The sequence below is a fragment of the Triturus cristatus genome, chromosome 7, assembly GCF_964204655.1.
Source record: "Triturus cristatus chromosome 7, aTriCri1.1, whole genome shotgun sequence".
Classification (NCBI taxonomy): Eukaryota; Metazoa; Chordata; class Amphibia; order Caudata; family Salamandridae; genus Triturus; species Triturus cristatus.
The window spans coordinates 1,626,572,859-1,627,030,185 of record NC_140590.1 but is presented as its reverse complement, the minus strand read 5'-3'; the positions used below and the strand labels follow the sequence as shown (position 1 = coordinate 1,627,030,185).

The window sequence follows — 457,327 nt, the reverse complement described above, 5'->3', positions numbered from 1 at the left end:
GAGGTGAAATGTATCTGTCTCAGTAGAAGTACTGTGTCCGTGTTGGGGCAACTGTGTCTATAGTGTGGATACTTGAGCCATTTCCTGTGTCGTACGTGTTGAGATTGTATGCAATGTTTTTTTTTTTTGCAACAAAGTATGTCTTGCTTCACCGTTTTACACACCCCTGTGCGCGTTCTGTTGTGTGGTGCAGCAAACTGTGTTCTACATGTATATTTATAGATTGCATGTGACTAACTCCACAAATCCATCACAATGCCCTCGGGCACTGAATTGGAATACAGACAGGAACACCCCGGTTGTCATCCCCCGCCGTTGGACCCCCTTGCAGCACGTGTAAAGCTTTCAATAGTGCAATAGTGCAACAAGTGCAGTGGTGCCCACTAGAGACTGAGGGGCCCAATTGACCCCAAAGGTAGCTTATTATTTCTGTCAAACAAGAGGAGATAGGGTTGGGGTCGGCAGCATTTTTTCTGCTCCACATTCTGCATGCAAAAGGGGGTGGTGATGGACGGAGCATCAGAACCAATCAAACACTCACACCCAGTCAACAGATCTGGGTTTGATCCACCACCGTTCTTTAGCCCACTCTGCCACCCCAGTTCAGACATGGCCATATGCAAATCAGTCTGACCCTGTGCCTCATGGGAACAGTCCAGCCCGAACTGCCAAGCCATGCCTTCCCTGGACTGGAAACAAGCTTCCTAGGACCGGTTTCTGGCATTTCAGCCGTCTTCAGCCAGGCTTGCTTGAATCCAGTGGCAAAGTGAGCAAGGGACTCACGTCTGAGCATACCCTGCCAACTTATGGCGAACAAAGCGGTACAAAAGGGGGTGGTGATGGACGGAGCATCAGAACCAATCAAACACTCACACCCAGTCAACAGATCTGGGTTTGATCCACCACCGTTCTTTAGCCCACTCTGCCACCCCAGTTCAGACATGGCCATATGCAAATCAGTCTGACCCTGTGCCTCATGGGAACAGTCCAGCCCGAACTGCCAAGCCATGCCTTCCCTGGACCGGAAACAAGCTTCCTAGGACCGGTTTCTGGCATTTCAGCCGTCTTCAGCCAGGCTTGCTTGAATCCAGTGGCAAAGTGAGCAAGGGACTCACGTCTGAGCATACCCTGCCAACTTATGGCGAACAAAGCGGTACAAAAGGGGGTGGTGATGGACGGAGCATCAGAACCAATCAAACACTCACACCCAGTCAACAGATCTGGGTTTGATCCACCACCGTTCTTTAGCCCACTCTGCCACCCCAGTTCAGACATGGCCATATGCAAATCAGTCTGACCCTGTGCCTCATGGGAACAGTCCAGCCCGAACTGCCAAGCCATGCCTTCCCTGGACCGGAAACAAGCTTCCTAGGACCGGTTTCTGGCATTTCAGCCGTCTTCAGCCAGGCTTGCTTGAATCCAGTGGCAAAGTGAGCAAGGGACTCACGTCTGAGCATACCCTGCCAACTTATGGCGAACAAAGCGGTACAAAAGGGGGTGGTGATGGACGGAGCATCAGAACCAATCAAACACTCACACCCAGTCAACAGATCTGGGTTTGATCCACCACCGTTCTTTAGCCCACTCTGCCACCCCAGTTCAGACATGGCCATATGCAAATCAGTCTGACCCTGTGCCTCATGGGAACAGTCCAGCCCGAACTGCCAAGCCATGCCTTCCCTGGACCGGAAACAAGCTTCCTAGGACCGGTTTCTGGCATTTCAGCCGTCTTCAGCCAGGCTTGCTTGAATCCAGTGGCAAAGTGAGCAAGGGACTCACGTCTGAGCATACCCTGCCAACTTATGGCGAACAAAGCGGTACAAAAGGGGGTGGTGATGGACGGAGCATCAGAACCAATCAAACACTCACACCCAGTCAACAGATCTGGGTTTGATCCACCACCGTTCTTTAGCCCACTCTGCCACTCCAGTTCAGACATGGCCATATGCAAATCAGTCTGACCCTGTGCCTCATGGGAACAGTCCAGCCCGAACTGCCAAGCCATGCCTTCCCTGGACCGGAAACAAGCTTCCTAGGACCGGTTTCTGGCATTTCAGCCGTCTTCAGCCAGGCTTGCTTGAATCCAGTGGCAAAGTGAGCAAGGGACTCACGTCTGAGCATACCCTGCCAACTTATGGCGAACAAAGCGGTACAAAAGGGGGTGGTGATGGACGGAGCATCAGAACCAATCAAACACTCACACCCAGTCAACAGATCTGGGTTTGATCCACCACCGTTCTTTAGCCCACTCTGCCACCCCAGTTCAGACATGGCCATATGCAAATCAGTCTGACCCTGTGCCTCATGGGAACAGTCCAGCCCGAACTGCCAAGCCATGCCTTCCCTGGACCGGAAACAAGCTTCCTAGGACCGGTTTCTGGCATTTCAGCCGTCTTCAGCCAGGCTTGCTTGAATCCAGTGGCAAAGTGAGCAAGGGACTCACGTCTGAGCATACCCTGCCAACTTATGGCGAACAAAGCGGTACAAAAGGGGGTGGTGATGGACGGAGCATCAGAACCAATCAAACACTCACACCCAGTCAACAGATCTGGGTTTGATCCACCACCGTTCTTTAGCCCACTCTGCCACCCCAGTTCAGACATGGCCATATGCAAATCAGTCTGACCCTGTGCCTCATGGGAACAGTCCAGCCCGAACTGCCAAGCCATGCCTTCCCTGGACCGGAAACAAGCTTCCTAGGACCGGTTTCTGGCATTTCAGCCGTCTTCAGCCAGGCTTGCTTGAATCCAGTGGCAAAGTGAGCAAGGGACTCACGTCTGAGCATACCCTGCCAACTTATGGCGAACAAAGCGGTACAAAAGGGGGTGGTGATGGACGGAGCATCAGAACCAATCAAACACTCACACCCAGTCAACAGATCTGGGTTTGATCCACCACCGTTCTTTAGCCCACTCTGCCACCCCAGTTCAGACATGGCCATATGCAAATCAGTCTGACCCTGTGCCTCATGGGAACAGTCCAGCCCGAACTGCCAAGCCATGCCTTCCCTGGACCGGAAACAAGCTTCCTAGGACCGGTTTCTGGCATTTCAGCCGTCTTCAGCCAGGCTTGCTTGAATCCAGTGGCAAAGTGAGCAAGGGACTCACGTCTGAGCATACCCTGCCAACTTATGGCGAACAAAGCGGTACAAAAGGGGGTGGTGATGGACGGAGCATCAGAACCAATCAAACACTCACACCCAGTCAACAGATCTGGGTTTGATCCACCACCGTTCTTTAGCCCACTCTGCCACCCCAGTTCAGACATGGCCATATGCAAATCAGTCTGACCCTGTGCCTCATGGGAACAGTCCAGCCCGAACTGCCAAGCCATGCCTTCCCTGGACCGGAAACAAGCTTCCTAGGACCGGTTTCTGGCATTTCAGCCGTCTTCAGCCAGGCTTGCTTGAATCCAGTGGCAAAGTGAGCAAGGGACTCACGTCTGAGCATACCCTGCCAACTTATGGCGAACAAAGCGGTACAAAAGGGGGTGGTGATGGACGGAGCATCAGAACCAATCAAACACTCACACCCAGTCAACAGATCTGGGTTTGATCCACCACCGTTCTTTAGCCCACTCTGCCACCCCAGTTCAGACATGGCCATATGCAAATCAGTCTGACCCTGTGCCTCATGGGAACAGTCCAGCCCGAACTGCCAAGCCATGCCTTCCCTGGACCGGAAACAAGCTTCCTAGGACCGGTTTCTGGCATTTCAGCCGTCTGAATGGCCTGAACTCTGAGTCTCTAATTGATCCCCTATTAACACCCTCCGCTGGCCAAATGCAGCAAAAGATAAAAAATCTAGTGATTTTTTTACTTGCACCTTCATCAGTGTGGCTTTTATTATAGAGTCACATAATATGCATCTGGCACTTCTTTAATGTTGGAAAAGCAGAACAAACCATCAAAAAAATAAACAGATAGACACCACTGCATTATTAAGCTGAAACGCACCAGTTGAGGAATATTTGATTTGTCGAACACATACTCCTGATCACACGGCGGTGGTGAGTTTTTCAAACTAGGAATTATAGCAGACAGAGAAACTAGCATTCAAATGACATTTATGCAGTTTTAAGTGCACTGAAACAGTTTAGAAAGAGAACAATAACTTATGTCTAATTAATAAACTTATACCTGTCTCCATCCCTCATAACTCCACCCATCACACTATATGCAATAAAGTGGGACACATATTAATCGCACACTTTCCTTTCTTTCTCTCAAAATAATCCCAAACCTGTCCACTCTGCTAGTTATTAGTTCCTTTTCCCTGTGGATCTGTATACAAGTTTGTGCACAGGAGCACAATGTCTGGTTGCAAAAAACCCCAATTGTCAGTTTACAGTGGGCTTAGAGCCCACGTGTTGCTTACCATTGGTTAGCTTTATTGTCACTCTCATTTGATTATTTTTATTTATCAGCTTGTGTGGGCTTTCCTTGTTCTGGCTTTTTGTCCGTCCCCCTAGAGCAGGGGTACTCACAAACTTTCTCTCGGGGGCCAAATTTACAGTGTGGTTTCTGGCTGAGCGCTGCACCGGTGGGGGCGGGGCCAGTGGGGGAGGGGGCGGGGCTAGACAAAAAAACTATGACCATGAGGTTGAACTCAGCCCCCGCAGCGGACGCCTTCGTCCACTGAGCCACCAGACCAGGCATTCACACATATCTATCTATCTCTCGCTCTGTCTCCCTCCCTCCCTCTGTCTCCCTCCCTCCCTCTGTCTCCCTCCCTCCCTCTGTCTCCCTCCCTCCCTCTGTCTCCCTCTCTCTCCTTCTCTCTCTCCGTCTCCCTCTCTCTCTCCGTCTCCCTCCCTCTCTCTATCTCTCTCCCTCTCTCTATCTCTCTCTCTCCCTCTGTCTCCATCACTCTGTTTGTCTCCCTTTCTCTCCGTCTCCCTCCCTTGGTCTGTCTCCCTCCCTCTGTCTCCCTCTCTCCCTCCCTCCCTCTCTCTCCATCTCCCTCCCTCTCTCGCCATCTCCCTCCCTCTATCTCTCTCTCTCAATCACTGTTTGTCTCCCTTTCTCTCTGTCTCCGTCCCTCTCTGTCTCCCTCACTCTCCCTCTCGGTCTCCGTCCCTCTCTCTCCCTGTCTCACTCACTCTGTTTGTCTCTCTGTCTCCCTCCCTCCTCCTCTGTTCTCCCTCTGTCTCCCTCTCTCTGTCTCCCTCTCTCTGTCTTCCCCCTCTGTTTTTTAGTGATTTGGCAGTGGAATGTAATAAAGTTTCAAGAAAGACGTATTGGAAAGAAATTATATTTTTAGTGTAACGTTTTTAGACTTTTGTAATGCAGCAAAAGATGACGTAAAACAGAACCTCCGAAAAACACAATAATAAGAAACATAATGTCTCAAAGCTTACAGAACCGATTGCTATGGAAATAAATATTTGTACATCTGAACAGAAATAAGTTGTGTTAAAATGTTGCGATGTGTTTCCAGGCATGGACTAAAAAGGTTGAAAATCACTTTGTTGTGGCACATGTAGGTAAAGACAAAGGGTAAATACAAAAGGTTTGGGTGAAAGGTTGTGAGCACAGTTATCAGGCTGCTGGGTCATTGTTCAGGCTTTCGTTGGATGGCCTCTTCACTGAAATCACCAATGGCGATGTCTTGGGGCTCTCCCTCTTTTTCTGCTGCTCGTAAGCCTCGAGTCGTCTGGGTATGTTTAGGTGTACGTGGGGCGAACTCTGCTCCCCGACTTCACTTTCTTTCTCGTCTTCAGTGTCTTCCTCCTCAAACGCCCCACTGATTCAGGGTCCTCCCTGTAGCTGGGGGCAGGGTGCGGTGAAGGGAAGCCTCCGTCCCCCCTGAACCGAAGCAGGTGATGGGCAGCCCTGTTTTTCCCCAAGTTTTTGAGGCTGATGGCAGGGGAAGCTCTCCCCCCCCCCTCCCTCTCTTTCTCCCTCCCTCTTCCTCCCTATGTCGCACTCTGTCTTCCTCCCGCTGTCACCTCACCCCCTGCTCTCACTCCCTGCTGCCCTCCATCACCTCACCCTGCTGTCCTCGTCACCCTCAGTCACCTCACCCCGCGCTGAGACAGCTTCCCGGGAACGCACACAGCCGCTGCACCCAAGTACTTCACAGGTCTTTTAACAACCATTCACTTGTTAATGAGGGTTTGTTGTATTTCACCTCTTCTTAGTGCCCCTGCATCTCCACTCAATCAGAGTGGAGATGCAGGGGCGCTAAGAAGAGGTGAAGTACAACAAAGCCTCATTAACAAGTGAATGTTCTTTAAAAGAATCGCCCGGCTCCCATAGCTCGCAACCGGTGATATAAAAAACACAAAGGCATATGATGTCTGCAAGGTCCGCGGGCCGCCAAGGAAGGCTTGCCGGGCCGCTGGTGGCCCGCGGGCCGTACTATGAGTACCCCTGCCCTAGAGCATATCCCTTTCCACTGCTTACTTTTTGGTCACCCAACTTTTTTCTTTTCGGCTATGCACTCCATGAGAGTGCATCAATCAATCAATTAAGGAGTTGTAAAGCACAGAAAATCACCTGTGATGGTTTCAGGGCACTGGAGTTGCTACTTTGTGATGTGTTCATTCGGACAGCCAGGTCTTGAGTCCTTTCCTGGAGGGATGAGGTGGTCCTGAGGTGCAGGAGAAGGTCGTTACAAGCTTTGATCGCAAGGCGTGAGAATGAGCGTCCTCTGCTGTTGCCACAGTGGATTCGGGGGGTGTCTGCGAGGAAGAGGGTGGAGCATAGAAGATTTTCTAGCACTTGCAACAAGAGGTTTAGATTCTATTAAAGACACTGAGGTGAGGATTATGCTTCTCAATCGTCACTGCTTTTAAAACAGGAGCCAATGAAAAAACAGTAAACATCTACAAATACTACATGTCTCATGAGGCTTTGAACCTCGCCTCCTAAAACCCACCAATAGTCTGTCGATAACCAGTACAAAATAGAGAGGCACCATCTTCCTGAATCTTTCTTTGCAAACAAGCAGTCCACTAATACGAACATTGTCCAAAAGGGAATAAGCACACAGTTCCAAAGACTCTCAATGGAGAGTTAGCACAGTCCAAAAGGGCCCAAGCAGAACAATGAAATCCAAACAGAATCACTGGAGTTGAAAACACCAACTGCTGGAAACAGCCAGGCCATGGCATTCATTTTGTTTTTAATCCGAACCTGAAAAGAAAGAAGAACTTGAATCCCATCTTTACATAATTTCAAGTACAAGGTTGGGACAAAAAAATTGAACATATACCATATATTACATTGACAGCATGAGATCATAAATCTTACCTGTCCCAACGGGTGGGATAATCCTCACCCCTGTGTCCTTAATAGAATCAAAAATTCTTGTTGCAAACGCTAGAACCTTTTCTATTCTATGGCAGGACCGGAGGCTTCGATTATGCTGGTTCAAAGCTCACCCAAAACAATGCACAATAGGTTTATAGTAAGAAATCTTGAACATAGAATCTGATGACCAGACAGCAGCATGAAGAATATCTTCCAATCTATACCCACGAGCAGACACTTTATAAATGCCATAGCATCTCTAGCAGAATGAGCACCATACAGAGAAACATCAATACCCGCCTCTGACATGACCCAACGAACCCAACAGGCCAATGTCGCTGCTGTCACTGGATGAAAAGGCTTTTGGGTAGCCAAAAACAAAGGACCAAGAGGATCAGTTCTATGAGCCAAAGTACGGTCCTCGTAAACCTTCAAACATTTTACAACACATAATTTAGCATTGTGAGGAAAAGCAGGATAATCAATGGACCATGATATGGTCTACGTTCTTTTTGAAATAAGAAATGAAACACCATCAGGAGAAAACAACCTACCTGCAAGATCCAGAGCTTGTACATCCGTCACTCTTCGGCACAAAATCAAGCATAAAAGCATAGTCAATTTGGCAGAAATTTGTTTCAATGTCAATCAGTATTATCAGGCCATGACTTTAATCAAGACAAAACATTCATAACATTCCATACCTGAGTGTATCTAGGTTTCGGAGGGCGAGCCATCCTGATACCTTTCAGTAGTTTATATACCATGTGATGGACACCCTTAGGCTTGCCATCAATAGGGTTATGTTCAGCAGACAGTGCTAACCTAACATTATTTATTGACCTGTAACACAAACCAGATTCGGCACACTCCGAAAGGAAATTCAGAACATCTTTCAACTCAGAAACCACGGGATTCACCTCCTGTTGAAGGCACCAACCCACCCAATGTTTCCAGGCAGAAGAATATCAATCTGGGTATGTCTCCTGATAACTTCCAGACCATGAGAGTCAACTGTTTTTGAAAAATCGGAGGTTGTGACGAACCCACTGCATCAAGGAGTAGCTGTGGGAAAACGGAGGAGAATGGGGAAGAGCTACAGATAATTCTAGAAGAGTTGGAAACCACAATTGTGCCTTCCACAGAGGGGTGACCAGAACATTGGTCGCCAATTGATGTCTGGCCTGAGCCGCCACCCTCAGAATCATGGCAAATGGTGGGAAAGCATAATTCGCCTGATCCTTCCATGACTGCGAAAAGGCATCCGTCTCCTTGGCCTTTGGATCTGGCCTCTAACTGTAGAACCGTTTCAGTTGATCAGTAAGCTGGGTAGGAAACAGGTCCACTTGACACAGACCCTGAGCAGACTTTATCTCTTGAAAGATGTGAGGATAGAGTTTCCAGTCGCTGTAGCCTTTGCCTTTTGGGAAAGGCAGAAGGGCCAGGACTCTCGGGCTATGTTTGCCAGCAGGCGCAATCTCGTCTCCCCCCCCCCCCCCCCCCCCCCCCCCAAGATTTGATATGAAGTTGCAATTCTTCGGCTGACCAATGACGTGCGATAGAAAATTCTCTGCATCGTGCACCACAGCCCCATCGACTGGCGTCTGATTCGATGACCACGTCGGGGGGGGGGGGACTGAAAATGGCCTTGCCTTTCCACACCTCGATGTGGAGGAGCCACTACTGAAGTTCTTCTTGGGCTTCGGCAGACAATGGAATCAAGTGGTTGTACCTGAAACCCTGTTGCAAGTAGTGAATATTCAAACGTTGAAGAGCCCTGTAATGCAGCATACCCGGTAAAATCTCTTGAATTGAAGATGCTAGCAACCCCACAATCCGGGCCAGGGATCTCAAAGACACCATCTGTTTCGACAGAGTCAATCTCAACTGAACTTGATTGATTGATTGATGTGGAACTTGTATAGCGCAGCTATCACCCTACGGGCATCCTGGCGATTTAGACTGATGATCCATACCAAGGGGGACAGAGGGAGGGATAGGGAAGCGACCTGGATTAAGCTTTGGGATATAGCCAGGTTTTAAGTCCCTTATGGAATTCGAGTAGAGAATTGCACTGTCTCAAATTCAGAGGGAGCTTGTTCCACAAGCCGGAGGCTACTACGCTGAAGGCCCTTCCGCCTTTCCTGGAGCGCTTGAATCTCGGGACTACAAGTAGGCCGGCTGTGGAGGATCGGAGTTGCCTGATTGGTAGGTGGCGAACAAACTTATCCTGCAAAGGGACTTGGCCTAGTCCATGCAGTGCTCTAAATGCCAAACACAGGGACTTGAAAGATACCCTTTCCTTAACAGGAAGCCAATGTAGGTTCCTCAGTGCTTCGGTGCCCGTAGAGCTACGTCGCCTATCGAGCACCAATTTGGCTGCAGCTGACTGGATCCTTTGCAGTCCCTGGAAGATATACTGCGGGGCCCCCAGATATAGGGAGTTGCAGTAGTCAAGCCTGCTTAATACCGTACTGCGTACTACCATGGCTTGGGACTCCCTAGGCAGTAAAGGAAAAATACTTCGAAGCAGCCGCAGCAGGGCGAAACAGACATTGGCGGTCTTGCTGGCCTGAGATACCATCTGAAGGTCGTCATCGATGATCACCCCAAGATTACGTACCTTCCTGACCGGTGTTAGGGGTCCTTCCTCTGGAGAGAGACTAAATTTGGAAGGAAGATGTTTTTGGATCCTAGATGGCGAGCAAAAGACCACCTCGGTTTTACCACTGTTGAACTGGAGAGAGTTCCTTCTGAGCCAGTCCGTGGTCTGCTTCATGCATTGCTGGAATCGGTCCATAGATAGTGCGTCATCCCCTTCTAAAGAGAAGGCCAGCTGCGTGTCGTCAGCATAGTTCACCAGGCTGACTCCGAAAGATTTAATTAAAGGAAACAGGGGCCGTAGGTAGATGTTGAAAAGGATGGGACTGATTGCAAATTCCTGCGGCACCCCGTACGCAACTGGGGACCTGCTGGAGGAGAAAGGTGTCAAGGTGACTACCTGCTGTCTACCTTCTAGGTAGGATTGAAACCATTGCAGCGCTCTGCCTTTAACACCTATCTGCTTTAATCTCGCCACCAAAACTGGGTGGCTCACCGTGTCGAAAGCTGCCGACATATCGAGAAGCACTAGAATCATGGCATTCCCGTTGTCGGCACGCATTCGAAGATGGTCCAGCATGGTAGTCAGAGCCGTTTCGGTTCCGTGGCCAGGACGGAAACCGAACTGGTCCCTGTCGAGCAGGAGGTTCTCCTCCAGAAAGTGGGACAATGTCCTGCTTACTGACTTTTCGAGGATTTTCACCGGATATGGCAAGAGCGAGATAGGCCTGAAATTAGCTGGTACCAAGGGGTCCAGATTCAGTTTCTTAATCAGTGGGGTTACCACTGCTAATTTCCAGCAGTCCGGTACAGATCCAACCATCAGGGACTGGTTGCAGATCATCCTCAACCATGGAAAGGTATTGCGCCCAAATAGCTTCCATATTTTGTGGGGGAGAGGGTCTAGGGGGGAACCAGAAGACACGCTTTCTATCAGGCTGTCAAAAGCCACCTGGGAAAGTGGTTGAAAGCTGTCTAGGGCCGCGGTCAGTTGTAGATCACTGTCGGCCGAGCAAGCTGTTTCCTCAGAACCGTCCTGAGTGTTGTCCTGTAGTGTATTTACGATGTTGGCAATTTTCTCCTGGAAGAAGGAGGCAATTTCATTGCACAGGGCTTGCGAGGGGGCTACTCTGTTTTTCATACAGTCCGGGGTTGAAAGGTCTCGGACAATCTTGAAGAGGGCTTTAGTCCCATTTGAAGCCTGGGTAATGGAGCTGGCATAGAAATCTGCCTTGGACCTCAGGATAAGAGCTTTATATTGTAGTTGGATCAGTCTAAGATCTTTTTTGTCGTCCTCGGCATAGTTTCTTCTCCATTTCCTCTCTGCTTGCCTAAGGGAGAGTCTGAGTTGATGCAGCTCCCCATTGTACCAGTGCGCTGATCTTTTCCTCACCTTCTTTAGTGACTTTATAGGGATAATATGATCTAGGATCTTAATTATATGTCCAGTGAATGATCTGTAGTGTTCATCCACGGACCTGTCGGAAGAGAAGTGGCTGGCATCCAGAGATGTAATTAGGGGTCGACTTTGGCCAGTTTGGCCCATTCTCTATCCTTCCTATAGGAACACTGCTGGCTATACACATTCTTCCGGCAAGGCATCGCCATGCTCAGATGTATAAGGGAGTGGTCCGTCCAATTCAAGGGCGTTATGTTTAATATCCTTGTTGTAGCTGGATTAGCAAATACTAAATCCAGGATATGCCCCTTCTGATGAGTTGGACTGGCCACCAGTTGATGGAGATTCAGGTTAGAGCAGGTGTGCAGGAGGTCTCTCAATTGGCTACAGAGGCCTCCATCCTCTCTGAGGTTAAAGTTGCCTAGAACAGTCATGTTGGTATGGGCAAGTTTTAGGTTGATGATAGTATCAGCGAGAAGGTGGAATTGTGTGGTCACACCCGGGGGCCTATAACATAGCATCCCCGTAAGTAAGTTCCCGCTGGGAGATTGTAGTGAAAAACCCATAATTTCTATCCCCCCTACCTCGTCAATCTGACAAGGTCTAAAGTCTAAGGTATCTTTAAAAATCATACCCACTCCTCCTCCTCTGCCTGTGCTACGAGGTTTGTGGAGGATTTTATATCCGCTAGGGCAGGCCCCGCTCAAGCCAACAGTGGACTCAGCGGTGGCCCATGTTTCCGTTATAAAAAGAGCGTCTAGCTCAATGTCTTCCAGGAGGCTAAAGACTTCAGAGGAGTGTTTAACAAGCGACCGGCTATTTATTAGGCCGCAGGTGAGACTATCACCCGATAAATTATGGCCCTTAGGTAGGTTTAGCTGCAATAGTTGCTCTCTGCCATATGTCAATCGCCCTAGATGAACATTTGAAAGGGCAGCATTTCTGGCGCTGGGAGCGTCCGGGGCGCGGACGGGCGCAGACGGGCTTGCCTCTGGCGCGCCTCTGGCGCGCCATCGGCGCGCGCACGGCGCGCTTGCATTAGGTGACTTAAGTAGGTAGTCGTCGATGTTCCCCAACCGCTAGAACGCCTCCCAAGATGGCGACTGGCAATGGCAAGAGAACGAGTTCCCACACCCAAGATGGCGCTGCTAGTGGGAGTGAGGGATCGTCACGCTAAATCAGCGTGTGAAAAAAGATTTTTATGGTGCAAGTAAGTGGAGCGGCGGTGTAATTCACAAATTGTGGGTTAAATTATAAGTATTGAACAGGGCAACAAGACAAGTTAAAAGCGAGGTAAAACAGCACCTCTCGGCGCACTAAAGGTTTAAACAGTATTCACGGCAACGCTTTCACTCACACTGTCACTCAGTACTAGATTCGGTCATCTTGATGGACTTCACTTTCAAGGCAGGAAGAATCGATTGTGCCTTGAGGGAATCCACTTGAAATCCTTGGAATCCACTTGCTAGCATGTAATAATCATGGACTTTTGGTATTTATTACAAATCCCAGTTCCTGGAGAAGAGACATTGTCCAATACAAGTGAGTTAACAGAAGGGACTGATCTTGAGCCCAGACGTGTGTCCTGTGCTCTCCATACCGCTGGAGTCAAGCTATCCTTGCTGATGAGGGCTGAAAGCCCGAAACTGGTCCTAGGATGCTTGTTTCCAGTCCAGGGAGGACCTGGCCTGGCAGTTCAGGTTGGGCTGGTCCCATTGGGGCGTAGGGTCAAGACTGATTTGCATATGGCTGGGTCCAAACTGGAATGGCATGGTGAGCAAAAAAAACGATGGATTTAGGCCCAGATCTCTGTACTGGGGTGAGTGTATGACATTGTTCTGCATTCTGTCCATCAATTGTTCTTTTTGCATGAGCTAAGAGCAGCATGTCATCCAGATAGACGATCATGCAAATCCCCATCTCCCTTAAGCGGACGACCACTGGTTTCAGAAGTTTGGTGAACACCCACAGGGCAGAGGATAGACCGAACAGGAGAGATTGATACTCGTACCATTGGCCTTTCCAATGAAACTGCAAGTACCAATGGTGAGAGGGATAAATGGGGACAGATAGATAGCCATCCTTGAAATCAAGACAAACCATACAATATAGTTTCTGAAGAAGATCCCTCAGTAGATGGATGCCCTCGATCTTGAAGTGACGGTAAATCACAAAAGGATTGACATTTCTGAGGTTCAGAACTAACATTATACCCCCACCTTTCTTTTGTACCAGAAACACATTGCTGCAGAAGCCCCTTGGGTGAGGGGACGTCAGCACAATTGCCTTTTTTGACAAAAGTTCTAGTAATTTTGAATCTATAACAGACTCATCTTGTTGGGGGGAAAAAGGAGAGGGGGAGGGAAAGAGTCTTGATAGGGGGGTTGAGACAGTTCTATTTGATAACCCTGAACAGTATCAAGAACCCATCAATCTGAAGTGATCTTTGCCCCATTGTGCACCAAGAACCTCAGTCTGCTCCCCCTTTCCCCCCACAGGAAGCAGCCGCGGTCCGTGCAAGTAAGAGCGGTAGGGCCGGGTAAGGGGGGATTTCGTGGGACGATGCTGAAGGGAAATTATTTATTTATTTAGTTTTCCCTCTGCATCATCCCTCGAAATCCCCCCTCTTACCCGGCCCCACCGCTCTTACCTGCACGGACCACGGCTGAGAGGAAGTTGAGAAGAGGGGGGGCGGGAACCATTGCCTGCAGATTAGTTGTTGGAGTTGCGGAACCCCCTATAGTCTCCTCGATTAAAGTGACCTCGAAATCCTCTGGATCTGGGAGGGTAGAACTCCTGTTGGGCTGGATCTTGGGTGTAACCGTCACACCTGGGGTTGAACCCACGAGGAGGACCTTGTTGGTTCAAACGGCCAGTCGAACGTCCTCTGCCACGACCGGTCCTGCCAGAAAGGGGGTTGAAAACTCGCTAGAGCAAAGGTTGGGATTTGTCAAGCGAGGTAAATGTGATAACGAACTTGGCTATATCCTTAACACAGTGGTCACCAAATAACTGGCCTTCTGCCAGGGGACCCAGTTCTGCAGTAGCCAGTTGCACCAACTGTGGGTCAATTTGAAGAAGTACAGGCTTGCGGCGTTTTGAAGCCAGCGCACAATTAGCGTTGCCGAAGAGGCATATTGCCCTCTGACCCCAACCAGCAAGCACCTCCTGGTGAACTGGAGCCCCTGTCTCTTGGGCTTGGAGGGCCAATTCTAAGATCTTGGCCAAGGGGCCTGAAATTTCAAGGAGTTATTCTTGGCATGCTCGTAATGCCATATCCACACCCTTTTCGTAATCTCAAACCAGAGAAATTTCACCTCCCATGTGGGGTGCCGCAAGGTTCGGCTTTATCACCGACCTTGTTCAATATCTATGTCACCCATCTTGCCAAGTTTATCAGAGAGCATGGTCTTGCGTTGGTCTCTGATGCTGACGACACCCAGTTAGTTATGTCTATATCACAGTGGGTTGAAGTCACAGCTGTCAGCTTTAAAAAATGCCTGAATAGTATCATGAGCTGGATGAACGTAAATTTCCTCAAGCACAATACTGATAAAACGGAGGTCATGGAGTTTGGGAACGGTCCACCTATATGGAATCAAGCATGGTGGCCAATCGAGGCAGGCAATTGCCCTCCTCTGTGTACCAAGGTGAGAAACCTGGGAGTGACTTGTTACAATCAGTTAAACTTTGCAGGACAGATTAATCGCTGGACATCCTCCTACTTCTTTCTATTAAATATTCTACGTAAGATCATGCCTTTTATCCCCCAGGATCTTAAGAAAACTGTTATAGGTGCGCTAATCCTCTCAAAAATAGACTATAGCAACGCATTATTCCTGGGCATTGACAAGTTTCAGATGGCCAAATTGTAGTCAGTGCAGAATGCCGCAGCGCGACTACTACTCAACATCCATAATTATCATTCTATTTCCGCTAGAATTAGGCTACTCCATTGGCTTCCGACACAACAACAAGTGTAATTTAAGGCACTTTGTTTGGTACACAAGGCATTGTATGGCGGGGGAGCCTTGGATATGCAGAAACTATTTATATGGTACTCCACTAAATGGAATCTCAGATCAGCCAATACTGGGCTGGTTCAGATCCCCAAAATTCAAAAAGTAAGATGGGGAGGCAGGAGCCTATCCCATCTTGCAGCTAGACTCTGGAACAGGCTGCCGACCACTATCAGGCTGCAGTTCAGGAAAATAATTAAGACTTGGCTCTATCCCCTCAAATAAGGTCCACGACTCGCCGGAACAACACACATCACATTTCCCCTAGCGCCAAGACACCTCGGCATTCGTGTGCTTTATAAAAACACTACTTACTTACTTTTTAGGGTCTTTATTGTACTTTTTAAGAAAGGTCTGCATGGATGTATCAATGTCAGGGGTTAGGGCAGTTTTGTGAGGTAAATCAGGCTGGGGGCACTCGGACCATAAACTGGACCGAACCTCTTTGTCAAAACATTTGTGCAGGTTCAACTGCAGGAGCAGGGCTCCAATCGGAGGACAGAGGGTGAACAATGTCGGAAGGGTCAAAGGTGAAAGGGGACACAATAGAAGGAGAGATGGAGCTCTTGCATTTCTTAGAATGTTTGCAAGCTTGTGAATCTTGAGAGGAGGAAGTATAAGAGTCGGTGTCTGTGGCCAGGGGAGGGAGAGAACCTGCACTGTAAGAGTGATCAGGTCAGGCCCCTTGAGTCATTTTAGAAATTACCTTTGAATGCGGCCTTGATGGGGAAGAAGGGGTGGGTCCAGAGGTCGGTGGGGTGGAGGAGGGCCCAGCAATCTCATCCAAACATTAGGGTATGGGTTGAAGTGCTGATCTGAGAGCCTTACCCAGCAATCTTTCTACAGATACATCTATAATTGCCTCCATGCCATCATCATAGCAATAGTCTCCATCAGGGCCATAAGCTGCCTGGTCGAATGTCTCATAGTCAAACATAATCACAAGAGGGAACAAGCACCTCACTCGAAGTCCTCAGAGGGAAGCAGAATTATTGCAGCCCTGCTCAGCACAGAGACGGGACGTCAAAAGGGAGCACACGCTGGCTATAGGACGCAAAAGAGGTCACAACCGTGTCAAAAAAAATACTCCGACAGGAAGCTTTGTAGCTTTAAAGAAAAGAGTTTCAGTTCACCCTACTAAAAAGTTTATAATCGTGCAGTTCAGAAAGAAGGCCTCTAGCCCCGGTGACTTGACTCTGCAGTGTGGGGCCCCTACTGTCTCAGCCCGGGGAGAGGCAGCTCCAGCAATGTCCGTACGAAGCTGCCAAGCGAAAGAAAGACGCCCTGGCAAGCTTTTGAAGAGGTGTGCGTATGTAGCCCAATTGGGCTACATGTGCAACCTTGCTCCCGGGATGGGCTACCGCAGGCAATGCTGCTGCATGAAAACTCACTAATGGAGAGGCCTGCCGGCCACCACAGGGGACGACAGCCAGGCAAAACTGGAAAGGAAGGGAAAATGGCAGTGGACAGAGGCGCAACACGTACCGTGAAAGGTGGGAAGGAATCGACCACGAAGCTGCTATGAAAGGAAAAAATGGCACAGTGCACCAAGAAAAAACCCCAAATAAACAAGGTTAGACAAACCAACAGCACTCCGCGGGCACATCACTATCGAATACAAAGCATTAGCAGAATTACGCAATCAATGAGACATGTAAAAAATAAAGAAGCAGTTATCTTGACTGCGGAGCAGCAAAGAGAGAGGCAGAAATATTTTGCACTCGTTATCGATAGACTATTGGTCGATAGACTATTGGTGGGTTTCAGAAGGCGTGGTTCAAAGCCTCATGTCGGGGTGACTACAGGTGAGCTATATTGATATATCCTAACTTGAAGTTAGCCGTACTTCAGTTTTAACGACGGAACGCCTCAGTTAATTTGGCAACTACGTTTGGTGTTTCAGGATACAGCTTTTACGCCTAGGCGTTCCGACGCCACTATCTGCCCCGGTATTTGGGATCGCTTGCAAAACTACATCACTTGCAAGGTTAGTCGCAGTCATTATGTGTCAGAGACGCTAGTTATCTGTATCACTATCAGTGAGACTGACAACAGATTTGACCATTTTCGTTACAGTTACCACATAGTGTCCTCTGGTTATTTTTCGCGACGCAAACAGCTTTCAGCTACGACAACGCACAGACACAAGATGAGATGAGGAATTTGGATATCTTACTAGTTCACGCAATTATTTACCATCAGATTTATGGTTATCTGTTGTATTTAATTTTACAGGTACTTCTCAACTTTTATACTGTTGAAACTGCTTTTAGAAACATACAGGCTCAAAGCTCTAGTCGAGCAGGTATGGGAAACGTCTTGTGAAATTCCATTAATAACCGCCGCGAGTCGGAACACAGTGTTGTTTTAACAGAAATTGTTCTACTTTCCTTTCTTTCCTTTATGTGTCTAGTATTCTTCCGCACGAAGACTGTAAGTGTTTATTTTGCATGGTCACCTGATTAGAGAACTTTTTTTTAGCACTTTAAGGTGTAGGGTGCATGACGAAACCTGATCATCAAACAATCTTCTTTTTTTCCTGAATAATTCGGTGTTGTTCCTAACGTGCATCTTTTGAAATGTTTCCCATTCTTTTTTTTCCACAGATTACCCCTGATGAAGGGACCATGTGTCCCGAAATGCATTGGGTTCTATTATTTTTTGTTGTATAACAATGTTTGTTTCATTGCAACCTTTTTGAAATGTTGATAGTATTCATGTAAACATTCATATGTAAATACATGGCGCTCTAATTTGTACTGTGGAAAGTTGACCAGTATACACTCTTCATGAAAAATTTGTTTTCAAACTAAGCAAGACACGAGTTTGTAGTGCATGTTAGAGTCCCAGTCGCTATTCCGGGAATAGGCCACTTTTATAGTTACACACATATGCTTCACAGGCATATTTTCTAACATAGCACACATAGCGAATTAAACTTACAGTCCAGCTTTAGAAACAGTGTGCGCGTTCCACCAACATTAATCAAAGCCTCATGGGACATGTAGTATTTGTGAATGTTTACTGGTTTTGTATTGGCTGCTGTTTTATGAGCAGCAAAGATTGAGAAGCATAATCGGAGCATCCTGTCCTGCACAGAATGTTGGGTGTCTGCTCGGTTGGTGGATGGTCATGCATTTGCTGATGCATACTGGTCCTTCATCGGGCAGGAATTTGTATACGTTGGTCAGCATCATGGCAGCAGCGGCTCCTCCGCTAAGGCGGAGAAGTGTCCCCCCCACTGCTCTGGGAGCAGTTTAAAAAAGAAAACTAAAATGATAATAACTAACGTTATTATCATTTTAATTTTCCTTCCTGTTTAGGGTCGGAGCAGGTGACGCTGGCCAGAGCAGGGGCCACGGGGAGCAGTGTTAGGCACATTCTAAAGTACGTTGGACAGTTTGGCTGGCCCTATTGAGTCCGCCAAACAATCCTGGGCACTTTGCATGTTCCCCACGAGGCTGCATTACACAGCCTGGTAACAAACATGCACAGCTTCCCTGTCCCCGACTGAGCACCAAACCACGGCACTCAGACCAATCACAATGCTGCATTGTAGCGTTGTGATTGGCCGGGGGATTCTGGAAGGTTGTGTGCTTCCTGTTGTGGCGCAGAGGTTCGAATAGAGGCGGAGGCCCGGCGGCACCCAGGTAAGTCTTTTTATTTTATTTTTTATCCTTCCCCCGCCTCACCACCACCGTTCAGTAGCAGCCGCTACTGCATCTTGAACTGGCATCTCTTCTGAATCGGGAGCCAGTGTGGCTTCTTGAAGTGTGGAGTAATGTGGGTCCGTCTGAGGAGGTCAAAGATGAGTCTTGCCACTAAGTTTTGTATTGTCTGTAGTCTCTTCAAGATGCATCCGGTGAGTCCTATGTAGTGTGTTCCATAGTCCAGTCTGCTGGTGACAGGGGCCTGCATGACAGTTCTTCTGGTGCCGACTGGGAGCCATTGGAAGATCTTGTGGAGCATGAATAGGGTATAGAAGCAGGAGGATGAGACTGTGTTTACCTGTTTCTTCATAGATAACTTGCTATCCAGGATGATGCTAAGGTTGCAGGCATGGTCTGTTGGGGCATGGGTGGGCCAAGTTCAGTCGACCCCTGTGCGTCGTTCCATGGCATGGCGTTGTTCCCAAAGATGAGGACTTCTGTCTTGTCCATGTATTGCTTGAGACAGTTGCACTTCATCCAGTCAGCGATGTTCATCGTGCATCTGTGGAAGTTGACTCTGGTGGTGGAGGGGCCTTCTGATAGCGAGAGGATGAGCTGGGTATCATCGGCATAGGAGATGATGTTGAGTTTGTGCGATCTGATGGTGTTGGCCAGGGCGGGTCATTGATGTGTTGAACAGGGCGGGGCTGAGGGACGATCCTTGGGGACACCCCAGATGATGATCTTGGGTTCCGAGGTGAATGGTGGGAGACGGATTCTCTGGGTTCTTCCAGTGAGGTATGAGGTGATCCATTTGAGGGTGCCTCTCTGGATTCTAATGTGGTGGAGTCTGTTGATCAAGTTGTGATGAGAGATGGTGTCGAGGGCGGCTGACAGGTCAAGGAGGATGAGGGCTGCCATTTTGCCATGGTCCAGGAGGGCCCTGATGTCAGTGTCTGCGATCAGGGCTGTTTCGGTGCTGTGCTTGGCATGGAATCCGGATTGAGAGGGGTCCTGGAAGTTGTTGTGTTCCAGGTGTTTGGTGAGTTGCTGGTTGTTTGCCTTCTCGAGAACCTTCACTGGAAAGGGGAGCAGGGAGATGGGCCTTCGGTTCTGCTGGGTCAGCGGATGGTTTAGATGGTTTCTTCATGAGGAGCCTCACTTTAGCGTGTTTTCAGTCCTCCAGGACGGAGGCCGAGGTGATGGTGGTGTTCAGGACTGTTTCTTTGCTGGGATGCCATTTCCTCTCCTGTTGCTGGCAGTTGCATTTGGTCAATTTCAACTCCCCGGTGAACCAGCTGACTCTTCTGGCATTTCATATGGGTTTGGATGGCTTGGCAGGGGCAATTGTGATCCACCAGGAGAAGTTCTTCATGGCCTGTTCTGGGCTGGATGTTGTGTATGGGGGGGGGAGTTGAGAGCGGTGTTCCCCTGGTCTTCTGATATCTTTTCCCAGTTTCTGCACATGTAGCTAGGGGGAATGGTGCCAATGCTGGTAGGTCACAAGATGGAGAAGTGGGCGCTGTAATGGTGGGTCCAGGTGAGCTGTGAGACTTGGTTGTACTTGACTATGTCGGTGGACATGAAAATGGGGTCAAGTGTTTGTCCTGCCATGTGAGGAGGGGCAGTGACAAGTTGCTTGAGGCTGATGTTGCCCATGTTTTCCAGGTGTTCCGTTGTGTTAATGTCGCTGGGGTCTTCGAGTTGGAGGTTGAGATCGCCCAGGAAGATGTAGTGCTTGGAGTTGATTGCGATCCGGGCAATGAGGTCAGGGATGGCATTGCAGAGCTGGGGCATGGTCCTGCTGGTCTGTAGGCTAAGGTGCCACTGATGGTTCTTTTTCCATCTGTGTGAAGTTGAGGTGCTCCATTATCGGGGTCAAGCCGCCTGTGGAGGTCATGCACCGGATGGTGTCCTTGTAGATGATTGCGATTCCACCACCTAGTTTGTTGGTTCGGCCTCGGCGTGTTATTATGTAGCCTTAGGGGGTGGCAATGGTGAGGTCCGAAGTGGAGGCGGGGTTAGCCAGGTTTCTGTGAGATAGATGACGGTCGTAGCGAGGGATAAGATTGTGTCCCAGATGTCCGTGGCATGTTTGTCGAGCAATCGTGCATTGAGTAGAATGCACTGGAGCTGTACTGTTGCAGGCTTGGTCATGCAGTGGATGCAGTCGTGTTTGTGGTGTCTCCAGAATTGCTGGTTGCTTCGGTGTTGCAGGTGAAGTGGCAGTGCTCGCAGGAGAACTGTTCTCTTGTGGTGCATGGAGTAGTGCAGCAGCAGTTGTCGATGCACCCAGAGTCCAGGGCTCGAAGCTGTTCGTCAGTGTAGCTGCGCGGGATGGAAGAACCAGGATTCCTGGAGCTGGGCGCCATGGGCGCAGATGGGCTTGCCTTTGATGCACCAGTGGCGTGCCCTCTGCGCGCAGTCATGTTGCAGTCTGCATTAAGCAGGTCCTGAGAGGTGGGCGGGGCGCTGGTTGGCAGGAAGAGGGAGAGCAGGAAGCAAGCGGCGAGTTGAGCCAGCTTGTACTTGTCTTACCTGTACTCCTTTTTACAAGTTACAGGAAAGCAAAAGTTAACTGGCCCAGAATACGGCACAAAACAGGACACAATATGGGGTAATCTATACAGGAAAAAACGGCTAACTGGCACAGAAACAGTATAAACAATATGTGGCTAATCTATACAGGAAAAAACTTCAGACTGGCACAGATTACTGGCAACAGTGAGGCTGGAGAAGCAAGCAGGGAGGCGAGTGGCAGCGACCACTGCACACAAGCAAGGGAGACCTGATTAAATAGCAGCAAGGGGGACCTTGCACAAGACCTGCTCAATGGGGACGCACTGCGGCCTCCATTACGTAGGTCCTGGGAGGGGTCGGGGCGCAGAGTGGCGGGAGAGTGAGGAAGCGAGTGCCGAGGAGGGCTGGCTTGTAAAAAGGAGTACAAGTAAGACCAGTACAATTGACAGGAAAGCTAAACCTAACAGAACACTGCACAAAACATGACGCAACATGGGGCTAATCTATACAGGAGAAAACGTCTGGCTAGTTTTATTAAGGGAAGAATGGCCAGTAAGAATACACATATATTCTGTCATGTCATTAAAAAAGCTCACGCTATATACTTGTCAGTGGCAGCTATTGCTCCCTAAGGGGGAGAGGGCCTTTAACATGGTCTTGTGGCCTTATCTGCAGGCCCCATTTCAGAAGTGTGACCTAGGAAGTCAATTCATTATGAGGATGGCCCTTTTATGCTTGACTGCATGCAGAGTTAGAGGTAATAGAATCCTCTATTAACCCTTTTTGCTATAACCAGGCACCGTTCAGAGATGTCCGCTCTCTCCGCCTTGTTCCTCCTGGCAATTGATCCGCTGTAAATAATTATTACTGACAACACCAATATCTGTGGAACCCTGAAAACAGCTGCACTTGCCAATGACATCATGGTATTCCGTTGGAAGGCCAATAATTCCATCACAGCACTACTTTAGGTGATCAGGGAATTTTCTGATATATAAAATGTAATCCTCCCACTCAATCAGTTGTGCCTTCAAGACCACATTAAGAGTAACGGCCTGCATTGGCAACCGAAATTAATTAATTATTTAACATATGGCTCTCAAATGATCTCCAGGAGTCCATCAGATATATTGAAGACAAAAATGTAGTGGATAAAAAAACTGAGATCTGGTCCACCAAACACATACTATGTTTTGGAAGATTGATTATCTCCCTGTCATTAATTTCAAGGGTTCGATTGGGTGCTCTCAAAACTTTTTCATTATGGCGGGCAAAATTACTTCTGAGTTTCTGTGGAATAAGAGAAGACCGAGAATGTCATACAAAAAGCTTCCCCTTGATTAGAAACAAGCAAGGGGTTTGCCGGTTTACAAATTGTTTTAACTACCAAACTGCTTTTCTTGCTAAACAAGCAGTGGTGGCTGGCAACTGCAGGGAGTGGTGCGGTGGGCAAATGGGTGGTAGTGGGTGAGTGCATGCATAGGTGGTACATATGAGGCACCTATATTATAAAATATATAGTTTCTTACCTTGCTTGCTGTATGACACGTCCTCCTCGCTCCAGTCCTGGTGTTCTTCTCTCCTCAAGGCTCCAGCGCGAACCCCAGCCAACTCCCCTAACCAATCCTGACGCTGCTCTCATGCTGTTAACCAGCATGGGAAAAGCACCAGGGTTGGAGGGTGCGGCCTCTTTCAGTGCTCCGAAGGGCCCTGGAGGCTTGTGCTTGCTCTCACCCCAGCTGTGTTAGAGAGTTTTAAAGTACGCATGTCTGGCTGGCCGTCACAACACAGCCAGCCAAAGTGACAAGCTCACTTTAAACTTAAGTGCCCAGCCCCCCACTCCTCTTCTGCTGCTGCCACTCAGCAGCAGGGGCCCCGCCCGACCTGACATTTGGTTCGAGACTCAGGTTAGTGAAAAATAAAATGGTAATAAATTAACTTTATTACCATTTTATTTGTCATCTTTAGGGCTTTTCTGGGGGTATTTTAGTTAGTGAGGCGACGCTCCTCCGCCCTAATGTAGAAGCCGCTCCTGACAACAAGGTGCATATTGTTTTTTCGAAGAATTAGATAGCCTTTTTAAATGGTGCCAGATTAAAAATGACCTCTTCTACCCTCACCACATGTTCACAAACTTATTAATGAACGCAATTACAGTTCAACATTCAAAACAGATCACACTTGACACTGCAAAGGCCCTCTTGCACATCAACAAGAAAACGACTAACTAAATATCCTGATCAAGTGTAGTGTCTTTGTGGCATAATAAAAAGACTAAAATCGACAGTACTGTTAGCTCTGGACCAGATTGGGCTATCAAACATATCTCCTTATTAAAGATTTACACACAGTTGATAGGCCACTCACTTTTACAGACCTTCAAAACACTTACTGCCTATCCAATAAAGACTTTTATTATTACCTAAAGCTAAAAGTAATTTTTTTTAAATTAGGTCATCTTAAAAACCCAGACCTGATTCTGTTTAAAAAGTAGTGTAATTCCGACCACACAGCCTCTAAAATTCACAAACTGATCAATACTTGTGAAGACAAAGCTCCAACCGAGCTTCAACTTGGATGGGAGACCATATTTAGAGACACTAACCCCTTAATTCCTGAGCCTTTTCCACCCCTAATACTGTTTGCAAAATTTCAATTTTATATGGTACAAAGTAACTCAATTTGGAAAACATAAACATGGGTGATATGGGCACTGAAAACAGTAATTGTGACTCTCCTGCCTCTTTCCTTGCTTAGAGCAATCTCTGTATCAACAACGTGGTTGATTCATTATTTCTTTTTTTTGTCGCAGGAACACAGTCGGCAAAGTGCCAATCCTGCAGCCTTGTAAGGTCTTCCACAGCAGATGAAGTAGAAGCTACTGCTTCTACAAAAGTATGACTTTAATTTACGAGCAACTGAAAGTCAAAGAAAGACATCTGTCTTCCTGTTGTGGTCTGACTCTAAGCAACGTACGCATAGTATGTTGCCATCTGGATCATCTGGGTAAAAACGTCTTCTACCATGTGCGAGTTTTACATCTCTCATTACATGGCTGGCCATTTTTATCCACTTTGTCCATGTACGGGTTGTAATCAAGTTGGGCTTGTGAATTTCTGCTAACTGTTCCCATGGGGACATGCTCTCATCATGGATCGTAGTGAGCATGTATACATGTTGCCTATCTGAGAATTTGACTGCAAGCAGTGTGTTGGAACGCAACACAGTTCTCTGAGCTTTTTGGAGCTACTTGCAAACAAGGTCTTGTAGGAATTCTTTGGGGGTGACAGGAACTATACCACATGCCACAGAGCAAACTTTGCACAGCTTGCTAAACAGTTCAACTTCCGTCCACAAAAAAGCCATAACCTTTATAAAGGAATGATTGGACAAGCTCCCGCAAATTCTTTGCACCGATTTCTCGCTTGGAAGGGCAACCTGGAGGATGCTCTTGTGCTGTACAATGCTACAACCAGCCCTTTTGCTTGGCATGTACTCTTTGAACAGTAGTCACCCTTCATACATGATCGCTGACTCATCAGCTGCTATATTCTTTCTTGGTGTATAAATCTCTGGAAACCTGACAGACAAATGCTCCACAACAGGCCAAATGTTAAACAACCTGTCATGGTCTGGATAATCCAGGGAAAATGCTGCTGAATTATCATTGAAATGCTGCAAAAATCGAATCGTATTTCTGCTTATGAGTGCTGCGAAGCTGAGTGGTGAACAAACTGTGCAAGTAAACCTGTCTGACTGTATTGTTGGTTTGTGCTCTATTTCCATGTTGACCCTAAGGCCCAGAAATTGTGTTTATCTCCCCCAAGTGAAGTGGGAGTTCACCGGTGTGTCCTAGAATGAGGTCCATGCTCCCCCAGAAACTGTTCGGTACACAATTTCCTCAAGGAAGTCAAAGAGATGGATGTAGTCGAAAGGCAAACAATTTGCATTATTGACTTTACATCCCGCATGTGCAGTGAGTGGGGGAATTTAGGGCTGAACTAAATTAGATGGCTACCAAAAGAGCACTCTTTCTGTGCTTGGTGCCGCGCCTGCCTACTCTCTGGATTGGGCTACCCTGCTACTGCATGGCCTTTGCATGAATGGTTCTTGCGAAGGGACATCATGACAGCCATGACCGTGATCCTCAGAAACACTGGAAGACGAGTCCTCATCAGATGGAACTCTGGCACAGAATCTTTAAGCGATTTTTCAGCAGGCACTATCCTCTCCCTCTGATGTGGTCTCCATATCAGATCCTGCCCCAGAGCTGTCCTTCATTAATCAAGCTAGCCCCCGGGCAGCAGTCTTCCACAGAAATGCCGTCTTTGTTAACTGTCTGAAACCTTCCTTTTGAAATAATTTGCAAACAAAGAAGGCTGAAGTAAACTTACAAAGACGGTGGTGGGTGTGTGCATGTGTGGGATATGCCAAAGAAGTGGAAATGCAAAAAAAAGCACTTGGCTCTCGATGCTGTGATCCAAAGAACTTCTCCAAAGACACTAAAAGAGACAAAAAAGGACAAACTAATACTTCAACCTGCCACATACGCTATACCAAAGCATACTTCATGGGATGGGGGGTGAGCCTACTGCAGCCACTGTTAATTTATAGAGACACTCACAGGTTTGCCACCTTTCTTCTAAAAAATAAATATTGGCTGTTTATTAGTGTAGTGGTGTTTTGAAACTGCAAAACACTTGCTAGATTAAAAGAATTAATGTAATATGTTCAGGGTTATCTTTTTTTTTTAACAATTACTGTTTGCTTTTAGAACATAAAACTAATCCCAAAAATCAATAATAACTAGACTATCCACTAACTTTGGGTTCCAAAGCAGAGTGATGCCTTCTGTAAAGTGCCTCAATGCCTCGCCAGTGGTAATGCTATAATACAAAACTTTATATCCCAACGTTTTGAAATTGGAAAATAGGACAATTTTGAGGAAAAAATCAGGGATTTTGTTTCCCCATAGGCTTACATTGAAACTGAGACCATTTTAGATGGGATTACAAATTAATGGGGTAACCCAATAAACGTCACAAGACCTGGGTACAATGCAGTAATGAAACAATTGGTCTGTGACTGCTTTAGGAGGAGGGCTACGATCAGAGTCCCGCATAGCCCCACGGGGCAGCCCTAGCCGCGGCAGAAGGAGAGGTCTGGCCGGTGCAGGGGGCGGCACGATGAACTCGAGCTCTGACCTGTCCCGGCGCAACCCGCAGGAGGATTTCGAGCTTATCCAGAGGATCGGCAGTGGCACATACGGGGATGTGTACAAGGCTAGAAATGTGAACACATCTGAACTTGCAGCAATTAAAGTGATAAAGTTGGAGCCTGGAGAGGGTCTTGTTCCTGTATCGTGAGAAGAGGCGCTGTTTGCCCGCCGATCCGTGATCAGAGGGGAACACGGATCGCTGCTGTCCCCGCCCAGCCCGGGGAGCCTGAAGGCTCTGTGTGTCTGTAATCAATGCCGCCGGCCCGGGAGCCGCAAGAGCACTTTGCTGCCTTCACCACCACCAGCCCAGAGTCCGCCAACGTCAGAGCAGAGTCGCTCTGGGATTGGCGCCACCGCTGAGTGTCACCCGGCAACGAGGGGCTCATCCAGGAGGAGCCGTGCTGATTTCCGTGAACGTGAGGCATCCCCTAGCAACCGGGGCTTCCCCAAGTTCAGCGAGTCTGTAGAGCGTCAAAGAGGAGAAAACTGCCATGCGGAGTCAACATACTCACAGGTAACGGCTCTGATCAGTGACCGGAGCCTGCGCCCAAGACTGTTGTTGGCTAGCGCGCTGCAGACTGGCCTGCTCCTCGCTGCTTAAAAGCTGTGTCGGCTGGGTCGCACTCACGCAGCGAGGAGCTCAAGTGAACTGAGGGGTGGCATTGTTTGAACCCTGCAACTTCACGCTAGAGGGGTTATTTAGGAGCTCAAGAGAACTGAGGGGTGATAATTGATCACACTTTCATGCACAGTACAGAAGATTACCGCATTTAATTTCTAACGTAAACTTTTACCATGAACTTTCAAAAAAGAGTGTTTGTGTACCTCACCAGAAGGAGCAAGGGGTTATAGGATTGTAGGCGTTGTGGCCGGCAACCTCTTGCTTTTTTCTCACGAGTCTCACCTCGCTATCTGCTAGGGGTGTAGGAGCAAAGTGAGGAAAGTGGAGAGTGTGTAGAGAGCCAGCACTCACAGGGATTGATTGATCTTGGGCTTGGGGAGGAGGAGCTTCGTTTCACTTTACTTCAGACCGTTTGGTGCTTGGATCAAGAAACGCCAACGCTGTCAGCGTCGATCAGGAAACTGAGCAGGACGCAGTAGGTATAGGTATACGTTCACCATTGTCCATCTTGCTTGTGGTTCCTGCTTCCTCTGGTTCCCTGTGCTCACACCACCTGCTCACAATAGTTGCCACAAAAGCCGGCTATAGCTGCGAGTGCTGCGAGTGCTGTTGGAGGCGCATTTGTAGGGAAGGAGGGAAAGCACGTAGCAGCTGCAGCTGTAGCTACTGACTGCCATAACGGTCCTGTCTGAGCGGGGGTTACTCCAGAGTGACATTGGAGTAAGGGGGAGAGAGCGAGATTGAGATTGACCCCCAGATCATTGCGGGACTGTGAGGATCGGTGTGCAGTGCTGTGTGGTGCTGTACTCAATCTGCCGTACCTGATCCTCTTCCCGCCTCTATCTTCCTGGTGATTAAAACCTCAGGCGGACTGTTTACTGCTTACTGTTTATTTGGTGCTCCTTGAGTGGGGATTACTGCAGAGTGACATTGGAGTAAGGGGAAGAGACTGACTGACTGACTGATTGCGGGACTGCGAGGACCAGCGTGTAGTGCGGCGCTCAATCTACCGCAGCTGGTCCGCTTCCCGCTTCTATCTCCTCCTCCTAACCTCCACCTGATCCGGGACACGCCCAAGCCCACGGCCGGGCTGGGCCATTTTATTTGATTTTAAGATTTGATTTATTTGACTTCAAGTTTTAATATTGCACGGTGTTAATATATTATAGTTATTCCTCTAATAATAATAATTGTTTATTGACTACTGTTGACCTGTTATTATGTCTTTACGCTCAGGGAAAAATAGATTGGTCACTTTGAATACAAACGCTGGTCTAGTTACGGGCACACTGGATCAGTTTTTCACAAGGACTACCAGAATTCTAGAGAAGGAAATAGCTCTTACAGAAAAGCGCCTGTCGATTGATATCTTGACAGGCAAGCGGTCCTCTCTGGGTGCAATCGGGTCTGCTGTAACACCGGCTTCTTGTAATGACCCGGCCCCTCTGGTAGCCACTAGCCCAATCCTCTGCTCATCAGAGGAGGGGCCAGGTGGTTTAGGTACCGGCTCTATGTTGTGTTTAAATTCACTTAGTTCTCTTTCCAGTGGCTTAAGCTGTAGAACCTCCAGACCAACGTCTTCTACTCCCAGCCCCCGGTTAGAACAAGAACAAGAACAAGATCAGGCAATGGGGGGGGGGTAAATAAGAATTGTATTGTAACTTCTAAACTTGGGAAAAAGAAGAGAGGGGAGGTCATAGGAAGGGTAGAGGCATGAAACTGACAAAACCCCAAAACCCTAGTGATTCCCCACGGGTTGTGGTCCAGTCCCCTATCCCAAATGGTGTTCTAACTAACACTGATTTACCTCTGAACCAACAGAATCCCAATGATGACCTTCTTGTTAAAATGGAAGCATTAGTAAGGTCATTAATATTGCCCCTGATCAATCGAACAAAACTAATCAAAGAAAAATTAGATCAGTTAGAGTTAATGGCTAAAGAGAATACGTCAAATTTGACGTGCTGATTAAAAGTATAGAAAGTAAGGATGTTAGTGCCCCTCCCACTGTACCCTCAGGAAATGCTAGGACTGCTAAAGCCGCTCACTCTGCGACAAATGTAACTGCTGTAGTCCAGAATACTCAACCAGCCACAGGGGAAAAAGGTGTAGCAACTAGAAAAACTCAACACACTGCTGGTAGCCATGGTGGTTGCCTCCAAACAGTCTCCTAACCCAAAGCAAGTGGTTAGACAGTCTCTGATTGACGCATCTCAGGGAAGAGAAGTGCCAAGAAAGAGGCTCCCATGTGTAAATCTCCCCCCGGAATCTATGCCTTTCACTATTATTTTAACAGGGGTACCAGAACTTAGTCCAGAATCCCACAAATCAGATAGGGAACTTAAGAATAAAGTTATTTTCTGGCTTACTAAGAATAGGAGATTACCCCTGGATTCTAATACAGAAATTTTAGGTGTGAGGAGAGTGGCTTGGTTAGGCCATAGTACCAAGGACCTCGAGGGAGATTGTATAATTGTTAACCTTAGAGATCCTTGGGCTGTAGACTATATATGTAGGGAACTAAGGTTTGGCCGATTAGGTGATATCCAGTCAATAGGCCTACATTATTTCTACCCCTATGCGAATCCTGGCATGCCACGTTTGTCACAGAATTCTGGTAGGGGCAGACCTTTTGGTAACAACAGATTGGATTGGGTACCCCAGTATTTACCGATAAGAAATAGGTTTGACCCACTCATGGGATTGGAGGGGGTGGATTGACTCCGGAACGATTGTATCTCTAATAGCGGGGTTAAAGACATGGCTAGGGATATGGCTGTTAGCCCCAGGAGGATAAACTCAGATGAAGCAGTTGGTCCTTGGGTAGAGACGGTTAGCAATATAAGTCCATCTTGTAATCCGTTGATTGTCCCCATAATGGTCTTCAAAGGAGGGAGAGGAGAGGTAGAAAAAATAGCAAAGGCACCTTTAGCCGTAAAAAATACCTATATGGCAGCAAACCAGATTGGGAGAGACAACACCAGACAGTCAAAATTGGCACCTCCTGATGTAGTAATTAATCCCGTAGGAATAACTCTGGGTGAGAGTGATGTGAACCGGCCGAAAGTAACAATATTCTCGGGGAAAGAAGATATTCTGGCCGAGGGATGCCCTTTACGCCTGATCTCATGGAATATAGCTGGGCTTTCTCGGAGGCTGGAGGACCCGGTGTGGTTAAAATTAATCGAATCCTTTGATATAATTTGCCTTCAAGAAACTTGGAGTAGAGTGGACCATAGCTTGGACGGATATCAAATGTTTAATGTTCACGCTGAGCCCTCACATGCTGGAAGAGCTAAGGGTGGCCTTATGACAGCTATTTTGGTGAAGTATAATACGATAAAAACGGTTTTATTGGTGGAATCTCCCTGGTACCAAATGCTTATGATTAAGGATTTATTTCCAGTATCCTTGCTTCTAATAAATTGGTACTACAATATATTTGATGCTCATGCTACATCCGTTATTGAAAAATTACAGGATGAGATTGTTAAAGTGACCAATAGCGTATTTCCCCTTTTTATTATGTGGATAGGTGATTTTAATTGTGCTTTGTGCTTTGTGCAAGTTTAGCGGGACTAGAGTTTGTGGTTTGGTAGATTTAAGTGATCAGCCTTTGGCACATTTTGAGCACTCAAAACAAGGGGATGCTTTGAATAATATCATCACGATTAATGAACTTTGTATCCTGGACATGCCTAGTTTTTCTAGACCATCGGGTATACCCACCTTCCAAGGCACAGGGGGCCAAATGAGTGTAATTGATTTCGCTATGGTCTCTAGCAGGTGTACCCACCTTGTTAATGATTTTCAGATTAAGATGAATCCTGCTAGTGATCATAACCCCTTAATCTTAAATCTGAACACTGTCCTTGAGCGAGTTCAGACCCTGGAACAGCCAATAAAATACAGCCAGAATCAAGGGGTCTCCTTAAAATGGGACAAGGTAGACGCAAGACCATTGGAGGTGGAGATTTTTAAGACAAATAAGGCAGGGATAGATGCTTGCTTAACCCCCACCACTGAGCCAGATTTAATAATTAAGAACTTTGAGGCTCTTCTAGGTAATGTGGCATCCCACCTCATAAAAACCGTGGGGGGGGGGGGGGAAAGAAGCTGGATACAAATGGTTTGATGCTGAAAGTTCCGCAGCACAATCAAGATTAACGAAAGCATTACATCAAGTACCACGGGATAGGGAGCTTGTTAGAAATTCTAGGAAAATGTACAGAGATGTCATCAATAGGCGAAAATCAGATTTAAGGACAAAGGCATGGGAAGACTTAAGTAAAGCGCCAGAACTAAGGGATAGCAGGCTATTTTGGGAGGTTATAAACCGCCCATTTTTACAGAGTGAAGAAAAGGGCAATATGCTAGTGCATATACCAGGGGATACCTGGGAAGCACATTATGGAAGAATTTTTAATCCGAATGAGGTGACGTTGTCTACTCCTAATGAGGGGGTCGGCGATTTCCACTTGGAGTCAGCCCAAACGCTTAGCCTATCACTTACTCTCTCAGAGGTAGAAGCTGCTTTAAGGAAGGGCACCATACTAAAGGCCCCAGGGCCCGATGCAGTCCCTTTAGACCTTTTTAAACACAATGTTTAGGTGTGGGCACCACTTTTATTAAATGTATTTAGAGCTATTGTGGTAGGGCGTATTCCAACTTCCTGGCAAGAGGCGGTAGTGGTACCGATCTTTAAAAAGGGTGACAAGGGTGATCCGTGCTGCTACAGACCGATATCATTAATAGATGAGTCTTGTAAATTGATGGGAAGAGTGATACTGGCACGCCTGGAAACATGGGCTGAGTCATCAGGTATTATCGTGGATTACCAGTATGGGTTTAGGTGAGGCAAAGGAACCACAGAGCAATGTCTTAATTTGGCTTTAATTATGGGTAAGTACATGAGGGCCAGGCGCAGTTGTATTCACCTGGCCTTTATGGACTCATCCAGTGCAATTTACACTGTGTGCAGAGGAAAATTGTGGCAAATGATGGAGACCATGGGGTTTGAAGAACCTTTGGTCATCCTGCTTCGTAGGCTCCATGCTGCCACTACAGTGAGGATTCGTTTTGACCAGGTGGTGAGAAGACAAAATCCATCCCATCTACTGAAGGTGTACGCCAGGGATGTATTCTGGCTCCTTTTTTATTCTTGGTGTACACCAATGGTCTGGAAAGTTTTCTGTTGGACAGCGGTGCAGATTTCCCCCAGGTTAATGGCAAACGGGTACCGATGTTATCTTATGCAGATGACACAGTGCTACTGACCCTCACTGCCAACAGTATGCAAATTTGTCTGAATGCCTTTGATACTTTCATGGAAGGATTATATCTTAGGGTCAACTTCACAAAGTCTTTTGCCATGACCTGTGGTCCCAAAGGGGTAAAATCTCGCAGGTTTATGGTGAAAGACTCAATTATTGCGAAAGTGGACAATTTTAATTATCTGGGGAATTTATTTAATAAAACGTTGAGCTGGGACTTTTTAATATCAGCTCGCGCCCAAAAGGCTACACAATCTATAGAGGCCCTTTTTCGTTTTTCTAGTAAATTGGGTCAAAAGCCGATTGCAGAACTAAAAACTTTATATAAAGCAAAATGCCTTCCCGTTGCCACATATGGTGCAGGAGTGTGGGGGATACAAAACTGTGACAAGATCCAAGTTATGGAAAATAAATTTATAAAGCGCCTTTTATCTGTCCCATCTGGTACTTCAAATAGTTTCTGCCATACTGAGGTGGGTATTGATTTTGTGAGCGATATTATTCATGTCTCTCCTCTGCTGCTATGGAGCAAGGTTTGGCGGTCTGAAGAATTGAAACTTACAAAGGAAATTTTACAAGACTGCCTTAAGCTTGATTATTCTATGGAGATCCCATGGCTGTTATATGTAAGGGAAACCCTTTATAAGATTGGGTTGGGACATATATTCCAAAATCCCGAAATGGTTGGTAAGGAGTCTAAGTTAATGATTAAAAACGCTTATTGTACCAGGTTAGGCATGCTAAGAAATAGTGAGCATGCACTATATAATAGGGGTAAGCTGCAGCAGCAGTTTTACCTATCTAAAATCATGCATACCCAATGGCGTTTTTACTTGACATGGTTCCGTCTCAGCTCTTTGCACTTTCTTTTTGCTTTCCCAAAACAAGGGGGGTGGTGTGAGAGACTACCCCCTTGCCCTTGCAACGATAAGGCTTTACAAAGCACAGTGCACCTCATTCTTTTTTGTGCTTTGTATAAAGATCCAAGAAACCGATTTATTAAGCCTGTTTTGTTAACCCTTGGATCTCGTTATTATAAAGAGGGTTATGAGTATCTACTGTACTTGTCATCTTCAGCTATATGTAGTGCTGTGCTTAGTTTTATTAGATTGGCACTCAATATTAGAAATCGATATTGAACAGTATTATTATTGGAAATCTATTGTAATAGACTATTATGTGGATTTGTACTTTAATGGAATGCACAAGCACTTTACAATATGTTTATATATGTGACCCCTTTGGTCTAAATGTATTGCAATGTTAATATGGATATATTACGTGTTTTTTTAAAACAAATTTTATGTAATCTTTTTAAATCTGTGTATACTTTTATGACTCTAGTTATGAATCGAAATAAAGTTTATTGAATCGAATCGACTGCTTTAGAGATATAATTTATTATTCTCTAAAGCAGTCACAGACCACTAGTTTCATTACTGCATTTTAGATGGGAGGCAGCTAAATTAAAGCCATATCAAAATCCAGTAGGGTCAGAAACTAGGCCCAGGCACCAAAATAAGTGTATCTCTTTAGCACATTGGATAGCTAGAAAAGAAGCCCACATTTGCACATAGCTGCAGTGTTGAACTTGTAAAGACTATGTACAGGTGTTTTGCAAGATATGGAAGACTAATGTTGTAGGAGTATCGGCGAAGTCAAAAGTAAAAACCAGCCAATCAGACCATCACACAGCCTCACAAATAAAAACAAAATTGGCTAAATAATGGCTTTCTGGGTCGACAATCACAAAAAACTAAATTACCTGGTTATCCAGTGAATTTGTACCATTTTGTTTTCCATGGGACAAATCGTGCCCTCCATGGGGACCCAATTGCCCCCACAGAGGAAAACAAGCCTTCTTTGTAAAAAAATGATACCTCCCTGGCAGTCGACCATTAGCCAGGATAGGCCGAGCCGCATCAAAATTTGACCGCCATTTTGTTTTCCCCTGGGGGGCTGATCACACCCCACAGGGGGAAACAAATGTTTCATATGCCGAAGAGGCTGGCCCCTCCCCGCTCCCCACCCCCAAAGACACAAAATTGCCTGATGTCCAGTGTATTCCTGCTTGTGGATTGCGGTGCATCCACAATCTACGAGTAGGAATTAATTTAAGGAAGGCATCACTGGAAAGTGGACACTCCCAATTTCAGCAGTGCCTCCCTCAAACATGGTGAGCACGCCTGGGGCACAGATCCCCACCAGACATGCACAGGAGCCACTCACCTGCGCCCTCCTCGCCACTCTGATTGGTTTTTTGACATTGCGTGTCATGGTGCGCTGACGTCAGAAATGGGCAAGGGTAACAGTGGTTTCTGAAGTGGAAGAAATTCCGCTTCAGCATCAACTTAAAAATAAATGGTGCAAGCACCGGATGTCAAGAGCAAGGAAGGTACCCCCTATTTGCTTTCAGGTCCAAGAGGAGGGGGAAAGTAACAAAGGCTAAGAAAGGACCTCTATTCTGACCTATTTTATTTTACCATTGGCCGAAAGGCTCATACAAGAGACATGTCCCCAAATCATCTTCTTACCACATTTTTTGTTTCATAGAAAGGTGTTTTATTATTATAAAACATTTTTTTTTCATTTTAGTATATGTATATTCTTTTTTGCATATGCGTCTACTTAGTCATCGTAGATAAACATACATATATTTACAAGTTCGTGTGCAACAAATCATAATACAAACTTAGGATACAATTTACACAAGCATGAGTAACCCCACAAAAAAACATCAACCTACACTCTCACCTACCAAACCTATTGAACCACACTGACATTCACACAACACAAGAAAAAAGGAAACATTCGTAACATGTAGGGGATCCTATATGGATTCTACAAAGACACTTGAGGGTTTAGTTCTTCGTCACATCAAATTCTTCTCTTGTCTGTGCCTCTGGTAGGATTCCCATATATCTGGAAATGGTCTACGCACGTTTCAGTGGGAAATTATTCAGACCACCTTCATCAGGACCAACTACAGAATCAGTTTGATATCAAAGAAAAGTGGACGGGGATTATCTGAATACTTCTGTTTAGCTCTCAGCAGATATATATGTGGCTGAGACGTATCAGAATCACAGACCGTATGAGGCCCTGCATTTGCTTATTCCGTACTTTGCTAACAGGTTCTATCCGAATTTAATGTGAAATGGTTGCCAACTAGTTGTTGGACCACATCCGTAAGTTTTATTTATGTATATTTTTATTTATTAAAAGGATTTTCTATGCGTGAGCCTGTTCTACCCAAAGAGGAGGGCAAATCATATCTTAGTTCTCGTCATAGTTTAGCCGTGGTGCAATGAAACCATGTGTTCCTATGGTCCAAGTAGCTCTTAGAAATCGTCCCTGCAATTAACTCTGGTAGCAGCTGAGTTCCTTCAGCGTGTTCCCATGATTCATGTTTGTGTAAATTGTATCTTAAGTTTGTATTAGGATTTGTTGCACATAAATTTGTAAATGTATGTATGTTTATCTATGATGACTAAGTAGACGCATCTGCAAAAAAGAATATATACAAAAATGAAAAAAATATTTTTTATAAATAATAAAACACATTTCTATGAAACAAAACATGTGATAGGAAGATGATTTGGGGACATGTGTCTTGTATGAGTCTTTTAGCCAATGGTAAAATAAAATAAGTCAGAATAGAGGTCCTTTCTTAGCAAGCACCGGATGTTCTGTATAAACCCTTCCCACTGCTGGTCAACTGCTGCACTGGGGAGGTAGTGTGGGCAGCGGCCAGCAGCCAACAACTGCACTGTCAGGTTTAATAGAGAACACCCCTCTGAAGAAATCTGGGCTAACGTGAGTGAGCACCATAACATAGAAACGTATCCCTGTGTTGTCCCAATGCAGATTCTTTTTCTGCACTATGCCTTCTGGACCCCAGCCAACCTTATCAAACTAGGCATACTGATTTGAAACTCTGTTGGTACTCAAGGACATAAAATATGTTTAGCTGCAATTCATCAGACGGTTTTCGGAAAAACTCTGTCTCTGCCTTAAAAACATCTTTACTACCCACGATAAACTAGACTCTCCTATGATATCCTAGGCCCGCTGGCAGCCCCTAAAATGAACCAACTCCTTTTCCTTCTTCTCTCAGTTGCAAAGTAATTCCTCTTGGTAGATTGAAAAGTGCCAAACCAAATATCTCTACAGTTTGTGGGTTGGGGTCTCCTACAGTCCGGGTGCTCACAGCTTGCTTCATAACTCATCTGAGATCTGCATGCTCCTCCAGAATGTGGAACTCCCTTGACAGGCCTTTGGAGGAACCTGACCCCCATAACATATTCTCGCTCAGCCCTTATCCTCATAACAACATACCACTGTGCGCTTGCTAACACTGCAATTTTCTTGACTACAGCCCTACGGAGTACTGTCACATGAGTGTCTAACTTTTTTTTGCTGCATCATATTTTTCTCAATTCTCTCCCCTACTCACTCTCTCCTCTCCTTTATTCCTACTCCTTCGGGACTACACCTTTGCTTCCAGTGTGAAATATTAATGAAAGACGTTTAAAACGATACCCACGTTTGTTCTGGTATATGAATAACTGAGTGGCTTCATTTATTCATTTATTGTGATGATCTCTCTGTATAGTATACCATCAGTGCTCGTTTCTGTTCCCGCAAAGTGCTAATGCAACACGCAGTTCACTTTCTTACTTTTGTTTGTTATTGTACCTATTCCACCAAAGTAAACTCAATAATAACGTCTGAAATAAAAAAAAGCACCATACTCCATGAATTACTTGACAATTATCGGAGTGTAACTGCAACATTCCATCACACTCGACCATCCTAAAATATGGGCAGTATGGAATCGGCCTGCCTCTGCAGTTGCACCCGCAGTATTAGGATGCGACCACGGTCAGAAGCATAAATCTTTCTATTACAGTTTGTGTGTAGCCGGAAAAGGGCAGCAGCACAAGCTGCAATAGAATAATGGATGTTTTCAAACATCCCTGCACTGTGTGGCAGGCACCATGCGGTGGCTGCCACATGGTGCAGGGATGTTCAGGGGGGCCCGGTCCCCATAGCGGAGGGCCCGGGGGCTCGGAGGCTCTGCTAGGGGCCCCCAAAGTTACCTTCCGCCTGCCTTTTCATGGTGGGCGGATGGCCATGAAAGGGCGGGCGGAAAGTGACATTCAAATCCCGGCCACGGGGCCGAGGCTGGCTCCGCTGCCATTTTGGGATTACAGTTCCATCCACCGCCCTGACGGGCTTCATCAATAACCCCCACAGGTTTCCCTCCAACCGCCAGTATCATAATATGGCAGTTGGACGGAAACCTATGATGTCGGGCAGAAAGCCTCCTACGAGCAGTCGGATGGCTTTCCACCCAACATCATAATGAGGGCCATGGTCTTTTACAATAGCTCCCTGTTTAAATCCAATCCATGCAAGACCTTTATATGCCTGTGCACTTGCAAAATTTCTGGGCTAAATGTGGGAAATTGGAAGGAAGGCCCAAAAGCTCAATTTAGCCTCTCATCCATTAGGCCCAACAGTATAAACCCTATTAGGTTTACTGAGCAGGGAATTTGTAAATGTGTATGCGAAGAGTAGATAATTGAGTGTGTCCTATATCTTTGGAATTTAGGTCCGCAGAGATTGTTGGTGTTTTTATTTTATTAACTCAAACAAAGTCTTAACCTGTATAGTTTTTACATGGTTCACATTTTTATGTAACAAGTTTTTATGACTTGACCAAATACTATCCTTTTAAAAGAAAAACAACAACCTTATTATATGTACATTTTGCCAAAAATGTACATATGCATTCTACACTTTTATGGTCTGATGACCGAAATAAAGTTTATTGACTTGACATCCTATGTTTGATCATGACAGATGATTTCTGATAGTTAGATTTGTTATTGTAGGACAGGACTATCTTCTCATTGTGAATGAATGCGAGTGATTCTGGAGACTACTTTCCGTGTCTGTGTGCGACTACCAGTGTGGTGTCCCTGTGACGCAGTCCTGCAGTGCTGAGTAAGCAACACACAGAGTTCAGTGAAAGAACTTGTAGGTTGCTGATTGCTTTAACATGTTTTATGGTGTCAGAACTGTGGGAACTGGAGGAATGTGCAAACCTGCTCTCCAGCCTTGCCTCTCTCTAGCACTGGTAAAGGGGGCCTACAATTATGAATTGCTCCCCAGAGAAGATGGAGTTCCTTATGGACGCAGGGTTGGATGAACCAATATTACGTTGGTTTCCACTATTGGTAGGCAGATTCTATGGAGCTCTCCTGGACTCAGTCATTTGCTACCATCTTGTAATGGGCTGAAACTGGGAAGGAGTCATCAATAACCCAGACTTTAAAGACTCTTACAATGCATTAAGTGGGCAATGCATGGCAGGTAACAAATTTTAGATCAGCCAATCCTGATGACTGAGACAGAGTATAGTTGGGGCTACCAACTGTATGTCAGTGGGTTGCTTTCTACATCCAGCTTGACAGTCGCCAGGTAGTGTACCATCATATCACAAACATTAGTGTAGGGATTGCCCAGTTGTTTGGTTGCCTCTTATACAAGGTCCTGGAGTCTTGGAGCTTCCTGCTGCTTCACACCTACCCAATCATGATGTCACCTCAAAACTTTCTACAGCCCCAGGTCCGGTGTATTCTGACACATATGAAAACCCATTTGGAAGGGTATTACCAAGGGTTGCTAGATCCATTGGGGGAGGTCCAAGTAAAAGCACTGCAACTGCGCAGAGAGGTGGCGGTGCCCCACCATTACAAGCACTGCAACAGCGCATGAGGTGGTGGTGCCGTCCAATTACAAACACTGCAACTGCGCAGAGAGGTGGTGGTGCCGTCCAAGTAAAAGCACTGCAACTGTGCAGAGAGGTGGCGGTGCCCCACCATTACAAGCACTGCAACAGCGCGTGAGGTGGTGGTGCCGTCCAAGTACAAGCACTGCAACTGCACTGGAGGTGGTGGTGCCGTCCAAGTACAAGCACTGCAACTGCGCAGAGAGGTGGTGGTGCCGTCCAAGTAAAAGCACTGCAACTGTGCAGAGAGGTGGCGGTGCCCCACCATTACAAGCACTGCAACAGCGCGTGAGGTGGTGGTGCCGTCCAAGTACAAGCACTGCAACAGCGCGTGAGGTGGTGGTGCTGTCCAAGTACAAGCACTGCAACTGCGCAGAGAGGTGGTGGTGCCGTCCAAGTAAAAGCACCTCAACTGTGCAGAGAGTTAGGTGTTACAGGTGCTTATGGAGTATTGGATGGAAACTTTAGTCGGGAGCGGGAGCTTCCCAGTGTGCGATCTAATGCTTGTAACTCATTGGGCACTTTTTGTTTGCCAAGAAATCAGGTCCCTTTTCATGCATGGCCTGGTGGACCGGATCTGAAATCCTACCTGGGCCCGCAATTTTCAACCAGTGAAAATGTCAGCAACCATTATCTTCTAAGTTTGCGGTGAAATAAAATGTCTTCCCCCTCCCCTGTATATCATGGCATTATTAGCCCACTTCTTATCTGTCCCCATTGAACGCTAAAAAGAGAGGAAAGCACTGGAATGCGCTTTAAGTTGTGGCAGAATAGCAAAGTGGTATAATTGTATTACTGTTGTGCCTCTTAATGAATTTTAGCTTCCTACTTGTGTTTACTTAATACTTCTTTTTCTTTTCCACAATGTTCTCTTCTGATGTTATTGGAAGAATATCAAAACCCATTATATTGAAAGTTTCAACATAAGAGGGCAAGTTGTACGAACTGATGTGAATTAGCTTGTTCTTTGGCTGCATTCGTTTGTTTTCACATCAATCAATACAAAAGTAACATCCTGAGTAGTTTATCATCCGCTATGGAACAGCATATAAAGTCAGGAATACCCTGGTCTGATTATAGTGTTTGCTGGACAAAGAAAACAGAAGAACATAGGGCGAGGCTCTTAAAGCTATGCAATTGGGCTGTTTATTATCCACACTCCCTTTGTGCCCCTAATGATTGTGGACAATATCATTTTTTCTGAATGTTCTCTTCCACAGTTGATGTGTTCATTCAGTTTACCCAGTTTATTTCCTCCCACTATTTCTTTTTAGTTGCAGGGTTGAGGATTTTTTTCAGAACTTAGGGTTACATGTACATAGATTCCCGTTTGTGAGTTCCTAATAGCAATTTTTTGCGATTCACTATTAGGAAATTGCAAACAGCTATTTACAACAGTGTTTTTCATACTGTTAGCCATTCCCAGTGGGGTTGCAATTGACCTACCTCATTAATATCCATGAGGTAGGTCACAATTTGCGACCCATTGGGAATCACTAAAAACACAGGGATGGGGGCCGGCTGGGGACAGCAGACCACCATGTGTGTGTTTGCTTGTAAATAAAGAAACTTTAAAAAAAAAAAACGTTTTTAAGTGCAGCCTGTTTTTCTTAAAGGAAAACGGGATGTGTTTCAAAAGCCAAAATGAAACGTTTCAGTTTCAGTTTCATGTTTTAAGAGTAGGCGGGGGTCCATGGGACCACTGCCTTCCCTTAAAAAAGTTTAGGCATGCAGTCACAAAGAGGAAGGGTTCCCTTAGGGACCCCTTCCCATTTACGAATGGGTTACCACCAAATTGTATTTGGTGGTAAAAAGTGAATGTTTTGTGATTGCATTTCGGTCGCAAAACATTCTTACATACCACTGCGAGTTGCTATTAGGAAGGGACGTCCTAAACATGCCCCTTCCAAATCCGGAATCGCAAACCTATTTTGTGATTCGGTAATAGGTCACCGAATTGCAAAATAGGGTTTGTACATAGAAATAGGCTTTTTTGCGGTTGCAGACATTTGCGAGCTCCAAAAAGTTACGTATATGTGGCCCTATGTCTTTCTTGGGGAAGTAGTTCTTAACCTATTGTCCGTGGGTCACCGAGGATCTCAGCTGCCTATTTGGGGGTCCACGACTGTTTACAAAATTAAATAAATAGCAGATCCATAAAGTTTATATGCATAAAAAAGCTAAATTAAACAGAGAAACTGTTAAGACGCTCTGTAAATGTTTATGAATTTGAAATTGGAATCTAAAAGTTAAGTTGGTATCCTTAATCTCGATTCGTGGGAGCAGTGTACAGCAAACAGAATCTAGAATAGACAACTGGTGACATCAATTGAAGCAGCACAAAAAAGCTATGGTGGGAGAGTAGCTCCTATTTCAATGTAATGGGGGCACAGTGGAGTCAGCGGGCACACTATGGTTAGCCAGTAAACCTGCCCTAAGAGTTGTAATTAAAGGGTACGTGAGGGATAAGGAAACCCTCAAATTTTAACAGATGGCGATACTAAAGACACAGATTCTCTCCCTGGAGAGACGGACATAGAAGCAGCCTTTGCTGACGTAGAACAGCAGCTGGCATTAGTGCGCACCCGATTACATCAAATATCGTTAGAATAGGCTATATAATGCTGGAGGGCTTCCACGCAACGGGTCTATGAACATGGGGACACCTCTACTGGTTGGCCACCAGGGAGCTGGTTTCCATGGTGGTGCCATCGGTTAGAGATGCAGGCAGGAGTTTCAGGGAGCAGGTTCTTGAGGCCGCACAGGCCTTTGATGATTGACAATAATTCATTATACGCAGATAGCCCGCAGCCTGTGCGTGAACTAGAACACCCGGTGCTGCGCGATATTCCGTTGCCCCTTAATCCCAGTGTCACTAGCTGATGACCTTGGTCACCCACTTACATTAGAGGAGGTTGTAGATGCCATCTTGGAATTGTAGCTGGGGAAGACTTTTGGGCCCAATGGATTTCTGATTGAGCACTATTGGAAATTCTGTACTCTTGTGCTCCCTCAGCTGTTAGCAATGTACAACGAGGTGGCTGAACGTGGGACTTTTACCCCGGGGTTGGATGAGGCCACCATTGTGGTGATTCCAAAACTGGGCTATCCACTGGATAGTTGCTTGTCTTATCTCAATTATTAACTCAGAAATTAAGCTGTTTGCCAAGATTCTAGCCACCCGACGGCATCGGGTGCCTCTGCATTTGACCCATCCTGACCAATGTGGCTTCATGCCGGCCCGTGGTACACTATTATATTATACATTGTTTATATGGCAAACCATGAAACAATAATATGGTCTGGAGCATTTATTTACTTGAGTAAATAAATACTCCAGACCGCATGATTGTTTCATGGTTTGCCATATAAACAATGTATAATATAAATGTGATGACTAGATCTTCTTGTTGCTTCTAATAGTAGGGCCTTTCTAGTTGTCGTACTAGGGCCAAACCCCCTTTGATATAAAAGGCCAGTGGTACACAGCACTCTATCCGGAGGGTACACGTAGCACTCTTGCAGGACCATCATCAAGGCGTTCAATATGGTTGATTGGTCCTTCCTAAGCACTGTGCTGGAAAGGGCTGGGTTTGGGCCTCGTTTTCACATGCTTGTGGGTCTTCTCTGTGCCTGTCCTACCGCTCTGGTTCGAGTCAATGGCGTTCTGTTCCCTCCCTTCCCTATCTGGAGAGTTCCCTGTCAAGGTTGCCCTCTTTTTCCCTTCCTGTTTGCTGTAGCCATTGAGTTTGACTCGCTTTGTTCGCCACAATGTCCGTATTCATGGGGGATCTTGGGGCGGTGGCCCGGTAGAGCGTATCGCCCTCTACGTGGATGACATCTTGGCATTCCTGACAAACCCCCAGGCTTCTGGTCCATGATGTTTGGAGATACTGCAGATATTTGGAGAGGCCTCTGGCTTGCTAGTGAATTAATCAAAATCCCTTTTGACCCCCATTGCACGCGATTCAAGTGCTTGCTGTTGGAGATCTGCCGTGCCTCTGTACCAGTTGTCCTTCAGACAACGGGGCCCCTACATTTCACGTCTCCCAGACCTGACTTGGAGTCTCAAACTGACCCCGCTGGTCGCTGGGATGAAATGAGACCTTCAGAGTCAGAGTCGCCTGCCGCTGCATGTTCTCCGGAGGGTGGCACTTTTTAAGATGATGATTCTTCCCCGATTCCTATATATTTTTTTTAACTATCCATACTTCACTCCTAAGTGATGATTTCACACCCTCACAGCGATGATCCGAACATGTGGAGAAGTGTGGCTCAATGGTTAGAGCGGCAGACCCTGATGCAGATGTCTGGCCCGGGACCAGGGTTCAATTCCCCACCTCGGTGAGTCTTGGGCTCAAAATTCCACGGACCTGACAATTCTCGCCTCGGTCCCTATTCCAATCATGGAGTCCCACTCTGCAACTCTGGGCAATAGCTTGCTTAATCTCCACAACGGCCCCCACAACGCTAAGGATGCCTGGCCTCCACCTTGGGGGTGCCCAGGAGTGGACACCTCACAGGGAAAGCCAGGATGGGTTCCACAGCGGTATTCGTACAAGCGCCTTGAGACCCTTGCGGGTGAGTAGTGCGCTACACAAGTATCAATTTACATTCCTATGTGCAGGCAGACACATGCGTATGGCCCTTATCAATTGCCGGCAATCCCCATTCAACGGCCGAATGGGCATGGCGAGTCTGTACTGGTATTACCGGACAGAACTGGACTTACTAAACTTTGATATCCTGACAGGTATGCTCTATGGGTCCCGATACCTTGTTCCCTTCCGAAGTGTACCTGGAAGCGCCACTCAGATTCCTGGGTTGGGACCATCATCTTAACTTTGGTCCAGGAAGGGGCTGCTTCACACGGCAGGTCTAGAGGGGTTTGTGCGGTGAGCTAGAATCGGCATTACCTACCTGGGGGACGTCTGGGCAGGCACCTTGGTGAACTCATTTCAGGCAATGATTGAGCAGTATCAACTTTCCCAAACCCAGTTTCACAAGTATTTGCAGCTGCATCACACCATGACTGCCGACATCCCCCGTGGGCACTATATACCAGAATTTAGCCCCCTGGAGGTAAAATTGATGCTGGGGAAGATGTCAAAAGAGGTTATCTCTCTGCTTTACCATTCCCTCATTAGTAATGCCCCGAACTGTTTCCTTTGACTGAGACAGAAATGGGAAACCTGCTTTGGAGAACTTGATGATGAGGACTGGCACAGGTTAGATTGGCCCCAAGAGGACTGGCAATTTACACGTAACTCAGACTGGGTCAACTTAACTATCTGCATATTACGTATATGACCCTCATCGGCTTCATCGGGCTGGCAGATTGACCCAGGAACATTGTCCTAGATGTTCGTTGCCGGAAGAAGATTTCTATCACATTGTTTGGTCCTGTCAAAAATTGGTGACTTTCTGGGAGGAAATCCGGAGGGAACTGTAGGAGAGTAGGGTCTGCTATCCTATGGTCACCCCAAAATTTTTGCTTTTTGCTTCACTGGTTTTTGACATGTTGAGGCTGTGGGCCTGCCAATCAGACCCCCAGCCTGCTGTTCTCTCTACTAAATTAAACTATGCACCCTAGGTGCATAACCAATTGGAAGTGGATCACCCTGTCAGCCCCTGTACCAGTGTACACTAGGTACCCAGGGCATTGGTGTACCCAAGGCCTGCCAGGGGCTGAAGCATGTATTATGCCACCCCAGGCTTGGCCTAACAATCTGACACAACTGGCTGATCACTCAGCTGGGGTAAGTTGGTGTAATCACCTCTTACTTAGGTGTAGTATACCTATACCTAACCTTAAATGGGACACCTGGTAACCTATAAGTCACTCCTATGGCAGGCCTTAACAATCCTGAAGGCAGAGTGCTTGGTTCCATGTGAGATGGTGCTCTGGCATGAGCTGAGCCTGTCTGCAGTGGTCGGAACAACTTCCTTCTACTGTTTCCAGATATCGTCATACCATATACTCTTAAGTGCATTATGAACCTCGCGGTTAAATGCTATCTTTGGTTTGGCTTTATCAAAACATGTCGAGTAAGGTGTCATACGAATTGGAATACTAACCCCTCGCCAATTCTGGCGACGGGGTTAGCATTCCACCCTTCTAGAGGGACACGACATGTACAGTACCTGAAACCCGGGTAAAATCAGACATAGCCTCAGCTCCACAAAATGGATGCTGCCACCACAGACACAAGTCTGCCCTCTTGCTGCTGGGAGTCCTTCCAGCTTGGGAGGTGTGGACAAAGGGTTTCCTGCCAGGGGAGGTGCGTGCACCACCCCAGACAGGATTTTGTGTATTGGTCAGGTAGGGCTTGAAAGAAACCAGACATGCCTGTGGCTCACAAGGAGCCTCGGTGCATATGCCAGTTCAAACCGGTCCTGGGGCACACCAGTCCCGGGCCTGGGGCGAGCTGGACAAAGGATTGGGGGTGTAACCACCCCCCTTCCTGGTCCCACCCATAGGGAGGGACCTAGCAGGTAGTCCGGCCCCTAGAATCCGCTTAAAGGTAGGAGCTGTGTCCTAAGACTTCAGACATCCTGGAATCAACTTAACACTAAGAAGAAGACGGGAACTTCGACGCTCGGCTGCACAGAGGACTGAAGCCAATCTCCCCTGTGGTCAGGGAGTGACCACCTTGCTAACGCAAGCACCATCCAGCGAATCAACGTCTGCTTTGCCGCCGCCTCCCGCCGGAGCCCGAGCCCAGAGACTGACAAGACCTGGACCTCCAGACCTCTCACCGCCCGATCCACAGTCCCTGAAAAGAGGAGACCCGTGGAGGCACCGAGACACGTGGAGCCAGCCATCTTGGAACGGCTACGACAAGCTGACAAGTGCAACAACCGAGGCTCCCTCCAAGTTGTGCTTTGGGATCTGAGAAGCCCAACACCCGAGCAGCATCTGCACCAAAGGTGAGCCCTCCAGCATCTCCACGATCTGCGTGGGGCCCTTCTGCATTTTGCCACTCGACGCGCCTAACCGGTTGCTGGCCCGCTGGCTAGTAGCCATCTTGGCGACGAACTTCAAGAAATACACCGCTGGTCTGGTTGCTCCAGACTGGCCCTTGCTCCCCTCCAAAGGAGCAGTCCTTCTGACCTTGCTGGTCAGAACCATCAGCTTATTCCATCTCCTACAACAATTGCTTTTGCCAAGGCTTGTTTGCTTCGATCAAGTCGCCGACACCGCCGACAGCGAGAGCCTGCGTGGGACAGCTCGTGAAGCGACTCCTGGACGTCGTCGACCTCCAGGGACCACGTGGCTGCAGAGACAAGCTACACCTTTCTTCCTGTTTGCACCCGACATTGCCTGGTACCCCCCCTGGTGCCACGCCGGTCACTGGCTAGTGACTGTGAACACTGTCCCCTCTGCTTACAGGTATTCAACATCTCCGATCCACTCTTGGATCCACTGCATCTCTCCCGGACCGACCGCCTGCAGCATCTTTGTCTTCAGGCTCCACGGAACAGATAGAAGAAACCCGACGCACTTCGAGGCCTATGCACCCGCTTCCTGTGGGTGAGGTAAAGCTGGCACACCTGTGCCCAAGTGTAGTATTACATCTCTAGTGCCTGTGTTCCAAATCTTGAGTTCCTAGTCCATCCGGAAGATCCTTTTTGCAGTAACTTTGTACTTTTTACGCACCCATTGAAACCTATGGGAGCACGCGTGTGACTATTTGCTCTGCACACGCCACCCGTGGACCTCCTGGTCACTAACTGACGTTAGCTCCTTGTAGGCCCAGCGATTCTAGAGGCCCTAGGCCTTTTCCTTTTTCTGTTCGTGGTACTTGTACCACTATTTTAGTATATGGTTCGAGTGGCCACCAGGGCCTATCCATATAAAGTGCAACTTCTGTGTATTCTGCTGTAATCTTGTTTGACGATTTGTGCTCCTGTGCTCATAAAGAGACTAGGGGTTACTTTGAGAAATAAATACACATATATTTTGAATATATATCTGTGCGGTGTCCTTTCATTGGTATAAAAGGGGGTTGCATTTGGTAAAACAGCTGGCTTAACACGCTTCACGAGTTTAGCCTCAAAGACTGCTTAGCCTACGCTACCACTAGGGCAGCTAGTCCGAAAAGGTTGACTTACAACCACACCATAAGGGTTGCTTGGCATGGTACAAGGTGATCACTTTAACTAGTGAGCATCATATACCAGGCCAACTTCTCACATTGGTGAGCAGCGGTTGGATTTGAGCTTGCCGTGTTTTACCATTGTAATCTCTTGGTTACCAATTGAAAGATCACATAGGTACCTGTAGGTACATATAAAACAAGATTAGATATACATAAGTTCTACTGAACTTAGTTGTTGTAGAGCAAAGGGAGTAGCACACCCTGACTACAACTACTAGATAGGTTTAGTAGGTAAACACAAGTGTAGGTAGATTGCAACACATCCACCCACACTTAAGAGCAATGGCCGGGGCAGAGGGGTCCACTGTACCCATCTCTGTTGAGAGTGACCCCCAGAGGGCACCATCCAGCTTTGCTACCCTTAATCAGAATGAGCTCAGGCATTTGGCAACTCTTAGAGGCCTTAAACAGCCCAAGAACCCTACCTCTGCTGAGCTCAGAGAACTCTTGCAAAATGATGAGAATCAGAGAGAACTCAAGAAAGCTTCCCAGTTAGCCCCCTTAGGGTCAGGAACAGGAGGCCCCCCTTCTGAAGATGCTACAGAGGTACCCAGTTCCAATAGCCATCCCTTAGATGAGAATCATACTACAGGGGAGGAAAGTGGTGAGGATACAGAAAGTAGTGATGATGAAGGGAGAAATAGCCCAGTGCCAAGTGTTATACTTGGCCCAGCTAAACTAAGGCTATTGGGGATTGACAGTGGGTTTACCCCATTGGATCTCCCCAGTGGACTTAACACAGGGCTTGGGAGGCAAAGGAATCGCTCAGGTGACTCCAATGCTTCTCATGGCTCTAGAGGCTCTCAGGGTCACTCCCGGAAAAGGATGACCACCCCTCAGAGGAGGGAACATGAGGCCAGAATGCAGGAAGCCCAGCTGAGGATCAGGAAACAGGAGCTAGAAGTAGCCCTGATGGAAGAAAAACTGAACAAGGCTAGGCAACCTAGAGAGAGTGGGTCTATACCCACTGGTGGCAGCATTGTCCCTAAGGACAAAGATAGGGTCTTTGATAATAGGAACCTGTCTAAGGTTGTGCCCCCCTACAAAAGTGGGGATGACATCCACAAATGGATAACTGCTCTTGAGAGAGCCTGCAAAGTACAGCAGGTTCCTGAAGACCAGTGGGCAGCAATCCTCTGGCTCTCCTTTGAAGGAAGAGGCAGAGACAGACTCCTCACTGTTAGAGAAGAGGATGTCAGAAATTACAGAGTCCTGAAGAGTGTTCTGGTAGATGGGTTAGGCTTAACCACTGAACAGTACAGGTTAATGTTCAGAGACACCCAAAAGACACAGACTCAGGACTGGTCTGAATATGTTGAATGTGCCACTAAGGCTTTGGAGGGTTGGTTGCTGGGAAGTAAGGTATCTGATTTTACAGGATTGTATAATTTGATGATGAGAGAACAGATTTTAAATAACTGTCAAAACCAGCAACTGCATCAACACTTGGTTGACTCTGATCTGACCTCTCCCCAAGAATTGGGAAAGAAGGCAGACAAATGGGTCAGAACCAGGGTTAAGCAAAAGAACCAGAACCAGGGCCAAGGGGGTGATCAGAAGAAAACAGACCAAAAGGGTGGAGATCAGAAATCTAAAGACCAGAAGTCTTCAACAGGGCCCCAAACTACTGCTAAGGAGGGTGGGTCCCAACAACAGTCCAAAAAGAAGAAAGAAGGTCAAAAGAAACCCTGGTGCAATCATTGCAAGAATACAACTCACTGGACTAGTGATTGCAAAAAGGGTGGAGCCCCCAACACTGTTGCCCCTAAGGCACCTGCTCCCAGTACTACTGTTAGCAGTGTTGGTCCCCAGACAAAAGGTGTAGTGGGAATCACTATGGGAACTGAAGGAGATTCTGACTTAGACAGAACCCTGACACAGGCAGTCTTGATCTGTGATGGGGACATTGATTTGTCCCTGACTGTGAGCCCCAGTAACCTGGGCAAGTACAGACAGACTCCTTTAATTAATGACAAAGTGGCTCAAGCCTACAGGGACACATGTGCCAGTGTCACTATGGTGACACCAGGCTTTGTGGACCCTGGACAGTACATACCAGGTGAGAACTACCTGGTGACCAATGCCAGCAATGCCACTACTTCACATAGTGTGGCAGTTGTTAACTTCTCATGGGGAGGGGTAACTGGCCTCAAAAGGGTTGTGGTTAGTGCAGACCTCCCAGTAGAATGTTTGTTGGGCAATGACCTAGAGAGTTCTCTATGGTCAGAAGTGGAGTACAGGACTCATGCAGAGATGTTAGGTATATCATCACATGTCCTTGCTGTGACCAGGTCACAGGCCAAAAAGTGCCTCACTGAACCTCAGGTCTTGGATCCTGGAACAATGGACCAAGCACCTACCAAGAAGAAGAACAGGAGGGTCAAGGCTGTGCCTTCCCCCCTGCCTCAGAGTGATGATCAGCCTTCCCAGGAAGCTGATCTAGAGGACCCTGAAGGAACTGTCTCTGAAGAGCTTGAACCTGATCAGGTTGAGTTTCTGGGGACAGGGGGACCTTCAAGGGCTGACTTGAGGCAGGCTCAGTTATCCTGTCCCTCTCTTGAACCCCTCAGACAGCTGGCTGCTGCTGAGGCTGCTGGGAATGCTCAAGGTACCCATAAAGTGTATTGGGATGAAGGGCTCCTTTATTCAGAGGCTAGAGACCCCAAGCCTGGTGCCACCAGGAGGTTGGTTATACCTCTGCAATTTAGGGGCTTCCTTCTTACCTTGGCCCATGATATTCCTTTAGCAGGACACTTAGGCCAGAACAAGACTTGGGACAGGCTTGTCCCTCACTTTCACTGGCCTCATATGAATGAAGATACAAAGGAGTTTTGTCGCTCCTGTGTGACCTGCCAAGCCAGTGGCAAATCAGGTGGCACAACAAAGGCCCCCCTAATACCACTACCTGTGGTGGGGGTCCCCTTTGAAAGAGTGGGAATAGACATAGTGGGTCCCATGGATCCTCCCACTGCATCTGGGCACAGATTTATACTGGTGGTAGTGGATCATGCCACCAGGTATCCAGAGGCAATTCCCCTTAGGACCACTACAGCACCTGTTGTGGCCAGGGCCCTGCTGGGAGTATTCTCCAGAGTGGGGTTTCCTAAGGAGGTAGTATCTGACAGAGGTACCAACTTTATGTCAGGATACTTGACAGCTATGTGGAAGGAATGTGGTGTCAACTACAAGTTCACCACCCCTTATCACCCACAATGCAATGGGCTTGTTGAGAGATTCAACAAGACCCTAAAGGGTATGATCAAAGGATTACCTGAAAAGCTCAGGCGAAGATGGGACATCCTTCTACCCTGCCTTCTGTTTGCTTACAGAGAGGTCCCACAAAAAGGAGTTGGCTACAGCCCCTTTGAATTGTTGTTTGGGCACCCTGTAAGAGGCCCACTGTGTTTGGTGAAGGAAGGATGGGAGTTACCTCTCAAAAAGCCTAAGCTAGACATAGTGGACTATGTACTTGGTCTCCGCTCCAGGATGGCTGAGTATATGGAGAAGGCATCCAAAAACCTTGAGGCAAGCCAGGCCTTACAGAAAGCTTGGCATGACCAAAAGGCTGTCTTGGTTGAGTTTCAGCCAGGACAGAAGGTATGGGTGTTGGAGCCAGTGGCCCCAGCAGCACTCCAAGACAAATGGTCTGGACCCCATACAATCCTGGAAAAGAAGGGGGAGGTCACCTACTTGGTCGACCTAGGAACTCCCAGGAGTCCCCACAGGGTACTCCATGTTAACAGGCTTAAAGCATATGTTGACAGGGCAGACATGGGCTTGCTCATGGCTACAGATGAGGGACAGGAGGAAGAGAGTGACCCTCTCCCAGACCTGTTGTCTCAGAACCCTGAAGATGGCTCAGTTGAAGGAGTGACCCTTGGAGGCAACCTCACTGCCCATCAGCAGACTGAATGTAGACAGGTTCTACAATCATTTTCACATATGTTTTCCTTGATACCTAGTCAAACTGACTGGTGTACCCATGTGGTGGACACTGGTGACAGTCTGCCTGTAAAGAACAAGCTTTACAGACAACCTGACCACGTCAGGGACTGTATAAAGGCTGAGGTACATAAAATGCTGGAATTAGGTGTCATTGAGCCCTCAGAGAGCCCCTGGGCTAGCCCAGAGGTTCTGGTCCCCAAACCTCACACCAAGGATGGCAAGAGAGAGATGAGGTTCTGTGTGGACTACAGGGGTCTCAATGCTGTCACCAGGACAGATGCACACCCTATTCCAAGGCCAGATGAGCTCATAGACAAACTAGCTTCTGCAAAGTTTTTGAGCACATTTGACTTAACAGCTGGCTATTGGCAAATCAGATTAGCTGAGGAGTCTAAGGCCAAAACAGCATTCTCAACCCCAGGTGGGCACTACCAGTTTGTGGTGATGCCCTTTGGTCTGAAGAATGCACCTGCCACCTTCCAAAGGCTGGTGAACCAAGTCCTTACTGGGTTGGATGACTTTTGCGCAGCATATCTTGATGACATTGCTGTCTTTAGCTCCACCTGGGAGGATCACCTGATCCACCTGAAGAAGGCTCTTGAGGCTCTGCAAAGGGCAGGCCTCACTATCAAGGCTACTAAGTGCCAGATAGGGCAGAGTAAGGTTGTATATTTGGGCCACCTTGTAGGTGGAGGCCAAGTTCAACCACTGGAGAGTAAGATACAATCCATCAAGGACTGGTCCCCTCCAACCACCCAGACTCAAGTTCGAGCTTTCTTGGGCTTGACTGGGTACTACAGGAAGTTTGTTAAGAACTATGGGTCCATTGTGACTCCTCTTAATGATCTGACATCCAAGAAGATGCCCAAAAAGGTTCAGTGGACAGTAAGCTGTCAAAAGGCATTTGATGACCTGAAGGAGGCCATGTGCTCTGCACCTATCCTGAAAAGTCCTGACTACTCCAAAGAGTTTATTGTCCAAACAGATGCTTCTGAGTTGGGTGTGGGAGCTGTGCTGTCACAACTTAATGTAGATGGTCAAGACCAACCCATTGCTTTTATTAGCAGAAGGTTGACCCCCAGAGAGAAGAATTGGTCAGCTATTGAGAGGGAGGCCTTTGCTGTGGTGTGGGCCCTGAAGAAGCTGAGGCCATACTTGTTTGGCACTCACTTCAAGATTCAGACCGACCATAAGCCCCTCTTGTGGCTAAATCAGATGAAGGGTGAAAACCCCAAACTGCTTAGGTGGTCCATTTCCCTACAGGGGATGGACTTTACAGTGGAGCACCGGCCAGGTACTGACCATGGGAATGCAGATGGTCTCTCCAGGTACTTCCACTTAGGACATGAAGACGAGACTGGTCAAGGCTAGTTTAATGTCCCAGCGTTTGGGGGGGGGTTGTGTAGGAGAGTAGGGTCTGCTATCCTATGGTCACCCCAAAATTTTTGCTTTTTGCTTCACTGGTTTTTGACATGTTGAGGCTGTGGGCCTGCCAATCAGACCCCCAGCCTGCTGTTCTCTCTACTAAATTAAAACTATGCACCCTAGGTGCATAACCAATTGGAAGTGGATCACCCTGTCAGCCCCTGTACCAGTGTACACTAGGTACCCAGGGCATTGGTGTACCCAAGGCCTGCCAGGGGCTGAAGCATGTATTATGCCACCCCAGGCTTGGCCTAACAATCTGACACAACTGGCTGATCACTCAGCTGGGGTAAGTTGGTGTAATCACCTCTTACTTAGGTGTAGTATACCTAGGCTTTCCTGTTTTCAGTTTCTATTTTTGGTGAATTCTGGTGGTGTTTTTTCAGTGTTTTCCAGTGATTTCAAAACCTCAAAAAAACAGTGCTTTTCAGTGGTTACTCATTTTCGCGCCATAAAAAACAACTGAAACAGTGTTTTACCGGTGTTTATGGAACGCTTTGCGTTTATTATTGCTTGCTTTCTTCATTGATGCATGGTATATAGACAGTGTACGTACAGTGTAGATGAGGTCCAAATACATTTTTACAACTCGAAGGTTAAGTCAGCACTTTCTGAAATCTGCCTGAAAAGGGTGGCTCTGTGCAAGGCACACCTCTTGAACTGCGGGGTACAGAGAGAACGTTTTGGAAATGAGAGATTTCTGGGGGTGTTGGGCGTTGTAGGCAAGGCAGGCAATTCTCATAGTTCATTTAGAATCAATGTGTTGTCATTTGAAGAAAGTGAGAGCTTGGTGAAATGTTCATGGTTTTGGGCACTCCTCACAAATCACGTAGCATGATGGCACTGCTCTGACTAAAGCTAGGCTGGTTTTCACTGCTGTTTTTTTTCCACTCTGAGATTTATATAGTGCTAACTCGACCTGAAGGTATTGAAGTGCTTCACATGAGCATACAATTAATAAAAACAATTCATATAAATCGGCCAGTAATTACACATTAATAGAACAATTACTCGCTCAAAATTATTTGACGCAAGTTATTAAAAGTGCAAGTTACAAAGTCCATGTCTTTGTCGCTGACAAAGTATGCTGTACAACTGCGTGCTTTTTCATAATCAGAACAGATATAAAAATGCAGAAAAAGAAAAGAGTTCAATAGTAGAAAAACAACGTCCTTCGTGTTATGGAAAACACAGACAATAATGCTTACTATACAACCAATGTTGCATACAACATACACATATTGAAAGCAACATATAACCTTGCAACAGAAAAAATCTATATAGGACAGCACTTTTATTTAAATTAAATTACGAACGCTAACGCACTTTTAGTAGCTCCTGAGCTGAAGCACCATTGCTGTCCGTGTGCATGTATCCAGAAAACAAAAACCAAGTAAAACAAACTGATATGCAGCAGTGATAAAGCATAGCAGCTTTAAGTTTGGTGCAAGAATCACAACTCTTGCCATAGGAAAAACGGCTAAAATAAAGGACCAGCAAAATGAAATAACAAACTGTAGATCACCCACCTCGACTTCGTAGATCGGAACTGGTGTCCTGCACACACTGAAAGGGCTTTAATTAACTGAGCTCAGCTGATACTTTTGCACTCTGAGCTTCTCTAACTTCTCTGCTGGACTCGAGTAGCCTGCACTAGGGAAGAGAAAAGGCACGGCTAAAGTAATTCGACACAATGCATGCCAGCCTCGTGTACTCTTGCAGTTCCTAGGTCTGTGGCGGGTGGCGTGCTGAAACAAAGTGCTGTACCTGTGTACATAAAATGTATGCGGGTGGCGCCATGGTAATTAAAAATAAAAACGGGCACCGTGCTAAATGTAAAGCGCAAAGCCTGTGCTACCTTTAACGTGTATGCAAAGAAACATTACAGTGAGCGCCTTGCTAAAACGAAGCCGGCACCTGTGTACATACAAGTTATGGGGGCAGAAAATAAACAGCTCCCTGGTGCAGGGCCGGCTGCCAGAAGGGCAGGGAATGGAGGAGGGGGGGAAGGGAGGGGAATGGAGGAGAGGAGGAGGAGGCCTAATACCAAATCCCATTCGCTTTCACATTTAAACATGCCCAGGCAGTGGATCATTTTAAGTGAGGTGGTTATCACCATGAAGCCACAAGCTTCATTTACTAGACTGGCCCCTTCTTGAAGGGTTCACTTCCCGACGCTCCATCCAGCAGCAACTGGTTCTGTTCAGTATTGAACAAGTTAGTGTCCTGCGCCGCTCGAGGCTGGCAGGCTACAGCAGTATACTTAAAACGCAGGTAAATCTATGTTAGAAGCCTAGGACATGAGCACTGCAGAATCGTTGAATGAGGAAATCCAACGATTAAAGCAGCTTGGTAACAAAAAGAGAAGAAAAAGAGCACACAAACACACAGCTTGGACAGAGAGGAGCAGCCTTCAGATACATCAGTTTAAGCCTTAAGGTAAGCTCACACATTTGCTTTGCATGCTGGTACTTGTAGTCATGCGTTTATAGTGTGCAGAATAAACAACTTCAGGTCTCAGAGTGCAAGAAAGGCAGTGGCTCTATGAATCCCCCACACTGACACGGACAGTGAGAGCTCGGATTTGTAATTTACAGCACGGAGTGTAGGTTGTGAATTCTGCAAACCCTTGAGGGCCCCGGAGAGGGAGGAGCGGGGGCAGCGGGTCCCTGAGGGCGCGTTTATTGCATGTCCTCTGTCCCTATGACCAGGGCACGGCATGTCTTTCCATGCACACCCAGAAGTGTTGGCCTGGGAGCCTGCTGGTGACCACACAGCCGCACCCGAGCACTTCACAGGTCTTTAAAAGACCTTTTGCATGTTAATGAGGCCTCGCTGTTGTTTCATCCCTTCTAAGAGCCCCTGCAGCTCCACTCTGCCTATGGCTTAAAAGAGATTCCCCCCCCTCCCCCCCCCCCCCGAAATTTGGCTCTAGTTGCGCCTCTGGTTACCAGTGTATGATGTGTATGGCAGGCTGCTCATTTACCGAGCCGGCCCGTAAGGAGTTTGGCCACAAGAGGGCTGAGCTTGGGTACGTCAGTGGAGTCACTGTGTACGAGTTGAGGAGAACTGTTGGTGCAGTTATTGAAAAGAACAAAGGTGTCCGTTTTGTCAAACGTCAGCTACAGCAGTAAGACCAATTTTATCTGAACTCTGGAAACTTTCAAGACGAGGCGTGTGGTGGAGCCATTTCCCTCCCACAGTGGAGTAAGTTATGCAAGTGTTTCGTCCCACCATGACTCTCAGGGTAGCTCTCCAACCCCTAATAACAACTGTGGTCATTCCTGGGAGGTAACGAGGAATGAGATTCATATAACGCAGTCCCATAGTAGCGTCCAACCCCAGACATGAAAGTTCTAGTCTGCCAACCAATCATTGATCACCGTCAATTCGGACGCCCAAGTTACGTCCTAAACTAGACATAGGAAGGAACCAGATGAAAAGTAAGCTCCGGTTCACATATTAATGACGCTCAAACTCAGAGGGATTTAAAAACAAGTTTGTTCTACGTAGTTTAGGCTAGCTCAGAAAAAAGTAACAACTCTACGATTCAGTGCGGCGCTTTTTTTTCACAAAGTGATCAACATTGGCGCTAAATTCGCTCATCTGTTTACGCTATTCGGAATCTTACAAGAAATGGAGTGCATGCACATACGTAGAGAGACTGGATCGATGTTCCGACCTACTAGGGACTGTATTGTACTGCTTTGGCTCCCTCAAGTGGCCAAAAGGTGCAAATGGCCGAGTGGTGAATCCAAATTGAAAAATCCAGCGATACTCGGTTTAAACCGGGTCAGCTGATTTGCAATCGGTAGGGTAATCTCGGGCGGAGTCGGTTTTAACCGAAATCCGGACAGCCTAAGTATACCTATTATGAACCTCGCGGTTAAATGCTATCTTTGGTTTGGCTTTATCAAAACATGTCGAGTAAGGTGTCATACGAATTGGAATACTAACCCCTCGCCAATTCTGGCGACGGGGTTAGCATTCCACCCTTCTAGAGGGACACGACATGTACAGTACCTGAAACCCGGGTAAAATCAGACATAGCCTCAGCTCCACAAAATGGATGCTGCCACCACAGACTCAAGTCTGCCCTCTTGCTGCTGGGAGTCCTTCCAGCTTGGGAGGTGTGGACAAAGGGTTTCCTGCCAGGGGAGGTGCGTGCACCACCCCAGACAGGATTTTGTGTATTGGTCAGGTAGGGCTTGAAAGAAACCAGACATGCCTGTGGCTCACAAGGAGCCTCGGTGCATATGCCAGTTCAAACCGGTCCTGGGGCACACCAGTCCCGGGCCTGGGGCGAGCTGGACAAAGGATTGGGGGTGTAACCACCCCCCTTCCTGGTCCCACCCATAGGGAGGGACCTAGCAGGTAGTCCGGCCCCTAGAATCCGCTTAAAGGTAGGAGCTGTGTCCTAAGACTTCAGACATCCTGGAATCAACTTAACACTAAGAAGAAGACGGGAACTTCGACGCTCTGCTGCACAGAGGACTGAAGCCAATCTCCCCTGTGGTCAGGGAGTGACCACCTTGCTAACGCAAGCACCATCCAGCGAATCAACGTCTGCTTTGCCGCCGTCTCCCGCCGGAGCCCGAGCCCAGAGACTGACAAGACCTGGACCTCCAGACCTCTCACCGCCCGATCCACAGTCCCTGAAAAGAGGAGACCCGTGGAGGCACCGAGACACGTGGAGCCAGCCATCTTGGAACGGCTACGACAAGCTGACAAGTGCAACAACCGAGGCTCCCTCCAAGTTGTGCTTTGGGATCTGAGAAGCCCAACACCCGAGCAGCATCTGCACCAAAGGTGAGCCCTCCAGCATCTCCACGATCTGCGTGGGGCCCTTCTGCATTTTGCCACTCGACGCGCCTAACCGGTTGCTGGCCCGCTGGCTAGTAGCCATCTTGGCGACGAACTTCAAGAAATACACCGCTGGTCTGGTTGCTCCAGACTGGCCCTTGCTCCCCTCCAAAGGAGCAGTCCTTCTGACCTTGCTGGTCAGAACCATCAGCTTATTTCATCTCCTACAACAATTGCTTTTGCCAAGGCTTGTTTGCTTCGATCAAGTCGCCGACACCGCCGACAGCGAGAGCCTGCGTGGGACAGCTCGTGAAGCGACTCCTGGACGTCGTCGACCTCCAGGGACCACGTGGCTGCAGAGACAAGCTACACCTTTCTTCCTGTTTGCACCCGACATTGCCTGGTACCCCCCCTGGTGCCACGCCGGTCACTGGCTAGTGACTGTGAACACTGTCCCCTCTGCTTACAGGTATTCAACATCTCCGATCCACTCTTGGATCCACTGCATCTCTCCCGGACCGACCGCCTGCAGCATCTTTGTCTTCAGGCTCCACGGAACAGATAGAAGAAACCCGACGCACTTCGAGGCCTATGCACCCGCTTCCTGTGGGTGAGGTAAAGCTGGCACACCTGTGCCCAAGTGTAGTATTACATCTCTAGTGCCTGTGTTCCAAATCTTGAGTTCCTAGTCCATCCGGAAGATCCTTTTTGCAGTAACTTTGTACTTTTTACGCACCCATTGAAACCTATGGGAGCACGCGTGTGACTATTTGCTCTGCACACGCCACCCGTGGACCTCCTGGTCACTAACTGACGTTAGCTCCTTGTAGGCCCAGCGATTCTAGAGGCCCTAGGCCTTTTCCTTTTTCTGTTCGTGGTACTTATACCACTATTTTAGTATATGGTTCGAGTGGCCACCAGGGCCTATCCATATAAAGTGCAACTTCTGTGTATTCTGCTGTAATCTTGTTTGACGATTTGTGCTCCTGTGCTCATAAAGAGACTAGGGGTTACTTTGAGAAATAAATACACATATATTTTGAATATATATCTTTGCGGTGTCCTTTCATTGGTATAAAAGGGGGTTGCATTTGGTAAAACAGCTGGCTTAACACGCTTCACGAGTTTAGCCTCAAAGACTGCTTAGCCTACGCTACCACTAGGGCAGCTAGTCCGAAAAGGTTGACTTACAACCACACCATAAGGGTTGCTTGGCATGGTACAAGGTGATCACTTTAACTAGTGAGCATCATATACCAGGCCATCTTCTCACAGGAACTTTCTGATGTTTTGGGTCATCAGCTTGTCCTCACTCCTAGAGTGGCACTTTTGGGGTTACTAGAGGATATGGAGGGGTCAGAGGGTGAGGCGCACTTTCGTATGGGTGACAATGCTGGTGGCTATGCGAGAAATTGCTCGTAAGTGGAGGTATATGAAGGCCCCGCTTGGTGGCAGAGTGGTGTAGAGGGGGTGGACTGGGGTGTCCAGCTGGAGTGACCTGCTGTTTGCAGACGATACTTTCCTCCTTTCTAAAACCTTATCTGGATTGAAATACCCTTTTGGGGAGGTTCATTTTGCAAGGACTATAGTTTAGATCTAAATAGTAACTAAACCAAGTCCATGGTATTTAGTCACTGCAAAAAAGGTAAGAGGATCCTGGCTCTGTGGGGGTAAAAATAGAAAGGGTTGACAAATTTGATTATCTGGGTGTTACATTGAGAGAATCTCTCAAATGGCCAGCCCAAATTGAAAAGAGTGCATTCATTCCTAAGCACAGCGCTGGGCTAATATTAAGATTTGTTAACAAGGCAGCTTCTTATCCAATTTCCCCAGCTGTATAAATGTATAAGACTCAAGCTTGCAGGGCAACAATATACGGGGCTAACCTGTGGGGGAATTGTAACCTTGATCCAGAGGCGTAGCTAGAGCTTGTGGCGCCCAGGGCTATCCTGGGAAAAAGGACGGCAAGCACTTGAAAGAGGACCGAGAGACATGTAGCATCGCCGCTAATAGTTACCTCGATCATGCAAGTTACATGCACATACATGACACGGTCCAAGGCTACACAGTTGAATACACCGGTGACTGGCAGTACAAAAGAGAACACACAGACTGCATGAACTATCTGGGAACTCAGAAAAACCGCATGTGACATCCATCAGAGAGCTGCGTGAACAATTACCTGGTAATCCTCTCAGCACAATGCAAACATGCACATACATGACACTGTTCAGGGATCCATCATCTACAGCTGACATTAAATGACCATTCATCATGGTCCCCCCATTAAAGCAGTGGACTTTGTGATCTGCATGGTACATGTTCTTTGTAGCAGGCATATTAACCCTCTGTCCTACCTTTCCAGGAGTCAACCCTTCCACTAGACAAAACTCGGATTTCTCTCTAGGAAGAAAATTAATCACCGAAGTTATCATGACATTTTTATTGTTTCTGAAAATTGCTGGAGGCCAGGAAGGTGGCAGCAAGTTTTTTTAAAACCATAATATACTTGCAAACACTACGCACCCACCCGAAATAGGTACCCAGTGCGGTCACACCGTTTGCACCGCCCTAACCTGCTCAAGGTTCATGTGACCTCAGTGACAGAGTCACAGTGACTGGATCACTGTTGCTCTAGGGTGTGCTGCTTCGTAGGCCTGCCCACAAGACTGGAGATGAACTTTAGTATCGATTGTGGTGGACAGGCCTTCAAGGTTAACTCACAATTGACACCACTAGGGTACACCTGCTTGTGCTAAGACATCAAGCCTTCTAAGGTCTAGTGGGACCTTGTAAGGTCTAGCATGGGAATATGCTCCCTCAGTAGAGTGGTCTGGTGGACTGGTCATGAAGGCTGAACCCAGTTCCCCAGTTCCAAATTCGACACCGCTGGCCGTAGTGCCACATCCTCTCCCCCACTGAACACTATACTGCCCTACTGAGAGAAACTCGCACTGCCTTCAGCTACAACCTAATTGTTCCCGCTATAAGCACTTGGATGTGGCTCAATTCAAATTATGCACTTGATAAGAGTAATATGCTGCCTAAAAAAAAAAAAGTAAAAGCAAACACTCCTAGGGAATGCAAGATTAAGTAAAGCATGTGAAATGTAAGCAGAAACAACATGGTTACCTTAACGATCTCTCACTCACTATTCAGAAATCAGCGAGTGGTTTTACCTGAAAAGTTAAGGACATGACTACAGGGCCCTGAAGGGAACCGTTTCAATGTCCATTGCTTATATCCTTAATAAACGTAAGCAGTATGGTTTAAAAAGACCACATCCATAAACACAGAGCCATGGTACACATTTTGTTTTCCAATCCACCCATCAACCAGGTATTGCAGCACCTCCAGGAATGGTACACGTTCCCACCTGGGGACAACAATGCTGTTCAAAGAAAGACGAGAAAACAAAAGTAGCGCTTTACTGCAAAGTCTGAATAGTGAGGCTGATGTGTTTGGATGTGAATAAAACCAATCTGGCCACTTTGCAACCACTCTGTCTTGCTTTATTTAGTTATGTATTTATTTTTCATATTTAAAACCTTCTATTTCTCTCCATCCCGCTGCACTTTGGAATAGAAAATTGTCAGAAAAAGCGCATTTCCCGCAAGAGTGTTTTTCTTTTTTGGATCCATTTCACAGGGAAGCAGCTAAATGAAAGAAGGAAAGAGGTTGTAACAGTTTCTTCAAGTCACGGTTTTCAGTAAGTGAGGAGCAAGACAGAAAGAGAGGGAATAATAAGAAGAGGGGGCGGGGGGACAGCTGCCAGCACAAAAAAGAAGAGGACATTGCCCGAGTCCTATTCCTTCTCTGCCCGTCCCCGAACGTCCCCGAAAGCAAGCCGAGCCTTATCTGAATGCCTTTGTCCGCCCCCAAAATAGTGCCGCCTGGGGCGGACCACCCCCACTGCCCCCCCTAGCTATGCCACTGCCTTGATCAGTTAAATATTGATGAAAACACTTGCAATAAATAGCTTCTGAGATTACCAAAAAGCACTCCGTCACTTCCTCTGAAGTTTGATCTAAACCTCAAATACCTCGCTGACATAGCCTGTCTGAAACTCATCTTATACTGGGCCAGACTCTGGGCATATGAGGAACTGGCCCCATATAGAGACTATGTCAGGGAGATCATTGATAATCGCCTGTCACTTACGATCCCCTGGGTATCCCATAATAAAACCTGGCTGTCCAAGCTTGGCCTTTCTGAATACTGGCTGAATACTTCCTCCATGCCCAAGAGCGCCCAGGACATCGTTAAATCATGTTATTGGAATATTCTTTTTTGCAGGGTTGGTTTTAGCGTTGGCGGCGCCCAGTGCGAGACTCATTTTTTGTGCCCCCACACACCACATGAACGCCTCCTTGGATTCTCTCCCTAGCATCGGACATAAGTGCCCCTCACCTCTCCAATGATAACGTATTGCTAAACACAGTGCCCCCCGCCCCTCTGAGGTCGGCGCCCCCTCCACAGGTCAGCGCCCAGTGCGGCCGCACCAGTCGCACTGCCCTAAAGCCGGCCCTGCTTTTTTGCAAAAGAACTTACCTTCTTCCGGCGGGTAGTTTGTCTGATCTTTATTTATCCACTAAGTGTGATACCCGCCTTGAAGATTTTATGGACTTTGTGAGTGTACCTTCGGTGAGATCTTTGTTTATTAAGTTCAGACTTGGAACACTCCAACTGGCTGCCTTTCCTGGCTCATGGAATAAAAATTCTGCCATGCTCAACAATAATTTATGTCCTATGGGATGCCCGATAATTTAAAACGAAGAACATGTTTTAATCTTTTGTACTGCTTATGCTAAGCAGCCTAACGTTGGATCATCCCTCTTTGCCAGCTCCTCTACTTAGAGAACCGACATTCAGCTTTAATAATTTGTAAGTGAATGTTAGGCCCAGTGTTGTATATTAAGTTTACAACTTTTTACACTCAATGTGGTATATTAGGCAAAAAGTTGTTGGGCAAGCCTCTTTTAGAGCTGTGACCTGTACGATACTAAAACTATATGAGTTAAACTTTTTTTTTATCTCTTTGCACTGTGCACTTTAATTCACTAGCAAAACCTAGTGATAAGAGTGAAATTCAGAGTATAATTTGCTTATTTTAGGCTATTGTTAGAGGTTGCTCATTTGTGATGCTAGTAGAACAAAGCAGTATTTCTATGTGTTTCCTTTTGAGTGCAAACTTTGCGATCTTAACTATGATCCTACACAGGGTTTTTATAATTTTGGTGTTTCTCCACTTCGCTCAGGAACGTTGACTGCTGAACATTTTCTATTCCTGAAAATTGTATATTCTTATCATGCTTTTACCTAATTATTTTTATTTATGCATTCTTTTTAATGTACCGTGTTATTGTGTACTTTTATGGCTCTTTTGAGCCGAAATAAAGATGATAATGATGACCCATATATAAAGCTCGGGTGGCCTTGTAAACACGAGAAGATATGAGATAAGTAGTGGGCTTACTATAGACTAGAATTGATTGATTGTAATATGTGTTCCTCTACTGATGTACTTCTTGATGGATCGCGGTCCTTTTTTTGTTTTGCTGATCGAAACTTGCACGAAAAATCAATAAAAGTTGGTTATAAAAAAAATATGCCTGGTTGGGCTGGGCAGGTTCACTGAGCTTAGAGCATGTGCGCATGTCAGCCCAGTCACACGTGCTCTTTAAGTCATCTACTGTTGCACTGACAGTGTCTTGCGCAGCACCCATGGTGCCAATGGAATCGCAGCCAATCAAGACCCACACAGAGAGGGTGCAGGCATGCACAACCATGTCACTTTTCTGCTGCTTCCATGCTGGTTGCAGTTCATCCTCCAAAACCTGTGTTTGTTGGTCATTTACAGTGATTAAAATAAGTGCAGCTTAGGGAATATTGAGACCTGGGCTTACTTTTAGCAGCTTTACTAAAAATGTGTGTAACATGTGCTCAGTAACTCATTTGGCCTTGTTTGTCCCAAGTGATCAATCGCTCCGGGTCAGATGGGCGTGAATGCTGCTGACTGCTGAGATAACTGTCCTGTCTGGATGCAATGCTGTAGTGAAGCCTTTCCTTCAAGGCCCAGACCCTGACATGGATAATGTTCATGAAGGCGGAAGAGGTGGCATGGCATTAGCCAAAAACAGATGTTTTTCTGATCTTATAGTGAAGATGGTTGGTGTGCACCACTCAGCTTAAGTTGATAGGCATGAAAGCCTATCTCCTCTGGGAGACCAAACAATGCTTTTGAACTACTCTGTGAATCCACTAGACACTATTAGTTTTCACTTTGGCTGGAGGTGGTATCGAAGAATGTCTCTGCCTCCTCTGCAGCCCTCAAGTGACCGCAACACCCCACCTGCTTCCCACGCCATCTGTTAACTGCATGTAGGAAACCAGGTCGGAGATAAGGTCTAGGAGACTTTCCAAGTATTTGCTTCATAATAGTGATTTATCAGTAATTATGAAAAGGAATCAAATCTAGTCTGTTAGCGCTTTGGTAGGGATGTAGGTGGACAATAGTAAGGAACTTGAGGCATTCACAATTCTCACCAAGTCTTCCCTTTTGTTTATCTTTTAGGTCTTCCAGATAGGACAACCGCCATCGGCCCCTCAAAAAAGGAGATGGCGATTGGGTAAGTAAAAATATAAATAAACAAATAAATTCATAACGTTAGTTCTCTTTATATTTCGGAGACTAGCAGCATTTTAACTCTCCTTGGGTTATAGGAAGATTGTGTAGGGCATTGTGCATCTTCGATTTATCATTGCCTTCCCCCACCAAAGCTTGGGGTTCGAGTATTTACATAAACCTCTTTATCCAAGATGGGTTCTTGATCAGATCAGAGTAAATCTCTTTCCCTCTCAATGTTCTTTTTCCCTGCCCCTTTCTTTTCCTCAACAGTTATATCAGGCTTAAGAGCGATAGAAACATAAGTAGTTGTTAATAAGCAACATGAACGCCCCTTCAAATTACTATAACCCTGCCAGTCTAGGTTTGTGGGTTTACTTAGGCAGTTTAATGCCTTGGAGGATTCATCCCCCAAAAAATCTATATAGCAGATGATAACCAAAAAAATATAACTTTAGTACCATGGACATCGATTTAGCGGGTAGCGAAAGTGACATCACATGCCATGTGACCCACGCCGATGATGTCACAGGAAGTGACAACACATGAACTTTGACCTAGTGAGATCACAGGAAGTGACATCTCCTGCACAGGGACCCACCCTGATGATGTCACAGGAAGTGACATCACACGAATGTAGTTGTGGAGACATCACAGGAAGGGACATCTCCTGCCCTTTGGACCCCATGAAATCAAAGGAAGCTACATTGCGTGACCTTTGACTTGGTGCTATCGCAGAAAGTGATGCATCTAACGTCTGGTTACTTACTTACATCACACACACAGGCTGGAAAATGTGTACAGATACAAAAGAAGTACCCTATAAACAGAAATACTTCAAATCCTATTCACGGGCGCGCAATCAATTAGGAGCGTAGCCAGTGTGTCATTGGCAGTACTTGAAATGGAAAAATAAAAGTACAAGTACCAGTGCTTAATTTGTAAAACGAGTAAGTGGCAGGCCCAAAATTTTACTGAGAGGCCCACAGCCAGTGTTATTGTATGTCGGTGTGTAGAATACCAAGTCTGCTTAGTCTTGATTCCATCTCTCAAGCCTCTTTAATTCACGGACATACACTCCCTGCTCCTTTATCTCACTCTTGCGCGCTCTTCTTCACCCCTGCTTTCTCTCACATTTCTTTCTCTTCCTGCTTCTTCCCCCCCCTTGTGTGAATGTCACTCTCTTGTTCTGGGTCAAAGTCTGATGAAGAAAAATAAGTGCTGGTCCCCAAAAATGAGTGGCGGTGGGCCCCACCTGCATCCACTGGCACAAATTAGGCACTGGCAGGTGCACTATGTCAGAGTGCCTGCTTGTTTTTCTGAAATGCCATTACTCTCCAATTAAAAATATTGCACTTCTGCTGAGAAGTGTAGGTACTCTCCCTGACAACACCGGGCCACTTAAAGCACCAGTCATGCTCCTTAGTGCAAGACAGAAAATGGCCCAGCAGCTACTGTTTGAATGCCAAAATACAGCAATAATCAGGGTTCAGTGGGCCTAGCTTCCATTGGTGCAGCAGGTGCAGTCACCAGGGTCAAGATGTCTGAGGGGCCCACCGAACCCTGATTATTGCGGTGTTTTTTTTCAACACTGGCATTGGATGCGCAGGTGTCTATTGGTGAGCAATACCACGCAGACTCATGGATGGGTGGATAATTCACAGGCTCAGGGGTGGGCAAGTGCACAGGCTCAAGAGTGGGCAAGTAGTCCTCATGCTTGGAGGGGAGGCAAGTAGTACATAGGCTACAGGTAGGAAGGCAACAGGCTCGAGTGTGGGCAAGGAGTACGCAAGTTTAAGGGTGGTTTGATGGTTTATAAGTTCAGGGGGGGCAAGTAGCACACTGGTTCCACAATGGCAAGTTGCACATTGGCTTGAGACAAGTAGCCCACGGGCTTGAGGATGAGGAAGTAGCACAATGGCGTATGTGTGGAGTTAGTTGTAGCATACATGCTTGCGACTACTAGTGTACAGGCTTAAATGTGTGTTATGGACCCATAGAGCAGATTGAAATACCCAAGTACTGAGCCAGTGGGAATCATTCAATATTAGAGCAACAAGCACTTTTCAATTCTACACTATCACAAAGTTCCTGCGTTTTTTATTTATGAACTGAATGCAGTTAGATATTGGTGAAAACATTTTAAAATAGTTTATCAAGCAGCAGGCGAACAATAAAGTTGGACCGCGTTTTAAGCTGGATTAGCGGCAGGGTCGTCCTTAGCATAGGCAAGCGGCTGGGCCAGGGCCCAGGCCCAAGGTGCCAATATTCCGCATTGTGGAGATGCTGCCGATGGGAGGCCGGTGAGGGACGCTGTTAGGGAGCAGCATTTTGAAATCAGAACTACCACACGAACACGTCCCCAGCTGGGTATCACGTTATCGAACAGCAGGAATTCAGTGCCACTGACAGAACGTGTACAGTGCCGCACCCCTTGTATTGTATTTGGAAATTGATTAGACAGCAAACACTTTAAGAAATATATGAGGGCATCTCCCATGGATAAAATCAACAAAGTGAGGTTGTCCCTCAAGACCTATTCCTCAGAACGTTTTGCGAAAACTTATCAACGGAATCATCATTTGAAACTTCCCGTTACTGGCAAGAGATGTTTCTTTACACTACGCGGCTTTCCGTGCCATTAATTGCTAAACAGCACCCGTCATCACCCCTCTGAATATGTTCGACCTGTCCTGGTCCTGAGGAGAACCCAAAAAGAAAAGTAGGGTTCTGAAACACGTCGACCCATCCCAGCTAACTGTAACCACCATCATTCTACTGAATAATACAGCGTACAAACAAGGCAATTAGCCTGGTGTAATTGTTGCATTGGCTAGCTGTGTATGGCAGGCTGCAGGAGTGTGAAATGTAAACAATCTGTGCCGCCATGGTTTCGTTCTCAAATTTAGGATGGGTCAATCGTTTCTTTTGTCAGTTTTTGCCATGTTTCGTCATTTTATTGGTTATTTACTCGTCGAATGTCAATTGTGCTGTTATTTCTTGATGTTGTGTTGAATATTTCTAAAAATTATTATTCGTCTCTATGACATGACTTAAATGTTTAATGTACTATATACAAATGAAAAAATGAAAGGTGGAATAAAGACGCCAAAACACTCTAGTTGTTAAAGTGGTTTGTTGAACGCAGTAATTCATAACGAACGCCCAAACAACTTTTTGTTCTAAAATATTCTGAGGGGCGCATGGAGCTGGGTGCATTAAGGTTATTTCAACAGCAGCACCCCTGTCATCTTGCTCCAGTCTTGTCCCTGCTCCTGCATGCTTGTTTCTGTCTAATTTGCAAGTTTAAAGCAGTTTGCACGTTTAATCCTTCATTATACTGTGAGCGATGTTTTTAACACTCCATTAGCCCCCTTCCTTGCCCTCCCTTAATCCTCTCACCCCTACTGACTCACACTAACCACACCCTCATCAGCGTGAGGCAGCAAAGCTGTCAGTGATTTAGGTGAGCTGGGGGAGGTCCAGAGATATTTGTTTTCAGGGGCCAGTGAACACAAAAGGGTCCACTGCTGCCTCATTTAACCCCGTGCGTGCGGGTTTATTTCTCCCGCTGTGCGGGAGAAATAAACGGCGTTCGGGAACACGACGTCTCCCGGCCGTCGTGCGCACACGCCCACTGTAATGCACGATGGCCGGGAGACGTCGTGCGCATGCAAGGGGTTAATTCACTAGCACCAGCAAGGGTGCCACATTTTTCTCCGCCCAGGACGCTATCTTAGCAAAGGCCGGCTCTGACTAGCGGCACGTGTTTGCCGAGCGGCAGTTGAGGATGTGCGTAACGCAAGAGCGGCCAACTTTGAAGCTGGGAAACCGGGTTCACTTCTCAGGGGGTGGCTGAACATCCTGTGATTCTGAGCAAATCACTTCATCTCCCCGTGCCTAAAAAATTAATGTGTCCATCTGTAATGCAACTGGTGGTCATGTAAAGCGCTCTGATACCTTCAGGTTAAAGTTTGAGCTATAAAAAACTCCCCCAAAAATTGTATTATGATAAATAACATAGCGCACTCATATACTATATGAATGATGGAAAACCTCGCCAATGACCACCACCATATAAAGTCAATTGACTAGGGCCTCGTCCATTCATCCACCCGAGCGTGGAACTATTTAGTAGTTTGCAAAATCTTCATTAACAATCTTTGGGGGCACTTAGCACAGTTTACAGAACTACCAACTTGTTGGACAAAATTCAAATAACAGTGAGCCACGATACCTTGCATTGACCCCAATTGGTTGTTTTCTCCAGACTGATCTTTAAAAATGAGCACATTGTTTAAATGTTACTCTTTCCGGTTTGGAAACACGTGAAAGGCTGCCTCAACATGCTATTGACAACATTCATTCTCGGTTGGGAAAAAAATATTGTATGAATAATGCATCTGTACATTCTGTTGTGTGCATCAAACAATGGTGCGAGTGGACTTTTTCATATTCATTGCATTGCATTTGTTTTGAGGCCCAGAAAACTTCAAATGTGAAATGTCTCTTCAAATTTAGGAAATTAAAGCTGGAATTTCCCTGATTACAATGTACTGAAACACGCAGCAATTCAACCTTTGGAAAATTGCTTTCTAACTGATCATTTACCATATCATATAACTGGAAAACACTGAGGTCCTATGAAATTAGAGAGGTACAGAGGTGACATACCCAGCCATAACTTGGTTCACTGCTGGTCACTCCCTGGAGTCTGACGCATCGTAACACAAGCCCGACTCCACGAGAGAGAGACCTGTGGGAGGCTGGCCAATGTATCTTGCCAGGTTCGTCATTGGTCGGCATAGAAAACAGATGGTCCCAGACAAAACTAAGTACAGTTGAATTGTAGATAGTTTGAATAACGAATAAAGCTATACATAAAAAATGCGATTAAATCAACACATGTGAATGCAAGGTATGCACTAATCACTCCACAAATATATATGCACATTGATGATGTTTGTCTCTTCTAATGTGATTTTACTGGAAACTTATGTTGCGCATTCCGCTTACAGACTACCCACTGTTTAATATAGGTTAGTATGTGTGGCAGCTAGTTGACCTACCACTTTTTATTTTGTTATATATGTACTGAGGCCCCATTCCGATTGTATGGTTACTCTCTAGGTTCACCTCCTTGTTCCCTTGTCCTGAGGAAGACCCACAGCAGAGGATCCAAATCACCCTTTGCGTCAGGGTCGAAACATCGACATTCCCCCAGTGGGCCTGCACTCTATATATACCCCCTTCCCACCCCAACCACAGATGAGGTTTCTCTGTGCCTCAATTTAAGAAACAATTTTTAAAATCATAATTTCTATCGATCAAGGGGCAGGCCCATCACAGAAAGGATACTGGCCTTGTTGGAAATCGGAGCCAGATCCTTCTTTGTTCAGAATTTGAGTTATTAATTCCCTGGATGTTTCAAGACCTTTATCCTCTTCTTTTTCTATCCCACACACGAGCAAAGATTTTCTCTCACTTGCTCCACCTTGGAGTAACCTCTTTGATACTATATGTTGAATATTATGACTCTGTCTGTGTCTTTCATTTGATGAGATAATGCAGCAAAAAATAAATGAATGTTTGCAATTCAATTAAGCTTGGGTGCCTTCTATTGTTGAATTATTTAGTGGAATGTACATATATAGTTGTGGGGTGATTAGTGCACACCTCGCATTCACATGTGTTGATTGAATCGCCTTTTTAATGTATAGCTTTATTAATTATTCAAACTATCTACAATTCAAGTGTACTTAGTTTTGTCTGGGACCATCAGTTTTCTTTGCCGATCGATACCCAGGTCCTTGGACAGAGTACTGGGTTACCCCATTTATTATAAAGGTTCGTCATTGGTAGCAGCATTTTCGCGTGCAACTAGATTGATGACCCTGTAAGTGACTGAGGCAAGGACCTGGCATGCAGTGCAGCATTTACATACATATGTATCTAGAATTCTAGGCAAGCTGGCTGGCCCGGGGTCACTATAGCACTGATAGGAAGGACGAGTTCTGCAAAGGCCTGGGCCAGTGGGCCCAGCCAGCTTTCAGTCAATTTGTAATCATGATGCAGTCACTCAGAGCTTCCTTCAGCAGTGCAGTCAAGCACTGCTCACACTGGATGAGTGATATCCAGCCAGGGGTCGCAACGGGTGGCTTAGGGGTCGCAGTTGCGACCCCCGGCAACCCATAATTGACGTCCATGTTAAGTACTATAATAGCTTTTTCCTCCCTTCCTCCCTCATACCGCCTGCTTCACTCAGTGCACCATCATTCACCCGGGGATGCCACAGCCCTCCAGGACAGTGGTGAGATTCAGAGCATCTAATGGTGGCGTGTACCTCGCCTCACTGGAATTGGATCCGGTTGTTATGCTCCCTACTCATAACAAAGGTCACACGCTTGACCAGATTTTCACAAATATACCTTTGGGGGTAGAGACTCCACTTCCGATAATATGGTCGGACCATTTTCTCATTAAGTTTAAGATGCCCCAATTGGGAACAGACATCTTTGAAGAAAGGCACCAAATTCAGAGCTTTCCACCGGATTAATGCAGTGGTTTTAGGAGAACTGCATGAATCTTCCAACCCCCAGTTGCACGGTAACGCCGAAAGCGATGCGTTGCTGCTTGATCCCTGGTTACTACAAAATGTCCATCAATTAGCCCCCTTGCAGTCATTATCATCTAGATCTCCAAAACATTCAGCGCACTGGTACCATCAACTGCTCAAAAATAGTAAAATTCTATGCAAGAGAGTGGAAAGGAAATGGCGTAAAAACTATAATCTGGATACCAAAAGAGAATATAAACAATTGCTTAAGGCCCACTATAATAAAGTCTTTGAGCCAAAAAAAAAAATGTTTTGCATATAAAATAGAATCGTCTAAATCGAAAAGCAAAGAGCTATTTAAAATTGTTAAATCCTTTACAAACTCAGCTTTGGAGATGAAGGCCGCTCCCACCACGGCCGACTGACCGGTACTATTAGCAACTTTTTTTCATGAGAAGATCAGAATGATTCAAGAAACTCTGAGGGCAAATCCGTCCGTGGCAGGTGAAATAGTATCTAGTCATGCTCCAGAGTCAGCGGTAGGAGTTTGTCACTAGCTACAGCAATGTTCCCCCGCTGTCTCTGGAAACTTCCCTAGCCAGCATCAAAGGCCTGAAGTCAGGCCCCCCTTCTGAACCCTGTCCTGTAGAAGTGCTAGTGCCCACAGCTCAGGCTATTAATCCAGTGGTAAATAAAATCTGCAACGTTTCATTAGAATGTGGCCATATGCCATCGAGTTGAAAGCAGGCAAAAATTCTCCCACTGATTAAAAAAAAAAACAGACCGCGGACCCGAACATGCTAGAAAGTTACAGGCCCATCTTTCTTCTCCCTGCCTTCTCTAAGGTGGTGGAGAAATATGTTAACTCAGTGATTGCTGACTATGTGGAAACTAACAATCTTCTCCACAACAGTCCGTCCGGGTTCCGATCCAACTATAGTACTGAGTCTGCCCTCTTAGAAGTATCTGCATACATCAAGGAGACCTTGGATGGGGGTGGGATGGCCATTCTGATCTTGTTAGATTTATCAGCGGCCTTCGACACCGTGCCTCATGCTAAACTATTGGACAGGATCCAGGCTCTTGGCATCAGAGGCTCTGTATTTAAGTGGCTAGCCTCATATCTGAAAGATAGGGATCAGGAGGTTTGGTATCCTCCCTGCGCAGCTAGAATCCCTAAATTGGAGGTGGGAGTCCCTCAGGGCTCCATTCTGAGCCCCACATTATTCAATCTATACTTGTCCCCATTAGCTGTCCTGGCGAAGACTTATGGAGTGAAAATCATCTCATATGCTGGTGATACTCAGCTCCTCTTCTCCTGTGACAAAGGGAAGAGCTTTGAGGGATCCATGATTAAAACTTGCCTCTCCAAAGGGTTTGCATGGCTTAGATCTAGCCAGCTGAAATGCAATCCGGAAAAGTCGGAAATTATTTTTTCGGCACTCAATCGCCAGACGACTGGAGACTCTGGTGGCCTGAAGATATGTCGCCACCCGCCTCGGCCAACAAAAAGTTTGGAACTTAGGCGTCTTGTTAGATGATCGCTTATCAATGAAGGCCCAAGTCCAATCAGTGGTAGGAAGGTGCTTTGGTCTCCTCAGGATGATGAGGAAATTTCTTCCTCTCCTGTGTCTTGAACACAGGAGATCTGTGGTTCAAGCACTAATCACTTCAAGATTGGACTATGTTAATATACTCTATCTTTGCCTTCCAGAATATCTGATTAAGCATCTGCAGGTGGCACAGAATGCCGCAGCTAGAGCCATCCTTAGGTTACAGTCGAGGACGCACATGTCCCCCTTCCTTTAAGAACTTTATTGGCTCCCCATAAAGAACAGAATTCGATTTAAGGCGATGGTGCTATTCTTCAAACCTTGGCATGGAACTGGGGCCAAGTACCTGTGCAGAAGGATCTCTCACTATTTTCCTTCTAGAACGTTGAGATCCTCTTCAATGAATCTAGCTAGGGTGCCCAGAATTTCTCGCTTTCGTGCTGGGGATTCCTCGTTTGGTATGCTCGGCACCCAGGCATAGAATGCACTCCCCCCTTCACTGAGAGCGGTGACGGATCTTGCCATTTTTAGAAAGCATCTCAAAACCTTGATTTTTAACCAAAAACGTTTTGGACTGTCCTGCGCTTTCTGGCGTCCTTCTTTTGTGTCTCTTTGGTGCATCTGTTGTTGATTGGGGGGGTTAAGTCAGGGGGCCTTTTTGATGCGCCGGGACACTCTTACACTCTTCCGAGTAGCTGTGCGCTATATAAGTGCCTTTATATTCATATTCACTCCAAGTGTTGTTGTTTGGGTCCTCCTTCTCCTCCCACTCAGTCTGCCTTCAACGTCGTCGGGTCAGCCTGGGTTACTGAAGGTGGCTCTTCGGCCACGCTTCTGCTTTCCTCATTTGTGGGAGTGGACTTGGTCCTTTCTGTGCTCCTCTTGCCATCTTTCCCCATTTTAAATGTGGATCTTCTTTTATTTTCCCTGTTTGTGACTTTGATTTTTCCTCCTCCAATCTCTTTGCTTCTGCTCTTTCTGTGTTCACCCTTCAACGCTGTTGATATTGTCATTTCTTTCTTTCCGGGGGGGGGGGGGGTGGTGGTGGTGGTGGGGTTTGTGTGTGTGTGTGTGTGTGTCCATCCGTGTGTGTCTGTCCGTCCGTCCCCCTCTGTCTGTCCCTCTGTGGCTTGTTTGGAGTTTCGGCTGCTCACTAGCCATTGTGCAAAACCTGCCAGTCAGGCTGTCCTCTTCCTGGAAGTCCCAGTTGAACTACAGAGATTGGACCTTTGAGGAATTGGACTATTACTACTCCAAAAATATTGATCATTGGAAACAAGAAAGTGAAAATTAGTCGTATCTTTTTGAGTACTGCTCTTTCAGACCAAGTGACAGTTCATGATAAATTGGCAATTGGGAGTAGGTCTCACCGTGCGATGGAGGGACTGTAACTACAGCCACTTTGTCAGTAACAAAGTCGTTTAGGGGCATTTTGACATTTTACAAGGCGGTGATTTAACAGAAGAAATATTTAGCAAACTGAGGGTTTGTGGTATGGGTTTATAGAATTAATATTTGCTAGTGAGAACCCCAAATAGATGTATAAAGAAATAACTAGAGGTTACCCAGTGTACATAGGACATAATATTTGCAAGCAGGGGATTGCCCCCATTAATGAAAGCCTGTAATTGGGGCCTCCCCCATATTGAATAAGCATATGTTCCAAACAGTTGACAAGGAGACTCTCAATAGATGTAATGCAACCAAATGTGGTGTCCAAAAATCAGTAATAGGTGCTTGTGGAGTAGTCCAGCTCCTCTCAGTTTGGGTCATTGGTTCCAGTATCTATAAAAAGAACTGGCAGGTGAAACAATAGCTTTGATAGTGTACTGTTCACATCCCTGGACTGAGGAAGTTACATAAAAGCTTGCATAGCAAGGTTTTGTTCGTTTGTTCCTATTACAACACCAGCTGGAGCAGAATAAGATGCAATGCTCTCTTCACTTCCTTGCACAATTTCTATCTTTCCATCCATCCTTTCTCTCTCTCACTCTCCCTCTCTCTCCCTCTCTCACTCTCTCAACTATCTCTCTCTCTCTCTCTCTCTCTCTCTCTCTCTCTCTCTCTCTCTATCTCTCTCCCGTATTGTCTGATTGCTGCTTTTTCTCTGCCTTCCCACTCCTTCCCTCTCTTTCTCTTAAAGCCTCCCTGTGCTGTTGTAAAGACTCCACACACAGCTCCAGGATTGCAGTGTGATTAGTTTTTATTGCAGCCCCAGACCTGTCTAAACATCATGAATGTCCTCACATCAATCCTCTTCCATCCGCTACCCTCAGAACCTTACTCCCTAGATTCTATACTGGAACCCATACATGTACAAGAGCTAACATAATACAATATAAGATATACATTGCATTACAACTCATCTCTTAAACAAAAAGAAAAGACAAGAAAAGAAGCAAACAAAAAAATAAAGTCAATAGAATAGTTACAGAACAAATTATTTTAAATATGTACCACAAGCGTAATAGGACCTAAGTCTATACACCTAAATAATCCTCAAACCTCTTAGATGTGATAATGACCCTTCTGTATCTTCCAGGTGGATTCTGATGTGCTCTATTAGATTGATAGCTTTTGTTTTATACATTTTAACTTCCCCCTGGGCACAAGTTCTCTTCAACATCATCTGGTACCCTGATTACATTATCATTGGAAACATCATTGTCCATCCACTCATAATTCTGTTTGTTTCTTCTCCTGTCATCCCTCAAGCTTCTACACTCAGATACTTTACTCATGCCATTCTTTTACATCAGTCAATATCACAGAATTGCAGAATATTTTGCTCCATTTCAAAAGTTCATAAAAACTGCTTTCCTCTTTATGCACTTTCCATTCCTTTCTTATTCTAACCCAATCACCACACTTCAACGATATAACTCTGGTTCCTAACTTATTGTCATACCAAGTTCTATAAGCCAACCCTGCCAATGGTATTACCCTCCTCACATATTATGGAGACATTCCACTTGCTTGGCAATGGGTACCCAGCACAAATCTTTACTGATTGGTTCATGTCCTCTCATCAATATGAATGGACTTTGTTGTGTTACACTACTTGGAGTGATTCTAAATGCCCAAATTAATTTCAAAATCTAACTTTCCCACCTTAATCTGCTGTTCATAGCCAATTGTATAATGCATTTAACCACTCTGTTAAAGCGTTCAATCAAACAGTTTCTTTTGGGATGGTACAACAAAGTACATTTATGCGCAAAGCTTTTTCTTAAAAAAAAGAAATTTGAAATATCATCAACACATAGTGTTGTCCATTGGCAGAAACAATGCACTTGGGTAAACCTTCCCACATAAAAAATCTGTCAAAAAAGTTGTATAAAGCCCTAGAATTGCTCTTCCTCACAATCTCCACATTGGGCCATTTTAGAAAAATGACGCAACAAAATCTGCAATAGTCCAATTAATATATGCTAGAAGAAGAATGTTCAATCTAACAGACATATGGTAGCCACAATACCCAAGGTGCCTGTTACTATAGGTTGGAGGTAGTATAAGGACTTAAAAAAGAAAAGAATCGACCATCCTCACAATCTCAACCTTGGGCCATTTAGAAAAATTATCCACCAATATAATGATATACTTTACTCCATTCCCACCACCTGGGCCCTCAATATCAATCCCCATTCTTTCCCAAACCATATTAGGGCAAGCAATTGGAGACCATCGAGGTCTAAGCGTTTTTAGAAACTTATCTGAATTATTGCATTTTACGCATGCCTGTATTTTAATCTCTATCCTTATCCAAACCTGGCCACCAATGTACATTCTTTACTCTTCGTTTGGGTTTTCAAATACCCAAATTTCCCTCATGACACAAATCCAAAGTTTTATCTCTTAGTGCCACAGGAGGTGCATCCTTCCCACAGACGTATCCTTGTTCATACATTGCCTCCATTATTTCATCTCAATATACTTTTTTCCTTCATCAAATAATCCAGCAACACATCCTTCTTCAAAGAGAAAGTCATCATTCTGACTCTAGTTTTACTCCAGGTAAATAATGCACTTCATATTTAAAATCCTACAATTTCCTTGACATTCTCTCTAATCTAGACAAAGCATTTTGTAAATCCACTGTCGTTAAAACTTTGGTCAAATGTTTGTCATCCAATCTTAATTGTATTCCTCACGCAAATTGGCGGAAATTATTTAAAGCCCATGAACAAGCTAAAGTCTCTTTCAATTACCGAATACTTTTCTGGGGTTTTCTGGGGTTGGGGATAATGCACTAGAAGCAGATGCTGCCACTCATTCTTAGCCCGGTTTATCACTCTGAGCTAGAACTGCCCCAATCCTTTGTTTCTTGCATCTGTTGTCACAGTGGTTTTAAAATCAGGATCAAACCTTTTAGCATTGCTAATTTCATTCTTCAAATTTGTGAAAGCGGTTTGACTATCCTTTGACCAAACAAACTTAGTTCTGTTTTTAAGCAATTGATAAATGACATGTTTTTTCAGAAAATGTTCTCACAAATTTCTAATATTATTTAATTCAACCCCAAAAGGCTCCTACGTCATACTTCTCCATTGGAGCTGGATCATTTTGAATAGCATTCACTAACTCCCGCTTGAGTTTAATACCTCTGTTACTAATTATGTGACCTAGATATGTGACGTCCATTTGGGCATATTTACATTTGCTGAACTCAACTGTTAACCCCTTGTCCTTAAGCATTTCCGACACCTGTCTCAACTTAGCATGTTTACTTCTAGTTTTATATGGGGGCGTCCACCACCACTGGGAGGACGTACTCAATTTAGCACTCCTGGCGAATGAGTCGCTTCAACAAAATTATCGGTCACTAAGTGATGATCAAAACTGGTTTATTCATCGTTTATTTCAATGATGAAATTTCAATCGATTTCATTCTTCAAATACTTAATCTCTTCAAATGTGTATCTCATATTTATATCATGAAGCATAATGGTCAATTTTTTAATTCACATGAATTTCAAAAGCCCCAATGCATTTCGGGCACAGCCCTTCGCCAGGGGGCTATTCCTTCAGTGCTCGCGGTGAAAAGCCGCCTTCTTACGCATAGAAAAAAACTTCCATGTTCCAGGAAAAACATTACTCCAGACAATCCACTAAGAATGTTACTCATGAGTCTTTGAAACATTGCTGCGTCAAAAAGCTAGGCTGAGCGGTACTCTTGTGAATTGAAAACACCCAAATGGTGTAATTAATGTTGTTAGACACTTACTAGCAGGGTGTAACAGTACCTGGTGGCATTTTGCTTTAAGATCTAGAATGGAAAAACAATCTTTGGAAGCAGTAAACATTTAATTAATCCTGGAAAGAGGATATTGATCAATCAACATGTTCTTATCCAGCTCTCTAAGATCAACACATAACCTCAATTTCCCATTGGGGCATTGTACCACCACCAAAAGAGAAACCCACTCTGCACACTCCAGCTGTTTGATTATATCATCATGTACTCATTTCTTTAATTCTTTTGACACTTCCTCTTTAATGGAAATCAGAATGTGTTTAACTTTATGCACACTGGGTTTAGCAGATAATTTCAGTTCAATTTTATGGATAAAGTTATTAAGCGATCCCACTGTCTCCGAAAATATCCCAGGGAACATTTCTAGTAATTTCTCTCCAGAATCATTACATTCCTTCACCGTTAAAACAGGCTCCGGACTATTGGGATTTAAAATTATTCCCACATCACCTTGGTCTGCCCATCCTAAAACAGAAGGTCTCTTCTTCGATACATACAATTTACAATTCATTTTCCTGTCTTTAAATTGAAACTTCCAGTTCCCTGCAGCCATTAAACTCAATATTGTCTACAGTGTAGCTCTTTGCTACAACACCAGGTTGCTCTAGATGTGGGCCCAACTTTTCCATGAACAAGTCTTTCCATACTTCCTCACTCACTGTGGTAAATGGTGAGCCTGAATCTGCTATTACATTCACCATCGCACCACCTACTTTTAATTCACAAATGGGCTTCCTTCTCTTGATTTGATTCACACCCAGGACAGCTTACTCTACGCAGAGAACAAAGTTCACATCTGCGTTTTCTAGAACCTGAATTTTCATCGTTCAGAATACATTTGAATTTCTGTTTTTCAGACATACCTTAGCAAAGTGACCCACTATGCCGTACACAGAACACTTTTGGTGTCTTGCAGGGCACATGTTGTAAAATGCCAGGTGATCCAAACCCCCACATCTAAAAACACCTTCTAGGACCTATGCCACTTGTCTATTCTTCAACATATCTTTGGCTTTACTCTCCCTGTAATCATGTTATTTATTTAACACTTCACAACTCCTACTTTTAGAAGTTGAGAATTTAATCACTAATTTGACTTCCTGCATCTCATCAATTACAGCTTTCGCACACCTTCCAGTAAGTTCTGCATTTCTTACTAGCGTCGCCACCTCCTTCAGTGGTGCTTCACCATTAACCCACAGTTTGTCTAGTATATTAGGATTGCTACCATGCATAATTATCTGGTCACATATTAATTCATCTTGCAAAGTACCAAATTGGCAAGTGATAGTATGAGGACGAAGTGCAGAAACATACTCCTCCACACTCTCACATTTCCCTTGCTTTCTTTGAAAAAATGTATTCCGATCCACAGCAACACAAACTACTGGTGAAAAATGCATATCAAGGTCTTCTAATGCATGCGAAAATACATCTCCTTCAATTGTCTTGTTTTTTTCTCAAGTCAGACTTCACGCTGTCATGCAAGTTTTAATGCAAAAAACTAATTTCACCGCTATCAAGTTCCCGATCTCCTGTGTACGGGCATCACTGTCCGTAAACATGGCATCGCCTCACACTGTTCCTTTGCAAGTCCTGAATCCAAAATGGCATCTACCAAGTGATCTCCGATCAAATACTTGCCATCTGATGTTGCAACGTTACGCTATTGCACATACAATATCGCATGATGACGTCACTGATACGCAAAAGGAGCTGCGTTGGAATGCAGTCGGGAGTGTGAGCTTGGAATGCAGACAGGAGCTCGAGCTGCATCTGGAATTCAGTGGCCGCTAGAGGTAAGGGATACATCCAAATACAACTTTTCAATTTCCTCTCTCTGCCAAAACCCACCAGTGCTTTAGAAGTTCCAAACGCACCATCAACACTCAGCGAATCAATGAATCTCACCCAAGATTCATGTTTTGCTGCACTTCCTCAGCACGGCTCATAGCTGATAATATGTGGGGCCAATTACCCTTCTCTGTGCGATTATACATTTAAGGCTTCTGCTGCTGTTGATTCCATCCCCTTCACCAATTCGGTTGTAAAGACTCCACACACACCTCCAGGATCACAACAGAAACGCACACAGAGCCGCGAGCCCAAATGAACAGCACCCCCCCTTTGTCCCATAGTAGGCAATTCCAAGAAGATGGTGTGCACTCACTATGAACACCCGCAGCTCAAGGGTGCTCCATAAGGCCACAATCTAGAACAAGCATTGGCATAGCCAATAGGTCTCACCTTTGGGACCTTATAAGGGTTTAGCCAGAGTTATTGGCTTTGCCAATGTCTTTAAGCTATGGTGTAGAGGAGTGAGGCTGCTGTGCAGCATGTTGAAAATTGACAATAAAAAAGTTTTGTAGGCATTTTTGTTGTTTTATACATAATCAAGAAGATGTTATGTAGAATTGAACGACCCTATTAAAAAAAGAATTAACTTAAAAAAGTCTTCTCGTTTTTTTTGTTCTTGCAAAATCTTCCTGCCTGTTTTAATGCTTGTTTTTTTAATAGATTTTTTTGTTTTGTTATGGGGCAGTGGGGGTGGTCGACCATAAACAGCGCTGGTAATGAGGTGGTGCTGCACTGGGACTGAGTGATGCAGAGGTGATGCGCAAGTGGTGTTGTGGTGGTGCACAGGTGCTGATGAGTGATGCTCAGGTTATGCTGCAGTGGTGCTGCAGAGTGATGTATAAAGAGTGCTGAGTGACGCTGACTGGTGCTGCACTGATACTGGGTTGGTGAGGAGGTAGTGTTGCACTGATGCAAAGCAAAGTTTGTCTCCGAGCCATGCAGTTTCTATTATCAGCACTTCTCCTTTTTTCCACCAGAGCAGTTAAAGCATGAATGGCAAAATATCCTAGTTTACAAATGTTTTCCATATAATTATAGCTCTACCATATTTTCCACATAATACATCATCTGCTGCATAATGATTTTAACAAAAATATTGTTTGTAGCTCAAACAGATCAAAAGTTACAAAAAAATTGACTTGTGCTGCTGCAAAGTGGAAGGCCCTTTGCAAAGATTGACTGGTCACCTTTCTCACTGCTGCATTTGTATGTTACCTTTGTACTAATGAGGCAAAATATTTGCAGAGACTGTAAGTATGTGTAAAAATGTCAAAATAATAAAGTAGCAGAAAATGTACCGCATTGCGCTGCAGCCTTTTTTTTGCTGGATAATTTAGTCAACACTGCGACATAATTTTGTCCTCCATTGCTGCATAATTCCAGTGCCCCCAAAGCAGGCAATTTTATTAAAGTGCTGTGCATGAAGCTGAGAGACCGTGAAGTTTGCAAACTTTGTTTGGTGTGCATGCAAATCCTGGATTGCCGAACCCTGGTGATTTGCACTACTACTGCTGAAACAAGCCCCATGGAGGTACCAATGGGTGAGGAGGACTGGCCTCACAGGTCCTGTGACCTCAGTGACTGAGTCACTGTGGCTTTAGGGTGTGCTGCTTCGTAGGCCTGCCTGCAAGACTGGAGGGGAACTTAATTATGGATTGTGGTGGACAGGCCTTCGAGGTGAACCCACACTTGCCACCACGAGGATCCACCTTTTGGTGCTAAGACACCAGGGCATCTAAGGTCTAGCAAGGCCTTCTAAGGTCTAGCATGGGAATTTGCTCCCTCAGGAGAGTGGTCTGGTGGACTGGTCATGAAGGCTGAACCTGGTTCCCCAGTTCCAAATAATTCGGCAGCTTTGGACATAGTGCCACATCCTCTTCCCCACTGAACATCATACTGCCCCACTGAGAGAAAATTCGCACTGCCTTCAGCTACAACCCAATTGTGCCCTGCTATAAACACCTGGATGCAACTTAATTCAGATTATGCACTAGACAAGAGTAATATGCTGCCCAGAAATAAAGAGTAATATCCTGGAAAAAGCAAACACTCATAGGGAGTGCAAGGTTAAGTAAAGTATGTGAAACGTAAGCAGGAACAACATGGCTACCTTACCACTTTTACACACCTTATTCAGAAATCATTTGAGTGCTTTGGCCTGAAAAGTTAAGGCAATGACGGCAGGGCCCAGAAGGGACCCATTTCAATGTCCATTGCTTATATCTTTACAAAACGTAAGCAGTATGGTTTAAAAAGACCACAACCCTGAACAAAGAACTGTGGTACGCACTTTATAAACTAAACAAGCATTGGCATAGACAATAGGTCTTTCTTTTGGGATCTTATAAGTATTTAGTTATGCAGCACAATATCATTGGTGCAACAACATTAACTGTTGCATGGTTCAACACTTATAAGGTCCCAAAGGCGAGACCTATTGGCTATGCCAATGCTTGTTATGGCTTGCCCTCCGACCAGTAAGCACTGCCATCAGCTTAGTTATGTAACAAGCTTGAACTTGAGTGAGTACAAAAGTGTCCCAGAACTCACCGTGATCCCATAAATATTGAACAAACAAAACCCTGAAAAACAAAGAAGCCGACACTGTGGGGCTGCTGTGTAGAACACGCTTTATTTTGAAGCGGAAAAAAAAAATAAAGGTGAGAGTTTTTGTTCCAATTGCTTTTTGGCTTCAAATGTATTTTTCATTTCCCTCCGTACATCGAGAGACAGCCCCCCTAGGAGGCCAGCCCCACTGCGAGCCCTCAAAATACAAGAACCCAATAAATATATATGGCCTTTTCTGAAGAGCTCGACACTTTACGGGGCGGATTTATTGCGCCACAAGGTGCGGCTTTACTGCGAGCGTGTGCGCCTGTAATGGGGTAAAGGCACCCAGGGACAGGAACAGCATGTCCACACGGCCGGTTCGCACCTGTTTGTGCCTACCCGCTGGAGTAGACATTGTGTATTCGGGGAAAGGGTGAGGAGCGCAAGTGTGTTAAAATAACGGAGGCATGAATGCACTGAAAGAGAAGCTACTAATACGTATATCGGAGGTGGCATCACAGACACCACGGTACAATGGTACAAGGAACGTGTGTGTATGCATACCTACGTTCCTCTACTGCCAATGCCCCCCCTCCCCGCCCCCAAGCATCACATATAGGCCCATATAGCATGATGTGTGTGCATGTCCTGGAAGGGGGCGAAGGGAAAGGCACTAAAAGGAAGAGGGACGTGGCATGGAGAGATGAAAATAGGGGAAGGAAATGGAGGGAGAGATGGAAGCAGGGGGTGAGAGCCAGAAGGATAGGAAGAAGTAAGGGCAGAGAGAATTGGCTTGGAGGAAAGAAGGGAGGAGAGAATAATTCATGAAGGGTGGACGGAAGCAAGGAAAGAGGGGAGTGAGAGAAAGAGAGGGAAGCGAGTCAAGTAATTTTAGGTTTGAGTAAATTGATGGGGGAAATGATGTAAAACGAACAAAGATAGGAATATAAGAAGGAAAGAATAAATAACAGGCAAATAAGAAAGAGAGCGAGCTCGATATTCAGGACTGTAGGGAAGTATGCTATATTTATATAGCACAAATCCAGCCGAATGGCAGCAGAGCGCTATGCAGGGTCGAAGCCACAGTCATTGTGTGATGGGGGAAGGGGGGGGGCTGGTTTGTGGACTTTTCCTCCATCACGAAGCAGTAAAAAAAAGGCTGATATACATAAAACATACAGTCGAAGGAATCCGGGAACACGGGAATGGGGGGAAAGGGGGAAGTGTAGAAGGGAGGACGGGGAAAGCAAGGGTGGAAGAAATGAAATTAAATGGAATCGGGATACATAAAAAAACAAGATCGGTTTCCTCGGCTGTAAGTGATGCGAGCGCGAGGCCGCGAAAGTGAAAAAAAACAAGCATGCGAACACGCGGCAAAAGTGAAAGCAGACTGGCGATTGGTGTGTGATGTGCACGCACCATGACGAGAGAGGAAAGCCAGATGGCGCCTCTGCTCGTCATTGTGCGCGTAACCGCACGCTCTATTCCACCCTGTCGGACTTTCGAAATCCCACTCACTAAATGTCTCGCCAGAGCAGCGCATGTGCTGGCTCAGGAGAGACCTAAAAAAGGAAAACAGCTGAAAAGGACCACAATGAAGGTGTTCTACTCAATACATCAACCAGGTACTGCAGGACCACCAGGACGGGTGCACTCCCCACCCGGGGAAAACAATGTTGTTCACAGAAAGACAAGAAAATGAAAGTAGCGCTTCAGAGGCAAACGCTGTAAAGTGGTGCTAATGTGTTTGGGTGTGACTAAAACGAATCTGGTCACTTTGTGACAGCTCCGTCTTGCTTTATTTAGTTTGTGTTCGTATTTTGAAATTCTTTTTCTCTCCGTCCAGAAGCTACACTTTAGAATAAAAAAATTGCAGAAAAAGACGACAAATAGAGAGCAAAAGTGTTTCTTTCATTTTTTGGATCCATTTCACAGGGGAACGAATGAAGGAAAGGAGGGGAAAGAGAGGGTAAAAGCAGTCCGCTGAAGTCACGGTTTTCAGCAAGAGAGAAAGAGCAAGACAGAAAGAGAGGGAATATGAGGAAGAAAGAGAAAGAGAGAGGTGGAACAGCTGCCAGAGGCAGAGCAGGAGAAGTGGACACTTTTTATGCAGCCCTTGCGCATAATGTGAAGTGGGAGGAGGAGGGAGGGTGTGCTAGGGTTAGCCGAGCCCTGTTCCTCTGCCGCCTGCAGCTGCTCCTGGGCCCCTGCCTCATTCTCTGTGACTCAGTGAGAACATGGCATTAACAACATCAGGGCTCATTGAAAACGCCGGTGTTCCGTCAAAGCTCTGACATCATGGGTAGGTAGGAAAACCGCAAGGAGGAGGCAGCGAGGCATCCGCACTGCTGATGCTAGGATTGGAGGTTGACACAATGAGAGGCCTGCGGGTGAATTGAGTTGGAGAGGGGGCCATCGAGCGTGCACCGGGACTCGGGAGGGGCATGGACGGTGCAGTAATGCCACGGACACTGGCAGGGAAATGCGTAGGTTTTTTGTACGTATGCTGCTAGTGTTGGTGAAGCAGAAAGCAACCAATGAAGGCACGCACACATGTAGCCTCTGAACGTTAAAAAACGGTTACCAAATAAAAAAAAAACATACATGTTTCTGAAAGCCGGAACCACCAAAGAGCTCGTAGTTCTGCTGGTAGGTGTTTTCCTGCAGGCTCTCCACTCTGTCCATCACCACCATGGCACATTCCGGGCAAAAGTTTAAAAAGAGTGTGACGCAAGTATGAAATACCCTGAAGTGAAATGTTCCATGTAACAGGGCCAGTCGCCATGGGCGTAACAAATACACCCAACGGAGGGATAAACGGCACCAATTTACTGCACAAAACAAACGCAATTGGAAAGGCACAGGAAGGATCCAATTACAAGTGGTTGGTGTGGCCATACCGCACAGACAGAATACAACATGCCTCCCAGAGCAGCGCATGCACGCTGACTCTAGGCTCGACCTAAGTCCAAACGTTGCAGCCAAAATCAAAGCCTCCAGGATCGTAGTGGGATTAGCTTTTATTGCAGCCTCAGTTACGTCCGAACAGCATGAACGTGCCCAACTCAATCCTCCTCCAACCGCCACCCTCAAGAACCTTACTCTCCGGGTTTCATTCTTGAACCCATACGCAGACACGATCTAATATATTACAATCTAAGATATGCATTGCAATACAACATTTGCCTGCTGCAATTAACCTTGGGGGGCGGGGGGGGGGGTTAGGGGAAGTGACAGACTCCCTGGGCTTTCAAAATCGGCCTCCAAGAGCTCCAGCCCACTGGACAAATGTGGAATAAAAGACCTGTCTTTCCCTGTTTACTCCTTCATTCTGACAGTAACAGCGAGCCAAACACATAAGACAGCGCCAATAAATCTCCTCCCAAAAATGGAACAGCAGCTATGTATTTACAAAACAAGCAGTGTGTGCGCCTCCCATGCCAAAATAGCTGGGTCGAGCCTAGTCAACAATAATCACATTGTGCTCCTGAAGGGCAGACTTCACTGCCAACATACTCATGGGATGGGAAGCAGATTCCTTTAGTGAATATTTATGAGCAATACTTGAACTATTCCACCCACCTCTGCATCTCTTAAGCAAACCAGAAAAATCCAGGATGAAATGACACCTGGACCGATCTCTGACCTATGAGGTGATGCCAAAACTACCCACATGACACTCTGAGTGAGGATACTCTGCGGGGTGGCTCTCAGCAACTCCAGCTCAGAGGTCGCCCTTGACCGGCAACTGTGGTGGAGCCACATGACATAATGCAAACCAGTCCTGCCAAAGCTAAAATGTGGGTCTATTGTGGGCTGGGGAGGCCTCTGTCTGCTATAGAATGATAATCTAATGAGTGAAAAATTGGAGATTTGTCACAGACTTGCACATATTGTAGCTCATGGAAGTTCAAATTATAAAGAAATACTGCTATGTGAGCGGGCGAGGGGGCTATTTGCACTGGCAAATTTTAATAGCGGCAAATTACAAGGGTGCAAACAGCCCTAATTTAAGCAAGTTAAATGGGCAGCCATATTCCTCCGGTGGGGATGAAACACAGCATTAATAGGGGTTGCGGTATTCCCTTAAGTTTTAGCCCCGTTGCCACTGCACCTCCTGCAGTAGTGATAGCTACGCCGCTGATAGCTGCAGCATAAAATGGCATTACCACAGCATAGCAATAGGGGGCGATATTGGCCTCTCCTTTGGCTGTGATGTGGGGTGATGGCAGCTCCTCCATTCTGTGAGTTGTAGTCTTGCATTGCTTACACTGGACTGGCCAACTGTCAGTTGTAGTTGTGGTACTGGTTGTGATGGTGTTGATACTGATGACGTGGTGCTGGTAGTTGGGTTGATACTGGTGCTACAGGTACAGGTTGTGATACTTAAGGTGATGTTACTGGAGGAGTGTGGTGGTGCTCTACTGATGGGGGTGGTAGTGATACTGCCAAGTTGTACTGGTGATAGAGGTAATGGTACTATGGTGATAATGGTGACTCCAGTGGAGGTAGTGTACTGTGGTGCTGGTCGTGGTAGTACTGGTGGTGGTACTGGTAAAAGTGGTAGTACTGGTGGTCATGGTGATATTGGTGGTGGTTGTGGTACTGTTGATGGAGGTACCTTTGGCGTAATATGGTAAAGGTACTTTGGTAGTACTTGTGGTACTGAACCAGGGAATGTAGTAGTGATACTGGTGGTGGTTGTGGCGACAGAAGTAATGGCAGTGGGTGTAGCTCCATTGGAGGTGGTGTACTGTGGTACTTGTGGAAGTAGTACTGATGGTAATGTTGGTACAGGTGCTACAGGTATAAGTGGTGATACTAATAGTGTTGATACTAATGGTGTAATGTGTTAAAGGAACTGTGATGGCACTGTAATGGGGGGCATGGTAGTGGTGCTGGTCATAGAGGTAATGGTACTGTGGTGATAATGGTGACTCTGGTGGAGTTGGGGTACTGTGGGGCTGGTCATGGTAGTGCTGGTGGTGGTGTTGGTACTGGTAAAGGTGGTGGTACTGGTGGCTGTGGTGATACTGTTGGTGGCAGTGGGTACTGGTGATGGAGGTACTGGTGGTGCAATGTGGTAAAGGTACTGTGGTAGTACCCGTGGTACTATACTGGTGGAGGTGGTAGTGATATTGGTGGCGGTAGTAGCGATAACAGACACGGTAGTGCTCCAGTGAAGGTGGCTTACTGTGGTACTTGTGGTAGCAGTAGAGGTGGTGGGTACTGGTGATGGAGGTACTGGTGGTGCAATGTGGTGAAGGTACTGTGGTAGTACCCATGGTACTATACTGGTGGAGGTGGTAGTGATATTGGTGGCGGTAGTAGCGATAACAGACACGGTAGTGCTCCAGTGAAGGTGGCTTACTGTGGTACTTGTGGTAGCAGTAGAGGTGGTGGGTACTGGTGATGGAGGTACTAGTGGTGCAATGTGGTGAAGGTACTGTGGTAGTACCCGTGGTACTATACTGTTGGAGGTGGTAGTGATATTGGTGGCGGTAGTAGCGATAACAGACACGGTAGTGCTCCAGTGAAGGTGGCTTACTGTGGTACTTGTGGTAGCAGTAGAGGTGGTGGTGTTTGTAATGGTAGTGGCCTAACTGGTTTTGCTGGTGGTACTATGGTGGTGGTACTTGAGGAGGTAATATTGGTACCAGTGGTCAGTGGCGTAACACAGGCCCCCACAGCCCCGCGTTGCGAGGGGGCCTGAGCTGCAGCGGGCCCCCTCAGCTCAGTTCTCTGGCACGAGAGCTCCTGATTAAATTGGGAGCGGGGCCCCTCCATGTACATTGCAGGGGGGCCCCCTCAAGTTTCTTTACACCACTGCCAGTGTGGGACTGTTGCTTTCGGGGGTGATCCTAGTGGTTGTACTGGTGATTGTGGTGCAGCCATTGATCTAGACAGATGTGCTAAAGGAGCCTTTTTAACACTAGAACAGCTTCACAGAAGGGATATACATGTTTGAAACACCTTTGTCTGACTCCATGCTGGTGTACGATACACATTTAGACCCCCCTACCTCACCACTACAGAGGAGGGCAGACAGAACACACTCTTTGTTGCCACCTGGCAGTATGTGTGAAGTGCTCTGTGAGGAAGGTCCCGCGATTGAACCCCCGCATATGCCCCAACCCCCATCCGGAGCAGTATGGATACCTTATCGTCCCGAAGCTGACAAATCTCTGCCGGAACTAAATAAACACTTCTCCCTTCCGCAGGACGAGACCAGCAACCCGGAAGCGGAAAAGGGATTCCCCGGAGGAGGCGGACCGGATATTCCGCTCGACCAATCAACGGCCTGGCACCCAGGCCACGGGCGGTAGAAAAGCGGACGCATGGACACCTTCGGGGGAAAAACCTGGAAGAGGCATCCGCAAGAAGAGGACGTGGACGACTGGGGAGACGCCGATACACCGCCTGTCAGCGCCCAAGACACCGAAGTCGGAAACGCCGAGGACCACGAGGCTCCTGAAGTGTGGTCTGAAGACTGGTGGATCCCGGAGGACGTATGAGCCGCCACAACTCTGGAGAGTTGTGGCATTTAGTGGTACGTGACGAGACAAAGGGGGAGGGAGGGGGAGAAGGGGGAGGAAGACTTTTGGTGATGGGTGATTTGTTTTTGGTCGTTTTCGCCTTTGTTTCACGACCACACCTTCTGACCACGGCCTCTCTACCCCTTTCCTCATTCCAAGTCCTTAATATTAAGAAGTAGAATGTAAATAGAAAAGTGTCACCACCACAGTCATGTCTGTTCTCACCCTTTACTAGAGCCTGCTTACTTTATTTTTTGTCTGACCACACGTGGTTCTGTGACGGCTTGTAAACAACCTAGAGTATCTTACTGACCGCTGCTCTCTCACTTTCTCTCGAGTTTACTCCGGGACCCTGTCTACGTGCCACCGAACTAGCTGACCCCTGGACTTCGCATAAAGACCGGAAGCACTGAGAAGAAATACGCTGTCACCCTGTGCAGGAACAGTCATTTCACAATTCTTTGTTTTGTCCCCTTTGAAGACCGTCATTACTTTCTGTATGTTCCTTTGCCCATCCAAAAAATTATCACATCATTCAACCCCTACGGCCTCCTCGCTTCTGTTTCCGACCGTCCCTCCGACATGCTCTTTTCAACTTTCACTTTCAGTTAGTCTGGGAGGGAGAGGATGCAGAGGAGGCTCAGTCAAGAGCCCATTCATTGGCTTTGCTTTCTTTTGGGGAAACACGTGGACATTTTAATGTAGCCTTGGACAGCCTCTTCTCGCTTCAGTTTTAATTTGATATATGAGACTTCCTGACAGGAGCCCCTATGGAGACCGCTTCACCAACACACCTTGATTAAAACGTCCTCTTTCTTCTCCAGTTAAAATACATTCTTTATAAATGCCTTTCATTTTAACAAACATGATTATCTCTTGCAAATTGTTCCACCTCCTTAAATAGCCAACAGGTCTGTGTCCTCGCTCACAAGTGCAAGAGTAGCACAGGAGAGAGACCATGGAACTATTTTGTACGTGGTCTGACACCTTCTGTCCAGTCAAATGCTGCACTCAAGTTAATCAACATGAGGGGGGAGTGAAAGCCCATGTCTTAGCGGTGCTTTTCAAAGGTCTTTTTCTGACATCTATCACAATATGTAAATTCCATCATAACTAACTATCTACAATTGCTTCACATTTGAATTATTGAAAAAAACACAAATAGATTAGCTTAAAGTACAGCAACAATTGAAAGTGTATTACATACAACTTAAATCTTGCTATATTACCTTCCTTATACATGTATACCTTCCATGTACTTATGTATGTAGATATTTATTACTTTACTCCTACTGTTCAAAAAAACGTTTGTGTCTTTCCAATGCACTACCCCATTTACCCTATACCTCTCGCTTTTTGTATATCCTCAACCTCCACTCTGACTCATCCCAAACCTCCTTCTACTAGTATGATCTCCAAAATAACCCATGCTACTAGTGTGATCTCCAAAATAACCCTTTCCAAACTATTCCCTCTTCTATCCCTCCTTGCATCACCCCAAACCTCATATCAGTACTAAGATCTCCCAAACAACCCTTTCCTAAATTCTTCCTTCATGTATCCCTCCTTAGACTCCTCTGAGACCTCATTTTACTACTAGGATAGCCCTAATCCATTTGTAGAGACTTTTCCTTCCTCCATCTCTCCTTTACACATCCCCAAACGCCTACTACTACTATGATCTGCCAATAAACACTTTCTAGACTCTTCCCTCTTCTATCCCTCCATTCTCCTTTTCAATCCAACTAACAGACTCACATGTCCACTGCTCAAATTATTTCATGTTTCCATATACTAATTCACCACTAATCCATTTTAGGTACCGGAGTAGCATACATGCTGGTGAATTTCTGTTTCATTATAATTTTTGTATCCATTTGTGTCACTTTTTTATCGGTGTCTGGGTCTTGAACTCTCATCACCAATAACTGGGCAGGCAAGTGTAGCCTGGAAGGTCAGTAAGTCATTTGGAATCTATGTAAATCCTGCTCTGTATGCTGGATTGTTTGGATTACAACCGAAGGGCAGTTCAGTGGCGAGCTGTGCATCTGATGGTCGCTATAGGGATCTTCTGAACAAAATCTACAGTTAATCTTCTTCTGTGTCCTATTATGCTATATACAAACTTGTGACAAGATAAGGAGGCACGCAACAAAAAGGCAACAATTTGCATGGCATACCATTCAGATTTCTTACTGATCACAAACCATTGGTAAATGAATTGACCATTCGAAGTTGAGGGTTAGCTTCACCTAGAATAACATAGTGGTTGTCGAAACAAGAGGAATTTTATTTCATATTAGAACAGTGAAATGTTGGGAGCTCCATTGCAGACCATGGAGTGCTCTGTGCTTCTACGGGCCAGTAAAGGCCCGCAGAGCAACATTCCAATGTTTCTTTTGTTCACAGCTTTTGCCGTGAACAAAGGCCTTTCGGAGCTCGAGGGGATTTAAACCCCCTCGGGCTCCGATATGCCTTTGTTTTATTTGTTAGAGCATTCTGCCCTCTAGTGGCAGAATGTTCTAATAGCCTTATAGCCCTTCGTAGCTGGGCTATACCGGCTATTAAAGTCCCGCTCCCTTGATAAAGGCCCTCGCCTTCGGCTCGGGCCTTTAATAGCCGGTATAGCCCACTACGGCGTGCTATAAGGCTATATTAGAATTTGTGGTGGGAGAAACCAACGCCATTGCTGACTGTTTATCAATGATCAAGTAATGAATGATCCAGCGGTGGATGAGGAGGACGCGCCCACGACTAAGGCCTTTATGCTCGAACTCTTCTCTGCTATCAAGGAGGACATCCAGGCTCTTCGGTCGACACTTTCCGCTGACTTGCGCGAGGTACGGCGAGACGTTGATGACATTGGGGAGCGGGTTGGGACACTGGAGGAACACGATCTCAGCAGGGAGGATGATCTGCATCAGCTTCAACAGGAAATGTTGCGTCTGCGGGACCAGAATGGGGAGCTCCAGGCGCATGTGGAAGATTTGGAGAACCGCTCCAGACGTAACAATATTCGGATTTGTGCGGTTCCATGGAAGGGCGAAGGAGACGACCTATGGGCCTACGTTCGTGCGTTGTTTCTGCAGATTCTCGGGGAGGAGGAGCCAACGGAGATTCAGTTGGACCGGGTCCATCGAGTGGGCCTACCGCGGGGGGCTAACGCTCCCCCTCCCGATATCCTTGTTTGCGTTCATAACTTTCAACTGAAGGAGCGTATACTGCGTAGGGTGCGGGATCTGCACCCAGTGCAGTTTCGTGGTCACCAACCCATGCTTTTTCAGGATCTGGCCGCCTCCACTCTTAATAAGCGCAGAGCCTTTAAGCCCATTACCAGCCACCTTCGCGAGCAACAAATCGCTTACTCCTGGGGCCACCCGTTTAGACTCATTTTCAAGTACAAAGGCACATTACACCAGATTCGTTCACTAGAGGAGGCGTGTGACCTGCTGCACATTGAGAAGCCTACTGACGGAGCGGGAGCCGGGGGGGGGTCATCCCCCCACAGATGCCGCCGCTCCTCTGGGTGGCGGCGTGTAGGAGCGCCGAAGACGAGCCCTGCTCCTGACATGGCGACTCGCAGGCTGGCGCGTGAGGCTGTCCTCTTCTCCGTGTCGCAGGCCACGGACATACCGGTGACTCCTTGAGTTGTGTGTTGTGGCGACCACTTGGGTGATTTAGCTGGTGCCGGAGGGAGGAGATGTTTGCCAGTGAGTGCTTTTCTCCGCGACTGATTTGTCGAGTTGGTAACTGCGGACGACCAGTGGCAGTTGGGGCTTGTGCCATGTTTCCCCACACTCTGAACTTTGTGACGGACTTTTGTCATGTTTTCTGATTTGCTCTATGTTGTGTATTTTGCAGGGGTTTTGTTTACTTGTTTTGCAGGGGGTGTTTGGGTTTTATTTTGGGGCTCCGCATCAGTTCACGGGTTGCCACGGCAGCTCACTAGATTGAATCAGCTGGTCCGCGTTATCTCTGGGGGGGAGGATCTGGAGCGGGTACTTAGTCCAGCGTTTCCCGTTTATTATGTTGGGTAAGTACCTGAAAGTTGTCAGTTCAAATGTCAGGGGGCTGAATAATCCTGTCAAACGAGCCGCTATCCTCTCCCTCTTAGAGAGTGCTGAGGGGATGTATTTTTACTCCAGGAAACCCACTTGCTGGCCCCGGATACTAAGCGCATGAGAGATAGACGGTTCCCCCAGCAGTTTTGGTCCTCGGGCCGACTAAGAAAACTGGGGTAGCGATTCTTCTTAGTGCAAGGTCGCAATGTAAAGTGGTGTCCACAGTGGCGGACATACGGGGGCGGCTGTTGGCAATCAGGCTGCAATCGGGGGACGCTTGTTTGACAGTTTGGTCGATTTATGCCCCGAATGAGCGTCAGAAGCCATTTTTGCGTCGGGTGCTGTCTGAGGTGCTTGTCTCTCCTGATTCGGCAATCTTGATTGGAGGGGATCTCAATGTGGTAATGAACCCTATCTTAGATCGGTCAGAGCAGCGATCTACTCAGGCGGGTGCGCTGTCGCAGGCTGGGAAGCAGTGGCTGATTGACTGCGGGCTGTGTGATGTGTGGCGAGCTCAGCATCCGAATGCGCGTAATTACACTTCTCAGCGGCGCACAAAACTTATGCGCGCCTTGACCACTTTTTAGCCTCCTCGTCCCTTCTCCCTTTGTTGCACACGGCGGATATCATGCCCCGCTCCCTTTCGGATCATGCTCTTATTTCGGTGCTCCTTCCCGCGCAATGCGTGCGGTCTACTCCCCCGGGCTGGCGTCTTCGCGATTCCCTTCTTCATTCTGATGCCGTCACTGTGAGAAGTTGGCCTGATGTATGATGTCACTAGTTCTAGTGTACACCTTATATCAGTCCAAATACCCTTATGGTGATTGGTTGTAAAGTCAACCTTATAGACCAGCTATCCTAGTGGTAGCATGGACAAGAGCAGTCTTAGGCTAAACTCTGAATGGCATGTGAAGCCAGCTGTGATACCATATATAATCCCTTGAATACCAAATGAAAGGACACCACAACAGATACATATATAAAATAAAGTGTATTTATTCTAGTCAAACCCTCAGCACTCTTTATGAGATTAGAGGTAAGTACAACACAGTCTTATTTAAGCATACATTAAGTCACACAGGTAAGAAATACAGTTAGGCCCTAGGGGCCACGCAAACCATATACTAAGTAAGTGGTATAAGGACCACTGTCACGGAAATAGAATAGGCCTAGGCCTAGGGAATCGCTGGGGCTACACTACACTAGCGTTAGTTAGGAAGTGGGAGGCCCACGGGATTCGTGTGCAGAGTGGAAACACTCACGCGTAATGCGTAAAAGTCAATAGCAATAGTACAGTTTAGAAAACGGTAGATTTAGGACACTTCCGGAGTAGCTAGGAAGTTGAGACGTGAAAACTAGACACTAGGATAGTCACTATCCTGATGAGCACCGGAGTACCCAAGTTACCTAGCCCACAGGCTGCGGGTGCATAGGGGTGAAGATGCGTCGGTTTTCGTCGTCGACTCCTATGGATGCCTGAAGAAAGATGCTGACAGGCAGTCAGTGAAGAGTGTCCGGTGGATCCCAAGGCTGGGATCAAGAAGAGAGGAAACCTGCAAGCAGAAGGGACAGAGTCAAGGTCACTAGCCAGTGACCACGTGGAACCAGGAAGGAACCAGGCGATGTCGTGAAGATTGCAGGTGAAGGTGAAGCTTGTCGCTGCAGCCAGGAGGACCAGGAAGCGTCGAGGACGACCAGGACCAGGAGGCGAGCTGTCCCACGAAGGCTCTTGCTGTCGGCGGCGTCGAAGTTGGACTAGGACTCACCAATCCTTGGCAAGCGGAACCCACGAAGAACAAAGGACTTGCTTCTGGTGCAGACCAGGAAGGTCTGGGGTGCTTCTTCTTTGCAGAGAAGCGGGAGCCAGTCTGGAGGAGCCAAACCAGCGCAGAAGATTTCAGGGAGCGTCGTCACAAAGGCCACCAGCCAGCGGGCAAGCAACCGGACAGACGCGGCAAGCAGGAAAATGCAGAAGGGCCCCACGCAGGACTCGTGGAGTGTGGGGGGCTGATCTTCGGTGCAGATGGTGCTTGGGGTTGGGGCTTCTCAATCCCCGGTGCGCAACTTCGAGGGTGCCTCAGAAGCTGCGCTTTAAGTTACTAGCCACTTTTCCAAGGTAGCCGGTCCCACGTCGCTCGTCGCCTCCACGGATCTCAGCTTTGCTGTGGATGTGGATCAGGGTCGGAGAAGTCTGGAAGTCAAGGCTCTGGTCGGGCTCTGCAGTCGGTTCCTCGTAGAACGTGGGCAAAGCAAAGGGTAGTCTCTTGATGGTGCCTGTTTGCACAGGGTAGCCACTCCTTGGCTACAAGGGAGATTCTTCAGTCTTCTTCTTTCGTCGAATGTCGAAGGTCCAGAGTTTCTGTTCAAGTTTGCAGGTTCAGGATAATCTTAAGTCTTGAGGCCCAACTCCCACTCTTATACTAATCTGGGGGGCTGGGATACCTGCTAGGTCACGCCTTATGGGTGGGACCTGGGAGGGGGTGGTTACACCCACTTCCCTTTGTCCAGTTTCGCGCCAGAGCTGGGGCTGGAGTGCCCCAGCGCCGGTTTGAACTGGACTATGCAAGGAACACCTTGTGTGCCCCAGGCATGTCTCATTCCTTTCAGCCCACCCTGCCCCAATACACTAAAGGCTGTCTGGGGAGGTGCTAGCACTTCCCCAAGCAGGAAACCTATTGTCCAGGCCTCCCTGGCTGGGATCACTCCCAGCAGCAGGAGGTCAGACTTGTGTCTGTGGCAGCAGCATCCATTTTGTGATGCTGAGGCTTTGGTTAGAGTTAAACAGCAAAGTAGGATTTTAACATGTCTCTCCCTCTAGAAGGGAGGAATAATATCCTCATCACCAGAAATGGTATGGGGGTATTATTCCAAAGTGTTAGACACCTTACACGACATGTTTTGATAAAGCCAAACCATAGTTACCATAACCGTTTAAGATTATAAGGCACTTTAAGAGTATATGGTAGGCTATATCATAGAACAGCTATAAGGACATGGTTCCGAAAGCTGCAGACAGGCTCAGCTCATGCTAGAGCACCATCTCACATGTTACCAAGCACTCTGCCTCCAGGATTGTTAAGGCCTGCCATAGGAGTGGCTGATAGGTACACATGTGTCTATATATAAGGTAGACATAGATATACTATATCTAAGCAAGGGGTGATTACACGACCTTGCCCCAGCTGAGTGATCAGCCAGTTGTGTCTGATTGGAAGGCCAGACCAGGGGTGGCATAATACATGCTGCAGCCCCTGGGAGGCCTAGGGTACACTGTACAGGGTCCAATAAGGTGATCCTTACCAATTGTGTATGTACCTAGGGTACATGGAGTCCATTTTAAGGAGAGAGCAGACAGCCTGAGACCCTGAATGGCAGGATCTCAGGCCAACTAAGTCGAAAAACCAGCTAGACACTAGGCAAAAAGTTGGGGGTAACCATAGTCAGATATCCACCTTCCTACAGTCACCAAGTGCGTCCGAGATGCTATTGTGCACTAAATCTCGGAGAATGAGCAGGAAGGCACGACCCTGGCATCGGTGTGGGAAGCGTCGAAGCTAGTAGTGCGGGGGGAGTTCATAGCGATTGCTGCGTCCTACGCAAAGCTACGCAGGGAGAAGCGTGCGGAGCTGGAGAGGGAAGTGGGAGAGTTGAGTCTGTCCATAAGCGGACCGGTGTGCCGAGGGTATGGAGAGAATTAGAGAGACGTCGGCGTATGCTAAAGCATTTAGATCTAGATAGGGCAAAGCATGCTCTTCTGCGTCTGCGGCACAAATTCTACCTTAGCGGGGATCGGTGGGGGAGGATGCTTGCTCATAGGCTACGGGCGCAAACGCAGGCATCTGCAATCCACTCTATTCGGGACCAGAATGCGGTTGAACATACCTCGGATGCCCTCATTGTTGAGACCTTTCGCCAGTTCTATCAGCGCCTTTATGCGAATGATGATGCTCCCATGCAGGACGCAAAGGACTACTTACGTGCTTGTGATATTACACCTTTAGTTGCATCTTCGGCGGACATGCTTGATTCCGCCATACGAGTTGAAGAAGTGATCTCGGCGATCTCGCGCCTCAAACTTGCTAAGTCCCCGGGCCCGGATGGCTTCACGGCCTTGCTCTATAAAACGTTCTGGGAAAAAAGGTTCTGGCCTGAATATCTTGTGGAGAAAATTGGATGTTTTACTCCTCCAAATATCAGAACTGCTCTAAATATCAAAAAATGGCTACACACTGTTGTAGGAGAGCCTCAGCACTACAGGGGTTCATACCAAGTGCAAGTTTTCTAGAATTAAACTAAAGCGTACTTTCTTATGATCATTCGAATAATAATTTAGAGTGAGGGTTCACCCTATAATAATTGTAGACCCAGTAAACTCTTGAGTGCCTCCTTATCACTGAGTTCCAGAACCTTCAATATTGCTGCCACTAAAGTTGATTTTGACTTCACTCCATCCTGTAAAATAACATGACTGAAGTGCCTTTCCGTGTGTCATCTCATCTGCCATGTCTCCTTATTTATGGACACTGCACAGTTCTCTAACCTTCTTATCACAAATCTTGTCACATTGCTCAGCATCATGCCCGAATCGCATAAAAAAAAAAGATTTTTGTCCGTTCTCTTGAACATTTGTTGCATAATCCGTGGTGGACAATGACCAACCCAAAACACCAGCAACCAAATCTGACAGTTACAATGGGTGTCACAAACTTTTTCACACCCATGAAGATATGTTTATTACACAAGTCAAGCCCACTGAACATCTGTTTATAGCCCTTATTGTGGTCAGTATCTCAAGGTGATGGTTGTCTACTCAGCCTGCTATTTCCATTGAGTTCCAGATCGCTCACATGTGTAAACAGTCTCTCTGCTTTGTGGTCAATGCTACATCTTCTATTTCTAATCAGATGTAAGGTTTGGGTCTGCCAGCTGTGTCCTTTGCAGTGTCCTTGAAGAAGCCTTCACACTGGTGATCTCTGGGGTAGCTCTTGAATTTAGAGAGCTACACAGGGCCTCATATCTGAGAGAAGTTCCAGGCTCCTGATCACAGCTTCTGGTCAGTTTCCTACCCTGGTGTCCAAGATGCAGGTTGAGAGGTGGAACCTGTAGTAAATCGCACGTAGGTGACCCATCCAAAGGCCACATTTTATTTGAACTGTGGCAGTCAGTGGGGGGGGGGGGGTATTTGGACAGACGCTGGTGAGGGAAAATAAGTTATTTATATGATTTTCCCTCGTGGTCGTCTGTTGAAATTAGCAGTATTTTACTATTAGGGTGTGTAAAACACACCAGTACGTGTCCTACCTTTTAAATACACTGCTCCCTGCCCATGGGGCTACCTTGGGCCTACTTTAGGGCTGAGTTACATGTAATAAAAGGGAAGATTTGGGCCTTTGGCACACCTGGTGCACTTTACTAGGGACTTACTAGTAAATCAAATATGCCAATCATCGATAAAACAATCACCAATACAATTTAGACATCGAGCATATGCCCTTTAGCACTGGTTAGCAGGGATAAAGTGCCCAGAGTTCTGAAACCAACAAAAAAAGTCTGAAAAATAGGATTAAGAAGGCAAAAAGTTTGGAATAACCCTGCAAAAAGGGCCAGTTCCAACATATGTCAAAAAGAAGGTGGAGGTTTGCAGACTGTAGGGAAGAATAGACCTTATAGGCATTTCTGGGTTTTGGTGACAGAGTATTCCAAATCTTAGGTTCCAGACTTGAAAAGACACGACTACTCAGCATTTATTGAGATATGTAAGACTGTAAACATGTTGTTAGATGATTTGTTTGACATTGTTGCCCATGTACTAGAGGATTACTTATAGCCAATAACTATGATTTATTATTTTGTATTTTGCTTCTATAATTCTTCTAAAAAGATGATTTCTAGTTTTCTCAGTAATCTCTGTGAAGGCAAGCACATTGAGTCTAGAAAGTGGTTAAGCATTACATGATTTTATCCATATTTTTATTGAATGGCTTCTTTGGGCCCAATTGTTTTTGATCTTATATACAGAAATCTCAAACAGTAGAACTAGTTTGACAGGGCACCTAGTGATTTCCATCTTTGTAGTGACGCAAAGACTTGCAATTGCAGTTACCAGGAAAGGAAATAAATGCGTCTGGGAAGTTTTGACTGAGGGAATTATTTTTTGTATCTTTTATCAAGACTAGAGTTTCCTAAGAAACAATGTTTCACATGCTAACTGCCCACTGCATTCCCATACTGTATCTAAAGTTTCAGGAAACACTTGACTTAAATGTAGACACTAACATGCAAGAGGATGTAGCCTTACGGCTAAAGCGGTCGACGTTGAAGCTGGGGAACCGGGTCCGAGTCTTGGCAACGACACTCAACATCTTGTGATTCTGGGCAAATCACTTAATCTCCCCGGGCCTAACAAAAATGAATGTGTCCTTGTGTAACGAAACTGGTGCTATGTAAGGTGTCTGATACCCGATGTCTCGGGTCTAGTTCGCGCTATGTAAAACTATAAAGAAAACGAACCAAGGCTATCCTACAGACATCTGTAAAGTACTGGGTATTTTAAGCCCAGCGGTGCAGGGGAACACACCCTATGACTTCGGGGTTCTTCCTGTTTCAGACCTACAGAAACACAGAGTCTTCTGGGTGAAGTCAAAGATCAGTTTATTGGCTGCAGACCAATTACAGGCGTCCTAGAAGTACAACAGCGTGTATGTTCTCAGGAGACTGCTGAAAATCACAGAAACGGGCTTCTCCTTAAATACAGATTTTCCTGCCTCAGGCATACATTCCTAGGTTTATGGCATGGTCATTCAAAGTGTACATTACAAACGAAAAAGCAGAGTCATGATGACCATCCCACATTCCAGTTAAACAAGCCCGCAATTATTTACACAGCAAAGCTCAGATCCCACATCAGATATCTATAGGCCCCAATAAACATGAGCATCTCCTGTTTTGGGAAACAAGCCATAAAGCAGGAACAGCCAGGTGTGAAAGAGATTAGCTGGAGGCTTGTGTAGGATGAAAAGACTTTATGGTGTGTCAAGCCCTGATGCTAATCACGGGTGGCCAGAGGACGGGGAACTCGTGAGACCAGTTTGACCTGGGGCAGCGGAGCCAAGCTGCCCATGTCACAGGGAAGTCAAGGAAAGGCACATGTGCTCTAAAAGGCCCGTTTTAGCTTCATGCTATATAGCCTATGTGAGGGCAACCATAAGATGGCCACCGATACAAAATGGAACCCACGAAGTGATGTAAAATAGCGTATACACAGTGCATTCATTGCTAAAACGTTACAGAAAGCACTCGTACATACCGCATTAACCATTCGCGGTTCACTATTACCGAGATAGACAGGGGTAGGGCCCTGCCTCCTACGCGGTCCCAAATTCTAAAGTACGACAGACCCTCCTTTTGCCCTTACATAGGCAATAACTACACCCATTTCAATCCGAGTCTAGGTCAATATTCACGAAGTCATGGAGATGTTGCTGTAGCATCATCCTATTACTTAGCTCGTCCCTCGATACAGGTTTCCTTACACATAATGTAGCACAGAGGCCACATATCGCAGGAGCACACTGTATACACAGACAGAACAGGAAAAGGATGGCTAAGATCATTCCAATGACCATCAGAACTTTCCAACCCCAGGCAGATATCAGTTCCCAGAACCACCCCACCAGTGACCAATCTCCTTTATCCACGTGTATGGACTCAGATATTTTATGTAGTTTGGAGATGGCTTGATAAACTGTTGGAGCATTGTCTGGTATGAAAATGCAACAACTGGATTGGATAACCTTACATACCCCACCGCGGTCTGCAAGTATGACGTCTAGAACCATGCGGTTCTGCAAAGTCATGAGGCGATCCGCTTGGAGCTCAGCTGTCAAATTACCAAGGGCACCAGCCGTAACATTAACAGTGGATTCAACTACACGAGTCAGCTGTCTCAGGTTCCTACTATTGACCATAGGTCCCCAAAACGGCAGGAAACCCAAAAAGAAATCTCCCGCTTCCTGACCGGCAGTATCTTCCTTACTAATCACGCCTCTCACAATTCTGGTCTTGTGATAGTCAGAGGCGGCAGTAAATGTTGGCGGTAGCAGATTTGCAATATAACATGTGCCCGAGAAGTCAGGGGGCAACCATGTATATGCTCGGTCATTGCAGATAAAATATGTACCCTTGGCAGCCAAAAACGCAGGGGAAAACTGTGACGGAAAAGTGTACGTTTCAGTACAGTCACTTCTTCCCAGTTGAGCTCTAGGATTCTGACCGTTACCTTGCAAACAGAACCGACCTATGTGGGATACGACCCAGATTGGGGATGAGATTTTCCGCTGTCTTTCACCCAGACTAATACTATACCCCGTCGCGTTCCACCCTACATAAGCTCTCAATTCTTCTTTGGGAATGGATGAGTATGCGTCGATATCTCTACTCATATCGGCAACTCCTTTCACTAAAGCTTTGTTATTGGTGCTAGGTCTGATGGAACGCGGTTGTCGTGGGGAGTACGCATCTAGTGCATAGAGAAACATGGTCTGGAATGCCCATGACGATCCATTGTAACTATACGGCAGCACCAGATAGGGAATACCCTTATTAATGGTATGCGGCATTAAACCACACACCCAGCAATTGGTTGTATTCATGACTAGTTGGTGCTGGTGCAGGAGCTGAATAAACGAGTTATTCACAAACTCTGATCGTCTAACTTGTTCATGTTCAGGCAGAGGGTGAAAAGAGTGTGAGGAGGTAGTAGGAGGAGGTATAGGCTGTATAGTGGGGGCAATGGGCTCTTGAGAGGAGAAGAATACAAATCCTACAGTAAACATTACCATACTACATAATACAAACAGGCATAAAAACACAAAACGTTTGCTTTTCATTATTCTACATATTCTTGCTTTAAAATTCATTTCCTCAGTGAGTCTCTCCATCTTACAAAACTCCATCCTCTAATCGTGCCGCTCGCGGCGGGTGAGTTTCTTCTGCTAAGGGGTACGCCTGTCAGTCCAGGGAACGCCCTAGACCAACCAGAACCGTCGACCTAACGTCTTCGGCCTGTACCCCAAAATCTTGGCACCGCGACCCTGCGGCTGAACCCGGATGGTGGTTCAAAAAACAAAAATCAAGAAAGTCCTTCAGATGGGAGAGCTCTGGTTATCAAAAAATAGAAAGGTAAAAGGAAAAGAATATTTATTTGTCCATAGGCCTTGGCCTTAAATCGTAGCGAGAACGGCCAGGTACTGTTTGATCTTGAAACAAAAGTTCAGGCTCTGTAGTGTCCAATCGAATTGACGGTGGCACAGCTTCTTGCAAAATGTCGTCACTTTCCTGCGCTGAAGCTGTGCCTTTTATGCGTGCATCACTGAACGGCACAAAATGAGGTACAGTGTCTGTTTCAGAGTCTGCGATACCCTCCTGGACCCGCTGGTCATACGGCAGAGGCAAAGGGATCCTTTTCACGTGGGCGCCGTGGATCCAGTTTTTCTTCCCCTTCACTCAAATGGCTGATCTTGTCGACAGCAGCACGAGGTGAGGGCCAATCCAGCGGGGCTCCTCATTGGTTTTCCGCTGAAAGTTTTTCACAAGGATCCACGTGCCTGGTTCGATAGGGTGTCCAGGAGCTTCAGAAGCCGGGGGAGAGTATCATGCACCTGTTGGTGTAAAACACGCAGTTTAGCTGTCAATTCGTGCAAGTAATCAAGTAACACTGGATGCTCGATCTCACTGAATTTCGTCGTTCTTGGCACACCCCAAACATTGGCCGGGCGGCCAAAAACGACCTCGTAGGGACTAAGTCCCACCCGTGAATGCACGGTCATTCTAGTGGACAGGAGTGCTAAAGGCAGGGCGTCAGGCCATTTAAGACCGGCGCTCGCCTGGATTTTGGCCAACTTAAGTTTTAGAGCGCCGTTGTAGCGCTCTACTAATCCAGCTGATTGGGGGTGATTTGCAGCGTGAAACTTCTGCCTTATACCTAGTCCCTCACACACATTCTTCATCACTTGGCCCACAAACTCACTCCCATTATCACTCCACACCATTCTTGGCATTCCAAACCTAGGGAAAAATTCCTTTACAAGGGCTTTGGCTGTGGACAGAGCAGTGTTATCTTTTAGAGGATAGGCCTCTATCCATTTTGAGAAAGCGCAAACAACCACCAATACATATTTCAGGTTGTTGCACCTCTCCATGTGGATAAAATCCAACTGCAAAACTTCAAATTGATATGATGGAGGCGCAAAATGACCAGCTGGAGTTGGGGTTCCCCTACCAGGGTTGTACTTCAAGCATACCATACAATTCTTGACCACATTCTCTGCACCCTTAGGAATTCCAGCATTCTGCCATACTGGAGCCAACAACTTACTGATTCCTTTCGTACTGATGTGTGCCATTCCATGTGCCATAGTAACCACTGGAAGCACATATGCATCAGGTAACAACCATCGCCTATGTTCTGACAAATCAATCCAACAACCATTCTCATCTAACTTACCCATACTTTCTCTCCACTTGCTTAATTCTTTCTCTGTGGCTTCAGCTTGAAGGGACTTTACACTTTCTATTGTGTTTTCACACATTCCAACATCACCAACCCATCTGGCAGGGCCTGCAACATACATTTGAGTCTTTACATCTTTTGCTGTTTCTTTCGCAACTTCATCAGCAAACGCATTACCACGACCAACATCATCAGTGATTTTCTTGTGCGCACTGCATTTCATAATCGCAACTTGCAACGGTAGGGTCAGCGACTCAAGGAGATCATTCACCAACTTGCCGTTCTGAATCTTAGCTCCATGCGAAGTCAGGAACCCACGTTCCTTCCACAATCGCCCAAAACTATGAGCCACGCCAAAGGCGTACAGGCTATCTGTGTATATATTCACTTTCATTCCTTCAGACAACACGCATGCTCTCGTAAGGGCAATCAATTCTGCTGCTTGAGCCGAATTTTGTGGCACACGCGCAGTTTCAACAATCGTGTGCAAAGTCGTAATAGCATATGCAGCAGTCGTATCACCATTCGGAAGCTTGAAACACGAACCATCCACCCATAAAGTACCATCACACTCAGTCAGGGGAGTATCTTTGAGATCTACTCTCCCTTTCGTTTCTTCCTCTGTTCTGAACAGACAATCATGTTGCTCAATCTCATCTAGGTCTGCTGAAATTGGTAATAGTGTAGCTGGATTCAACGTGTTGCATCTCTTTATGTGTATATGGTTTGCTAACAGTGTCAGCTCATAACCAGATAATCGCGCACTAGTTAAGTGTTGTGTCTTAGTCCTGTTTAACAATGTGTCCACAGCATGTGGAACCATAACGATCAATGTATTATCCATTACTAGGCCAGCAGACTGTCGAATAGACATCGCTACGGCGGCTGTGGCTCTCAGACAACTTGGCAATGCCCTCGCTACAGGGTCCAAGGTTGACGAAAAATACGCGCATGGACGCGGTCTGTCGCCAAAAGGCTGTGTTAACACTGATAATGCGCAACCATCTTTCTCATGAACATACAATGTAAAAGGCTTGCTGTAGTCAGGGGTACCCAACACAGGAGCTGAACACAATGCCTTACGCAATTCCCAAAAACTTTTCTGACACTCTTCAGACCATGGGATAGGATTCGGTGTGTCTTTACATGTTAATGCTAACAAAGGTTTTGCCAACAAGGAAAAATTAGGAATCCAATGCCTACAGTATGAAGTAATGCCCAAGAAAGCACGCACTTCTCTCTGTGTTCTTGGCACACTCAACTGTGCAATGGCTTGAATTCTTTCTGGGGTCAGTTTCCTTCCCTCCTTCGATAAGAGATGACCTAGGTAGGTCACCTCTTGTCGACAATATTGCAGCTTTGAGAGAGACACTTTGTGATGGGAGGCAGACAAATGACGCAACAATGATAAGGTAGCGTTTTTGCAAATCTTTTCAGTATCCGCGGCGATTAGTAAATCGTCGACGTACTGAATGAGGATAGCGCCACTAGGTAAAACCAGTGCATCAAGCTGCGCTTTTAAAGCCTGACTGTATATTGATGGACTCTCACAGTAGCCTTGGGGAGCGCGTTTAAAGCGGAAGCTGCGACCTCCTAAACTGAAGCCAAAAATGTCTCTGCTCTCCTCTGCAATTGGGATGCTAAAGAAAGCATTCTTTAGATCGATCACTGAGAACCATGAAGCGGAGGCTGGAATCATGGTTAACAAGGCAGTTATATCAGGGACAACTGGAAACTGTGGTACAACAATCTTATTAACCTCTCTAAGATCAATCACGAATCTGTAAACAGGCGGCTGTGAAGGGTCCGTTGGTTTTAAGACAGGTAAAACAGGACTATTACAAACATTGCCTCTTGTCTCTTCAATTACACCCTTTTTAATCAAATCGTTGACAATTTCTAACAACGCTTTCTGACCTTCATTGGAGATCTTATACTGGGGAATACGTGGCAATCTGACATTGGCTTTTTAAGTGACCACATATGGCCGTATTTCCAAAAGACCCACATCATTGGGACCAGTGGCCCAAAGGGCATCCGGAAGGGATGACAATTCAGGTGGCATTGCATTTTTAGACAAATACATCGGGGAAATTACTTTCTTGCCTAATGTAAGTTGTACTCCTGAAGGAGAACAATATAGCGTTGCATGCAATCTTTTTAACAAATCTAAGCCTAGCAAATTTTCACCACAACCGGTCGTTAGGATGAGGGGTGCTTTTAGCTCACAAGGTCCAACAGAAAGTGACATAGGACTAGAAATCGGGTTCTTAACTGGGGCGCCAGAAAAACCTACTGAGACATTCATTTCGCCAGACAAAGGCGCGCCAGGGAGTTTTGAATGCATAATTGAACTCTTCGCAGCACCAGTATCCAACAGAAAGGGCTCCGTTACATTTGCTGTAGTTACTTTAACATAAGGTCCGCTCTGATCCACTGGCACTGAAACAACTCCCTCTCTCTGTCTACGGCTGTCCTAGTAATCATCATCTTCTACATTGTCATCTTCTGCATAATAATCATTACTGTAGTACTGAGCTGTATTACCAGTCGCATTGGCTTGCTGATCAAAGGTATTTATGGTATTTTGGGGTGGAAGAGGACGCGCGTTCTGGGGAACATTTCCACGCCCTCTGCCTCTAGGAGCTTGCTGACCACCTCTACCTCTTGCGCCATACGCATTACTGTTACGCTGCATTAATTTTGGGCAACTATATTTAAAATTACCTTCCTCTTTGCAATATGAACATTGGTTGGGACCTACAGGGATTCGCGGCTGATAATACCCATTCATTTGCTGATTATTCTGAAACTGTTGGGGTTGCTGATAGATACCTTGTGTTTGCCTATAATTACTCTGTCCTCCACGTGGCGGGTAGGCCTGCTGCAAGAGGACCTTTGTCTTTAGTTCTTTCGTTTTCTTATCTGTTCTATCCTTCTCATCTTTGTCTCTATTCTCATAATACTGTGCAGTAGCCAGTATTTGCGCTGAAGAGGAAACAGCCCAAGAACTTTCTGAGTCTTTAAGTTTCTTACACAACTCGGGGAGTAGGTTCTGCACAAATTTATCAACAAATAACCGTTGGCCACCTTCAGTGCTCATGTCTTGATCACTGTGGTCGATAAAGGTTTCTTCAAACCTGGTGAAGAAATCAGACACTGTCTCATCTTTCTTCTGCTTGCATGCGGATAGTTTGTCCCAATTTACGCGCATCGCGGGCATTATGGTCTTCATGTATGTAATAATTCTACCAGGGAGCGCTGCTATGAGGGGCTCAGGTTTTGCACCACCAACTTGTCTAGTGTCTGCAGCAACAATATTAGCCCATGTGTCACCTAGTTCTGCAGCGTGATCTATATTACGAATGGATCCCCATAAAGGCTGTGGAACCACATTCTCAAACAGCATATCTATGTCGGCTAGATTCATTACACATGATTCTGCAGTTTGTGACAACTCCTTATAATATCCTGCAGGGTTTTTACAGGGATCAGGCAATGTCTGTTTAAGTGCTAACACCTCAGATCGCTTCCATGGGACATGTACCCAAACACGCTGAAAATGTGCTGGAGCAACAACAATACCTCGAGCGGCATCAGCCACAACAGCTTCCTTCCATACCGGAGGTACTTCTCTCATGGGGTATTGTCGCGCTTTTCCCTCCTTCCCCACAGGGAAATCCTGGTCAAACAATGATTGCTGACAATCGCCATTTCTGAGGGACAGTAAAGTCGCAACTGCTTTATCTACCTTGGGGCCCACAATTACACCTGTTTCGAAATCAAATCGCACTCGACACAATTCCTGTGGGTTTGGGTTTGCACCCTTATCCTCCAATTCCTCACAGAGGAATTCACACATTTTATCAAAGACATACCTCTGTTTTGGGGCATCCCATTGGTGAAAAACGTTAACAACCTGTTCCACATCGTAGAGTGAAGGGAAACCAATCCACCTACGCGCCAGATGATCTAACACCTCTTTCTCTTCGGGACCAGGTAGCTGACTACGCAATTGCTTATGCTGTAAAGCAGGAGTCGCACTAGATGACCCAAAGAGAGGCGACATTAAACTAGTAACTACATTAGCCAGTCGTTGTCGTGCTGAAGGAGAAGTTGAGGCGAAAACGGGGGGATAAACAGAGGGAAGAAAAACAGATTCAGATACAGGTACCTGGGTAGTGTAAGAAGGAGCGCCAGGGGAAACCGCTGGTGCGCTAGGCAAAGTCGCAGGAAGCGCGGGGGTAACAGGTAGCAAAACCGGCGGCCCTTGAGAGGGCTACACTGCAGGGATAGGAGCCAGCTGAAGAGGAGCTGGCGGCTGCGGGAAGACTTGCGGCATATTTACTAGAGGCTGCGCATTTACAAGCTGTGGAGGTGCTGTGGCATTTTGCGCATATGGGGGTGGCGAACTTAACAAGTGGGACATTAGGGAATCTTTCTCATTCTCTTTTGTCTCATCTTGCACAAGGGGTGACAAAACAGGGTAACATTTATCAATCCCTAGTTTGCGCTGTCTATGTAACTGTTCCTTTATTTGTTCCTCCTCATTATCTTTAAATTGCACAGCTGCTTGCATCACTGACATACCTCTCTCTCTCTTATCCCTTTTCGCTAGCTTTATTTCCTTCTGTTTGGCTTCCTTTCGCCATAGGCGGAAAGAATCAAACATCGCCGGCCGGGCTCTCTTTTTAAACAATTTAACTTCCAAATTATCTAAGATATCTGTATCGAAACTACCATTTTGGGGCCATTTTAAAACACCGTCCTTTCTGGTGTATCGGATCCATACTTCATTATATGCAATGGGGCCCACGCCATGTTTTACATAAAGCTCATTAGTTGGAGTTCCAATTGGAGGAACCGGACATGAATCCTCTAACTGGAAATCCCTTCCACAACCCAAACAAAATAATCTTCCAAATACACTAGCACCAGGCATCTTCGCTCACTAGTCTAGTTCCAAACTTCAAAGGATTATCGATTACGATAGTCTCGTGAATACATGAGTCCTCTGGCTTTGGCGTTTGCAAACTCCAAATCAAAATAATACCGAAGGATACCAAATTCAAACTGGGAGACGCTCCACTTATACTTAACTGAATATTGATGATCGATGGCGTCACCAGAAGATTCTCTCGATTGTTTCGCTCTACCAAAAAATCGTCAAGGGTCCAAAACAGGGCGATTAATCAGGGCAGCAGTCCTTCGTAGCCGTCGGGACGCGGAGAACCTCGCAGAAAAGACCTTCGGACCACGTCGACATGCAGGGGTCGATGAAGTGGCGGCCTTCCTCCAGAATTTCCACACGAAGCTCCTCACGAACCTCTGGCTTGGACCGGTACCGCTGAAATCGCCCCACATTGGGTGCCAACTGAAGTACTGGGTATTTTAAGCCCAGCGGTGCAGGGGAACACACCCTATGACTTCGGGGTTCTTCCTGTTTCAGACCTACTGAAACACAGAGTCTTCTGGGTGAAGTCAAAGATCAGTTTATTGGCTGCAAACCAATTACAGGCGTCCTAGAAGTACAACAGCGTGTATGTTCTCAGGAGACTGCTGAAAATCACAGAAACGGGCTTCTCCTTAAATACAGATTTTCCTGCCTCAGGCATACATTCCTAGGTTTATGGCATGGTCATTCAAAGTGTACATTACAAACGAAAAAGCAGAGTCATGATGACCATCCCACATTCCAGTTAAACAAGCCCGCAATTATTTACACAGCAAAGCTCAGATCCCACATCAGATATCGAAAGGCCCCAATAAACATGAGCATCTCCTGTTTTGGGAAACAAGCCATAAAGCAGGAACAGCCAGGTGTGAAAGAGATTAGCTGGAGGCTTGTGTAGGATGAAAAGACTTTATGGTGTGTCAAGCCCTGATGCTAATCACAGGTGGCCAGAGGACGGGGAACTCGTGAGACCAGTTTGACCTGGGGCAGCGGAGCCAAGCTGCCCAGGTCACAGAGAAGTCAAGGAAAGGCACATGTGCTCTAAAAGGCCCGTTTTAGCTTCATGCTATATAGCCTATGTGAGGGCAACCATAAGATGGCCACCGATACAAAATGGAACCCACGAAGTGATGTAAAATGCGTATACACAGTGCATTCATTGCTAAAACGTTACAGAAAGCACTCGTACATACCGCATTAACCATTCGCGGTTCACTATTACCGAGATAGACAGGGGTAGGGCCCTGCCTCCTACGCGGTCCCAAATTCTAAAGTACGACATCTGTGGTACATTGTCATTTACAGATCAGCGCGTCCAAAAATGCATTGTGAACTAGGGTCCATAATGGTTTTACCTTTCATAGGAGCTCTAGTTCTTTCCATCCTCTTTGATAATGTGTTCACCATAGCACGTCTCTCCTTGGCACCATTCAAACCTTGAATCCCTCCCCACTTACTTCTTTCATACTTAGACTGCAGAAGTTCATTGGTCTCCCATTCTAATTTATTCCTCACAAATGAAAGGAACACATTTATTAATCATGATCTTCATTACTTTATCAACGCACTTTGGTCTCAATCTTGATGGGTGGTCAGAAATCCCATTTTGGGTGCAAATGCCTGTCTTCCCCCCGCACCCATCCCTAAAAAAGTTACATTTTGGGCACAAATCGCATGTGTTTGTGATTTGCTCATGGAAATCATGGCATCAAATAGCACACATGCTTGAGTCACAAAAGTAACAAACATGCTTAACCGAACGGGGACTAACATATAATATGTGCTATTCCCTGGTCTGAGGTGTCAGACTCGGAATCACTTACAAGTTGCTCACCCACTACTTGGAGCACTTTGTGCAAAAACAAACTAGTTCATGCACAAATTTCACCTGCATTTTGCAGGACTATTGTAATCTGGTTCTCTGCGCTTTATTCTCTCAACCAACCTCCCACTGCTTCTTGCACTGTACATGTTCCCAGTGGCGGATCGCACAGGTGGCGCTGTGGGGCGGCAGGGCAGGGTGCGGGGGTAGTGGAGTTCGACCTACGCTTCACCACCCCATCTGGGGTAGCAGGCGCTACATGAATGGAAACCTTTTTTCTTTCTCTATCCCTCCACTATCCTTCTCAATCCAAATAACTGACAACATATCCACCACTCAAATTACTCTCATTATAATAATTCACCACTAATCTTTTCTGGGTTCCGAAAGAGCGTGCTACTTGCTGAAAAAGCTCTTCAACACCCCATCAAGGGTAGCAAGCGCTATATAACTGCAAACCTTTTCCCTTCTTCTATCCCTCCACTATCCTTCTTAATCCAAATAACTGACCAATATCCACCACTCAAATTACTTTCATATTTTCACTATACTAATTCACCACTAATCCTTTATGGGTTCCGAAAGAGCGTGCTACTTGCTGAAAAAGCTCTTCAACACCCCATCAAGGGTAGCAAGTGCTATATAAATGCAAACCTTTTCCCTTCTTCTATCCCTCCACTATCCTTCTCAATCCAAATAACTGACAACATTTCCACCACTCAAATTACTCTCATTATAATAATTCACCACTAATCCTTTCTGGGTTCCGAAATAGCGTGCTACTCGCTGAAAAAGCTCTTCAACACCCCATCAAGGGTAGCAAGCGCTATATAAATGCAAACCTTTTCCCTTCTTCTATCCCTCTACTATCCTTCTCAATCCAAATAACTGACCAATATCCACCACTCAAATTACTTTCATATTTTCACTATACTAATTCACCACTAATCCTTTATGGGTTCCGGAGTAGTGTGCTACTCGCTGAAAAAGTGCTTCGACGCCTCGTCAGGGGGAGTAAGCGCTATATAAATGCAACTACAATACAAGAATACAATACACCTCTTTCTGGTTTGCCAGGTAATTTCCCCACGGTGGCACATCAGTTTCAGGAATGGGTTACAACTCGGTCCCGACTCTGCCTTATTATCTGCTATTCTCTTTCACTTATAAAATTGTGTTTATATTTTACATATCTACTACGCAGCGTGTTTATGCTGCTCCGTTCACCTTGTTTTCTCCAGAGGAACTACCCATAAAGTGGTCGGAATGATAAAAGGGTTTTGGGCAATATGCTGGGTTTGTGGCGCGTTATTGATAGAGCAGAAATTTCTCTCCTAATGAACTCTTTGGAGCCTGAGGGACAAGAAATTGTGGACAGTTCACCTGATGTTTTCTGAGCAAGAAGAAAGAGAAGGAAATGAATTTGACATTTGCATAAAAAAGTTGGATCTACATCACGTGCCCAAATAAAGTACATTAGTTGAATGTTTTCATGTTGGCATGTATGTTGACTGATGTTCATCAGTATGTGTTAAGAGGAAAGATGACTTCAAATGTGGAGCAATGAAGAAACTGAAATAAACCTGCTCTAGGTAAGGTGTGCAGTTCTGGTGCATTATACAGACTTTAAAAACGGTCTTGCTTTCAAGTTTTTGTGTAATATTTGCAAGAAAATGGGTATTACATTAAGTGTTGTAAATCTGGTTGATAGGACAGTAGGATATGTAATGAGTGATGAACCTAAGTTATTGCAAGCTGGTATGAATGGGAAGACTTTGCACTCATTAAATAAATGTGGTTGTCTTAAAAATCTGGCATGATCCGGCCCTCCAGGACCGACTTTGGAGAATTCTGCTCTATAAAAAAAACTCTTCCTTGGCCCCCTCTTTCAGAACGTGCTGGCGCATTGGTACGTCAGAGACGCCCATTCACCAGCTAGCCAATCACTCGCTCCCAAACGCACATTAACAGTCAGGCCTTCCCCAGTTAGGCCATTAGAGCCCTCTCTCCTGTTGCTAGGGAGCACCTGTCACGGATCCCTCTACCACTAGGCCGCGAGCAGCACTGCCGCCTAAGGGGGTCCAAGGGAGAGTGCACCCTGCTTACACCCCCTCCCCCTTCCCCACTGGAAATGGCCTGCACAGCAGTCCTAGCGTTCACCAGCTCATACACTCTGCAAAGGGACTCCACAGCAGCTGTATAAAATGACACAAAATATAACATTTACATTTGACCATTCACCCAGCTGGGCCTAGTCGTGTTCGCTTTTAATTCCCTTTTACAAAGTAATGTGAACACATTTCTAGCAAAACAAAAAAAATCTGCAGTTTATCAGTTTTTGCATGCTGTCTATGAACCCTTACTTCAACCTTTTTTTCCAAATTCAATTTTGTTTGGCTAACAAACGAATCAATATTTTTTTGCCCGAACTCTGCATTTCCGTTCCTCTCTTTTGTGGCTTGTGGGTCTGCATTCCCCAGTCTGCCTTCCACACACGTTCACGCAACTGGTTCGGTAATTAGTTCTCTGGAAAACCATCACGCAGGTTGAGCAGGAGGCAGTAATGTTAACCCGACAATGCGCCTGGTAGCACTTCATGCTTGAATGAGAGACTAATACATTGAAAACAATGCCATACATTTAAGAGATTTCAAGGATTTTTAAATTATGCGGTATTTTTTTCTGACAATTAATGTAATGTTTTGCACCAGTTATATAGTGCATACCACGCATATGTGGGCCTCTGAGGCCCTTGCCTACGTGGGCAGCATGTCAGTTCCCAGTGTAAACAATGCAGTCACCATGAATGGTTGGTGACAGTAAAGGCGCTCAGTTGGGGTTGCATCGATGGCCTGATGTTCCATCTCTAGTTTTTTGGGATTGTTTCGCGAGTATTGAATATATAGTTGGTCAGTAGCCCAGATACTGTGCCTGATGGGAAGCTTATATCACAGTGGGCTTAATGAAATGAGTCTGCAGTACATATGGAGACAATTTATGTCGGTGCTTGTTGAAGTACCTTGCAGAGCACAACTTCCTTGATGGAATGAGGGGATCTTGGTTCTGATAACTATCGATTTTGAATTCTGACCATTTTCTGGCCATATCATACGAGTCCACCTGCCACAGTTTTGTGTCTTTGGATGAAAGACCATGGTGATCAGAATTGAAAGTTCTTCGTAAAGTGTTATCGATCACAGGTGAATGTGCTTTCCATCAATCACACTGTCTCCCTCCCATATATCCAGCTCCTGCAGATGGGGTACCCAAAGAGGTGATCAAGAGGGAGATGTTTATAGTGCAAAATGTGGGAACCTTCTCTAGACGTGATAGCTCTTGCTATCGGAATAATAGTGTCTCTTGAGCACTAAAAGGCTGACAGTTTGAAATGTTGTGGATTCAAACAAAGTCTAAACAAAAAAGACCAGATTGTTATGCAGAAAAACAGCTGAAATTTGAGGTGTTTCTGAAAGATAGTCCTCTGAGAGATAGCGCACAAATGTGTGTTGAGGTGGTTGCTACCCTTTGAGAAGGCAGAAAAGGATCAAACTTTCACACGACTCAAATTAAAAATAGGCGTAATCGGGTGAGAGGGAGGGGCATTAGAGTACATACAGGCAGTGCTTTAAATGGGCCGGTACTCACCGGTACTGAGTACCGGCACTTCTTATTTTTATCAGCCTGAGTACCGGCACTTCTCTACGGCCATGGAGAGTACCGGTACTCATGGAGGGCAGGCACATTGGCCTCTAGTGGTAGTAGCCTGTCTCTTGTTCAGCCAAATTACTTTTATAGCCCTGAGTTGAGCCCCCGCTGAACTATTCAGCGTGGGCTCATCTGCATGATATCCCAGTGTTCGCCGTCATGCTGTGTTGCAAGGAATCGAGGCAGCCCAGTGACAGCACAATGAGAAAAGCCATGGGAGGTTAAAAGGGCTTTAATCCCACCTGATTCTTTTGTGTGAGTGTCTGCTTATGTGGGTCTGTTTGCCTGCTTGTGTGTGCTTGTTTTTGTGAGAGAAATATTACAAAATAAGGAAAGGGTAAGATATCACTGTTTGACTTTCATTTGTTTAAGGAATTAACCTGATTTGTTTATAGAAAGACATTTTTCGTGTGTACTGCAACTAGTATATAAGCCAATAAACTTTGCATGTCTTGCCTTTAGCCCCGCCCCTTGCCCCGCCCCTTGCCCCACCCACTCGCTACAAGTACCTGCGCTATTTTTTTCCCATTTAAAGCACTGCATACAGGGCCAACTTGGAGTACTGGCAGGAGTCTGCAAATAATAAATTGAGGCTGTTGGTACCGAAGGCCTCATGGATCTTTCCAATGACTTTTAACTCTTCCTGCTTGAGCAGAGGAAAGTAGAGAAGGAATCTCTGCACTGTTATTTAGATGCACAAGCATGCACAGCACCACATTTTGGAGACATTGTAAGCACCTACTAAAAGATGTGGCAAATCCCAGGTACATATCATTGAAAGGGTCAGAAAGGTGTACACCTAGGGCCTGATGTACAACCATTCATTTTTGCGAGTCGCAAATCGTGTCAAATTGCGGCTCGCAATTTGCGACTCACAAAAATAAATGTACAACAGTGTCTCAGACACTGTTTGCGATTCCCAATGAGGTCGCAAATTGCATGCCTCATTAATATTCATGAGGCTGGAATATAGCAAATTACAACGCTTGCTTTTACAACGTGGTCGTTACAACGACTGCATTGTTAGTACGCAATACATTTACATCGCAAGTCATTACAACGACTTGCAGTAGGGGGCGCACTGGACTTAGGAATAGTATTATTTACTACTCCTACTCGCGCAACAGTAGGGAAGGTGTTGGAATTCATTTCCAATACCTCAGCGCCCCCTACAGCAAGTCGTTGTAATGACTTGCGATATAAATGCTTCGCGGTACTAACAATGCGGTTGTTGTAACGACCGCGTTGTAATAGTACTGCGATGTAATGATAACGTTGTAAACACTGTTTTCCATGAGGCTGTCGCAGTTTGCGAACCCATTGGGAATGGCAGGCACTTATAGGGATGGTAGCATGCTGGGGTCAGCAGACCATCATGTATGTGATTGCCTTTTTAAAGCAGTTTTAAAAAAAATTGCAGCCCGTTTTCCTTAAAGGAAAACGGGATGCATTTAAAAAACAGAAAAATGAAACTTTTCAGTTCCATTTTATAATGGCAGGCAGTAGTCCCTGGGACCACTGCCTGCTCTTAAAAATATTTCCGCACCCATTCGCAAAGGGAAAGGGGTCCCCCGGAGACCCCTTCCTGTTTGCGAGTGGCTTACCACTCTTTTGAAAAGGATGGTACACTGCCAGTGTTTGCAAAACATTCTTACATGGGAGATGGACTCGCTATTAGGAAGGGACGTCCTTGGCACGCCCCTTCCTAATGGCGGGTCGCAAACCATATTTTGCAAGTCGCTAATAGGTGAGTGACTCGCAAAATATGGTTTGTACATGGGGCTGACCTATTTTGCGGTTGCAAAACGGGCCAAATTCCCGTTTGTGACCTCAAAAACAGGTCGTACATCTGCCCTCTAGTTCGGTAACTGCAGTGGCTCTTTTCAAATGTGCAGTATATCAAAAATCCTTAAAGGAAAGCAACTATTTAATTACAGATGCAATTTGAAGGGAGGTGTGGTTGGGGCCCTGGGGGGCGTTCAGTCAATAATAGCTCGGAGTAAAAAAATAACTTCCAAAATCTTAGGCGTTCTAAATGGAGTATGCAAACACCATGAAGAACAGGCTGATCCCTGTGGACCAGTAGCCTAAATGTGTGAAACCAGGAGAAACTTTTGTTTCATTTGGATTCAGTTTACACTTCTTGATACACACATGCCCGGGATGTAAGTGTTCTCATATACAGTTATCCTGAAGCACTAATCGAATTTGTTAGATTGCCTCATGAGCCTGCAAATTTGAATCTGAAAGTTCTGAGAAGATGTATCTGAGGTCATCGTTAAACAGAATCGGGAAGAGGGAAGAACTCCGGAGAATTCCCAAACCACAGAAATCAAAGTAAAAATTGGAAGGAAAAGTGATGATGATAAAAATAATTGAGCCTTTGGAATTGATGTAAATCATGAAGTATGTACGACCTTATCCCAATCCAAGCGAGGATGAGAATTACATTATGAGCCATGGTAAATTCTCCTAACAGGTTTCCTAACATGAGGTGTGCAGTACATCTTAACCAACATCTGATCTCAGGCTGTTGACCGCGCAGATAATGAATTATGCGGTGAGATATACCGGTCTGAAACTGGCCTACATCAAGTTTAGAACTTTATCATCTACTAAAGAGTTAACAATGGAAATGGAGATTTTATACTAGCCCAAGTTATTGGGTCTTAAAGTCTCAAGGAATGCTTATTCTTTAGGAGAGGGCTTTGCGAAGGCATTCTTAACCCAGGGTGGTCCTTGGACCATCAACTAGGAGGAATTTATTGCGTGGCACCGCCAAACTACCAGCACAGGATGGGTATCTAAATTCTTGGAAATCGTAGGAGGGCAGATGTCAAGAATTGAACCCTCCACCGGCCTTGGACTGAACCCTCCTCTATGATACATGGGGCCAGTAGCAATACATGCATGTTCAATTAACCAATGTCCATTATAGGGTTGCTTAAAATCATGTTCAACTAATACTGGGGCACCATAGAGACAAATATACTATAAATATTGTTTTTTTCCTAATTTGTATAATTGGATTCAAGTATTTTCCTGCCATTCTAGTGCTCTCAGTACACTGCTGGGGCATGTGGGAGTGCCCCCCCCCCCCCTGCAAAGCGTCCTAGACAAAAAAGTTTGCCAGATAAAAATGTGTAACATTTATAAAATGTCAGGTGCCTGGGCATGTTGGTAGAACAAACAAGTCCTCACGTTAAATATATACATCTAGAGAGACGGTGTGAGCCTTCCATTGGCCTAGGATCTTGTGAAGCACTCTTCGACAAAAAACTATCCTCATAGGCCAGTACGTTCTAGAGACCCTATTCGGCATAGATTCTGCCTGGCTCTAGCGTCCCTGAATAAACATGAACCTGACAGAGTGACTCGTTTACTCATCTGCATCACATAGGTGAAGACAGGGGTGTTTCACTCCTCTGGGTAATGCTGGGTCCTGCAGTGTCTCGAGTTGCACTCTTGTCTAAGGCAGCCACCCAACACCGCCTATGCCTTCTGGTAAAAAATGTGGAGTCTGTCCTTCCCCGGCTGACCTTGGGTTCCTCTGAAGTACTGCCAGGTCTCAAGCCCCTCCAATATAATCATTTGAACTTGACCCTTCCTACAAGCCTATGGGAGCAGCCCTTCGCCCCAAACCAATGATGGGGGGTCTGGTGCTCATCCTGGTCTTAGAGCCCTGCTCTCAGTGTACATCTCTGTTGCTAGTGCCGCAGTTGTTTTGGGCTAACGCCAGTAGAGCCATGAGGTGGAAACTGGTTCAGAGTACAGTGAGCTTGCTCCTCAGGGCCAGTTTGGGAACCACCTGGCAAAATGTTCAAACAAGCCACTCCAATCGAGCACTGGTGCCATGGTGGCTGTCATGGGTAATCATGGCAGCCCACTTGGCTGTAAAGCAGCCTGATAGAGTTAAGCCTAGGATGCTGTTGATGGCATACTGCTCCTTATTAGGGTTTATGGGGATAATCTGCAGTCAGGTTGGCCCTCTTCTCCTTTTTGTTATGACAGATATTGTTCTCCATGCCCCACTCCAATTGTTATAACTATTGTATGCTGATACGTTACTGCTTCTTCAGCCTTTACTACTAGTGCACCACGTTCTCTGCAGGTCTACGACAGACATGACCCCACTTGCTCTGGTGCCCTAGATCTGGGCACTCGTGGGACTCCACTATGCTTGTTTAGCATTGGTATTACTGCTTGGGGAGGGGGCTACGCCCACTTAACTAGTCATGTCAAATTTTTCTGCTGTTTTTTTCGTATTTGATGGCCAAGTGCTATGCTGTATCCTCTACGTCACCACTGATGTGGGCCAACGATGTGTATCCTGCATATTTGCCTGACTATCACTGCTTATTGCCTGGTGTTTGTTTGTATTGCCCTGTACTTATAACTCAAAGAAAAGAGATTTAAACAAAAAAAGTAAATTAAAGGAAAACAGTATTTAAAACAAAAAAAGCAGCCTGTTAGCCTTCCGCCCATCTGGAAAGTACCAGAGTGGCAAAATGACCCACCCAGTTGCTCTCTACATGTGCACCCTTTGTTGAGGGGTGAGGAAATACGTCCCCTCGTTCTGAACACCACATCTCTTCGATAAGCTTCTTATCTTAAACATCCTTCTCCTCCTTCCTGGTGTCTACAATGAGCAGGGTAGGACAGCAAACCCACTTCTGTATTGAATAACTATGATATACTGGTTCGGTGGAGGGTTTTGATTAGGACAGGAAGAAATGACGCGCAAGAAAATTCGCAATAGAGTATGGGATGCAAGGAATAATTACGGGCTGCCAGGTCAGGGGAAACAAACCCAAGAAAAACCCTGGAAGTGTGTGGGTGCGGACCCACACTGAACATTAGAACCAAGTCCCGGGCACACGTTTAGGGTATTGGTTTTAGAGTAACAACCCACAGTTAAAGTACTTCTTGTGCACAAATGTGAGGGTCGACACCAGAAATTTCTTTATGATGAATTTTTTATCACGTTCTTGAAATGGGTACAGAAAGAAAAACCAGCTGACACGTGTTTCGTCACCTGGGAACTATCCCGTGACTCTTCAGGGTTGAACGGACAGAAAATTGCGGCCGTGCGATATATCGCTGGACCGGTGATAATTCCAACCCGGTCTTAACACGGGTAATTTTGTGAAAGGAGAGTGTGGAAATGCCACATGAAGTGAAAGGGGAGGACAGGTCTGTCCCTCTCCCCGAATGCTCCGAGTCCCAAAGTAGTACGCGGACAGGTAAGTCTGTCTTACGGGAGGTCCCGTTAATGCAGGATCGTTTTCTGGTAGTGGTATGATGCTGGGCCTGGCATAGTTACCTAGGCCCTGATTACGAGTGTCCCGGAAGGGGATACACTATGTACCAGACCAAGTAAATACCGACACCATGGTCTGCAGAGGGATTGAAATTTAGGATCTAATTGGCAGATGTACGTAGCTTTTTTGAAGTCACAAATGGCCTGATTCACAGAATGGGGCCGAATGAGATTGCAAAAAAGCATTTTTTAATGCACAAATCCCCAATTTCTGATTTGGTAACCTATTACCATATTGCAAATTGGGTTTGCGACTGGGTATTAGGAAGGGCCGTGTTTAGGACGTCCCTTCCTAATCGCGACTTGCAGGGGTATGTGTGAATGTTTGCAACCGAAATTCAGTCGCAAAACATTCGCATTTTACCACCATCTTTAAGTAGGTGGTAACCCATTTGAAAACGGGAAGGGGTTCTCAAGGGACACCTTCTCCTTTGTGAATGTATGTAAAAACGTTTTTTAAGAGGAGGCAGAGGTCCCACGGACCACTGCCTACTCTTAAAAATGAAAAGAAAACTTTTCATTTTGTTTTATTGAAACACATCCGAATTTTCTTTAAGGAAAACAGGCTGCATTTCAGCAAATTCTTTTTATTTAAAAGCAATCACAGATCTTCTGGTCTGCTGACTCCAGCAAGCCACCATCCCTGTGATTTTAGCGATTCCCAGTGGGTCGCAAACCGATACCTACCTCATGAATATTAATGAGGTATGTCTATATGCAACCCACTGGGAATCACAAAATGTGTGAAACACACATTAGTACATTGGTGTTTGCGATTCCCAAATAGTGAATTGTAAAAAGTCTCTATTTGGTCATCACAAAACCAAACCTATGTACATCTGGTCCTAAGATGGCAACTGAAAGATCCTCTTATCTCCAGAAAAATGTTACATCCAGAAAATAATCCATCAGCATAATTTCCTTCACTATAGGTTGTATGGTATAGGAAGTGACTCTGGTAGAGATTCTTGTAGGGATGGCAAAAGTTTTTCATGGGGATGAAATCTCAAGAAAATTTACATTTTTGTGTTATATGAATTTTGTTATGAAGTTTGTGAGATTTCATTGGTGCAAAATTGTATGTGATTTTTCCCATTGGAAACTATCTCACTGAAAAAGTAAAACCTACAGCCAAGTGATGTCCTCCTCAAACTAGTCTCTTGTGAGTATCTTGCTTGACTTCTACACTTGAGGCATGCCCCTTAGTTATGTTTTATGCAAGACACTGGCAAGAATATTTTGTGAAATTTTACAGAATTTAATGAAAATTAAATTGGGACTTTACCAACCATACTTTCGTTTGGATTTAGCAGTCCCTTCATAACAAAGGAATCGAGGTTTTCAAACTTAAACAGATCCGGTTCCAACCACACCCTGAGAACCACGGTTCATCCAGACTCTGAGGACTAATGTAACCCACTATCGCAGGCTTTAGCAGGAAGGTCAGAATTTAGAAGGAAAAGGAGGAGGCACATGAAGACGGCTAGTGAATTGGTACTAGTGGTGACTGGCGATAAGATGTGTTCTGGTTTACTAAAGGTCTCAGTACAGTGTCGGACAGGCCAACGGCTCTGAAAGGTTCCCAAGGCTGGGGAAGCATCACCCCGTGTCTGGGTTAGCTCCGTAGATCTCTCACTTATTTCCATGCTCGTTCCACCATATAGGCCTGTGTGGATGGCCCAGAGAATATCACTTCTCTACTTCCTTAACTTTGTCAATGATGGAATCATTCCTCACCATGAGGCTAAACTAGACGTGTGAAGCATGTGAGCTGTTAAATCACGGCCATCCATGCAGGAGTATATAGTCAATCTCCACAGAGCTACGCGTGCATACCTCCAAGGTTCACAGCACATATTAAGCAAGATCATGATGTGCAGGCCAAGCATGTCCCTACAGGCCTGTGAGGTACACCTCCAAGCCATTGAGTGACTTTAAAGTCCTCGTGCGCCCAGGGACGGGGGCCTCCCTGGCTTCATTGATGCTCTCATACAGGTTCTCGGCATGAAATTTCCTCTCAGCTTTGCCTTCTTTGCCCTTCGTGGCCCAGGGCAAGTCGATTGTCTCATAAGCTGGTTCCTCCTGCACCAATTGGGCAGTGCTGCTGGGTCCTGCTCGTTCTTCGCTTGGTTGTTGGTGGGGAATAGCAGCATGGGTTTTTACTTTAGCTATGTGCACGTCTTTCTCCAGGATCGCATTCTCAGATGAAGTTGCTTCAGGGAGCAGGGGCTTCTTCTTTCCGAGTTTGCAAACGGTGGAATACATTTCTTCCAACTGCGAAAACAAACAAAACACACATGATTTTTTATTCTCTGCAGCGAATACTAAACTACCCTTCACTTTAGTAGATTGAAATATATCAAAATAGGGATATGTTATGACACTCGATGGTCAGCAGGTGGAAGATGGACTCAGTCATATGTCAAGCCAGTGGCTGTACAAGATGGGTTAAGTCAGAACCTCTAGAAAGGCCAGTAGAACAACGCTATGATGTGTCACATGTCAAGCATTGCCATGAGTTTTCAGGAGGCCGGGGGAGTTCCTGCCTTGAGAATAAATGATTTAGGTGTAATACTAGAGCTCCCACCCCCCCCCAAACTTACCTTTACAATTTGGCCCATTGCTGGTGGGGCCTGGGGGTCCCGGACAAGGCGGGAGCTGTCCTGCAGGTCCTTGTGGTCTCCCTGGTCAAGCAGCTCTGCCGGTGTGGTCTTCCTCAGCTTCTTCACACAAGCGTACTCCGCAGTGATGGCTGCAGTGTTTTCATTGCACCCTGATGCTGAAGGTGGTGGTTCAGTGTTTGTCTCTGCACTAGCATTCACCGCTGCCACACAATTTCCTGTAACTATCTCCTGAGGTTTTTGGTCTGGGTTAGGCTTCAGGTTTGAGTAGATTTGATTGGGGCTCCTCCAGTCTCCCCTAAGGCCAGCATGTGGGACTTTAGGAAGCACTCTCTTCTGGGGAATGTGATTACTGAGGCCCTGCTGTCCCCCTGATCTGTCCAAAGGTGATGAGTAATGGTAGTCCATGCTCAGAGGTCTGCGGTCTGTAAAGAGAACAGATTCAAAGCAAGAGGTTAAAGAATGCTAGAGAAAACCAACAGCCCTATTTTATCAGTGCAGCCTGTCTCAGTCATAAGTTCAAACAGTTGTGTGGACAACTAAGGAAGGCCTGATGACTTAGAGTTTCTGTCTGCTGCTTCCCCTTCCGGGCACATGACTTTTTGAGAGACATAATTTCATCAGATAATTTGGAATGTGCAGTAGTAATTGTGCAAGAAAAAGCCTTCCAGTTACCCCCCTTGGTAACACCCATTACAGCCTATCCAAAGGTGGTCATGGACATTTTGGAGGGATCCTTTATGGTTCCAGGAGTAGGAACTATAGCCTACTCATTAACCAAGGTGGTAGCCAGCCAAATCCATCCTGTAAGAGAATTGAAATTGAGCCTTATAGTCTTATTGTCAACCCCAATAGATACAAAAAGGTAACCGGATTCTCTGAATCCCATGGTGCAGGGCTGGCAGATCCCACAGCCCTTCCTGCATCTAGCAAGTGGGATGCCCCAGCTAAGAAATCCTATGGACAGAGAGAATTTCATGTGGAATCTGAGCAGGCCTCGGGATGACCTGAATTAATTCCCCTCTTTAACCTCTTCTATGCCCATGACGAGATAGTCTCGTCATGGAGCGCGGTTGCGCTGTGCCCATGACGAGACTATCTCGTCATGGACCCCGCCCGCTAATACAATGCCCGGCACAGGAGGGGGAAAGGGCGGGGCACTCAAGGGGTTAAGTAACTGCAGTTATGGATCCCTATATAGTTCTCCAGTTCTTATACTGAAGGTGCTGGCCTCAAGCACTAGGACTATTACAAGCAAGACCATCAGGAGGCCCTTAGAGCTAGTGATGTTTAAAGGTGGAACCTGGTAATTCACCCTGTGACACAAGAACTCAAACAAGCTGCCTACTCTTCAATTTCAGGGAAACAAACTCATGGTTTTGGGATGAGTATGGGATACCAAGATCAGCTCCACATGGGGGCAGGCAAAATAATCCACGTTTCTTTCATCTTTAGCTTCGCATGGACTTGCTAGAAGTAACCGGTTTTAACAATGTCCAACATGCAGGACTGTCTTATGTCTGAATCGTAGTCTTTACATAAGAAGTGTTGGATACATTTCTCAACTGGGTGCTACCATTTTAAATAATAGCATACAGTCAGGTCCAGAGCCTAGAATTTATATATGAGGAGTTGGCCCACATATAGGCAGAATAAGTATTGGCCTGTAATGAAAGTTTTCAGGCAGCGTACTGCCCTTTGTGTTCATGAAAACTTCTGTATCCTTAATTTCTACCTCCCGCGGCTTGTATGACATCTTCTACTCCTTTCACATTTCCAGGTTGTATCTGGAGCAAAGCTCAGGGCACGAGTCGTGGGTACACGCGGGTGGACGGCGTCTGCCCACTATTTTCACAGGGTGGACCCTGTCCAACCTGCCATGAATTTGGGCCCCACTGAAAAATATGCTGAATTTGTCCTGGTGTAATTTGTACACACCCGGACACATTCAGCCGTGCCTGCACGTTGTCTGCTTTCGATCTGTACCAACGTGCAGGCGGGATGTGGCTTTCTTAGTTCAGACTCCTGCTGGGTCCATAACAGATGCCCAATTTGAGAGGTCCTCAGGTCTCCTTTTGTTGGAGTCTCCTGGCTGCGAGCAGTCAGGAGCCTCACACCTAATGCAAATGCAGCAGAGGGGAAACAAAGGCTCACACCTTGTTAGCTCTTCAGACATACTTATGAGAAGCAGCTTTTCAGTTTGTTCAGTCCCTGTTTAGGAGACATGCATGCACTGTAAGAATGTCATGTGTTGGTCTTTCTCTGTATTTACACAAAATAAATACCATTTATATAGTGCTTACTACCCCTGAGGAGGCGTTGAAATAATTTAAGTGCCACTTTTTTTCTTGTAAAGCACTTTGGGCAGAGGAAGTTTAGGCTGACAAAAGGCAGGAGTCTTTTATGTGTAGCTTTCAAAAGTGTGAATCTTCTGCCTAAATCAGGAGAGTTTGCCGGTGTACTCGAAATGTGCTCAAATCTACTCATGATACACCTGCTAAACATATATGTGAGGGCTTAAGATCTGAGGTCACTTCTTGTTGATGCCACCTCCTGTGATGTCACGCACCGTGATGTCACACACCGCGATGTCACACACCGTGATGCTACTTGAATTGCGATTAACTAGGTTAGTCCTCCCACTTCTTTTTTTAGGACTTGTGCCCTGGCAAAGGTACTCCCACAGGGCCACGGCTGACCAGTTTGACAGGGCCTGTGTGTTCATGCCGACAGAAAGTTGCTGAATTTCAATGCTTACCCTGAAAAGTGGAAGGGAGGCATAGAAATACACCCAAATATTTGGGACAAAATTCACCAATTAGACTCCAGTTTTCAAATATGTGGCGAAGGTGTTATTTCGGTATCTTTGCCTCAATGTTGATGAGCAGGGAGAATGAAAATGTGGGCATGTTGGTGCACAAGCATGGATCGCTTCCGCCTGCTCAGTAGAGTTGGTAGGACATTAAATCTTCAGCATATTGGACGCCAGATTTTTTATGTCTATTTCAACGGAAAATAGGCTAAAACAGGAGAGCAAGAGACACGGTGTGAGACTAGAGGAAGTGGGAGAACAATGGATAGTGGAGAAGATATAAGTACTGCCGCCATGCTTATGGTACATGCCAGTCTATGGTCCATACATGGATCAAACAACTCATTCAGTGGAGATGCCACCAAGGGCTTTCCTGGTGACCCCTGCCTAGCCCGTATATTGAAAGACAACCTTATTATCAGCTCAGCTGCCATCCTGGCTACAGTGATCACCAACTATCACTGGCTGTCACCAACCCCACCTTGGAATCCAGACTATTCCCGTAAAATAAAAAATATTGCCAAGAGCAAAGGTTAAAAAAAAAATAGCACCAACCAATACTCGCATCAAACTATTGCCCTATCTGCAATGGTCGTCTCCTAGGCAAACTGATTGAAGGAGCTTCGAAAAACCTATTATCATCTTACATAGAAGAACAAATTCTTCTCGTTGACATCCAAATAAATAGGTTTGTTGCCAGGTCCTAGCACAGCACCTGCATTTATTGTAACTTGGGACGGCATCAGTAGCATGGAGAACTCCAACGGAGTCTTGTCACTTCTGCGATGGGACCTTTCTACAGCCTTTGATGTGGTCCACCATTGCGCTCTGCAATGGAGACGATCCAAATGATATGGGTGTCTTTGCTGGATTTCCACCTTGGTAGCGATTCACCCATTCTGCTTTTACCCTCAACAAATAACCTTTTATAATAATAGAAAAAGATCACTAGCTAGGAGTCTCTTGCATTGTAGAGGGACTGTGATGACGAAAAAGATCAATGTAAATGGGTTTTAATTGTCGAAGAGCCATGCCTTCCATTTGTTTACGTAAGTTCAGGAGTGATGGGCCAAACGAACTCCAGATTTGGAACGACACCGAAAGGTCTTCCTCCACATTTTTAGAATCTAAGTGTGGTTGCCATCAGGATGAAAGCTGACTGAAGGGTTTTTTTGGGGACCTATTTAATGGGACACATTTTTGATAGGCTTGATGAACTATACACGCTGCCTTGAACAGCACCCTTTTGCCTCCTGAACACCAGTGCAGTTTCTGCAGATTTTCTGAAACATGGTAAAAAAAAATCATCCCTAGAAGGAGTCAGACTGCTGAGTTTTGGATACATTGCAACCGGTTGGAGATGCATGTGCACATTCCAAGAGAATGGGCGTTCCCATAAACCAGCCTACCCTGGATGAAGGCATTTATTGTGAGAATCCTTAATGTAAAGTACAGAAATGAGAAGGTCCCGCATCAAATTCTCTGGTAGAAAAAGTATGATCTTGTGACAATGTTGACTGAATTCGAGCCAAGCAGAACCCTCAGATTCCAAACCTCGAGAGCAAGGCTTGGGGATGGACCCATGGAGTTTGGCCAGAGCTTTTCTTCCCATGAGCGTAGCTTGTGATTTACCACCAGGATTTCAGTTTTGGCCTAGTTTAATTTTAAAAAGTTGGATGTTTCATGTGCAAACTTCCTGTAGGGCATGAGTAATTGTTCTGAGGCCTTCTGCCTTCTTAATTGAAACTAATGTGTGTGTCATTTGCAAGTAAATATGGGATGATATTCTAATTCTGTACAATATGAGCCAGTGGGCTCCCATATAAGTGAAATAATAAAGGTGACAGGGGACACCCCATTTAAGTAATCAGAAACTTTGCATCAAGGTCAAACATGCACCTATGCAAGTCCTACACCTGAGGTGTGATGCTCGTGGGTGTTAGGTCAGTGGAACAACACAAGAAGGTGACCCTGCACTCCTAAGATGTCTACATACAGATGAAAGGGACATAGACACAGGGGAAAAGCTGGGATGCAGGAGCACAGTATCATGTTAAGTGTTTTCAGGCCACTATGCTCTACAGCTGTTGGCAGTGGTGTCACATGCAGGAGGTTGCGTGTCAAGGGGGCTCTGCCCTCCCCAGGGTCGTGCAAAAAGAACAATTTATGGACAGAATGCAGAACAATGTCATACATTCACCCCAGTACAAAGATCTGGACTAAATCCATTGTTTATTTGCTCACCATGCCATTCCAGTTTGGACCAAGCCGTATGCAAATCAGTCTTGACCCTAGGCCCCAATGGGAACAGTCCAGCCCGAACTACCAGGTCAGGTCCTCCCTGGACTGGAAACAAGCATCCTAGGACCGCTTTCGGGATTTCAGCCCTCATCAGCCAGGATAGTTTGACTCCAGTGGCATGGAGAGCACGGGACCCACGTCTGGGCATACCCGTTCCACTCGGGGTGACAAATGCAAAAAGAACAATTGATGGACAAAATGCAGAACAATGTCATACATTCAGGAGGAGTGTGGCTCAATGGTTAGAGCGGCAGACCCTGAAGCAGAGTTCTGGCCAGGGACCAGGGTTCGATTCCCGCCTCGGCAGGGCTCGGGCTCAATTTCCTCGGACCTTTCTATTCTCGCCTCGGTGCCTATTCTAATCACGGGCCCCCCGCTGCAACTCTGGGCAATAGCTTTCTTAGCCTCCACACCGGCCCCAACAGCGCTAAGGATGCCTGGCTTCACCCTGGGGGTGCCCAGGAGTGGACACTTCACAGGGAAAGCCAGGAGGGGTTCCACAGCGGTATGAGTATCGGCGCTAGGAAACCGCAAAGGCGACACCGCAAGGTGTCCGTCTGGTGACAGTGCGCTCTATAAGTACCTTGACATTTACATTTACATTCACCCCAGTACAGAGATCTGGGCCTAAATCCATCGTTTTTTTGCTCACCATGTTATTCCAGTTTGGACCCAGCCATATGCAAATCAGTCTTGACCTTGCGCCCCAATGGGAACAGTCCAGCCCGAACTACCAGGCCCGGTCCTCCCTGGACTGGAAACAAGCATCCTAGGACCGGTTTCGGGCTTTCAGCCCTCATCAGTCAGGATAGCTTGACTCCAGTGGCATGGAGAGCACGGTACCCACGTCTGTGGATACCCGTCACACTCGGGGTGACAAATGCAAAAAGAACAATTGATGGACAGAATGCAGAACAATGTCATCTATTCACCCCAGTACAGAGATCTGGGCCTAAATCCCCAGGGTCGTAACACAGGCCCCGCAGCCCCTGCGGTGCGGGGCCCCGAGCTGCAAGGGGGCCCTCAGCACTGTACTCAGGCCTGAGAGTTCCGGATTAAATCCGGAGGGGGGCCCTCAGTGTACCTTGCAGGGGGGCCCCTTCAACTTTTGTTGCGTCACTGCCCTCCCTGTATGCTGATGTTGCTGCCGTCTGTGCGCCCCTCTTCTGCTGCCTGTGCTAAATCTGCCCTGTGTGCCATGGATGATAATAAAAGTTTTTATAATACAAGGGATTCTGCAATCCCTGTATAAACGCCCATTTCTAATGTATTTATCATCAGCGACTTGTGATGCACCTAGTCGTGGATATTAAGCAAAGATATCAGAAATCAACTGTAGTAGCTTATTACAGTTGAGTGCTGACATCACAATCCTGCTGCCAGAGCTAGCAGCTAAAGTGAAAAGCAGGCCAGGTCACAGAGCATAATTAAAGCATCTGTTTAAAGCAATAAAAATGAAATGTTGCTTTTCTTTCTTCTGCTCTGTTTCTCTAGCTTACAGTGACAAGCAGAAAGAACATGTTTATTTTTTGCACTCTGTACATAATTATCGAAAAGTTAGAATGTTTCTGCATGTTTTTAGACATATTGAGCTGCGGCAGCTTTTTTATTTTTTATTTTAATAATCCTGACTTGTATTGAGCTGATTATAATCTGTTTTTGCAACAAATATCTAACCGGTTTTTCCTGTGTTTAATTTTGCACTAGACGTTCTATTTATATTCTTCATGTTTGCAAACATGCTCACTCTTTCATATGAAAGAGCTTGGCACCAAGGATCTTAGTGGTTTGTGGGAAAGATGATGGCGTGACCATGTATTATATGGGATAAAGTACCCCCCACCGTACATGATCAGGATATTGCAAGTCACCTCTGAGTTCCATAACCATATAAAGGAACAAGGCCATGTTAAGCTTCTGCCTCTGAAAGACACTCTGATTATATACAACTCTACTTTATCGTAACCCGGTGACTCTATGTCACCGGTATACAACTTTCCCAGCTTATACAAATCGTTGTTTACATCTGTGTTAGTCCAATTAGTTAATTGGAAGTGAACCAAGGCTACCACTCCCAGAACACACTGGTGTAGTAAATTAAAGGCAAAGACAGGAAACTGTGTCCTGGTGACATGAATCATACGGTAATCTTACTCGTGTGATAGTCTCAACATGTATGAGTCTCTGCATGAGTGTGAATAGTCACTGCGTCTTTGACAGTCAGGACCGATCTCTGCTCTGCAAAGTCATTTCTCAAAGCAACTTACTGAAAACCAGTGCTACAAATGGAACCTGCTTGTTACTGCAAAGTGCTGATGGTCTCTGATTAAAAGTACTGCACTGGTGTTGAGAGGTGCTGGTACTTTCCCATTCATAATTAAGATGTGCCGGTACTCGTACCTGACAGTAACTACCTATTTAAATCCCTGCTGATAGCCAACCCAAAGAGCAGAAGACAGACTTTGAATCTACAAGTATTATTTCTTCCTGCCATGGCTAACCCAAAGTAAGATTTTGAATCAATTGCTAAAGGAAACCCATGACCCATGGGCAAACCTCTGAAGTTCCCCTCTCTGTTGTGCAGCTAAATTGATAGCTTGGTGGTAAGTGTACATAACTGCGTGCAACCTCTAAGTAACAGAATCAGAAACGGCATGATAATCCCATCATTAGTATCTTTATGCTGAGGTTGGAAGCCTTAATTAGTAGAGGCAAAGTAAAGCTTGAACTCTGTGCGGCCAATTTAAAAAGCATCTATGGGTGCATGGAGTGGTACCACAGGAGTACTCTTCTAAATACTTTTCCACACTTTTTTCAATCGGCTCCGAAACGTCCAACTCCCTATCCGTATAAGAGTAAAGCGGGCACTTTCTATTTGCCCTAAATGCATATGAATCTTCCCTAAATCTTCTCATTTGAGTCCCATTTTAGATGTTTTGGAGCCAATTCAAAGGGTACTTTAGCTGTACTACTTTAAATACTCTGAAATGCCTTTATGAATAGGCCCCTTACTCTCAAGTTACTCACTTGTTTCCTTCAAGCGGATGCTCTGGAGCTCATACAGCTTTGTGTCCGACTTGCTGAGCGATCGAAGCTGTGTTTGCCTTAGCAAGGACTGAAAAAAAGACAAGGGTGAGAGTCATAATAATCCTTTATAAGGTTTCCCCCATTATCTCAGCGGTAATGCTTAATATGTAAAACATTTAGTGCAAGGGCCTCATCAGTAGGCCACTGCAGCCTACACCATTGATTGCCCCTACTAGCGCTACCAATGACAGTAACTAGCTACTAACCATCACACTCCTACAAGTGTGATAATTCTGAGTATTCCAGGCCCCCACAGCTATAAGACTAAGATGGGCGGCAGGTTTTAGTCATTTTTAAGGTACATTGAATTAGTAAACAACTGTTGTTTTGCTCACTCTACATCAGACAAATAGCGCCACCATGTGACAGACTGTCATAAGTACTGGTGCTGCCAATTACGTGCCGGTGCCCAGCACTGGAAACCACCGGCTCAAATTAAGCACTGCTAGTCAGCAGTCTCATAAGTGTGTAACTTGTGTATTGGTAATGGAGCAACAACAAAACAGAGTGTTTAACCTCTTCGGTGCCCGTGACGAGCTGGACTCGTCATGGGCCGCGGTGGCGCTGTGCCCATGACGAGTCCAGCTCGTCACAAACCCCGCCCGCTAATGTAACGGCCGGCACAGGGCGGGGAAAGGGGCGGGCACCGAAGGGGTTAAGACTGTTGTCTGTTTGTGTTAAGGTGTTTATAAATGCATATACCCATCACGTGGGATTGTACAGTGTATAGTGGAGAGGAAGTGGGAAGGAAGAAAAGGTTACAGAATCAAATAAAGGGGTTACATTGGAGAGGTTAAGGGTTTTGGGGGGATGTTCGCAGGTATGATTGGGCAGCAAGAGAAGTGGTGGAGCTGAAGGGGGAGAAGTGGTGGAGTTGTAGGGGGAGAAGTGGTGGAGTTGTAGGGGGAGAAGTGGTGGAGTGGGAAGCAGCAGATGTGGGAACACGTCCAGGGTGATCGGGTATCCAAGTGGTTATCCTTTGACAATGGTTTGCATTATTTCTTGACGCAGCCCCTGCTAAGAGAAACAACCCCTGGGCCTCAAGCCTGCATTCTACTGATTGGCAGATAAGGTAAGTGTGGTGGTGAAGTATGCTCTATTTATGTAGCTGCTGTCTGCTTATTTTGTGCTCTGGTGGATGTCATCACAATAGCCTTGATTTTAGAATGGAGGGACTAAGGGTATGCTTGTGGGACCGTTGGGCAGGGGCTGAGGTGGTATAAACACCTGGGGCCTCATTTACATACTTTTGTCGCACAGCAGGCCTTCCTGCTGCACTGCTGTATGTCAAAAGAAAAAGGACAGGAACGAGCAGTATCTACAAGATCCGCGCATTCCTGTCCTTTTCCCCTACCCCGGCGCACAAACAATAGCCGTGCGCCAACGCAGACACCTTTGCATCATGTTGCAAGGGTGCCTGCATTGCATGGATGATTGTTTTTGTGCAGGAAGTGACACCTTCCTGCACAAAAACAATCATTAATGGCATTTTCCTCTTTCTATGTGTACTGAAGAATGCAGCATGCATAGAAAGAGGAAAAAACAAGGAGAAATAAAAGTATTTCTCCTCGTTGCGCCACTCCTACGCCTACCCTGGGGAGGTGTAGGAATCTGACGCATTCCCAGGTTTACGGTTCCTCATAAATCTGGGAATGCTTCAGATTCCATGGAACACCCCTTTCACGCAGTCCTCTGCATGAAAGGGGCACATATTCACAAGGCCACGTAAAGTGGCTTTGTGTGGCCTTGTAAATATGCTGTGGCACATTGGGCCACCGGATGACGCTCCAGCGGCGTGAAAGTGCTGCTACGGCCTCGTAGATGAGGCCCTCGGTGCTTAGCAGTAATACTTTGTGCATCCTGATTACTTTTCACTGGCAATGAGCAAACTTTTGATGATCCGCCTCAACACACTCATAACTACTGGGTAAAGTATCCAATTGTAATGGTCAAATCTACTAGGTGACAAGAACACATGCTTGATGATTTCGCATATGAGGTACTTTAGCCATTAAACACGCTAAATTAATTTTCTTCAAATTATTTTTTGCGGATTAATTTTATTGTTATTCTTAAAGACTCCTCCCATAAGGAGCACATCATAGGTTCGAAGAAAACTTGTGTTCTCTTTCAATAACATTAACTAAAAGAATGTGTTAAACACGAAGTGTGTGTTATCTCTCTTGCAGTTTGTTTTAAACTGCATCAATCTGGACATTGGTGAACGAGTTCAACAAACTCAGGAGGTACTTTTTTCTAGTGGTCTTCCATTTACCACTACAATCAAGTTATTGTTTCCTTTAAACTTGTTTGTGGAGTACAGTTATGCAGAACCTGACACCTCCTCCATTTTTTTTAAGTCATCCTGGAGAACTCAATATGAAATGGGCGAAACTAAGATAAATCAATGGTGGATCTGCAGGAGTACACATCTTTTGAAGATTACATTCCAGGGTTCCAAAACTCTGCATCCCATGGCCTTTCTAATATAGTCACTGAAAGTAAAAATTATGAGTTTGTTTGAGGAAGTTGTCTGGTTGGGCAAGAGTTTTTGTGTTGTGATTGAGGGTGCCATTTCCAAAGACGAGTTGAAACAGGCAAGATAATGCATTTAAAGAGATCACTCCATTTATCAAGGGTGGCTTGCCAGACAATTTGGACAAACGTGACTGCCCGTTGTGGATAGTCAGGTATGAACTATCTGTGCATGATGAGTTCAGTTTGAAAGTGGTCAGACTTATAGTTCCCAATAGTGTACGGGGCAAAATGATTGATATTGCCCATGTAGAACACTTGGGGATGGTTAAAACTAAAGAAAGGGTAACAGCTGATTTGTGGTGTCCGGGTCTGGTCTTGGTGATTCAAAGGAGAATACATGAGTGTTGTGAGCAAACAGAAAGTAATACAGTACATAAACCTCACATTGTGCTAAGATACATAGAGAACTTCCCAATGGCTCTTGGCTAAAAATTGCTTTGGATTTGGTAGGTTCATTGAGAAGAGAAAGGGCTATACCGTATTTATCTGTAGTAGTAGATTGATTTTCAGATGGCTGGAAGTAGTGTGTGTGAGTGACTTAACATCCAGAGCGGTCATCTGCTTTCTGGAGAACTTAATGAGGCGAGAAGGAATCCCCAAAAGTGTTTTGAAATACAATTTGGCTGCAGATTTGCTCTGTAGAATTTGAAGCTTTTCTATTCAAATTTGAAGTAAGACATAAGAGAACTGCATTGTCCATCCAACTAAACCATCAAAGAGGGTTATCAACTTGCCAGAAACAGTGGGTTCGATTAGAAGAAAGGGTTGAAAACTGTTTAATTTCATATTGTATTACATCACATACTTCCACTGGCAAGTCCTCCTTTGAGCTTTATAGAGGGAGGAAGCCTAATTCCAAATTAATTCCAAGTTAGCTGGAAGAATAAAGGGTGGGTGAATATTTCTGTAGAAGACAAATGGAAAAAAAAGAATGGAAAAAAATAGTGGAAAGGAAGAGGGGTTTTGATGCGAGACATATCATAAGGAACTTGCAAGTGAAGGTAGGAGACTGGATACAAATCTCGGCTCCCATTGGTGCTAGACAGGATCAAAGCTCACTGAATCGCGGAAAGCCATGGCAGAATTCGGAACCCGAGTAGAGATGTTCAATGGAGTAGCAGAACAATAGAATTGATCATTCATGCAGTAATGATTTAGCAATAGTGGAAAGTTTTACTTTGAATAAACATCTGAATCCGAGGACACTCTGTAAAAAAAAAAAGCTATTTCAAAGAATATGCAAAATTGTAAAGTTGTATTTTTTTCCTATGCTTTCATTTTGATCAAACTGTATTGTATCTATAGTAGTATATTTTTACATAGGTCGAACATTGCACGTTTTAAGGGTTGATATTTATTTTTTTACTTTCTTTTTTGCTAGGGAAATGTGTGGTGTTTAGTAAGCTCTATTTATCTAGCTGCTATTTGCTTAACTCCTGTTCTAATGTGTTGCATGAAAATAGCAATGATTCCTGAATGGAAGGACTAAGGTTGTGCTTGCAAAACAGTTGGACAAAACTTGTGGCTGAAGTGGTAAGAAACATCTGGTACTTACCAGTTTATAATGCATTGTGCGTCCTTAGTATTTCCCAGTGAGGTACCTCAAGGGGCGTGCTTGTGTAAAGTACGAGCAATGAGACAGCCAACAGTGCCTTGAATCTGAGGTACCCTCTTATTCTGTCTAGTCCTTGTGAGAAGAATCCCTTTCCAATGAGCACCCAAAGATGTTCACCAAGAGTCTAGCCAGAGCCGGTCTCAAAACCAAAATCAGACCTGGCAAAAATGTTCAAACCAGCCTCACACTGCAGGATGCTGTATCTAGAATGGAGACACGGGTCTAAGTTGGGTCATGGTAGGCCATCCTGCTAAAAACTAAGCCCCCTAGACTTCATTCCACCAGGAAATGTTAGTGTGACAGAATGACCAGTCTGACCCTGAGCCCCTCTCCATCTAAGGGCTCAGTGTCTTGCTGTCCCCATGCAGGGACCTCTTGTCAGTGTCACTGGGGCCCTCTTCACTGCAGGACCATGAGGCTAAAGGGAGGCTGAATAGTACTAGAAACATCTGAGTTCTTAAACCATTGCTTACGTTTTTGAATTAACAACATAAATCTATGAGGGCCAACGATGAACTGCAGAAAACGAAAAGATATTGGAAAGGAGATGCATGCCAGCCCACAGTTGACTACGGTAATGGAAACAGATGGTGTGGACATCATGATATTAGTAGGAGTAGAGCAAAGTGATGCATGCAGTAGCTCTCAAGAGCCAGGAGAAAGCGCTGGGCACTGGACTTGGACAAAACTTGTCTTAATCCAGATGATTGGACACAGAGAGAACGCCAGACTGTGGAGGGCAGTCAGCAAGCTACGAATACTGAAGACATTCGGAGACTTGATTACAGTAAAAGAACTATTGTTGAAAAGCATGTATGAATAAGTTACAGAATCCAATGCAGGAGGCTTTGCCAAGGGAGACTCCCTGCCAGACAAAACTAACAGGGTTGTAAGACTGTGGGACCAGCTAGATCAAGCCAGACTGCTGGGTGTGGAAGTCAAGCTTCCAATGCATTTCCACATAGAAGACCTGTGGTCGTGCTGAAGAGCCCTGCGGTGGAAGCCATGCTTCTCAACCGAGTAAGGAACAGGCTGACTGACCAACAGCAGGGATCTCTGATGAGGGACGTTTAGAAGAGGGCAGAGGGTGGCCAGTTTGGGACCGTCAGCTTTAGAAGGTAAGGTGGCTGTTTGTAGATAACCCTACAATCTGCCACTGGGCTCCTTCTCCAGAGAAGTAAAAAGTATTGTCTTATAAAGTTGGATTAGAGGTACCATGGGAACAACTACTGATGCTCAGTCTAACCAACAAATACAAGCAGCGGGAGTGCAGCAGTGGAAGGCAGGTTATGTTTAGGAGGACACCCGGCAGGGCCTGGGGCAGGATATCAGAAGATCTAAAAGTGGACACATAAGGGAGGTTCTGGAGTACAATGCTCAGGCACAGTGCAGAAAACTGAGCTGTCCTTGTGAGAAGCATACCTTTCTCATTCTTTATTTGTCTTATTTATTTATAAGACGATGGTGAGATATGGTATTGCAATGCACATCCCAGGTAAGGCCTCATCCCGTGTATTACATCCAGTTGTGGAGGCCACATATCCAGAAGGCTAAGCACAGATTAGAGACAGTCTAGAGATGAGTGAACAAAACACTGCTTTAATTACACCATACCCAGTGAGGAAGGGATCAGGAGGTTTATGGGGCTATGCTAGAGACATTAATATTCATGTAGGGTATAAATACAATTGTCTGGGGAAGGGTTAATTACTTGTGCTCTATTGTGACAGGCAGTTCCTATGATCTCCGTTGCCTGACGAAACTTGAGAGGGCCCCCTGCAAAGCAAATGGGGGCCTTACATGCACCCCCCGACCCAGTCAGGGGCCATGATCCACCGCCCGTGCACAGTGCCGATGGGAACCCCCTGGAGCTCTGCTCCCCCCGCACTGTGGGGCTAATGTTATGCCATTTTATAGTCTGTGGAACTCGAGGACAACAGGACAATCCTTGTGACTAATATTGCTATTATATTGTCATGCTGTTATCACTAATATTTCTATTATCATTGGAACTACAGGAGCCAGATACTACTGTAAGTTCATTCATTGATGAATATCTCCTTTGCAGGCTTGGACTTCCAGTGTGTAGTGGTGTTGCACACTCATGGCTCGCACTTGAAGGGTACCACTTCTAATGAGACATGAAGGATGCACTGTGGAAGGGGTTCAGATAGCCCCTCGGTTAATGCCTGAGCAGCAGAGAGAGGGAGGTGTTGGGATGGTTTTCCAGCCTTTTATCACTTTTCAGTTAGTGCATGTATCCCTTACAATAAATATATTGGTCAAGCAACACTATTTATTTTTGAAAACTAAGTAAGACTTTATTTACATAAACTAAAAATGATTAGTAACTTCAGGAAGTCCAATTGGCATCTATGACCATGCCTAATAATTGTTTGTCGTTACCGTATAAATAGCTCTTTGCTCTGACAGGTCATAGCAAGGATGCAGTTTCAGCTGTAAGAGTAACTTTGCAGACCAGGTTCAATCTATAATTTTGCAGTTAATTATCTTACTCAATGAGTGGGCTGGTTGAGCCCCCACCACTCTGTGGAAGGCCACGCCTGGGTGGACACTGCAGGGCTGGTACTGGCTATGCTGGGCAACGGTTTCTCTTCTCTGTGTTAATCAGTGAACTTATGGTTACAGTTCTTGCTGAAACAGGAAATATGTATACAGGATATAGTCACAATGGCATATGGGCTCCAAATGCCAGACGGAGTTGCTCACAGGGTACTGATGACCATTGCTTAATTTGAGCCGGTGGTTTCCGGTGCTCGGCACCAGCACTTAGTTGTCAACACCACACTTATGACAGTTTGCCACATGGTGGCGCGGCTAATCCAATTTACAGATGAGCAGAACAACAGTTGTTTATGAATACAATATACATTAAAAATTACTAATACCTGCCTTCCCAGCCATTCCTTTAGCTTTGGGGACCTGGAATAGTCTGAACTGTTGCACTTGCAGGTGAGAAAGATGGTTAGCAGTTGTTTTGGCAGCGAGGACAGGGGCTATGGCTGGTGCAAGCTGCAGTGGCCTCCTGGTCTGGGCCCTGGCACTTATTATTTTGCAAATTAAACACTGCTGATGACGCTGACACGGTGGCTGAGGATCAGAGGCCCTCAAATGAGCCTCAGGTTTTCTAGATGGGTGAACACGCGCGCAGTGGGGAAGTATAGGGGCGCACAGGCTGCTGATGTCTGTGTTGCACTCTGTGATTACAATGTAGGAGAAGGGCACCAAAGCACAAGCGCCCACGTTCTCAGCTCATCGCTGCTAGTTTGGGGAATAAGCATGAAACAGGAGATGAGAGAAGCACATGGGCCCTCGCAGTCAGCCCGCACCACTCCAAGTGGGTACATGATGCAGCAGAGCGATGTGGGGATACCCAGGCCCTCAAACTCTGCCCGGCGCCTCTACATCAGCAATTATTGGTCAGGCTGGGCAGCAGGCAAAGGCCTCTGGTCTCTGCAGTCGTGGCCCCACCAAACGTCTCAGTGTGAATTATTTTTGTATAATCCCCACTTGATGGACACATTCTTGTAGATCGTCTCCCATTCCCTCAAGTAATGTACTGTGCTGTGTTGCTTTCTAGCTAGGTTTGTGCTCTATAAATACCAATACACACATACATGCTTCTCACAGCAGCACTCTGGGTCACTGTGGGTCACTGGACTCTGGTCAGAAGAATGACAGATTATGTACAAGCTAGAGTCTGCTTCTCTTGATAGCTGGGCTATCTTCCATATCCCTCCAGAGGACGCAGCCAACTTTTCCTCTCTCTTATTTTAGCCTTTCGCTATACAAGTGTGCCAAGCTTTTCCAAGTAAATTAGATTTAGTGTAATTACCACTAAAGCTTATGGAGCACTCCACAATCTTAGCAGCGGCATACCTACGGGGAGAGACCCAAGTCCAGGATACCCCACGTCTCGCTTACAATCCGGGGCAATCAGGATGGATGGACTCATATAGGGCGAGCCAGTGGGCAGTTTCCCTACTGGGGTATAAGTTAAAAGGGCTGTACCCATGACTTTAACAGCTGCCACCAACCATTAGGATGTGTCATAGCCTGGTCATGAGGGCATTAGTAACCCATGATAAAACAAGTACTGCTTTGAGTTGGTTCCTGTCGCCCCACACAGTCAAGCACTATCTTGGTGACAAACATCCCGGTCATGTGCAGCACGTGTCAGAGGACTAGCGACTTGTGACAAGAGTCTCTGGCACAGAAAAACATACCCAGTCAGGCAGTCAAAGCAAGGAGCGGGATATCACATGGTCACTGAGCTAGGGACATTCCCCTCTACACATTGTTATTTAAGTTTATCAGACCATTATTAAAAATAAAGTCATTTATAACATCTCTAAAAATGGTAACCTCACTCACCACATCAACCACCAGTACCCCATCTGAGCATAATGTCTTCTTTTTTTTCCTTTTCCTGAATAAGGGAGGAACAGAAAGTTATTGTGAAGCTCACTACACAACACAGAAACCCACACCAAGACTTCCTCAAGCAGTGTCACACACCAGCCACTTCTACAGCAGTGCTTCCCGAACCCACGCTCAGCCTTGATGGAGCGGTATTACACACACATTAGTCTACCAATAGCAGAGGTGCACACACCAAGCCTTCCTTTAGCAGCAGCCCACACCATACCTTTATATACAGGCGATACACTACAAAGCTTACTAAAGCAATGACATACACACACAGACATAGTCTTCCTACAGCACTACCACGCACAATATTCATGCAATGGTAATGACACATGTGCACACACTCTGTGCCTTTCTAAAGTAGGATCACTCCAGTCTCCCATTGAATTCAGACACTTAATATGTTTACTATAAAGATTTTTCACACAAAAACACATCAAGCCTTCCTTCAGTTGTAGAGCACTCCAAGACTTCCTACAACACTGCTACACAATCGATATTCCTTCCTGTGGTAGTGCTCCCTCCCACACACCCCTTTCAAATAGCTGTGTAAGTGATTCAACCCATCCACTAGTATTCTGACACACAGCCTCCATCTTTATGGCAGTGTCGCATGTTTATGCTGGCTGTTATGTGCAAGGTTGCAGGCCTGAACCAGACCTTAGCTTTGTTATTGTTAATTCTTTTACTATGACAATGTTTGTGCTTCTAAGTTGGAGCCTGGAACACTTGGGTTCCATGGAATGTTTCTGTTAGAAAGCTTGCGTTTGAATTCACTGCTAGGCAGTTAGGGCTTACCTCTTGCCTATGTACATCATGGTGGCTTGGTTCCTTCTTTACATAAACTAAAGTTTCTGGGTCTGACCTTCTACGCTTCAAGTCTCCTGGTTGAACATAACATCTTTGTGGCAATGAAGTCTGTGGGTTGCCCACCTACCTACTAATACAGGCACTGAGTACAGCTGTGGCACTAACTCAGTGCCTCTCGGAGCTGCCCTGTTCACTGGACCTCACACAGTGAATTCTTGAGTACCACTGAGTTCAACTCTGTCTGCTGATCTCTGCACAGTTAGGTCTCCATCGTTCTTTCAGTAAAGGGGTACTTTGTTTTGTGTTTTCCCTTCCTGGAAGCAGCACAGTGGAATGCAGAATGTGTTTCATTTCTCGCAATCACAGCAGCGTCATCTATGGTGACACACCAGACCCACCCCAACCATACACTACCACTGCAGAAGTGCTGCTTCACAGACCTCATCTGGAACTCGTCGCCATTGTGCTTTCCCAGTCAGTCGGACACTTTCCCAGTCTGTGTCGGCACCAACCAAGGAGGGAAATCAAAGATGCGCCAAAAATAAGTATATCTCGGTGATGCGGATACCTATGTCCCTGGCTTTTCAAATTACTCAGTGGTGGCACGCCTCACCTGGTTGCCCTCCCGAATCCCTCCAACTGAGACCACACCAGTTTCACCTTTTTGGTAAGAATTAAGGTGACATTGTTTTAGGCAATCTCCAACTTACAAGCGATCCTCTAACCACCATTTCCTTCTTTGTTCAACGAGCCGGAGCCCTTCTTACCATAACTACAAGCACTGTGCCCTCCCTACATGCTTGACATTTCACCTTGGGTGTAACCCTTTTCTTAAATTCGGGAAAGCACCTGCTTCCAGCACAGCCGGATGACCCTTCATTTCCAGCACAACTATACCTTTTTCTTCCTGGCAAGCGTCTACTTCCAGTTCAACCTGGTGACCTTTCACATCCGGTGCAACCACCCCTTTTCCTTCCAGGCAAGCCTTTGCTTTGAGCCCAGCTCAATGACCTTTCACTTCTGGCGTAACAATTCATTTCCTTCCGGGCAAGCGTCCTCTTCCAGCCCAGGAATGGATTGGTATCCTGGGTGAAAGTCTCCACCCTTCCTTGCATGGCGACCCAGTCACCTATCCACTAATGTGTTTCCTTCCGGTTCAACCCTCAAGGCCACTGTAGTAGCCTTTACAGTTCCATATATACTCAGGAATCCGCTAGCTGATTTATTTACACCAAATCAATCTTTAATCGGTACTAAATCACTGTTATTTCAAAGCATTATTTTTTATTTCATCATTTTGAGTGTAACAATGCTACAAACAGACTCCAGTGATATACACACTCAATATAATTACTTTTTATATTTCCAAAGTCACATTAAAAGTGAAATATTTCATCATAATCAATTTATCAACCTTTAGAAGGAAAAATTAAGACAAAACAAAACCACAAATCCCCAGCCATTCATTCATACCAATCACTCAATAACACATACTCCAAACACTATTCCCTCCTCCCGGCTATCCACATAGCAGCACAAAGAGGAGACACTTCTTCAGTTTTCCATCATTCTTCCATCAATGTGTCTTGACCAGGGGGATATTTTTTTTAAATAACAGAGGGTTAGTAATGATTAAAGATTGATTTGTGAATAAATCAGCTAGCTGGTTTCTGAGTATATATTTTTCTGTTATCTCCCAAACTGCAAACTAACTTTTTTAGGGAATTCTTCACAAAACAGAAGCCTGACAGTACCTTAGGGCCCTGACTGTCACCTGCTTCCGGTCTGTTCCCCATTGGCTGCATGATTAGTGTGATGTCATACCCAGCAGGGCCTGGTGTAAGTCTCCTATGCTTTTGCAACAGATATTCCCTGGTGTGCCCAATCTCTGCTCCTCACCTTCTCTGAGCGTGAGTGGGTGGATCTCCTCTTCTGAATCCCAGGTGAAAGATGACCCCTTGCCAGGCTCCTGTGGTTATACCTTCATCCCCAAGGCCAAAGTCCTCTAGCTAAATTTAAGACTGGTATGGACTCAGTATCCTGCTCCAAAGACCAGATACTTCCTTGCATTTCTCTATCGCTCCCATCACTTCTGCCAAGTCCGAGCTCTGCTCTCTGGGGGTGGCCTCCACTAAGGCCCATGGTCCAGCCGTATCCCCACCATTTCGGGAAGGGGGGGCAGACCATTGTGCATGCATTTCAACAGTGATGTGCACATTAACCACTGGTTCAAGCTACTGCTTTGATGACTGAATCGGTTATGTACATGCTGCCTGTACATAAGAAGATCTTCCTGTATCAGAAGCATGCATGTTGTTTGTACCCATTTCACAATAAGGCTCCCTATTCCACAATATTACACTCTCCCATACCCTATGGGACATTACTGTACCACATCTGAAGATATATAGCATTGTTTTTTCCTTCAAATTTTACAATCCATTCCCACAGTATGGAATCTGTCAAACCATCATGACCTTTCATACAAGTTCAAGAAAAAACGCCTAGCTTATGAAAACAGTTTTTGACCTCTTTTAAACAAATTTGGGAGCCAGTGGGGCATAAAAATGCAGACCTGAAAGGAATAAATGTCTACTGTTAAATTCATTGGAGTTTGAAGGAAGGCCATATTTTAAACACTTGCCTGAGATGGTTTTCAATGAGGCGCAGGTATTGGACTAATATCAATAAGTGGTAAAGAAGTTGGAACAACTATTTCACCTGCAACCTAGCTTGGTTGTATTAAGGCATACATTTTTAAAAGGGTCCAAGAACCAGGTGAGAATTTGGGAATGTATATTACCGTGTTACGTAGACTAGTTGCAGATTGTCATTTTGGAAATTTTACAAATCAGCTGGTACATGATCTATTTATCCTAGCACACTTTGACACAATCTGCCAAAGCTCAAACAATATGTCAATATAATAGCAGGAGCGGTGAAGACTCTGAAGGAACAGTTGGTGGACCGAATACAGGAAGGTATACAGGAGAGGGTGTTGGTGGTGGGTGAAGATGATGTGAAGAACGGGGATCCATTGGAGCGTGTTGATCCCATGTGGATATAAGAGTGTATTCTCGAGCAAGGATCACTATGATCACCCGTGAACATTTCTAAAACACATGGGAAAACAAGCCATTGTTTTTTCCTGAGAAAGCACCAATGGAATAAGATTGAGTTCTTCGGGTTCATTGAGGAAATTCTCGAATACAACAGAATGAGAATTCAAGGCACAATTTATGTTGCTATGAAGGGACTTAACATTGTGGCTTGGTTCCACTACCATTTGTTTACATGATTTTGAAACCAGCTGGCAATAAACAAGTCAAGGTCATATATGGGGTGAATCCTTTGTAGAAGTAGTGATGAACAAGTATTTGAGGGGGAATTATCAGCTTTAAGCACAAAATCAAAGTAAAGGTTGTTAATTTCCTAGTTAAGCACATTTTGTGAGGTGCTCCTTTCAGCAGTAGAGGTGATCTAGGGAAAGAATTGGCCAGTTTGTGCAAAAGAAGGTATAATTGAGCCAGTTGAGTTCTCTTTGTGGCTTTTGCCTTGGGTTGTGGCACATAAGTGCAACAAGTATTTAGGATCTGTGTCAATCTCCGCAGTTTAAAAAAGAAAGTGTGTGGATTCTCACCTTCTGCCTAAGATCAGTGGAATGTTGGCCATGTGATTTTTCTAAGTTGATTTAGCATCCGAATCTAGACCTTTTACTGTGTTAGGTTAACCTTTTTGGTACTTTTAATACTGCCGGATGCCATACAGGGTAGATTCAGTTTTAATCAGATCTTGTATCATATGTTCATTCATATCAAGGGAGTTGCTGTATCTCAGGATGATGTGTCATTTTTGCCTCTGAACCGACAGATCAGGAACTGGTTTCAGATTGAGTCATGAATGCCCTCCAGGATTGTAGTAATGTAGTAAAGAAAGAAAAATTTGAATTTTTGAAAGTTTGAAAGACAAGGTGGAAAATTTAGGACACATAGTCTCAAAAGATGGGATTGAGCCCTAACTGTGCTTATTCGGTGCAACTGTTGATGCTCCTCAGGCAAAATTGGATTGAAATCATTTTAATTATGCCTCACACATAAAATGTTTGAATAATATGCTATAAAAGTGGCATTTCTATGGATCATGAGTGTCAAGAAACATTTGATTTGCTCATAACACATTTGGGTCTAAAGCACTTAAGCCGTGTGCTCCTTTATTGACTTGCTATACCATAGTTGATGAAAGTAGTTTTGGGTTAAGAGCATAGCTTATTCAGAAGAGGGGGAATGATGAATTCACAGTAGCAAAAGAGTCTTGTGTGCTGAGAGATGCTGAGTTTCACTATTCTATTATAAAAGAGTTTCTGGCATGCTGGTGGACATTTGGTATTTATTTTGAGTGGAGGAAATATGAAAACAAATATGGCAAGCCTGGCTAGGTTGTTGACAAAGCTGTTACAGTATCAGTAGCAACATGGTACATATGCCAGGTGGAAAGACTGATACAGCGGATTTCTTGTCAACGCTTCCAGTAGAAAGGGAAGGGGGGGGAGAAGATGAAGACAGATTGAAGAACTGTATATTTGTGGCTGCGAAGATTGGGAATATATGTGCATTTTTGAAGCATGTATGGTGTGAAGATGTGCAGCAGAATGAAGTTTTGAAGCAGATTGTATTATGTCAAAGATGGATTTCCTAAGGAAGACAATCTGCACCATAGTTTACAGGCTTTTGTGAAAATCTTTGATGAGATGATCTGTTGATTTGTGCTGGTTTATCCCACCTGAAAAACTGATGTTAGCAGTTATCACTAACGCCCACCAAGGTAATCTTGGATGCACTATTACTACGGGAAAGTTCTGCTTGGACATGGATGAGGATTTTGAGGAAGTTGTCAAAAACTGTGTGATTTGTGAAACGAAGTTACATCTTTGATCATACACTCTCTAACCTCTTGAATCAACTTCTAATCCATGGTTGACGGTAGGAGTGAATTTAGTGGTTCAGTTTAACTCTTTGTTAGCCCAGTTTCATTTTGCCTTAGTCATGGTAGACTACTACAGAAAGTGGCCTGAGGTGAGATTTGTATCTGAACTGAATGCTTAGTTGTGGAGTTCCTGAAATGTCTTTTCGAGAGAAGGTCTCTCGGAGTACCGGTAGTCAGATAATTATTTGCAATTTGTAAGTGCTATCATAGCAGAATTCTTGGAATCTGGATAGTGTGGATCCCTTGAAAAGTTCCCTTCATCATCTGTAGATGAATGGTCAGGTTAAGCGCATGAACAGGGTGTTAGGCGAGTGCATCCATTGGGCTTTGGCAAATGATTGCAATGTGACCAGTGCTGTATAATCAGTACTGTGGTTGTACCAAACCAAAGCCCATTCCAAATGATCACCTTTCAAATTGCACACCTCCTTCCATGCTGTTTCTGGGCTGGATGTCTAAATAGTTGAAGGAAGGAATTTCTCTCCAGGAGGTGGGTAGAATTGTGCGCATCAATGAACAGGAGGTCCAGGCCAAGCAAAAATAGAAGTTTGATCAGGAGAAAGTTATGCTAGTGGTGTCTTTTCAGGTGTGCCCATTGTGTCCATAAGCAAACCGGGTCATGTCCGGGATGGAGAGAATACATTTGGTGACCGGCTGTGATAGGCAGAGTTTGTGGTAATGCTTTCAGATTGAATGAATGCCATTGGTGGAATGCAGAAAGAGTGGTCGAAGCTAATACCACCCTTATTCTATGGAAGTGATTAGTGAGTTCTCCCTCCGTTCATATGAGTTCTCGCCTTTGAAGAGTACCGTATAGATTTAGGTAATCAATTTGTTGTGCTTACGACACTGGTGCTTCCTTTAATGTATCCATTTTATTTTGTGTGTTTGCAGACTGGGTTTCGTTTTGGAAGGAGAGGAAATGACCTGCAGTATTCTTTAGTTTATATTGTGTATAATGTGCAAAGTTTGATTTGATTTATATTTTTAAAGTGCGGTGTATACCCTAAGGTGTCTTGGCTCCTAGTCTGCACTTCATTGCCTACTGGAGAAACAATCAAAGAACAATACAAGAGTAGTTTACACGATTGATGAAATCAGCCAGGTTTTTAGCTGCTTTCTGAAAGTTTTGATGTTTGCCTGTGATCTAAGATGAAAAGACCTTTGGTTCTAAAGAATGGAGGTAGCATGACCAAAGCCTCTACCCCCCCAGGAGGCTTTGCAAATCGTAGGAACTTTCATGGTCTTAGAATGGGTGGAGTGCAAAATTATTTTGGTGATGTGCCAGGACATTTTTTCCCTCAAGTAGGCTGGGCTCTGTTGTGCAAGGCCTTTTGGAAAGTGCTTTAAAAGCCACCCTGAAAAGTGCTTTAAAAGCCACCCTGTTCTTGATTGGTAGCCAGTGTAGCTCCTTGAGCACTTTAGCCATTGATTTGTTTTTCTTTACATTTTTCAGGAGCCGAGCGGCTGCGTTTTGCAGTCTTTGAATCTTAGTTAACAGTCCTTGTTGCCTACCCAGGTAGATGGCGTTGCAATAATCTAAATGTTATAGTATTATGGAAACCACCACTTTAGTCTGAAGGTCTGGAGGAATGAGAGGTAGCACTTTCTTTTAAGATTTTCAACCAATAGAAGCAGGATGAGATCAGATGGTTGGTCTGTTCCTTGAAGGTGAGTTTCAAATCGAAAAATCACTCCAAGGTTTCTTACTTTGGAAACAGGAGAGGTAAGTGGGCCAAGTACCTCTGTGTTATCGGAGTTCAGCTTCAGACACTGATTATCCATACAGCTGACGATGGCTGACATGCAGTTTCTGAATCTCTTCCTCCATCTTGTGTGGATGGAGATTACAAGTTGCGTATCATCAGCGTTTGAGACTGTGTTGAAACCGAAAGGTCTTATCAGGTCGGCCAGTGGAGCAACATAGATGTTAAACAGTGTGGGGCTTAATGATGACCCCTGTGGGACCCACCACCGCAGATAGAAGGTGTTGGAAATAAAATCTCCACAAGAGGCAGGCTGCCTTCTGTCACTCAGAAATGAGACCAGGGGTTGAAATATCTCCAAACTACTCTGCTTCACGTCTCTTGCTTGGGACAAGGACCCACTAGCTTTCTGACGCTTAGCATGCCTCGTTATTGCAGTGTCGCATGTCATTCCTCTGGCAGCAATTCTTCACATGCCACCAATTATTGTGGCTGTGCTGTACGCCATTCTTCTTATACCAGAAGTGTGTGTTTGAGCACCCATGGACATATCCACCACCACTTTCCCCAAGCCATCCTGTAGCACTGTTGGTTGGTAAGTTTGTTACATCAAGTTGATAGACACTGGTCTTTCAAGCTTAAGCTAATCGGTTGCATGGCAGGGCTGCACAGCACAGCACAGCACAGCACTGGCACATTACTCTTCCACCTCTGTTCTGAGTCCTGGTGCACTCTATTTATCCCCACCCTTTTGTCCAGCATCCCTCACTCACTTCACTCATCTTTCTGGGACTTACCTCTTACAGATTATACACAGGGCAGACATAAGCAGCAGTCCTAACAGGGTACTTATGGCTACAATAGTCAGGGAGCAGGTAGTTGCCTGGGTCAGGCTGGGCAGTGGAGTCATCAGTAAAGCGGCTTCTGGTGAAGTTCAGGATGCGCGGCCTGGAAATGTAGTAAGCAGGAATACTTTATCACTAGCCCATAGTAGAAATAAGAATACTATGAAAGGCAAACCCACAGAGACGTCACACTGAATGGACCAAAGTACACCTGATTGGCAAGCAATCTCCATAACCCTGATGCACTACCCACAGACTCAGTGGAATGGTCACATATGACGTCACTGAGATCGTCAGGCATTTACTTAGATGAAACATACAAACATTACCCTTGTACATACACTTAAAGCTGTGAACATGATTATCTGGCTGTACATGATTGGCTTTACTGTTTACAATTTACACAACAGCTCACTGAATATCATCTAAATTTAAAAAGCTATCCCTGAAAAGCTAACTAAGACACCAACAAGTATCCGAGATAAAAAGAGGCATTTAAGGATGCCACTAGACTAATCTACCCACATCTGTCTGCCAGTCAATGCCCTTGGAGATCCTTATTTGTTTCCCTTCTTACCTTGAATCTTCTACATTCCAGTGGCGGCTTCCACCAAGTAGCACAGGTGGGGCATGGGCAGGGTGGGAAGGGGGAATAGAAAATACATTTAAAAAAATGACTTACCTTGCTCCCGGACCGCCGCCTCGCCTCGTCCTCTTCTGTTCCTGCTTGAAACAGGAAGCACACACAGGCTCCCCCAGCCAATCGGTCTGTGCGTCGTGCTTCGGCGCTCTGACAGGTGGTGGGAGCCTGTGCATGTTCCTCAGCGGACTGTGCATTACAGCCTGGTGGGAACAGGCAAAGTGCGCATGGCTGTTTTGCCGGGCCAAGATGGCCGGCCGAGCAGTCATGCCCAGTTAAGCGCTCACCATTCCTCCCCTTGCTGGCTGTGACATAGCCAAGCCCCTCCCTACCCCGTAAACCGGAGGGAAAAAAATGATAATAATATGGTGTTATCCTTTTATTTTTATTTTATCCACTTCTCAAAATGCATAGGGGCGACGCTCCTCTGCCTTAGCGGAGGAGCCGCCGCTGCTACATTGCTATGTGAGTCGCAGGCCGCCTGAATCCCTGTGTCCTGGATGCGCTGCAGTTTAACATGTTCTGCATTTTGACCATTAAAATCCATTCACATTATACCCCTACACGAGGTCTAAGAGAGCAAGGAACCGGATTGATCCATGGTCTGAGCCCCTTTCTGGCTGCCAGGATGCTTTTTGATGTAAGCCAGTTCCCCCCCAGTGAGTCCCCAACTTGGCTGTATGACCGTAACTGCAAAGTCAATAATACCAGCCTAGAGTAATATCGCATCCTACGTGGTCATGGTAGATGTGCATTTACTGTCCTTAGCTCCACACCTACTTACTATGCACTATAGTGGTTAACTGAGGTCGAGGTAGTGGAATTAATATCAGCTTATGATATAAAACGTGCAATAGAAGACATGTAATATAGTGGACAGTTGCCCTTATTGTATGACTGTCCTATGCCATAGCTGTGATGATACTATGTAAATGCATAAGCGGAGCAAGTAACCCATAAATGCTTAACTTATTTTCCCCATCATGAGGCTGCCAAGAAGGAAGGAGGAAAAGCATGAAAAGGTATAAAGTACCTTATTTTAATACAACCCAGGCTCCTGGCTTTTTGGAAACTAATTGTTTGTTAAGTGAAAAAACATATCGTGTAGTTCTTTTTTGTTTATAAAGCTAATTCAATGGCAGGTGAAAGGAAATAAAGACACAGGTGGAGCTTTAGGCTTGTTTTTCATTTGATCTGAAAACAACAGCCTTCAATAATAGCCATGGCAATGACATTTGTATCAGTATAGGGTGCACTGCTGTAGGAAGACTTGGTGTGTGCCACTGCTACATCCCGGATTACAAGTTGGAAGTAAATATGTGGAGATACTGCAGGGGGGGGGGGAATCACCATTCCCGACTGGCATGTGTGCACATATTCACTCCTATGAAGAGCTGAATGCCATGGAATCTGTAAGAACTGTGCGGATCTGGTGGTGTTCTGCAGGGAATTCCGAAATCCACACGTACTACCAGCTCCAAGCAGGTCGTAAATGTGTGTGAGGTTCCTCTGTGTGGCAGGTGAGGAAGTCAAGGTGTGGACATATCTTAAAAAACAAGGAAGATCCTTCTAAAACAAGTCAATTTGTCTTTAAATGTATACACCTCTAATCCATGTAGCACTGAATGTCAATAATTTTATATTAATTTTATATAAAGATACCCAATGCCCGTAGACCGTGTCTTAATATTTTGTCTTTGACGTCTTTTAAGGAATGTGATATATGTTTTCTTATATATTTGTATTTTAACACAGATTGTGGGATTAAAACCATATATATTCTTTTCAGCTTTCAGGGTATTTTATTTTGCCATATTTTGAAGTGTGGTTTTATGTATGTGGTTAGTGTGAAATTGAATGGTGTGGAGGGATATGTTTTAATGGTTTCAAATTGGAGTGCTTATAAATTTGGTCTAGACAAACCTGTTCCCTTGATTTGAGAGGTTACTCTCTGTCAGAGTTTCATCAGTGAGAAGTTAACCAGGGAGGTCCAGTCTGGTAGCAGCAGTTTCGCCACTTCCTTGCTCAGGGTACCAGGTGATGGTTCAGAGAAGAGATTGGATGGTTTGACCTTAATGGTAGTTTGAAGTAGTTCAGACTCCGAGACTGCTTCAAATTATGACCAAGACAATAAGGCTTTGGGATTCAGTGTGCAATCATCTGACGGTGGAACTTGACGGAAGAGATTGCTCGATAGAGTTTACTTTCACAACAAAGAAGATTGCAAATTCATCACATTTAGTTGGTGGTGTGGAGGTTGCACTATTGGAGGACTGGGAGTTTGAATTTTGATGAAATGGAGGAGAACCTTTTGACATTTTTAATAACGCTTTTATTGAATTTTACCATTTGCCATGACAGAAATACAGTTTTTTAACTTGAAACAACAATAGTGCTGTGCCCCTTCTTCCTGACCTCCCTATACACTCCCCCTACCCCATACATAGCAACAGAATCATGCAGCATTTTAGTTCAGAGCCTCAACCCTATGTAAGACCTGATCTCTCCCTCGATGTCTGAGAAAGGTGAGCATTCGCCTCCCAACTGTATGTCTCTATAAGCCGCCCATTCACCCCAAACCCAGCCGTGCTTCTGAGGGAAACACCCAGCTGCTTAAACTGGCCATTCCCTAACCGTGCTCCAGTCTGTCCTTTCTTCCATGCTGCCACCAATGGCGGGGATTCCGCCTTTTGGCGGTTTTTATCAACATCAAGCACAGATTTAATGTGATTAGATTTAGCTTTAAAGATATTCTATTTGTAGTCTCTTCTGGCATTCCTTTAGAGTAGAGACACTAGAGGGAGATGGAACTTGTCTCCAGTTTTGCTCGATATGTCTCAGATGTTTCCTTTGGCTATATACTTCTGTCAAGTACCAAGAGAGAGAAAGACTTTACTGCTTGCTTTTCAGTGGAACGTATTTAATAATCGGGTTTTTCATGCATTTATTGTAATCCCGTGTTGTGTAATTAATTTCCTGCTGGGAGCTAGAGGATAAGGGGATACCCCAAACATTGTTCACAAGGTTGTTGGTGTCAATATTTTTGGTATCACAGAACCAGGATTTTTCTCTCTTATACTGCCCTTTGATTTTATGGTGGACTGAAAATAGCCTGAAAGGAATTAATTGGTGATCAGACCAGTCCATAAGAATAGGGTCCCCAGTCATTGGAAGCGTGCTCTTGGTCATAATGTGATCTAGGGTAGAACCTTTGCAGTGAGTTGGTTTCTGACAGTGTTGAAGAAGGTCAGTGTCATGGAGAAAAAAACATTCATAGATAAAAAGTTTGTTTTTGCCAATTGGGTGGTAAAAGACATTCATCCTGAGATTGGAGGCCATATGCACACATATTTCAATTTGTAGGTAAGCGTATTATGGTAAATTACTGCTACACCACCACATTGTCTGGAGTCACAGCGAAGAATGGAATAATGTACGGGTTAAAGAGGTTCGAAGCGCAGTTGAGCCAGGTTTCTATGAGAACTAGGATATCAAAGTTGTGGTTCACAATCTCCCTGAAAGCACTATGCAGTGATTAACTGCAGTTATTTCGCATACTTCGGAGTATTGATTGAGTGGATGTGGTAGTAGGACCATTGGAGCATTCACTGGGAACCTGGATTAGGTTAGCAGGGCGCATATACATGGGCGGAGGGAGGTGCGTGGTTTAGAACTGTGAGGATAGAGGAGGTTTCCTCAATTCAGTAAAGGGATGGTATGTTGGGTGTGTATGAGTTACCAAAACGTCTAATGATTTCTTGAGGTCATACTCATCCATTTCAGCTTTTATCCTGTTGGGTCTGAGGTCAGGGTCTGAGTAGCGAGTAGAATTTCACCCAAGTACTTGTTCCTCGGGGAATGAAGACTATGTTGAGGGAAGTGGGTGAGAGCGGAAGCTGAATGTGGACAGCGAGGAGGAGAGATGGGAAACTGGTTGGGAAAGGGTGTCACTTTTCTAAGACAGAAGAGTCAGAGAGGATAAGAGCTTATGATGTGGATGATGTAGATAAAGGGGGTCTGTTTAACAGAGGTGTCTATAAAAAGTTGCTCTTAGAGTAGATAGACAGGTGTTAGGAGAGGTCCAGTTATCGTGTCCGACTGGGAGGGAGGAGTGTGGAGAAATTAGGGATTATGCTGAGAGACGGGGGACAGAGAAGGCTGGTGAGTTAGCTTAAGTAGTTGCCAAATCCACACTTGGGTGGAGGTGAACAGAATTAGCGGGTCCATCATGTGCGGGTGGACTGAGACAGGGTGGAGAGAATGAGATGTGGCTGCATTGATAGTAGGACGGATGTTAGTGGATTAATGTCAGATGCCGCCGTGGTTTGCAGGAGATGTTGGGTGTGGCGGTAGAGGGGGTAAAGAGGTTGTAGGTTGTGAGGCTGTTTAAATAGTCAAGCCTAAGAGAGCAGGGGATAGGCCATGGAGTGAGGAAATGGGAATTGGTGAGGCATAGGAGGGAGTGAGGTCCCACAAACAGTTGTAGGCTCGCTGTTAATGGACATGCTAGTGGTAGATTTAGGCTGAACAGATTATTTGGGGTAATGAGTGAAAATATTGGAGCGTCAATCATAAGCGGATATTGAGAGGGTCGTGGCAGTGACGGCCTTAGTATAAAATGTTAAACGAGGTGGTAGATAGCTATTTGGAGTCATGTCATAATTGGATTGTTTGTAGGCACGGAGGACCGGGGGTGGCAGAAGGAGGAAGCCAGAGTTCAGGTTGAGAGATTGGAAGAGGCAGTCTTGCAAGGCTAAATCTCCATCGTTTAATTAAAACAAGACCTTTCTGTTATTAAAAATGAAAGTGTGACAAAGAATTGGGTAGATATCAATTGTTCTGTGTCGGTAGTTAAGCCTATGGTCCGTGTTGTGAGCAAAAAGTAGAAGTTCGATTTTGATGGACTCTTCAGGAGTCGAACAACAAATAAATAATGTCTTTTGCCATACATGGTTCCTAGAATGAGCTTTAAACAATGTTATCGCTGGAATCTAAATAGATGTTAGAATTACCAGGTATTATTATAGAGATTGATGAGATAATGTTAAGGAAATCTGCTGAATAAATACACTAAGCATCATTACCTATGGGTACACAGTTCCTCTTTTTGATACACTGACCCATAAGACACCAATTTACTGACATTACTTTCTAAAACTATAAATGGCGAAATGGTTTCTCGACCTGTATTTGACGAGTTGATAAGCTCAACATTAGATTAGGTCATGTATAAAAGCCTTGGAGGCCACTTCTATAATATTTTTGACATATATATGTCAAACAGTTTTGGCAAAATGATCGAAATTTGTGAGAGTCTTTGATACATGTTGCTCACTCATGATTTTAATATGTGCGTTTATGACAATAATAAGGTGACTCAACCACTTCATATCACAAACACAGTTTTTTTATTGATTATTCAATATGATATAACGACTTTGACGTGGCCGGCTTTTTTCATTCAAATAAGGTGATTAGACCATTTAATATTATGAATACAGTTGTTACATTAATTATTTAATATGATACAGCAATTAGGGTGTGGCCTTTTATCACGTAAGATGTTATAACTTCCATTCTTCATTTTAAACCCATAATAGTGAACAATAGTCCATATGGACTAGACTATTTCATGTAAATTTTATAGTTCGATGATTTGGCCATTTCTTGAGGGTTGTATGGGAATAGATTGTTTTAAAATCTTGTAATATATTTTCGATTGTATATAATTCTAATTATTTTTTGTGTGATATTTACCTCAGTCCTGAAGAAGTCCCCAATGTATCGGGACAAAACGCATTGGCTGGCAATATGTTTTCACCCTGAAGTATAAGAAAGAAAGATTGTTGAAGCAATTGGAGTCCAATGATTTCCTATAGCGAATTAACTATTAGATTAAAGAAAAGGGCCGCTACAAAAACCACTAAGACTTGCATTTGATGGAAGAACATTTTATACAATCATACTAACAAGGAGAATAAGAGCATGAGTTGATCCCCCCTGCAGAGAGGGCCTGGTTTCAATCGCTTCTCTGCTGGGCTCAGGCGGAGAGTGTAGCACTGCGTCGTGAGGATACGATAGGTATTCGTAAACAGCCGCTCGTGGGGAACTGTGATGCGATCCTGGCGGATTTCCGCACAATCTGGCGGAGTCAGGCTGAGGAGCCTAATCCTTCACCTGAACAAGAAGTGCGCTAGACCCGGGAAGCACAATTAGATCACAAGACCTATAATAGCGCCTTCTCCAGAAGCATATTTAAGGTGACGGGCGCAAGCCTTCCACTGACTACTGTCCAAATACGTTAACACAGTATATAATAGACAATCATTGTATAGTAGGCACCCTGTGAGATAGGGCACTGAGCAATTAATACATATCCAGGCGCTGTGTGCAGACAAGCGAATAGACCTTGTGTTGTTATGTTTCAATGATATAATTTCAAACATAGGAGTCAGGGGCGTAACACAGGCCCCCGCATTGCGGGGGCCCCCAAGCTCCAGGGGGCCCCCTCAGCACAGCACTTCGGCCAGAGAGCTCCTGATGGAGTCCGTACCTCGCAGGGGGGGGGGGCACAATTTTCGTTATGCCACTGACAGGAGTCAGTGTGGTATTTTATTTGGTTTATCAATGTTGTGTTGCAAACAGTCTAATCCTATGTTCATCTGGTTAGCGAACCCACACTAAAAATACCAGGCCTGATTATTATGTGTTGATGTTTAATTCAGATACGTTTTACTAGAAACCTGGTCTAGGTGAAAGGATTGTACCGAATTGCAAATATGCTGTAATGGTATTGCCTGAAGTGTACTGGAATAATGCAAATTTGAAAATCAATAAAAACATATTTGAGCAAAAAATGAGAGCATCAGTTTGATATTGATCCTTTTGGGGATCATTACAATTTTTTTCGAAGAGTTTGTACCTATATGTGAAATGTGAATTGTGTAAAATAGCTTCATCGCATTGAAAAGGTGGCAACGATTTTGGACGTTCAGCTGTAGGTATTACGGCTAGTATATGCAACAGCAGGGCCGGCTTTAGGGCGGTGCGACCGGTGCCACCGCACCGGGTGCTGGCTTCCTGGGGGCGCCGTGTTTGAAAGTTTGTTATCCTCCTGAAGCACCTGCTGCAGCGTTTCTTTCCGCCTGCAATTACCAGGCCTCACATAAATGTCAAGATAACTCGTGTGATTAATTATATTCCTGGAGAGAGATCAGTGTTTTGTATACTTGAGGTTTTGACCTCTGTGAAGTTAGTGCAGAGGGTTAATATGCCTGCTACAAAGAACGTGTACCAAGTAGATTACAGAGTGCGTATGATGTAAACAGATCAGCAGCAGATTACTGCTTTCAAAAGAGACATCTTTTTTGTTACTGGCAATTTATAACTTAAAGTCCTAATATAGAATAGTGAGCTATTAACTTTCATCCTAGAACTGCATACACACTGCAAGGTATACATTATTAGAACATTGATTAATGTTGCAAAAAAGGGTTAATTTGGCTAGAAATCGATTCTTATCATTAATGAAAACTTCCAACTATGCTGTTTCTTTTTGGACTACGAGTTTGTGCTTCTCCACACCAAGCACTCTTAAACTATACTGCCTACCAGTATGGATGACATGTGACTCCTACACTTTTAGTCCTTTGGCTTATGTAACATTTCCTATACACTAATTTACACACGTATGATTGATTGTCTCTGTGTAATGTGCGTGTGATGCAAAGTGCTTGGACACCCTACACTGGTATGAGTGGCGCTATATAACTAATTCAATGCATCTGAGAGAGTTTGATTATGGAGACTTGGTCACTGTTAAAGGGTGCTAGTGAGAGAATCCGTGGTGGAAGTGGTCATTGGGGGGGCGCCAACAAACATTGTCGCACAGGGCGCCAACAGCACTGCAACAGGGAAAGGGGACAATGTTTTTGACTCTCAGCGGTAGATGTTATGGCTACTATGTGCAATACATTGGTGAATTTTACAATATGTGCCCCAACATGTACTCAGGGCCACATGAATTATGAGATTCTGCTGATGTGGTGTTTACCACTTAATTATGTATTTATAGAAAATGTCACATAATTTACCATCGCCTGCATGATTTACAGATTTCAGCAATTTTTGTTGTTGTTTCTGGTCTAAACAGGCCAAAAGTTACTTAAAGTGACACATACAGCAAACCATTCACATTAGTAAACTGGTCGCTTTTCAGTTGTCGATTGCAGTATTCAGGTTTTTAACTGGTAGTAAGTAGTGAGACCAAACTTTCGTCTAGACGGTAAAAATATTTTTTAAATGAAAACATAGTTAAACAATACTGCCACAAAATTTGCTGCATTATACCGCACAATTTGCCGTTCCGTGCAGCAAAGTTAGTCAGCCCTGTTGCATTACTTGGTCTTCTATTGCCACATAATTTCAGTGGCCCTGTATATAGTCCGAGAGAGTGGAGGGAGTCAGGAGATGAGGAAGGTAGCCTGTAAGGTTCGGTGTGATCGCTTTTAAGAATTTAAATGAAAAATACCCATGCTGGTGTTTTATTTTAGAACTGCATGGATTTTGAGCCCCGGTATTAATCCGACGAACACGTGCTGGGTGTATGGTTCATTATGGGGACACCACCCAGAGGCCTGGGTTCTAATCCTTCCTCCCCCGTTGACTCCGTTGTGAATCCCTTGAAAATACTCTCTGTGCCATATTTCCCCTTCACCCCAAAATTAGACCGTTTCAAAAATGGTTTTATAAATAATGAAAGTAGGTTGGGACCTGTGGTAAACAAACCTCTTGCAGGGCGCCGAGTTTCCTGTCTGTTTGGTTTGCAGCATGTGCTCTGCCTCAGCCTGCAAATGCAACCAAGCCCTGCAGCTCTGCAGCACCGCCTCGGCGCGCTGCACGCGCTGCGGTCTCACCTCACGCGCTGTCGAGAACAGAAGCAGCGAGCAGAGCATGGCTGAGGAGAGGTGCTCTGGCACGAGCGAAGGGCGGGCTGGATCAGGTGAGACCCGGACAGACCCTCCACGTGAAGTCAGGGCAGTGTCAGAAAACAGTCAGTCAACTGCACGCGCAGTGCAGCCTCCACATTTGAATTGGCACCTCTCAATATGGCGGCTGTGCTCTTAGCCAGACATCCTCTGCAGAGATTCGCAGACATACCTTTGATTGGGTAGAACTCGGCAGGTGTGCCGCAGTTTCAATGGGGCTGAGATGGCCATTCTCAGGAGTCCTGCCATATACCAATAATGGGACAGTTTAGGCATCTGACAGCAATCCTGGTATACTATTAATGTGGCAGTGGTGAGGAGGTTCAGCAGGGCGGCTATACTTACAGTGGGACAGTAGTGACCTTTCCCGGCAGGCCCGTAACACTTTCAGTGGGACAGATTTTGACAATTCCACATCCGCCAAGGTTTCAGATTGCCTATGTGTGACATTTTCAGAATTTTAGTGTGATTATGAAGGACATTCAACGATTATGAGTTAGACTTTCTCGCAAGCAAAATCATGCAATTAAGATGTGAGAAACTTGTAAATATCAGAAATACCACCCCAGACCTTGAAAAATCTAAAAAATGTTACTCGACCTGCAGGTGTATTGACTTAATCTACTCAACCTCATTATAATGCTCTTGACCCATAAACTGGTTTCAAATTATATGATCCTGGGCAAGTATTTTAATTCACTGAGACACCATTTTCTTCTTTTTCACATCTGAGAGCATCTTCAAATACGCGAGTTCAGCACGTCTGCTGTATAGAAAACTCTTTTGTTTGATTTACTAGACTAAACATTAGCTCCATATAGAATACAAATCTAGCCACATATAAGATACACTTGACTACAGACTTGCCTCTTAGTTCATTAACTGCATTGTCATCATGGCTTGGGCAGGAATGTTTCTCACATCATGTTCAAAAACTATCACTTCTAATATATACATAGCTAAAGCATAAAGTAGCAGTTCACTGTCATTTGCAATCAGCAGATTGTACATTGAAACGGCCACAGAATTTGTCACTGACATGTGGTTGTAAAACTATATAGTGTACAATGGTTGGGAATAATGTTTCTGCAAATATTAGTCATTTGCACATCACCAAGTTAAGTGTTCTGATTTGTTTTGCTCCAATTTAAATCTTTGTTTGCATCACACTTCTGAATAGCAAAAAAGATCTTTAATAATTTCTGATATACTTGTACTCTTCATTTACAATCTGTTCAAATGTTGTATTAGAGAAAAAAACCAGACATTTTACAGCCTTTTGTTTCACAAATAAAGTCAGATAGCTCACTTGACAAAAAACATTTAACTGTAATAAGAGAAAGAAAAGTAAACACCATTTTCTAGGAACAGATAAGCAACAATTAGTAATAAAAAGGCTAACCGACATTTGACCTCTGTCCTTGAGCAGTTGGAAAATGTGTCAAGATAAAAACAAGATGTAAAGGCATCTTAATTGCTCATTCATTTTCTCAATGAACAGACAACCTGTTTCTTCCAGCTTAAGTTTACTCGCCAGCATGGATGAGTAAGTGTTAAAAATAGCTCAACCTGATAAAATCTCACTCGCAATTGCGAGCGGGCGAGTGAATTTTTTGAGGCCTGCATCTAAGAAGATCTCAAAACTGCTGCAAAGCACCAGAAATGTAAGGGCACCTCAGTGCCTGCTTTGTCGGGCCATGAGATACTAACGGACACAGAGGGGAAAGCGTTCTGCCTCAAAATAACAACAGTAAGGTGCCGCTGTCAGGATCCACATGAGGGCACATTCTGAGAAGCTCTGTGATATACCATCAGTAGGACAGTTCTGAAAATTTCCAGCAGCCCTGCTTACTGGGACAGTGGTGACAGTTCTCAGAAGTTCTGCGCTATACCTTCAGTGGGACAGTTCTAACAATTTGCTGCAGTCCTACCACAATATTAATTGGACAGTGGCAATAGTTCTCAGCAAGGCTGCTATACGTTTAATGGGATAGTGTGTCTATTCTCAGCTGGACTACTATACATTTAATGGAACAGTTCCGACAATTCTCGGCAGGCCTGTTAAACTTTTAAAAGGACAGTAGCAAACGCCCCGCTTAGCCCTGCATTATACGTACAGTGGGACAGAAGTGACAAAGCTCAGCAGTCTTGCTATACTTTGAATGGGACAGTAACACAAATTTTAAGGAGTACTGCAATATACCTTTTGCAGGACATTACTGACAATTCTTAGCAGTTCCTCTTTACACCTACAATGGAACAGTGGTGACAATTATCAGCAGAGCTGGTATAATTTCAACAGAACAGTAGCAACAATTCTCTGCATTTCTGCTTTATACCTGCAATGGGACAGTGGCAACCATTGTCAGCGTTTTTGTTAAATTCCTTAAATTGGACAGTAACAGCTAACCTTAGCAGTTATTCTATATACCTTATATTGGACAGTAACGAGAATTCTCAGCAGTTCTGCTACACTGTCACTGGGACAGTAGCAGCAACCGTCAGCAAGACTGCTTACACTTTCTGCGGGACAGTAGTGAGAGTTCTCCTCAGGTCTGCTAAACTTACAGTGGGACAATAGTGGCAATTCTCTGCAATTCTGCTATATACATTGAATGGGACAGTTCTGACATTTCTCAGCAGTCCAGCCATACTTTTAGTGGGACAGCAGAAACAGTTCTCAGCAATCCTGTTATACCATAATAGAGACAGTACTGACACCGGTCGCATGACAGCTTTACGTTTATAGTGCCAGCACTTCTGAGAGAGGCTGCTATACGTTTAATGGAACGCAGCACTGGGGAAATGACAGTAAGGATTTCTTTCTACTGCAAGATGGGACTGCAGGCTGTTTACTACCAGAGTATCAAGGTTACAAAAGGTTGACCTCCCGAAATATTGTGGCCTAAAGATTGACTACCAGACTACGGTGATGGTTAGTACATATACGAAATTATAGAGTACTATACTGAACTCGACAGTCACATTTCTGTACCTTGAAGGTATATATGCATGTGCACGGCTTACTTAGTGGAACTGAAGAACTCAATGGCACTCATCAAGTGGTGTTCAACATAGGTTTGGTTTGGAGAAACAGATCGTGTCAGATTTGAATAAGCAGGTGGCTAAGTAAATGATTGCCCATTTTCATTCAATGCATACAAATTATCTTATGTGCCTATTCTGAAAATCTGTCAAATATATGGACTTCCTGGACACCTCTGCCTTACTCCATAATGTGCTTTGACAGAGAAACCTTGTATTACTGGTTTAGCGTCCGTCCCGTATCCTTCAACAAGCTCGACATTTATCCGTGGCTTTTTGTGGTACCTTTTTCTCTTGTGTAAATCCACATGTTCAGTGTTTGAGGTTAGTTTTTTACATATCATTTACATTAATTTAGGGTTAGTGGAAGCATTAGAGTTATTTTCAGGTTATTTAATTTAAATTAATTAAGTGCTAACGCTAACGTTGGCTTTAGATTTTAGTTAAGGCTGATTTGTATATAATATCGCAAAATAAAAAATTTGTTGATTCCTTTACGGTTACTTTTAATCTAATGTAATAAAATTAAAACTAATGTGGGAAAAGCATTAAAGTAAGATTAAGGCTAGTTATGAATTGAATTGAATCTATGGTTAGGTTTACCATTATGCTTACCTTAAGGTTAATTATATAATTTAATGTAATTGTGATGTAATTTTAAGTTGAGCCTGGGTTAGGGCTAGCATTATCTTTACTAATTTAATATAATATCACATAATTCAACATAATGTAATTTCTTTCAGTTTAGATTTAGGAAAAGGTTAAAATTAATTATTTAACTGGAATACTTTAAATAAATATAGCGTAAGAGATAATATTAGGTAAAGTGTTAGGTTCGATGTAGGGATGACAAAATGAGTTTGAGTCAGTGTCAAATTACATTTAAAACTGAACCTCTTCACTGTAGTGGTAATCAAGGTAGGGGCTCAGTTGTAATGATTGGTCAAGGCAGTAGTAATGCAACCCCTTCGGAGCCATGCTCTGTAGCCCAGACTCCTTACGTTGTTTGCTTCGCCTCCTCAAGACTTACTGTATCCAGATGCCCACCCAGAGATTCTGCAGTGCCGAACCTTGACATCCCAGGAACATTGCAGGATGATAACATTTTGCCCCCCTGTCCCTGCGATGGAGGGCAGAACAATCTCTGTGACATTTTATGGTTTTCTTGGTTTTAATTATAAGTTCTTCTAGCTGTGTCTTAAACCCTTATTGAAAAAGCTAGTTTTCCAGAATTGTAGGTGGCTTTAACTTATCTCCAAATGCTAAATAGCTCTGAAATGTGTTTTATTATACGTTGTTTTGTTAAGATAATAACAACAATAGAAGGAGTAATTCCAAGTAGAATAAGAATTGATGGCAACAGAGATAAAAATACTTTAAAAAAAGAACCCTCATTCACCTACCTAGTTGGTGACTTGCTTCCTCATAGGGTCCCCACCCAAGCGGCCGAATGCCACTCGGGTGTGCTACGACTCCTGGTTACAGCGAAGCAGGTTTAGTTGTGCAAGGTGAATGAATAGTGAGGAAGTGGTTTTAGATTGCCTTTATTATTCCCTGAAACTTTATATTGGAATAATAAGGCAAGATTAAAACAAAAGAGGATGTCCTATTAGATTCAATTGGCCATTGACATCCACAGGTTTATTAAGTGACAAATTCAGGTCTACATGTTTCAGCCTCAGGGTGGAGAAATGCAAGGCTTTCTTCAGGAACAGTACTGACACGAAAGGTATGCACTCACTAAGGTGCACCCGTCACTGTGTCATAGATTGAACCGCAAACTTATGGTTCAGCTCTCAGCATTCTCTGAAAGGAATGGTATTAAATTTGGGACGTTAATTAGTCATACCCCATGGATCCCGTCGGGGAATAAATTGGCTATAGTCAATTGTAGGCGGCTTTAAGTTATCTCCAAATGCTAAATAGCCCTGAATGTGTTTTAATGTATGTTGTTTTGTTAAGATGGCCATCTGCAGCAGAAAAGCAATGGAGGGGTGATAATAGGGTAGTTAAGCTGTCCCGGTGTTAGACGCATTATCGATTTTAGCTAAATTGAATGAACTGAGAATGAAAATGATGATATTGTGTTTTTATTTCAATGTTTTATTGTATTGTTTTTATCTTGTGCTTTTATGGTCATTTTTAACATCGAATAAAGATTTTATTGATTGATTGACTGACTGAGAAAACTTTGCTTTCTTGCTTGATGTTGAGTGCTTCTGTGTTATTTACTGTGTACAAATAATACATACTCATGTCCGTGATATAGCATGGATGCAATGGGCCCTAATGCAAGCATAGAAAATGGGCCCCCAAGCGCCCTCTTGGGTAGAACAAACATCCATAGTTGCAGCACAAAGGGGCCCTCACTGCCCTGGGCCCTTGTGTCACAGCCCTTGCTGTACTATTGATACTTGATACATCTACCTCATACATTTTTTGACTGTGGCTTGAAAACCTCTTTTCACATGAACATAGGAAACTACAATGTAGAGAGACTTGTGTATTGTGAAGAAAATCATCGGAGGAGGTCTGAGAGACAAATTAGGAGGCAGAACTCAAGATTTGTTCCTTAGGAGGCACGGGCTTCTTTGGGGCTCATCTCCATCACAGGTTGCTATAGGCATCCACCGCACCTCCCTGACCTTCAAGCCATTGTTCCACCATATACAATGATGCCCTATATCCTGGTGTTATGGTTCTTGGTCTTTGACCAAAAGAAGTCTCCTCTGGACTTGGAACAAGAGACAACAAACAGATTAAGTGTGCAAAAAAAAAATAGGTATAGGAAGTGAGCAACTAAAAAAGAGAATCTGAAAAAGTCTATTTATCCCATAAAGGGTCGTGCGAGTTATGGAACACCATTGTAATACCAGCCCCACAGGAGATCCATTAGGTGTTACTATAGGTAGAGAGATGGGAAGATATATGTGTGGTGCCTAGTTTCCTAACCTTACTTACTGAAAGTGCATTTAAGTACTAGGCCTTTGTGATACATTTTTTGAAATGGCAAAGTGATAAAATAGTGTTTTGTGGTGGTTTGTGCGGTGGTGGGAAAGACCGAGGGAGTCAAAATTCTGTACAATTACACATACTCCACCTAATGTAATAAATGTACAAAATGTGGGGAATCCAACCCTCGCGGAAAATTTCACATATTTTGCGTTTTACTGGATTGGGTACCCCATGGTGCTGACCACTTTGTGATCAGCGTGCATGTATAATCACCGCTTTTTTGACACCACTGGTACATGGTGCACACTCTGTGTCCTGACACTACCTATATTTTCTGAAATGCTATCGTTTGTGCAGTTCTGTGTATTTACATTTTCAGAGTCCAATAAGATGGCCGAATGTCTGCGCCATATAAAACACGTAAAATAATGACATTGTGCTTAGCACCACTATGCTACCCCCACTAGAAACACAGGCTTCTACACATTCTCGCTTTTAATGCATCTTTGCAGATATCATCATACGCCCATCTTCCGCAGGAAATAAGAGAAGTTTCTGTTTTTAGGTTCCAGTCACAACGCTCACTCGGTTATTTGGAGCTTCCACTGAGCCACAACTCTCCTCTCCTGTGGTGGACCTAGATTTGTTTCATCGTGAGGTTTTTGCAGCGGACGGTTCATGGTTTCGGTCTTCTTTGCCCTGTTGCCTGATAGCGTCATGATGATCAGAACAGAGGCTTGGTCTGACGGGTTTCAGGAAGGTCTAGCAGGTCAAAGTGTGAACGGATGCAATCACAGAAAAGGCCACCACCAAGGCGGGTTGACAGCTGAAAGCATGCATGAGTGAATTCAAATTTGCAGTATGATCATTGACAGTTCTTTAACTTTAAATATCTAATCAGATGCACAACTAATATCTTAAACCCAGTGTTTGGTATGTAAAAAATAACTAAATAAATACAGGGTCCAAACGTTGGTTCATAAGCCCGCAGCCAGCATTATCAAAAAGGAAGAGTGTTGAATTACAAGGATGCATAGTCTTGATTCCACCTCACTGATCGATCTGTGAGAGGTGCGCAGAGATGTAGAGTTCATCAAGAGAATTATGCCCGCGGCCGCCATAGTATCGAGTTCTCACAGGAAACAGGTTCCATTACATGAAATCAGAGACTAACCAATACCTATGTTCATTAACACAACATTAACATACAGCCTTGAGAAAGCCTGAGGCTTGCATGCCATTTAGGCGAAACACGTGTTGGCTGTATAAAGTTACCTGAAGGACATTAACCTGTCAAAGCACTTCTGGGAAATAAAAATAAAAATATAAAAGAAAACTCTTGTACTGTTTCCAAAGAGACACCCTTATTATACTAACATTGGAGTCATAAGATAGTGTATTATTGTTTCCATTTCTTTGGGCTTTTTGGTCAACATTAACCTGGGGTTTTGATACACTCATTATAGCACATTGATTCCACCTCATGCCTCTTTACTATCCAAAATCTGTATGTTGTAGATCTATTCATGAATTTGGTTGGTGGGAGGCACTTACAGAATGGGTAACCCCCCGTCCAGTATTGCCATTAAGGAACATTGGTCACCAGGACCCCGAGATGACAATATAGGAGTATAGGACCATATTACACAGGCTTGAAAAAGCTTTTTTTCCTTCAAAGCGCCGCTACCAATGTGTGCCTCTAACTGGAGTTAGAATGTTTGTTTTGTTTACCTTTCATGAATGAATGCTAATAAAACGATGGGCATTGGTGACAGCGCCAGAGACTGAATGCGATTCAGTATCCCATGATACAGCCAAAGGTTACACATTTCATTCTCATCACATCTTTGCATTTCCTAACTTTGTGCACAGAAAGCGCAATTGCACTAACCATCTCAGGCTCCAAGTTCAAGCTAAGACTGTAGCGCCCTTATCCGTCTTTGACTTCCATGACAGTAACCGTTTAGTAGGCAAATGAACAATCCTAATTTTCAAAAGTTATTTTTCTGTCTTTTTTTTTTTTTTTTACAAAATGTAGTTATGCTTCTATTCTCCCATTACCATGATTTTCTGACAATACTTCAAGAGCAGAATTATTGTAGATGGTTTCACAATCTATTTATAGTTAGTGCTAAGATATCCTCTAAATTTAGTTTTGCTAACCCTGTGTTTTTAAAGTAGGTCACATTTTCAAAGTAGCCCCACTGCCTTTTCACTTTCTCTTTCATAATGTCAGTAACATCTTTGACATAATTGTATCAACACTAAGATTATGCTTTCAGTACTTCTTTGCTATATTCAAGGCAACAAATAATTTTACTCTATTCGTGCTAGTTTTACAGTACCTTTGGTGGGTCATTAATTGGCTCTACAGTTCAACATCTAACTTATCTATACGGCAGTACCATTGGCATAGAGCCATGGGTCTGCTACCCTATTTATGACTCTAGGAGACAATGAAGGGACAAAGATGAGATAGAGATAATTTATTGTTTTTGATTAATTAAAACCATTACAAAAATACACGTTAAAATACATACTTATTAAGACAAGAGAAGTACTTTTCTAAAAGCTTAACAGTCTCTATTGTGAAAGCACCGTGCACGGCTTCTTCTCAAGGAGTTCAAATGTCTGTGCTAAAAGTTTCCAATTGAGTAAGTTCAAGCTTCCTTATGCAGGTTTTGCATTGGAACGGGGCACATCACTCCCTTGGTTGGATTCTACTAGTGACATGAATTTTGCTAGCTTCCCATTTAGCTGTGGGTCCTTGGAGTCGAAGCATGCACTCACAGGCTGTCTCCGGGTTTGAATCCCTCGTTCGTTAAAGTGCGCTTTGAGTAGTCCTACCCTTTCCTCCTTTAATTTAAAGCAGGAGCAGATAAGGTGTTCCAAGTCCTCAGTACCATTCCCACATAGTCTGCATATGTTGCCACATTTCTCCCTCAGCCAGGGTGGGAGGTGCGGAATGGCTGGCAGGATTCCTAGCCTGTATATTAAGAATTGTTCTTTGGTCTTCCTGGAATACCCCAAATTGAAGTATGCCTGAGACCCAAGTGCTTTGTAGCCATTCAGTGTCATCCATGCATGGCTCCTGCGGGCAAAGGCAGCTTTGTCTTCGACAAGGTAGATTTTCTTGATTACCTTTTTTATTACTTGCTTAAAGAGCAACTGGGTAATTTAAGTTTCCCATAGGTCGACTAGCCAAGTAGAGAAAAAGTGAGACTGCATTAGGGTTATGCTGCAGTTTCTAATCCAGCGATAATCGCACAACGTTTGGCGATAGCTTGCTGATATGGCAGGGCAGACTTAACCATGATATCCACCTTCCATTGGATATCATGGCTAAGTCAAACTAAAAGCAGGCATAAGGAAAGTAGAGATATCCGCGGTTAGCACTGCTTTTCTTATCGCTATGCTTGTTAGCGTGCCCATTGATAATTGGAGAAATGTCGGTTAGCGACATTTCTCCAGTTATTTTGGGACAGAACGCCCACTTTGCATCTCATTAGAGAGGCAAAGCGGGGCGATGTTGTGACGGGCGCTAAGTCAGCAAAACAAGCGATAGCGTGTCTTTGCCGATAAGGCGATTAAATTATCGCCGCTTTTCGCCAGAAAAAGGACGCAAAAGCGGCGATAATTTCATAGCGCCGCCTTGATGATATGCCCCCAAATTCCTAAATAAATCTACATCATACAGATTTTGGATGGATTAAAGAGGCATGAGGTGGAATCAATGTGCTATTAACCTCAAGTTAATGTTGACCAAAAAGTCCAAAGAAATGGAAACAATTATACACTATCTTATGACTGCAGTGTTAGAATAATAGGGGTGTCACCAGTGATGTTAGTTTTGGTTCTGTGACATGGGCAGTGGATTGGGCCATGACTTGTGCATGGACGTAATTTAGGGGTCGCAGCTGTGACCCCTGGCTTGCCCTGTGGGACCCCTGACATTCGAGGTGGCAAAGTCAGTGCCAGGAACACAGTGGTAGCTCGTCCTTATGGATGTTGTTGAGGCACCACTTTCCCTGTTTTCAGTCCGTTTTTTTTTAATTACGCTAATAGTGAATGATATATTATTCACTATGGGGCATATTATCAAGAAACAGAGTTAAAATTATCGCCGCTTTAGCGGCAGAAAACTGCTGCTAAAGCGGCGATAATGGGCTTGATAATATGCCCTTGAGAATTCCCATAGAAGCCCATGTTTTGGTGACAATATGGGCTTCTATTGGAATTCTCAAGTGCATATTATCAAGCTCTTTATCGCTGCTTAAGCGGCAATTTTCTGCCGCTAAAGCGGCGATAATTTTAACTCCATGCTTGATAATATGCCCCAATTAGTGTAGTAAATAAATGGAGTAAAGTTAGCTGGAATATGACCCTATTTTGCAGCTGAGGTAAGTAAAAATGCTTTTAAATGTATGTGTGCTTGCGAGTGAGAGTGTCCATATATGAGTGTGTGTGTATTAGTGAATGTGTGTGTATGTGTAAGCATGTGTGTTTGAGTGAAAGTAAAAGGTCAAATGGCATGTGCTGTCACTTCCACTACCCCTGACATTTTGGTGAATTGCCTTCCAAGGACTTGTGCTTGTATAGTAAAGCATAACTGACACATTTCAGTGCTTCTTTTACTTCAATCCTATCCATAACTTTACTAACACTGTGTTTTTTCCAACGAATATATATTATACATTTAGAACACATGTTCATTTCTTGTATTTCTTAACACAACTTTCCCAACATTCGGAGTATATTTAATTCCTCAGAATAATATATATATATATATATATATATATATATATATATATTAGACATCACACATATATTAGAGAATATGTTGCGGGTGAATGGCTAAAAGCAACATAGGCCTCAAATCTTACCGCCAATGTCCTCCATTATGAGGGGGAAAGTTTCTATCTCAGGTTCCCAAACCTAGAAATATAGGCTCCACTTACCCCTGTACAACAAGCATTTACAATGCAATAGGTCTCGCAACTGCGAGTTTTAGAGCTATTGGTATTGTAAATGGCAATGCCTTTTGAAAAATTAACAGGTATTGTAATTCATAATAGTAATTTTCCACCAGTACCATAACTACCACTATTATTATTACTATCACCACAGAGTAGTAATAGTAATAATTGTAGTGGTGGTTATGGTACTTGTGGTGGTTGTAGCGGTGGTGGTAGTGGTGGTGGTATTGGTACTGGTGGTGGTGGTACTGGTGGTGTTAATATTGGTGGTACTGGTGGTCTACGTGGATTTTATTTCATTACTTATGCTCCTGCTAGAATATTTTTTAACAAAAATATACAAAAACTAACAAACATTATCATTTGCAACGCCAATAGCTCAAACGTTTAGTAATGCCAGCCCTATTGCATTGCAAATGCTTGTTTTATGTTTCAGGCATGAGGTGCATCATCTACTTCCCAAAATACAGTCTTAGATTTGTAGACACTCGTAACAGTACTATGGTAGGAGGCAGTTATTCAGCCAGTGTAAGGCTAATAGCTCACACAACTTTGCATTTTGATACCTGAAGTTTTAAATTACAATAAATGTAGTAGAACTCAGGCAGCAGACTTGAGTTACCAGTAACTGTGGAAAGAGCAATAACTTTAGAAACTGGTGCTTTATTGCACCTTTTCCGTGGTGTGAAGGTTACGTAACTGTTTTATTGTGTTCGAATGGGCACAATGGGGCTTATTTACAAGTCCCTTCCACTGCCGTTGCTTCACTTTTTGTGTGGGAAAAAGTGACGAAGCGGCGGCGCAAGGGGCTTGTAAATAAGCCCCAATGTCGTTGGCAGAATGCTTTAAAGATGCCAGTCGATTGCGGCTCACTCTATGCGCACACATATATCCAAGAGAAAATCCTGCCCTTAAGCAGTATTGCCACCTTTTGGTGTCCAGTGAAGCTACAACGGCTCTGCTGACCTGTTTCTCTGCCTCTAAAGCAGCTTTGCAGACCTTGTTCTCTGGCTCTACAGCGGCTCTGCTGACCTGGTTCTCTGGCTCTAAAGCAGCTCTGCTGACCTGGTTCTCTGGCTCTACAGCGGCTCTGCTGACCTGGTTCTCTGGCTCTAGAGCGGCTCTGCTGACCTGGTTCTCTGGCTCTACAGCAGCTCTGCTGACCTAGTTCTCTGGCTCTACAGCAGCTCTGCTGTCCTGGTTCTCTGGCTCTACAACGGCTCTGCTGACCTGGTTCTCTGGCTCTACAACGGCTCTGCTGACCTTGTTCTCTGGATCTAGAGCACCTCTGCTGACCTGGTTCTCTGGCTCTAAAGCACCTCTGCTGACCTGCTTCTCTGGCTGTACAGCAGCTCTGCTGACCTGGTTCTCTGGCTCTACAGCATCTCTCCTGACCTGGTTCTCTGGCTCTACAACGGCTTTGCTGACCTGGTTCTCTGGCTCTAAAGCAGCTCTGCTGATCTGGTTCTCTGGCTCTACAGCAGCTCTACTGACCTGGTTCTCTGGCTCTATAGCAGCTCTGCTGACCTGGTTCTCTGGCTCTACAGCAGCTCTGCTGACTTGGTTCTGTGGCCCTAAAGCAGCTCTGCTGACCTGGTTCTCTGGCTGTACAGCAGCTCTGCTGACCTGGTTCTCTGGCTCTACAACGGCTCTGCTAACCTGGTTCTCTGGCTCTACAACGGCTCTGCTGACTTGGTTCTCAGTCTCTATAGCAGCTCTGCTGACCTGGTTCTCTGGCTCTACAGCGGCTCTGCTGACCTGGTTCTCTGGCACTAAAGCAGCTCTGCTGACCTGGTTCTCTGGCTCTACAGCAGCTCTGCTGACCTGGTTCTCTGGCTCTACAACGGCTCTGCTAACCTGGTTCTCTGGCTCTACAACGGCTCTGCTGACTTGGTCCTCAGTCTCTATAGCAGCTCTGCTGACCTGGTTCTCCTGCTCTACAGAGGCTCTGCTGACCTGGTTCTCTGGCACTAAAGCAGCTCTGCTGACCTGGTTCTCTGGATCTAGAGCGGCTCTGCTGACCTGGTTCTCTGGCTCTACAGCAGATCTGCTGACCTAGTTCTTTGGCTCTAGAGCAGCTCTGCTGACCTCGTTCTCTGGCTCTACAACAGCTTTGCTGACCTGGTTCTCTGGCTCTACAGCAGCTCTGCTGACCTGGTTCTCTGGCTCTACAACGGCTCTGCTGACCTGTTTCTCTTGCTCTAAAGCAGCTTTGCTGACTTGGTTCTCTGGCTCTACAACGGCTCTGCTGACCTGGTTCTCTGGCTCTAAAGCAGCTCTGCTGACCTGGTTCTCTGGCTCTACAGTCGCTCTGTTGACCTGGTTCTCTGGCTCTAAAGCAGCACTGCTGACCTGGTTCTCTGGCTCTACACCAGCTCTGCTGACCTGGTTTTCAGTCTCTAGAGCAGCTCTGCTGACCTGGTTCTCTGGCTCTAAAGCAGCTCTGCTGACCTGGTTCTCTGGCTCTACAGCAGCTCTGCTGACCTGGCTCTGTGGCTCTAAAGCAGCTCTGCTGACCTGGTTCTGTGGCTCTAAAGCAGCTCTACTGACCGGATTCTCTGGCTGTACAGCAGCTCTGCTGACCTGGTTCTCTGGCGCTACAGCAGATCTGCTGACCTGGTTCTCTGGCTCTACAACGGCTTTGCTGACTTGGTTCTCTGGCTCCACAGCAGCTCTGCTGACCTGGTTCTCTGGCTCTACAGCAGCTCTGCTGACCTGGTTCTCTGGCTCTACAACAGCTCTGTGGACCTGTTTCTCTGGCTCTAAAGCAGCTTTGCTGACCTGGTTCTCTGGCTCTACAACGGCTCTGCTGACCTGGTTCTCTGGCTCTAAAGCAGCTCTGCTGACCTGGTTCTCTGGCTCTAAAGCAGCTATGCTGACCTGGTTCTCTGGCTCTACAGAGGCTGTTGTGAACATGGGCTTCTATTGGAATTCTCCAGGGCATATTATCAAGCCCATTATTGCCGCTTTAGCGGCAGTTTTCTGCCGCTAAACCGGTGATAATTTTAACGCCGTCCTTGATAATATGCCCCCTAGTTCTTTGGTTCTAGAGCAGCTCTGCTGACCTGGTTCTCTGGCTCTACAACGGCTTTGCTGATCTGGTTCTCTGGCTCTACAGCAGCTCTGCTGACCTGGTTCTCTGGCTCTACAACGGCTCTGCTGACCTGTTTCTCTGGCTCTAAAGCAGCTTTGCTGACCTGGTTATCTGGCTCTACAATGGCTCTGCTGACCTGGTTCTCTGGCTCTACAGCAGCTCTGCTGACCTGGTTCTCTGGCTCTACAGCAGCTCTGCTGACCTAGTTCTCTGGCTCTATAGCGGCTCTGCTGACCTAGTTCTCTGGCTCTAGAGCGGCTCTGCTGACCTAGTTCTCTGGCTCTACAGCAGATCTGCTGACCTGGTTCTCTGGCTGTGAAGCAGCTCTGCTGACCTGGTTTTCTGGCTCTAGAGCAGCTCTGCAGACCTGGTTCTCTGGCTCTACAATGGCTCTGCTGACCTGGTTGAGACAGATATAGGGTCGATTCTGAAGAAAAGTCACCCAGGAGTAAATTTCTGACATTTTGGAATTGGCAGGGAAACCATGATGACAATCACACTTTCGTGAGGCCAGTTGTGGAATTCTTTGTAAATCTCAACACTCTCACATGCTTATATGGGTATTTTTGGAAACAAATATAGAGAACGTACATTTAGCATCCGCAAATCCCTCTCAATTACAGAAACCTATTCCCCTGCATCGCAAACAATTTTGGGAGAGTCTGTTCTCCGTTTCCACCCTCCTTAAAGGCGTACTCGTGCCCGGACAATATTACATTTTGGACCGTGTCACAGGGGGGGAACGGATTGCGAGTACACCCACAAACACGCAAGCTTGGCAGGGAGAAACTTCCAGTCCCAGAGCATTCCCACCATGTAATGTCCGCGCCCCACCCCTTGGTCGCACAATACATGGAAGTAAATTACTTTGCTTGTGTTATAAATCTACACTTTGATTCCTACGCCTGGAATAATCTCCATAAAAGAGCCAGGTGTGTTCAGAATGCCGGAAACGCCGAGAGCAAAATTGACGGTCGTGCGCGTGCACATCTCCTGTCCGCGCTGGCACAGGGAGCAGGAGACAGGGAGGGACTGGCGATGTGCACGCGTTCACATCTCCTGCCCGTATGCGTGCACATTTCCTGTCCCCCTTCGGCCAAGAAACCGACAACAATAGATCTCGCCAAGTCGATCAGCGCAAGTGTTGCGTCGCTAGGCGAGACCTAAAAATGGGAAGTTCATGAACCAACCTGTAAAAGCTGTAAAGAACCAAATTACAGCCTTCCCGGTGGACAACCATCCATCCCTCGAAGCAGCGTTCATCTGGCAAGCAACCTTCAAGTCCATTCACACCAAAACAACAGCATACTAAATTACTCTCGATGGAAGGACTCAACTGTGTCACATGTGTGATTGCTCCTCTTGTTCTTCATTACAACCACTTATTAACCACTAACCAGAGCACAAACCTGTTGTCCATTTCCAAATGAAATTGAAACTGAATCACTTGTATGAAATGATAAAAGGACTTCAAACAACTCTCCATTCCTTGTCCTTAAGCACTCACCTCCCAAGGACTGCTCTCCCATCCCCCCACTTCCCAGCTGCAGCTCACCTTGTACACTGACTCCTTACAGCCTAACGAGCACACCAACCCCCAATGCTACTGAGCATTTATCCACGCACATCATTATTGCACCCCCACGCCTGAATCTCCTGACCAGGGATACCAAAACACATCCTATTATCACAATCTTCTGAGCTAGGCCTTCTAAACGCAAACCATGACCAGTCTGCCCAAGTGACGTCAGAAAAATTCTATCCTTTTACACCAAAGCTGCCTCCAGATGGTAGGTCTGTAGTGTCCTATTTAACTTCTAGATATACCATCATCCAGAACCTTGACTATGGACCTATTGTAGTCATGGAAACCTCGTCTCAATCCGCCTCCCTACCTCACCACTAGAATACAGCATCTTCCACCTCGATAGAACAGAGAACAAGTATTGGCATAGCCAATAGGACTCGCATTAATTAAGTTTGAGCTATTGGCATTGCTAAATATTGCAACACCAATTGCAACCAAAGTCTATAAATTGTAGGCCCAAAAAATATGTATTTATTTTTGTAGCAATGGTGGCATGCTGCGCTTTATATGTTTAAAAGTAAAGTGCGCCATACTGCGATTGCTACAATATTTAATTGTAGATGCGTTAACAATTGATGTGTGCACTGATGGCTGGTGGTGTGTGTGCCAGTAGAAATTGTGCACTGATGGCTGGTGGTGTGTGTGCCTGGTGGAAGTGTGCACTGGTGGTGTGTGTGCCTGGTGGAAGCGTGCACTGACGGCTGGTAGTGTGTGTGCCTTGTGAAAGCGTGAACTGACGGCTGGTGGTGTGTGCCTGGTGAAAGCGTGCACTGACAGCTGGTGGTGTGTGTGTGCCTGGTGAAAGCGTGCACTGACGGCTGGTGGTGTGTGTGTGCCTGGTGAAAGCGTGCACGGATGGCTGGTGGTGTGTGTGTGCCTGGTGAAAGTGTGCACTAATGTCCGGTGGTGTGTTCCTGTTGGAAGCGAGCACTGATGGCTGGTGGGGTTTGTGCCTGTAGAAATTGTGCACTGATGGCTGGTGGTGTGGGTGCCTGGTGAAAGCGTGCACTGACGTCTGGTGGTGTGTGCCCGGTGAAAGCGTGCACTGACGACTGATGGTGTCTGTGCCTGGTGAAAGTGTGCACTGATGGTGTGGTTGTGTGTATGGTTGTGTGTGGTTGTGTGTGTGGTTTTGTGTGTGTGATTGTGTGTGTGGTTGTATGTGTGGTTGTGGTTGTGTGTGTGAATGTGGTTGCGTGTGTGGTTGTGTGTGTGTGTGGTTGTGTGTGTGTGGTTGTGTTGTGGTTGTGTGTGTGTTGTGGTTGTGTGTGGTGTGGTTGTGTGTGTGCTTGTGTTTGTTTTTGTGTAGTTGTGTGTGTTTGTGTGTGTGGTTGTGTCACAGGGCAGCAAAGGGGACAGAAAGAGAAAGGCACAGAATCACGGGGGTAACGAAGGGGACAGAAGAAGAAAAAGGCACAGAATCACGGTGGCAGCGAAGGGGACAGGAGAAATAAATGCACAGAATCACGTGAGCAGCGTAGGGGACAGAAGGAGCAAAAATGCACAGAATCACGGGGGCAGAGAAGGGGACAGAAGGAGAAAAAGGCACAGAATCACGGGGGCAGCGAAGGGGACAGGAGAAAAAGGCACAGAATCACAGGGGGCAACTAAGGGGACAGAAGGAGAAAAAAGGCACAGAATCACGGGGGCAGCGAGGGGGACAGAAGGAGAAAAAAGGCACAGAATCACGGGGGCAGCGAAGGGGACAGAAGGAGAAAGGCACAGAATCACAGGGGCAGCGAAGGGGACAGAAGGAGAACAAGTTAGGAGTGAGGTGGGAGGAAAGACGCCACTGCATAGACACTATTAGTTTCATCTCTGCAGAGTGTGTCTGTAGTGAGATTCTGGAGCAAGGAGGGAGTGTGAGAATAAGAGAGGGACTAGACATGAAGAAGGGAATAAATGTGATGGTTATTATTAGCATAAAGCACCGCATTTCAACTACTCAGCTCCAAAAAATAAATGGCATGTTGCGCTAATGTAAAAAGCTGGTTATTTTTACCCAAATGCGTGCCACTCATTTTGTCACCCTAAGAATGATGAAAGGTAAAGTCCTATTTCCTTGTGTTTTAATGACTTACCTGTAGGCTGCACATAAAACTTGCAAGCAAGCCCTTCTTCATCTGAGCTATCGAACTCGGCAAGGGGTCATTAATTGGATAGAAAAAGAGAGCTGTCTCACGAAAAATGGGATGAAATCTCCGCTATATCAAAAATAGGTTTTGAATAAAGATTTTTTTTTAAAAAGTCTTGAAAGTAGGATCTCTTTACTAGGCCAGCACATGACTTTGTTGATAGCAGTGTACAGTGAAATGCAACAGAGACAGACTCATATATGTGCTTCCTGACCCTGGGGCAATGCCTACGTCACTGGTCCTCAGTATTTGCAAAATAGGACATGATAAACCCAGTAAAATATGTTCAATAAAAAAAAAAATAGTTTTTGAATACTTATCCATCAATAGTTCTTGATGGTTATATTCAAGAGCAACCTACAGAACACTGAACTCGCGTAAAAAGACGACTGCATAGAGAACCTATAAATTAAACCTTCTACATGGTAACTGCTGTGAGAGGTGTCTGGAGTGTTGCCTCTGACTCAGCGGAAAGTTGTGTGTGTAGTTTTTGGAGTCTGAATGGAGTGAAAGCACATATGTTTTCAATTAATGGAGAGGCAGCAGGGGAGGGGTAGTGCGCGTACGAGCGCCCGCCGCGGCTAAATTGAGGGCACTTACACACTGACAATCCCTCATCGCGATCACTCTAAAATCGAAAGCGATCGCGATGACGCACGCTAGGGATGCGCGCGCAGCAGCGGGCGGGGGAGGGAGGGGTATGGTGCTGAAGGCTGGCGCAGGAAAGGCACATGACTGGGCGAGAAGGGAGGGGGGAATGCGGGGAGCAGCTGTGCGCGTGCACGCCATCATGCACTGTAGCTTGTCGCCAGCACAAAAATGTGGGTAGCTCTTTCTAAACCCACCTACTAAATGTCTTGCAGAGCATCGCTTACGCCATAGCTCAGGCGAGACCTAAAAATGGCGGGGGTTGCTTTTATCTACAACAAATACCCTGGATGCTGACTTGTTCCAATGTTTCACTGTGGAAATCACCAAAGCCAATGAGGCTGAAAATCCTCTACTGTTCATCTTTCTAGGAAAACGAGTTTCTTTGATTATAGCACTGGTAAACATCTCGTTGCGTGATCAGATTTTCCTGGAAGACTTCACACTCCACTGGGAAAAAGAAGAAGACGCCCACACATTGCTCCTCAAATCCTTCCTGATGGACAACAGCCGACCACAACATTGCACATTCCTTACGCAAGTGTACTTTCCACCCCGGGCCTGAGTTTCAAATATAAACACCACATAGAAATCTCTAATCCTCTCATATCAGACTAGTGGGATCTCTTCTACATTACTTTCAAAATCTTGACCTTAATAAAATGTCCTCATGCTAACCCTGAGATAGGGGTGATAAAATCTAGAGTTTTCAAACACGCGACAGTAGGCATTGGCCTCTGAGTGACAGAAGCATCGGCCTATCGTTTCAGGGCACATGATCCACCAGAACACATTTCATATACCACAGCACAAAAATACATGGAATACTCCATAGCGTCTTGTACGCAGTCTATCGCTGTACCCCCCCCCCCCCAGTGGCAGGGTAGAACAGGCAATGGCCACTCTGTGTAGAGGCTGTTGTCTCAGGAACTGAGCTTCTTTTTCTGAAGTAATTTACATTATCTAGTATGCTGGCAATCAGAAAAATAAATTTAAACAAATACATCATGTTGATCATCAGCATTATAAGACAGCCCTCCCCAACAAAGAGTACGAAGTCACAGACACAGCCAGCATTTAAACTGAACAAGCACTGGCAAACCAATAGGTCTGTCTTTAATGCATTTAATGTGCTAGTGCATACAAAAACAGAGAGGCTCATATATGCAGACTGTTTCTGAGGTGCGTCTCTGCAAACTGCGGTTGCCTGTGCCTTCTATGTCTGTTTTTATTCCCCCAGCTTAAGGTTGTATTTCTTAAAGGGTGCAACCACTCGATTCGCATTGTAGTGGAAAGTATATTTGGTTACTTGCACAGTAGCCACAGTGGTGGGGGCTTCTACTTCTCAGGCAAGTAAAATTAAGTGTATAAACAATAATAGCTCTGGTAAAGCAACGGGGGTTGTAGCAAACAAATACACAGCACTGGGGGGTTCTGGGGATAATGCTAGCACTGCTGATGTAGGTACCTTGGTGCAGGAACCCAGAAAGGCCACCTCCAAGTTAATTGCGCAACGAACACAAGCAGGCTGGTCGGACAACAGTGCAAACGTCGCCCCTAGTACCTCATCCCAGCTTTCTTTAGGAAAGCCAGCCATTATTCGCAATTCCACTACCCACACTGGGGGGAACTCTACTAAGAATGTTCACCTTCGTACAGATTTACCCCCCGAAGCAAATCAATATACCATTGTGTTAACTGGGGTAGCACCTGTAAAGGAGGGTATTAAAGAGACTGACAGGGACCTACGCAATAAAGTAGTATTCTGGCTTAACAAAAATCGCCCCCTCCCGCCATCAACTTTAACTGAAATTCTATTCGTGAGGAGAGTAGATTGGGTGGGTTTTGGGACCAAAGATTTAGAGGGTGATTGTATTTTGGTATCGTTTAAGGACCCTTGGGTGGTAGAGTCTATCCGAAGGGAAGCAAGGTTTGCAAGACTGGGGGATGTACAAACCCTGGGGCTTGCTTACTTTTATCCCGAAAGACACTTTAAAATCCCACCAGGCCCCCCCACCCATGAGATTACTAGATAGGAGGCGCCCAACTGTCAGAACACCTTACCTCCCCCAACACCCTTTACTTTTCAATCGCTATGGCCCCCTTTCCGATCTAGAGGCCATCGATTGACTACATACACCAATTAGGGTGAATAGTATTGCTGAGGGTTGTAGGAACGTGGTAACTAGGCCTGAAAGGGTGGAATCCTTCCCTGGGAATGTTGAAGAGGGGGGTTTAATGTTAAACTCTACAGGGGGTACGGGTGAAGCGTCCGCTGAGCATATTATAGAAGCAATCGTGGGGGTGGATAGCGCACGTATGGTTCCCAGTCTGGAGACAAGGGCAGAACTAGTGAGGGAAGTGGAGAACCCAGCTACTACTGTGCCAATGGTCCAATCTTCCAAAAGTAATGTAACAACTCCATATGATACACTAAAGGTAGCTTCCTGGAATGTGGCTGGGATCAAAGGTCGGCTACACTCTGAGGAGTGGTTGGAATTTATAGATACTTTCGACATTATATTACTCCAGGAAACTTGGGCAACGGTTCCAATCTACAGGGTTGGGTTTATAAATTTTTTTAAACCTGCAATTAGAGGTAGCAAAGGGCGTGCTTCAGGGGGGTTACTGATCTGGGTGAAGCAGGCTTTGGGATTCCATCTGTCTGAAATACTTGTAGAACATCAAGACCTTTTGGGTATTAAATTGAGTAAGGTTGTCCCTCGGGACCTGATTATAATTAACATCTATGCACGAGGCCTACCTGGAGGCCGCTGCCCTGGGATTGTTGACGTAGTGGATAGGTTTTTCGATGGGCTGGGAAGCGATAATTTTCTTGTTTTAGCGGGTGATCTGAACTGCACCTTTGAGCCGCTTCAGGCAGCTGGGGACAGTTGGGGGTCTGCAGAGGATGCTGTCTGGAATATTCCGGATTTATCAATTGATAAAATTGCTAAAGGGACCGAGGCTGCTTTGAACTGGATGGCCTTATGTTTGAATAGGGGTTTAAGGGCAGTTAATGGTCGCTCTACATCAGACCAATGCGCCTGTGATACTTATGATAATGGTCTAAGGAAAAGCCGCATGGATTATATTTTGTTAAGGTTGGAATTCTGGCAATACATGATAGACATGGAAGTGGTATCCCGCCCAGAAAGCGACCATAATCCGTTGTCACTTAGACTAAGGCTGCCGGGAAAAAATAGATTGAAGGATCCAGATACTCTTAGGACAGGAGATGTCGCCCTGACCAATGACCGAAGAAGGCTGAAATGGTCTAGGTTAGTGGGGGACGCCACTCTCCTTGAAAGTATTAAAAATTTGGTCACTAATACGGTGAACAAACCCATGCCCATTGAGTCTGAGGGGGCAGGTCTTGATCATGTTATTGAGTCTCACGAATGTTGTTTCGAGCAGCTTAAATCTCTTTTATCCATTCCATGTTCAAAAGGCCCGTTAAAAACACTTGGTTCCCGTCTGAAGTGGTATAATGGGAAATGCAGGGAGGCCTATAGTCAACTAGTTAAAGCGGTCAAGTCTCGGGTTATGAGTGATGTCAAGCTAGCAAGGGTACAGTATAAAAAAACCCAGTGGGATGCTAAAAGAGAGTGGGAAGATAGGCACTGGTCCGACCTTTTGGATGCATCCACATCCAATAAACCAGACTAAGTTCTGGGAACTTGTAAAGTGGGGCAGAGACCCAGATTCCCAAACGCCTACAAATCATGTTTCTCCCGAAACCTGGGTGGATTTTTATGCTGCCCAATTTAGGTCTGAGAACTCGGAATCTTTTAAAATGTTAAATAGTGTGTATACATTGTCTGACCAAGGTGGAGCCCTGATCTTCACAGAACATGAAACCGAATTAGCCTTGGGTTTGACTCAGAGGGGGAAAGCACCGGGGATGGACCTAATCCCTGCTGACCTGTTTAAAGCTAACCTTGAACTTTGGGTACCGTATATTACCAGGTTAGCTAATGCAATTGCCAAAGGAGCTAGAATCCCCAAGTCATGGAAGGGGGCTGAGATCCTTCCAATTCACAAAAAAGGAGATCGGTCCAATCCGGGCAATTATCGCCCGATTAGCCTCATTGATTCTCTTCAAAAGGTCACTGCACGGATGGTCTTAGGTAGAGTTCAGGGTTGGATGGTTTCTGAGGGCATCTTGTCTCCCATGCAAGCAGGCTTCAGATCTGGTACCAGCACCATCGACCAGGTGTTTAGATTTTGTCTGATTTACTGGAAGGTGGTGCTGTTGGGCGGGGGAACAATCTTCGCCGCGTTCATCGACCTGAAAGCGGCCTTTGACATGGTGCCGAGGGCTAAACTGTGGCGTGTCTTGAGAGACTTAGGCTTGCCCATGGAACTACTTGACTTAATTGTTAAACTGCATGATGACAACTTTGCAAGGGTTCGGTGGGGAGGTCAAGGACAAGTGACGAACAGCTTTCCGGTAACACGCGGGGTCCGTCAGGGGTGTGTTTTGGCGCCCACACTATTCCTGTTATTTATTGACCAGGTAGTACATTTTTTTAAGGCTTTCCCCACTGACGCTCCTTCCCTGGCTGGGACGAGGTTCCCCATGCTTATCTTCGCTGATGACACCCTGCTCCTCTCTAAGACCAGAAGTGGATTACAGCGGGCTCTGAACCGCTTTGAGGAGTTCTGTGTCATCAGCGATCTGAAGGTAAACGTAGGTAAAACTAAGTTTATGGTTCTTACTAAGAAACTCTCGGTGCGGAGTTCGGTAAGCATGGGTGGGGTTAATTTGGAACAAGTTGAGCATATGACCTACCTAGGGGTGACACTAGATTTTCGCTTGCGATGGAAGGAGCAGGTGGTCGAACAGCAGCTAAAACTGGCCCGTTTAACTGGTTGTCTTCTTAGGGAGCAAAAGAGATCCATCACCAAACGTGTGCACCCAGCGCTAAAAATTTATGACACAAAGATTAATGCCGCTATTTTTTACGGTGCGGATCTCTGGGGGTACATGGATCTTTCTAGCCTGTTTAAAGCACAGTGTAAGTTCTTGCGGAGTTTAGTGGGGCTACCGCAATCCACTCCATCCATACCTCTTTGTTTGGATTTAGGATGTAACCCAATAAATGAGATGGCAAGGTTCAGATTGGTAGCCCTCTGGAGGCGGATTTGGACTTCTCCCGACCTTGTCCTTTTTGCTAATGAACTTGCTGAAGTTAGGTCTATTGAGGGCTCCGGGAGAATTCCATGGCTACGTACGGTAAAAACCATTTTGGTCGAAATGGGAATAGAACAGCTGTGGGTGTCTCCAGGAACCAATGTGTTTCCCACCAAACAAGAATTTAAAGCGCTGTATTGGGCCTCAGTTCGACAAACCTTAGTGATTGCCTCTAGCTCTACCAGTCTAACAGGAAGGTTCCTGATTAATAAGCTGGATCTCTCTCGCGAGAATTACTGGGATATTATTACCAGGCCTCTCGACAAGAAACTTTATCACCCGTTTCGGGTGTGATCCCTGCCTTTGAATTCATTCACAAAAAATTGGGCTTCTGGAGTAACCGAATTTTGTCAGTGGTGCCCAGGCCATAAGGAGACTGAGGGTCATCTTTTATTTGCCTGTCCCATGTATCAAGACCCACGTAGAAAATGGATAAAACCTCTGTTCCACCGCCTTACCTGCAGTAGGTTTGCGGAGGACATTCGGGTATTAAAGACCAATACCTCAGAGTTGTTTGTGGTGAGCATAGCGAAATTTCTTGGTTGGGTTTGGATTATTAGAGCTAAAAAACAGGCAGAAAAGATTTCTCCTCTGAATTGTATTTAAAACATTATTGTTCTGATCTAACGTTGGACATTGTATAGTGTATTAAGACTGTTTTAATTACTGTTTTTATACTCTTAAAATTATTTAGACGGGCTGTCTTTGTATTATTAGGATGTTAATAAGGGTTTTAATGTACTGATCTTATTGTGTGTAAAAATATTCGTAACTTGGACAGTTTATTGTGTATGTAAAGTATGAGTAGATTGATAATTGGTCCAAACTGTCTGTGTTGATCTTGCTGTCTTTTATGATTTTATTATCGAAATAAAGACTTTAAAACCTGAAACCTGGTTACTTGCATCTTTGCTCTTTTACGTTGTGTATTAACCAGGTTTTGCCACTTGTTAACAGCAGTACATGCAAAAAAGTAATGGAATAAGTGGTGCAAATGATACAAAGAGCTGAGAAGAAACCATATAACTTGTAGTTTTTACAACTGTAGCTTTGCACCGTGCTTCCACGGCTTGCATTGGAATTCGGTGCACTTTGTAAAATGTTTTTTTTGTTATTAGGAAGAATTTCGTGCATTCACCAATCCCCCCAAGAATTCTAAAAGGAAGATTGCAGTATCCGACAGCGCTCAACAGTGCCGCTGTTTAGCCTGAGAATCTGCTGTGCTTAAAGGGTGGTGACAAAGAGCTTTCAAGGTGTGCCTGCCGCTCAGGGGGCAAGGGGGCCTTGGAGCATCAAGGTCAAAGCTGCAGTCAGGGGAAAGATGGGCACAGGACATACAAGATTGACAGAGTGGACATTCTCGTCGTCCCTTCACCTGCATTTTTATACACAATAAAGGGGGCTGCCCTCCTCGACGCATGCATCTTCCCTTTATTTTCTGCGGCTCTTTTTATTTTATATATATTTTTTATTTTTGTATCTTCACAGAAGCCCTAATTGCTTCAAACAGATCGAAATGCCTACAATAAACGAAGCAATTAAAAGTTGAAGAAATGTAAAATCTACTTACTGGTAGAAAGGACACAGTTGCAGGCTGAAGACCTCGAGCCCCGGGCTGAGGCCTCACCTGGACCGAGGGATGGACGGTTTGATGCGGTTCCCGCTTTGAACAGTACAGCAGAGGCCGGGCGCAGCTCCTTCGCCGGGGGCAGCTCTGAGAGTGGTGCAGTAGAGGCAGCCTGGGGTTCGATACAAGACCGGAAGCAGGCTGCGGTTCGGAGTTTTGCTGACGCAGTCACTCACGCATAACCAAAGCACTTCCTGGGCTGCACCCCCAAACACAAGACTGCACCTGCTTGCTCCAGAGATTGAACGCATATTCATGAGCGGCACCCGCCCTCAGAGATGGACCAGGCGCCCTCTGCTAGGACGCAGAGAGAGAGACCCTGGGCCCAATACCATGCCCTGCTTCCCTCTGGCAACTTGAGGCAGACACGAATATCAACACAGACTCAGTTACCTCACGCGCTTTGCTGGGCGGAAAGTCCTCGCTTGGCAAGAATAACTGTGGGGCAGATTTACCAGCCCCTTGCGCCATTTTTGCGTCACTTTCCCCATGTTAAAAGTGACACAAAAGTGGCGCAAGGGGCTTGTAAAACTGCCCCTGTGTCCTTCTGCCAGTATTCATCTTTTTCTGTTCCCTCTGTGTTTTTACTCCACTGTGCTTAACCAGCCATGCTGTGCTCTACTAGTGGAGTCCCTACTTCCTCCATGGATGTGTTGTAGAAGCGCTTGCCTATTAAAGAAGGGTTGTGGGCTTCTGTGTAGGCCTACAGGTGTTGGGTGAACAGAGCCCAGGCCTTGCACTTCCATAAGGCTAGGTCTGGTGGCCGGGTCTGGTGGCGCAGTGGACTAATGCATCCACCGTAGGGGCCTGTGCTCGACCTCATGGTCACAGGTTCTAATCCCGGCAGGTCCACTCAGCCTTTCATCCATCTGAGGTCAATAAAATGAATACAATTGAGTTGGGTAACAATATACATCTGTTATTGAGACCCATGGGTGATACGTGCGCTTTACAAATACACATTATGTTATGTTATGTGATGTAGGTGTTGCTGCATCACATCTCAGGTAACAGCCAGAGAAGGAAGGCACATTTTATTTACTTGCAATCTTAGTTCTCCTTTAGGGGGATCATCATTAAAATCATAAGCAGTGAATAGTTCCTCACATGCATGAGACCACATAGCACTTTTCACAAAATATATCAATGTAATGGTTTTCTTTAGAGAAGACAATGATTTAGACAAAAAATGTTTAAGTAGTGCGTGGCCATGGCATGATCTGTCAGTAATATTGGGCGTAATCGGGAAATATGAGTCCTAAAGCATTCGTCAAACAAAGTGAAAATAGGGAACTGAGAAGACTGAGCAGTGCAGTGGGAAAACGATGATGAAGTTTAGCACAAGAGGAAAACCTATATAGCAAAATAGCAGCTGGTGTGGCAGATCCGTGACAGATCCATGGCAGCAGTGACACCTCACCACGGATGAAGCAGAACACCTCATCCGCCTTGCAGAGGAAGAGGAGTAAAACTGTAGGGTGAGAAATCAAACAAGACCTCTGTTAGGAACCTGATCTAGGATCTTGAAAACCGCCCAAGGCAAAACAATGTAGTGGATCCGGGGGATTCTGAGGGGAGTTGAGGGAAATTACATACAGAGCTATGTCAAATATAGGTTTAAAGCCCTGCTTCAATCATATAAATATATAATATTACAGAGAACACCTAAAAAGGCAACCACAAGACCACTAGACACTTTAACAAGAGTGAGTTCTTTAATCAAAAATAGAAAATCGTAGAAGCATTAAGACCCAACAATGATTTCTCCTTTGAGAGACATCCAGTTCTCTTTTTTCAGGACCTATTTATGGTGACACTCCAGAAATGAACAGCCTTTCACCATGTTCTCTTCAAACCCATAGTAGAGACTAGACGCGGGGCCTTCCCTTCTGCCTAACATTTAACTGCAGATTCATTAGTATCATAGAAAGTCAAAGTTGGAGGTGAAAACTATCCCACAGATGGCCGATGACTTTCAAGGATTTATGGAAAAGCAAGTTGATTATCCAGGAAATCCATATCAGAAGTCAACGGAAAATAATAGAGCAAGCTCTTCGCACATACAGAGGTGACGCTTCTTGGGCATCTGGAGTGTCGGAGGAAGACAGTGAGTTAAGTTCATAGCCCATTAGCCCACGGAGAGACTCACATTGGTGAGACAAATAAGAAAGTTATTTGGCAACAACCTGGGCTTGGGAAGGAAAGAGGGGGTGGGACTGAGGCAATGTAGGATGTTTTGTAGCCAAGTGCATTCCCAGAAATGTGTGTGTAAATGCGATTTTGAAGGGAGAGTAGAGTTCTTTGCTGGGTGTTTTTTGTGAGGTATTTGTTGGGGGGCTGCAGGATGACAACCTTGTGCTGTCAGATAGTTGGAAGAAGGCAGGTAATAGCATCTGGTGAGGCTCATCAGTGCTAAACTCCTCAGGCAGCTAAATTCAACGTATTCTATTATAGGGAGGCTAATGGGGAAAACCATCAAATGCTTCTCATTTAATGTTTGCGGGTTGAACTGCCTTAGTGATAGGTTTATGCTAGAACCCCAAAACAAGTAGGTGGAGATATTGGTCTTCTCCAAGAGACTCACCGGGTCCGCAGAGATGAATGGAAGTTGCGTGGTTGCTACCAACCTCTTTAGTATTTCTATTCTATAAGGTCAAAATAGGAGAGCTCCTATGGAGGGACACTGGCTCCAGTTATATGAGCAGTTAATAAGTGAGCTCATCTGTTGCAATATAAACCATAAATCAGGGACAAAATCAACTCCTAAAACACAAAATTAAAAAATTCTTGGCTAAGGTGACCAGTCCCCCTAATAATAAGAGGATGATGGGGCAGGAATCTGCTTATAGAGGGGTACCGGGCCAAATCAGGGAGGACGGTTGGGAGCACCATCTCTTTTTCAGAGGAAGGATCTTGATGACTCTCAGATTTAGGCTTAGTGGATGCATGGAGAGGGGAGCATCGAGGGGCGATATATTATGCATATTATTGAGCAGCCCCTAGGTATATGTACAAGTTGGTATGTTCCTAATACCTTTATTCCTTACCCTTGAGCAGAAGCCAGGTTCAATGGATAACGGCTGTATCAGACCCCGTGATCGTGTGATACTATGTGGAGGATGTATGTGTCCAAGAGCAATATGATGATGATCCAATGGGTTCTTGCTTCAAGACCCAGGTGTCCAAGAAGCGTCTATTCCCAAATCATAGAATATCTGCGCTTGAACAATCCAGGGGAATTATCTGGACCCATGGCCTGGGGTTCGCTCAAATACTAATCCAGTGGACTTGTATAACAAAGATTCCCAGAATAAAAAGTATCAGTGAAAAAAAACTTTATTAGATTTACAAAAGTAGTTACTACGACCTAGAGCACCAACTTAAGCAAACATTCTCACAGAAAGTCTGGTGTAAAATGATTCCTAGTAGAGGGTAGGTAAGCATGGTGACACTCAATAAGGCAGAGTACTCCTTACTCAAGGTTAATCAGAAATTCTATGAAGGGCAAAAAAAGCAGGCATTTGCTGCCTACCAAACTGAGCAAAAAGCACACTTAAATCATACGTGGTGGCAATAAAAGGGAGTACAAACTATGTGTCATCTGGAGTAGATCAAGCTGTGGGTGTTTCCAACCTATTACTGACAGTTATAGACAAAGGAACCCACAAGCAAGTAGGAAGTACCAGAGCGTGTGCAGGCTTCGGGCGTTGACAGTGGTGAGCCTGATAACCAAAGAAGATCTAAAAGCAAGATAAACGAAAAAAACTCATGAGGCACTGGGCCGCTCCACAATCTATACATCTTTTTATCAATGTGTAATTGGAAATCTACTAGGTTTTTTTATTTATTTAATTGCGATTACAAGAGTAGTATTCTCCTGATGGCGAAAGTGAAGATATAGTTCATACTAAAGTCGGTGTGAGAAAGTGGGTTTATAATTAGGCGGCCGCTGCAGGTAAGAGTGGTGGGGTCCTGTGAGGGGAGATTTCGAGACCACGAGCAAAAATTATTTATTACATTTTTCCTCATGGACGTCTCTCGAAATCCTTCCTCACAGGGCCCCACCACCCTTACCTACAGAGGCCGCGGCTGTAATTAGAATGCATGTGAATTTCTCACAAGTAACAAGGCCAAAATATTCCTTTTACTGGGAACCAAGTACCCTTTGCAGCACTTGACTCTCTCAGTGGAGCTAAGCAGACCAGTCCAAAGCTTACTCTGTGGAGGGGGTGTGGGCTAGTAGTGCAGCTCTTAGGCACTGTAAAAAGCAACACTTAATAAATCACTGTCCAGACAATACTTTCACCTTTAAAAAGAAAAAGTACTTAATTGCACATGCACTACTACACATTAATTTGCCGCCGCCACCGCTACCCCCCCCCCCCACACACACACACACACGGGTTGCAGTCATTAGAGTCAAGCTTAATGGCTTTATCAGGTTGTCATCACAATAAAAGTTGAATTCTATAATCCAAAACCAAATGGAACAATATTAAAACATTCCAAGCTGGTAACAGATATTGGTGACATTCAATGTAATAAGTAATAATTCACTGTTAACATATACACTGTTAATAAAGCATGACTCGTTCTGTATTGTGCAGTGTAAGTGTTTTTTCTATCTTTATTGTGCTGCAAAGGTAGCCTTAGGGCCTATAAACAAGATATCAATCCAGCGAATCTTATTACACTTCACATTGTACATGTCTATACGATTATGTTTTTACACTTTTTGCTTCATTTAACTACCAAAACAAAAGCAACGTGCATGTATTATTTTGTGTAGAGTAATGTTAATTTAGGTACTTGACTCCACCATATCAGGACTAGTACTATCAGTATCTTCAGTTTGTTTAGTGTGTATCCATTCCAAGATTAGACCCCATATATCTTTTGGCCTCTAGGCTTTGATCCATGGTGCCTTGGTCTTCCCCCAATGCACAGCCACTCATCTCTTTGCTAGGAGAAGGAGCATTGCATGTAGTTTTCATATGCTCACCGGAGTATCTTTCAGGTATCCCAGTAAGCCTATCAAAGGTGTCGGGTCTACTGGAGTTCCTAGTGATTCCCCAATTATGCAGAAGATATCAATCCAGTATTTTGCTTCAGGAGGGCAGCTCCAGGCAAGATTCAGAAAAGTCGCTGGCGCAGCCCTGCATCTCCAGCAGCTAGCATCAGGCCTAAGCCCCATGCGGTTTAGATGGATCTGGGTTCTATAGAATCTATGTAGGAACTTGAAATGTATTGGCTTGAGCCTATAATTGGGAGAGAGGACACGTTACTGGGAGCAGCAGAACTTCCACTGCTCTTCCGAGATTGGAGTATTCATTTCAGTGTTCCATTCTGAGATTGGAGTATTCATTTCAGTGTTCCATTCCATCAGTGCTTTTGGGATCAGCACCGGGGCAGCATTTTGCATGGTGCTATATAATCTTGTGATGAGTCTGCGTGGAGATGGGCCAGTCAGCAAATGTTCAAGTGCATGTAGCGTGGGTGGGGGCCTAGGGAAGGTGGTGTGCGCTTGACGGCAGGCTGCTTTTATTCGATGATATAGAAACATCTCTGAAAAAGTTGGCATTTTCCCTTCTTGCCTTGCCAGCAAGGGGCGAAAGGTATTCTCAGGATATAGATCTGAAAATGTGTTTATCCCTAGCCCACGCGCCAGGGTCACACTTCCCCCGTCCTCCATAGTGGGGATACATGGGTTATGCGCCACCGGTATAGAGGGTGCATATAGGACCTCTAATTTGGCTCTGTTTCTCAGACCTTCCCAGCCCCATCTTAGTGACTCTAGTGTGTCAATCTCATTGCATGGTCTTTTATATGGTTGGTATATAGCAACTTGTAATGGCGTGGGTGCAGCTTTATCTTGCTGAACTGCAACATGCGGCTGAAACGGTACAGGGTGGACCCAATAATGGAGGATTTGTGCTTGGGCACAATATGCATATATCAGAATGTCTGGTGCCCCTATCCCTCCCTGTGTCAGGGGAAGCGTCAGGAGCTCCCATGAGACCCGAGCTTGGTTTCCAGCCCAGATCAGTGACGTTAATAGGGACCGAAGTGTCTTGAAGAAGGCCTGTTTTAGTGGAAGTGGAATATTTATGAATAGATATATAAATTTAGGCAAAATAACCATTTTAGCTTTTGCTATACGGCCGGCCAAAGACAAAGGTAGTCTATTCCAAGTCCCTATCTTGCCCTCCAGCCATGTCACCGCACTGCTATAGTTCATGTCCCACAGTTCTTGAATATCACTGCTCAGCCATATTCCAAACTACCGAACGTGTCCTTCAGCCCATTTCAGAGGGTACTCCATTTGACAGGGCTTGGTGTTTGTCGTGAGTGGAAATAGAACCGACTTTGTCCAATTTATTGGTATACCCGATAATCCCCCAAATTTTAGGATTTCCCACAGCACTGGGTTTAAGTTGTCTGCCGGGTCAGTAATGTATAATGTGATATCAACTGCGTATAATGATACGATGATTCCCCTGGTGGAAAAACCTAGTCCCCTGTCCATGTGGTGCTGACGCAATCTCACAGCTAATGGCTCCATAGCGATTGCAAACAACAGGGGAGACAAAGGGCAGCCCTGTCTTTAACCTCAGGTGATTGGTAGCTGTAAGACCTGGCACATTGGCGTGGGTCTCCCTTCCATTTTTCGCTGTTGCCTCATGAGTTTTTGCTGGTGTTAGTTGCTCAGGGCACTGTGCCACTGCTGTCCAGTGCCACAGTGCAAGTGCTCCCTATTGTAAATTAATGTATGAATTTGTGATTCCATGATTGGTTGGTTTGGTTTACCTGTTAGACCCTTGTACAATGCACCAGGAGTGCCCAGGGCTTGTAAATCCAAATTCTGCTGGTGGGCTTGCAGCACCGGTTGTGCCACCCACAGAAGCAGCCTGTAAAAGTGTGTTTAAGGTCTGCCATTGCAGAGCCTGCGTGCAGTCTGGTACTGTCATGCTGACTGGGCAAGTGTACCCACTTGCCAGTCCCTAAACCTTCCCTTTTCTTCATATCAGACACCCTTGTGGTAGGCTCAAGGGCAGGGTGCATTGTAAGGATAAGGTAGAACATGCCCTGGTGTGTGTGGCATGTTCTAATAGCGATTTACAGCCATTTTCGTTTTTCACCATTGCAAGGCTACCTGTTCTCCATAGGCCAGAATGGGCAGTTAGATTATTACAACTTATAATCTTAACTGACTCAGGGAACATGGTAGAAATTCGAATTTAATATGCCTGAACTCAAAATGATAAAATACATATATTAGTGAAATTGGTTTTAACGTTCTGTGTTTGAAAATACCACTTTTAGAAAGTAGGTATTTTCTTGTCTAACCATTCAAACCTGCCTCTGCTAGGCTGTGTATTTCTTGTCTGGAGTTTGAGTGACAGGGCTGGGGAATTCCAGGAGACAGGGTGAGGTGTCCCAGTGGTGAATAGAGAGATCTGCATCTAGATGGGTGGGAGGAGTTGCTCCTGGGACTGAATAGGGCTGTGCCTTCCCTCCACAATGCTGGCTCCACCTCCTGTGGTGCGTCTGATGTCTCTGCCCTGCACTCTGAAAGGAAATAAGGAGTCAGGTAAACAAAGTGGAGAGGTGTGGCTCACTGGTTAGAGGCGGCAGACCCGTAAGCAGAGAATCGGCCAGGGACCAGGGTTCAATTCCCGACGCGGCAGGGTCGTGGACCAGGGTCAAAACGGACTCGATAATTCTCGCCTCGGTACCTACTCTAACCAGGAACACACTCGGCAACTCTGGGCATTAAGCTTGCCTCATCTCTACAACGGCCCCCCACAGATGCCGGGGATGCCTGGTTTCACCTTGGAGATACCCAAAAAGGGACCATCTCACAGGGATAGCCAGGACGGGTTCCCCAGCGGTCTACAGCGCCGGGACGCCCCGTTGCTGGGGCAGCTGTGCGCTTTACAAGTCTACAACATTTACATTTACAAAGTGCTCCAGGACTGACCAGAACCGGTTTGAACAAGGCAAGGGCCCCTCTGCCTTCAGAGGACAAAGGATTTTTGGGTATAAGTATTTGGACGCTAATCCCAAGAATTTAGATCACTTTGGGAAACAAGAAAAAACTCTGCTGAAGAGAGGAACCAAGAAGAAACTGAGGAGAGACTATCCCTGAAACTGGGGGATTGGCCTGCAGGGGTTGCCTACTGCCAAAGAGAGGAGAAAGGAACTTTGTGTGTACTTTTGCTCAAATTGTGAAGGATCTCTAAGGGCTTGGAAAAGAGCTTGCCTCCTGCTGAAGTCTCAGGAACAACAGACTTCACCCCCCAGCTCCCCAGAGTTCTTTGGAAGTGCTTGCTGCTGTTTTTGGGCCTTCTGAGGGTCTGCGTGTTGCAAGGAGCTGGAAGCGCGACTCAAGAAGGAGAAGCGTGCCCCCGTCGGAGCTGTTGTCGTCGCATTGCGTAAAGTGTGTCACCGCTGCCGCTGTCGCATCGAGAGGAAGCGTGTCGCATCATCGAAGAAGTGTCTCGCAACGCAGAAGAAGCGTGTCGCCATCGCAATCATCGTAGCTGACGCATTGCACCGCATCAAGAGAAGAGTCTTGCATCAAAGAAGAAGCGTGTCGCCATCGCAGCCATCGTAGCTGTCGCATTGCACCACATCAAGAAAAGCGCCTCGCATCCACGGAGAAGCGTGCCGCCGTCGGAGCTGTTGTCGTTGCATCGCGTAAAGTGTGTCGCCGCTGCAAGCTGTCGCTTCGAGCGGAAGCGTCTCACAACGTCGAAGAAGAGTGTCGCCGCCAAGGCTGCTGTCGTCGCATCGCGTAAAGTGTGTCGCCGCTGCAGCTGACGCATCGAGTCGAGTCTTCTCGCAACACTGGAGAAGCGTGCCGCATCTGGAAGATCTTCATTTCTTTGCACCTAAATCTTCAACGTATCAACCTCGTTGCAACACTTTTGTTGCCCTGCGTGTCCCATCTAAAAGGTACATTGACTTAAAGAACTAAAGAGAACTAAGCTAAATTCTACCATCTAAAGTAACAGCATTGTGTATTTTTGTCGTTTATGGTCTTGTGGTAAATCTATATAAAGAATATGTATTTTTGATATAAAACCTGTGTGGTGTACATCTGTATTGTTGTCACTTGATTACTGTATGTGTTCACAAATGCTTTACACAACTGCCTCTGAGATTAGCTTGCCTGCTCGAGCCAAGCTACCAAGGGTGTGAGCATGGGTTATTTTAGGAATGTACCCCTTGACCTTGACTAGAGGCGAGGGTCCCTATTTGTCACAAGTGCATACCTGTGCCAACTAGAGACCCCAAGTCTCTATAATCATAAAGCCTGGAATACGTTCATTTATTCACGTGCCTTATTGGAATTAGTTTCCAATTGACCTTGTAATTGTTTAATTCATCCGCTGTACAAATTGATTAACGTGACCGGGCTATTTAATTTGGACGGTGATTGACAACCGGTCCAGTAAATAGACGCCCTATATCATAAAGCCTGGAATACGTTCATTTATTCACGTGCCTTATTGGAATTAGTTTCCAATTGACCTTGTAATTGTTTAATTCATCCGCTGTACAAATTGATTAACGTGACCGGGCTATTTCATTTGGACGGTGATTGACAACCGGTCCAGTGTTCAAGTCTTTTAAGTATTTTATGTCACAAATCTCTCGAATACTTTTTCTTTCCTTTCACCTTTTCATATTAGACGCCCTATATCATAAAGCCTGGAATACGTTCATTTATTCACGTGCCTTATTGGAATTAGTTTCCAATTGACCTTGTAATTGTTTAATTCATCCGCTGTACAAATTGATTAACGTGACCGGGCTATTTCATTTGGACGGTGATTGACAACCGGTCCAGTGTTCAAGTCTTTTAAGTATTTTATGTCACAAATCTCTCGAATACTTTTTCTTTCCTTTCACCTTTTCATATTCCAACACCTTACTCTTTGCACGTTCCCCTTGGGGCAACCTTGATTGAAATTTGTCAAAAGAAAATTATAAAAATAATAAATGCTATAAGAATTTTTGATGCTGGTTGGTTGCATGTCTTATATGACAAATGTTATATTGAGTATTGAGGGCTACCCAAATTGATGCTGCATAGCCCAGAACATTTGAATGATAACACTAAGTAAGGACTTATAGCCTATTTTCTAAATTCAGGTCTAGGACCATTGTTTTTTGTATAACATTGGTGGTCAGCGGTGAGGATTCTGGACTTGCGTTTGTGACTCATGTACAGTGATTGGTGAACACTACTTAGTGAGTGCAGACCATAACGCAACCACATACTTGTTGGTAGATTTCTTTTTGGGACTTTCTATTTTTGAGAACTGCCAAGTTTAACCATGGTGGAGAAAGCAGCATTCATAGTCTCTGTTGATAATGAGTTGGAATGGGAAGAAGAGAAATTGGAAAGCTACAAAGTACAACAGCTGAAATTCTTTTGCAAAAAATTTAATGTTTGCACTACTGGATGCAAAAATAAGGCAGAGTTCTACAAGGCACTGAGGGCCTGGGTAGAAGCAAGGAATGCCACTGTTGTTGATAATGCAGAGGAGCAGCTGGAAGGGCCAGTGGGTCCAAGAGGAAGGAGAACCCCTTCCCCTCCCGGTAGCAGTATTTCTGGTAAAAGTCTATCTCCAGAGGAGTTGGCAGATAGAAAAGAGTATAGGATGCACGAAATGGAGCTGACCAAGCTCAAGTTAAGTGGGCAGTTAGAATTCGAAATACAAAGTAGGAAGTTAGCCCTAGAAGAGAAGAAACTACAGTTTGAACATGAAAAGGTTTTGAGGGAGTTGGAGTTGAAAGCCAAGAGCTTAGATATTGCTCCCTCTAGTGGCAGCATCCCGAAGGATGTGGTGAAGGAATTTAAAAAAAAATGATGATATTGGGCAGTGGTTCAAGGCCTATGAGGTAGCCATGTCTTCCCACCGGGTCCCTGAGAAGGATTGGGGAGCGGGGTTGTGGGGGCGGTTCCTTAGTGAGGAGCAGGACACACTGCTAGACTTGCCATCTGATGTCTATAATTCCTATCCCCACATGAGAGATGCATTGATGTCTAGATATGGTTTGACCCCTGAGATTTACAGACAGAGGTTCAGGTGATGCACAAAGATAGCAAACAGTACCTATGTTGAATATGACACTTTTTCTGCAGAGCATTGGATGGTTGGGTGAAGGGTAGCAAAATTGATGATTTTCAGGGACTTCTTGATTTGATTGCATGGGAGCACTTGTCAAGTAACTGTTTTCCTGAGCTACGCCAGCACCTGATTGATAGTAGGCTGACTAATCCTAGGAAGCTTCTGAGGAGGCGGACCACTGGGTCAGTACCAGGGTCCACAAGGGTCATGTGGGAGATTCAGCCAAGAGTGGGCAGGGTCCCCAGCAGAAGAGTGGGGGGGACAAGGGTAAACAGAGGGAGTTCCATAGGAGGCCCCAAAGTAATCCCCAAGGGAACCAAGGGAAAGGTTCTCAGCCTCCCCCCGAGAAACCGTCAGGGGCCCCGACAGGTCCACCTTTTCAAAGAGGGCCCCCGAGATGCTACAAATGTGGAGAACTGGGTCATTGTGCCAATGATCCCAAGTGTCGCCTGTTTGGAAATCCAGCACCCACTGGTGCAGACCCCCGGCAGATGGATAGTGTAGCCCTGGGTGAGGAGATGGGTGCCCAAGGTGGGTGGGATCCCGCAGAAATGTCCCTTGTCTCATTAGGAGACTGTGAGGTGGTCCCCAGGACACAGCTGCCTGATAACACTAAAAAATACAGGCAGTGGGTGACCATCAATGGCCATAGAGTGGAGGCTCTTAGAGATACAGGAGCCAGTGTGACAGCTGTCAAGTGTCACCTGGTGTCTCAAGAGCAGGTTGTCCCTGGAGCATTCTACCCAGTTGTTGCCGCTGACAACACAGAGAGTCACTGTGAGGTGGCTCAGGTTCCCTTGGAGTGGGGGGGTCTCTGGTACTCTTCAGGTAGCTGTGAGGCTTGCCATGCCTGTTGACTGTTTGTTGGGGAACGATCTGGAGAGCTCCCCTTGGGCGAAAGTGGAGCGGAGTGCTCATTTAGAAATGTTGGGTTTGCCTGACTGGGCGTGTGTGACCACCCGGTCCATGGCAGCGAGTAAAGGTGCTCAAGAGGACCTGGAGCCTGAGAGGGAGGCCCAGGTACCTGCCATCAAGAGTAGAGGCAGGGGATGCGGGAAACCGGCCTCGAAGTTCCCACGGTCCAGGAGGGAGAAGACCCTGAGGGGGATGCCCTGGAGCCTACAGGGGAACAGGTAGCCGAACCGGGGGACCTGCCTAAGCTGACCAATTGGCAGCAAGAAGGAGGACCCTCCAGGGAGGAATTCTGCAAGGAGCAGAAAGAATGCCCTTCTCTTGTGGGTCTGCGGCAACAGGCTGCAGACCAGGCAGCAGGTGATCAGTCTGGGTCACATTGGATTTACTGGGAGAAAGGTCTCCTGTATAGTGAGCCTAAGGTTGCTGAGCCTGGGTCAGCCCGTGTGCTGGTGGTACCCCAGCGCTTCAGAGCCTTCCTACTGGTGCTGGCTCATGATGTTCCATTGGCAGGACATTTAGGGCATGACAAGACCTTTGAGAGGTTTGTCACCCATTTTTATTGCCCCCAAATGCACAGGAGTTCAGACACTCACTGCAGGACATGTCAGACTTGCCAGGCAAGTGGAAAGAGTGGGAGGAAGCGCCAGGCTCCTCTCCAGCCATTCCCTCAAGTCAGCACCCCCTTTGAACGGGTGTGGATTGACATTGTGGGGCCACTGGACCCCAAGACAGCCATGGGCAACAGGTTCATCCTGGTCTTGGTAGACCATGCCACCCGGTACCCGAAAGCCATACCTCTGAGGACAGTGACGGCCCCCGTGGTGGGACGAGCATTGATGGGAATTTTCTCCAGAGTGGGATTCCCTCGCGAGGTAGTGTCTGACCGGAGAACCAACTTCATTTCCAAATATATGAAGTCCCTGTGGCAGGAGTGTGGTGTAACCTATAAGTTTACCACTCCCTCCCACCCCCAAGGAAACGGGTTGGTTGAGAGATTCAACCGAACCCTCAAAGGCATGATAATGGGTCTTGAGGAACCTATGAGGCGTAAGTGGGACATCCTCTTACCATGCCTACTCTTTGCTTACCATGAGGTGCCACAGAAATCTCTAGGATTCAGTCCCTCTGAGCTTCTCTACGGACACCCAGTGAGAGGACCTCTAAGCCTGGTCAAAGAAGGCTGGGAGCAATCTCCAAGGAAACCTCCCCAGGATGTATATAGCTACATGCTGGCCTTTAGGAACTAGACTAGGCGTTTCAGGCAACTCGTTGAGGCGAATCTGGAAGCCAGCCAGGAGGAGATGAAGCGGTAGTACGACCAGAATGCCACTCTGGTTGAGCTTCAGCCTGTACAGAAGGTATCAGGTCATGGCCCCAGTGGAGCCCTGTGCGCTTCAGGATAAGTGGACCGGCCTCTTTGAGGTTGTGGAGCACAAGAGTCCGGTTACCTACTTGGTGGACTTGCGGTCTCCCAGGAACCCCTTGAGGCTCCTGCATGTCAACCGCTTGAAGCCCCACTTGGAGAGGTCTCAAGTGGGCATGCTCTTGGCAACAGATGCTGGGATAGAGGAGGAGACCGAGCCTCTTCCTGACCTCCTGTCAGCCAGAGAGCAAGATGGGTCAGTAGATGGTGTCAACCTCTATTTCACCCTGATCCCTGAGCAACATAGTGACTGCCACCAGTTGCTAAGACAGTTTTCTGATCTGTTCTCCCTGGTTCCTGGTGTCACTGATTGGTGCGTCCATGAGGTGGACACTGGGGATGGTACACCTGTGAGGCACAAGGCCTACAGAGTGACTGACTGGGTGAGGGCTTGCATCAAGGAGGAGGTCTCCAAAATGCTTGCGCGAGGGGTAATTGAGTCCTCTAGCAGTCCTTGGGCCAGCCCAATGGTCTTGGTCCCAAAGACTACAGCGCCAGGTGCCACACCAGAACTCCGGTTCTGCGTGGACTACCGAGGGCTCAATGCAGTCACCAGGACTGATGCACACCTCATCCCCAAAGCTGGAGAGCACATAGATCGGTTAGGGGCTGCATGGTACCTCAGCACGTTTGACTTAATGTCTGGGTACTGGCAGATCGCCTTGACCGATGGGGCAAAGGAGAGGTCAGCATTCTCCACACCAGATGGGCACTACCAGTTCCGGGTTATGCCCTTTGGGATGAAGAATGCCCCTGCCACCTTTCAGAGGTTGGTCAACCAGGTGTTGGCTGGACTGGATTCGTTCAGTGCCGCCTACCTGGATGACATTGCAGTGTTCAGCGCCAGTTGGGAAGAACATCTGCGCCACCTCTGGGAAGTGTTCATGGCGATGCGGAGGGCAGGCCTCACGATCAAAGTGAGTAAGTGCCAGATCGGGCAGGGTTCCGTGGTGTACTTGGGAGCGGCCAGGTGGCGCCCATGCAGCCCAAGATTTAAACCATCCTGGCTTGGGAGCCGTCCAAAACCCAGACAGAGCTGAGAGCCTTCTTAGGACTCATGGGTTACTACAGGAGGTTTGTCAAGGGGCATGGCAACATTGTTGCACCCTTGACAGCGCTGACTTCCAGGAAGCAGCCAAAGAAAGTGATTTGGACTGACACCTGCCAGAAAGCTTTTGAGGCCTTAAAAACTGCTATGTGCACAGCGCCCGTGCTCTTGGCACCCAACTTCCCCAGAGAGTTCATAGTACAAACAGACGCTTCAGAGCATGGTGTGTGGGCTGTTCTGGCACAGATGAATGAGGAGGGCCTAGATCAACCCGTAGCCTTCATCAGTAGGAGGTTACTTCCACGGGAACAGAGGTGGAGTGCTATTGAGCGTGAGGCTTTTGCTATGGTCTGGGCACTGAAGAAGCTGAGACCATACCTGTTTGGGGCTCACTTCTGGGTTCAGACAGACCACAGACCCCTCCGATGGTTGATGCAGATGAGGGGTGAGAATCCAAAGCTGTTGAGGTGGTCCATTTCCCTACAGGGGATGGATTTCATGGTGGAACATCGACCCGGTACAGAACACTCCAATGCTGATGGTCTGTCCAGCTATTTCCGCCTTAGTGATGAGATCTCCCAGGAGGTAGGGTAGTTCTCCCCACATTTCTGCTGGAGGGGACACGTGTTAGAACTGGCACATTGGCATGGGTCTCCCTTCCATTTTTCGCTGTTGCCTCATGTGTTTTTGCTGGTGTTAGTTGCTCAGGGCACTGTGCCACTGCTGTCCAGTGCCATAGTGCAAGTGCTCCCTATTGTAAATAAATGTATGAATTTGTGATTCCATGATTGGTTTGTTTGGTTTACCTGTCAGACCCTTGTACAGTGCACCAAGAGTGCCCAGGGCTTGTAAATCCAAATACTGCTGGTGGGCTTGCAGCACTGGTTGTGCCACCCACAGAAGCAGCCTGTAAAAGTGTGTCTAAGGTCTGCCATTGTAGAGCCTGCGTGCATTCTGGTACTGTCATGCTGACTGGGCAAGTGCACCCACTTGCCAGTCCCTAAACCTTCCCTTTTCTTCATATCAGACACCCCTATGGTAGGCCCAAGGACAGGGTGCATTGTAAGGATAAGGTAGGACATGGCCTGGTGTGTGTGGCATGTTCTAATAGTGAATTACAGCCATTTTCGTTTTTTCACTATTGCAAGGCTACCTGTTCTCCATAGGCCAGAATGGGCAGTTTGATTATTACATCTTATAATCCTAACTGACTCAGGGAACATGGTAGAAATTCAACTTTAATATGCCTGAACTCAGAATGATAAAATACATCTTTTAGTGAAGTTGGTTTTAACATTCTGTGTTTGAAAATACCACTTTTAGAAAGTAGGTATTTTCTTGTCTAACCATTCAAACCTGTCTCTGCTAGGCTGTGTATTCCTTGTCTGGAGTTTGAGTGACAGGGCTGGGGAATTCCAGGAGACAGGGTTAGGTGTCCCAGTGGTGAATAGAGAGATCTGCGTCTAGATGGGTGGGAGGAGTTGCACCTGGGACCTGAATAGGGCTGTGCCTTCCCTCCACAATGCTGGTTTCACCTCCTGTGGTGCGTCTGATGTCTCTGCCCTGCACTCTGAAAGGAAAGAAGGAGTCAAGTAAACAAAGTGCTACAGGACTGACCAGAACCGGTTTGAACAAGGCAAAGGCCCCTCTGCCTTCAGCGGACAAAGGATTTTTGGGTATAAGTATTGGGACCCTGATCCCAAGAATTTAGATCACTTTGGGAAACAAGAAGAAACTCTGCTGAGGAGAGGAACCAAGAAGAAACTGAGGAGAAACTATCCCTGAAACTGGGGGATTGGCCTGCAGGGGTTGCCTACTACCAAAGAGAGGAGAAAGGAACTTTGTGTGTACTTTTGCTCAACTTGTGAAGGATATCCAAGGGCTTGGAAAAGAGCTTGCCTCCTGCTGAAGTCTCAGGAACAACAGACTTCACCCCCCAGCTGCCCAGAGTTCTTTGGAAGTGCCTGCTGCTGTTTTTGGGCCTTCTGAGGGACTGCGTGCCGCATCGCGTAAAGTGTGTCGCTGCTGCAGCTGTCGGATCGAGCAGAAGCGTCTCGCATCATCGAAGAAGTGTCTCGCAAGGCCGAAGAAGTATGTCGACGTCGCAGCCATCGTAGCTGATGCATTGCCTACGCATCAAGAGAAGAATCTCGCATTGAGGAAGAAGCATGTCGCCATCGCAGCCATCGTAGCTGTCGCATTGCACCGCATCCACGGAGAAGCGTGCCGCCGTTGGAGCTGTTGTCATCGCATCGCATAAAGTGTGTCGCCGCTGCAAGCTGTCACATCGAGCGGAAGCGTCTCGCAACGTCGGAGAAGAGTGTCGCCGCCAAGGCTCCTGTCGTCGCATCGCGTAAAGTGTGTCGCCACTGCAGCTGACGCATCGAGTCGAGTCTTCTCGCTAAATCGGAGATGCGTGCCGCATCTGGAAGATCTTCACGTCTTTATTTCTTTGCACCAAAATCTTCAACGCATCAACCTCGTTGCAACACTTTTGTTGCCCTGCGTGTCGCATCTAAATGGTACATTGACTTAAAGTGTCGCATTTAAGAACTAAAGAGAACTAAGCTAAATTCTACCATCTAAAGTAACAGTATTGTGTATTTTTGTCGTTTATGGTCTTGTGGTAAATCTATATAAAGAATACGTATTTTTTATATAAAACCTGTCTGGTGGTCATCTGTAGTGTTGTCACTTGATTACTGTATGTGTTCACAAATGCTTTACACAACTGCCTCTGAGATAAGCCTGTCTGCTCGTGCCAAGCTACGAAGGGGGTGAGCATGGGTTATTTTAGGAGTGTACCCCTTTACCCTGACTAGAGGCGAGGGTCCCTATTTGTCACAAGTGCATACCTGTGACCCCCAAGTCTAACAGTAGCTACGAGGAAACTAATCCATTTACTCTAAGTCTGGTAGAGGGGCTTGTATACAACAATTTGATCTAGTTAATGTATGTTGGGCTGAATCCTAATCTTGCTAGTATAGTAAAAAGAAATTGCCACCCTAGCAAGTCAAATGCCTTGGTGGCATCTAAAAGCGCCGCCAAGGCTTGTGTTTGGGGATTTAAATAATGCAGTACAGCAAAAAAGGGGCGTAGATTATGTGCGGTAGATCTACCTGGGATGAAGCCCGATTGATTGGTCTGGCGATCAGAGGAAGTAGGGGCTGCATTCTGTTTGCCAATAATTTAGCATATATTTTATTATCAGTATCAATTCAAGATAGAGGGCGATATTAGTCTCTTTCATTGGGCAGTTTCCCTGGCTTGAGTAGTGATAATATGAGTGCTGCTCTCATTGTGGGGGGTAGAATCCCAGTTTCCTGGGCTTCTCCATACAGCGTCAGGAGCTGGGCAGCTAACAGGTCCGCATAACTTTTATAGAGTGCAGCTCTGAGGCCGTCCGACCCCAGGGCTTAATCTGCGGGCAAGCTGTTTATTACTTGTTTTATATCCTCTACAGTGTAAGGCTCATCCAGGTTGACCCGGTGCCGTTCGCTCAGCCACAGCAGCTCAATGGAATCTAAATAGGTCTGCACCTACTCGGGTACTGTATGTGAGGAGGAGGAATATAAGGTGGTGTAGAATTTTGCTAATTGGTCTATAATTTCTTACAGGCCTCTGACCTCAACTTGGTTATTATCCAGTATCTCGGATATGAACGTGGCATTACTAGGTGGGCGCAGCATGTGAGCTAAAGTTCTACTGGATCTGTCTCCCTCACCATATCGTCTGGCCTGTGCAAAGTTCCCCAAAAATGTCACCTCTCTGAGAGCCTACTATTCATATTCAGAGATTAGTTCCCTAATGTCACCTAGGAGTTTTGGTTCTCCCATTCTATAATACTGTAGTTCCAGGGTTCTTATGTTAGATTCTAGTTTTTGGAGGGTCAGCCTAATTGATTTCAGTATCCCAGCCTGTCTGGAGATACACTGCCCCTGTATAACCGCCTTGAAGGCCTCCCATAAAGTAGCTTGGGATTGCACCGTGCCTGTATTTTTGGCAAAGTGATCTTCTATATCCCCTCTGATTTCTTCCCTAAAGACTGTATAAGTTAGCGCATGAGAAGGGAATCTCCAAGTATTAACCTTAGGGGAACCCTCGGGCATGGTCCATCGTAAAAAGACAGGAGCATGACCCAACAAGGTTCTGGATAGGAATCTCACCTCTGTCGTCCAAGCCGCTATGTCTGGTGACACCAACCAGTAGTCTAATCATGACCAGGCATTATGGTGCGCTGATATACATGTGCCCTCAAGTGTATCCGGGTGTCTCTGTCTCCAAATATCTAATAACTGTCCCTCTGTTATTATGGCATTAAGTGTCTCATTAGAGCTTTGCAGTCTGCGAGCCCCTCCGTTCCTGTCCATATGGTCATCTATTAGAGCATTGAAGTCTCCGCCCCATATGACTGTGTCGTGTCCCACCGTGTTGATTTTAGCCCACACAGTTTGAAAGAAATCTGGCGAGTCGACATTTGGGCCATATATAGCCGCGAGTGTAACTTTTGTCACACTTACCTTCCCACCTAGGACCACACATCTGCCCTCTGGGTCTGTATGTGCTGTGGTTTCTGTCCAATCGATGCCATGTCTGATCAATATGGACACCCCTCTAGAAAAGTTAGAATAGATAGAAGAGTAGATTGGGCTCCAGCGCTTGTTAGTTAGCTTAGTATGGGTATTGTTGCTTTAGTGCGTTTCTTGCATAAAGGATATCTCCATGTTGTGTCTTGTCAAATAAGCGTGTACCAGTCTGATCTTACGGTACCCGCACAGGTGTTTGAGAGCCTATCTGCAATATAACAACGCAAAATGTAAAAGGCAGTACTGGCTAGTGGCTGACTATACATTATTCTAACACTTTTGAGATTTTTGCGACTGAGCAATAGCAGAACATAGAATTATAACAAGTTAGTTACAATTTAGCAATCACTGAGTCTGACATCAGGTGATGGAGCCGCGGCTGCTCTGGTCACCTTCTTCTGGCCCCCAACATGTTTTGCCTACTCTTGGCCGATTTTGCGTCCGTGAAATGGTGCACTGACCACTCATGCATTATTTTTAGTTTGGCCAGCTACAGAAGAGCATAGGGTAGCCATGCTTGTTTCAGGAGACGCTTAACTGCCACAAATTCCCTCCTGGCTAGTTGATACCCTTGTAGTCGATGGTGCCATGCTCTCAGGCGAGGCGCAAGATGGTGTCTCGATCCCAGTAGTTTAATAACCACATTAAAATTGGTCTTGGTGTGCCACCAACCGGAGGCCTAGGTCCTAGTGTCCTGTGGGCTCTCTCTACTATAAACATTTCGGAGAGCTCCGTGCCAAATAGGTCTCGTAGCAGATCCTCGACAAATGTTTCCATCTTGGAGACCGCCGTGGTTTCTGGAATGCCTATTATTCTTAGATTGTTTCGGTGAGATCTCGCTTCAAGGTCATCATTCTTGGCTCTGATTACATTAAGTAATTTGTCCATGTGAAGCAGCTGTTCTTTAGTTTAGAGTTGGAATTTGTGCGCTTCTGTTGTGCGATTTTCTAATAGGTCTAGTCAGGTCTCATGGGACTCTACTTGTTTCTTGACCTGATCCAATTGTGAGGTAAGAAGGTCTAGTTTATTGTCTATTGTTTTTAGGCTGGATTTCATGTCTAGCAATAAGGGTTCTAAGGTCCTCGTTTCCGCCCACCGCCCCATCCGGAGAGCCTTGTTCAGTTTCCACATCTGTATCCGCATCCAACTGGCGAGTGAGTCTTTTTTTTCTAAGGCTAGCTTCATTTGGTTGGTATCATGTTTTCCCATGGCACCAGGATTTTGTAATTTAATTCCACAATCAGAAAGTCAAAGGAGGAAGGGGGGGCAGATCTCAGGCCAGTGAGTGAACCCAGCCCCAGGGTTGCCCATCATTTAACGGTATCCTACGCACTGTGGTCATTCTAGAGCAGGGTCTCCGGTGTGCCTCCAAGCGCCCTACTTGCTGATTTTTGCGTGAGAGTTGGATATTAGCTATGCCTAAACACCCAGGTATTGCCTTGTGGTTTGTCTTACTGGACATTTCAGTTGTCTGCCTCGGGCTGAACGCGTTGTGTCACTCAGTTTGGCCTCGTCTCCAGCCCAGTATGATTTGATAATTCCTTTACGGGCCCGCTGCAGGTAGATCTTGATTTAGGGCCTTTTACAACACATCACTTCGTGTTTCTGGGTTAGCAGTTTCTGATGTTTACACCTCACTTTGGGCCTGTACGATGCGTCCCGGTCCCAGCCCCAATATTCACTCCCGTGTCTCCGCACGCCCCGCGGGGGGTGACATTTAAGCAGCAGTCTCCGTACTGACGGCCTTAGGCATGTGCAAGCTGTGCACCTGCACAGGGCCGCCAAACCCCAGGGGCCGCCACGAGGCAGTGGCGGCCTTAGGCATGTGCAAGCTGTGCACCTGCACAGGGCCGCCAAACCCCATGGGCCGCCACGAGGAATCGGATACAATGCATATTCGTGGCGGCCCCTCGGAGGCGCAAGGGAATGAGCCCTAACGACAGTCTGCAGCCTTAAACGACCTGTCTCGAAAGATGCGCAGTATCAGTTTCTTTACAGGCTTTGTCACCGCTCTACGCTTCTCGGAACCTTTTCCTTACTCATCTGCCGGTACAAGTCTGCCGAAAGAATGATGAAGCTTTTTCTTTGGTTTGCATACATTCTTGTGTGCATGATATTAAATGAAACTGTACGTAATGCAGAATGCATCAATTTCAGGCTGTTTATATTTTAAGTAGGTGACATCATACACAGTGCGATAATACTATTCGTTGTGTGCAGCGCACTTCACAAAGATCATTTCATCTGCCCCTTTTAATAGGAACCATTGTCATCCCAGTTTGCGATCTCATCAGTGGTATGTGAAAGGATACACGTCTGGCTCGGAGCTTTTTATGGTTTAACGGTGAGCTGCTGGACGCACTTCTCTCCATTGTCAGACTTTATTATTCTATGGTTGTATTTGTATTGTGGTTATCAACTACATGAGATGGTTTAGACTTTATTTTTTGTGATTGTGATGAAGTAAGAAATTGCCAGTGTCGGTATAGAGATTTTATTTCTTTGGTTAATTTGATTGTTCTTGGAAAATTTGCTTTATTGTAGTAGTATTTTATGTAATTTTTCATAACCCTTCCGTGGCCTAAAATATCCCCGATATTTCATTGGGTTCCTGGACGCCCTTCAGATGTATGGTTGAAAGGGGGGTGTCTGTTGCTGAGAATGGAGGACTAATGGTCATGTTTGCAAGGGACTATGTTATTTCTAGTACCAGGAACAAGTTATGTATTTCCTCCTGGTGGCAGTCGCCATAAGAAGGCATTTTTTAAAGTGTTGCCAATCTTACTTGCAAGGAGATCTAACCTCTAATCCAAATATCTACAATTGAACATGTTTTTTTCATCCTCTGTAAATTATGTACTCTCCCTGTGCCTCGGTTCTATCACCTTCCAACAATGGAAACGCAGAGAATCAGTTTAGGCAATTTTTAAACGCCGGACATTTAGCATTTAAATGCACGTTGCTTTCTTATGCCGATTCGACTCCGTCATAGGAGTCGAGGTTTGGTAAATAAAAGCAACTTTCCAACACCTTTTTATGACGTGCTGATTGGCAAATAATAATCCACATGAAACAATGTCAATCTGAAAGGATAAGCACATTTTCAGGCTTTGCTGCCTATGTTGCGTGCAGGTGACCACGCCCAGGGGAATAGTAGTGGGCGGGGGGTGGGGGGGGGTAAGGGGGTGGGGGGTAGGGAGGGAATTTGATGATTTTCTTTTATAAAACATCTACTTGTCCTAGGAACGGCATGCTTCAGAAATCTACTTGGGCTGTAAAATAAAATCCACTTGTCCCTTTTGGTTCCAGTAATGTGACAAATTGCTCCAGCTTTATTATTATGTAGACTTTAAACATGTCATCTCTGATTTTATCGGGGCTTTGATCAGGGTTTGAAAGATAAGCTCTGATTTTGCTATCACAAATTTACATACAAGGATTGAAGCAGGATGGTGTAGTTCCAGGGTTGGAATACCTTTATAAGTGTGTACATCCACAAACTTACATATTTAAGGGTATTCTCCAACTCTCTCCAATCTCTCTCCATACTGGAAAAGGTTGGAAATGACTCCTGTCAAGGGCAGGAATAAAACATTTTCCATGGTGGGAAAAAGGGAGTGTAGGGAAATTGAATGAGCAATCACTCAGCAGATTTTACCATAAGCAAATAAATGTTTGTATATTCGCTTATTCAAAAATGAAATTCACAAAAGTTTGTTGAGAGTACTGTTTCCAGGTTTGGCTCTGTAGACTCTTGTAATTTCCTAAAAGTTGTAAAGCTGCACCAATGCAAGGACATGTACCTTTGTGTGCACATTTGTGATTATTATTTTTTTTTAAGTAAAAAAAAAACAAAAGGAATCAAGCCCCTACTTTAGTTTCTTTTTTCCATAAGGTACCAACATGAGTTTTACACCAAATCTCTATTATTCATCTTTTTTTTTTTTAATTGGCATGGGTCAAACATGTTTTAGTAAATGGTCTCTCAGACAAGTTATATTTAAAGTTGTACAATAGTTTCGCAAAATTATTTTTTCATGGTGCATATTTTTTGTGTACGTTTTAGTTTGACAACAACCAATCTTGCTTTTATGCTCCCGAATGTATTTTGCGTAGAGTTAGAGATCATTCTAGCAGCATTATAATTTATAAATCTTCTCAATTTTTTACATCGTGCACACAAGTGTTCAGATTTTTATACCGGAACCACTGTCATTAAGGCAATCTGAGCTCACAGCATTTTCTTAGAGTGCTTGTGCTTATAGCAAAGGTTTTAATATTCATGAATCATTTCTACAAGTTTGACCAACTTGCAAATATAGATTAAAATCTCGTTTTTAGTGGCTGGAAGGCAGTCATGTTACACCAATCCATACTGTGCTACTGTACACTTGCAGCTAAAGTGTTTATGCTGCAAGGGGTTAGGCATATTATCCAGTGGAAAACTTAAAGATAAAAACTTGTTGTCGTTGACCCAAAACAATATGTTATGGGCATCGGGCTACATGAATTCCACATGCCTACACACTGTCTTTTTTTTGCTGAGAAACTTTTCTCAGATGCTGATTATCCACCACACTTTTGATTGACCCTATCAGCAAGTTGTGTGTGAGAGCTCTGCAGTAGAATAAAAAAAAAAAAAAGTGAACGTGTTTCGCTTGGTGTCCCATTTTGGTTATGCTTTTGTTGGTACTTGAGGATTAAAAGGGACATTTATGTGACTTCTCAGAATGTTGCGCATTTTTTGCTAATTTTGATATGGTGTGACTAGCGTCAGGGCTATACTAGCCTCAATGTGAAATAGCAAAGTCTCTGCTCAGTGCAGTGTAATCCTCTTTGTAAGCAACACAAAAAGATGATGGGTGGAATGCTGAGGATTGTCAAACATTCACTCCCAGTCACAGATCTGGGTTAAATCCATCATTTTTTAGCTCACCAAGTCACCCCAGTTTGAGCCCAGCCATATGCAAATCAGTCTTGACCCTGCTCCCCATGGGAACAGTCCAGCCCGAACTTCCAGGCCAGGCCCTCCCAAGAACGGACAACAAGCATTTCGGGACTGGTTACTGGTATCCACCCCTCAGCAGCCAGGCTAACTTGAATCCAGTGGCACAGTGAGCATTGGACCCTCGTCTGGGCATACCTTTCCCTCTTAGGGTGACTATAGCAACACAAAAAGATGATGGACGGAATGATGAACATTATCAAACATTCACCCCTCAGCCACAGATGTGGGTTACACCCATTGTTTTTTTGCTCACCATGATACCCCAGTTTGGATCCAGCCATGTGCAAATCAGTCTTGACCCCGCTCTTCATGGGAACAGTCCGGCCCAAACTGCTAGGTAAGGTCCTCCGTGGCCCAGGCAAGAAGCATCCTGGGACTGGTTTCGGGGTATCAGCCAGGCTAACTTAAATCCAGTGGCATAGCAAGCACAGGACCCATGTCTGGTCATACCCGTCCCACTTAGGACACCAAATGCGAAAAGAGCAAACAATGGACGAAATGCTAAACGATGTCAAACACTCTGATACTCCGAAACAGGTTTCCATGTTTGATTCATTATTCCAAAGAGCTCAAAGGAAGGAACCCTTATTATATATACTATTACTGTGAGCACAGCTGTAGTTTCTGCTCCTTATAAATGGTAATCTATTTCATATACTTTTTTTTTTAGCTTTTCACTGATCTCGTGGAAAGAGAAGACTTGGCTTTCGAGGGATCAAAAACTCATTTTTTTGTTCTTATATCTGTACCGTTGATCCAAAAATATATTTCAGATTTCTCAATTATAGGGATTCATTTGTAATTTTACATTTTAAGTAGTCAAATTAGTCAATGAGAAAGCCATTTAAGTGTCAGCTTTCAGAGCACCACAAGGTTGTTCCCTTTCGCATCAATCCGATGCTTTTCCTCTTTGTTGATAGTTGTATAACTTTCCTGACTTTTACTTGTCATTCTTATGGTACAAAATGCTGGCACATCCAGCATGCATACATCTGGTGCCCTATTTAAATTCTCAAACGTCTCCTTCCTTGCATTAGCCTGTATAATGGAACTAACATTGCAGTAGTTGAATTCTTGTAGCCTCTCATGCTTTTTCTATTTCCATAGTCCTCTTTCCCAGCTTGTTCTTGCCACCCTGCAATGGCCTCTAGTTTCAGCTTGGTATTTCAGATCCGCTCCATCTTCTGTTGCAGCCTGTGCTCTTGGTCCGTGGTTTCCAGTTTACTCGAAAGGGAGAAACAGCGAAAGCTGGAAAAACGCAGCAGCAATTTTTGGCAAAAGTTAAACGCTTGTGTCACGAGGCGGCTATGCAGTGCCTGCAACGGACATGGCCATGCGTAAGACACCATATTCGGTATGGTATCGATAATACTGTTTCCGGGCAAAGAGCCACAGATTCTTTCTCTGTTGGGGGGCTGAGGGTCCGGGGGCCCCCTGTCATGGCCCTGCAGCCGTCTGTGCCAGTCCCTCACGTCGTGTGTCACAATGCCCTCCTCCTCCTAAATGTTATCGTTCTGAGACGAATTCGGAAGGGTAGGAGCAGCCGCAGGTACTGGTCATCTAACGCCTTTTCTGGATGTTTTATTAAAACACCTTCCTGAGCTCCGCCCCGCCCGGACCCTCTCTTCCGGGGCCCCCTACCTAAGCTCCCTGCACAGGGCCACCATGAGCCTAGAGCCGCCCCTGCGCACTCCCCTTCAGCGCCGCACTCAGCAGTCTCTACGATCCTGCCCGGGGGGTGGGGCACATCAGTGATCGCCAGCAGCGGGAGCAGACTCTCGCCCGGGCCCCAGGACACGCGCAGAGTGGCAGCAGTCAAAGGCGGAAGCTGCCGCAAGCGTGCCTCATCCAGTGGAACCCAGCCTCACCGGCACTCTCAGCAGCTCCTTACCAGACCTCCAATGCAGTTTTCAGCCTCTTCAGCGCACACAGGTAGGCGCCCGGTCCGCATCAGCATTTGCCGATATTTGGCCTCTACCTCTGGATCGCTCCGCAACAGTCTGCGCGTGTCCTCGTGTCGGCTGCACGCCTCCCCCAGGCTCCGGCTGGGCCGGTCAGTGGTTTAGCGGCCTTGTTTCAATGGCAGTCGCAGCTCACATGGGTGGGCACTCATCTGTGCCTTCCCAGTCACCTCTACAACAGAATATTCGTGCCCCGCTTCGGCGACACATCGGCCGATTACTTCCGATTGCGTAGGCCAGCCGGGGGTTACGCTCCGATTGCAGCCGAATATGCAGTCACTCCACAATTTTAAGTGCTGCAGCTGGTTCCTGCCCTTGTTACGGATGTATGCCTTACATTCAGAGCAGTTTTAGGCTGCCAGTTTGTTAGGATTGTGAAGGATTATTTTGCGGCCGGCAGAGCCTCTCAAGGAGTGGCCATCTTGCTCCCCGGCTGGCCACACCTCCAAGGAGCTAGGAGACTTAGGTGCCTTTTCAAAAACTTAAAGGAGCTCTTGAGAATTGACTGTGTTTTGGAGCAGCCCCAGAGCACATCTGAAACTTTCTAGGCAATACCAATGCTCTCTTTGAACCACAGGCCATCCAAATACTTTTTTCCCTCTCACTTCTTTCTAGGTTTCAGCTAGACAGTGCATGTGCTCTCTCGAAGAGACATGTTGTGCACAATTCAGTGGGCTTCAGCCCACCAATAGGCTTACCATTTGTTCGCTCCATTTTCACTCTCGTATCCTTTGTTCCAGTTTGTCCATAGCATGAATGCGTCATACCTCTTCCTGCGTTTGGCCCTCCCTCAGAGCATGGACCAAGTACTTGTGTCCATCCACTGCTCCCATTTAAGGAGCTACTTTTTTCTTTGTCTTTGCGCACTCCATATGAGTGCTCGTGTTTTCACTCGCTCTGTCACCTCCCACAACTCTGTTGCTGCTTTTCCTTTGCAGATCAGCTTTATTATTCCCCTTCTCACCCGTCCTTCGTTGTTTCCATCAGATTGCTAACATTCGTTTTTTTCAATTGTTGTACACCAGCAGTTTTATGTTGATTGGCCACTTTGGTCTGATTTGCTCATGAATACATTGCACTTTTGGGTAACACTCCTTCACCTTGGCTTTCCTGTCAGGATGTGCATTTTGGTTACAATCTGAAAGTAAGAGTAGCATGTGCATAATCTTGTATATTTTGTTTTTTATCCTATTGATATTGAAACATCTTCCTATTTTCGGTTACTTCCTGATTCTTTGCTTCACACTTCCTTTGTAGATATGTCCCCTGATGAAGGTCTTTACAGGACCGAAATGCATTGGGCACAATTCATGATGGATTGACATTTTTGAACATGTATGGATGAATCCTTTCTGTGATATGATTAACTAAATATCAGCAACTAAATTCAAACAGAGTTTCCGTCTATTTCTTCAAACTTATGAGTACTGATCATTGAATTCTTTTAACCCCTCCGGGGTTTTTCGCTGTGCGCAGGGGGACGTCCCCTATCTTCAGGAGACGCTTGCTACATTTACATTTATCTTGACACTCCAGACCAGAGAGTGATACCCCAGCAGCACGCTACAACCCATCACAAAACGTTCAAACTTCGGATAGTGCGCTTATCTATATCTTGTTTTCAAATATTTTTTTCACCACAACCTTTTCCTCATGCATGGAAGTGTTTTCAAATATGTGAGTTCAGAATACAGCGCAGGCTGGGTCATAGCACTTTTTTACATGACTTTCAGCCATGCTTTGCAAATCCAGCTGCTTCTATTCATGACTCTCTGGCCATCGTGCCCCTTATTCCCTTGCCCAAAACTGTACAAGGGCTGGCCTCTGGGTGTTCTCTTTAGCCTGGGGTCTCTCCAGTAGCAGCTCGCACCCCTCAAGCAGAGTACCCTCCCTGCCTGCATGCTCTGGCCCCACAGACCCATTACCCAGTTTCAGGGTGTGTAAGGAGTCAGGGGTCCCCTCCCCTTGAAGGTCACCCACTTATAGACCCAGACCATGGAATTCCCTGGAGAACCCTCTCCTCAACAGATCATCCTCTCTACTGTCCTGTATAGGGAGGCCAGTGCCACTGGCACTTGGATGGATTCTACTGACTTGGACTGGATGTATCTCCCAACAGGGGTCCTGGCATTCTTGGAGTCCCGTGAAATCCATGCTGCTCTCCACCTTGGACTCCCTTGTGCAGAGGTATTTAAGTGGGGGTGGAAAGTTCCAGACATTAGGCACCTTTGCCCAATCCTAAGATGGCACATCCTCACTCTACCCCTGTACTAACGCTCCTGCACAGCATTTAGGACTTTCCAATATGGTGAATTCAAGTGTTCTCTGTAAAGAACTCCCACAGAACTTTAAGCCACGTCCTTGACACTGATGTTTTTTAGAAAAGGGGCCAGACAGCTAAGAAGAGCCCCACCTGTGAGTGGCTCCAGACGTCTTTGTTTCCCTTGCATTGAGCCTTCCCAGACCAGGGAAGTGTGAAAATCTCATTAGCACATGCAGATTCTGTCCCTACCCTCTCCTCTAACAGGAACAGGTTTACACACCTTTCGGTCTCCCTACTGTGAGGGGGAAGCATTTGATCCTCCTCCTAGCCAGCAGAGTACGGAATTTGGCCCGCCAGGGTGAGTCAAAGCCAGAATGTCATTAAGGAGCTGACTCAGAGCATCATGGAAAACTTGAAGTACTGTATGAGTGCAGATAGGATAAGAATAATGTTATATTTGCACTTGGGAGACTTGTTTACCGTGGAATCTGTCCATCAAGCTAATCTCTAGGCCTAACTGTTGTAAAACTGAACATTAGTGCAGCTTTCACCCATAAAGTACAATACAGTGAAGCACAATACTCTTTAGTGAAGCACTGCAAACTTACTCAATGAGTGCCTGCTCACATTATAGGGCCTGCTCTGGTCACCACCAGTTTATGAAGGGTCCCATCCATAACAGGCTATTTATGCCAGATAATCGGCTGAGTTAGAATGTAGTCTCGCTCTCTCAGCCCACACACTCGTGTGTGCACGTGTTCCTGTGTACTCAACCCAGTGCATATTACTCTAGTTGCGGAGCAGAATTCCTGATTTTAAAAGCCGGGCCCTTGCGGCTAGCACTCCAATTCCTTTATGACAGAGCTTAAAGTGAGAGAAACTCACTCACAGCAAAGATACAATAACCCGGTGGTCCAAGAAGCAAATGAACTAGGGTGGCTAAATAGGTTAGAACCCATCTTCTCACAGCCAAGGGAAAAAGTTTCAAAGATTTTGACAATGTTCTGATACGCAACTTCATTCCCCTGGACCAAGCAGGATTTATCTTGAAAAGACAAATGGGAGACAACATGAAAAATATTATCCACTCCATAAATGTAGCAAAGAAATAGGGGAGGTGCTTTCTGTGTCTGCCACTTGATGCTGAGATGGCATTTGACAGGGTACACTGGCACCTTCTCAACGAATGTTTACAGGAAGGGTTTTTTGCCTCAAATCCAAACTGTGACAGTAGCCATGATTGGATTCTGGAGGGAATGGAATATTTCCAGTTTTGAATCGGAAGCATGAATACTCACAACCAAAATCTCAGGCTAGTACATAACGTATATGGCGCACTTTTAACCTTCCGACCAGTAACGAGTGTACCTTACCTCTTACGGTATCCATGTATAACCATCAAGAGGTTTTTAATCTCATCACATCACTGAATCATCCTGTGATTCTGGGTCTTCCGTGGTTATGTAGCTGTAATCCTTGAATAAATTGGGCAACTCTGAATATACACATTAGCTCTGAACATTGCAATAAGTTCTGTTTAAGGGGTTTGTGTGCACGTAGAAGGAAGAGAGGCTACCGACAATTCCTGGAGTGTAGTACACAATGGCACCTTTGACCTGTGTCGCAGAGTTGCAATGAGTTTTCTGATGTGTTTGAAGTGAAGCAATTGCCAACTCATAGTTTTTGCAGCTAGATCATAAATCTGAAGCCTGAAGTGGAGATACCTTGTGGACATATTGTAGGAAGCCGGCTCGTTATATGGTATACGAAAAAGAGGTATATCATGCAAAGAATCAGGATATTCCCTTACGAGTGGACAGGGGCTTGTTCTAGTAATCCCAAGGTGCTCTTCTAGGGGTAGTGTTGGCTGGCAGTCTTAGGCTTATCAGAGAGGTGTGTTAGACATCCGCAAATACACACAATAGTCAATAAATGGTGCACACCACTCAATAAGGAGATCCACACCAATTTATAAAAATAACACATATCTTTATATATGTTTAAGCACCTGAGTCAATACGATCAGGTACGTTTTTCAAGAGAAATACTATTGCGTTTAAAAAGTTGACAGTGCATTTTTTAGAGGCTGCAATGTTATCCTATGGAAGGAAAGGCAAATACGGCATTCAAGTTCTTTGCAGTGACTTACGAGACCAACCTCCGAGACTTGAGGTGAGTATGGGGCTAGGTCCAAGGCAGCACGAGCAGGTCACCTCCAGCGGCACGAGGACAGCCTGGTGCAGTGGCAATGGCAGCTGAAGGTTGTCTGCAGCCTTGTTCAAAACAATATGAAAGGGAAACTTCTTCAATGTGAGGCCAAAAAGAGTACTCCAGATCCACTCAAGGCCACTTCTGTTCTACAGGGCAAGATAGTCACCAGCATCAGACCCAGTGGAGTGGTGAGTAGTGATAGGGTGTTTGGGAAGATGGCCGGGATCACTGCTCCTTTCATCGTCATGGCACAGATTGCTAAGCATCTGAGCTGGGTCTGAATCACCCAAAGAACTTACCAAGCCTTATAAAGTATTCGCTACATGTAAGGGGGACCCTTCCTTGAGCAACTGCTGAGATTAATACCTAGACCTGACCATAAAAGCCTAGGAAAATTTTCCAAATCTTGTAGTGGCCCCAAAGTTGGTGCTAGTGGAGTCCCAGCAGTTGCAACCAGCAAGACCTTCTGAGGAGGTTTAAATGGTACCCGAACGGCCCTATCACCGGGGACTCAGTTGCCTTCTGCATGCCTATAGGGGACTTAAGAGCTATTTTCAGCTTACTGACTCACCAGAGGGAGCCAGAGTGGAGCAGGAAAGGGCCAGCATCGACTGGATGCAGCACGCCAGGGGCTGGATTCTCCAGAAGAGGAGTAGGGAGCTCCCAAGCAGGCACCGGATCCGGCCTCAAAGGATTCCATACCAGTCTAGGCCAGGTCAAGGAGCAAGGCCATCGTATGGATGATTTACCACTCGAGCAGTAGCGAGGTTGGGAAGCCAAAGAGTCCCTTCTGTTGGCATCTCCTGTGCTTTATTTAAACTCCTCTTTTCCTTTGGAGGGCTTGCTCATCAATAGTGACCGAGAGTAGGACTTGACCCGGGACTTGGACTTCAAACAAAGTGGCTTCCACTGACAATCTTTTTGAGCCCGAACCACGAAAAGCTGGACTTAGCGCTCCTTGATAGCCTCAGTGTGCATGAGGTTGCAGCGGTTGTGCGGCTTGGAGTGGTACTTGCAGCATCAACACAAAAGATGAACATCTGTGTATCAAAAAATGGCACCTTTTAAACCATGATATTTTGGAGGAGACATGCCTAATAACACTGCATTAGACAATTTTGGTTTGGAAAATATACTGAGAAGAGCAACTCTAGATCTGTGCCGAAATTGTAAAAAACAAAATAAAAAACATACGTCAGTGCGCTGGGGTGGCACATCAAGGCTGGAACCCGAAGCCGAGATGGAGCAGAGGAGCTACCAATTGGCACAGGAAAGCGATTTTGTTACCAGAACCAGTCAGGCACCTGGCAGGATACAAAAGTGATGAATCTGCAGGTAGAAGTATCCATCAGAAATATTGTACTGATGTTTATCTTAACCCCTTCCCCGCTCATGACGGAACCACTCCGTCATGAGCCACGGGTGCCGTGTGCTCATGACGGAGTGGTTCCGTCATGCTGCGGCCGTTGGCCGCCGCTCCGCCCACGCGGCGCTAATTCCCCCCCTGTGCGGGCGATTAGCGCAGTGGGCGGAGTCGTGACGGAACCACTCCGTCATGAGCACAGCTCAACCGTGACTCATGACGGAGTGGCTCCGTCATGAGCACAGCGCCACCGCGCTGCCCCCAAACCCCCCCCAGCGCTGCGGCGGAATTCCTGCCGCAGCCAAGGGGTTAATGGAGGAAGTTCACAAAATGGTAAACAAATGGTGATTTTTGTTGTTGTTTCAACTGATTTTTTTAAATTAAACTAAACACCCACAGATGAGGAGGAGCTTGCTGCACTCTGGGAAAGTCACAATGCCACAGAGCTCTCTTCAGTATAGCTGCACAGCAGTGCTAAAGCACCGAGCCAGCGTCACATGCTGCAAGAAGGGGGTTCAGGTTATTTGAGTGTCTGCGCCGCCATCGGAAACGGCTGCAGTATTTCAGAAGTGCTTTCCTGGAGTTTCTGAACAGAACAAGAAGTCCCATCTACTCATGAGTCTTCCAATTTAAACCCCAAGTCTTGGGAAAACCATTGCTGAGCCCTTCAGGTTTCCAGACCCCAAAAGCAGCCTCGAGACTTAGATCGATGGTGGAGCCAATAAGACTTGGGGAGGTGTCATTAAGGGAAGGAGGGGGGCAGGGCGGGGGAGGCAGCTTGCACTACATAGAGCACAAGTCCATGTTTTGACTTTTTATTTTTTTTAAACAGATTTTCTTGTCATTTTCAAACAACACACATACAGTTCGATATCGGGGATAGCCATATTATACACTGCTATAGCAATAAGCAATATGGTCCTGTACATTGTAGCTGGGTAACACCATGGTGTCGCAGCATAGGATTCTACCGGTATTCCAAGTATTGCTGAGGCATATATGGTCAGATTGGCTCATCTAATTCAGAAATCGCATCCCTCCTCACCCCACCGCCTCCCGCTTCTCGCAGCACCAAGGTATATAGTCTCAGGAGGGTACTCCCACCCTTTAAGCAGTCGCAATTCTGCACCCTTCTTCATACTTTCTATCCAACCCCAGACTCCAGCCTCCTCCCTTTCATGATCAGTCAGATTACATGGGCAGGTCAGGGTGTTCGAGGTTGTGAGAGGCTGGCCTGGTATATGATGTACACATATGTAAGTGGACACCCGGCACCAGTCCAGACAACCCTTTTGGTGATTTAGGAGGTCTTAGACAACCATAGTAAGCTCTCCAAGTGGTGGCTGTAGAGAGCAGCCTTCTGGCTTAGTCCAGAAGGAGTGTAAAGCAGCTTGTTTTACCAGAACACAATCCTATATGAATCGATTAAGTGAAAAAGAACCACACAGGGTATTTATAAAAATATGTATGTATTATAGAATACAATAACACATACAAATATCTCTAACTCCGAGATATGCACAATGCACACAATTCTTCACATAGAGATCAATTAAACAGCAGTTAATACATAGCAGACCCGGGGGGGGGGGGGACAAGACCATATACTAAGGAAGTAGTATAAGAACCATGACCCAGGTCAAGACAATGTCGAGAGGATGTAGAAGTGCCGTGGATCCAAAAAACACTCCAGGTGAGTGACTAGGAACCCCACGGAGAGCGTGTGCAGTGCTCCGTACAAATCAACGTGTAAGTCACGGTTGGAGTTTGAAAGATTAAGGACCCTGAGGACACCTCATGAAAGACAGAAGGTTGGAGACCCACACTACCCGTGGATACCCTAGTACCCACATTACCTACACCAGGGAAACCGGGTGCATAGCTGAGAAGTTGGGTCTGAAACCGCCATCAAACTCAATGGAGGACTTCAGGAAAGTGCCGCTGCTGAAGGAGGGGGAAGTGACCATTGAAATCCGAAGGTGAGTTCTAGTTGAGAAGTACCTGCAAGCAGAGGGGACAGAGACTGTCACTCAGGAGTGACCAGGAGATCGGGAAGACGAATGCCCAGCAATGTTGGGAGTTGCAGGAGAGTTGACGAGGACCTTGACTCTGCAGCTGTGAGGACCAGGTGATGCTGAGGAAGACCAGGAGCCGTGCACAAGCTGTCCCACATCGGATGTCTAGTGCTGAGGGGTCGGTGTCTGGCAGGAGCATCAACAAGCCTTGGCAAATGCAACCAACACAGAGGTCGAAAAAGATGCAATGTCGGTACCAGTAAGGTCCAGGGGACACGCCACAAGCAGAGGAGTCAGGGCAGGCCCGAGCAATCAGGGGAGCCCAGGAGAAGCAAAGGAGACCCTCAAATGGACCCACAGGCACAGGAGTCGCGAGAGGACCTCAAGCAGCTCACCAAAAGATGCAGACCACGATGCACACGATGCGGTGTGGCCGAAGATTCTGGTCATTGGAAATGTTTGCGGTTGGGGCTACTTGGAGCCCGGTGATCTTCTTGGAAGGAAGCCAACAAGCCTCTGCAACAGCAAGTTGACGCTGTGCACCACCTATGTTGTTGAACCTTTCAGAGTCCGTAGGAGCTCAGGATCAGCAGACCAGTCAGCTCAGTTGGGGTGCCTGCAGATGCAGGGAAGTGACTCCTTCACTTGAAGGGAGATTCCCTCAGATGTCTTTGATGCCCACAGGCCTTGGAAGGTTCCTGTATGGTGCAAAGGCACAGACGATGCAGCAGACTGAAAGGGGGACGAAGTCGAGGCCAAACGAAGTCCAGCGTGCCCAGATGGTAGATGTTTAATTGGGACCCACCCACAGGTAAGCCCTTAAATACCATCGGGAAAGGATTGGGACGATTCAAGGTTCCCTCCCAGGGGAGGGAGTGGACAGTGGGGAGGTTACTCCCATGTCCTTTGTCCAGTTTCGTACCAGAGTGGGAGCCAAAGGCTCCCAGAGCTGGTTTGAACTGGACTATGCATGGGGACACCAAATGTGCCCCTCATGCAGACTGAGTGGTGCTGGCAAGCCCACCCACCCTGCCCCAATACCATAAATCCTGTCTGGGAGGTGGTCACACCTCCCTGTGACAGGAAACCTATTCTGCCTTCCCCTGCTCGAGCTTGGCTTAGCAGCAGGAGGGCAGAGTAATGTCTCTGGTTGGCATCAGCCATGTTGTGGTGTCCTGGTCTTGAAGACAGGTACCGGGAGCATGAAGAGCCTAACAAAGACCTGTTCCAGTGCTTGGAATCATACCTCCCACACCATTTACGGTGTGAGGATGTGATACCAAACATGATAGGATTTGTTGCAGCCAGTTTTGAGATGGTCATCGCCTAATTACGCGGTGCCCCTTTATATGGTATACGGCTGCTTCACTGAAAACCCGGGAGAATGGGCTCCAAAGGCTGTAGAGGTGTCCTGCTCATGCAGGGGCATCCTCACACTTTTTTAAAGCCCCCTGCAGTCAGGATTGCAAAGGGGTGTCTTAAAGGTTTGAAGTGCAGTGACCTTAGATATAGGAAACCTATATCTTTCGTAAGTGGTGCTAGCACCAGCTTACACAGGCTGCAATGGCAGGCCTGTAGTTACAGTTGAATGGTATCCCATGTGTGGCACAATACATACTTCAGCCCAAGGGGGACCTCGGGGGTACCTATGCCCTGGGTACCTTAGTACCATATACTAGGGACTTATAAGGGTGCCTCAGTATCCAATCTGTGATGTACCTAAGTACTCGACATAACAATTTAAGGGAGAAAGCAGAGAGACTGGGGTCCTGATTAGCAGGATCCCAGTCAGACTAGTCAAAGTCAGCTTAGCACCAGGCAAAAAGTGGGGGTAACCATAAAAGCAGATCCTACTTTCCCACAGAGGTGTCTAAGTCAGGGTTCCTCAAACAGTCCACCAGCACTTCCCAGGCCCTGGCCCTGTCTACAGAGCCACAACCTCTTTACTTCCTGTAGTACTGCCCCCTCAGCTCGCCCACGTCAGCAAGTTCTCCCTCCAAATGGGAGCTGGTAGGTGCCTTCCACTTCATAGTGATGGCCCGTTTTGCTAAGTCAACAAATCTATTAGTGTCCCGATGTTGGGCAGGGGATGTTCCATAGTAGACAGACCAGTGGGGTACGTGGGAGGGTCCTATCTGTCAAGTCATTAATACATGCCAATACTCCCTTCCAAAACTCCTGCAGTTTCGGACAGGCCCAGACCATATGTACATCTCAGCTCCAAACTCCCCACATCTAGGACATCTTAATTCCCCCACTCCGAAATTCCGCATTATTTTCCCCAGTGTAAGTTATGACCTATGTAAGAACTAGCAGTTGATGAGCTTAAATCTAGCATTGCAAGATACTGCATAGACGTTATTCAATAGCTTTGACCAATGTGTCTCCGGGAGCGGTACCGCAACATCAACTTCCCACCTTTGGTGCTGCTCATCTAATGGTGTGTGGATGTTGGTGTGCAATGCTCCATATAGGATCGTGATACAAGAGTTTTTCCAGAAGTCAAGCATAGCGTTTGGCTGCACATGTGAACCGGGGGCTCAGTCGTTCTCATCTTCCAATGTTTCCTTATAGTCAACAGCAATGCACGGTGTAAAAGGAAGTGACCCGGTGGAATCCCAATAAGCCCAGCAAGCTTCTCAAAAGGAAGGAGTTTGCCATCTCCATAAAGATTGCCTGCCCAGGCCACGCTTATTCACACCCACTCTCGCATCCCCCGCAATGCCCCTGTTGTATTGAGGCTTTCCAGTGCTCGTAGTGGTAAATCAGGTGCGTATGGTGGTGGAGTACAAGTGTGCTGCAAACTATGTTGCCAACAATGACGCACTGCCTCCAACTCACTAGCAACACCCGGCAGAGGACGTTTGGGTGTCAGTAGTATCTGAAATAGTACTTCAGTACTGAGGGACATCGCCAGGGTCTCCCTCATCAGGATGGAGCCAGGCGTATGATTAAACCACTGTAGTTGAGCTTCCAGGTAGTAGACCTCAAAATCTGGTGCTGTGAGGCCTCCATTATCCATAGGCCTATGCAATTTAGTCATTGCTTCTCGCCTCCAACCAGCTCCCCTGGTCGGTTCCGCCATTAATGAGTTCAGTTCAACAAAGAGGCTTCAAAATTATAATTGGTAGGGTGACAGAAAAATAGAGCAGATGAGGTAATGCCACCATCTTGGCCACCGCTATCTGTCCAGCCACTGACAGGGACAGGGTCTTCGATAAGCAAACAATGGTGCGGAAGGCATTGGTCGTAGCCCTGACATTGCCATCTAGCACGCTGCTAGTAGCATGATACACCTTCACCCCAAGGTATTTCATACAGTGGTTTGTCCATGTTTTGACTTCAGTCACACAATCCTGTTGGGGATTCAAGAGCTGCAGGTTGGTAAAATAAAAGCAAGAAAAAAAAAGCATTGGCATTGCCAATCGGTTTTGGCATTGGAAGTGCCAAATTACAGAGACGACGAAAGGCGTATTGCGGCAGGGTATCAAACAATTAGCACACAGGCTGCGGAAAATGGCTAGCAAATATGGTATAATAATTTTGCATGCTGCAATGGAAGAGTGCTGTTTTTTTTTAACTTGGGACCACTATTAAACGTGGAACCTTGAAAACATTTTTAGTTCATTTAAGGGCGTAGAGTGGCATAGAATAGCATGGCACAGTGTAGAGTTCTGTGGGGGTAGAGTGGGCACTTATTGTGCAGCAACCGCTCCTCCTCCCTCTTATGTCACACGATCCCAGCCCTGCCGTGCCCTAACAAGGAGCTTGCTGCCACACTAAAAATAAAACGATAATAACGTTCTATTACCATTTTATTTTACCTTTGCACTGCTCTTAGAGCAGTGGCCGATGCTCTTCCATCTCAGCGGAGGAGCCGTGGCTGGCATTGGCCAGTGACCTTGCAACAGGAGTTCTATTTACAGTGGTCTTTTAGTGTAAAAAGAACTATAAACAGTCTGACATGGATCTACAGTTCATTAAGCAATAGAATAGGCATGATAAGGAAAAAAAAAGGAGAAGTTGGTATCTTAGAGTAAATGGTTTGTGTTAACAAAAACAATATGTTGTGACAAAGCTGCTATTCAAACATCTAAAGAGGCACCAACCATTCATGCCTTTGGGAAAATACATAACAGATGCTCTTTGGTCGGTTCGTCTCCATCCCCCACTATTGTTGATGGCTGCAGTGCACGAGTGCAGTTTGTTAGTGCAGCAGAGGCTCTTGGTCTGAGATTTAGGATCCATTCCCGGATCTTTAAATAAGAATTTCAAAAGTAGCAGGAAGGGACGGGCACAGGTATTCTTTCCAGTTGCAGCACTTGTTTGCCTAAAGCATCGTTCACAGATCACCTTTGTCACCCATATTTATCACAAGTATGTTAATTTTAGAATGTGACTTTAAGGGCAGAGTTGCTGACACTGGAACTGTGGAGACCCAGGCTCGAATCCTGGCGGTGGTGCAACATCCTGTGATTCTGGGCAAATTCCTTAATCTTCCCATGTCTAAAAGAAAATGAATGTGTCCTCGTGTAATGTAACTGGTGCTCGTGTAAAGCGCTTCAATGCCATTGAGCCGAGTTGACATTACATATATCTGGCAACGAGAGAAGCGTATTATCGAGAGCGGTATGTGTGTGTAGTGGAGTATAAAATGCCAGGAGTGTAAACATTGCTTATAAAGTCCAGATCTTCAAATGGAAGGGAACCTCGGTTTCATTGCTGACTATTATAAAACATAATCCTTTTAAGGTACACACTCCTTCCAGCCTAAGCACTGCAGTAGTATTGCCACTGTGTGTTGAAACTCAACCGTTGAGATATTGTGCATATTAAATATATCTCTATATCTCATACATCCTTAAAGGTGAAGGCATTTTTAGTATCCTTTAAAGACAGAAAAATGTATTCCGGACATACTGCAAACAAGCGAACTGAGATAGCCCACCCACTCAAGGGGGGGGGGGGGGGTCACATACCTACTATTTTACAGTAACCGCGCTATGAAGCGGTACAACTACACTGGGGGCCACCTTTGTCTCTCTTGCAGAGTGCGTATCTTTGCACTTTAATGACCACAGGAGTAAATCTGGTAGTGGTCTCTCTATTGCTCTTAAACTTCACTTGAAAGTGCTGTTTGCCCCGATCTTTGTCAGAATGGTTCTGCTGTGTGGTACTGGTTATTTTTAGATATTCAAAAAAAGCAGTATGCCTGGCTCACCCTTCATTTCTATACCCACTACGATGTCTCACTTACCTTTGCAGCTCTGGTGGTGCCAAAAAATCAAGCTATCCTGGCTGAAGAGGGGTGAAACCCCGAAACCGGTCCTAGGATGCTTGTTTCCGGTCCAGGGAGAACCTGGCTTGGCAGTTCGGGCTGGACTGTTCCCATGAGGCACAGGGTCAAGACTGATTTGCATATGGCCAGGTCTAAACTGGGGTGGCATGGTGAGAAAAAGAATGATGGATTTAACCCAGATCTCTTGAGTGGGGGTGAATGTTTTGATTTGTTCTGCATTTCGTCCATCAATTGTGTGTCTTTTGCTTTCTCACCCTAGGTGCCAAATAGAAACATCTACTGGTAACCTTGCAAGTCAAAATTGCAGGTCTTGCAGTTTCTTGTTCATTGGAGGTAGAGAAGCTTGCCGATTTATTTTGTTTAGCAGAAATCCAGCAGCACTCCCAGAAACGTACTACTTCATTGGAGTCCTCAGTAAGCATATGCCTTGGAGCAGTTTTAAATTATAGATGTCCAATAGGTGGAGCAGAACAAATACCTATTGGCTTGCAGCAGATCGCCACCCCTGAACCCGGGATTCTTACTTTGTTTCGCTTTGCTGTGAAAACCAGAACGCCTCTTTCCATGTTTGCTACTCAGTTTAACTTTATGTGGTGGCTTCTAGGGTGTTTTTGTTCAAATCTCAAGCCCAACCTACAGGGCTTCCTACCCTAAAATTAGGATGGGGTTGATCTTATTAAACTCACTATTTTGTGTTATCCGACATCTTTGCCTTTTGACTGGGGAGTTATTAAACAAATGCATAGTACATACAAAAGGCCCGCTGCCCGACATCTTCGAAGTTCTCAGATTGGTTGTTGTCTGGTATATAGAGTGTGAAATCTCAAGTTACCAGAATATTGAAGCCAAAATATCGAGGACCAAAGTATAGAAGAGGCGAGTGCATATAGGTACGTATAGATTACTATTCTTAACTTCACGCCTACGTACCTCGAAGATATCTATATATCGTCACGGATTCATAGGTATGGACCTAAGTTTGGTAAACCTATAAATATTTACTTACCTGTTGTTATTTTAGTATCGATATTATGGTAACTCGAGATTTCACACTCCATATTCCTCAACTACACTTCTCAGATTCCTTGCCCTCAGAAGCACATTGATCGCAAGACTGATAACCGTGCGCGAGATCAAAACTCACGGTTCGAAGGCTTCTTGTTTTTGTGTTCACCCTTATTTTAAAGAGTTCTATTTTACATTTGGGTAACTAAAGACACATTAAGTAACAGCTTCCTCTTTCTCGGTTTACCCACCACCTCGACTCTTGCTTCCCAATACCCTATCCTTTTCCAAGGTCAGTGGCACTCACCTGGTTCACCCACTGTATGGTCTGCTCTAGTTACAGGCATGCTATTTCAAAATGGGGGGGTGGAAAGGGATGATGGGTGTTCAGGGTTTGAAGGAAGGACAGAGGGCCCAACTAGTACATTGGCTCTGGGGATGCCAACTGCCATGATCAGTGCCTCCTACTAGTAGTCAAGAGCGGTCCATACGGGTCTAAAGTACAGGAGGACTGGTGTTTAACAAACCAGAGTGGCTTTTGCACTTGCGCTCAAAGTACAACAACTCCACTAGCTCAACCCTGGCATACAAATATGCACACTGGCACCTTAGTAAATTTATACTGACAAGCACCCTGAACACTTGACAGAAAAACAAACAAAAACACACACACACAAACACACTCCAATAATATAGAAACACATCCCACATAACAAAGGCGCAACAGAACCATAGCATCATTGTACATGTTTGTGCCATTGATAACCAGGGCATTCCCTGAGTTGTACATCCGGGCTACACACTTTAATCAATGCACCTCCCAGCGAATTCCATTACTAGTTTAAGTTTTAAACTCCACAAATCAGGATCATATTCGTCGGCTACACAATCAAAGTAGTCACCTTCTTGCGCCCGTAGGACGACTGTTAAAAGACCACCCACACTTTTCAACTCGCCTGGAGACGTCCAACTACTGGGATCCCTAGCCTCAGCCTCCTCTCCGAAGCTGCTCCTAGAAACACAGCAGCCCCAGGAACTCCAGAGCACTGCCACTTTCAAGATCCACCAAGAGCCCATCCCTTAAAGCCATAGAAGATCCTAGTGACTCCATGTTTTGCGTAGCTACAATCAAGAAAATCAGGGCAGTTTTTATGTTTTTTTTTTTTTTTTTTTATACCACAAATATTTTTCTAAATGTTGTTAGCAACATAGGAGAGTGTTTTAAATAGAGTTCATACAATGGGCCCCGGTGACCAACTCATCTTGCTTGATGTACAGATCAATGCGAGGCTGTGCAGATTAGGACATGCCATGGCACAGGCAGCTACAGACCATACATTGATAGAGGACCCCACTGGTCCTCCACAGGTGTGTATACAGACTCATATGACAACTCACTGCCAATGTTGACTCCACAAAGTCCTAACCGTTTCATGCTTTGATTTCATATACCACATCTCCGTGTGACCATCTCTCATTGGCCTGACCCTCTCAAGCACTTCCAAGAGGTGGTAAAGTTCAGGTCTTGCGAGGGAATAGTGTTGTGTCAAGACAGGGTTGGAGCGTCTCGTTCTAGCTCATCCCCATCACCAATCACCGTCAGGCGGTCTTAGGACGAGTTGAGAACTCTGATGAGTAGTTGGGGTGGTCAATATGCACTACAAGAGCAAACTGTACTCGACCAAGGGAGGGCATCAAGAGGCCCTGCAAGATGGAATATGTTGGCAGTGGTCCTGTCTAGCTGATGGTCCGTGTCACTGTCTGGCCTTTAATGAGCTCTTGATGTCACAGAGACTGGGTTGTGTGACAGACATGTGGCAGGAGAACTAAGGAGCTGGGCAGGCTGCCCCTTAACAGTCCGAGTTCTCTTCGTGAACATATGTACACTGAGCACTGTCTTAAAACTTGGTCATCTTCTTGTGGGTGTCAGCCTTCTTCTGTTGCCCCTGGAGCTGCACATCCTGGGCCTTCAGGTGCTCCAGCTGTCTCCGTGCACCAGACAGCCGTGCCTCAAGCCGGTTGGTGACCACACTGTCCCTACAAAAAGGATTAGAAAGGAACATTTCAGAACACATCTTAAGTATAGCTATTCACACTCCGTCTGTTCTAACAGCCATCCAGTAGAAAGGTGCTACCCAAGCTTACCACCCTCCAAAACAAAGAAAGGAACCCACAATGAAACCCTCACTCCCCAAACCCAGCCACAAGAAGGGCAGGTGCACATACAAAACATCCCCAAAACTAACCGCCTTTGAAAAGATTGGCAAGTACTACATCAACCACTCTTGAACTGAAGGTAAATTAATTATCTTAGTGATGAGTGCACTTTCAGAAGACCTATAGAGGCGTCAGTGGCTTAAAAAACACAATTTGTATAAAATGGTGAACATGAAGAACAAGGAAGTATTGCATGTAGGTAAAAGTACAATTTATCCTAGAAACATGATACTTGAGATTCGTCCATTCCCAAGAGTCCTCCCAATTTTGTCATTGCAGGTCACTAAGGAATAGGGAGGTGAAAGTTTTCATCCAGTATCAAACAATCGGAGCTACAGGGAAAGTCTAGGTTAGAACTCTGCAGGTCTGACATTGAGAGGTATTTCCAGAGAACTATTTTCCTTTTCATCTTTGTACCCAGATACCTAAGGCCAAACTATACTAACGTCCATCGATGGCTTTGTATTGCAAGGGAAAGAAGAGTGACCAACTAAGAATCAGGAAAGGTATGAAATATGACACTGGTCCTAGTTACTAACAGTTGATCGGGGTATTCAGTCTGATCCAGTCAACAGTTCACATTCAACCTATTAAGAGAATAAATTAAACCCAGCCTTCGTCAGGATGAACATTCTTGACAACCAAACACATATAAACCATCTTAATGCAGACGTAGAAAACGTCAAGGAGGAACCATACAAATCTTTTTCCAATTGTATTAGTTGGAAAGCATATGGCTGCAGAGTGGGGACAGGGAGCCTAGGGTGGTTGGTAAAGTCAACACAGCCACATGACGACTGGGAAATTAAGCCCAAAAGTGAGCACCCGTCCAGTGATACTGAAAGTGAAGAAATTATTTTTGTCATAACAACAATTGCATCTTAATTAGTAGAAGTCAATAACTTACACAAATAACAGCTACTACTAGACAAGTTAACCTTTATTTCATTCATGGAATACTCCCACGTTTTTAATGGATAAAGAGCTGTCATCTCTGTGCATGTACGGCTATATGAAGGTTTCAGCCTGAACGGACTAATCAAATCCATGTTATTCAGTGCTCTGATGTCAATCCTACTTTCATTTAATATTTTTTAGTAAGCTGGTCCAACAAGAGCCCACCATAATTTACAAAGAAGAGCTCAAGGTCATTTGTAAATCAAGCAACTGTTGTTATGTTTGCCAGTACATGCTCCATCCAGTTTAGCCTCCTTTTATTCGATGTACTCACATGCATATTTCTCAGTACACGAAATCTGCATCCTGGTCAAATTAGCCGGTAGGAATGACAAGATTTTTTTTATTTCTACCAGAGAGAAGCGCTATCAGCCTTAACAAAGTCCACTAAGAAGTCAATAAATGAGTAATATATCACATGACCGACTACATCTCTACAGCCTGTTTAGCTCAACAAGACTTGGTAGATACACCAAGTGGAGTGCAATATGCCATAGTCTCAATCTGTAAGGCGAGCTAAAGATTGTTCTGCATGCACCTTTTCACTCGCAACTAAACCTGTAACGTGCAAATAGTTTCATTCCCTCTCTCTCTTGAAATGAGATCCGAGCATTGTTACAACTTCATGTGGCTCATTTCGACGTAAACAGGATAAATGCCATCACAGGAAATGTTTTCAAAACTAGATTTTCCATTCCACTATGCAGTCTCAACTTCCTCCTATCATGACTCAAATGCAGTAGATGTCCTGCCTGCTGTCACAGACTATCTTCATCCCTGCTTTTTAACTTTATACGGCAACCTTAAACCAACCATTCCTCCTTTATAATATAAATGAAATGCAACCGCTATCTTACTTCCGTAGCAGTGCTCACCAATTTTAGTCAGAGCCTACCAGACAGTGCAAGCAGTGTGGTTGCAAAAGACCTATTGTCCGATCACCAGATCTTATAGTGGCCTTACAGCAAGTTGCTTACCATTGGTTGGCATTACTATCACTCATTTGTTTGCTTCTTATTCGATGGCTTGCCTTGTCAATCTTGTGTCTGTTTCTCCCCGGGACCACAGCCTCTTTACTCGTGTCCCTTCAAATACACACTTTTAGGGAATTACTTATTACATTTTCAGCAGGCACTCAACGAGAGTGCTAGCTTTTTTTGAGCTGTCTCCCTCATGTGCTCTCCCCCCTCCATTTCAAGTTGCTATCTCTCGTCCGACCTCCCACTCTGTGCTGCGCTCTCCCTCTCTCATTTCTGCATTTCTCTCCTTCACCCTGTGCTCACGATGCTCTCCTCTCTCCCCCTTAACCATGGTATCCTCTCCCAGTTGTGCTTGCGCCCCTGCCCTCTGTGTGCTGCTTTGCCTTCCACCCCCACTTGCACACCTCCTGACACCAAAGATGCTTTTTGTTTAAAATTAACACCCCCACAACTCTTTTTTAATTTTCTGATCCAAGGAGTTCACCATCTTGAATCCGTAAATAAAAATATAAAGTAAATGGCGCCCTTGCCATTCCGCCTGTGCGTGCATGCGTTCTGAAACGTGTGCATTAGCGGAATGACACATGGTCCATTTGCATTTATTTTTTATTTTGACGGTGACGCAGAGCACTGCCTGAAGCTACTGGCAAAGCCAATAGGACTCAAAGGAGAGATCAACTGGCTTTCCAATACTTGATATTCATAAACAATCATCAAAACAAAGAACAATTGAATAAGATATGAACTCAAAGTCCACAACATCCAAAACTAAGCATCACCTTGATTGCCCCTCTAAAATATCAAGTTATAAAATAAAAAAGATTCTCTCCTCACATGCAAAAGTTAAAGAAAATATATGTTCTAAATTCATATTGTAGGCAATAATATTCTCGAACGCCACCCAGTAACAGGAAAATTCTAACATGGCTACACTGCCTTTTGTTGGTTTTAGCATGAGCAATTTGAAAGCCCTCATAGATTCTACTCCCTTATCCCACTGGTCACTTTTTTTTCAGGACACCATCTTTGATGCTTGGTGCGCTTTAATGGCTGCCATAAAAAAGTTTTTTAGCATCTGCATTCAGTTAGATCACCCTGATTTACATGTGCTCAGAGGATCCACCGATTCCACTTTTGACGAAAGACCAAAATACTCCTCCCATCAGGATTCAGCCATTTCTCAAATGTTTCCATCCGCTAAGGATTTGAATCTGCTAATGAATGGTCCAGATATAGTTATTAAAAAAACCCTTGAAGGGGTACTGGTACACAAATCTCAAAAACCACTGAAGAGATGTATACCAAACCTAACAAAAACCCTTGCCAGAGTAAAGTTCTAAATTCCTGCAAAGTCTGGCATTTCCACACACATACACAGTGCAGATGCACTATTTGCTCCCATGATATGCGTAGGGGTTCATCAGTCACAAATCGGGAGCCAAACACCAGCACTATCCTCACCGAACAATCGAATTGTGAGCACAAACAGGAGTTTTCACCCAAACCAGGATTTGCAGTACGATTGTGATTGGGCTGATGCATTTCCTTTCCCAGCAGAAAAGGCCAATGTCTGGTGTTCTACATGAGGAGAAGAGGCCTTTAAGCTGTTCAACATTAACAATCCATGTGTATATTCTTCCAGTGGATGTCAACTTAATTCATTCGCCTCATGGAGTGGGTTGCTGCACTGCTGACGTTTCATACCAGCAATCAATGCTGAATGTTCAGATCCTATTTCAAGAGGTTCTTGATCCTGTTTATATAGTTCATGGTCTTGTCCATTTGATCATGATGGAATCTCGTATGGCAGATATTAGAACACATTTGGTAGCTCAGTGGATTGCTCTAAATTCAAACATGTTTACTTGTTCAGACTGTTCGACAGTTCACTATATACCCGGCTACACTCTTAGCAATCTAGACTGCAGAGCAAGAGTCCACAGAAATGGCACTTATGGCAGCATGTCATTTTCCTAACAATACCAGGCAGAGCTGTCCAAGATCGCATTAGTCAGTCATGCCCACCCTCTGTGCTCTGGTTGCACTGATTTTCTACACAGTCCTGCTGAGGACTCGCGTAAAGCTAGATATTCAGCATAGAAAGATTTGTATCGACTTCCTGTATAGTGAAAGACATTGTTTAAAAGCATGTGTCTGGTTCACATACACTTGTCTATTAGTTTACTTCATCCACTAAAAGGCAGCAAGACTGATCAGCATTAGTTCCTAGGAAATTCTCTATTGCCTTCGAGGTTTTGTGGGGGAGGGCTCTCAGCTCCCAAGGGAGGTGTCACTATGGATCAAGAAGCATTTGACATTTAGAAGAGCTCAGATGACCTTTTTAGTCTGCTAGTGGCTTAATGTTTTGGACATTATAATAAAAATTATTCTGGCACCAGAGAACAAGTTAAGTAATGACACTTTAAAAGCCTGTATCAAATGTAGGTTGCTAATGTAGGTCTTTATTATATGAAGCAGGGATGTGGAATTCCTATCGCTCGATACCCAGGACAGCAAGTTTTAATGTTTATTTTGTCCACTGGACAAGTAGGCCCAACCCTCTCCAGCTTACAACACCACAGTATGGATCTTTTAAATATGATTGCCTGGCACCAACGACAACATTTAAATCCATTTTTTATTAGTTGTTCAAATGCATCTATAGGGGTCATACATTGTAAAGGCTTTACTGTTACAGAGAGCAGCCTTAGGAAATGCTAAAAGCTCAACTTGCATCACCGACACTGGTTCCAGTATTTTAAAAAACGTATACACGATTGCTGTGAAAATAAAATGCACACAAAAAATTTCAGCTTGGAATAAAATGTTTTCCTAAACTATGTGCAAGCCTGATGCATCATATAGTAAAATGTGTGGGATGCTTGTCCGATTCATAATGGAGAATCTGTGTAAAACACTATAAGAAACATGAAAAAAGTAGGGGCTCAGTTATTAAAGAACACCATTAAAGTAAACATGTGACTATATGTCCTTGCACTGGTCCAGATAGTAGACCTTCAGGAATTCACAAACGTTTACAGAAGTAGGCCTAGCATCAATGCTCCTAATAAACTGTTGTGGTTTCCATTTTACATGGACAAATATACATGTGTATAGTTATCAATGCAAAAATCCATTAAGCCGATGCACATTCACTGTCCCTACTCCTTTTTGCCTACTCAGGAAACATTTTACACCTACACGTGCTGGGAGTAAATTTCCACACTTTTGTAGTGTGGAAGCGTTTTTGAGGAGTTGATCAATATTTTTAAACATTTAAGTCTCTGGGTGTGCACAGACTCACCAGCAATCCAACCCTGGGAGTATTGCTTCCTGCCTACCTACAGCCATTTTATGTAGATTTGAGGAAAGGTGGCAAAATCAAAGCCTTCCTAGAATACAAACGTGATATACGAGCCCGGGCAGAACCAGAAAGGCTATAATCGGAGCTATATGATATAATGAGAAAGGTTCCATAATTTGTCGTCGCATTACAAGGCACCAAAAGGGACCAGTGCATTTCTTTACAGGACCAGTAGATTTCCGTAGCATCCCGTCCCCTGGACAAAAAGATAATTTATAAAATTGCACACCACTGTGAAGGTCACAACAGGTAAAGACAGTCCACTGGGGTCCTCAACATTAATTTAATGTTACAGTACTCTGAGTTTAATGTTTATTGGAATTTTGGGAAATGTAGAATGTTATAAAATCTGTAGCGCAACGTTTTGCTTTCATCTATAGTGTGTGGAGAACCATCCTAGTTTTAGGGGCACATAGCCCCAATCTAGTGCGTTTTGTCCTGGTAACCTCTGACATTTTGCTTTAAACTGCCAACAGCCTCTACCCCACTGCAGGAACTGCAGTTTGACAGACCCTCTATTTACAGTGCTGTGGTTAGGTACATTAGAGCCTTAGATATGACGAGACCAAGGCGACTGAATCCAACACCGTGCGGCGCTCAGTCTTGTGTTTGCACTTCTGGTAGGAGACGTCTAAATGGCTTCTACATGAGATGCTCTAAGAGTTCAACTTTTCCAGACCCAGTACAAAACTAGCTTTCCCTTACGATAATTTACATACAAGTCTACATAGTCAATTACGCTCATGCCCCATTAGCCAAGTTTCGTACCATTCCATCAGCGAGCACAATAAATGAATTTACTTAATTGCACCCCCAGTTCCACCATTTCCACTTTACCCACACACAATCCCACCAATCCTGTATGGCATCCCCATGTACACTCTTGCTTTGATCCCCAGAATTCTTTATCTGGAAGCTTCAATCAGTATCATTCATTGTGGACTCCCAACCCGAAGATAGGCAGCAGGGCTGGAGATGTTTTACCTGCCCACATTCCGGGCCAGAGCCTCATGAATCCTCCCAATATCTTTCTCCGTCTGCCGTATCTTCTCCAGGGTTTGGAAGACTTGGACACTCAAGGCCTTCTTGGTGCTCTGGCTTGCACAGTACATGTCATCCCCAGGGCTCTTTGAGGCTGCAGGGGCAGCAGTCCCTGCTATCGCTTTGGGATCGCGACCTTCCAGTTTCTCATTCAGGAAGTCAAACACATTGCGTGAAGGCTGGCGCCCAGCAGGCTTCCGCCCAGCATAGTTGCCACCTTTTCGGTGCCGTTTCCTAGGTTTATGTGGCATCAGTTTCCCCTCCCTTCGTCTCTGTAGGATCTCTGCACACTGGTCAAGGGATTTGCCTTTTGGTAGAACTACAGTCTGGACAGGCTCCACACGTCCCTCAGCATTTTTCCCCAGCCCTATGGGAGCAGACATTGAAAATCAAGGTTAAACATAATGAGCCAAAATGCAATCTGGATACACATTACACTGCTTTTCCCTCACCCAAGCACCTTGATAACCCAGTGCTTGGTATCCACTCAATTAAAATGCAACACTTCACGGGTACTGTACATACTCCATTTGAAGCTTGGTCTCTCACACAAAACAAAAAACCCTTTACAATAAACATTAAGAGGCTAAATTAGAATGTAGGTACGACTTTCAAACTATGCATTTTTTTTTTACTTGACTGTTCATAACAAATACTTTCAGTGCTATTGCATGGAGAAAACAAATGTGAACAATTATTAACTGTACAAAAACCAAATGATTGCCCATCCTAGCCAGGGAACCGGACATCCCAGAAGCAAGGCACAAACAGTAGTCGTGAGCATGCAAATTCTCTCTCAGACACACCCATGTATAAGCACTAGCTGTCACAAACAAAACGTAATCAAGTCATAACTGGAAGGTAAAGTCATTTGAAACAGATTGTGTAGGTAGATTGATTTTAGTAAGCTACTTTTTTATGTGAGTTAGCCTTTTCAAAGTTTTAATAATACAGTTTGGTAAGTTGCAGAGTTCAACTTTCAGATATCCATGAAAAGTTCGTTTTTTATGAGGTTCTGCAGAGTATCATACTGCAGGCATGCTAAGGCTGTTGTACTTTGGTGTTTCTAGGTCATTTTTGCGGTTCCCTGTACCTAGGTTTCTTTGTAGAAGTGGACTCATCATGATGTAGTTGGATTGTAGGAATATACATTATGGGGCAGAGGTGACCCCCCTTTGATTTTCCTTTTGAATAGATTGGCAAGCGGAGATCTTGGAGAATGCGAAGGTCCCTTGCAACACATTCTTTATTTCCTGAATTGTGTAGTTATATATGTTTTTGGGGGGAGGCAGATGTATAGCACATTGCTACGGTCTCCTTTGGGCCAAGCTATCTCTCTAGAAACAGCAGCCTTGTTCAAGGTGCTGATTTTTTAAAAGAACTTTGAAAGTACTCCCGTCGTTGTCTGCACACAGATGACCTTCTCATAATACTACATGTCCAGGTCCTGAAGCCTGTAGGCTCACAGGACTCCGAATCAGAAGCCATTCCGTTCCCTGTAAGGAAACCCTCAGAAAAAAGTTTGCTCAAACACATAGGTTTAAATATTTTATTACACCCCCAGGTGACATCATGGCATTATGAACTTTGCACATGTAATAATAAAAACATTTTTAAAACATGCTCGAGTTTACCATTACATTTGCGGTAATAGTTGGATGTGCATCATTATGATCATGTTTTTGCTTTTAATGGAGCACTCTTACAGGGCAAGCCATGCATACAACGGAATGTGGTATTTTATATACCATGCATTATTAAAGATTTGGTTATGTGGAGGACTAAGCGGAGCCAACAGACAGCCGATGAGTAACCTCAATATTCATGGTGATCGAAGCTAGTGTAGTGATATTTTTATGTGATAAAAGCAAGGGATTCTTTTTAGGCCAGCTATGCCTCACAACTTTCCACCAGCCTACTCTTTCTTTCATTCATTCATTCAGCAAAGTCTGCCCAGGCTCTCAGTAGCCACCCTAGAAGGAGTTCCGTGCTTAGTCATGGAAGCATGTGATGCCCTCTTCATTTGTCCCCCACTAGGAGAGCAGGTTAGGTCATCATTACCAGCCCACCCCCCTCTCGACAGCACTTCCTATGGACAAGATGATGTTGCTAATGGGTACAATGGGGTTAGTGGGGTCTCCGACCGGCATCCCTAATGCTGCTAAGAGATCGCCTAGACTGCTCCTGGTCTAAGGGGGCAATACTGGAGTAGAGATGGAAAAATACAGCTGCAGCCACCCACAACAGTGTTCATATACACCACCATCCTCTGCTCCGCCATCAGGACAGGACTTGCTCCTAGACAATTCTTCCCTTCACATAAGGAAAGGATGGGAAGGCTCGGTGCTAAAATTAAATTAGAACCTATAGTCAAGAGAGTCAGGCCCGAAGGCAAACAACTAAGACTCCCCATCCTTGCAAGCCACATGGTGGAGACAATCCACATTTCTGTTACGCCTTCATGGATCACAGAACACATTAGGAAAGATAGGTCCATGGCCTCTCTACGTGAAATTAAATTAGCTTTACAACCACAGACATGATGAGGTGGCACTGTGCCGGAGACCTGGAAAAGTCCACTGCAGTACAGGGAACACAGTGGATGTTCTACACAAGCCTGGAAGATATCTTTGCCCTTTCCACTCTATTCTGAGACTCGGTGGTCTCAAGGAAGCCTCGAGTCGTGAGATCACACAGGGATGTCGTCCATCTGTACTAGAGAAATCAAAAGGAAACATTACGCCCAGCTGAATGCATGGGGCAGTGTTTTGCGGTAAAGGAACTAAACATTTTGCCTCAAGATCCAGACACTTAGGTAGTGCAGAAAGAGTGCCTTGTTATAAGTCACTATGGTAATGATTTCAGGTATGCACTTGATTTTTGTAATGTCCTTTACGCACGTAGGTTTCCACATTGAATAAATTGCACTAAATAATTATTGTGTGATGTGCCTTTCTGTAAGAGGTTTTATAGTTCATGAGAGACTTTCTTACCACTCACTCTGTGTTGAAAAAGATTCATCTCTGTATTTGGTCTTAAATCATCCAGGGTACAGGCCATTTTTTTCCTACACTGGCCAATTTTAAATGTAAAAAATCCTGTTGGCCAAGGATCACAATGAGCTTAAGAAGTAGTTTCAAGCAGACATTCAGCTTAGCGCAAGTGCAATCCAGCTTATAACCTGGGAATCAGATTTCATCACGGTGTCTATAGATAAAGTAAACCTATATACTTCGATAGAACACAAAAATGGATTAGAAGCAGTCAAACGGACCTTATAGGCAATCCTGGCAAATGTTCTGTAATCAAACAGAATGTTACTAGAGATGTTGGAACTTTGCCTGACTAATAACAGCTTCAACCAGAAATTTTACAAGCAGCTATGTAGAACTGCTATGGGAGCCAAATTTGCGCCGCCATACATACACTTGCATCTTTGAGTCATGTGGAGGAATTCTGGCTTTGAGACCTAAACTTTGCAGATTACATCCCGCATATAATTTTTGGGAGATGTTACATAGATGACATCTTGTGTATCTGGCAAGAGGATCAAGACCATCTACAAAGCTTCCTACACCTTTTGGATGACAACCCATGGAAGAATAAAACAACACACATGTTCGCCAAATTAGAGGTGAACTTTCTGGATTTAACTCTATATATCAAAAATAAACAACTACAAAGTAAAGTTTCCCATAAAGAAACTGCAGTGAATTCCATTCTAAGACAGTTGTCACCAACAACATAATATCGCCATCATACCCACAGGGGAATTCCAGAGGACAAGACGCAATTTCAGTGATGACGCAATATTTGAAACAAAAAGCCAAAAAACCATGATACATCTAGCAAGTCGAGGATACAACAATCAACATCTTAAAACAGTCCTGGGAGAAGTCTCAAAGATGACTAGATCCACAACTTTGCTAAAAAAAAAGTAACACTAATTAAGAACAAGACAACATTCGCTTTGTGACAGACTATGACAATGGCCAATACAATGTAAGAAAGGTTCTGAAACGTCACTGGCATTTACTATGCTACATACCAGGACTCAAAGAGAATTTACATGAATATCCGGACCTTCGTTTACTAAGAGAGCCTAACTTGAGACAAATGAAATGCAAACCAGAATTTATTGACAAGAGGAAACAGAAAAACACCTTTTTGGAAAGACCAGCAGGTTTCCACACATGCCACAATTGCAATTCATGTAAACTGGGCAGAAATTACACAAAGGTTGTCTCAACAGGATACGGAGCCCCTCTCAGGATCAGAGAATGGATTGACTGTAGTAGCAAATTTGTGATTTGCATCATCATTTGCCAGTATATAGGTAGCACAATCCGCCCATTGAAAACTAGGATCCGGGAGCACTATAGGAAAATCCATAAATATACATTCGGACATCCTTTAAAAGAACACTTTCACAAGATACATCCTCAAAATAAAACTTTCACATCTCTAGGCTTAGAAATGATACACAAAAAAAGATGGGGAGGAAACCGTGAACTAAAACTTAGAAGAAGAAAAAGTTAACTTATTCTGAAATACAAACCCCCACCCAGTTGGGACTCAATAAAGATGCAGAACTCCAATATTGGCTGGATCAAGATTGAGAACTTCGTAAAGATTAGATCGTACTCCTGAAATACCATTGCATAGGGGGCAGATAATGAGTAGTATAATGTACAACAGTTTGTGGCTGATTTCTTATCATCAAAGTTATTGATTATACTTGCCACCTTTGAATAGTTCCAAATGCAAAAATGGGCTTCTATTGCTATGTATATATAAAAGACAATAGGCCAGGGAAATCAGGTATCCATACTGATGGAAAAAAGATAACGATACTGGTTTCCAACGTTTTAGGCATGTACTGTAACAGAATAATGTATATAAAATTATAGGACGTAGCCTATTTGCTTTGTATAATTCACAATGGGAAGTTCTTTTCCCTATAGAGATAAAACACAAACAAAAATAAAAATAAAAAACAAAACCTTTTTACAAAGCACTAACAGGTAGGATAAAGTCTTAAAAGTACTCCCTTCAAATAATGAAGGGAAATTTCCCATAGTGATATGATATACATATTTGCACTTTGGAGATACCATAGGTGGATCCCCCTCCAAGATAGCACCCTCACCCACTCCCAATGACCTAGCCCATAACAAAGACCGGATGTCCCCACCCAGAAGCGCAAGGCACTTCCGATTTCACTATGGTACCCAAGTTAAAACTCGTTCACTCCTCGTGGAAGTTGCAAACGGTCGACAGATTAAGGTGACACCAGACAACATCGTGGTGAGTACAACTGACTGATCACGAGGTATTATCCTATCCTATACCAAAACTCCGAGCGGCAGACGCTAATTACTCCTTCGGTTTTATTTCATTGAATCCTCAGATTAAAAGATGAGCCAATGAGAAGGCAGACTGATGCATAATGACCAGAACTGTGAGGTAAGTACACAGGGAATAACAGATAACACGTGAAGGGAAATGCACCTAATGGTGCAAGATCTAAGTATACAGGTTTCAGAAATATAATAATTACTTACAATCTTTTATTATAGCACTAACTGAGGACCACTTCTTTTACTGGAAGAACTGATACCTAGGACAAGCCAAATTGTATTAATTTAACTATGTAAGACTTATTAGATAATCACTGGATGGGTACACTTATTGCTTCCAAGCACACTAGCAGAATAAACGTAGCTCACAGGGTGCTCTAGCGCTAGGAAACGCACCATATTGACTAAAACATTGCTCTCCGACTTCCCCTCTACACCCAGCATGATTATTACTTACCAACTCCCTGCAGCAAGGCTAGGGGCCCATATCGACCATAAGCCGTAAAAATGTTACATCGTATATGAAAACATATCTTTAGCTCATAATATAAAAACATACTAAAAGCACCATAAAAACACAGAAAATTGCATTTTTAGAAATCTTTTTAGAACACAACCGCACACTCTACTTTTAAGGTGACTGTTGGTGTAGGGTTGAACAATAACAAAAATTCAGTAAAAATCACAAAAAATATACAGCTTAAATTGCGCTTATGATACCCTTCTATTTATTTTGTTGTATGGCAACCGTTCTCCTCAACTACTTGACTTATGATCACACACGTATGTATGACTCATGTTCTCGTTGTCCCCATGATGACCTCGTTTAAACCTATCAGATCTATGAAAATGACATAAATTAATGCTTAATGTGCAAAAAACGAATTCACTTTTGTTATTGTCTGTTATATTGCACTTGCTTCTTTCTCTTTTACTTTCGCTTTTTCTCACTCTTTGCCTCTCTATCACCACTTCATTTGATGCTTGTTACTGCTGTATACCATCTTTCGGGCTTTACATTATTGTAATGGCACACTGAATATTTCGGCCTTGAGAAAGCCCAGCTTGCAGGCCACATGGGGTGAAGGACGTGTTGGCTGAGATGTTTAGAAGTAGCTTTTCTTTGTCACATATACAATTAAATACGTATAAAAAGTACCAAAAGGCGTCTAATCTTTATGAATAACCTTGGAATACTTCACAACAAAGGATCGCGCTCACAAAACAAGATACGTAAATGTAATACTACCATTTGCTCAGGATTACTTTCACAACTTCCTATGAACTGTTGGGTCCTTCCAATAGGGCATTGGAGAATGAGAAGCATTGAGCAATCTGACAATCTCTTGCAGCCTTCAGCACTCGGAGCTAAACCTTTACAGAGGTGTCTGTAAGGGGCCAACATTTGGAGGAAAGAGTTGCAGCCCAGAAGGTATCCGGCAAAACACAGCTTTGGGTAGACAGTTACCAGCATAGATGCTAAAATGGAAGTATGTGAAACCTGCAGTAAAGCAAACCATGACCCTGCAGGCAAGCGTTGCGAAGCCTTCAAAGCAGCCCAGAGCCTCCGGAATTATCTAGCTTGAGTTAATCCATTGCCAGCCCACCCCTTACCCTCAGAGGGCTAGGAAAAAAGAGGATATAGTGTAACATGTAAAGCAGTCCTTAAACATTGCCTCACTGGTTAGAAAACCAATTTCCACACCGGTTTTATCTAGTTGGAACTGTATTTGAGAAGCCTTTTGTTTGGCAGCAACCGTTGAGCCTGTATTTACAATTTTGGAGAAAATAGTCATCCAACAGAAAAAAACTAAAAAATGTAAGTACTTTCAAAGAACACAAGGCTAGAGTTTCTAGCTCAGGTGGTTGGCGGGGGAGGGGAGGAGGTGGTGAGGTGGTGCTGCCAAAACTAACTTTCACGACAAACTGGTTTACTATCTAAACAGTGTCTGTTCAACAACAAGAAGCCAGTTTAGGAACGGCTTACTAAATACTCGTGCAATGTTTGTGTTGGGGGATGAAAAGGCCCAGTCCTGGAATTTATTTCAAGTTGGCTTAGCACAATAGTCTGCCTCGTGCTAGGAGCCAAGGTAGGTGTGCAGCTACAGATTGGTTCAGAATTCCGATGCCAATGGCTCAGTTACCTTGCTTGTAAATGGCTCTGTTCCATATTACCTTCTTCTCTCGAGGAAAGTCATAAGACAGAGTATGCACCCTCAGTGTCGCAGAGGCAGCCATCTTTTAGTGAGGCTCGACAAGCCGCTGCATTAGAGGCCAGAGGTCTTACAGTGGTCTGAAATTTGCTCATCCAGCTGGGTACAAACTAACCCCCCTTGTAAATGATCAACTGAAAAGTAATTTGATTAGGAGTTCTCATTTTAGCTTTCATGTCAGAAAAGAAACACGTCCTGACGAAACAAACAAAAATCTTGCTTAGCCTGCACATACCACTTAGCACCACTAGAGGACGGGCGTCTGACAATAAAAAGCGTGTCTTTACCAAGCAATGCCTTTACAATGCAAGGTAAGTTAATGGTAAGGTACGTAATAGATAGATATCTATCGAAATATATATAATATAAAAAACAGAATATATATCTGCTCCAACACATGCAGGGCACTTACGGGGTTGTCTGAAATACATTTTATCAAATGCAGACGCCTTTTCAACAATTCGCTTTACTCAGTGCTTAAAAATGTATATACCTTGCGCACCGCATTCAGTTTAAGTAATTAACACATCCTCCTTATTGGGGAATTTAAAAATAGTGGCAAACAAGAAAGGACTGTCAGAGTGTTCTTTCTATTGCGGCTGCCATGATAGTAAGGTAATGTGTCAATATTAGTTATGATACCATATCGACTTGGATACCACAAGGAGTCATTATGCTTAAAGGCACTACTCTTTGCCCTTACATCCACAGCATGCCATAATATATGCCAGTCCCATCTCGTGTTTCGGCCCCGCATGAGTTACCACCACAATATCACTGTGCGCTGCACACCCCTCTCCAAGTCGCTGGATTTTACACTAAGATAAATCTGTAGGCAACAGTCCAATTACTGCATGCCATGAATTTGAATAACTCATGATCCATTGATCGGCAGAAGTGTCTTTTAACGACGGTGGAAGCCCTGTGAGTGCTCCGCATTTGTTGGAGCAGCTATGTAGGACGTGAGTCCCATCCTCACGATTAAGGAGGCACCCACCTTAATAGTTCGTCAGCTGGAACCGGAGCTGGAGATATATATATATATATATATATATATATATATCAAGGATTGTAAAAGGACACAAACAGACAAATGAAAGCAGTGAGCAGGCTGTGATCCCACAAAGAAGCACACACACACATATATATATATATATATATATATATATATATATATTTTTACACACACACATACTCTCTCCCTCCCTCCCCCCCTCCCTGGGAGAAAAAAAATTATAAAAAAAAAAAAAAAAAAAAAAGAGGGTACAGGGAAGTTATAGTTAGGCTCAGGTTTCACGTGTACAAAACCAGTGAAATTCAGCGGATTTAGTTAGCTGAGCTAAATATAACTCGCGTCCCCGCAATAAACTACTTATGACCTCACATATTACATAACTCATGACACGGTCATTGACATCACTGTTGACATCTCAAATTTCATCACAAATGACATCATCCATTGACAGAGTGTTTTTAAAAAGTTTATGAGTGTTAAATATATATACCAAGGTGTATTGGTGAATCAGTGGGTGTATGAGTGCCTGATTGGATAGTTCAGTGGGTGCGTGACTAACTGTATAAGTGAGTGATTAGGTGTCTCAGTGAATGTATGGGTGAGTGAGTACGAGTTTCTGTATGGGTGAGTGATTGGTTGTCTGAGTACCTCTATGGGTGTCTGAGTGTGTAGGTGAAGGCGTGTGTGACTGCCTGAATGGATGAGCAAGTGGGTGAGTCAGTGGCTGTATGGGTTAGTGAGTCCGTGTGCGAGGGGCTGTATAGGTGAGTGAGTGCATGTGTCAGTGGTATATGGGTGAGTAACTGGGTATGTGAAAGGCAGTATATGGGAGTGATGGGGTATGTGAGTGACTATCGGTGAGGGAATGTGAGAGTGGCTGTATAGGTGAGTGTGTGCTTGTGTCAGTGACTGTATAGGTGAGAGTACATATTAGTATCTGTGTGAGGGAGTGTGTGTATATGTGTAACTGTATGGGTGAGTAAGTGACTGATTAACTGTATGGGAAAGTGAGTAGGTGTGTAAGTAGCTCTATGGGGAACTGACTCAGTCTGTGAATAGCTGTATGGGTGGATATGTCAGTTGCTGTATTAGTGAGTGAGTGTATGAGTGGCGTATGAGTGAGTGGATGTGTGTGTTGATCTATGAATCAATGAGTGGCTGTGTAAGTACTGGTACGGGTGTGTGAATGGGTTTGAGGATGGTAGTATAGAAGTTGGAGTGGGTGTATGAAAGGTTATATGGGGTGTGAGTGGGTGCATCAGAGATTCTGTGGATGATGTCAGAAGTGATGTCATTTGAGACATCAGTGATGTCACTGTCCATGTCACGAGTGATGTAATATGCGAGGTCATAAGCAGTACATTGCGGGGCGCGATCCATAGTTAGGTCAGCTACCTAGAACTGCTGAATTTCACTGGTTTTGTATGAGTGAAACCTGAGCTTAACTATGACGTCCCTGTAAACTTTGGGTTTTTCTGTGAATTTTTAAGGTTTTTTAAAAGCTAATTCTTAACTACAACGCTCCTGTAACCTTGGTTTTTTTCAGTGAATTTCTATTTTTTTTCAAGAATTAGTTGTGTTTGCAGAGTGGTGGAGAAAGGGGGCTGGGCCTCCGACCAGCTGTCAGGAATCTGTGTAGGAGTTACAGGAGGTACGAAGAGGGCTTCTTGGCCCCCAAGGTCCCTCAGGAGGCAAGGGTACTTCATCCCCCAACCAGCAGAGCGCCAGGAGGCGTGTTTGCAGAGTGGTGGAGAAAGGGGGCGGGCATCCTGCAAGTTGCTAACTTTTTCTTTTTCTATTTTTTAGGAAGTAGTGTGGCTGCCCTGGTCCCACCCAGGGCACTCACTTTTGAAACATTGAGGGAGCAGGCGTTGCTTCGAGGCCCAGGAAGCTGCGAACATGCAGCTCCCTGGATCTCAAGGCACTGTCTCTGTTTCCATGCTCGCTTGACAGCGGGCAGGGAGACATACATGCTCTGCTTTCAGCAAGCAAGAGCATTTTTTGCTCTTGTTTGCTGAAAGTAGAGCACTTATTGGCAATGACTAAGCCATAGCAAACTGGAATGTCCCCGAGACATTGCTGGCGCCGGCCCACACATTATTTATTTTAGCCCCGGGGAGGTGGTGGTCCCCGGGGCTGCTGGGAAGGCTGTAGGGCCCCCGCATTTGTATACAATGCCCTTGAGAGGTGGTGGTTCCCGTGGCTTTGCATAAGCCTAACAGGGGAACCCCGTGAGCCCCCGAAATTTGGCCCACCCGGGGGGGTTTAAAAAATGACCCGCGAGTTAGGGGCAAAATTAAAAATATCTTTTAAAATGCGGTGGGGACCCTCCCACCATATCTAGGGGGAGGGGTGGGGTGGGGGGGGGGGGGTGTCAGGGTATTCTTACCCGGTCCCCTTTTCTTCATTTTTTACTTTTTTTCAGGGACTCTGCTTCAACGGAGTCCCAAGATGGCTGCCAACACTTCCTGCTAGAAGTGTTGGCAGCCAATCAAATTTTAGTAGAATCCTGACCCTGATGCTTAGGCAGGTTATCGTCTCCAGTATCGAAGTTAATTTAGAGTATGTTCAAGATGATCTGGGTCTGTCGAATTTAGTAGGGGTTAGTAATCACTATGCTTCCATTTTACTGCGTTTGCATTGGGATTCTGAACTGCAGAGCTGAACCCATGCTGATACTAGGTGTGTTCTTCATGAACGGCCTAGGTTGTGATCTCGCTATGAAGCAGGCAGGAGTTCAGAACAGCCAGAGGTGGAGGACTTCTTGTGAAAAGTTGTGTTGACGTTCACAACTCTGGCAATGTTCATCTTGCCAATGATATCAGCTTGATTCTAATTGGAGTGGTGTCAGCCACAGCTTTGGGGTTGAAGGTGGGCAAAGGTGAGAATGATGGGAAAGTTGGTGGGTTTAGTGAGGTCGGTGTTGGGTGCAGGAAGGTGCAGTGATTCTTATGTGGTGGTGTGTGATAAAGAAGAGCCTCTGTGGTCAGATTCATGGAACACTGAGGGAGGGACATAGACGAGGGGAAAGAAAGGGGATCTTTTGCTGTCAGGTCAGTGGAGACATGGAGACAAGTGGGGCATATTATGGTTAAAGCTTGTAAGCTGTCTTTTAAGAGTGTGACTGAGGTAGGACTGGAGGTCATTGTATGGATGGTGCAGTATTAGGTATGTATGTTCTTTTGTGTGTGGAGTGTCTAAGTGGAGCAGAGGTCATGAGGTGTGGTTTCGAATGCCATAGAAAGTTCGGTGAATGTTTGAGAGAGAGAGGGAGGGGTGTGTGGGGTAGAGGGAGACTTTGAAGGCAACATCTCATTTGAGAGTGTAGAGAAGGTGTTCTCAGATACTGGAGACAGACTTAATGTTATCAAAGACGGTGCAGAGTGTGCCGGTTAAATGTGTGGCATGCCTAGTTGAGGTGGCTCTCCAGAGTAGGTAGGTAGCTAGCATAAGTGGTAGCGAGTTAAAGCAGGCCTCGAAAAATCTACTTGCCCACTCGCAATGGCAAGTAAAATGTTATCAGGGCGAGCTATTTTTAGCTTCTGCTAATATCATCTGATGAGTAAACTTAGGCTGGAAAGGAACAGGTGTTTTGTTCATTCAGAAAGTGAACGAGCAATAAAGATGCCAATTCATTTTGTTTTTATCATGACACATTTGCTGTCTGTTCAAGGAAAGAGGTCAAACTAATTGCTGCCAGGAAAATTAGGTTTATTTTTCTCTCTTACTAGAGTTAGAGGTTTTTGCCAAGTGAGCTGTCTGAAGAGGTCAGTTATTTTTCTCCTACACATAACATTTAAATCAATAGCATGTAAATATTACAGATATTTAAAAATATATCTGGGCTTACAAAACCACATTTTTTGTAATTCAGAAGTGTGATGCAAACAAAGAGTTAAACAGAAGCTAAACAAACCAGAACACTTTACTTGCTGATGTGCAAATGACACATATTTGCAGAAACTATTTCCAAACATTGTACACTATATAGTTTGAACAGTAAAGCCGCATGTCAGTGGGAAAGTTTGTGGCCATTTCAATGTAAAATCTGCTGATTATAAATGACAGTGTGCTACCACTTCATGCTTTTGTTATGTTTTTATTAAAAGCGTTAGTTTTTAAACAGGATTTGAGAAACATTCCTGCCTCGCCCTGCTGAAAATGCTGTTAATGAACTAAGAGGCAAGTAAGTCATGCGTCATGTGTATCCTATATGTGGCTAGATTTGTATTATATATGGAAAAAAATGTAGCCTATTAAATCAAACAAGTTTTTTGTATAGCAGACATGCTGAACTCATATGTGATAACGAAGAAAATGGCGGCTCAATGAATTCAATTATTTTCCCACAATAACATCATTTGAAACAAGTTTATGGGTCAAGAGCATTACAAATAAGTTGAGTAGATTATTTAAGTCACTAGCCCTGCAGGTCTAGTAACATTTTTATGATTTTTCGAGGCCCGGTTAAACATAGCCTTTTATTGGTATTTGGACTCCTAGTACTCGGATGAGAATTGGAAAAGGAGGAAGTCTTGGGATGCTGTTCAATGACGTGAGTCAGAGCAGCTGAGAGGTCTTGAGCAATGATTATGCTATTAGGGCTTTCTGTGACAAAGGATTGCATTAGCTCAGGAACTGTAGAAGAGTGCTGGGAGGTAGAAATTGTTGGGAGCGGTGTGTAAATTTGACCAGGTAATAGCAGAGGTGTAGTTCTGTTTAGAGTAATGCAAGGAAGTGTGCTGTACAAGATGATGTGAGGCAGTGGACATCCTCTTTATGGCACTTCGAAGAGTTGTGAATATGTGTTCAAAGAGTGCCGGATACACAGCTGTGGACTGAATCATGATCCTACTATTGTTGCATATGGATATTATTGTTGCATATGGAGATTGTTATTGATCCATCAAACAGAGGTGAAGAATCATTTTTCGTTTGCATCAATAAGGGATGGCTGAGGCAACATTCAGGTCATTGAACAAGGTGTTACCCCCAAGACGCTGTATTACGGGTAAAGAAAATGGAGGTTCATCTTGATCTTTCCATGCCGTCTCGGATGGTATTAACCCGCAACGAGTTCCTCAGAAAACCGTGTTAAAGTTCTGTGTTTGAAATTATTTGAAGATAGTTATGAAAGGTTGGTAGATTTTGTAGATGCTTAGGAAAGGTTGGTAGGATATGAATGGCACCGACATTTGCAAGCTTGTTTACCATGGTTATTTAGTAGGCCACTAATTTTGGAGTTGTATTTAAGAATCAGTGTTTAAGGGAGGGGTGCTCTGTTGATGTTCTCGACATCCGTCTGAGACATGCTTGGTCGCTGAGCATGGAGGGGCTGAGGCAAAGGCTCCTGGCTAAGTAGGGTTGTCTTTCGTCCATCGGTTCCCGGATGTGTGCTTTTCAGAGGGATTTGTACACGATGGGTGATCAAGAAGTTTAAAAGGTTTATTAAACTTAAAAATAAATTACAAAAAGAATAAAAAATTTAAAAATTAATGTAAATTAATTAAAAATATTTCTTTTTAATGGGGGAAAAGATAAATGCTACAGCATTAATTTTGTTTTTAATTATTTAGTATAGTAAACTTTTTTCTTACCTATTTTAAACAATGAATATTTACTTGCATAGTAAAATATACCTTTATATATAGAATTATTGTAAAATTAATATAATTTTACATTATTCAAAATTACGTTACATTGTTTACATTTTAAAGACAAATTAATATTCAACTTTTATTTATATATTTTTTAACATTAAATTACATCCATTTAGATTTTATAAAAAAAGTTAAAATAGGTTATTATAATTTAACATTACTTTCCCTGGGCTTTAATTTTGTGTCACGCCTCCATTATTTTTTACTGTAGGGTGTTGCAATCCAGTGGTTGGTCATGTGTGGTGCTGGACTTACTCCAGCTCTGAGCTGGAGCACATTTATGACTGTTTTAGGTCTTATTTGTGCTGTAGTAACCATAGAAATGCAGTTTATGAATAACAATGGGCTTACTCATTGGTGTGTGGACGCATATCCTTCCCATAACCCCTCCTTCGACCTCAAACCCACCTTACGCCTCCCTAAACCGATCCCACTTATTCGTAAAGATTACCCATTTTCCATCCGCCCTCCCATCGGGGGAGGTGAAGACTTCCCCATGTAGGTTAGTAAGTATCATTTTGTTGTGTGTTAGTGTTACTATTCTAGTACTACCAACATATTACAAAATGCAGTTTGTGACTGGACTCCTAGGAGTACTGCAGAATGTATATAGTACTTCATATCCCTAAAGAGACCAAGAATGCTCCGATTCACATGAGACTCCTGATGCCATTTAGAGTGAATGGCATGGGTAATTATATAGGCCTTACTAACACCGACAAGGTGTTTGAATCGTTTTGCAATAGGTAGAACATTTCTCCACAAGAATAGTGTTAGTTATTTAGTCACCTGTAAGGGTTAGAGTTTGTCATGCTGTTTCAAAGCCACGTTGTGTATTTTGCAGTGTGCAGATCATTCAAATGTATGGTGCAGCCTTAGAAATGGATGTTTAAGGGCGTGGCTTGACGCGAGGCAAGATGGCCGCACTGTAGTGCTGCTCCGCCGGCCGCCGCCAACATCCTACAGTATCCTGCTCTCTAGCTGCCCTCCATCGAGCGCCAGGGTACAGGATCGAGCCCCCGGATCGTGTGCATGCTGAGGCTGTCGCTCCGGTGCGGCTCCGTGATCTGTGGTCGTGACTGTGGCGCGGCGCTTGGCGAGGCCGCCATTTTGGGACGTCTGCGGGTCGCGGAGTGGACGAGGCGGCGAGGAGCGACATCGCGCTGAGACCCTCCCGAGCCGCCTGTCTGGTGCCTGTGCGGTGATCGTCGGAGGAGAGGAGCGGTGAAGCCGGGCCAACTCTGGAGCTGCCTGACACTGTGCGCGTCGGCGGAGGAGGAGAGTGGTGGCTCGGCGAGCGCGGGGGAGGAGCGAGCGGTGTGGTGCCCACGCAAGCCGCCGGCTTCGGACGGGTGAGTAGGCCCTGTGGCCGGTGGCGCGCTCCCCCCCCCCGTGTCTGACCCGGACTGCCCAGTGCTGGTTTACAGGTGCCTGGACGCACACGCTAACCGCGGACCACTGCGGGCTCCGGGGGTCTGGGAAGAGAGAGGCAGATTGAAGAACGTGATTGCTGACTGGGTTGCGACGAGGGATCACCGAGCTGTCGGCGACGGATCCCCTCCTCCCCCCCCCCCCCCTCCGCTGGGTACTGATCGAACTGCCTTGCGTTTAGCTGCTGAGACCCTGGTGACTGTCCTGGAAGCTGGAAACACACGCACCGTGGTGCGGACCTCTGCCAGGGGGACGGAACGGTGGAAGGTGGCGCAGGATCGTCGTGGGACCTCTGGGGGGCCACTGGTGGCGAGCTCACTGCTGGCGGTGGTGGGACCTGCGGCGCTACTCGTGTGAGCTGGTAAGGCGAGGGCCTGCTGGCGCTGTGTGGTGTATACCGCGTGGGCCCCCCCCGGAGCGATCGCGGACGGCAGACACTGCTCCCCTCCCCCCCTGATTGGACCCTGCCATCGCCTGGTGTCTTGCTCCTTCCTGACCTGGGGGCGCGCGCTTCCTTCCCTTGTTAGCCCTGCTGCCCCTGTCGTGCCCGGGTCGGTGTGGGCTGAGGGGCGACCATGGGCAAGCCAGACAAGGCTCAAGCGCGGCTCACGTTTGAGACGCGCAAGGGAGGCAAGTCGTCGCACTCACTGACTTCGGACTCGGAGTTGGAGTCTACCACGCCGGCCCCCACTGCCTTGGAGAAAACGCTGTCGGCAATTCAGGCCAGCCTGCAATCCATAGATGGCAAGATAGAGGCCCTCAGTGGACGCATGGACTCCATTTCCGCCAAGTTGGACAGGCAGGGGGTGCGCTTGGGCGAGGCGGAACAGCGCATCTCGGATAACGAGGATGGCCTCAGGCAGGTTTCCGACAAGACCACGGACATTGCGAAGCTGCTGGCAGTGATACAGGCCAAGAACGAGGATATTGAGGCGCGTTCTCGGCGCAACAATGTACGGATTTTGGGTCTGCCGGAATCTACAAATGTGGGCAGGTTTGAGGATTACATCGAAACCATGATACGAGACGTCTGTGAGCCCACGAATCTCTCAGCCATGTTTGCCGTGGAGCGCGCCCATAGATCCCTGAATGCGCGTCCGCCGCCGGGCGCTCCACCGCGCCCCATCATAGCTAGACTGTTGAACTTCAGGGACAGAGACACACTGCTCCGTATCACTCGCCAGAAAGGCACGATCAACTACCAAGGCAATGTCCTCTCCTTTTTCCCTGACTTCACTGCTGCAGTCCAGGCGGCCCGTAAAGAATTCCTAGGGGTTAAAAAACTGCTCATGAAAGACCATGTCCCTTATGCGATGCTGTATCCGGCGCGTCTCCGTATAGGCACTGATGACACGGCTAAAATATTCACTAGCCCAAAATCGGCTATGGACTATGCTAGATTACTGAGGAAAAGGCAACAGCACTCCGCTCCTACCTCCGAGATTGATGATTGACTGAGATTTCACCTTTCCGCTGCTGGGTCCGCGTTGAGGCCAGCTCGGCTTGCACACTATGTGGATGCCTTGGGTCGCATGTCTGCGGACTTCTATCTGCTGTATGCTGCACTGCTGTTCTGCGCTCGTGCTATCTCTCCTGTGACTTCCTGTCGGCTATTGCTATGTACTGTTGCTTAGATATGCGGCCATGGCTGGCTCAGGGGCCGGCTAGGTGTCACCTGCATGTACTTTCAGCCCTTGGCTATCATGGCGCGAGATGCGCTGCTGGGTCTCGTTGACTGCCACACAAGTGGCGATACTATTGTACTGCGGCTGGGCATCTGAGCCACACGTTGGGCGGACATATGGCGCCTCGGGTGGTGGGCTACTCACTGGGAGCATTAGACACAGAACGGCGGCCCCCTCCCCAAAAGACTGGGAGGTGTTTGCGGCCGCTACGTTCCCCCAATGGGTGCTCCCCACTTTTCTTTCTCACTGTTGAGCAATGGGCTTGTTTTTGGTTCTGTTTTTAACTTATGTTGTGTAGGGGCGGGGATTATCTTTGGCAAAGTTGGGCTGCTGAAGTGGGTGGTGGGAGGGGGTTCAATACAGTTCCGGATGCAAGAGAAGTACGAGCCTGGAGCGTGGGCTTGGATGATGAGGCGAGGTACGAGTGGTGATGCGCTGTGGAGAATGACAGCTGGGGTTGCAGTGGGACCATTACTTAGAGACAATGGGTGAAGACTACAGATGCTTAACCTGGAATGTCCGCGGACTTGACACCCCAAAGAAAATCAGACAGGTCCTGCACTACTTAGACAGGCACAGAGTCCAGGTGGCGTTGCTGCAAGAGACGCACCTCACTAAACACACAGAGGCCGCGATGGCGAGTAGGTGGGCGGGGTTTCGGCTCGCTTCCTCGTACTCAGCCTATGCGTGAGGGGTGGTCATATTGGTCAAAAAAGGTGTCCCTTTCCAGCCTGTGCGAACGTCTACTGACTCAGAGGGGCGCTGGGCGGCGGTACAGGGCAGACTAGGCATGACCTATGTTACGATTCTAAATATGTATGGCCCTGTGGTAGATGATCCCTCCCCCTTTGCGCAGATGCTCGCTGCGGTACGCTCCTGGCCGGATGCTGCGATACTCTGGGGGGGGGGGGGGGGGGGGGAGACCTCAACACACATCTCAATCCACAGGTTGATAAATCAAACCCGACGGGTGCTCACACGATTAGAGTGGCTCAGTGTGTTCGGGAGGCGATGAGGGAGTTGGGATTGGTGGATGTTTGGCGGTTGAGGAATGAACGGACTTGCATAGGCACGCACATCACACCGGCCCACAACAGCTGGTCCCGACTGGATTATTGGTTGTTGGGAGAGGAGGCTAACAGATGGGTGCTCGATGTCCGCAACCTACCACGCACACTGTCAGATCACAGCCCTGTATATCTGCACCTGCGGATTCCGGCATGCCCCCACCGCCCCTTCACATGGCGCTTTCGCGCGGAGGCACTGCATGACCCGCTATACGCAGATACTATTAGGGAGGCCATAGTCACCTATTTCGCTGAAAACACGGGCTCCGTGGCTAGCCAGGCGTCTCTCTGGGAGGCGTTCAAAGTGACGATCCGGGGGGTCTGCATTGGCACCACCGCGGGCATTCTGAAGGACATACGGGGGCAACTTGCTAAACTTGAGACGGCTCTTGCTGGGTTGGAGAGGGACTATTACGCGGCGCCGTCTACTGCCACGTTGGCAAGTATACAGGAGCTGCTTGTGGAATATGATAAATGGGCGGACACAGAAGTAAAATTTAAGGGGAAGCGGCATGTGGCTAGGGCATATGGTGAGGGTGGGCGACCTGGCAGAAATCTGGCCGCTAAATTACAATTTCGAGCGAATCATCAACAAATAGACAAGATTGTGGATGCTGCTGGAATGGAGCATTTCACGCCGCAGGCCATTGTTGACCAATTTAAAGACTGTTATCAGACACTTTACACGTCGCAGGGGGAGGTGGACGGATCGGCTCTGTCGGACTACTTGTCGGACATAGCGTGTGCGTGGCTCTGCGACTCCCATCGGGAATACCTATCACTGCCAATAGATGTACACGATGTCCGAGAAGCTATTATTTCTCTTCCCAACAAAAAGGCCCCCGGGCCTGACGGCCTGTCGGCCGAATTCTACAAGACTTACGTCGACCTACTTGCCCCACATCTACTGGAACTTTATGCTGAGGCACACGAGGCTGGCGTCTTGCCTCCGTCTCTGCGCCAGGCCATGATCATTACTCTCCTTAAAAAGGATAAGCCGCCCTCCAGTTGCGACTCCCATCGTCCCCTATCACTGATTAATCTGGACGCAAAAATATTTGCTGAAATTCTGGCCACAAAACTGCAGCCTTTAATGACCCGACTGGTGCTCCCCGATCAATCCGGGTTTATACCGGAGCGATCCACCTCTCACAATCTACAGACTATTTTCTCCATGTTCCATATCCTTAATCCTGAGTTACCGGCGGCTGCTGTCATGCTGGACGCGGCTAAAGCCTTTGACTCCGTTGAATGGCACTATATGTTTTACATACTACGTAAGATGGGTTTCCCCGAGGTCATGCTGCAGTGGATTCGGCTTTTGTACACAGACATATCAGCGGTGGTGCGCGTGGGTAACCACACGTCTGGGCCTTTCCGAATTGCGAGGGGTACGAGGCAGGGGTGCCCGCTGTCCCCTTTACTGTTCGCCCTTGTTCTTGAACCGCTGGCTTGTAAGATTCGGCAATGTCACAGGGCATCTGCCCTCAACTTTAACCATCGGCCAGTTGGAATATCAATGTACGCGGACGATATGGTCTTGTTCATCAGACATCCCCAAACACACTTAGCCCCGGTCCTCCGGGAATACATTAAATTTGGTCTGTACTCAGGGCTCACGATAAACTGGGACAAATCGGTCGTCATTCCACTTACGGCGATTACGTCCCAGCCCCACCTGGAATACCCTTTGATTTGGACGTCAGACCCAGTAAAATATCTCAGAGTGTGGGTCCATCGTGATCCCGAGGTAGTGATCAGGGAAAATTACGGTAGGGCTTATGACACGCTGGTGCGGCAGGTGGACGGCTGGCTGCGTCTCCCCTTGTCCCTGGCAGACCGCATCGCTGTGATAAAAATGGTTGTCCTTCCGCGCTTTCTATACTTATATTGCAATATACCGATCAAACTGACTCAGCAATTTTTCGCACTGCTGCGTGCCCAACTACTGCGCTTAATCTGGGGGGACGACACCCTAGAATTAGCTGGAAAACACTGACCTTGTCGTACGACAGAGGGGGATTCACGGCGCCAGACTTCTACGTGTATTATCTCTGCGCGCAGGCGCAATATGCGTACTATTGGTATGGACCACACAACTTCATTCCGCATGTGGCGGTGGAGGATGGGGACGCCCATCCCACCCCACTTCGAGGTATGCTCACACACACTGCCCGACACACGCCACACGCTGAAATTATCACGCTGGACATGACAATTGCAGCCTGGCAGGCGATAGGCCGTAGGACGCGGAGGCTGCCGCTGTATGCGCCGGCCCTGCCATTGGCGCACCACGCTGCCTTGTCGGTCAAACGGGAGGCGGGTCCTTTAACATCGCTTAAAGAAGCTGGTATCACTCATATGCAAGACCTATATCCGCAGGGACACTATCTAGAACAGAATGATCTAGCATACATACAAAACCCCACGCCTTTGTTTGTGTATACTTGTCACCGTCTCAAAAAGGCCATGAAAGCTCACTACCCCTGTTTCCCAGCTGAGCCCCCCACACTCAAGGCACTGCAACTGTTGCTGGTAGCTCCCTCTAAGAAGAAACTACTTACCAAATTGTACAGAGCTGTACAGGAGGAGACGGTTAGCGGTCCCGATGCTAGTCTCGCAAAATGGAATGCTATTCTAGATCCCCAGCTCACGGATGCGGATTGGGAGCGGATTTGTCAGCTGACGGGCCGCCTGACCCCCAATGGCAACCTGCGAATTATCCACTTTAAATTCCTACATCAAGTATACTATACCCCGGCCCGACTGTACAGAATGGGGTTGAGGGAGTCGGCTCAGTGTAGACGATGTGGACAGCTAGATGCGGATTTTCTGCACCTCGCTTGGAGCTGTGTGCCAGTGTTTGAGTATTGGGGAGAGGTGCTGACTCACATTCATAAAATGACGGGGGCTCTGCTTCCGTGTGTGCCTGCGGTGTGTCTGTTGGCTCATGTAACTCAGCTGAAGGGCGTGGTGGGCAGATTTGCGAGGATCGCTCTTCTGCTGGCTAAATGGCGCACTCTGTTTACGTGGGACGGTGTGGCCAAACCAAAATTAAGTAAGTGGCTGTCGGACATGGTATATTGCAGGGAAAACTTGGAACTGTATGCAGAGGAGTTGCCCGCCTCATCCCAACCGAAAGATATTTGGGGGCCGCTCAGACAATTCCTTGCTGAGACAACGCTGGCTGCTGCTGAATGATTGCGGTTATGTCACGTATATTGATAGGGGTACTGCTGTGCTGTTGTTATTAAGGCGGGCCCGCAGCGGGGCGCGCGCCGTGTTTCCAAAGTGCACACTGTGATTTATGACTCTGTCCGGAACTGTACTGTTGTTACAACGTTTTGTTCTTCTGTATGCTGCTCACAGATGACTGTGAAATGTACTTCATTTTACCTGATAAACAGATTTAAAAAAAAAAAAAAAAAAAAAGAAATGGATGTTTAAGTTGTGTGCTGATGGGATGCATCACATCATTAAGAATTTATAATGTTTCTTTTATTGTATTGACACTTATAGACAGCCATCTATCTACCTGTGATGAGATACTGAGGTGGGAAAGTGCTTTGTGGATAGGTGGCACACTACTCTGTGGGACACTTACAACATTAAAGAATAGAGTTAGAATGTGTCATGTTGTCTATATCACAGTTGCCGAACATTTCGCAAGTAGTTTGCCATGTTATTTGTTACAGAGCAGTCATATTGACACTACACTGGGAGCATATTTAAGACTCAATAGAAAATACAGAACACTGTCTTTTACGCTCAGGGAGTTATGAAACAAGCTTTGTCAAAACAAATAGACCTCACTTTTATGAGTGAAGTGCTAAGCCATAGGTTTTGCCATTGTTTGTTTGTCAAACACAATTTGAAAAAGTACAAGAAAAAACAATTCAATATACTGGAGGAAAAACAAATATCTTAATGCATCTCTAAAATGAACACTGAAAGCAATATTTACAACCTTTTTAAAGAGGATGGCTTATTTTTCGAATTTCATGCAGCTAACTCGGAACAGAATTTAAAGAGCCTGATGGAAGTGACCAAGTCTAAAAATAGCACAGATGACTACTTGCAGCTCCCTAAGAGAGAGCAACAGCTGCCTTTGGTGGTGGATAAGAAATTATCAAAATTTAAAGGAAATTTTAATTTCCATACATAACCGGAACTGCTGCTGCAGTCATCTGGTGTTTTGGCCTCCGGGGGAAGAGACCAATTCTTTCAAACCAAATTAAGTACACTTTACGAGTCAATCGCAGGCTAATTATAGCAGCCTACTCATCCCCACCACCATAAAGCTGTTTTTCTGAGGTTAGGCCTCTGCTTTCATGAACCACGTGGAATGCAAGACATAAAAAAATACAACAGCATGATAAAGTCTTCTTTACAGTCAATTCTGGCAACAATGTAACTGTGTTGCCATGCTTTTATGGAAGAGTTTGGATGGTTGAGATGCAACACAGAGAATTTGCGGGGGTGGGGGGGGGGGGGTTCCTAGATGCAAGCCATAGAAGGATAGAAGTTATGCAATTAAAAGGATGGTAAAGAAGCTCTGAGGAGGGGCAAACAAGAAGAGGAAGAAAATTCGTTTTACAAGAAATGATAAGCAATGGGCTCACCTTAAGGCTGATTCTGATCATACTGTACACAACAGGTCTTTGAGAATACACAGCAAAACGTTTTATGTAGGTAGGACCAAAACCAACTACCTAGGAGAAAGTTGGCAGGCTCAGGAGCAAAGCTCCAAACCCTACCAAGCACATAACGCCTTACCTCTTGTTAGAACTTCTTCCCAGGGCTTAATATTCACCAAACCTTGCTTAAGTGCACTCATTCTCTGGTCTGCCAAGCCTAACAGCAAGTTGGAGCAACTACTTGGAGCACTTACCCCGGGGAGGCACCAAAAAGGATTTGGGCAAGTAAAGATGCTAATAGAGCATTCTGAGTTTGCTGGCATGTGGGTTGGTGGCCTGCATTTATTATTGAATTTAGTGAAGGTTTTGGAACAACTTGCTCCACACTTCAATACAACTAGGCAATATCAATGGAGCTTCAAAGATTGCCAGAGGTTCTAAAAGATGATCTTGTTGACTTGGTATCAGACATTTTCTTCAGAGCACATTAAAAAAACATTCAGAAAGAATGTTAATATCTCCTGAGACTTCGAAAACTGGCTTATTGGTACCACCTTGCTATTTTATTTTCAATAAGTCCAATTAAAATGTATCAACGCATATATCCTTTTTATTCACTTTGCTGTTTACATAATGAAATGTACTAATATGTGACAGTTTTATTTGTTCTCATTTGCAAAGAGCAGGATGGCAAAATGCTTAATAAAATCCTGGACTCCGAACTTCGTTAAGCAAATGTGCCAATAAAGAAAGACACAAATACAGATACAGATATGCCTTTCAATGATCATGATGCTTCGTAGTAGGAGTGAAAAGAGTTTAAAGCATCCTGGCAGTAAAACACGACTTTACCACACAATGCACAAGCCTGCAGTTGTAATACCTCATCAAGGAAGAAACCAGACCTTTTAACAGATTTAACCAAACCGAGTTGTATTCTCTATTTGTGGCCAAGTGCATAGCCGTGGGATCCACTACTAAGCAATGAGCTAGTTGATGATTATCTGAACAAAAAGAGCATGGTACAGTAATAGGCCTCCTTCGGGATAGTAAGGTACTTTTTAATCGCTCAGTGGACGACATTATTAACCAGAACAAGGCTTGGGTTCTTAAGGCTGAATCCTCATCAGTACTATTGATTAACCCACACAGTATTTTGACCGATTAGTCATTTTTTAATTTTGTCAAATACTGACCTTTACGAAACATCAGGCAGATATCAAAAAGGAGAAGTAAACCAGGCCAGTTCTAAAAGAAAAAGACCCAAATTCCAACTGATGGGTTCTTTTTATCAGACTCTACAGCAGCAATCTTAAAGATTAACTGACTTGGACTGTGACCCTGTCATCGTTTCCTGCAGCGTTGGTCATGCAGGAATGAAATCCAGTGGATGGGCAGAGTTTCTTGAAATGCTCTGCAGCAGAAAAAAAGTCATGCAGGCTTTGTAAATGTTTGTGGTGGGTTAGGGTTTTCAATTTCTGATTGTTCCCTCATGATCAATGACCATTGCACCAATCTATAGTAGTGGGTCCTTCGTTACAATAAAAGAAACTATGCTAAGTGGGAGAAACAGAAAATAGTATTTTTGAGCAATGAGATGGCGTTCTAACCCCGGATCTTTGATGCAGAAAAGAAATGGAGCTTTACACAAGGAATTCTAGATCTTTTTTGCTTCTACAAATACCCAATGGTTCCACAATAGTATACATTCTTCCATACACAAAAGATGAGCCAAAGCAGTGTAGGCCCTACCGTTGCACAAGTGTATCGTACTAAATATCATCAGTGATCCCAGGCTCAACTTTTTATGGCAGTGAAGGAGAAACAGACTCTGTGGTGGACAGCTGGCCTAGATAGCAAGAGTGCGTGTGGACGGCTGTCCTTACTCCCCCGCCATTTCGAGTTTACTAATTCAATAAACTCGGTTCCTCTCCAAAGGCGAGAGACACTAGAGGTGTTCTCTTCTTTTCCAAATTGGGAAGAAGAAGGTTCTACACCTAGGAATCTATGAGGTGAGAAGTCCTGAGGAAAGCTGGGTGATTATTTAGAGCTGGCTGAACCATCGACAATTATGCAGAGTGGGGGGGTTGGAACCTCATTATAAGCTCTCCAACCTACCACCCACGTTTTTTGGTTTTTAATCCGTTCTGGGCACCTATTATTAAAATTGAAATAAGGATTTCCCGGGATCTGTTTTACATCACTGACTATCACTGGTTCTGCACCTTTATCTCACTTTTGGTTCCACTTACATTGTGTGTTGTATTGTCTTCCCCTCCCTTATTGCTCCATCTCCAGCGTTTGGCTGGCGCGGAGGTGTAGTAGCAGCCCTATGATGAAGCATGACACAGCTTGCTGTGTGTGAGGGCAGTTTTACTAAATTGATGGATTTTCCCCTCCCTTCCCTTCCACACACTAATGGTTCTTCACGTAATTACGTTTTAACCCTCTTCTTTTTGTGATATTGAATTAACAAGCGGGAGGTCGAAGAGGGTTTTTCCTCTCACCCCTCTGTTCTTCGTGTGTTTCAACTTTTTATGGCCCCACTGCCTAGATAGAAGACACAACTATTCAATTCACACCACAACAATTAGAAAATGAGCGTCCACTATATTTAGGCTTTCCTGTTTTCAGTTTCTATTTTTGGTAAATTCTGATGGGGTTTTTTCAATACCTTAAAAAACTGTGGTTATCAGTGTTTACACATTTTCGCACCATTAAAACCAACAGAAACAGTGTTTTTCCTGAGTTTATGGAATTTTAATTATTGCTTGCTTTCTGCACTGATAGTGCATGTGTATAGGTAGCCTATGCACAGGGTACATGACATCTAAACACATTTTTACTGCACCAGAATGGACCACAAAGTCAATAGCATTCTTCATTAACTCTGTAGATTGTAAAGGTGCTTTCAGCATAACATCTACCAAGTGACAAGGATCTCTTACAGGGAAGCACTTCAGCTCAGGTATCGATTTTGACAGGCCATCATACAACTTTTTCATAAGTAGCTGAATTACTGCAAATACAAACAATATCACTCCAATCTGTATTGAACTTGGAAGGAACTTTTTTCAGCAGCATTCCAAGTGACACTGCGTTCCATGTTTACCAAACGCCTGGTGTCATGTTTCCATCACTATCTCAGATGGTTGGTGACAACATTCTTTTCACATATAGCTGTCACTACACCTTGAATTGAATGTTTAAAGACTGGGGTGTTTGGCAATTCGCTTACAATCAATACTGACTCACTAGAAAAGGGGGCTGATGTATGAAAGGATTTCACCCATTCTCTGTCTGTGGGTTAATGTGATGGTAGATATTAATTATGATTTTTATGAAACCAGCCATTTTACCTATCAGTGAAATCAAATGTAACCAACATTTCAAATATTTTGATATTTCCCGATTCTCTACAGTTTATAAAATAACTAAATAAGACCTAAAGGAATATGCTACTTACCAGTATGCATCTGTTCTTGGCATGTAGAGCTGCAGAGCCACACACTTAGGATAAGATCGCCATCTGGTGTTGGGCTGGGATGATTGCAGGTTGTTGTCTTCGGACGAAGCCTTTTGGTCACGAGATAGGTGACTCCTCCTCTGGACAACAGTGCGCATGGGCATCCACTCCATCCTCAGATTGTTTTTCGCCATGATGGGAAATGATGAGTGTGTAATAGTAAAGAGAAAGGATGTCCATGTGTAATGTCTAATTAAGACAATGCTGGAACAGATACAGGTCCCGGGGAGGCGGGTGGGCGTGTGTGGCTCTGCAGCTCTACATGCCAAGAACAGATGCATACTGGTAAGTAGCATATTCCGTTCGAGGCATATGAGCTGCAGATCACACACTTAGGATAGACTATATAGCATTGTCTCCCCTAGCGGTGGTCACCTGTATCCGTTGCAGCAGTTTGGAATAGAGTTTTTAGGACAGCTTGGCCTACTGAAGCTTGTTGTTTGGATTGCACATCAACACAGTAATGTTTAGTGAAGGTGTGTGTGGTAGACCATGTGGCTGCTTTGCAAATGTCTTAAGGGAATGTTCCCTAAGAATGCCATGGAAGCCCCTATTTTACGCGTGGAGTGCGCCCTAGGGGGAACTGTAAGAGTGCGTTTAGCTTTTTGGTAACATATTTGGATACATTTAACTATCCAGCTGGCTATACCTGATTTGGAGATGGGGTTGCCTTTATGTGGTGGAGTGAAAGCAACAAACAGCTGTTTGGTTTTGCGAAAAGGTTTGGTTCTGTCGATGTAATAAAGCAAGGCTCTTTTAATATCTAAGGTATGAAGGGCCCTCTCAGCTACTGAGTCTGGGTTAGGGAAGAAGACTGGTAGCTCGACTGATTGGTTAAGATGGAAAGGGGAAATGACTTTAGGTAGGAATTTTGGGTTTGTCCTAAGAACTACTTTGTTGCGATGTAGTTGTAGGAATGGTTCTTCAAGAGTTAAGGCTTGTATTTCACTTACCCTTCGCAGGGATGTGATTGCGATAAGGAAAGCCACTTTCCATGTTAGAAATTGCAGTTCGCATTTATGCATGGGTTCAAATGGAGGACCCATGAGCCTTGTTAGAACAATTTTTAGATTCCACACTGGGGAAGGTGATAATCTTGGAGGAATAATCCTTTTGAGACCTTCCATAAAGGCTTTGATGGCTGGTACCTTAAAGAGGGACAGGTGTTGTCCATTTTGTAAATAGGCCGCTAAGGCTGCTAGGTGTAGACGTATGGAGGAATATGCTAAATTGCATCTTTGCAAGTGTAGTAAATAGCAAATAATGTTTTGGATAGAAGCATCCAGTGGACGTATATCATTGTTATTGCAGTAAATGGCAAATCTTTTCCATTTTGCAGCATAACACGCCCTAGTAGTAGGTCTGCTAGCTTCTTTTATGATCTTCATACAGTCTGGTGGGAGGTTGAGGTAACCAAACTCGAAGACTTCAGGAGCTAGAATGCCAAGTTCAGTTGCTGTGGATCTGGGTGTCTGATTTCTCCATGGTTCTGGGTTAATAGAGCCGGTGAAAGGCGCAATTTTTGATGTGGAACTAACGATAGTTCCAGGAGTGTCGTGAACCAAGGTTGACGTGCCCAAGTGGGAGCTACTAGGATGAGTTTTAGCGACTGTTGTTTGAGCTTGCGTACCACGAATGAGTGGGAGAGGCGGAAAAGCGTACGCAAATCTGCCTGACCAGTTCATCCATATTGCATTGCCCTTCGACTGTGGGTGTGGAAACCTGGCGGCGAAGGTTGGGCATTTTGCGTTTTCGTGTGTGGCGAACAGGTCTATGTCTGGTTGGCCCCATTTTTGGAAGAATGGCAATAGGACTTTGGGGTGTAATTCCCATTTGTGGATTTGCTGTGTCTGACGACTTAGGAGATCGGCAACCTGGTTGTGAACCCCTGGAAGGTGTTCCGCTAGCAGGTAGATGTTTTGGGGAATTGCCCATCTCCAGATGTTCTGTGCGAGTTGGGACAATTGGAGAGAATGTGTCCCCCCCTGCTTTTGTATGTAATACATTGAATACATTGTCGTCATGTTGTCTGTGCGGATGAGGACAGTTTTGTTCTTTAGGTACACTTGAAAGGATTTCAGTGCTAGGAACACCGCTAGGAGTTCTAGGTGATTGATATGGAGCAGTTTTTGTTGAGTGGTCCATCTGCCCTGAGTGGTGTGTTGAAGGAGATGGGCTCCCCACCCTGTGAGAGATGCATCGGTCGTCAGCACTACTTGTGGAAGAGGCTCTAAGAACGGTCGTCCTTTGGACAGGTTGATGGTGTTCCACCATTTCAGTGAGCGAAGTGAGAGACTGTCCACCAACACCAGATCGGTAAGATGTCCGTGAGCCTGGTTCCACTGTTGTGCTAGACATTCTTGCAAGGGACGCATTTGAAGTCGTGCGTAGGGTACGATGGAGATGCATGATGCCATCATGCCTAACAGTTGCATAAACACTCTTGCTGGAAGAGAGTGTTGGGTTTGGAATTTTAAGATGAGGTTCTGTATGTTGGCTATCCTGGCTGTGCTGGGATAAGCTATGGCCTTGGACGTATCTATGGTAGCTCCCAGATATTGATGTATGTGGGAGGGTTGCAGTTGAGATTTGGGATAGTTGATGGTAAATCCCAAGTCGTGTAGGGTTTGAATAGTGCGGTGAGTGTGGAGAACGCATCTGTCGAGAGTATTGGCTTTTATGAGCCAATCGTCGAGATAGGGGAAGACATGGATTTGTTGTCTCCTGAGATGCGCTGCTACTACTGCTAAGCATTTGGTGAATACCCTGGGTGCAGTTGTTACTCCGAATGGGAGGACTGTAAACTGATAGTGCTGTCCGTCTACCACAAATCTTAGATACTTCCTGTGAGCGGGATGCATGGGGATGTGAAAGTATGCGTCCTTGAGGTCCAATGTGGCAAGGAAGTCGCCTTGTTGAAGTAGTGGGAGGACTTGTTGGAGAGTGATCATATGGAAGTGATCCGAGTGTATGTACCGGTTTAGTAGTCTGAGGTAGAGTATGGGTCTTAAAGTCTCGTCCTTTTTGGGAATTAGGAAGTATAGAGAATATACTCCTGTACCCTGATGTTGGAGTGGAACTGGTTCTATTGCGTGTTTTTGAAGCAAGGACCGAATTTCCTGTTTGAGGAGTGTAAGATGGTGTGGAGACATTGGATGGTGTTTGGGTGGTATGTGGGGGGGGGGATGGGGGGTGTTTGTGAGTTCGAGGCAGTAACCAAACTGGATAATTTGCCTTACCCACTTGTCTGTTGTGATGGAATTCCAGACAGGTAGGAACTGTTGGAGTCTTCCCCCGACTGGAGTGGAATGGTCTGGGGGGAGTGGGGGCAAGTCACTGTTTAGTGGTTGTAGAGGTGCGGGTGTTGGTATTGCCCCGTCCTCGGCCCTTGGTATTGTTTCCCCTATACCCTCCTCTAAAATATCCTCTGTTAGGGGATATTTGTTCGGAGGTTTTGAAGGTGGAAGAGGTGTCTGTTCCCACATTTTTGGAGGCTCCCGTGTAAAAGGAGCGTCAAAAGGAGCCTCGGGGTTGTGGAGACTGTAATGCTCCCATTGATTTAGCAGTCTCGTTATCTTTCTTCATCTTTTCTAGTGCAGTGTCTACTGCGGGTCCAAATAGTTGCTCCTGGTTGAATGGTTGAGCAATAATGGTTGTTTGTACTTCCGGCTTAAAGCCTGAAATACGTAGCCATGCGTGTCGTCTGAGTAGTATGCTTGTGTTAACTGCCCTAGAGGCAGTGTCCGCTGCGTCTAATGCACATTTGATTGACGCATTAGATATGAGTTTTCCCTCTTGGATGAGGTCATTGGCCTGGGATTTGTACTGATCTGGCAGGTGTTGCAAAAGATCTTCTAGTTGATCATAATGAGCCCTATCATATCGGGCTAATAGGGATTGTGTATTGGCAATACGCCAATGGTTAGCAGCTTGTGCTGCAACCCGTTTGCCCAAGGCCTCTAGTAGCTTGGACTCTTGTCTGGGGGCGGTGTGTCTCCTGTTGTTTGGGAGTTAGCCCGCTTTCGTGCGTTTGAAACAACTAGAGAGTCTAGAGGGAGCTGTGCCTTAATGTACGCGGGATCTTGTGGGGCCGGTCTATATTTTTTTTTAATTCGGAGGTTAAGGACTCTGGCTCTAACAGGGTCTTTAAAAACCTCAGTGGCGTGTTTTATTACCCCTTTAATCATGGGCAAGTTCTGAACTGACTTTTGCGACTGTTCAAAAGTGTCGAGAAGAAAATCCTCTTCCGGGGTATCTGAGTGCATGGTGACGCCATGGAACAGTGCCGCCCTGTTTATCAGCTGTCCAAACCCTAGGTGGTCATCAGGAGGGGAGGGTTTGGAGGGGTATGTAGTGGGATCAGGGATGTCAGGTAAAGGAAAAGCCCAGTCATCTAAGGGTGCCGTATCCGGGAGTGTGAAAGGATCATTAGGATCATTAAGGTCATCTGGGTCTCCCCCTAAATCATCATCATCATCATCCTGTGGAGGTGGTGGATGTGAAGGAGATGGTAGAGGAGGAAGAGATGGGGGCGGAGAGGGTGGGATGAGAGGTAATATAGGAGAGGAAGGACGAATGGGTGAGGTGGCAAAGTCCTTCTTCTTTATGGGAGCTGGAGGAGGTGTTGTATCCAGCTTCCTTTTCTTGTATGGCACAGCGGTGACATGTCCGGTCTTTGGATTGATATAAATCCTTTTTTGCGTGGGATCCGGGCGAAAAAGTTCTTCATTGTCCGAAAGTGGCTTTGGTGCCGACTTTTTCGGTTCCGATCTACGTTGTGGGTGATCGGTAGAGTCTCTATGGACTTTTTTCGGTCCCGAGGATGGTTTCGGTGCCGAAGAACCTTTCGGTGCCGGTGGAGATTTCGGCCTCGATGGTCTCGGAGCCTGCTTCGGTGCCGAAGGTATTGTGGGCACAATAACATGTGGTTTGCTCGAGCCCGAGCCACCTGCAGGCTTATATTTCTTCGGAGCCGGGCCGGAGGGAGGGGCTTCTGAAGATGATTTTCGGTCGCGACTGGGGCCAGCTGGGCAGAGTCTTGACCAATGTCTTATTTGAGGGGTTTGGGGTAGGGGCACTGGTACTCACTCGTTGCCCCGGAGTGATGAGGTCATCAGAATCGTCCGCTTCGGATACGATTTGGAGGTCTTCGGAATAGTCTTCCGGGACATCCTGAGCAAAGATGTCCTCTGGTTCTGGAGCTGGTCTGGCCATGATATGGCGTCGAGCTCTTCGGTCCCGGATGGTTTTCTTGGAACGGAATGCGGCGCAGGCTGGACAGTTGGATTCGTTGTGTTCCGGCGAGAGGCACAGGTTGCAGACCTCGTGGTGGTCACTATGGGGGAACTTTGCTCCACATTGGGGGCATTTTTTTTAAAAGGTTTCCTTTCCATGAGCGGTATCCGGAACCGGTCCGATTGGATTTCGACGTCGAGTTGTAAGGGTTGTTTGGTTTCGAAAGCTGGAAAGCTGGATTTTTAGAAGTTTTCAGCCGGAGTGGAAAAGTTCATCCGAACCCAATGGCGGAAAAAAACAATCTGATGATGGAGTGGATGCCCATGCGCACTGTTGTCCAGAGGAGGAGTCACCTATCTCGTGACCAAAAGGCTTCTTCCGAAGACAACAACAACCTGCAATCATCCGAGCCCAACACCAGATGGCGATCTTATCCTAAGTGTGTGATCTGCAGCTCATATGCCTCGAACACATGCTTCTAAACAGTGCATCTTTATACCAAAGATAACAAAACTGAAAAAAGCAGAAGAAAGAAGAGACGATGTTTTAGTGACATGCCTAAACAGCAAAACTCAAGCAGAATAACGTTAGCCCAGTCTTTCTTGATGTTACCTTGTATAACAAAGTTACAATGTATTGGCCCTTTCAGGAAGAAATAACAAGCATTTACAATGCAATGGTCTCACACACAGAGCCACACACAGTGGTCGTTCCAATGGAAAATTTGGTGCCTGTAAATGTCAGTTCACTGCCACACAAAGCATTAGTTACATTTAATTAAAAAAATTAATCGCCTCTTAGTCCATTATAGCTAGGTGGGTCGCTAAAGTTTGTTGTTTTAAAAATTGAGTGGCGATTTAAAAAAAGTTTTGGAAGCACTGCTCCAGAGGCCATTCACACTTACCAAAAAGTCTCAACACAGCATGTAAACTGCTCCTCTGGATCCCTCCACAGCCAATCAAGGGGCTGCACTGAGGGGCGGTTATGGATGCTAAGTGACCTTCATACGTCCTGACTTCTCAGCCACCCTATAAGTCTTGTACATGCAGACCCATACTTACCCGGAAAAACAGCGGGCCCCTCTCTGGGTTACTTCCTTCATCATCTGTGGAGGGTTCAACCCCTGAGTGAAACCAGTGGACTTCCAATCAGTGCTTTGCATTTTACCCCACAGCAGGTGCTTACACAACCACGCTGTTACAACCTGCTGTGCTAGAGTGACAGATAGTTCCATTACATGCCTTTGTAGCCCAAGTACTCTTTTATAGAGGGGTGCGTAGTGCAAGTGAACAACAAATTAAGCCTAGTGTAGCGCTATCTAAGGACCGCTGCGCCCCGGCCTTTAAGCCCGGCCTCCATTTGCAGCTCTATACTCGTAAGTGCAAAAACTAAAGAACAAATTAGATACAAAGAAGAATGTTGAGTTATGACTCATGTTTCGAATTAATACTATACAACCAGAGAACAAAAAACTTGTGATTAATGTAGCTAACCATCTGCAATGTTGATCTCACAAAATGTGGACCTTGTAAGATAATTGAAATGCCAATAAAAAGATTTTACAAAAAAAATAATCAAAAGACGCTGCACGTCTCACACAGATGGTCGGAAGCCACACACATTAATTCCTGAACATTCACTATAAATATGCATTCTGGGAATTGTAGTATTTGTTCGTTTGAGGAGGACTAACACACCAGAACACTGCTTTGGAAAAGAATAGACTAGGACTGGGAGCAGGGTGCCCTCGTGACACGAGTGACCTGACTGCTTTACTCACACGTGACACCCGATACCCCGAGAGTTAGCCGTAAGGCCCTTATTTTGATGGATAACGTCCAGGGCAGGGCACACCTTGTCCTCTCGTGTGAGCGCGAGGCCTCTTCCGCAGACGTACAACGGATGTCTCATCTATTTACGTACTCATGTGTCATTTCTTTAGGATTAGGCCAGTGCTTTGAAAGGAAATACAGAAGTGCAGTCACTCACTATTCAGTGAAGTGACGGTACTCTACCATTAGATATACTGCAGCAGTGCTGAAAAGAGCAGGAACTCTCCCATTGAAATGAAAGAAGCCTGCCAATTTGAAGCACTGTTTTTTAGGCACACGATTAATGATTGTAAGGCACAAAACATCCCATACCTAAAGTCTGGAGGTTCTTGGGAGCAAAAACCTGTGCTGGAGTATTGGGCCTTAAGGCCTCCGGACTCTCAGCGCTCTATGTTATGGGAGGTGGAAAGGGGTGGGGGTCGCGGCGGCGGCTCTCACTGGCTGTTTGCAGGATCTCACGGCGCAGACCGCTCGTGTAGTCGATGTGCTCTTCCAGGCTCCGCTCGCTGTCCGTAGCCCAAAAACTTGTGCAGCACCTTTTCCAGCTCCCGCTCCACCGTCACGCACTGGTCCATATCGGGCTCGGGCGGCGGGGGGGGGGGGGGGGGGGGGGGGGGGGGTGAGGATACGGTGCCAGTGCCGTGCCCGGGACCTCGCGGGGGCTCTCGCACTCTCCCTGCGCCTTTCTATGGCTCATACGTGTTTCGGGCTTCTCTGTGGGGTACACGAGGGGGAGTGAGGCTTCGCGCAGCGCCGAGTGACGCCTTGCGGGGGAGGGCAGCAGGACAGCTCGCGCACTGTCTGGCGACAAGTCTCTCGAGCGGGGCCTGTGCCTCGTGCGCTCTGTGATGAGAATTGTCTCACGCTTGCCGTGACAGGCCAATCGAGCTACCGTCGTGTTATTGTTTTCACAGATGAGAGACGGGGCGGAGTTCCAAGTTGACCTGCTTAGCTTGGACAACACCATTCTCACGTCCTGTAGGGTGACAGCCGGGTAGGAACATGGATAAGACAAGTTTTGGAGCTGCATGGGGAAGCTGAAATGTACACCTTAAAGAACCCAGCAGCGTGAAAGCCTCACGGTTCGTTCTCTTCGCGTACATTACTACACAACGTTAAATAACCCCCACCCCCCGTTATGTGCCACGGCCCATATACTCCGCCCCTACGGAAGTTTGTATATTGAAACAGTCCTCGTGAACTAAACTCGGTAACTTCTACATCCGGGTTAATTAGAGTCTGCGTAACGCATTTGAACTGTTTGCACGAAATATCAATTTCCAGCTGCAAAGAAGTAAAGTTTCGATTTGATTTTACAGTGGCCCGTAAAAACGAGAGGACGAGCACACCACTGCCTTTCTCCGAGGCGAAGCAGAAATGCCTCGGAGAAAGGCAGCGGCGGTTTCGAATTCGGGGGCGTGTTTTTCTTTTCTCTCCTCTTGCCATTGGCTGGAGGAGATAATGAGAAAAGTAGCAAAAAACACGCCCCCGAATCCGAAAAGGACGGGGCCTGTTCGGAGAGACAAACCTCTTCTCCAATGGCTGGCCAGCATTCAAGAGGCCAGCCAATGGAGAAGAGGGGCGGGTTCAAGCCCCTCTTCTCCAAGTCATTAAATCTCGAGAGCGAGACTGCGCAAGCGCAGCCTTCGCTAGCCGAGACCTAAAAAGGACTTTCACTCATTTGTTCCTTTCTATGAATGGCACTTTTTTGTGGTTGCAAAGGTGTTTTTTCAGTGTTTATATGTTTACGCCGGTGATGGCTATTTTCCTTTCGGTGGGATTTTATCAGTTATTATAGGTTTAAACCTAAAACCAGATAGCCTAACTATATTGTTTTGTTTTTCTGGCCCAAATTCAGGCAATCCAATACTAACAAATATAACAACGATGAACAAGAAATGAGATTCAATTGTCAGAAGTCTCAAGAATGCGTCCAGTATCCAACTTTTATTGATTTTTTAATACATGAAATTTTCCAGTCAGCCCAACGCTTTTCATCCTCTATGGACTTCGTCAGGGTTGTGCTTTCCAAACTTGTGTGACTTAAGTAGAAAGAAGCATGGCATCCTGTTTGTGACTTCATAGGTAATAAATCCCTTTTCGGGTGGTGTAGCATAGGATCTGCTTCACATGGGTACCCCCACTTTTTGCTGTTTCACTGTTTTTCGACCTTAGTCTGGCTGTGGCCCTGCTAATCAGGACCACAGCCTGGCTGCTTCCTCTCTAAAATGGTTTGCATGTACATTAGGTACATATCTAATTGGATTCTGGAGTGCCTTATAAGCCTCTAGTATATGGTATACTATGTACCTAGAGCATAGGTACCTCAGAGGCCTACCATGGGCTGAAGCATGTATTATGCCACCCCTGGGAAGCACTCCAAAGTGGCACCACAGGTCTGCTACTACAGCCTGGGTAAGGGTGTGCTTGCACCCCTTACTGTGGTATAGGCTACCTATATCACTATCATTGCACACACATATAAAACCTATAAGTCACTCCTATGGCAGGCCTTAACAATACTAAAGGCAGAGTGCTTGGTTTTTATGTGAGAGGGTGTCCCTGCATGAGCAGAGCCCCTCTGCAGCGTTCGGAGTATCTCCTCTGATGCGGTTTGTGGTGCAGCCTGACCATATACTCTTAAGTGCATTATAACCTCGCTGTAAATGCTAACTTTGGGATGGCTGCACGGAAACATGTCGTGTTTGGTGCCAAACGCTTTGGAATACTACCCCCCCCCCCCCCACCAGTTCTGGCGGCAGGGGTAGCATTCCACCCTTCTAGAGGGAGAGGCATGTTTACTCTGGTCTAACCCAGTAGGACTTTCCTGAGCCCTGGCATCACAAAATGGATGCCTCTGCCACAGACACGGGTCTGGCCTCCTGCTGCTGACCAAAACTCCAGCAGGTGAGGCCTGGACAATACGTTTCCCGTCCCAGGGAGGTGTAACCACCTCCCCAGACAGGCAGATGTGTATTAGGGCTGGGCGGGAGCACTCTCTGGTGCTTTGAAGTCCTGCACTGGGGGCACACTTGGTGTCCCTGTGCATAGTACAGTTCAAACCGGTTGCAGGGGCTACCTGCCCCTGCTCTGGCGCGAAACTGGACAAAGGAAATGGGTGTAACCACCCCTCTTTCCAAACCCTCCCATAGGTGGGTCCCTAGAGTATGTCCAACCCCCAAACTTAGCATAAGTATGGGAACCCAGTCCTTGCGACTTTAGATTACCCTGGACGAAACTGCAATATACATCCTGGACCTTCGAAGTTGTACTTTGACTAGAAGACTGAAGAAAGCTCCCTTGGGTTCAAGGAGTGACTCCCCTGCTTGGCAGGCACCAAAGAAGCAACTGACCAGTCTGCATCGCTGAAGCTCCCGCCGGACGCCGAAGTCTTTGCATCACCAGAGGTGGATTTCCAGACTTCCCAGAGGCTACCCTGAGTCCACAGCAAAGCGGAGGCCCGTGGCTATCGTGGGCGACGTGGAACCGTGACCCCTGGACACGTGAACTTCTGCAGCAACACTATCTTCCTGGTTTTCCTCGAAGCTGTGCTTTGGGCTCTGAGTAGCCCCAGCCTTGAGCACCTCCTGCACTGAAGATTGCTGGCCTCCACTCCACGAGTGACCCGTGGGCCAGTTTCAAGTGCGACCGCTCGAGGCTCATTCGCGATCGCTAGCCCGTTGGCTAATAGGTCCCCACGAAGGCAACTCCTCTTCTACTTGGGCTTTCCTAGTTGCTCCAGACATTCCCCGACTTATCCTCACTGGGTGAGTCCCTCAGACCTTGCTGGTCTGCACCACAGTCTTCTCTCTGATTTCCAGGCTTGTTGGGTCCAATCTGGTCGCCGACACCGCAGCACTCGACAGACTTCGTGGGACAGCTCGAATCCGGCTCGTGGACTTCGTCGATGCCTCCTGGACCTCGTGGCTGAAGAGTCAAGACACCCGTCAACTCACCTGAAGCACCCGACATCTGTGGGCATTGGTCCATCCTACCCTCGGTCACTGGCAAGTGACCCAGACTCTGTCCCCTCTGCTTTCAGGTTCCTCCCATCCTAGATCCAGGCTTGAATCTCTGCGGACACTTCTCCTCTTCACGGCAGCAGCAGTTCTTTGCCAGCTTCCATTGCAATCGACGACGCGACCCGACACCAAAAAACACCTATGTACCCGGCTTCCCTGGGTGAGGTAACTTCAGCACTCCGGTGCTCCTGTGGGTGCTAGCCCTAGAACTTCTTAAGTCCAAAAGGGTTTGGTCCTGACTCGATTCTAAGTGTCCCTAATCTTTAAATGGCCAACCGCGACATTGCCCATAGAAGCTAACGGGAACACGCGGTTGTGTTTACACACTGCACACAGCCCCGTGGGTCCCCTGTGTCACTACCTTGGGTGGTGCCTTGGGGTCCCAGCGATTCTACAGGCTCTAGGCCTTGTGTCTAGTTCAGTCGTGGTTCTTATACTACTTTATTGGTATATGGTTTGGTACGCCCCTAGGACCCAAACGTGTATTTGTGCTATTACTGTTGATTGCTAACTTGTAAATTAAGTACTTCGAACTCCAGTCTCATAAAGAGACTAGAGGGGTGTGTTTTATCCTAAATACATATATTTTAAATATATACCTGGTGTGGTTGTCCTTTCATTTGATCATTCAAGAGATTATAGACTGGTAAAACAAGCTGCTTTACATTCCTTCAAGACTTAGCCTGAAGGCTGCTCTCCATAGCTACCACTAGGATAGCTTTCAATAAAGGTTATCTTTAACCAATTCACCATAAGGGGTTGTTTGGACTGATACAAAGTGCCCACTAGAACTAGTGGACAGCATATATCAGGCCACCTTCTCACATGTAGTACCCCCTAAACCAACTTCCTCCTTCGTGCATCAGGGCTCAAGTGTTACGGAAAAAAAACTAGACCTGAGGCACGAAGAATGCTTGTTTCTGTATTTGTTTTTGCTGTTCAAATCATCAAAATTACTTAGGCCGGCCTTAGGGTCACTGGCTTACAGTAAAGACACAGTGGTGGTACCCAGATTCCAGTAATGATTAAGTAAAGCATCATTTACACCTCATACTGGTCATATTATATCCCCACTTCACCACTGTTGGAAACCGGGCAACCGGGTTAGCAGTCACCAGGTTCCCAGCACAGTGGTAGCTTGGCTCGAGCGGTTGGGGATCAGGCACCGTGTTAAGCGTACGTCACACCCTCACAATAACCATGCGTTCATCCGTTCCAAAAACGACACTACACCGTAAAAATTATGAAAGACAAGATGAAAATATATAGGTCTTTATCTTATTTTCTCTTAGTTGCAGGTTTCATAACATAAATACATTACAATAGGATTTTCCTTTAAAAGAGCAGGTCAAATAAACAAAGCTACTTTGGGATTTCAATAAATAGGTTCAGGTCCTCATTAAGCAAAGAATAAATAGATGTGCAATAAATACAGATGGCAAATAAATACAGTCAGACAATAAATACAGTGCAAGAATAAATTAGGGGAAGACAATAAATAAAGCACCCTCAATAAATAAGGAAAAGCAATCAATGACAGTTACAGATCAGATCACTTTCATGAGGTAACTTGGTCTTACTTTGCCCATACACAGCTCGTGGTCATTTGGGTGGCATGGGGGTGTCCCACCTAGATTGGTCAAGGCTGGGGCCTAAGCGGAGGCAGAACAAGGGTAACCTAAAGATCTGGCCCTCCAAACTACACAGCCCCTCACAGATGTCACTGCACCAGTCTTAGTTCACCCCTGGCACTCCCAGGCTGGTTCTAACACCCCTCTAGCCCCTAGAATGGTCTTTTAGGGCTCCACGGGGCCTCAGACTCCCCCTCTACCACTTACTGCCCTTTTCACGATGATCGGCTCCGCTCGGCACCGTGTCGACGCCGTGAGGCAGCTCCGGATCGATGCCGTGAGGCGGCTCCGGATCCATGTCGCTGGGCGGCTCCGGATCCATGTCGCTGGGCGGCCTCGACTCCATGTCGCTGGGCGGCCTCGACTCCATGTCGCTGGGCGGCCTCGACTCCATGTCGCTGGGCGGCCTCGACTCCATGTCGCTGGGCGGCCTCGACTCCATGTCGCTGGGCGGCCTCGACTCCATGTCGCTGGGCGGCCTCGACTCCATGTCGCTGGGCGGCCTCGACTCCATGTCGCTGGGCGGCCTCGACTCCATGTCGCTGGGCGGCCTCGACTCCATGTCGCTGGGCGGCCTCGACTCCATGTCGCTGGGCGGCCTCGACTCCATGTCGCTGGGCGGCCTCGACTCCATGTCGCTGGGCGGCCTCGACTCCATGTCGCTGGGCGGCCTCGACTCCATGTCGCTGGGCGGCCTCGACTCCATGTCGCTGGGCGGCCTCGACTCCATGTCGCTGGGCGGCCTCGACTCCATGTCGCTGGGCGGCCTCGACTCCATGTCGCTGGGCGGCCTCGACTCCATGTCGCTGGGCGGCCTCGACTCCATGTCGCTGGGCGGCCTCGACTCCATGTCGCTGGGCGGCCTCGACTCCATGTCGCTGGGCGGTCTCGACTCCATGTCGCTGGGCGGTCTCGACTCAATGTCGCTGGGCGGTCTCGACTCAATGTCGCCTTCCGGCGTCGCAGGGACACGGTCTCCCCGCTTCCAGGTGTCTCCGGAGTGCGATCTCCTCTCCCGACCTCCGGCGCGCTTCACCTCGGTTTCCGGCGACTCCGGTGGGCGGACTTCACTCCCCCGTCGACGCCTCACCTCGACCTCGGGTGAATCTCCACTCGACCTCCGGCGCCTCTCCACGACCTCCGTCGGCGCCCTCACTCGACCTCTGGCGGCTCCGGGTACGGCGTCTGCTTTCTGTCAGCGCCGCTTCTCTACCTCAGGCCCCAGGTCTCCAGGCTTCTCGACGTCAGGACTCCAGGAGGACACCACTGAACAGGTCAGGAACTTGCTGTTCTTCCTCTTTAAGGCCTGTTTCAAATGTTCAGTTCCTTAAGATGGTTCTTCTGGACTTGGTCCCACACAGGGCTTTAGGCTGGGCTTGGTCAGTAGGGACTAGCATCAAGGGTGGGTTTCTGGACCCCACTCCAAGCACTGGTTTCCACCCCTGCTGCCTTACTCCGACCTCCTTCTATATCTGTCCTCTCTCTTCTCCAGTCAGTTGCCAACTGCCACTCTGAGATGGCCTACCAACATTCTAAACTGCCTCCCTCTGTCACAGGGTTCCAGAATGTTACAGAAGGTTCTAGAAATCTCCAGTGGGTTCTGGTGATGTCACAGGTGACAATGGGTGGCCACCATTTTGTGGCTCAGGCCCTCAGACAGAAGTTCCAGGGGTAGGGAAAATGGCTCCCTGACCCTGCATCAACACTAAAAAGTCTGGTGGTTCCCAAAAAGGAAAAATTATAACAGGGTTTGAGGCAAAAGTGGGACAAAATAAATAATGATGAGGAGGGACCACCCAAAGGGCTGACAGGTCTAACAACCACCACATAAACTGCCATACCCCACCACGTCTAGCACCCGCTACATGATATTCACTTACTGGTTTGAAACCCATAATGCATGGGAAACATTTATTTATACATGTGAATTTGTTCCCAGCTATTGGTTCCTCACAATGAGGCTCCTGCAATACATCATCAACTGCAACACACAGTGGAACAATATACGCCTTTAATCCCAGGGACAGGCCCAGAACCACTATGGCCAAAGTACAAATGTGTCTAATTTGTTTATTTTTATAACAATTAGTTTCACCAGTTCTCAGTCACAGTGGTGGGCTATTATTCTCCCTTTTTTTAAATCCATCTGTGGAAGGGCTCCCATATCCAAAGAGGGAAGGGTGCACTGCTGTTTCTATGTGGGACCTGGTGAGTGCGTACGTAAGGAAGCCTATATTTCTGGTGCTAAAACTATCAGGCTCTGTCGTAACTACACCAGTTTTGTCGGTGAAGTGAGTGCATTGCTGCCTCCCAAGACTAATAAGTTGGCATCAGCAAATATTCCACTATATAAAATCTCAATATTTCCTTTTATCAATGCTGGATTTCTTACAGTCCCGCATTTTAAAGTAAAAAATAGCAGCATGTACCACAACGGAAAGAAAATGCAGAACAAACTGCATCCAGAAAAACTTGTAGTCTCTGAAAAAGCCTATGAAAGACAACGGATGGAAAAATAAAAGTGGACATAAGGGAACCATAGTTGGAAAAATAAGACAGGGAAATTGAACATTATAAATTGCATACATTAACCCCATTAATTCTGGATTTTCACCTGCACATCCACTCTAATATTTACTTTTTTTGTCAGTAACATTAGTGCACCACTACCCCTTTTTCTGCCCTACACCTCCAGCCATTACCCAGGCAGCATATTTAATTCCATCCACTCACCTTTTCCAAACTCATATCCCATCAGGGCTAATAGCTTGGAGCCCATACCGCGGGTGTGAACCTCCCAGCCTGCAAAGGAAGCACTGCAGCTTGGTGCCCAGTCGCCAGCCTCTACCGATTCAGAGTCTATTACTGCAAAAGAAAAAGACAAGGTAGGATGAGTGCAGTCAGAGGGCAAAATACAGCTTCTCACGCTTCCCACCAATGCCATCTTCTTGCACTACCAACCTATGCTTGGTCCTAACGCTGTGCACTGGAGCCCCTGCCTCTTAGTGGCCACTAATGCCAGAACTTAACTTTGTCCTTCAAAGGCAGTGCTTCATAGTGCCCACCATATTGCGTTTCTAATCTCCATATTCCTACAAGTCAGAAGCTGCAGACCACTACTCGGACATTCCTCCATGTCCTCACGCTGGAGCCATACCTTTGGCAAAGCCAAGCTCATCACTGTCTTCGTCCTCAGACGAGGAAGCCTCGTCAGATCTCATAGGTGGTATCACTCCGTCCCCTTCCAGCACAGCCTGCTTCAGTAGTAAAGAGTCGAACTTAACAGTAAAGAATCCATTGTCGATATCTGCAGAGAAAGAAAAGTGCTGTTCATTGACTTGGCTTTTCAACAGCAGAAGCAATCTGATGAGAAGGGTCCCCAATGAAACTCTTGTTCCACGGCTAACAAGGAGCAAATGGGATCTGGAATTATACATGCGGACGCAGATTTTATTCCCTCACTATACATCAGAGTCTTCATGTAAGTGGGTGAAATTAAAGATCATAATACAGAAGTGCTAGCAAAGTCATTAGGCTTGGTGTCAGCCTTTTTGCTTTGCCAATGCTCATTTTGTCATGGTTTTTGTAAAACTTTATTTTTGGAGAGAGCTGCTAGGCCCTTGCCACTACGTATAAAAACGATGACTGAAAGCAAAACAATTTTAGGCCTCAAAAGGTATACGCGGTCGCAGTAATGCCTGTCCCTGAAGAGAACTACTATATGTGTAGATCAGAGGTCTTCATACTGGGGGGCGCACCCCCCCTTGCGGGTCTCTGGCAGGTTTCCCAGGGGGAGCAAATGCCTCAGTAAGTACTTGCAAATTCAGATGGCCTAGAAGTGTAATTGTTTATTTTTCGTGTTTCTAGGCAGTTTTCATTTACATGAATGCTAAAGTGCATAAAAAAACGCAGGCAACTGTGATCCTGTGATGACAAGGTCACAGACTTGGCTAAAAACAACAACATATTTTGTTGTATTTTCACGCTCACAGCAACTGCATATAAAAATGCACACCTTACGGGTAAAAAAAAAATCTAATTAAAGTATCTGGTGGGAAATGCACTCTTTAACTTTATAACTGTCAATTGATTTATTTGAAAAGTGCAGATATCGGTTAGCAAGACCAGAGAGTCACAGAATTAAATCCTGGTTGGTGCAGTGCAGAATAGTGATTTGTGTATTTATAGTGCTAGGAGGTCCCAAAATGTAACCAAGAGCACTGAGAGTATATTAAGATTGTATTAAACAAAGTATAAGATAGGCTGCCATACAATGATTTAGGGCCCGATTTATATCTCGGCGTACAGGTAACTCCGTAACAACGGGAACGGATATCCCGTCCCCCGAAATATAAATCCAACAGGATATAATGGGATTTATATTTCAGCGGACGGGATATCCATCCCCGTTGTGACAGACTAACCCATCTGCTGAGATCTAAATTAGGCCCTTAGTGTATATGATCAAAGCCCTTGGAATTATGTGACAGGGTACCACCAGATTACGTGCCAGGGTACACTCAATAATACAGCGAGGAAAGGCAAATTATGTGGTATAATGTGGCACATTTTCTGCTAGTATTATTTTGCAATTTTTCACATGGTTGTAGTGTTTGGGCAAAATGTCACCTCATTAGTACCAATTTAACAATCAAATACAGAAATAAGCAACTGAAAGATACAGAATTAACCTTTACGAAGAGCTTTCCACTGCATGCAAACACAATGCCACGTTTTAATAACATTTGATCTATTTGAGCTAGAACTCTCGTGCACTAGGGCTTAGTGCGCGCTTGCTGTGCCAGTGTTTTCGGAATCTGACAAATGGCCTAAAAGAGGGGAAAACTGGAGCAGAAGAGACACCTTAGCTTTAGGCTTCAAAGAGATGGTAGAAAGGAGGATGGATCTTAAATAGGGGCAGAGATTGCCCGCTTCGCACATCAGTAGCTCTCATTATTGAAACAGGCAAAGTGGCACTGGGGCCCAGAAGTGTGAAGGGCTCACTGCATCACAATTATGATGGTCTTACTTCACAACAGGGACACGGGGAGAGCTTTAGAGATGAGGGCACCCATGCTACAAAGAGATGGGCAACACATGGGAGCTCAATTTTTCTGAAAGACACAGACAGGCTGCTTCAAGATTTGAGTGATGGCCAGGCAAGGAAGGGATTAAAGATGCAAAGAGGATAACCTGATATTCAGGGCCGCAGCTATCATTTGTGCAGAAGGTGCAGTTGCACTGGGACTCAAAAGTGTGAGGGGTTCACAAGACCTCAATTAACGAGAGTAGTGTTTTTGTCAATTTCAGTTTTTTATGTGATTGCTCTTTTATACGTCTCACATTTAGTGTGGATTATGAGCTGCTGAAAAGGTGCCCATTAAATTATATCATGAGCCCCACCCCCTGCGCTTAGCCCTACCCCTTCCCCTCTCCTAAGTCTTTCTCTAAAGTTTTGGACGGTGCCAGACTCCAAAACATGTTGGGTAGGAGGGGCTCAGAGCAAAAAGTTGGAGGACTTCTTGTGTAGATGTAAGCCTGGTGAAACAGCGGAATTCTGTCACTCAGAGTGAAGTTAGCCAATGACTCAAGTGTGATGACCCATTGCCACATGCTGTAGTGGGGTAGGAAGGAGAGAAGAAGAGAGGAAGGGGAGGGAAAGGTAAATGAGAGAAAAATAAAGGGCGTTTTGGGGAAAACAAAAGGTTTTGGCTAATGCCACACCTAAAACTGTGTGTAATGTTCTCCATCCTCCAACTCTAGCTCAATGGCTATATGCAGGGCTGCTAGAATTATGTGGCAGGGGAAGACTAAATTATGCAGCAAGAAAATGCTAATTATGCAACCTAATGCACCACATTTTATGATACTATTACTGTACAATTGTCATTTTGTCACATGTTAAAATTGCCTGGGCAAAGGCTTCACCTCACTAGTAGAACTAGTTTAACTTCGAAATACATTAATATGCAACTGAAAGATGACCAGTTCACCTTTTCATATGGCCTTGCACTGCGTGTCAACGCGGCTCGCTGCATTTTAGTAACTTTTGATCAGTTTGAACCAGAAACAAATGTTTTGGCTAAAATCATTATGCAGCAAATGATGGATTATGTGGCAAATGCAGAAAATACATAATAATGCGAAAAATGCTGCGGCTGCAGAATCTCATAATACTCTTGGCCCTAACTAGATGTTTCTAAGTGCTTATGTAGTGCAAGTACGCACACAGTGAAGTGGCTTAAATTAACATACCAAACACAGATTTTAATAAAGCACATGAGCTCTGTTTTGGTTAGTTGCTGGTTTACTTATTGATTATACTGGTATATAGGGACACTAGAATTTTGCCACCGTGGTGTTTTGTGCATAATTATGCATCTGATACATTTGCCACATAACTCATCATCTGCTGAATAATCGGCAGATTTTAAGAAAAAACTATTTTGTTTGCTCAAACGGAACAAACGTTACTAAAAACTCAGTGAGAAGTATTCCTGCATGGTGAAAGGCCATTTGCAAGGTTTGTCAGTTCATCTTTCAATTGCTTATTGCTGTATTTGGGGGTTAAACTGGTACAATAATGTAAAATCTTTTTGCAGGCATTGTTAATATGTGTGAAAATAAACTAAGAAATACTATCACAAAATGTGTTGCAATTCACTGCATAATAAGCCTTTGCTTGCAACATAATTTAGTCCGCGCTGCAGCATAATTTGGTCCTCCGCTGACAAATAATTCCAGTGGAACTACTTATATACAGAAGCATATAGCCAGTGTGGAAGAACGCTCACAATTTTGGTAAATATTAGAACTAAGATGCAGCAAGCAAGAATTACCGAACCAGGATTAAAGACTATGGTAAAGTGGAGAAGAAGGGATCAAAATCAAAGTCACCTCTAGAACATCCTCAATGTGTAGTCTGATAGGCATAGGGTCAAATCCAAACAGGTCTAACTCAGTCTTGAATGAATGAAGATATGATACTTTAGCCATTAATTTTAACTAGATCACAGTTACCCAAAACTTAGATTTGCCTGCATCTAGGGAAAACAGAACATTTCTCCAACAAGTTGCTACTTCTGAAGAACTGCTACAGATAGAGAAAGTCAGTCACAAACACATGCCTGACTGAAGGTGGCCATCCTTCCACTCATGTTTTAACAACTACTACTCTACTTTTGCTGACAAATGCCGATGTTATTTACTTCCATATTAAACAGAACAGAAATTGAATAATTATGTGTTCATTAGTTAGTGATAAGGCGCTAATGCAGCTAAAGAAAACTGCATGTGACATGAGGGCAGACACGTCTTTTACGTTACAATGCATTGATTGTTTAAAAGACCATAATTAAGCTGTAAAAGTTGATGGACTGCTTCACGCCCTACATGGATAAACGTCTTTTCTATTAACAAGCCTAAGCTTTAAGTAATGTTTTAGCTCTTAACTGCAACAAAGTCAAGTTAACAACAGAGAGGTCGGTTGGGACAGATTCAACCGGTTTCCTCATCTGGAGAGAAAGTGTATCTACAACCCTACATGAGTTGATAGCAGAGCTCCTGTATGCCCAAGGCAATCCAGTCATTCTGAGGTTTTCCTGTCAATATGGAGTAAAACTAGTAGAATTTAAATATAATCTACAGAATAGAAACACCTTCTTAGAGGACTCAAGTTTTTCAGGTTCTAACACAAGCAGGTCATTGAGTCCAGTTTTTGTTTGGATTCTGGGACTGGTAGTCCTAATGTTATAAATGAAGCAACAGGACTACAAATGCCAGAATGTAAAGAAAAACCCGAACTGGAAGGCTACAAAAAGTCAAGACTAGTGGTAGACATCTATTATAGCACTTGTGAGAAGTTGGCCTGGTATATGATGTTCACTAGTTAAAGTGACCACCTTGTACCATGCCAAGCAACCCTTATGGTGTGGTTGTAAGTCAACCTTTTCGGGCTAGCTGCCCTAGTGGTAGCGTAGGCTAAGCAGTCTTTGAGGCTAAACTCGTGAAGCGTGTTAAGCCAGCTGTTTTACCAAATGCAACCCCCTTTTATACCAATGAAAGGACACCACACAGATATATATTCAAAATATATATGTATTTATTTCTCAAAGTAACCCCTAGTCTCTTTATGAGCACAGGAGCACAAATCGTCAAACAAGATTACAGTAGAATACACAGAAGTTGCACTTTATATGGATAGGCCCTGGTGGCCGCTCAAACCATATACTAAAATAGTGGTATAAGTACCACGAACAGAAAAGGGAAAAGGCCTAGGGCCTCTAGAATCGCTGGGCCTACAAGGAGCTAACTTCAGTTAGTGACCAGGAGGTCCACGGGTTGCGTGTGCAGAGCAAATAGTCACACGCGTGCTCCCATAGGTTTTCAATGGGTGCGTAAAAAGTACAAAGTTACTGCAAAAAGGATCTTCCGGATGGACTATGAACTCAAGATTGGAAACACAGACACTAGAGATGATACTCTACACTTGGGCACCGGAGTGCCAGCTTTACCTCACCCACAGGAAGCGGGTGCATAGGTCTCGAAGTGCGTCGGGTTTCTTCTATCTGTTCAGTGGAGCCTGTGGACAAAGATGCTGCAGGCGGTCGGTCCGGAAGAGATGCGGTGGATCCAAGAGTGGATCGGAGTTGTAGAAGACCTGTAAGCAGAGGGGACAGTGTTCACAGTCACTAGCCAGTGACCAGCGTGGCACCAGGTGGGTACCAGGCGATGTCGGGTGCAAACAGGAAGAAAGGTGCAGCTTGTCTCTGCAGCCACGTGGTCCCTGAAGGTCGACGACGTCCAGGAGTCGGTTCACGAGCTGTCCCACGCAGGCTCTCGCTGTCGGCGGTGTCGGTGACTTGATCGAAGCAAACAAGCCTTGGCAAAAGCAATTGTTGTGGAAAACGAACTAAGCTGATGGTTCTGACCAGCAAGGTCAGAGGGATTGCTCCTTTGGAGGGGAGCAAGGGCCAGTCTGGAGCAACCAGACCAGCGGTGTAGTTCTTGAAGTTCGTCGCCAAGATGGCCACTAGCCAGCGGGCCAGCAACCGGTTAGGCGCGTCGAGTGGCAAAATGCAGAAGGGCCCCACGCAGATCGTGGCGATGCTGGAGGGCTCACCTTTGGTGCAGATGCTGCTCGAGGGTTGGGCTTCTCAGATCCCAAAGCACAACTTGGAGGGAGCCTCGGTTGTTGCGCTTGCAGCTTGTCGTGGTCGTTTCAAGATGGCTGGCTCCACGTGTCTCGGTGCCTCCACGGGTCTCCTCTTTTCAGGGACTGTGGATCGGGCGGTGAGAGGTCTGGAGGTCCAGGTCTTGTCAGTCTCTGGGCTCGGGCTCTGGCGGGAGGCGGCGGCAAAGCAGACGTTGACTCGCTGGATGGTGCTTGCGTTAGCAAGGTGGTCACTCCCTGACCACAGGGGAGATTTCCTTCAGTCTTCTGTGCAGCAGAATGTCGAAGTTCCCGTCTTCTTCTTAGTTTCAAGTTGATTCCAGGATGTCTAAAGTCTTAGGACACAGCTCCTACCTTTATTCGGATTCTAGGGGCCGGACTACCTGCTAGGTCCCTCCCTAAGGGTGGCACCAGGAAGGGGGGTGGTTACACCCCCAATCCTTTGTCCAGCTCGCCCCAGGCCCGGGACTGGTGTGCCCCAGGACCGGATTGAACTGGCATATGCACCGAGGCTCCTTGTGAGCCACAGGCATGTCTGGTTTCTTTCAAGCCCTACCTGACCAATACACAAAATCCTGTCTGGGGTGGTGCACGCACCTCCCCTGGCAGGAAACCCTTTGTCCACACCTCCCAAGCTGGAAGGACTCCCAGCAGCAGGAGGGCAGACTGGTGTCTGTGGTGGCAGCATCCATTTTGTGGAGCTGAGGCTATGTCTGATTTTACCCGGGTTTCAGGTACTGTACATGTCGTGTCCCTCTAGAAGGGTGGAATGCTAACCCCGTCGCCAGAATTGGCGAGGGGTTAGTATTCCAATTCGTATGACACCTTACTCGACATGTTTTGATAAAGCCAAACCAAAGATAGCATTTAACCGCGAGGTTCATAATGCACTTAAGAGTATATGGTATGACGATATCTGGAAACAGTAGAAGGAAGTTATTCCGACCACTGCAGACAGGCTCAGCTCATGCCAGAGCACCATCTCACATGGAACCAAGCACTCTGCCTTCAGGATTGTTAAGGCCTGCCATAGGAGTGACTTATAGGTTAACATGTGTCCCATTTAAGGTTAGGTATAGGTATACTACACCTAAGTAAGAGGTGGTTACACCAACTTACCCCAGCTGAGTGATCAGCCAGTTGTGTCAAATTTGTTAGGCCAGGCCAGGGGTGGCACAATACATGCTTCAGCCCCTGGTAGGCCTTAGATACACCAATGCCCTGGGTACCTAGTGTACACTGGTACAGGGGCTCACAGGGTGATCTAACCAATTGGGTATGTACCTAGGGTACATGGAGTCCATTTTAAAGAGAGAACAGCCAGGCTGAGATCCTGAATGGCAGGATCTCAGGCCAACTAAGTCGAAAAACCAGCTAGACACTAGGCAAAAATTTGGGGGTAACCATAGTCAGATATCCACCTTCCTACAGCACTCTATACGGTTATTCACTTTTGGAGAAAGGTTTCGGAGTTACGGAAAATCACTGCCTAATATTTGTTTATTAAGACATGAATCCTCAAACATTGGATCGGATTATGGCCTCCTTTTACTTTTCTGGGAATTGGTTTATCACATCGTTGTCGCGATCAATTATAAAAAGTCAAAATAAGTTTAAAAAACATTATGTCTGTGCCATTGCCAATATATAAAGTCTGTTCTTCATAGGTGTTTTTTTCACAATGTTTAGTTTTTTTAAGACACAACCTCATACAACTTAATCTGGTACACCATGCAGTGGAACTGCTCGGCCACAGACAGAAAACAAGCATTTTTAATGAGTAGCACAATGGTGGGACATTGACGTATACTGGGACAATAGTACCCTAATTCATATAGGGCATCAACACCATCAGTATGTCATTCCCAAGTGCCATGTGCAGTACTTATCATAAAATTACGCCAGTTTCCAACATTTCTGATATGAGGTTTGTTATCCTTTCCCAGAAGTTCCTTCTAGGCAGCACTAACACAAGATATGAAAGAAAGAGCCCTCCTGTCCACACTTCTCAAGACATTGAGCACTGGGGGAATATAAAAGATGCCCTTTAATTGAATTCATTGGCCCATGGTCATCTTATTAATCATTTGGTCAAACCAGGGTTTTGGGAAAACTGTTCACACGTGATTTGTAAACCATTGAAACAGCCCTCCCACCAAGTGGTTCCAAAAACTTTTTATACTCCACTGGGGAGCAGTCCTCAATGTTCCACAGCACAAGTATTTTCTCTTGCATGGCATTTTTCTGCACTATTTATTCACCTGGAAACTTGCGAGTGATACCTCCCCAAAGATGAGAACGTCTTCATACCATCATGCCCCAAAACCACAACCACCTGGGGATTCCTTTTAGATCTCAGTTATGCTATTCAGGTAATCAATAGGAAGTATTCCTTGTGAATGCCATTTCTCTTCAATTCATTTTATACTCTGAAAATAATCCTCGGAAAGGTCAAGCCCTGTATTCTCAATCGAAACAGTATGCAGCTTTTTAGTATACAGTGCTGGGGTTTAGAGCTTGGCTGGGGACCAAAGTTAATTCCCTAGGTATGTGAGCTTGAGGACAAAGTGACTGACAATGACAACACATTATTTAGAAGTTGGAAACCTCCACAGTACGTGTGTATGGAGAAACAGAAAAGCCACAATAAGTGTACAACTGTATTTGAAGTGTTCAGTAGAGCCTAAGTTTCACCTAAACTTGCTAACAACGTTGTTGCTTGCCATCTAATGATATGCAAGATTTCACATGTTGTCCCACAATACTAAAGCGAGCAGATTGGCTAAGGGCCAACCATAGATAGCACTGCAGATAAAATTCTGCATCAGACATTAGTCTGCTCATTTACAAAAACTTAGTAACTAAATAATGTTTTTAATAGAGTGCTTCATGCCACAGTTCTAGTCACCTCCAAAAGCAGCAATTAAGAAGGTTTACTATTACCCAGTTTAATGGCACTAAATATTCCAGCCTCAGAAGTGCAAGGCTTAGCTGGTCTTAACAGGATTTAAAGAAGACAACAACAAGCTTTCAACCTGCTTGGCCATCTTGCTGGAATTTAAATGATCCATTTCAAGTTTGCACTTTAAACAGTGAAGTGTTTTGCATCACTGGCACCAACAAACGACATCAAGGTACGCCATAAACTAAAATAAAAACATGAACTCAGACCTTTAGGAGTACGATTAAATAACTCATATCTTGAATAGATCCATCATTAGTGCATTTTGTGCTGCTGGTACGGGAATCATTTCCCAAGAGATTATTTAGTTTACATGTTTCCTCACAGATTTTATATACTTAGCACATTTTATTGTAGGAATGATTAATTATTAAAGCTCCAGATATTAGATACATTAAAACGATGGTTTGTTCTGCAAGTCATTACTTTATGTAAATTTAATGTTCCAGTTACAGAAAAATTATTTTCACGCTTTTTTTTGTTTACGAAAACAACTCGAAAAAGAACCCGCTGAAGTTTGACTATTTTGCTGACTCCAATGATTGACAGAAAATGCGCCCTACAATACTATGCACATACCTACCAAAACAAGGCTTTCACAGTGGATTAATTGCCCTGTCTGCAACCAACTCAGGTACACCTTGTAACTGAGGAAAAGGTTTGACGAACATCAAATGTGAGTGGTAAAAGCTAAAGACCTAAACCCTACATGGTATGCTGAGAGGGTTGTTTTATCCAGGGTCTGACAATCTAATACAATCATAGAGGGGAGGGATCTGGCTTTACAGACTATTCCTCTTATACTTACCACAATATAAAATACCTGAGCCCAGAATGGGCCTCCTCAAATGAGATTCCAAAAGGAAAGAGGTGTTGATATGTGGCAACATTATCCATTTACAGCATGGCACAAAAAGTCCTGGTGTACAGGAGCCAATGGACAGGATGAAAAATAGAGCGGCTCCTATAGCCATCTATTTTAATCTTTTTATTGAACATGCTAAGTAATCAACATTTCGATCACGTATTTTAGTCGACTTTACAGGCTACTTGTTCCAGCATATACGTTTCAGTTCAAAAGTCTACAGTATTGGTTAAATGCAAACAAAGGGGAGACGGGGGGGGGAGAGAGGTCAGGCACAATGTGGACTCAGCCTCCTGTCTTCTGTAAATAACCGAAAGAAGTCCACTTGTGATTAGAGTGACCGTCCTATCGACAGTATAATTGATAATTTAAAGAAAATTAAGATTTTTCTTAAAATAACCCTCATCCACCAAAGTGACCCATGGTGGCATGCTTCATCATCGGGTTCTTCCCGCCCCGTTACAGGATGGGGCGTGCTACGACCGACGGAGACGTGGGATCACTTTCTTGGGTGTTGACTATGAGGGGGAAGGGAGTGGGAGGGTCAAGCGAGTGCGTATTATTAAAAAGTACCTGGCTATTTGGAGTATAATTTTTATTAATTCCTGTAGCTGTACTGCTAAAAAGGGGTGGGTGGAGACTCGCACTATGATGGGTGTTTATCTCCTGGTCGAGTAAGGGTGCCGCTTTGACCAGTGTGTGACTCCAAGCCCCCCCGTCTGCCTGTGCAGAGCTCATGGGGTCATAAATAGTAAATAATTATGTCTCAATAGGAGGAGCATACCTAGTAGGTACTGTAAATGCATGAAATAGTATTTCAACAATTAAATGAAATTCGAAACTTAATATATAATTAGACCTATCAAGGCAAGTTACATGGGCTCTTTTTCTCTGGTCCGGATGAAAAGCCTTCGGGGTTAGGCTTGAAACATGTAGACCAGGAGATAAACCCCTATCTTAGTGTGAGTCTCCACCCACCCCTTTTTAGTATTAACAGCTACAGGACTTAATAAACATTATACTCCAAATAGCCAGGTACTTTTTAATAATACGCACTAGCTTGACCCTCCTACTCCCTTCCCTTCATACTAAACACCCAACAATGTTCTCCCACATCTCCATCGGTCATAGCACGTCCCATCCCGCAGAGGGGCAGGAAGAACCGGATGATGAAGCATGCCACGATGGGTCACTTTGGTGGGTGAGGGTTATTTAAAAAAAAAAAAAACTCAGTTTTCTTTACAGTATTGGTTATCCAGTTGTCCCCCCCTCACACCTCTTTGCCTACCCCCTACCTGCCTCTATAAATGCCCAAATTCTCCCAGATTTTCTCCCATTTTTTCGGGCACCCTCTACTCAAGTAGATTGTGTGTTCCACTTGTTGGCACCAGTCCTGGTCTGAGGCCCAGTCTGCTTCTCCCAGAGGGGCAACTGCTCCCCAGTGTCTGGGGATGTTGCGTTTGGCAACCACTGCTGCCACTTTGAGCCAGTGTGTCATGTACTTGGGCCAAGATTGCACATATGAGATCAGCAAGAGAAGCCATTTTGGATCTATGGGAACTTCCATCCCCACCACCTCGGTCAATGATGAGATTCTTACATTTTTGTCTGCATGACTTACCCGTGATTTTGGCAGTGTACCAGATGCCATCTTTATGCCTGGCCAAGCACGCAGACCCTTCCTCCAGGATGCTTAAGTCTGGGTTCTCAAAAAGACGTAGCTCATCGACAGACACCACATGTCCATGGGAGAACCTGCCAGATGCAAAGGGAACAGCAGTCAGTCCCCTAATGAAGGAGTGAAGTGGGGATGGTGGGTGCCAGAGCCATTGCGCATCCTTTCATGGAGCGCTCCAAAAATTCCAACACTCTGCCATATGGAAAGGCATTTCAAGAATTAAAATCCGACAAAACTGTCCTGGTCAAGACACCATTTTACAACCAACCATGTATTATATTTAATTAAACAAGTTTGCTAAAGAATGATATAAAGCAGGGATTAGTTCCTCATAAGTACATTCTTGACCAGAAAAGTACTTTCTGCTCATAAAACTTGTGACATAACGTTTGAGAATGCCCGGATTACTTACCGGTAATCTTCATTACTCCGAGTCCTAGTCTTCCTCGCCACAGTATTCACCAATGAGCCTCCGGCTCCACACAGAACTCCAAGTAACTTAAAAGAGCAGCGCTCTAGTCTCCCCTCCCTCCTCCAACATGGCCCCCAGTGGCTTCAGCCAATCCCATAAAGGGATACAAACCAGCAAGCCCGATCTGATAATCAAAGCCGCAGACATGAAGCCACCACCAGGGCCGGGAGGGAAGGGAAACTATACTGTGGCGAGGAAGACTAGGACTCGGAGTAATGAAGATTACCGGTAAGTAATCCGGGCATTACCTCCTCGTCCAGTCTTCCTCGCCACAGTATTCACCAATGAGCCGATACCAAAGCAATCAGCTTCATGTAAGGAAAAGACCACAGCAAAGTGCAGTGAAACTAGATTTAATATACAGAGGTACAGCAATCAAATACAACCCCTCAAGGCATCCCCGCAGTCAACACAGAAGATGCAAATGAAACAGAACCCCCACCCCCAACCTGGAGGCGGTAATGGGACATGAATGTATGAGGTGAAGACCAAGTAGCAGCCCGGCAAACATCCTCCATGGACACCCCTTTGAAGGAGGCCCAAGACACAGCAACAGAGCGGGTGGAACGCCCCTGAACAGGAAGGGAGGGAACTTCAGCAACCGAAGCATACGCCAACAAAATGGCCTCCTTAATCCAGCGACTGATCGTCGAGAGGGAGGGTTTCAGACCCTGACGTGACAAACCATAATTGACAAACAAGTTGTCCACTTTGCAAAACGAAGACGTGCGCGATAAATATATCAATAAAGCACGCCGAACATCCAAGAGGTGCAACAGGGATTCCTCATCCGAGGAAGGATCAGGACAAAGACATGGAAGCACCACCTCAGAAGACCTATGAAAATAAGAACCCACTTTAGGAATGAACGTAGGATGAGGGCGCAACACCACCCTGTCCGGCAAAACCAACAAAAAGGGAGCAGAACGAAGGAATGCACCCAGCTCCCCCATACGTCTGGCAGAAGCAATCGCCACAAGAAACACCACCTTGAGTGTCAAAAACTTCAACTCCACCGACTCCAAAGGCTCGAACGGAGCCAACTGCAAGGAGCGCAAAACCAAAGGCAGGTCCCAAGGTGGAGGACACATAATAGGACGGGGGCGTTGGAAAGATAGAGACTTAAAAAGTCTAGCAACCAAAGGTGAAACAGAAATCAAAGGAAGGACGTGGAACGCCTGAATCGCAGCCCACTGAGCCCTAAGAGTCGAAATGGCCAAGCCTAGCACAAACCCATCATTCAAAAAATCCAAAATGCGAGCCGGATCCAAAGAAGCCACCGACAGATCGCGACCCAGACACCAAGAAACAAAATTATCCCAGTGTTTAGCATAGGACTTAAGGGTAGAAGGTCTCCTGGACTGCTGAATGACCCCAGCTACAGCCAAGGAACAGCCAGTTCGCATCAACGAATCCCTCTCAAGAGCCAGGCCCGCAGACCCAAGGACCGGAACACAGGCAGAGGAAGAGGAGGGCCCAACAGAGGGTAAGGACTGAATGGCAAGGCCCACCCCGGAGACACAGCCAATTCCAACATCAGGGGATACCAAGGGCGACGCACCCAACCCGGAGCAATGAGAAGCACAAAGGATCCCTCCCTCTTGATCTTCTGCAAGACCGCCGGAATCAGGGGAACAGGAGGAAAGGCATACAAGAGACCCTTCGGCCAAGGGAACGACAGGGCATCCACCCTCCAAGCATCCCGGCAAGGCATAATTGTGCAATAGCAACGGATCTTGAAATTGTCCCGGGAAGCAAAGAGGTCGACAATCGGACAACCAAACATCCGTCGCAACCTCCTGAAAATCACAGGCGTCAGGGACAAAGAGCCCATGGAGGGAAACACCCGGCTCAGACAATCCGCCACAGTGTTCTCCGTGCCAGGAAGATAAATGGCAGACAGGGACTCCAGATTCAACTCCGCCCAACCACAAATCTGACGGCCGAGGCAACTGAGGGATCGAACTCTGCACCCTCCCTGATGGTTTATATAGGACATCACAACCTGATTGTCCGTTCGAACCTGCACATGGTGACCCTGAACCAGACTCGAGAAATCCAACAAACCCAGAAGGACGGCTTTCAGCTCCTTGTAGTTGGAGGAACATGACACCACCGACTGAGGCCAAACCCCCTGAGTCGTCGAATCCCCCAGAGTAGCACCCCACCCCAGCAGGCTGGCATCGGTAGTGACCACGCGGGTGGGAACAATCAGAAAAGGGCGGCCCCTGGACAGATGACCGTCGACCAACCACCAACCCAGGACCACCCGAACCTCTTCCGACATAGGAATCAAAACAGTCATATCCAGGGAACAGGGGTCCCAATGCGACAAAATGTGCGATACCACCGGGTACATGTGAAGGCGAGCCCACGGCACCGTCAACAATGACGCCGACATCAGACCCTGAACCCTCAGCCATAGGCTCACAGGATGAGACAGTCCCACCAACAGGGCACGAACAGCAGACATCAGGGACAGAATCCTGGGAGGAGGAAGGAACACCATACCCAACTGAGTCCTGAACAGAGCCCCAATGAAAGTCAATTCCTGTGCAGGAACCAGGGAGGACTTCGGGACATTCACGAGGAACCCATGACGTTCCAGGACATGGCACACCCTCTTGACATGCAACTCCGCCTTGGGAAGAGAAGAAGCAGAAATTAAAATGTCGTCCAGATAAGGAAACACACTAATGCCCTCCCCATGCAATAGGCCAATAAGAGGAGCCAGAACCTTAGTAAAGACCCTGGGAGCAGAGCAGAGTCCAAATGGCAGTACCTGGAATTGGTAATGCTGACCCATCACGCAAAATCGGAGAAACTTCTGGGAATCCGGATGAACCGGGACATGGAGATAAGCATCCCTCAAGTCTATCGATGCAAGGAAGTCGCCCCGAGAAATCAGAGGAAGGATCAACGGAAGGGAAACCATCTTGAACTTCTCGTGAGGGATGTAAGTATTCACCCACTTCAGGTCCATCACAGGGCGAAGATCTCCAGTGCGCTTCGACACCAGGAACAGGATGGAATACACGCCCAGCCCCAACTGATCGATGGGAACAGGAACCACCGCACCCTTGACCACCAGTGAGTCGACGCCGTCCAAAAGCGCCAATCTCCTTACAGGATCTCTGGGACAAGGAGTAGCCCTGAAACAGTCTGGGGGAGTCAGGATAAACCCAATCCGCAAACCCTCTGAAACCACCTGCAGCACCCATTTGTCCGAAACAGACCGTCTCCAAGACTCCAGGAAGAAACGGAGGCGACCCCCAACCGGACCCACACCAGGAGCGATCCAGTCACGACTTAGGTGCAGGAGTGGAGGAGGAAGAGGAACCGGAGAACCGGGTCTTACCAAAGGAAGGAGCACCCCGGCCACGCCCCCTCCCACGAAAGGGCTGACCAGCACGACCCCTCCGAGAAGGGCCAAAAGCTCTCTGAGAACCAAAGGAACGGAAGTGACCCGCTCGCTCAGGAGCCAGTAGCTTACGGTCCTCCGCCGTTTTCTTAACCATGTCATCCATCAGTGACCCAAAAAGTTTAACCCCAGAAAAAGGAATCTTCATCAGGAGATTTTTCTGCGCAGCATCAGCCTTCCACGAACGAAGCCACAACTGACGCCTCGCAGCCACCGAAGACCCAGCTGCGGAAGCCGCAGCCCCTAAAGAGTCAAAGGAGACATCCGAAAGCAACCGAACCTGTTGCTCCATCATCGCCAGGGTAGAAGAAACATCCTCCCCTTGGTCCATCAATTCAGACAGGGACTGAAAATCCTTCAGCAAGGATTGTATAGTGTAAGATGCATAGGCAGCCGCCCTGATAGAGAAATTAGCAGCCGCAAAAGTGCGTTTCACCGCACCATCCACTTTACGGTCAACCGGGTCAGCAGGAGAAGAATCCTCAGACACCACAGTACCATGAGACACCATGCTGGCCAACAATGAATCAACCTTCACCGAAGAAGGGAACTTCACATCAAAGTCCTGCAGCGGGTATCGCTTACTCAAAAAGCGTGGAAAGGAGCCTCTGTCCACATCTTTCCATTCATTCTCCAGGACCTTCAAGACCGAAGAGTGTAAAGGCAAAGAATCAGGCGCAGGACGCTGGTATTGCGCAAAGAGATCGTCATCCAGAGGAACCACAGAAGTAGGAAACACCAAGTTCTCTCTAATGTGACCCAGCACCTCCTTCAGGTCGGCACCCTGCACAAAACGACCTCTGACATCAACATCCTCCTCAACGTCAGAATCAGCAGCCGCAGCTACCTCCACCTTAGCCCGCTTAGCAGGAGGAACAGGCGTCTGACTTTGCAGAGCAGCAGCAACAGCAGAATTGATCAGCTGCTGTAACACAGCCATAGACGGTATCTGGACACCAGAACCAGAAGCCTCAGGAGCAGAATCAGGAACATCACCACACTCCATGACAGCAACACACCAGTGAACGCACGAAGAGAACACAGGCAGAGGAGAAGACAACACGCCTGGCTTAAAAGGCCCCGGGGTTGCTAGGTAACCAAACCAGCCAGAACCCGTAACCAGACCAACCAACCATAAAGGGAGGAGAAACAGCCTCGCGCATGGTCACATACCCAGCCAGCGAGGACCGAGGCAGAGGTGAACAAGGAACACACCACGAAGAAGCCGTGAAAGAAACGCCCACGGGAGCCACCCGCCCCCACAGCACGCACACGCTCCAGGAACAGCAGGTAAGCAATGAGACCGGGAGCCTCGGGCCCCCAGATCAAAGGCATCCGGCCGCGCTACGTCCGCTGAGCAGGACGCGCGGCCGGGAAATGAAGCAGACCACGAGGGATCGTCAGTTTCACCGAACGACACAGGCCAACAAACAAACAAGACGAACGCCGCTGAAAGTCCGCTAGAGCAGGACCAGCGGCGTCAAAGGCAGTAGCAGGAGGTACAACACAACCATTTAATCGAACTACTACCCCCAAACTAAATACCCAAGGGCATAACGGGACCGCTGAAGCAGGAACCCAGCCCCACTCACCTGAGGACACCACCGGTCAACACAGGCAACGCAGCACTCGGAGAAGTGCAGAAAAAAAGAACAGATCGGGCTTGCTGGTTTGTATCCCTTTATGGGATTGGCTGAAGCCACTGGGGGCCATGTTGGAGGAGGGAGGGGAGACTAGAGCGCTGCTCTTTTAAGTTACTTGGAGTTCTGTGTGGAGCCGGAGGCTCATTGGTGAATACTGTGGCGAGGAAGACTGGACGAGGAGGTAATGAATGAACATAAAAAGGTTAAATAACCAAAAACAATTTTTATCCATGAAGTGCCGCACTGATCTGTACTGACTCTGGAACAGTCCTCTCAGAACCTAAGATAACAAAAGCACTACTGTGTCTTTTGAAATTATTGAGGTCTGAGGATACTTAATTAGGTCACTAACATTTGGCCTTACAAGCCCATTGTTTATGCAACTCGCTCTCATAATTTGTCATCTATCACAATGCTAAGTGATGCATCCCATAACACATTAACCGCTCCTCAATTGTCATCATGCACGACATGGAAACATTTCCCACAAAAGATAAAAACAAATCAAAACACTCTTACATCACACACCCTAAATGGTGTAGTGTGCTTCCCATGTAGGCAGGTACTTCAGGGTCCCACACAGGGTTTATAAGCACTATATAAATGTTACTTTTTACCTGCAGTTGTCTAGGAAATTGCACTTCTCTTCCAGGAAGTATGGACAGGGCTTCATAGCTTTGTGTGTTGGGTATAGGTAGAGCACACGAACCTTTGGTTTGCCATCTTCAGGAGGCTCAGCTCCCACAATCATGGCATTGTGGTACTCCAAAGTGCCCCAGGAGCTGTAGTAAGGAGCTTTGACCTTTGTCCCACTAATTTCATCATCTTCCTTGGAAGACTCCTGGTCCTCCGCGTCACTGTCCTCAAACTCCTCACTTGTGTCTGCCATTCCTGGTAAGTCCTCTTCCTTGCTTCCAGAAGCGTCAGTTGTCTCACTAACTTCAGTTATAGCTGCCTGGAAAGCCAAGTACTCTTCATCCTGCTCTGTGAGGCCCTGCCCAGTTGTGTCCAAAGTGGAGAGCAGTTTACTCTTTTTCATAGAAGCCAGGCTAGATTCAGTCAGTTCTATCAGCTGTTTCAAATCGTCCCGCAACTGGATCAAGTCTGCTTGCTGCGAAGGGTCCATTTCAGCCCCGAGTGCCATCTCCACCTGTTGAAGTTGTGCACTGTAAGCAGCAATGGATGCCACTAGGCTCCCCTCATCCATTTTGTCAGGAATATCTGGTTACTTCAATTTTAGTGAAGTTCAACAGCTTGCAGAATAAAGGAAAAAGGTCATTTACAGTCATCAGCAAGCCTACACTGCATTCTTCCATAAAGATCTGCACATGGGTGCTGCAAAAACACAAAACAAGATATGTATATTCATTAAAGCAGGTCATATAGTACTAACATTTTACTAGCAAAGAACACTTCGATATCTTCACAGAAAAACAGCACTAGCAAGAAAACACAAAAAGTTACATAAAACAAAAATTAGCAAGGCAGCTGGAAAACATAATGTCCGATTTCTGGTGTAAGAACTGGGAAGACAGAATATTTTCATCAAAAAGGTTCTACACTTGTAGGACCAGAGCTGTGACAAATTTGCACTTCAGACACACCATCATTTGCACCGCAGATTCATCTCCTCTACTACAATATGAACCAAGACTAAGGTGCGAAGGAAATTAATCAAGCTTCCAAATACCATAGGGATTGAAAATTGGGAGGTTAGGGGGTCTAGAGATTTCAGGCAAGATTGTAGTATGGCTCCCTGCTATTTGACTATGTGCATTGCTACACTGAATAACTTACTTTTCATTAAAAATAGCAATGTTGGTAGGAGGGGGTTGGATTGAGTATGGATGTTCAGGCTACGTAGAAGAGACAGTTGCACTGTTTGGGAACATTTCTAAACAGACAGTTGGACTTGGAGACATGGACACAAACAGTATGCTAGAATCTGTAACCGTGATATTAAAACTTGGGATGTGCCATATACACAGAGACACAAACAGTAAAGATGCAATAGGACAGTAAGAGAAAGACAAAGAAAAAACAACATTGAGATAAGGTGCTTATTTGGGAGAGGGAGATGCAGACACATGGTCTATAGCACTTTTGTACACAGACATTGAGACAGACACAGTGCAACATGAACACTAGGACAGGAAGTTAATCGCAGGGTGCCAGAATCAATTACAGAATAAGGAACATGGGAGCAGTTGGACACAGATTCTTTGGCATGAACACCCTGGGCAAGTGAGACCTCAAGACCGAGGGATGGGAGCAGGTAGACATTCATTGGGATAGTGACAAACAGACACTGGCCCAGAAACTGGGAGAAACTAGGACGGGAATGCACGCAGACATGAAGACACTAGGGCAGAAGTTAAGGAGACAATAATACTAGACAGGGAAACATGCTGAAACAAGCATTTGCAATGCAACAGGTCTCGCATTTACCTGAGCATGAGCTATTGGCATTGTAAATAAAAAGGCCTTTTATTTATGTTTTGGTTTTTGAAATATAAATAAAACGCATTGTCATTTACGATGCTAATAGCTTAAACTCGCGTAAATGTGAGACATATTGCATTGCAAATGCTTGTTGTTACCAGTCATTGGTACATGCTTTTTCATCCTTGCCTCATCTGTCGACGTTCCATTTATAACCAAAAATTATTCCACCAGTTTATCTACTCGTGTTCTGTATTTTCTGTTAACTTAGCTATCTGACACATGCTGGTGATCCAACATCCTTAAAATTATTAGCTGATTTTGCTTCAACCACAACCATAAATGTTTTCTTAATGAGCATTACTAACCCTAATGCTGCCTAGGCGAGACCTAAAAAAAATATGTTTTGTGGTGCTAAGAAAGCAGTTTATATTCACTTTATGCTGTGTAAAAAGCATATTTGAGGAAGGTTGTTAGCAATGTATGGTTTACCACATTTTGGAAATCAAGCATTGGTTTTGTAGCCATGAATACAAATTAGAGACTGAATATTTTTTACATTTTGCATTTTTTCCATCAGGGAGCAATCACAAGGAGGCAGTGCCACCTATCGCACCACCATAAGTTTAAGATGTGGTTATAAATATATGGATCTCGGGAAAAAGAGTGTGTGTGTGTGTGTGCGAGAGAGAGAGAAAGAGCGAAAGAAAGAGAGAGGGGGAGGGAGAGAGAGAGGGACAGAAAAAGTGAGAGGGATAGAAAGAGATGGAGAGAAAGAGAGAGGGAGAGAGAGAGAGAGAGAGAGGGGAGAGAGATAGAGAAAGAAAGAAAGAGAGAGAGCGGGAGAGAGAGAGAGAGAGTAGAGCGAGAGGGAACGAAAGAGAGAGAAAGAGAAAGGGAGAGAGATAGAGGGGGAGAGAGAAAGGGAGAGAGAGAGGGAAAGAGAGAGGGAAAGAGAGAGGGGGGAAAGAAAGCTAGAGTGGGAGAGAGAAATAGAGAGAGAGAAAGAGAAACATAATGAGAGAGGGAATGAAAGAGAGGGGAGAGAGAGGGAGAGAAAGAGAGGGAGAGAGAGGGAGAGAGAGAGAGAGAGGGGGACAGAGAAAGAGAAAAAGAGAGGGAGAGGGAGAAAGGGAGAGAGGGAGAGAAAGAGAAAGAGAGAGAGTGAAAGAAAGAGAGAGGGGGAGAGGGGAGGAGAGAGACAAAGCACAGTGGGACAGCAAGAAAGATGGAGAAAAGTCATCATGGAAGAAGCGAGGGGGGAGAGAGAGAAAGAGAGTGGGAGAGAGAAAGAGCGAGAGAGAGGGAAGGAAAGAGAGAGAGGGGGGAGAGAGAGAGAGGGGGGAGAGAGAGAGAGAGAGAGAGAGAGAGAGAGAGAGAGAGAGAGAGAGAGAGAGAGAGAGAGAGAGAGAGAGAGAGTAAGAGAGAGAGGGCGAGAAACTGACAGGGAAAGAAGAGGGAGAGAGGGGTAGAGAGAGAGCGAGAGAGAGAGGAGAGCTATAGGGAAAGAAAGAGAGAGAAATGAAGGGAGAGAGAGAAAGAGAGTGAGAGAGAGAGGGGGAGAGAGAAAGAGAGAGGGAAAGAAAGAGAGAGGGAGCGGGAAAGAAAGAGAGAGGGAGCGAGAGAGAGAGACAGAGACAAAGGGAGAGAGAGAGAGAGAGACAGAGGGACTGCAAGAAAGAAGGGGAAAAGTTATCATGGAAGAAGAGGCTGAGATAGGCAAAGAGAATGAAAGGTAATAAAAGTGGAGAGAGAGAGAATGGCGGGAAAAAAAGATTTGCCTATTAGCTGAAAATATAGACTAGCATGCCAAAGACATGAGACAAAAAAAGGTACTAACAAAAAAAGACAACAGTAATAATAACAAGTAAAATAATAACGCCAATACAATAATTATAGGACTGCAATAGTTATTATTGATATTAATAATGATAATAACTATAAGAAGGATTTAATGTTGATACCACTATAAGTAAAGCTATTTTATCTTTCTAATTATTATTTTACTGTTTTAGTGAAATGGTCTAATTCTTAGATATGAATGGATTCAGGTGTGATATAATTATTGAACGTGAGGGGCGCCTTAAACTATTGTGATATCAGGCTGGTTATCTAAACAAGTGTTCATTTCTGTTTATGGCTTCATCAGTGTCACAGTAGGGTCAATATTGCATTCGTCTCGGAGCCGGTGTGCCGATGTTTAATACTGGCACTGCCCACTGTGTAAGCAGTAGTGCCATATGTGGTATCCATGGCTTTAAGGCGCCGCGTCAATGTGAAATTCATATTTAAAAGCAAGTAAGAGGCTGGCACACACATCACTGCACATGCATAATCCCTTCCAGAAGCCGTGTGCCCTGCTCGGTGGGTGCGACCACCGTGCACAAAGGCCGTAGATGTCCCTCGGGCTGGGGGATGCCACGCAGGGTTGGTACAGCGCACTCTGGGCTTTGATGCTGTGCCTGCCAGCCCCCTCACATGCCAGGCCTACTCTGCGGGGGTGAGCCAGCTGCACGGGGCCTGGGGTGTGGGCAAACATATGCTCCATTTGGGAAGGCTAGGCCCCGGCCCGGGGTAGCTTGCTCTGCAAAGGGGTCTGGACTCTGATTATAGGCAAATTTGTTTACATTTATTTCCCGCAGACAGGAATGTACACTCGTCCGTCTTTGATGTCCACTGCCAGTGACAGCGCTGTGCTATGTCCTGTTTTACTAGGAAACATTTAGGTCTACAGCTCGAGTAGGGGCATCTAAGTATACGTGAGTGGTTCCGGAGCGAAGATAACAAGCATTGGCAAGGTCAAGTTTCAGATTGCCGATGTCTGACATTTGTGTCTGCCAATGTGCAGTACGCCTCGGCGGGCTTCTCCCTACCTGAGCAGGGAGATGGTGGAGGCCTGCTCGCAGAATGGGCGGACCACCGGAGGACTGCTTCTGCTGTGTTTGTGTTCGGAGGGTGGAGGGCGGCTGATAATGGAACAGAAAGCAATTGATTAAAACAGCGCGTGTGGGCTTGAAGTCAAAGCAGTGCACTTCATAAATATACAAGGAAGTTAACCGCGAAGTGACAGAATCTTGCCAAATTGCATAACGGGAGCTTGTTAAAGTGCGGCCGCGAAAGTGAAAGTGATCAAACATCAAAGCGGCCGAGCGGCCGCGAAAGTGAAAGACAACGAGTGCTTTCAGGCTGCCAAATGGTGCGCGCGCCCGGAGCACATGCACTGTAGTTGGTGGCCTGAAAGCACTCGTTTGCACTTCCAAAAGTGCTTACTATAAGTCTCGCCAGAGCAGCGCTAAAGCGCTGTCTCAGGCGAGACCTAAAAAAGGCCCCGCTATCCGGGGACTCTGGTGTTTATGCCTATTTGGATGTGTTTGGACATGTGTTTACCCCCTGCCGGGGGGATAAATGCGCTGCCTGTTAACTCCTCAAAGGAACTGTCTGGCCCGGAGGACCCACAATTATTAGAACCTGGTTAATTTTCAGCACAGAAGAAAAAAAGCAGGCAGGCCTCATTGTCTCCCTCTTCACTCTGCAGACTTTCTGCGGCTCAGACGTGACGCCTGTCAGCAATCTGCGGTGGCGCAGTGCGCGACGTGCAAGGGGGCGGGGATCTGCCCCTCGTGCAATGTATCCCGGGCAGAACACCGCGCAGGGATGGAGGCACCCTCAAGGGTCTTCAAAACAAAATGACAAGTTGAACGGGAACCCATCTGCAGTATGCTGCTGCTCCAAGGTGAATCGGGCCATAAAAGACAACAGTGCAGCCCTCTGTTGCAGCAGGGAGCGTCGCACACTAAAGTTTGCTCGACTCTGGAGCAGCATGAAGCCAGAATAACACTAAGGAGACGCCTCGCCGTAGAAAAATAGAAAGTCACAGATATTTGTATATCCCTCTAGCACTGATAGTTTACATCATTTGGAATTGCTCCCAAGTGTGTTTTAAAAGGGAAAATGCAAAGGATGCTTGAGAGGTTAGCGACCAAAGTGGCCCTGCCGCGAGGAGAGCCTTGAAGTGCATGGACCCACAGTAACACACTAAACTGGTGTCAGACACGCACATAGGCCGTCGCGCCAGCGGAGGTGTCCCTGACCTGAAGGGAACCCTCTGGTCCGAGGGAGGCCCTGCGGGCCCTGGAAGTAGTGGTGGATTCTCCACAAGTCACCTCAGGGAAGCACGACAGCACTCCGTGGGGCATGACTGCCTGCCAGTGTGAACACCTCGCGCAAGCCTTTCCAGCACAGAAGCCAAGTTACGCAAGGCGCCTGTGCTGTGCCAGTCCGCGCGCTTTTACCGAGCCTGCCTTATGCGCACGCTGCTGACATATTCCAAACTGGTGCGTTTCCATGTTTTGTTGCCTCCCGGTGACAAACACCGGATGCAACAAACATTTCTAAACGGCGCTCGTCTGCGGCTACACAAGCCGTGGCCGCGCTCAGCGCCTGTGCCACGGAGGCCGTCAGTCAGTGGAAGCCACCGGCCCTGAGCGGGCCAGGAATGCGGCAGCCGAGCTCATTGTGCGCCACAATGGGCGCGGGCCCCCACCCCCGGGCACCGCGCTTTACTTTCAAGTCTATTGTCAGAGCAGCCGGGACAAAGCTTCCCCTGCAGCTAGACAAAATATGTGCGCCAAGGAACAGAGCTCTTCTGTCCGGCTTCACGCAATGAAAGGTGCAGCGCTGGGATTCCAGGCGCCGTGACGTGCACCCGCTCCCACGGCGGGGCCACCTAGCTCTACACACGTCCGTCAATATTCACTCTTCGTGTGAAAAAGCACGACCGCTCTTTCTGGATAAGTTTTACCGGCGCGATAGAGGCGTTTCCACACTACAGGCGGCGCCTGGTATCCGAAGTGAAACACAGTAAGAATACTCTTGAAGTAATGGGACTTCCTTAAATGCATCAAAACTCACTTCTGACCAGGCCAGATCTGCTATGCTATGTCAGCCAACAAAACATGTTCATGTGTTTATAAAGCATGTATTACTTACAAATGATATTTCCCAAACATACTCCCTTGATTGTTTGCTATTTGTTTCCGGAGGCATGTTCATGAACAACAAACCAGCAACAGAAACACAATTTACAATTCTGCGTGTAAGAAGTTACTTCTTTGTGGGATGTAACTATTTTGAGGCTTTACAAATTAATCTTAAGAACATTTTCTTCTCTAAAACGTAGCCGAAAAAATACGCTTTTAGAGCTTGTTAAAGTGCGGCCGCGAAAGTGATCAAACATCAAAGCGGCCGAGCGGCCGCGAAAGTGAAAGACAACGAGTGCTTTCAGGCTGCCAAATGGTGCGCGCGCCCGGAGCACATGCACTGTAGTTGGCGGCCTGAAAGCACTCGTTTGCACTTCCAAAAGTGCTTACTATAAGTCTCGCCAGAGCAGCGCTAAAGCGCTGTCTCAGGCGAGACCTAAAAATTACAAGGGGACAGCGAAACACAGAAATGGAAAGGGGAGACTAAGTGTGATTGCACTGGCATGCCACTTCATACACCTGGTGAAGCAAATGAAGGGGTGAGTAGCACTGGGAAGAGATTTGGTGTAAAGAGTTCGTAGTAGTGCTCTAATTCTGTCTTGGGCCGCAATGCTTAAGCGCATTCCTATGGGAAAACAAGTGAGGGACGGATTGTGCACATCTTACATTAGTCAGTTCCTATGGGAACCTACATGCCACTTATAGATTTGAGTGACTGATAAACCATCAACACTTGTCCTGCACAGGACACAGCAATTAAGACAGAAGATTTCTGCAATCTTAGAGGGGGTAAAGAGGAGAGGCTATTGCAGGGATGCTATAGATTAAAATAATCTATGATGAAAGCTGTTGTGACTGCTGTTATGATAAAACTTATTATGATTCTTTAGTGAGTTGAGGATTAAGACTGATAAGAAACAGTAGCAGGACCTGCAGGTGTAACCTACATTAAAGTCGCCCAGGTTTTCAAACTTTTTTTTCTATCAAGAGTTAATAAGTGTTTTACAGTATCCAGAAGCAGAGATGAATGGTAGCTATTTTCGCGCATTGGTTGCAGGTCCAGTTTGTGATGAGTGGATTGATTTAGGAGGGTTGGCGGTGGCTACATAATTTATATGCATGTTCCACTGCCTTTTCTGATAGCAGTTTGTCACGATTTAAAAATTCTACTGATCTAAACTGGAGTTAGCTAGGCTCTGGTCTGCTCTAATCACTGACAGATGTTTTATAAGGACCACCAAGAGAATAATTATTCTGGTCCAAGACTTGAACTGATTACGGTCAGCTATTGTAACATATAATTTATTGTAATTTGTGAGACTAACTCCGAACTCCATCTTAGCATGGCTGTGGAGATTCTTGGAGATCACACACTTTTCAAAGAGCTACGGGAGGAACGAGGCCACGAAATGACAAAATTGGGGCAATACAAAAAAGAAAAAAAGAAGAAAATTAACAAGTGATAACACCCATACGAGCAGAAGGAAACATAACATACAAAAGCCAAATACCACACATACAAGCCAACACAACCTATTAAGGTGGGAGACATTGGATGTTTAACCCAAAAACATAGCTTTATTTTAGATTTTTCCGCCTAAAACTTGTATCGACTTCAAACACTTCATCGCCTCGCCAATCCCATCCACCCCCACTTTAATTTGATCCAAACCCACTTTAATCAAACCCACCTCACTTTAATCCAACTCACTTTCATCCAATCAATCCACACCCACTCCATTCAAACCACCCACACTCCACCCCACCCAAATCTAATCCATCCTACTCCAGTCCCCCCACGCTAATTCAATCCAATCCACCTCACTCCACCCCACACTGAACACAACATAAGATGCATAACCCATTGGTAAAGCATTATAACAATAACATGCATCATTTATGAGAACACAACCCAAGACTTATGGAAGAAAAGCAGACGCTTCATCATTGTTCACTCATTACTAATGGCACAAAATCAAAGTACTCAGGCAAGTTGCTGCCATACACACACCAGTATGGGAAACATTTCTTTCTGCAGCCCAAAAGGTGGCAATACTTTTACTTTATGCTTATGGAGGAAGCTCAACCGGAGACTTCAATTATGCCTCATCAATGGCAGATTTACTCCTTGAGGATGAGCGGAATATGAAAATACAAGACATAAAGAAAGAATTCAAGAATAGGAATTTACAGATAAAGCGGGCTAGTGTGGACACTGCTTATGCTAAATTATATCATGCTATATCGACTAGGAATGAGCGAGCTTTTTGGTCCCTGGTGGGACACGGCACAAATTTGCATAAACAGCCAGACGACTTTGTCTCAAGCTGTAAGTGGGAAAATCATATCAACGCTTTATATAAATCATCTGTTATATGTGAATATATGACAACTAATGCGGATGGTTCAGTTGCAGAAATAACTGAAGATGAAATTGTCAAATTAATAAAGAGTTCCCGCTCATCCAAGGCAGCAGGACCCAATTGTATCCCTATCGGCTTGATAAAGTTCAACATAACATTTTGGAGTGCGATGTTAAAACAGCTGTTTATACAGGTAATTAAATGTGGAATTATACTATCTTCCTGGAAAAGAGCGATTGTTCATCCGACTTACAAGCGAGGCCCAAAAGATGATCCGTCCAGCTATAGATTAATAGCATTGCTGGATTTTGAAGGGAAAACGTTGCGAGGTACATCCAAAATAAATTAAGGGCATGGGCGGAGGAAAAATCATTAATACCAATAACTCAAACTGGATTTCGCTTAGGGTGTTCGACCCTCGATAATATGGTTTCATTGGCCCTGATAGGAAAAAAGGCAAGTTGCGGAAGATAACACTATACACCTGCTTTGTGGATTATTCCACAGCATTTGACAAGGTCAACCGGCAAAGGCTGTGGAGTAAATTAAGAGCATGGGTGGTTGATCCGAACCTTCTAAATTTTATCATCGGCCTGCATTAGGATACATGGGTCAGTTGGCTCATGATAATACATTATCGCCAAAAATAGATACCACAAACGTTCTTAAGCAAGGCTGTGTCCTCGCTCTACTGCTATTCTCTTTGTACATTGCAGATATTAAGTTGTTAAGTTCAGATAAGGGTGAGGCACCTAAATTAGGTGACAAAAAAATACCATACCTAGCATATGTTGATGATTTAGTAATTTTATCCATAACTCCTAATGGATTACAGCACCAACTGAACCAACTAGATACATATAACAAAGTGAATGGTTTGATAGCTAACTTGTCTAAAACAAAAATTGTGACGTTTGGACAGCCTACATAATCAAAAATGTGCACTTTAGGAGAAAATCCAGTTGAGGTAGTGGACCAATATAACTACCTCGGCGTAACATTTGACAAAAAGTTATCATGGGTAAACCATATGGTCAGTAAAAGTGTAAAATCTACAACTATTACAAAATCAATCGCGAGATTTATGAAAATGTGCGGAGGGAATGCAATTATCCAATCACTTAAAGCCTTACAAACGAAAACAATTCAGTTTTTATTGTATGCATCTCCTGCCATGAACAAGAAAGTCATCTTTGAGCTCGAAAAATGTTCGAAAAGTGGACGCACCATACTCCATCTATGACAGGCTACTCCCCATTGTATGATACGGTTGGAATTTGGCCTCAAATCTCTGGAAATGCTGCATAAGAACAGCTGTGTTAACTATATTATTGACTGTGCTAAGGCAGATTCATGCCCATTGAAACATCTAATAATGGTGAACCTCCGGAGTAAAAAAGTAAGAGATCTGCAACTATCTAGAATACTGATGGAAATAGACTTATGATATGCCTGATATACAGGAAATGGGGCGAATGACCAGGGATGTGCGTAAAAATCTAATATGTAAAACATTAGAGTTAACACAGTGGAATTTAGATCTTCTACAAGCCGGGAGATATAAACATACAAGCTTAATAATTGACACATATACCTTTCAGGCTCAAGAATATTTGGATTGGAATCTGACCAGTTATATTAAACGGAAATACCCAAGGTTCAGACAATTTTACATTCCGATAGGGAGTTCGAAGGGACTTGGAATCAAGCTCTCAAAGATACATAGGTATGTCAGCTTTGTGGAATCGGCAAGGAAACTCTTGAACATTTAATATGCATTTTCCCGAGGCTGTTGCCTACAAGGAGGAAATATTTACGCCCCATGTTTAATAATGCCAAAATAAGAACAACTATGGAGGCAATACGTTATTGTTTTAGGCTCGCAGGGGAAAATGCAATTAGAAGGATGGTTCAGTTTTTAGAATATGCCTATAAAACATTAAACGACTAGGTGGCTTTTACTATTGGATATGTATATAGATGCAAAAACAGGTATCACGATCTATGTATGTTTTCTTTTACAGGATACCACACATGGAAGTTATGTGATTTTTTTATTCTATTTTTATGCTTGCTTATTCTCTATTTATTGTAATCAAATGATTAATGCAATAAAGTATTTTTTTTTCTACTACTACTCTTTGAGAAGAACAAACGTAATGACTAGAATGCAGAAGTTAAGCTTTGCCACTGTTAATTACCTGGGCTACATCGCACAGGCAAATATTTTGGCTTGTGTCTTGATGTGGTACAAGACAGCAGCCACCCATATCAAATCAGTCTTATCTCGGCCTCAAAAAGGACAAACTTGCAATACTAGCTAGACTTCATCCTCTTTGCATGTACACATAAAAAGCCTCACACAACACCGGTCCACCATATCTCAACAACCGCATACACTTTCACCAGCCTGACAGGCACCTAAACTCAGTCGCCCACTCTCTTACACATATCCCCCACATTCACAAGCACAGTACAGGAGGTCGTTAGTTCACATACATTGCACCAAAAACATGGAGCAGCCTCCCACAATACATCAGAGCTTCCTTCTCACTTTTTGAGTTCCACAAGAAGCTGCAGGCCAAGCTCTTCAAAATTACTCTGAGAGGACACTCACCTACGCACCTGCTCTAGCGCCTGGATACCCTCAGGGGTGATTAGTGCGCTATAAAAGTAGAGATAACACAACATAGGAGCTATATAAATACAATTATAATACAGTGGAAGTCAATAGGCAAAATTACCTCGATACATTTTTCACATTCTCCTTAGTTCTTGCTTCCAAATGCTAGCATGTATGTTTTGTAAAACAACAAGATCAGGAGCAAATGGCCACTTGATCTTCGGTGTTCACGTACGTGGATCAAGAGCTGGGCATTTCGAATTGTTTCCCTCGGTCTGCACAAGCTGAATGCACTCATAAGCGATGAAGTCTTGGAAAATAGAGGACTGTTGAATTATTCCAAAGATCCCAAAACACCGCTCTCTTGTGCTCACCTTGCGCCTCGTCCTTCTCCTCCAAAGGTCTCCACGTCCTGAGCCCCCTGAGTGCACTTAAGCCCCCTTTCCCTGACCACCACACACAAATCCTTAGTTGTGCTGATTACCTATCTTTCTTTCATTTCCCTTCCGTCCTCCTGTCTCTGAAATGCGCCGGTACGCTAGTAGCACTGTTGGTCACGTGACATACGTCAGGCAACGTCGTTGCTACGGGTGACTACTCTCATTGGTAAAACTCGCTGTCTCAAGAACAAGAGGCCCGCCTCATCCAGTTTTACTTTTATTTCCATGGAGGCGTCATAATGTCCCACTCAAGATGGTGGTTCAGCGCCTGACTTTCATATGATGATGACGTCCTGCTGTTGTGCACGATTGCCCCAACGACCCACAAGGCTGATGGGATTTTTTTTGTAGTTCCATGCGTAATGTTCAGTGCAGGACGGAGGCACCGTTTGGACTTCTTTTCCCAGAATGCTCATCGTTCCCGGTAGTTTATTCACAACCCTGGTCTGGAAGGCTGCCTGATGAACCTAAGTGAAAAGGTAATACATAGTAGTAACAAGGGGGTTTGCGTTTGTAGTAGGGCCTTAGAGTTGGCGTCCCCAGTACTGCAGTCGTAAGAGCCCCTTTACCTCCTCCTGGGCCCTTTGTAACCTCTTACTCTTTACTTCCCCCGGTTAAGTACGTTAATTGACTCTTTTTCCCCGAATGACCGTTAAGTTCCCGTAGAGAAACCCCATAGTCCTGCCACATCTCACTTTGGGGGTGTAGGGATCCCCCTCTGTAAATGTGGTTGGGAGGCAGGTGGTCGACGTGCTGCGCCTTCCCTTTGCCGCTATAGCTTAGACTCCTACATTTCCCCTAGCTCCTAATGATTGCTACCACGGGCTGTTTTTCACTGTTTTGGTTTGCACTTCACCATATTGTTTGATGTATTTCTGTGTGGCTGTTAGTAATCAGAGTTGACAGTTGCTTTTGTAAACCTGTTTCTGCGCACGTGAGCACAATGCATTGAATGATGTGAGATCCTATCTGGCATACCATTGTACTACTTCTCCATGCAGTGCAGAGGCTGGCTATTATCACTTGCCATGCAATGAGGTGACAAATTATGACAGTGGTCTCATTATCCCTACTTCCCTTCGTCCTCGTCCCAGTCATTACTTTTGATCTGAAGGCACCTCTCACTGGAGAAATGTAGTGAGATAATTTGCACTCATCCTAAGAGTGCTATTAGGTTAGCTTCCCCCAGGTCATTTCTGTTTCTTTCTGCTGCCTCATGACTGAGACCTGGCCAAAGGAAGTCTTGGGTTGTGCTACTTCACATGACACAGTCTGTTCAGGCCAGGCACAAGAAAGACCGGGGAAGTGCAGTGTGTGAGATAATCACAGAGCGAGGATTGGAAGTACTGTAAATTTGACATGAAGGTCCAATGCTGGTGTTTGGTTGTTGGCGCAGGAATTAATATGAGTACCCGAGTGATGATGGGAAAGCCTGCCCTCTTTTTCACTCACAACCGCTAGATATGTAGCTTGCGCTCGGGTGCAGCTGACTGGTAAATAGTGAAGTAATGTCCCAAATTGTGTGCTGGCTTGATGGTATTATCTGCTGCACATTCCCAAGCTTTCAGTTGTGGGTAGCGCATATCGTTTGCTTTAAAAACTGCACCGCGGAAAGTATTGCAGCAGTTCTAAAAACCAATGCTGTTAGTTCTGCTTATCAAATTTTCGTTTCTTTACTTATTGCTTAAAGTAATATATGATGAGGAAACATTCTAGGACAAGGAGATGTACAGATTCCCCTTCTTCGGGTTACTCCTTTCCCGTCACTAGGAAAAGCAGGAGTGAGAAGATGGCTCCTACAGTAGAGAAACCCATAAAGAGGATAGTAATGGAGAGTATAAAGGCTCTACAGACCCTAGCTTCAACCAGTCATCTTATGGTATTCAAGCCTTTCCATCCTCAAGGTACAGCTCAGAAGAACGAGTGGTAGAAAACGTTCCATCAGACCAGGGAGGGGAGCACCTTAAAGAAAGAGATTTTACTGGAGATTTTGGGACGGATCAAGGTGAATATGGAATTTGCTGTAGAGTAGTCTTCAAGTACTTCTTCAGATCCAGTGTTAAGGCAGTTCCAAACAACACCCTTGTTAGACCTTCCCATTCACGAGCATGTCGCTGATGTGGTGTCCAGGCAATGGAAGTGCGCTGATAAAAATTTCCATTGCAATATGGCTTAAGAAAGTATTCTTAAAGACCAAACTGATAAAAAAAAAATAGAGTCCATATTGAAGAAGTCTTATACAGGATCTCATCTGGCTATGTGTCATGGGGTTTATGGTGCAATCATGTTACAGTCTGTTCTAGTTAACTTCAAGGGCTTATACAAGGTTATGCAGGATGGTGTTGAATGTTCTGCTGTGTTGGAAGATATTAGAAAAAAAACTAGAATGAGTACCTTCGCGATGTCTCATTTGATGTGGTCAGAGCTGCTGCATTAGCTGAGGGAGCAACTATAGCAGGAGAAATGTGTACCTTTTGAGAATGGTCTCTTGAAACAAGAGGAACCTGGAACTTTTTAACCAGGTCCTGCACATATACTCCTAAGTCATATATTTGAAAAAATGGGGTGCAGTTCCTAAGTGTGGGCAAGAGTTCAGGTCTTTTAAGAAGTGCCCTCACACCCCCTGGAGGATGTCATGCTTCATCATTGGGCCTGCTTCTCGTCGGGCCGGCGCTGAAATGCCCTAAGGGCACCCGCGGGGAACAGAGCCAGGGTAGGATCACAGCTAGTTGCCGTGCCTTACTATGTCGGAGCAACGAGGTGCTCTGCCATAACGCCCCCGTCAACTCAGACCCACTTATTTAGGGGTCTCAGACCACTAGGCCTAATTGGACCTGGTATTTTTTTTTTTTAAACAACACTTATTAATCAAGAAGGCAAAGGCTGCAGGCCCCTGTAGAACCAGGGGATCTGCCACATAGTAAATAGCAACAGCTCTTGATATTTTTACCATAACGAGGAACATTGGAAAGCTATTCATACATCATCTGTCAAGAAAACCCCCTCCCTTCCCAACACCCAACACCCTCCCCCCCCCCCCGACCGCACCACCGCCAGAGTCCTCCAGCACCATCTCTATACAATTAGTACTCAGCGCCACACTTGACACTCAAATAGGCCCCAAGTCTCCATCCGTAGGGACCGGGTCAAGGAAAATGCCCCTATAATCAGCCCACCGCTTCCAGATCTTGAAGTGTTTCCGAGGACACCCACGCGCTTTAAAGATCGGCAACTCCAGGCCCATATTGAAATCTAAACCTCGTTTCCAAACATTAATAGAGGGAGCCGCCGGGGCCTTCCATGCCCTGGCGAGATCCCGCTTGGCTGTCGTTAGGCCCAGAAGCAGCAAGTGACGCTTATAGATATTACCCCCAATATCAGCCATAATATGGAGCAAAACCAATTTGGGGTCTACTGGAAGATCCCAGCCCAACACCTCCGATAGGCACCCTAACACTCCCCTCCCCCCCCCCCCCCCCAAAACCGGTGCACTGCAGGGCAGTGCCAGACCGTGTGCACCAAAGACCCTCGCCCACACCTAAGGCAGTCCGGGGAGGCTATAAGACCCGCCCGCCACAGCCGCTGCCGGACCTGGTATTTAACTGCATGGTTACTACTACATCACCGCAGCATTTCTCAAACACTGCCCTGTAGGATCATTACATCCAGTCAGGGCTACCTTCTTTTAGTTAGACTAGTGCCCCCCTAGGAATAAAATTTATAGAAAGGGTTGCCCTAGACCTATTTTAAAAACCTTACTGCACACTCACCGCACTACCCAGCCCACACACCTGCACGCACCATACGGCTTCATCTACAAAAGATCTCCACTAAAGAGCCCCTTCGCAGGTGCCAGTCGGGCATTGCAGCAACGGCCTGACGAGAAGCAGCCCCAATGATGAAGGCTGACATCCTCCAGGGTGTGTGAGGGCACTGCTTAAAATACCTGAACTCTCCTCCACACTAAGGAACTGCACACCTTTTGAGAATGGCACACTGATTCTGCTTAGAAGGCAACTGCTTTAAGGGTGCAATTTGGATGTGTTTAATTCCGCATTCTGGTAACCATGAAGAAGGTCTGCTCAACTATCCTTTTCAAGAACCTATGAAGGAAAGGGATTCAGGAATTGGACAGAACAGAAGAATAGGAATTTATCACCATCTAAGACACGGCACTCCTGACTATCACAGAAATGGCTAGAGGTAGTCAGTAGGAGGGAGGATAAGACATTTCAAAGAGACTCAAGGAGTGAAGGCAGGATATTGGATACAATTTGTTACCCTTCCTCCAGTCTCTACAGCCATAATGCACCCTGCCCCTGAAACAAAACCAAGAAAGAAGCATTGAGGTCAGCCATCCAGAGGTTAATTCTGACGAGGGCAATTTCACCTGTTCAGAATTAGGAAAGTGGGTAAAGGGATACATTCCATTGTATTTTTAGTATCAAAACCCTCCGGAGGCTCTTCGATCTATGGTTGGGGAACAGCTAGATCAAGAAGGTTCAGCTGAAGATAAAATCACTTCAGAAAACCTTTTCCAGTTATATTGAAGAAGCTTTTCTTGGTAACAGTGAATCTAGTGCATGTTTACTTTAATATACTCCTATGGAGGAAACATCCGAAATGCCAGAGATTTGCACAGATTAAGTTATACTACCAGTTTCAGGTTCTTCCCTTTTGGAATCCGATCAGCACCACAGGCATTCACCAATAGGATGGCAGCTTTAGTAGCAAGACTTCATCATCATGGGTGGAACATCAACCCATCTGTAGACAATTGGCTTCTTCATGCACCATCCAATGAGACCGCATTGTAGAGGTTATGAGAACTTGTCTAGATCAACATGGATTGATGATAATCTACTGCAAATGTAAGTCAGTACCTCAGTAGAGCATGACCTTCATTGGACCATTATTTGAGACCCATATGGGAATGGTGTTCTCCCAGAGGAATGAGCACAACAACTAAGAATAGTTCTGATATCTCCCCTACCATTAAAGAAAGCTCCAGCTCCTCTTTTTTTAAGGGTCCAGAGTCACGTGGCTTTATTTGTGTCCTATTACTCCGGGAATACACCATCTAAAAGGTTTTCTGTGATCTACCTTCTAAAATACTCGCAACCTTCCTTAGTGAGTTTGGATCAGGAAATTCCAGCACCCTTTCAGATAAAACATCTAAAGTGGTGGCTGAATCTAGAATCTCTCAAGAAGGGTTTCATCTCCATCCGCTCTCAAGTGTTGATAACAACCGATGTCAGCGAGGTGGGGTGGGGACGCAACCTGTGTTTTTTGAGTGAGTCACAGGAAATGGTCTAACATCGGGAATCAGAAATCTTTAATATGGGGATACATTATAGCCATTCTCAAACCATCGATGACTTTTTGAAAAATCATCTTCAATTAGCATGTACTAATCAGAATAGTAAGTTGGGCGGAAAATAACCTTCTGACTGCCAAAGCAATTCATATCAAACGGAAAGAGAATGTAATGGTAGATCACCTCTGCAGATTGTTCCCTAACAACACAGATGTTCTCCATTCTCTGAAAGTTTAGGAAGACTTTCAGAGGTCTATTTCCTCCCAAGAAAACACTCAACGCCTACGATTCTTATGATTTGCTGTAGCAGGCCACTTGGAAATGGGTGCTCTATCTTTACAGTGGCCTCTTCAGCATCCCTACGCATTCCCACCTATTCCTCTTATCCCAAAGGTGCATCTAAAAAATTAAGAAAAAGGCAACAAAGGTAAATATATTGCCTCTGTTCTGGCCATACTGCTCTTGGGTTCCTCTACTGAAATCAACGGCGATAGCCACTCGTTGGAAAATTCCAAAATTGACCTTGTGCTCTATGAACACTGGGGTGTATTCCTCTGTCCAGGGTTTCTGTATCGGTCTGGAAGTTGAGAGGGTAGGGATGCAAAAGGGTCATGCACAACACGTTTTTATGCTTGTTTTGTCCGCTGGATTAGGGGGCCCAAGATTCTGCAGCACAAACCCTTTGGCTGCCATGTTCAGTAACGCAGTACAGATATTTAAAAGAGGATTAAGTGATATAAGTAAACGCTGTGAGCTCAGCTTGTTTAACAATTTGAGGCTATTTATCATGCTCCCCGAATGCTCCGTGATTATGTGCAAATACACGTATAGGCAGGAAGACAAAATTGATGATTGTTTTTATGATGAAATGTACACAAAAAATCGAAACTTGAAAGCAATATTTAGCTAAACTGTTGTGTAACTTTAAATATCATTTCTTGTAACCATCTTTTAGTAAAACGTGATTGGTGTATCCAAATATTTACATGAAAACCATGAAGAATGGCGAATTAGTCGTAAAACTACCATATGCGACATTATGGGCAATATAATAATACATTAGGGCCCCAAGTTTTGAGAAAACAGAAGTCACGTTGGTGTACCCACAGCATGTGGCCTTGCATTGTGCAGTAATTGTGACTTTCAGGAATTCACAAGAGTTTACAGAAGTAGAACTTGAAACCATGCTCATATCAAACTTGCAAATTCCATTTGTGCACGAGCAAACATGCACCCGTATATTTGCTCATATGAAAATCTGTTAATCAATTGCAAATTTACTTTCCCTAACCCCCATTTTTTCCACCCAGAAAAAGGTTTTAAACCTGTCCTTGTTGGGTATAAATGTCCAACCTTTTCCAGTGTGGGTAAAATATTGAGCACGAGTGGTGAATATCCTTAATCATGTTAGTTTGTGGGTGTTCATAGACTTGCAGGGCATTCTAACCCTGAACTACCACTTCCTGCCCATGTCTCAACCTCTCTCCATTGTCAAAATTAGGGAATTTGTGACCAGCATCCTCTTTTGCCATTATTAAATCTTGACAGGAAGATCTTAGGAAAGAGAGTAGAAAATTGCTTACTCCCTTAAATGCTATTTTTGCTACTATAAGACCAGGCTGGCACTATCCAGGGCAGTCGACTATAGACAATCTGCTCACACTGTTTGGACTTCTCCACCCAACTGACCCTGGTCTGGCAGTAGCAGCAGTATTGCTGGAAGCTGAGAATGTGTTTGAATTCTCAGCGTTAAACTATATTTTTATGGACTCAGATCTCTTGTCCTTGGTGAAGTTTTGTGCAGTGGATCACTTTGTTATGTAACCTGCCCTCAGCGTGGAAAAAAGTGAATAGGTGTATATCTGAGTGAATTGATCAAGAAAGCCTGCCCAGTATTGCTGCTGAGTCAACGCGCTGCGCGCATGCGCTGCCCGGGGAGACTTTAGTAGGTGAGTTTTTAAAGTGCTGCTGGCTGGCGACAAGCTTGCGTTCACCCAAGCGTGCACGCGCGAACAGCCAGCCTTCAGCAGCACTTTGAAAACTCACCCACTAAAGTCTCTCCGAGCAGCGCATGCGTGCTGACTCAGCAAGACCTTTTGTTTTGCGTTTTGCTTCTTCAGCATCCACTTTAAAGGAGGGGGTGACATCCGCTGTCCCTTCAGAGCTATACATTGCTCCAGGGCGTTTACAATCAGAACACAGAATACCAATGCAACATGCTTTAGAAGTGGTTGGAGTTGGCAGATTGTGGAGAAATCGGGGGACGGATCTTGGTTCCCTGGTGGACGAGGGAGTACAGTGAATATCTGCTCTTGCTTTACCCACCCCCCCCCCACACACCCCAAACCCAAGTTCGTATTCATGATGATGCCGTTAGCTGATGGGTGAGACCACACTTTTTGGTCGCGTTGGTCCTTTTTTATAACTCTGCACAACATTTTACATAATAAAATAAAAAGATACGTTACACACGCAAGTTGAATCCTGAAATAATTTGTGCTGGTTGGTCAAAAGTTATAAGAAACGATCTATTTCTTGTTTAACTTCCCATGGAAATGTTTTGCAATAATAACCAAAACAAACTCTTGATGAATTTGCACTTAATATGGCTTTTGGTGACGTGCTGTAAGTCTGTACAGTTTTCTTTTTTATTTCCAATATACAGATATTTGTACCATAACTGCATATTGAAATTTGAACTTTAATCTGATGTGCTGAGAAAAGATGATATTTTACCTTCAGCATCAGTCAGTTAGTCATAATACTTTATTTTGGTCACAAAGACCATAAAGCAGTATAAAACGGAAAAGGCACTCCATCATGCTGTGCTCAGTGGCCACAGTCAGCATGAGTCTGGGCCCAGAGCGTTACACTTGCCCACGCCTTTAGCCTTGTATCATCTGGGCATGGTCGCCTGCTGTGCCTAATGGATACTGGGGCAGGAGTCATTCACTGCCTGTGCATAGTTCATTTGAGGACATTAATATAACGGTCTTCAACAATCTGGCATGCCTGCCTGCCAGTTAAGTTGGTAAGGATGGGTTTTATGACTGAATTTGAACTAAAGAAAAGCAGATTCTTGACTGGGTCAAGCAAAAATAATTCCACAGATACCATCCTAGGGTAAGCAGTCGCTGACCGCCCTCCTACCCTTTCTGATGTGGAATCAAAAGGTCCCCTGAGGAAGTTGATTCTAATCGGAGACTGAGGGTCATGATGGCAGGCAATCTTAGTTACTTTCGGGTAGATGAATGGTTAACTGAGGAGGTTAAAGTTGTTCCTTTCTAGTGGTCTTCTTGCTGCCACTTTAATCCAGATGTTTAGTACCCAGCTCCCCTTTGTCTGATCTGCAGTGATAGTGTCACCACTGTTATAGGTAAACCTCATTTTCTCTATAATCTGTGCCAATTTTTGGTCTTAAATGTATGAGGGAAACACATATAGGAAGATTAATGTTCTCTCAATTAACTAAAGTCTAACATTTGTAGGGACAGTCTGAGCCCCGTGTCAGCGATGCGTTGTGAAGAGGCCCAAAACTAGCAGTCAATTGAAGTTTTAAATATTAGTAGGTATGATGACGAACTTTGAAGGGGAGGAAACCTAGTGTCCACTATGTATGGAAGCGATTTTGGATTATGAAACATGATTATGATATTAGAAAAGCACTACCGATAGGGATCGACATGACTGAAACTCTCAATCGTGGAATAAACAACCAGGAATGGATTAGAAAATTAATTTTAAGAGGATATGGCATTGTTGGGAATCATTACGTTGGCACATAGTGCTACCCAGTAAACCAGGACTTTAAAGTTACACAGTTATAGAGACTTGGACACATTTGAGAGATGGGTATCATTTTATGGTTAGGGATTCAATTAAATTATGCAAGAGATTGATATTCTTTCTTAGAAGGGCTCATGCATCACCGAAATGCTTGGAGATCGAGTTTCAAGGCACTGATCACTGTTTGAAAGGGTATTCATATTTACTTTACGGATATATGTCTGAAGCAAGAATTACTGTGATTAGCATTTCATTTTCAAACTCGAGTACAAATTTCAAGAGTGTTTGAAGCTCTCTAAGAAGTGGTATGTATCCAGCAGTATGCTGAAGGAACACAAAGTGCTTGCAGATTGACAGCTGCTAGGATTGCATGATCCTTTGCGTTTTTGGTGCACTGAGCTTATCTACACAGGTTCTGTGCATAAATTGATCGCTAATGTGTGTTCCTCCTTGTTCAGTATTGTAAAGGATTCATATCTGGACCAAAAACGGTCTTCTTTTGGGGACTTCTAAACAAATGTAACCAACACATGAAACTACCCTTTCCTTGAGAAACGAAAACCTGATGTTTACACTCCATTGCCGCCTGTGGCAACTGGTTACAGTACATTTCATCAACAGTTTAATATGCTAAGGAATTCAGAAGTAGGACACCTCTACCAATACTTTGAACCTTCTTATTATGTGAGGAGCCCAGGCCTCAAACTTCCAAAGGAGGTCAATATAGAGTGTATCCGTGCTTGAAAAGAAACATGGAGCCCCTTCGTGTGTTGACAATGGCTCGTAGAAATTGGAAGATGAAATCAAATTGGATTTTTTTATCACTGTTTTCAAAACACAAACTTTAGAGAAATGATTGACTTCTCAGTATCTTGCAGAGAAGATCCATTGTGTGACCAGACATCCACAAAAGAATGGATATCATCTCTTCCTTTCGTAGATCATTAGCAACTGCAGTAATTATCATTACCATCAGCCATGTCGACTGATAGAACATGCATGCTGGAGGTCATTGTAGCCAAATTCCTTTTTTGACCTCCTCCTCCTCCATAAAAAAATTCTTCCAGAAATTTTGAATGGGTTGACAAGCCTTCTTCATTCAAGAACTTTACCTATGGAACGGCATGCCTCTCCGGTTGCAGACATTTGTCCCTGCACAACCCTGTTCAAGTTGAAATTTTCCCTTGTTTTATCTCGTCTCCATTCCAGTTGCAGTGTGGTCATTTCTTATTCTCCCATCTGTATTTGTCTTTCTATATGTAATAAGACAACAGCTTAAAACATCTTTGTTGTGTATGTGGCACTTATAAATGTTATAAATAAGGGATGAACTGATGGTGCTATCTTCTGTCATGGTGTGTAACTACTGCAAATGTTTCTCCCAATAAAGGCACACGTTTTAATAGCTGGTGTACCCACGCCATTAAAGCTGTGAACATCTCTCAGATATTAATGAGCAGGTGTGGACAGAGTTTAATTGTGTGAGCTTATTGCTACTTGATCAAGGCTGAGTATTTGCAGAAAGGGCTTTCTTTGGCTTTTTCTAATCACTTCTAAAGAGGCTGAACCTCGAATTGTCATAGCAGGTAGGGGATTGATATTTATGCTTTGTGTTATTTGCTGGTCACTATGATTTCATTTGCTTTCTAGAATTGCGTTCAGGTTTGAATAATTTGCTTTCATGGGGACCACTGTTCAGGCGAACGCAGTATTGTGACTGAGAAAGTCCCGTATTTCAGGAATGGGCAATGAACTTCAAAAGAAACATCACCACCACCTGGTAGCATAGCATAAACAACATTTGCAATGCAATAGGTCTCGCATTTACGGGAGTTTAAGCTATTGGCATTGTAAATGACAATGCCTATTATTTATGTTTTGGTTTTTAAAACCTAAATAAAAGGCATTGTCATTTACAATGCCAATAGCTTAAACTCGCGTAAATGTGAGACCTATTGCATTGCAAATGCTTGTTTAATGATCTCTTCCCCTTTGCAAAGTAACCCACTGTGTATGTCCACTGTGAGCACTGAACACTGGTAACAGAGTATGCCATGCACTGTGCCAAGCCACCTGGCACCAATGTCACTACTGATGACGTCAACAAATTACTTCTTTGACATCTCGTAATCCAATATATTGAAGGCTGCTAAAATTACATGATCTCAGTGTGAATTCTTATTGCCTTTAATATCAGTTGGAAGACTGCAGTTCACTTAAAATCAGCTGAGAAAAGTTGGACACGTTTGGCATCGAACATCAGAAAAAAGAGATATGAAAATAAGCAGTTTCCTATTTTCTTTCTTTTTGTCTAACACAGAACCTTAAGGTGCTTTTATTTTGAAGTTTAATCATGCAGGCTTACATCAGATTTGTTTTTTACCATACTGATGCATGGCAGGGCACAGAATACTTGAATGAGCCACACTGGGCCTGAGCGGAAGCTTACAAGTAGGGATGATGGCTTATTAGTGGGCTTGCTCCCTGGCTGTTGGCAGAATCCAGGGAGCTGACAAGGAGTGGTGTCAGACTAGCCCAGGGGTCTCCAACCTTTTATGGAGTGAGAGCTACTTCTGATCAGTTAAAATCATTGTGAGCTACTGAATGTCAAGAAACTTGCGCATTGTTACCAGACCCTCATGCCCAACTTCGTTGACTTTAAGCCTAATGTCTATAGAGCCAGATACTATAGTTTGAGCAAAATACTTTGACTAGGGGCAATATGACAGGGCTTTCATGTATGTCAGTAAGAGCGTGGTCTTTGGGGATATATGAGCATGTGTGATTATGAATTGGATATATGTGTATGGGCAACTTAGAGCATGTGTCGTATGTACTTGTGGCACAGAACATACCTTTCAACATATGTGGCACTGTTTGTTACATGTACAACACAAACATACCACCAGTTTTAGGTCCCGCCTGAGCCAGCGCATGCGCTGCTCTGCGAGACATTTAGTAGTGGGCTTTAAAAAGTGCTACCCCATGCTTTTGCTGGCCTAGCGCTCGCGGTTACGAGCGCGTGCACGCGCGCAGCCACCAGCTTTCAGCGCCCGATCAGGCGCCATCTGTCTTTCCTCTCGCTTGCTCTCTGAACGCTCCTCCGCCCCTCTCCCGCCACGTCTCGTGTTAAGACCCCCCAGGATATAGCGGCATGGATTAGCAAATTTAGCGGCACAAATATGGAAATTTAGCGGCTTTTTTTTTTTTTTAAAACCTTTATTTATGTCAGTCTGGAACACAGCTAGTCAGCCGACATCCCGGAGGTTCGGCAGCCAATTAAGTACAACACATGGAAGTGTCCACAGCTCTGGTACCAGAAAAAAATAACAAAGGTTCCTTTCTTTAAAACAACCTGAAAGTAAATAACACAAGCAAGGCAGTATACACAATGAACTCGTGCCAGTTCCCGATGGGGGCGCGGCCCCATTCCCAAAGTCAGAACAAAACCACCGGTCGGGTGGATGAGGGAGAAGCAGAGGCGCTAACATTCTAGCATATAATCATCATAAAAATCCCAAGTTGGAAGTGAAGCTAGGGGGAAAGTTGCTCCTCCAGCGGTTCAGTGGCCGGGGGCAGACACATATCACCCCTATACTGGTTCCATCGCCCCCATATCTTATGCCATTTCTTAGGCCGCCCCCGGGCACTAAACACCGTTTTCTCCCTAAACATGCTCCAGTCCATATTTTCCATCCATGCTTCCATAGCGGGAGGTCTCTGAGAACCCCACAGTCGCGCAATATCACGCTTCGCCACCATATTTCCTAGGGTCACCCATTGAGTCTGCGCCGCATCATAGTCAGTAGGACCCCAGACATTCAAAAGACAGCGCCGTGCCTCTGGCAGCAGTGCAATACCCGTGACCTCCTGCATCACAACATGAATTCGCTTCCAGAACTCCGTGATCACACCACATTCCCATATGATATGTAGGAAGGTACCCACCATCCCACAGCCCCTCTTACATAAGCCATCCTCGGAGAAACCCATATGTATCAGTCGGGGCCCCGTGACATAGACTCTATGAAGTATCTTAAGCTGCACCAGCCTTAGTCGTGCCGGGATCGCGACCTCCTTAGGAGAGGAGATGGCATACTGCCAATCCTCATCATCCAGTTCAAGGCCGTCCCTAGTCCACTGATCACGCACCCCTAGGAGGAGGTCAGTCCGGACATTAACAAGCTTCTTGTAAATTAAGGAGATTGTACTCTCCGGCATATGGCCATCCAGGATCCGATCCTCCAAGGGAGAGGACTCAGGCACAGTCTCCCCCTCGACGAGGACGGACCGCAGAGCGTGGTGTACCTGTGCATACCGGAAATATTCCGTACCCTCCAGATCGTATTCCGTCCGTAGCACGTCAAACGACTTCACTCGTCCCTTAACCAGCAGGTCTCCCACCCTGAATATCCCAATCAGGTCCCATTTCTCGAACCCCTTCGTGTGCCAAAGTTTCCCCAACATATCAGAGTCAAACAGCGGAGTAGCGAGGGTAAGCCTATCCTTCCAACCCAGCGAGTTCGTAACAGCCTTCCACACGTGCACCGCCGTCTTGGTTGGCCCCGTGAGGAACCCAACCGTTGACCTGGAGTAGAGTGCTCTAAAGTAATAACCCCCGCGCAGCAACCACCGATCCATAGCGAAGCCGGGGCTCAGCGCCGGACCGTAGACTCCATGATTGATCGCACTCAACTGGGTGGCCCAATAATATCTTCTAATGTCAGGAAGCGCGATACCCCCATCGTACCACGGAAGGGTCAGCTTTGCAATAGCTATACGCGGTCGGCCATCCCACAGCAACGAGCGCTGGAGGCTCTCGACCTCCCGAAAATAGCTGGCCGGGACCAGCTCCAGGGTATTCTGCAGGGCATAGAGAAAGCGGGGAAGAGACATCATTTTGAACAGCGCGGCGTGGCCTAGGAGGGAGAGCGGCAACCGCCGCCAACCCGCCAGATCCCGCCGCAGGCGCGTCAATGGAGGGAGCAGGTTTCTCTCATATCGAACAATTGGATCGGTGGAGATATAGATCCCTAGATACAAAAAGCCCTCCTGGGCGATCTGGATCGAGCAATTCCGCGGGAGAACAGGGACGTCTCCACTTAGGGCATACAGATACGACTTCCCCCAATTAATGGAGAGACCCGAGTTCCTACCAAAAGAAGTCAGAACGTCACAGACTACTATGAGAGACTTCCTGGGTGAAGTGAGGTATAGCAAAATGTCGTCGGCGTAAAGAGAGATGCGGTCCTCATGATCTGGTGACCATCGGATCCCCCTTATGTCCGGGTGCCATTGTATCCACGCCGCCAGCGGTTCAAGAGCGAGAGCAAACAACAACGGCGACAGGGGACAACCCTGCCTGGTGCCCCTCCCCAGCATGAACGGGCAGGACGCCCTACCATTAACCGCAACTTTAGCCAAGGGTCCCTCATACAGTAGTCTCACCCAGCCAACAAAGCCAGGTCCAAAGCCGAATTTTGCAAGTGCAGCCCACAGATATGCCCACTCTAGCGTGTCAAAAGCCATCGTGGCGTCAAGTGCAGCCACAATGGTCGGCTCCCGCAGCGTCCCCGTCCTTGCGAGCACGCCGTGGAGGCGCCTAAGGTTCAACGCAGTGTTACGGTGCGGGATGAAACCGGATTGATCCGGGTGGATCAGGTCCCCGATCACCCTGATCAAACGGTTGGCCAGTATTTTAGCGAGGATTTTCGGCTCGGCATTAAGTAGCGAAATCGGCCTATATGAGCTGCATTTATTCCTGGACTTGCCATCTTTGTGTATGACCACAATTGTCGCCAGGCGTTGGTCGAATGGAAGACATCCTATCTCCCGCGCCTCTACAAACATAGCTCGCAGATGTGGAGCGATCTTGTCCGGCCGGAGTTTATAGAACTCAATTGGCAGGCCATTCGGGCCCGAGGCCTTGCCCGGGCGCAGTGAACGAATAGCACCCGCGACTTCGTCAGCTGTGATGTCACCATCTAGATCTTCCCTGTCTATGTCAGAGAGGCAAGGCAGCGCCAGGTCGCGCAGAAGTTCACACGAGTCCTCCACCGGCCTGTCCGACACTGAGGTGTAGACCGTGCGGAAATAATCTGCAAAGCACTGGACTATGCCATCCGGCTCAGTGACAATAACGCCACCCTCTGTTACTAGTTCTGGCACCACACGATTAACCCGCTCTTTTTTATCCAGCCACGCTATTAATTTCCCGGCCTTGTCCCCAACATCGTACAGTCGCCCCTGCTGCTCCCTACTCAGGGCTTTGGCCGCATTCGTCACCAGGGCCTTATACTCCGACTGCTTAAGGCTCAATTTATGCAGCGTTGCTGCCGTAACCTCCTCCTCCAAAACCAACTCTAGAGCCGCAATCTCCGCCTCAATCTGTGCGACCTCCGCATCCCTCCGACGTTTGGCTGCCGCTATCAAGGAAAGGGCCTCTCCTCTCAGCACAGTTTTAAACGCTTCCCACAAAGACACCGCAGACGTGACCGAGCCTAGATTTTCCTGGAAGTAGAGATCGACCGCCTTCAGCACCGCGCTACGAGTCCTAGGGTCACGGAGATACCAGGGGTTAATCAGAGCCACCCTGCCCACCACCCCTCGACCAACATCCATACAGATCCACACCGGCGAATGGTCAGAAATACCCCTAGCCATGTGCCTAGCCTCGGACACAAAGGAGGTGTGTGCAGCCAAGGTAAGTACATAATCAATTCTAGAGAGACTTCCATGCGCCCCTGAGTGGAAAGTGTACTGCCGCTGAGTGAGATGCAGCAGTCTCCAACAGTCAACCAGACCAAGGGTATCCACGAAGTCTGAAAGCCATTTCTGCGCCCCCCCAGAGCTTCTTGGCGGGTGTCTATCAAGCAATCCGGAGCCAACCGCATTAAAATCGCCACCCACCACCAACATCCCCTCTGGGAGATCCAACAGAGCCCTCCCCAGGTCCGCAAATGTGGAGGGCTGCAGCGCCGGAGGGACATAAACAGAAACCAAGATCAGTGTCCTGCCCTCCCACCTCCCCGCCACAGCCGCAAATCGCCCCCTTTCATCAACAGTGGTGGAGTCAACCTCAAACGGCAGTGAGGCCCTAACAAGTATTCCAGCCCCTCTAGAGCCCGAGGAGAACCCCGAGTGCGCAACAAATTTGTAGCCCTTCCTGTTGAGTGCGTAGCACGTGTTACCTATCAAGTGCGTCTCTTGCAATAAAACTATATCGGGGGAGCATCGCTTCAGAAATTGCAGGACAATCCCTCGCTTAATACGATCCCGTAAGCCGTTAACATTCCAACTGAGTATCTTTAAGCCCCTACCCCCCATCCCGAAATGTAGGGAGACCTCCACCTCCCCCGTAGAACCGCACTCGAGCTACAGAAGCTTGCATCACTACGCCTTGCAAAACAAAAACCAACAACAACCACCTCAACAACCCCATTCCACCCCCCACCCTGCACCCCTGCGTAAGCTTAAGAAGCCCCCCCAACTTGCAGTGTGCCTGTCGCCCTATTCTAAAACTAGTCTACAAAAAGAACCACAGAGGAGGAAAAAGCTCCCTTCATACCCCCGCCGCCCCCCGGGCTACTACACTCCCGGAGAGACCTAAAACTGTGATTCACTGTCCTGGGCAAAGTCAAAATGATCTAGCACCAGAGTCCTCACTCTTGTTCATCATGGCCACCTTCTGCTCCACCAGCATGCTCCCCGCTAGTCCGTCGTTGGGGCAATGTGTCCAGCCAGTCTCCGACCATGTCCGGTGATTCAAAAAAGAAAGTCCGCTCTTCATACACCACACGCAATCTGGCCGGGAAGAGCATGGCGTACTTCAGATCCATCCCTCTTAGCCTTCTCTTAACCGCCAGGAAGCTCTGCCTTTGCTTCTGCACCGCCTGGGTAAAGTCAGGATAAAAACTCACTGTGGTGTTCTGGAAAGTCATCGGGCCAGACACTCGTGATGCTTGTAGAATGGCGTCGCGGTCCCTGAAATTAAAGATCCTGGCGACAATCGGTCTCGGAGGGGCCCCCACCTTGGGCCTCCCACCAGGGACTCTGTGGGCCCGTTCAACAGTAAAGAACTTACTGAGGCCTTTGGGCGCCAGATGGTTTACCACCAAGTCCTCCACGAACAGGTCCACCGACTGTTCCTCCGAGTTTTCCGGGACCCCAATAATGCGCACGTTATTGCGCCGTGCCCGGCCTTCAAAGTCCTCCAGCCGTCGGGCAAAGAGGTCGTTTGCGGACCTCAAATTTCGGACTTCCAGCTGCAGATCAGAGACATCTCCCAGGAGGCCAGAGGTTTTAAGGTCCAAGGATTGAACCCGTTCATTGGTTTTCCCCAGGTCTGCCCGAATCAAGTTGACGTCGATCGAGATTGTGTCCACTTTATGTGCCAGGGTCTCGAATTGCTGCCCGATAGAGGACTGCATCCCCTCGATGGCCCCCATGACATCCTGCAGGGTTGGTTCCGTAGCGGGGGGCAAACCATCTTTCAAGGCTTCCAGTGGCCGTCCCGATCCGCCCGGTGACCCCTTCTGCTGGGCATAGCGATCCATGTTGTTGGTTTGGGTGTATCCTCCCCGCCTGGTGTTCTTGGGCTTCTGTTTTTCGGCTTCCGATTTGGCCGACATCGTGATCTGCTGCAGAAACAATCCCCTTGCCCATCCAGAGAAGACAGTGCAACAAGTGACCGGCGCGGCTCACTCCCAGGCCAGGGCGCGATGAAAACAGGAAAGCGAAAGTGATGACACCGTCCTTCCGCTGGCTCGCCCCTCACACGGCCGCTGTTGTTCAATTAGTGCTCGGGCACCGTGCCAGTGCAAGCCCCGGGCATCTTGCCCGGGGAGTAGGCCGCAAACTTCCATGTGGCACAACTTCGGCCTCCGGTAAGCGATTTCAGTCCGGACAGCGACGATCACCTCAGCAACGGCTCTCCTCCAATATTCCGGGTGTTAAAAACAGGATTCTTCACAGGATATTTGCCGGAGGGAGCGAGGGTCTCGGGAGCTCGGAGCTCGGAGCTCACGCGGCCATCTTGGTCACGAGCTAGGCTCCTCCCCCCTAGCGGCATTTTTGCAGCACTTTATTTTACTCATAATTATTCATTCTCAGCCTTAAATCAATGGAAACTGTTTTAGCAGAGTATTCCGCTTTGAAATAGGCAACCTGGGATATGGAACAGAGGAAGCAGCCCATAGGTGAAGGCTGTTATCCCTTGCAAATGCATTCCTCCGTTTGCTTTAATATAGGTTCCGAGAAGCCCATAAAAGATGGGCTGGTAGCATCCCATGGGAAATGGTTTTCCAGAACCTACCTTAGTGATGTTACATTTTTTTGTGGAGCAAGACACAGTGGTGCTGGCTGCGATCCACGCTAATCTTGGGAGAAAGAGAGAAATAACGGAAGGAGAGCTCTGTTATTTGGGCATGTGGGCTAGAGCCAGACGATATGGAGAGGGTACATTTGTTTTCACGGGTGAAGGGGGCGGAGGGGCACAACGTTATAAACATTTGCAATGAAAGCGCGTTCAAACTATTGTCATTTTAACCCTTTCCGTGCTTGTGACGGAGCGGTTCCGTCATGCGCGACGGTCGCGCTGTGCGCATGACGGAACCGCTCCGTCATGGCCCCGCCCGCGCACGGAACCTTCAGCGTGGCGCGGAAATCCGCGCCTCGCTGAAGGGGTTAAATGACAATGTCATTTATTTATGTTATATAAACCAAAACATAAATAAAAGGCATTGTCATTTACAATGCCAGTAGCTGGAACTCGCGTAAATGTGAGACCTATTGCATTGCAAATGCTTGTTTTTTTACTATTCTGCTAGGTTGACAGACATTTACACAGGACATGTATGGATGGATTTTGCTGCTGCTCTGTACTCTCTCCACCACTTCCTTGCCGCCTGACAGTTTCCAGAGTGTGACTTCTTTTCACCTGATCTCCTCCATTGGGTTCACTGCCTGCGCGCTAAGTGTCCTGTTCTGGTCCCTTGTCTCCATGGTACCCATCACCTTTCTTCCCATAAATTAACTGCCTGTATCCCATTCTGCCCCCAAGATGGTCCCTTCCTGTTTACCTTTCCTCTACTCCCTGCTTTTATCCAGTTGCCACCTCATCAACTCATATCCTGGTCTTACCTCGTCTCTTCACTTGATACCTGGAAAATGTCCTCCTCTCTCTTGATTTCTGCCCGCACCAGGTTCTGCCCTAAGGTGCTCGCTGCCATCCCACTCCTTCCTGCCTTTGTCCTCATCTCATCGTGCTGCCTTTTGGGCCATGATGCCCGACACCCTTCGTCTGCCTGGTGTGAGAAAGTGGCTGTGTATATACTGTTCTTAATAGGTACAGGGTGTACAGACTCCACAGTCCCCAAGGGTTTGACAGAGGCTAAAGTTAGATATAACCTTACTCTCTAAAGTGGTGCTTGGTCGAGCAGTAAGGCAGTATCAGAGGACAGTGAAAAGCATTTGTTGTACACACTCAGTCAGCAAATGGTCTCACACACTCAATAACTGAACTCTAGGCCAATGGTTTATATATAAAAAATATATGCTTGTTTTATTTTAGAACCAACAATTGGAATTAAAATAAACTTTCTCAGAATGAGATGCTTTATATAAATACTTTTGCAATATGCAATTGACTTTTGTAAACAGTTACAAGTGGTTGCAATAGGCAACACTATTTTAAACACAATAATGCATTGAGTTCAATGGAAGGTTCATGTTATTTGCCACAGATTACTTTTAGGATTACTTTTGGAATTCCAGGACTGGATCCTAGATTCAGTTCTGGGTCAGTACTTAGAATCAAGTAATGAAAGTCGACTTAATTACTGTGATGATTTTTAAACCATATTTAGCTATTTTAAAAGTTGACACTTAGAAAATATTTCATAGAAAACAGTCAATGATTCCCTATGGCAGAAAATGCAAGTTACAGGTATAGTATGTTCTCGCTACTTTTGTAATCCAGTACTGGGTACCTAGACTCAGTACTGGGACCTTTATCCAAAACAGTTAAGTAATTACGTTTTCAGATATTATACGATTTTTAAAGAATATTTAAAGATTGCAGAAATTGACACTTAGAAGAAATTTCACAGAAAAACAGTCAATGATTTCCTATGGGAGAAAATTGGGTTACTGGTAAGTACAGTTGTAAGTATTTTTCAGAGTGAGTGCTGGGCACCAAGATCCAGCACTGGAAGCTCACCTAAGAGCAGGTGAGTAATTTGGTTTTCGTTACTCGGCTGAGTTTTGGTGAATATTTTAAGATTTGAAAAGTCCACACTTAGAAGAAATTTCAGGAAAAAGCCAGTCAATGTTACCCTATGACGAAAATAGAGTTATCGGTTTAAAGGTAAGTACTCGACTGGCAGAGTTGAGGTTCTGGGCATAGACTCGGGGGTCCCCCAGGGTCAGGTAGGTACAGTTGGTTCACCCTCAGCGACTCTAGGGCGGCCGGGTGCAGAGTGAGTTAGGCCCAATGTTATCCTATGAGGGATAGGGGGGGCCTCGGTTGGTGGCTGCTGACTGGCAAGCCACGCGGCTGTGGGAGCTGGGCTCCTGGTCACTTACTCAGGGCAAGTGGGGAAGTAGTTAGGTGTAGAGGTTTCACTGCCAGGGCCACTTGGGCGGCTGGGTGCAGGGTGCTTTTGAGACTTTGGGCGCTCAATTGATTTCAATGGGAAATCTCCGGTTTGGAAAAAGACTGCAAGCTCGGGGACGAGGATTCTTCAGGTGCCACCACCACTTCGAGAGGTAAGTTGGGTAGTTGGAGGATAGGTAGGTACCCCGGGATCGGACACAGGGGGCCGTGGGGCGCCGCGTGCAGGGGTGCCTTTTGGTGTCGGAAAATCTTACCCTCTGTTGATCGCGGTTGGGGGGGGCACCTTGTTCTGAGGCTGCAGGCTCCTTCAGGAGTGTCGAGGGAGGTCCTTGGGTGCCGGACTCGGGGTCACAGTCGCTGTGGGGTCATCCTCGTGGTCTTTGTCCACTCCGGCACTGGCCAGGCTTGGCTGGTGCAGAGTGTGCTGGGTTCGCAGTTCCGGGCTGCTGCCAGGGATTAGAGGTAGGTTTTGAGTAGAGCCTCTACTCATGGGAGTCCCAGGGGCTTAGAGCCGAAAGGTAGCCAGGTCCTCCGGGGTTTGTGAGGTTGCTGGCCACAAGAAATGCCGGGTTGGAGCAGGAGCAGGTTTGAGGGTCGACAGGCTGGTAGGGCTGGGGACAAAGCAGTTGGTGTCTTCCTCTTTTTAGCAACTGCAGGGCAGGTCTTCTTTCTTCTTGCTCTTCTTTGTAGTTTTGGATCTGGAATCTGGGGAAGGAAGGTTCAGGGTGCCCCTAAATACTAGATTTAGGGGTGTTACAGGTAGGTGAAGGGCAGGGGCCAATGGGTCCCTGTCCTGGGGTGGGTACACCCCCCTATCCTGCCTCTCTCCTGTGGGAGGGGGGCAGGAGCCTAGTCCTGATTGGGCAGGGCTTCCCATCTTCAAGATGGCGAGAGCCCGGAGATGTGCTTCACCTCGCCTCCCCCCACCTGAGGGGTGGGGTTGGCAGGCTGGCACATCCCCTGTCCTTATCTGGGGTTTCTGGCCAAGCTTTCCTCCAGAGTGGGGGGTTGCAGTGGCCTGGGGAAGCTCACAGAGGCGGCATGCCTTTGAAGCTTCCCCCTGCCCATCCTGGGGGAGGAGATTTAGCACCTCGCCCAGGATGTGCATTGTTGCAGACCCAGGAGAGCAGGGGCTCTCCTACCCAGGGATCCAGCAACATGTCTGCTGTGTGGCAGTCTAGGCAGCCTCAGAACAGACGTGGATTGTAGGTTTAGGTTTCATGGGGCCTCTCTAAGATGCCGTCTGTGGTGCTTGGTACATTAAATCACACACTGGCATCAGTGTGGATTTAATGTGCTGAGCAGTTTGATACCAAACTTCTCAGTCTTCAGTGCTGCCATTATGGTGCTGTGGAGTTCGTGTTTGACAAGCTCCCAGCACCATATACTCTTAGCTGGTAGCACTGCACTTACAGGACCCAGGAATTGACCTGGGTACTGTAGGGGCACAGGGCTCCTGCCTCTGTGCCCACACCACTGGCATAGGGCACCCAGCTACAGGGGTGGCTGAAGTATGCCAGGGCAGTGTAGGTTGTGGGCATGGCACACAGGGATGTGTGCCATGTCGACTATCTGTTTTGTCTTGTATCCAGACACTCAGCCTGCAAGAGCAGTGTGTGTGTTAGGGTACAGGGCCTCTAAGGGTGGCACAATGAGTGCTGCAGCCCTTAGAGGCCTTCCCTGGTCACAAGGCCCTGGGTACCTAGGGTACCATTTACCAGGTGCTGACATGTGGCCAGGGTTTGCCAATTTGGGTTTTGGCTGTTATGCAGTTTTTAGGGAAGGAACACAGGCCCTGGGCACCTGATTGGCAGGAGCCCAGGGCACAACAAGGAAACGTGCATCAGCTATTAGGCAAAAAAAGGGGGGGGGGGGTTACTGCAACAGAAACCCACTTTCTTACACCTGGCCCTTACTTGTGCCAACTCTGTTACCAGGAAGCTTGCCGCCTGCCCTTCTCTCGCCTGCCACCTACATTTGTCATGTTGCCATTGTCATACTAGTTTCTTCACTCGGTTTAGATCCCAAGATGTCCTCTTTCTGTCCGAGTTTGCTACGATAAAGGCACACTCTTAAATTGGGAAGAAGCGTCTCCCCATGAAACTTAGTCACCAGCAGTTGCTGTCTGTGCGCATTACCGATTTCACTGGCACTTTTGTAAAAATCGCTGCATTTTTACAAAAGTGCCGATTTCGCGGGCACTTTTGTAAAAATCACGGCATTTTTACAAAAGTGCCGATTTCGCGGCAAACCGCGAAATCCTGGAGGGTCTGGTTAATTCGTGCTGCTTTCACTTTCGCCGCACACCAAACGGAGCCTTGATGACTGCAGTGACTCGCTCAGGCTTTCGACCGGCTTCAACTTTTCAGGTACTTTCTCAGCATATTTCCTAATAGTTCTGTAGCTGTAACGTTCTCCTTACTAGCCCCAGTGCTGTGAACCTCCACCTCTCAGCCCCGCACCCGTGTCCTTGTCTCTAAAAGTCTTAAACCTGTGACTTTCACCTTACTTGCCCCAGAGCAGAGACCGTCAGCCTGTTAGTCCCGGTGCTGTGACCTTCAGCTTTCATTTCTGGTGCTGTGAAATTTTCTCCTAATAGTTCTGTGTCTGACTTTCTCCTTACTAGCCCCAGTGCTGTGAACCTCACCCTCCCAGCCCCGTAGCAATGTCTTTGTCTCCAAAAGTATTTTGCCTGTGACTTTTTCCTTACTTGTCCCAGAGTGCCGATCTTCAGCCTATGTACAAGGGAAGTGTCACATTTTCGGCCAACAGTTCTGTAACTGTGATTTGCTCCTTACTAACCCCAGAGCTGTGCTCTCCTTCCTCCCGGCCCGGAGCACTGACCTTGCCTACTAAAGTCTTCCAGCTCTGATTTTCATCTTGTTTCCCAGGAGTTCTGACCTTCGGCATCCCAGCCACAGAACTGTGATCTCGTCTCCTAAATGTCATGTAGCTGTGACTTTCTCTACTTTATCTCTAGACCTCAAGCCTCTAAGCCCCCGAGCTATAACCTTGTCTCCTAATAACCCTAGAGATGTGACTTTGTCCCCAAAGCCTCAGCCTTCAAGCCATGGAACCGTGATTCTGTCTCCAAACTGCTTTCTAGCTCAGACTTTCTCCGTAACTAGCCACACAGCTGTCATCTTCAGCGTCCCAGCCATGGAATCGTGGTGTTGCCTCCTAATTATATTCCTGTAGCTGTGACTCTCTCCCTACTAGACCCAGAGATTTAGCCTCCGATCCATGGAGCTGTGACCTTGCCTCCTAATTGCCTTGTAGCTATCACTTTCTCCTTATTCACCCCAGAGCTGTGTCCTTGTAGCTTTGGTTTTGTATCCTAATAATCCTGTAGCTGTGTCATTCTCCTTACAAGACCCAGAGCTATCACCTTCAGCCTTACAACCATGGAATCATGACTTTACCTCCTAATGGCACTGTAGCTGTGACTTTCAACTTACTAAACCCAGAACTTTTACCTAGTTCCCTAATAGCCCTAGAGATGTGATGTTCTGACTACGAGCCCTAGAGCTGCGAACTCCTCCTTTCTAGTCATGGAGCCCTAACCTTCTCTCCCACCATTCTGGAACAGGTGATATGTCTTTCTGCCTAGTTGCCCCCTAGCTGGGAGCTACTTAGCTGCCATATAGCTGTGACCCATCCTTCACTCTCCACTCCAACATGCCCCCCTCCCCAACCCCTGGACATGGTTTTCTTTCCTGCTAGCACTCCAGCAGTGACAATCTTGGTGCTGGACTTGATGGAGCTACCCTATATCTGTCGCCTTTGGAACTGTGGGACTTTTTGGCATATGATTTAAGACATCTGTTCTGTACCACCTGGCCGCTGTGTTGAGCGCCCAGTTGAAGACATTCCTTTGTTATGGAGGAAACAACTGACCACACCCCTTTGTTGCTATCTGCCATTTTTCTAGTAATCTCTCCTTTAATAGAAACTACCATTCTCTTGAGAAGTCTCCTGAAATGACCCTACCTCCTGGCTAATGGCTCCATGTATAAATACACCACTAAGTTTGTCTCTTCTTCTTGTGCACCACACCAGTATTTCCAATGAACATTCCCCTGTCCCACTGTAAACGAATGCCATTTTGATGCAGCACCCATTGTTTTTGATAAATCAGTGTGCTTTGAAACCACGTGGTTTCAAAGCCAGACCGATTAGCTATCTATTCTCATAGCCAATAGGTTTAGCATTTGGGACATTATAAGTATTGAGTTATGCAGCACAATTTCCTTGCTGCAACAACATCATCCGTTGCATAGATAAACACTTATAAGGTCCCAAAAACGAGACCTAATGGCTATGCCAATGCTTGTTGTTGTAGCGGTGGAGCCTCTGGCATCTGTAATTTATGAGCATTACTTGGAAAGCAGATCGTGTGCAGAAAGACACCAGCTAGTAGTGCCCATTTTTAGGTCTCGCCTGAGCCTGCGCATGCGCTGCTCTGGCGAGACATTTAGTGCGTGGGCTTTAAAAAGCCGACCACAGCTTTTTGTGTGGCCTAGAGCATGTGGCTACGCGCACAGTTCCGAGCAGAGGCGCCATCTGGCTTTCCTCTCTCGTCATGGCTCATTAAGTACATCGCTCACGGGCACCCTTACAGCCGGCGATCGCGATCACTTTCACTTTGATGGCCGCGCGGCCGCTTCACATGCTTGTTCTTTCAGCACTTCACAAGAGTGCATGTCCTGTTTTTCTTGCACTCTCCCTTGTGCGGTGCTCTCCCTTTAAATACCTCCCCCTCCTAAGGTGCTCCGTGTTACCCCATCCTACCCTCCCCTCAACTATTGTTTTCCCCTTCCTGGTTTTCTTTTTTATTCGAAAAGGCACCTCCATTGCTCAGGCTCCTCCATTGATCTCACAGCGATTCACTGGTGCTTCCCCCTCCCCCCATCGACTACTTCCGTATCGCTCTTGCCCACATATCCTCCATTATGCCGTATGAGTGTGCATGTGTGGCGATGCATCCACGCTCCTATCTAAACACGCCAAGCCACCATAGCACATGACATGTCTGGACATGCACACACTCATATCATTGTGCTAACTTTTTTTTTTTTATGCCAATGCTGCACTACATTGGCAAAACAAATCCACATTATCTGCAAAAACATTAGCAGTAATAACCATAGTTACTATTGAGTAGTTTTGCTGCCTTTGGATGTGCCGTATTCTAAGATTATCTGTAACCGTTTGGAATCGCTATGGTCTGATGCAACCTTCGTGTATCCCAGCATACACACGTTTCCAAGACTGGCATTTTGTATCAAAAAGAGAGACAGTTCCCAACTCTTCATTAAATTATTTGGGCAGACAAGATACTTTTGGGGGGTAGTTCCCGATACCCTGCATTAACTTTGTCGTGCAGAACTAATATTTGATGTACAATCAAACAAAAGCATATTTCGAGTAGCAAATTGTAGCTCTCTGAAGTGTGACTGTAAGTCCATTGGAGCAAGGGTTGGCAGGTAGCCCGACGCCATGTAAAGCTTGTCCCTTAAAATCCTCCATGTGATAAGGCCTGATACGAACATCTCACATGCCTTAAGATAGTACAGTACATAACTTGGAGGTGGCAATGGTCTAATAAATGTTTGGATCGAAAGGCCCTGTAGTAGCAGATTTTAGAAAATAAGTTTATAAATACACCGCAAAGAGCAACAGTAAGTGCACGGGTTTGTTTTGTTGTGTATGCAGGCGCTCGTCCAACAATAGGCACCAACCCCTCCGCAGACTTGAGTTTTCTTCTTAACCAACTTTGAACTCATAGGTATAATAATACTAGCACGTGTCAGGCAGGCTTGGCCAATCACATGCAAAGGAAGATGTACATTGTCTGCCTGTAAGTGTAAGGTGTATGGTTTGCAAATGATAAGGAGTAAACAGACCTTATATGTTTCATTGTTCAAGTGAAGTATTGGATTAGAACATTGCAGGGCAGCTGCATGGTTATAGAGGATAGCCTGGGCACACCTAAAGGGGATTGGAGACTCTTACTGCCTCCCTTCAAAAACTATTGGTGGTTAAAAGCCAATGGCAATAGCTTTTCCATACCCTGCCCATAAATGAAGTGACGTAGCCAAAAATGTCAGTCATTAGTCTGTCTGATTTATCTGCCAGACAACCTCTGCTAGATGATACTCGCAGCAGTCAAGGGCAAGGGCAGAGCTGAGTTAGTTTTGGGCGCCATCCCCAATCACAAAGTTGTTTCTCGTCATATTTTGTATTCAGACCTCACGCTCACCGACTGGCCTCAGCATGTTATTTCTGAGTGCTGCTCGCATGCGTTTTTCCAGTATTCAGTAAACAGAAGCAGATAAAACACCTTATCCGGAAGTACACCTGATGCCTATATGAGTTGGGCTTTGAAGTTCCACATTCAAGTTCTAAATGTCGCATCGGCTGAACAAATAGTGGAGGCTGCTCCTTCTCCCATCTGGTGGCCAAGACCTGGAACGACCTCCCCATCGCGCCAGCAATTCAAGAAGGACCTCAAGACCTGGATGTTCAACCAATAGGAGAACAGGCAGAATGATACAAAAGTGCCTCGAGACCCTCACGGGTGAAGCAGCTGCACTCTACAAATCCTGATGGATTGATTGATTGAATTAAACAAGCATTGGCATAGCCAATATTTCTCGCCTTTGGGACCTTATAAGAATTTAGTTATGCAGCACAATATCATTGGTACAACAGCATCAACTGTTGCATGGCTAAACACTTATAAGGTCCCAAAGGTGAGACCTATTGGCTATGCCAATGCTTGTTGTGCATGGCACCCTTCTTTATGTGACGCACCTGATGCAAATTTGTAAGAAATAGTGAAGGAGTTTGTACGATTTGAAGGGATATCCCATCTGCATAAGTTGGAATCAATTGAAGGTTTTCCTGCTGGTGAGGCCCATCACTATCTGTCGTCAGCTGGAGGGCTTTCTCAATGCAATGTAGAGAAGAGTCTGTGAGGTATTTGAGTGTTACAGCACATTGGGAATATAACATCCCTCATTTGACATAATTATGGAGTAGCATTTACTAAAATACTGGAGCAATTCGAATGGTGGATATGGCTCCCTCTATCTATGGCAGGTAGAATTGTCCTAATAAATATGGTCATATTTCAGAGGCTCCTATGTTTATTCATTATCTCAAAACTACAAGCCCAAACATTCTTCCTCAATATCAGGTCACCCCAGACCACATTAATCAGGCTGGCAAATGCAATTGTTTGTTATTCGGAACAACGTTCCCTTTTTATTTAAGTGGAGAGATGACATTGGCTAATATTGAACTCTACCATTATTTAGCACAAGTCCATTTGCGTAATATCTGAAGACTGGGTTGCCACATTTAGCAGTGTAGCAAAACATAGCTGACTGTTGGGATAATTTGTAATGGGACCTGCAGTCTGGCAAATAAACATGGTGGCCTGCATGATATGGATGTGGTGTAGGCTGGCACATTATTATAACGTTGCATTCTTATACTTGCGTGAAGACCCACTAATGGACACCCTGTGAATGGGACCTGCAGTCTGGCAAATAAACATGGTGGCCTGCATGATATGGATGTGGTGTTGGCTGGCACAATATTATAACGTTGCATTCTTATACTTGCATGAAGTCCCACTAATGGACAGCCTGTGAATGTCAGCGAAGGCCTAGCCTAAGGCACTATCATCAGCTTACCTGATTGGTACTCACCAGAAAGGCAGAAAAAGAGATCTACCCTGACGGGAAGTTTCTGTAACTCACTCAATTTACAGAGATGGGGAGCCTTTTTTGTGTGTTTTTGACTGCAGCAAACACCATAGGCAAGTAATCAGAACCACATGAAAGAATCTGTTGTGTTGGGGCCGTTGCCTCATCTGATCGCTGCCCAGGACCCATCCCCGTGCATCATGTCTCTACACAGGGATGTCCACCCTAAGGTAGGTCCCATTGAGCTCGGACCTATGGTGATGGGAAAGGCACCTCAGACTCGAGTTCAGCGAGCAGTGGTGGTACTTCTGCGCCCAAATGTGACTGTGATTCACATGTACTGTACTAGTAAACGGTTTGGACAATGGCAGATTGCTCAGTTCTAGACTGGTAGCCACTGACTGAACATCTACTGTGGAAACTCGTAGTACTGATGTAAGGTTAATAATGCCAGTGTAATGTTATCAACCTGACTACGTTAATATATCTAGATCGTATTTTCACTTTCCAAGCCCATTTTTGTAAATTCCTGCGAATTGCTTACAATTGTCAATCTACTGTAACACAGGGTCATAGACCTGTGGGTGTAGTTTTTGTGATTTCTTTTTAAGAATAGGGCTATTATTGATTTAAAACTGCCCATATTGTTTTAACTCTGATTCACCATTATTTTTTTTCTTAAATAGCGGCATGTATTAAATTGGTTGAATTAAATAACCTTTTAGATACATTATACTTTAAGTTGTCCTTGAAAATTCTCTGTAATTTAGTAAAACAACCTTTGTTTAATGGTGCAAATATTTTTGGGTACATTTTATTTTGAAAGAGAACAAATAGTGCAATAGTTTGGCAAACCTGTGTATAACTTTTGTTTTTTTCAGTTTGCAAATATTTTTAGGTACATATTTTGCTTTCAAAATGAAATCACCAATCTTGCATCCATTCTTATGCATATATTTGCCTATATTAAAGGAGCATTCTAAATAGCGCATACTGTTACAGTTTGTAAACATGTACTCATTTATTTAGGTCTAGCGTTAGCCTCTTTTATTCATTGATCTCTTATTGAGCCCTTTGCATTTACAGCATATGGCAATGGGCATATGGTAATAGGGGCATAACGCAATGGGTCGCCCACTTCAGCCATTAGCTGACTTCGCTGCGAGTCACAGCCTTCTCTCCTTTCACAAAGACCACATCCACACACAAAGTAGTTCCCTTAAGTGCCAGGGACTACGATAGCAATATGTGCTTTTTGAGAACAAAAGCATTTTTAGGCTCTTAGCTAATGTTTTTTTTGTTTTTAAATCGGCGTGGGTACAGAGCTTCCCCGAGAATTTTTAGCACCGACAAAGCCAAAAGGCTTGCAGCGAATGTCAGAATTACTCACTTTACTTTGTCGATACTTGTTCTTTTAATATATTGGAATCACTGTTATTATTGCTAGATGAGCTTACACAGCACTGTAGTTCCTTGCCGTAACAGTTAACGCTTTGCGTTAATGAGTAATACATACCATTTTGAACATCATATACAGATGGATGTAAACTGACAGCTACAGGGTTTCGCTGCAGGACAAAATATACGTGCAGACATGTTGCCCTTGACCCATAATAATATGTCTTGGGTGTTAGGCACACCAGGATAGGCTTTATAGGTTTTTCTAAAAGAAAAACAATGACATCTACTACTACTTCAGGTCTTGACGCAGTACCTAGTTGCACTTTTTCAACACTCCACACCATCATTTTACCACATTAGGTAAAATTGTGCGCGTCAAGTAGAAGCGCTGACTGGGCAAACATGGCTAAGTGTAGAGAAATGTGCAAGAATGTCCAGCTTTTCCCCCTGCCAAGAATCCCCCCTTCTCAAGCAATATAAAATAATGATGTGAAGTTGTAGCCTCTAAGTCTTAGGAGTCTCCAACCCAGTATGGGTTAAGCCAGTGAAGGTGCTCGAAGCAGAAGGCTGGAAAGCTAATCCTTTGAAAGCGTTCTAGTTCTGCGCCATCACTGCCTGCGCAGATGAGAAGATTGTTAATTCTCCATATAAACATTCCTTACACATGAAAAAAATGGTGAGCATGGAGCAAGCACTGGTATACTGAAACATGCAGTGCTAATTAGTGTGCTGTGTATGAACTTGAAGTGGGGACATTTATACTGCCATGCTTTCTACTTGGGTCAGCAACATTTGGAGAGTAAGTTAAGAAAATGTTGCTCAACTCGTAAGCATCTGTTCATATCGTGTAGTGCTGGAGATTAATTTGCTTAGCATACTCCTGTCCTCTAATGTTGGACTCTGACATTTTCAATTTGTTTTTCTCCGAAGAAATGTCAAGTCTTGAGATGTAGTGTGACTCTCCCACTCTTGTAGTACATTGCTCATTGGCACCAACTCCATACTTGATTATTTTCGCCCAGCATGTGATAGTATGTATAGTGTGTCAAAATAAATGAAAGCAGGAGATGTGCAGTACGGATAGGCTTCCATGGAGGAAGCTGAGCGCATCTGAACCTACAGCACTACATGCTATGGATAGTCTTTACAGGGTAAGTAACATTTTTCTTTCATAGCATGTGTGACTGTAGGTACACTTGTTTAAAAGAGACTGTGAAGTAGTGCCCTCCATAGTCAGTGGCTAGTGTGTGGATGATGCAAATGTCTGAAACAAGTTCCTCAACACAGTTTGGCTCACTATGGCATATAAGCGGGCTAAGATATCCACATAGTATTGCTCAGTAAAGGTGTGTGGTGTTGACCAGGTGGCTGTATTACAAATATCTGGTAGTGGGATGTTTCCTGGGAAAGCCATGTCTGCTTTTTTTTTGTGGATGGAATGGTCTGTGGGTTGACCATGTAGAACCTTCTTGGCTTTATGTTTGTATAGCTGAATACATTTAACTATCCAAATAGGTGTGCCTACCTTGGAGATGGTATGCTGTTTACGACACTTTGCAGAGTGGAACGGATTTATGGAATGACTTGGTCCTGTCAATGAAGCACATATGATTTATTTTGACATTAATGTGTGGAGTGCTCTCCCTGCAACAAAATTTGGTGCTGGACAAAAAATTTGGAGTTCCATGTTTTGGTTCGGGCAGAAGGGTGATACCACTTTAGGGTGGCACGGTAGGATTAGTTCAATGAGCAATCCTAACCTTGTGGACGTAGATAAATAATGAGCACTGACAGTTCGCTAATGCGTCCAAGTGAAGTAATGGCTACCAAGAAGGTCACCTTCCAGGAGAGGAACTGAAGGGGGCATTAATGCATTGGTTCAACTGGTGGTCTCATGAGCCTGGTGAGGACTACATTGAGATTCCACATAGGAGCAGGAGGCACTCTAAGGGATAGCACTCTTGTGAGACCCTCTATGAAGCTTTAACAACTCGAATTATAAAGAGAAACAAGTGTTGCTTGTTCTGATTGTAGGCTGCAATTGCAACTGCGTGTTGGCGAATGGAGGTGAAGGCAATGCCTGCTTTCTGCAAATACAAAAGTTAGCCAATAATGTCCTGTAGTAGGTTTTATGAGGTCTAGGTTCTTAGAAATACAGTGGTGTACAAACCTTTTCTATTTTCCTGCATAACAAGCCCATGTTGTGGGCCTTCTGAATTCCTTTAAGATGGACATACATTCTCAAGGAAGGTTGAACCTTCGATGCTGAATCGGAAGGTTGAGCGGGTCGGTATCATGATGTGTCACTTGATCATACCTCTTTATGAGATGGTCCGTCCTGAGCTGGAGTCTTTCATAGCTCCAGAAGGGTGGAATACCAAGGTTATTTGACCTAGGTTAGGGCTACTAGAATGATTGTTAGTGATGTTTGCCTCACCACATAGGAAGCAGTGTGAAGGTGGGAAAGTGTAGGCTAATATCCCAGATCAATTAATCCATAGTGCATTGCCCATGGATTGTGGGCATGGGTACCTGGAAGTTTGGGCATTTAGCATTTCTGGGGTGGCAAACGGGTATATTTTTGGGCTGCCCCAACATTTGAAGTACATGTATAGGACTTTGTGTTGGAGTTCCACTCTTGAACTTATTGATATGTTCTGATTAGCAGGTGTGCTAAGTTGTTTTCTAGCCCCAGGAGACATTCTGCCATGAGGTAAATGTTATGCTGGAGTGGCCAATTCCAGTTTCCCTGACATAAGTGAGACAGCTAAGGGAGTGTGTGCCGCCCTGCTTCTGTATGTAGTACACAGGGTCATGTAGTCTGTCTTGATGGGGACTACTTTGTCTAGAATGAGAGGTAAGAATTCTTTGAGAGCTAAGTGAATGGGTAGCAGCTCCAGATAGTTGATGTGCCAACTCTGTTATGGAGAGGTCCACATTCCCTCGACAGTCATGTTGTTGATATGCGTGCACCACCCTGTGAGAGAGAGGTGTGAATGGTGATGGTCACTTAAATTAATGGGTATGCAAAAGGTCTGCCTTGCAACAAGTTGCCCCTGTTCCACCATTGCAGAGAGCGGTGCGCCTTGGCCTGTACCAACACTAGATCTTCCCATTGACCCCTTCTTTAGGACCATTGAACGTCCTGTACCAACACTAGATCTTCTTATTGACCCTCTTTTTGGTACCATTGAACTGCAAGGGACACCTAAAGGGCCTCATATGAAGCCTTGCGTGCGGCCAGTGACAGTGCAGAAAGCCATCGTTCTTAGAAGGCACACGACAGTCTGCACTGCGAGCTGATGATTGGGTTGAAAAAGAGGTAGCAGTTGCTGAAAAGCTTAGATTCTCGGCTGATTGGGAGAAGCGATCAGTGTGACTGTGTCCAATACAGGCTCTGGAAAGAGTTAAGTTTGTAGAGGCTGCAGGTAGGACTTGAGGGCATTTATGGTAAACCCTAGGCTGTGTAGGCTGTGGAGTAGGCACCCACTGTTTGTGTGTGCTAGACACTGCTGTTTTCTGCTACTCTTGAACAGCCAGTTGTCAAGGTAGGGAACAATGGGAATTACCTCCCTTCTTCAAATGCACTGCTTTCACTGCTAAGCACTTCATAAACACCCATGGAGCTGTGGCAACCCCGAAAGGAAGCACTTTGAGTTGGTAGTAGTGTTCACTTGTGATAAAGTGAAGGTACCTTGGATGGATATGTAGAAACCAGTAGAGCACAGTTATGAAATCGCCCTGTTGTAGGAGGAGTATGGCATCTTGCAGAGTTGGCGTGATACCCTCAGAGAAATGCTGTTTGCTTAATCAGCAGGCTAGTACCAGAGACCCAATGAGTCCTCTGTGTGCTGCTAGTTGTTTGTTACCTAAATTAGGTAATTCCAAGAATTGGATGAGGATGGCTGCACCAGACAGCTGTTCGATGGGGCAAGTTAGGTGACAAGTGGGTTCTCGACCTTGATGAAATAAGTCTTGCAAGGAGTGTTTTGAGGCTTGTTAGAATGCAAGCCCTTCAAGAGGCAGTGAAACAGGATATCATGGTATCCTTGTAAATCGCTCCTATTACAAAAGAGGACAGGGGCGTGGTTTTATGTTTTAAGCGTATCTGTGAAGTGTTGTTGTGCTTCCATATATAATTTGTACTACATGTGGGGCCTGAATATTTTGCCTACCATTCCTGTTCTAACCACAGTGAGATAAATATATATATATGCCTTTCAATAAATGATTTTGGCTACAGACTTACCTGGATGGATGGATGGATATATATATCTATCTAATCTATCTAATCTATCTAATCTATCTAATCTATCTATCTATCTATCTATCTATCTATCTATCTATCTATCTATCTATCTATCTATCTATCTATCTATCTATCTATCTATCTATCTATCTATCTATCTATCTATCTATCTATCTATCTATCTACTAATCTTCTAATCTAATCTAATCTACTAATCTAATCTACTAATCTAATCTACTAATCTAATCTACTAATCTAATCTAATCTACTAATCTAATCTACTAATCTAATCTAATCTACTAATCTAATCTACTAATCTAATCTAATCTAATCTACTAATCTAATCTAATCTACTAATCTAATCTAATCTAATCTACTAATCTAATCTAATCTACTAATCTAATCTAATCTAATCTACTAATCTAATCTAATCTACTAATCTAATCTAATCTAATCTACTAATCTAATCTAATCTAATCTACTAATCTAATCTAATCTAATCTACTAATCTAATCTAATCTAATCTACTAATCTAATCTAATCTAATCTACTAATCTAATCTAATCTAATCTACTAATCTAATCTAATCTAATCTACTAATCTAATCTAATCTAATCTACTAATCTAATCTAATCTAATCTACTAATCTAATCTAATCTAACTGTTCCGGTAAAGGGATCCCTCTGTCACGGGCGGTCCGAGTCAGGAAACCGGAATTCCTAGTAATTATGAACAACCACTCTCGCCATCACGAAAATAGACTCTGACTCCGAAGCTGCATGCAAATATTTAATATCCACGGCTTGGTCAGCGTGACCAAGCCGTAAAGGTGAAACGCGTCGTTCTTGCACTTGGATATTAAATATTTGCATGCAGCTTCGGAGTCCGAGTCTATTTTCGTGATGGCGAGAGTGGTTGTTCATGTATATATATATATATATATATATTTTCCCGGGAACAGACAAAACAGACCCAGATGTCAGTGCAATTATTCTTGTTTATTTGTCACTCAGCACTGCCACCATTACGCGTTTCGGCCTTCCAGAGTCCTTGATCACATATATATACTAATTTTTTTCAACATTCCCTGGTGTTTTCCATAGACTTGATATCTGTCTAAACTCTATCTTATAAATCTATTTGTGACTCAAGAGTGTGACTACAGAAGAGACCCACCCTGAACAGACCTTAAGCACCTAGCTAAATAGTTCTATGTAGTTAATTTTTTCTGCTTTCTTCATTTTGACCACTGCATTGTTATATGATATGCATGAGACTAACCTTCTGTATGTCACCAAAGGATAGAGTTAGTCTACTCACCCTAATCACGTATCTGTTGTTAATTTATTTGTGTCATACATTGCTACATATTTTAAACATTTTGGTAAAAGCGACCATCTCTCTGGTCGAATATTGTGCTAAGTTAAGCCAACTGTAACTCCTTGATCACCTATTTCATGAACCACATTTGCTGCTTTTTGTATTTATCTCATAGTTTATCACTAATTATGACACCAGTTGAGAGGTAGGTCCTCTGTTTATATCTAAGCCCACCCAGCACTTACTAATTGCAGTGTAGGGGGAATAGACACGCCCCTGACGAATGCCTTAGACCCACGGCTGATTAGAGGTAGAAACATGTTGGCATAATTATATGTATAGTATAGTGACGCTTACAGGTCAGTACACGTAAGCATGCCTCCTGTATTTACCCCTTGGTAATCATTTAATCAATCAGGGATACCACCAAATTAAAGGATACTTTAGTGGATTAGCCCATGGTTTATAAAGTCCTAAACTGGACCTAAAACATTGTCCCGAGAAAAGAAATATCTAAAAACTCCCTCAGAAAAGCCCCATTCTGAGGTTGAGTCCGCCCTGGTAGTAACATCTTACCAGGGTGGGACGAGGTGGCAAATGATGAAGCATGTCCCATTACGTGAGTGAGCCATCCTTCAATTCTTGGAATTGCCTTGAATTTAGGTAACAAACAACTAGCAGCACACAGAGAACTAATTGGGTCTCTGGTACTAACCTGCTGATTTGCTAATTAAGCAAACATTATTTCTCTGAGGGTATCACGCCAATTTTTGTGTTTGTTTGAGTTAGTAAGGGCAGGTGTGAGCTCCATAACGCCCCTCTTGTCTCCCCTTTGTGATAGTATATCTTGCAGAGTTGTCATACAAAAATGTTCTGATAATATGTAGCGCTGAAGGGCCTCCTTAGGTCGAGGATGGGCTCTAAAGAGCCATAGGAATGGGTCTGAACGTCTTTTCGACTCTCTGGGTTACTATCCTTACTGTGACAGGCTCCTTAAAGTGAGCTGGAGCAGATTTTAGCATACCCTTAAGCATTGGGCTGAATGTAATGGTTCTCTCTGATTTTGAGTCACTGCAAGAAAGTCATCCTGTTCCTGGTCAACATGCATGTCCGCTTTGTGAAAGGCTGTGGCCCAGTGAATCACCCAATGATAGGCCAAGGTGCCAGCCGGTAGTGAGGCCTTCACTGGGCAATGGTCTAGATCGGGGCCACTTGGGGGGGACCAACTTTACAGTCATCCCAGGGATCATCAGTGGGACCTTGGCCTGATGGTTTGTCATAAAGGTTAAAAGGGCTACAAGGTTTACCTGGCTCTGAGTATGAAAGAGAGGACCGTGAGTGACTCTGGCAGAGGCAGTGGGGGTGTGCATGGGCATTGTGGTGGTGGGAGAGGAAGGGGACTGGTGGCTTTGTCCTACCGCCTTTCGAGGGATTCCGGGGAAAACCTCTTCCTGGTGGGCTGTGTGGCAGAGGAAGGGGACTGGTGGCTTTGTCCTAGCGCTTCTTCTGTGCTGGCATGGGAGGAGGGGATTTGGAAGACTCTTTCCTCCCCTGAACCCCTCGAAGGCCAGACTTCTCTTTCGAGGAAGGGTCTCCAAAGCTGTTTTGCAATGATCTTGCCTGTAAATGGAGGGATAAATCGGCGCTTCTTCCTGGGGTCCGGTTCTTGTTGGAGCCTCTTAAGGATTGAACCCTCAACATCCTCACCTATAGGCATTGACTGAGGCTGCTAGGTCGGCTGGGCTTCCAGCTTCGATGTTGTATCGGGGTTCAGCTTTGACAGGGTCTTGTTTATCCCTTGGAACTACTCTTGCTCAACAGCTTATCAGGTTGGACATCTTTGGGTGGAGGCTTGCTCGGTTTTTGCTGGTGCTAACCTGATCTTGAAACAGCAGGGGCCATTGCCTTGGCTTTTCTCTGCGTCTGTGGTTGGAGCGCGATACCATATTCTCTTGGGAGGGGTGCTCTACATCGGTGTGGGTCTTCTTTTGGGGCCCTGGCTTGGTGAAATGGACCAGAAAATGAAAGGGGAGTGAGTACACTGTAATGGGGGACAGCAACTACAATGTACCCTTCAAGAAATTCCTCGTGTTTTTAGGTCTCGCCTGAGCCAGCGCATGCGCTGCACTGCGAGACATTTAGTAAGTGGGTTTTCAAAGTGCTACCAAAGGCTTTTGCTGGCCTCAAGCTTGCAGTTATGTGCGTGTGCACGCGCGCAACTGCCATCTGGCATTCCTATATTTTCCTCATTAAGGGCATCACTGAAGCGCATCACTTTCACTTTTGCGGGGCGGCCACATGGCTCGCAGGCACACTCGCGATCACTTTCACTTTTGCAGCGCTCAGTGCTCCGCCCCTTCCCCACCACAGGGTACGTCCTCGGGATCGCGATCATTTTTGCTTTCACGGCTGCGTGGCTGCGTTACTTTTACGGCCGCGCGGCCAATGTTTGTTGTACTTGCTGCTAGCAATCTTATCTTCAAACCTGCAACCACAACTGTATGCTGCAAGTACATGCACTGCACCAAATCTGGTTGCCACCACGCATGCTACCATACAGTAATAATTATGAAGCTCCCTGGGTCCTTACGACAGTACAAAACCTGAACCGGACGAGTTAGTAGTGCTTGGACCTGTGAAACTTGAGAGCTCTAAGCAACAGAACAAAGACTCCCTTGCACATGTACACAACAACGATAGAGCAAGTGGGGTCGTTAGCTGGCACTCGCCTCCCCTGCAACACTAGCACATCATAGCGAGGTATAAACAGTATACTGCTTATATGCTATCGGTGTTTATATGTTATATGTGTTTTTTCTAGCGCTCGGCTGGAATCACCTGTCAGGGTATCCATGCGCTCCGTAGAAGGTGTTTCTAGCAGCCCTTGGGGGCTTACTCGAAGAGGCAGGCCTTCAACTTCTAGCGAAAGTCAAGAAGAGAGAAGAAATGAGTGTACAGAAAGGCGTGGTGCAGAATAAGTCCAGTCTCACCTAATTAATTAGTGGCTTGAAACGGCTGCCTTTCTCCACGGTCTAAATAAGAACAAGTCAAGGTGATGTGTAAATGAGTGCTTAAAGCAGTCTGTAATGGGCTCTTGCAGATCGGAATTTTTTTATTTTTTGCAGATTTATATAGCGCAAACTCGACCCGAAGGTATTGGAGTGCTTTACATAAACACCAGTTGTGTTACAGCACATTCATTTTTTAGTAGGCATGGAGAGATTAAGTGATTTGCCCAGAATCACAAGAAGCTGCGCCGAACCTCAAACCTGGTTCTCCAGCTCCAAAATCTGTCTGTAAGGCCACAATCTCTAATAGCAGCTTAGAGGAAAGGATGCTTACCAAACTCAAACGGAACACTGGAACTTCACTGGTACTTCAATACCCATGAATGTCTCATAAAAACAGATATATGTGTTTATTTAAAGGACCCGCCCACTTACGGAGGCAACGAAAATAACAATAAAGTTACATGAATCTCAGAGTCACGCACACGTATAGGGAAAATCACAGCCACTTAGAAATGTAAAAAAATATTTTTAGCCAATCACCAGCCAAGGACAATCTTCGCAGACTCTCAGTCAGTAAAAAGCGGACAGAGCTCAGCTAGCCAATCCAACAATACATAGCTCTTCTAACCAATGCAAGATCGCAACACTCCCTCCAACTAGGGGCAGGGGTTCTTTCTGTTCCATTGGCTGTGCGCGTTCCTGTCTCCGTTTGTGTCCGCTTTAATTTCTGGGCGAACGCCGTCCGTTAAAAATGGAATAAAGAGAGCGGATATAGGGTATTGAATACCGTACAGTCACGAGAAATTGTTGACCGGTGGTCCCTGCCAACCGAAGTATGGTGTTCCTTAGTTTGTCACGTTGGATACGGAGTAGAGGCCCAGACCGGTACTGGCGAGTGCAGGAAGTACTGAAGCATACTCGAGTGAGCCAGAAACACATGGAGGAACTTTTCTTGACTTCCGATTTCGGGCGGTGCACTACTGACCTTCATTTACAGTTGTATATTGCGCGAACTCGGCACAAGGTCATTGAAGCGCTTTACATGAGCACTATATTACGTTACATACGTTCAGAATCATGTTTTTAGGCATGGGGAGATGACTCACTGGATGCTGACCTGATGTCGATGTCCTTTTCTCACCGTGCTTTTAATGGGCAGGTACTGAGTACCTGCAGTTCGTTAGTTTGAATGGTAGAGTATCTTCACTTCTCAGCACTGCTGCAATATATGTAATGAGGCAGTGCCCGCACGTCTTAGAGCAATTCGTTTCTTTCTATTCTGAGTACCTGTACTTCTATAATTCTGTTTAAAACACTGCTTTGTCACACATCTTGAACAACCGATGTGTTGTGACACAAATGCAACAGTAGATGTTTAGCCCATATTATATTATATATTAATGTTCTGATGAAATACATCCCGTTTAAAATGCCTCACTAATATAACATAGCGCACTACGTTTCATTGTTCTGTGACTAATCCATTAATTAATTGTGTACACATGGTGGCATATTTAATGCACAGTGAAGCTCCGGTAAGCACATGTGATAGACAGACAACTGTGCTGGCTTTTCAGAATCAAAGGACAGTGAAGGTTAGGTTTACATCTAACTGGCAGCCCTCCTGGCTTTTCAGGAGTATCAGCATGTTGTATTTGTGGGTTACGTTTTCTTTAAGTATGTGGTTTTCCTTGACATTCCTTGATGTCATAGTATCCTGCTTTGTTTAGGGTTCTAATGTTGCCCAGCGAGTCATTCTGGCTTTGTAGGACTCGCTGGACATCATTTTACCTTGGAGCTCTGTGTATTGGCTGCTTTGTGGGCTTATTCTCTTGTATGTATTCTGTCTCTCTTTCATTCTGCCATTTCTTTCATTAGCTTCTGCCCCAATTCGAATTCTGCCTTAGTTCTCTATTCAGATTTCTTCTCTCATTCGGTTACGCTTCCTGTCCTCTCCTGTTTCATGGTTTCCTTCTCCCCTAACTCTGCCCTCTTTGTTCTCCCAGGTTTTCTATTGAATCTCCTCCACACAACCCATCTTTCTCTTATTCTTCCCCTCTACCTATTCAAATTACTTCTCTCCTTCTTTTCACCCTCCTTATTCTGTTCTCTATCTGCATCTCAATCCATTCTCCCTTCTTTGCCCTCTCTTCACTTTCACCCCGTCCATTTTGTCCTGCCTCTTCATTCTGCTTCAACGCCCCTATTCTGTACACTGTTCTCCTTCAACTACATCCCGGAACTAGGTGCAACCAAACGCCAACAAAACCTCACACACAAGTGCATGTCAAGGACTGCCTCGGGTAAGTTTCACCTGATGTGTATGTCTGAGAGCATGTACATACTGTTTGTGTGTCTGCGAGCCTTCACCAGTGTATGTGTATTTGAATGTGTGTATGCGTGAGATTGTACAAAATTGTATCAGCATACGTTTAAACAAGCATTGGCATAGCCAATAGGTCTCGCCTTTGGGACCTTATCAGTGTTTAGCCATGCAACAGTTGTTGTTGCACCAAGGATATTGTGCTGCATAACTTAATACTTATAAGGTCCCAAAAGCGAGACCTATTGGTTATGCCAATGCTTGTTTTATAAGGATTCTCACTCACTGTGGTTTCTCTAGTGGCATGCTTAATTATCAAGTCCTCACCCAGATACAAGAGGGTGTACAGCTGGGCTTAACCTTGAAATTCAAGGGTACTCTTTGGTGTCTTCTAGGCTAATCTATAATTAAAATTGCCCCTGGGTATCCTGCAATATCGCTATGCATTTTTTAATTCGTTTCATAGGACCGCTGGCAGAGTAAAAACGCAGGTCAATCATATTGGAAGAAATGATCTACTTCTGCATCTGAGGTCTAGATGTTTCAGCTTAAGTACTCCTGAATTGGTCAGTTGGCTTTCATCAGACCGAGTAATTGGATCCCTACTTGCGGTCCTATTTGGAATTACTGGATCAATGCGCCATACTCTGTGCCATTCCATTCAAACCCATGCGTTCATTCTCGCATACCACGCTTCCTACGAACCCTCCTAAGGTACTTTCTCAGTATTGTTCTGGTGGGTAAAAAGACAAAATAATTGCATTTATGTTGTTTGCCATCAAGGTCACTAATCCGTGTTTTCTGTGATGTGTTTTGTGAACACTGCATCCTAGTTCTTGGTATTCTGCGGAAGAAACCATGCTCTCCCAATCAAGTACTGTTGCGACTTAGCTAAGACATTCGATAGTAACTTATTCTGAAGTGCACTGCGTAACAGTGAGTTATCATAAATTAATCTCCGTGGCAATCATAGCATGATGTGACTGTGTTTCAAAGGACAATGGAACAACAGTCTGGTTGCCCATTCATCTCTTATGAATTTTGCAACACACAAACATGCAATCCTCTTATATCAGGTCCCATAGGAATGCTTGAAGGGGTCGGCCCTGTAGTCACAGCTTGCAGTGAGAACCCACCGGCGATGACCTCATCAGTTAAGTATATTACATCAGAAAGAAGAGTGGATGGCTGTGCTGGATAGGTTTTGCTCATTTATACTTAACTCTTCAAAGGTCCAGACCCATTGTTTCACATAAACTCTCTCCCCGCTACCTGAATCTTGTTGGATAAATGCGGGAGATCGCTATTTCTTAGTTTGTGGCGATCTGCGTCCATATGTCATCGCTTATGATGACGCGATTATACGCTAAGGGATCATTTTGCCTCTTCTCCTTGTTATTGCCAAAAAGTACCCAAAAACTCTCACACTAGTTTTCGTAACCCATTATTAGGATGTGAAGATGGTAACTATCACCTTGTTGTTGCTACTTTATATCAAAAATCATTTATGCCCAAAAAATATCTCTGATGCTGGTTGGATGTATTACTTTTAAATGTGCTTGGCCTGATAAGTGTTTTAATTATATAAACATACATTCCAGTATTTGGAAATAAGTTATTTAGTCTTCATACTGTCTCGATTTTCTCACCAGTTTTTACCTATGTTTATACTTCTAGAGGTGACGGTTTCCTACTATACCCCATAGGGGGGTGTTTTCCCGAGAATCCCTATTATAAATGTCATCTGGTGTACTTGAAGAATGCGGATTATGGCATATGTTGTGCAGTGCCCAGATACTGCCCATATCCATCACTCTGTTTTGCTCTCATCTGCAGACGTGCATATCACCTAATCTGACTTCTAAGGTGCCTCAAGACCTCCCTTTATCTGTCCATTAAGGTGCATGGAATCTCATAATGTATGCCCTGAGTATGGGTGCCAAGGTGGTAAATCCACCTGTGCTCCTTCTCAAAGAATGCTTCCTCTGGATTCCTTGTGTTTTCATCCAAGTGTTCACGCACCACCCACTTTAAGTCCGCTGTTGTCTGGCCACTCAAGATGTAATGATTAGTCATTCTAGTTGTGGTGTTTTTGCACCTTACATTGCGCCGGTGTTCCCAAATCCAGATCTTAACTTTTCTGCAAGCCATCCCTATATGTTGTGTAGATTACAAAAGCAGAGATGGGACTTAGAGGCCGAAGACAATCTCACAACCCTGGGCGTGGTGTTGATGAGAGGGCTGATCATGGAGCTGTGTCGACATTCTCCATCTGCTTGTTGTCAGACTCTCCGGGGGATGCTGTTTCCGGACTGGTTGTTGGTTGCGTAGCTTGTAGACTAGGCAGGCCCGCGTGTTATTTTTCTTAGGCGCCAAGAAGATCTTATTCCCCAAACATGCCCAGGCTTTCCAAAGTGCTCTGCTGGTACATCTTCCTGTGTGCCCAGCACTGTTTTCTTTGCTACATGAGTGTCTTCTTGGATCCGAGGCATGACTGACAAGGAGTCGTCGTGGTTGGGGGACATGCACAAGCTGCACACTGGTGTCTGTTCCATTACCCACGCACCATTTTCTGACAAAGGACTGTAGGCTGACAGAGGTTAATTTGTAAAAATAAATAAGTGCCGGGTCTCTCGTCACGAGGCAGCTTGCACCAGCCCATTTCTCCTGTTAGCACCGCCTAAAACAGAACCAACTACTAACCATGAAAGTGTGGAGAGGATGTGGCGTAATGGCCAGAGCTGCAGACTGCGGAACTGGGGAACAAGGTAAGAGTCTCTGTGTCAGCTCAACATCCTGTGATTCTGGGCAAATTACTTAATCTCCTCGTAAAGCACCGGTGTTGATGATTAAGTGCTGGTGCTCAGCACTGGAAACCACTGGCTCAAATTAAGCACTGTGCAGTTCTCTTTGCCAAAAGGGCACGAGGGCCTGGACACATCTGAGCATCGACAGCAGTCTTTTACGCTGCTGAAGGTGGGTACAAAAGTGCTGGAGCTTGCTTGAATCAGACGCGATGAGATTGAAAAGTAACAGAACAAGACTGACAAAAAGGCATTCAGGACACAATGAATTCTGAACCCACTTGATGCACGTCTGAACCCAATGGTGGGTAAAAACAGTCTAACACGAAGTCATGGCCCATGCACAAAGTACACCAAGAGGAGTCCTCGCACCGCATTTTGTGACTAGGTCTTCTTCGAAGAAAACTTGTATGTTATAAAGCAACACTAAATGGCAGGACTTTGCTAAGCATATGTATCTACAGTGCTATTTTGTCATTTTTCGAATCCTTCTCTAAATAAAGAGCAATAGGACACAAATAATGTATCAGTAAGTGCAACTAAATGTTGGGTTAGAAGACGGATACAGTACTTGGAATTCGCATGCATTTTGCTATCCAGAGCAATTGCAATGGTCGAAGAATATAAAAAAGGCAAGCTGGCCCAGATGTTTTTTCCAAGTAATCCATTCAGTCTGTTTTCAGCAGATCAGAGATGTTATTTGTAGCAAGATTAGTTGCTGAGACTAAGAAAAGAGCCAGGAGGTGGAAGGGGGAATAAACTGTTGTCTTTGTTAGTAAAAATAGCACATTGCAGATTGGCCAAGATTCCTTGCGTCCCTCATAATTGCTGTAGGCAGCACTGTCCACAAGCTTCTGCAGTAGTTTGAATATAGTGCTTATCTCCTAGACTTCACACACAGAGTGCAAGGACGCATCTATCTCACATCAAGAGAGGTCAGCAAAATACATTTGTTGGTGGAGTAAGATAGTAAATGTTAACACCTCAAATGATTAGTGTTGGATAGGAGGAACACTGCACTTTGGTAGTGCTTGAGACATGAAACACCCCTGTGAAAATCTGCACCATCTCTCCAGTCCAAGATTGAGTAACTGTACGCTCCCTCCAGATGCATGTGCAGTGTGAATAAATGTACACCATCAAGGCATCAAAGATCAGGTTCTTTTAGTGATTTAGTAGGAGTTGAGTAACTTGTTCTTGCTAGTTGGATTTGTTGTGGTTCGCTGGATATCCTTAGAGTAGAGAGCCCACTGTTTTAGAACTTCATTGGAAAGCCACCTGGCTCCTGATTGCCCTTTTTTTAAATTTGATTCTTTGAATTTCTTTAGCCTTTGACTGGGAGTGCTGCCACTACTGAGGTTACAGTCCCAATTTTTCGCTTATTATGATCAGTGTTTTCTTGCTCTCAGTATGCCTCTGGTTAGACTGGGCCTGCCTGAGAACATGTATTGACTCTAGGCCGGCGCTAAGGTGGGTACAAACAGTGATAAATGTTACAACGTGACAATTCAATGGTTATCACCTCACTGACCCCCTCTGCCACAAGTTGTTTTTTGTGTCTAAGGCAAGTCTAGCCCAGGCCCTGGGGGTGGAGGTAGGAAGAGACCATTGACTGTGAGCGAATCTGCCACAAAGCAATGTGAAGACTTGCATCACTTTGTGCTTGGGAGATGCCATGCCACTGCCCTGTGGCCTGACCCTTTAGGACCTTTTGTAGATGATCTGGAGCTGACCTTGGTAGGTTAGGAGGAGAGGGACTGAGCACAATAACACAGTCTATATATCGGAAGATTCCTCTATATTAGATTTAATCCTTACACAAGACTCTAGGGAAGGGGTGGCTGGTGCCACTGCACTGAATTGACAATATAATAAAGGGAAGTGGGAGAACAGAACAGGGACTGCATCCTATCCAAAGGCATAATAGCTAGCTGAAGGTCTGCCCTTAAGAACTACTGATCCAACCGGAAGTTGACTTTGCCCCCCTTTGCAGCAGTCTGATTACTGGTGCGCCGGATCTCGCAAGAATCACTTTCCCACTTGGCTTCCAGTATCATTGAAACTTTTTGGGAAATGATTTGGCTTCTGGAGCCCTTATTACTGGACGTAACTTTTGTGGGGTGTGCAAAGAGCGGAACCAAATGAGCTTTTGAATAGTATTGTGTACTTTTCACCACTGGGTACTTGTGAAACAACCGTGGAATACTTTAGAACCACCTTGGGATTTGGCCTACAAGCTTTTGAAAAGAAAATGATCTATTGACATTACCTTGGAAGTAATGAGCAAAAACTACATCCGTAGAGCTGCAAACACTTTGAGTCATAGCTTGCATAAAACTGCAAAATGTCAATGGAGAGGCAGCCATACACGTTTCCGGAAGTAATTTCACTCTCTGTGAAGCTCACTTTCTTTGAGGTCTACTACTCTCCTTCTTGGATGATTGTCAGATTGACAAGAACTATATTCTTTCTACCTGGTCCATCACTCCTTTGAGATTCAATCCTACATCATACATTTTGATCATATTAATGGGTTTCTTCATTTACATTTTATTTCTTTTGTAACAGTTTTATACCATACTTAGACTATGCATGGGCTGCCTTTAGCTCATGGTACTGCGACTAGAGTAGCGCTAAAGTTACACACATTGAAACTGGTTCACGTCTGTGGGCAGTTTGGGAGGTTGGGCACCACTCGCATTCAGAGCGTGACATCTCTTTCCTGCTGTCTGTAAGGCACTTCTTGACACACCTGTTGGATATGATACTAGAGCAGTAGCAATTCACTCCAGTGCAGCAGACAAGAACCCTCTCTTAAATTAGGCCTCTGTGCCTAGCACTATAAAAACAAACCACTGCTTGCAGAATTTAACATACTATGTAGAATAAAAAAATGGCATTACCTGGCCTTTTATCATTTTTGACATTCTTTATGTATCCTATTGTCCTACGCACTCTGAAGTTATTGGAATGTGTTCATGTTGGTGCTGTTTTAGACAAAGTAAATATATAAATGATGTACACCTAATGGGTCTAGGCATTGTTCTGTAACTACTCTCTTGTTTTGCAGGATGTATACCTTATTGTCGGGGCTGTATAGGTATGTGTTCCAGAAGGACGAGTACTGCATACTGATCCTTGGGCTGGATAATGCAGGGAAAACGGTATGGAACTTTGTTTCACATTAAAAGTGTAGACGGAGATGTGAACTGGCTCTTTCATGTTGCGCAGCATGCATTTGCGTGGAAAGTGTAAACTCCACCATTGCTGTTTGTGCAGTGATACATAGCTTTTATCTTCTTTCTCTTAATCCCACGGTGGGTTGGATAAATGTGTGCATTAATATTTGTGTCCACGTGAACAACATTGTTAAAGTAAATTAATAGAACTATTAAAACTTCTACTTTTCAACTTGCCGTGAGGGGAACGGCTGCCTATTTTCAATCGCCTGCCTGGGCCTGCCAAACTCCAAGCCGTGAGGGAAACAGCAATCAAACCGCGGCCTAACCGGACCGCAAATCCCAGGGGGCCTAGCGCTACGAGCGTGCCGGACGTCACCTGAGGGCGTTGGAAGCCCTCATAAGCAGGAAGCGCCACCCGCAGCGTGGGACACGCGCTGGCTCGCCCGGGCAAAGCCCGGGCCAAGGGCGGGCCCGTCCCTCGCCCGTCATCGCCAGAAAGAGCCAGGGCAGGGCTACCCTCCTAATTCATGGGTTCTGGCGCTGTTACATAGATTCGTGAAAAAGGTACTGTGACCATCCTTGTTGTTTGTACGTGGGAGTGTTTATTTACTGATCAGTACCTAAGGACTGACTGCTGAGATTGATGAACAGTTTGTGAGGACTTCGAACATCTCACACGGATCCTTACAACACCAGCATTGATAACAGGGTGATAATAGGTGTAAAGGCTGCTTGATTGGGGTGACTGCCGAGGAAAAGTGAGGATTTAAGGATTCATCATCAAGGTTCTGTGTTTCCTGCGCTTTTTGTGTAGGGGGGCTGATAATACTGACGTTTCCCTACATGAAGGAGGCCTGTGTAGGTCTAACAGTTCCAGGAGTTCCGTGATCGCCCCATTTGAACCTACCTGAAATTGGGTCTCTTAAACGCCTATTGACTTTCTGTTAAGAGGCCTTTTAGTCGACGCGTTGGAGTAAAAACTTGGGCCAAGGGCGGGCCTATTTAAATATTAGTTTGTGCCCCGGTGTCAGGGGTTGTGTGTATTATTATCACTATTATTAATAGTATTTTGTGCTTTTGTATTCTTCATTTGATCAATCACTTATCAACTGATTATGGCAGCCAGCCGTGAAATAACTGGGAGAGGCTCCAACACTGGTGTTCTTGGGACTTTAGATAATTTTATTATAAGAGCAACTTCGGTTTTGGACAAAGAGATCACATTAGCGGAACGCCGTGTATCTCTCGAATTGGAGCATACAAAACGTTCCTCATTGGGGAGATTGGCTAGAGTTCCCTCCCCGGTCCAATCCTCACCTGTTGGTCAAATTCAGTCTCATTCGGCTGATTTAGTTCTGCCCCTATCTGATCAGACTGTTCACTCAGCAACTGTGGGATTATCACAGAGTTTTGTTTCAAATCCTGTGATATCACGGGTGTCAACGAGATCCACACCGCACTTGTTACCAAATAAATCTGTGCCCTCCCCCCTAGGTGCTCATGTAGGTACACGTAAACGGGGTGGAGGTATATTGAGACAGACAAATGCCAAAGTTGGTAAATTAAATAATGGTACAAAAAAAGGGAAAGGGAAGTATAGTGACCCTCCAGATCCCCCTATAAATAATTCCACTATGGGTTTGCCACAGATACCACCACCCAATGAAATAAGGGATGCTTCTTCCCTAAATTTGGGAGCTAGATTCTGGGAAGAAATGGGAATTTTGGTTTCTTCAATTGTCTCTCCCTTAAATGAGCGGTTAATGTGTATTGAAGAAAAACTCCGAGCCATCGATACGAGGGTGGGCTCGTATGGCGATGCGATGAATATACTAACAACAAAGGTGGAGAGTTTATCCGCACCAACGGTGGTGCCATGCCAGAAATCCTCTCTAAATAACTCAGGGCTACCAGTTGTGCAAGCAGGTGTTTCACCATCTCCTAACAATAATATTTCTACTGCGAGGTTGGTTGATGCACCTGTTAATACTGATGCAGTGGTAAATATCATATCTCATGAGGATAGGGGGCCTCATCCTCCTGCCCCAAGAGATGCTGGTACTGGAAGCCATATGAGCAGTGCTCGAAACGTACCAAAGCACAACGGGGTCCTTTTGGACTTACCTCCAGATTGTGCACCCTATGTAGTGGTTTTGTCTGGGGTTCCAGGGCTTGGCAGTAATACCCAGGAATCTTATGATGAACTTAAGAATAAATCTTTACATTGGTTGAACAAACATAGACCCTTACCGTTACATGTGTATAGTGAGATCATTCATCTGCGTAGAGTAGGTTGGGTAGGATCTCGAAAGAAGGATTCTACAGGTGATTGTATTGTCCTTAACTTTAGAGACAAACGAGCCGTAGAATTTATCTGTGATCAGGGAACTGAGGGTACCGCATCATGTATCAAGTCCCATCCTCTTTCCTATTTTTACCCTCATGGAAACTATTTGGGAAGGCAGAAATGGTTGGCTACAGTGCACGATAGCAGGGAGCGCAATAGGGGGTGGTTAAATGATTGTCTATATAATATTCCCATAAACAACCGTTTTGGAGTTTTGGATCAGGTGGATTGACTTTCTCTCTCCATAGGAAGCCCTGAACCCAATGTTGGGATGGCTTTTTGTGATGATGAGGGTTGTAATAGGCCGGAAAACATTGATGGCGAGACTCTTGGTGGTTTTATAGTGGCTTTTGGCGACTTAGAAAGGCCGGACACTGTGATCCCCATGTGTGAGGATTTGGGTTTGGGAAGGGAAACATCACAGGGTGAAGTTGTGCTGGAAGCCCCTATAGTCTGTGGCTGTTCATCTCTTGCCAGGCCAGAGTAGTCGTCTTTCTTTGCTTATGTTTGCTTCATGGAATATTGCAGGTTTACAGCGCAGACTCCCGGTAACTGAGTGGTCAGACTTTGTGGAGGAGTATGATATTTGGGCTTTTCAGGAGACATGAGCTGTTGAACCCGTCCACCGTTTAGGTTTTTTAAACTTTTTTAAAGCAGCTGTGAGAGGAAAACTAGGTAGGCCCTCGGGGGGGCCTTACACTTTGGGTTAGGCAATCAACCAACTATAGTTTGGAGGAGATCCCCACAAACAGCCCTGATATCCTCGCCGTTAAATTACATCGTCCTGCTTTAAAGGATATTCTTATTGTAAATGTATATATGCAAGGGATGCCGGGGGCAGAGTTCGAAAACTTTTGCTGACTTTGACTCCCTCTTTGATTTAGTTGGGCACGATTGTATTACGATCATAGCGGGGGATTTTGATTGCACATTTGAACCTCTAAACTATGAAGGGGAAAATATTATGGATGAGGAGGATGTCGAGTGGAATATTCCTCCGCTGGATTTACTACCCATAAAAAAATGGTCTGAATCGGCCGTGCAATTGCTGGGCTTTTGTTTGGAACGTGGTTTTAGGGCAACAAACGGCCGATCAACGTCAGATAAAATGGGTAGGGCCACTTTTGATAATGGTCTGCATAAAAGCAGAATTGATTATATTTTAATCAAGATTGAGTATTGGTCCATTTTAGATGACATGGTGATCCTTAATCGTCCTGAAAGTGATCACAATCCTTTGCTTCTTAGTCTCAATCTTACAGTAATGTTGGCTGGTAATGAACCAACAGTGGTGGCCACTGCTGATGCCCTACTAACAAATGATTTACGTAGGGTTCGATGGGCAAGAGTGTTTGATGATATGGAAGCCCTAGAAAACATAAGATCAGAGGTTGTACGGTCATTGGCTATACTGCGATCTTTTAATTCCCAGGCTGAAATTAATGATAGCATCCTCAATATTCATGAAGATCTATTTCTAAGTCTGAAATCCCATTTTTCTAACTCGACCAGACCTCAGAAAATAATGAGCCAGAGTAGAGATAAATCATGGTACAATAAGTCGTGCCGTGAATCTTATAAACTCTTGTCCCTGGCAATTAGGTCTAAACAAATACCTAATATCAAGATGGCCAGGCAAAACTATAGGAAAGCCTTGCACTGTGCTAAAAAAGAATGGGACGAACAGCATTGGAAAGATCTTCTTGATGCCAGCAGATTGACTAACTTGGCCAAGTTTTGGCATATTGTAAAATGGGGCAAGGGTATTCAATCGCAATCCCCCGCAAATTATGTTTCCCCAGATGACTGGGTTTTTTTTTTTTTGCATATTTTGTTTTTATTAGTTTTAAACATACAACAATAGACCAAATGTATGTAATTTTCACAGCAACAAAGACACACAGTTGTTCCATTGACATTGTAATCCATCATAAGATGCACCCAATGGACATATTTATACCGTGAACATAAAATAAAGGAGAAAAGGAAAGGACAAATCCGTCCCTCTTCACCCCAAAACCAACTAGTAACAGTTCCCATATGATATATGTTTGTCGTTGCAGATATCTATCACTTGCAATGGCGAAAGTAGGTGTATTCTTCGTCACCTGCCTCAGCAGACATCTTACCCACTCCCATTATTTTTGTATGAGAACAGATTCAGAGCCAGAAGCCTAGGTAGGCAGAGTACATTTATCTGAAACTAATTATACTGGCCTGAGAGAACTTAATTCAGGCTATTTATAGTCAGGATGTTCTATACGAACAGGTGCAATTGAGACATAAAATTTGGCTCTGTACTCCTCAATTTGAATGCCAGTACTACTTTGGCTGTGCCAAACAGTTTCATACTGGTATCATGACAATGGTTGATTGGTGCTATAGGAATAGGGAACGTATGCCCTGTAGAACTGACCCTAGATGGCTAGGTATTTGGTACCTATTTTAGTCTTCATGGCTCTGAGGATTTCTTCCCAGTATTGCCTTATATGTGGACAATCTCACCATATGTGTCAAAAGTCACCAGCATCTCAAACATAGTTGGGCCACCTCTAGATAAATGAATGCAGATCAGCTGGGCACATGTACAATCCAAATATAACTGTATAAAGGGCTTCCCTACTATGCATGCTCGTTGCTCCCTTCACTATATCCTGCCACAGTGCCCCCATACCAGTTCATCTATCCTTTTCCTGTGCATCGCCCCTATTAGCAGTTTATAAATGAACGAAATTATACCTTTCGATCCCACCACTGTTTTAATGATTTGTTTAAAAGGGATGAGGTCCTTGGTGACCCCACACTTCACTACATAGTATCGGGATCATGGAGTCCCCAGATGATTGGGTTAATCATTTTGGTGCTCAGTTTTCTGTGTCAGGGGCCGGGACTGATTCCTTGCTGCCAGACGTATTATTGGAGTTTAATTCTTGTTCTCCAACAAACCAACAAATTACACTGTTTGATAGTAAGGAGGCAGAGGATGCCCTAAACAAGGCCCCTAGCGGTAGGGCCTCGGGCATGGATTGTGTTCCTGTGGATCTCTATAAATATGATATTGTCAATTGGGTGCCCTATATAGTATTCATTGCGAATGCAATGGCTACTGGGGCACACATTCCAGATTAGTGGCGGGGTGCCGAGATCTTGCCAATTTACAAGAAGGGAGACCGCTCCAATCCAGGAAATTACCGCCCGATCAGCTTGATTGATTGCATACAAAAAATAGTTGCAAGGATGGTTCTCGTAAGAATACAGAGTTGGATGGAACTTGATGATGTATTATCCCCACTACAGGCTGGGTTTCGACCATGTGTAGGCACCATCGAGCAAGTTTTCAGGTTTTTATTGATTTATTGGCGTGTGGTGAGTTTGGGTGGTGGTACCATCTATGCCGCCTTTATTGACCTCAAGTCTGCGTTCGATTTGGTGCCCAGGAGCAAGTTATGGAGGGCACTGAGTGAAATGGGGATGCCTTTGGACTTATTGGCACTAGTTATCAAGCTACATGAGGGAAATTTCGCACGTGTTCGCTGAGGTTTACAAGGGCAGGTTACAAACAAATTTACTGTGTCACGTGGGGTTAGACAGGGATGTGTCTTTGCGCCAACACTTTTTTTGTTGTTTATCAACAGGGTAATGGAGTATTTTTCTACTTTTCCAACGGATGCTCCATCCCTGGATGGCACCAAAGTGCCGTTACTCATGTTTGCGGACGACACTCTCTTATTATCTAAAACCCAGATAGGATTGCAACGGGCACTGGATAAATTTGAAGAGTTTTGTTTCGACAATGATCTACAGGTTAATGTCGACAAAACCAAATTTATTATCCTTACCAAGAAAAAGCAAGTGCATGGTTTTGTAACTATGAACAACATTAACTTAGCCCAGACTAATGTAATGACCTATTTAGGAATCACATTAGAGTCCAAATTATAATGGAAACCCCAGATTGATGTTTTTTCCCTCAAGTTTGCCCAGCTGACAGGGAGCCTAATTAAAGAACAGCGTACGTCCTTGACCAAAAGGATAGGTGCAGCCCTTAAAATCTACAACTCTAGGATTAGCTCTGCAATCCTGTATGGAGCAGAACTATGGGGCTTCTCTGACCTATCCATGCTGGTTAAGGTTCAAAACAAATTCTTGAGGAATCTGACAGGTCTCCCGGGTTCCACCCCATTAAAGCCTCTCTTAATGGATCTGGGATGTTATTCCATTGAGGATGTGGCACGCTACAGGCCGTTGGCCTTTTGGCGGCGGATATGGATTACTCCAGAACTTGATTTATTTGCCAGGGCAATTCTGGATGTTAGATCAATCGCAGGTTCAGGAAACATCCCATGGTTTAGGGAAGTTAGAACGTTTTTGGTGGATATGGGGATGAGTAACTTGTGGTTTGATCCTGTTAATAGTCAATTTCCCACAAAAAAGGTTTTTAAAGAAACATACTGGACATTAGGGTGTCACAAATGTATAACGAAGACTGAGGCTACCTCCCTGACTGGTTTATTTTTTGAACACAAGATCGTCCCCCATATGGAGGACTATTGGGATATTATCACTAGGTCTTGTGATCGTAAATTATATCACCAATTCAGGGTTGGTAGCCTTCCAATCAAAACCTTTACCAAATCTTGGAATGGCATGCAGGATGATGTCTGTAAATGGTGTACGGGCCAAAAAGAATCTATTGCCCATATATTCTTTGTATGTCCAGCCTACACTGCCCCACGTAACAAGTGGTTGATACCTATTTGCCGGAATCTAGGCACACGTGTTGGTTCTGAAGCATTGAGAATTTTGAGAACTAACACTCAGGAACCTCTGGTTATAGCGGTTGCTAAATTTCTTGGTTGGATGTGGATTATTAGGGTTGGGAATATACCAACACCAATAATTTAGTTTGGGGTCTTCCGGATTGCTGCTAATAGAGTTGTTTTCCTGTTCTTATTTTGATAATTGATGACATAGAATTGACAATAATTGTGTGGTTTTATTTCCTGAGAATTATTAATTCTTATTTTTACATCTGTTTTTAATGATTTTGGATTTTATTGTGTGTTAATTTGTTCTATGTACAAACTGGTTCACATTGTATGGTATTTTTAATTATGACCATAGTCCGAGAGCGGACTTTGGGAATATCCTGCTTAATCTCCTAGAGCCCTATTTTGGCTGTGCCCAGCTTACGGTTCTGGGAGACATAAATTTCCACCTCGATAATGTGGATTCCAGAGAGACGTCCTCGCTTGTGAAATCTCTGTCCGCATTTGGTCTTCAGCAAGTGGTTACCAATCCTACCCATCGGGCAGGTCACATTCTTGATGGGGTGTTCTCCAACGATGAGAGGCTGAAGACAGAGATTCCTATACCGTTGGTCTGGTCCGATCACCTAGCGGTCCCCTTGAGGCTTCAGACCCCTTCCGCATATACTAAACTGAGTGGTCTTGGTAGGAGGGAATCGGAGCGTAACTATAGGAATATCATAAATGATACGCTTGCTCCTTTCATTCCTAATGTATCCGCTGCCACAGTAAAGGATGTTAGCTTGGCGGCGTTTGAGCTTACTGACTCGATAGCTATGGCGGTGGATCGGTTGGCTCCGGTTTCTCTCCGCTACTCTGCTAGAAAGACACCCTCAGCCCCGTGGTTTTCAGAGTCTTTGAGAGTGCTAAGGCAGGGTTGTAGGAGGCAGGAAAGATTGTGGAGGGCAAGTGGAGGCTACCAAGAGAGGGAAAAACACAAACTCCTCCTTAAGGGATACAAGGCTCAGGTGATCAAAGAAAAACAGGAGTATTTTTCCAAGCTGACCTCTGCTCTCACCTCCCCCAGAGATCTTTTTAAAATTGCAGACTCCCTTTGTACCCTGCAAATGCCTGATCCCATTCCTAGCTCCCAGGCTCTCTGTGATAAGATAGCACAATTCTTTCATTCCAAAATAGCCGATATTTACTCGGCCCTTGCCTTGCAGAGAGCAGTGCTGAGCCCGCCCCCGTCGGTTGTGTCTGCCGGGGGAGAGGGTAGCATAGTTTTGTCTGGGCACCTGTCCCAATTCCCTCCGCTCTCTCTGCAACAGCTTGACGTGCTGTTGAGTAAGACCAGGTCAGGATCCCCCTTGGATCCTTGCCCTCTTAAAATTTTCAAGGAATGTCGGCAAACGCTTCTGCCTCCGTTTCTGACCATTATGAATAAAGCAATACAGGAGGGTATTTTTCCTGCTCTGTGGAAAAGTGCTGTTGTGAAGCCCCTTCTTAAAAAGCCAACTTTAGATCCGCAAACTCTCAAAAATGTTCGCCCTATCTCCTTGCTTCCCGCTCCGGCGAAGATGCTTGAAACGCATCTTGATGAACATCTTACGGCTTTCTTAGACAGCTCGGGCTGTCTTGATCAGTCCTAACATGGCTTCCGGAGACACCATAGCACGGAATCAGCCCTTACGATGATGCTCAACAACATCCGCACGGAGGTTGATTCAGGCCACACCACCCTTCTGATCCTGCTAGATTTGACAGCCGCCTTCGACACCCTATCTCCCTCGGTTTTGATATCTCGCCTTAGGGAGATTGGGGTGGAAGGTCTGGCTCTGAACCTCTTGGCTTCCTTTTTAAATCAGAGGGTACAGAGGGTCAAATTGGGTGAATTTCTATCTACACCCCTACCTGTGCAATGTGGGGTCCCGCAGGGGTCGGCTTAAAGCCCTACCCTTTTTAACATCTATGTGACCCCGCTTGCCAGGTTAATAAGATCATTTGGGTTGGAAGTGGTGTCATATGCAGATGACACCCAGATCATGGCGTCCCTCTCCCACTCGGTCAGCTCCCCTGCTCTTAGGTTCAGGAACTGCATGGAGGCAGTTTCTCAGTGGATGATTCATAATTCACTAAAACTTAATGGGGAAAAAACCGAGGTCCTCATCTTTGGCAGAAATAGGGACATCTGGTCTTCGGAGTGGTGGCCCCCCTCCTTGGGAGTCTGTCCCACACCCACGGTCCTGGCCCGTAATCTAGGGGTGATGATTGATCCTGCGCTCTCCATGTCTCAACAGGTTAATAGGACTGTTTCCACCTGCTGGGGTATTATCAGAACCCTTAAGAAGATCAGACACTATTTGGCGCCGCATGCCCGCAAGCAGATCGTGGTTGCATTGGTCGCCTCACGGCTGGACTACTGCAACGCCCTCTACTCTGGCATCAATAAGAGCCTTGTGCAGCGTTACAAATAGCCCAAAATGCGGCAGCCAAATTCGTGCTGGACACTCCCAGGATTTCGTCAGCCGCCGCTGCTAGAAAGAGTCTTCGTTGGTTACCTATCCAAGATAGGATTGTTTTTAAGATCCTCTGTATGACCTTTGGGGCACTGACTGGCAGCGGGGCAAAAGGAGTGAAGGATTTGCTGGCTCCCTATGTCCCGAGCAGGAACCTGCGTTCCCAGGGAAGGAATCTACTCTCAGTTCCACGCTTTCAAAAAGATAAATGGGGAGGGAGAGCCTTTTCGTCACTAGCTCCTAAACTGTGGAACTCCTGCCCTATTGAAATCAAATTCCAGCAGAATCTCCTTATGTTCCGTAAGGCATTAAAGACGTGGCTCTTTGCCAAGGCTTATCCGCAGGAGTAGTTCTGGTCTGTTTGATCATTTTGCTAGGCGCCTTGATGCCTTCGGGCTTAGTTGAGCGATATAAATCTTTATTCATTCATTCATTGTCATTTTATCTGTTCTTTTGTTATTGTTACGTCTTTTATGATGAAATATCGAAATAAAGACTAATGAGAAAGAACTAAAGGTTACATTTCCATCTGTATTACTTTTCTTACGTTCATTATTTGCACTAGCAGTTATTACCTGTGGAAATTAGTTATCAGTGTTACCTTTTTTTGTTTTGACAGCCTGGATAGTGTGATTCTTTTTTCCTTTATTGCCTAGCCAGTCTTTCTCAGTTCTTCCCTCCTTATATTTTCTTAAATCACAGATCTTTCTTATTGTGACAATAACCTGCCTTGCCCATATTTCAGCTCCTATTGGTGGCTTGCAGTTTGGGTAAACGTAGGGTTGGAATTCTCAGGCACATTACCCCATGGTGCCTTGCCTTGATTCTTTATCATGGTCACAGAAACTTGTATCGTGATCCCTTGAGGAGTGTTCCATGTACTGAGGTGCAACTGAAGAGTGCCTCCAACTTAAATAGGGGAGGCAACCTCCTTGTCAGAATGTGTGAATAAAGATTTTGGTCAACTTTTGTTAAGTTGGGATACATACCCATAGTAAAGTATTTTCCGTCCATTGTAACTATGAATCCTCTCCGACTCCGTGAGCTGTATGAATGTTGGATGCATTTGTGCCTGGTCATGATGGGAGAGGGGTGGTACCGTTTATGGCAATGCTGTTGTGCTTGCACCTAGATGGTGTGTTGCCCCTGGACTTCAGTAGTCAACCTTTTCAGGTACCGCTCCCCCTGCCTTTTAGATGATGATCACTTATCCTTGGGAAGACCACTGGTGCTTGGTGTTAAGTAAACACATTTCCGTTAAAGTTGTAGTAGGTAAGCATAAGACCTTTAGAAAGTTGATATTTGAATCTGCCCTGACACGACCTTGCTTTATGCTGAACAGCTAAGGTCTGCCGGAAGCTTGGGATCATACTTACACGAAGGATATGCTTTTTTGCAATTCCAGATATCCATTTTCTGGCTTATTTAGAAGACGTGCAGCATTATTCATTTGAGATCTCCCTGCAGTGAATCCACAACATGTGGTGGATACTTTGCGATGCATTCCATTGCCATGGATTCTGAGACTGCAGAAGATTCACAGATACTATGTGGTACCTTATCACCATATAAAGCTGTCCTTTAATTTAGTTCCTTCCTTCCAAATTATTTAATGGAGATCAACAATGGAGTGTCTTCTTAATTTATCACTAACTGATGCAATTTATTAATTGTGGTCTCGCACCAGTTATGGAGTTCATTTTTGGTCTGTGCAGCCTGCATGAACCTGGAGACCCAGCTACACGTGCCTGCTCTCAGGATCTGCTGTCTGCATCGTTATCATGGAAAAAAAGATTACTAGAAATTATTTTGACATGAAGGACATTCACAAACTTATAAGTGTGGTAGTCTGTCTCCATGTCCTTCTTTCTGCCTTTTGTCTGAAAACATATGTATTGATTAGTGTGACTGCAATTACAATATATTCTCTTTAGCATCTTCTAGCTGATTTATCTGAACCCGTGTTAATATTTATTCTTGGATGTATGTCATGGCACATGAGTGATCTGAGAGAACAGCCATTGGGTAGTGTTTGAAGGCGTCTATGCTGCTTAAACCACTTTATCTTTGTGATCATTATCTAAAGTGTTCCCTCTCTCCCCTCAGACGTTTCTGGAGCAGACAAAAACACGATTTAATCGCAACTATAAGGGGATGAGTTTATCCAAAATCACTACCACGGTTGGGCTGAACAGTAAGTGTTTGAAAATATTCCGACGGTCTCACATGGTTGACAAAGTTGTACTGATAAACGCATCATTCTATAACTCGAAGACTTAAAGTGAAAGACTCAGTCCGGCAGTTCATTGGTTCCTCTTTGCAGTTGTCTCAAGTATTGGAATACCAGCTTGGCTGTTGGCTAGGCTTAGGTGCAAATTAGTCTACTTGTTGTGGCCTACATTTCTTAGCATTGTAGGCTTCAAATGCACCGATATGTATTCATAATTTTGACTGTGGGTTTCTACTATGCAGAAGACTGCTCCATGTGATAGGACAGTTGACCTAGCTTTATGTGGGTTCCTATCAGTGGAATCCCAGTGCATCGTCTGTCACGGAAGAGGTGTGCTGACAGGGTTGTGTGTGGTTTATAGTAGTGGAAACTCCGAGAATGCCTTATGATAAAAATTCTTGAAAATGCTGAAATGTTGCTTCAACTGCTGTTAGAGATGGCAGTCTGTTTGGTCTCCTCTCTTATCAATTATTAAACATAGATGCATTTTTTCCACTGCACTTGCTGTATTTGGTGTCATTTATGTGTTCTTCCCTAGTGTTATTGATGTTACAAGGTCTTCTCAAACAAGAAGTTATTGCTACTCCAAATGTCTCCTGGCCTGTGTTCTGTTGAAAACCCCAATTAGTCATAATAGGCTGGGTTTAAACACTAACAAATAGAGTTTTGCACTGGATTTTAATTATCACTATATGATCCTGAACTTGTTAGCTGTTAATTTCCATTCAAACATTTTGTATTTTTTTTCTTGTTCCACTACTTCACTCTTCTCTCTTCACAGTGTGAACCACTATAGCTCTGAACTATCAACTTTGAGCATCTTTATATTATGTTATTAATAATTGCATTTATATTTGCAATCAAATCTCTGATCTGAAAATTTGTGTTTAATTCGAATATAACTGATTTCCTTGACTTAAATTGACGGGATATGTATTTATTGCAGGCCGTAACCTTTAAGTATCATAGAAACAAACATAGGAACCACTCAGTTTTGCATATAATAAAAGTGAAGCAAGGATTCAATATGTCCTGTGTCTCCTTGCTAGCATATGTAGGATAACGCTCTGTATTGGTCAAGTAACCTACTGGGGGATGGTGTTCAGTAATAACGAAGAAGAAAAGAGTTGTCTGCTCCATGGTATAAAATATCAAAGGTCAGGTCTGAAGGTCACGATCGGTCCTCTTTGGTATCAGTTTATTGGAAGACCAAGTATTTTTGTGGACGACTGAAATGAAAAGGAGCAAAGCTGCAAGTTGGGGCTTATATATGGCTTTGGCGGTTAGAAAGAGGGTGTGCTTGTCTGCAAACCCTCTTTCTGGTACTTCAGTAGTGAAGGTTTATTTATGTTAGAAAGGAGGTGATTTGTGAAAATGTGTTTATATGCGTTTTATGCCCTTTCTTTTCATTAATGTCTATTAAAGCAGTAGTATGTTGTTGCTGCTCTTAAAGTTTTTTTATTCTTTTGTCTTTCAGTTGGCACAATTGACATGGGCAAAGCAAGACTCATGTTCTGGGATCTGGGAGGGCAAGAAGAGCTGCAATCCCTTTGGGATAAGGTGAGACTGCCAATAACTCAAAATAAATTAAATGCATAATTGAAGAATAGTAACTTTGGGTGTGCTATATCTGCTTGCCAGTGCCAAACCTTATAGGTGTGTGGGTAGCCTGTTGTAACCTCACACCCCCATTCTGTCTCTGAGACAGATATTCGATTTGTGTATGGGAGCCTGAAAAAAGTGACTGCTAGGCCACTTTTGAACAAATCTCATTATAACCAGCGGACTAAGACATTTTCGGCAAGTTGTTGCAATCCCTTTTATCCAAGAGTACGCCTAATGTCAAAGATGTCTAGTGTTCTCCAAGAACACTAGACATCTGTAATTGTGTCAGTACCATTATAGTCTGTTTTACTCATCAAATGGTGCAAACTGCTTTTGCTGAGAGTAACCAAAAAAAAAACATTATAGAGGTAGTGAACAGTGGAACCTTTAGTCTCATTTGACTAATCTGCTGTGTTTGGCACCTTGAACCACTACAATTCTTTTTTTAGTCGGCCCAGTACTGTGGCTAGAGTCAGGGCTTCAATGTATATAATTTTTGACGGGGTGTAGTAGTTTTAGAGCCAATCAGTGTTGATGTTTGGAAGAAGTTCACCAGGTTATGCATACAGAAACCACTTTTGGTTACTTTGGGCCTGATTTAGATCTCAGTGGACGGGTTACTCCGTCACAACTGTGATAGGTATCCTGTCTGCCGAAATACAAATCCCATAGGACACAATGGGATTTATATTGTGGCGGATGGGACATCTGTCACAGTCGTGAGGGACTAACCTGTCCGCCAAGATCTAAATCAGGCTTTTAGTTTTTAGAAAAAATTCAGACACCTGTCTTGAGGCTTAATGTACTCTGATTTGCATTTTCTTTCATTTTCCTGATATCTATATAGTCTGAAATATTGTTTTTATTAATTGTGTATGGTTGTATTGTACATTACACTGATCTATTTGCTTACTCTGTGATACGAATGTTTAATATAAATAGATTGCTGTTAATCAGTGCTGGACAGGCCTTTTAATCAACCGGACATATACCCGATGGATCGGGTTCTGGTTTTGAAAGGCTGGGGTAGCTCATGGTGCCTCTGCCACTTTCCCCAGCTCTCTGAGGTTAATTGCAGTAGGCACATGGAGGCTTCAAAAGAGAGAGAACGAGGGGTAGAAGAGAGAGAGGAAACAAGTAGAGCGAATGGATGAATGGAAAGCGAGGGAGCTTGTGTGAGTAGATAAAGGGTGAGGGCCTGTTTTTTAGTTTCCCAGTCTGGCCTTGCTATTAAAAACATCCAGTTTCAGGATGTTAGGTGATTGGCCCTTGCATCCACCTAATATTTTCCTCCACTACTTCAAGGTCAAATCCATGATGTTTTAGGTTGTTTGTCTTCATAATCTTTTAAACTGTATTTTGGGACTTTGTCAGGAGGCTATCCGGAGAGCAGAGATTGTAATACCTCCATTTCTTGTTTACACAAGGGTTTTCCTAGTCCTCTTGTAGCTTTTTCCCAATGATAATAAAATGAGCACATTCTGTGGTAGAGGCTCTGGTGTGGCAAAATGAGGCCTCCATTCTGGTCTTTTGTTCTTAATGATTGCCAAATCTCTTGCCTTCTGAATGGTATGGGATTATTCTCTTTGAGTGCTATCTGCAAGACTGAAATAAGTAGTGGACCCATGGTTGCAAGTCCATTCAAAAGAGAAACAAAAAAGTGATGGCTGGGATGCTTGAATTACTCTCAGGCACTGTTAGTTAATCTGGGCTGTATTCCATGCTAGAGTTGTGCTTAAGCTCAAGGCCCAGCATGTAGAAACTGGATTTGGTTTGCATGTATTTCTGTTCTGAGGAGCAATGGCTTCGCAGATCAGGCTGGACTGTTCTAATAGAACAAGACCAATGCTGACTTGATTATATTTGGTCCTTTTCTGAAGTGATGCACTGGATTAGAATACAGCCCATAGTAATTACCAGTGGCTGATATTATTTCAGTTATGCCATTTTTACGTTTTTCTCCATAGATCTACATAAGGCTAACAGATGTGTGATGTTTGCCTCCTTTATGAATGGCTGTAGTGATTTATTGTAATCCTACTTGTCAAGAGTGAATTGTTAAATTATGTCATAAAGGCAATTGAGTGTAGTGAGTGGTTCGCTCGTGTGGTTTAGGCCCACAATCCATCTGGTGAGATCCGGTTGTCTATTGACCTGGGAGCATTGAATAAGTGTGTGATAATTGATCACTTTCATTGCCAAATTTTGCAGAGATGGTGGCGTCTCTTGGATAAGTTAAGTTCTTCGCCACCTTAGATCTAGCTGCTGCTTATCACCAAAATAGCATGAAAACAAACTGGTTAGTGCAGCCACAGAGCTGAGGTAGGAAAGGAAGATCTGGGTGATGAAGGGAATGTCCAGTTCTTACCACAGCAGAAGATGGCCTCAGTGGGCCAAACTGGGACACATAAAAGAAGGGGCTGTACTCAAGGTGTTTTGGGTGATGATGACCTGCAGAGAAACAAAAAGGGGCAGTTTAGTTAAAGGGCAGATTAATGTAAGTTCAGTGGATGATTTGTACTCTAATCGTCAGACTGCATTCTGGTAAAGTGTCCTGACTAGCACAAGGTTTTCTTTGTCCTCATGCAAAATGGCACACTGAGAGACATGGCATTCATCCACTTGTGTACAATGTTTTTTTTTCTGTTTCCTGAACGTAGCCACACACAGATGTAATCCCACAACATATTCAGTAATCATACAATATGAGGTGGTGCAGCTCCTTTTTCCAAAAGTGGTATGGTTGCGTCATTCACCAGCATGAAGTGCTACAGCTCTGAATTACCAGAATGAGATGTGGGTGCATTAGTGGACACCATCATGCACTTGAGGTCTGGTTTGCCTCAATTAGGCAAGTTTTGGATATTTTTAACCATGAAGTGCAGGGTGGTAGAGTTTAGGTCATCATACTGTGCGATGTACTGCAGCAGTGGCTTGGCAGAATGGGTAGTGCTTCTGTAGGTATTCTACCTTTCTTCTATGGTCACCACAGATGTTTTGCCTTTTTCAGGGTACTATTTTTGCTGGCTTTAGAACTATGCACTTTAACTTTGCTGACCAAGATTAAGTGCCTGTGCTCCCCCTTTAAACATGGATAAATTGGCTTATTTCTAATTGCCACATTTAAATTTCCTGTACATCCCTAGAATATGATGTAGGCAGGGCACCCATGGACTGGAAGTCAGATGCCACCTTTGCATTTTTTGTGCGTCCACTATAACATAAGTAAAAAACATGGATTGACACCTACCCTATGTAGCCTGTCTGCTGCAGTGTAATACCAGCAGTATGAGCTGTCAAAACAACCCTTTTTTGACAGGTAAATATCTCCCTTTTAAATATTAGTTTGTCACCCTTATGTTGGCCTTGTAGTCCACAAAGCAGAGTGCATGGTATTTAAAAGTGTAGAAAATTAATGTTATCATGTTCCTACAGTGACATGGCCTCAAAAGTTAGTTTCACTGTGGCAGGCCTAGCTGTCTTGTGTAGAAGACCAGATGGCAGATAGAAATAAAAATAGTAATACAGCTACATCAGGAAAGGGACCATCTAGAAAAACAATTATACCACTATATGTAATAGTTATTAAGACTCCAATTCAAATAGTGAAGTCTGATTTTTAACAAATATTAAGGATAAGTAACTTTTAGAAAGTTACCCTTTAGCTGCTGCTTCATTAACCTCTGCCAACTCCCAGCCTGTCCTTCGTCCTGCATGAGGTGGGTATAAGGTGTGAAATTCCTCCCAGAAGCAATGCAATGGGTTGACTGGAATGGCCTGGCATGACTCATTTGAGCTCTGCAGAATCTTCAGGGTGGGAGCTTTGGTATCCTGTTGACATCACAGTGTAAACTACTGGCTAATCGGTCTATTTGAGCCACATGTAAAACTTAAGTACACTTGAGAGGAATGAAATTGGATGGCAGGACAATTCTTGTGTATCCACTGTCTGGGTTCTGTAGGATCCTGTCTTTGTCTTACAAGACTTCGGTCTATTTGTGTGTTGTGGTTACAGGGCCTGCTTCAAACTAGATTTTAGTATTAGATGTGGGAGGACACAAGTGATTACCATAGTGTCCTCTCCTAATCCACCACAACCATGAGAATCCAAGTGTGGCCATAGCCTTTCCTCATCTTGGAAATGCCCTGACTCATGGCATTGTGAGTAACCCTGGGCGGACAACTACGCTACGCTCGCGAAGTTTGCGTAGTTTGTGCTACTTCGTGCTACGCAAATTGCACGTAGCACAGTGCAAAATCGCGTAGCGTAGTTGGCATTTTTTGCTCGCACGCGGTCCTCAATGTCAAGTTGGCGACCGAGAACGAGCAAAATGACATTCCGGCGAGACTTTTTCCTCGTTCACGATCAGCAACATCAAGTTGCCAATCACGAGCGTGGAAAATAAACCTCCAGGCGAGGGATCTCAACGCGGGGAGGTCAGGTTTCTCATTGCGAGTGGTCGCATATGCTCGCGACCGCTCGCGATGTGAAACTACCAGTCCGCTTTGAGAAAGCTGCCTCTCGAGTAAAACTACTCGAGTGGCAGAAAATGACAGCTCGCACTGTGCAAGATGCCGTTTTCAATGATTGCACAGTGCCGGATGCTTGTCCACACTGTGCAATCATCGCGAACAGTGCACTATGCAGGTCACGTAGTGCTACGCGTGTCTCGCGTAGTGCACTTTGCGTAGCTACGCGTAGCGCTAATACGCGAACTACGCCCAGGGTTAATTGTGAGCCTGTTTTCAGTAAGGCAAACAAGAACCATTGAAAAAGTGGGTATGGTTGCCACTGGGAACTTTTACCCCTTTGGTTAGGGAGTGACCACTAGTCCTCGCCACCCACCAACTAGTGCTAGGCATAAATATGGCCCCTTCAGGCACCCACCCACAAAAACACTTTCTGGAATTTTGGAGGATCTGAAAAGGACTGGACTTGCTGTTTATGACCTGAGTGGAACCCCGAAGGACTGGCCCGCCTCATTGTGTATCCTGAAAAAAGAAGTGGGCTCCAAGGGTCAGTTGGCTGACCTCCTCTGTGGCTACAGGGCACAACAAGCTTCAAGTGACCTTTTTCCTATAGTGTCCAGTGGCTACTGGACTGGGACTGGACCTTGCTGTTGGCTCCTCCGGATACTGAGAGAGGCTCTAAGTGCACTCCCCTGAGTTCCTGCAAGCCCTGGAAGTGTACCTCTGTGGTTGTTTTGCCACCAGAACATAGTTAGGAAACATTTTAAAAATTTGCTCCCGAGCCTCAGTGCTACCCACTGCGAAAAGTAACCGAGTGGCAATACCATAGAGTCAGAGGGAATTTTGGCTGTTTTGTTCCACCGGGAGAGCTCTTCCCCCTCCCAAAGTCCCTTTCCACTTTGGGACGCAGAAGTTTTTTCAAGCAAAAATTGTAAAGCTCCGGAGAATCAGCGTGACTAAACCGCTTCCAGTATCTAACCTGCGGTTCAATGGCAGCAGCTACAGTTTCAGCTTCAACACATACAGATGGGATTATCAACCGACCGGAAACAAAAGTGTCAAAGTCCATTTCTGAATTAGAACTTGTATTTTTTTTTTAACTTGGACTTCCATACTTTTCAACGGGATCAATCCAGTTGTTGTATCTGACAAGTGCGCCATCGCGGTCTGCCTCAAACCACGACTAGGTCCTGGTATACTGTGACCATTTACTGTCATTGGCGCTTTGCACTTTGTGGTGCTATTTCTATGTAAACCTTTAAAACAGTATCTCTAATTCCCCTTATTTGATTTTTGTCATTTTCGTGTCACTTTGTTTATTACATTTTACACTATTATTCTAATACAGTTTGGGATTTTTAGTTTGTGGTATTTTTGACTTGCCCCAAGTTAAGACTCTGCACTGTGCCATAGCTACCAGTGTGTTTAGCTCAAGTTCATTTAGTGACTTGGAGGAGAAGAGTTGTGATTATTCTTTGAGGTGGGTGTTGCCTGAGGTGGGTGTCTGAACATTCCTAAAATATTAGAGCTATTCTAAAATGGCACTTTTGGCGACCCTATAGGTAGAAACTAAAAACAGTCCCCATTCACAGTGCAAAATTTGAAATGCTCCTGTCGCACATCCTGATAACTAAAGAAGTGAGTAATACGTCAAATATGGCTGTTCTATTCTCTTTACTGAAAAGTTCAAATAACTCACTAAAGCAGAGCACACCTTGTCCTATCCGCCTCAATAAATGCATTAGCCTCCGCTACAGTTTTCACATGGGTAGTCAGGAGATCACAACTTAAATAATGCATTCGTAAATCAGTCAGTCGTGGGCAGGTACAAATAATTTGAATCACCATTTTCCTGCCCAATTTACAGAGCTGTCAGTTCTCATATTCAGGTTAATATCGTACCATGAGGTCATAAACTAATAAATACCATGTAGATTTTGGCAGTTCATAAACCATAGCTGAACATGTGGATGAAAAGGATCTATATAAGATTTCTGAGCTCCTATCATAGTTGACATCGAAGTTAATGATTGGGTGCAGTTAAGACAAGCTTCCTGTTCACAGGCAACTGAAAATTCAGTAATTTAAAATTGTTTTTCAAAGGTTTGTACCAGAGGCACCGAGAAGTTGTCTCCCCTCCCAAATTATTATTGAAACCGTTTAAATCTGACCAACACACAAGGTAGTGGTGGATATTGAGTCGCACAATCACATAAACAATTAAGTCAGATGAAAAGACATTTCGATATAGTACATACACTTAGTTATGGAACAAATATTTTATAGGTGCCAACTCGAGGTCAGATATCCCACTACCAAGGATATCAGTCAAACAGGTCATACATGGCCCGTAGCACAAACACACAAAGAAACCCCGGCACTCTAATTAAGTATAACCAAACACGAAAAGACATTTCGATATAGTACATACACTTAGTTATGGAACAAATATTTTATAGGTGCCAACTCGAGGTCAGATATCCCACTACCAAGGATATCAGTCAAACAGGTCATACATGGCCCGTAGCACAAACACACAAAGAAACCCCGGCACTCTAATTAAGTATAACCAAACACAATTGTGGAAATTGATCTCATGAACTGCAAGCACCAAGTAATGTAGAGAGATAACCTCTTGATATAGAAAATGTTACGAAACGTACAAGTATATGCTGTAAACACAGATTTAATAATTGTTAGACACAAAAAGATTTATCTAACATGTTACATCCCATGTCAGAAGATGTTAATATACACATTTCATTTTGTGCAATTCTTGTAGACACAGATCTTGACACGTAGAACGTTGTATCGGAAACAGCCAACGCGCGTTTCGTCACCACCGTGACTTCCTCAAGGCTGTAAAAGTAATCATGGATAAAACATTGGAGTGTTCTAACGTAAATACAGAAAAGACTTTGATTGTACATTTCTAAAATTTCTTCTCCTTAAAAATAGTGAATGAAAGGAAACTATTAGAAAAGATTTCTAGGTTTGAAGTTAACCCTACAGCAGCGGAAATAAATAAGTGAAAAACAAAGAAGTTAAGGTGACAGATGAAGCGTGAAAAATCCGAGACAGAACAGGAACTATAGAGCAGAAGAGTTCCAAAATACACCCAACGAGACAAGTGTCCATATAGATAGAAAACTAAGCAGAGGGTGTTGACCAGTAAGGAAATCCTTACATAATCATATATGTGTAAGAAAACCCATGAGCCAGAGTCTGTTTCCAAAACTAGAAAGAAACAGATCTTATTACTTGAAAAAAGAAGAACAACATTTTGCGAGCACTAAAATAATTCTACGTAGTACCCCTACTGTCCCAACTGTTGTACCCCTGTCTGGTGCCTTTCCTGTACCTGGTCATCTCTTCTAAAAAAGAGGAAGATGTATTATCATGTGCTAGGCTTCTAAGTCTAGTGTCCACATCACCTCCCAGGCTAGCTTCACTATGTACACTTAAAATGTCGGACCCACTTGTGGAAGCTACCACACTAGGTGTATTCTGTATGGCATTTCTCGTAATGGTAGGTTGTTTTACTTCGTCAAATTTTTTGGCGAACGTAAAAACCCTATTGTTCTTATAGTCATTATCGTCCCTTTTGAGCTTCCTCAGGACAAGAAAATGAGGAAGCTCAATAGGCCTGGAATTGTTCCAAAAGTCTTGTTGTTTCTGGCAAATTTGCACATCCAATTTATCAATTCCAAAAAGTGAACAAATAAGGTGGTTATGGATTTTGCTTTCAGTGTCCAATAGGGCAATTAATCTATAACTGGCTGGTTCAAGTTTCAAACACTTTTTGTAGGTTGGATCCAGATGAGTAACTGGCTAGAAGTTTAGGATCTTACAAGTACGTTCTGGGTACTTTCCAAAACACTAGCAACACTTTATAGGCTCAGAAATCAGGCCCAGCCTGTAATAGTACTATTGTAGACCACTAGGTCCCCACACTCTCAAAGGTTTAGCCTGCCTGGTTACTTGATTCTGTATGTCAAGGAACAGTTCCTACAACAATGACTAATGGTAACATTGTACATCTCTTTTCACCCATGGTATTCTCCAAACTGTGCGACACAATATATTAATATGAGCCTTCCACTGCCCCTCTTGTATCAGTCCATAGAAGACTGCTCCGTACTTTACCTTTTTGTCCAAGAGACTCTAGCAGTGATTGGCAGCAAATATGCTGTTCCTTAATGTTTTTCTTGCCTTTCAGTATTATGCTGAATCACATGGCGTGATTTACGTCATCGACTCGACGGATGAGGATCGTCTGTCTGAATCTAAGAGAGCGTTTGGTGAGCCAGCACTTCTGTTTTGTGTGTCTGAGTAATGTGCATGTGATGCAGTAGGGTTAACCTTGTTTCTGTGTGTGCTTCTGAAGATGGCCCCATCATGAAAGTGGAAGTGTGGTCCAGTGGGTGAATTCCCAAATTCGAAAACAAGGAGCCCTGGCTTTTATTCACCAAGTTCTTCTCTTGACTATTATTTGTTGATCCTGACCAAATTGCTATAACTCTGTGTGCTTCCTTTCTATTCGCTGCTAAATTTGTGGCTTCTTGCAAACAGACTAAATGGCATACACTGGCACAGCCTCTGGAAGTGGATTGCCCTGTTTAACTTACAGGTGATGAAGTTTGGAATTTTGTATCTTTCAATACTTCTCCTTTACTCGCTGTCCTTTTCCTCCCACAGAGAAAATGATTTCAAGTGACGTGTTGGAGGGTGTTCCCATTCTGGTTCTTGCAAACAAACAGGATGTGGAGGTAAGGATTGCTTTTGACTTTCTGCTCCTCCGTTTCATGGTACTTTGAGGTGCCTGTTCCATTGTGGGACAGGCGTGGATGAAACCATGTTGGGGTAGAGCTTTACTCTTTGAGGGGGAGTGGCTCTTGGTGAGAAGACAAAGCATGAAGGCCTGGAGGTCTGTGACCTCTTCAAGCAGGAAGCCTATTTGATTTATCCTAAAGTGACCACTTAGTGGCTTCTAGATTTTTTAAACTATTCTCGACGTAAAACGTGGGCATGGGCAGATTTGACTCAATTTGATTCTCCAGTGACCTTTTATTGCTAATAATCAGTACTTTACTAGGTTCGGGAGCTTGACTCAGTTAATAAAATAGATTCAAATGGATACCCACAATTTCCTTGTATGAACATGCTTTACAAGTGGTGAACTAGATCCAGAAATATTGTCCATCATTGCGAGTCACCAGTGCAGCGATGGACTGGGCAGGTTTGGTTTTGGAGTCGCTCATCTTCAACAGAAGTAGCACAGTGGGTCCACATTAGGAACCACGGGGCTAATTTTATCAGTTCCTTTTTTCTGTGCCTCTACAAATGCAGGATCCTGGCCCTCTTAGTATTCTTCGTTTTCTTTCTTCAGGTTTTAAAAAAATATTGCATATTTTGGGCTTGGTCTACACATTGTTTCTCCTTAAATCCTAAGTCTTAAAAATCATGTGCAGAGTGCTGAAAACATGTCAATCATGGGCCCACGCTGAAAGTGCTATGGGAGATTTCTCGTGGTTTCCTTGTGCGATTAATGCTCACAAGTGGATGATAAGGCTGTTGGAGATAGAAAGCTTAAGTTAATCTAGTCAAGGACATCTACAAAACCATGCTTCCCTTCCAGAAACAGTTCGCCTGCTGGCACCACAAATGAATTGCAAGCAAAAGTGTTCGATCTCCTCCTCACATAGAGTAGAGGCACAGAAAGTCCAGGTATCCGGCTGATTCCTCTTCACAGCTAGTGTCCATCCTCCGGGCAGGTTCTCATGTGATCCTTCCTTTAACAGGTGCATCATATTGAGGCCTTGCAAAAGACCACGATGGTGATTTTTACTGGTAATCCGTCCGGCAAGAATTTTGGTGCTGGTACACATCCATCTACACAGTTAACTCTCTCCATTCTGTTGATCCTCTTTTCATACCTCCCCACCACTGTAAAATCGATCTTTGCTTCTCAGAACTTCAGCATTATGGTTACGATAGGTTGGCATCCTTTGGAATGGGTTTGAGGCTAATCTGAGGCCAACAGGTCCTGTGCATATTATCGAGTTATTCTACTTTTTGCGTAGTAGACCTTGATTCACTTTTTCGACCATCTACCCCACGCAAACACAAACATAATAAAGCAATACATTTCTTTCTGCAGGAAGGTGTCCTAGAGAGAGGAACCAAATCAGCAAGCGTTCTGGGTTTCTACTCCAGATATTTTTTGTTCCCAAGAAATTGTGTGGTTTAGATACGGTCATAGATATCCGATACGGCAACAAGTTTCTCAAAACACGAGAAGTTCAAGGTGATCACACTATTCCAGATCCTGCAAGCCATTCATGCGCAAGACATGATGGTGTCTCAGGATTGGCAGGATACGTTTTTTTCAATCACTGATTTTGAAACGCATAGGGTACCCCAAATATGCTGATGAAGAATGCTTGCTAGGAGTTTGTAGGTTTGCATTTGTCACGGTTTGAGTCCTCAGAGTCTTCACAAAGTGAATGGCAGTGGTGCTGTCCACCATTACAAGCAGAGTGCAGTCCTACCTAGCTGACTGCTTGCTAAATGTACCCTTGGGGGTTATCCACCAACAGGGAGAAAGCATCCCCTATTTTCTTTCAACATCTGCTATATATTGGGCAGTACTGGACAGCGTGGGCCTCGGAGTATGGGCCACATTCACCGACTGTGTCCAATATTTATTTTTTGGTGCAACTGGGTCAATTTTCTAGCTCCTGGGACTGCATTTTCCTTGTTCCTTGAGAGAGATTGCAAGTGAGACAATTACAGTGGGTTCAACAACAATGGAACCAATTCTGTAGTCCGGTAAGGGCAGAGTGCTTCTCCCTCTGTCTTACTCCGACGATATTAGGTGTCCTCCATCTTTCACGGGAGAGCAATTTTTCCCTCTGTGGCTTCAAGTGCAGTGAGAAGAGACGTTCTGTTACAAGGCTGGTGAGGTTCATCTAAGCGACATAGAAATAATTGCTCTACGCTCCCCACATGAAAAGATGTTACACTTTTAGAAAAATACACCAAACATTGAGTGCGTTCTTACCCTAGATTCAGAACAAGCAAGTAGGTGTGCAGACATCACAGCAGCAGTGCTTTATATTGATAAACAATGAGACGTAGATTCCAAATCTATGCAAAGAGACAGTGGACTTTTGTTCTTGGGCTGCAGACTGAGGAGTTGGTCTGACACCAGTTCCTGTGGTGGAGGAACAAGAAATAAAAACAGACAACCAGAGCATGCTGTCAAGCAAGGCAAGAAGTAGACCACATTTTTAAGGTATGGAGGTATTGCTGAAATAGATCTGTTTGCTACATGACTATGTGAAGGGTTTACACCTGCAGATTACTTATAGTTATGTGTGCAGAGTTCCGAACCCCAACTACGAAGTCTCCGCATATGTGAGTATATATTTTAGTAGTAAATTGCGAAGGACACAGGGAAGTGGCTTAAAAAAGGGGCATATTTACTATAAAAGGGATGGGTGTAAGTAGCAGTAAGCGGGGTTAGAGAGGGGTTTTGGGAGACCCGTCACCCAACCACACAAGAGTAAGCCAGTTGTGACACGGGTGGCGACATGTAACTTATACTTTTTTGAGTAAATGTAGGCTCTACGTTTGTAAATATCGAAAAGTAGTAAACCTACTCAAAAATGTAAGTTACTTAAAAGTGTAAGTTACCTTTGTGAATCAGGCCACATGAGTCTTTGAATATGTTTACGTTTTTGTCAGAAGTTTTCTCTTTGGAATTTCTCAAAGAATTCATTTTCATTTAGAGTGGAAAAAAAAGCAGTGTAGTGCTCTTTATTGTTGCCTGCCTGATAAAGATTTTCACCCTTTCTGGAGTGTAGCCTGAGGTTCGTGTCTCCAGGGCTCACCAATAGGTCTGTCCTTGCATCAGCACTGGTGTAAGGCCCTGGGTGGCAATGGGGTCTCGAGCAAAGTTCAGTTGTTGGATGGCAATAAGCAGCACAAAGATCAGGCATCTGCTGGAGTTGTCTTTTGAGCCGCACATGGTTCTCTCATTTACATTACAAGTGAGCCCCTGTCATGTGCAGGCGCCTAAGAGCCACAGCGTATGCGTACACCGATACCGAAGCAATGGTAAGTCCTCGCCAAGTCCGATGCCTGCAGCCTGTCAGTGCTTCTTTGGATTCATTAAGTGCACTGGTGGTGTGTAGCTAGGGTTGCCACCGTTCATGGGACAAGTCCTGTCCACTTGTTTACGTTTTACCATACTGGAGCTGGTAGGTGAAAAGAATTTGTGTAACAAATATTTGGGCACTATATGTGGGGTTACCGCCTGGCTGGTATTTTACCTGAGTAATCTGCAGGGCAGCAAAAAGTAAAAATATGTGAAAAGCAGCAAAATACGCTATTTTTTCAGCTTTTAAATAAACCTAAAATAAGAAACACGTGAAGAAATTACTTTAAAGGTTGAGAGCAGACTCAATTATTTCGTAACGATTAGTAAAGCGAACAGAGAGGAATCTAAGACTAATAAAAAATAATACTGTAATTATTCGCAATAAGGCGGCCTCAGACTCCGTAGCCCAGCAGCGGCGTCTGTGGAGGACGTCGGCGTACCCGCCCCTCTCGGCATACAGTCTGTCAGTACCAATAGAACTATCAAATAGCTGAGCTTTCTTGTGAATTGAAATCAATTTGTCTCTCTTCCCCCCCTAGTTTATTTTCGTAAATGTTTCACCAGCCGACTATGACATCACCACTAGGCGGCAGTATTGCACCACATATTACGCTGAGCACAGCCTTCTGCGAGATGTCCCAGCGGTAGAAATGATTCCTCGACTTTCCTCTACAAGCCTCTGTCTGGCCCTCTCTTTTCACCTGCTCAAGCAGGCCCGTTCATCCCCGGAGGACTGCAGATTCTTGGGTTTCCAAGAGGGTTCATTGTTCGAGGCAATTAAATGGAAAAGCCCCAAAAACTAAGGCGGAGTTGCTTTTCTTCTGTTTTTTATAAGAAAAACAGTTAACTAGTTTGAGTCACAAAATCCTACCCGCAGGAAACGTAATCTGCTCTTGTGGTTCCAGAGCCACGTGTTTTGGCAAATATTCCCGCGGCTGAACTCTGCTCGGGCAGTTTCTCAGAAACACTTTAATGTAAAATGTTCTGCGTTTTCCCTCAGGAACGAGTTTGGTGTGACCATTTAGGTCCGGTTACAGACCGCGTAATAACTCATATCCACAATAATACAAATATCCACAAAGAGGAGCTTTGGGATCCGCCCCCTGCGCCCATTGGTTTGTTTGGATCATCCCGTTCAACCATAGCGTGCAGAGACTGTCATTCACATGTAGGCTCCTGTCGGAGGAGTGCTTCGGCCTTCGCATTCAGTTCTGGTAGCAGTTTGGGTGGGGGCCACCGCCAGAGCTGTGTGTCTGGCTCGGCCTTGGCTCGATTTTCTCGAGGACTCTCGGGCCAAGAAAGAGCTACCCGCGTAATCAAAATACAGAAATCCTGTAGCTGTGGCATCTCGGCTGCACACAAGAGGGCTGCACAGTCTCTGTGTGTCCTGCAACACTGGCAAGGCTGTGTGTCTGCAGAGGAAACTGTGCAGAACCTGCATCGCTTCTTCAGTGTTAACTGTTGCTTCACTATTGCACCCCAGTAATACTATAGGAAAGGTTTCTTCCCATCGCATCACGTTGAAGTATTTCTTAGGACTTTAAAGAAACAATCCCCATGCCACTTTTATTATTCTTTATTTTCTCAGCTGATGGCTCGCGGAATAAAAATACTGCCATTTAATTATCTTTACATTTTCAATCAAGCTGTTCTCGTGGCTAGACAGAGGAGTAGTGGAAGGCGCGGCACCTTTTGCGAATCCTCGGGGGCAGTGACGCGCCGCCCGTGTCTCGTGGCAGGGGGGTCACACAATCTCCAGCGGGGCAGGAGGGCCCCAACCCTTCATGGCGCCGCCAATCAGCCCACGGCCAGTGGATATCCGTGGGATATGGGATACTAGAGACCCCGCGTCACAGTCTTCAGGGGGCCATCATGTTACCACTGTCTCTTGGTGTCACAAAAAAACTGTTTCATGCATCAGAACAGCACCCACAGAAGTTCCATCGCAGGCAATTTCACAGACATCCAAGTGCAATCAGTTGAAACAAATTATGGTTTTAGAAATTAAAAAACAGCAAGGAGAGAAGGTTAGAATTGCTGACAGGCCTGAGACGACTGATAAAGGGGGGAGCATGCAAGAGAAGCAACGATGTGGTACAATGGAGGGGGGGGGGTCTGTGCATAGTACCACAAGCGACCTCATGCCCAGAGCAGGGAGCTGGGGACAAAAACATGAGAAGGGTGGATGAATAAGAGCAGCAGATCAATGGGAGAGAGATAGAGCGAAATAGATTGATGGGGACAGCGAAAGAGCGAGAATGAGCTACAAGGAGGGGACCTTTCTTCAGTCCACAGTAAACAGAACGGCCTGCAATTCTGCATCTGTTTACTGTGGATCGGATCAAAAAGAGAGGATTTCACCCACTCCTAATCGTGTGCCATAAGCAACAAAACACTCGACAGGGTACATTTCAAAGTAAGTAGTTCCTTGACTTCTGTCTTTGCTCCCCTGGAGAGTCAAGTGTACAAAGGATATGGTTACCCTTGTTCAACTAGAACAAAATTGTATATTACACCCTGGGACACCAATGGGAAATAACAGAATCCTCTGTTTACTCTCAATTCACGCGCCACAAAGGAGACCTGGTGATGACAAGCCGGCTGGTAATTTTTATTGAGCTGTTAAAGGGAAGAATTATACGTCCCCTAAATGCCCATGGTTCTTGATCTATATTTGTGTTTTATTTGACACGGCTGCGACACGCCCTTGCCCACTTAGACTAGACCACAGTGCGTTAGTTGTAAAAAAAATGGTTCCCTTGGCAGTGCATGGACGGTGAAGTGAAGCATTCGTGCACTGCAATGGAAGGGTATTGAGCCCTAAAAACTGTGTCCACACTTCTACTGATGTTGAACCAAGTGTGGCTGTGCATCTGAGGGGGATTCTGCAAAGCTGCTCTTTCTTTCAAGAGTCATTTTGCATCTTCAATTTCTTTTTGCCTCTGACTGTGATCTGTGTTTATGAATGTTTTCCTTACTCCACATATTAATTAGTGTAACACTAAGTGTGATATTTCACCCCAGGATGCTGTCAAATAAACGTGATGTCCCACTGAAGCACACCTCGTACATAAAATGTGACCTCTTACTACTACATTTTCTGTCAGTACTGAGTGATTTTGCACCTAAAGTGAGATCACTCTCCAGTTCAGTTTGCAGAAAAGGTGGTTTTCCTACGAACAGTGATTTTTGGTCCTAAATGTGTTTTTCATCTAAAAGTTTATCTCCAGTTCTGGTTTATGTTATACCAAGGATAATTTTGCACTTACAAATGATTTTGCGCCAATGTGTTTTTTTTTTTTTTTGCTCCTTCAAGGGTTCCCACACTCCCAAGAATGGTGCACCATTGTGATTTTTCACAGTAATGTGTTGTGCACTTAAATGTGAATTTGGTCTTGTGATGCTACTGTTTTGCTTACTTTGCACCAAGAGTGATTCTGCACCCCTAAATGTGATGTTTGCTTCCAAAATGTTTTCCATCCTTCTAAAATTGCAACCAGGATAATTTGCACTTTATCGTGCTGTCAACTAAGTGAGATGACATGTTAATACCAAGCTTTTGCACCTTATGTGATCTCTTATTGCCACATTTACTCTCTAAACGCAATGACTTTGCACCTAAATATGATGCAACTCGCCAATTACACCACCCACATCCCCACTGCTTTTTTGTGCTGGAATGTGATATTTGCTTCTAAATGTGTTTTGTGTACCTAAAAAAAAATATTCTCAACACTTCCACTGCATTAATGGCCATTTTGCACCTAAATGCGGCTTTACATACATTTGTTTCCACATTCATGCTGATGTTGCATTGAAGATGGTTTTACGATTTTAGATAGAAATCTTTGAGTGCAAAATAATGTTTTTGCACCCAAATTGTAATCTTGGCTCCTTCAAAGGTTTGCACTCTTCTCTTAAGCATCATTTTGCACCTAAATGTGCTTTTCTTTATAATTGTACAAAAGGGGGTGGTGATGGACGGAGCATCAGAACCAATCAAACACTCACACCCAGTCAACAGATCTGGGTTTGATTCATCACCGTTCTTTAGCCCACTCTGCCACCCCAGTTCAGACATGGCCATATGCAAATCAGTCTGACCCTGTGCCTCATAGGGAACAGTCCAGCCCGAACTGCCAAGCCATTCCTTCCCTGGACCGGAAACAAGCTTCTTAGGACCGATTTCTGGCATTTCAGCCGTCTTCAGCCAGGCTTGGTTGAATCCAGTGGCAAAGTGAGCAAGGGACTCACGTCTGAGCATACCCTGCCAACTTATGGCGAACAAAGCGGTACAAAAGGGGGTGGTGATGGACGGAGCACCAGAACCAATCAAACACTCAAACCAGTCAACAGATCTGGGTTTGATCCATCACCAGGTCTAAAGTACAGGAGGACTGGTGTTTAACAAACCAGAGTGGCTTTTGCACTTGCGCTCAAAGTACAACAACTCCACTAGCACAACCCTGGCATACAAATATGCACACTGGCACCTTAGTAAATTTATACTGACAAGCACCCTGAACACTTGACAGAAAAACAAACAAAAACACACACACACAAACACACTCCAATAATATATTCTTTATAATTGTGTCTAGCACCAAAATTCACCTCGGCATTCGTCTTAAGTTCAATCTTTAGTTATTTTGCTCTCAAAATGTGATTTTACACCTAAAGATGTTTCCACAGTCCTCATCATGTTGCACCAATTGTGACTTTATGCACAAAGGTAAATTTGCACATATTCCTAAATAGCCACCTTTTATACTATACTGTAGTGCACAAAGACTTGGGAGTAGGTATTTCCACTTCTATACACTATGCCACAGGCAGTCTTTCTGTCCGCTTTTAATGTACTATGCTAGTGTCCACCTTTAAATCACTACATTAGTGACCACTGCTGTAGGCAATGTTTCTGACCACTTTTGATACACTACAGTAGTGAGCACAACCCTAGGCAATCTATCTTCACAGCTGCAATAAAATAGTGAGCACACTCTTTCCACTTTTAATACACCACAGAACCAGGGAGCCTTTATTTTCACCTTTAACACTCTATGGTGGTGTGTACAGCCCAAGTCATTATTTCCTGCCACCTTTAATACACTGTTAGTGACCATAGTGCCCAACAGTGTTTCTGACCACCATTAATACACTCCACTAGTTTGCAAAGCCCATCAGTCTTTCTTTTCACCTTTAATTATGTATATTAGTAACCTCAGCCCTACAGTTTCTGCCTACCTTTAATGCATTGTACTCGTGAACACAACCACAAGCAGTCTTTCTTTTCACCTTTAACACTCTACATTAGTAACCTCAGCCCTACAGTTTCTGCCTACCTTTATTGCATTGTACTAGTGAACACAACCACAAGCAGTCTTTCTTTTCACCTTTAACACTCTACATTAGTAACCTCAGCCCTACTGTTTACCTTTAATGCATTGTACTCGTGAACACAACCACAAGCAGTCTTTCTTTTCACCTTTAACACTCTACATTAGTAACCTCAGCCCTACTGTTTCTGCCTACCTTTAATGCATTGTACTCGTGAACACAACCAGTCTTTCTTTTCACCTTTAACAATCTACATTAGCAACCTCAGCCCTACTGTTTCTGCCTACCTTTAATGCATTGTACTCGTGAACACAACCAGTCTTTCTTTTCACCTTTAACAATCTACATTAGCAACCTCAGCCCTACTGTTTCTGCCTACCTTTAATGCATTGTACTCGTGAACACAACCACAAGCAGTCTTTGTGTTCACCTTTAACACTACATTAGCAACCTCAGCCCTACTGTTTCTGCCTACCTTTAATGCATTGTACTCGTGAAGAAAACCACAAGCAGTCTTTCTTTTCACCTTTAACACTCTACATTAGTAACCTCAGCCCTACTGTTTCTGCCTACCTTTATTGCATTGTACTTGTGAACACAACCACAAGCAGTCTTTCTTTTCACCTTTAACACTCTACATTAGCAACCTCAGCCCTACTGTTTCTGCCTACCTTTAATGCATTGTACTTGTGAACACAACCACAAGCAGTCTTTCTTTTCACCTTTAATTATCTACATTAGTAACCTCAGCCCTACTGTTTCTGCCTACCTTTAATGCATTGTACTTGTGAACACAACCACAAGCAGTCTTTCTTTTCACCTTTATCTACATTAGTAACCTCAGCCCTACTGTTTCTGCCTACCTTTAATGCATTGTACTCGTGAACACAACCAGTCTTTCTTTTCACCTTTAACACTCTACATTAGTAACCTCAGCCCTACAGTTTCTGCCTACCTTTAATGCATTGTACTCGTGAACACAACCACAAGCAGTCTTTCTTTTCACCTTTAATTATCTACATTAGTAACCTCAGCCCTACTGTTTCTGCCTACCTTTAATGCATTGTACTAGTGAACACAACCACAAGCAGTCTTTCTTTTCACCTTTAACACTACATTAGTAACCTCAGCCCTACTGTTTCTGCCTACCTTTAATGCATTGTACTTGTGAACACAAGCAGTCTTTCTTTTCACCTTTAACACTCTACATTAGTAACCTCAGCCCTACAGTTTCTGCCTACCTTTAATGCATTGTACTAGTGAACACAACCACAAGCAGTCTTTCTTTTCACCTTTAACACTCTACATTAGCAACCTCAGCCCTACTGTTTCTGCCTACCTTTAAGCATTGTACTAGTGAACACAACCACAAGCAGTCTTTCTTTTCACCTTTAACACTCTACATTAGTAACCTCAGCCCTACTGTTTCTGCCTACCTTTAATGCATTGTACTTGTGAACACAACCACAAGCAGTCTTTCTTTTCACCTTTAATTATCTACATTAGTAACCTCAGCCCTACTGTTTCTGCCTACCTTTAATGCATTGTACTTGTGAACACAAGCAGTCTTTCTTTTCACCTTTAACACTCTACATTAGCAACCTCAGCCCTACTGTTTCTGCCTACCTTTAATGCATTGTACTTGTGAACACAAGCAGTCTTTCTTTTCACCTTTAACACTCTACATTAGCAACCTCAGCCCTACTGTTTCTGCCTACCTTTAAGCATTGTACTAGTGAACACAACCACAAACAGTCTTTCCTTTCACCTTTAACACTCTACATTAGCAACCTCAGCCCTACTGTTTCTGCCTACCTTTAATGCATTGTACTCGTGAACACAACCACAAGCAGTGTTTCTTTTCACCTTTAACACTCTACATTAGCAACCTCAGCCCTACTGTTTCTGCCTACCTTTAAGCATTGTACTAGTGAACACAACCACAAACAGTCTTTCCTTTCACCTTTAACACTCTACATTAGCAACCTCAGCCCTACTGTTTCTGCCTACCTTTAATGCATTGTACTCGTGAACACAACCACAAGCAGTCTTTCTTTTCACCTTTAACACTCTACATTAGTAACCTCAGCCCTACAGTTTCTGTCTACCTTTAATGCATTGTACTCGTGAACACAACCACAAACAGTCTTTCTTTTCACCTTTAACACTCTACATTAGCAACCTCAGCCCTACTGTTTCTGCCTACCTTTAATGCATTGTACTTGTGAACACAACCACAAGCAGTCTTTCTTTTCACCTTTAACACTCTACATTAGTAACCTCAGCCCTACTGTTTCTGCCTACCTTTAATGCATTGTACTTGTGAACACAACCACAAGCAGTCTTTCTTTTCACCTTTAACACTCTACATTAGTAACCTCAGCCCTACAGTTTCTGTCTACCTTTAATGCATTGTACTCGTGAACACAACCACAAGCAGTCTTTCTTTTCACCTTTAATTAGCTACATTAGTAACCTCAGCCCTACTGTTTCTGCCTACCTTTAATGCATTGTACTCGTGAACACAACCACAAGCAGTCTTTCTTTTCACCTTTAACACTCTACATTAGTAACCTCAGCCGTACTGTTTCTGCCTACCTTTAATGCATTGTACTTGTGAACACAACCACAAGCAGTCTTTCTTTTCACCTTTAATTATCTACATCAGTAACCTCAGCCCTACTGTTTCTGCCTACCTTTAATGCATTGTACTCGTGAACGCAACCACAAGGAGTCTTTCTTTTCACCTTTAACACTCTACATTAGTAACTTCAGCCCTACTGTTTCTGCCTACCTTTAATGCATTGTACTCGTGAACACAACCGCAAGCAGTCTTTCTTTTCACCTTTAACACTCTACATTAGCAACCTCAGCCCTACTGTTTCTGCCTACCTTTAATGCATTGTACTCGTGAACACAACCACAAGCAGTCTTTCTTTTCACCTTTAACACTCTACATTAGTAACCTCAGCCCTACTGTTTCTGCCTACCTTTAATGCATTGTACTTGTGAACACAACCACAAGCAGTCTTTCTTTTCACCTTTAATTATCTACATCAGTAACCTTAGCCCTACTGTTTCTGCCTACCTTTAATGCATTTCACTAGTGAACACAACTACAAGCAGTCTTTCTTTTCACCTTTAATTATCTACATCAGTAACCTCAGCCCTACTGTTTCTGCCTACCTTTAATGCATTGTACTAGTGAACGCAACCACAAGCAGTCTTTCTTTTCACCTTTAACACTCTACATTAGTAACCTCAGCCCTACTGTTTCTGCCTACCTTTAATGCATTGTACTTGTGAACACAACCACAAGCAGTCTTTCTTTTCACCTTTAACACTCTACATTAATAACTTCAGCCCTACAGTTTCTGTCTACCTTTAATGCATTATATTAGTGAGCACAAGCAGTGCTTCTGGTCACCTTTAATACCCTGTAGATGTGCACACATTCTTAGGCATTGTACCTAGCTTTTACACTCCACAGTAGTGAGCACAGCCCCAGGCAGTCTGCCTGTCCACCTTTGTTACACTATACTTTGCACAGGCCAAGGAAGTATTTCTTTACACCTCTACAGTAATTGTGGCAGGCTCAGGTATTCTCAATGTGCACTTGTAATACACTATAGTAGTGAGCAAGAAGGTTTCCCTGTCCTGCTTAAATACACTACAGTACTGTAACAGTAGTGAGAAAGGCAACAGTTGTTTCTCTTTCCACCCTTCATACACTGCGGCGTTGCCCACTGCCCATGCAATGCAACCTTTCGGTTTACCTTTAAACACTACACTAGTGAATGCCGGCCTGGGCAGTTTTTCTACTGGTTTGAGCTCGGAATCGAAACACTACACTAGTGAATGCCGGCCTGGGCAGTTTTTCTACAGGTGTGAGCTCGGAATCGAAACACTACACTAGTGAATGCCGACCTGGGCAGTTTTTCTACAGGTGTGAGCTCGGAATCGAAACACTACACTAGTGAATGCCGGCCTGGGCAGTTTTTCTACAGGTGTGAGCTCGGAATCGAAACACTACACTAGTGAATGCCGGCCTGGGCAGTTTTTCTACAGGTGTGAGCTCGGAATCGAAACACTACACTAGTGAATGCCGACCCGGGCACTATTTCTACAGGTGTGAGCTCGGAATCGAAACACTACACTAGTGAATGCCGACCTGGGCAGCTTTTCTACAGGTGTGAGCTCGGAATCGAAACACTACACTAGTAAATGCCGACCCGGGCACTTTTTCTACAGGTGTGAGCTCGGAATCGGCCATTCTCTCTCAAGTTTTAATGCACTAGAGTAATGCTCCGAGTCCAAGGCTTTGTTTTCACCTTAATATATCGTAGGAGCACAACGCCACAGTCTTTTTTGGAGTTTGATACACTACAGTCGTGAGCACACCATAGTGTGGGTTGTTCCAGGTTTGCATCGCTGCAAGGTCTGTCTATAGTACACCAGTGAACACACACGTGCTTTCGCTCTACCTTCAATGAACTATGGTGGCGACCACCCACAAACACGTGCTGTCACGCGCACGTTATGTGCTGAACGTGGAAAGACAACTATTGTGTGGTCCGGTCACTGCTCGCCTATGGTGGAGTTTAGGTCATATTATAGTTTCTGTAGGTTTAATGTTGTAGTAGTAATATTCATTTGGCATTTTGGAGGGCACTGATGTGCGCTGCAGCGCGAGGGCCCGGGGAGGCGGGAGCTCCCTCACATATGGCCCCCAGACAAGCACAAGCGTGTCACTGACTGACTGACATGAAGCGCGCGAACAGTGAAACTTGTAATGTGTTCTTAAGCCTGTTTTTCTTTCGTTGAATTGTACGTGGGGGCGAATGTTTACCAGCTCTAGCTCGAGATGTGTTTTTACAGCCTCTGTGCTTAACGTGCGCTCCTCTTTCCCCCAGGGCTGCCTTTCCATTCCTGACATCAAGACGGCGTTCAGCGATTGCATCAACAAGATCGGCAAACGAGACTGCCTGACGCAGGCCTGCTCCGCGCTCACCGGGTGAGCACCGACGCGTGACTCCGCCGGCGCCCGCCGGACGCTGCTCACCCCTGGACGCTACTCACCCCTGGCCGCCATTTCCCAGAAAGCCCACTAGTCCCCGCCATTTCCGAGTGTTTAGCATTCTGCCTCATCCCTATATTTAATCCAGCAGTAGGTCACTGTCACACAATCCTGGATTTTTTGAAGTGAGTCAGGAATGTCTGTAAACATCAGACATCTTTAATGTAATCTCAGACATAAGCCTACGAATTGTAAATTGCTTTTTAGGTCTTGCCTCCCAGACTGGCTCAGAATGACATATTGTGGATTCATAAGAAATTTACAGAGGCTTACAACCAGCCGCTTATTCTTTGTCACTGTCATTTGCTTCTAATCAGTGTTTTTCCTTGTCCCAGTTTGTACATCTTGTGTTTGTGGTGTCTGGATTCTTGAAGCCATAAACCGGGACAGATCACAGACATAGGAGCCGGACTATGTTGTTACTTATGGACACTAGGACTTAAGTGACAGCATTCACTTACTTAGAACTACAATGACAATATTCGTAGGGTGCACCTTTTCTTCCGTTTCGCAAAGTTTTGTCTGGCTCATGGAAGAGAGAAAGGATGTTGCACATTGTTCTACGTCATAGGAGGCGCCTTTGTCTGGTTTGCCTTGAATGCTGGAACTTGTAGTCTTTTATTTACATTAATTAAGAACCAAGCCACAAATGATGGAGGGCAACTGTTAAGACCCTGCTGTATAAAAAAACCTATACTTTTCTATGGGGCTTCAGTGGTGACGAGATGCACATAAATCAGAAATGAGAATTACTTCAGTTCAATAAGCCTACAACAAAAGAAAACACATTTAGGGACCCTTTTTCAGTAGCGATATAGCTATTGGGATTATGCAAGGCACGTTTAGAACTATTCGGCTAAAACACTCTTTTAAAAAAATCAAATACCACCTCTGCCTCTCGCTCGCGTATCACATGTTCTATGATGATGCACTGATAAGCGGTCTTTAGCCTGGGTTTTAGCTGAGGGTCTCCACCTACGCTCCTCATTCCTCTTAAATTCTGCTGTGCTGCATAACGAGTCGGCATAGCTCATCGGCAGAGTTAGCTTCTGTCTATAGCGTAATTGTGCAAGATAGGCTAGGTGGAACAGTGAGCATGTGCATTGGTCAAAATGTTGTGCACCCTCAAATTTCCACAGATCCAATGTTGCTGAATCAAAACAGCCATCCTTCTCACACATCGCAGCCAAAGCCTGGAACGACCTCCCACTGCACCTCAGAACTGCCCCTTCCCTCACGGACTTCCAAAAGAAGCTCAAGACCTGGCTCTTCCAGAAAAAACAGACATGATTCCATCTGCCCACCTTTCTCAGGTCCTCACCCTACTCAGCACCTGGATACCCTCGCGGGTGATTGGCCGGCCTTTACAAATGAACATAACATCTTTCTTTTTAGGTTTGAGAGTTTTTTTGTGCGAGTTTCATAGGATGAGTAAATCTAGGAGACCTCCATCTACACATTTAGAATTGCTCATATATTTGAGTTTTTGGAGGAGTGTCTAGGGGGGAGGTGTGTTGTGTGAATGCTTGAATGTGTAGTTGTTCTTCCTTTGCTCAACTCAATTTCCCCTGGATAGGAATGGGGTTGTCCAGTGATTTGGGTGGATACATTTCCATTATCACTTCGCAGAACACTGCGCCGTTGGGCAGACTCTTTAGCACCTAAAGACCCTTTGTGTGCACGAAACATCAGATGGCGTCCACAGGCGAGCAGACGGATATTAAATCACCGAAGTCATTTTGGGAAATTTTTAAACCGCTTCTGTAAATCAGGCCCTTTTTAGAAAATGTATCTTGCCTTGATTTTCAGGTTATCGTGTCTGATTTCTCTGTTATACTGCATTTGCTTTCCAACCACTTTACCACCATCTGGTGACCAGTTTATAAAATGAATAATTTGATTATCCAAGTGGAATAAAATAGTCCTAAGACCTGAAACCCCAATGATAAACAACAGCATCCACCATGCTCACTGCCCAGTAACCACTTACTTTCCCATGACTTAGAGAAAAGGTCTACAAATCTACTGCTGTCTTTTTAAGAATAAATGAAACTGCTGGAAAGAGAGGCTTGTAAATTGACACCATACATGTAGCAAATGCTAAAAAAACACTATGACAGGATCCCTGACAAGGTGGGCAACTGACTGGGATGGGCATGTGTCACCAGTAGATGTGACAACATAAATCTTGGCTTTACCTAAATATGTTAGAAATAAACACTTATAAATCCGGTCAAAATCCAGAATGCAGTGACACCCACCACACAAGAAAGGGTGGTCCATTGGTATGCCCATCAGAATCACTGCCAAGTTGTGATCTAGTAGGCAAGTTGGAAATTGTGTGACCAGGGAGCCTTGTTTTTGATCCCTGCCGTCCCATTTGGCCAAATTGTCTGTGCTTGAACAGTCACCATTTTAACGTACCATCTGCCCCCATTTTTCTGGCCAAGAGTAGGGGCATTTAGAATCCACAAAAGCTTACAGTAAGTTTATGGTAATAAAAACTTGAGTGACTAGTACCGCTTGGGAGTGGAGGTAGATAGTCCCCGCTCTCATGGTCTCTTCACCAAAGTGTAATATGGTGTTAAAAGCAATAGCTTTTGGTACAAGAGGACTGTATTACAATCTTGGGTCTCCAATTTACTAAATTGTTTGACTTTGGGAAGGTCATATTCTCGTTGTGTCTCTGTTCGCTGATCTGACAATGCGTCTGTATCTTCAAGAATGCTTAAAGGAAACACACCCCCAGCATAATTTTCTTTTTTCCTTTTATATTTTTTCCTCAGCATAGTTTTCATATATACAGTCCAGTCTGAAAGTCTCTTCGTTAGCATCCTTAAGGGGAACCAGGTCTCTGAAGCAACATTGTGCAGGACCTCTCCTGTGCTGAAGCTCCCTTCTCCTAGTCTCAGAAAAGCACCTTTTTCACACCACTATAGCGCTAAAATAAGAAGCATCACCATTCCAGGCCGCTCAAGGTGTCCTATCAGCGAGCCTTCCATGAGCAGCAAAATGCAGAACAAATGGTATTTTGCACCAGCTGAGAGCAGACAGTAGGACAGGCCACATAATTACAGGACTAACCTGTTAAAAAAGGGGGGGGGGCGGGCGGTTGGCCACCCTACCTACGGTCAGGATGCATCGTTATTGTTTTTCTTCTTTTTCATGCCTGTAATTTTTCTTTTTAGCCAAGGACTGAACGAGGGCATCGAGTGGATGGTGAAATGTGTGGTGAGGAATATTCACCGACCCCCGCGGCAGAAGGATATCACATAGGCGATGGCTGCCCCATAAGCACCGTGTGGAGATGGCAGCGCCTTGAAGCAGTGTTTCTGACGGCCCACATTCCTGAGTGACCATCTCAACCTCTCCTGCCTCATTGCACAGGACATGACTGGCTTGGACTGCTCCAGAATGCTCAAGCTTCTGTTTGCCATGAACATTTTGAGTAATAATCGAAATGGCAGTTGTTTCTGTGGTTGTAGAGAGGGTACAATGTTCCTATTCGTTACCCTTTCATCTCTGCAATGTGCATTCCATGTTTACTTTATTGTTTTAGGGATTCTTTTCTTTCAGATGCTGATGGTTATTGCTATCTAGTACTTTATAGTAAATTATTGTTGCTTTAAGAAGGCACTGCATCTCTCACCCCCCCCCCCACTAGTCTCCCCTACACATGAATATTTTCAAGATTTGTTTTGTATCCTAGTACTTCAGCTCAGTAGGATGGTATTTCTAGCTTTGTCATGGGTGCTGCAGCCTTGTTTATCACACTCGTCTGGATTTGTCCTGACTTTGAGTCCTTCTCCATGTGTTGCAACCTTTTGGGTTGGGCTTCACATACCTCAGCCCTTTCTGGTGAAGCTGTGATAATGTTATTGTAGCTATCTTTGATGGATAGAGTAAGTGCGCTTAGCCCTGAAGGGAGTCTAGGTGTTATCCCACGCTGTGGCGAGAGGGGTATGTAGACAATTAAGGTTCTGGAAGGTGGAAGGAATAGACAGGGCCCATGGCGACCGAATTGGGAGCCCCAACCTGGAACTATGAGTTACTAGATCCAGTTTAAGTTGATGAAGTTAAAATATATGTCTTAGATTGATGTGTTAATAGACTGAGCCTGTGAAGAGAAAGTTATGGTGGAGGGTAGTCATTAATAAACCTAGTCTTTTAAAGTAATTAATCTAAGCTGCAGAGGTAGTGTTAGCTTTGGGAGGTGGAGGTAGAAGTAATAGTCCTAGGTCAGGAAGATAGAGTTAAACTAGGAGACAGTTTAGTTAATGAACATGATTCTAGCAGCCAAAATCAGTCGATTTAGCTTTAGAATGTGGAGTTACTAGATTAGTTCTTACAGAGTACAGTTAATAGATTTAACCTTGATGGATGGAGCTGCTGGACCTAACATGAGTATGTGGACTCTGGCCTGCAGGGGTGCAGGTACCAGACCTAGCACTAGATAATCCTGGTGGAGCGGCATGGTTAGGAAGAGGGATCGACCTCTACTTAGGCACTGGAGTTATTCGGCCTCACACTGTGTATGAAGTTAATAAACGTGGTCTTAAAGGTTGGATTTAATCTACCTGCATTTTGCTGGTGGAGGGGACCGGAGGCGTAATATTTGAGAATATAGTTAAAAGGTGTGTCTATAGGTATGGGAGTTAACATAACAGGCATTTGTGATTGGAGTTTATAGGTCTACACTCAATGGATAGAAGAAATATACATACCTTTCGAACAGTCTGTGAAGTGTTTAAGTGCTCTAGCTAAAAAAGCTTCAGTTGGAGCTGCAACATTGCTTAGGAAAGTTAATTGATGTGTCCTCTGAGCTGCGGGTTCAAGTAGAGCGTTTGATACATCATCTAATAGGGTGGTAGTCTGATAGTTGCGCATATGCACCTTCCCTTTTAGTTGAAGGCTTCAGTGATGCAGCTCTTTGATCTTCAGTCGGAAGCTCTGATGTTATATTAAAAGTTGTATCCTTGTATCTGCAAGCAAGTAATGGTGTTGGTAGACATTTTCGTGTGATTCTCTCCATGAATGAATTGACGAGACTTGGCCTTCAGTTGTTATTTAATAGCTGTTCTAGAACATCCCATGAAGCTAAAGCTTCAAAAGATTGGAAAAAAAGCTTGCCCTTGCAGTTTCTCGCAGGATAATGTCAGCACACCTGCCCGTGAAGGGTCCTTGTTGTATAGCAAAGGTTGTCAATTGCTTTCAAAATTACAACCCAATGAAAGGATTTAGAGCTCTTGGAGCTACAGCACTGAAGAGTGCATCTGGCAGATTTTTCATTAGGGCTTCTTCGTTGTAGATCTGCCTACGGGTTACCTCAGTGAGTATGCCTGCCTCCAGAGCTGCTTGAACTTGACCTTTTTGTATGTGCCAATAATGCCACAGTTGTTGATGGACCTACCTTCGCATCTGCGAGAAGTGTTGAGTTGGTAGACCTTCCCCAACAGCACACATACTGGCAGATCTACAGTTAAAGCTGATTTAAGGATTTAGTTGATAGACTGCCCATTGCAGCTACTGATATTGCCATTATGCCCTTTAAGACTGCTAGAAAATAATAGTTGCAAGTCCCGCGTGTAGAGGTGCTTGCAATGGTTTATCTATGTTTGGGTTTTTTGAAAAATGTTAGCCTTAATCATGACACTTCCAGTGATGGCAGGCCTACTTGGAAGCTGCAAGAAGGGTATAATTGATTCTCCGGTCTGTGGGCCTCCTCAAATTGTTGGGGATGGTGGGATGAAATGGGGTAATGAGAGGCAGGCCTTTGGACTTGCTTTCCTGCTCCAGTTGTGAAATATTTAGTGGCTTCAACTTGAAGATCAGACTTTATGTTATTCTAGAAACGTCATGACTCTTTCTTCTCTTAGCTGTGGAGTGAAGAGTTGCCCTCTTTTAGTTGGCTTATGTCCCACTACACTGTTTTTGACGTGGACTCATTTCCTTCTTCCTTTCAGAGAAGAGCAGGCGAGTTCTCATTGGCATTTGCCATTGGCTGACTTTGGGTCTTAGTAGTGTAACAGGTAAGGTTAGATAGTAAAGGCACGTGTAAAAACAAGGCACAGATCTTCAGCCTACCTGGTGTCTGCATATCTGACCGCAAACAAGGATGTCTCTGTTAGCAAGCTACAAGCACTGCCTTTTGGACAGAGAAGTGTTTGTTTTTGATTGAATCGCTGAATTCCCAATTTATTCCCGGGTGACATTGTTTGCTGTTATTTTATCATAGACTTTTAATGCCTTCTTTTTGTCCTTTCCCTTGCCATATTGTCCAAGCTAATTTCATTTTTTGCGAAATAGCAGCCAAACTATGGAGAGTGTATTTTCCTGTAGGATAAAGGTCGTAGTTGGTGCCGGGTGTGGTTTAAGTTAATCCTTTTATGGTGCTACTGCCAATCTGACTGAAGGATGTTTGGGTTCCTTTACCAAAGTGTATTGGACACCGCAATGCAGAAATGGTAAAATGCATGGTGGGAGAGAAATATTGTGGTTCATTCTACTGTAGTCGGGGTAGATGGTAGGGGGTTGACCACCGTTGTTGTGGGTAGTACTTGAGGGTCTTTTGCCTCTTTTCCTACAATCGGTGAGTGGCTTCCCATTATCCTTCGATTCATTGCCTCTTAACATTTAATGCCTGGGGGTGCCAACATATAGATGATGTGAACTCTGGGATAATAAACAGGTAACGTCAAGAGAATTGCTAATCTGTATCTGCAATGTTTACATAAAAGTATAGTAGACACGTGGGTGGATGTGGTCATTCTTTTGTTGATCTTTCACTGGGGTGGTGACGCGGAGAAGGGCAAAGTACTTACTTTTTTCCATAGCAATTGTATGTGACCAAAACCACATTTTGAGTCACTCAGCTGATTTTTCCTGTTTCCCTTAAGCGTGGGGAAAGAACTGAGCTGCCGTTGAGATGGAAATTGCTGAAGGATTGCATAATATGGACTCCTGTGTTTTTTAGCATATTAGTACCTTTTCCAGCCTTCATGCGTCGCTCGGGCTAGAAGTAGGCAAGTGGGTGTGGAACATAGAGGGACAAGACGTAAAGTAGTGCGAAGACCAGTATTTACATGCATGAGCTTCACATGTTATTAGTGGTTGCACCTGACTGATTCAAGTTTACATGAAGTATGTTGTAAACATTGGTCGAGCCTGTACAGTTCTATTCTGCCATTTTACCCAGTTTGTTTTTCTGTGCTCTGGGTTTAGTCATCCCAAGGTTCTGCCCCACAGTGATTTGTGTTGAATTTACTTGGCGTGAATTTGCTCTTGTCCGCAGACCTGCAGTTTCCAAAAAGTCTGCACTGGTGTGTCCGTTCTGTTAGGCAGTTAGAGCGTGGACCCTACTGATGACCTATTAAAGGTCACTTTTGGTTCAAGTGGAAGCCACTGTATGGACTTCAGGATGGTGTTACATCCATCGCTTTAATTTAAGCCTGGAGCTGGTCTGGCTGCTCTATTTTGGACCAGTAAAAGTTGATTCAGTAACTCCTTGGTTAGGGATATGCACATATGCTTTCAAAAACCTGTACACGACCAATCTAACACGCGCAGTAGACCTGCCATTTGTTCAGTCCAATTGAGAAAGCTGTTACTCAACACATGGAGTTCGAAATACTTACTATTCTAAATATAGTTTGAATGTGGGACAAAAGATTGTGCTGTGTAACACATGAACACAAGATTTCTGCCTTTTGTTATCCGTGTAGGAGGTTTATCTAACTTTACGGGCTAATAGGATGTTATTTTATTTGGCTAACATTGATGATTAAACAAACTACTGTAAATCTACCTTCATTTATGAATATTACTGTGAACAAAAAGGATTGAGATCGTTCATGTAGTACTATTTCTGTACCTGTGTTGGTAGGTTTATTCTAAAAAGGGTACAAACTCCTCACCCTCAGTGCAGTGTATGCTTCATCTTAGCGGTTATCTCCTAACCAGCATCAAATGTTGCAGAGTGGGCTGTCTTTGAAATCTGTGGCTTTTTTTGGACTGTTGGAGTGTTAATGATGGATTGCACAGCTGATGTTTCCGGTAAGAGGTTTTACCTTTCAGGGATGTCCTGGGAAATAAAATTGTGTAGTGAAAGCCAGTGAAAATCCTTATTTGTTGGCTCCCTTACACACAGACTATGGCCTATTAGTACCCTTCCAGCCATTCCGTCTCTTATCATGTTCGTCAACATGTTTCGACTCTCTCTGAGTCGCCAGAGGGTCAGTGGCTTTTCTCAGAACTGTATGACCATTACTACCCTTCCTACATGTATGTCTGTCCTATATTTTGTCCTGTTAAGAGGGTAGGAAAGAGAAGGGAGGGAGTAAGACCAGTCTCCAGAGGAAACAGGACTCCTTGGGTGTCTATACACCCTGGTACTGAAAATAGTGAGGGATAATAATAAAAACACCACAGCAAATCACACCTCTCACCCCCTTGTAAGCTCTATAACCTGCATGATTAACAGCATTAATTTGAAGCCCTATGGGGCGGTCCTTCACCCGTTTTTACAATTTTCCTGGATTGTTTGAGATATCTGCATCGTTTCAACGCCTTTTCATAGAAGGAGATGAAAAGAATGTCTTCTCTCTAAGAGCACTATTCCTTATCCTATATGAATGGGACTTGAAGGGTATGCTTAGGAAGATACTGCTACCCACACAGATAACAGCTGGATTGGGAAGCTTCTGTCAAGCTCAGGTCTATGCAACATGGATTAGAGCATTGGTCCCAGGGGCCCAAGACTGCCCTAGTATGAATAGAGCTGTGTCTTTATACAGAAACTCTACCCATCATTTCATGTGAAGTTCTGCAGAGGATTAGGTCATTACCGTACTATGAGGCTCTGGCCAAAACATTAAAAGTAAAAATACATGTTGGTCATTATCGTCTGACCCAGGGGGAAGCTGAGTTTAGATACTAATAAATGATCCCCCTCCACGCATCATTGCTTGCTCGAAAATGAGAAATGTCTAATTTTGAGCAGACAAATGGGGAAGTTACTACTAGTTCAAGACTGACGCCCCCAGCCCCCGCCCCCTGCTGTTCTCATCTTCAGCTTGGTATTTGTTATGGTCACTTCCCATGTGAATAGCTGTTATCCTTTTAAAGGGGCCATCTGGTGAATGATGTCAAAACCCAAAGTGACATCATCAGACAAATGGACGCCCTGGGATGCCAGAACGGGTGAAGAGAACGGTCTTTTTCTTTACCCTATATGGGCCCTTTAATCTGGGACAAAACATACTTAAAAACGCGTGGTGGGGGGACGTGTGTGCTAGAGGGAGGAAAATTACATACGTCATGAGCTCAGACGGGCCCATCATACTGGAATATCAGTGTGACAAGGTCTCTGTGTACCTGCAGCTCTGTTCTTCATTTCTTTGCCTCCATGTTGTGCTGGGTAACAATGGTGGAGATTGAGTCCAACAGTGGCCCATGGCCTCTACCACATCTATGGCAGTCACAGAAATGCCCTGCTCAGCCCCCATGAGCGTCATGGCTCGTTCCCATATCAAGTTTTAAACATGCACATGGTGGCTAACGCCATCTTTTATAGCGCCTTGATCTCACAGAAAAACTGCTTAGCTGCAACCAAGGAGGTTAATGCAGGGGTGAATAGCTCCTTCCTCCATGACTGCATTGGTGACATTGTCGGAGGCTGGCGCTGAGTACCACTACCATCCTGTAGTGTACCCTAGGTAAAATGCTTTTTCTAAGTAGTGTGCATGGTACTATGCAAAGCACGTTTAAAGGGAGCATATAGACGGTTTCTATGCAGACACGAGGGAACTGGCAAACACATGGAACTGACTGACCTAAAGGATGAGGTAAGGATTCAAGTGGTTCAGTGGTGCGGCACCACATATGTCCTTGAGGTCCTTACTGGGTGTATGAATGTCTTTGATACCTGGAGCATGGTCTTTCCAAGCCACCGTCTCAGTGAACTGTCAAGCACATGCACACTCATTACCTGGAGGATGATGTGCAATACAAAATGGATAGATAGATAGATATTCCATGTTCCTTCCACCACTTCTATTTTACCTGCAAACAGGAGACTGCACCAATTGGTTTGTTCCACCAAGTTTGTTATTTATTTTAATTTCATCTTTCAAAAGTGCTCCGTGCTCGTAATGTCCGGCATATATATATTTCAGTTATTTATTTTCAAAGGAGCAAGTCTCGCCACTATATCTATCTATCTATATATATATATATATATGATTTTGCACCATATCAGCGCATCCAACGTATACGCATTCACCTAACTGAATAGTGCAGTCCCCACTCGGGGCCCTGGTCATCCCTTCCTTGCTGATATTCTATTGGGATGGGGGGATGTAGGGCAAGAAATGGCGTGTTGCTGGGGTGTTCAGGTTCTTTAACCTAACTTCCTCCCCTACACACCCTTATTGGGTAGGCATTTGTCACCCGACAAAGGGCATTGGGAAAACATAGTGAAGGAGCAGGTAGGTGTGTAGTCCAACCACAGTCCTTGAGAAGGGTGTTGGAACTTTTTCTCTAAACGATAACCCGATCTAAGTTAATCAAGGACAGCATTACTCAGTAGAGATGAACATACACCAGGGGATGTCCAACATAGGTTCCAAAGCTGAAACCCATTCCAGAGTTTCAGGATAGCCACTATGTAAATGATTTTCCATTTAGATGAGTTTATGCAAATGTATTTTATGTTGCTTTCCTGAAAGTGAAATGAATCCTGCTCTACTGGACACCGCTGTGTGCACCGTTTGACACTAAAATCCACTTGGTTCCTCTAATTCAGTACTTCCCAAACGTTTTAGAACCACAATCCAATTTTCAGAAAGACAATAGTTTGCGACCTACCTAACTTTAAGAGACATGATTGTCATTAACGGGCACCACATTTTCCATTGAAATGACCAGTAAATTTGTACCAAAATACAGTTTTACTGATAAAACTATACTGCACAGAAATGATAAAATGTGAAAATCTGATTTCAGTGAATATTTATCATTCCTGCATTTCCAAGTAAACTGTCTTAATTTGTTTTGAACCTATTAAAATCTTTGTTTCCATCACCCTTCAGAATTACAAAACATGTGCTTCATTTTTGCTTTCCCAACTGTTGGATTTGTACAGTTAATTTACCGGTGTTTACATTTTGTTGTGTGTTACAAAAATGTATATCCTATAGCCTTTCCTTCCACACTCCCTTCACCCCACGAATATAGTCACAAATTGCACCTTTTCTTTCTCTGACTGCCAATTTAGGGGAGTTTGTCATTCCAATCGCCTTGTTAAAAAATGAACAGCAATTTGTCAAAAGACATAGCCTGACATTTGCCCTCTGCTTTTGAAGTGCAGCAAATGTGACACGATAAAAACCGAATTTAAAGGCATCTTTATCCATTGCTTGGACTTTAACGACCCCCCAAAAATCGACTTGAGACTCAGTTTGGGAAACACTGCTCTAATGAGTCATCAGTTTAGAATGTCTGTTCATTGCTACTTTCTTGATAGCTGTCTGCAACGCTAACCGTTTCAGCTCTAGTAAGCATTTTTCAGGTATTCTGGGCTTGAGATCTTTCTGTTTCAGTGATATGGCTGAAGCCAAAGGTAGGGTCTGAAGTGACATAATGGACGATGCTGTCATACACAAGTCTTGAAGTGATGGAACACGCCTCTCAAAACAGGCCAGATAATCCTGTAGAAGGGCGACCGCCCACCTTATTCTATCCGCTTACACCCAGTAGTTTCATAGGGCAGGAGAAACCTGTTATCCCACACCTGGTTCACACCTTTTTCTGGCATCCCAGTACACCTGCCCTTTCTCTGGAAACTCTGGACATTTTTGTTCCACCTACCTACAATGTATCACAATGTGCTGGATTCCTGAATACCAGGTGTTGGCCCACTGCTTCCTTGCTTATGACACAGGCAGGAGGTGGCTTGAGTGCTGTATAAAAACTATGAAATAGTAATGCACTGTTTTGTTGAGAAGTCTCTTCATACAAATGGTGGAGTTTGTGGGTATAACCTGAAAAGACAAAACTTAACTTTTAATTAAAAAAAAAGTGCAAACTAATGCACCAGTGAAACATAGTCACAATAAATTGAAGGTAAGTTTTTTAATAATGTTATATGTATGTGCTCCTCTTGCATTAGCAACAACCCTGCCTCCCTAATGAAGCTTCTCGCTTCTCCTATGCCCTTTATCACTCCTATTGCCAGCCTGTGGGTATTGTGTCTACTAGTGGCCGAGCAGAAAACGTCAATTGGGCTTTACATAATCATTACATGGATGTGTCACGGGCATGGCCGTTTCCCTATACGTATGCATCCTTGTCTTCTCATCTTTTTCCATTGATTAGTGTGGAGTGGAGCTTGTTTCGGGCATACACGGCGATTCCATGCCTTAAGGCTTCTCCACGGTGCTATTTCAAATTTCTTGCTGATATATTTTGTCCATTGGTGTACGGGGGAAATTCAGGAATCGTGTGCATTGCATTTTGCATCACATTTTGCTCCTACATCGAAACCTACATCTGGATCAAAAAAATCCATCTTGAAATTATGCCTTTTCCTAAGAACTCTCAGCAGCCATTCACTTAGTGATCTGATTAAGATGGCAGCTGGTGAGGAGCTCAACGAGTGAGCTCCAAGGGCTGGGGATTGGAACATACTAAAATATCCCTGTTAGCCCATGCGAGCCCCACCGTCTTAATCTACTGCAACAGAAAAAGGAACATAGGAACACGACAACGAAGATACTCCAGCAGAGGCAATATCGTCGTTCGCTCACTCACCGGAGAAGCCAGGACATCAGGAACACAGGACGGCAGGAGTCTGATCTGGCGGTGACGGCTCGCCCTTGACCAGTCGTTCTCACATCTCCCGATACAAACCGAGACTCCCCGGGAGAGAGCCGTGACAGTAACCTGATCATTGGAGTGCTTCCCCCCCAGCACCCGGAGCAGAGAAATAAGACCCCCTCCGGCATCGCCTCGGTGACCGAAATATCGGAGCTGTCCCGCCCAGTGCCCAAGATCCTCACATCCACGGAGGTGGGCGGAGAGTCCCGTGCAGAGCCACATACCCGGAGGTGGCTGTGGGTCCCGAGGTGCGCTTGCTGCAGCCATTTGAGCTGAGACTCCTCTGATGAGCCGCACTACGCCCAAGCGCTCTCTCCCACTCCCTGGCCGCGAAGTGTTATGGAGGCCAAGCCCGTGATCAGTGTGCCCCCTGGCTCCTCCTGCAATAGGGGCTCTTGCTCATGCTATGGATGTCTCTTCGCGCCCGCGCTTTCACGCTGAGGGGCACTGTGGATAGCACACGGAGATACCAATGCTAAGGAGCTGCCGTTTTTAAACAATTAAGCTCTGCGCTTGGCTCTTTCGCAAATAAACTTTTGGTCTCACTTGCTTATCCGTGGGACCCATAACCTCATGTGTGGTCCCCTAATTCAGCGGTGATTTGGGTGGTCACACCTCGATTGAACAGTACAAGCCTCACCATTTTGTGCTTGAACGGATTAACTTCAAAATGGCAAGCTGTATGGGTTAATTAAAGAAAGGAACACTCACCTCACAACACCACATGGGCAAAGACATAGGACCAATAGATACAGCACGCTACCAAACGGATACAAAGGACCAAGCACGCTTATCTGCCCCCATAGAAACAGACCGAGGACTATACCCCGGTAGTTTTGATGCATGGAAAGAGTGATGGGACTAATCCCCAGATCTATTCCCTCACTAGATAAGCAAGCAGCCAACTTGGAACGATTGATACATTAGGCAATCACTCCAGAGCGTGCCCATTGATCTCATCCCCAGACTCCCTAACCCTCAAATTGATTGATATTATTTCTTATAAATAATAGCAACCGCTATGATTTATGACTAAAGGATCCCAGGTCATTACCTAGAATGAGACATAGTAAGCCAAGTTAATCCCCTCCCTATAAATAGCATGGACCACCTACCACTAGAGGACCACTAAGGGTAATGGTGAGAGGACCTATCCCAAGGAGCCATTATCTGTAACAAACAGGGAGGCCTACTACTTTTCATACTCTCCAAATATATCTCCTCCCATACTACCTCTTTCACTATCTGACCCTCTCACCCCCCCTCCCTAACATACCAAACCCACACTATGGAACCCATGGGCCTACACACCTATTCCATCAAATACCCCCCCTAGCCTCTAAAAAAAGGCGGCCAAAGGCTTCAAACATAGTCTCCTAAAATCACACCCAGAAACCCCAATCTCTGACCCCTATTTCTCAAATAACACAGGACACATAACAAACGACATTATCCTCTACACCAAAAGGAGAGCACAATGGCGGAAAGCCTTTCTCGCCCTATTCTGAATTGCATCCACTAAGAAAACTGCACACGGTCTTACATTTTCTATCATTCGGCTCCGTGCTCCATAGAGACTGCTACAATTACCATTTATCCTAATGGGATCATCATGCAGGCATCAGACCATAACCTGAATATACTGAACAACAACTTCCCGATCATCAAAGCGAAGGTTGCAAGACCCTATTCCACCTCCCCAACAAACCACTCTCCTAACCCTCTGACTGATTCCCTACCTGACTCCCCATTCAGACATTTTCCCTCGTTATCCCATAGTACAAATACACCCACCCCAGACCTAACCGACACCCCATTAAATGACATACATCTCCATAATCCCTACTCTTCCCCCAGCACCACCACAATTTCTACTATACCCACCTCGCCTCACACTTGCATCACCCCACCCCCAGCCATCCCACACGCCCCCTCGTCATCCACTACCACTCCCCATCTCCACAACCACACCTTCGCCCACCCTTTAGTTAGCACACCCCTCCCCACCTCACTCGCCATCCCCAGTAACTCCATTGCAGTTTCTGCTCCAATCTCTCCTTACACACTTAATCCCGATCAGTCCGCAGTCCCAAAAAACTATTCGAAATAATCAAAGCTCAACCTAAGGGTGTCTCCCACTCCCCCCCCAAGCTAATCCTGAAACACTCCCCAATTGCAAGGAACTTGCCTCCTTCTTCACAACAAAGACTGAAAACTTAAAGACAGACCTATTTAACGATCTATTATCCCATACCGACCCACATGTGAACTCCTCACTGACCACACCAGGGACCCTACTTAACTGCTCTGCAAAGCTCGACCACAAGAACAACGCCTCCTGGACCGCCTTCAACTTCTACAGTGAAGGAACTATCTTAAACACGCTCACGGCTCTGAATCCCTCCAATCATTTCACAGACCCTCTCCCAGCAACCCACTTAAAGGCCTGCATTCCACTGCTAGTTCCCCTATGGACCAGGATTATAAATACCTCTCTTCTGCAAGGAACCATCCCAGACATCATCAAAGCTGGTCAGGTATCCCCCATTCTAAAGAAAGCATCAGCAGACCCGTCAGACCTGAATAACTATCACCCAATATCCAACATCTCGACCCTGGCCAAACTACTCGAAAAATGTGTGCACATGCAGCTTAGTAACCACATAGACCACTTCAACCTGCTCGATCAATTCCAATTAGGCTTTCGATCAGGGCACAGTACCTTATCAGTCTTTACCCACATAATAGATGACGCACTACAAATACTGGATCAAAACAAAGCCTGTTTGTTAATCCTACTTGACTTAACCTTTTGAGGCCAGAATCCATTTGAAAATCGTTTGTATGACACATAAGGCATTGCACCACAAAACCCTGAGATACCTAGCGGAGAAACTAGTACTATCGGGTGGTAACATCTACGAGGAGTTCGGATAATCTTCTACTTAAACCACAACGTTTCTCCAAGAAGAAAACACACAATCGTACCTTCTCAGGCATGGCTCCCAGGATTTGGAACGCCTTGCCCTCAGAAACGAGACTTAATCTGTCCGCTGCTTTTTAAAAAAAATAAGTGAAATCAGTTCTCTTGTCCAAATTCACCTGAACTTTCTTATACACTCTTGTAGATATGTGCTAGTCTCTAATAGTTACCAGTACTGTATTCACATAATTCATTGTATTTATATGTATAGCACCTGTATTTGCCCTGTAAAGCGCTCTGATACCCGCAATGGTCTTGTTCGCGCTATACAAAACCGTCAAAATAAATGAATAAAATAAAAGACAATGCAGGTTTTCACTATTTGCACAAGCAGCTTTAATTGTTACAATTATTTTTAAAATATTGGTTGTCATAATGTATTTGGCGTCTTGTTACATCACAGGGCTATTATGAACAATTTCTTAAAACTGCTGTACGGTGTTGCTTCACTACTTGAGATGAAAATAATTGAAAAATATGTTTTGCCTCGTGGTTCCAGCAAGCAGGGCCAATTGTGGAGATGGAAAGATATTCCATTAGTGCTGTGAGAGTGTGCTATGTTTAGATTGGTTGGTGAAGTAGACTCTTGTCATTGATTACCTGAAAAAGCTTTTGGCAGTTATTAATTGGCTGTGGGGAAGAGACAGATGCAGTCCAATTTCAGAGCACCAAGACTTCCAGGGAAATGCAAAACGGCAAGTTGAGTTTTGAAGATATTTGCAGTGTGACTGAGATGGACAGGAGACTAGGCATGCTAGCTTTGGGGTGAGACAAGCTGTGTGTACATAGAGCATGCTTCCATCCCTATGATCTGTTCTGGGAGGGTGAGAAGCCTCCACCAGACCCCTGGGAAATATTAACTTAAATAGGACATTATGAGAATAAGGGTTACATTCTTTTCTTCAAGTCACATTTCGAAGCAGCAGGAATGGTTCTCTTCCAAAATGGCCACCTTGCAATAAGGCTTGAATGAACTTTGCTCCTTGGCGTCTCTTCATTTACGCTCATCATCCAACATACATTATTGTTTTTTTTAGCTTTAATTAAGAAAAGAGGCGGCATAAATAGAGCTCGGTATCAAGTGGATCTATGGCGTTCGATGTGTTTAACATGTTGGAGTCTGGGACTTGTTTCACTTTTGACACCATAGCTAAAGACTTGGAAATCCCACTATTCTTTGGTTGAACTTTCTAGATAAACTAAATATGTCCTACATAACATGAAGCCTTTGGTCGCTATATCAAGTTAATAGGGCACAATAGGGCATAAACAGGATGCGAAGGACACGGCATAAGGGATAAATAAAGACAGCACGAAAGAAGCACTGTTGAATTTACAAGATGTTTATGCAGGATGGTGAACATCAGCAGTTCATGATGCATAAAAAAGCACAAGCAGCAGTTTGCTGCTACATGGACACAGCAGAGTAGCACTCCATTTAATTCTAGTGCAGGTAAGTAACAAGGTGCACACTGAGAAGCTAAAGCGATGGCTGAAGTGGCTACGATGATGACTTTGCAGCCCAAAGACATGGGTACTGTTCTCAATGTTGTACCCGATCAATGTCGGCAAAATAGCTCGGTGGGCTAATGCAGCTGTTGTGACAAAAATGTGTAACAAAAGTATCTTTTTTTCGTTTACTGTATAATAAAACAGTTTCACTGGGAACCTTCAAGTATGGAAAATATCATATGGTTGTCTGTGAAACAAGGATTTTATCATCATAATGACAGCTCCCAACCCACTTTGCAGAGCTTGCACATTACTAGGACTAGCAGGATTATTCAGCAGGAGGACCACATTTATGGCAAGGATATCTAAATTAGGTGTCAAAAAATTCAAATTATGTGGCACATTCTCTGGTCGCACTATTTCCATCCATTTGAGATAGAAACAGCATTTTTACTGAAATCAACCACTTTTACATATTATGTAGCAAATACAGTGAATCCATAACTGGGCAGAACAAATTGCAGCCACAGAATTACCTTTGTCCACTCATCCTAACTATTTCTCATTGTTTTATTAATACATTGTTTAGAAAAGTTATCAACACTTAAACATTCTAATGCCAGTCAGTGGCCATTGGTAACTGAACTTTGAAGAAAACTGTTTTTTCAAGCTAACTATCCCAAAATAAACATATAATATAAAAAAAAATACATAAAAGATACCATGTGTGATATGGTCGTATATTGTCATCTTGGGGTTCTGGTGACATTTGGAAACCTCTCTACCTTTGGCCTTGTGTTTTATGTCGCCAGAACTCCTCGACGGCAGGGGCCTGAGTGCTCCACGCACGTTTTAGCCTAATAAAGGGCCTGAGGTGGGCCACAATGCATGGTTTCTTCACTATGCTTTTTTGTTGAATCCTGAGGCATTAAGATAAATCTTAAATTGTTTTTTGAATTATCGGCAGGTTGTCTTGTCTGTAGCTGCTTACTAGGTGCCACTCTAGGAAGGCTTCATTTCCCCCCTGAATTCGGCAAGTTCATTGGGAATACATAGATAGCTATATAATAGAAAAAAGTCTGCCATACCAGCATAAAAAGCTGTGCCTCATTTCCTTAATATACTCAAGTTGTGACGTCTCTAGTCACATGTACTCAGAAAATGATGTAGCTGCTCAACTATTTTAACTTATTACGATTGAGTTGTGACTTCATAATGACAGAAACAGCAGCCAAGATGAAAGGCTGGGTGCTGAGCATCACTACAGCTGCAGTTTAACACACTATTTCTTATGATTTGTTTTTCTAAAATGAACAGTGATCAGCACAAAGGAGAGCTTGATGACATTATGTTCATTTTTTTGGACACTATAGTTCATTACAAGAAAGAAACAATCTCTCTACATATAACTACTCATTCTGATCGGGCGTTGAATTTTTTTTTTTGGTGTGTTTAATTTCGTCGTAGAGTCCACTTTTATTCTCATGCTTGCAAAGATATGATCTTAAACCATAAGGCAGGAGCAGGACACTAGGGGTTTAAGCAGTTTATGGTATGGGTAATAGTGTGACCATGTTTCATAAGAAAGAAAATGCCACCTGAAGTTTGTTAAAAGGATATAGCAAGTCGCTTCAGAGTTTTTTGACCTTATAAAGGAAATCTGCCTTCGGGCTAATTCCTCTATATAATCATTGATCCCATCATTAACATGCATTATCCTTATAATGTTTGATGAGGGTAGGGTCGGATTGGTAAGGCAGGCACTCGGGCAATGACCGAGGGGCCGGTATCCGAGTTCCAGCTGTGGGCTGCTTTTTTGGGGAGCCTGGGGTCCGATTTGGTTGGTGTCTGTGCTTTTTTGTTTACACCAGTGGCCTAGTGGGTACCTGAGTGGCTTTTCTGGAGGCAGATGGGCCTCCGTTACCTCCCTTTTACCAACGGGGCTGAGATGTCACTCTCTTTCTTTCGCTGGGCTGGCCCATTGATATATACAGATTGAGAGGGCCGGGGGACCTGAGCAGAAGTGGTCTCACTTGTATTCAGGTGTGCTTTAAAAAAAAAATCTTAGTGAACTTAGGAAAACATTCCTCTGTCAGAGCCCCCCACCTCCCTCTTTTCATAAAACTTCGCCAAAGCAGTGTTTTGCGTAGAGGCAATCCGCAATGTGGGCCACTTTTTATATAGCGTGCCCAGGCCTATTTTTTTTTATCCCAATCCAACCCTGGATGAGGGGGTACTTCAACCTATTTATACATAAACATTAAAAGGTAAAAAAATGTGGGGTGTGGGCTGCCTGCAGGGGGGGTTGGGTGCAGGGCCAGGCCACAGGGCAGGCACTGAGGGAAACCCCTGACATGCACAGTGGGTGTTTGGTCGAAAAGTATTGCAATAAGATATTCTTTACGTTAAAAAACATAGAAATTCACTGAAAAAACAAAGGCTAAAGTTTAGTAGTACCAGGATTCTCCACTATGTCAAGTGCAAGCTACCAGTAGCTCTCTGCCTGCCAAACGAGGCAGCATTATTACAGCAGACTTTAAAACAGCCAGGCCTGGAGGTGCAGGAGCAGCATGCAGCCCACCCTTTAGTTCAATAAACATCATCATTCTGATAAGAAGCTTGGCATCAAAAGCCTCTAAACAGAGCATGCTGTTAAATGCATCTCTGAGAATCATCCAGGAAAAACATATTGCTTCTTTAAACTTTTAACCTTCTTACCAAAAGTCTCGGTCGGAGGTTTATTTCATCACAACCAAACAGTAAAATATTTGGAAGGTGATTAGACATTATCCAAAATAGCATTATCGAGAAAGCCAGTGCCTTCAAATTAATTTTAGTAAAAAATCAATCTTTCATTTTCTTTTTTCCTTTCTTTACCGTTCTTTCCTTTAATTTCTCTCTCTTGTTTCTTATTCTCCTTTCTGTTACTTTGTCTTCTTTGAATGTTTGTTTCTTTCTCTTCTTTATTTCTGTCTTTTTTGCATCTACTCCTTTCTCACTTTTGCTTTCCATTCTACTTTCCTTTTTTCTTCTTCCACATTACTTATTTGCTTTCCTCTTTATGTTCCTTCCCGCCTTTGCTTATTTTCTTTCATTTCATCCTCTCATTTCTTCCTTGTATCTATCTACCTCTCGTTCTTTTCTTTCTTTCCTTTATTTTTTGTTACCTTTCCTACTTCTCAGCTTCATTACTTCTTTCTCCTCCTTTCCTTTTTTACTTTCCTTATCCGCTTTCTTCCTTTCTCTCTTTTGTTCCTTATTTTTTTCACTATTTTGTTCTTTCTTTCATTTCCTTCTCTTCAGTCGAATAGGATGGCTGCAGATATATGTTTGCTTGCTGAGAGCTACATATTCTGCATGCTGCAAGTATTCTTAGTTAAGGGTGCTAGGAATATGTTAAAAAGTCACTTTCTGATGTAGTTGTGTGTAGATTTGTGCATGTTGGTGAGTACTTGAGAATTTTCACCTAGGGCACCACAAATTTTAGGACTGGTCTCGCTGATGATATTTGTGCTGTACCTACAACCACGCTAGACTAGTACCTGCATGTGTCGGCCACTGGACTGTGGGCCAGTTAGCTAGCTAGATTATAGGGTTTCTTCCTCTTATTAAGAGAGCAATGACATAAGTATTCCATGACCAAGAAACCACAAAGGCCAAGTAGAACTCACCTGTCAAAGATGAGTCACAAGAAAGGGGCAAAACAGTGTTTGGGGACCCCACAGATAAGCCAGTCATGATATTGCTCACGTGGCATTAATGCAATGGCATTAACTGTAGCAGAACGGGTGCTCGGCATTCATATCGTTTTACATTTATGTACCCTTGATTAGCCTATATATTACACAGTAGCTCGGGTGGTTTTCATTGATCAGAATTAGCTCTCACTATGGAAAAGGTTCTAGATTCCTGAGTTTTACATAAGTAAGTTTAGTAAGATTGTAACGTAAGAAAACCTTAGAAATTCACTGAAATAAAACCAAAAGGTTAAAGGGGGTTATATGTAGATCTTCTAATATTTTTTTTTTAAAAACTACAGTTGAACAACAAAAAAACACAGAAATTTACTAGATGTACATAACTGACAAGTCTATAGTACTGGCAACTCTCTAAAACTGCCCAACTCAAATGTCTGTTTTTCTAGCAGAGTTCTAAAGCAAAGGATTAGCATAGTACCATCCACGCTGAGCTAGAATAGTAACAGTCATTATCCATTTTTGCTGCAAAGTTTTTAAGCATAGGATTAGCCAGTGCTATTGACGCAGAGCTGAAAAATTACACAAGTCTTTTACCACTCCAGGCACAGTATTACAACTTTGGATTGATAAAATACCATCCAAGTCAACCTGAGATGAATAAAATCTGTCCCTGACACTTTGTTCCGCTCTTATTAGAGCCCTTCAGAGAGCCACCGCTTTGTCCCGATACAAGGGAGCACCCAGTTTTAGTCAAAGCAATACCCTTTTGGGTTTAGAGTGCAGCATAATTTATGCAAAAAGGAAGTAGGTAACTCTGGGTAGTCTCCAAGATTTAGATGGCGAGCAGCTGCTTTATACCGAGCACTCTACAACACCACCGGTACTCTTAACACTGCTCACCACAAATGTGTATTTTCTAGCAGGGATTTTAAGCATAATAGTAGTATAGTGCCATCCACACCAAGCTAGAAAAGTGACAAAGTCTTTTTCCGTTTTTGAAGCAAAGTCTTTAAGCTTAGGATTAGCTGGTGCCATCCACACTGAGCGGAAAAATGACAAAAGCCTTTTACCACTCCAGGCACAGTGTTACTCCTTTTGTTTGGTAAAATACCATCCAAGCCAACCCGGAACTTATAAAATCAGTCCCCGACACGTGTTACGCTTATTAGAACTAATCGGAGAGCCATAGCTTTTTCCAGACACTGTCCAGCAGCTTTGTCCAGAATCGGTGTTTAAAGAACACCCAGCCGTAGATTTCGAGAAAGAGAAACAAAGAATACATAGGGTCTAATTTTACTTCACCCAACAGACAGAAAACAAGGACAATATTGATCTATTTCCAAACATATACTATTAAGGAACATATTCTTGCAGAAAGTACTTGAGACAAGCAAAACATCTTTTGTGATCCGTTCAGATTTATGTAGGATCACAGAAGAGAGAATTGGAATTGAGGAAGTGTATCCTAGATCTGCAGCAGCTGAGAGCCACTGCACCTTTAGAGTCATGTGGTAAAATAAAATGCAACTTCAGGAGCCCGGAGGAAGTTGATGGCTTTATTGAAGAGATTAATAATTTCATAACAATGATATTTCCTCAGTTGTCAAATTTCTAAATGAAATCCTGTTTTTATGTCTAGTATGATGTACGAATGTGATTGGGTTTTTAAAGGGAATGTAACATGGCATTCATCGTTATGACCAAGTCTATGCTTGTAGCCAAAACACGTCCATCCTGGCTGTGTGATCAATAAAGCAACATGCATCAGCAATCCATTTTGAGTGCCGCTGCCTCTTTTCAGGTAAAGAATTCAGTGTTTAATTTGTGAAAAAAAATAATAATAAGTGCCAGGGCTCTTGTCAGGAGGCCACCACAGCATGCACCACATATTGCCCCTGCCATGCTGCCAAAGATAGTAACAACACAACTACTAACCATCGCACTCCTACAAGTGTGACAATTCAGACTATTCCAGTCCCCCAAAGTCATAAGAATGGCTTGGCCGGCAGATAATAGTCATTTTTAATGTATATTGAATTAATAATTAACTGTTGTTTTCCTCTAAGTTAGCCAGACTGCGCCACCTTGTGGCAGACTGTAACAAGCGCTGGTGTTGACAATTAAGTGCTGGTGTCGAGCACTGGAAACCATTGGCTCAAATAAATTACAGAAAATTTGAAAGAGGACTTAAAAACATGAGAGGAGGAGACCTTGTGGATATGCGCTGGTGTTGGCAATTAAGTGCCGTTGCTGAGCACCGGAAACCAGTGGCTCAAATTAAGCACTAAAAGAATTCGAAAGAGGACTGAAAAACATGGGAAGAGGAGAGCGGTCCTTGATTTGGCCAGCCCCCTTCTGTTTGGGTGTATGTTGGCAGTCCGCTGTTCTTTACGGATGAGATACAAAAGTGTTGACTTGACACAAATAAATGAACATCCTTACCTTTGGTTGATGTGCTATATACATGTGACCAAGTTACAAAGAATTTGAATTTTGTTATTCTCTTCATAAGTTTCAAGAGGTAGCTAAAACTATTGACATTGCCAGTGCTTGTTTTGTCTTCTCGTTAGCAGCAGCTGACCCATATCCCTACCACGTATTCTGTGTGATGTAACATGTATTGCATGCATGCCTGCAGTCTGTGTATAGAACCAGTGGGACGTGATAATTAAAAAAAGTGTGTGTGTATATGGGTGTGTCAAAAGATGTTCATCTTTAAATTTAAGTAAAACGTTTTGAGTTAAACCTAAATGCTTGGAAATTGGGTTCTGAACACCTCCTCTGTTAGCAGTGTGGAAGTGAGACTACCTAGGCTTTTATGGTTTCTGGGCTATAAACCTTTTGCAAGTAAGTAAGAAATGTATGCAGGGGAAATTGAAAACAAGCATTTGCAATGCAATAGGTCGTGCATTTACGCGAGTTTAAGCTATTGGCATTGTAAATGACAATGCCTTTTATTTATGTTTTAAAAACCAAAACATAAATAAAAGGCATTGTAATTTACAATGCCAATTTCTCAAACACGCGTAAATGCGAGACCTATTGCATTGCCAATGCTTGTTTAGGTAGCGGCCTACCAGAAAGGGTAGCTGTCTGGGTTGCTAAAGACATCCTGGGAACTTCCAGAAAGTTGACCTAGGAATGCATTCCGCCCATTGATTGCCATTGATTTTGTGGTTTGTAACTTACATTTTCTGGCTTTATTTGCTTTTGGCTCTACGGGTTCAGTTAGTCCCTCCAGTTGCCTAAACTGTGTTTACTGTACTCTTGCACAAACTCCCTTTCTGTAAACAGGCCTTTATATCGTTGTCTTATCTTGTCACATTTGCTGTGCATTCAAAGACCGAGGTCAAATGTCAGGCGCTGTCTTTGGGGAGGGGTGGGGGGTTTGTTGGCTTTTCTTTCTCTGAGAGGATTTTGTGACAATTTTGCTGGATACTGGGGTTATTTCTAGAACACAAAAAACAATCAAATGAACTGTGCAGGTATTTCAGAATATGTCAGATTTAGGAACACAAGTAAATCACATTCTTTTTATTTCTGAAGTGTGTTAAAAACAAATACCTTAATATGATCAATCAAATCCTTACACTAGGTGATGCAATTTCCACACCTTTCCTCTTGTGCATTGTGTAGTTTTATTAGTAAAACTGTATGTCTGTGCAAATGTAATGGCCATTCCAATTGAAAATGTGTTTTCTGTAATGGCAATGCACTTTCTTACCATGCATACTCCGCTTTACATCACTCTACTATGCACCACTCCACTTTATACCACTTCACACTACGTCTCTCTCCTCTACCCTGTACCACTCTACTCTATGCCAATGCACTTTTCGCCACTCTATGCCAATGCACTCTTCGCCTCTGCACTCTACACCACTTCAGTCTAGGCCACACCAATCTTCTCTGCACAACTCTATTTACACGGCCTTTAGTACCCTTAGTGCGGGGAATGTAGATGGCTGTACTGAGACTCCCACAATAATAAGGGTGCCCAGCCAGGTGTTTGGGAACTTCCGGCCAATACTTCCCAGGGAAATTCAAAAGCTTCTTATGGAAGCAAAGTCTGGTTCTCCTTTTGACCCTTGCCCCGTAAAAGTAGTGAAACTGGCGCTGGATCTAATAGCGGAATCTCTTACCACTATTGTTAACCTCATGCTTGCAACTGGACTTTTTCCCAGTCAATGGAAACTGGCATCGGTTCTGCCACTCCTAAAAAAATCAAATCTTCCGGTTAATGATCCCAGGAGTTTTCGTCCAATCTCCAGACTTCCGTTACCGGCCAAGCTGGTGGAGAAAATTATGAATAGGCAGCTTAGCCAGTTCTTGGATGAGACTCAAGTACTGGACCCGACCCAGTATGGCTTTAGGCCTGGTCATAGTACGGAATCAGCTCTCATAAAGGCTACGGAAGAAATCAGGGTTGCTGTGGATCAGGGAGGGAGGGCGGCACTGATTCTGTTAGACCTGTCCGCAGCTTTTGATACGGTTCACCATTCCATACTGTTGAGCCGTCTAAACACCTGTGGAATTCAGGGGAAGGCCTGGGATCTCTTAAGGTCCATCCTCGCGGACAGGAAACAGATTGTCGCCCTCGGAGTCTTTCAGTCCAATCCCTATTCATTGCCTTGTGGGGTCCCGCAAGGGTCCTCACTTAGTCCGACTGTTTTTAATATTTATGTTAGTGCACTGGCCCCAATTATAGATACCTTTGGTTTTGGCCTTACATCATATGCAGATGATACTCAAATTGTGGTATCTCTGACACCGGAGGGCGAGGCTGATGTGGAAGGTCATTTTCAAGAGTGTATGCTAGCAGTGGACAACTGGATGACCAACAATTGCCTCAAATTGAACTCCGAGAAAACTGAGGTGATGTTGTTTGGGAATAACACCAGTTTTTGGACTCCTTCCTGGTGGCCGGACTTAATGGGGAAGGCCCCCGTGCCAACTAGAAAGGTTAACAACCTGGGTATTATACTGGACGACAAACTGACCGTAGGACTTCAAGTAAATGCATTAGCTTCTAAAATCAGCTATACTATTAAAATGCTGAGAAAAGTCCTGCCCTTATTGCCTAGGGATAGCAGACAAACTGTAGTTGGTGCCTTGGTAATGTCCAGATTGGACTACTGTAATGGACTCTACCTCAATATGCAATTAAAAGGATTAAAAAAAACTACAGATACTGCAGAATGCAGCAGTTAGATTACTCATGGGCCCTTCAAATTTTTGCTCTATTTCCAAAGAAAGGAAAGCCTTACACTGTCTCCCAGTAAAGAGCCGTATAGAATTTAAAGCACTATGCTTGGCCTTTAAGGCCTTACATAGCATAGGTCTAGAGTTTCTACAGCAGAGACTGCACTGGTACGTCCCAGGCAGACATCTGCACCCTGAAGATGCCAACCTGGTTTGGGTGCCTCGTATAAAGAAAGCCCGTTGGGGAGGCAAAAGTTTTATCCATGGCACAGCGAAGGCTTGGAATGAATCACCTCGCTATTTGAGATCTATCACCGAGCTCTTACCTTTTCGTAAGGAATTAAAAACCTGGCTCTTTTCTAAAGAGTAGGCCACCTCCTTTTTACTCTTTACCTGCCAATCTTGGAGAATCAAGAAGCGCCAGGACACCTCCGGGTATTTGTTGCGCTCTACAAATGACATTAACATTAACATTAACTCCAGTCTACTCTACTGTATTCTACGCCACTCTGCAATACTGCACTCTACGCCACTGCACTCCATGCCAATACACTCTACTCCAGTGCACTTAACTCTTTACCACTCAACCCTTTGCCCCTGCTCTGTATGCCAATCCAGTGTACGCCACTTTAATCTACTCTGCACCACTTCACTCTATACAACCGCACTCTACATCCCCACTTTACTCTATGTGATTACACTCTATGCCACTCTATGCAACTGCACAGTACCCTGTACAACTCCACTGTACTCTGAAACAATCTACTCTATATCACTGCACTTTACGTCACTCTACTCCCCTCTGTGCTACTCTATGCCACAACCACTCTACTCTTAACCACTGCACTCTACGCCATTGCACTCTACACAACTGCAATCTATGCCACTGCACTGTCAGGGATGTGGAATTCCTATAGCCCGACACCCAGGACATATTGTTTTGGGGTCAAGGGCAACAAGTTTTCATATTGTATTTTGTCCTTGGGACAAGTAGGCCCAACCCCCTGCAGCCATAATAACAAGCCTCTTAATCAATCAGACGGCAGCCTTTACAAAAGACAATGACATCAGTCAATTAAAACCATGGGCGGAGCTTCCACAGAGCTAGCACTCCATACTCCATTACTGCATGCCTCGCAAAGTGAGCAGCGCATACGTGCTGCCGCTATAGGCTCGACATAAACAGTACTTAGTGCCACCTAGTGGCATCGACGCATTTAATACAAAAAAGTTGATAGATATATATATATTTTGGAGGAGTAACTGGAGATTGGTGTGTATATATATATATATATATATATATATTATCTACTGGCGGTCGCCAGTAGATAGTTATAGTTAGGACCGTGTTTCCATAGGAAATCTCAAAATTCTATTTTGAATAACTTTGGCGCCGGTTGACGAATCCTCGCGAAATTTTCAAAACTAATGGGGCGCTCTGCTCAGCTCCTACCCTGAAAGTCTCGGGGTGATTCGTCAAGCGGGGGCCGAGAAAAAAGGAGGGTCCCAAAACGCGTTTTCCCCATGCATTTTTCCATAGGACCTTTAGTCGAAGGTACAGCCCGAACGGCTGAACAGAATTACTTGAAATTTGGCAGAGAAGTAGTCCTCAGGTCAGGGAAGTGCCTTTTGCAGGTTTGGTGTCAATCTGTTCAGTAGTTCCTGAGAAAATAGCATTTAAAAGCATATAAATATCTAGAAGCGCGTACCGTGCGCGCACCGTAAGCGTACGGTGCGCGCACCCTAACGTGCGCGAGCGAAATTCTGATTGGTTGTTGTATGTCTGTAAACATTCGAATCGGTCGAAATCAGGAAGTGTCGGCCGCCATTTTGTCTGTCACACTGAAAAGGAAAGGAGGAGAACGTGAAAAGGGGGCAGGGTAGGGAGTTTCTGACCCCCTAGCATTTGTCAGGGGGTCACAGTGGGACCCCGAAGGGCCAAAAAAAGATTTAATTTTTTTTAAAAATTCGCGCACGGTAAAAAAAAAAAAAAAAAAAAAAGATTAAAAAAAGAAGAAGATTAAGTGTTTAGATATTAGGTGGCTCTAAAAAGAGCCGTTGTGTTTATAGAGTGTTTTTTGGTACCTACAAGTAAGTACCAATGCAAGTCTAAAGTTCAAGAGGAAGACTCTGTTTCCTTCATCATTGAAATGTACACCGTCTCCTCTATAAATGTCTTGCATGTTGTAACGCAAGTTGTTGTGGTATATAGAACCCATACCATAGTCTCTGAGGAAAGCAGAAACAGACTTATTGACGTGCTTTCTTGCTTTGTCAATCTGCGGACAATGTTGGTTGGACCAGTTCCACTTTTGCCTTTGGCATATATTAGAATATACAAAGGCAGTTTGTGGAAAAAGTGACATCAATTGCAGAAAGGTGTCCTTAATAAGCATTTCCAGACCTACCCCAGTTAAAGTGCCTAGGTCATTTCCACCACAGTGCACAATAATAAGGTTAGGCTGTGGGAGATGTAGAAAGGTTTTCACCAAAGGCATTAATTGGTGCCACTTTAACCCTCTCTGACCAATCCATTTAATGTCTACATTTGGTAAAGCAAGATCTTTCACAATACCTCTTTTTTCTGCAAACTTTTCACTCCAGAAGACATAGCTGTGACCTATAATCCACACTGTGAACATCTTCCAAGGAGATCTGGATGCACTCAGAAGGTGTCTTTCAGTAGAATGGCAATATGAAAAGAAAGATAGTTATAAAATGGAGGCTTACATACTTTTTAAAAAAATAAAAAGAAATCATTGGCTGTTTCAGACCATTCAACACTAAAAACTAGGCTGTATGTTTAAATTTTTAAAAACATGTTTTGTATTGGTTCAGAAAAATGTGTTCCCACAGAACATTAGTTTGGATTTGCTGTTAGGTTTGAAAAGTCAAGCACTCTTGCTCTTTGGATTTGAAACATTGTGTGCTGAACTTCTGACCTCTCTGCTCACACCAGTGTTCCATGAGCTGTTGCTATGGTAGCAGGCAGAAGTCATGTTGGGGGAAGGGATCATTTGGAAAAGGGTTGAAATTTGCAACCAATAGAAATGTGTGATTCCATTTGAAAAAATGTGGGAAACACTGTGATTTGAAGTTAACATGTATATGTGTGAAAAAAAGAGGGAAAGATTGCCATTTACTGGTTCTGCTGAGAGGTGTACAGTTCAGAGATTCTGGCTCTGATAATCTGCTGTGTGAGTGGCACATTTCTTTCTCAACTAACTACTTTTAAAGGTGAGTTATGAATTTGAGAGGGGATGTATGTGGTGTAGTTGGATATAAATAATAGAAATGTGATATTATGGAGTATGTCTTCACCATAAGTTAAGGTGTACTGGTATCACCCAGAAATAATGCTTTGTGTCTAGAATCACACCATGAGTCTGTCTGCACACAGGAATTCTTCTCAGAGATTTAATTTGTGTTGCTCTTGCTCTGTTAGCTTTGCACTCGCAGGAAAGGGGCAGCTTGTTTTCAAGAACTGTGATGGTTAGCATTCAGCAGAAATCACTTATTCACAAATGAGAGGCAAATGCAAACACATTTGAAAATAGCATGGTAAAATTTCCTTCCACTTTTAAAGTTGTGTTTTACATTTTATGTTAAGGAAGATATTTAAGTGCCTTGAACTTGAAAGATATTATGAAGTATGTCTTCACCATAAGTTAAGGTGTACTGGTATCACCCAGAAATACTGTTTTGTGCCTAGAATCATACCATGAGTCTGTCTGTACACAGGAATTTTTCACAGAGATTTAATTTGTGTTGCTCTTGCTCTGTTAGACTTGCACTCGCAGGAAAGGGGCAGCTTGTTTTCAAGAACTGTGATGGTTAGCATTCAGCAGAAATCACTTTCTCACAAATGAGAGGCAAATGCTAACACATTTGAAATTAGCATGGTACATTTTCCTACCACTTTAAAAGTTGTGTTTTACATTTTATGTTAAGGAAGATATTTAAGTGCCTTGAACTTGAAAGATATTATGGAGTATGTCTTCACCATAAGTTAAGGTGTACTGGTATCACCCAGAAATAATGCTTTGTGTCTAGAATCACACCATGAGTCTGTCTGCACACAGGAATTCTTCTCAGAGATTTAATTTGTGTTACTCTTGCTCTGTTAGCGTTGCATTCGCAGGAAAGGGGCAGCTTGTTTTCAAGAACTGTGATGGTTAGCATTCAGCAGAAATCACTTTCTCACAAATGAGAGGCAAATGCAAACACATTTGAAAATAGCATGGTAAAATTTCCTTCCACTTTTAAAGTTGTGTTTGACATTTTATGTTAAGGAAGATATTTAAGTGCCTTGAACTTGAAAGATATTATGGAGTATGTCTTCACCATAAGTTAAGGTGTACTGGTATCACCCAGGGATACTGTTTTGTGCCTAGAATCACACCATGAGTCTGTGTGCACACAGGAACTCTTGCCAGAGATTTAATTCATGTTGCTCTTGCTCTTTTAGACTTGGACTCGCAGGAAAGGGGCAGCTTGTTTTCAAGAACTGTGATGGTTAGCATTTACCAGAAATCACTTTCTCACAAATGAGAGGCAAATGCTAACCCATTTGAAATTAGCATGGTACATTTTCCTTCCACTCCCGCAATGGGTGAGGTAGTTTTTACATGTTCAAAAGTCCATTTAACCTTTACCACACATGTAGTCTTACATACATGTCTGCAGTCTTCATGCAGTTGTGCAAGCGGACATGCAGATCTGTGTTGCACCTGACAATACACGGTTTCCAGAAGCACGCTCTTAGCACACAGACAGGTGCTTCTCCTGCACTCTCATGCTTACTATTCAGCACTGTGTGGTATTTCAGATAGCAGTGTGTAATGCTAACACATTCAACGTCACCAAGGCTCATTTCCTTTGCTCTACTCTAATCACTCACCCTGTAACACATGCTGATGGTCTCAAGTAGTTGTTAGGACATGTACTCTTTTCTGCCTCTCTAAAATATAAGGAAAATGTGTCAGGCTGCCATAGTAATTATCACTTACTCTTCCACAGTAGTAAATGTGCTTTGAAATTGCCAAACCAAAATTGGTTTTTGCCTAGAATCACACCATGAGTCTGTGTGCACACAGGAATTGATGTTAGAGATTTAATACGTGTTGCTCTTGTTCTGTCAGACTTGCAGTTGTAGGAAAGGGACAGGTCATATGATAGGATTTGAAAAGCTCAAAAAAAAATTGTAATGTATTAAAATTACATAAAGGTATTTTATTTTTTAGTTTCTTTCAGGTATTGCTGAACAACAGTGAAATTAATTAAAGATGCCTATAAAGTCAAGAAAGAGAAAAGAACAGCAACAACCTCTATATTTGAAGAAAACTGGACCCAAAAAAATAGTTGAAGAACCTCATGTTGGAAAAAAGAAAAAGTCTTCTGGTAAGCAGACTAAGGATTTAAAAAAAAATATCTTCAAACAAAGAAAAAATGCAAAGAGTGTTTAAAGTACAAAACAACAACAGAGTCGACAGAAAATACGAAAAGCCAATGTTGAATCAGAAGTAAGAAAGAGGAACTTAACACGAAAAATAGATTTTAAAAACATTCGTAGAAAAATGTTTCAGAGAAGAGTGATGTTAAATTTGTTAAAGGATGTGAAAAAATATAAGAAGAAAAACAAATTTTATTAAAAAAAAAGAAATATATTGAAACAATTGTTGCTAAGGCTTTGGAAATAAAACGAAAACTATTCATTTTAATTTTGAACAGGATGCGTAGATTAGAAAAATTAGTCAAAGCAATGAAGTCACAAAGCAAAAGGAAAAGAGTAGTGAAAAAAAATAACTTTTGTAAAGTGTTCTTAGGAGAATGGAAGCATAGTTCAAGTACTGAGCCATTTTTGAATGAAGAGAGTTATCTTCAAAGTAATAGTTTGTTGCATGCAGTTGACACCAATGGTCGAGCTTATGAAGTTAAAGATGGTTGTGTAATGGAAAAGGAGAAAATGGTTCCAAGAAATGAGGAAGAAGTGTTAGCTGATGAGGTTATGGGGAGACGTCCTAAAGCCCCAGTGTACACTTGGAATTGTAGTAGTATTTGCACTGTGCGACAGGAATCTATTGATAAATTACGTGACTTCCTAAGAGAATATATTAAAAAGAGTGTTAAACAGAAGATTAAGGTGCTTCAAAGACTAGACCCATGCAGAGTGAGGGAGAATACTGGTTTGCAAGGACATTCTCTTGCTTGTCTATCTAGGAAAGTTTGCCAAAGTGTTTTTCACCATTTTAGGATGCTGGCTGTTAATCATACTGAAATGAGAAAGTTTGTGAGAACATTGTATTTTGCTAAAAGTCCAGCACTAAAGTTAAATGAGTTGAATAGTGCTCTGTTCCGTGGATCTGTATCAGATGTAGTGAAGGTTACTGATGATATTCAGTTTTGTTACTTTGGTCCAGAGCAAGAAAGTGCAGGAAATTACACAATTATTGAGGAAAATGTGGAAGAGAATGTAGAACTCACTGTTAGTAAAAATTTTGAAGATGAAATGACAAAATTTGCTATCATCTCTAATGAAAGACCAAATATTACTTGTATTTGTTGCCGGAGAAGCCATTATAAAATTCAAACAAGAAATGTTGATCTGTATAAAAAAAGTGAAAATGAAGATAATTTAAGTGGAAGGATTTTGTAACCTATATATTTCTGGAAAATAGTTTTGATTTGGGTGAAGATCAGCGTATTTGTAAATACTGTTATAACAAGTTAGAAGAAAATAGAATGCCAGCCAGAGCTGTACATAATAATTTAGAATTGGTTGATATTCCTGCAGAACTTTCTGATTTAAATACGTATGAGTCTATACTCATTCAATGTGTCCATCCGTTTCAGACCACAGTGCGTATGGAGCCTAAAACAGGTAAATTACCTCCTTCGGATTTACAAAGAGGTTTAAAAGGAAGAGTTGTCTATTTGCCATTGGATTTGAAAAAAAATATGGAAACAATTGATGCAGATAGATTGGAAACTGAACCATTAGTTATTCTGGTTAATGGAGTACCAACAAAGAATAAGAAAATTTGGCAGGAGCTGGTAGATGTACGAAAAGTACAAAGAGCAAATTTATATTTGAAAAGAAATAATAAATGGTATGAAACAATTTATATGGATGAAGATGAAGAAGTTTTACTACCAGACTCAGGAATACCAGCTGGCCAAATTGAAAAAGTGGATAAGTCAAAAGAAGAAGAAATTTATGAACATTTAAGCATACATCCTCTTCATTCTAAAGAAGTTATGGGAAACACTATTGATCTGTTTTAGATGAAAAAAGCACAAGGAACTCCCGTGAGTGTATGGGAGGAGAGCTTGGAAGCTCGTTGTTTTCCCCAGCTGTTTCCTACAGGAAAAGGTGGACGATATGATGAACGTCCAGTACAGATTCCTGCTTCTGAGTATTGGACTACAAGGTTATATGCAGAAGATCAAAGATTTCGTCAATTTATTCCATATTTGTTCCATCTTTTATTTGAAAGGGACTTGTCTGCACTATCTTATGCAGTAAATCACATTTTAGAAACTGGAGTACATCTACATAATGTGTCTGCAAAGGATTTTATGAACAAAGTGCAACAGCGAGATGATCATTTGGAATCTCAATTGATTAATTTGATGGCTTGTCAGCGTGGGATTAATGAATATTGGTACCGACGCCATGGAGAATTGAAATGTATGTTACGGAATTTAGGAACTCCTACATGGTTCCTTACCCTAAGCTGTGCTGAGTACGCTTGGGATGATTTGCTGGATTTTCCTCGAGAGGCAAATTCAAATATTGAAAACATCCAATACAAGACAGCAGGAGAATTGTGCTCATTGGATCCGGTTAATGTTTGCAGATATTTTAATCATAGATTTGAGGCTATGAGGTCCTTCATCTGCAATTTAAAAAATCCACCTCTTGGAGAAGTTGCGGATTTCTTTTGGAGAAAAGAGTACCAGGCAAGAGGTGCTCCTCATATTCATATGCTGTTGTGGATCAAGGATGCCCCAAAATTTGGAACAGATTCTGATGATGCAGTTTTATCTTTCATTGAAGAATATGCAACATGTGCTAAACCTAAATGCACAGAAGAAAAAAACTTAAAAGAGCAAGTTTTACATTTCCAAAGACATCAGTGTGGAAAATACTGTCGACGAAAGTACAAGAGTAAAGATACATTCTACACAAAATGTCGATTTCCACGACCTGTTCTTTCAAAAGGAAGAGTAAACAGTTTTATGTCAGCTGTGCGACATACTATTACAAGAAAATCACCTAAGAATACCTACAACCTAAGAAGAAAAGAAGAGTCAAAATATATAAATGACTACAACCCAGTCATTTTATCCATGTGGAATGCTAACATGGATATACAGTATGTAGCTGACAATTCTATTGCTTTTGCTCGGTATGTCACATCTTGCATCACTAAATCTGAGAAAACAGAATTGAAAGAAATGTGGGAAGAGATTTCTCACGAGAAGACTGTCAGTAAAAAGCTATACAGTTTCAGTTTAAAGATGTTATCGCATCGAGAAATTGGATCCTACGAATGCTCAGATAGGTTATCATCTGCAAGTCTGTACTCCAAATCCAGAAGAATAATTTGGGTAAGTTTAGGCCTTGCAGGAAAAGATACTCACACGTCGTGTACAGATCGAGACACTGACGTGAATACCTCCCAGCCGTCAGTAGCCTTACTCGCAGTTCGGAAGACGTGTGGGCAGTAGCGCTGGAATCAACCTGGTCCAGAACAGCTAATTTACGAATAGCACCGCTGTTCCTAGGTTTCTGAGAGCAAATAAAAAGGGGAGTTGGCCTGATCTGCCCCCTCCACAGGATCGTCGCCAGTGTAATGAAGTGACAGAGCCGAGTACAGGTAACACTTCTTTATTCAGGCCAACCGCTCTCTCACTCACGAGCAGATTGTCAACATTCCATTGTAAGCTTCAGGAGATACCAAGGAGAGTGGGAGGCGGGGGTGGATGGAAAGTACCAAGGGGAGGGAAGAGGGAAGATACAACAGTTATCATCTGCAAGTCTGTACTCCAAATCCAGAAGAATAATTTGGGTAAGTTTAGGCCTTGCAGGAATGAGAAATCGGGTACTGAAATCTGTTCGAGAAATTGAATATTTAGCAGAGTACGAACCTGAAAGTACAGACATTTTAAGAACAAACATGTTGGACACATATTACCCACAAAGAAGTCATCATCTTGAGAACATGTGTCTATATGAAGTGCTGCAGAACTACATTTATAAACGGAATACCACAGAAGACATCAACAAAAAATATAAAGTCACTGGTGAGGAAGGATGTTTGGTAAAACAAACAAAAGAAAGTTTGATTAATCACTGGAAGCTGAGTTGTGACACTACTGACAAAAATAAACTTTACTACTTGGCACTTTTACAGCTGTTTAAACCATGGCGTTCAGAGGACGAACTACTTGGAGATTTTCAGAGCTATGAAGATTCCTTTAATGCTTCCAAAGATAGCATAGAATGCAGTACTTTCTCAACTTATGTTCAAATGTTAAATGAAGAAATTGAACAAGAAGCAACAATTGCAGCTGAAGTAGCTAGAGACAGTTCTCAAGACAGTCAAAGTTCTGGGACGTTCAGTCAAGATCCTCTAGGACAACCAATCGTAGAAAAGGAAGCTGCAATAGCCATGACTGAAGTCGAAACAGCTATGAATCAAGCTCAGGAAGATTTAATAAACTTACCAAATATGAAACAACAACTGAATGATGAACAACAACAAATTTATAAGGAAGTCAACAAAAAAAATTGATCACGGATTACTACATGAAAATAAAGAGTGCTCATGCACATCGTTTCAACCAATCAGAATGTATGTGAGTGGACAAGCCGGAACTGGAAAAAGTTTCTTGATTAAAGTAATTAGAAGCTACCTACAGCAAAAAACAGATTCAACTTTGTCTTGTGTTGTTACTGCTCCAACTGGGTTAGCAGCGTATAACATAAAAGGAATTACCCTCCATCGTTTGCTAATGTTACCAGTAGAGCACAAGAACAAAATACAATACCACAAGCTAACAGGAGAAGCATGTTTTGAAGTTGCAAGAGTATTGAAAAAAATGAAAGTTCTTATCATTGATGAGGTAAGCATGGTATCAAACTTAATGCTTGCATTTGTGCATTTAAGAATGCAGAAAATTCTAAAGACAAACTATGACGTGCTATTTGGAGAAAAACATGTTATAGTTTTTGGGGATCTTCTGCAGCTTACTCCAGTTAAAGGACAACCAGTATTTCAAACCCTTACACATGAAGACACGAAAAAGTTATTAGGAAGTTAGGTAATGTGAATATTTGGACATACTTTAAGTATAAAGAACTCATTACCAATATGCGGCAAGCCAATGATGAGGATTATGCAAGTATTCTCAAAGATATCAGAATTGGACTACTCACAGAACATGGCAGAAAAGCTTTACAGAGTCGATTGCTATGTAATGTGTTTCCAAAAGAACAAATAGTTCCAGAGAAAATATACAAGAACATTGCTGGAAAAAATACTGTAATCTGCTTAATGCCAACACTACATGAATGCTCTATATTCAATCAAGAACTTTTGAAATTGGAAAATGAAGAGATTGTCAAACTTGAAGCTGTGGATAAAATACAACATGAAGGAATAACTATTATATTGACAAACAAATTGACAAGTAAATTGGATTCTCTAGAGAAAAACATCTCAAACAGCCGGTTTAGAAAAGAATCTTTATGTATGTATGAACTGTCGAGTAATTTTAGGACGTAATTTGGATGTAGAGAAAGGTTTAGTGAACGGAGCTATGGGTAAAGTTGTGGGTTTTGTTAATTACCAGAAAAAATTTGGAATTGAATTTTTCAAAATAAAATTTGATCAGATTGAAGAGGTTAAAGACATTTGTCGTTGTTCAGTTAGTTTCTTGCTTGTGAAAGACTTATATGTACGTAGGAAGCAGTTTCCGTTTTCTCTAGCATATGCAGTAACTATTCAGAAATCTCAAGGATTAACTGTAGATAGTGCATTTGTAAACATTGGATCTACTGTGTTTAAAGAAGGTATGGCATATGTTGCTTTGTCACGCGTGAAAAAAATATCTGGTTTATTCATGATAGACTTTGATGACTCAAAAGTAAGTGCTGATGCAAACTGTGTAAAGGAGTATAGATTAAGAAGAAGCTATGCTCCTCATTTAGGTCAGTATCCTGTGTTTGAAAAACGTGTTTGTCGGAAAAGGAGATTTGAGAATATCTGTAATGAGGATGTACAGAAGAGAAAACAAAAAGAGAGTGATGTGACTGCAAGCAAAAAGAAAAAGGACAGTGTTGAAGAGGTTGTTGGTTGTCATTTTGAAAATAGCTCTGGTGTCAACTGCTACGCAAATGTAGTGCTCAATGTAGTATTTTATCTTCAAATTTTGCAAGAGCAGATAATACTAAATCATGAAAAAAGATTCTGTTCTCTGCTGAGTCTCCTTTATGAGAAGCTGAGTACAGTTTACACAAGATGTCCAGCAAGATGCAAAGGAATTCTTGATGTATATGCTTATGGTACTGGAAGATGAAGGGGTAGAAATAGAAAATATATTAGGTGTCTCATATAAATGGGAACATTGTTGTGAAAACTGTATGAACACATGCAGCAGTAATGTTGATTCAGAAAGGTTCATATATTTAACATTGCCAGAGAGTAAAACAGTGACTTTCAGTAAATTAGTTAAAGATGCAAATCACAACATGCAATGTTCTCAATGTAAATCAGACATGTTATCAACGTTATTTTTACATAAATATGGACAGTATGTAATTTTAATGATGCAACGTTGTAGAGCAGATGGAACTAAAATGGAAACTTTACTAAAGAAGTTTGTAGGAAATCAATTATCAATATCAGGTAAAACTTTTGTTGCAGTTGCAATTATTTTTCATGATGGACCTTCTATAACTTCTGGTCATTACACAGTTTATCTTAAATGTGAAAAAGGATGGACACTGTGTAATGATTCTCAATTGATTTTCAAGCAACGTTTACCTGATGATTTACCAAATTGTTAGTTAATTTTTCTAAAACCAAAATTTTAGATACAAGAAACCATTATTTCAATTTTATAGGATTAACATTGGATATTTCACTTACAAAGGATTTTAAAATTACCATTTGGCCTCAAGGAAAGGTAAAGGTAACAATTGTGGACTTGTTTGACAGATATTATTTTGGTGTACGTACTTAAGCTGCAAGACTTAGACGTTATTTATTGCAAATAGTTATCGTTCTTAGAAGGTATTTTTCATATATTTGTGACATTTCTATCAAAGTCTGTTTTAGTGAGAAGAGATTTAGGGCTTTTTTTAAACAATCTTTCAGATTGTTTTTTTTTTGCCCGCTGTTAAATGATGAAAACAATTGATATCACTATTTTCAGTGAAATTCAATACATTCTGAAAACAGCAAAAAAGGGCAAAAAATTGCTTTGTTAAATATGAAAAAATATGTACTGCTTAAGAAAATGTATTGTTGAATATTAATACTTTTTTTCTTTTTTTCAGATCTTGAAAGAAAATTTAGGAAATGTAATCCATTTTACTTGCAATTAAAAAAAACCATTTAACCATTCTGAAAACAGCACAAAAAGGGCAAAAAATTGCTTTGTTAAATATGAAAAAATATGTACTGCTTAAGAAAATGTATTGTTGAATATTAATACTTTTTTGCTTTTTTTCAGATCTTGAAAGAAAATTTAGGAAATGTAATCCATTTTACTTGCAATTAAAAAAAACATTTAAAAATGTGTTTAAATTTAAAACAAAGGTGGAGAACATGGAAAGGGGGCATGGTAGAGACTTCCTGACCCCCTAGTCTTTGTCAGGGAGTCCCTGAAGGTTTACAAAGGGTGAAAAAAATGATTATTTTTTTTTAAAAAAAACATAGGGTGCGCGCACCGTGCGCGCACCCTAAAAAAAAATCAACAAAAAGATTTAAAAAACAAGTTTTTGTGTTTAGATTTTAGGTGGCTCTAAAAAGAGCCCTTGTGTTAATGTAGGGACAGAGGAAGAGAAAACCGAAAAGATGAAGAAAACTATGGACTGGTGCATGAGTGCTCCTCTAATTTCCTCTCAATGAGATCAATACTGGTCTCACCCAGAGAAATGAGAGTATGACAGTCCATGCACCGTGTATACAGCCTCCCAAAAGAAGGGCATATATCCAGAGGTGTAGAAGTAGGAGAAGGCACCACCGCAAAAGAAGTGCTCGGCTGAGCTGCCAATGGTGTGCTCGGCTGAGCTGTTGCGGATGTGCTCGGATGAGCTGCTGGTGGGTTTTCACTAACAGCTCGAGCAAAAGTCGTAGGATGCACTTTTTCAACGTGCCTTAACATTGTGTGAATACTAAAAGAGTATTTCTTATTAGCATTTCCACGTGATAAGGTCCGGTGACAAAGAATGCAGGTGCAGAAAACATGGGATTTTGCTGTGCTATGGATAACTCTTTCTCCTTTGCTGGAGTACTGTTATATCGGCCACCAGGCAATTGCAATACTTTTTTAGATTCCCTGGGAGAAGCCCTTAGCGAAGCAGTGCTCAGATACGCGAACTTTACTCTTTTTGGTGATATTAATCTTCATTTAGAATGCGAGGGTAGCCCGGGAGTGTCTTCCTTTCTAGAAACTATCTCTATGTTGGGGCTCAAACAGTTGGTCCAAGGTCCTTCTCACTGTGGAGGACATACTCTGGACACTGTCTGTTCTAACCTAGAGTCCCTACAGACTGGCAAACCAGTGCCACAGACCTGGTCTGATCACAGTTTTATTCCTTTTGACTTTCCTATTCCCCAAAAAGTTAGTGCAGTTATAAACGACAGTGACCACAGCTATACTAATAAGCGGAAGTGGCATCTGTTGGCCTCTAATCCCCTCTTGACAGCCACGGCTTTAAATACTGCACCGGAACTCATAGGGGAACCTGAAGAGGATTCAGATAGACTGAATAATTGGATCACATCCATCGGGAATAAACTGGAACCCCATAGAAGAGCCATTATAACATCCAAAAGGAAGATCCACAACGACCCTTGGTTCTCCAGGGACCTAGCGGAGCTCCATTTACATAGCAAGCAGCTGGAACGTAAATGGAGGAGGGGATACGAAGTATCCAGTCTGCTTATCTTCAAAGCCTTTAGGAAGAAATATAAGGCAGCCATTAAATCTGCAAAAAGGGAATACTTTTGCAATAAAATCGCTATAGCCAAGAATAATTCTAAAGAAATATTTAAAATTGTAAAATCTTTTACTGATCCCAAGGTCCTGCACACCACAATACCGTCTTCTGTGGCACTCTGCAATGAAATTGCATGTTTTTTCGAGGACAAAATTAAAAACATTCAAAGAAACTTTAGGACTTGGAAATCGGAAGATCTTAACGATGTAAATGAACCAGATCTCAGTTCCAATCTTCCAGTTCTGGCTTCATTTCAAGCGGCCACTTTAGCTCAAACTAAAGAGGCTATATTAGCTTGCAAATCTGGTTCACCACTGGACGTCTGCCCCCCGACGTTTTTACATCATATTATTGATGTGGTTAATCCTGTAATCAACGGCATAGTGAACTCCTCTCTTGCCTTGGGTAAAGTGCCCACAGATTGGAAATTCGCGATTGTCAAACCTTTAAAAAAGAAACAGAACGTAGAATCTTCAATATTATCCAACTACAGGCCCATTTCGCTTCTCCCCATCTTGGGTAAGATCACTGAGAAAATAGTGTGTAAACAACTGGCCAGCTTTACTGAATCTGCGTCCATCCTCCACCCTCGACAATCGGGTTTTCGTCCCAGACACTCGACGGAGTCAGCGTTACTCGAGATCACGGACACCCTTAAATTCATCTTGGACAGTGGCAGGAAGGCAGTCTTGATTTTGTTAGACTCGTCTGCCGCGTTCGATACCATTTCCCACGACATCCTGTTAGCCAGATTAAGATCATGCGGCATTACAAACTTGTCCCTGGCATGGATATCATCATTTCTGTCTAACAGGAAACCAGTCATCTCCTTGGGATCCTGCGTGTCATCTGAACGCACTGTCTCTACGGGTGTTCCTCAAGGGGCCTCCATCAGTCCCCTGCTGTTTAACATATACATGGCTCCTCTGATCTCTTTGATCTCTTCCTTTGGAATTGAGACCACATCCTACGCTGACGACACTCAACTCATTTTGTCTTTGGAGGATAAAACAACATCAGCAGAGGAGAATTTTAAAACCTGTTTCTCAGCGATCATTAAATGGATGACTAACAACCACCTCTGTTGTAACACCGATAAAACAGAGATCCTTCCCATTGGCAAAAACAACACATTCCAACCCAAGGATTGGTGGCCAGAGGATACGGCAGCACCTCCATCTACTGTGGAGGTTGCCAGAAATCTGGGAGTTTTGTTTGACACCTCACTTTCATTTAAGCCGCATGTATCAAAATTAACAGGGATCTGTTTTAGCCATATTCGAACTTTGAAAAAGTTCTTCAATGTCATTCCAGCAACAGCAAGAAAAACAGTAACAGTAGCTCTGATTCTGTCACGGTTGGACTACTGCAACAGCCTTCTCGTTGGGACCAATAAATCATCCTTAAGACGGCTTCAGGTTGTCCAACATGCAGCTGCTAGACTGGCTCTGGGCCTTCCTCGTAAATCATCGGCCTCAGCTGCATTGAAGACTCTACATTGGCTATCAATTCCTAAAAGAATTCTCTTTAAACTCCTCCTGACAACCTTCAGAGCTGTTCGAGGAGTTGGCCCCGCCTATCTCTCTGCCAGGTTTAAACCATACACCACTGCCAGAACGTTGCGTTCTAGCTCAGCTAATCTTTTGGCAGAGGGCAGGTTCAAACTGTCAACTAGGGGAGGAAAATCAGCCTCAATACTTGGAGCTAAAGCATGGAATCAATTACCTAGGGAACTGAGGGCAATGCAACAGCAAGATCCATTTAAACGTGCCCTTAAGAGCTGGATATTTGGTCTATCTGATGCCTTCTCTCTTGCTCTAATTTAGATTGCCTTGTATCAGTATGCTCGGTTATCTGCAGCGCCAGGAGGCTGCAGTCGGAGTGACAGTTGCGCTATATAAACTTACCTTTCATTCATTCATTCATTCAGGTGACTTTTGGTGCATTCACCTTCTTTTGGCCTTCTGGAAAAGTGAAAAACTGCCATATGAAGGAGTCTTTCTGCTTCCTCTGACTCTGTCTCACAAGAGTATCCTGTTCACTCTCAGAAGATGGCTGCTGCTCTGCCATTGTATCTCAAAAACAGATTAGCTCCTTCTCCTAGTGAATCAGAAGTAATAATGAGGGGAGTAGGTGTGGTGTTGGAAGAATCTGGAACTGAAACTACTTTGAACCAATGAAAAGTGTTGTTTCTTGATCACATGACTTGCCATGAGGGGAGTGGGTGTGGTGTTGGAAGAATCTAAAACTGAAACTAGTATGAACCAATGAAAAGTGTTGTTTTTTAATCACATGACTTGAGGTGCGCGCTCGGTGCACGCACGGCGGAGCAAATACGCATGCGCGAACGAGTACGCGTGCATGCACGTAGTATTACGCGCGTACGAAGCATGCGCGTATGTATTACGTGTGTACGTAGCGCGCATAACAAACACGCACGCATGCGCAAACGTACTACGCGCGCACGAAGCACGCGCGCATGCGCAAACGTACTACGCGCGCATGCGCGAACTCAGCGCGCGTAGTACGTGCGCATGCGCGAACGTACCGCGCAGAGCACGCACGACGTACGCATGCGTATGTTTTTCGTGTACGCATGCGTACATTATCTACGTACGCATGCGTACTTAGTGCACGCACCGAGCGCGCACTATGACGTACGCATGCGTACGTAGATAACATACGCATGCATACACGAAAAACATACGCATGCATACTGGGTGCGTGCACCGAGCGCGCACGGTAAAAAAAAACGGTTAAAAAAAAATAGTGAATTAAAATATATATAAGTTAATAGAAGATATTAACTATGCTGTTCAACTTTATCCAAATAAAAAAAAAAAGCTGAGCCATTCCAAATTAAAGGATACAGAAAATCTATAAATATATACATAGGTAACTTGTTGTAAAAGAAAAATATAAAAAATATAATAAAAAATTCAAAAATTAGCATTTAAAAAACCTTTGAAATTCACTGAAAAACCATAGGTTTCACTCGTAAAAAACCAATGAAATTCCCCTGTTATAGTTTGTTCAGCTAACTATAACTCGCGCGCCCGCAATCCACTGCTGATGACGTCACATATTACATCACTCATGACATGGTCAGTGACATCACTCATGACATCACTCATGACATCTCAAATGACATCACTGATGACGTCATCCATGTCATAAAATACCACATCTTTTCACACCCTAATATAACCTTTGATACACCGACTCAAAATTTCAGAGTTCCATTCTCAAAACCATACATACTCCAATACCAATAACTACATACCCACTTATTAACTGTTAGGTCGACATACACCTCCTCTCATTCACCTGTACAATCACTCATACTTACAATCACTCCATCCAAGACTATCATATGCATTTATACACCTATATAGACACTCACACATCACCAATCAACCATAGATGTACTCTCACACCTAGTCAGACATGCAAATAATTACACTCCCATTTACTCACCTATGCGGTTATACACACTCAAGTTCACTTAATCCTAAAAATACTACCACATTCTTACGCTCTTATAGAATCATTGATACAGGCACACACTCATCCATACAGTCACTCTCACAATCACACACAATCACATCTACCCACTTATATACTCTTACATGCATATATACTGCCTTTCAGATATGTAGTTAGTCACAAATGTACCACTGAGATATACATGCAATCCCTAACACACCCATACATACACTCACTCAACCATACAGTCCATCACAAATGCACTCTTAAAACCATGCACCCATAGAATCACCCACTCACACATCTATGCATAGAGTCACACACACCCTACCCACACAAACACTCATGCACCCATACAGATACTGAGACAAGCAATCAATAACTCATATAGACACTCATATAGGTTTTCAGAAAACCATGCAGCCACTTATACACCAACATACAGAAACATACAGACATTTACACAGTTTAGTCACTAGTCTGCAGTAAGATACATTTAATGACTCACTTATAGAGTCAGTTACGCACCACAGAAAATCATCTATTTACACACTTGTACACCCACTCATTCTTCAACAGGCCTTTCCCTATATATATTAAACATATTAAAATTGTTCAGAAATACATACTCAATGGATGATGTCATCAGTGATGTCATCAGTGATGTCATTTGAGATGTCATGAGTGATGTCATGAGTGATGTCACTGACCATGTCATGAGTGATGTAATATGTGACGTCATCAGCAGTGGATTGCGGGCGCGCGAGTTATAGTTAGCTGAACTAACTATAACAGGGGAAATTCATTGTTTTTTTCCGAGTGAAATGTCCAGCTAACTATAACGTGTGAAACCTATGGTTTTTTCAGTGAATATATATATATATATATATATATATATATAATATCTACTGGGATATCCAGTAGATGGTTCTAGTTAGAACCTAGTTTCAATTTCCACAGGAAAAGCATTTTTTGATGTGCTTATAACTTTGGCGTCGCTTGACGAATCTAAACGAAATTTTGCACAAATTTTCTCTTTTCAGATCAGCTCCTATCTTGAAAGTTTGGGGGTGATTGGTCAATGGGGGGCTGAGAAAAAAGGGGGGTCCCAAAACATGTTTTCGCATTCAATTTCCATAGGAAACTTTAGACAAGGCTACAGGTCGAACTGCTGATCGGAATTACGCCAAGAAAGCACGCTTTTGTTTGCCTGGAGGGTTGTGTTCAATACCCTCCAGGTGCGGGTGGGAAGCAGAGCGTGAGTGCGAGTGGCTAATGAGATTTGACGATATTTGTTTATTGCCTATTTTTCGTTTTTGCTATTTTGCACATTGTCCTCTGGCCTCATTTTAATCCGCTTTATTTAAAAAATACTCAGTTTTTAAAGATCTTACCCCCTGGCTCGTAGTGGAAGCTGGGTTCTGCCGTCACTTACTGTAGGCGGTTCCGGTGAACGGCAGCCAGTGCTGAGGCAGCAATCTACTTGCTGATGTCATTTAAGCACGCCCTGACGCGACCGCGCAGCGGGCGCGCCGAAGGCGCGCCAAAGGCAAGCCCGTCTGCGCCCGTCCGCGCTCGTGCCGGGCTCAGGGCGAGGAACGCTGCCTCTCCAATAGTGATCACCAAATCCTACACGAGGGACATGCTTTTGAAGATGAATCCTGCTACCAGCATCTCCCCCTGCCCTAGATTTTCTCCTTTTACGCAAGCCAACTCTCTGCCGGCATGCTGCGAAGGCTGCCTAGGCCCACTTCCATTAATTTTGGATGCCCCCATTAAATATTTATCACCAGGTTGCACGATACTTAACCCACCTAGGACGGCATCTCCTTTTAAATGTCTTCTGGTGAATGCCCGTTCCCTAGTTAAGCACAGCCACGAATGCTCCCTCCTGATTGAGGAGCAGGATGTTAAGATGGCCTTTATCACCGAATCCTGGACAGACAAAACATCTGGACCAGAGTTGGTGAGGGCCTCCCCTCCCGATTTTCTCAGCTACAGCCTTGATCGCCCGTTAAGGAGAGGTGGCGGCTTGGCAGTGATTTACCACAAAAATCTCAATCCCATTTTTGAGGACGCGTCCAATAGCGCGTGCGAAGCTTTATCTATAAACGTACGCTTCGGCCCTCATGACACACTTAAGGTGATGCTTATCTACCGTCCCCCAGGTACTAAAGGGGGTTTTCTTAACTCCATTGGCCTATTATTGGAAGAAGGTCTTTGTGCTAAAACGTTCACCGCTATAGGTGATTTTAATTTTCACCTTAACGACCCTCTTGACCCAGATACGGCTCAATTGATTGACGTTATGAGTGCAGTTGACCTTCGGCAACAGGTACTTGGTCCCACTCACAAAGCTGGTCACACCCTGGATGGGGTCTTTACTAACTCACCATGTCTGTCAATTGTTGACATCATGCCTCTACCTTGGACTGACCACTCGGCTATCCTCTTTCAGATTTCCCAATCAGCTCCTTCACAATCACATGTAAATCACAGGGATGGGATAGCTACCCGGGCGTGGAAAAACTTGAACCCTACCAATTTTAGTAAAGTACTGACTAGTTCAGTCCCAGACTTCCTCCCTAATATAGAGGAAGAGGCTAGTGCCTATGATGACTGGATTAACTCAGCTTGCCTCAAGCTTGCCCCTGTAAAATGGTGCTTCCCTAAGCGCAGGACACCCTCTGCCCCTTGGTTTTCACAGACCCTCCAAGAGCTGAAATCTGAGTGTAAACGCCTGGAGCGGCTTTGGCGAAACGGCTATCTCTCCATTAACAAAGAGAGGTATAGATCTCGCCTCCTAGATTACAAAAATCAGCTGCTGTCGGACAAAAAAGGCCTACTTTTCTAAAAAAATCAATGAAGCCAAATCCTCTGTAAAGGAACTTTTTAAAACCGTCACAACTCTTATCTCCCCCCCCCCTAAATCCATCGTACACAGCAGTGACGAGCTCTGCAACACTTTAGCGCAATTCTTCCTATCTAAAGGGGATGGTATTTTTTCATCCTTTAACAAACCCACTAGACCTCTGTTTGAGGCAAGCTCGTATCAGTTGTCCTCCAACTTCACATCCATCCTTGATATGTTCACGCCACTTTCCACTCAGATGATGGCTAATCTGGTGCGGGGTTGCAGATCCGGCTCTCCGAAAGATCCCTGCCCTGCTTCAATAATTAATCTATCCCCTGACATCATTGCAAATACCCTTACTCCCTTACTCAATCAGATATTGGGCTCAGGACACTACCCTCTGGCCTGGAAAACAGCTTCAATCCTTCCTCTCCTAAAAAAACCCAATCTTGATCCCAAGGACCCCACTAATTACAGGCCTATCTCCCGTCTTCCTTTTCCTGCTAAGATTCTGGAGAAGGCGATGAATACCCAACTCAGCCTGTTTCTTAACACTTACAACTTGTTGGACCACTCACAATATGGGTTTCGAGCTGGGCACAGTACCGAGTCGGCCCTGCTGAAAGCAACAGAAGAGATTAGGGAAACCGTCGATCAGGGTGGCTCAGCCATCCTGATTCTATTAGACTTATCGGCGGCATTTGATACTGTGCACCATGAGATACTATTGGAACGCCTATCCCAGATCGGGATTCAGGGCTCTGCCCTAACCCTCCTGAGGTCCTTTTTAACCCACAGAACTCAAAATGTGGAAATGGGGACTTTTTCTTCTAAGTCATTCGTTTTGCCTTGTGGAGTCCCGCAGGGGTCATCGCTGAGCCCTACGCTCTTTAATGTTTACGTGAAGCCCCTTGCCCCTCTGATACGATCTTTTGGCCTTAGGCTAACATCCTACGCCGACGACACCCAGATCGTGATATCCCTAAACAAAGGGACGGAAGCAATTAAAGCGTCCATCTGCCAGAATTGTATGATTGCCATCACTAGCTGGATGGCCAATAATTGTTTGAAACTGAACGCTGGCAAAACGGAGGTTATCCTGTTTGGAAATAAACCCTGTTTTTGGTCTCCCGCCTGGTGGCCTAGTGATCTGGACCCCCCTCCCCTGCCTACTACCAAAGTAAAGGACCTGGGGGTTATTATTGACAATAGGCTTTCTTTTGAGAATCAGGTAAACAGAGTGACCTCTACCTGCTTCCTAACCATCAGGACGCTGAGAAAAATCAAACCCTATCTATCTACTGATAGTTTTAGATCTGTGGTGTCTGCTCTAGCTCTGTCCCACCTGGACTATTGTAATGGTCTCTACCTTACTGTCAATAAAAAACATCTTAGTAGACTCCAGATGGCCCAGAATGCGGCAGCTAGATTGTTGACTAATACACCCAAGTTTGTATCCGTTAGTAAAGGTCTTCGAGACCTGCACTGGCTTCCCATGAAACATCGGGTGCTCTTCAAGGCCCTCTGTATAGCACACAAATCGCTACACGGAGTGGGACCATACGATCTTAGGAAACGTTTCCAGTGGTATCACCCGCAGAGAGCTCTTCGCTCCAGTGAGGCAAAACTGGCAGTCATCACCAGGATAAAAAAGGCCAACTGGGGCGGTAAAAGCTTTGTGCGGAAGGCATCCTATGCTTGGAACGAACTGCCTCCTTCTCTTAGAGCCACTTCTGACCTACTCTCTTTTAGAAGAGGCTTGAAGACCTGGCTGTTCTCTACCAGGCCTTGACACCGCCCCTGGTATTGAGTCTTGTTCATTTCTCCTTCAGACACTCTGCTACAGCGCCAGGACACCTTCGGGTATTAGCGCGCTCTACAAGCTTACATAACATAACAAATAGTGTAAATCAGTTCAGTAGTTTTTGAGAAATATCAAATTTGACAGTTATCGATATTTGAGAATTGTGACATCTGATTGGCTGAGGTGTTACGAGCATGCGGCTCATTGGCTGCGAACTGTTGAAACTAGGAATTGTTGGCAGCCATTTTGTGACTCAGTTGAAAGGCGTAGGGGGAAAAAAGAGAATAATTGTATAAGAGGTTATAGTAGGAAAACTGTGGACTTAGTTTAAGCAGTCTGTACGGTGTAGAGGCAGGGAGTTTGAATGTTGCGTAGGCCGTGGAAATCACTATGCCCGGTATTGCAGGAAGGTTGCATAGGCTCTGGAAATCCCGTCGGGAAACCAATGCAACGTATTGCAGCTAGCAGTGTGTAGGGTGCACACACAGGTAGTGTGAATGTTGCATAGGTCGTGGCAATCACGTCCGCAAAACAACGATGCGCAGTATTGTGGCAATGTTCAGTAGGCTGTGGAATTCATATCGGGAAAACAACAATGCGCCATATTGCGGCTTTCCTTTAACCCCTTCCGTGCTCCCATCGGCCAACAACCGTCGCGAGCACTACCTGGCTAGTGCTGCACACGTCCGTTGGCCGACGCGCCCTGCCCACTTTTTCAAACCGCCGCACCGCGGCGGTATTCGCTCCGCGGTTAAGCGGTTAATATAATACGCAGTAATGTTTACTTATAATGTGGGGTTCACTTTTATTACGGATGGTGTCACTTTGTTAGAGGAAATTTAATATTATGTGGGAGGGCGTGTTCTGTCCCTGTGCGCGGAACAAAATTAACGTGTAATTGGCTGAGGTGTTCCAACAACGAGCTCAATGTTCATTGGATGCGAACCATTGAAAGTAGAAGTGTTGCCAGATATTCCCTTCCCCCTCCGCAGAGTAGCAGGGACATCTGATTGGCTGACGTGTTCCAACAGGCCCTTCCCAAACTTAATGTTCATTGGCTGTAAACCGTTGAAAGTAGGAGTGTTGTTAGCGATTCCCTCCCCCCTCCTCGGAGTATCAGGGACATCTGATTGGGTAACGTGTTCCAAGTAGTACCTTCCCAAGCTTAATGTTTATTGGCTGTGAAGCATTAAAAGTAGAAGTGTTGGCAGCCATTCCGTACCCCTCTGCGGAACACCATGGACATTTTATTGGCTAAAGTGTTGCGAGTACAAGTTTGCTCCTTATTGGCTGGGAACTGTTCAATGTTATCAGCCATTTTGTGACGCACTTCAAAGGAGTACGGGGAAAAAAAAGTAGAGAAGGGTAGGAACACTATTAACTCTGTACAGTGGTCACAAGGTGGTAGACAGGGACTGTGAAGGTAAAAATTTATTTTTATATATTTTAAGGGCCATTTATATAATTTGCGTGGGCCTTACAAATCACAGCGGGAAAATAACCCGAGTGTGTTGCGGTCTTCTTTTTATTGAGTCCGCGGGTGGGATACTTCCCAGGACCACTATTTACATAGAATGTGATGTTTACTTTTCTGACGGGGAGGTGTGGTTGCACTGCAAAAATGTTAGTCTAGGTTTGAAACAGTTTTTATTAAGCAATAACAAATATACTTTCTTAGGAAAGTGAAGCTGTATATATCAGAGGGGTGACAAATAAAAACGCAATTCATGAAATATCCCTTAATCATGGCCACACCCTCACTTTTTTTTGTCGCCTATAGTTCGTAAAAATGTTGCCCCATATTTTTGTTAATATAAAAGGGCATCAGTTACTTTTAGATAAAGTAGAAAAGAAGTGCTACAACAAACACTCCAGCAGTACATCATCTCTGGTCAGAACAACAATAACCAGTAAAAAACAGTTAAACACAAATGACATGATATTACATAGAAATGTACGCTTCTTCAAAACATTACGGGAAGCACTATGTATACAATTTTGTTTTAGCAACTACTATTTCATGAACTATTTCATGAACCATTAGCCGTGTTACAAACTGTGAGGTACTAAGTTATCAACGGAAATAACTGTAGTATGGATTGTAAATTTGTCGCACAGATAGATCGCCAACCCCTTTGAAAAACTATTAACTCACAGCATTGAAATGTACAGGGTGAGTTTATAGTATTCCACAGGAGAAGAAAAATAAGGATCACAACAAAAAAACCCTAATTTTTACAATATATATTCTGTAGAACTCAGGAAAGTTCTGTCGTAGTGCTTAGAGGTCGCTCAGTGCTCCGCTGATAGATCACGTACTCCTTTAACCCCTTCGCTGCCAGGCCTTTTCCCCTCCTGTGCCACACCCTTTTTTGGCTATTTGGGGTAGTGCGCGCTGAGGCCCCTGTAACTTTTTGACCACATAAGGTATCCACGCCAAATTTGCGTCCTTTTCTTCCAACATCATGGGGATTCTAAAGGTACTCAGGGTTTGTGGATTCTCCTAGAGGGGTCACAGAAATGAGCCAAAATACAGCCAAATTTGTTTTTTTTTCGGAAAAATTGGAAAAACGGGCTGCAAATGAAAGCATCTGGGTTTTTCCCTGCAAATGTTATCAAAAAAGGGTTTGTGGGGTTGAAATCACCATTTTCCCAGCTTTTCGGGGATACCAGACTTTTGTCAGAAACCCAACATTTTTTACACAGTTTTGGCATTTTTCTGGGACATAGCCTAATTTTGCTATATTTTGTGCTTTTGACCTCCTTCCAGTTAATGGCAGAAATGGGTATGAAAGCAATAATGGATCCTGGTAAGCTATACATTTTCGGGAAGAAGACAAAATTCTGAATTCAGCAAGGGGTCATTTGTGTAGATCCATCAAGGTTTTTTTATAGAAACTAACAGTTAAATATAGGATAAATTGAAAATTAGTTGAAAAAAACAGCCTTTTGTTTCAACGTTTTCACCTGTAACTTCTTCTAATTATGACAGCTCTTTGAAAGCAATATACCATTACATCCGCTGGACATTACTGGTTGTGGGGATATATAGGACTTGTAGGTTCACCAAGAACCCGACGAACCCAGAGCCAAAAACTGAGCAGCAACTTGCAATGGTTTTTTATTATGTACCGGGTAGATAGTAATTATTCTGTTAAAATGTGTACAAGGAAAAATCGGTATGAAAGACACCTATGTATTTCTGAAATGGGAACAAAATATAGAGTTTAGAAACAGTAGATATTTGCACATTTCTGAAATTGGGAATACTCATACTAGCATGAGAATTATCAGTCATTTTTTAGAATGACTTCTTTTTTACACAATACCTTTCATTTGGAAGGCAGAAATGCATCGAAAGTCAATAGATAATAACAGATCCTTTACAAATCTGAATTACCCTAAGTCTCCCGATACAAATGGTACCTCACTTGTGTGGGTAGGCATAGTGCCCGCGACAGGAAACGGCGCAAAACGCAACGTGGTCACACCTCAATTTCGCAGTGAAAAATGACCCTTTTTTGGCAAAATGTCTAGCTGTAGTTTTTGAACCCTAGCTCTGCGGGCACCTTGGGAAACCTAGCAAACCTATACATTTTTGAAAACTGGACACCCAGGGGAATCCAGGATGGGGTGATTTGACTGCCTCCCACCAGGGTCTGTTACCCAGAATCCCTTGCAAAACTAAACAATTGACAATAAAAACACATTTTCCCCACATTTCTGTGGTGGAAAGTTCCGGAATCTGCGTGGATCCACAAATTTCCACCCACCCCGCGTTCCTCAAAGTCTTACGAGAAAAACGGTACCTCACTTGTGTGGGTCGGCCTAGTACCCGCGACAGGAAACGGCGACAAACGCAACATGGTCACACCTCAATTTTGCAGTGAAAAATGACCCTTTTTTGGCAAAATGTCTAGCTGTAGTTTTTTTAACCCTAGCTCTGCGGGCACCTTGGGAAACCTAGCAAACCTATACATTTTTGAAAACTAGACACCCGTGTGCTTCCAGGGAGGCATGGCTTGCGTGGATCCCCCAACGTTTCCTTACCCAGAAACCCCTGCAAACCTCAATTTTAGCTGAAAAAATCACATTTTTCACACATTTTTGTGTGGGAAAGTTGTGGCATCACCGGGCTCACTCAAATTTCCCACCACCCAGCATCCCCCCGGGTCTCCCGGTAAAAATGGTGCCTCACTTGTGTGGGAGGCCCAAGTACCCGCGACAGGCAAGGGCCCAAAACGCAGTGAGGCGACATCAAAATTGCCTATCTCAAAACCACCTGGTTTTGCAAGGGGGGTCACTTGGGTTTTTGGCCCGGTGCTCGGCGGCCATCTAGGGAAACCTACCAAACCCATACATTTCTGAAAACTAGACACCCGGGGTCTTCCAGGGAAGTATGGCTTGCGTGGATCCCCCAACGTTTCCTTACCCAGAATCCCCTGCAAACCTCAATTTTAGCTGAAAAAATCAAATTTTTCACACATTTTTGTGTGGGAAAGTTGTGGCATCACCGGGCTCACTAAAATTTCCAACCACCCAGCGTCCCCCCGCGTCTCCCGGTAAAAATGGTGCCTCACTTGTGTGGGAGGCCCAAGTACCCGCGACGGGCAAGGGCCCAAAACGTTTTGAGGCGACATGAAAATTGCCTACCTCAAAACGACCTGGTTTTGCAAGGGGGGTCACCTGGGTTTTTGGCCCGGTGCTCGGCGGCCACCTAGGGGAACCTACCAAACCCACACATGTCTGAAAACTAGACACCCGGGGGATTCCAGGGAGGTATGGCTTGCGTGGATCCCCCAACGTTTCCTTCCCCAGAATGCCCTGCAAACCTCAAATTTAGCTGAAAAAATCACCATTTTCACACATTTTTGTGTGGGAAAGTTGAGGCATCACCGGGCTGACACAAATTTCCTACCATCCATCGTTCTCCCGGGTCTCCCGATAAAAACGGTGCCTCACTCGTGTGGGAGGCCCAAGTACCCGCGACAGGCAAGGGCCCAAAACGTATTGAGGCGACATGAAAATTGCCTACCTCAAAACGACCTGGTTTTGCAAGGGGGTCACCTGGGTTTTTGGCCCGGTGCTCGGCGGCCACCTAGGAGAACCCACCAAACCCACACATTTCTGGAAACTAGACACCCGGGGGATTCCAGGGAGGTATGGCTTGCGTGGATCCCCCAACGTTTCCTTACCCAGAATGCCCTGCAAACCTCAAATTTAGTTGACAAAATCACCTTTTTCACACATTTTTGTGTGGGAAAGTTGAGGCATCACCGGGCTAACACAAATTTCCTACCACCCAGCGTTCCCCCGGGTCTCCTGATAAAAACGGTGCCTCACTCGTGTGGGAGGCCCAAGTACCCGCGACAGGCAAGGGCCCAAAACGTATTGAGGCGACATGAAAATTGCCTACCTCAAAACGACCTGGTTTTGCAAGGGGGGGTCACCTGGGTTTTTGGCCCAGTGCTCGGTGGCCACCTAGGGGAACCTACCAAACCCACACATTTCTGAGAACTAGACACCCGGGGGACTCCAGGGAGGTATGGCTTGCGTGGATCCCCCAACGTTTCCTTACCCAGAATGCCCTGCAAACCTTAAATTTAGCTGAAACAAATCACCTTTTTCACACATTTTTGTGTGGGAAAGTTGAGGCATCACCGGGCTGACACAAATTTCCTACCACCCAGCATTCCCCTGGGTCTCCCGATAAAAACGGTGCCTCACTCGTGTGGGAGGCCCAAGTACCCGCGTCAGGCAAGGGCCCAAAACTTATTGAGGCGACATGAAAATTGCCTACCTCAAAACGACCTGTTTTTGAAAGGGGGGGTCACCTGGGTTTTTGGCCCGGTGCTCGGCGGCCACCTAGGGGAACCTAACAAACCCACACATTTCTGAGAACTAGACACCCAGGGGAATTCCAGGGAGGTATGGCTTGCGTGGATCCCCCGTTTCCTTGCCCAGAATGCTCTGCAAACCTCAAATTTAGCTGAAAAAATCACCTTTTTCACACATTTTTGTGTGGGAAAGTTGAGGCATCACCAGGCTGACACAAATTTCCTACCACCCAGCGTTCCCCCGGGTCTCCCGATTAAAAACGGTGCCTCACTTGTGTGGGAGGCCCAAGTACCCGCGACAGGCAAGGGCCCAAAACGTATTGAGGCGACATGAAAATTGCCTACCTCAAAACGACCTGGTTTTGCAAGGGCGGTCACCTGGGTTTTTGGCCCGGTGCTCGGCGGCCACCTAGGGGAAACTACCAAACCCACACATTTCTGAAAACTAGACACCCGGGGGATTCCAGGGAGGTATGGCTTGCGTGGATCCCCCAACGTTTCCTTATCCAGAATGCCCTACAAACTTCAAATTTAGCTGAAAAAATCACATTTTTCACACATTTTTGTGTGGGAAAGTTGAGGAATCACCGGGCTGACACAAATTTCCTACCACCCAGCGTTCCCCCGGATCTCCCAATAAAAACGGTGCCTCACTCGTGTGGGAGGCTCAAGTACCCGCGACAGGCAAGGGCCCAAAACATATTGAGTCGACATGAAAATTGTCTACCTCAAAACGACCTGGTTTTGCAAGGGGGTCACCTGGGTTTTTGGTCCGGTGCTCGGCGGCCACCTAGGGGAACCTACCAAACCCACACATTTCTGAAAACTAGACACCCGGGGGATTCCAGGGAGGTATGGCTTGCGTGGATCCCCCAACGTTTCCTTACCCAGAATGCCCTGCAAACCTCAAATTTAGCTGAAAAAATCACCTTTTTCACACATTTTTGTGTGGGAAAGTTGAGGCATCACCGGGCTGACACAAAGGCAAGGGTCCTAAACGTAGTGAGGCGCCCTACGTTTAGGACCCTTGCCTGTTGAGGCGCACTACATTTTGGACCCTTGCCTGTCACGGGTACTTGGGCCTCCCACACGAGTGAGGCACCGTTTTTATCGGGAGACCCGGGGGAACGCTGGGTGGTAGGAAATTTGTGTCAGCCCGGTGATGCCACAACTTTCCCACACAAAAATGTGTGAAAAAGGTGTTTTTTTCAGCTAAATTTGAGGTTTGCAGGGCATTCTGGGTAAGGAAACGTTGGGGGATCCACGCAAGCCATACCTCCCTGGAATCCCCCGGGTGTCTAGTTTTCAGAAATGTGTGGGTTTGGTAGGTTCCCCTAGGTAGCCACCGAGCACGGGGCCAAAAACCCAGGTGACCCCCCTTGCAAAACCATGTCGTTTTGAGGTAGGTAATTTTTATGTCGCCTCAATAAGTTTTGGGCCCTTGCCTGACGCGGACACTAGGCCTACCCACGCAAGTTAGGTACCATTTTTCTCGGAAGACTTTGGGGAACGCGGGGTGGGTGGAATTTTGTGGACCCACGCAGATTCCAGAACTTTCCACCACAGAAATATGACAGAACTTTCCACCACAGAAATGTGAGGAAAATTTGTTATTTTGGACACATTTTTAGGTTTGCAATGGATTCTGGGTAACAGAACCTGGTGAGAGCCAGTCAAGTCACCCCATCCTGGATTCTCCTCGTTGTCTAGTTTTAAAAAATGTACAGGTTTGCTAGGTTTGCCTACGTGCCAACTGCGCTAGGGCCCAAAATCCACAGGTATGCAAATTGCTAAAACAAATGCGGCGCCCAGTGGGCTTTTTGCCGCCCTGGGGGGGGGAAATTGGGGAAGGGGGTTTCATACCGATATGCCCCTAAAGGGGCAGAAAGACTGTGGCTATTTTTTGTGGGGGTGGGGGCATTGGTATGACCATTTTGGGGAGCCCCCACCCCGACGCATAAAAAAGCCTGCGTACTCGCTGGCGCCTAGTGGGCTTTCTGCCCCCCCAGGGGGCAGATCAGGGGCTGCTGCTGCCAACTACCCTCCCAGGGGGGCAGAAAGACTGGAGTTTCTCTGGGGTGGGATGGGGGTATTGTCATGCCCATTTTGGGGAGCCCCTACACTTATAAAACAATAAAATCTATGGTTTCTAGTGGGCTTTCTGCACCCCCCAGGGGGGGCCAGATTGGGGGCTACAGCTCCCATCTGCCTCCTGGGGGGCAGAAAGACTGTCATTTTTGTGGGTAGGGAGGGTGGGGGCATTGGTGTGCCCGTTTCTGGCAGCCCCCACCCTAAAAAAAAACTAAAAACGAATCCCTGGTATTTAGTGGGCTTTCTGCCCCCCGAAGGGGCAGATTAGGGGCCAATGCCCCATCTGCCCCCCGGGGGGGGCAGAAAGACTGTAGTAATTGGGGGGTGGGGTGGGGGCATGGGCCTGCCCGTTTTGGGCAGCCCCCACCTCTATTTTTTTTTTTTTTTATTCCCTGGTGTCTAGTGGGCTTTCTCCGCCCCCGGGGTGGCAGATTGGGGGCCGATGCCCCATCTGCCCCCCAGGGGGGGCAGAAAGGCTGTAATGGTGGCGGGTGGTTTTGGCATTGGCTTGCCCGTTGCGGGCAGCCACCACCCTAAAAAAAAAAGTAAAAACGAATCCCTGGTAGTTAGTGGGCTTTCTGCCCCCCCGAAGGGGCAGATTAGGGGCTAATGCCTCATCTGCCCCCCGGGGGGGCAGAAAGACTCTAGTAATTGGGGGGTGGGGTGGGGGCATGGGCCTGCCCGTTTTGGGCAGCCCCCACCCCTATTTTTATTGATAAAAAAATTCCCTGGGGTCTAGTGGGCTTTTTGCCCCCCCGGGGAGGCAGATTGGAGGCTAATGCCCCCATCTGCCCCCCAGGGGGGGCAAAAAGACTAAATAGCGCCAAAGTTATTTTGGGGGAGCAAAGGCCCTTGCCCAAGGGGCCACTCCCCCCTCCCTGGTGTCTAGTGGGTGGATCCCTGCTTGGGGATCGCCCTTCTGTGGCGATCCCCAAGCAGGGATCCACTGGGTAGGGGTACCATTGGAAAGGGGAGATTCTCCCCTTTCCAACAATACCTCTCCCATCTTTCTACATGCTCAGGGGGCTGAGATAGCCCCCTGAGCACGTAGAAAGTGAAACTGAAATGAGCCTCTTGGCTCATTTCAGTTTCACTTTCACTGTAATGACGTCGGCGCGACGTGCGCGCCGATCGTCATTACATTGAAAGGGGGGGGGGGCCTTGGGAGCTGGGGAAGCTCTTCCCCAGCTCCCGAGGCTATTTTGGTTTAAAGGGAATCCCTCTGGTGCCCGCACCAGAGGGATTCCCTAGGGAATGCCTCATGACGAGCTGGACTCGTCATGGGCACAGCGCGACTTTGCGCCATGACGAGTCCAGCTCGTCTTAGGCACAGAAGGGGTTAAGAATATATAGGATAGTAGTATAATATACACTACTATTCCAATATATTCTATAAGGAGGAGGAGAATAGGAACCGCAACAGAGAAAAAGAGAAATACCAAAAAAAATCCAGAAATGTAGGATTTATGAAAGGTATTCACTAAGAAAGTATGCAAACTATCTTTTTTTGAACTGCAATTTCGAAAAATATTTTCACTGTAAAAATATTGGATCAGGTAAGTTATAAAGGTCAGTAAGCTGTATTTCAGATGGTTTAATCTTGGTGGCGACAAATCTCCACTTCCTGTTGTGTAGAAATATGACGATATACAGAGTGTCACTGATGTTACACAAAAAGGAAAAGGAGCATAAACTCAGGGATACAAAAGAAGATCAATAACAAAATACTTTTCAGCGATGAGTATGTTCAGAGCTTCTTTTCTCCTGGACTTCGAAATCTTTCATCTTCATGCCGATGGGTCATAAACTCCTCTGAGATCACAATGACTGTTAATATTATAATATACATATTCACAGTATATGATCCCAAGGGGGAAACAGACTAAGACCAAGAGGCTGCTGATGTTACATATAAATCTTTAGTCTTTGCGTCGACGAGTCATAAACTCCTCTGAGATCATAATGTTTGGTTATTATAATATACATACTTACACTATATGATCCCAAGGGGGAAACAGAGGAAGAAACAGAAGCTGCTGATGTTACATATAAATCTTCAGTTTTCGCACCGACGGGTCACCAACACCTCTGACGTCAAGTTCAGTGTCAATATTATAATATACAAAGTCACACTATATGAGCTCAAAGGAGGCAGAAACGGAACAATGTTTGCTGTATTCTGTTTCTGAAAACAAGCTGCTGACGTTACATATAAATGGCAAAAACAATCAATAACACTATTTCCTAAATACAAGTGTTTAAATATTGACAAATAGCTACGTGGTTATAAATATCTACTATGCCATAATCAAACAACTTGCAACTCTGGATTATGTTTTGTGGCCGCAAAAGAAGAATCCGACTCTAGAAAAGAGCACCTGCATCACTGTATGGACACGTGTAAATAACTCGCAAAAACGAAACTAATCAATCAATGGATGTGGTTTATATACTTTTTGGTTATTGAGTAGTCTATGGAAGGAAGATGTGGCTCTGCCCATTTAGATGTCACGTTTTGCAGTTGACACGTGCTCACATTTTAACTGTTTAACTTGTGCACGTGTTGGGAAAAGTTACAAAATGTGAAGCGGTAAAGTTTTCAATTTCGATCCTAACACGTATAAGGTCCTTAATATGTACATACGTTGGAGAGCTTAAAAACTGTTACGCGGCAAACCGTGTCATTTCCATTTTCATGACTAAATACATCTATTAATTGCCGTAATTCTAAATACAAGACATAAAAAAAAAAATATTTCAGAATAGAAGAAAAAAAAACCTGCCAATATTTCTCCTCACTATGGTTTGAAATTAAAAAAATGCGAGCATTTGAAAGCGTGCAGCTAGCCCCCTAAAGATGTGACGGTGCTTGGGAGCGTCGGAAAGATTAAGTAAGGTTTTGCCCATAGTGACCTAGTGGTGGGCTAACGTGCCGCTGGAGGCGGGAATCGAACGGTGAACGCTGTTATTTGAAGTCAGGTATCATAGCTGCTGGGTCACACTTTTCCACACTTGTATGTAAATTAGTGCTAATTAAGTTTTAAACATTGTTACATTATAACTTATAACAAGCTACTATTACAGTTAGTTTTTCACTACAAAAAGTATGCATGTCTTTTAAAAATTTACTTACAAACTTTATAGGTTTCAGGGACATTGTAGTTAGAAATTAGCATTTATAAAACCTTTGAAATTCACTGAAAAAACCACAGATTTTACAGACGTTATAGTTAGAAATTAGCATTTAAAAAACCTTTGAAATTCACAAAAAAAACATAGATTTCAGGGGCGTTATAGTTAGCTGGACATTTCACTCGTACAAAACCATGTCATCAGTGATGTCACTGACCATGTCATGAATGATGTAATATGTGACGTCGTGAGCAGTGCATTGCGGGGGCGCGAGTTCTAGTTTTCTGAACTAACTATAACAGTGGAATTTCTATGGTTTTGTACGAGTGAAATGTCCAGCTAACTAGAATGCCCCTGAAACCTACGTTTATTTTAGTAAATATATATATATATATATATATATATCCAGTTCCACCAAGTGTATCGCATACACGTATGCACTCCTTCCCCAAAGATACACAAACAGCGTCTTTTGAAAGTTCCAAGATTTAATTAAGTGCATGAAAGCCAAATAAATACCCAACGCGTTTCGACGACCGTATCGTCTTGGTCACGGGTAACCGACTGTTTACCATTCAACAGTTTAAATACATAACAAAAGAAACAAACATCGGTGCTGCGTTCAAAACATCAACAGCGAAAGCGGATAGCAGTTTCAATCTATCACTATCCAGCTACATGGCGGCCATCTTAGAACAGTAAATGAAGACCAAACATAATGGTGCCCTGATCTGATTATGCGATAGAGTAATGCATACAGAGGAAAGAAAACGCTTGTTGCTTAACAAATTCGAGCACGTACATAAATTCAAAACATAATCAATGTTGCTATACTGTGACAGCTCCACAACAAACGTTACTCTTATAAAGATTTTTTACTATTGATAAAGTTTTGCAACAAACGTTTCTTCATTATTTGAATGTTTTCTTCTCACACTTAGGTACCACATTAATGAATCTCAAGTGAGAAAAAATTGAGTATCCTAGTCAAAAAATTACACTAAATCTCTTATCTTAGAATTAAACCCCAGTGGGTAAAAAATATTTTCAAAAGATTAATGAAAAAATTAATTAATTGAATTAATGGAAAGAGGAGCATTTCTAATCCCAAACATAATAAAAGGATAAATTTGTATGATAAACAAACAAAATCTCGGAAAAATCCTGCGCCCAAGTGGGCCTAAATACATTTCATTGCTTCTATTCATGACTCATTATACTTGATAGTAGCCTCTTTCCTCCTTCTATATTCACAATTAAAGTAATGGTATGTTCAATCGATCTTCTTCTTGGACCACCTGGACATCACAAAATAGAAATAGCAAAACAGACACAGCTGTCAATCCATAAAAATGCTTCCACATCATAACTGCATAGCACCGATGTTAATAAAGGATCGTGACAGAATCCACCCAAAGAGAAAAGAACAGAGCCAACCCATACGTGCAACCACTTATGTCTTAAATTCCTCATAGATATATGAGGTTATTTTTAACTTTAGCATAATAAAAAAATAAAAAAATAAAAAGGTTTGGCAAAACGAGGAAAGGAATAAAGACCTGACAGTAAGATTCAGAGCATTAACAAAGAAGCTGGAAACAGAGATCGTTTGAGAGAAAGCATGATTAGCTCAGATAAGCTCAATGAGCATGCTAAGTAATACATTTAGTCCCCCAAATGCCACGACAGTTCTTCTTCAGAGTTTAACCCTGCTGGAATCTTCGTATTTAGTTCCATAATGTACCTGGATTCAAGTTGACGCAACTTACGAATTCTATCACCACCTCTCTTAGAAGGTAGGATTCTGTCAATAACAAAAAATCTTAACAGGTTCCGATTGCTCTTATGGAATTCTTCGAAGTGTCTGGCAATGGGGGATAGCTTGTCCTTGTTCTGGATTGCCCTCATATGTTCCAAAATCCGTTTCTTGGCAGCAAACATAGTGCTGCCAACATACTTTTTAGGGCATGGACATATCAAGACGTAAACACAATAATCTGACAAGCATGTCAGATGTTTCTCGATACGTCTGTTAGTGTCAGAAACTGGATAATGTACAGTTTTGACATTGGAACTGGTTTTGCAGGCCTTGCAGGACATGCACGTAAAAAAACCCTGTATATCCATATATATACCTTTAGTGCACGGTACCTCATTGCTACATAGTCTGTCTTTAAGGGAATTTGATTTTCTGTAGGTGATGTTAATAGCATCCCCTAAAACGTCATCCAAAGTAGATTCCGTCTTCAGGATCTCCCAATGTCTATTCAGACATTGCCTGACCGCATAGGAACTGGAATTAAACGTACTGATTAATCTAACAACCTGCTCTTCATTCTCCTTAGTTGTTACTTTAGGTTTTAGCAATTCAGTCTGTGTAAACTGGCTTGCCTTTAGAAGTGCTTCTTGTATCACATTGATTGTGTAACCTCTTTCCAAGAACCTTTTGGTCATGCAGTCACTTTCATGCTTAAAGTCTGCCTCCGTACTGCAATTTCTCCGAGCCCGGAGAAATTCCCCGTACGGAATGCTGCGAATCAATGTTTTAGGATGACTGCTTTCTGCATGTAGCAGAGTGTTACCTGCAGAAGGTTTACGATAAAGTCTAGAACAGAGTCTATTGTCTACTGCTTCAATTTCCAAATCCAAGAACTGAATTTTGTGATTACTTATGGTGCCCTCAAATTTCAGATTTTTAGTGTTCATGTTCAAAATGGAGATGAAATTATCAGCTAGTTCACGAGATCCCTCCCAGATGATGAATAAATCATCAATATACCGCAGCCATACTTTTACATGGCTGCGGTATAACTCTTGGGTTCTGGACACCTGCTGCTCCCAGTAGCCCATAAAAAGGTTAGCAAAACTGGGAGCAAAGCAGGTGCCCATAGCTGTGCCCTGTTTCTGTCTAAAAAAGTTTTCATTAAAGACAAAAAAGTTGTTTTCAAGACAAAATTTCATCATGCTTAGAATCATTTCATTGTGCTCCAGAAAAGAGACAGGGCGGTTACCCAAGAAATGTTTGCAAGCCTCTATACCATCCGCATGTACAATAGATGTATAGAGGCTGCAAACATCCAGAGTGATAAGCAAAAATCCTTCCCGCCAGACAATATCTTTGATTTTATTCAAGAAGTCCTTACTGTCTTTTAAATAGGAAGGCATGGTTTCCACATAAGGATGCAAGAAAAAATCAATGTATTTAGATGTGTTTTCAAGTAGAGAACCGATCGAAGAAACAATCGGTCTCCCAGGGGGAGAGGTGGAATTTTTATGCAGTTTAGGTAGTAAGTACAGGATGGCCACTTTCGGATTACGGTTCAACAGAAAAGAATATTCATCCCATTCCAAAAGGCTCTTAGTGTGCCATTCCTTCAGCATATTATGAAAGATAACATTTGACTCATCAATATCACTGTAGGGTACTTGCTCATAATAATCCTGATCATTGACCTGTCGTAGCCCTTCCTGTAGGTAATCATGTACATTCAAAATAACCACGTTCCCACCTTTATCTGACTGTCGGATCACAATATTCCGATCTGATTGTAAGGATTTAATTGCCAGTCTGTGTTTTTTGGTTAAATTATCATGGGACCATGTTCTCCTTTTTGCCAATTTTTTAAGGTCATTAATGACCAATGTCTCAAAAATATCAATACCACTGGATGGCAATGTCGGGTTAAAAATAGATTTTGGTTTAAAATGATTGGGACAACTCAAATCAACTCTGTAACCCAATGATTGTGCAGTAATTGGTATTGATTCCACCTTGTCATAATCCAATTCTTTGAGGGCAATTAGAGTATTTACTCGAGGATGTGAAAATTATATATATATATATATATATATATATATATATATATATATATATATACACACATATACACACACCAATCTCCAGTCCAGTTACTCCTCCAAACCGGACATCGGCACAGCAGACTCGGTATTATTTTTCCGCACAATTTATCTAAGGCTCGCTGTTACACATTTTGGCAGTATCTCCTGCCTTGCTCGCACACTGAGCACAAATACTCACAGTTCTTTGTTGGGAGCAGTCGGATGCAACTGACAAAGAAGACCTACTTCTAAACAAAAAAGGTTACAATGCGAACGAATACCAAAACCATTACATTTCCTCATTTTGTTCTTCTTACAATTACATGCTTGTTTTAGGGTTATTGTTGTAATTCATGGAACTTTTTTACAAACATCAATTCTCATAAGACATTTTTGCCATGTTTTCCACCAATTAATCTTGGAAACGTTTAATCCACAACTTAATTCACAATTACGATGTTGTGATTAATTGAAAAGTGGGTGTGCTCACAGATCCAAAACTGCTCAATTGTTGCTGGATTGAATGACATTTGACGATTGTAAAATGCACATGCATATGATATGTGTATATATATATATATATACCCTAATACTTGGTGTGGGCTTTAGCTCAGGCCAAATTCATGACTAGTTAGCTTTCTTGTCTCCCTCAGTTGCTTGTTTCTTCTTCTATGGCCTTCCTCCATCTCCTTGTTTTTGTTCCTTGCCCGGAGTATAGCTTTTTCACCAGCCCTGCGATTGGATAACTGTTCACCTCAAGGAACTACTTCGGGCTGGATGGCACATCCAAGAACAGCAAGAAACCATTAAATAGTGTAAAAAAGGCCGCTTTAATGAAACTAGCCCAAAACTCCCAATTCCACAAGCTTGACTCTTAAGCCGTATAAATTAACATTAATACCCGGCCATGATTTGAGACGAATCCTAAACAGACTGCAGGAATATTAACTGGGCTATTATCAAGGAGGCCCACGCTACTTACGTGGTTTAAGATTGACACACTGAGTCTTCATTCCATACCGGGTCCAGACTCGAATGGGCCGTATGACCCACTTCTAATCGGGCGAAACATTCACTGCTACTCACCGACAATCAAGAATGCCCTGACGAAGTTCAACCTTTTGAACGAAACGCGTTGGCTGATGCTTTGCACAACCTTATGGATTTTTGAAATAAAGACTTATTTTCACTCGAAGATACTGATCGAGCTTCATTATTGAAAAATACTCACTTGGAAGTGCACCGCTCCATTGTTCATAAAGTACTAAATATCTGCTCAGCAGTTGGCATCCCACAACGGCAGGTGCAGGAGCTGATTGTGCACACCGACTCTTATCATACTATTAACCACTACTTGGGGAACACATTGAAGAGGTGCGGCCACTGGAGTCCGCTGTTGGTTCTCTCTTTTCATTAATACCCAGCCTCACTAGACATGTTACCAACTATCCACACCCCCTCCCCTAAGTAACCCTTAATGACCAAAACCCAAGCACAACTCTCTTCACTCAAACATCATGCATCCAGTCATCCTGCACACACTACTGTTGCCCTGTTGTTTTAAAACCCGCCTCACCCCTCCCACAGCATTTCTCAACTCGATCTCTACACGACAAACTTTCCTTGCAATAACTTTAAAACTTGTTTAACCAACCGCCACCAGAAACACTGCTAGAACTTTTCTGTTCCACCGACCCCCCAGATTTCCTCAGCTCTTAACTCCTTCCCAGAGATAACTATAACAAATGCGCCAAAAAAACCCTCCTCAGCAGCACCAAGTACAATACAGACAGATGCACTCCGTCAACATGAAAGAAAACAAAAATTTCTTATTTAATGTCTGCATGTTCCAAAAAACAAATTCCTTCATTCTTAGAGAATCTCCTCATTTCTCTGTTCCCTTTCCTTCTTGCTTATCAGTGGCGTAGCTAGCCCTACGGGCGCCCGTTGCGGTCTCTGCATTTGCCAACCCGCGGCCGCCGCAGTAAAGGGGGGGTGCTGGCGAATGTTTACACAGTTTACTGTCCCGCGCCAAACACATTGAGGAGAGGGGGGGCTTGCTCTTGCCGCCCTGAGATGATAGGTGAAAGCGGGGGGAGGCCGCCGCCCCAAAATCTCATGCTGCCTGCGGCGGACAACCCCCTTGCCCATCCCCCCAGGTAGGCCACTGTTGCTTATCAATTACTCAAGGCTTTATTGTCCCTCCCCTTTCCGTGTGGGGCAAAAACTCTGTCCACATAATTGTCGTACCAGACCACATCCTTTTCAACTCCTTCAAACCTTCCTTTATACTCTTTGATGGTGCTAAAACTTTCAGCTTCACTAGATCGTTCTCACTCAAATGGAAGATTAACACGTCCAAGGCAGAATCACCCTTTTGTGAAAGAGTTAAGTTTTGGCAGCAACTCATACCACCTCATTCCTCCTTTACCAAACAAGTTCAGCTGCACTGTCATATTGTCAAACCCCAGTTGCATTCCACCTTTACTTGTTTCCACTTGGCGAAATAGTGGCCACTTATCCACACCTCTAGTTACTCATGCCCAGGACCCGCAAGACAACCTGTAACAAAAAAAATAATTAACGCAATTCACTCCAAAGCGTGTCCCACCTCACGTACTTCTGGCATCAATCTGAGCTCCACCGCCCCAAACGCCTGATGTCTGCCCCTGTCCACCCCTTTACCTCTGCTTCAGTAGCCATCCGAATGTGAAAAGAATGGGTCCCTGTTAGAACCGGCGGTCTCTAGTTGGCAGAGGTATACACTTCTGACAAATAGGGACCTACCAACTCTAGTCAGGGCAAGGGGATTACACACTCAGATAACCCCTGCTACCCCCTTGGTAGCTTGGCAGAGCAGACAGGCTTATCTCAGAGGCAGTGTGTTAAGCATTTATGACCACATACAGTAATAAAGTGAATACACTACAAATGGACACAACACAGGAGTTATTATAAAAATAGTATTTTTATATAAGGCTTAGCACAAGACCAAATAACGTCAAAAATATACCACAATCTTAATAAATACTCTTTGGAAGAAAAAATAATAGTTCAGGTAAAGTTTCTTCTTAGGAAATAGGTCTTTAGCTACAAAAGTAAGTATTCTTCTGAAACACAGTTCTTGGCAACAATGTGACCCCCACAGGAGTCACACGACGTCGAGTTTACGATATTCCCAAGGTTCGGCGTCCACCGCGAGGAGCGCTACGTCGAGCCTGGAGTTGCAACAGAACCCACAAACACAGTACCTTTGGAAATGAAGAAAACGATGATCCACGGCGTCGAGATGTCGGCATCGAGGTCGGCGTCGATCGTGCCTCGGATTCGGGTCAATCCGCAGCGGCGTCGAGAGGTGTCGGGCCGGAGCAGCGCTCACGGCGTCGAGTCGATGCGATCAGCAGCGGCGTCAAGACGGGGTCGCTTAGAGCTGGAGCCGATACTCACTACTCAGAGGCGTCGATACCGGCGTCAAGACGGGGTCACTTGGAGCTGGAGCCGATACTCACTACTCCTGGCGTCGCTACTGGCGTCGATCGGGCCCGGCGGCCGGCGTCGAAGACTCGGAACACTGGAGCCGTTACTCACGATGTCGAGCTGTATTCGGCGGCGGCGGCGACGTCGAGACTGCAGATTTCCCCTGTGCACTGGAAATAACACTTTCCAGCAACCAGCAATTCAGCAGAGGGTGAAGTCCTTTGGCCCTGTGACTTCAACAGGAGGCTGGCACTCTTCCAGCCCTTGGAGATTTTCTAGCAAGCTTTTGAGAGTACACACCAAGTTCCTCTCTCCTTGTTCCTTGGCAAAAATAAAGAAGCAGCTTCAGGTTCCCCCCAGCAAACAGCACACTGGCAGAAGGGGGAGGCAAGTCCTTAGATCAGCAGGCTTCTTGTCCTTGGTAGAGGTTTCCTTGTCAGAAGTGATCTGAGTTCTTTGGTGCAGGGGTCCTTCTTTTATACCCCTTTTCTGCTTTGTTCCCTTTGTCCAAGCAGGGAAATTCCCCCCATCTCAGGTTTGTTGTGGGTGTTGCCAGGCGGAGGCACCTGGCCTATTCACTGAGCAGGGCAGGGTCCTCAGCCGCCCAGCAGGAGGCGGAGCCAGTATTGTCACTGGCAGGAGCAGGGCTATCAGTTGCCCAGCAGGAGGTGGAGCCAGCATTGTGTCATGCAGGGCAGGCTATCAGGGACTACTCTTCCCCCACTCTGTGTAGATGCCTCATTCACCCCATACTGACTCATTCAGACCTCTGGAGCCACCCAGCCCCTGACACACACACACCAAACCAGCAGAGACCGGTGGATAGTTGGACAAGAAAATAGCCACTTTCTAAAAGGGCTATTTTCAAACACAGAATTTAAAAAACATCCATCCTAAAGGGTGTGTTATTAAATTCTGAGTTCGGGGATACTAAACTCGACCTGCTACCATGCTCCCTGAGTCAGATAGATTATAATGGAGTTAATAACCAGTCTGCCCATTCTGGCCTATTGGAGGCAGGTAGCCCTTCAATAGTGAAAAACGAAAATGGCTGTAATTCACTATTAGGTCATGCCACACACATCAGGGCATGACCTACCTTTTACCCACAATGCACCCAGCCCTAGGGCCTACCATAGAGGTGTCTGAAATGTGGCAAAGTGAAGGTTTTAGAGACTGGCAAGTAGGTTTCCTTGCCAAGTCGACATGGCAGTCAGGGACTGCACACAGGCTCTGCAATGGCAAGCCTGAGACACATTTTACACGCTGCTTCTGTGGGTGGCATAACCAGTGCTGCAAGCCCACCAGCAGCAGTTAACTTACATGCCCTTGGCACACGCAGTGCACTAGACTAGGGTCTGAACAGTAAGTCAACCAAGCCAATCATGGTAACACCAATCAATGTAACAATTTAACATAGGGAGCACTTGCACTGTGGCCCTGATCAGCAGTGGCACAGTGCCCAAAGCAATATTCCAGCAAAAACATCGTAAACAGAGGAGGCAAACGGAAAAAAATGGAGGAGAGACTCATGCTAATGATGCCAGGTCTAACACGTGTCCCCTCCAGCTGAAATGTGGGGAGAACAACCCTTCACCCAGGGAGCCCTCATCACTAAGGCGGAACAATCTGGACAGACCATCAGCATTGGCGTGATCTGTACCAGGGCGGTGTCCCACCGTAAAGTCCATCCCCTGTAGAGAAATGGACCACCTCAACAGTTTTGGGTTTTCACCCCTCATCTGCATTAACCATCTGAGGGGCCTGTGGTCTGTCTGAACCCGGAAGTGAGTCCCAAACAGGTAGGGTCTTAGCTTCTTCAGCGCCCAGACCACAGCAAATGCCTCACGCTCTATCGCACTCCACCTCTGTTCCCTGGGAAGTAACCTCCGGCTGATGAAGGCTACAGGTAAGTCTCGGCCCTCTTCATTCATCTGTGCTAGAACAGCCCCCACACCATGCTCTGAAGCGTCTGTCTGGACAATGAACTCTTTTGAAAAGTCGGGCGCCTGGAGGACCGGTGCTGTACACATTGCAGTTTTCAGGGTGTCAAAGGCTTTCTGACAGGCGTCAGTCCAGATCACAAGTCTCGGCTGCTTCCTGGAAGTCAGCGAGGTCAAGGGGTGCACAATGTTGCCATACCCCTTGACAAACCTCCTGTAGTAACCCGTGAGACCCAAGAAGGCTCTCACCTCAGTCTGGGTTTTGGGCGGTTCCCAAGCCAGGATGGTATCTATCTTGGGTTGTAGGGGGGCCACCTTGCTGCTCCCTACTTGGTGCCCCAAGTACACCACTGAACCCTGCCCAATCTGGCACTTACTGGCCTTGATTGTGAGGCCTGCTCTGCACAGGGCCAACAACACTTCCTGGAGGTGGCGCAAGTGTTCCTCCCAGCTGGCGCTGAACACTGCTATATCGTCCAGGTAGGCGGCGCTGAAATCCTCCAGCCCAGCCAATACCTGGTTGACCAACCTCTGGAATGTGGCAGGGGCATTCTTCATCCCAAAGGGCATCACCCGGAACTGGTAGTGCCCATCTGGTGTGGAGAATGCAGACCTCTCTTTTGCCCCATCAGTTAAGGCGATCTGCCAGTACCCAGACGTTCGATCAAACGTACTAAGGTACCGGGCAGCCCCCAACCGATCTATGAGCTCATCAGCTCTGGGGATGGGGTGCGCGTCAGTCTTGGTGACCGAATTGAGTCCTCAGTAATCCACACAGAACCGAAGTTCTGGTGAAGCACCAGGCGCTGCAGCCTTTGGGACCAAGACCACTGGGCTGGCCCAAGGACTGCTAGAGGACTCAACCACCCCTAAGGCAAACATCTTGGAAACCTCCTCCTTGGTGTATGCTCTGACCTTGTCAGTCACCCTGTAGGCCTTGTGCCTCACAGGAGTGCTGTCCCCGGTGTCCACATTGTGGACACACCACTGAGTGACACCAGGGATTAAGGAGAACAGATCAGGGAATTGTCCCAGCAGATGGCGACAATCTTGCTGCTGCTCAAGGGTCAGTGTGTCAGAGAGGACAACACCATCCACTGACCCATCTTGCTCTTTTGCACACAGGAGGTCAGGAAGAGGCTCACTCTCCTCCTCCATTCCAGCATCTGTGGCTAGGAGCATGCCCACTTCGGACCTTTCTAAGTGGGGCTTTAACAGGTTGACATGCAGGACCCTCAAGGGGTTCCTGGGAGACTTCAAGTCCACCAAGTAGGTGACATCGCTCTTTTTCTCCACAACCTCAAATGGTCCAGTCCACCTGTCCTTGAGCGCACAAGGTTCTACAGGGGCCATGACCCAAACTTTCTGACCAGGTTGAAGCTCAACCAGAGTGGCATTCTGGTCGTACCGCCGCTTCATCTCTTCCTGGCTGGCCTCCAGATTTGCCTGAGCAAGATCTCTGAAGCGCCGAGTCTGTTTACTAAAGGCCAGCATGTAACTGTATACATCCTGGGGAGGTTTCCTGGGAGATTGCTCCCAGCCTTCTTTGACCAGACTCAAAGGTCCTCTTACCGGGTGTCCATACAAAAGCTCAAAGGGACTGAACCCAAGAGACTTTTGTGGCACCTCACGGTAAGCAAACAGCAGGCATGGTAAGAGGATGTCCCATTTACGCCTCATTGGTCCTTCAAGACCCATAATCATGCCTTTTAGGGTCCGGTTGAATCTCTCAACCATTACCTTGAGGGTGGTAAGGAGTGGTAAACTTGTAGGTTACCCCACACTCCTTCCACAGAGACTTCATATTATTAGAAATGAAGTTGGTGCCCCGGTCTGACACCACCTCTCTGGGGAACCCCATGCGGGAGAAAACACCCATCAGTGCCCGTCCCACCACGGGGGACGTCACTGTGCGGAGAGGGATGGCTTCCGGGTACCGGGTGGCATGGTCCACCAAGACCAGGATACTCCTGTTGCCCATGGCTGTCTTGGGGTCCAGTGGCCCCACAATGTCAATCCCCACTCGCTCAAAGGGGGTACTGACCACGGGAAAAGGTTGGAGGGGAGCCTTCTGCTTCCGTCCACTTTTCCCACTTGCCTGGCAAGTTTGGCAGGTCCTACAATGGATGTCTGAATCCTTTCTCATCTGGGGCCAATAAAAATGGGTGACAAGCCTGTCATAGGTCTTGTCCTGCCCCAGATGTCCAGCTAACGGAACGTCATGAGCCAACCCCAGTAGGAAGGCTCTGAAGCGCTGGGGTACCACCAGCACACGGGCTGACCCAGGCTCAGCAGCCTTAGGCTCGCTATACAGGAGGTCGTCCTCCCAGTAAATCCAATGTGATCCTGACTGATCACCTGTCGTTTGGGCTG

General features: G+C 45.0%; 3 protein-coding genes across 10 annotated transcripts; 1 reads left to right on the top strand and 2 right to left on the bottom strand.

Annotated features, from left to right (window-relative positions):
* The first annotated feature begins 27,079 nt into the window (after positions 1-27,079).
* Positions 27,080-393,849, top strand: ARFRP1 (ARF related protein 1). Of its 5 annotated transcripts, none has more exons than XM_085619615.1 (10): positions 27,080-27,176; positions 64,266-64,320; positions 130,827-130,887; positions 349,438-349,531; positions 361,270-361,357; positions 362,871-362,953; positions 371,688-371,769; positions 372,167-372,237; positions 385,883-385,983; positions 389,235-393,849. In XM_085619615.1, the coding sequence occupies exons 4-10, from the start codon at positions 349,439-349,441 to the stop codon at positions 389,320-389,322; spliced, it is 606 nt and encodes a 201-aa protein (XP_085475741.1). In that variant the 5' UTR covers positions 27,080-27,176; positions 64,266-64,320; positions 130,827-130,887; position 349,438; the 3' UTR covers positions 389,323-393,849. The 5 variants fall into 5 exon arrangements, with proteins under 5 accessions (XP_085475741.1, XP_085475738.1, XP_085475740.1 ...); XM_085619614.1 differs by lacking the exon at positions 27,080-27,176 and adding an exon at positions 55,201-55,327; XM_085619612.1 differs by lacking the exon at positions 130,827-130,887 and having other exon boundaries at positions 27,114-27,176.
* On the bottom strand, positions 120,232-181,779 carry LIME1 (Lck interacting transmembrane adaptor 1). Of its 2 annotated transcripts, XM_085619610.1 has the most exons (7): positions 181,597-181,748; positions 153,159-153,223; positions 146,714-146,864; positions 138,364-138,418; positions 129,756-129,843; positions 121,598-122,040; positions 120,232-121,268 (listed from the first exon to the last, which is right to left on the bottom strand). In XM_085619610.1, the coding sequence occupies exons 3-7, from the start codon at positions 146,824-146,826 to the stop codon at positions 120,888-120,890; spliced, it is 1,080 nt and encodes a 359-aa protein (XP_085475736.1). In that variant the 5' UTR covers positions 146,827-146,864; positions 153,159-153,223; positions 181,597-181,748; the 3' UTR covers positions 120,232-120,887. The 2 variants fall into 2 exon arrangements, with proteins under 2 accessions (XP_085475736.1, XP_085475735.1); XM_085619609.1 differs by lacking the exon at positions 153,159-153,223 and having other exon boundaries at positions 181,597-181,779.
* ZGPAT (zinc finger CCCH-type and G-patch domain containing) lies at positions 222,629-303,004 on the bottom strand. Of its 3 annotated transcripts, none has more exons than XM_085619608.1 (7): positions 302,872-303,004; positions 290,598-291,315; positions 284,388-284,521; positions 272,925-273,074; positions 272,501-272,632; positions 230,397-230,820; positions 222,629-223,931 (listed from the first exon to the last, which is right to left on the bottom strand). In XM_085619608.1, the coding sequence occupies exons 2-7, from the start codon at positions 291,185-291,187 to the stop codon at positions 223,793-223,795; spliced, it is 1,569 nt and encodes a 522-aa protein (XP_085475734.1). In that variant the 5' UTR covers positions 291,188-291,315; positions 302,872-303,004; the 3' UTR covers positions 222,629-223,792. The 3 variants fall into 3 exon arrangements, with proteins under 3 accessions (XP_085475734.1, XP_085475732.1, XP_085475733.1); XM_085619606.1 differs by having other exon boundaries at positions 223,041-223,931; positions 302,509-302,943; XM_085619607.1 differs by having other exon boundaries at positions 223,041-223,931; positions 302,762-302,930.
* Positions 393,850-457,327: the final 63,478 nt, after the last annotated feature.

Bases quoted from the DNA above. Each gene is read 5' to 3' on its own strand.
- ARFRP1 (XM_085619612.1), top strand. The intron at 371,770-372,166 runs GTGAGCCAGCAC...TTCCTCCCACAG, and splicing joins TGAATCTAAGAGAGCGTTTG to AGAAAATGATTTCAAGTGAC. The intron at 372,238-385,882 runs GTAAGGATTGCT...TCTTTCCCCCAG, and splicing joins CAAACAAACAGGATGTGGAG to GGCTGCCTTTCCATTCCTGA.
- LIME1 (XM_085619609.1), bottom strand. From the start codon at position 146,826: ATGACTCCACTGCCCAGCCTGACCCAGGCAACTACCTGCTCCCTGACT. The intron at 122,041-129,755 runs GTGAGTAACTTG...TTCTCTTTACAG, and splicing joins CATCCGCTTGAAGGAAACAA to ACCGCAGACCTCTGAGCATG. The intron at 121,269-121,597 runs GTAAGTTTGGGG...TTGTTTTCGCAG, and splicing joins CAATGGGCCAAATTGTAAAG to TTGGAAGAAATGTATTCCAC.
- ZGPAT (XM_085619608.1), bottom strand. From the start codon at position 291,187: ATGGATGAGGGGAGCCTAGTGGCATCCATTGCTGCTTACAGTGCACAA. The intron at 273,075-284,387 runs GTAAGTCATGCA...CTTTCTCTGCAG, and splicing joins GTACACTGCCAAAATCACGG to ATATCGACAATGGATTCTTT. The intron at 230,821-272,500 runs GTGAGTGGATGG...CTGCTCCCATAG, and splicing joins GGGATATGAGTTTGGAAAAG to GGCTGGGGAAAAATGCTGAG.